This window comes from Periplaneta americana, chromosome 15 (assembly GCF_040183065.1).
Source record: "Periplaneta americana isolate PAMFEO1 chromosome 15, P.americana_PAMFEO1_priV1, whole genome shotgun sequence".
In the NCBI taxonomy this organism is placed as follows: Eukaryota; Metazoa; Arthropoda; class Insecta; order Blattodea; family Blattidae; genus Periplaneta; species Periplaneta americana.
In genome coordinates this window covers 46,850,309-47,346,450 of record NC_091131.1, presented here as the reverse complement: position 1 = coordinate 47,346,450, position 496,142 = coordinate 46,850,309, and the positions used below count along the sequence as shown (strand labels likewise).

The window sequence follows — 496,142 nt, the reverse complement described above, 5'->3', positions numbered from 1 at the left end:
ATGCAATAATAATAGTAATGAATTACGTAAAATGGTACCGCATTGAAGCAAGGAAAAACAAGAGTTGATATTGCAAAAGAAACTGTAATATAATGCAATAATATTATCAACAAGCATAATAAAATAAAATATGTCCGCATTTTTACATACATAATCAGTGGGATGCGTACCCCTTGAAACAACCCCGCGTAACCCTGGGGGTACGCGTACAATAGATTTAATACCACTGCTTTATGCTATTGTGAAACTTCTAGTATGATTATGCGATTTATCTTTAAAAATGTATAATAGTTTTTATCTTTTGTGCTGAAGTTCTAATTATAAATACCGTATTAGAAGAGAAGAAACTTGAACTCGAGTTGAATAAGTAGGACATATTACTCAAGCCTGTTCGCTCTTTGGGCCCTAATGTAAATATTCACTACGTGCCAATGACCACAAAACATTAATGTTTAATTTTTAACGAAAGAAAATTCTACTCACAGAGAAGTGTAACCATAATAATGTGTTAAGCAGTAGGTACGGGTACCGTTTATCATTACTGGTACTTATTTTTGGTCTGGTTGTGTATACTGTAGGTCCGGTTTTTGGCGGACAGATACAATTTGCTTTCTTTACATTGGGTCCCATTCTGAGTGAATGGAGCGTTGGAATGGAGGAACCTACGTATAGAGAGCGTAACTTTCGTAATACCGGTACTGTCTGTGTATGATAGGTTATGTGGAACAAAGTAAAACTTTACATTCTTTGGTGAATAATATTTTATGATAGTTAATCAGTAAAAATTACAAAGTAACGAAATACGTAGGACAAAGAAACTCGTGTGAAGTGTGTAAAGTTATTGTTAAGTGTCCTGCTCTTCTGTTATGATTACTTTACCGATATACCTACCAGTAGTATAAGGTAAGCTATAACTTAAAGTAATAGTTTTGATTTTTAAACTTATTTAAGGTCTTTACTACTACTACTACTACTACTACTACTACTACTACTACTACTACTACTACTACTACTACTACTACTACTATACAGGCAATATCATTATTACTTGCTTTTTGGTCCTCACAAAAGCATGCTTCAATTTTTTTTTATAGAAATCTAGTAGCTTTCTTTCCTTTCGTATGGAGGGCCTGAAGGCTTGCACCTCCTGAGGCTTATTGTACCGACCTCCTTATTCTGGGATGTTTGTTATTGAAGTTACGTATTACGACCGCATTCTTGTAAGTACGTCAATGCTTCGTACCATCTTATCAATTCAGCTACAGCATCCAGGCCTGACGGAGTCTCCTTCTTGTCCACAGCCTTCTAAAAAATGATGGCATCTGTTCGCAAATCAGTTACAACGTTCTGTTGCATCCTATATTGACCAGAAGATCGCAGCACCATAGATACCGTGATCTACCTTGGCGCCATCTGTCTGAGAGAGCTACACAGAACAACCAAATCCTTGATCTGTCGTAATCCATTGTGGAAGTCCTTTCCACTCCCAGGGATCATATGCAGCTCCCCTAGACTGATGACGCCTGTAGGCGAATCACGGTGTACCATGTCTGCTGGATCTCCTGGTCGACCTGAAACTATTGTCGATGATACATGAAATTGAATTTAATGAAGGCGAAATGAGTTCCAGGTTAAATGCCGAAAGTTACACAGAAATTCTGCTTCAAGCAGTTGAAGGATAAAAACCTCTGAAAAAACCCAACCAGATGACTTGTTCCAACCAGGATTTGATCCCGGGCCTGCTTATTTCATGGTCAGGCATGTTAACCGTTGTTCCACAGCAGTGGACAATGTCGTAGTTTGATCCTTGAGCCATTTTACTCTTAATGGGCGCTTCTGTTCTTTTATTTCTATTACGAGCATATGCTCAAAGAATAATTTATTCATAAGGCTTTACCTCTAGGAAAACATGAGGCGATATTCATCATTATTCTTTGACGTACCATTTTTACAAGTTATAAAGTCACCAATATATTGCATAGAGTCATGAAATAATGAATTACCTATTATTGTAAGTATTATGTTGAGCAATTTGAAAATACAGTCCCGCGCTGTGGTGTCATGGTCTAAGGTATCCTATCTAGGACTCGCATTACAAAATGCTCACTGGATCGAGTCCTCATGGGGGAAGAAATTTTCTCATGAAATTTCGGCCAGTGTAGGGAACCAGTGCCCACTCTGCATCGTGATGTACTTGGGGAGCTACGATAGGTAGCAAAATCCAGTTGCAAATGCCAGCTATAACGGCTGGGGGGATCATCATGCTAACCTCACGATACCTCCATTCTGGTTGGATGGTCGTCCATCTCTGCTTCGGCATGTGAGTGTGAGGCCAGCAGCTGGCTGGTCGATCTAAGCCCTTCACGGGCCGTAGCGCCAAGGATTATTTGTAAATACTGCTTATTGAACATTAAATTAATTATTAAGCTCATTGAACTACAGCATTGAACCTAATACTCTTAATATATCAATAGTCCATGTACTCAGCAGTGGTTATTCATGGAGTTTAGTGATGTACCAATGGGGGAGAAATCAAACATTACATAAGAACATTGCAATTTTTTCAGATTAGTAATCAAAGTTTTGATCTTTTATTGATTTTGGTTTAAAGGTAATAACAATTAAATAAATTTTTAGGCTTTCACGGTTACAGTGATTGGAATTAGACTTTTAATCCACCATGTCCTGGAACTTAACATTTCCAGTATTTCGGAACTAGGCTACATACAGGTTCCTTCATCAGTACAGAGAGGTCGACTACTCTGTTGGGCTTGTTATGCCACGCTAATCTGGACGACTGAGCTATAGTCACTGTGAAAGCCTAAAAATTCATATAACCAGCTCCTATGGGGAAGAAACTCACTGTAATATTAGAAAGCTCAGTCGTCCGGATTAGCCTGGCATTATGAGTCCACCAGAGTAGGCGATCTCTGGTCTCATCCTGATGATGGAACCTGTATGAAGTTCCGAAACATTGGAAATATCAAGTTCCAGGACACAGATTACCCAAAAGCCTATTTCCAAGTCAGTAATAAAAATTTATTGTAATATAAGAACTACCTCTTTTGATCTCATTATGTATCAGTATGTAATTACTTAATTCCGATCAAGTTTTATGTTCAACTGTGTAAGCAAGTTTTAATCCTGGTTGAGTGTAAGAGAAGGCCTTACGGCCTTAACTCTGCCAGGTTAAATAAAGCCATTATTAATGTAATCTTCATCTTACGATGTTTGGTGACGTATACACGTCCGTTGATGTGACATATTAATGAATTTAAATACTATTTGTAAAAGTTTCTTTCAACCCATAAGCAGTGCTGACTAGATCAGACGCTATGGACAGTACTTTATAACAGAGTCGCCAGTATGAAAGGATAATTCCAAACCTTTGGCGTGAGACGAACTCGATAGCTCAGTGGTAGAGCGCCTGACCGGAGAACAGGAAGTTGCAAGTTCGATTCCTGCTCGAGGTTGTGAAATTTTTCTTTCATACCATGGCATGATTGTGACTATAATAGTATTTAAATTCATTAAAGCCATTATTATTATTATTATTATTATTATTATTATTATTATTATTATTATTAAATGCAAAGACATTGGTCTTAACAAGCGAAGAGAATTAAGTTATGGAAATTCAATACAAGAGTTTGGTATGTTCTGAAAATTAGATGGTTTGGTCTCTTCTTCATTTCTTTTGTTGCATCTGGCAATTTTTAGCTTACCCCTTTGACATTTCACGTAGCAGTTGTCAAATTCTCCAAAAGCATTGTCCTTGTTCATTTTCTGGGGTCGTCATTAGTTATATCAGTCCCTTTATTCTTCATTCATAGGTATTAACCTTTTGAGTAATGAAGATTCCCCTGAGTACAGAGCATCTTGCTGGGTGAGTTCAATGGAGGATCTGCCTCTTCTAAGCCTATGAATTTGCTTCCTTGCGCACTAATTCCCACAGGAAGGGTTGCCTCTTGCGCCTTTACCAGTATATTAGCATTGCCGTTTAGGTGTTTACCCATGTTTCCCCAGGCATGGGTATCTTGTAATCCAAGAACAATCCGCCTTCTGCACCATACCCATTTCCTAAATGTGCAAAAGTAGGTAACTTACTTGTTTGATGTGTTTTTAATTTTTTTTTTTTTACTGGTAGTGAATTTCTTTTTTGTTTTGAAGGTAATGTTTTCATTCTGTATCTTCGAACAATTTTATTTAGCCTACTAGTTTGTGTGTTGATTTATGTAATTCATGTCCACACATGTGGAGTAACGGTCAGCGCGTCTTTCCGCGAAACCAGGTGGCCCGGGTTCGAATCCCGGTCAGGACAAGTTACCTGGTTGAGGTTTTTTCCGGGGTTTTCCCTCAACCCAATACGAGAAAATGCTGGGTAACTTTCGGTGTTGGACCCCGGACTCATTTCACCGGCATTATCACCTTCATTTCATTCAGACGCTAAATAACCTGAGATGTTGATACAGCGTCGTAAAATAACCCAATAAAAATAAATGTAATTCATTTCTGTTCCTGGAATAAAACTTTTCATCATCCTTAGTCAGTTTGATTCAATTTATTGTTAATAATTTACATTCTTAAATAAATCTTATTGATTGTAATTAACTTAATTGTAATCATAGCTCTCAGACATGCTACAAAATTGCAATTCATATCTAAGTATGGGCTTTAAGATTGTAGCAGATTGGAAGTACAGTTTTGAACCCTGAGTGCCAGACTATGAACAACATTGGGATTTATCTAGGTATGTTGGAGGTACTTAAGAAAGCTAGATAACATTGGTTCAGATAGGCTATCTGAAGTGTTATGTTTCTGGAGTGATAAACTTTCAAATTCCCTAAATGTTACTACTACTACTACTACTACTACTACTACTACTACTACTACTACTACTACTACTACTACTACTACTACTACACTACTACAGTACAATAACTACTACTGCTACTACTACTACTACTATTACTACTACTACTACTACTACTCATTCATAATGTTCTGCTCAAAAGCAGGTCTTTCACTGCAAACCCAGCTTTCTCTAAGTTTCCCTATTTTCTGCCTTCCTCTTTGTCTCCACATATGATCCATATATCTGTATGTCGTCTGTCTTCTGTACTACTCCGCACTTCAAGAATTATTAAAGAAATATACACCTACATATTAAAGAAGGCAAGAGAAATTGATAGGAATTAGTTAAGAAATAGGGCACAACTGTCTTATTTTGGAATTTTGAATCCAGCTTACCATTAAGAAAATAAACATAATTATGAAGAAAGATCATCTGCGCCCTGCCGACATAAGAAAGTTTAATCAGAGATGGCAGATTTATGATAGGGTACCGAAGGACAAATGATGCAAATGGAAAATATCAACACTCACACTGATTGTTAAAGTTCTTTATTCAAAAAGTACCATGTACTTGATTACAAAACATACCAAAATAACAGTATTAAGAAATGCTATTGCATTTTCAATATTATTAATAATTATTACTCTATAATGTTTGCGTTCGTTTCAAGTTGTAATCTATTTCATATCCTATATTAGTACAGGCCTTATCAGAACTTCAGCTCCGTTTAAACATTAATAGAATCTAACTCTACTTTAAAAACGTAGCGTAGATTAATAGGAGGGTAACACATTAGCGTTCTGACGAAAAATGATAATTATGTGTTATACGATTCTCACTCACATGAAATATTGTGGGGTGTTAATGACATGTTTAGAGACGTCTCAATCTTCTTATGGCATTGTAACATTAATCACAAGAAACAGAAGAAGCTGTGCTTGTCAGGAACTAAAATTAAAAGGTGTAAAATAAAAGAAAGTTTTACTATATCTGAAGGATTGTTGAATAGAAATTTATGTATAGAGTACAATGTTTTCTTAAAATATGCAGATGCATAAAATGTAGGAAGCGAATAAATCATGGATACGAATTGACAGATATAGGAGAATGGTATTCTGAGACTAATTTCCACTATTAATGCGGTAAACTTCATAGCTGGATTGTATCTCAGTGCCATTATAAAAACAATTTACTGTACAATAATAGTGTATGGTATGTCTTTCCGTTACATTATTGAAGATCTATGTGCAAGTAAAATATGGCTTAAATAAGCCTATGGAAAGAGTTAATTAAGTCAGACTTGACATAACAGAAATAATTTCACATAAATTCAGATGGTAGCTGATCAACAAGAACATTAGTGTAAATGCTATGTATTTAGTGTTTTATTAATTTATTTATCATGATCAGACAACTGGATGTTCTTTTCCTACCCATAGCAGAATACCAGAAAAAAAACCCGTTCTTTCTCCAATTCTATTTATAGAAAGTGAGCAAAATTTCGCTATATCGCCACACAGCACTGTTATTGTTGGTTGGCACTCTCTTAAAACAGGATTTGTTTCAATCAAGACTACTTATGTCCTCAAAACTAGTGTATATCAGCCTGCTTTTCAATAGAAATATTGCTGCACAGCGTAATAACGAAGTTTCTGTTTTTACTTTATAAAATCAGCAAATGTTGTACACTACTTTTCGGACCATAATACACACCCTAAATTATATTTTTTTTCCCCCAGTTTCAGCATTCAGGAATATATTTTTTTCAGTTGGTATTTTGTTGGTGTCCTGTTAATGCATTGCATTGTATATTTCACAACTTTTAAAACACTCCATTGCATGAAAACATTTTCTTTACAGGCGACGTTTTGTATAGAATTACTTTACCTTAATAACAGCAAATCATAAAAAGATGAAGCGATTAGAAAATAAAAATCACCAATGAATTACAGGAGCTGTCAAATCTACTCCAATACCTGCAATACAATTAATAGTTCATCAGTCTCCTATTGAATATGAACTAAAAAGGATGATATTATTCAATACGAAAAATTGACCATTCTTCCATTTAGCAATTGGGAGCTAAGAAACTTCATGGTTAACTTCAAATCTCAGGAAATATTTCTTTCTAAAGTACATGAAATGAAATTAAGAAAAAGATAAATCTCCCAAAAGTAAAGAAAATCTAATTCATATAACTAACTCTACACATGCAATAGAAATAGAGTATATTATCTGGATCTCGTTGAAGATACTAAGAAAAGTGACTCTCTAAAAGAGATCCTAAAATTGCTATCTTTGGAAGCTATTCATAGTAGATTCCCTAACAAAGAATGACTTCATATTTTAACTGATAGAGCTCTAGTGTCCAAGCAAAATGGAGCAGGTGCTGATGCTACATGTCCACTTTTCTCGTTTTATAAATCCTTGGGTTATGGAGCTACAAATTTTGATGGAGAAGCTGAAGCCATCTAGGTATTAGACACTTCAAAATCTGTTGTACTGGATCTTTTATTTTCAACAAGCTGGTGTATAAGTTATTCAGTGATTCTGAAGCAGCTATTACTGCTATAACAACAACTCTGTCACCTAAAAGTAAAAGAAAAAACTGACTGTTGGAAAATTACACACCATCTGATGATGCTTAATAGAAAGGTAGTTTTTCAGTGGGTACCGGCGCACTGTGGATTATTGGGTGATGAAGCTGCTGACTGTCTTGGAAAGTAATATCTTACAAAACTCCACGTCAACTAAATCATTTCCAACAGTTAAAAGAATTAATCAACTCAGAATATCAAGATTTAATAAATCATACCATTGACATGAAATTTCAAGTAATAAAAGACGGGAGTGTCTCAGTGTACAACAAAATATGATTCCTGAATGTCCAAGAAGAAGTGCAGTTGCTCACAGGGAATGACTGTTTGTCAAAACACTTGAATAAAATTGGAATTATTTCTTCACTAGTTTGTCCATAGTGCAGTCTTCAGGAAGAAATGGATCAGAATCATCTTCAGCGATGTTCATCCCTTTGCTCTTGATCCGTTATGAGTGGGAAACATTAGCAAGCAAGAGGATTAATGGTTTTATCGCCAAGAACTAGCATTTGTTACCGACAACAACTACTTTAGCCTATTTACTATTTGTACCTAGTCACAATAACAATCTGCTACTGAACAACAGAAGTGTGCAAAGAGGGATGGAAGTTCCACAGCTTTCTTTTTCTTTCACCCCCTTAAAGAACATTACCCTCATAGCTAGCCTGTATAGGAGCAAGATAATCATGGTTGCAATCTTTTCGGCTGTATGGTGGACTTCAGGGATATAAAATATAGTCGAATTTTAAGGTGACTTTTCTAAAGAAAGAGTGCGTCTTATGGTCCAAAAAATACGGTGTACACAATGACAATAACAATTTCGATTAGGAATGCGGCTATGCGAAACTTAACCCCTTACCTCATGGGACAGTCTTGCACGCACCTGTTTAATATTCAATTAACTTAAGTAGTTCTTTCCTTCTCAACTGATGTCACAAATGGTCAAATACAATTCTTGACCGTATGCCATATCTGTCCCAGTATGCAGTTTGAAATATTATATGCTTATATTATAAATTATATGAATATAAAACCAGTATGTGCCATATCTGTCCCAGAATGCGGTAAGGGGTTAACATGAACAACTTAGAGAAATAACAACTAAAGAGAAATTTCAATTTCTAATACTTCATGAAAGAATAAAATTGGCTGTTTATGTGAAAAACTTTTCAGTAGGGCTACAGTGATTCCCAACCTATATCTCTGTGAGTCATGAGAGAAACACTAAAAGCGACTGCTCTTCTAGTGTAGAATCCTTTCTCTGAACATAACATGTTCTCAGAAATACTACCAGTTTTGTGTAATGAATCATTGCCAATTATAAGTACCAGTGCTCCGTGAGTACCTATTTAAGTTGTTATTAGTTTTACCAAGACTTCAGAAAAGTCAATAAATGTATATTCTAAAAGCACCAAGTGATTAATACACAGTCTGTTCCACAGGAGCTGTGTTCTTATATGTGCACTCTAAAACATGACTTCTATTAAAGCTATCTTTTGTGAAGCAGTTGGACATAATGTATTATTGTATCTTACAGTTCTAATTTAATACATTTAATAAAATACTCGAATATATGCATGCAGAATACTTAAAAAGTAAACAGATATGGCTGACTTAAAGTCAATTGGCAATTAAAATTACCAATATTAGTGGCAATTGCATGTTTTGATCTTGGTCATTTTATTCTTATTATATTTACGACAACATTCCATTTCTTATTTCTTCACTCCTATAAACAGTACCTACAGCATTTCTCTAAGTATTGTATATGGGATATTTTAGTACACTCATGTTTTATGAGTGTGATGTGGTCTTCTGATTTTGATTGATTGAATTCAAATGAACTTACTACTTGTAAATTATTATGATAGTTAAGATTTTAACCTCTTAAAACTGTAGTTTTATAGGTGATAGGTATTACTGAAACAAAAATTAATATTAATGTACCGGTATGTAAGATATGATCATATTGGTGTTAATTTTAAAGCTTAATTTTCACGAACCATATCAACATATTTTAAATCTGGGATTTGTCTTTGTATTTTTTTGTGACAGGAATAATTATAATACAGTGAATTACTCAATAACTGCAAGACATGAAGTGTACAATGTTAATGTGACATTTAATTAACCAACTCAGTATCCTGTAATACTTAATCATTCTTAGCATTCATACTCACAGAAATTGAGTAATGTAATATACTGCATGTAATAACTATGTATAATAGTATTTTCTTTTAGTATTCATATATTAGTAATCATTTCATGATTTGATTAATTAATTCATCATTTTAAAATCAGTTTCCATATAAGTTACACTTATTACCAAACCATTATCAAAAATACAATTTTTGATGAAGTTTTAATCATATCCTTAACTTACTGTATAAACAAACTTTCAAACATTCTCTTCTGTTAAAATAAAACGATAACACAAATATTTAATCACTCTCATGTATACAATTGTTATATCCTGATATGTATAGGCAGTTTCTTTGCACATACATTGTTTCTGGATTTGTATTTATTATTATGGAATATATAAAATATTCTTTATTTATTCTGAAAAAAAAGAAGAAGAAAGTTTTGATATAATTTGATGTAAACTTTATATGGTGCACTTAGTTTCAAGGTTGTCCGGTTAGAAGTAAAAGCTCTTGAAACAAGAGGCAAATGTTTGTAAAGTTTGGTGAATTGAGTCATGTACACAGAAGAAGTGTAGTCACAGGTTAAACAAATTGAATGGAAGTGAAGAGGAGTACTTCATTAGAGAGTACATAGACATCCCAAATGCATTATTATGTACTATGACATATCAAGAAATGAATTGAAGTTTTCTTACGTGATTCTTTACAACTTACTTTTCAAATATGTTTTGTGGACACGTAACATATTTTTTCAACCATTTTTTAGTCATTAATAATGGTCTCATGCTTAAAGGCCCGCTCCCACTTAGTGGAATCGAACCGAATCGAAATGAAACTGCTGCGGCTCACAACTAGTGAAATTGAATCGAACCTAACTTAATCAAAGCATGTTTCAATGTTAATGGATCACATAAAGCTTTACCGTAGTTATGTGGTGAGACAGAAAGATAAGAAATACATATCCAAAACAAGAAAAGGAAATACTGGATTCATTGTATTTTTAACTAGGGATATACTACATGGAGAATTTTCTACTTTATTTCACTATATTCTGAGAGATGAAACAAAATGTCGTTCTGTAGCGCTTCTTTGGATTTTTAATTTTACCTGATGTTTCCAGTAATTAACTTATTTCGCTTCAAGCATTATCACTTGGTATAATTATTACAGTAATACTTTTGTGTTTTGTCATACAGTAGCAGATAATTCTGAACAAGATTTATTAATTTTCCTTATTAAATTATAATTTTCTGTATAACCTATGTACTATTTCAGCAATAAGTTTCAGTAAACAAATTACGGATACCGGTATTGCTCATTTGTTATTCTACGAAGACTTCACGAGAACATAGATCATACCCGAAACAAGAAATTCTGTTCTGTCCGTGGAATAAATATTCTAGCTCATGAATTCTATTCAGTTTGATTTGATGTGCCTGTTTCTGCTATCTTCCATTTACATACAATGCGAAGAGAAATTCTGTTCAATTCCATTCCGCTAAGTGGGAGTGGGCCTTAAGAGTTGTATAGTCTTTGTGGAAGATGCATTTGGGCAAGTAATAATTGGTACGAGATACTGTACAAGTTATTCATAACTGGGATGCCCGTTTTCGCACAAAATTGTTTTTCGTAAATTAAAATTATTTTAAAATTCATGGCATGGAAAATGTCCTTACTTCATTACGAAGAAACTCTTAAATATAATTACGGTACCAAAACCTCACTGTGCATTTTATTACCCAGAGAAATTCTCGAATGACAATAAAAAAATAAAATTTGTAACTCAGAAAACACCAGAAAGAAGTTGTGCTTCCTATTGTATAATTTTGGATAAAGGAAATTTAAAATTTATCAAATTACACATTTTATTCTGTTTCATATTATTTTCTGTCAGGCAAATAAATCAACATTTCCAGAAAAACATATGTAATTGATTTCTTTTATACAAGTGCAGGCAAAGGCAGACACTTCAATAAATCAATATTTCTAGAAAGATAAAATAATTAATTTATTTTATATAAGTTCTGCATGATCATAATAACACATGAAACATAGCCTGTTTTCTAAATGCTGTAACTGAATGTAATATATTGAAAATTAAAAACAGTCAGGTGAAAAATCTGTTTTTTGTTTTTTTTTTTTTTTTTTTTTTTTTTTAGCATTGGGAAATTAAAAAATTTACAGCCCTCGATCTCAGCAAAATCTATTCCATAATCTGTGTTTTAGCTTGTCTGTGGTGGATTGTTTTTTTTGGACATAACAGCCTGAAGAACAACGCAATGGAATTGTAATACCATATAGACTTACAACAGAAATTTACAAAAATGAAAATTTACTCTGAGATGTTATTTTTTTACGTAATTCTCGTTTAATTAAACGTAAGTTCAATTAAAACAGTGCTTATGCATTCTGAAGATTTAGTAATCATATTCATGAGATACATGGTGTTGCAATTCTTGCCTTTTGGCTACGTATGATACCATAAAAACAATAGCTATAGGTTATTGCAGTATTGGGTTCAGTTCTGTAATATATAAGATGCTAATTGATTTGTCGATTATAATTTCTTGTGTCAGACACTGACGATTTATCTGGCTTTTGCTGACTAGCTACCACTGAAATAATGAAGTTATTCGTCTGAATATTTCATAACAATGCATAATTATATACTTTCACTCCGCATTATATTAACATTTGAAATGTTGACCTTAATGCAAACATTCTAAGAATATTAGAAGGTTAGAGTCTCTGTCTCTTATTCCCCTTCCTAATTAAATTCCACTTTTTTCTACGCATGCCATAATCAGGATCACTCGTTGAGTTTCTTCTTCACAAAGCAGCATTCAATATGTTTGGCACAAACTTGTCATTGAAGCTCAAGACCTTCTTCCTCCAGAAACTTATGAACTACTCTCCTTCGTATTAAAATATTATGAAGCGACATAGTCTGAATGTTATTTTCATGCATTGTGAATTACTATGATAATCAGGAGTTGTTTGTATTCCATTCACTAAGTCTTTCGGGACCCTAAACGGAAGGTAAAATTAATAATAGCCCACTTACAAGGGTGGGGTTAAGCATACATATAAATGACCACTTTGTTAGGAATTAATGTTTCCTGTTAACGATTACGGACATATGACCTTTTCTACCATGATCATTGTTTGGCTGACTCATGATATGTGTGTACTCTACATAACAAAAATGTCATGCAGAATGTTTGCTGTAATACATAGACGAAAGTTGTTAACTTTCATTATATTTTCAGAAAACGTTTAATGAAATTTACGTGAGTTCAGACTTGTAATACGCTATTGATAAACAGTAGTAAATATCAACAATCACAAAATAAATGGACTGAGGTTTACATAACAGCATGTGACAACAGGAATGAAGCCTGTTATAATTGTTAAATTCAGTTCAGTTGAACTGATGTTGAGGTTTTATCTACGTCTTGTAACATCTATATTAATTGCTAATTTGTAATCATGTTGCTTATATGTACCACCTGAAATTGGTTGGTTGGATGATTTTCGGTGTTCGACAGTTTGACAGTTAGGTCAGTGGCTTTCTTCTATTAATCTCTGTTTAAGTTGGTAGCAATTTTCAACCTATATCTATCTTATACAAGTATTTTTACACGTAGAATACTTTATGAATCAGTGAGGTTCTCGATTTAAGTTTCCCCACTCATTTCTACCAGAGTTGTACACTATCGTGATGTTTTTACCAAAAATTTTTCACAAACACTTGACACAAGAGAAATGGTGGTCCTGGACGTAATTCTTTATATTCATAAATGAATGAATTTTGAAGGAAGTGTAGCTACTACACAGGCATAACTACATAATCCATCGGGAGCCATTATTTTGGATTTTTTTGTCCAATAACTACCATTTGCGTTCGTAATACTTTGATCACTATACCACTCTGGATGACCATATTAAGTTAAAAAGTTGGCTTCTATAATACCTATTATGATTAACGCTTATCTAGCGCAGTATTGAATTGAAGATTTTAAAATCAGAATAATTAAATTGTGTTAAGAAGAGAAAAGAAATATTCTCATAATCCAATTTTTCAGTTGATACATTTTTTAGTCTGATGTGGATCCTAACATTTTCCAATTTTATCATTTTTAACGTGTAAGCAATGATTTTATTTATATAGATTGTGTAACTTTGTAGCCTATAACTTATATAAGGAAATGAAACTTTGATAAGTAACATCAAATTATTAGTAAACTCCATCTCTTTGAATGTTGTTTGGCATCAATGATGAGTTATTTGTTTGGAATAATTTTCTTAATTTTAGAAACATTTGAAACTTCTTCCTCCGTTCAATATGGTGACAATATATGTACGACATAAAATGTAATGATTAATTAAATAACATCATATCAGGCAAATTCCTTTTAAATTTGAGACATTTACAAGGGAAATACTTTTCTTAAATATGACAGAGAGAATACTCCATTGGCTATCAATTGCGAGGAATGAAAATTCACAAAGAATTAATAAAGATATAGTACATACTGTACTGTGAAAGCTGTAACATTTTGAGAAAGAAATAAATACATTTGTGGTAACACTGTTATGTAACCTCATGCCCTGTAAGTTTCTTGTGAATTCATTGTAAGTTACTGATTTGCTGATTTTTCGATGATTCGAAAAAGAAGCACGATATCCTAAATGCCAACTATTACGAATTCTATGAATACATGCTGTAATAATTCTTAAAGAAATCTCCCTTCTCTTTGACCTGGAATCGCCCTTGAAAAATATAGCTTTCAAGATACAATGGCTCATGCTCGTCAACTCTTGTTAACCCACACATATGGCTGTGAAACATATTTCAAATTAATCGTGTTGTAAAATGGGAGTCTGGGTGTGTTCTTCAAGCTATTGTACTGGATCACTAGTTCACTGTTAGACTTTTATGACTTTGATGTATGTATTGTATATACAGATGCTGTTAACAACTAACAATATGTCTGCCGCCATTATATGTTTGTTTCAGCCAAACTTGATATTTGGTTAGAAGTTTATCGATCATGAAATACAAAACGAGAACTTACAGAAGGTACAGTGGAAATTCATTATCAGTGAAAAAATTTATTCAGTTTTTTCTGCTGAGCGTGTTTATTGAAATCTAATACATAATCAACTTATTTGAGTGCTTAAACGGACAATCCATGATAAGGACAGATGTTTCTGAAAGCGTTTAAAGAATCTAAAGGCTACAGTAATATAATTTGGTCATGTAAGAGAGCGATTTTGTCTTTATCTTTAATGGCACTATGACACAGAATATGGACGGAGATAATTTATTACAGAATTTGTTTTAAGGTACAGAACACTATTACGGTATTGCCTAAGAAGGCAGAATTTATAGTCTAAAGTCGTAGGCATAGCAGGAGAACACTCCAATTCTTATGGGAAAACTAATGAAGACAGTGTTGCCAGACATCTTGGATTTTAGGAAACAATCGTGCATTTAAGAGACGTAGACAAAGTACCTGGTAATTAGTTCATAGATCGCTGTCTATTTCAGACACTGAAACTCAATGTTGAATTATTTAAATTATAAAATTGATAGTACTGGTAGTAAATTGATATTGATAACAATTTTTAAAAAATATTGACAAAGTCTTAATTTTTGCTAAATCAGTTTGTGTTTAAGTATACCAACGTCAAGTGCATTTGCTCAAGACAATTTCTCAAATGAGTTTGAAATAAAAATCATATTGTAGACAAAATTCTTAATTCCATTAACTTTTCTACTATTTATTACAACGATTTTTCAATTGTGTGAAATTAAATAAGAGCTTGGAGAAGATACCTCGAAGTGACAGGTGCAAAAATTCAATTTGATTCTTGAATTGATTGCATGAAGTGAAGATTAATTTATTAGAAAACTTTATACATAAAATGTTATTTTATTTTTCTTCTGAAAATTCAGGTTACTTACACATCAGAAGGTGTTAACATGTTTCTGTTACTGATTTTGATCTGAGATTTCTGGCTGTTATTAGCTTATCAGTTACAAATAGATACTAAAAAAAAAAAAAAAAAAAAAAAAAGACAAAATGTATACAGCTGAAGATCGTATGTAAGAGATTTAAAAAAAACATAGCTAATGACTCAATTCTGTTCTAAGGTTAGAGATAATATTACTCACACTAGTCATAAGCGCCTTTTATAATAAATTGTACTTCATCTATTCGCATAGAAAAGCAGACTGAAGGTCATTGTCTGGGGTTCAAGGACCTGGAGAAGACGGCTTTTAATATATTTTTCGACATGGTCAGAGACAAATTGTAACTTTTAGTCAAAACATTACCAGAAAATAATTATGGACTTTAAAAAAAAGTACGCACCAACAAAGTCCAGGCGGAATTTAATGCTAGCCTATGGTTTCTCAATAGAGAGTACTGCGATGTGGCCCTGGGAAAATCCTTTGAGTTTTTTATGGGTTTCTCCGTGTACGTCCATTTTCCGTACCGTTTAAATACCATTTCGCATTAGATTCGATTATTGTGACATTAATTCATTGCCTCGGAATATCTTATATGGTTGGAAAAACACCGTTAAATAAAGAAATACCAGCTGTCGATATAATATGACCTTATTTAGTTACGTATGTTACAATGATGGGTTCGAAGGTTCTTGTATGACAATGACATCTATTTATAGAGGTAATTCCACTCTTCTGCAATGGCCAATAATTTAAAAATATTCTCACGTTTATTACTGTAACAAGAGGTCTGTTAATTTTATGTATTACATCAAAGACACCCTAGAAAAATCCATACGAAACGTAATAGGTTTGCACTGAAGATCTTTGGCGTAACTCAGCCACTTTAGAAGTGATAAATAGTTATTAAGATATAAAAACTAAATGGAATGTTCTTAAATTTATGAAAGATAATCCTATTTAAACGTGAACTATTGAGTTTTATGGACTTAACTATAAAATTTAAATGCTTTTATAGTATTAACTACAATATGACGCTAACAAAATTTATTAGTTTTTAGTTACCTTGAAATAGTATATTTAGTATGACGTTAAAATTGAAATGTGTATAATGTAATAAACTTTTCATGCTTAGTCATTTCTAAGCCCACATAACTACATTAATTCACACCTAAATATCTTAACCACATCCAAGTTTGGCAGAAACAATTAGTTATAAACCTATCAACGTCTACTGACGACATTTATACACGCAATGCTGTTTACTGTAATGAAGTCCGTCATTTTCTCCCCGACCTGACCTCGATTACCACTCCTCCTGCGCCTCCGTTTCGCATAGAGTAGGGGTTCGAATCCCCACCGCGAAGTCGACTCTTGGTGACCGTCGTGGTCTCGCTGGACTCGATGGTTTCCGTGGAGTGACCCCCCTTGGTGGGGACAGTCTTCTTGGTGTAGCTCTGCACTGTGTTGGTGACGCTAGGTCTGAGTGGGTCGTCGGACTTTGACGTGATGCGCACCGTCTCCGAATAATCGTCTTTGTTGACGCCGCCCCTCTTTACAATGGAGGTGGTGGTGCCGTTTGCATCCCCTCTGAACGAAGGCGTGTGGGTCAGCGTGCTCGTGTAACTGGGCTTGCCGACAGGGGACGTGACTCGGTCTCCTCCGTTCACCATCATCGACGGTCTGTAAGGGGAAGATAGAGGACGGCTTCCCCTTATGGAATCGTTTTCAGGCGTTGCGTTTGTACTGGACGATCTGAAGGAGCTGCTGTAATCCAGAACCCTGTTGGAGGACATGTTGTTGGACAGACCGTTCTTGTAGGGCGTGCTGCTGTACAGACGGCTGCCAGGACTGGGTGACAGCGGCTTCGGTTCTGGACTTTCGTTCCCGTGAAGGGTCTTATAGAGCTCAGGCGCCCTATCCATCAGCCCCTTCATGAAGAGCCTCTTCTTGGCATCTTGCGTGTAGCCATTGCTCAGTAAATTGCTAGTACTCTTGGAAAACCTGCTCTCTTGCTTGCGTCCCAAGTCCAGTTCCTCTTTCTCCAGATTTGCGGACTCGGAGAGGTCTCTCTGGCTCCTGCTGATGCTGGCCAGGATCCCGGGACTCTTTAGCGGAGGCGGAGACTCGTCAAGCCGATGTAGGTGCGGGTTGGACTTATAGGTGTCGCGACTTCTAGATCCGAGCAGTAGGGACGAGGGGTCTGTGGGTTCAGGCCCCTCCGCATGCACGTTGAAGCTCTTGCTGCGCGCCAGGTTGGAGCGGTAGGTCCGGGCCGGCTTGGCGGGCCCCGTGAGGCCCACCCCGTTGGTCAGGGGCTTGTTGATGCCTATCGATGACGGGGGCGGCGTCACGTTGTTGATGATGGACACGTTGATCATGCTGCTGGAGTGATTCTGCTGCGATTTCCCGCCGCCGCGGTTCAGTCGCCCCGACTCCCAGTGAGGGGGGTCGCTCGAGCCGTTGGTCCTCTGGACGTACAGCTGGTTTTTGACGCGCTCGTTGTATAGTTTCCTAGGCAAGGTTTGTGCCCCGCGACTGGGGTCCCCGTTCGGACTGTAGGACTCTGCGCCTGCAAGCCTGCTAGTGGATTTACTCAGGCGCCCCAGAGTGCTGCTGCTGATGTTGCTCCTGTAAGCACAAACATATTGCGAAATTAAATATTATAGACTAATGGAAGTTCATATAATTTTAGTATATAGTAAATCAGTCATGACAATTTTTGAACCATTCTTTCGGTATGCAAGGTCTGAATGCATTCCATCGCGATTGATTGATTGATTTAACGAGAACTGGATCCGGGATAGATTCTTGAATTTAGACCAGCGATTCTCAACCTATGGTAGGAATACCACTGCTGGATGATATTCTTAAAATTTGAAATAAAAATACAAATTATCATAAAATATAAAATATACAGTCAACTCCGGATATAGTGAACCTCTGCGGACTTACATATTTTGTTCACTATATCCGAGGTTCACTAAATCCGAAGTATCTCTCCCCTAACTTTGTGAACAAGAAAATAAAATACTATACAGTAATTAAAATATTTCTTTTTTATGGAATGGATATACTGTTACTCACAGTTGTTTTACTTAAACTATGCTGTCGACCCACGTCCGCTTGCGAAAGACCACATTCAGTGTCACTTATAATATTCGCCTTATTTTCCAAAGAAAACCCTTTACTCTTCGACATTTTTATACATTACATTCACTGTTCGAACACTAAAAACAGACTAATCAGGTAGAAATGACAAGCGCTGTTAGGGTGTGACTGCGTACTCAACCTTGGAATTTCCCGGGTCACTTAATGGAAACTGGGAGGGGGTTTGAAAGCCATCGGAATCTTATCTTCATTTATGTTCTGGACATAATGTCCGTCCCCTTTTAATAAAAGAAGGCAATTTCATTTTCCGTTGTTTCGAAGTTATCCGTCATAATGGAAATATTTCTGAAAACAAAAGGCAACCCTTTGACAGTGGAGGTTCAGAAATAATAGTAGAGTAGTGTGTCTGAGAACAGAATGGCAACCCTTCGACGGTGGAGTGAGGCAAGGCCGTCACGCGTTGCCTGGATTTAGTGTACAGCTCATTGTCTAGAAATCACTAATCCTACCTTTGTCCTTTGACTAAAGGAGTAAGAAACTTAGAATGTTGTTCTCAACACATTCTTTCAATTTTATACAAGAAGTTCTGACTCAAATAAGAATTTGTCAGGATACAACTCTTGTAACTTCAATTTTTAAGGTTCAGTATAACTGGAGTGAGGGGTTACTATAAACGGAAATATTAATGTACTTTTTAATGTATTCGGGTCAGGACCAACGATTTAGATTCACTATAGCCGAATGTTCACTATAACCAGAGTTGACTGTATATTGTATAGAACATTCCATTGAATAAATTCGAAGAGTAACTGTTTCTTAATTAAACACGCCTAAATAAGCAATCAGTTATTGGTATTGGAGCACAAGAACGTTTATTACGATTCTAGAAGCGACACATAACGTTTTCCTTAATACATCTGGTTAGTGGTACAGCAAATTTCCTAAGCTAAAAATAATAGTACGCTATTAAAAAAGGTTGAGAACCACTGATTTAGGCCGTTTAGACCCACGAATGAATGAATTGAAATGGGTTGGGCCCTTTCGGTCCCGTGCACGTAGGCCTCTTAAGTGGGCCCATTGTACCCCAGATAACTGGAAAGTTAACCCATGTCTCGAAGTCTCCTTAAAGGCCAGGGTTACTCTCGTGTCTGCTTTCTTTATATCCTCTGGTCCCAGCCTGTTTCATCAGATTTTTCACCAAGACTTGGAATTGTTCATGAATGTAGAACGTCGGCTACTGTTACAATGATTCGAATATCCGAACACAAAAGGATATATATCTTATTGTGAACAAAGGCTCACAATCACACAATATTTTGGGGAGAAGAATCCATTTCTCTTCCACACTTCCTGCATGTGGAGTCTGTAGTCAATCCATCACATGCAGATGTTTCCTTAGTGTGTTGCGTCCTGTTAATAGGCCCACTATATCTCTAAACTGTGCATGGTTAAAGGATAAGAGTATCCCATCAATCTTTCTGCTACAGTCGCGTCTCTGTTATTTCCGGCGTGGCTCCTCCTCTTTGTTTACATCTTGAGCTGGTCGCGTTGTTGCACATTCTATATACCTGCTTGCCACCGAGCAGGACAGTAGGCTATATTAATTAACAGCTGTGTACTAAATGTGGCAGCAGTGGAAATGCATAACGTCATCAGCGGCCAATGACAAGACGCGTACGTTTGAATGTAGCCGAAATGGAACGTGATTGACTCGACTATAGGACTGTCTACCGGTGTTCGAGCTTGCCTAACGTTAGTGAGATTTCTTCATTGTTTGCCATGCTGGTGAATCGCATATTTCGTGATTTCCTAGCTGCCCTCCGTGGAGTGGTACAGACCCATTGTACGCCTCGTATACGATGATTGTCTAAGTCCGACGGATGGCCAGAATGGAATTCGTGATTCCGACGCTGACTGGCGGACCATCCTTCCTGGTAAGCTCCTATCCGATAATGATGTCCCGAAGCCAGAGACCGGAACTCCAAACCTTAGAAATTTGATCAGACATCACCCGAGCCTAGTTTTATTATTACAGATAATAGATGAAATGAGAGGAAATTGAAGAGTGTTAATGGAATGAAAGAGGGAAACGGGAGTATCCCGATAAAATCCACTGAAGCAACTGTTTTGTCAACCACAAATTCCATCCAAACATGACGGGGGATTCAATAGGGATAATCTGCTTCTGGAAATGAATCTTAGGTCTCTCGAGTATTAGGCCTAAACCAGCGCAATACACCGGATATAGTCTAGTGGAATTTGGAGCAGAAAGTATCGAAGTAAAAGGACAAACAAAGTTACTCAGTGTTGTTGAAACACCACCACGTTATGCGCGTAATTAAAGAAAACACACAGGAAACGTGTAAAATTAATGGCAGTGACTAGTTTCACGCTCCGGCAGTTTTACGCTCATGGTAAGACTCCCCGAGGTGCTATTCACACAGAGTTTCATTCATGTAATCCATTCTCGAATTTTACTACTGTGCTCACTTCTCCCTGTACGAGTTTTACAAGTGGAAAGAAAGCTCAGAAACGACAAATACAGCAAATAAAATTAAAATCACTGGCTCTCTTGTAATAGGCTATCATTGCCATTAATAGAAGACGAATTAGGTCTATGAGTATTTAGTTCTGCACTACAATCGCAAAATGTTCCTTTCCCGTCCATTTTCTTTCGGATATTCCACAGACTTCTTGTTACTTAGGTCTATAATAAAGAGCAATTCTGGTAGTGTTATCATAGTTCATTCTGTCAATGTGTTGCAGCAATTGTACCGTTGTTCCTGCATATCGCACAGCCATTAAAATACGTCGTAAGTCGAAAATCGCATATTACTTTCGTAAATTATTTCCAACACTGTTTTACTAGTTGAAGGTATGGAATTCTAATAATAAAATGATAAATTATCCCAGGTTTTGGTACCTATTTATTAAACTATTTTTACAGCCCAAACAGTCAGTCACGGCATAGTCAGTCAGTGTCGAGTCAATCATAGCAGTCAGTCATAGTTCAGTCAGTAGTAGTCATGTCAGTCAGTAATAGGTCAGTCATAGTCCAGTCAGTAGTAAAGTCAGTCAGTCATAGTTCAGTCAGTAGTAATCAAGTCAGTCAGTCATAATCGAGTCAGTCATAGTCCAATCAGTAGTAGTAGTCAGGTAAGTCAGTCAGTAATAGTTCAGTCAGTAGTAGTCAAGTCAGTCAGTAATAGGCAAGTCAGACATAGTCCAATCAGTCAGTCGTAGTTCAGTCAGTAATAGTCAAGTCAGTCAGTCATAGTCCAATCAGTCAGTCATAGTTCAGTCAGTAGTAGTCAAGTCAGTCAGTAACAGTCAAGTTAGTCAGTAGTAAAGTCAGTCAGTCATAGTCAAGTTAGTCAGTGATAGTTCAGTCAGTAGTAGTCAAGTCAGTCATTGATAGTCCAGTCAATCAGTCATAGTCCAGTCAGTAGTAATCAAGTCAGCCAATAATAGTCAGGTAAGCCAGTCATAGTCCAGTCAGTAATAGTCAAATCAGTCAGTAATAGTTAAGTCAGTCAATCATAGTTCAGTCAGTAGTAGTCAAGTCAGTCAGTCATAGTTCAGTCAGTAATAGTCAAGTCAGTCATAGTCCAGTCAGTAATAGTAAAGTAAGTCAATCATAGTTCAGTCAGTAGTAAAGTCATTCAGTCATAGTTCAGTCAGTAATAGGTCAGTCATAGTCCGTCAGTAATAGTCAAGTCAGTCAATCATAGTTCAGTCAGTAGTAGTCAAGTCAGTCAGTAATAGTCAAGTCAGTCAAACATAGTCCAATCAGTCAGTCATAGTCCAGTCAGTAATAGTCAAGTCAGTCAGTCATAGTCAGGTCAGTCAGTCATAGTCAGGTCAGTCAGTCATAGTCCAGTCAGTAATAGTCAAGTCAGTCAATCATAGTTCAGTCAGTAGTAGTCAGGTCAGTCGGTCAGTCAGTCAGTCAGTCAGCCAAGTCAGTCAGTCATAGTCCAGTCAGTAATAATCAAGTCAGTCAATCATAGTTCAGTCAGTAGTCAAATCAGTCCGTAATAGTCAGGTCAGTCAGTCATAGTCCGCCAGTAATAGTCAAGTCAGTCATAGTTCAGTCAGTAGTAGTCAAGTCAGTCATAGTCCAATCAGTCAGTCATAGTTCAGTCAGTAATAGTCAAGTCAGTCAATCATAGTTCGATCAGTAGTAACCAAGTCAGTCATAGTCCAATCAGTCAGTCATAGTCCAGTCAGTAATAGTCAAGTCAGTCAATCATAGTTCAGTCAGTAGTAGTCAAATCAGTCCGTAATAGTCAGGTTAGTCAGTCATAGTCCGTCAGTAATAGTCAAGTCAGTCATAGTTCAGTCAGTAGTAGTCAAGTCAGTCATAGTCCAATCAGTCAGTCATAGTTCAGTCAGTAATAGTCAAGTCAGTCAGTCATAGTCCAATCAGTCAGTCATAGTCGAGTCAGTCAGTCAAAGTCAAGTCAGTCAGTCACTGATAGCTCAGTCAGTCAGTCAGTCAATCATAGTGCTGTCAGTAACAGCCCATTCATTCATAGTCCAGCCGTCAGATCATGTCAAACTTTCAATCAGGTGTAATGAGTTATCAGCCACTAGATTGCCGGTACATCAATATTCGTATTTGGTAGTCTTTATTTTACAACTTTATAGGTATTATTTAGAGATGATAAGAAAATCATGAAGGAAAACTTTTCCCACAGCGGACAGCCACATTATTGCCTGCTAATCTCACAGAATCTGCCCCGAATCACTCAATCCCATTTTCATTCTACCGTCGCGTCGCTTCACTATCTCCTCACCGTTGTCACGTCGTCCATGAATAAAGCCTGTACTATAAAGCAAACATTAAGTATAGAGTTGCATGGTCTTCGTTTGGAGAAATACTTATGCGATCGTCACTGTGAAGTGAAATTTGCATCCGATATTTAAACCCAATGTCGTCACCAGATACTCTGTCATTGGCTCAGCGCCAGTAAATGAATACATATTTATACAAGCAAATTTATTTAAACTTTAAAATTTGAGGGTCAAGGCACCGACTGACTACTTTTCAGCTTTAAGCGTATGTGGGCAGCTTCCATTATGAACAGTTTGCATATTATGTATTTGCATAAATTTAGAAATAAAACTTAATTGTGATAGGGAGAAATATCTTCGTCGAATTTTCTTTAGACTAGAGGCAGACAGAATTAATAATTAAAGTCTTGAGCGTTTCTTGTATCTAGCCGCTAGCTGGAAGCTCACGAAAGGGACCTGGGTTCGGTCGTTTTAGTCCAACGGTAGGTGATCCAGCTAACGGCTTCTTGCCAGCGACTGCCAGGGTTCGATTTCGAGCAGGTTATTTAATATTTATGATGAATGTGGGCAAATTTGGGAACGCGGGTTAAGCCGTTGCGCTGCAAACCGGAAAGTCGCGGATTCGATTCCCGATGGGGTCATAGATTTCCTCCATCTATCTAATTCTTCTGGCCGCACCATGGCCCTTGGATCTACTAATCTCTAACAGAAGTGAGTACCAGGGATAGCCGTTTATCTCGTGAGATAACCCAACACCCTAAGGGCCTTTCGAGGTCGTTAGTAGGATAACTTTGCTTTGTGAGGGGATTTACTCAAATACTCTTTGTTATGTCTGACATTCTAATCCACCAATAACTGCTCTGATATTACATCATCTTCATCTCGTCACAGAATGACTTCTGTAGTTGAAAATAAATTAATATTCTTCTTCTTCTTCTTCTTCTTCTTCTTCTCCAAACTTTAAGCCTTTTAAGGCTTGTTGCGCTTCCAAATTAGTTGCACTCATTGATTGATCTTAGGTCTACAGATGTTTCTCTTCCCTTTAGGTATATAATGCATAATCTGCTTAGGATATCTATCTTCGCCCATTCTCTCTACGTGTTCCAGCCATTTTTGTCTATAATTTACTGTCTGTTCATTTATATTATAAACTAGCTGTACCCGTGCGCTCCGCTGCACTTGTTAGAAATAAATATAAAGTAATTACATAATTAAAATAGGACATCTGGTCCAGGGAACATTCGTGTTTGATAGCAGGATAAATCGTTTAATATGTGACTTAATTTAAATTGTATTTAAATAATTAAAATGCGATCATTTTGCTCCAGAGACCACTCATTTAGTGCAATGATAATTTCTTTAACATGTTTCTTAATTGTTATTACATGCAAATAATTAAAATATGATCATTTGGTTGAGAGAACATCCGTTTTTGGTGCAGTTTGGTCCCATCAAAATTTTGCTTGGAATGAAACGTATCGGAAATCATTTTTAAAGAAACTTTTGTTATGTAACATTTTTCACAAACATCATTAATTAGCGAGATATTTTGGTTTATTTAATTCAGGCCCCCTTATAACCTCCCCTTTAAAAGAAGTATTTTGAATGCCATATAGCCTAAAATCTGACTTACAACGAACTTAATTTATATTCGAATTTTCATCGAAATCCGTTCAGCCATTATCGCGTCAAAAAGGTAACAAATATCCAGACAGACAGACAGAGAGACATACAATAAAAAATTTCAAAAAAGCGATTTTCGGTCTCAGGATGAATAATTATACATGTTAACACCAATCGTTAATTTGCTGAGATGAAAATATATGTGTTCATAAACATTATTTTAAGAAATACAGGAAATGAATATACAGAATAGCCTATCAAGTTTTCTATGCATAAGAAGCTAGTTTAATCTTACCTGTCCTGGATTCACTCAGAAGTTACTGTAATAACATTATAGCATTATGTCCATCTAGAGAAACTACACTTTCCAATGGTAAATAATAATTAATTATATAAATCGGTTAATTTAGCTTCCGATATTACTTCATACAAACACAAAAACATTCTCTGTAGGCTATGTTTAATAGCTTTCGATTGTTGTTGTCCAAGGCCCCTATAGACGAAGTCATTTTTTTTTATTTCATTACAGCGACTTAGATGGCGTTATCTTAATTTTAAAGCTCATTTATCTCATTAAATATCAGTCTTATTAAAATTTTGTATAGGATAAAACTTATCGGAAATCATTTTTAAAGAAACTTTTGTTATATAACATTTTTCATGAAAATTAATAATAAGGGAGATATTTCGATTTATTTAATTCAAGCTCCCTTATAACCCCCCTTTTAAATAAAGTATTTTGAATGTCATATAGCCTAAAATCTAAGTTACAACGAACTTAATTTATATTCCAATTTTCATATAAATCGGTTCACCCATTATCGCGTGAAAAGATAACAAACATCCGGACAGACAGACAGACAGACAGACAGATAGCCATGCAAACAAAAATTTCAAAAAAGCGATTTTCGGTTTCAGGACGGTTAATTATATATACATGTTAGGACCAATTATTTTTGGAAAATCGAAAATAACCAGAAAAATTTCGACTACAGATTTATTATTAGTATAGATTTGTAATTGGTTTCTTATATTTTAATTTCTAAGTCTGTCTCTCCTTGTTACTCCCAGTACCGACCTCAGAAACCTCATCTCTGTTGCCTGTAATCTACTTTTATCTCTAGATGACACTGTCCATGTCTCACTGCCATACAGCACTCCCGGCGTTGCCATAGTTTTATAGAACTTTATCATTATGTCTTTTCTGACTTTGTTCCTCAGTGTCCTCTTAATTGTATGCATGTTAACTAACATCAACAGCTTATTGTACAGAGAACACACGAGGTTCATGTAACACACCCATCATTGGCGGCAGAGGTCGAGAGTATTCAACTTAGGAAGAGAAGTGGGTCGCAGGGCTCGTCAGTTTTATGAGGTATCGAGTTACATGGCCATCCCCGCGAAATGAAAGATCTCAGCAACATCAATATGGCTGCCTTTTGGAGCGTATCCAACAGTCTATCTTATAACGAAAGTTGCTGGCATACTTTAATGTAAAACAATGATATGTGACTCTCCCAGCCTGAACTGACCCGTCTGCGAGATTTAGAGGTAGTGGTCACCTCTCGCTGTATTGGTTAGTTAACATCGCGTAGTAACCCACTTCAAAAGCTTTTATTTCATGCGAGCATATGTAAGGAACTTGAGCGGAATCATGACTATGCTTTCATTTGTACTTGTAACAAGAAGTAAGAGTAAAGTTTTATTGTAACTTTATTAGCTATTCCTTTCTATCATAGAGATAGCGACCCACCCGTAGCCCTAGTTTAATCAGTTGACGACTCACTATAGTTCAATCAGCTAATTTTCTATGTACAGGTGCTCAACTTAATATTCGCTTAGGCTTTAAATTGAATATTTCAAAACTTTAATACACTATTTGAAGCGAAATAAAAACATTATTGCGTATAAAACAAAAATATTTGTACACAATATACTACATTTTTCCAAATTGAATCTGACATTACAAAAATCAACATAATCAAAAATCAACATAAACAAAAATATCACAGTCAACTTAATATTCGGTCAAAAGTTAGGAAATCAAAAATATACTTCTTCATAACAACAGCAATAGGAAATGAATTATTTGTTAGGTACCCGTTCTGCTGGATAACATGCTGCAACCGTCTGGGCATACTGGTTACGATCCTGCTTGTATATGCTCCATCAATACGACTCCATTCCTCTTCCAGTCGTCTCTTTAACTCTTCTTTTGAAGAAACTGGCACTTTTCTCAGTCTTCTGTTCAGTTCATTCCATAGATTTTCTATGGGGTTGCAGTCGGGAGATTGGGGAGGCATATCGATAACTTTCGGACAGTTATACAGTACCCAGTTGTGCACAATATGCGACTTATGTTTGAGGTCGTTGTCTTGGTAAAATTTGAATGCATTATGTATTCCCAACTTTTCAGCACTCTTGTGTAAATTTTCTTTGGGGATTTGGAGATACTGTTCCTTGTTCATGTTACCGTCAATGAAGACGAGCTCCTCTACTCCAGCAGCGGACATGCAGCCCCAAACCATAACCTTTCCACCACCATGCTTCACAATTGGTTGCAAGTTGTCGATTTTCATGACTTCTTTCATCTTACGCCACACAATCACCTGACCAGCCTGACCAAAAACGCTAAATGGACTTTCGTCTACGAAAATGACGTCATTCTACCATGCTTCAGCTTTGTCAATATTGTTGTTTGCAACTCAAGTCTTTTCTTTGTGTTAACTTCAGATACCAGAGGTTTTTTCCTAGCCATTCTTCCACGGTAACCACTCTTCCTTAACATTTTTCTAATTGTTTCACGGTGCACAGTCTTTGAAGATTCTTTTGCTAGTTGGGGAGCACTTATTCAAGGGTTCTTATTAACTTTCCTGATGATCGAACGTAAATCTCTGTCTGGAAAATAACAAGCTGTCGTTTTTAAGAACTAGTATCCTTGCCTTTGCGCCCCATTATAACAATGATCTTGCAAAATCGGACTACAGGTCTGCAAGTGTTAACAGCAAGAAGACAACTGAGACATACCACTCCCACCCTTCACTGTGCAGTGCTTGCAGACGACATAGTAAACACAATGAAAAGGGTACCATATCACACTGACCGAATATTAAAGTGTATACAATTTTTTGCTTTTTATATTCAAAAGTACAAATTACCCGTATATGATATATATTAATTCTGAATTAATAAGTGTTTGCTCAATATTCTTCTATCGTGTGCTTGAATTTATTAAATATACTTTTTAAAGTTCTTTGCTCTTACTGACTCAAGTTCGAAAGTAATGAAATTTAAAGCCTTGCCGAATATTAAGGTGAGTACCTGTAGCATTAACGCAGACAGCTAACTATCCATCCGTATCGTCGACCTGGTTTGGCGAGTTGGTATAGCCTTCTATGCCCAAGATTGCGGGTTCGATCCCGGGCCAGGTCGATGGCATTTAAGTGTGCTTAAATGCGACAGGCTCATGTCAGTAGATTTACTGGCATGTAAAAGAACTCCTGCGGGACAAAATTCCGGCACATCCGGCGACGCTGATATAACCTCTGCAGTTGCGAGCGTCGTTAAATAAACCATAACCATCCATCCGTATCACAGGCAGGTAAACTTGTAGCTCTATTTGAATCAACTAACAACACGTCCGTAGCTCACTTAGTTAACAATCTAGCTTAAACTGAGTTAGCTATCTAGCCGTAATAGAGTCAGCTAGCGTTAACTGAATCAGGTAACGGTTCAGCCGTAGCTCATTCATCTAACAATCTAACCTTAACTCATCAAATAACAATACAACAGTAGCTCAGTCAGTTAACCACAAAACCGTAACTCAGTCAACTAATAACCAGGCAGCGCATTTTCGTTCCCAAACGTACAGCGGATCAAGTAGCTTCTTCTGGTAGCTACATCAATTACGTCATGTGGATTCATAAGCAAGGTAGAAATTCAAGCAGATAGGCTTGGGGTCATTAAATAATAATGATATAATGTATTATAAATATGCTCCTGTAGCGTCATATGACGTAGAAAGAATATTCTCTTACGTTAGTTTAAAGAAATTTTATGTGATGTTCGCAAAAGATTTTCATTTCATAACCTCAGAATATATGTTTCGTTCACTGCAACGGGATAGGTTTTGATAAAAGAATTATTTGTATATACTGTGTAAAATGTAAATATTGATAATTTGTATAATGACTTTTGTTATTATTATTTTGTACCTGTAACGTCATGTGACGTGGGAAGAACATTTTCTTAGTTTAAACTAATTTTTACTGGCAGTTATAGTAAAAGATATGAATTTCATAATCTCAGAATATAGGCTATGTTTTTATTCATCGTAACGGAGTTGATTTCGTTAGATGAATTAATTGTATATTATGTTATATATATAGGCTAGAGTATTTACAGTTAATGTGTATCGTGTTTACTATTATGTTCTATAATATATATTGTATATACTAGTTCAGTATTGTTATCGACTAATTATATTTTCTGTAATATGTAGCACTAATATTTTTTACAGCGCTAGTTTCGCAGTGTGAGTACGTTTATATGATTAAAAAGTAGCTGGACAGATCATTTCAACTTAGTAGCAATCCCACTTACAGTTGTCATGCTCCATTATTATTATTATTATTATTATTATTATTATTATTATTATTATTATTATTATTATTATTATTATTATTATTATTATTTACCGAAGCTAGGTTATACCTTACGTAGCGTACTGACGTAAACATTTATGATCAGAGCTTGAACTCTAAAACTCCAGGATATACTAACCGATAACTTTCCTAACTTGTGCGCTGCCTGCTATATAACCTACCAGTAGCTCAGCCGCTAACCAACCAGCCGTAATTCAGCTATCCAACGAACCAGCATGACTGTCAGCTCTGATCACGTATTGGCCATTCCCATGTTATAAAATGGCAACATATAAAAGAGATCAACCACTAGGATCTTCACTGTCTAAAATGAATTTTTTGGTAACTACCGCTAGATGGAAGTGCAGCTACAAGCTATTACCACAGTCTAGTATATACGGTCACGAAGCTTGAGTTGTGAGGGTGCTAGGAACAATAGACTGTGCAGGTACTATTTCGCATTGTCTATAATGAGGCGATATTAGCGATCCTAGTGGTTAGCAACTCTCTATGGATGCATATTTACTACGTATTGAGTTTCGTAACTATATACTAGACTGTGCTATTACTCCATGCAATTCTATCAGGGTTATAACATGACTTCTTTTGCACTCGCTAGATGGCAGCATACTGAAATTGTTAAAAATTGTCTTGAAAGTGCATTAGGCTGATCATTCAACTAATGATGAAACCCTAGCTTAGTTAACTAACGATCCGTCAATAGATCAGTCAAATAACGACCCATTCGTAGCTAATTAGCCGTAGCTCCATTATCAGACAAACAAACAGTCATTTTGCAGTTGTCAGCTAATGATGAAACCGTAGCTCAGTCAACTAATGACCTACCCAGAGCTCACCCAGCTAATGAAATTTAGTTATCCGGCAATCCCACCACAACTCACTCAGCTAAAATCAAACTGTAGTTTAGTCAATTAGACGAGGTTTCAGTGCACTGACCTTGAGATTTATGCTATCGTAATGTACGCTGTAAACGAAGTTCCGTACAGTATTATCACGCCCTTGGTAATGTTTACAACATCACCATGGCAGCATAAAGGCTTACATTTAAAAATTTGACAGGGAGTTTGAGGAAATCCTAATGGTTGCGTAATTAAAGTAATAAAATTTAATATGTATTTTCTTTAACGCTGTACTGAGTGTATTTTATTTGATATTCATGTGTAAACATACCCAATATATCCATGACTATTGTGTGAATAAATGAACGAATGAAGGAGGGGGAAAGGGAGAAAAATAATTATTAAAAGGTACGTGATCATGATTTAGAAGGGTTCGAAATATAGCATTTTTGTTGTTATCAGCTGAAAAACCGTGTTTCCGGAGTACGTGGTTTGCGAAAGCTAGGCATCTCTGTTCTAATACTGCGCGACCCGATCAACCTTGAGAGAATAATATTATAGGGACGAGAGGATATTCTAACCAAGAGGGGAAAGGGGAATGTGTGTTCCTCCTGGCTTAGAGAGTAGTTGGGGGTTGAGCATGTTTGCCATCCTTATTCTGAATTTACTTGATTCAGTTGCTGATGCAACATCCGTCATCCTGGAGACTAGGCCAGGCCAGGCTAGGCTGGTTACACTATTTTGTATCAAAGTAAAAGTATCATTACAGATACACTAGTTGTGTTGTGACTGCATACTTTTCTAAGATTCAGCACAACATTTTTACTTTTACTTAGCTTTTCATTATCCACTGCTTGATCCTTGGCATTACTTTTATTTAAATAGTCTTATGTTCGGATAAGTGAATTACTTAGTTTATTTTTAGAAGTCTTCAAATTATTCGAATAAAGAAATCAAACTAACTATGCAATACGAATATTTAAACACTCGGGTGGATAGGGTATTTTTGTTTTTGCTGTTGGTGCGACCGTTTCTTTTTTTCTTTCGTTAGAAATTTCGTAGCCTAGAGATCAGCTTGTTGCGTCAGTGAGTAGATACTTACATAATAATACCACTGCCAAAACCACGATCGGTGCGTTGAATATATCAGGAAATAACAAGAAAGCTGTTAGAATCTAGGACAAAATATCTAACGAGATGTTCTGGAAACGTCTGAACGTGCTGGACGACAATTAACATTCCTTGTGCAGTAGTTCGAACAGCATGAGAACTATGAAACTGGATCTGGCGTCAGTTATCCAAGGTATTTCATTCTCAAATGTATGAGTAGATGCTTCAGTCTCAATATCGTATCAGTTGTAACGCTAGTTAAACTTAAAATTTAAGCAGCATAAGTAGTAGGTTAGGTGGCCTCAAGACCAGTTACTGTTTATGTTCGTGGTTGCTCACGGCGATACGTGAGATCTAATAGAACATGTAGATTTTTGTAGTTATTCCTCTTGTAAAAGAAATGCAACATCGCAAGCAAAGAATCAACATGTTGTAGTTGATTTAAATTTAGACTTCGGTAAAGACACACTGCGCAAGCAATTAGCTGTCAGACGAGTTGAGCGTAGAATGATGGCGAATTAAGTTATGTATGCCTTCTTTCAGATCACCACTATTTACTAACAACGTGTATCTCAAGGCTTTGTCTTGTTAGAACTTAATGTGTTATTATCATAACCAACATCATTACCACCAAACTTTAAGGGTTGATATTTTAGTACAAAAGTCTATCATCATCATCATCATCATCATCATCATCATCATCATCATCATCATCATCATCATCATCATCATCATCAACTTGAGGGCTAAACTAGCACTAAGTTACTTCCTCGTACTTCGCTTATGCATCTTCAATTGTTTACAACTCTCTTCTCAGTCATACCAACATAACTTTGATGACATTACGCTATGTACACTCATGCTATGTCTTACATATGAGGGGTTCACAACCAGAGTGGACCAAGTCCATCTGGAATAGTTCTGAGATATTGAGTCTTAATGTTCCTGGCTCATGCTTAGCAACCTTCACCTTTCATAGGAAATGCTGCCCTCTGTGGAGTAACAAATGAGTTATGGACTTTGTTTGTTATGGCATTGAATAAATCTAAGTTTTCTTCATCCGAGATTGTATTAATCCACAAACTGATCACTGGTGGACTTGGTCCACTCTTGTTGTGAGCCCCTCATATACGAATCTGAGTCAGGTTAGGTTGGGTTAGTTTAGCCTTTTGTTACGGTATGGCTTGCATATACCCTAGATCATATATACCCAGATAGCTCGGCCTTACAGGCTTTGACGGTAACAACTTTTGTCAGGTTTGCTATGCTGACATCTAGTTGTTACACAAGGAGTCACATCATAATTCTCATTTAAATTGCATTAGCGACTATACTGCCATCTCGTGTTCATTTACGCGGACGGGTGGCGATCCTGGCGGTTGTTCTCTTCAAAGTGCTGCCGATTTTAACGTAAGGATAAGCTGTTACATATATGATCTGGGCATATACGCTGGGAAAAGGCTGGTGATTTTTTTGTTTTGTGATGGGCGGATTTTCACTTCCGAAATCACCAGAAGTAACTCAGCACTAGTTTGATCTTGTCATACCGGTCCGTGTATCATCATCATGCGTGGGCGATTGATCATGGAGGGTGGTTATCCTAAGATGAACCTAGTTTATGCGCTATCGAAGAGAATAAGGTAGCCCGTTTTGCTGACATGTTTTAAACATAATACTGAGTTTAACATATTGCCACGTAACTAATTATCTATTTCTATTGTTAGTAAGGAACATTGTACAGGGACATCATTTTATTTTTACTTCAATTTTTATTGTACCTGAGTTTTTGAATGTACTTCACTCCCACCCCTTCTACTAATGAAGTTCAATCGTCCTCCACACAGAATCAAGGCCGCATATAGTAAACAGCATTGAGTTAGTGAGTATAGTACGTTCAAGAAATATGTTCACGTTTTCCAGTGACGAAAAAGTTTTCAATATTGAATCATATTTTCGCATCTAGGTACTGTCCGTTTGCCTACGTCGCATCCCGATTTCCTCGTGTAAAAGCTGGGCTGTCTTAGCTCTTTTCTGAAAACATTAATTTCTGTTAGGAATTGGACATTTGTCCACACCTGTGGAGTAACGGTCAGAGCATTTGGCCGCGAAACCAGGTGGCCCGGGTTCGAATCCCGGTCGGGGCAAGTTATCTGGTTGAGGTTTTTTCCGGGGTTTTCCCTCAACCCAATACGAGCAAATGCTGGGTAACTTTCGGTGCTGGACCCCGGACTCATTTCACCGGCATTATCACCTTCATTTCATTCAGACGCTAAATAACCTAGATGTTGATACAGCGTCGTAAAATAACCCAATAAAAGAAAAAAAGAATTGGACATTTACGTAATATTATACAACTGTTTAAAATAATTTAAATAAAAGGACCTCGTTAAGTAATTAACTATCCCGTGACTTCCCCCCTTTCTACGATCCTGCGACATAACCACTTGGACGGACAGTAGATAGCATGTCTGAGCAATTTTATCTATGCGGGTCGGGCAGAAGTGAAGACTGAATTTACAGTACGTAAGGTACTCTTTTATAGAGTAGGTACAGAATTATTTCAACATGAGTTACTAGCACGAAGGACGAAACTGGCAATTGGAATTAGATGCAATAGTCTATAGTGCGATAATATGCACAAAAGAACTGAAGCCTGTATCGAAATGAACGGCCACCATTTTCAAAAATGTGTTTAAATATCCATATTATGATTATTTTTCAATTTAACTCCATTCTCTATATTGTACGCTAAAGTGCTGTAGACAGTATAATATACGCTGCATAATGAATACGTTCGCATGGATAACTCAGTTCGTGAGTAAAAACACTTATTCTGAATACAGTACTGTATTTTAATTGAATAAAAGCCTAATGAAAATGATCAAACTCAAAATCGCGATATTTTCTAGTTCACGTAAATGGATGAACTACTTTTCTTCCCTCCTATACCTAGTAGAGTGATTTGTTTGTGTTTTACGCCAATATTATCGAACTACAGTCGTGGAAGGAGGTAGCAAACTGTGTTTCCGGTTCTCTAAAGGTATAGCCAGGTTAATATTAAAAATGTTAATAAAAATAAAATGATGTCCCTGTACAGACGTGTGTAAACGTTCCAAACATCACTTTAACATCAGTCACTCATCATTCGTAATCCATAGCTGTTATTTTTCTCGCGGTATATGGCATTCAAATCATTCCGACTTTTCAATTGGCAGGAATCACACAAGACATCTTAAACAGAGATACGGCCCGGTGACTAGTGGCCAGCGAGTAACGTCGACTACCGACATTGCTCTACCGTGCGTATTATCCAGTTGTTCCGAGACGTTTTTGGAATCGAAGTTCATAAATGGCAAGTTGACAAAGAAGCCCACATTCAAAGAATGAGACAACTATGAGCAAAAAGAAAGGCAAAGAAACGCCTCTAAGTACTTTGAGTAGTCCTAAATGGGTTATTCGCAGCTAAAAAAATAACAGTAGTGATGCTTCTGCAACTTGTGTTCCTCTGATTATCTGCTGGAGTTAATTACTGGCTTTTAAGGAACCCGGAGGTTCATTGCCGCCCTCACATAAGCCCGCCATTGGTCCCTATCCTGAGCAAGATTAATCCAGTCTCTATCATCATTCCCACCTCCCTCAAATCTATTTTAATATTATCTTCCCATCTACGTCTCGACCTCCCCAAAGGTCTTTTTCCCTCCGGCCTCCCAACTAACACTCTATATTAGAGATGGTAAAAAAAGCTGGAACAGTTTATTTGAAACTGTTTCACAATTGAAACTGTTTCGATCGAAACCTGTTCCAACTGTTCCAAAGAGTGTTACACTGCTCCAGTGATAACTTCGACGTTCCATATGGTTCGAACAGATAAACAGTTCAGTTTCTAAACGGTTTTCCTCTTCTTTGTTGTCTGCAAAGGCCATATGTAGCGCTATCATTGACCTCCAATCGAAAGTAGATATAATATCCATGTTCTACACGGCCTTCGTGGAACAGTAGCCTATGTAGGATCGCGCAATTTAATTGTACGAATCAAATTCCCTAATAAATCTCCTAATTATTAGCTGTCCATTGATGGAGAATACGTTCATGGTGCCCTGACAGTGTTAATTATTAATATACCACGAAAAATATCATCAGCTAATGTCATTGTTATTAAACTCTCCTAGGGTTATACGCGTTATTTCTTATTTTTACTAAAATCGATTTATTATGATTGTAGTTATTTACTGTACCCTCAAAAGTAACCTACGAAAACTATCTTTCGTTGTCATAATACACTGAACAGCTGATTTAAAGACGATTCAAGGGCTTTGAAACATGTTCCCGAAGCAGATGAGAGGTTGAAACAGTTGGAACACTTGGAACAGTTGGAACAGTTGGCACTGATGTTGTAAACATATTCTTATGAAACTGTTTCTTTGAAACTGTTATTTTGGAACAGTTTCGTTCATGAAACAGTTACAGTCGAAACTGTTTCTTAAAAAGAACAGTTTATCCCATCTCTACTCTATATGAATTTCTGGATTCGCCCATACGTGCTACATGCCCTGCCCATCTCAAACGTCTGGATTTAATGTTCCTAATTATGTCAGGTGAAGAATACAATGCGTGCAGTTCTGTGTTGTGTAACTTTCTCCATTCTCCTGTAACTTCATCCCTCTTAGCTCCAAATATTTTCCTAAGCACCTTATTCTCAAACACCCTTAATATCTGCTGGACTAGCTTCTCACATTTTATTGAACAGTTAAGTATAATAGAAACACAGAACACATAAATGTGGGCATATACTGAAACAGAAATAACGAATCGAGCAGAAGGCTGGTCTAAACCCAGGGTCGAATTCCTGCCCACTTTCAGATGCTGCCAAAGAACAAATGCAATACTTCTAAGTCATAACCTACGCTTGCGCATAGTTTAACGTTCGACACTGTCAGGTGGGGTTTGTTACGTCAGAAAAAAAGTCGTCAGCCTTGTATGTCACCGAGAAACGAAGATTAAAGGGCACGCAGCAACTCTGACGTGACTCACTGGATCGCATCAAACATTCACGGAATTTAGAATCACGCCGATATTTTTACGAATTCGAGGCATTGCCGAGTCGAAGGTGGATAATCGCATCGTAATCTTGGCCTACATAGGACGAGAAATAAACATTTGCAGAACTGCCATGTTCGCTACTTTGCCACCATGCTCACCTTATTAGGATATGAAGGTCACTTACACACACACACAAGCCTCGGCCATTTTGCAACCTGTGGCCGCCTACGTTATCACTTCTCTTTAACATCTCTGTGTATTGCGTTGTTGGCTGTTTTACCCGAAGCTAGGAATTCACATCGCTGTGGCTACATGGCCGTTCTGAATCATTTTTTTTTTTATTTTTTGGTGCTTTTTGAGTGTGATGTCAATAGCATAGCTGTATGTACTAACTAAAACCAAAAAATACATTTATTTGCGTCAGTTTAAGTGTTTGTACTTGCATTTATCTGCAACAAATGTTTTTGAAGTGTAGGTCTCTTAATAATAAGTTACACCTAAGATTAGTGTAAGTTCGACTTATCCAACAGATAGGTTACCTTGTCTCTTTATCTTCCTTGATTAAGGAGTCTATTCGTGGTTCCGAAACGTTGGGATTTTCTGAATCTATGACATAGTATAACAGCGAAAAATATAGTTCTGTAGTTTTTACAGTTTATTTTTATCTTAGAGCTAGTTACTTTCAATTTCTTTGTTTGTGTCCTACCTATCATGGGTTATCAGTTTCATTATAGGCCCAAAAGTGAGGTAAAAAGTTTGGAGCACTTCTTGTAGTTTTCCTGTTTTTAATTTTATAAAGGAACTTTATATAGGCCTATAAAAGTTATAAGTATGGGAAGAAAAAAGGAATATTTTGAACATATTTTCAAACAACTATAATTTTTCATTTATAGAGGAGTTTTTTTAATGGCATCATGTACTTATTTTTCTACTTTTGGATCCTTCAGTCTCAAAAAGTAAAAATTAATATTTTTTAAACTAATTGTTAGCTATTATTTTGTAAAAAATAAAAATAAAATTGCTTCAAATTTATGGTAGGCCCTCCAAATAGGTATATATGTATACATAAGAAAGGGAAATACCTCATATAAATTTATCACTATGTTGAATAAGGAGGAAGAAATTAAACAATCATAAATTAGACAAAATTCAATAAAAACAACTTAATAACAATGATTCTTTCACGTGATCATGAAGAATCTTACAGAAAGAGAACGAATTGATCGACTATGGTGATAGAAAGAGGATCAAAAAGAGAGAGATTAGTGTCTTATTTAAACTGAATTAAAGTCTTATATCCTTAAAATATTACACCACATGAAAAAAAAAACTATACAAATGACTGCCCCTCCTAGTAGAACCTCGCCAATTCGAATCCCTATAGCCCGAAAAAGAAAACTTAGCGGAAATTTTAGCCAACTTCACCAGATTACGATTATCATTTGAAACGTTAAAAAAAGTGCTACAGGATGTTAAATTACAGTAAAAGAAACAATAAGTGATATATTGATGGAAATACAATAATAAAGGAATACATCATAGTTTTGTTTTCGTTATTTGAAAATATAACATATCCTAGCGTTATACATGATATAAAGATATATACTGCCACAAATACTAGTGGTAGAGCATAAAACTGAAGAAAAAGTCAGATAATGTTTTCCGTAACTTCAAGGATTTCACAGAAAAGAAAATGTTTTTTTGTGACTAACATTTTTGAAAATGAGAATAGATAGTCATTATTTAGTTTTCCTGATACGTAAGCTGAAGCATTAATTTGTTACTTTGTTGTGTATTGGTATGTATTGAGCGCAAGGTCATTGGCAATTGCATTCATGTTCAGTCGAAATGTAAACAAATATTAGACTATCAACCTTAAAAACATGGTATTTTACAAATAAAAAATAAAACTATAAGAAAAAATTAAATTGCTCTAGACATTTTGTTCAGTAGACCGATAGCCCAAGTACAGAACCCGAAACAAAATTTGGGCCACCTGAATTTTCCATGTTCCAGTTCTAACATACTGCGCTCAGTGCTTACTGAGCATGCACAGTACAGAATTAAAATATAAACTTCTGGGTGACCAAAAAATCAGAATAAGTGTTGATATAAAATTGGATCTCTGGAACTTGAAAAATACAGGTGGCCCAAATTTTGTTTGTGAGTCTGTACTGTCTATATAATTTTGGCAGTTTATATCGTTTACACCCTATATAACATTGACACTGGCCGAACAATACTCACTCATAAGTATAATAATAATAATAATAATAATAATAATAATAATAATAATAATAATAATAATAATAATAATAGTTTTATTTTCCCTGGCAGAGTTAAGGCCATCAGGCCTTCTCTTCCACTCAACCAGGATCAAATCACATACAGAAAAATACATACCGGTATACAAATATTAAATTAAAAATAATAATAAACATAATTAAGTAAAAAAGAGAGATTGAATACATATACACAATCAGTATTAAATTTAAAATAACAATAATAAAAAAATATATATAATAAAAAAAAAGAGACTCAATACATAATCACAAACAGGAAAATACATTCTAGTATACAGTATTAACTTAAAAAAAAAGAATTAATACATATAAATATAATCTCACAACTAAAGGAATAGTAGAATTAGTATGATCAGCACAGCAAGTGTTACATTGAGATAATGACAATTACCTAAATATAAATGTTAATGGAAAAATAAAGTAATTACTATGTAAAGTAATAATAATAATAATAATAATAATAATAATAATAATAATAATAATAAAAATAATAGTAATAATAGTAATAATAATAGATAATAATAATAATGATAATAGTAATAATAGTAATAATAATAGATAATAATAATAATAATAATAATAATAATAATAATAATAATAATAAATAAAAATTATGCCTAAAAAATGCTGCAAAGATTTTTTATTATGAAATCGAAATATTTGACAGAGTATCATCTTAATGAAACAAGAAAAGTCCGAAGTTAAATATTATCTTATATTGTAAATCGGCTTTGAAGTTTGAAGTTCTAATGTAAATATTTTTGTGTAATAAGTATATTTACAACAATATGAATGTGACGAAATATTTATTTGAAATGTACTCTTGTTTCTTCTTGACGCCAAGGTAACATTTTTGACGGACGAAATAAAATCTGAATACAGCTGAGTCATTAAAATCGATCAAACACGGCACAATTCTGACAAAAAAAAATTGTTTTCCTCTTACGGTGTTTGAACGAAGTTGTTGAAGTTACCGCGGCCTTGCATCATTGCGTAATTGCTATTTTCAATCAACTTGTCGCTAGAAGTCTTCTCACTTGGAAAGACGCAGATAACTAAGTTGAGACGCAGGTAACTAAGCTGGAATTTAATTCCAACAAGTTTCAACACTGCTCTGTTTCGTGTAAGTTTTAAAATATCCTATTAAAGGACGTTTGCAAGGATAAATTACGGAGATACCAAGGAAGTCCGTTTCAAAGTATGGTTTTCCTTGATCTTTCTGCATGAATGTTGTGGTATTAATTTTAAGTGATCACGGTCGATTTGTCCAAATGTTTTCCTATTTGTAAATTCATAAATAAATCAGATTAACAGGAAGTAATGTTCCTAGTCGAACACGACAGTGAATTAGTCATCACAATATCAGAGTCATGAACCATATACGTAATTGACAGCATCGCTAATGAAAAGACTCTCTTGTCGATAACGACAGTTCTTCGTCGGTCAGGCGTAGTAGACAAATGTTAAATTCAATATAGAGAACGGTAGTCTACTATCTACTTTGAGTCTGCCTACTGTGGAAGTTAAAGACAGATGCTGAAGATTTAGAATAAATTGATTAAAATTAAGAAAACCAGCAAAAAAGAATGTATTCTCAAATAGAATGTCTTTATAGGCCTACTTATTACTAAAAGGCGAATGTTGATGTAGCACTTGTAAATTGGCAGTGGCCATTTTATTTGTTTTTAAACACTTTCTTGTTCGATCTCTCATAACCATTGAAGCTAACTGAATTGAGCCATTGAAAGAGTCGTTTAAGGGGTTAGATACAGCTTACAGCAATAACATTTTGAAAATATTCAACATTTTCCCCTCCATTACGGTATCTTGTACAATAATGAAAATTAATATGTGTAAAACACTGTCCTTCTGCTATATGAAAAAAAAAAAAAAAACATTTTTACGATTAAAAAAACATGAATCAAAAACTATCCAACATTCTGTGATTAAATTTTTTGTGTGTTTTTATGCATATCTACAATATGATGCAAAATCACTTCTCCGCCTTTGATAGATTGCCTGATAAAAATAAATTAATTTAAAAAATGGTCAAATATCAGTATTTTCTTCTAACGCAAAATAAAAAAAAATATTATTTATTAAGGAATGTAGTTGAAAGAGCATGATATTGTAAACATGAATTTCAACAATAAAATAAAAGAGAGAACATTAAAGAAGTAAAAAAGTTTGAATTATGAGGGAAACGCTTCATCACTGCACAGTGAACTGCCACCATTTTGAATTTTGAAAAAAATATATAAATAATTTTTTTAAATCGTAAAAATATTTTTTTCATATAGCAGAAGGACAATGTTTTACACATACCAATTTTTATTATTGTACAAGATACAGTAATGGAGGAAAAAAATGTTGAACATTTCCAAAAATTTGACTGCTGTAAGCTGTACCTAACTCCTTAATAAAACAAAATTAGCACTCTTGTTCGAAAAGGTGATATAAAATTAGAGACACAATATCAGTATCTTTCGATACATAGGTTCGTGACCCTGCCTGGAAGGAATGCAACCTACTTTTTACTCTCTGCTTCCCCAGACCCGTTCAGCTGAAGTTGAGTATGCCACTACTGATGGTACCATAACATCTACTATTGATCTTTAATTATCAGCAATCTGCACAGTAGCCGTTTGCAAGTAACATGACTATTCCTTACACTTTCGTGTAAAATAATCGTATATGAAATGCTTTGTTAACAAATTAGAAACTGTTATTTCTGAATCATTTTTAATAATTATATTTTACAGTACTTAGGATATTCTCAAGTAAGCGAATATTTTTCTCAAAGACACAACACCACATCTAATCACTTTCCGTAAAAAAGCTGTTAACATTTTTATCTCCTTGGCACTATCATATTTCAATCCTTACCTTCTCTAGCTTCGAGGATCCAAGAAAAATAAGTTCTGAACATTCATTCTGATGTTTGTTTACGTGCTTTGCAAACGACAACTTGAAACCAGTACACTTGCATAGCATAAATCATTTGATAAAGAATTAGATTTTCAAATGTCGCTTATTTTACTCCTAATATCTAGAAACGAATTGTGTTGTAGAATATGTGAGAACAATATTATTTGATTTACAGTCTTTTTTATTTAATATTGCATATTCATGAAATGAACTAACCTAAGCTATAGAACTATAATAGAATGACAGAAAACTACTGCCAAATAGTCTCGTTGGGGTAGGTGTAGTAAAATTAATTTAAACTCAATTTCGACGAAGGCTCATGGATACTCCACAATCATTCACCTAGAATAAATCAGTGAAGTCCAAGAGTATCAAACAATTAAATTTTCAAATGATGTTCATGTTACTCCAAGTTTCTAGAAACGAATACTATTACAGTGTGATATATATAAACAGAGAACATTTTAAATTATATTTGTTAATTCTAGTTTCTAGAAATGAATTCTCTTACAGTATATGTAAACAGAGCAATTGATTTCTAAAATCCTTTCTATCTGATAATAAATAATCCTAAAGTTAACTAAATTATGCTATTGTTATTTCATTGAATGAATGAAAAGTAAAGCCAATCTTCTCAATCGGAAAAGTATAGCAAAATGAACTTGGATAATCACATACTTTACAGGCGTTTATTATGGCTGCTGCGAAATGGATGGTTACTATGTGAGTGAAATTATATCCGGAATTAATATTGTTACAGTAGCCAATATAATTATAACTACCATTAATAAAACATATAATCATAATATTAATTCTGGATATAATTTTATTAACGTAGTAACCTCCTGAGCTGATTTCGCAGCAGCCATTTTTCCCCGTGCAGGATGATCTTACCTGAACTTGAATTTCAATGTCATGGATCCACCACGTGCTTTTATGTTTTAAAAAAGCAGTCCCCAAAGTTCAATGACATGAAACCCACCAAAATCTTCGACATTTTTTCGAGACCCACTTCATATTTTTTTCCCATAAAGTTTTGCTCTGTTACTGCTATTAGAATGTAATATTCTTTTGTATTATTTATTCTTCTATACATTAGGGATAATAAATTACTTATTAACAGCCTTAGCATACTATTAATATTTTAATAATAAACGTAAGACATAGAATTTAAAATATATTATGAATATTGTACAAAAAATGTTGAAACATCGTTAATTATTCAAGTATAACATGGTTGAAAAATACGCTCATACAAATATTTTGTTGAAAAACTCAATCAAATAGCTATCTGCAAACAATTAGGATATTCACTTCTCATTTTAATCCTAAATTAGCCTAAACTAGTCCTCACGATGCACTGGTTTTAACGAGGAGTCACATGAGAGCTCTATCAGGGAATCTTCCTTTCTTGATGTTAGATTCACTCTCTTTGAATTATTTTCTACAAAGGGATCTTTTATCCATTGTTTCCCCTCGTTCATCAAAAGAAAGTAGTGTCTGAAACTAGAGGCTAAGACTTCAAGATTCTCTTTAGTAGCTTTTGAGACATGTTCATCAACTGTCATTCCACGAGTCCGGAAATGTATCAATGTCAAATATCGCTTCGTTGCCTCGGTTGATATTTTTCACTTCACGAGTCATTGCAGTTGAAAGCGTATTTTCTACATAAAATCTAGAATTTAGTCGCATTTTGTTTCTATAGACTGTGGTGATAGATGTTACCAATGCCACTAAGAACATTACACCCACGAATTACTTTTCACTATCCTGACACGTGCTACAGTCGCCACCTACCAACGGTATGTATTTGTAAGCTTTGCTATTACCCGTGGCTTCGCGTATCCGCGGTATGTTCGAAACTTATCCTCCGCAGCTACGGTGGGGTTACTGTGCTTCACTCAAATAAATATCCCAGTATGCAGGTTAGGTCTATTACTCATGCCGAAAACGTTAGTCACAATAAGCGTATGGAAATTAAAGGATACTAATTATTTTAATAAAATAACTATTAATAATTGCTTAATCTAGTACAAATTATAATTCTGCAGTGCTTGGGAAAAGTGACACGTCAGTTTCCACAAACCTTTTTTGATAATTAATTGGCAACTTACACTGGTTTATGTCGATTTGATTTTTTTCTGTATGAATTATTGTAATGGGAGAAATAGACTATGTATTTTTTTCCAAGCGAGCAGATGTTCCGTAAGTTGTCAATAAATTATTAAAAAAGGTTTGTGGAAACTGACTTGTGTCACTTTTCCCGAGCACTGCAGAATTGATAGCTTAACTTCTCTCTTCCTAAGCATAAGAGCAATGACTATCTTTTAATGAATAGTATTGCTGTTGCTTTACATAATGTAAGCATTCATATCACTGACATGCATCCCCCTGCCTCTTCACTCCGCGATCTTCTTCTCGGAGTTACAAACAATACTTAACACCGCAAGATTAATATTATTTGGTTTGTGACTGGCGTTGTCCCGCGACCCATATTTTGGGAACTGCTGCTTAACGCATCCTCGCAAGGCTAAGAAGAGTAGCAGGTGCTGTCATACCTGGAAGTGTCTTCCTCCTCGCCGGGATGGCTGCCCCTGCGGTGTCCATTCTGACGGTGGTGGCGCCTGCTGGACTTGACGGGCGTGACGCCGTCGTACTCGCGCTCGCGCCCGTAGATGGACCCGCCGAAGGGGTCCTCGCCCAGGTAGAAGCGCTGCACGACGGGCGAAGCGCCCCGCCGGCCGAGGTGGCCGCGCTGCTCCATGCCTGCCGTCTGCGTGCTGCGCTCGCGCCTCGAGTGGCGTGCAGACCGCGGCGGGGCGACCGGCTGCGACTCGCCGCTTTCCCCGCCCTCGGCGGCCTCGCCCCCGCGCCCTCCCACTCGCCGCCCCACCACGGAAGGAATGTTGCTGTCGATGACGTGGTACTGCTGGTAGGTGGAGCTGTGGCGCGGCGAGGGCGACCGCGAGGACCTCTTGCCGCGACGCTTGTTCTTCCTCTCGGAGCTGGAGGACCGGAACTTGCCGACCAGCTTCCTGAAGGACTCGCCGATGATGGATGTGGCGCTCTGTCCGGGGGACTTGGCCCTCACCTGGGGTTGCCGCGTCGGAGGGGGAGGAATGTCGGCCGCGAACCGCGTCCTCTGGTACAGCTTCTTGTTCGTGGGCGCCGATTCTGGAGGAGGGGTGCCACGCGAGCCGGAGGGTTGCTCGAGAGGGGGCGACGGAGACGGGGAAGGGGACGGCGTGGTTCGGGTCTGGTGCTGCAGCGGAGGCGGCGAGTAGTCTGGAGGCGGCTCCGCGCCTTGCCCCTGCTCGTGCCGCCGGTACGAGCTCTCCTTCTCGTACCGGTAGTTGTGTTCCTCCTGCAACAGTTCGTTATTTGTTCAAATCACTCTAAGGAAAGGAATGGGGATATGTAGAGTGATTCAGTAAAAGCGTTAAAAATTAAACAAGAAATTACGGCGATGCTCTAGTGAACATTTTGAGATAGAGAACTTGGGGCCTACGAGGAGATTGGGGCTTAAACATATCTATCGCTATCGCTTGCAGGAAACATGCCAAATATGCACCCCTTACTTTGAAATAGAGATATATCCGGTTTACGATTTTTTAAATAGTAAGTTAAAAATGCCTAAATCCCTTCAATATCCTTTTCTGCACATGATAAGAGTATAAAAACCAATACACATTCAGAATCACTATAAATATAACACTTTATTTGAAAATATTCGCAGATCCATATTAGGAAGGCAAGTGTCCTAATATGGACCCCTACAAAAGCTATTACAAACTGAGGAATATAATTATTATTATAAAGACTGATTAGCCATTCAGGCATTTGTCACAAATGAAATTGACTTCTCTTGACTTATCTGTACAGTCAGAATGACACCACATTTTGCACTGAGTACGCTGAACCCACTGTTCGCCACTTTTGTCTTCGGAAAAGAGTCCACCACATTAGGAACACTCAGCATCATCACCACTGTCAGAGTCTGGGTCCTTGTCATAGTCTGTGTCGATGAATATGGAGTCGTCAACGTTAGATTCTGAGTCAGTTGAGTCAAGGCTTACTTCTTCCTGCGTGCACTTCTTTTTGCTGTCACCTTCTCAATCATAGTTTTCTTTTCGCAGGCTGTTTTCCTGTATGTTGAAAGGTATTAATTTCCTTCGACTGGTACCTGTACGGAAAACCGCTAACGAGCGCTGATGTGCCTTGTCTTGATGGTCTCCAGTTTGTTTCCTGTTTCTTCTGGAACGTATGAAGTGGACTAATGTCCGTAGAGGAAGGATCGATGTTTTCGGCTGCAGCTAGTGGCCCATAAAAGATAGGTAGAAAGTTCGAAGTATTGCAGTTTTTATGCGTCTGAATTTGTTGCGAAATATGTAGGTTTTGTTGTGTAAACACTGTACTTTCAGAAATACTAAGTTAGGCCTATATATAAATATATCTTACTTCCAGATATTTATGTGAGGTGAAGTCAAACACTGGAAAATGTTCAAAACTTACTAAATTTACTGTAGAAGCAATAACTCTTAGTTTCACGCGCTCTCAAGTAGAATACCTCTAGGCTAGTCTGCAAATCCAGTGGTTCTAGGCTCGATTCTTGTTCGTTTCTTGTCGTTTTTAAAGGTTCACTTGAGCCATGTTTGCTTGCAAGTGAGCGAATAAATGATCACTTGAATGATAAAATGAAAGTTCATTCATTACGAGTGATTATTAAATGCTTTCATTCGCGTAGATTACATCTTTCGAATCATAGTTAAGGAACATAAAATTTGGAGTTATAGATAGTTTTTAACTCGTCGAAAGGGCGTAAATAGCCATTTGGTGCTGACGAGCCCAATAAATAGCATCGGTACCCGGATACCAATACCAAAGTATTAGTCCATATTATTACTGCCTTGGCAGGCTTGGAGAACTGGGCGACAATTGTGGCGTTGCGTCATTCATCGGATATGTCACTCACCCCTTCCTTCTATCCCCGCGTCATTGACTTTGTAGGGGAGGGGATTTGTATTCAGTGTTTGTCTTGTGTGATTGCTTACGGGCGCTGTCATGCACCATGGCTCACCGAATCAATTCGTGATCACATGAGTAGAAGAGATGAGGTCTTTCGTAAATTTAAACACAATAAAACTGATGAAAACTGGCAAATATACAAGCAATTTAGAAATCAAACCACAAAAATGATACGTAACTCCAAACTCCGACACACCCATAGCCTAATCGAGCCGTCCACAAATGCACTATGGAACAACTTACGACAAATGGGGATAGGACAGAATAAGACGCCAACGGATCCAATCAACATTCCTCTAGATGTACTTAATGACCATTTTACATCCGCTTCCACTTCACATCCCAATATTGATCTGAAACAACAAGCCATAGATTAACTTTCAACCGCTCCTATCCCAGACCGCGACAAATTTTATTTCACTAATGTCACTGATCTAGACGTAAAAATAGCACTACAAAGGATTAAAACTAAAGCTCAAGGCACAGATCGCATTAATATTTTGATGTTAAATTTGATTTTAGATATAATTCTCTCTACCTTGTCTCACATTTTCAATGCTTCCCTCATCACCTCTACCTACCCACAATAATGGAAATACGCCCTCGTTCATCCACTCCCTAAAACCACCAAACCAATGACTGCAAATGACTACAGACCAATCAGCATTCTTCCCACACTGTCGAAGGCCCTAGAACGCATTGTTTACAAACAGCTGACTGCTTACCTTGGTACACACAATCTATTGGACGCCTGTCAATCAGGTCTTAGAAATAGCCATAGTACGACTACTGCTCTACTCAAGATCTCTGAAGACATTTGTGAAGCTATAGACAGACGTGAAATTACTGTATTGATACTAATTGACTTCAGCCGAGCTTTTGATACTGTCGACATTGACATATTGATTTCAAAGCTAAGACAAATGCATCTTTTTGAGAGTGCAGTCACATGGATGGACTCCTACCTTCGCGACGGCCAGCAATGTGTATATCATGATAATCGTTCTTCTTCTTGGCGACACGTGAGAGCAGGTGTCCCTCAGGGGTCTGTACTAGGTCCTTTGCTTTTCACTCTATATATTAATGACATTTCTTCAGTTCTGGAGCACTGCCGATATCATTTGTATGCGGACGACCTTCAAGTATATATACACTCTCGGCCTGATACTCTTAATGAACGTTTGTCGAGCCTCAATGACGATCTTTTATCATTTAATAATTGGGCAAGAAAATTTGGGCTAAATATCAATCCAGATAAAACCCAAGCCATTCTCTTGGGGCAGCAAAGGCTTTTATCCTCTATTACTATGAACACCCTTCAGCCTGTCTCTCTCAACAAAATAATTCCTTTCAGTGCTACTCTAAAAAACCTATTTCGACTCTAATATGAACTGGAATACGCAAATCAGATATATCTGTAGAAAAGTTTTCTCTATCATGCATTCTTTGAACCGCCTGAAAAATTTCCGTCCTACTAAACTAAAACAAATTCTAGTACAGACCCTTGTAATGCCTCACTTTGACTATTGTGATGTTTTATATAGTGACCTAAGTGCTGAACTTTCTCAAAAACTTCAACGTGTACATAATGTCTGCGTCCGATTTATTTTCAATATCCGCCGACATGATCATATATCGGAATATTTTCTACGACTCTTCTGGCTCCGCTTGCAAGATCGACGATTAGTACATTCTCTTTGCCTGCTATATCCTTATACATGATTCCACACCCAACTACCTTGCCTCTCGGTTTACTCTCCTAGCTTCACATCATAATCGTAATACACGTTCACAGCACAATCTATTGCTATCAATACCACGTCATCAGACATCTCTGTACTCAAGTTCTTTCTCAATAGCCATAGCCCGCTCATGGAATTCGCTGCCGCTGGAAATCAGGGGTAGTCTTAGTCCTCAGTTGTTTAAAATTAGGTTGTTTAGAAATATTTTAAATGCACAGAACTAGTTTTTAGGTATAATTTTTATTTATTATTATTATTACTATTATTATTATTATTATTATTATTATTATTTTACACAGTCATTACTTTATTTTTCCATTAACACTAATATCTACGTAATTGTCATTGTCTCAGTGTAACACGTGCTGTGCTGATCATACTAATTGTACTATTCCTTTAGTTGTGAGATTATATTCATATGTATTAATTCTTTTTTTTTTTTCTTTTAAGTTAATACTTGTATACTAGAATGTATTTTTCTGTTTGTGATTATGTATTCAGTCTCTTTTTTTATTACATATATATGTTTTTATTATTATTATTTCAAAGTTAATACTGATTGTGTATATGTATTCAATCTCTCTTTTTTACTTAATTATGTTTATTATTTTTTTTAAGTTCATATTTGTATACCGGTATGTATTTTTTCTGTATGTGATTTGATCCTGGTTGAGTGGAAGAGAAGGCCTGATGGCCTTAACTCTGCCAGGGTAAATAAAACTATTATTATTATTATTATTATTATTATTATTATTATTATTATGGGCCACAGATACGTCATTCAACGCCGGTGGACTGTGGACGGGGAACCAACGCTTTCCCATGTTTTCCATCCCTCTCTCGCGAGTTCTGTAACCCTGCCGTAAGATGTTCATAGATTAATGATTAGGTCATTAGAACATTCTCTTAATGGGCGTTTTTTCCCTTGTTGTTCTTGATATGGTATGGCTTGAAATGACTTTTCGAGGACCGGACCCGACATGGGTTCATGCTCTTAGGTTTGCATTGGCCCATTCTTTGCCTTTTATATGCGATGATTATTCAAATACCACAGGTGGACTGAGTGACATTCGTGAATCCGATACTGGCATGCGGCCCATCCTGCGTCAGTCCTGACAAAGCTAGATCCTCCAGCCTATTTCTAATTATTGCAGATGATAGATTAAATGAGGAGGGAGTGGAAAGTGTTGATGGAATGAAAGATGGAAAGGAAGCACCCCGAGAAAACCCTCTGCAAGTCTACTTTGTCCACCACAAATTCCATCACGAACTGACTGGGAATCAAACCAGTGCCGTGGCTCCGATCCACAGACGCAGCATGTTCTTGGTATGACTTGCTCCTTTTTGGAGTTGTTGACATTTTAGTGCGCAGACAGTATGCAGGTGTCATACTCTTTGCACTTATCTCTGGGAATTCACCGTGGTGATAATTGCTACAGAAGTTAGCTGTTTGAGATGTAGAAAAGGAATGTCCTGAAAGCAAATAAAAAGGAATTTACACTTAATAATATTCTAATACATTACGCCCATGTTGAGCAACTTCCTACGCCTCTCATCTTTTTAACTAGCAATGAGATGTTTATAAGTTGGTAGTAAGGTCATGTCTACCGGTCTGGGCTTTGGGCGGGGTGCCGCCTTTGTAAAAGGGTGGTATGATTTCGGGATAATATTTACGTTAGGCACTAATAAATTGTGTCGCTGGCATAGCTCAGGTGGTAGGCGCGTTTGCCTGTTGACCCGGAGTTGCGCTCGGATGTGGGTTCGATACCAGCTTTGGTTGGTTACGTGACTAGGTTTTTCCGGGGTTCCCCAATTATAAGGCGAATGTAGGGTAATCACAAAGCGAACCCCAAGTCTCATCTCGCCAAATACCATCTCTTCTTCCTCTTCTTCCTCTTCTTCTTCTTCTTCTTCTTCTTCTTCATCTATCCCTTATGCCTTGCAGCGTCGGGTCCTCCACCCATTTCTTATCTCTCTCCCGGTCCAATGCCAATCTTATTTCCCGGATTTCCTTCCCTCTTCTCCTCACCACATCATTAACGTATTGTTCCCATTCTATTCTTGGTCTACCCCTCCTCCTTTTACCTTCTACTCTTGATTCGAATACTTCTTTCACTTTCCTCTCATCTCCCATTCTAACCAGATGTCCAAACCAATTCAGTTGTTTCCTTTCAATTTGTTCTACCACTGGTGCCTGCTGTAGTTCATTTCTAATATTTATATTTCTAACTCTATCTCTCTTAGTTTTCCCAACTACTTTCTCAAATTTTTCATTTCTGATGGCGTTACTCTACTTTTATGCTCATCCATCATTGCCCAAGTCTCAGCAGCATATAGTACAGGTAAATATAGGCTACTGTTTTATAAATCTGCATTTTTGTTTTCTTGTTTACTTCTCTCTTTCCAATAATTGTATTATTTAGATTATAATAAACTTGATTTGCTTTTCTAATTCGATTGTTTATTTCTTCGTCTAGTTTGCCATCGTCATTTATTATTGTTCCTAAATACTTATAACTATTTACTTGTTCTAATGTTTGATCTTTCCATTTTATTTCGAAATTTACCTTTTCCCCTCCAATCTTCATTATTTTGCTTTTACTAATATTCACAGCCATACCTCGTTCTTCTAAGGTACTTGCCCATTCTATAACTGCATTCTGAAGGTCTTCAACATTATTATTAATCAAAACAATATCGTCTGCATATATCAGTGATTGCAGGTATATAGGTCTAAGTTTCCAATTTCCAACTTCCAACTTTATATCCGCTATTACCAATTCCATTAGCGCTAAAAATCGTAAAAGTTGATACAACGTCGTTAGATAACCGACAGAAAACCGAGTCACGTTCAACATGGAATGAAATTGCCACGGACTTATCGTCGGTTTAAAAGCGAAACACATTCAGTAAAAAAAAAAAAAAATATGTGTTACTTCTGAGAAAACGGCATCTGAAACTGAATCCTCAAAATTTTATTTTTATTAAGTTGTTTCTCCTTATGTGTATTTCATTTTCCAACTCTAAGTTCATACACACATTAAGTGTATTACGTACGCCTATTTCTCAGAAGTAATATTTTTGCCTTAATGTGTTTTGCTTGTAAACTGACATTATGTCATCTGTTTATGTCATACCTGAAGACTCGGGTACGGGAACCAGTCATTTTCATGATTATACCGTGGAACTTTCGTAGCAAAATAACAGACTATGGCAATGAAGGCGGTTAATTGTGGAGACATAGTGATACGATGGCAGTGAAAAGTCTGAGAAAATTACCCCAATACTGTATTGGTTCTTCACATATGCTGTTTGCACTTGTCACTTTCGTTACAGATGTACATCGTATAGCAAAGTAACAGGCTATGGCAATGAAGGCGGTTGTTAATTGTGTTGGCATGGTGATATGATAGCAGTGAAAAGTCTGAGAAAATTACCCTAATACTGTATTGGTTCTTCACATATGCTGTTTGCACTTGTCACTTTCGTTACAGATGTACATCGTATAGCAAAGTAACAGGCTATGGCAATGAAGGCGGTTGTTAATTGTGTTGGCATGGTGATATGATAGCAGTGAAAAGTCTGAGAAAATTACCCGAATACTGTATTGGTTCTTCACATATGCTGTTTGCACTTGTCACTTTCGTTACAGATGTACATCGTATAGCAAAGTAACAGGCTATGGCAATGAAGGCGGTTGTTAATTGTGTTGGCATGGTGATATGATAGCAGTGAAAAGTCTGAGAAAATTACCCGAATACTGTATTGGTTCTTCACATATGCTGTTTGCACTTGTCACTTTCGTTACAGATGTACACCGTATAGCAAAGTAACAGGCTATGGCAATGAAGGCGGTTGTTAATTGTGTTGGCATGGTGATATGATAGCAGTGAAAATTCTGAGAAAATTACCCCAATACTGTATTGGTTCTTCACATATGCTGTTTGCACTCGTCTTGTCTTTGAACTAAGATCTCACGTATGGAATACCAACGCTCCAACTGTTCGGCTATCTATTATTTCCGCCGGAAATTATACATAACGAAATATTCAAAACAGGAATTATTTCAATCGTTCTTTCATATGACACTAGTTAGCGTCGTTCATTACAGGCGCTACGTTCGGTTCAAGTTTGTCGAGTATAGCGAAGTTCAGTATTCGCCGAAGTTCTCTCTGCAGAAAGAGGCCTGTTGTGTTTGTTCCAGCTTGTTTTAGAAATATTCGCTGTCCTCCACTCCTACTCCACGTTTTAACCTCTTAAGGATTTTAGCATATACTTGCTACTACATTAAAACCTGCATAAACCGGAAGTGCTTGGTACCAGAAATAATTTCCTTTTTAGGGAGGTTTCCGTTTTATACAAGGTTGGCTACTGGTATTTTTTTATATTCGTCCTATTTCAGTACACATTGAAAACTTAAATTTTAAGGACTTTTAATGACACATAAACAGATACTTATAGTATAAAATATAGGTTAAAGGTTGGTATTATTGTGATAGTTCTTTTTGAGAATTTATTACAATTTTACTGAGCGAGAGGAAGGTCGGTTTTTTGCGTCAACGTATTAAGGGAATATTTGTGGACAAGTTTCTGCACAAAACCGGTCCTTCTCTCGCTCAGTAACATTGTAATATATTCTCAAAAGAATTATCACAATATTATCACAGTCTAGTATATACAGTCACGAAGCTCACTACGTAGTAAATATGCATCCACAGATAGTTGCTAACCACTAGGATCCTATTATCTCCTCATTACAGACAATGCGAAATAGTACCGACACAGTCTATTGTTCCTAGCACCCTCACAACTCAAGCTTTGTGACTGTATATACTAGACTGTGATATTACTCATATCACAGTAATACCAACCTTTACAGTATGAAAATAGCTATTTATTGAAAGGTGAAAAACACTCAGTGCTATAAAACTGTACCTATGCAGCATTTATTTGTTCCAAAAATCATCCAGTGTATTTTGCTTCATAGCTTTTCCGCATATTAAAACTTTCTCAATTACACATTTTGTTGTTGAAAGACACAGTAGTAGTTCTGATTATTTGCGGTTAATGAAAATTCCTCCAATTGCAGAATAGATTGCTTTTGAATTTCACTTGCTTCTATGAGCTTAAATTTTTCATCTAGGGTAAGAGTTATGTTTCTCCCTTTCTGTTGTCACAAGCACACTAACGGACTGAAGTTGTAACGAGATATGTCTGTGACTGAAGGTTATCAGTACGAAATAGCTCCACTGAATAAGCATTGCATCATACTCAGCAGTCTGTTCAGAAATCTAGTGATTGGTACAATTTATCTCTGTCATTTCTGCAGTATTACATTACACTGTTAGAAATTCAGTTTTATCCATAGATTTTTTTTTCGTGGGATTGGCAATATTTTTCCTTTTCCGCATTAGATAGGTTTTTCGTTTTAAACTATATAAATACCTTACGACTTCAGGGGACCAAAGAAAAATTACGTTTAAAACAGGTTTCCGGTTTATTCAGTTTCCGCTTTAGGCAGGTTTTACTGTAATTTTTCACGTGAAAGAAGACGAAATTTGTAATATCTCGGTTGCCTCTCTAATGTTCGAACATTACAGGACACTAAACATTTCATATTATATACTATTATGTAATTATACCCGTTTGTAATCACGGCGAATTTCTGTGGACATAGGCCTAATTTATTTTCTTAGAGTATGTATAATGAAAGTAGTCTTAAAATGAATTTTTAGATTAAAAATTGCATATTATGAAACTTCTGCCTTGCGGCGCATATAATCCTCAAGCACAGAGATTAAACTTTTTGTCATGATGTGTCATTAATTTTAAGATTGTTTTTAAAGACAGTAGGTGTAACAGACGAAATGAAACTACGCTAAATTTGGGCCGAGCTTGGCGAACTAGTAACGATAAAGGAATACGTGACATTCCTGCTTTAACAAAGGGCACCTTAACGTCTGCTATGTTTGTTTCAAGAAAACACATTAACTTTTAATGACTCTAAGTCATGGATGAAATATACTTCGCACCTTATATAACTACTGCATTGCGAGGAAAAAAACAGATAGAGATTCTAGTGAAGGCTGCAAGTCTATACAGGGAAGTACCTCTCTGCTTATGTTGTGGAGTTTAGTCTAAAATCCAAATTTAAAAAAAATGCACAGAAGTACTAGCCTTAAAAATATACATTTTTATTCTTTTTATATATTATAAAATATACATTTTAGTTTATTTTTAAAGGATGTACGTACCTTCACAACCAATTTTTAGTGACGGGGAATTTCAGCCCAAAATTGAAACAATTATTGCATATTAAAAATATAATTTGTAATTTTTTTATTATATAAAAAAATAAAACTTATCTTAAAGAATGTCCTTTCTTCTGTGAGCGCCTAATGTAATCTAAAACCCGAAGTTAAAAAATGTCGTAGAATTATTCTCTCTTAAAATTACAATTAACAGTTGTTTTTCAATATTAGGTAGTAAAGTTTATAGTTTATTTTATTGAGGGATGTATCTTTTCTGCTGACAGTTTAATGTTGTGGAGTTTAGTCTAAAATTCGAAGTAGAAAAAACAATTGCATTGAAATGTCAGCTATTTGTAGTTTTTCATCTGTTTCAGAAACTAAATTTTATATCTCGTTTTGTGAATGTACCTTCTGAACTAAACCATTATGTTTTGGAGTTTTGCCTTAAAATCAAATATTAGAATTTTTGCACAGCACTTTTAGCTCGTAAAGGATAATCTATAGCTGTTTCTTCATATTAAGAATGAGTATTGTAACTTATTCTGTAAAATTATTCATAAATTTGAATCCCTGCAAGAAAAGACTGTTTAAAATACGACAATTAATTAAATATGTTGCCAATAAAGAAAATGGAGTATTTATAGCTGTTTCTTCATATTAAAATGAGTATTGTAACTTATTCTGTGATTATTCATAAATTTGAATCCCTGCAAGCAAAGACTGTTTAAAATATGACAATTATTGAAATATGTTGCCAATAAAGAAAATGGTGTATTTAAAACTGCTAGATGTGAGGGTGATTCACTGAGCTTATTTCCGAAGACATTCTGAGCAAAAACTGTCATGTAAACATGGTTCCTATTCTCAATATTTTCAGAGTTACACGAATTTTAAGTTGTTAAAAATAGCCCTACCATTTTTCTCTAGTTTTAAGGGTAAAATAATGTTAGAAATAGAGAATAAACTATTCGGAAGTATAATTTTTGTAATTGGCTGGTATTCTGAAGCTAAAATTGTGTTATTAATTCCTTAGTTGTTTTGTACAGATTTTTAAAAATTTTTAACTAAAAATGGCATTATTCTTACACACTTATCACAATTTTTACAGATCACATGACTTCTAACAACTTGATACTTTACCGTTCAATGCATCCTAATGTACAGTCTTAAAGAGTTTACAAGAATAACGTGATTTGTAACAATTTTTGTGTTAAGTGCGTAAGAGAAATATAATTTTGTAGTTAAAATTGAAAGAAATCTCGGAAAAACCTGAACCAGTTAACTTGCCCCAACCAGACTTTGAACCCGGGCACACTCGTTTCACGGTCAGACTTGCTAACCGTTACTCGACAGCGATGTACATGACTAGTATCTACACTCGTATTTATTTCACCGTGCTTAGCAACCTAGACAATGGTTTTATTTACAGTAGTGAATTAAAAGTTTTTATTTTTAACTCATGGCAGTGAATTAGTATTTTTTTAAATCACTCTCTCCATGACAAGCAACACATTCAATTAGTAACAATAAAATCCATTCATTCATTTATTTATAACTTTTTCATAAACACATTACAAGGAAAAAAAGCTTACAATTTAAAATTAAATTTATATACCAGTAATGGATGAAAATTGAAGCTTATAGCACTTGAGAGTAAACATACTTTATGCGCTCGTAGAAATTATGTACTGTACTTTCCACTCATGAATAAAATCTAATTTTACTCTCTTGTACTATAAATCAGTGCTGTCATGGTAGTTCTTTTCTTGGCCACATGCCCCATCCCTTGTTTTCTCCCTTGAAATATATTTTACTCTCCTCTCTCTATCTCTCCGACTGTCATTTTTTTTAATATTAAAGAAGAAGTAAAGAAATTGTTTTGTTTTACATTTTAATTATATAACAAGTTTGATTTAAAAAGTACACCATATAGCATCACCGTAGATGCACACTTGTCTCGATGAATCTTGGAGTCTGTATTTGCATCACTTCTTGCTTTTCAACCATTGTTTTATATAATTCTGGATTCCAGTGCTGCAGAGGTGGGAAATTTTTATTTATGAACATCAAACAAAATACATTAGGAACAGCAAGAGATGATCTAAGATCTGTACAAAACTTAGGCACCCACATGCCGTATGGCTTCATACAGGCAAAATTTTCTTTTCCCCATACGATTAATTAAAAACATTGTAGGTTCCCATACGATATATGACCCCGTATGGCCTCCATGATAGCACTACTATAAATTACTATTATATACATTTGAAAAGTAGACTATAGTGTCATAGTAGCCACGAAAACTGTCAAAGTAACCCGGAAAGTCAAAGTAGTCCTGGACCATATATAGGTACGGCCTGTAGTAGGTTTAACTTTACATTTAATAATAATAATAATAATAATAATAATAATAATAATAATAATAATAGTTACAGGTTACATCAGCTGCTTGTCTATGCGGATGACGTGAATATGTTAGGAGAAATTCCACAAACGATTAGGGAAAATACGGGAATTTTACTTGAAGCAAGTAAAGGATAGGTTTTGAAGTAAATCCCTAAAAGACAAAGTATATGATTATGTCTCGTGACGAGAATATTGTACGGAATGGAAATATAAGAATTGAAAATTTATCCTTTGAAGAGGTGGAAAAATTCAAATACCTGGGACCAACAGTAACAGATAGAAATGATAATCGGGAGGAAATTAAACACAAAATAAATATGGAAAATGCCTGTTATTCGGTTGAGAAGCCTTTATCATCCAGTCTACTGTCAAAAAATCTTAAAGTCAGAATTTATAAAACAGTTATATTACCGGTTGTTCTGTATGGTTGTGAAACTTGGACTCTTACGTTGAGAGAGGAACATGGTTAAGGGTGTTTGAGAATAAGGTTCTTAGGAAAATATTTGTGGCTAAGAGGGATGAAGTTACAGGAGAATGGAGAAAGTTACACAACACAGAACTGTACGCATTGTATTCTTCACCTGACATAATTAGGAATATTAAATTCAGAAGTTTGAGATGGGCAGGGCATGTAACACGTATGAACGAATCCAGAAATGCATATAGAGTGTTTGTTGGGAGGCCGGAAGGAAAAAGACCTTTGGGGAGGCCGAGACGTAGATGGGAAGATAATATTAAAATGGATTTGAGGGAGGTGGGATATGATGGTAGAGACTGGATTAATCTTGCTCAGGATAGAGACCAATGACAGGCTTATGTGAGGGCGGCAATGAACCTCCGGGTTCCTTAAAAGCCTGTAAGTAAGTAATTCCTGTCTAATGTATTTGTTTTGCTTATGATCTAACAGTGTTTATCCTGCCAACGGTCTCAACAATTTCATTTCTGCTGCCTCCATTCTTCTTTCTTGCTGTTTAGTTTGGTTCCAAATCTCTGAGCCATATACCAATGTTGGTATGACCATTTTTTTGTAAAACTTCAGAACTGTACTTCTTATCGAAGGTTCTTTTAACTGTTTCTATTAGTTTTTGAAATTTTAATATTTTTTTGTCAAAATCATTTATATTGTCATATGATAATATGCAGCCTAAATATTCAAAATGGTTCATTTGTTCTACTAGTTCATCATTGAGGATTATTTTTAATCTTATTGGTGTTCTTTCTTTGAATACCATAACTTTTGTCTTTTTTAAAGAAATATTTAAGTTAAATTCTTTAGCTATTATGTTCAGGTTATATAAGGCCCTCTGCAGGTTATCTTCTGAGTTTGCAAATATTACCTGATCATCTGCAAAAAGTAAGGCGTTCAAATATTCCTTATTTACGAGTATATTAAAATTTGATTTTAAAATTATCTGCCACTGCCTTGTGACTTCATCTATATAAAAGTTAAATAAAGTGGGCGACAAAGGGCACCCTTGTCTTACGCCTCTTGTTATTTCTCTAATTTCATTAGTGATACCTTTGTTTGATTTTATTTTAATTATAGTATTTTTATATACACATTATATTATTAATAGATGTTTTGGGGTTCCTCTCGCTATTAATATTTCTCATAATTTGTCTCGTCTGACTGTATCGAAGGCCTTTTCATAATCGATGAAAGGTATACAAGTTGTTTTTTTCAGTCATTTGGCTTAAGGAAAATACACTATCTATGCATGATCTGTTATTTCTAAAGCCATTTTGTTCTTCTATAAGCATTGTATCTGCTATTATATTTAGTCGCTTTGTAATAATTTTTTAGTACACTTTATATCCAGTATTCAGCAGGTTTACGCCTCTATAGTTGGAGCAATCCTTTCTGTCTCCTTTCTTAAATATTGGCACAATAATTGCAATTTGCCATTCTTGAGGAATGTGTCCACATTTCCAGCATATGTTCAAGAAATTAAAAAATTTATGTAAAAACTTTTCTGGATCATATTTTATCAGTTCCATATTTATCTCATCAGAGCAAGGTGCTTTTCGATTTCTACACGTTTGAAGAACTGATTTTAATACATCTATAATGATTGGATCTGTATGATTGTCAGTATTTTTATTATCGGAGATATGTTATTTTCTTCTTCTTCTGTCCATAATTTTGTGTAATAATAAAGCCACACTTTTCCTGTGATTGGGTTAATCTGTATATCATCCTTTTCATCCCAATTTAATTTCTTCCAGACTTTATATTCATTGGTCTGTCTTCCTTGTACGTCATATTCAATATCAGATATGAATTTCTCCCAACTCTCTCTTTTAAGTTTCCTAATCTCTTTTTTAACTGTAACACTCTGTTTCTTATAATTAATGTAATGTGTATCTGAACGAGTGTTTAAATATGTCAAATATAATTGATTTTTGTTCTGCACCAATGATTTTATATCTTCTTTCCAAAAGTGTAGGCATCGTTCATTTTTCCTCTTATTACTCTTCCCTATTATAGGGATATCCTGAACTAGCACCAACAGATAGCGCACGTGTACTTTGAGGGATGCGCTTTGCGTGTGCATTTGTTTTTCGGTATATAAACATTGAGGATATACGTAGTGTATTATTATATTAAATACTCTTAAAAACAACTAAAAATGGCAAATTTTTGTTATGTTTCTGTATGTAAAAACCAGGGAAAGCTTTTTGTCTTCAATCAGGTCCCGAAATATTCTGAATATATGCTTTAAACCTTAAAAATATAAGTAATTAAATTGCGCCTCGAAAGTGCTAGCTATTAAATAAAAGTAACACTTCAAGTAGGTAAGGAATTGTTGACTACCGTTTCATTTTGGAAGAGGAAAAAGAAAAATTAATAAAAACATAGGCAACCTCGACAGCGAGCTATGTTAGCTTAGATTAGGCTATATGCAGTAGTTGTAGGAGTCTCCGAAGTTTACGCCTGCAGTATACTCTCGATAAATTGGGATGTTTATTATCCTTAGTGAAATCCATTTCGTGAATATTGTTTTTAATGTACTGTACCCTAATTATTAAAACCATGTTTTAACTTCAAATTTTCAAAATCATCCTACATAATATTCAAAACTGCATGTCCTTAACCTACAAAACGCACGACTAATCGTGATACTACTGCGATCATGTTATATCATCCTATTAAAAATTGCATTTGATCTTTCTGCAACTACAGAAAAAATACAAGGAATTCAATCTCGATAGCCCCTTCCCTATAAAAAAAACCACATTGGTGGCTCCATATCCTGTTTTTAGCGTACGGTTCTTAAATACTAATGATTAAACAGGGCAATATTCACCTTCGACATAGTTCCAATTTTTTATTTGTGCATCTCGTTTTCGAAGTTCTCGTTTAAGATCATGGACATTCAATTTACTCGTATCTATATTCTGCATACTGCAGATTTTCCCACCCATCTCGGGGAATCGCTCAATATTATACAGGTTTACGTTATTATTTATTGTAAATTAAATTAAATTATGAGGTAAGAAAATATTGAATTATGTTAAATTTTACTAGGTTATACAAAATAATTGTAAATATAATTTTGACACGCACAAAAAAACAACAAGCGGGAAAACGTAATCAACTGTAGCATATGACATAACATAGCCCTACAACATGTTGCGCCGTATGGAACGCTCCTGCCATCTAGCGGTAAAACTTCGCATAAGATATCCCTATTGGCGATGTGTATTTCGACTTTGTATATTCGACTTATAAGTTTACTATTTACAGAAACTTGCTTATAGTTGCAGCCAAACTTTACAGAAACTATTACACGGTCTGCCTCTAAGATCAACTAGGATCAACTTCGACTGGCCCCTCCCTAGAAAGTAAAACTTAGCAAGTCTGTGCCGCTTGTACTTACGTCATCGTTGGTGTTGTGCCGCCTCCTGTAAGGGGGCTGTGGCGACTGTCTTCTTTCCAAGTAATCGTCTTCGTGCGGAGGAGACAGCGCGGAGCCGTTGTACATGTAGTCGGGACGCGGAGGTCTCTCGGCACCCTGGAAAGGGGATGATCTGCTCGGGTATCCATTGGGAGGCGAGTCCCTCTGGAAGGGTGACGACCTCTCCGACGTCTTGGGCTGGTAGGGCGATCGTCTGCCGTTGGTCTGCTTGTAGCTGCGTTCCATGGTCAGGAAGTTGCCGCTCTCGTACGCCGCCGGTCTGAACGGGGACGCCCTGTCAGGGGCGGCGTCGAGGTGGTTGTTGCTGCCGTGCGGAGACATGGACTTGAAAGTGTGGGTGGGACCGGAAGGCAGCACCTGGATGCGTTCGGGGCGCTGGGGCGGGGCGGGCGAGAAGGTCCTCGTCTCTTTGACTTCGTTGCGGCGTTCCGACCACTCGCTGACACCCTGGAAGAAGCCGCTAGCGGGCGCCGCTTCCGGTTCGGGCTCCGGCGACGATACGAACACTCTGGACGAAGTGTTCACAGTCGCTGTGTAGGACTTGGGCGTGGGCGGTGTGCTGTTTATGCGCGTCGTCACTCTGCTACTGTTGATGGGACGTGATGTCATCGTGACGTTGATGTAGCTGGTATTTCCGCCAGAAGGCTGCGTTGGGGGTAGATCATCGTCGTCAATGGAGCCCTTCGAAGATCTGGAACAAGTTTCGAAAATCCTGATTAAGTAAAATCAACCTTATTATTGCGACATAGCGAGTAACTTATAAAAGGATTCTTTTACGCACAAATGACCTATTGTGCACCCCATAAACTGGAAATCAACCCAAAGATCTCAGTACGTGACCAACTTTGCGGTGCTGCTGAGTTTTATTTTCTGAAATGCCTCGGGAGAAGCATGTGTTTCCCGAGACTCGAAGTGAAGTGAAGTCAGTGAAATGGCCGCAGCAGCAAGGTGTATCACAATTAAGGATTTGGAATCTTGCTTGTCAGTGAAGTAGCCACAGCAGCAAAGTATATCACAATTAAGTATTTGGAATCTTGCTTGTCAGTTTAGTGCCACAGCAGCAAGGTGTATCACAATTAAGTATTTGGAATCTTGCTTGTCACTGAAGTGCCACAGCAGCAAGGTGTATCACAATTAAGTATTTGGAATCTTGTTTGTCAGTGAAGTGGACGCAGCAGCAAGGTGTATCACAATTAAGTATTAGGAATCTTGCTTGTCAGTGAAATGGCCGCAGCAGCAAGGTGTATCACAATTAAGTGTTTGGAATCTTGCTTGTCAGTGAAATGGCCGCAGCAGCAAGGTGTATCACAATTAAGTATTTGGAATCTTGCTTGTCAGTGAAATGGCCGCAGCAGCAAGGTGTATCACAATTAAGTATTAGGAATCTTGCTCCCTGACCTGACTATAAGCGCTGTTCGAGGACTCACCTGGAATCACTGCCGAAGTGGTGCTCAAGCCACTTGGAGGTCTCCACCTTGCGCGTCTCCTCCTCCTGGTCGAAGTCCAGCGGCTTCTTGGTGAGGGCGTCCTTGCGGTCCATGGGCGGCGGCCCGGCGCCCAGCGTCTGCTGCTGTTGCTGCTGCTGCTGCTGCTGCTGCTTGCTCTGGCGCCGCATTCTCCGGATGCGCGTGGACAGGCTGTCCCACTCCTGCTGGTCCGGCTCCCCGTGGCGCTCGCCCTCGACGTTCTCGGCCAGGTAGCGCATCTCCTCGCCGATCTTGACGCCGTCCGCGAGGTACTCGACTAGCTCCTGGTCCTTGGTCTTGGCGTAGCGGTGCGAGCTCTCTTTGTGGGTCTCGTGCTCCTCGCTGCGGCCGTCCTTGTCGTCATCGGGCTCTTCCTCGTCGCGCACTTCCTCGTGCTCGGTGGTCCTCCGCGTCTCCGTCACCAGACGCCCGTCCTCCTGCAGCTGGCTCACTTCGTGGCTGTCCTCCGTGTCCACTACCTTGTGGCTCTTGCTGGACTGGTGCACCACCTTGGGCCCCCCCGAGCTCACCAGCTCTTTGGACTCGTCATGTTGTGGGCTCGCGGACAGAAGCGCCTCCCTCACGTCCTGCTGGCCCTGGATCGCTTTCTGGAACGCCTGGAACGAATATTCCTCATAAGTACTTCCAGTCCGCCGCGAATTCCAGGACGTAGAAAAGCTATTTACTTATGCTGGTCGTGCGCACAAGCACGACAAAGAGGAAAAGTCACGTGGGGGATGGAGGGAAATCCCGCGATATAATTTTAGAACTTCCTATCATGTGGAGAGAATGCATTACAGCTGAGTAAAATGGAAGAGGAAGAAGATAAGTTGAAGGAAAACAAGGAAAGAAGAAAATGGAGAAAGTAGAAGAAAGGGAGAAAGATAATAAACATGGCAAGAAGAATATAATGGATAATAATGAAGAGAAATTGAGAAAAGAAAATGAAAGAAAAGAAGAAGAAAAGAAGGGAGTATAGACCTACAAATGTTAAAAGAGAAGATTATAAAAGTGGAAGGATAAAAAGAAGGAATGAGGAAATAAGGACTAGAGGAAAAAGAAAAGGAAGGAGAGAGAGAGAGAGTAAGGAGAAGAGGGAAAAGAGAAATATGTAGAAAAGATATTGGGAATAAGAGGAAATAAAAAATAAATAAAATGAGACGGTAGGGAAATGGAGATCAAAACGAGACAGAAAAAATAGAATAGAAAGAGGAAGATAATGAAAGATGGATAACAAGGAAGATGAAGAGGAGGTAGAGGAAGGAGATATTTTAAGGAAGACGAGAAGGCAGGTGGTGGGGATGGGAATTAAATTGGAGACTGCTTCTGGCAAAGGAGTCATTGACATTTTAATGCAATAAGTTATAAGTAATCAGAAATTAAATAATTAATTATTTAGCCTATAGCTTATCTCCTAAATCTCATCTATAAGTATATTCAAACATTTAAAATAATTATGGAAGTGTGAAAGACGAACTTTATCGCTGCCGGGATTCGAACTCGGATTATCAATGTGGAAAGCCGACGCTCGATTAACGGTGCGCCTGCGTGAAGTAATACGAAAATATAGTTAAACATACAAAATTAAGTTTTTCTATTTTAAGCAACTATGCTTGCTCAACAATCTTCATGGTAGTAAGTAAACGTGATGTTTTGAAGTACACATTATGCTGTAGCGCAGGGGTCGTCAGCACAGAGCACGCTGGGGCTAGCCTCTCTTACCCGCAGAAAACGCAGTGCACTATAGTGCTCTCGTAGCTGCTAGCGGGTATGCTCTCTATCTCTCCCTGTTGCACGACGGTGCGCACCGGACGGCACCGCGTACCCATTGCACATTTCAGCGAGTGCTGACGGCCACTGCTGTAGCGGTATTATTCAGTGATTGATATCTCTTGCAAGAGGAAGGCTTACAGAAATGTTCTTGGCTTGATAATTTGTGAAATGTTAATATTTTCTAGACAACAATGACTGTTATAAATTTGTGCGTTGAACGAATGCTCGCTCACAAGTAATATTCAATGAAGAACTGAACTGAACTGAACACCCTAAACAAATAATAGAGACAGATAAATAGCTAGAGTCTAATTTTATTATTCCAGAATTACAATATTCTTTCGGACGTGTAAGGTCGAACTGAATAGAAAGTGTATTATTATCTTAGAAAAAGAAGAAATTGCACCTGGAAACTTGGATAAGGTTACAAATTATATTGATATAATTATTCCAATAATCATAATTTGTATATGTACGTTTGAACTACCGGTTTTGCAATGTGCACTCTATTGAACTGTATCTCAGGAAATTATAGAGCAACAGGTATCATTCTGGTGAATGCAGAAGTCGGTCAGCTACCTTGTGAGGCCATGAAGGTACTAATACATGAAAACTTTTTCATAACAAAAGTAGAATACTGTTTATTTATCTGAACCAACCATACACATAGGATAAATAAGTCATCGAAGACAATGCAGAATGTTGCAACGACAATGGATAACCTTTGTATACAAGATTGTGCAATCAAAACAAAAATAAAACAAATATTTCATACAACCAACATACGTGCTCAAGATGCGACTCTAACACACGACCACATGTTCCGTGCAGTATTAAATCTCCATCTTGATTTTTTGTATATATTCGGCTGATATGCGAATGAAATAATAATAATAATAATAATAATAATAATAATAATAATAATAATTTTACTGGAAGCAAGTAAAGAGGTAGGTTTGGAAGTAAATCCCGAAAAGACAAAGTATATGATTATGTCTCGAGACGAGAATATTGTACGGAATGGAAATATAAAAATTGGAAATTTATCTTTTGAAGAGGTGGAGAAGTTCAAATATCTTGGAGCAACAGTAACAAATATAAATGATACTCGGGAGGAAATTAAACAGAATAAATATGGGAAATGCCTGTTATTATTCGGTTGAGAAGCTTCTATCATCCAGTCTGTTGTCGAAAAATCTGAAAGTTAGAATTTATAAAACAGTTATATTACCGGTTGTTCTTTATGGTTGTGAAACTTGGACTCTCACTTTGAGAGAGGAACATAGGTTAAGGATGTTTGAGAATAAGGTGCTTAGGAAAATATTTGGGGCTAAGAGGGATGAAGTTACAGGAGAATGGAGAAAGTTACACAACACAGAACTGCACGCATTGTATTCTTCACCTGACATAATTAGGAACATTAAATCAAGAAGTTTGAGATGGGCAGGGCATGTAGGACGTATGGGCGAATCCAGAAATGCATATAGAGTGTTAGTTGGGAGGCCGGAGGGAAAAAAGACCTTTAGGGAGGCCGAGACGTAGATGGGAGGATAATATTAAAATGGATTTGGGGGAGGTGGGATATGATGATGGAGACTGGATTGATCTTGCTCAGGATAGGGACCGATGGCGGGCTTATGTGAGGGCAGCAATGAACCTCCGGGTTTCTTAAAAGCCAGTAAGTAAGTAATTAAGTAATAATAATAATAATAATAACAATAATAATACTAATAATAATAATAATAATAGTAATAATAATAATATTAATAATAATAATAATAATAATAATAATAATAATAATAATAATAATAACTGTTAGGATGTCTGACTGTGAAACGAGCGGTTCCGATTGGACAAGTTAGGCCAACTAGGTTGAGACTTTTTCCGAGGTTTTCCTTGAGCCAACTGAAGCAGAATTGCTAGGTAACTTTCGACGTTGGACTAAGGACTCATTCGCCATTATAATTACACTTCCCCTCTATCATCATCATCATCATCATCATCATCATTATCATCATCTCTGTTTCCAATATTTAGGGCTTGCGTTCAATGTAGAGTCGACTACGGAAAGAACTTAGACTCCGTGGTGTGTGGTCATTAGTTCCTGGTGGTAGTGCTGTGCGGGCTCTCCCCTGGCCTAGTGATAGCTCGTGAGACTGGGATTGCAGGACCATGATGAAGCCTAAGTGGAAAAATGAAAGGGATTCTGCAGGCAGTAGGGGAATTCGGGGACTGTCCATAGGGGATTATGTAATGCAATGAATCTCTTCTCAACAGGAGTAGTAGATTAGGGAGGTCATCACGGCCTGCACGGAGCGAACTTATAGATTTTTTGTGCTAACCCCCCAGCTAGGTGTATTCACAAGCCACACAAGTTACCAGGTGACTACGCTAAGGTTTGTTATGGTTTCGAAGCTGGCAATTTCTCTCGTCGTTAGATCAGTTCTTTTCACATGTCACTAGTCGGATATTGGGAAATGCTATGGAATGATTATCATATTACCACTATACAGGGTGATTCCGGGCTAGTGTTACAAACTTTCAGGGATGATGGGGAAGGGCACATGTATCAATTTGAGATAAGGAACCCTGGTCCGGAAATGACTGAGTCGAAAGTTACAAGCAAAAATAATTGTGTGCAAATGAAATAATTTTATTCTTCTGTACACCTTATTTATGTGTATTTATCTTGTACATCTTACACATACTGTATTCATCTGACGTTGTTTACGTTGTCTACTTACAGTATTCCATTCAGTGCACTGTCTGGGTGGGGGTGGAGACAGGAAACTACACTAAAGCAATGCAAATGGCGTAATGTGTAACGGACATGGTTGGTCCTGATATGCACGTCTGTAGACAGCAGTGTATGTGTACAAGTTGCAGTACACAATCGATCAGTCCTAGTAAAATGGAGTACACGAGAGCAGAATATGCAGACATGATTTTCGAATACGGATGAGCCAATGGGAATAGTAGACAAGCTCCCAGATTGTATCGGGGCAAGTACCCACGTAGGAGACATCCGGTCCATACCATCTTTCCAAAACTGTTCCAAAGGTTAAGGGAAGGAGGGCACGTGGTGTCAAATTACAATTCCATTTTCACACAACTATTTTTGCTTGTAACTTACGACTCAGTCATTTCCGGACCAGGGTTCCTTATCTCAAATTGATACATTTGCCTTTCCCCATCATCCCTGAAAGTTTGTAACACTAGTCCGGAAACACCCTGTAGAATAAAATAATTACAGAAAAATAAATGTTGGACGACCTCCTTCCTCTCCACATGACGCATGGCAGATACATTTAAAAATGATTAAAATTGTATTAACCTTAATGAAAACTAATAGGGTAAGGGCCTAAACCATGCAGTATATGATGCTGTGATTTTAAGATATGTTTTTGCACGATCTTTTTTTTTTTTTTGCTGTATTTATAGCCATTGTTGTTAGGCCTTGATAAAATTGTATTAACCTTAATGAAAACTAATAGGGTAAGGGCCTAAACCATGCAGTATATGATGCTGTGATTTTAAGATATGTTTTTGCACGATCTTTTTTTTTTTTTTGCTGTATTTATAGCCATTGTTGTTAGGCCTTGATAAAATTGTATTAACCTTAATGAAAACTAATAGGGTAAGGGCCTAAACCATGCAGTATATGATGCTGTGATTTTAAGATATGTTTTTGCACGATCTTTTTTTTTTTTTGCTGTATTTATAGCCATTGTTGTTAGGCCTTGATAAAATTGTATTAACCTTAATGAAAACTAATAGGGTAAGGGCCTAAACCATGCAGTATATGATGCTGTGATTTTAAGATATGTTTTTGCACGATCTTTTTTTTTTTTTTGCTGTATTTATAGCCATTGTTGTTAGGCCTTGATAAAATTGTATTAACCTTAATGAAAACTAATAGGGTAAGGGCCTAAACCATGCAGTATATGATGCTGTGATTTTAAGATATGTTTTTGCACGATCTTTTTTTTTTTTTTTTTTTGCTGTATTTATAGCCATTGTTGTTAGGCCTTGATAAAATTGTATTAACCTTAATGAAAACTAATAGGGTAAGGGCCTAAACCATGCAGTATATGATGCTGTGATTTTAAGATATGTTTTTGCACGATCTTTTTTTTTTTTTTTTGCTGTATTTATAGCCATTGTTGTTAGGCCTTGATAAAATTGTATTAACCTTAATGAAAACTAATAGGGTAAGGGCCTAAACCATGCAGTATATGATGCTGTGATTTTAAGATATGTTTTTGCACGATCTTTTTTTTTTTTTTTTGCTGTATTTATAGCCATTGTTGTTAGGCCTTGATAAAATTGTATTAACCTTAATGAAAACTAATAGGGTAAGGGCCTAAACCATGCAGTATATGATGCTGTGATTTTAAGATATGTTTTTGCACGATCTTTTTTTTTTTTTTTGCTGTATTTATAGCCATTGTTGTTAGGCCTTGATAAAATTGTATTAACCTTAATGAAAACTAATAGGGTAAGGGCCTAAACCATGCAGTATATGATGCTGTGATTTTAAGATATGTTTTTGCACGATCTTTTTTTTTTTTTTTTTTGCTGTATTTATAGCCATTGTTGTTAGGCCTTGATAAAATTGTATTAACCTTAATGAAAACTAATAGGGTAAGGGCCTAAACCATGCAGTATATGATGCTGTGATTTTAAGATATGTTTTTGCACGATCTTTTTTTTTTTTTTTTGCTATATTTATAGCCATTGTTGTTAGGCCTTGATAAAATTGTATTAACCTTAATGAAAACTAATAGGGTAAGGGCCTAAACCATGCAGTATATGATGCTGTGATTTTAAGATATGTTTTTGCACGATCTTTTTTTTTTTTTGCTGTATTTATAGCCATTGTTGTTAGGCCTTGATAAAATTGTATTAACCTTAATGAAAACTAATAGGGTAAGGGCCTAAACCATGCAGTATATGATGCTGTGATTTTAAGATATGTTTTTGCACGATCTTTTTTTTTTTTTTTTTTTTGCTGTATTTATAGCCATTGTTGTTAGGCCTTGATAAAATTGTATTAACCTTAATGAAAACTAATAGGGTAAGGGCCTGAACCATGCAGTATATGATGCTGTGATTTTAAGATATGTTTTTGCACGATCTTTTTTTTTTTTTTTTTTTGCTGTATTTATAGCCATTGTTGTTAGGCCTTGATAAAATTGTATTAACCTTAATGAAAACTAATAGGGTAAGGGCCTAAACCATGCAGTATATGATGCTGTGATTTTAAGATATGTTTTTGCACGATCTTTTTTTTTTTTTTTTTTTTTTTTTGCTGTATTTATAGCCATTGTTGTTAGGCCTTGAAAGTTAGAAATCCCACATAGAAACTTGTTGTTAGGGAAACCATTCTTCATAACATAAAACTGTACTGAAATAAACCCATTACAATGCACTTATTGTTACTTAGTTACCATTACAGTGCAGTTTTGCGAAGACTTTGGAATAATATTGCTCTAAATTTTCAATGCAAAATATATTGTATTTGAAATTTAAAAAATATGATCGTCCAAAAAATGATGTACAATACACGTTTGTGAAATGCTCTGCTCGTTTTTCAAACTTTTCCTCGATTTTGTAAAAGGCTCTTCCCAGCCTTGTATTTGTAATATACTATTACCGATTGCATAATATTGTTTTACAGACAGAAATAATTAACTGTAATGAAGTTATTTTAAATGAAATTTTACCGTAATGTTTCTGGTCACCATTCGTCTAGATTGAGTTCCCACGTCCGTGTCGTATATTATGTAACGAGGATGAGCTAGATGGGCTCTACTTTTGTCGAATTCTTCTATTAAATTAGCTACAACATCCAAGTTTCAAAGGAATTCCCAACAATTTTATTCAGTCACGATTTTTATACTCCAGTTGGGTAACCGTGATGAGATCTGTATTCTTGTATCAACCACAGATGCAGCGAGAAAAACAGTCCCATTTCGCAGAAAACGTGAGATTCCCTTCGATTTCTTTGATTGCCGAACGATGAAGCACGAGTATCATAAGAATGCAGGCCTACCAACAGTGATATAGTGGCTCACTAGTCATTGCACCATTCTTCTCTCCAGCGAGACTTGGCGGAGGAATCTTTCTCAGCCAGTTCGTAACAAATCAGATGTTCAGTGACACGACTACCTTGTTGCTTCCAAATTCTTAAGTCTTTATCGGATCATCATCATAATATTTATTATTGCTAGATTCATATGAATTATTGCAGTCAGGAGAGCACCGTTAGTAGGAGTTTTACCTAGAGTCAGAAGTTAACGTACCAGTCAGAGAATGGGTATTGATGAACGCGTTTGGGACGAAACTTTCGTTAAACATCGTGAAATTCTCCACTCAGAAAATTTATTTCACGATATAGAGATTGTAAACGATATAAAGTGCCAAAAAAATACTGGCGATAGAGCATAAACTAAGTCCACACCTGTGGAGTAACGGCTAGCGCGTCTGGCCGCGAAACCAGATGACCCGGGTTCGAGTCCCGCTTGGGGCAAGTTACCTGGTTGAGGTTTTTTTCGGGATTTTCCCTCAACCCAATATGAGCAAATGCTGGGTAACTTTCGGTCCTGGACCCCAAACTCATTTCACCGGCATTATCACCTTCACCTCATTCAGATGATAAATAACCAAGTTGTTGATAAAGCGTCGTGAAATAACCTACTAAAAAGCATAAACTAATGAACAAAAAGTCTAATAACATTTTTCTGTAACTTTTGTGGTTTCCCTAGAAAAAAATGTTATCTGAGAGTCTAACGTTTTACGAAGGGATAGTAGACAGTCATTATTTACTTCGGACCGCCACTGACATTGTAACTGTGGTGATATCCTTGTTTACAAATCAGGATATTCCCACAGTCTAGTATATACAGTCACGAAGCTCAATACGTAGTAAATATGCAAACATTAGATAGTTGCTCACCACTAGGATCGCTAATATCGCCTCATTACAGACAATGCAAAATAGTACCGGCACAGTCTATTGTTTCTAGCACCCTCAAAACTCAAGCTTCGTGACTGTATATAGTAGACTGTGGTATTCCGTTGTCTCTCTATTGTGGTGGTATTGGCGTGTGTTGGATGGAAGGTCATTGACATTCATTCATTCATTTATTCATAGTGTTCTGCCCAAGGGCAGGTCTTTCATTGCAAACCCAGTTTTCTCCAGTCTTTTCTATTTTCTGCCTCCCTCTTTGTCTCCTCATATGATCCATATACCGGGTCATCATTTTGTTTCTACTAACATTTCTAATATTAACCTGGTTGTACCTTTGGATTAACGGTTGAGAACCGCAAACACTATGTTACCCCCTTCCACGACCGGAGTTTTATGATGCTAGTGTAAAATACAAACATATCGCTATACTAGGTATAGGAGGGAAGAAAAGTAGTGCAACCGTTTACGTAAACTAGAAACTATTATGATTTTCAGTTTGATAATTTTCGTTAGGTTTTTATTCACTAAAAATACAGTACAGTATTAACAATAAGTGTTTTTACTCACCAACTGAATTATCCAGGCGGATGTATTCATTATGCAATGTGTAGTACACTGTCTATACCATATTAGCATACAATATGAACAGTGCATTTAAATCGAAAAATAATCAAAATCTGGATATTTAAACAAATTGCTGAAAATGATGGCCGATCATTTCTATACGGGCTTCAGTTCTTTTGTGTGCATATTATCGAAAACATTTTTAAGCATATCATCTGAAATTGAATGTATCGTTTCTGGAATCTAATTCTTTAATTCTTCTATTGTTGTAGGATGTTTAACAAATGTAACTGTTTTACAGTAACCCCAAAATAAATACTAATACAAATAGTCAGTCGACATAGGGCTCATAATCCTATGCCTTTTGAAATAATTCTGTACCTACTCTGTAACAGAATACCTTACGTATTGTAAATTCAATCTTCACTTCTGCCCGATTCGCACCGATAAATTTACTCAGATTGCTATCTACTGTCCGTCCAGTAGTTACGTCGCAGGGTCGTAGTAAGGGTGGAAATCACGTGACAGTTACTTAACGAGGCTCTTTTATTTAAATTATTTTAAACAGTTGTATAATATTACGTAGACGTCCTATTCCTGACAGCAAATGTTTTCAGAAAAGAGGTGACAGCCCAGCCACTAGCCTTTACAGAGGGACCAACAGAAACGGGTGGGGGAAAGCGGGAAGTGGCGTAACCAGACGGACTCAGTACTTGTGCGAAAATATGATATAATAATGAATGCACTTTATTCACTGGAAAATACGACCATATTTCTGGAACATACTCACTCAGTAATGTATACTGTGACGGTAAGACGACTTTGACTGCATATGCGACTTTGGTGGAAGTTTATTAGTAGAAGGGTGGGAGTGAAGTACGTTCTAAAACTCAGGTACAGTAAAAATTGAAGTAAAAGTAAAATGTCTCTGTATCTTAATGTCGTTTATCATCTGTTATCTTCTTCTGCCCCGAACTCTTCTCTCGTTTACCATTCCTTCCAGTGCATCCTTCAGTAGGTGGTTTCTTCTCAGTCAGTAACCCAACCAATTCATTTTCCTCTTTTTTATCAGTTTCAGCATCATTCTTTTTTCACCCACTCTTTCCAACACAACTTCGTTTCTTATTCTGTCTGTCCACTTCACACGCTCCATCCTCCTCCATATCCACATTTCAAATGCTTCTAGTCGCTTCTCTTCACTAAAGGAAGGTACAAGAAAGAACTGAACACGCATGCATACTGTATACACACGTAAGCAGGACGGGTTCAGTGTCGTCACCTTCTTGACTAATGACGCGTACAGTCATCGTGCAGGAAGGTCGTTTTCGTTTCCATAATCTGGTAGTTTCACCGACCACTGACCTCGGTGCACAATCTCCGTATTGGAAATGAAGCTGGTGCGATGGATCTCGGCACATCGACCTTGCTAGTAGAAGGACTCATTCCAGTCCTAGCTATTAGATATGCCCTCCATTAAAAAGCACATTTATGGTCACTCATCCCACCACTCATTGCTCCGAGACAGATTTTTATGAGTAGTAGGCCTAATTCTAGTACAGTGGTATTCAATCATTTTTGCTAGCGTACCCCCAAAATACATTTTTGTTTACCTTCGTACTCCCAAACTGCACTGCAGACTAGAACTGATGTATGCAAAATATATTATTATTATTATTATTATTATTATTATTATTATTATTATTATTATTATTATGCAAACAGTAGTTATTGATGCAATAATAATAGTAATGAATTATGTAAAATGCTATTGAAGCAAGAAAAAACAACCGTTGACATACTTACAACTTACTTACAAATGGCTTTTAAGGAACCTGCAGGTTCATTGCCACCCTGACATAAGCCCGCCATCGGTTCCTATCCTGTGCAAGATTAATCCACTCTCTATCATATCCCACCTCCCTGAAATCCATTTTAATATTATCCTCCCATCTACGTCTCGGCCTCCCCAAAGGTCTTTTTTCCTCCTCCAACTAACACTATGTGCATTTCTGGATTCACCCATACGTGCTACATGCCCTGCCCATCTCAAACGTCTGGATTTAATGTTCCTAATTATGCCAGGTGAAGAATACAATGCGTGAAGTTCTGCGTTGTGTAACTTTCTCTATTCTCCTGTAACTTCATCCCTCTTAGCCACAAATATTTTCTTAAGAACCTTATTCTCAAACACCCTTAATCTCTGTTCATCTCTCAAAGTGGGAGTCCAAATTTCACAACCATACAGAACAACCGGTAATATAACTGTTTTATAAATTCTAACTTTCAGATTTTTTGACAGAAGACTAGATGACAAAAGCTTCTCAACCGAATAATAACAGACATTTCCCACATTTATTCTGCGTTTAATTTCCTTCCGAGTGTCAATTATATTTGTTACTGTTACTCCAAGATATTTGAATTTTTCCACCTCTTCGAAGGATAAATCTCCAATTTTTATATTTATATGTCGTACAATATTCTGGTAACGAGACATAATCATATACCTTGTCTTTTCGGGATTTACTTCCAAACCTATCGCTTTACTTGCTTCAAATAAAATTCCCGTGTTTTTCCTAATCGTTTGTGGATTTTCTCCTTGCATATTCACATCATCCGCATAGACAAGAAGCTGATGTAACCCATTCAATTCCAAATCCTGTCTGTTATCCTGAACTTTCCTAATGGAATATTCGAGAGCTAAGTTAAAAAGTAAAGGTGATATTGTAAAAGAAAATATGTAAAGTGCAATAATTATCAACAAATATAATAAAATAAAAGTGTGGGGATTTTTACTTACGTAGTCAGTGGGATGCGTAACCTTTAAAACAACCCAACGTACCCCTGGGGTACTCGTACCATAGATTGAACACCACTGTTCTAGTAGTATTAACATTATACTCTCAGGTCTTCGAAAAATAAATTTTTGAATGACTGACACATTATTAGAAGAATTTTTTATCCCGACTGGGATAATAAGTTTGGGTATTGTGTATGAATTTGACAGAAGTCGAAGTGCATCATTTATATTTGTATATAATTCTGATTGTTAGAATTGATGATGATGATGATAATAATAATAATAGTAATAATAGTAATAATAATAATAATTTCTGCATTTATCTTCATCACATACTGTTCACAGTTATCATTTATGCTACTGGTGCTAAATGGTATCAGTGAGCAGTATGGAATGAAGATAAATGCAAACAAGACGAAGACCATGGTTATCGGAAGAAAATTGAAGAGGGTAAACCTGCGAATTGGAACTAAGGCAGTGGAACAAGTAAACAGCTTCAATGCTTGGGGTGTACTATAAGTAGTAACATGCCTAAAAGTCAAAACGAGTATAGCAATGGCAAAGAAAGATTTTAAAGTGAAAAGGATCATCTTCTGCGGACTTCTGAAAAAAGAACTAAGGAAGAGACTTATGAACTGCACTGGAGGGAATGGTGAACAGAAGAAACGTTCGGGATAGAAGAAGATATTAGATCATTATAGACAACATTAAGATACAGAAACCATAAGCGGAGACTAAGAGGAAGGCGAAAAAATAAGAGATTGGAGAATGCTGGGTTTGCAGTGAAAGATCTGCCCTGGGACAGAACATTGTGAATGAATTAATGATTTACTTTCGAAGAATAATAAACCTTTATGGTATTGCTATGTAACTTCAAAGAATTCCAAGTTGGATACGAATTCTTATAACAATGAAAATTAATATATATATATATATATATATATATATATATATATATATTTAACGGCACTGTATCAACTATTGATTATTTAGCGTCGATGGGATTGGTGATAGCGAAATGGGGTCGAGAATTCGCCTTACGGCTGAGGAAAATCTCGAAAAAAAAAAACGCAACCGGGTAATTAGCCCAAGCGGGAATCGAACCGCGCCTGAGCGAAACTTTGAATCGGCGGGCAAGCTCCTCAGCCTACTGAGCCACGGCGGTGGCTATGATGCTATGATGATAATAAAATTATGTGATGACGTATTTTGAGGTCGTATATAACAGTTTTCATATGTTACATATTCTTTTCGTTTCCAAATTTTCTCTCTTCTTGGAAGTGTACAACAGTTTCTCTAAGCGGAAATGCTTTCCACACTTGATGGAAAATTTTAAGAGACTGCATAAGAAGAGAAATGTAATTTTCTCTCTTGCTCTTTATGCTATAAAGTGGGTCTTGATAGTTTCAAAATCCAGTGTAAACCATCTGAGGCTGCTTGCAATCACAGATTGATCTAGGGAAATGTTAGTGTTCAACTGACATGCATGCCCGATTATAATAGAAGTGTGCAAAGTGATAGAACCTCTAGCAAGACATCCCTGTTCAACTTCTTCCTAGGGTCGTAGCCTGTTGTGAGAATCACTCGAGGAATGACCTGGCCGGTCATTAAGATCTGACTTTGAACACCTGGACTTCTATAAATCTGCGAAAGGCATGAAACATGCTAAGGCTTTTATTGTATGGGCCAAATAAATCAGTGAGTGAGGGATAACCTACTGGAACCAGGAAGAAATAAACACAGATAGGTTGTTAATCTTCTAGCAGAGTATTGTATACTGCAAGGATGTCTTCATAAGATAGGTATCGTGAAGGACAAATCTTATGGATGATGTAATACATGTGATGAAACCGCATAGCGCATTTTATGTGACTGGCGATTATTGGCTAATGGTAGACAGCGGCACTTGGTGTTTGCTTTCATAAAACCAAATGAATATCAAGAACTATTACAGGGTATGTTTTCTTGTACTATCAATTAAAACACATAGACTAGAGTACACTCAAATAACATAAACATTCGTTTCTGGATTGCAGAGATAGAACATTCTATATATTACAAGAAGTAATATATTTAACTCTGTTATAAATATAGTCCTGAGTTTGGTCACTTAAAGCCTCCAAGCTACCTCAACAGTGTAGGTACGTACGGAGTATAGCGCGGCGTACACACTTTAGGTCTGTTGTTCAGCGAACATGTCAAAACAAAACAAATCTAGACGGTTAGAAATGAGTGCTCCAATAGAATAATTTGGTAGCGAGTACTTCATTAGGAAAGAAGAAAACGTATTTTATCAGAAAGGAGACATTTTTCTTTTGAAATATTAAAAATGTTTACAGTCACTCGTAATGTACAGAACTCGTAAAGTATGTAGTCAGTGTAAGCAATTTAGTTTTTACTTGATTTATTGTATTATTGCAATTGTCACCATTTATTTATTTATTTATTTATTTATTTATTTTTCATATACTTCGGCTGTATCCAATTACACACTTTAGGTCTGTTGTTCAGCGAACATGTCAAAACAAAACAAATCTAGACGGTTAGAAATGAGTGCTCCAATAGAATAATTTGGTAGCGAGTACTTCATTAGGAAAGAAGAAAACGTATTTTATCAGAAAGGAGACATTTTTCTTTTGAAATATTAAAAATGTTTACAGTCACTCGTAATGTACAGAACTCGTAAAGTATGTAGTCAGTGTAAGCAATTTAGTTTTTACTTGATTTATTGTATTATTGCAATTGTCACCATTTATTTATTTATTTATTTATTTATTTATTTATTTATTTATTTATTTTTCATATACTTCGGCTGTATCCAATTACAGCTTTCACTGTCAAACAAGTAAGTCTATTTATAATACAATTCCTGTAATCTGGCATTATAAACGGTAATACGTGGAGAGGAAAAACAAATTACAAATATTTCTAACTGAACAAAAGATGAAACATTAGGGCCAAAATATATTTTATATATTTCAATATTAACTTATTTTTAATTGTAAATATTCAAATTTCAATCTTTTTACTAAATTATCATATTATTTACTTCTAAACTCATTTTCAAATTGATAAAATGTATATATATATATATATATATATATATATATATATATATATATATATATTTCAGAAAGTGCAGTTGAAGGGTTCAGAGCCATAGCGGGCCAAGCGCCATTTTTTAAAAACGGCTAAAGCAAGGGTTAAATTTAAGTAAATACCATAATTTAATGAAGATTCACATATCATTTAATTTTAATGTGCATATTTTATCTTACTTGCTGTATGTTTCGTTAAATTATGGTAATCGCTTAATTTTAACTCTTGTTTTCTCCGTTTTCAATAAATGGCGCTTGGTCTACTATGGCTCTGAACCCTTCAATTTAAATATTCAAAACTCTGTAAACATGAGAAAAATAATGAATATTGGTTTTTACTTTTTTGGGTAAAAAATATATTGTGAAACAAAAAAGTAGGCGTATCTGGAATCTAGATTCTATTCACTTTTTTTGAGAATAATCTTCTCTTTCCCATAATATGGCTTTAAATAAATATTTTGTTTGTTATTAAATCTACGTGACAGTATATTTGATACGTTCAGTGCCTATACTGTCCTATACGAATAAGCAGATGTGAAATACACCAAACAGAGCGGGGATTCATGCATCTAACTTGTACTCAAAGTAATCAAACACAGGACTCTAGTTATAAATTTTACGATTTAAATAGAATATATGAGCAACATTCCTCTGATTAAGATTCTGGGTGATAAATCCATTATCAGGCAGTACATCACGCTTGACGATTTGTCAGAGGAAGAACAGTTCTTGCTGCATACATCTCAAGTCTGATTAGTGAACTACGCTACTAGTCAGTGGAGGGGGAAGGGATTGGCCAGCCTGCCCCATTATCTCCTGGCTAAGTTACCTCATGAGTGATGCCTATTTGTGTTACTTATGAGGCCTACCCTGTCTTCGGACTGACTAAACAATATGAGCAGTATTTTTATTCAGACTTACTGACTGTGAGACATTTAATTGTTTCAGTGTAAATTCACACAAACAAAACAATACCTATGGGTTTATAATTAAACAGTTAATTTTTCAACAAAGAGAGTTCCTTTATCTGTGCAGTCATCTTACCGAAGGAAATAAAGGCTTAGACCAAAACCAAATAGAAAAAGTGGTAGAGGATTTGAGTAAATCCCTGACATTGCGTGTAACGTCCATGCAAGAATTAGGATAAATTAATAGTAATTTATGTAACTAGTGTATAATCTTGGTAATTATGGCACGAGCGAATGTTTAGCGCGTGAACGTAAGTGAGCTCGCTATTTTCACGGTTGTTGATAATGAAGATTACACACGTGTTACATACAAAGTTTTATGCTATTCTTGCATTAAAATATGTAAAAAAAAAAACTATTATAAATTTACAAACTGTAATGTTGTGACGTAGTAGAGACATGAATACTGGATATGACGTAATGCATGGTTGCTAAGTAACCGTTTCTAAGACAATGTTATTTTGTTGTTGTTGTTTTGAAGCTTTTTCTTGCAGGTACGTTGTATAAAATTGTGTTGTGAAGGCATGATTACGTCATGGAATACTAGTTGCTAAGTAACCTTTTGTGGCACCAGTGCCAGAATTAGGCCAATTTATTGTGCACGGTTTATAGCATCGTAAGAAGCGTGTTTTAATGCTAGAATAATGCATAAATATATTTTTCAGCAAAGATTTAAGTGTACCAAATTAACAGAATAAAATAAGTATTGGGAATAAATTTGAATAAGGAACAAAAAAAAAGTTTTCTTCCCAGGCAGGATTCGAACCACGAAAGTCTTAGTTACCAGTCTATCGTGCTCTGGAGTGAACAAGGCTCTGAAATCAGCTACAAGGATCGGTCCGGGTTTTTTTGCCACTGCTGTACAATAAGACTACAAACATTTTATCACTTTTCAACATAGTCCCAACTACGTTCAATGCAAGGTGTTCCTGTTATACTATGTTGAAAAGTGATGAAGGTTTGTAGTTTTATTGTACATATGTAATTAATAAGACAATTATTGTTACTTTTTGACTCTCTCTCGTATATTGAAATCGATTTTGTGCGGTGACATAATGAATTCTCATGGCATAATGTGACAATAAAATCCTATCCTATCCTATCCTATCCTATCCTATCCTATCCTATCCTATCCTACTCTACTGTACCCTACCTGTCCTAATCTAATCTAGTCGAGCATTTACGTACAAATATGTTCACGGTCGTTAATTTTTTTTTTTTTTTTAGAATTGACAACAAAGGCAATTTCTTTATTAACGTGTTATTTTAAGATCATAGATTATTCATAGACTTTTACCCGATTATATTTCAACTTTGAAGTAATAGTAAAATGAAAATGGTAAATAAAACAATTATGTGAAAATTGTTTAACTGCTGCTTTGTTTACCATAAATTTCAACGATTCTTCCGGGAATCATCCTTCTTACCATTGCCGTTAAAGGCTGGTTCACAATAAAATGGGAATGGAAACGACAACGAGAACGGAAATAATGTTAAAATAAATGTATTTAAATGTGAGCGTTCACAATAGTTAATTGTAAATGCTCACACTTAAATGCATTTATTTTAACAATATTTCCGTTCTCGTTCTCGTTGTCGTTTCCATTCCCGGTTTATTGTGAACCAGCCTTAAGCCGTTAGCCATTTAGGCTACGACTGCACCCCATTCCGTGTTCTTACACCTCTGAGAGTCTATATTAACAGAACAGAATCTTTATTTGAAAACAAGGAAGAAGGCGTGACCTTGATCTGATTTGTGAGTGTTAAAGAGACAATGCTGAAAGCTTGTGCTCCACGCCCCCTATTCGCCACGTTACAACTTTTACCTTTTGAGTACAAGGTATGTGCACTATGGTGGAAAGTGTTGTGTTGCAGGCTCTGGGAGCGACTGTAGCAGTGATTAGTGCCCGGCATTGCATGCGTGACTTGCACCTTCCACTGACACCGCTGCCTGGACCGATCTCTGCCGATGGAACACATCATTGAAGCAACAAGGTAAAGTTCTGCCTGCACGTTTTGTACCGATACGGCTAAATTATTATTGTAAACAGTTCATTTTTGTTGTGGTTCCACTAAACTGATATAAAACCCCTATCACATTATTTTTAAGCAATATTTGTTGACGTTTTGTCATATTAATTGGTGCACTTTGTTATTTCAAACACTGGAATAGGTAAAGTTTTGCTTGCAAGTTTTGTACCGATATGGCTAAATTATTGTAAACATTTAATTTTTGTTGTGGTTCCACTGAACTGATATAAAACCCCTACCACATTATTTTTAAGCCATATTTGTTGCACTGTCCCGCGCCGTGGCGTCGTGGTCTAAGGCATCCTGCCTGGGACTCGCGTTACAAAATGCGCGCTGGTTCGAATCCTCATGGGGGAAGAAATTTTCTCATGAAATTTCGGCCAGTGTATTGGACCGGTGCCCACCCAGCATTCGTGATGCACTTGGGGATCTACGATAGGTAGCGAAATCCGGTTACGCAAACCAGCTATAACGGCTGGGGGGCTCATCGTGCTAACCACACGATACCTCCATTCTGGTTGGATGATCGTTCACCTCTGCTTCGGCATGTGGCCGTGAGGCCAGCAGCCGGCAGGTCGGTCTTGGCCTTCGTGGGCTGTAGCGCCACGGATTATTATTATTATTATTATTATTATTATTATTATTATTATTATTATTATTATTATTATTATTTGCACTAATGTTTTGTCATATTAATTGGTGCACTTTGTTTTTAAAACACTGGAATAGGTAAAATTCTGCTTGCACGTTTTGTACCGATATGGCTAAATTATTATTGTAAACATTTAATTTTTGTTGTGGTTCCACTGAACTGATATAAAATCCCTACCACATTATTTTTAAGCAATATTTGTTGCACTGATTTTTTTTAATTGGTGCACTTCGTTATTTCAAACACTGGAATAGGTAAAGTTTTGCATGCACGTTTTGTACCGATATGGCTAAATTATTATTGTAAACATTTCATTTTTGTTGTGGTTCCACTAAACTGATATAAAACCCCTATCATATTATTTTTCAGCAATATTTGTTGCACTGATGTTTTGTTATATTATTTTGGTGCATTTTATTATTTCAAACATTGGAATAAATTAACTGCCGGAAAAGATATCTGTCTGTATATATTTGTTATACTTATGACTTTTTAAGATTATTCGTACGTGCTTTTTGTGATTATAGATTTTAGTTTCCTTAACCTGACTGGAGAAACCAGGGGCAATTTTTTAATTGGTTATTTTATTAAACTTTTTCAACTGCTATGGTTATAATATAGCACCTGAATGAGATGAAGGTGACAATACAGCGAAATGAGTCCAGGATCCAACACCGAAACTTACCCAGCATTTTCTCTTATTTGGTTGAGGGAAAACCCCGAAAAAACCTCAACCAGATAACTTGTCCTAACCAGGATTTGAACCTAGGCCCGCTCGTTTCATGGTCAGGCATGCATGACCGCTATTTCTGAATGAAAAAATAAAGACTAACATCATTGTATATTTATCAAGCCCTAAATTTTGTCAAAGATAATTCACAAATGTTAACACATAGGAATGATGTTCACGTATATAACACCAGAAACGGTGACCTTTTTGATGTACCTAAGTGTAGGCTAATCATAACAATGAGTAATTATTTTATTATGTCTTTAAAAATCGCAAATAAATTTCCGACACATGTTTTCAATCTGGAAAGGAAGTCTTTTTAACAGACTTGTCTCTGGTTGGTTGATCAACAAACTCTTTTATGATATTAATGAGTTTTTTAATGTTAATATTGTTGAGTGTTTCTGATACAATTTTATTGTTTTTTATGTCTCTGTTGTTTATTTTATATGTATTATTTGACTTTGTCAATTGCACAAATTTGTGTTCACTGACTATACGATACTCAATATACTCACTATATACAGCGGTGGACTGGACACACATTATTTTTCATCGTTTCAATTCTCTAACTCGCAGCGTTTGTATTTTAGTTTAAGTAACGATTGGGAACACCTAAAGTGATAAATAGACTTACGTTCGGAGGACTATTTGATAGCTACATTAATTCGTACGAGGCGTCTGAGCGAAGAAACAAACGTTTATAATACGCGGATATCTCGAAGATAATGAATGTTTCGACTACCTGAGAGGGTTCGATACTCGGTCCTTCCTTTCGTACTTTTAAATTTCGAACTTCGATTCCAGGTGATTCTATAATATACTAATTAATACTACTTTAAAATGGAAATACACAATCTGTCGCAACATCATATGAACCACAATGTTCCAAAACAGTAGTTATAAGACCTCGAATTCAGCCGTCAATAACCATTCAGGATTCGAATTTCTGAAGCTCGTAATAGCAGAAGTGAAAGATACCAAGAGAAGAATTAAATATAAGATATTTCAGCAAGCAAACTAAGTCGACATCATCCAGCTCCATGAAGGTTGTTATTGATCTCGATTTCGTATGTCTTAGACCATGTGGTGTGACACAGTTTGAATCCAACTTTTTTATTTGCCTACTTAGGTTTTGACGTCCTCATGGTAGTGTCACTAGGTATGGCATATTCAAAATATATTGAAATAAATCAATAACTTGTTTACAACTCTGTGCTGTCTGTTATTTAAAGAAATGTTACTTATTCCGAATGGAAGAAAACAAATTAATTTGGAGGATTCAATATAACGTGTGTATTAAGAAAACGATGTTATAGGAACTATAATAATAGCAAATAACTCGATAAAACATTATCCAAGACTGGAATAAACGTTGGAAAGAAGAAAGAAAATAAATAATTAATACAGAGTGAGTGAGGAGGAAAGTTATATCGTATGAGGGGTGATAATATTGGTGATTCTAAATAAAAAAGTTTATATGAACATATGCCCTGTTCTTAACAGAATCTGACATACAGCTGTTTGAAAATCACGGGCGTCAGTCCTATGTCCTTCATCAGCACTCATATGCAGAGACAATCAAAACGACATTAGATTGTAGTAGGATCAATAAAACACATCCTGGGCATTGGATCGGTCGCGGTGGAGTCATTTTTTGGCCACCGAGATCACCCGACATTACTATAACATTGAGTACATTGGATTACTGTGCGTGGAGTTGGCTTAAGAGCGAAGTCTACAAGCGCAAAGTGGAAAATTTTCGCTCGCTTTTCACATGCTTTTGCATGTAGGAATGTCCGAATCAGCTCAGATCAGCAACACAGCAGTTGTCTACAAGAGCTGAAAAGTGTATTGAAGTTGACGGTGAACATTTTGAACATATTCTGTAGAGAAAAGTGCACAATTAAGCAGAACATAAGGTAACAATGTTTTAATTAACTATCACCTGCACTTTTCATATTCCTCATTGTTTCCATTAGTTTTCTCCGGAACCGTTAAGAACAGGGCATAAGTTCATGCAACTTTTTTGATTAGAATCACCAATATTCAGAGACCGGAACTTTGGCAGAATGCCTATTTAAATGTATTAAATCTATCGTTATTTTGAAAGTAAATCTGTACGAATTATTATACCTTTGTGATTGAAACGTCACAGTTTTATGTTGCCCTTTTCTGCCTTTTTTAATATAAATGCCTAATTTACAAAATAAATGCTTTTTTGCCTTTATTTAATTATTTATCTATTATTTATTAATTTATTATTAAAAATTGCCTACAGGTATATTTTAATTTATTTCTATAACCGCTACAGTGAAAGTGACTTATTGTCTTTCAGTCAGTTCATATTCTCTTTGCAACAATGAGTGCTGCCGTGCAGAAATGTATAACAGTAAGCGTTTTAATTAGGGATGATGAAATAAACAAGAAACGGTTTAATTAACGATGATGAAATAAAAAAATGAACATGAGTAATTTTAAAAGAAACAATTATTGAAAGTACAATTTTCAAATTTGAATGTTTTAGTGATTGGTGGTTCAGTTGATGTTATATTGGACGTGTGCATAAAAGAAGTGAACTCGTTAATGTACATGGTGTATCCCTCAACTTATTCAGGATTTCCGAATGGTGCTCTTCATATATGACCAGTGATCTTTATTAATTCTTGTTCTTGAATGCCAATGCGAGTCATATTTGAAACTGTTGTGCATCGACTGGAGTGGTTTGTAATTTTCTGTTTTTTGACGTCCAGACCAGTGTAGTTTGAAATATTGGCAAACAAAGAAACAAATGCTAGGGTAGTGATAAAATGAACAAATGCCAGGGACGCGATAAAATTGTGCGATAAGCAGCCATGATTGGTTGAAAGACGTCCTTTCGTACCGTTTTATTGGTCAAAAGTAGTGTGACGTAGTAAAAGTGTAATAGTCATAGGAAGACTACAATTTGTAACATTCACGTGATGATATCTGTGAACGTTATACCCACACCTGATTCCGCCTAGGAAACCGTTAAATACCTCCCACATGTCTCGTCTGTTGTTTGGGTTGCCTAAGCAAAAATGAACGGCTTAAATCAGACACTCCGTAAAATCGAGTAGTGTATATTTTGCACGAAATGTGCACTTAGTTCTCGTCTCATCGGTTATTGTTTTTCCGTCTATCGTTAATAAAACACGTCTCGGAGGACATGGCTTCGGAGCGCGGAGATGGAGTGAGCGAGCGGTCCAGGCAGCGATGGCAGCGGTGGCAGATGGGATGCCGCCATAAGAGCCAGGCCCCGCGCCTCGGGATCACGAATTCTCTCTCCGCGGGCCAAGTCACGACCGCAGCAACACAGCATGCATGGGAAGGAAGATCCGCGCCGCCGCCACAGCCATGTAAGATTCCTCGCTCGCTTTCTCACTAAAATCAAATCTCCACCTCACCTCGTTTCAACTGTCTCTCGACTTCGTGTAACAGGTCTCACTTAGGATAGTATCCTTCTCAATCTGAGATGGAAACTATGTCTCTGTTATACCACAGTCTAATATATACAGCCACGAAGCTTGAGTTGTGAGGGTGCTGGGAACAATAAACTGTGCAGGTACTATTTCGCATTGTCTGTAATGAGGCGATATTAGCGATCCTAGTGGTGAGCAACTATCTGTGGATGCATATTTACTACGTATTGAGCTTCGTGACTGTATATACTAGACTGTGGTTATACTTTTACCCTTCAAATTGGCTGGAAACATGAGTGGTTTCGTAATTGCGGTATCAGATCAGGAAGAAGGGTACAATTAAAACGTAAATTTGAAGAGTCATCACTAGGCTCCGTATTCCAGCTACCAATAAACTGGAATGAAGTTGACTGTTTCGAAGTATTTGTGACGTCACAGCGCAGGTACAAGTTCGTTCATATACGAAATAGTTACGCATCGTCTGCCCTCTTCCTCTAGAAAGTCAAAACCGGAACGCAGTCATAGTGAGTAGTCTTATCGATCACTGCTCTTACTGTCGTACTATTTAAATAACTACATCTTTATGCAATACAAAGATTTATTTTCAGTCAATGACTTTATATATGTGTAAGGTAAAAGTTCTTATATTATGTAATTTAATACTGTATTAACGTTTTCTCGGTCATGCCGACATCATCAGATACAACTTTTAATGCTGCAATATCATCCCTAAATAAATACATGTGCCTCTATGATCAAAAATACAATATACATTGATAAACATAAAACATATTAAAATCAACATGGTTTGGGAACATCAGTTTTTCTTTTCTCATGTAAATGTACCCTTATTATCAATTAGTTAAAAACACAAACGTGTAATTACAATACATATATATAAAATTGCAGGTCTTCACTGTAGGGATGATATTGCAGCATAAAAAGTTGTATCTGATGATGTCGGTATGACCGACGAAAACGTTAATACAGTATTAAATTGTGTAATATAAGGACTTGTACCTTACACATATATAAAGTAAAGTCTTTGATGAAAATAAATCTTTGTATTGTATATCGTAGACTTTTCTGAAAAATTATTCAAAATGAATTGCAAAATATATCTTTATGGCTGATTGAAAGTTCATTGCGGAGGTAAAATGTCTTAGGTAAGACGCTCAAGCGTGTAATATTGCAGAGCATAGTTGTGGATATTTGAACTAATATTTTCACTGTCAATATAGACAACATTATATATAAATTGTGTAAAATAAACGTAAAAGCGACAAAAGCAGTGCACTGAAAGACAATGCAATATCAAAAGGCACACAAAATGTGTTTAACGTAATCCAAAGAAACATTACGGTCCCATCAAAATCTGAAAATTATGAAGATACTAACTCGAGCGACGTTTATCATGGATTTGTGTGCCTACCATGATGTTCAGTGCCAACATCCCAATTAATAAATTGAATAATTTACATTTTAGGGAATTTCTAGAAAATTACACAGAAAATTAGTGGGTTTTCAGTGATGAGCGACATGCAATATCCTAATGAAACACGAAAAAAATTAGACAATAAGAAATCATGCACCAATAACGTCATGTGCTATTGAAATAATTTATTGCAATATAAAATCATTTCAAGTAACATCCGCATATATTCAAGTCCCGCAACTTAAGAATGCACGTTATTATTCACTGCAAAGATCACGACGAAAATCAACATCATGGCACAAGTATGTGTTTACTAGTATAGCTTCAGAATGTCGGGAGTTGACTACTCCACGAACACGCAGCGACGACCTGTTTGTTTATATCCTTATCCCTTGCATTACCTGTGTTCGGCGTACTATATACCCAATGTGTCTTTAACTTCAGTCTTTAGGTAGCTGGAATACGAAACCTAGTTACCGGTATCTCGAAAATTTAACTGAACTATTTAGAAACCACGAAAAAATAAAATACATTCCGTGGCGGGAAAGCCCACAGAGAGCTAAGTCCGATCAACCGCCTACAGGCTTCTCGTTCACTTGCCTCAGCAGAGGTGAACGATCATCAACCAGTACGGAGGTAAAGTGTGGCCAGTATAATGACCTTCCCCCCAGCAGTTAAAGTTGGTTTTCAAACCGGATTTCCCTACCTCTGTTTGATCAACGATTGAAGTTTATACGTTATGCAGACGCAGCTACGGAGTGCGTCCAGAAAGTAAGTTCCCCTGGGACCATTTACAGCAGTGACCGGCATGTTCCGTGCTCTGTGACGTCATACCACGGAGCCGCCACGCTCTTTGCTCGGCAATCCCTGCATACTGAGCACAGCGAGGAGAGAAGGTTCATCTGAACAGTGGTGGTACGGCGCCTATGCACTGACAGAGCGCGATCCATTCGTCTGAGGTAGTATGGGAACAGCACAATTACAATACATTTGTACGAAAACAAAACTGTACATCTGTGATAAATCAATGTAACAAAATATTTTGGTTTGTAATCAAATTTAATATACTTATAATAATATGAAATTCATAATACAGCCAGCTGCAGAAGCGTTCGCATTATGTAAATGAGGCTCCGAAACTGCTATAAATATACAAATATAGAAATAAATAATTTAAGCAGTACTACAACACTTTGTCTACTCGGAAACTTGAAAACAGTTCAAGTGTTTTTAACAGACATTTTCCTACACAATATACAGATTGAACTATATAGCCCCTAACTTGGTGAGTAGTATGCAAAGTATATTTCAACTTTTGAAACACACCATCACTTTGTGTTACTACCGTGCCCAAGTTAAATGCTTTGTCGAGATCAAACTGTGTTGTGGAGTATGGAGGAATGGAGAAGTGTTTGATTTGTGGCAAGTTGTTTCAGCATGCAAAGAAATTCAATATACAATGTCATTATTCTCTGTGCCACACAAATGATTATCGACAAGTACTAGTGCAGCAATTGAAAGATAAATTGTTAAGTGAAGCTAGGGAACACACTGTCAGTGAATCAATGGTAAGCTTAAGGCTTAAGATACAGGATTTCACTAGCCATTGCAAAGAACATGCTTTCTTTTAATGACGGGGAATTTGCGAGGAATGTTGCCATCATGACCGCAGAGTAGTTATTCCCTAGCAAAATACAGGAATGTGATTCCATCAATTTATCTCCAAGAACTGTCGTATCATTGCTGCACTGACGCCACTGCGCTGGTGCGTGATAACAGTAATACGACTCAACTGCTCGCTCTTCCAAGCTCTTGAGGCCTGACTGGCTCTTACGTCACAACTGCAGCATCTGCCGGCCACTGAGTTACAGGAAGAAAACACAAAATCATGAAAAGATTTATTGGAACAGATACAGCCATTGTTGAGCTCTTTTTCAACATATTCTCCACCGGAATTGAGAAATTTGTCATACCATGGGATCAACAGAGAGATGCAGACGGCTGTCATACACTGGTTTCTATCCCAGACGGCAGACTTCTACGATACGGAGATAGAAAAGTTGATTCCACGGTATGACAAAGTCTCAATTCCAAAGGGGAATATGTTGAAAATACTTCAATAATTATTGCTGTATCTGTTCCAATAAATCTGCCATGAAATTGTGTTTTCTTTCTGTAAATGGCCCCAGGGAAACTTACTTTCTGGGTGGCCCTCATATTCCTGTGGTAGTTTTATAGAAGGTACTAATAAATGTCCCGCGCCGTAGCGTCGTGGTCTAAGGCATCATGCCTAGGAATCGCGTTACGGAATGCGCGCTGGTTAGAGTCCTCGTGGGGAAGGAATTTTCTCATTTCGGCCAGTGTATAGGACTGGTGCCCACCCAGCATAGTGATAAATTTGGGGTTCTACGATAGGTAGCAAAATCCGGTTCAGCGATCCAGATATAACGGCTGGGGGTATCATTGTGCTAACCACACGATACCTCTGTTCTGGTTGGATGATCGTTCACCTCTGCCGCAGCACATGGGCTTGAGGCCAACAGCCTGCTGATCGGCCAGGAGCCTTTATGGCTGTCGTGTCTCGGATTTATTTATTTACTTTTTTATTTATCTATGTAAACTATAATAAATAAATAGCATCATATCGTCTAAGAGAGCACACCCCTACACAAAAGCATGCAAGTTCAGAGGCATTGAGGTGGCAACCCCACCACTGAACTTACCCTGCGACAGGCTGGTAACCCTCCCAGGGGACATTTGCCTTCTACTCGAAATAAACTCACAAGCAAACGTTCTGATGGGGGCAGATAAAAAAAAGTTATTTTTTTTTTTCTTCCAGCATGTTAGTAATGTCAAAAGAAATGATTATACAAATTTTGACCACTCGCCCGCAATTACGAGGCCGTCCAGAAAGTAATTTTCCCTGCTGCTGTTTATTTATTGAAACAGATACAGCAATTGTTGCACTACTTCTCAACATATCCCCGCTGGAATTGAGTCATTTGTCATACCATGGGATCAATTTTTGTGTCGTAGAAGTCAGCCACCTCAGATAGGAACCAGCGTTTGTCTGCACCTCTCTCTGTCGATCCCATGATATGAGAAATGTCTCAGTTCCGATGGAAAATATGTTTAAAAATAGCTAAACAATTGCTGTGTCTGTTTCAATAAATTTGTCCAATGAAATTGTGTTTTTTTTCTGTTAACGGCCCCTGGCGAACTTATTTTTTTATGGCCCCCATAATTGCGGGCGAGTGGCCAAAATTTGTATAAGAACTTCTTTTGGAAGAAAAAATTTAATATGGTGGAAGAAAAAATTTTAAATTTTTTTTATCTGCCCCCATTAGAACGTTTGCATGTCAGAAGAAAATGTAGCTGAAGGAAAGACCAGGAACATTTTCAAGAGTTTTTACGAACAGGTCTTGGAGGATCTGAGGCGGATTGGATCATGATGATGATGAAATCCATTTTGTAATAAATCAATTCTGTTATAGTTTACTCTAACTAGGGAGGACTTGTAATAATATTTCAACATAAATTGCATATTCAGCACGGTAGATTAATTGAAGGTAGTTAAGAGTTGTGCGGAGAAATTTGTACTTTGAACTAGATTTTGAACCCGTCCCCAATGGCTCAAATCGTTTCATTAATTCTACGCCTGTGTACCCTTATATCATCCCAATTGTCACTGGATCCATCTACACGCGCATGCACATTTGTAACGAGTAAGTGGTAATTATTTGCAGCACTAATTTAACACAGTTTTTTTAGACACTTTCACTTTGCATAATTTGTGCAAATAGAAGACCTGATGCAATGTGGAACTGCCAAAATGGGAGACTCATGGTCGTCTTGTATTGCGAGCCGTTATGCCCCTATTTATCTTAGACGCAGCTGCTTGAATGCAAATGTTTTCCTCTGGCTTCGGTTTTCCGCGTTAGTTCTGGATTGTGGACTGGAAGACCTCGGATTTGATACCAAGTGGAGGCAAGGTTCGACAGTATTAATATTTCGGGATTATTTTCAATGTAAAGAAAATGTCATAGGTCATTCGAAAATTAGTGACAACAATTTAATTGAGATCAAGTTTCTAATTGATAGTTCTAGTTTAGGCTATGATTTGGTCAAATACTATTATAGATACTGTATTTATTATTATTATTATTATTATTATTATTATTATTATTATTATCAGGGAAAGGATTTATATGTAAATACATATTTACTTATAAAGCTAATATAATTTATATTTTGCATTATCTTTATGTTTCACAATGTGTAGGGTTGAAAAATCCTACTTTTATTTTCCATATTTTTCCATATTTTAGAGTTTAGTACATATTTTCGTTAATTTCCATATATTTTCCATATTTCATATAAAACAGTCCATATTATATTAGGTTTAACAATAAAACAAAACAAAATTCCATTAACTTTTAAAAATACATTTCAACAATAGAGATTTAAACACATGTTCAGTAATCCCTTTAACATCAGAGTTATTTGAAAATTAGCAGTCCTATCAACAATGGGAAAGTAAGTTACAAAACTGTATTAATTTAATTTAAAATTTTTAAGACTTCAGTTGTGCAGCTCAACAGTTAAATGCCAGTCAGAGTACACATAGGTTCAGTTTTGTAAATCATACTATAAAGACGGCAAATATGCCAAAAGTACGTCATTCAGTCAATTTAAAATCAAAACTAACAAGTTACATTCCAGAATTTAAAGAAGATGGTTTATCAACTGACAATAAAATATTATTTTGTAATTTGTGTCAGTGTGCAGTATCATCTACACAAAAGTTCCTGGTGCAACAACACATTACAACTAGTAAACATCAGGCCAACAAACAACTAAATTCCAAGCAGAGACAATTGTTTTTAACACAACCAACAACATCGAATGTAAGATCTGAGTTTAACATCGACCTGTGCCGTTCTCTCATCTCTGCTGATATTCCTCTCTACAAACTAAAGAATAAGGTCTTCAGGGAATTCCTTGAAAAATATACTCAACATACAATCCCGGATGAGTCAACACTTAGGAAGACGTATGCTCCATCCATCTACGATGAGACAATACAGAAGATAAGAGATGAAATTAAAGATAGTTCAATTTGGGTTTCCATTGATGAGACTCCCGACAAAGAAGGTAGACTTGTTGGTAATGTAGTTATCGGTTTGTTAAGTGAACAATATTCTGAACGAATTCTTTTACATTGTGATGTTCTAGAAAAGTGCAATAACAAAACTATAGTTAAACTGTTCAACGAAGCTATGGGTATCCTGTGGCCAAAGGGTATTATGTACGATAATGTGTTGTTCTTTATTAGCGATGTTGCCCCTTATATGGTCAAAGCTGGACAAGCATTATCTGTTGTATATCCTAAATTGACTCATTTTACTTGTGTGGCGCATGCATTTCATCGTGTGGCAGAAGTGGTCAGAGACAATTTCCCTAAAGTAGATTTGTTGATTTCATCAGTGAAAAAAGTATTTCTCAAAGCTCCCAGTAGAGTTAACGTGTTGAAAGAAATGTACCCTGAAATTCCATTGCCACCAAAGCCAATTTTAACTAGATGGGGTACATGGCTAGAAGCAGTTGAATATTATGCCGAACATATAGACTCTATTAACAATGTTCTCCTTGCATTGGACTCTGAAGATGCAGTCTCAATTGATACTGCGAAAACAGTTACCTGTGACATAAGTGTGAAGAATGACTTAGCTCACATTCAGCATACATTTTCATGCATCATAAAAACGCTCAAAAGTCTCCAAAATAGGCACCTTTCACTATCTGAAAGTTTTGAAATTATAAATAGTACTGTGGAACAACTGAATCGTGGTAGAGGTAAAGTTGCAGATGCAGTAAGAGCTAAGGTGGACACTGTACTTTCAAAAAACCCTGGATATGAAGAACTACAAAAGGTTGTTGCTGTGATGAGTGGTGAATCAACAGTGAAGATTAACTTGGACTTATCCCCAGCAGACATTGTGAAATTGAATGATGTACCAGTTACTTCTTGTGACGTCGAACGCTCTTTTAGTCAGTATAAATCTATCCTCAGAGACAATAGAAGAAGATTCACTTTTCAGCACTTGAAAGAAATGTTTGTAACCTATTGTTATGGTAACAGACAATAAAAATTGTGTTTTGTTGAAACTACATTGGAAGATAAGGTACGTCCATTATATTTTTTGTTTAGTTTGATTAAAATGTACCAATATTTAACGTACATAGTCATTTTTTTTATAATTTTAAGTCCATATTTAATTCCATATTTTGGTAAAAATCCATATTTAATTCCATATTTTGGTAAAAATAACTACATATATATTTACATATTTCATATATTTTTAGTCCATATAAATCCGTTCCCTGATTATTATTATTATTATTATTATTATTATTATTATATTCTTACAAATTATTACGGCAATTTTATGCAGAATAAACTATTTTAAACTTATAGTGAACATTAATTCTATCTGATGTTTTTCCAATTCACTGCGGGATAAAGTAAGGAGATGCACTATCATAACTTCTACTTTTTAACTTTGCTCTAGAATATGACATTAGGAAAGTCCAGGATAACAGCTAGGGTTTGGAATTGAACGGCTTACATCAGCTGCGGATGACGTGAATATGTTAGGAGAAAATTCACAATCTATTGGGAAAACATGGAAATTTTACTGGAAGCAAGTAAAGAGTTTGGAAGTAAATCTCGAGAAGACAAAGTATATGATTATGTCTCGTGACCAGAACATAGTACGAAATGGACATATAAAAATTGGAAATTTATTCTTTGAAATGGTGGAAAAGTTCAAATATCTTGGAGCAACTGTTACAAATATAAATGATACTAGGGAGTAAATTAAACGCAGAATAAATATGGGAAATGCTTCTTATTATTCGGCTGAGAAGCTTTTGTCATCCAGTTTGCTCCCAAAAAACGTGAAAGAATTTATAAAACAGTTGTATTACAGGTTGTTCTGTATGGTTGTGAAACTTGGACTCTCACTTAGAGAAAGGAACAGAGGCTAAGGGCTTTCGAGAATAAGGTTCTTAGGAAAATATTTGGGGCTAAGAGGGATGAAGTTACAGGAGAATAGAAGAAGTTACACAACGCAGAACTGCACGCATTGTATTCTTCACCTGACATAATTAGAAATATTAAATTCAGACATTTGAGGTATAGCACGTATGGGCGGATCTAGAAGTGCATATAGAGTGTTAGTTGAGATACCGGAGGAAAAAAGACCTTTGGGGAGGCCGAGACGTAGATGGGAGGATAATATAAAAATGGATTTGAGAGAGGTGGAACATGATGGTAGAGACTGGATTAATTTTGCTTATGATAGGGACCGATGGCGGGCTTATTTGAGGGCGGCAATGAACCTCCGAGTTCCCTAAAAGCTGTTTGTAAGTAAGTGAAAAAAATAATTAATAGTCGATGATAAACTACTTGTCATGTGGCGAGCATGAGTGAAGTCCACCTTATAAGAGATAGGCCTACAGAGCAAACACGGGACGAACAGACATTAATTTTCTTTGGAAAGCAGATAAATCTTTACTTTCTTCCCTGGAATCGACCCCGACCCTATCGTTTTATAGTGGCAAGCGTTACCACTTGAGCCACATCAAGGAAACCATAATTTTCGTTTACTATTTGATGGGAAACGTGAACAGTAACGTCTTTCAGTGAAGCAGAAAGAAACTAAACATGTTTCACACACGATGTGCATATACCGGAGACGGATTAAAACCGATGATAAATCCCCTGTCGTTTGTACAATCTCGACTGTCGTAAACATTGCTATTAACCTATTAACTTTAAAAGATAATATGATAGAGACAATCGAATCGGTTATCGGTGATGATAATAATGGCGACATAAAACCTGTAATCCACGTAACTTTCACCAGAACATGTATAGTAAAGCCAAAACAGGAAATATGTATTGTCACGCTGTTTAAAGCATAATCTGTGTACTTAGAAACCCAAGCAAATATAATAAGACAAACAAGAGAGAAGAGAAGCATTTGGGGCGTGTTCTTCCTAAAAAATCTTCTTGCAGTACAAATAATTCCGCCACTTCGATGGGATTCCAAGTCAATAATCTCTTCCATTTTATTTTCTTATATTTATTTTTGTGCTGCGACGAAGGGCAGGACAAGAGAAGTTAAACGAAGATGCCCTCCTTCTCGTGCATTGTTTATTATTTATATAGACAAAGTCATCAAGTGGAATACGAATTTAAAAGGAACATACGTTATACGAGGATGCATCTTTAAATAACTTATTGTTTGCATACGATCAGATTTTATTTTCCGACATTAAGGATCTTATTCAGAGAGTCTACTCTGAACAACACAGCAAACATATTATTTTAAATTATCTACGGGAATAAGAAAATATTGTTTCAAGAGAAAAAATTATCGGGTAATAAAATCACCATTAATAACAAAAATTCTGCGCTGACACGTAGAATACGTTATCTGGTTTCGGGAATGAAGCTATAGTTCTGTTGGTTTGAATATTTTATTTTTGTTTCGATTTACAAATAGAGATTATGGGTCTGTGATGAGATAAGTAGTTAATGAAGGGCATGCAATGTATTTTCTTCTCATATGAAACAATATTACAAAATTAATCTCAGCTCACAACAAATTTGTTACTATGGTTCACTCTATTAGTATTTTAATATTGAATAACTCGCGATTAGAAATCGAACGAATGGTGTCACAGGTCTGTAGCTGCTTTCGATGCCGAGATATTACTGAGAGAGTTCTCGCGGTACTGCTAATTTTATGCTTAACTTCGGTGCTCTCATGTCCATAGCGAGGGGAGGTGGCATCATTGGGTATACTCACACAAGTTGCACTTGTTCATGGTATAACTATTAGTAACATTAGCTTTCGGCTGTGTTGGTACAGTACAAGGATTTGAAATTCTGCTGTGATTGACATCCCAGGAATTTTATTTAAACATGTTACTTGTTTTATTGACTGGTCTTCTAAAACTGCTTTGATCTTATATTATTATGATGAACCGAAGTAGATATGATATTTCTCTGTTCCACTCATCTTTCATCATTTGATGACGCAGAATATCTGCACGAAAATATCATATGTACTTCGGTACATCATAATAATATATATCCAGCTTCACAGCGAGAAGGGTGACCTTCCGGATCCTAGTTGCCATCTTCATCTGTCCTCCCAATCGCCGTCTTATAACTCTCTCTGTGACATAGCGTTTTTTAACTCCTTTAATCCATGTATCTCGCGGTCGCCCTCTTCTTCTTCTCCCATTTGGAACTCATTTCAAGATAGTTTTCGGCAGTCTTTCGTTTTCCATCCGCTGAACATGTCCGTACCAAATTACCAAGTCGTAATTGTCTTCCTTGTATTTCTTCGATGACTGTTTTTTCTTTATGCACAAGCCTTCTAATATCTTCGTTCTTGACGCTATCTAGTCTTGACTTTATGGTTGATCTTCTCCGGAAATCCATTTCAGTAGAATATTATGATATGCGAAAAATAATCACTTAGTGATTTAAGACGACGCTTACTCCTTCGGACCCCGGCCAGTTAGTCACTCATAACGAGTGCACCTCTGCACATATATGGACATTGTGCCACTGTCATACATCTATGACGCAGTGCATGAGGGTAGGCCACTAGCGGGAACCCAAGAGCTGAAACTTAAACTGAGAGGATTCAATCCGACATCGGGATGGGAATCCGGTGTGGCTTAGTGGATAGAGCGTCAGCACGTAGAGCTGAAAACCCGGGTTCAAATCCCGGTGCCGGAGAGAATTTTTCTCTGTTCCACTCTTATTTCATCATATGTTTTAATCTTACGAACTGTTTATCACAAAATGTTTGTTTTTCTTATGATACTTCAAAATGATAATTTTTGCACTATCATTCAGTTCACATAAATCTCTTGAAGTTCGAGATAATCACCTCGTTATCTGGGAACATTAAAGTTACTAAAAATTGTCCTTTTGTAAAATTATGGATCTTCATTAACTTCACATTGCTTCCTTCGCAATCGAAGTAGTAAAGCTGCGTAGTCCGCTTTTAAGATTTAAGTAGTATATAAAAAAGCTTGTCTCTGAATGAGAGGGCTCCAGGAAGAATTTACGGGACAATCATCTCTACGGCATAATTTGACTCAGAAGATGGTACAGTGGTAGTAATTCATCCATCCGTCCGTCTATCCATCCATGGTAATAGAGTGATAATTTTACAGCGATTTGAATCTATTTGTTGGTTCCATCTGCAAGTGCACAGTAACATAAATATGCCGTAATACCATGTACAGTAGGTTGCAATCGTCGCTGATCATCTGTTTGCTCCATTATTCTAAAATAACTGTGGCAACGGATGATAAGGATAGGGTAATGTTTACAAATTGCAGTACGCCTTGCTATAGCGGCCACTTCACTTAAACACTTCTTCTACTGGTTGCCACATCAGTAAGGCGCTATATGTTAGCAGTACTACTTGTAATTTATTTTATTTTCCCTGCTGAGGCGGCAACTTCTTTCACTCGTTTATTGCATAAGCTGTAGACATTCCACGCGTTGAAATGCATCTTATTCCGAACGCCTTACGTTTTTTTTCTTTATTGACTTTTTAATTTGTCTTAAAATTCACTATATTGGTATTTTCTGATAAATCTTTTTTTTTACAATAGAAATAGAAATAAAATAATAATAATAATAATAATAATAATAATAATAATAATAATAATAATTCTTTATTTATACTGGCAGACTTAAGGCCAAAGGGCCTTCTCTTACACTCTACCAGGTCATAAAGTATAAAAGCAGTTAAAATTTTAAAAAAAAGTTAAAGAACAGAATACTGTACTAACATATTACAAAAAAAAAATAATAATAATAGCATAATAAAATCGACACTAAATAACATGAAAATAATACAGTAATTGAAAAAAGAAAGTAAAATACATTGGAATATAGTAAAAGCAACTCATTTAGTACAAATGTTTAATATGGAAACCGTAAGGTAGAATATAACAAAACGGAATGTAATAAAATAATAATAAAAAAGAAAAGGAAATATGAATATTAAATAAAATTAATAATGAAAAAGCTATGATGATAAATTCATCGGCTGATAAAGAGAACAAAAAGGAGAAAGGAAGGAAAGAAATATATAGCCAATATTTTTACAAAATTATCGCAGAGAAATGGGCTTATAACTGAAAGGAATCTGAATTGAAAAAGTGCAATTTTAATTTATTTTTGAAACTAGACAATGTCTGACAGTCTCTGACATGTTGTGGTAGAGGGTTCCGGAGATGAGCTGCAGAGACCGTGAAAGATGAAGAGTAGAAGGATGTTCTGTGTTTAGGAATGGAGAGTGTGATTATGGTGTTGTGAGCGAGTATCTGTACAATCAATATAAAAAAGAAGATACAGTAATATTAACAAAATTAAAGTTTTGCAAAACAAATATTACAACTTATAATAATTTGTTATTGTGTATTCTATATCATTTATGCTAAAGTTTTCGCCAATGTTCTATCTAAATTATTGTTTGATTTGATTGTTAATTATTCACATGTGTTTGCTAAACATTACTGTAACCAAATATTCAATATATACAAACATTTAGATATTGTAAATTTTACCTGAAGATGTCAGTTGGCGAACACATTCGCATATGATACAGAATAATTACTTACTTACTTACAGACGACTTTTAAGGAACCCGGAGGTTCATTGCCGCCCTCACATAAGCCCGCCATCGGTCCCTATCCTGAGCAAGATTAAACCAGTCCCTACCATCATATCCCACCTCCCTCAAATCCATTTTAATATTATCCTCCCATCTACGTCTCGGCCTCCCCAAAGGTCTTTTTCCCTCCGGTCTCCCAACTAACACTCTACATGCATTTATGGATTCGCCCATACGTGCTACATACCCTGCCCATCTCAAACGTCTGGATTTAATGTTCCTAATTATGTCAAATGAAGAATACAATGCGTGCAGTTCTACCTTGTGTAACTTTCTCCATTCTCCTGTAACTTCATCCTTCTTAGGCCCAAATATTTTCCTAAGAACGTTATTCTCAAACACCCTTAATCTCTGTTCCTCTCTCAAAGTGAGAGTCCAAGTTTTACAACCATACAGAACAACCGGTAATATAACTGTTTTATAAATTCTATGATATAGAATACAATAACAAATTAATATGTTGTAATATTTATTTTGTAAAACTTAGATAAGTCATTAGACGGAAATACATATTTAATTGTTCAAGTATTTTTAATTTATGCCAAGTTGCTGAAAATGTTTAAAATAAACAGACATTTAACCTCTAAAATAATTTTAAATATCCATTTACATCACCGGGAAGTTACGAGTGGGCTATATTACAATAATAATAATAATAATAATAATAATAATAATAATAATAATAATAATAAACTTTGCTATATATGCTCTGTTCATATCACAGAAGCATGATTTTTTTTATATTCTTGAAAGATCACTGTTTTCTCTTTCTCCCAGGCTTAAAATGTAGCATAAAATTAGAAACCGTTGTGTACAAAGCAAAATGTTATCTCCGTCATATTCAAGAAAGTACACAGGTTTATAGGACTTGTTATGTACACGTTGGGTTATGAACACATACAAGTGTGATCTCAAACACAGGTGCAGTACAGAGAGCTACATTAATATTAATGGAGATAAAATTCCTACGAAATTTCCTGTTTGTGTACACTTTCAATTCTCTGCAATAAATATGTCAACCTTCAAATCAAGGATATTCGTGTTGCTGACATTATAACATATCGTAATTGACGAAAACAAGTTTCGGATAAACATTGTAAAAATCGTGCAATTAAGTTGAAGCTTCTAACAGTGAACCACTAGGATGAGAGATGAAGAGGAGGAGGAAAAGCGGGAAAAAATGATAATCATTTTGAAAATAATGATCAGACTCAAGAAGATAATTGTACGATCATCATCGCCATCATGAACTTTAAGGATTTGTCGTATTAGATCTTTTGTGTTCAATGGAATTAATGATTTGATATTTTCAACATAAAGTTGATGTTCGCTTGTTTTCAGTCATTCAGAACAAGGGCATTAGAAAAAAAATATTATTAAATTACGAAAAATTATTAAATTAGCCGTCATTATTATTATTATTATTATTATTATTATTATTATTATTATTAGGCTATTATTGTTATTAAGAAAGTATTAAATTCAAATTCATATCGCTATATACGCTTAAAATCAATAAAAAATGGTTCGATTTAAATTCAGTTGTAATTAATAAAGATCAAACAATAGCTATCCCATTTTCTTTAAAATAATAAAGATAATAAACCAATTTCATCTACACTAAAAATTAAAATCCATAATTTTGACTGTTCCGATATAAATTGCAATTGTTCAGTTATTAATGAAGTTAATGAGGTTAAATACTTAGGTATAATTATTGATAATCATTTAAAATAGAATAATCATATTCATTATATTTGTAATAAATTACGTAAAAATTATATTACTTTGTTGTTCTAAGAAATATTTGGCAATTAACTGTTTACGTTTAATTTATTTAGGCTAGCATTATTTCGATCTATATTTATGTATGGTATTACAGGTTGGGGTGGAACTTATAAATCAAACCTTTATCCGTTAATTTTACTACAGAAAAAGTATTAAACATTTGTTTAAAAAAAGCAGAAAGATTACTCAACTGAATTGTTGTTTAAATATTTTGAAGTTTTCAACATTAAACAAATTTATTATTTTATTTTATTAAAATATTTTCACAAAAATCTGAATAACTTTGAAAGGTATATACGAGTACATAAGTATAGAATTAAAAATATGAATTCTCTGCGTTTGTATGAACCAAAATATAAAACCAATGCAGCTTTTTATCATATCATGAGTCAAGGACCCAGATTATTAAACAAATTTTATTCTAATATAATTTTAACCACGAATCCTTTCTAAATTAATAAAACAATATAAAAATTTTTATTGGATTTATAGTTTGCTTTTAAACATATTAAACAATTTTTAATCTGTATTCACTCTCAGTGTTAATTTTATTTTTGTCTGTATTGGAATCCCCTCCTGAGCACGAGTCTTACTCATTCAGGAGTGGGCTAGTTTATCTTACATTGTATTAACTTGTATTCATTTCAAACTTACTAGCAATAAAATAAATAAAATTTCTCCCCGATGACGCAAAGAACTGGAGATAAATGTATCATTTCTTCGAGTGTCACAGCTTATATTCCCGAAGTCAAGATCTTGACGTCCCGTTTCAATGGAAGTTCTTTAAACGTAAAATAATCACAACAAAAATTATAAATCTCTTTCCTCGGTGTTCAGTTGCATTATAGTTACGAATAATGGCAAGATGAAAAAAATTATAATTAATTTACTCATAAATTTGTGGTTTGCTGTAGGAAATCACATACAATAAAATGTTATATATCAACCAATCATAACCCTCTACATCAGCCGCGGCGAAAATGCGACTCACGAGCACATTGTGGCTCGCAGTGCTTTTCTCTCGCTTCCTACCTATAACCCCCACCCTCTCACTAACTGGAGTCAAACTCCGTTCTATTTGTATTTGTCTCTGACCTGCGAGTGGCGTATCGTCGCAATATCTCTCTCGAAACCATGCACCTCTATAAAAACGAAAGTTTCAAGTAGGATGGGAGGATGCATTCTTTTGCTTACAATATGATGAAAATATTAAATGTATGACTTGTTCACAAATATTACTAGGAAAACGGTTGTATAACATAAAACGGCATTATAAGTTACTACATGTTACTGATGAAACATTAAATGGTTAAGTGTTATTATTATTATTATTATTATTATTATTATTATTATTATTATTATTATTATTATTATTATTAACATTATCATCTCTGTACGTCAGATGTACGAATAATGCGGTTAGATTTTCAATTTAAACTCACAGATTTACAATGTGACATTAAATGAAAGCTAGATGTAAGGACTTGACAGATATTGAACTTTTCAAATCTTTGGAAAAAAATAAATATTTGAAGCTTCGTTCTTTCGCTTGCTCTGTTGAAGCCATGTTCGCTGTAACTTACGTTTGTGAAAAATTATTTTCAACAATGAAAATAGTAAAAATCAAATTTAGATCACGACTGACAGACAAATACCTTCGTGATCAACTACGATTGGCAGTAAGTGACATAATTCCTGATTTTGAAACTTTGTCGCAGAGACATTCTGAAGACAGTTAATTTTAGGTTGTGATAATGTGTCCTATGTTTTCTTGTTCATTTCTTTCTTCGTTACACGTCCTAAACATTAACTTCCCCTTCGGTTGTCCGCCTCCCTCCATAGGTGCTATGCACGTTGCAGCTTACACAGTGACTCGGCGCACCATGGCCTTTTCGCCACGGCTGCTCTACATCGATAATTGTGTGTTGTACTACATTGACGCTCAGGAAATATTTCATGTTCCCTATCGATTAGGTATAACAAAGATGTATGAAGTGGAAATAATCGTTAGATTCAAACGACAATATGTATGTATGTATGTATGTATGTATGTATGTATGTATGTATGTATGTATGTATGTATGTATGTATGTATGTATGTATGTATGTATGTATTCACACTGCAAATGGGTATATACCCGGTGGTAGTGGTAACTATTACAGTGGTAATATTATGGTCTCAGAATACGAGGTTAAGATGTCATTTATTGTATTTGAATTATCTTATTTTGTGAATTTTATTAGTTCTGTTAGTTCCATTTATTCATTAAAATATATTCCTAACAAATATAACTGATAATTTTGAACTTCTGTGGACTAATTGATAATTTCAAAATCTCTCGTGGCATTTATTTACTCCTAGGTCTATGATAATTCTTACAGGTATGATCGTTATTATTATTTCATTATTATTATTATTATTATTATTATTATTATTATTATTATTATTAGTATTATTACTACTGCTACTATTATTACTACTATTGCTACTATTTGAATTGTAAGTTCCGTTAATAGACTGGCACATAGAAAGGCTCTGAGGACTGTGTGAACTTGGAATTACCACTGTTTATTTATAACTTGAATGTTGTTTACCAGTCCGTATCTGGATACGATCTAGAAATATCATTCCTCACAAATAATAAAACAAGATTTCTTTTCTATCACACTCTCAAGCTCCCGGAAAATACCATAAGAGGCGATTTTTCAACTCGATGACCTTATGCCTCGTATGGGTAGACAGAAATGCATTTACAAGCAAAGATATTGACGTACAAAACTCCGGTGCTTCAAGGTTACTTTTTATTTCTATTCCCTTCTTTTGTTTGTTTTTTTTTCTTTTTTTGCAACATCGTCTGTAATAAAAAAGTGTGGTACATTTTTAGCTCGGAGGAAAGGAAAGGAACAAAACACAAACGAATGAACGACGGCTGTCTCGGTCTCTTGCTTAATAAGGAATGCGGCCTTGCCGACATCTGGTTCAGTCCAGGCGGGGTGCCCACACAGGTAGGTCGGCTGTACCGCCACGCGGGGCGCTCTGATAAGACACTCAGGCACATATCGCAGCACCACCAACCAAATGATAGGCTTAGGAATGAGAGCCTAGTAAGTTTTGTTCTTTAGTCTGTCACGCAGGTAGTCCGGTTTCGAATCCCGGTTAGACCTGGATTGAGTAATCCACAGTTTCTGCATTTAGTTAGATTTTAGATTTATTATTCTTTCGTCTGTTAGAGTTAAGGCCTTCAGGCTTTTTCTTCCATTCAATAAGAATATTAAATATAGTGTAATGAACTAAAATAGATACAACCATTGCATTTCCACAACGAGGTTGAAACTCTTGCACACGTCCTGGAATCCTGTCCGCACGCCGAAACGCTAGACACCACCAAGTACGATCAATTATACTGCGCTTAAAGATGCCGATTACAACACCTTTGAAGTATATGATCTCTCCATCACTGGCAGTAAACGGCAATAAGTTTTCCATACTTACTAATATCGGTATTATCATTTACCATTAAACAAGATCTTAACATAGAATATTCGATTATCAAATGTTTTTCACACAAGACCGTCATAAACTTATCTGATTTGATATAATAGTACAATATTTTATTTCATGATAAACATTTTCGGAATTTAAAAAAAAAAAAAAAAAACATCATCAGATCATCATTAACCCTTAAAATGAACAGTTATTACATTATAAACAATGAAAGACAATGGGTTACATAAAGGTAAATCATGTTAAAAGTGTGAGATCATACAAAAGAATGAATATCATAAAACTTTAAATATATGTACAAATTTTAATGTTTTATATGACATTCATTCCTTTGCATGATCTCACACTTTCAACATGATTTACCTTTATGTAACCCATTGTATTTCATTGCTTATAATGTAATAACTGTTCATTTTAAGGGTTAATGTTGATCTGATTATGGTTTTTTAAACAACCGAAAACGTTTATCATGAAATAAGATATTGTACTATTATATCAAATCAGGTAAGTTTATGACGGTCTTGTGTGAAAAACATTTGATAATTCAATGCAGCTTATCGGATCCAAATGGGTATTAAAATACTGTAGAATGTTGTGCCCATGTCGTAGAAGATTCGTATTATATATATTGTATTCCTTTGCTCTTTCCGTGAAATACACAATCAGGACATTTTCTGAATGCATTCGTACCTTCTTCAATAAACGCCAGTCTTCAAAACGAATGTATGCATCTTCATTTAATCTTCTGGATTTTTTCGGCAGTAAACCAGAAACTGCCTCACTAGCAGCATACGTTATTTCTTTTGGTTCTTCAAAACTATCCATTTTACATTGCACATACAAATTCTAATAATACAATTAATATGAACAGAAAAACGTTGCTATGATATTTCCTTGGCATCGCATGTGCCCTCAATAAAAGTAGCTCCAACAGACTTCAATAAAGAAAAATAAAGTAAAATGCGACAATTTAATCGCGGCCTTGGAAAAAATAGTATATACACCACGGGATCAAAACACATTTTCCCCTCAGTACATTTGTAGCCCTTGGGATAAATCACTCTGGCTCCAATTATGTACCTCGCGAAAAATCATGCCCGATTTGAAATTTCAAATGGCACCCTAATATTATAATACTTAAATTTAAGAGTATTCTATTGTTTATACGTTTGATTCACTTGTTTTCACATAATATTTTGTTTCCTATTGTCGCCTGACAACCTGGATTATTGTTATTGTTGATTAGAGCTGAAGAGAATAAAACTACAAAGACTATTGTTGATTACAGATTATTATAAACTAACATTAAGAAATATTGTGGCTGTGTACTATAAACCTATTCATAGACTTAGAGGTTAATAAAATCGGAAGTTTTGATTTATATTATTTATGCTCGACGATGCCGAAATGTAGTAATTATACACCTGGTAGCAGACCTTTAATGCATGTCATTAACGTACACCTACTCATTAAAGGTCAGGTCTCTCAGCCAATGACGACTCAGGTTACAACTGTTCAGCCAATGACAGGTCAGCTTTCTACCGTTATAAAACCGCAAGTATTGATTATTCTCGGATATGCAATCGAAAGAGAATTAGCGAAAAGTCACGGAGGCTGGAAATCCAATACTGTCGCGGAAGGTTATGTTCTGTTACTATAATAATTAGCGTTAATTGTAAATAATATTCAAATAAATACAATTTGTCATCTCGTTTTTCAATGTCTAATTTAATTTCAATGTTATCTCTGTAGGTTCTTATGGCCTAGCAAGGTCAATGTGGACATCTGTTCCTCGGAAAAAATCAATACTTTCGCGTCTGCGCACATCTAACAACATACGGGACATTGCTCCAGGTCAGATACAATAAAATTAATAATGTCAAGTTAGAAATATGGTCGAACATAAAAAGTCGTATGAAACTCGCCTATAATGGTAATTAAGAAGCTCGTATGAAATTATGAATCTCGCTTGCGCTCGTTTCATAAATATCCATACTCACTTCTTAATTACCTTCATTATAGGCTCGTTGCATAATGTACTATTATGTATAGTTTTAATACTATGGCAATAGTATGTAGAGAAGTTTCGAAATAGGCTGTATTACTGCCTAGCCAGAAATGGAGCATTTTGAACATTTAATTAAGTGAATACAATTAATTAAATTTAGGAAATCACCCAAAATATACTATGTTTTAATCCTACAACTGAAAATAACAACAATCTAGGTTGCCAGGCGACGATAGAGAACAAAAGATGTCAGAACAAATGAATAAGATGTACAAACAATTGAATAGTCTTTTGAAATCTAAATATCATGATATAGGGGTGCCATTTGAAATTTCAGAGGCGGTAGAGTACGGGTGAGGGAGTCAAAGCTAAAATGCAATTAACACTGATTTTAAATTTCCCCCTCAATATCTAAATTAATGCATTTTTTTGTTTAAATTACACGTAATTGAAATAAATAGTTATTTAGATGGTAAGTTTTGAAATAAAAGCCCAATTTGAAATTTTATTCTATTTCACATTTAACAATTTTATTGTAATGACATACTATATTTGAAAGATGGATAGTAGTCTCTGAGCAGAGCACCAATTCCGTCTTAATCTTGTGTGTTGGTAGGAACGGGACGGACGAAAATTCTTCTGCTTGTAGATAAATAATTTATGTTCACTATTTCCCGTAAGAATGGACCGTAAGTCTGTTGAATTTCAAGCAATCAGAACCAGCCATCACTGCAGTTTTGTCAAGTTCATATTGGTACTTGTCTTACAGCTGGTAACTCGCAATTGTTTACACAAATCAATTAGGAATGCCGTAATAGGGAAATAGGCATAATAATAATAATAATAATAATAATAATAATAATAATAATAATGATGATGATGATGATAATAATAGGAAATAGTAGTGATGAAGATGAAGATTTCCTTAACCTTTCCGAAAAGAAAGTGTTTATAACCCATTCAATTGTGATATGAGATCACACGTTACGGCAAAAGTAACTGTGAAAGTCTTATTATCTTACACATCACCAAACCCCACGGATTTGGATGCTGTGAGTTAAATGTCAAACATATCCCCAACGTGACTAGGATGCAAGGTTGCAGCGTACTTCCCCTCCCCCCCCCCCTCTCTCTCTGGTGGTGGTTCCGCCTCCGAATTGCGACGTACCGAAATGCCCGGTCCTTTTTGTAGGACGTCTTGGTGATTCCGTTACACTCAGCGTGATCACCTTGATGACAAACACTTTGATACGAGCAAAGTTGTAAAGTCCGACCTGCTTGTCATGTGGACTTTCTCACATATGTCATTGTTGTGCACTTCTTTGGTAGCTTTGTCATTTCTGTATGTTTCAGTTCACACAGTTATGTCAGCTTGTATGTTAAACATTTTAAAGAAACAGTTACGAACCTGTTCATTTCTTGTTCATTTTTGTTAACTGAATGACTACGGTTTGTATAAGCTTAATTATTGTTAACTTTTTGTTCTTAATCTTGATCTTGTTCTTGTAGTGATACTTCTGTTCTTGTTCCTGCCTCTATTCTTCTTGTTGTACTTAGTATGCCAATTCTTCTGGGTAGTCTTGCTGTAGCTCTTAGGCCTATTGTTACTCTGGTGTTTCTGCTTGCTACAGTTCTTGTTTTCGTTCTTTCTATTCTTGCTTTCATCGTTGTTTACCTTCCCCTCTTTGTCTAAGTTCTTATTCTTCTTTGACTTCTGCCTTTGTTCTCACTCTCAATATCTTTTCCAATTCTTACTTTTCTTATCTTTACACATATTCCAGTTCTTCTAGTTTATGTTCTTAGCCAATCTATTATATTTCCAGAGTCTGGAAATTTCTCGTTTTCCTCTCCCATTTTCATATGTGATTATAATCACAATCAATTATTATAGAATGTTTCTTTCTAAATTGTGTTATGCTTTTTATTCTTATTTTCCTTGTGCTTTTTACCCTGGTTCTAGTAATTGCTCTAGACGTTTGTGCCCTAATTCTTGCTCTTGTACTTTTGTTCTAGTTTTATTCAAATTTTATTTATCCAGGTGCTTCTTGTTCTTTGGATTCTAGATTGCACTGTTCACGTTCCTGTTATTGTCCTTGTGCTTTTGGTTCTAGTTCTTGTTCTTGAATTCTTTAATGTAGCCATAGTTCTAGAACTTCTTCATTCTAATTCTTGTGTTTGTGCTTTATATTCAGTTTCAGTTCTACTCATTATTGAAGTTCTAGAATATATTTTTGTTCTTGTGCTTTGTATTCTAATTTCAATTCTCCAAGAAAGCTTGTGTTTGTGATTCTGTTTTCAGTTCTAGAATATATTTTTGTTCTTGTGCTTTGTATTCTAGTTTCAGTTCTCCAAGAAAGCTATTTTCAGTTCTAGAATATATTTTTGTTCTTGTGCTTTGTATTCTAGTTTCAGTTCTCCAAGAAAGCTATTTTCAGTTCTAGAATATATTTTTGTTCTTGTGCTTTGTATTCTAGTTTCAGTTCTCCAAGAAAGCTTGTGTTTGTGATTCTATTTTCAGTTCTAGAATATATTTTTGTCCCTGTGCTTTGTATTCTATTTTAGTCTTTGTACATTCCAATTCTAGTTGTACTATAACTGGTCATTCTAGTATTTTTTAGTATGAAGGCCCCTACTCATTATTTTGATTGTAGCTGTTGTGTAAGAAATTTTTATTCTAACTCTGTTCTTGTGCTTTGTATTCTATTATTTTTGTATTCACTATTCTGGTACTAGTAGGTTTTTTTTTTCAGAATTGTCCATTATAATTTTTGTCCTTGTGCTTTATATTGTATTTTTGTTTCTGAATTCGTTATTCTGGAACTAGAAGTTTTTCAGAACTTTCCATTCTAATTTTTGTCCTTTATTCTAGTTTTTGTACTTGTGCACATTATTCTTGTTGTCATTCTTCTAGAACTGTCAATTTGAATTCTTGTTCTTATGCTTTTAATTGTGGGTTTTTTCTTTATTCTTATTGTAAGTGTTCTAGAAATTTTCTTTCTAATTTTGTTCTTGTGTTTTTATTCTAGTTCTTGTTCTTGCACTCATTCTGATTCTAGTTTTTGTTTCAGAAATATCAATTCTACTTCTTATTAAGCATTTTGTTCTATTTTTTTCTCCGTGTACCTGGTATAGTTGTAATACTTGCAAAAGTTTTTATTATTGTTTTTATGTACTTCTTATTCTAGAATTTATTATAAGCTTTTTCATTTCTTCTTCTAGAACTGTTCATTTTAATTCTTGGTCTTGTGTTTTTATTCTAGCTCATGTTCTTTTTAATGGCCTTGTTATTGTGTAAGGTTTAGGTTTTATTTATGCCTGCGTTCGGATTGATTTCCAAAGCTGCGGGAATGAAGTCTTGTTGATTCACTTTGTTTCTCCTACCCATATTTAACATCAGGTTCAAGTCAATTCCTCTGCTTCCTCATTCGAACATTTTTCATGTCAGTTTAGCACTTACGCAGAGCTTCGAAGCGACCAAAGACCAGCGATAGGAAAGAAGAGAAAGAGTAGTATATCGAACAACAAATAAGAAAATACTGTGGCGGAGCAATTAGACGTTTTGAACGTTTAAAGTCCGTAAACCGGAAGTTTCTCCCCAACATTAAGTAAAGATTTTAATAATTGTTATATTTTAAATTTTATTGACAACTTCAACATATTTTTAACCACGTGCATATTGGAAGATTTCTCAAACTTTAGATCAAGATTTTATTGACGAATTTCACACATTTTAAACCATACCTATTTACATACAAGATACTGCGTAAAGTAGTTGTTAAACTTGTAAGTAGATACTCCTCAGTCTGTATAAACTAGGAAAGAAAATGTGGGAATAAACTCTGATACAGCCTATCTTGGATCCATTCAATGAGTCGAATATCATCCATCCAGGACCTCTTCGATACCTGGAAATCAATACGGACGTTTGGGGAATCTAACTTACTGCAGCGTTATTTATGATCTTCTCATTATCCTTGTACTTGTTCTTGATATTTTTATACTTTAATTATTGTTTATCTCTTTGTCCTTGACCTCGTAGTTCTTGTTTTCCTTCTTCTTGCTCTTGATATACATATATTAACAGAAGTTTTTAATCTCTTGTAAGCCAGCCGGAGTTACAGAACAAAGCTATGTAATTAAGCTAACAAATTATACTTGTTAAGGCAGTACTGCAAAACGAACAAAACGGCTGGTTAACAGGTTTTGTTGAAATACTTCTCCGGCTCTAGTCTTATTCCAGAATTGAAGCAATTAGTTGAAAAAATCGCCTTGTTCATGTTAAATGATTTTTCACAATTATTCGCAAAATAGCTCCTGAAACCTAAACTATTGATCACTGAAACAGGAAAAATATGATGATAGATTACATTGCATGATAGTATTAAACCCTTATTTTGTGGAATACCAGAATCCAAAAATATTTTATTTATTTATTTTTTATTTATTTAATCTGGCGGAGTTAAGGCCATCAGGCCTTCTCTACCTCACCACGAGAATACAAAGAGACATCAACTGCAGAGAGAAGAAGGAAATAAGAAATAGAAGTAAAATTACAGATACAAATGCAAAAATAATTTGAGAAATGAATATATGTATATAAGCGCCATAAATAAACAATAATTTAAATTTAAATACTAGTAGGAAAATAAGACCACATTGGACACAATACAGTATATTGTTTACCTAATATGGACATAAACTGAATTTTATTTTTGGATACGACCAGTTATGCTGCCTAATGATATGGATAAGGCGAGTTTTAAAGAAAGTAAACTAATTATATGATAGTATATATTATTATTATTATTATTATTATTATTATTATTATTATTATTATTATTATTATTATTTGACAATAATTGAAGCTACAGGATGAAACATTGTCCTACAAATTCATTACAGAGAATATTTCAAATTTTTATTGGAGTGAAACAGTTGAGAAATGCAAAAGTTTGAAAAAGAATCTTTCGATTGAGTGCAGTAGTGGCAAAAAAAACCGGACCGACCCTTGTATCTGATTTCAGAGCCTTGTTCATTCCAGAGCACGATAGACTGGTAATGAAGACTTTGGTGGTTCGAATCCTGCCTGGGAAGGAAACTTTTTTTGTTTCTTATTCAAATTTATTCCCAATACTTTTCGATTGCTGGTAAAATTCATGTTCTGGGAATAATAAGTAGTAAAATATCGCTGCAATCGAAACGTATTGGGAATAAATTTGAATAAGGAACAAAAAAAAAGTTTCCTTCCCATGCAGGATTCGAACCACGAAAGTCTTAGTTACCAGTCTATCGTGCTCTGGAGTGAACAAGGCTCGGAAATCAGCTACAAGGGTCGGTCCGGTATGCCGCTACTGTACAAGCCAAGTTTTGCTTGAGACTTTCCATTAAAAATATATAAATCCAGGGATAGGAACGGATTTGTTCAGAACTTTATGAAAGGTTCATGCAAGTTTTGTATCAAATTATATAATGGATTAGACGAATTATGCATTTAATAACGATTTTCGAGACCGCATAAAACTGTAAATAGGGAAGTTTTGGTGAAACAAATTGCATGCGGTAGTGAACAACATGAAGAATCTGATACAGTGCCTAACTGATTTTTTTTTTTTAATTTTGGATAATAAGAAGTTTGAATCTAACAGCCTCCTTTGCTGCATTATCGCTATATCATAGTCTCATTGTTCCTGAATGGCCTCTGAAGTTAAGAAGAGGCGTTGTATAAAGAATGGCTAATTCCAGAAACTTGGCACCAGTACACATTCTTGTGTTAATGTCGACGGGCTGTAATACTAATTATGGGCAGAATAACCGGGATCATTTCTCGACTCGGGCGGTTTTTCTTCTCGCAGAACGGGTCTCAGCCGCGCACCTGGTGCTCGTGCACCCGGTCAATGAGCCTGAGTGGTCCGCAGACGCGACAGATGCTGACACAGAGGTGTGAACTCGCTGAAGGATTTATAAACGACGTCCTCAAACATATCTGCGTCTTGCATCTACTGCCAATTAAAGAGAAACAGCTGGCTGCCTGTTGTCTACTAATCGACATTTTATCATCTCCAACTGTTGTTCGCTGTCATAAAAATTATTAAATCTCTATTGTTTTAAATAAAAAAATGTAATTTAAAAAACAGGAACTTGATTCTTGGTAGCTTGACTATTTGCTTTAGTTACTCCGCATCAGATGCATGTTAAGATTTTCTCCTTGTTATACGAGAAATAAAGCGGGACTATGATTCAAAACATTGGATGGAGTATTTTCGCGATATCGAAAAGTTGTTTTTGGCATTTCGCCCCTGTAACTCTCTTTCCTTATCTATTCGGTATTTTCTTCTGAAGTACTGAAAGTATTTTGTTCATATTCACTGTCTACGAGCCAATTCATTATTCGTTTCACAATATTGCACATGAAATGTAATCATTTTATTGTAAAATTAATGAATCTCTAATTTAAAAAAGAAATAGCTATTTACTCAATATAGGCCTTGAGTGTTTTTTATTAATTCGATTTGAAGCTGTTTTTACTGAATGATTACTGTCCTTATATTTATTTCTGAAAAAACGAACACGGTAATTGACGAATTTGCCACTACTACATTTGTCAGTTGCACATGAGTTCAATGCATCCAGAGCAAGCTTAAACATCTGAAAATTTAGTGGCAAATGGATATATCTTTCAATCACAACGCACACTAAAATTGAAATAAAAAATCACGAAATTTACGAAAGCTTAAGTACTTTCAACCACATTGTTTAAAAAATAACTTAAGTACACTTATAGCCCTTTGCTTGTGACCCCCTCAATTCATATTCAATAAACAGGAATATAAATCGTAATGATTATAAACACAAGTTAATGATTTCTTTTACTTTCTGTAGTTACACAGTAACTTTCTTTATATCTAATACCAGATATTAAGACAATGGTATTGACAAACTATAGGAACTGTTCAAAATTGCGACCGCCATTGTTGACACACAAAGTGTCATAACGCCGTATGATTGAACAACGAATCCTTCGAAATATCTGTGGTTCATTACGAAAATCGTCAAAAGCAAGAATAATTCTAGCAGCTAATTCTTCTGCTGTAGCGATAAACATAAACAATTCATTTAATATGACCCCAAACACAAAAATCAACCGGAGTTATATCTGGGCAACCTGCCGGCCAAGCAACTGGACGTGCTGTCCCTATCCAACGATTCGGAAAAATGTACATTTAAATAATTTCGACAATTTAAGCGGTGCACCGTCGTGTTGAAAGATCATGTTTCTCCGAATATTAATCGGGACATCTCCAAGTAGCTCCGGAATATGGCGCGGAGGGTGTTGCTCCTCAGAGATTCGCTTTGCCAAATTATCGTTGTCGTAAGCTGCTCCAAATGCCTCATACATGTCTGCAAGTTCAATATTTGTATACCAATGCATTTTAATACCATGAAATTAAATAAACACGGATTTACAATGCAACATTCCTGTCCATCTGGTGTCAAAATTGAAATACGCTCCTGTTACTTCAGTGGATGTGAAGCATACAAATTTGTGTTGAGTGACAGACAGCATTGTTTTTAATTGATAATTTAGAAAAAGTATTGGTAATTTATTGTGAAAGTAATTATGGACATTAATGGACAAGGCTTGGTAAAAATGTATTGTATTTGACGTGTTTATATACTGAATTTATGTTTAAAACATATTTTTCACATTTCATTGTTTAGTTTATGTATAACAGATATTTATTGTTCTTGTAGTTCTATTAGTAGTGGTGGTAACGGTATAACATTTAAGATTATTAAATTCTAAAAGTGAATTCCTGATGATTTGAAACATGTTTTTAAAAAAAACATTTTTTGTTAGAGTCTATTTCTAATTCTTTAGAGACTATTTTCTACACTTTTAAGCCTATTTTAGGCACCTAAAATTACATTTTAACGATCTAAAAATCCGTACTCTAGTGATGACTGATGAGCTCTGTCTTTTATACGAAGCATTTCCGGACACTACTTTATTAAGAAAAAATGTTTATTTGCATGTCCTCTATCACATCAGCAAATTAGGAATAGTTACACCCTGTATAATATCGTATTGGTATCGCATCATAATACTCGTACAATAGCTTCATATAAAATGACATTCAAAGTGTCAGTCGTGTCATGTGGCTTGTACCGGGTCATTTATCAGAAATAAATATAAAAGGCATTACACAAGTCATGTCTGTACATGGTCAGCCTTATAATCGCTCTACCATCTCAACGACAGGGTGAAAGTGATCTCGCTTGAGAAACTGATATCCCGCGCCCAGTCCACATCCTGGAAGTGAAGTGGACGATCACGCTTTATCATCGTCGATCCGAGAGCATCTGAATTGGAAGACGATGCTGCAGCGTCCTTGCCTCGTGAAAGGCAGATTCTGGTCACTCTCATTGTTGGAGCGGAACAAGGTCAGGTTCATTAAAGAAAGTCACCGCGTGGGGCTGGCGGGGTCACGAATGACCCGTGCTGCTGCGGGCGGTCAGCACCCGCACCTTGACCCACTCTTCGCCACCGCCGTGACCAATCGCGAATTTTAAGTACGAGACAAGTAGATCAAACTCTGCCCCTCTCTGATCGTGATGCCTGTTGTTATAGTGTTCAGGCCAACTACAAGATGCTGCGTAGAGATCACAGTGAAGCAGTAGATAGGTATGAAACATGTTCTTTGATAAACGGTATCATCATAATGACATTTTTCTTATATTCACTGTTCGATACAGTCTTTTAATATTAGGACTAGGTTTCGGACAATGAAGGATACCACTTCGAAACTAGTCAACCAGGTAAATTGCAAAAGTTAACACAATAAAGATATCATAAAATTATTCAATGACATTGCTCTTATTACGCATATCAAATATTGTAAAAAATTAAGATGTGATGCGAAGAAACAGTTTGTTTTCTAATATAGTAATATCTGTTTTCAAGTGTAGTAATAAGACTTTCCGAAGAAAAGTTTGGCATTCTCATATGATGATGGATGAGTGGAACGGAGAAAAATTCTCTCCGACATCGGGGTTTGAACCCGGGTTTTCAGCTCTACGTGCTGACGCTCTATCCACTAAGCCACACCGGTTTCCCATCTCGATGTCGAATTGAATCCTCTCAGTTTAAGTTCCACCTCTTGGGTTCCCTCTAGTGGCCTACCCTCATGCACTGCGTCATAGATGTATGACAGTGGCACAATGTCCACACATGTGCAGAGGTACACTCGCGATGAGTGACTAAGTGGCCGGGATCCGACGGAGTTACAGCGGCTTTAAATCACTGTTATTATTTTTCGCATATCATATATTGTTACGATGTACCGAAGTACATATGATATTTCCGTGCAGAAATTCTGTGTCATCTTATGATGAAGGATAAGTGGAACAGAGAAAAATTCTCTCCGACATCGGGGTTTGAACCCGGGTTTTCAGCTCTACGTGCTGACGCTCTATCCACTAAGCCACACCGGTTTCCCATCTCGATGTCGAATTGAATCCTCTCAGTTTAAGTTCCACCTCTTGGGTTCCCTCTAGTGGCCTACCCTCATGCACTGCGTCATAGATGTATGACAGTGGCACAATGTCCATACATGTGCAGAGGTGCACTCGCGATGAGTGACTAAGTGGCCGGGATCCGACGGAGTAAGAGCTGCCTTAAATCACTAAGTGATTATTTTTCGCATATATTATTATGATGTACCGAAGTACATACGATATGCGAAATAACATTCGAGTAATGCCATATTTTCATACCCAATTTTAAATACAGTATATGCGTACCCGTTGCGGCTGAAGAGGTGGATTCAAAAGTGTACTAAGCAATTTTTTTTATTTTTTTTTTATTTTTTTTTTAAGATTTTAACTTGTTTTATTCACGTTTTAATTTATTCTTTTCAAGCCCATATACGAGTATAACTCTGTAAGTTTATTTTACAGACTCTTCTAGGCACTAGGAGCGTCAAATTTGTTTTATCAGTGTTTGTAATTTTCCTGATAACTTGTCATTTTGACTTACAAGCAAACATTCCGATGGGGGCAGATAAAAAGGTAAATTTTTTTCTTCCACTATGTTAATAATTTTGAAAGAGGTGCCTATACAAATTTTGGCAACTTGATCGCAATTGCAAAGCCGTCCAGAAAGTGATTATCCCTGGGGACGTTGCTAGAAAAAAAGCACGGTTGCATTGAAAGATTTATTCAAACAGATACGGTACAGCAATTGTTGCACTATTTGTCAACATATCCCCCACTGTAATTGAGACATATGTCATACCATGGGATCAATTTTTGTTTCCCTGTGTCAGCCGTTTGGGATCGGAACCAGCGTTTGACAGCCGTCTGCATTTCTCTGTCGATTCCATTATATGACAAATGTCTCAATTCCGGTGGGGAGTATGTTGAGTATATTTCCAATGAAATTGTGTTTTCTTTCTGTTAACGGACCCTGGCGAACTTATTTTTTTACGGCTCTTGTAATTGCGGTCGAGTGGCAAAACTTTGTATAAGCACTAATTTTGAAATTATTAACATGGCGAAAGAAAAAAAAATAACTTTTTTATCTGCCCCCATCAGAATGTTAAACCGTTTGGAATCCATCTCTTCAATCGGGGCAAGTGGGGAAAATGGAGAAAAATCTGAGAGAAATCCCGTGGACAATCAGCGGTCTGGCTGGGTTAGCGTGGAACTGACAATTACATTAATAGAAAAATCCTGCCGTGAAGATTAAATTGGTAAATAAATGAGCTTGTAATAAAGCTGATTTCTGTTTCTTCAAGAACAGAAAGATTATAACAAAGGCAAGGAAAGTATTTAGTCCTCTCGAGTATCTTGTTGCTGTTGATTCTAAAGCAGTGAGACTAGTCGGTGTACAATATGCTTGATTTATCAAACGATATATCTTTGATGGGTGATCATAAGAGTACAAGTCAAAAAACCTTATTTTACAGGAGACCAAAAAATAAAAAAACTGTTTAACATCGTACATGATTTTGAAGATACTGTTATGTGCATCAGAGAATGCGGCGTTCTACAGCAGGTTTTGACTTGTACTCTTTTTACCAGACATAGATATCGAGCTGATGATGACAAAACTGTACATATCTCAATTTCGCCAAAAATTGACTTGTACTCTTATGACCGCCCATCAAAGATATTGTGAATTTTATTAGTAACAACAATGTAATTTATTCGTCACAACAATAATTCCTTTCTACAATTCACGTTAAACGCTCTCGTCAACAATTGGATCTTCACTCACACAGTATTCGTTATAGCACTCCACCGACGACAATGACAATTGACTTGGACTATTACGCACAACAATGAACTGTTAATCTTAACTAATATTTACAAAGCACTATTTACAAATCAGAACTACCAGTTCTCAGTTCACAGTTCTTCTATCTCAGTCACTCGAGTTCACGGTATCTCGAACCACAGACCTTCAGAGACAGTTCACTGTACTCGAACTCGGGTCCCTCCAACTGCGGTCCACTGCACTCGAACTCAGGTCCCTCCAACTGCGGTCCACTGCACTCGAACTCAGGCCTTCGGATGCTGACGCAGATGCGGACGCACACTCGAGTCGAACTCCGGCTGGCTTGCTTGCTCTGGCTTTCTCACTGACTGAATAACTGAAAACTCTGACTCTCGTTCGCTGGCGCCTGCTCTTTTATAGCAAAATCATAGTTGCGAGAACCTTCTACAGGTGTGTAGAGAATTATCTCGATATCTCTACAACGACAGACTTCTGGAATATTCGGGAAGGTCGTTCCACATTCACTGCGTTAAAATAGCAGCTGCGCGCGCAGACTCGTCGCGTTGTCGTAATACACCCTCTCTCTTCTCTTCACCGCGCGACGTCACTCAATGTTCCGTGGAGCCTGTGCGATCTGTTTTCTTGCGGGACGGTGGTCGTGAGTTCGATTCTCACGTCTCTGTCACAATATAGTATTTTCACAATTAGAGGGACTCATTGTTCATGAGCTTAGCTGGTTAACCCGCCAGCACACGCACATTATTTTATAGCGGTAGCACACGCGTTGGGTATTTTTTACCCCAAAATAAATAAAGTGTTACTAAAAACAAAATATAATTAATATTGAAATGCTATAATTTTATAATTGTTAGGAATATTTTAAAGTAATTTGAACACTTTTTTTTAATTTAACAATTAATCATACGAATACTAACTTTGAGTGAAAGTCTTCCACAGAAAAACACCACAATATTATATATTTTTTTTATCTCAATGCTAATACAAATGTAAAAATGAAAGAAATATTATTTATGGACGTCACTCGTCCACTCACTCACTATCGCCACTTCCGGTATCAGCACACTCCTCACAAAAAGGCACCGAATGTTCTTTACAAATCATCTTGTTGCACCTATGGCATGAAGTAATAGTTTTACGATCCTTCTTCCTAGGACATACCTCACATCGACTTCAGGACATCTTCATTCGTTTCTGTATTGGTTGGGTTAGTTCCTCCACAACATTCATTCTCCGAATAGTGGATCTGATTTCCAAAGGCAAATTCTTCAATGTCAACCGATGAGCCAAATGATTTTTCACCAACCCAAGAGCCAGTTCCTTCAGAAATGATCGGCGGATGATTAGTCCGTGTGAAGTAGCATTGTTAGTTTTATAAATAACTGAAGAATTAATTGCTGTGATGTTGAGAGGACCAAAAAACACGGTAAGTGGCCAATGTCGGGATTTCCTGAACACGCTGTATGTACCGCATAGTTCATCCACTACATCAATTCCTCTTTTAGTAGCACTGTAAATCGTTATTATTTCCGTTTTCTTTTCCTCTCTGGTGTCTGGATCAATTGCATCATCATAATGCATAGTGGAAGCTACTAGAACAACTTTTCCTGGTTTTGGAACATAGGAAGTGAGAGTCAGTCATCCTGGAATCCAAAAATACTGGAAAATTGTTTACGCCTTTTCTGCACAAATTCAGGAGGAATTTCACGTTTATTTAGTCTTACAGTTCCAACACGTGTTAAGTTGTGATCACTGAGAAGTTCTTTGGCAAGTGGCACATTCATAAACCAGTTATCAAACGGAACATTTCTTCCAGTTCCACTAATAGGAGTAATCAGCCGTTTGACCACATCAGATGGAGAATTTGATTGACGGTATTGGCCTTCTGGTTGCATACCACAGTATATTTCCAAGTTCAACACATAGAAAGTGTGGGAATCAGCTAGTCCAAATATTTTATGCCATATTTGGCTGGCTTGCTTTTGATATACTGTCTGAATAAGGACTGTCCTCGAAAGGGCTGCAATTTTTCATCGATAGTGCAATATTCAGCAACTGTGTAACTTTTCTGGAAGTTCTTTATGATAGAGTCAAAAACACTTCTTATTGGAGCGAGTCTATCAGTCGCTTTTCTAATATCTCTTGTAGTAACGTCGTCGAAACGAAGACACCACAAAAGAAAGAAGAATCTGTTTATTCCCATTGTTGCTGGAAACAAAGGAATTCCTGTTCCATCAATTGTCCACAAATCTTTAGCGTTGAGTTTAGCTGACCTCACTGCACCAGCAAAATATAACAGACCAAAAAGTGCTTTTATCTCAGTCTGATCAGTTATCGAAGCATTACGTTCGCGAACGAAGTTGTTCTGGATTGATATGATGTAAATATTTGTGTACTTGACAATATCATCTATGATGTTATCATCTACTAGACACGACCAGGTTTCTAGTGGTAACTTTGCTTGGCGAGCTTGTCCCTTACAGCCCGGAAGATGAGTAACTATATTGCACGCTCTGGTCTTAACATTTCGAGGTGGTACACTCTTCCTCCAAGAAGTCCCGTCTTTACCTTTGTAAGTAGTAAACTGAGATAGTGGAGCGTTGTCGTCACAGTCGTCATCACTACTCTCTGCATCCTGTTCCTGTTCTGTACCGGTATTATGTTCACTTTCCGAAATATTATCATCTTCATCTTCTGATTCACCTTGAATAATTTCTTGTTCGTCTTCTTCATCCAGCCAGCATACTATTTGACGACTTTGTCTAGACTCTAAGTCCATTTTGAAATGTAAAATACAAATGGAACACTATCAAAATTATTCGCCACTACTGCTTCTTAAGCACACGCGCGGGGTATTTCTTACCTGGTCTTTATATAAACATGTGTAAACTTGTGCAGCCACAAGAAAACTAACTCAATCGTACGTACAACAATGCAAAAAGATCTGAAAGGAAGATACTGAAAACGCGGGATGAATTTAAAATTGATGGACAGTGTTTCCAACAAATAAAACAACGCCTGGGTATTTTTTACCCCAACGCGTGTGCTTACGGGTTAAGAGAACAGAAGAAATCTAAGACTTAGGCTATACTTCCAGTACGTATCTATAATAATAATAATAATAATAATAATAATAATAATAATAATAATAATAATAATAATAATAATAATAATAGGCCTAATAATAAAATGTAAAGGTATCCCCGTAACATGTTATGAAGGCAATTGGGGGGCATGGAGGTAGAACCCCATGCTTTCCATGACCTCGGCACTAGAATGTGGTGGTGTGGTCGGCCACCACGCTCTGACCACCTTTTACCCCCGGGAAAGACCCGGTACTCAATTTTATAGGAGGCTGAGTGAACCTCGGGGCCGTTCTGGAAGTTTTGGCAACGAGAAAAATCCCGTCACCACTTGGGATCGAACCCCGGACCTTCCAGTCCGTAGCCAGCTGCTCTACCAAATGAGCTATCCGGTCGCCCATAATAATAATAATAATAATAATAATAATAATAATAATAATAATAATAGCAGCAGCACCATTTTTTATTTGTTGATTGGGATGTCGTAGAGTGAGAGTGATTGTGGAGTATTGGTGGACTGATGATATAACGAGGCGAAACGGGAGAGCCCTGAGAAAACCCCTCGTGTCCGCTTTGTTCATAACTAATTCCTTCGTAATTTCGGCTGGGATGGAACCCGGTTCACCACGGTGAAAGAGAGGCTAACCACTCGGTCACGAGGAAGTACCAAACTATCTATAAAAAAAAAAGATACTTATCTAATTTCGCAACGAATATCGAACCCCTGGTTCCCTATATTTCTAATCTGAAATTCTACTAGCGTAGCCAGTGTTGCCAACTCAGAATTCCATTTACCGCTGCACAAGCTTAAAAAAACCGCTAAACTGTACTTGAAAAACTCCAGATTTTTCTTAACACATCACTTCCAAATTTGAAATACAAACTATACAGTTTTAGGAACTGGAGAATTTGGTAAAAATGTAGACTAAATTATGGGAAGTGTGTATCACTTCGTAGGTTCTATGTTCTATGCAAAATCGTATGGGCAATATTAAATCTGAATATTTTGCATTCAATATCACCTTACATCATTTACATCGAGCTTTCGAACTATCACCGGCAACTTCTTCCACCCAATCGTTCAACACATTGTGCTTTTTTTCGCACATCTCTAAACTTTTGTACGTATGGAGTTTTACGCGGCATGTTTCTTGAAAATTGAATGAAGTAGATCAATAATATACTGGACACTTCGGAAACAATCACATTCGAAATCTGATTTCACACTGAGCTGGAGACGTGCCTGCCAACAATGAGTCTGGCTTTTAAGTTTTAAGTATGTCTGTGTTACATAAACTACAATGCGGAGTGATAACTGAAATAGTATATAATATAAGACGACATTAAGATATATGGATCATATTATGAGACAAAGAGGAAGGCAGAAACTAGGAAAGGCTGGAGCTGGGTTTGCAGTGAAAGACCCGCACATGAGCAGAACACTATGATTGAATGAATCATAATATAAGTTACCATAAAAGAAAATAATAATTCAGTTCATTATATACTCTTTATGATTAAACATATCAGTCCATTTACAAAGACTGTCTACACGATTAGACTAAGAGTTTAACGATGTGGCATACTATTTGTACAATAATGGATGAGGCAGGAAATGGACATGGTTGCACGAAATCGAGTTAACATAAAACATTGATATTTTGTATTCGCACAATGAAAAATTGTGATAATACCATATTAATCTCTGGTTTATGATTAACTAATATTGTTGTACGCAAGTACATATAAAAACAATATAACATATTTACAGAAATAAACTTAAAAATATCGTCTCCCTTTGTCGGAATCATCAAAAAACGCCAAATAAATAGCTAGCCGCTGACGGTAAAATTCTGTAGCTGATCATAGTCCTGAAAACACCAGATTTAGCTACAAAACCGCTGACTTGACAACACTAGCAACTATAAATTTACTTCAAAGATGTATTCTGTGGACCCTCCGCGAGAGACGCATGTGGGAGAAATGTAACTGCACGGTCAACATGGTTGAATAGCAAAACAAAGAAGCAGCGGCAGCAACAACGGTCCATCACCCTGCAGAGAGAACAGTTAGGGAGCGCGGGAGTTTCCTGTGCACAATGGTTAATGACTTCGTAATTGCCGGTGTAACTGGAGTAGGCTGCAACCGCTCAGAAGACAATGAAAAGCGCTACTCTGTTCCCACTAATGTGCTTAATGGAGGTGCATGCTTCAGCTCGGAAGTGCTAAGTGTTCTGGTGTCTGCGCCTATAATTTAAGCTAATTCCACATGCTCATATGACTTCTCGAGACGTGTTTTAATGATAGGTAAAATTCCGACGTTTCTAATTCGTCTTCGTCTCTTTGTTAATGGTAGAGTGAAGACATTTTTTTTGTGTGGTCAGCACCAGTAGTCACTACCTGTGTTGCCAAACCGGTACCATCGAATTGCATACGGAAAAGAAAAATGTCCGAGATGAGTGCCACGATTTTCTAGGAGGCATCCGAATTGCATGCCATCACATATATTTTAGAGGTATAAACAAATGTGCAGGTTGTTTCCGATCTCTGATAACGGATTTGAATGACATGTGCGTCAGGAGTCACACGACACTGAACTGTTGCACGAGGTGACAGACCAGTAGTGAGTGATCTCATAGTCAGAGTGCACGGCAACTCACAGCAGAAATTCCCAACAAAATCGAGCCTTTTCGGGAGGAGTACATTACGACCCTTTCCAATGCCAAGTACAGTTAAGTGAAAATAAAAGAAGCCTGCAATAAACGAGGTTTCGTTGTTTCAAAGATCTTCAGTGTACTTAATAAGGTTGGTAAAGCTCGAATGGAATTAATTTGTATCATCTCGTGGGGTGCGGCGACTTGTGACGGGGGGTGGATTTGCTTGCTTTTTCCACTCTGGAATTAATCCCATCCGATCTTTGCCTGTCTTATTAGGTACACACAATAACGAAACCACGTTTTTTTTGCAGGCTCCTATGATTTTCACGTAACTGTGGCATCGGAAAGAGTTATGTACTCCTCTGAAAAAGGCTCGATTTTCTTGGGCACTGCTACTGTGATACACCGTGCACTCTGATTATGAAATCACTTACTACTGGTCTGTCACCTCTCACCGCAATTCAGCTGTCGGTGTGATTCCTGACGCACATGACGTCATTAAAATTCGTTATCAGAGATCGGAAACAACCCTGTAAAAATTTTCCTTTCACTTGTTTATACCTAAGACTGATAGCTACAGCTTCACGAAGAAGCTAAGATTGGTAGGCCCATGGTTAAAAAAAAGCTACATATATTTTGCGTCGTTGAACAGATCTTGACGAGCTTAATTGAAATAATAATAAATAAAAAGTGTCATTTAAAAAAATAATGTTAGTACTCGTATCTCATTACTAAATAAATCTACAAGGTTGCCTCTACGTGAGTATTATTTCCTCCTTTTAGTTGTATAACTTTTGTATGAACAATTTTTCATTTGGTGCTTGTGTACAAAGTTATTTTGGATGGTCAAGATAAATGAGACATTCTGTATATGTTTATATACACATACACCGTGTCCCGCTTAGAGGGATCGAGAAATAAGTGATAATTTCAAATGTAAGTAATGGTTTATTAACATAACTTGATGTAAAAACTCTCCGACTTTCGGAGAATGCTGAATGTAACTCGATGTGTGCGCCTTGAGTTGCCCTGCAGAAATCTAAACGACGGTACTCAACCTCCCGCCAAGTGTTCTGTGGCATTTGTGGAGTCACTAGCGCAGCTGCATTTGTGATGCGTTGTCTCAGTTCCTCCAAAGTGTTAGCTCTGCCTCTTTGGTACACAGCATCCTTCACAAAGCCTCAGAAAAAAAGTCCAAGGGAGTCAGATCGAGTGACCTGATTGGCCAGGCAATGGGTCCTCGTCTTCCGCTCCACCTATATCCATGTACATCGAACACGGCGTTGTACTCACGTAACAGATTTTTCTTCTGCTAGTCATAGCACACACTGAACTTTCTGTTGTGGTGTCCACATGTTGACCATGGCGTGTTCTCCTACAAAATGGCGCCTGGCTTATTTTAGCAACAAACAAACGAAAGTTACGCATGCAGCTGTTTTCAGACTTGGTTGCGTAAACTTGGAAAGTTTCTCTATCTTGTCAGATGTTATCTCTATCTATTTTAAGTGGTGAGTATTTATTTCTCTATCCTTCTAAGCGGGACACGGTATAGAAGCTCTATTATCCGTGGTAATGAAGAGTGTGAGCTGAACGGTTAATCGAAAAAATCGGATAATCCGTACCATAAAGGATTTTAATAATATTTACACTTTCGTAATTTCCTCCGTAGTCTTGTATTCAACACGCTAGATAGTGGACCAGAAATGCACTGATTTAAGTCTGGTCATTAACAACGGGTTTTTAAGGGTCAAGAAAACTCCTCGTAATTTTCTGCCTGTGGAAATATGTGAATAGTGGAGATCTCGTGTTGTAGATGTACATACTTTATACATTCCAATCTCGTATTCTGATGAGAGATGAGCCACAGTTTCTCTTTCCCAAAACCACTCAATTGTTTTCACTTTTTTTCTACAGTATATTTAGCACAAGAAGATTCCTTTTGACACCCATAGGAAACATTTAATTTAATAAAATAAAGCAACTGTAAGAATATTATAGCCTAGAAGGAACCTACCTAAGTTACATAGTACGACAATTCGAACAGTAGACCACACTATATAAGGAAAAAGGCTTGTAATAGCACTCTCGAGAAAAAAAAAACGTGCTAATACAATATAATACAGTATTTCATATATTTCTGTAAGGAAAAAAGGCGCGAGAAAGGCAGACGGATAATCCACCAATCGGTTAATAGAGTGACGGATAATCGGGGTTCTACTGATATATAAAATATTGCAAATTGCATGAAACGTAGGTCACCTTCTTGACACCATTTTTCGTTTTTGATATTCGATTAATTTTATTATGTACAAATATTAGGAATTTTACAGTATCTTTACCACACTCCATGACAACACACTATGTCCGAGGCACAAATTACATTCTCTGTATAGTGTACAAAAAAGTCATCACAAGTTGAGTAGAATAATTACGCAAAATGCATATGTTGTGGTCTGAAATTGACGCGACTTGCATTCATCGTACCTCCCTGCACTCGTGATCGCTCTCATGTCGCAGCTATCAAAGTCGTAATCCTGTCATAAAATTTCTCTGCGGTCACGAAATATACAATTTAATTCAACATCCATTGAAATGAGTTTGCAACAATGCGTGGAAGAAAGTGTATTCAGTCTTCAGAAAGTCACTGGCTTATTACATTCGGATGAATCGATCTTCATCTGTCCGTGGGCTGCAGACCGCGTTCATCTGTTTTCCTAATTTCGTACTTTCGCCGCGAAGAACGACAGTGTTGCCACAGTGATTTACAGAGTCATCTGTATCCGAGCACATTTTTGACGTGAGACGTTACAGCGGAACTAAATACGGATAAAATTATCCCATTTTCTTGAAATACGATAACTACACACGCGTTACCATGTAAACAGAAGTGTAATTGATTTTCCAAGAGGTCCGTCTCGCTCTATTATCTATTTAATGTGCCTGCCTCGACATTTTACTTAGGTCCTAAGTCCCGTAAGTAGGACAATGTGAACGAAGTGGTCTTTAGACTAGGCGCTCTTATAAGCCCCAGGAGCCCTTGCAAGGACGCGATAAACGTGTACCTTTTAGCTTACACTTCCTCCTTTCTTCCTCATTGATTCGTCCTTTCCATACAATAATCTTGGGAATATTGAGTGTGTGGGTTATGTTGACCATGGGCGTGTAGATTACATAAAACTAGTACAAATTTTTCTGTCATGGGGATGAAATTATATAATAAGCTTCCCAGTCAATAAGTTACCAACCAATGGTTTCAAAACTAGCTTTTATAATTGGCTTTTAATTAATCCTCTCTACTCTGTAGATGAGTTTCTTAACATAAATTCATATGAAATTGTTTTTAATAAATAAAATTGTTTACATTTGGTTACAAATCGTCGGCTTAGAGTGTAAACCTGCTAACCGCCAAACAGAAAATTTCACAAGGGAAGCAAAAAACTGAGTTTAAATTAACTCTGAAACTTTAGGACCAAATCTAAAGGACAGATGACATTTGTACCTGTACTTTGGAGTTAGTCCTTAATTTAGACTTATTTTTTTGCTTCCCTTGTAAAATTTTCTGTTTGGCTGTTAGCAGGTTTACACTCTAAGCCGACGAAATATTACATTAAGAGTGAAGTGTTTTCATTAATTTTTAGAGTTTCAAAATGTTTTGTGTTTTCATTCTAATTAAACTTTACTGTTTTCAATTATATGTGCATTTTCAAATGTATTTTTTTCCCTTCTGTATTGTGACGAAGCCTATCACTGTATGTTTAAGGGGACACGCTACTGAGTTTTCGTCAATTTTGGTCAATGTTAAAAGTTAATTTTTTTTTTACTGATGAACTGTATTGACTAGGAACAAACCCATGCACCATTTCATTGTAGGAAGTCTTAGCATCATTTTAAAAGTTTAAGAAACAAATTATAAGAGACCCAGATATTTGTTTACTAAAATTATAAACACTTATTGTATATTTTATTTCTTTTCAAGTACATTTTTCAACATAAAATTTTGAAAATAATTGTGCACATGTAACTCATCAACATCTATTCGATTTTAAAATTGCAAAAACTTATAATCAAAATTGTGGAGATTAGAAATCTCAGTAGCGTGTCCCCTTAATGGCTTAATAAATTGAATTTAATTGATGAGTGCCACCCGATTGATAGCTCAATAAGGGAGGGACGAGTTGGGGATGCAGCGAGAAGTAAGCAACCTCTCCTATCTGTGCAGTAGAAATAGCATTAGTGGAATTAAGCGTGCCTTCTGTTGTGCAGACAAATTTATCGACAGAGTCGTTGCCCAGAGTGGTCTACGTAACACCAGCGATGGGATGCCACAGGGGAACCGGAGCTCCCGGAGGATAACTCTGTTACCTGGACCACGGGCTTGTCCAACGCAAGTTGTAAATCGTGGGTACGCCGATGATCGAACCCGGGTCCACAGGATTATAAGTCCAGCCTTCTAGTCAGTAGGCCACCGTAGCGGCTACGTTAAAAATCGTTTCACGTGAATCTTTCGATACCAAAATCACAGATTTACAGCAACTGTTTTTAACACGGCTCCCTTTGTAAACTCTTAAAATATAGAAAGAACTGAGAATGGATGCCCTAGCATAATAGGTATAAGTTGCGCTTTCCATTTAATCATTGTTGTAATTTCAGGAAATGCTTTCTCTTAAGGGGTTACGTACAGCTAACAGCAGTAAAATTTTGGAAAAAATGTGTAAAACACTGTCCTTCTGCTATATGAAAAAAGTATTTTTACGATTACATTTTTTTTTTTTTTTCAAAATTCAGAATGGTGGGGGTTCACTGTGCAGTGATGAAGCGTTTCCCTCATAACTAAAAAATTATCCAACATTCTGTGATGAAATTTGTTGTGTGTATTTATGCATGTCACATCTACAATATGATGCAAAACTACTTCTCTACCTTTGATAGATTGTCTGATAAAAAATAAATTAATAAAAAAATACTAAATATTTTTTTATAATCGTAAAAATATTTTTTATATACCAAAAGTGGGAGTATTTTGAGTATTTCGACAGATTGAATCTCGAGAAGTGACATCTTCCCTCTGGAGAATTTATACTACCAACTTTGTACTTCACGTCGATTTTATTCATTTTAAATATTTTATTTTTTAACTTAAATTTTAACATATCAAGCTAGTGTATTATTTAACATCCACTCCAATTTAATAATGTGTACATCAGGATATAACCAACATTAATGATCACTCTCAAACAACTAATAATGTAACCATGATTGTCACTTTATAATACTGCATCCATGTCATGTTGTTCTATTAAGCATGTTTAACTGAAGCAAGATGCAATAATGTAGGAAAAAATGTTGAATATTTCCAAAATGTTACTGTTGTAAGCTGTACCTAACCCCCTTAAAATACTGTATAAAAACAAATGAGGATAGATCCCTTAACATGATACGTATACAAGGTGCAATCAATACATTTCCGGACTGTACTTTTATTTATTATATACATTAAACATGTAAATGTGAATGTTATATTTTATTTAACGACGCTCGCAACTGCAGAGGTTATATCAGCGTCGTCGGATGTGCCGGAATTTGGCCCGCAGGAGTTTTACATGCCAGTAAATCTACTGACATGAGCCTGTCGCATTTAAGCACACTTAAATGCCATCGACCTGGCCTGGGATCGAACCCGCAACCTTGGACATAGAAGGCCAGCGCTATACCAACTCGCCAACCAGGTCGACTACATTAAACATAAATGCGCGTGTTACTGAAGATCATTGCTTTCATGCCTGTTGAGTCAGTCTATCAAACACCTTCAAATTGTCTTAAGAACTAAGCTTCTACACGTGATTTTGTGCAAACATGTCGAGGACCTATTGCGATTTTCCTGGAATCTCTCTCTACGCCTTATGGCTAGTCTTCTTCTCTGCCTTTCAAGTGATGCATTTAGTATCGATTCCAGGCGTTTCCGTAGTTATAGATAATTTCTCTGTTTCCTATGTCCTGTGTGTTGCATACATTCAGGACAGTCCGGAAACTTATTATTTGCCCCTTGTAGGGTGCGCACTTCATTTGATAAGTGTTGTTGTAAAGCATAATCTGTGCCACGGACGAACAAATGAAGTTATATAACTAACGAATGCATTTCGGGTGGCATCGACGTAATTCGAGTAAGGGGCAATGTTGTATTCGTAATTATTGTTACAATATACTCGTATAAAGCGGTACGCAGAAAAACGCTCCACGTTAAAACTGTTACTGTCCCAATAATATTGTATGGCAGCGGAATATGGATGACTGCAAAAACACAGGAGAGAAGAATTCAGGTGCAAGAAGTGAAGTTCCTCAGAAAGGTGAAAAGATAATGCTAAAATGATACAATAAGAAACGAAACAATAATACAAAAGTTGGAAGTATTTAACTTAAATGACAAAATTAGAAAGAACAGAATAAGATGGAACGAATGATTCAAGACAGGTTGCCCCTTAAGAAATAATAAAAACCAAGAAAAAATAAATGTCAAGGAAGAAAAAGCATAAGCATGTCACACAAAACATAGGTTCGGTAGCCAGACACACTAAATTTATAAAGCTTAAGTGAAAATTAATAATAATAATAATAAAAATAAAAATAGTAGTAGTAGGCTAATATTAAAACAAGAACAAAGAAAAATAGAAATAATCAACAAATGAAGAAAGAAGAGGGAAATTGAGGTAAAGGAAGTAGGACAGGAAGAAGACAAATAAAAGGAATAAAAAGTATAAAGGGCATAATAGAACTAAAAAGGGAAGCTTGGAGAATGCTGGGTTTGTAGTGAAAGACTTACTCTTGGGCAGAAAACTATGAATGAATGAATAGAATAAAGCAAGAGAACGGAAAGAAAGCAGAAAGAAGGAAATAAGCTAAATAAGAACTAAAGAAAAAGAAGTCAAGAAGTCTAAGAAGAAGCAAGAAAGAACAGAAATAAAATTTAAGAATGAGATAAGCAAGAAGGATTCGGAGAAAAATATAGGCTAGTATAAGGAAGCTAGTAAATAAAAAATAAAAGTGGTAAAAGAATAAAGAAATAACGGATGAATGAACAAGTGAATGAATGAATGAATGAATGAGTACCGATAAATGAATGAGAATTGGAAGGTAGAAAATGAAATAAAATACGGAAGGAAGGCTGATAAAAGATATATCCTGTTATTTAAATTCTTTAGAATTGTAAGTGGAAGTAAAACAAATCGCCGAACAGATCACAATCTCATGCGCTGCCTTGGACGAGGATGTTTATTGGGCACTTCATTCTAACTTATAAAGATGTGATACGTTATCTGCGAAGGGATCTGTTGGTGGGATGTGCTCATACAGTGGAAAGCAGATTCAGTACCGCACAGCTATTGGAAAGGCATTTCTTTCTCCCGGCACAAACCGGCTGAGTTATGTCGACCAGCACGAGATCCGCATACACCCAGCTCTGTAATTTGGCAGGTAACCTTAATCCAAGCCGCGTCGGTGCACAGACTCAAGGTTCAGAGCTGCCAGCATCAAATGCCTACGTTTAACACACTTCTTGCTCAGCCCTACTTCTCCGAGTTTTGAATTATGTAAGGACATTTCTTCCCAGGCAACCCAGATTCTCTCCCCCATTTTATCTCATTGATTAATTTTGTTTGTTCGCCATCTTCCTTCCTTATTTTTACTGTTCTTTCTTATATTTGGTTTATTTAATTTTTTCTTTCTTTCATTCCCATGAATCACAGATTTTTTCCTTCTCTTTCCTTTGTTTCCCCCCCCCCTTCCTTTTTTCTTACTGTATTCACGTGTTAATCTTCTCTACTACCGGTATTAATCCTTTCTTTGATAGATTTTTGATGTGAAACTTCATGTTCGAGGCACAATAGACAAAAATACTAACGTTTCGACATGAAAAGTTTAATCTGACAAACAAATAGATAGGGGTGAAGCCAGAGTTAATTTTAATGGCAGACAGAGTATAGAGATGAACAAAACTAACTGCCGCTCTCGCTCGCTGTATTCGTTGCATTTGTCTTTAGATTCTCGTCTCGTCATTCTCGTGCGCTTCGAAATAGCATTTGGTCGGCGTGGAAAGATTTCGTAACTTTGAATAACATACATATTTGAAATAAATAACAATTTAAATGTTTAAATGAGACAAAAAGACAAAACAACAGTATCTTAGTTATCAAAATGTTCTGGTTCTATTATACGATATTACCTATGGTTATATAAATAGAAAAAAAAAACAATTCTCAAATAAATTTGCATTTCTAAGAAACATAAAATATAACGTTAGTATCTTTTTACTTGAGATTGCACACTTGATCTCAAATATATGAAAAGAAAATTCCTAACCTTGTAATAAGAGCCTAGTAATTAAATAAAGACTGGGGAACGGATTATTATACACTGAAAGGTAGAGGTGATGTTTCAAATAGGTTACTTGATTGTTTATACATATATAACAGTTGCCAAAGTAGATAAAAGTTCAGTCGGGTATAGGCCTAAACAGCTGTGCCGATTCAAGGCTGCTTGACGTTCGGGACTTCGGGAGTGATCAACCTCGACGTCTCGAAACACTCATAAGCAATTTTTACGTCAACGACGCGACGTATACAACATCGTCGTGCGGATTTTCGGCTTTGCGGGCGCTGTTAGTCGCTTTCTCGATCGTTGTTCATCTCTAGTAATTATCTCATGTCTCCATGTTAATAATAGAATCAGTGCACTCATTAGAACCTGGTACCCAGCTGCTGAAACCGTTAGCCCTGTGACCTACCAGTTTATTTTTTCCCCTGTTTATATTTACGGTTTTTCATATAGAAAGACAAGATTAATTTTTAAGGGGTTAGGTACAGCTTACAGCAGTAAAATTTTGGAAATATTCAACATATTTTTCCTCCATTACTGTATCTTGTACAATAATTAAAATTAATATGTGTAAAACACTGTTCTTCTGCTATATGAAAAAAATACTTTTACAATTAAAAAAAAATATTTTTTTTTTTTTTTTTCAAAATTCACTTCACTGTGCAGTGATGAAGCGTTTCCCACATAACTCAAAAACTATTTAACATTCTGTGATGAAATTTTTTGTGTGTATTTATGCATGTCATATCTACAATATGATGCAAGATCACTTCTCTACCTTTGATAGATTGTTTGATAAAAAAATAAATTCGTTTAAAAAAATGGTCAAATATCAGTATTTTCTTTTAACACAAAATAAAAAAAAATATTATTTATTAAGGAATATAGTCGAAAGAGTATGATATTGTAAACATGAGTTTCAGCAATAAAATAAAAGAGAACATGAAAAAGTTAACAAGTTTATGAGTTATGAGGGAAAAGCTTCATCACTGCACAGTGAACTGCTAACATTTTGAATTTTGAAATAAAATATATAATTTTTTTTTTAAATCGTATACCAGAAGGACAGTATTTTATACCTACCAATTTGCATTATTGTACAAGATACAGTAATGGAGGAAAAAAATGTTGAATATTTCCAAAAAATTTTACTGCTGTAAACTGTACCTAACCCCTTAAGTTGGCTATTAGAGATCTATTATGTTAAACATGTGCAGAGCAGTCTACATTCTGAATGTACAGTAGTGTTCATAGAAAAATTTGGACTACATTTTCTGTCTTTTCTTCTTTTATTTATAACAATCATCATCATCATCATCATCATCACCACCACCACCACCATTATAATCATCAATGATTAACACTTCAGGATTTTTCCAGTCTCATGTGTATTTTGAAACTATTCCAGCCATCTTTTCCTTGGCCTGTGTGGATTTCTGTTTTCAATTGTTTCCTTTATCTTTCTTTTATTCTCACTGTTTTGAATTCTAAGTTTTTACTTAGCGTCTGGAAGTAACGACCTACTCCCCACTATTTTCAACAGTTCCAGTTGACACGGATACCGAATAATAAGAGTTCATAGTAGAAAGATGTAAAAACAGGCCGAAGTCAAAGGAAAGTCGGTCCGAGGTCAGAAACCGGGACCCTCTGTGGTAGCTGTAGTATCTAATTTCATAAAATTAACTCCGCGTGAATACAGAACATGCAGCTTACGACGAGGTCGGAGATAAAGCGATGCTCATAACTTCGTGCGGCGGCTATTAGCGAGAGCATCCATTCACACTGCTTTTCCATTACACAAGACCGCTACGTCTTGCCTTCGTGTCTTGTCATCCTCCTTGCAAATTTAATTTGACCAATTTGTCAGCCATTGTTCCTCCAGTCAGTCGCCTCGTATCCATCCCCTGTCATCCGTTCATTCACACCGAACGGGCTTCCTCTTATGCCACAACTTTTACTGACTTGAGCGCCAAGAACAATCGTAATTGCTTTCAATTCCGATGCTCAACCTTGGCCAAAATTGAATAAAAATAACACGCCTCGCAGAAAAAGAAAACTACGAGAGTTTGCAACTACTAACATTTAGGTTAATTGTGCTGGTTGTCATAGTAATGAGAAGTAAAGATAACGTCACGCAATTATTTTACGCTAAATGTCTCCCTCTGTAGTTGAACGGCAACAATACCAGTCACTACATTTGAGACTTGTGAGCCCAAAGTTGTGCGAAAGAACTGGGAGAGGAGATAATGACTATTCACGTAACATGATGCGAAATTGTTTTATGCAGATTGTCCACCAGGTGAAGCCGAGTGCGTATTAAATAAACATCAAATTATTTTTTTGTACAGCCGTCATATACGATCCTTCAACTGTCATACTGGTTGCAAGGATATTGCTTACAAAAGAATTATCATTTCAGCCCACTAGTATAAAAACGTTTTTTTTTCTCGCTGTTATTTATACTCTCTTTAACATCTTTGGTCATACTTACTTACTTACTTACTTACAAATGGCTTTTAAGGAACCGGTCATATCGCGAGTTAATCTTTTAGTTGAAATCCGAAGGCCTGTGCACTATTGTTAAGACTGGTTCTATTGTTGTGAACTAGATGGCGACTGTATATTATGTATTACTGATTTGTTATGAATATCATTTCGGTGATGAATGAGGCCTGTGATATTCAGGGATGTTGTGGCCCGAATTTCCTTGCATTTGCCTTACGGTTGAGGAAAAACCCTGAAAAACCTCAACCAGGAAATTCAACCCGACCGGGAATCGACCCCTACACCACAGAGGTGGTCCATAAAAACGTTGTTTATTGAAAGTGAAGTTTCTAAAAAAAACACAGAAGATTCTCTTGGATAATTGGTGATTAAAAAAATTCTGATATTGAAAATGCTGTAGATACTGCCCTGTCTACACTGATCCACATAAGTCCGATAAAAACTAATATGGTTTTTACATATTTATAGAAGATTAATTGCATAAGAAAGCCTTTTATTTTGTGGAGTATCTATATTTCGTTCCATAATATCTGACAGGAGATGTAAACATTGCCGGCAAAGGAGGAGAGAGGTATAATTGCTATTCAACCAGTGGCATGGGTATCACTCCACACTTGATTTGAAATTGGGCGGTCTGAAGCGTTCTACCCTCACCCAACTTGTATGTGTATGTATTTATTCACACTGCAATGGGTATATACCCGGTGGCAGTGGTAACTAATTACACTCAATAATGACAATAACAAACTTGTTAATTAAAAATACAGTTAATAATAATAACAAAAATTAATACAAATAATTAATACTAACAATAATTTATAATAATAATAATAATAATAATAATAATAATAATAATAATAATAATAATAATAATGGGAATATCCTAAATGATAGGGAATATCCTAAAGGCAAGCGTGTAATGAGATTTCTGCCATTGGTTGAATAGCAATTATACTTCTCTCCTCCTCTGTCGACAATGTTTACTTCTCCTGTCAGACATAATGGAACGAAGTATAGTCGATGCTTCGAACCACAAATTAATCTAAATAAAATGTGGATGTTAGTAAATATACCAATGTCATTGCTTTCTTGAAAAGAGAATTGGATAGTTGTTTACATCAGGAACAAGGATGGCTAGAACATAGAGTATATAATAATAATAATAATAATGATAATAATAATAGTAATAATAAAAATAATAATAATATTAGTAATAATAGTAATAATAATAAATTTATGTCAAGGATTATATTTGTACGTAGGTCTGAGTCTACGTATTTGTAGCATGTCTGTACTGTTACACATGTATTACAATTCAAAATGGAAATGAAATAAAAAATATCAAATCTTTCAGACCTCCCAAAAAATAGTAGTGGATATGACATATAAACTTTCTTTGTTATATTGAGTCCTGTTTTAGATGAATAAGGGTTATATTCTAAGATGGAAGAAAACAGTTGGAAGAAGAGCAGTTGGTTTCAGGAAGGGAAAAGGTACGAGAGATGCAATTGGACTGCTACGAACAATCGACAAAAAATACCTAGAGAAGAATAAAGAAGTGTATATAATATTTGTGGACCTAGAAAACGCATTTTCTAGAGTCTATTGGAATAAACTGATGGGGATCCTAAAGAAAATTGGTGTGAATTGGAAAAAGAGAAGGTTGTTCAGTAATCTTTATATGAGACGAATCAATGTCAGGATAGAAAAAGAAATGTCAGAAGGAAGTGAAATAGGGATGCCCTTTATCACCAACCCCGTTCAACATCTACTTGAAGGATTTAGTGAAGAGCTGTTTTCAGAACATGAGAGGAGTGATAGTAGGAAGAAGAAGAATAAAGTGTGTAAGATTAACTGATGATATGGCGTTGTTAGCAGAAAAAGGAGATGGTACTAAGGGATATGCTAGTGGAGCTAAATGACAGCTGTGAGCAGTATGGGATGAAGATAAATGCAAATAAGACGAAGACCATAGTCATAGGAAGAAAACTGAAGGAGCTAAATTTGCGATTTCTAAATCAGGCAGTAAAACAAGTGGACAGCTTCAAATACTTGGGCTGTACTATAAGCTTTTAATAGAAAAAGCAGCGTCTTCTGCGAACCTCTGGAAAAAGAACTAAGGAAGAGATTACTGAAGTGCTTTGTGTGGAGTGTAGCATTGTATGGGGCAGAAACATGGACATTACGACGAAGCGAAGAGAAGCGACTAGAAGCATAAGAAATGAAGCTGTGCTGGGTGAAGAAAGAATGATGCTAAAACTGAAGAGAAAATGGAATTGGTTGGGTCACTGGCTGAGAAGAAACTGCTTACTGGAGGATACACTGAACGGGAGAAGAGTTCGGAGCAGACGAAGAAGATATCAGATGATAGACGACATTAAGATATATGGATCATATGCGGAGACAATGAGGAAGTCAGAAAATAGGAAAGATTGGAGAAAGCTGGGTTTGCAGTGAAAGACCTTTCCTTGAACAGAAAACTATGGAAGAATGAAGTATTATTTGTAATATTTGAACATATGGCTATGTAAAAGTCTCGCATAGTTTTCAGTAATGGTAGGTATAATTTATATTTTTCTGGTATGATATAACAAATCACTGCAATCATTTCGTCTTCAGGTCATCTTTTCGCAGGATGTGGAAAATTTTGGCGAGGAATTGACAATCAGTAATTTTAATAATTAATATTTGAGGAGAAAAATTCGCTCCGGCGCCGGGGATCGAACCCGGGTCCTTGGTTCTACGTACCAAGCGCTCTGACCACTGAGCTACGCCGAATTCAACCCACAGCACCGGACCGAATCCCTCTCCTTCGTTGTTTCGCTTTGTGGCCCGACTCCAAGTTAGGCATACATGTTGACGCATATGTCCAATGTCAACTGCCATCGATAATATAATCAGTAATTTTCCTGAAGCCTACTCTATTCGATGACATGTTTCTTCAAGTGCCGCAAGTTTCTAATACGGTCTTTCCAGCTTCTATACCTTTCGAAGAGAGTCTTGTGAAGGATATTCAATATTCATCGTCATCTAGCACGTATGAACTTACGAATTTGGAATCCAATGGAAGTCATAGTAATCTCTTGCACGGTATTAAATAGAGTGACAGAAAATGTAATATTATATAGACAGGGAGACAGACGACATACCTACAGCCACCTTTTCGCGGTTAGGCCGATCTGAGAAATTTCTTTCAAATTTCTAGCTACTTCCTTGTACTGACAAAAATATCCCTTCTTATGAAACAGTGGCGGATTCAATCACGCCGAACCTGTTGTGCAAGACTGAGCCACCGTGCGTGCCTGCTTTCAGTGAAGCTTTGTGGGTGCTCCGGCGTTCGAGGGTGGTCATGACCGAACGAATTTGTGGTATTTAATGAATATGTATCGTTACACATCGGAGCGCAGTGAAAGTGTCAAAGCACTTCGATTCGACGTGTCAACAAGGACTGCGAACACTGATCCCTGGAAACCTTGTAACTGTTGTTTTGCTTATAGATCTTGTTCATCCATTTATTGTTCAGCCAGCTGATGGTTTCTCACCAGAGATCCTGGGTTCAATAACTGGCAGGTCATTTGATCTTTTTGTTTTGTTCTCATTCTTACAGAATGGTGTTAAAAATTATGCAGAATATTTAATACAATATAGTATTTTCTCACTATTATTATTATTATTATTATTATTATTATTATTATTATTATTATTATTAGTATTATTATTAAATAAAAGATACCGGCACACTCCATTAATAGCCACACTAAACTAGACGCAGTCCTATTTTCAGATGATCAGGTCTTATTAGCCATTACAGAGGATGATATCCAAATATCAATACATTTTTTTAAAATAATATTTCAAAATGTTTTAATATGGAAATTTCTGTGGAAAAATGTTAAGTGTTATGTTTTATTTAACGATGCTCGCAACTGCCGAGGTTATATTCTTATTTATTTATTTATTTATTTATTTATTTATTTATTTATTTATTTATTTATTTATTTATTTAACCTGGTAGAGATAAGGCCATCAGGCCTTCTCTTCCCCTCAACCAGGGGATTACAACTACAATATTAAGAATACAATTACAATTATAATTACAATTAATATATCAGCGTCGCAGTAAATCTACTGACATGAGCCTGTCACATTTAAGCACACTTAAATGCCATTGACTTGGCCCGGGATCGAACCCGCAACCTCGGGAATAGAAGGCCAGCGCTATACCAATTGCGCCAACCAAGCCGATCTGTGGAAAAATCCAAAGTAATAGCATTTCATGGCAAATATCCTGTGCGAAGCAAAATTTGAATAAATGCCACAATTTTAGAACACGTTAATACATTTAAATACTTAAGTTGTAATATCTCTTGTGAACAAGGAAAAGACATATACCGAACATTCGGGAGGTCTCGGGTTCAAGTCTCGTGGCCGGTCAATCTGACTGGGGTTTTTCATGGTTTCCCTCAGTCACAATGGCAAATGCCGAATTGGAAACTGACATATCATGATTCATCACCGCCTCAATTATCAATATCATAAACATTAATCAAAATCTAAAATGAGTTACATAAACATAAGCCATCTACAACACACAATAGAAAACAGAAACTCAATAATAGTAACAACAGCTTACTGGTGTGTTTGCCTATACCGTACTTTTTAGATACCTCCATAAAAAGAAATCACATACACTTAAATCGGGGGATCTTGTAGGCCAAGGAATGTCTACATTTCTCGGTATGGCATGATTCCCAAACAAATTTCGCATTTCCGACATAGAGATGGCTGCAGTATATGCTGTTGCATCGTTTTGCTGAAACCAAGTTGATCTTGTTCTCAATTGACTACTTAAAAAATGAATCATTACATAACGAGCTGCATTCATAGTTTGCACAAAACCATTGGCAGTTTTTTCTTTACCTGGAGATTTTTTTATTTAGTTCTGAGCCTCTTTCTTCTAAATTGTGAACCCAGATTTTAATCGCATGTGAAGAGGGCACAGAATCATGACGACGGAATTGAAAGTGACGGCGAAACTCCTAACGAGCGGCTTCTGCGCATTGACCATTTAGATAATAAGCAGAGTCTAGTATATACAGTCACGAAGCTCAATATGTAGTAAATATGCATCCATAGATAGTTGCTAACCACTAGGATCGCTGCTATCGCCTCATTACAGACAATGCGAAATAGTACCTGCACAGTCTATTGTTCCTAGTACCCTCATAAACTCAAGCTTCGTGACTTATATACTAGACTGTGTAATAAGATTTTACAGCAAATCCTCGTTGCTCACCAGTCCAATGCTCCATGTTCAATAAATTACAACAATCAATGAATCTAAGTCTATTAAAATAAATCCACGTACTACCAAAAACAAAATTAAAATCTCCCATTTCTTTCGCCCACCTTGTACTTAACTGTGGTGTTAATTTCTACATCCAATTTTCTGTAATGGCATAATTATTACAATTTCAAACAACTCATTGACGTCATATTGATGTGTGAATCGTTTCGACTATCACTTGCATTGTCGCCTCAAGACTAGGCCTCATGGAATGAGGAAGTAATTATGAAATAATTTACGAGATGACCGTATCGGATATTATGAAGTAGTTAACGAGAAGTATCCGTCTTGTTAAATTTAAATGCGGTGAGTTTTAAAACGGAAATGAAAAGAAATTTAAAAATTGTATTTCAATTTGCAAACATCCTTATAATCTGAATCATGCTCGCAATAACAATTACGAACAGCATAAACGTTTCTCGCAATTAATTATATGGATTCAATGAATTCCCTGTCAAATATTTTACAGTACTATCTCTCTATGGATTTAATATGGAGCAGGATTTCGACGCTATAATTAAGTGGTTATTTTATTTAATGCATTGCATTCGCGACAGAACGATTAAAATGTTTCTTTACAGCACAACATCTAAGAATACATAACTCGCTATATAACTGCATAATATATAACGCTATTATTCAATAGCAATGTTTAATGCTCACATAAGACACACATAATAACTTACACTGATGTGAAGGGCTTCGACATTTACATAAGTATTTGCAATAGGAATTTAGAATATTGATTCCCAGAACTGTCTTCAGAACAGCACGTGATTTATAGCCTAGACGGAAAAAGGTACAACTAATTAAACGTATTGGTACTCAAGTATATTCTATTAGTGTTTTGGAGTCATTGACCTGTGACATATTTCTGAAGTTAATACCTTCGGTTTTAAAGGGATCTGTAGGGGAGAGTGGGATAATTGCACGCACCTAACTTCCTATTGTTATAAATTCCACGATAATTTTAATGTAACACTGAAACTTTCGGAGATAATAAAACAATTGGGTTCCAGTAATATTTAACTTTATAACTTCTTTATTGTGTTAACATAAGAAAATTACCTGGCCAACTGGTTTCGAAGTGGTATTCTTCATTCTCTGAAGCCTAGTGAAGGTCTCGCATTATCTTATGGTTACCTGTTGTGGTGGGGTGTGTTCATGATCGTGTCGAAAACGAGTGTGTGTTTTGAAATTCAGTTGAGTGTTCAGGATGTGCTGTGCTTGTAAATTTCATATTGTTCTAGAATGTCAAGTAACTGCCAATACAAGAAAAAAATTGATAAATAATAAATTTTTGAATATGAATAGATATGTAGCATATAAGAAAATATGTAATATAAGTAATATAAGAGAGTTAAATAAATTGGGCAAATTTTTAATGAATTTTTTTTTAGATGAAATGGGAAGAGAAAGTTAAAAGTAATGGTGTATTAAATTGATCTTATAGTGTGTGTATGTGTGTGTGTTTTTTTCTTTTTTGTTTTTGTTTATTGTTTTTAGTTGTGAGACTTGGAATAGGTGATTAAATAATTGTAAAGTAAGGCAGATCTGGTGTAATATAGAATTGTAACAGGCCTATCTTACAGATATATGATAGATGAATATATATCATATCATATCGCATCGCATCGCATCACATCACATCATATCATATCGTATCATATATCATATCATATCATATCATATCATATCATATCATATCATATCATATCGTATCGTATCGTATCGTATCGTATCGTATCGTATCGTATCGTATCGTATCGTATCGTATTGTATCGTATCGTATCGTATCGTATCGTATCGTATCGTATCGTATCGTATCGTATCGTATCGTATCATATCATGTCATGTCCACACCTGTGGAGTAACGGTTAGCGCGTCTGGCCGCTAAACCAGGTGGCCCAGGTTCGATTCCCGGTCGGGGCAAGTTACCTGGTTGAGGTTTTTTTCTGGGGTTTTCCCTCAACCCAATATGAGGAAATGCTGGGTAACTTTCCGTGCTGGACCCCGGACTCATTTCACCGGCATTATCGCCTTCATCTCATTCAGACGCTAAATAACCTAAGCTGTTGATAAAGCGTCGTAAAATAACCTACTAAAATTAAAAAAATATATATCATATTATATCATATCGTTCTAAAGTGGCAAATTTCTGTGTGTGTGTGTGTGTGTGTGTTTTTTTTTTTACTGTGTAATATTTTCATGTCAGTGTCTATGTTGCTGTAGTTGTGATTGGAGTTTGTGATGTATTCTGCGTAGGTTGAATTGTTGTGTGGTTGGTTCGGTTATGGCTGTGATATATTCCTTATAATGCTTTTGAAATTACCTTCCAGTAAGTTCAATGTAGAAGTCGGTGCAACTATTGAATGGTAGTTTGTATACATCTGTTAAGTTGTATTTTATTTGTGTGTTAAGATGTTTTTGTAGCATGTTCTGTGTTTTGTATGCAATGTTGTATTTTAGTTTCTTGAAAGATAATGTAATCTTGTATGTGTTCTTGTTTTCATATATTGGTGTAATGTATTTGTTTTGTTCTTGTGTTTGTGTTGCTTTTTATTATTTGTATTTAGTCTATTATGTTGGGGTTGTATCCGTTTTCCTGTGCTATGTATCTGTTAGTATGTGTTTCTTCCTTATAGTCTTGTTAGCTCATAGAAATGTATTTCTAAACATTCTTTTCTATTGATGATATACAGTATGGAGCAATTGTAATGCATGCTATTTTCCTACCAAGTGGAAAATGGAAGCAGGCAGTTGGAGTAGTAGTTCGCAGATACAAATACAATAGGTATATGTATTAATAGGTAAAGAATCAACATTTAGCAACAATATGCAAAAATTAGAGAAACCTAACACTAAATTTTCTTTCATGTAGATTAGTAAAAGTCTCAAATACAATTTTGAAGAGTTTCAGCAATACTGAAATCTGAGTGAACCGATCCTGAACACAGGACACAACGATACCAGAATTCATTGTCTTTACCGAATTCACCACAGAACAGGCACTTACTGTTATAATCATTTTTTCTGATTGAATGTGGGAACGCAATACGGATATTGGGAAGCACAACCGCCTGCGAATACCTCAACTGTCGCCATTAGAATAGTTTAGCTTTGAATGGTCATGAAAGCAATGTAAACGAAGGTCATTATACTCAAGTTCGCAGGCAATTGGTTGTACGTCTAGGACACGTTACATAAAATCCAGATCTCTCAGATGAATATTTCTTACTTTCAAACACAAAGAAGTCACAAAATTATAAGAAAACTGCAAACAAATCGACTGGCGTACTGGAAGTGCTCGAATCAAAAGTACAGCGTTACACTCGATTAGATTGACGTTACCGATGTTGCCGCTAGACCAACTCACGAACACGTCCATAGCGTGCTGCCATATCCTAAACCTTAGGTAAGTACCATTACCCGCTCGTACGAAAACCCCACTCTCCCCTACATTGATTTTACAATTATTTTTTTCGTCGGATGAGAGCATTAAAATATATCCATTTACATAACTAATTTAAAGCTTCGGTTTATTTACGTCTGTGATAAATACATAACTTATTGCCGTTCATTATAGTCTATAGATTGATTTTTTTGTATGTCTTGTCTTTCGCACTGTTACCGAAATCAACTTCAAGAGAGAGAGAGAGAGACTAAGATTTTTTGCATTATTTTCATTCATAATTGTCAAAAAATCTTTTTAATTGGAAGAAAAATTAATTACATTATCAGAGATAGTATATTTTATTGTTAAAATCTTTATGCCGTTAGATTCTATAATCAAACCAAGCGAGATTCGAACCCATGCCCGAGCATAGCCTCATGTGTCCAGCTCGTCATTCTCGAGTCTGTGACGTAGGATAATATTCATTTATTTAATTGATTGGCGCGTGACATTAATCGCATTCAAATAAATTTCTTCAGAAAATGTCATCAGCGGTGCGCGCCAAATCAAGTTATCTGCGGAAGCGTCCCGTAGATTAACACAAACACGTAGTATCCAGAAGGACCTTCGGCCTGTCACTCCGGCGGTCCGGGTTCAAGTCCCAGTCAGATCTAGGAATTTTCATTGAAACATTCTTAGTGACGATTGTAACACACAAAGTTGCAGTTAGAAATTTTTCTCGGGGTTCTCTCGTTTCCTCATCATCTACATCAGTCCGTCAACATTTATCCATTTCGTCATCATTCCATAGCATTCCCCGAACGCCGGCTTGCGACGCACGGAGAGGACTGGCCTAGGAACAAGTGGGGTTGTTTGCTTGAAACTTGACTACACAGCGAACCCTAGTATAGTCAACTGATGTGGGTTTGGGAATGCACATAGTGTGAAGGATAGCGCAATATATCTTGAAAGAAATCATTGTGTTGGTTGCTCGTTCGTTGCAAATGGACAGATATTTAAATATAAACTGAGCGAATATACCAGTGTTTTTTACTGCATAATTATATGCTTTTTACAGAGCTTTATTGTTTTTAATTAGACAACCTCGGAGCAGATATCTAATCTGCTCCGACTCTTTAAGTACCATTCAGTCTCTGCAGTCTTTCCATTCAGATGATCACCTTGTGTTAAGAACACAGCAGCTATTCCACACACTCCTAAGCTCTGACTCCGAGGTTGGAGTAGTGTGGATTCCTGGCCATGTTGGAATTCCAGGGAATGAGGCTGAAGATGCTGCAGCCAAAGATGGCGCTATGAATGGCACTCTGGTATATTGGCGCGAAAGGAGGCAAGACTTACAAAATCACTTGAAATATAGAATATGATGGCAGTGGGAAGGAGAATGGTCTGCGCTGGAGGGAAATAAATTACGAAGGATAAAGAATACTGTTCGAGTTTGGGATTCGTCCACAAGAGTGTCACGACACGAAGAAGTTTTACTCACCCGGTTGAGGATTGGCCACTGTCATCTGACACATGGCCATCTCCTACGTGGCAAGCCTCAACCGGAGTGTGATATATGCCGTGTTCCTCTTACGGTGGATAATTTTTTATTGCATTGTAGAAAATATGGCCGTGTCCGTTGGCAATATGGAATTCAGCCGACGACTCTACGCGACGCTCTTGGAAATGATTTTAATTGTACAAATGCAGTTCTGAGATTTTTATAGAGTACTGGACTTGACAGGGTGATTTAGTTTTTTATTGACCCGTTTCATTTATCTTCCGGATCCTTTACATCCGGAGGTTACATTTGATATTTAGTATATATTTTTTTTTAGCGAACTTGACATTCGGACCTTTTACATCCGAGTATTTTAGAAATGCGCCAGATGAGTTATTTCTGGTGGCATTTGTTTATTATTTTATTGTTTTTAAATACTAGGTAGGGTCTGAGAACTGCTCAATTTTATGATTTTTATGCATCACCTTGTTGAAACTGCATTTGTGAACCTCGTTTTAACCGTGACAACGCTTTTTACTTCTTTTAAGCATTCTGATTATTGTATTGTGTCTCTGTTTTGTGAAGGATTTTATATAAGGGCGCAAATAGCCATAGTAGCCGACGTGCCTTTTTTAAACCTCACTAACTATCTTGAGAGGAGTTTTAGTGCTGGATCATAGTGCCCCTTTCCAATAAATTCAATTCAATTCACTTCAAACCATGAAGACTATCGCTAGCGATATTTCTTAGCCATCAACATCGTAAACAAATCTAAGGTCTAGTGTACTAGTTTTAATACGTGATGTAGTCGATAATATAGTGAACTAACTATGAACATAAATGACAGTTTTGGCACATTTGTGCATCCATCCACCTTCAAAGCAATCCCTTCCTGCTGCAATGCATTTCTGCCAACGTTGGAACAATTGCAAGAAACATTCTCGGGTAATAGTTCTCGGAATTAACCGAAGGGCTTGCGCTTGTATCTGTGACATCTGCATCGTTATCTACGAGCAGATTATGACTGCCTTCCCGGAAACATTTATGCCGCATAAAGACTAAATTATGGTCCACGGCTTCTTCACCAACAACTTGAAGAAACATTATTGGAGTTTCGGCTCTTGTTTTTCCTGTCTTTTGATAAAATTTAACATCCTTACGCCGTTCAACTGCTCACATGGTATAGCTTAAAGCTAGGAGACAAAAGGTACATTCCAACATACGATCCTGCATCAAAGAGTAGGATATATAAGGTGTCTCAAAAGTGATGGTCAAGAATTTACAGATGAAAAGTACAAACTAATACAAGCAAAAAAAACTCCAATACAATATTAGTTCGCAAATTCACCATTATCGAGATAATGCACATTTTCTGCCAAGATTCCTCGCTAAAAGAAAACGTACAGATATCCATAACTGAACTCTACCTGAGCAGGTGTTCAAAATGCTGCCCATGCATCTGAACGCAACGTTATGCTCTTCTCTGTAGTGAGCCACGAATCCTCTCCAGCATTTCTGAATCATTCCTTATTAGCTGAAATGCACATTCAATCCGAAGCCTCTATTCCTGAAGTGTGTTGACATCAGAAGTGTAAACAAGAATTTTTACCTTACCTCGTATTTAAATCCGGTGATCTAGGAGGCCACGGTACAGGCCCTCCTCTGCCTAAGGGAATATCGCATGAACGGTTAATTTTCGGACCAATGTTTACTGAAACTTTTTTGCTTGTTTCAATCTGTACTTTTCATGTTTATATTATTAACCATCACTTTTGAGATAACCTGTATAAAGTATTTATTTTATTTATTTATTCGAATGACAAGGTATATAGATAACTTATCTTTGACCTAAACACAACCTCAAGATTAAAACAATATGACTTGATAGAACTTAAAATTAAATCTAATAAAGGAACTAAACAAAATCCTTAAAGAACTAAACAGAGGCATGAGGCTTCTCGCTTCACAGTATTTGGCACATTCTGTCAGTGATTTTAGAGCTGGGCAGCGTTGGAGATGATCCCTATTCATCGCTTCTTGAAGGTCACAAAGGGTACAGGTCGGATTTTGATAAAGACCGAAACGATGGAGATGCTGCAGTCATGACCAGTTGCAAGGCGGAAATGCGCGACTGCCAAGTTTCTTGATCTGTTAGGTATTGATAGAAGGTCCCTTCTACAGTGTTTGCCATATGTTTTTGTCTGCAATCTCATAGGAGTGGATGTTGTGGGCAACATTTTTTTATGTACAATTTTATTTATAAAGTATTTCTATAATGATTATATTATTTGTGTCATAAAAATATAGCTTTCAAAATATAATAATTTAAAATGGATATTTGAGAGCTTTAAAATATGCTGAATTTCGTTATTTCTCCTCTGAAGATAGAATAGACGATCAGAAGAGCAGAATAGACGATCCCGGAGTGTCTAGAGTAAAAAATTAAGTTATATCTGTTAAAACTGTCATTAGAAATATTCTATTTGCAATATCTTCTTCATAATATGAAGGAAGAGAACATGTAATAGGCCTAAATTTTAGAACATAATGAAGATAAAGCCACCGGCGTGGCTCAGTCGGTTAAGGCGCTTACCTGCCGGTCTGAAGTTGCGCTCGGGCGCGGGTTCGATCCCCGCTTGGGCTGATTACCTGGTTGGGTTTTTTCCGAGGTTTTCCCCAACCGTAAGGTGAATGCCAGGTAATCTATGGGGAATCTTCGGTCTCATCTCGCCAAATACCATCTCGCTATCACCAATCTCATCGACGCTAAATAACCTAGTAGTTGATACAGCGTCGTTAAATAACCAACGAAAAAAATGAAGATAAAAATGAATACGTACTTACGTGTGTGTGTATGTATGTATCTATCCTATATAGTGTACAGTATTATGTGTCTTTGTATGTTTGCGTATACTGCATATGCATGTATGTATATCCTAGAGTGATAGCAGAAATGCCACGTCACATTTCTTCATTAATGGCTCTACAAAACAAGAAGTTACTTGAAAACTCTCTTGTAAATACAAGTTTCAACTGAAGTCAACATGTTATTTGTCATCAGTGCAATAAATGTTTTATAAAATATTGTAAACATCGCATGAAAAATTCAGATTCTTATGCATTAAGGGGTGTAGAAATTTCGTTGAAAAATCTGTTATAATGTAAGAAAGATCTGTAGCGAATTTGGCCGTGTACTCCTCCTCCTTCTGTGTTAAATACCAGACGGAAAAAAATTCGCTACTTGCTGACATTTTCGAATTTAGATCTGTCATCTCCCATAGCTTTACTCTACTAGATCACTAGCACTGTAACATAGTTCACGTAAGCTAACGATGTTCATACAACCACGAGTGAAGACTAATTGCTTATGGTCGTTGAAATAGATGTAGGTTGTACTGCCGTCTTCAGATACACCGGGATAGTTCTGACAACGTTGGTACAGTTGCTGGAAAAGACTCTGACAAACAGCTCTCGGAATCGACCGAAGGACTTGTGTTTGTTACTGTGACATCTTCTGCATCATACAGGTTACGACTATCTTCCGCGAAACATTCGTATCACATAAGACTACACTCTGGTCCAAGAAAGGACAACTGAAAATAGCGTGGAATCGAAGGGTTCATAGTGGGCCAAGCGCCATTTATTAAAAACGGAGAAAGCAAGGGTTGAAGTTAAGTGAATACCATAGTTTAATGAAGACTGACATATCGTTTAGTTTTAATGTTTATACTTTATATTACTTGCTATATGTTTCCATTGAATTACGGTAAGAACTTAATTTCAACCCTTGTTTTCTACGGTTTAAGTAAATGGCGCTTGGCCCGCTATGGTTCTGAACCCTTCAATTATCAGCTATTTTTAGATTTATATTCTGTATTTAAAAGTACGTCTTTTGTTTAATCTGGGCTAGAGTAGAAATAAACTATGTTTAAGGTACCAGGAACAACTTAACTAAGCGTTATTTTTACACTCTAGATATATTGTTGCTTATGTAGTCTGTCAGATCCGTGTGCACGACATATTGAACCACAAATTAACAATTTTCAGAAGTTTACGGGTTTTCTCCTATATGAGTATGTTCATGATCGCGTAACTGATAGGATCTAATAAACGATTTGTTATATTTCTCACATTTAAACCGTCTATCTTTCAAGTGACTGAGTACAGTTTCTACCAAAAGTTTAGGGACATCCCTTCAAAAGAGAAGTTTCACTCCTCTGCTTATACTAATGTGAAACCCTCTGATGTTTATACAGGAACCAAATGCCTGTGAAAAAAGAACTTTTTTTTTATTGCAAACCCAATCACTCTAGCTTTCAAACTGTGGATTATATAACAATTTTTCTGTTATGAAAACTTACTGAAAAATCATATTTTGTGTACGAAAAAATTAATTGCTCCAGAATGAATGTACAGTAGTGGCAAAAAAAAACCGGACCGACCCTTGCAGCTGATTTCAGAGCCTTGTTCACTCCAGATCACGATAGACTGGTAACTAAGACTTTCGTGGTTCGAATCCTGCCTGGGAATGAAACTTTTTTTTGTTCCTTATTCAAATTTATTCCCAATACTTTTCGATTGCAGCGATATTTTATTACTTAATTAACTTAAGAACATGAATTTTACCAGCAATCGAAAAGTATTGGGAATAAATTTGAATAAGGAACAAAAAAAAAAAAGTCTCCTTCCCACGCAGGATTCGAACCATGAAAGTCTTAGTTACCAGTCTATCGTGCTCTGGAGTCAACAAAGCTGTGAAATCAGCTACAAGGATCGGTCCGGTTTTTTTTGCCACTTCTATACTTAGATTAATGAATTTTGGAATAGAGTTAGATATTGTCTCTAGTCATTCTTCCACATCCTAATAATCTGCCACTTCATGTCCAAGCTCACTGAATTTCGACCCATTTTCAATTTTTCAAGGAAGAAATCTAACCTTCTCACATTTTTAGTAAACGGCATCTGTACAATTAATAGATCAAAACGTATTGGGCCGTATTCATAGACATTCTTGACGCGGGCTTCCGGTGGATGATCAGCGAACTAACGTTTTTTCGTATTCATAAACCAGTGTTAGCGAAATGATATGATATGAATCCTGTACAAGTAACCAGTCGATAGCCGGTGCTAGTTTAGCACGCTCGTAGCGAAATGTCTGAATAGCACCCATTATGATCAACATATTTTCTTTCAATTTGAAGGACACAATTGAAAAGTAATTTAATTGTTTCAAGTTCTTTAAAAGTACACCTCAAGCATAATCACTTCAGATTTTTCATTTAGTAAAAAATTATCCAGATTAAGAGTAATCAGCTTTTCGTTCTTCCTGTAAAATTTTCTTTTTTGGACATAATATGATTTGAAACGATGACCCTCGTTTTGTATAGTGCTTTTTTGTTATTTGTATATGAGAATTTCTAGTACCGGTACGTTTAAAGAACTAAGAAAGAACAAAACATCTCTAAGGTTAACCGAAATCCCCTGAGGGACTTCAGCAAGGAATTTCCAAATAACATTGTTGAGCAATGCCCAGTGCACCATGACGCGTGGAGTTCTCTTTGTTACGAGGGATTCCTGATTCAATTCCGAAGATTATAATGCAGCGAGCGCGCATGCACTTGTATCCCAGCAAGACGATTTCTTCACACTGCCCCCGGCCTCCGGAGCGTATGCAGTGAAGGAACTCTGCTTGCAGAAGTTGTTAATGATGCTCGTCGCTCGCATCGTCCCATGTAATTGAGGTCCAGATCTCTGTCTACGCCGCCGCTTTGCTTTCACTTTCTCTCAACCCCGATTTTACATCGGTTGCATCTCTCAGGATGGCAGAGACTCGGAAGCTGTTTCAATATGGAATCACGTCTTTTAACAACTATCGTGAGTTGTTAAAAGTTCCCATGCTTGAATCACATTTTTATCACTCCTAGTACGGAAATGGGCGTTTTACGTGACTCTTTTCTGTGCCATCTTCTGCATTTTGTTCACATTGTTATTATTATTATCACTTGCAAAAGGTCGGGTTTTAAGTCTCGCCTAGGGCATGGATATTATTATGACGGCACTTGTAGTATAAAACAAATTTTAAATGTGCTGTTATTGTGTGTTATGATCTGAAGAGTAGAATTCTGAAGTTTCAAAACCCCTTACTCCTGTCATATTTTATCTTTTGTGACAGAGAAATGAACGTTTTACGTAAATATATAAACAAAACTATGTCCTAACATTGCTGATTTTCCAAGGCTTTGTGTACATTTCCTTGTACCTAAAATAATTTACCCATAGCACATATTTATATATTCCACCTGAAATAATACGTATGAAAACACACTGGATCTCTGTAACTCTCGACAAGCACATCACTCTCATCTACCGCAATATCTGGCAACCACGGAAGAGGAATCCGAACCCTCGACCATGACTTAGATAACTATATCAATGTTATGTATGTATGTATGTATGTATGTATGTATGTATGTATGTATGTATGTATGTATGTATGTACGTACGGAAGCGTGAGTGTGTATGTATGGAAGCGTGAGTGTGTATGTATGTATGTAAGGTATGTATGTGTGTATGTATGTATGTATGTATGTATGTATGTATGTATGTATGTATGTATGTATGTATGTATGTATGTATGTTACCCAACCGAGTGGTTATGTCGTAGAGTCGTGAAAACGGGGAAAATCACTTGACAGCTATTTACTAAACAGAGCCCTTTTCTTTAAATTCTTTTAAACGGTCGTATAATAAGGGTGTTTGAGAATAAGGTGTTTAGGAAAATATTTGGGGCTAAGAGGGATGAAGTTACAGGAGAATGGAGAAAGTTACACAACACAGAACTGCACGCATTGTATTCTTCATCTAATATAATTAGGAACATTAAATCCAGACGTTTGAGATGGGCAGGACATGTAGCACGTATAGGCGAATCCAGAAATGCATATAGAGTGTTAGTTTGGAGGCCGAAGGGAAAAAGACCTTTGGGGAAGCCGAGACATAGATGGGAAGATAATATTAAAATGGATTTGAGGGAGGTGGGATATGATGGTAGAGACTGGATTAATCTTGCTCAGAATAGGGACGAATGGCGGGCTTATGTGAGGGGGGGAATGAACCTCCGGGTTCCTTAAAAGCCATAAGCAAGTAGGTAAGTATAATATTACGTAGACTTCCAATTACGTACAGCAAATATTTTCAGGAGAGAGCTTAACAGCTCAGCGACTAGCCTTTACAGGGGGCTAGCAGAAACGAGTGGGGAAACCAGGATGCGACATAACCACTCGGACGGACAGTATGTATGTATATGGATATACCCAAGTGAACCGTAAGTAATGTAATTATTTTCAGGGGGTTGGGCTTTGAGATATTTCAAACAAAAAAAGTTTAATACAGTTTAGCTCGTATTTGCTTCCTTCTCGAGATAAAAATTGCTTTATATAAAATATTTCATTGCGTGTTTTGGGATAACAATTGGTTTAATTCCCAATATGGTCAGTCAATTTAAGAGAGCAATGAATTATGATAATAAATGACTCAAAGAATTTTAGTTATGTCCTTTATATATGCAGAAATTTCATCCGAACAAATCTAACTTTTCGTTCCGCAAAGGAAATATGAAGCCTTCGTAGGCCAGTTTTTGTCTGATGCTTTTTCAATTCGCTGTGGGCTAAAGCAAGGATATACACTATCACCTTTACTTTTTAATTTTTCTCTAGAATATGCCGTTAGGAAAGTTCAGGATAACAGAGAGGATTTGGAATTGAACGTACATCAGCTGTTTGTTCATGCGGATGACGTGAATATGTTAGGATAAAATCCACAAACTATTAGGGAAAAGGCGAAAATTTTACTTGAAGCAAGTAAAGAGATAGGTTTGAAAGTAAATCCCGGAGAAATAAAGTATATGATTATGTATAGTGACCAGAAAATAGTACGAAATGGAAATTCAAAAGTTGGAAATTTATCCTTTGAAGAGGTGGAAAAATTCAAATATCTCGAAGCAGCCGTAACAAATATAAATAATAATAATAATAAATAATAATAATTTATTTAACCTGGCAGAGTTAAGGCCATACGGCCTTCTCTAACACTCAACCAGGAGTCTAACACTCAACCAGGAGACACTCGGGAGGAAATTAAGCGCAAAATAAATATGGGAAATGCATGTTATTATTAGGTTGAGAAGCTTTTTAAATCCTGTCTGCTTTCAAAAAATTTAAAAGTTATAATTTATAAAACAGTTATATTACCGGTTGTTCTGTATGGTTGTGTAACTTGGACTCTCACTTTGAGAGAGGAACAGAGATTAAGGGTGTTTGAGAATAAGGTTCTTAGGAAAATATTTTGGGCTAAGAGGAATGAAGTTACAGGAGAATGGAGAAAGTTACACAACGCAGAACTGCACGCATTTTATTCTTCATCTAACTTAATTGAAGAGTCCACTGCAAGAATGATGGATGTCACTTTCTTGTCGAAAATGAACCAAGACTGTCAGTTCATAGCTTAAGACATATAGAATGTACATAGAGAGTTATATGGCATTAACAGTGATAATCATTGTCCAGTAATGATCGGAAAATCACAGTTAAGCTTTGAGCGCTAAGCATTTTAAACTTTCATTTGCTTCTCCTGTAAAATGTATTCCAAATGACATCCATCATTCTTGCAGTGGACTCTTCAATTAGGAACATTAAATCCAGACGTTAGAGATGGGCAGAGCATGTAGCACGTATAGGCGAATCCAGAAATGCATATAGAGTGTTAGTTGGGAGGCCGGAGGGAAGAAGACCTTTGAGGAGGCCGAGACGTAGATGGGAGGATAATATTAAAATGGATTTGAGGGAGGTGGGATATGATTGTAGGGACTGGATTAATGTTGCTCAGGATAGAGACCGATGGCAGGCTTATGTGAGGGCGGCAATGAACCTCTGGGTTCCTTGAAAGTCTTAAGTAAGTAAGTAAAGGAAATTTAAAATGTTACATTTGTTCGGATCAAATTTCTGCACCTTTAAAGGATAAAATTAAAATTCTTTCAATCGTATATTATCATAATACATTGCTCTCTTAAATTGACTAAGCATATTTGAAATTAAACCAATGGATTTCCCAAAACACGTTATGAAATGTTTCTTATAAAACAGTTTTTTTTAACGAAGCAAAAACGAGCAAATTTGTATTATATTTGTTGTTTGAAATCTTTAAAAAGTAACCCGTTGAAATTAATAATATTACTTACAGTTCATCATACATATGTTATGTAATTCTCGCCTCATGTCCACATCCCTTAGCAGAGGCGGGCTATGATCTAAACAGTACAGACCGATTACTTAGTCCTGACAGCTCAGCGACGCGAAAGAGGGGAAGTAATAGGAGAAGTGAGGAGAGTTCCGGAGTAGAGATAGGGCGAGCGGTCGGTAAAGGCAAGCGAGTGAATAACCCAAACACCCCTTGGCGTAACTAAATGGACTCACCTGTCCTACGCTCACATCTCCGGTGACTATCAGGACTAAATAATCGTACTGTACCGGGGGTATTGTGTGGTTAATACGAAGATCTCCCAAATCGTTATTAGGCCCTACTGGTTTGCAGAACCAGACCGCGCTATTCGCTGTAGATCCCCAAATTCATAACGATGCTCAGTGGAAACCTGTCCCATACATTGGCCGAAACTTTATGGAAAAATTTCTTTCTCCGTGAGGAATAAATCTGACAGTCGTTCCGTAACGTAACGCCTTGGAGTCCTCAAACCACGACGGTACGGCGCGGTGCAGTAGTGAGCGGTAGGTGGTCCTTTCCAATTGGAACTTTGATGTATGAAAGTAATCAGTTGATACGGCGACGACGTCGTGATTTGTTTACGCTCCGGGTTAGTGTCCTGTTGCCGCTATGACATCATCTCGTTCTGCCCGACTCGCTCGCTACCTCTCGCCGGTTTTCAATTTTCTCTCGCTCGCCATGCAAAGGTGAACGGCTTGTTGACTACCATTATCCTGTACATGAATCTTGTAAGCAATATTGATATAAGCGGGGCCCCTCCCCGCGGCACAGGCAGCTTGTCCTCCGGCCAGGTGCCTTCCCTGCACAATACGCGGCCCGCGGGCCACTTTCCTGCGAGATCACGAACTCCACTTACAAATCGATATCGTACACTTACAGCCTGAGGAGGATCACGGATAATGATGATCAGAGACCGGAACTTTGGCAGAATGCCTTTTTAAATGTGTTAAATCTATCTTCATTTTGAAAGTACATCTGTACGAATTGTGATTGAAACGTCAGAGTTTTATGTTGCCCTTTTCTGCCTTTTTTAATATACTGTAAATGCCTAATTTACAAAATAAATGCTTTTTTTGGCCTTTATTTGATTATTCATCTATTATTTATTAATTTATTATTAAAAATTGCCTACAGTTATATTTTAATATATTTCTACAGGGACATCATTTTATTTTTACTTCAATTTTTATTGTACCTGAGTTTTTTAATGTACTTCACTCCCACCCCTTCTACTAATGAAGCTCAACCGTCCTGCACACAGATCTAAGCCCGCATATACAGTCATAGTAGCCTTACGGTCATAGTAAACAGTACGTTCCAAAAATATGTTCGCGTTTTCCAGTGACGAAAGAGCTTTCAATATTGAATCATTTCCGCGCAGGTACTGTCGTCCATTTGCCTACGTCATATCCCGGTTTCCCCCACCAGCTTTTATTCGCCAGCTAGTGGCTGGGCTGTCTTAGCTCTTTTCTGAGAACATTAATATCTGTTAGGAATTAGACGTCTACGTAATATTATACAACTGTTTAAAATAGCTTAAATAAAAGGGGCTCGTTAAGTAATTAACTGTCACGTGAATTCCTCCCTTTCTACGACCCTACGACATACCCACTTGGACGGACAGCAGATAGTATATCTGAGTAATTTTATCTTTTCGGATCGGGCAGAAGTGAAGATTGAATTTACAGTACGTAAGGTACTCTTTTATAGAGTAGGTACAGAATTATTTCAACATGAGTTACTAGTACGAAGAACGAAACTGATAATTGGGATTAGATACAATAGTCTATAGTGCAATAATATGCACAAAAGAACTGAAGCCTGTATCGAAATGAACGGCCACCATTTTAAAAATGTGTTTAAATATCCATATTATGATTCTTTTTAATTTTAACTTCATTTTCTATATTGTACGCTAATGTGCTGTAACAGTATAATATACACTGCATAATGAATACGTCCACATGGACAGCTCAGTTCGTGAGTAAAAACACTCATTCATTGTTAATACTGTACTGTATTTTGATTAAACAAAAATCTAATGAAAATTATCAAACTCAAAATCGCGACATTTCCTAGTTTACGTAAGTGGATGAACTACGTTTCTTCCCTCCTATACCTAGTAAAGTGATTTGTTTGTATTCTACACCAGTATCATCGAACTCCAGTCGTGGAAGGGGGTAGCAAACGGCGTTGATCCAGAGGTATAGCCAAGTTAATATTAAAAATGTTAGTAAAAATAAAATGATGTCCCTGTATAACCACTACAATGAAAGTGACTTCACCGACTGTATATTATTGTCTTTCAGTCAGTTCATATTCTCTTTGCAACAATGAGTGCTGCCGTGCAAAAATGTATAACTTAAGCGTTTTAATTATCGCTCGTGTTTATTTGACAAGGCAACAATGAGTGCGGGTCTAACGTTATTTTTAACGGTTATTTTTCTTTCAGTTTTCGTTGCGATGTTTTTGTAGCTAGCTAAATATTTCATATCGCAACATATCAGTACAACCAAACACAAAATTGCACTTTTCAAGGCTACCGGGAAGAAGATTTCTTTGCTTCCAACAGTAATTGCAACATCGAGTCGAAAATCTCAATTTGGATTCGACTTACGTAAAGCTTTTCTTGCTGCCGAAATCCCTTTGTGGAAGGTGCAAGGTTGTGGGTCTAGTGCAAGGTTTTTGTAATTGCCTTTTATTGCGTATTTTAGCTATTTATAATGCATTTTGCCTGCCTTTTTTTTTAGCTATTTATGATGCCTTTTTGCCTGCCTATTTTAATGATTCATAATGCCTAAACTTCCGATCTTGATGATGATCATTATTAACGATGATGGAAATGTGATGGCTGCAATTGCAACAGTTTCTCATTATTCGAGGTATAAGAAAAGTTTTTTTGATGCTGCAGAAAGCCGTTTTTGAGATTTTTCGAAAATACAAGTTTAGCATTCCTTATATGTCAAAAGTTGTTTTGTGCATAACATCTATCTGTATGTATATCCACTGCAGTTCTCTTAAAATACACGAGCCAGTTTGTCTGAGAACGATATGGGCTCAAACGTAGCTCAGGCAGTCAGTCGTGGGACATGGCCCATTCCTTGGAATCTTTTAGAAAAATAAAATAAAAACGGGACCAAGATTTTTTTTGTTCTTTTAAGTGCTCATAATATGGGATATTGAATATTTTGTTTTTAGAAAATTACACATATTTTCTAAAAATGTTAATTAATGTCCAAACTTATTCTTTAATTCGAAAGAATTTATAAAATCTGTAAGTTTCAAAAACACAGGCGTATGGCCGTGTGCACCATTCTCGATCATCTAGCCCGTTTATCAGCAATCACGGAAACATGGTTAATTCTTGACAGTAATCAAGTTACAGATGCGGTGCACCGACATTTTCCCTCAATCAACTCAGTACCGTCAGCTGACGGTACGCTCGCTTGAGAAGAATCATCTGAGCGCTAGGTTACCGCGTATAAAACAGCGAACGAACGCACTCTGTCAATTATCGCTTCGTTTTTGTTTGTCGGACTGTTTCAAACATCCTCGCAGTTTTCAAATAACAAATTTCAATAATCATGGAAGAAAAAAAGAAAAGAGCACCGAACTTCTCACAGTTCGAAGTGGGAATTCTTTTAGAACTCGTCAGCAATTCTGCATCCATATTAGAGAATAAAAGTACTGACGGAAGTTCTCTAAGAGAAAAGCAGGGTACCTGGTTGGATTTAACCTCACAATTCAACATGAGTTATACGTGTTTACATAATTCCACATAATTTGTAACATAATTTATACAGTGGTTATTTAATTTTATTTATAATAATTGGGAAAATTTCAGTATACGGATACCTCACTGACAATTATCTTGAAATAGGCTACTAAAAAGAGCAGATTTGTATGTGTTTGTCGAATGCTCATCACCTTGCTTACGAAAAGACACATTTCAGTTCCAATAATTTATTTGGGAAAATTTCAGTATACGGATACCTCGCTAACAATTATTTTAAAATAAAAAAAAAAGCAATTCGTCTGTGTATGTCGAATACGCATCATCATGCATACGAAAAGGAAGTTTTTAGTGCCAATTTATTTTGTGTGCACAAGGTTGTAATTTTGGAATAAGAGGGAAAGGAAAGTATCCTTGTTCTGAAATTTATCCAATTATTTTGTGTTCACAAGGTTGGAATTTTGGAGTAAGAGGAAAAGGAAGGTATCCGTGTAATTTATCTTAATTCAAGCGTAAATAGCCTAATTGTCCAAAACGTCATGTAGGTCCTAATAGGCCTAGTTTCAAACGGCAAATCTAGCTAATAAGTGATAATCTCGCATTCTACAAAATGGTCATTTAGTTTTACTATATTATTACCGGCATAGAATAACTACTTTATTATTATGTTAACAAAATTGGACAGTTAGGCCTAAATAATATTTTGTCCTCAAGTAAAGTCCCGATCTTCCAAAGCAGAAACATATATAAAACATTAGTCTATTTTGAGAAAAAAAAAACATTTTTATTATTCATCTACAAACTAACTCTTTCTACAAAAACACCAATTCTGCTATTTCCGCAGTGATTTTCGTGTTCAAGATACATAATTTCATCTTCAATTCCATCAAGTACGACAAATCGTGCCGCCATTTTGGTTTTCTCGACATGACCATGTTCAATTCAAGATAATCGGTCCCACACCCGTGATCAAATTTGATCCTCAACTCGCTTGTTTAACTTTGATCGAGATTGATACTCCGCAAATTGGCGTTGAAGATGGTCAAGTGCCGACTTAACCATGGTCAAATTTTAATCCAGAATGGTGCACACGGGCATTAGAGTCATACTTCAAATATTATTTCTTACAGGATGGTAGTCTATGCAAAAACACAACAAATGTCACATAAAAGGTCAAATTCTGTAAATTTTGGACTCGATATGTTTGTCAATTCAGTTCTTCAATTACAGAAATAGCGTATTGTTGAGCATATAAAATTTCAAGGTTACAGATTCATTCATTGCTGAGAAAGAAAATAATAAATTTCACCAATTTTTAGTGCTCAAAGCTGTATCTTTCCCCTTAACACTAGAATAGTTTCCGTTACCTTTCCTTTTTTTCTCTTGTACGGAGAAGGGACGCGAACGCTTCCACTGCAGACTGCAGCTTATTGTGCTTACTCCTATTCCGTGAAAGGTTGGGTAGCCGAACGATCGCCCTCTTGTACAAGTACAGCACACCGCACCGTGAACTTAATCTGGGCTATGGTATGGATGATATGTGAATTAATGATGGCGAAATGAATCCGAGGTTAATCGGCGAAAGTTACCCAGCAGTTCTGCTTCAATTGGTTGAGGGAAAATTCCGAAAAAAACCCCAACCAGGTAACTTGTCCCAACCAGGATTTGAACCCGAGCCCGCTCGTTCACGGTCAGACGCGCTAACCGTTGCTCCACAGCGGTGGATACCTTTCCTTTTGGACCGTCCTGTTGAATATTCTTTGACCAATGGTGATTCAAAACTTCACAGTATGGTAGTGCACAAAAGAGCAGTTTTATTGTCGGGAGCTTTTCTTAAGAACTGGTGATGTTTTTTTCTAAGAAATAGGTTTAACTTGCCTTGTGTTCTCTTAAAGTCGCTCTGTCCATCACAAATGTGACATGATCTGCCCGAGATTAAACTGCGGTCATCTTTTAACAGCTTTGTAGCAGGAATTCCGCACGTGATTGCTATATCCGTTCCGTATTCGACAAATTACTCTGGCACATGAAGACAGAGATGTAACAAGCTCCTTGAGGTGGAATGTTCGCCACTGTTGTGGCTTTAAATCGTTGCTAATGATCAGGTCAGTCCTTTCTAATAATAGCTTCGAATAGCTAAATACTTGAGACAAGAAGTGTTTCCTGTTCCACACAGCGTCCATTAAGTGCGTTCCTGCTGCTGATACACACAAGGATATATGGATCACTTACTTTAAATATAGAGCGAAATAAATTGGTAGTTGTGTGTATACATAATAACCATCCTTCGTCTTCACGTGCTATTAAGATTATATAAGGCAGGAGTATAAAAACACAAGATTTCTTTGAAGTAAAATAATCAACAGTAACTTCATGTCGTCAGTCTCCCAACCAACGCGTTGTTCTTCAATGACATTTCTCGGGGCTATGTCGTGCAGAAGGCATTGTAAATATAGGTTATCTTCATAAATGGCGTACTCCTTTACTTTTATTTTATAAAGTAAACAGAAAATTTTCTTTTATGATTCTATTTATAATCTGATCGTTTCTAATATGAAAGGCTTTGTGTGGAGTGTGGTATTGTATGGGGGAGAAACATGGACATTACGAAAAAGTGAAGAGAAGCGACTGAACTTGAAATGTGGATATGGAGAAGAATGGACCGTGTGAAAAGAACAGACAGAATAAGAAGTGGAGCTGTGTTAGAAAAAGTAGGTGAAGAAAGAATGATGCTGAAACTGATCAGGAAGAGAAAAAGGAATTGGCTGGTTCACTGGCTAAGAAGAAACTGCCTTCTGAAGGATACACTGGAATGGTGAACGGGAGAAGAGTTCAGGGTAGGAGAAGATATCAGATGATAGACAACATTAACATTATATGGATCATATGCGGGGACTAAGGTGAAAAAGAGGGAAGATTGAAGAATGCTGTTTTTGCAGTAAAGATCTTGGCCTTGGGCAGAAAACTATGCCTGATAATGAATTATTATTCCAATAACATGATATTAGAAACCTCCAAAACAATGATTTTGGGATGCTGTATCACTACAAAGAACTTCTTTCCTTGGCTGTACCAAAAGAATGTGAAAGACATTGATTCCGAGCACATCACAAGTCTTCCATCTCGCCCGTCTGTGATCCAACTACAGAATTAGTCAATCGGTTAGTTAGTCGATAGGTTAGTAATTTCTATCGTTGCCCTTGATTTTTCTTTCGAATTCTTTCCACATTCAAAGAATTCTCTTCAAATTCCAGACATCTAAATGACTTTTAGTGCCCTGCATCGAGATGCGTCTTTAGTTACTGGAAGGCTGTAAACTGTGCGGTTGGGCTAAATAAATTCAGGTGCTACGTGGTTGCTCTCAGCCCAGCTATAAACACTACATATATGGAAACTTCAAGGTTGAGTAGGTTCTTGTTTAGGTTACACCGGCCGGTTAATTCATGCATGCATAGACTTCGTTTCTGAAGAAAACTGTGGGAAGTATTTTGGTGAGAAAATGATACCCTGCATAGTATTATGCAAGGGAAATTAAAAAGTAAATATACTACATATGTAAGTTACGTGTGATATTGAATAGGACACTGTCGTCGTCATCATCTCATCACTCTCATTTAGTGCCCGGTTAGGCCCGTAAAACACTTGAAGAGTTTTCGTTAGCGAGAAATGTGTTGCGAGAAAGAGACGAAGAGCCTCCTCCACACACTTGGCGAGTTCTCGCTATCACAGATCACACCTCGATATGATCATCTATGCATTGCCTTCAGGCAGAAAGCATTTATCTGATTATCGTTGGGGGAAATATTATAGGTTATGTATTTACCTATATTGTCGTACTTAAATATATAACCTGTGAGTATATTGTACTTTATAAATTACGTACGAACGCTATGTTGAATCTGAGTATTCAGGTGATGAGGAAATGGAGTTACATGAACATATTTTGTTAATGAAAAGAAAAAGTAGGCCTAAAATTAAAGCCAGAAATATCTGAAAATCACATTGTATCTTACGAAAATAAGGGCGAGTTTTGGACACTGGTTTCGATTTGAATGATGATACGTTTAGGCGTTATTTCAGGTTGAATGGACCACAGGTTTTTTTTTTTTTTTTTTTTGCCATTCATGATATGATAGAGGATTCTTTGCTATGTTCTGATTAAAATTATGTAAACTGTTAAGACATATAGATACATTATTTCAAATGTTTAATTAATACTATTAAATCTCATCAAAATAAAATATAGCCCTATTTATTTTCAGATAATCTGATATTTGTCTCCAGATTTCTTCTTTAAGTTTCGTGTTTTTATAGTTTTCATCCCGTGTATCATATAAATAGGCCTACGGGTGACATCGTACAAGTTCGATAAGTTTCTGACTGCAATTATCTGCCATCTTTCCTCATCTTCAAATAAAAACAATACAATTCCTCGCCACCTGTGATACCTTTTTCTACGTTCAATCGTCATAAAGAGTATAAATGTCAAACATCTTTGATAAATGTGTCAAGAAATTTCGCTGAGCTACCGATTCCAGCGAGAAACTCGCGCGAGGTTTTTGCCTTGAGCGAGAATCTCTTCCAGTGTGTGGACGTCCATTTGAATCCATGTTATCAATTTTTTAATTTTCTCGCAACACCTTTCTCGCTGGCGAAAACTCTGAAAGTGTGTTACGGGCCTTAGGCTGAGGTCTATTCGAGTTCCAATAGATTGGTAAAATTCTTAAATTAATAACAGACAAAATAGTCTAGATTATTCAGCAAATGTTAGGATAGTCTTAATTTATTCTCATCGTCACAGAGGCGGTCGTGGGGTTAGGTCCGATCAAAACACGAAGTATAAATTCCACTTTCACACGACGGATGTTATTTGGGCCAAGGTCTGACCAAACGAGATACAAGTTGCTCACACAGAACATGAATTCGTTCTCGAGTTGTAATTATGTTGTGGGCAGCCACTCATAGCGGATCGCTCGACATTCGCGCCGTGAATTCTATTATCTCTGGTGCAGCGCTACGGAACTGGTAATTATATCGAAAGCAGCCCTCGTGATAAAAGGGTTAAAGGTGCTGATTGAATGGTGCTGTGGGATAAGGTTAAAGTAACATGGGTTGAACCGAGTTGAAGTCAGGATAAGAATGATCGACAGGGCGATGTTACAAGTTTTAAGTAGGGCGCGTAGATTTGAGTACTTATAGATATAGCGATAAACAGGCCTGTACTCTTGTATTGTGGCAGGTGACGCTACGAAATTCAGAAGAACAGGATTCGATTTCCGATACGGAAGCGGAGTTATACAGTATCTCTCGCTTCCACAGTGACTGCGAGTGCTTTTCTTCTCTCTTAATTTTCTTATTTTTTGTAAGTTTATTTGTGATTGCTTTAACTGGGAGGTCATACCGCGACTGTCTGTTGAGATTGGTGCATTGGTTATGTTTTCTGCAATTCTACACTCCATACAAAGCACTTCACTAGTCTCTGCTCCATTTTCTATTAAAAGCTTCCTTTGCCATTGCTATTCTCCGTTTGACTTCCTGACAGCAGCTCATGTTACTGTAAATTGATTGTTTTGGAACATTTTTTAAATAATTACATAATTGTGTACAATACTTTTAATTAATTGTACTTAGTTTGTTATCCCCAATGTTATCTCATTTTATATTATAGACTTGGTTATTTTTAAACTCTGATGTTACATATAATTTAATAAATAGAGACAGGATTTCCATGCAAATGCATGTTTTTATATAAGCTTGCTACAGTTCTCAAACTTTGTAAATATCCGTTTCATGGCTTAGTGATTCGAAAATTGTATACTTTTCCCGTGCATATTTGCATGTATTGATCTTTTTAGTGGCAAATTCATGCATAATGCATTTTTTTTAGATTTTAAGTTTAACAATGCATATTTTGAGGTTTATGTTGCATATTACGTCCATTTTTATACTTTCATTGCATATTTTATATTAAATCGCATAATACTGCATTTTATAAATGTTGCCTCGTAGAGTTTGGTATTTCTGAGCTTACAATATTTGAGTATATGTACTGAAAAATATAAGTGAAATGCTGACGGTTTGCAGGGTTTATACCTGAGGACTTTGAACCTTACCAGCTAATCCTCTCATTGTATTGTCACACTGGAATTCCACACATCTGTTCTATACAAGTCTTACCCTGAGGCTAAAATTATTATTAGAAGAATGCCTCTTCTGCTCCCTCACATACTTTGTAGTTTGGCGACAATAGCAGTAACATGCTACCCCTAACATGCCTTTGGTAGACTCTGACATTTTACTGACATATGATTTACAAATATAAATACAGAATATAATAAGAAAAAGAAATAAATTATGTATACTACAGTCTAATTAAAATATATCTTAACATTGTAAATGATTATTTAAAATTTGGCATGATTTTTTTTCAAAACTATTGTGACAGTATCATCTAATTATTAAAGATTTAGGTAAACCAAATTGTTTCCTAAACGTGTTAAGGAATTTTGGAATAACACCACGGGCCTCGATAAAAATGCCAATCACGTCTATGTGTTTAAGATGGTATATTTCTTTAAACACTTTCTTAACACTGAACAACAAATTTTTACTTTTTGTCTTATTCCGAAATATAATTAGGTGAATATTACTAATATGTGTGCCCTAAATCTGAATTTAAAATCCAAATTGCACTATCACGTACCATTTTCCGGGGAAAATTGATTGAATTTTTTTATGACAAAACTTATTTATTTTTAATTTTTCGCTGCTACTGATAAAATTACAATACACTAGGGATTCAAAATTCCTCATAATACTTGCAAAATGTGTAATGGATACAAAAATGATGTAACATAGTTTTAAAAACAACAACAATAAAATATTTCATGCATATAATGAGAAAAATCTCGGAATTTTAACTTACATTTAAAATAATTTTCTGGATGACCTCTGTTTATAACTAGATCCCGGACTGTATTTTATAAGGAACCAACAATAGTCTGTAAGCATGCTGGATGATGATCTTCCTTTATATCGCCTTTCCATTTCAGATATTTCTTGATGAAATCTTTGCCCATGCTCGTCGTTTACCACTCCAAAGTTAGGAAGAAAGAAATCCAAATGAGAATGTGAAAAGTGTATTATGAGAGACATATTACGCTCCATTTTGTCATATGCACTTAACATTATTTCCATAACAAGTTCTATGTAGTTCTCTGCTCTAGAATTTCCAAAGGAAATTTGAGCAAACGCCTTTGAAAGTGCGCCATGTAATGGAAAATTTTTCCTCAAACAAAGGTTCAGCCATAACTTTGTGAATTTGTGGCCCGATGAAAATGCCCTCTTTTAATTTTCCTTCACTCAAATTGGTAAAATTTTTCTTCAAATACTGAAAACCGCACCCTTGGTTGTTCATTGCGTAGACCTCATTTTGAACTGTTATGAAATTTACTTAATAGAAGGGACCAGTATCTTTTTATTTATTATAAGTACAAAATAACATGCCAACAACCATAATATACCGTAAATAAGTCATTAACTCACAAAATACATTAGCTTTTGTTTTGGTTTATACTCTCAACCCGCGCCAGATGTTTCCTGGGGCACGATGAAAAAGACGCATTTTCGGATTCAGCGCACATCAAACCATAAGGAACACATTATTTTAAGTCGGAGCAAAATTCTTGTTGTTCAGTGTAATAAAGTACATAAACCCCTTTAGAAATCTAATTTCTGACTTGAGATAAATATTGTGACAGCGACGTGAGATTCGAACTCACGACCAGCGTCCCGCAAGAGAGCAGATCGCGCGAGCACTGAGGGACGGCGCGCGGCGGAGAGAAGAGAGGGGAGTGTAAAATGTTATGTTTTATTTAACGACGCTCGCAACTGCAGAGGTTATATCAGCGTCACCGGATGTGCCGGAATTTTGTCCCGCAGGAGTTCTTTTACATGCCAGTAAATCTACTGACATGAGCCTGTCGCATTTAAGCACACTTAAATGCCATCGACCTGGCCCGGGATCGAACCCGCAACCTTGGGCATAGAAGGCCAGCAGGGGAGTGTATTACGTCAACGCGACGAGGGGAGAGTGCGCGCGCAGCTGCTATTTGCGGAGTGAAGGAGGGACGGACCCTCCCGAATCTTCTAGAGAAGTCCGTCCGAAGAGCAGCAGCGTGCGAGATAATTCGAGAAATCGTACTTTCCAGAAACTGTGGTGTGAGTATAAATTACGCGCGCAAGTGAACGCGAAGCAGTTTTCAGTTATTCAGTCAGTGAGTAAGCCAGTGAACAGAGCAAGCCAGTCTTGTGTACCGGAGTTCGACTCGAGTGTGCGTCCGCAACTGTGTCAGCATCCGAAGGCCTGAGTTCGAGTGCAGTGGACCGCAGTTGGAGGGACCTGAGTTCGAGTGCAGTAGACCGCAGTTGGAGGGACCTGAGTTCGAGTACAGTGGACTGTCTCTGAAGGTCTGTGGTTCGAGATACTGTCAACTCGAGTGACTGAGCTAGAAGAACTGTGAACTGAGAACTGATAATTCTGATTTGTAAATAGTACTTTGTAAATATTAGTTAAGATTAACAGTTCATTGTTGTTCGTAATATTCCAAGTAAATTGTCATTGCCGTCAGTGGAGCGCAATAACGAATAATGTGTTGAGTGAAAATCCTATTGTTGACGAGAGCGTTTAAGGTGAATTGTAGAAAGGAATTATTGTTGTGGCGAATATATTACATTGTTGTTACTAATATAACGTTACAATATTAATAAATTTGAAAGTGCATTTAATTTCTTCTTATTGCTGTAATGCTATTTTTAACAAGTATAATTTCAAATTAGTAACATTTGTTCCTTATTTCAGTGTTACTTACTTTTCATTTTGGTATGTGTATCCATCTTATGATTAAATCTAAATGAAATAAATACTGGATTTTAGAGAAACATGGTGTCCCACTTTTTTCCCTAAAGAAAGCGATTAAAGTCCCACTTTCACTCAAAGAAGTTATGGTCACCCTAAACAAGGAGGAGTCATATCCTTGAAGACTTGCGATGATACAGTTTTATTAATTTCTGTAAATGGCTGTAGACGTTGTGTAAATCTCTGTTATGTAATATTCTCTGAGATCAGTTCTTTCTGATCGAGACTCGTTTGTTGTAATACTCGGTTCAATTTTCACACCCACACAAACACGACTAGAGGAATCGGAATTGGACATGTTTTAATAAGCAAGGTAATTGCAGGATGGCTTGCATTGTGCGAGCAGTAACCACGTAAGTACCCTGTCAGGCCGGCATGCCCAGCCGGATCAGAACCCGTATTTCTGGTCATGACTCACAGCTGAGGCACGCGCTGCTCTCTACCGTCGCCGTCGTCGTCTGTATTTTTAGTTGCCGTGGCCAGTATGTAAATGCCGCTTTGAAAAGCGCTACAGAGTGCGAACTCTTTTAATTGTTGGTATACAGAAAAGCAGATGCAAGTCCTGTTAATGCTCTCAGCAGCGTTATAAAAATTGCTACATGCGTCCGTCTTTGAAAACAATTGTATTCGTGTTACAGCTGCTGTTACATCACCAATTTTGCTCTTACAAAATTGAAGAAATATGCTGTACTCGTCCCAATTCTATAACTCTGGAAGGAATGCAGTCCACGTGGTACTGTAACAGCAAAAATGGAGCGAGAAGCTAGTATTCTATTTGAAAACATGCGCTCATTTGCAGTAATTCAGAAATCGAATCGCCGAAGTACAGAAGTACAGTCTGTGTTTTGAATATATGTGCATGACATGAATGAATATACTTGAATTTATTAAGACCAAAGGGGGAATAGGTTAAGATTCTTCTGGGTTATGAGCAGGTCTCGATCTTGGGTCACCGAGTTACCAGACTGAACTATAAATGACGTCATAACCTGTGGGGTGGAATGGCACTGCGAGAGTACAGTTGGTTTCGTAACGAAGTGCATTGTCATTTCTTATTTCTGCTTGCGTGTCCGGACGAATGCGTATTTGAGATACTCACAGTAAATAAGTAGTCCGTATTTTATTTGATTTAATGTAGCATATTCATCTATTTAATTATTTATGTATATACAGTATATTTTTGTTACCATTAATTTCGGTGTTTTATAATTCACAGTACTGAGGAACATGTCGAAAATTAAGAGCACCAAGCGTTTCCTTCAGAACGAATTTATAGAGAAGTTCGGAAAGGAATAGTATCTTAATAAAGGTAAAAAAACACTGCATTTTACAAATTGTGCAAAATATATAATAAATTGAACTCGAATATTTGAAACACTGTGATATTTTGTGAATATTGGTTCATAATTATTATAATTATTCAAAATATTCAGTCCTTGAAGGAAGATAGTGATAAAATACGACATAGCACACTTAGAACAATAGCAATTATAGAGGAGACTTCAATGATCGTATAGACGAGTAACCTTCAGTCGATGCAGTCAAGCAATCATGTTTTCATGTTAATGCTCGCAGCGGCGTTATAAAAATTGCTACATGCGTCCGTCTTTGAAAACAATTGTATTCGTGTTACAGCTGGTGTTACATCACCAACTTTGCTCTACAAAATTGGAGAAATATGCTGTACTCGTCCCAGTTCTATAACTCTGGAAGGAATGCAGTCCACGTGGTACTGTAACAGCAAAAATGGAGCGAGAAACTATTATTCTATTTGAAAACATGCGCTCATTTACAGTGGAAGTGTCGGTAATTCAGAAATCGAATCGCCGAAGTACAGAAGTACAGTCTGTGTTTTGAATATGTGTATGTGCATGACATGAATGAATACTTGAATTTATTAAGACCAAAGAGGGAATAGTAGGTTCTTCTGGGTCATAAGCAGGCCTCGATCTTGGGTCACCGAGTTACCAGACTGAAGTATAAATGACGTCATTACTTGTGGGATGGGATGGCACTGCGAGAGTACAGTTGGTTTCGTAACGAAGTGCATTATCGTTTTTTTATTGCTGCTTGGCGTGTCCATGCGTATACGTACTAGAGATTCTCACAGTATATTTTATCTGATTTAATTTAGCATATTCATTGATTTAATTATTTACGTATATATATTTTTGTTACCATTAATTTCGATGCTTCTATCATCCAGTCTGCTGTCAAAAAATCTGAGAGTTAGAATTTATAGAACAGTTATATTACCGGTTGTTCTTTATGGTTGTGAAACTTGGATTCTCACTTTGAGAGAGGAACATAGGTTAAGGGTGTATGAGAATAAGGTGCTAAGGAAAATATTTGAGGCTAAGAGGGTTGAAGTTACAGGACAATGGAGAAAGTTACACAACACAGAACTGCACGCAATGTATTCTTCGCCTGACATAATTAGGAACATTAAATCCAGACGTTTGAGATGGGCAGGGCATATAGCACGTATGGAAGAATCCAGAAATGCATACAAAGTGTTAGTTGGGAGGCCGGAGGGAAAAAGACCCTTGGGGAGGCCGAGACGTAGATGGGAAGATAATATTAAAATGGATTTGAGGGAGGTGGAATATGATGATAGAGACTGGATTAATCTTGCTCAGGATAGGGACCAATGGCGGGCTTACGTGAGGGCAGCAATGAACCTCCGGGTTCCTTGAAAGCCAGTAAGTAAGTAAGTAAGTAAGTAAGTAAGTAAGTAAGTAAGTAAGTAAGTAAGTAAGTAAGTATTAATTTCTATGTTTTATAATTCATAATACTGAGGAACATGTCGAAAATTAAGAGCACTAAACGTTCCCTTCAGAACGAATTTATAGAGAAGTTCGGAAAGGAATAGTATCTTAGTCATCATCGTCATCATCCTTCACGAATTAGGCCTCTGTAGACCTGTTTCGGCCCCATCTAGCAGTCTTCTAAAAGGTCTTCCTGAATAGTATCTTAATAAAGGTAACAAACATTGCATTTTACAAATTGTGCAAAATAATATGACAAATTGAACTCGATTATTTGAAACACTGTGATAGTTTGTGAATATTGGTTCATAACTATTCAAAATAGTCAGTCCTTGAAGGAAGATAATGATAAAATACGAAATAGCACGCTTAGAACAATAATTATATAGGAGACTTCAATGATCGTATAGACGAGTAACCTTCAATTGATGCAGTAAAGCAATCATGTTTTCCATTCTTTAATGAAGAATATTTTGTTGATTGCGGTCAAGATGACAATTACAGCATAGCCTCGATTATCCGGCTAAGCGGGACAGAAGGTGAACTGCGTAACGGGAACTCACGGATAATCGAGAACCATTTTATAAAATAACACGAAATTGTCGTTTATCACTAGTAATGATTAGGCACTGGAATAAAATAATTTATATCTGTGAAGTTGTAGATATTTCGCGAAATAGAATAGTGTGATTAATTTTTTATTAAACAACATCTAAACCACTCCGACACAAAAATATATGTAAGTTATTAAATCAATAAAATAAAGCAATAGGCCAACTCTTTGTACAGTTACTTTTCCCTAGTCAATATAATTTCATTTCATTAATTCAGACCATCTTCAAAATACATACACATCAAAGTTTTATTGCTTTGTTACCAAAGATTAGTATGGCTGTGAGTAATATACACGTATTTTATGAAGTAGATAAACCCGTCTCACTGTGTTCATTTGTTACTGGAAGCCAGATTCCTTCAAGGCATCTAACTGCAGTCGCTATTACCTTTCAGTAACTCCCTAAGTAATTTATCTGAGACTATTATGACAACTAGTAAACTGTAAATATTCTCGCATGAATTTTTAATCTTTCGAAATATTATATATAATTGAGATTATCTTTGTGCTTTCCAGCGTGCCTATTTTCAAAACTATGAAGCTCGAACAATATGAAAGATAGTTTTGTTTAAACTCCTTTCTACATAAACCTTCTTCAAGCGTTTTCTTAAGTTTTATTGCTGTTTTAGGCAAACTTCTCGACTATTTTATCTTCTTTGTGTTTTTTCGTCATTGAGGTTGTGCGTTGTGTAAATAAATATATGATATACCATTTAAAAATGTGTCTCTTTATTATTGAAGTGTAATTTCGTTATATATTTTTCTGCATTTATTAGAAAATGTCCTTTTAATAGGATTTAATTGCGTGAGTTAATGTTTCGTTTTCATAATGCTAAGAAATGACCTATGTGGAGGACTAAAGCCATACACTAAGAAGTTTCACCAAAGAATTTAGGGGATATCGTCAGTGCGAAAGAAATAGGATCCTTAGTGATGAAAGAAGAACTAGCAAAGAACTTAATAATTATTTATTATTTGTGTTTAGTGAGCAGTTAAAAACAATTCGACAAATATTAAAAGAAAAATCAAATCAGAAACGAAATTCAAAACGTAGCCTGAACTGCAACAACAAATTAAATCTAAGTATTATATTGCTCTCGTTTTTCTTCCCAAACTCATTTGATGAGTCAATCAGTTAGTCTGTTTGTCTCTCATTCCGTATTGGGTCGGACTGCCGAATGATATAGATTTTGATTTAAATAAGTTGCAGTTTCGACATGATTAATATATATATAAAAAAATTAATTCGAAGCACTGATCAATAAAATAGAAATTATTAATATTGTTCTAGATTCTATATTGCACAAATATCCCCAGCATATAATTTATACGAGACTATTCCTTGGAGACTTCAACTCTAGTGAAGACGAGGAACATTGGCCTCTACAGTCGTATCAAATATTAAATTTCTTGAACTGTAATATATCGCGAAAAAAACATAAAGCCGATATTAATAAGAATAGAATCAACATATCTTGTGAATATTGAGCGATACTAGGTGTCATTTAATGCAAAAATCTTTCTGTATAAAGGTATTCAACACACTAGAATGCTGGTTACCAATTAAGGTTCGACACTACAACAGACTGAAAGAAAATCAGTGAGATTTTTCATTAAAGAAAAATATGGCACACACTTCTGGATCAGAAGTGAGAAAATTTCATAAGAATTGAACTTATAAACCAGTCACTGATAAATCGAAATACATAAATTAACTGGATTCGACGTTTTGAGAATAAACAAGAAATCGGCAGTTGGATAGCTCTAAGAAATGAGAAAAATAATCAGCAGAATTGAACTTCTATACCAATCAGTGATAAATCGAAATATATAACATAACTAGATTCGACGTTTTAAGAATATACAAGAAATCGATAGGCGCATAGCTTTACTAGGCTGCATATCTTTATTTAGACTACGTGTGGGTGGTGCGAGAAATTAAATAAGGAAAACAAGAGGAATATTAGGAGATCTAAGGGAGTACAATGAAAACTAGGAAAATACAATGAGAACGAGGAAAAGACAAGGAAAACAAGAGGAAAGCAAGGGGAAGATAATAACAAGGGGACCAAGGAGAAGACAAGGAAAACAAGGGGAATAGAAGGAGAATAAGGCGAAAATGAGGAAAACAAGGGGAATAAATGGAGAAGAATGGGAATACAAGAACAAGGAGAAGACAAAAAAGGTAAGACAAGGACAAGAGGAAAACAAGTAGACCAACGGAATGCAAGGAGAACTGGAAGACGAGAATAAGGTGAAGAAGACAAGAAGCACAAGGAGAAGACAAGCAAAACGAGTGGAATATAAGGAGACTAAAAGACAAGGAGAACGAGGGAAATAGAAGGAGAATAAGAGGAATAAGGAGAACGAGGGGAATACAGGAGAACGAGGGGAATATAAGGAGAGCGAGAAGAATACAGGAGAACGAGGGGAATATAAGGAGAGCGAGGGGAATACAGGAGAACGAGGGGAATATGAGAAGAACTAGGGGAATATAAGGAGAGCGAGGAATATAAGGAGAACGAAGGGAATATAAGGAGAGCGAGAGGAATACAGGAGAACGAGGGGAATATGAGGAGAGCGAGAGGAATACAGGAGAACGAGGGGGATATAAAGAGAACGAGGGGAATACAAGGAGAGCGAGGGGAATATAAGGAGAACGAGGGGAATATAAGGAGAGCGAGGGGAGTATAAGGAGAACGAGAGGAATTTAAGGAGAACGAGAGGAATATAAGGAGAGCGAGTGGAGTAGCCTATAAGGAGAACGAGGGGAATATAAGGAGAGCGAGAGGAATACAGGAGAACGAGAGGAATATAAAGAGAACGAGGGGAATACAAGGAGAGCGAGGGGAATATAAGGAGAACGAGAGGAGTATAAGGAGAGCGAGGGGAGTACAAGGAGAACGAGGTGAATACAGGTATAACGAGGAAAACGCGCGAACTAGGGAAATATAAAGAGAACAAGGGGAATACAATGAGAATTGGAAGACAAAGACAATAAAGCGAAAACAGGGGACACAAGAGGGATTCAAGGAGAATATAAGGCATACAAATAAAAAAGGGGATTCAAGGTCAAGGGAAAAGAAGGAAAGAGGGAGTTGTTTGCAATTTCAAAGTTGTACGTCAAAATGGTTAAATGAAAGTGCAAACTATACGCTTATAAAGAAAAACTTTGGAAAGTCTACTGGATGAGGATGAGTCTAATCGTGATGATAATTATGGTGGTGATATTTTAGGGGATATTGACTAACCATGTAGCAGCACCGCTCAATCAGACCTGTGGATATGAAGAACACCTGCTGTATCGCTGGTATGCTTTTATCGCCGGATTTGGGCTCGTTGGCTGCTGCCACTCTGTTTCACAGGAGCAAGCATAATAAATAATGCGGTACATAACTGTACACGGAGGCCGGTCAACTCGAAAATATAACTGATACCCAAACAATGTAATTATCCTCCCAGCGTAGAACAACTCTCAAAACTTTAATGTCAGAGAATAAGAGATAAAGTTTTACACGGAGCCAACGCCTCGTTACGTCATCGGGGTGAAACCTGAGAAGAGTCTGCTGAGAGTTGCAATATTGTCCGAGATGGTTTGGGCGATACAACAAGCTACAACCATGATTCACGCCGTTGCGTGACAAGGATTTTGAAAATGGATTGTCGTAGCTGCCGAGTATAATTCCCCCAAGGTAGTTGTAGATGACCAAAAATAGACTAACTTACAGAAACAGGTTACTAGTCATACTTCGAGTTCACATTGTTCTCTTTCCACGGGACGAAAAACTGCTGTCTAGACAGTATCGTCAGACATGTCGCTAAGCAGGATTTGTCTTGTTCTGCGACGTGTACAACGCCAGCACGGTCCTTGGTGCTGATAAAGGTTTAATTACAAAGTGAACGATGGCTTGTAAGTTGTAATTTCTGTTCAAAAAAATCGGTGTCAATGTCTCACATATATATTTCATTATACAGTTTGATCCGTTTGGGAAGACATAAAATAAAATGACTATACAATTTATAATGGGGGTACTGTAGAATTCATTTCAGTTCCAATGTAATACTGAAGAACCGGAGTTTTGTATCATAATTGAAGGGGTCAGTAGAAAAAGGGACCTATCCCTCATTTTTTCTGAAATAGACTTACTTGCATAAGGTCAAAGTTCAACTATTATTCTATTAATTCAGTATGTTATTTAAGTGTAGGACAGGCCTATTCTGGAGTGTAAAGTCGTTCAATATGTATAAACTTCAGCTTCAACAACAGGCTCAATTGAAAAAGGTAGCTATTCCTCAAAACAATGGAAGCTTAAATCTTATTGGTTAGCTCCTTTGCCAACTGGCCAATAGAAAAGAATGTTTTATATCATTATGGAAAATCAAGATGGCTGACTCTGTTGAGCATATTGAGGTTATCTTCTTCTTCTTCTTCTTCTTCTTCTTCTTCCCTTCAAGTATTAGGCGAAATGGCCTGTTACGATCTCACAGTTGAATATTCAATCCAGCGCTTCTTTGGACGACCGAGAGATCTCTTCCCGTTTGGACGATAGTGGAGCATTACTTTTGGGATTCCATCTCTATGCATGCGATGCAGATGATTTATCCAGTTGTTCTGATAATGTTTTACGTGATTAATTACAGGTTCTAGTTGTAATTCTTCCATTACATCTTCATTGCGTTTGTGATCCCATTTTGTATATCCCGCAGTATATCTCATAAATTTAATTTCATTGGCAGTTATTCTGCTTTCGTCTTTCTTCCTCAATGTCCATGCCTCACTGCCGTAACAAAGTACAGGTATCGCCAAGGTCTTGTGTAGGCGAATTCTAGTATGCATTTGTACTAGGGAAGGTTTCATAATGTTGTTAATTATTCCCATTGTTTTGGTGTATTTAGAAATTTTCTGTGAAATGTCTACTTCATCGAAAAAAGATAATGTGTATCCGAGATATGTAAAATAATTTACTCTTTCTAATATTTTTGAATCTAAACTTATTTTGCTAGGCACAGGGTATTTTCTGCAGAAGGCCATAATTTTTGTTTTTTCTTTATTGATTTTCATATCATATTTAATTCCAATTTTGTTAAAATTAAAAATGAACGTTGTAATTCATCTTCTGAGGATGCCACCAGAGCTAAATCGTCTGCAAAAAGTAATGAAACTAGTAGAGTCTGTGATAAAAACACCGAAGAAAAGGAAAAAATGTCCAGACACATGAAAAGAGAACATTAGAAAGAAGGCAGAGAGTAGTGGAAAAGAATATATATCTAAAAATGGAAAGTGTGTACCAGCCAAATTAAGATTAGATGTGAACTGTTGCAAAACCGAATGGTGTAAAAATGAAGAGTCGGTACATTAAGCACCACACCAGTGGGCAGAACTTAAGGCTAGAAAACAAAACCCATTCAGTGTTGTAGAAATACAGTCTAAAGACTTCGTAAATTTATCTCATCTTACGAGTAAGCTGTGTGAGAAAAACAGATCACAATCTGGTGTTTGTATTGATTTCAGAAAAGCACTAGGTTTCAGATTTTAAGGGGGAACATAAAGTTTATGTAAAGTGTAGGCCTACATAATGTGATGCGGGTGTATACGGAACTTAGTTTTCAGAAAGGAAAATAGAAACCTGCAAAATTACAAACGATTCTGACAGCGAAGTACCCTCAAGGCAAACCTATTAAGACCGGAAAATATAATCATGTTATGACATTAATGATGTTTATACTTGTTGTGTATCAATAATTTTATCTTAATTTGAAATCAGAAAGCTCACCAGATGATTATGTTGAGGACATTGTTGGGCATATGTGATTCTACTCAGATGTGAACACATTTTCTTATTGTTATGAAAGAATAATTAATTAAGTTTTCAATGAAAAATTTTTCTTTATTTGCAGAAAGCTACCTCAATTTGTGATAAAAACTGTCATATTTTTTTTTTAGGTTCCATGTTTTGTAGGTCACTTATTAAAAATATAAGAATGCTCTCAACATCTCAAAACTTCTTAAAAGAGGGATAGGTCCCTTTTTCTACTGACCCCTTCAATTCTTACTGCATAAGAAACAAAAGAAGTTGCTCAGCAACGACCGAATAAACGAAGTGCCGTTTACTGCACAATAACGAGTGAAATGTGTCTTGTGGTTTGCTAAATTTGAAAGTATAACATCTGTTCAACGGCGGTTTCAACGAGATTATGGTGTTCGGAGGGCTCCGAGTTACAAGTCGATAATGTTATGGTTTCACACGTTTGAAGGAACTGGGTCTGTTAATATACCGTATACTGGACATGTTGAAAAACTTTTTCGAACCACAACTGCAACAGGAAAACAACATGGGTATCATGTTCCAACAGGATGGTGCACCATCTCATTGTGCAACAGACGTCCGTGATTATCTGGATGACACGTTTGATAACAACTGATGTGGTCGAGGGGGGCCAATTATATGACCTCCAAATTCCCCAGACCTGACATTACCGGATTTCTTTCTCTGGGGTTTCGTTTATGGACAGCGGCCCAGGAATATTCATGAACTCAGAACAAAGATTTTCTCAGTTTTTGAGAAAGTTACCCCTGAGATGTTAGACCACACGTGGGAGAAATTAGCCTCAAGACATGAACTGTGTCGTGTTCGCAATGGTGGGCACGTTCAGGTCTAATTTGGACAAAACTTCCATTTTTCTAGAATGCATGTACAATTATTTAACAATCAGTAGCAACAGTTCACGTTTTTATTTTATGCCTTCCCAAACAAATCACTCTGTATATTTTATAGAATTTTCGCAATAATTTATCATGCAATCTAGCGAAAACTCAGCGTATGGGATCTGAGTTCTGTGACGGCCTTCAGTCTACTCTACATCGGAACAAGCCCGAAATATGGAAAAAAACGGAGATGATTATGTACTCGTAAGAAGGGAAGTGTATTTATGATAGCAAAATGAGTCCCCGAGGTCAACGCTGAAGATTACTCAGCAATTCTGCTTCAATTGGTTGAGGGAAGACCTCGGAAAAATTCTCAACCGGGTAACTTGCCCCCACCAGGATTTGAACCCGAGCCTGCTCGTTTCATGGCCAGACGTGTTAACCATTGCTCCACAGCGGTAGATTCTTGCCTGCTGATTTATATATAAAAAGCAATAATTTCAGAGGTCCCGCGCCGTGGCGTCGCGGTCTATAGCATCCCGCCTAGAACTCGCGTTACGGAATGCGCGCTGGTTCGAGTCCTCATGGGGGAAGAAATTTTCTCATGAAATTTCGGCCAGTGTATGGGACCGGTGCCCACTCAGCATTGTGATGAACTTGGGGAGCTACGATAGGTAGCGAAATCCGGTTGCGAATACCAGCTATAACGGCTGGGGGGATCATCGTGCTAACCACACTGGCTAGTCGGTCTAGGCCCTTCACGGGCTGTAGCGCCACGGATTATTATTATTATTATTATTATTATTATTATTATTATTATTATTATTATTATTATTATTATTATTTCAGAGTGCGAATTATTTTAAATTCTATTGGATTTTTAGTGAGATAAACTTTCGCAAAATAGTTTTGCTTTCCTTGACATTCCCATTCTACCACTGTGCGATTATCGCCTGGAAAAATATGTTACAATCATAAAACGTTAACTAAATTATTGGCATTGCCATTCTTTGCACTTCTCATAGAAACGAAAACTTACAGTTAAATGTCAGGTGCTCCTCTCAGCACAGTAGAGACATACAATGTATACTTGTTAGACGAAGCGGAAGTTAACGTTGTTTGATGAATTACCTGACATTCCGGGTTTCCTACGAAAGAAGTTAACGTTGTACAGATGTTACCACTGCTTGTACTCTGTCTCATTCAGGAGATTTACCTCCAGATGGTGACATAAATTTTACAAAACAAGGACCGTCTTCTGTCCACTGATACGAGTATAAGTACACGAATCTCTCCACTCTAAGATGTGAATTGATTGCTCTTGTGTGTTTTTTTTCTTTTAAGAACACAGGTAATACGATTCGTTGACAAGTGCCGAACTTTGATTTATTTTAAGTATAAATTAGAAGAATATCTTATGATGAGTTGCCAGACCTAATGCGTTGCAAATATTTAATGCAATATATTCCACCGTGTTTATTTATTTATTTTTTTTTTCTTATTTTTATTGTGTACACTTAATTCAATCATATATTTGAAATGTTATTATGTAAATAGTACTTTCTTCTAATTTAATGCTCATATGTTTACCGCAGCGTTCATTTTTGTGTATTCTTTATTCAAATCTCTGTTTATGACTTTATTATGTAAATCGAGTTCATTTAACACCTAATACCAATATATATTCCACTATATATATATATATATATATATATATATATATATATATATATACTCATATATTATTATTTTTATTGGGTTATTTTACGACGCTGTTTCAACATCTAGGTTATTTAGCGTCTGAATGAAATGAAGGTGATAATGCCGGTGAAATGAGTCCGGGGTCCAGAACCGAAAGTTACCCAGCATTTGCTCGTATTGGGTTGAGGGAAAACCCCGGAAAAAACCTCAACCAGGTAACTTGCCCCGACCGGGATTCGAACCCGGGCCACCTGGTTTCGCGGCCAGACGCGCTGACCGTTACTCCACAGGTGTGGACCATATATTATTATTATTATTATTATTATTATTATTATTATTATTATTATTATTATTATTGTGTACATTTTATTCATTTGTCAGTTTCTAGTTTAATTATGTGAATTATACGTGCTTGTAATTTAATACCAACATGTATTCCAATGTGTTTATTATTGTTTTATGGAGTACATTTTATTGAATTATCGGCTTCTGATTTCATGTATTTGATTCTAACAACATTAATATGTATTCCACCGTATTTATTTTTATTTTATTAGTTAAATTTTTATTTAACTGCCTCTTTTGATATCATTATGTAAATTGTATCTGTATGTACAGTAGTGGCAAAAAAACCGGACCGACTCTTGTAGCTGATTTCAGAGCCTTGTTCACTCCAGAGCACGATAGACTGGTAACTAAGACTTTCGTGGTTCGAATCCTGCCTGGGAAGGAAACTTTTTCTGTTCCTTATTCAAATTTATTACCATTCGATTCCTGATAAAATTCATGTTCTGGGAATAATAAGTTAATTAAGTAGTAAAATATCGTTGCAATCGAAAAGTATTGGGTGAATTCAGAAATGCATATAAGGTGTTAGTTGGAAAACGTGAGGGAAAAAAACCTTTGGGGATAACGAGACGTAGATGGGAGGATAATATAAAATGGATTTGAGGGAAGTGGGATATGATGGTAAAGTCTGGATTAATCTTGCTCAGAATAGAGACCGATGGCGAGCTTATGCGGGAACGACAATAATTAACCTCCGAGTTCTCTAAAAGACAAAAGGCATCCAAGAAACAAGCTGTTAAAGTCTACATAGTTATATTACGTTACCCTGTGTATCATAAATTGTTCAAGAAATGTATAGAAACTGGAATAATTAATATTTTTATTTACAGATTCCAACGTTTCGCGAAAGAATTTTGTCTTCTTCACAGCAGAATGTGAGTAATGAACTTTGTTTCTTTTATTGAATTAAATATATTGTTATGATTGATTGTAATTATTTGTATGTTATAATATGTTACAATAGTCGAATAAATTCAGCAAATAGGCCTATATATTATTCATCTGACGCGTACTATAATCTGACAGATCATGTGTACAGTTTTATCTATTTCCTGCAAAAATTATATTTGAAAATGTAAATTTCGGTGCAAATATTGATTTTTTTAAGCGAGAAATATATGGATATGATCCTTATTTATGAGGAGTGCAGTTAAAATTCACGAGATAGTTGCAGACCCAGAAAAAAAATGGGTCGCCTAATTTTCCAGATACAATGCATTGCGCATGTGCAGCAAACAAGAGCGCCTAAATGTATACTTCTTGTGGACAGCCTTGCGAAGATGGTTGTCTACATTCAGGAGGACTGCTTCCAAGACTCTGCCCATATTTTATTTCCGTATCTGTATCTTGAACGTTGTCCAGAGCGAAGACAGTATTCTAAAAATAAGATTTTGTGGAAAAGAAGTCTAGAAGTATATTACTGGAGTTGACTTTGAATGGATCACAGTTCGTAGAATTGTGCAAAAGTGGCTTCGAATAACCTACTTTTTTCAATATAAGTTAATTATAATATTTCATACACCATGTTCCACTTATAAGTATAATAAAATAAATAGTTATAACGTCAAAAGTACGCGTTCAAATGGGAAAAGGTTGGTACTATTTTAAAGAGGAGGTCTTACTTACTTACTTACTTATTTACTTACTTACTTACTTGCTTACTTACTTGCTTACTTACTTCCTTATTAACTTACTGGCTTTTAAGGAACCCGGAGGGTCATTGCCGCCCTTACATAAGCCCGCCATTGGTCCCTATCCTGTGCAAGATTAATCCATTCTCTATCATCATATCCCACCTCCCTCAAATCCATTTTAATATTATCTTCCCATCTACGTCTCGGCCTCCCTAAAGGTCTTTTTCCCTCCGACCTCCCAACTAACACTTTATGTGCATTTCTGGATTCGCCCATACGTGCTACATGCCCTGTCCATCTCAAACGTCTGGATTTAATGTTCCTAATTACGTATGTGTCAGGTGAAGAATACAATGCGTGCAGTTCTGTGTTGTGTAACTTTCTCAATTCTCCTGTAACTTCATCCCTCTTAGCCCCAAATATTTTCCTAAGCACCTTATTCTCAAACAGCCTTAGCCTATGTTCCCCTCTCAAAGTGAGAGTCCAAGTTTCACAACCATACAGAACAACCGGTAATATAACTGTTTTATAAATTCTAACTTTCAGATTTTTGGACAGCAGACTGGATGATAAAAGCTTCTCAACCGAATAATAACAGGAATTTCCCATATTTATTCTGTGTTTAATTTCCTCCCGAGTATCATTTATATTTGTTACTGTTGCTCTAAGATATTTGAACTTCTTAACCTCTTCAAAAGATAAATTTCTTATTTTTATATTTCCATTTCGTACAATATTCTCGTCACGAGACATAATCATATACTTAGTCTTTTCGGGATTTACTTCCAAACCTATCTCTTTACTTGCTTCCAGTAAAATTCCCGCATTTTCCCTAGTCGTTTGTGGATTTTTTCCTAACATATTCACGTCATCCGCATAGACAAGCAGCTGATGTAACTCGTTCAATTCCAAACCCTCTCTGTTATCCTGGACTTTCCTAATGGCATACTCTAGAGCAAAGTTAAAAAGTAAAGGTGATAGTGCATCTCCTTGCTTTAGCCCATAGTGAATTGGAAACGCATCTGATACAAAGTGACCTATACTAACTCTGCTGTACGTTTCACTGAGACACATTTTAATTAATCGAACTAGTTTCTTGGGAATACGAAATTCAATAAGAATATCATATAAAACTTCTCTCTTAACCGAGTCATATGCCTTTTTGAAATCTATGAATAACTGATGCACTGTACCCTTATACTCCCATTTTTTCTCCATTACCTGTCGAATACAAAATATCTGGTCAATAGTTGATCTGTTACGCCTGAAACCACACTGATGATCCCGGTCTGAAAGTTTTAATTCATTGTTGTTGTTAGATGAGTCGTGCATCACGCGCATGCGTAAATCATTTCATTTGATAAATCTTATCGTATCTTGCGTCTTGGGGAAGAGTTAGTCACCATGTGGAGACACCATGGACTGAACGCGTTTTGGATCACACTCTTCAATTAACACATAGGTATTGAGTATATACAATCTATTATAAAAAAATGTTCACAAATGAATTAAACAATGAACAGGTATCATGCTTTTTCTTCACTCACGTCAGGATTGATGATACTGAAAAAATTAATGCTTCTCCAAGTGTTAGAAACAGATTATACGTATATGTGTGACGGGAAACTAACTTAGAGCATACAAGTTCTAATACAATTGCGAGGAAACGGCAACATCGCCTTCAGGTATATCCCAGAACCTGAAAACAATGTTCATTCAGTTCTTAACACAGAAATGAAAACAGGATTTTCCGTTCATTAACAAGTCTCTTCAACATTTAGCAATAGGAATTACTTATAAATGTACGAGATTCCTCAAACCCTCGTTTGACTGCAAGACCTCATTACCACCTCTCTCCAAGGCAACGCGTAACCAGTAGCCAGTTACGTCATCCAGGCCACTTCGCGGAGATTGCACCATTGTATAAAACTAATTTCCTTCTTAACTACTTCCCGCCCTTTTCCTGCCAACAACAACACCTGATTTTATTAGTAAAATATAGTCACAACACTGCTTCTCATCTCTGTTTCTCTTGACGAAAGTTTAGATAAACGTGATAGCAATAAGAATTACGGTGTAGTTCAAGTATGAAGATGGTGATAAAACTGATGTTGAAAGATAGAGATCAAGGTGAAACGTACGGAAGGCAAGCAAGATGAAAAAGATGGTGAAGATGAAGATGACAAATATGAAGATGGAGTTCAAAGAAATGACAACGGTAAAGGTAAAGATCGGGAAGATAAACGTGAAGATGAGGATGGTTAATAGTAGAATATGATAAGTTAATGATAAAGATGATGGGAATGATAATGTAAAGATAAAAATGTGGTAAAGATGACGATAAAGAAACATAAAAAATATGATTGACAGGATAATAAAAAACCAAAGATTGGGAAGATGAGTATGAAGAATATGATTATTATAATGAGCAGGAGAATCAAAACATGAAAGTATGGTAAACATAAAAATAGAGAAGATGACAGTTAAAAAGATAATAATAATAATAATAATAATAATAATAATAATAATAATAACAACAATAATAATATTGTTAATATTAATAATGATTATTATTATTATTATTATTATTATTATTATTATTATTATTATTATTATTATTATAAGAATAATAATATTGTTAACAATATTAATAATGATGATGATGATGATGATTATTATTATTATTATTATTATTATTCATTCATTCAATCGATGTTCTGCCCAAGGGCAGGTCTTTCACTGTAAACCCAGCTTTCTCCAATCTTCCGTATTTTCTGCCTTCCTCTTTGTTTCCTCATATGATCCATATATGCAGGGTTCAGAATGACAAGGTTCTGTCTAGTGTTTAGTAAATTTTACAAGAGAGCATTTTAAAAGTTTGGTTGTTAATAAAACCAATGCAGATAAGAACCTTGTGAAACTGACTTATCACGAAAAATAATTGAGATATCAACATATAATTTATATGGTAGATAGCTGTGAAGTAGCAGAATTCAATGCAACAAAAATCTCAATTTTGCTAAAAATGTCAGATAGTACCTTGTCATTTTGAACCCGCGATATATTAATGTTGTCTATCATATGATATATTCTGTTCAACCGAACGCTTCTTCCGTTCACCATTCCTTCCAGTACATCCTTAAATAGGCAGTTTCTTCTCAGCCAGTGACCCAACCAATTTCTTTTCCTCTTCCTGATCAGTTTTAGCATAATTCTTTCTTCACCCACTCTTTCCAACACAGCTTCATTTCTTATTCTGTCTATTTACTTCACACGCTCCATTCTTCTCCATATTCACATTTCAAATGCTTCTATTCGTTTTTCTTCACTTCGTCGTAATGTCCATGTACGTGCCCCATACAATGCCACACTCCATACAAAGCACTTCACTAGTCTCTTCCTTCTTTTTCCAGAAGTCCGCAGAATATGCTCCTTTTCCTTTGTCATTGCTGTTCTCCTTCTGACTCCTTGGCGGCAGCTCATCTTACTGCTTATAGTACACCCCAAGTATTTGATGTTGTCCACTTGCTCTACTGCCTCATTTAGAATTCGGAAGTTTGCCGTCTTTATTTTTTCCTATGATCATGTTCTTCGTCGTATTTGCATTAATCTTCATCCCATACTGCTCATATTTTTATTATTATTATTATTATTATTATTATTATTATTATTATTAATTATATGGATCGGAAACATGGAGCTTAACTAAAAAGGAAATACACAAAGTAATGGTTTTTGAAAACGAAGTGTTGAGGAAAATTTTTGGTCCAATTTTTGACCGCCTTGAAAACAAGTGGAAAATTCGACATAATAATGATACTCACAAACTTCATAATGAACCGTCGATTTTAGATGTTATACGGACCAGAAGATTAAATTGGGCAGGACATGTTATACGTATGAATGACTGAAGCAGCGTAAAACATATATATATATATATATATATATATATATATATATATATATATATATATATATGAACACCTTTAACAACAGAAGGCCACTGGGAAGACCTCGAAGTAGATGGAAAGATGAAATTCAGAAGGAATGCATGGAAATGGGAATTACCAACCGGGAGGAACTAGCAAAAGACAGAACAGAGTGGAAGCATTTTGTGAAATCGACATGGAATCGACATGCTCCATAATGTCCTTTGATTGATTGATTGATTGATTGATTGATTGATTGATTGATTGATTGATTTATTATTATTATTATTATTATTATTATTATTATTATTATTATTATTATTATTATTATTATTATTATTTGCATCCATTTGATAAAAGTATGCTTTAGCGTGAGCAGCGAGTCCCATTTTAAGTGTTGTTCTGTTTAACCAATATCGCACTAGATTCCCGATAGGTTTGAGCCAAATTTGGATTCAAGGGAGTGACTTTCCCATAGCGTGTGAGTAGGTGCCTATCTGTTTCATATGGGCAGACTGGTGTGGAACTCCGTAGGTGCATCGTATGAGACAGGCTCCACACACATTTATGGTGCTCGAAAAGTAGTCCTCTGCAACCATTTATATGAAACGTTTATTTTCTCCACGGCTGAACGAATAACAACGTATCACTTATTTCATGCCGAAACCTCAATTTGTCAATGATCCCGTTATGAGAGATTATGAAAACATATCAATACCTGCCATTTTGTGCGCAACTTGTTCTTAATTGGGAGCGTCGTTTCTTTTTTGCTGAATCTCTGTGTTATTACAAGTGCCTACAGCAATGGAACGTGAATAATGATTCAAACCGTCTCTTGTGCCATTAATTACCAGTTGACCAACTTTAGCTAACCTAGCATTTAGTTTACATGGATATCACGGAATGTTTCGTAAGTCTTTGCTTTACATAAGTCTTGAAGTACGCTTCACTCTCTTCACTAATATGTGTGATTTGCTTTCGCAGATTTCAGCCAATGGAAGCAAGTTGCTATTATAGACATTCTGCTTGAAAGTTAAGATGTAATATGTACCTGATATACTGTTTTTCAGAAGTAATACATAATTTAAATTAAAAATTATTCAGGGGAATTTAAACCAAAACAACAGAGACGTCGAACCTTAAAATATAAAATGCAGTAAAAAGGGCATAAGTAAAAAATTGCAAGTGTACAGTAGAGCAAAAACAAAGTTGGAATGAGGACCAATATCATTATGATGGACTAGAAATCTGAGCTCTAAATCGTTATGGAAGAAGATAGACATATTCTCTCTGTACCATCCGAAGAAGCACAAATTTTCTATTCACATGGAAGTCTTAACTCAAAACCACCAATTTATGATTTACACACTTTTTATCGTGCACCATAGATTTAGAAACCAACATTTTTTTTTTTTTTGTAGAAACAAAGTATTTTTGCGACTATTTTTGTGCGCCTTATGTCCTCAATAAAATTTTATAATTGAACATCTGTCCAGAACCTCAGACGCAATGGTAAGGAAGATGGTAAAGATGATGAAGATGAACTAAGCTGAAGGTAAGATCATAATCTTGAAGATAAATTAGAGAACATGATGATTACGTTGTGGATTGTGAAGAATAAAATGACAATTTTAATCCTAATGTTGATGACAGTGACGATGATGATGGTAGTGGTAGTGCTGCTGTTGATATCTGCGTACATTTGTAAAACGTACAATGCTTCATCATACTTTAAGTGTAGTTCTATTCTAGTAGTAGCATATTGCATTAAATTACTATCAGACTTGAGTAAAATTATGATACAATTTTAATATAACATTACTTATGATATAAATATTTAAATAAAACATTACTGATGAATTTATACCTCGGATTTTTGGGTTCGTTTAGCGTAACCTGAAACATGCGTTCTTTAATTCACCTAGTTTTAGGCAGTATCATCGCTCGAGAGTTTCTCGTGTTGCATACATTTAGGGATTTTTACATAAAATTATTGCAACCTATCCTATTCGAGCCTAAAAATCCGAGATCTACTTATGATGTAAATATTAAAATGAAACATTACGATAATAATATAAAAATGCTTAAAGTTTAATCATTTGACCACACGACGGCCATGATTATTTTATATAACAGTCTCACATGGTGTTGACAGTTCGATTACTTTAAACACCGCTTTAAAACAGTGCAGAATTCGCTAAATGTAGCCTATACCTAATATTATCAACGTAAAATTATATAATTTTGCTGCTGTGAGGATTTAAAAAAACACCGATAAACCTCTATATCAACAATACAAAATGTGATCATTTTTACCCGGTAAACTAACAAAGAAATACATCAGATGTAGTTGGTAAACCGCTGAATTGGCAATTATGATTATTTCATATTATGCAAACGACGTTGGGTGTGCTGTATCTACTGCTTACAATGTGTGAAAAGCACATAAATAAAATTAAAGACATAAATAAATACAATCAAATAGCCTATATATTTCTGACAGTTAAGATCAGCATGATAATGATGAGTGCACTTCTGAGAAAAGTCATTATGTTGTAGGCCTAGTAGACATCTCCATGTAAGCTGAGCTGGAGTGGAAGACGACTTTTAAAAGAGTGTTCACTAATTCTCCCCACCCTTAAAGTCAAGTACACAACGCAAACATTTGCTGAAGACATGTTTTACAGTCAAAATCTCGAGGTCGAACTTCTTTTTCTTTCTGTAACGCGGTGCTTTCTCTGCACCATGAGAAAGTAAACTTTAAAATATGGGTCTGTTTAACCCGGCAGTGATTGCTCGGGACGTCCTCGCCACCAGAAGCATCCCATGCAGACTCCTTTCTATATGACGAAATCTTCAATGCCTTTCGCTTCAGCATACTGCTCGTAACAAGGTGACATTCGGCAGCGAGAAGATCTTCATTTGTGTAATCGTTATGTGACTAAATTGCTGTTTATTTTTCTGGTCGACAGGCCCGGACATAGAGACCCAAAGCCCCTAGGCAGTTAACAGAGCCGCACCCCCTTTTTGGTGATTAAGCAAAAAACAAACTTTACTTTTACTTCTTATTTATTTTCCGTGTCATATGTCCTCAATATGTACCATATAGTCCATTATACACTCATGTATTTGTGCCGTATATACAGAGTGAGTTGGGAAGAAAGGTATAGGGTTTGAATGATGATAATATTGGTGATTCTGAACAAAAAAGTTTATATGAACATATGTCCCGTTCTTAACGGTTTCGGAAAAAATTAATCGAAACAATGAGGAACGGGAAAAGTGCAGGTGATAGTAAATTAAAACATTGTTATCTTATGTTTTGTTTAATTGTTCACTTTTCTTTACAGAACATGTTCAAAAAGTCCATCAACTTCAATGCAATTTGCAGTTATTGTAGACATTTGCTGTGTTGTTCATCTGAGCTGATTCGGACATTCCTTTGCTAGAGCATAAGCATGTAAAACGCAAGAGAGAAGTTCCTCCCTTGTTTCCACTTTGCGCTTGTAGACTTCCCTTTTAGGCCAACCCCACACACAGTAATCCAATAGAGCAAGGTCGGGTGACCTCGGTGGCCAAGAACTTAATCCACCGCGACCGATCCATCGCCCATTGCGCATTGAAATGACCAATAAAGACAATACCAGAACCTAATGTCGTTTTGGTTGCGTCCGCATATGAATCCAGATGAAGGACATGAGACTGACGCCCGTGTTTTTCAAACAGCTGTATGTCAGATAATGTTAAGAACAGGGTATATGTTGACATAAATTTTTTTGCCCAGAATCACCAATATTATCACTCCTCACACCATGCACCTTTCCTCCTGACTCACTCTGTATATGAAAGATTTAGTGTGCCATAAAATATAATTACTATTATTATTATTGTTATTATTATTGTTATTGTTATTATTGTTATTATTATTGTTATTGTTATTATTGTTATTATTATTGATATTGTTATTATTATTGTTATTGTTATTATTATTATTATTATTATTATTATCATTATTATTATTATTCTTGCAGTGTAGGCTTTCACGGCCGGAGTCTATAGATCTAGATTCATTTTCCGGATATAAAACCAACCAATAGACCACGGCCTCTCAGCCCGGAAAATGAATCTAGATCTATTATTATTATTGTTATTATTATTGTTATTATTGTTATTATTATTATGATTATTATTATTATTTTCCTTGGCAGGGGCCCCATTTGAGGTTGGGGTCCTAGGTAGAAGTTCTCCGCTGCTAGTCGCTACCTAGCTAGGAAACCTTCCAAAATCATGAGGTGGAAAGTCTCCTTGAAGACAGGAACAATAAAATTTGTGCTCGAGCGTGCATTCGATTTCCGCTTGGGCTGATTAGTTGATAAGGTTTTCCCGAGGTTTTCTCCAACTATAAGGTAAATGTCAGGTAATCTGTGGCGATTCCTTGGCCTCATCTCGCTATCACCAATTCCATTGACGGGCAGGCCAAATTCATCGCTCAGATAAGTCTATGTAAGGCCTATGAAATATTTTACTTCAAATATTATTACGTCTATAATAACTTTCGATAGAGTAATTTGAGCTCTTCGATAACAAAGAAACGGTGAAATACCATATGTCGATTTATGACATCACAGGGAGAGGAACAAACACAAAGCAGTTCACCAATGATCAAGTTGGATTGGAAAAACAATGTATGTAAAGAAAGATCGTGGGTGTATTATTCATTCATTCATTCATTCATTCATTCATTTAGTGTTCTGCCCAAGGGCAGGTCTTTCATTGCAAACCCAGCTTTCTCCAGTCTTTCCTATTTTCTGCCTTCCTCTTTGTTTGCTTATATGATGTCATATATCATATATCATCTGATTTCTTCTTCTACCCTGAACTTTTCTCTCGTTCACCATTCCTTCTAGTGCATCCTTCAGTAGGCAGTTTCTTCTCAGCCAGTTACCCAACCAATTCCTTTCCCTCTTCCTGATCAGTTTCAGCATCATTCTTTCTTCACCCACTCTTTCTAACATAGCTTCATTTTTTATTGTTTGTCCACTTCACATGTTCCATTATTCTCCATATTCACACTTCAAATGCTTCTATTCGCTTCTCTTCACTTCGTCGTAATGTCTATGTTTCTGTCCCTATACAATGCCACATTCCATACAAAGCACTTCACTAGTCTCTTCGTTCTTTTTTCCAGAGGTCCACAGAAGATGGTCCTTTTTCTGTTAAAAGCTTCTTTTGTCATTGCTGTCCTCCTTCTGACTTCCTGGCAGCAGCTCATGTTACTGCTTATATGTAGTTAATTAATTTTTAAGCGACTTACGTGTTATTTATACACCTAGATTATTGAAAAATTCTAAACAGATGTCTCTCATCCTGTCTATTCACTTTGGACAAATTCAAGAGAAGCTGCTCTGTTCGTGAATTTAACACCTAATTGACAGCAGTTTTATTTTAACTGCCTTCTTCCTGACCTGGAGATCCGGGTTCGATTCCCGGGCTCGGCTCCCTGGGAGTGAGCTATTCCTTAAAAAATAAACATTCCCCGGTTGTCTAGAGTCTGGAAATTTATGTGAATATTATGAACTCAACCACAAAGCACTGAAAGATGCCACAAAGTTAATAATTAATTTTAAAAAAATATTGTAGTACCTATAATGAGCAAAAATGATTGTTGTATCCGGAATTCATACGTACGACCGTGACTTTCACGAGGGTTGAAGGTGAGTCTTTGCAGGAGAATCTATAATTTTGGCTGTAGTGTTTAACCGCATTCTTTCACACTGTAGCCAGCCTCTCTATCGACTCCTTTCTAACAAGAAACTCGATGGACCGTGTGTACGTGGACAGCGCAAGGCTATCAGCGTCTTAATTCTCTGTAGCTAATTATAGGAAGGAATTTTCGTGTCATTTGAATAGGCCGCAGGAGCCAAACCGACGAACGGTACGTGTTTCAGAACACGCTACCCCATAACTTTCTACATGACCCTAGATGCTGCACAGACTTCCAACTATTTAGATTATTACATAATGAAAAGTAGCCGTAGACATGCGCACGGCAGCTCGTTGACACACTTCGGGACAAGCAACCTGCTTGTCGGGAGGCATTTCCGGCTCCACTAGTTCCACTTCCCAGAGATGCTCAGTGTTTATGTGTGTACTCGTATGTAGGAATCGAGATAATTCTAGGGTACACTTCTCACGTCATTTCGGTGACGTACCTGTACCCATGTCGACCTGTTCGAGTCTGTAACTTGTTCAATTTTCTGGCGATGTATCCTGTGCTCTTCGTGATGGACAAATGAGTTAGGATATCATCTAGTACTCTGGTTTGTAATTGAGTATCTGGTACTTCTGGAGATTAAAGGCGCTCCATACCATTTCCTTCTAGTGTCAAGATCAAGAAAGAATAGTGAATACCTTCCTGCCTCCCGAGGGCTTTATATAAGTGTAGGACGACAACTATATTTAATCTTTAATTTAAATATTATAAATACTGGAGAACTTTAACACCATCTTAAAAGTTGTACCATAAAAACATTAAATTGTGAATGTACACAATGTTCTATATAGGCTTAGGCTAATATCACAGTCTAGTATATACAATCACGAAGCTCAACACGTAGCAAATATGCATCCATAGATAGTTGCTAACCACTAGGATCGCTAATATCGCCCCATTACAAGCAATGCGAAATAGTACCGATACAGTCTATTGTTTCTAGCAACCTCACAACTCAAGCTTCGTGACTGTATATACTAGACTGTGTTAATATTACACGCTAATATATTATGAGGTTGGAGGTTAAAATGTCCATTTCAATACGTCCGCAAACAGAAATGTCCACTAGCAAAATGTCCACTTACATAAATGTCTATAAAAATTAAATGTCCACAAATACAATGTCCACTTATATAAATGTCCACTTGGTTTATCTACATGTACGAGTATGTTATCCATATCAGCATTGGTCACACATCGCGCATCACAGGTACATCTTTCCACACACCTCCAATATAAATTATACAAATTTTTGCTCCTTGAATGAAAGTGATACGAGAAGCCATTGTGTACTAGAATGTTTTTCCTTTTTTTGTGAACGTATAATTTCAGCCATTCTGTCACTCTTGATTTAAAATTTGGTACGTCGCTTAGCAATCTCAATAAAGCATTTTACATTTTAGTCTATCTTCTGGTTACTGTTTTTGTAAAAAAAATTAAGAATTTTTTTTCCAATAATGGACTTTTTATGGACATTTTTGAATACGGACTTTTTTATACTGGACATTTTCTTGTGGACATTTTTGTATGTGAACATTAATGGACATTTTTGTATGTGGACATTTTTATTGTAATTTTTCCCTTGGACATTTTGCCCAGGATATTTTTGTTTGTGGTCATTTTTCCTCTGGTCATTTTGAAGTGGACAATTTAACCTGGAAGCTGTTATGACGAAAGTAAACATCTGCATCCATTAGATTTAAAAGAGTACTTAAAATACAGATCATAAGGTACATTTCATCTTTCCACATTTTCAACATGGTGTTTGAAAAGGTGACCGTTTTTAGCACTTTCACAATTTCAGATTATAAAAACTGTCGGTTCTACGGCAGTGGCTGGTATGAGCCGGTACACATACGAAATCTGGGAAACAAGCCGGTGTGACATACCGTTAATAAGACGATAAAATGTAAATATACCTTCATGTAAGTTTATCATTCATTCCGATCAGTTTAATTTATTTAGTTAATATTTAATCACATATTATAAATACGATTAAAGTTCCTTTACATCGATAATATTAATGAAATTGTTACAAATCTTTCGTATAAAGGGTCAGAAACTTCTAATAATTTGGAATGGACATAATTCATATCGTCCACACCTGTGGAGTAACGGTCAGCGAGTTTGGCCGCGAAACCAGATAGCCCGGGTTCGAATCCCGGTCGGGGCAAGTTACCTGGTTGAGGTTTTTTCCCGGGCTTTCCCTCAACCCAATACGAGCAAATACTGGGTAACTTTCGGTGCTGGACCCCGGACTCATTTCACCGGCATTATCACCTTCATTTCATTCAGACGCCAAATATCCTAGATGTTGATAAAGCGTCGTAAAATAACCCAATAAATAATTCATATCTTGTTGACACGTGAGATCAGTATCGTTTCAAATTGTGTATTAGACTACACAGTGTGTCCAACATAAATGAAAAGAAGTGTAGGAAGCTTGCCTTCTGTTGTAGTTTCGGACACAACGTTAACTATGTTTCACCTTTTTAATAAATGTAAGATACAAATATCTTCCTGGCGAATCCTCGGCCTCATCTCGCCAAATACCATCTCGCTATCACCAACCATATTGACGTTAAATAACCTCGTAGTTGATACAGCGTCGTTAAATAACCAACTAAAATGGGAAAAAAAACTTTCTATTAGTGTCATTTTTAAGTTATGTTGCATGCTAAGATTATTTATAAGTGTTTATAATTGAAGTTTTTAAATAGTTCCTAACTTAATGCTGTACGGTATATCTCGCGTGATCTTTGAACAAGAAATTTAGAGGGAAGAGGAAGGCGACATTTCAAGGATATGAGCCGCCGCTGCTTGATGTTTTTGTGGAGACCCCGCGTCACGTGTCAAGAGCACTGACACTTTGTTCTTGGCGGCTCGGATTTTTAGCGGGAGCAGTTTATGTTCACATGTCTTTCTCACGGGAGGATCATCCTACTGTGACGTCAACCTGTTACACAAGAATGCATGCCACTTTTGTTCTCACAAAACATCTCACTTATCTCCCTGCGCTACGTTTGTTGTCAGGCTATACAAAGAATTCTCGGTTTATACAAAACAAAGTGATCCATTTTTGTTACAAGAGCAAGTTCCCATACCCTCTTTTCCAACAGGTTGCTATAAAACAGTACCGAAATTGTAAATTTTAATATTTCATTTCCTGTTATTCTCTTGTCCCTTTCCTGTTTCTTATTCTTTTCAAACTTTTGCGTCATTTTCTTCGCCATCCTTTCTTTTTCTCTGATGTTTATACTTTTTTAGATTATATTTTTACTATTTATTAGTGGTCAGTGTGATTCTTGCAGTGTTTGAATATGTATAAATATAATTTATGCTCGACCATGCCGAAATGTAGTAATTATACACCTGGTAGTAGCCCTTTAATGCACCTCATTAAAGTACACCTATTCATTATAATTCAGTTGTCAGCCAATGAGAAATCACCATTGTACCATTATAAAACCGCAAGTATCGATTATTCTCGGATATGCAATCGAAAGACAATTAGCGAAAAGTCACGGAGGCTGGAAATCCAATATTGTCGCAGAAGGTTATGTTCTGTTACTATAATAATTAGCGGTTATTGTAAATAATATTCAAATAAATTCAATTTGTCATCTCGTTTTTCAATTCTAAATCAATTTCCAGGTTATATCAAGACTAATCTTCATGTTATTCTCTAGATTATATCAAGGTCAGTGACATTCGTGCCTCGGAAAAAATCAATACTTTCGCGTCTGCGCACATCTCACAATTCAGGTCAGTTCCTCTCCTCACTTACATAACCATAACATGAATACTTATGAATAATTTCAAGTTAGAAATATGGTCGAGCATAAAAAATCGTATGAAACTTGCCTATAACGGTAATTAAGACGCTCGTATGAAAATTATGAAACTCGCTTGCGCTCGTTTCATAAACAAACATACTCGCGTCTTAATTACTACCATTATAGGCTCGTTGTATAATGTACTATTATTTATCTTAAAAATCTTACTAACATTCATTAATTCATAGTGTCTTGCCGAAGGCAGGTCTTTTCACTGCAAACCAGTTTTCCTCAATATTTCCTATTTTCTGCCTTCCTCTTTGTCTCTGTATATGATCCATATATCTTGATGTCGTCTGTCATCTGGTATCTTCTTCTGCCCCGAACTCTTCTCCAGTTCACCATTCCTTTCAGTGCATCCTTCAGTAGCAGTTTCTTCTGAGTCAGTGACCCGATCAATTCCTTTTCCCCTTCCTGTCCACTTTACACATTCCATTCTTCTCCATATCCACATTCCAAATGCTTCTGTTCGCTTCTTTTCACTTCTTCGTAATGTCCATGTTTCCTCCAATCAGAGTCACTGTTCTATGGCGCCAACATAGTGTGGCATGGGCCTTTATTCCACAAAGATTCTCTCTTCAAGTGAAGAAGAGGCATTTATAAATATGTCCGGTAGACACATGCCACAAGACTGGAAGTTCGTAAAACAGGTGCTAGATGGTAAGATGCGTCGGATTATCGAAGAAACTAAAAATCTATAGGAATGTGACATTGGCCCCTTTTCTACTGGGCCCCTCAAATTTTTCAAGACTGCTCGATCTCCTTTTGAGCCAGAAAAATTATGTTTCATTTTCGGTGGCTAAAGTGACGTTACGACCATTTGTGTGCACTTTTGTCTGTTCTCATAACATTTATCGGCAGGAAATGCTTTAAAGTGGTAATAAAATCGCTTCTTTTCTTTTGTCAGAATTCCTTTCGCTGGGTATTCAAAATTACATATTCACCAACCTACTCCTGGAATTCCTTGTCACAGGAAATCAGGAGCAGTGGGAGTCTAAAATCTTTTAAGCGCACTCTACTTAGAAATGTTTTTAATGAACAGAACTAGACTCTTGCGGAAGTTTCTAAATAGTCTTAAATGACCAAGTTGTTATTTTTTTCTCCTCTCTCTTCTTCTCTTTTTATTATCTTCATATATTACTCAATCATTTGTGTTTGTATGCAATTTAGTAGGACTTTGCTAATCAACATTTTATGTCTTGTCACCCATATGTATTCTCCAATTAGTATATTAACTGAATAATATATCTGAAGTAAATTAATCGTCCAATTTGTCTCGGGCATTTTAGGTCTTATAAATTGTGTGTGTGTGTGTGTATTCCCCTTATGTTGTGTAACTGATTTTGATTATGTGTAATTTTCTACTTTATTTTATATATTATGTAACTGATCTTGACTATTTGTAATTTTATATTATGTAATTGATCTTGTCTATTGTAATTTCCTACTATATTTTATGTAATTTCTAAGGTATTTTCTTTTGTGTTGTTTTGTAATCAAATTTTGTATCTCATTTATATTATTGAAACCTGGTTGAGTGGAAGAGAAGGCCTCATGGCCTTAACTCTGCCAGGCAAAATGAACCTACTACTACTACTACTACTACTACTACTACTACTACTACTGCTACTACTACTACTACTACTACTACTACTACTACTACTACTACTACTACTACTACTACTACTACTACTACTCTGCTGTTACTGTAGTCAGAAAAGAGCGCAACTTCAACAGCTATCGTTGTTCAACATTGTGCGATCTTTCGCTTCGTTTTGTATAATAAACAATACCAGGTAAGGGGAACAAGCTAGAAGACAGGTTGCAAGCATTGAGAACGCAGACACACTTAAGTGTTAAGTCATCAAGCTTATGAGTTGTAGGCAAATAGGAGAGAACATTAGAAATGACGATGTAACCTCTTTTGTTTTTTACTTCCTTGTTATAGGATGTGCTGAGTAGGAAATGTCGTGATACTGTGCATGTTTGAACTCCGAATCTTCAAATATGTAATTTTCTTAGTTTCACTGCGCTGAATCAGCAGAAATTGTCAGGTCCTGTGTCCAGTCGAAATTAAATTTATTACCAAATGGTTACAGTAAAAGATGTTTCCGGTATAGGCTTAACAACGGTTTTACGACAGAAGAAGGAAGTGTTTTACGCAAAGCATGTGGTGAAATATCGTAGGACCTGCCAGATACCTAATTATGGTAATTAAAATAATTATATAAAAGAAAAATGTTTAGAAGGTAAGAGTAACTAAGGGATAACTCTGAAAAAGTGACAGGGGAATTGTGGAATTCTCTGTGATTGCGTGTAATGTCTATATATGAATTAAGCGGAATTAGAATTAGTAAATGCAATTTGCTGTAAGTTTGTCTAATGAACAGAATTAAATAAGCAATAAATATTGCTCAATCCTCCAATTATAATTAAACTAATAATAATAATAATAATAATAATAATAATAATAATAATAATAATAGCCATCGTCATCGTCGTCATCATCATCATCATCATCATCATCACCACTACCACCACCACCATCATCATCATCATCATCATCCAATTCAAGCATTAGACCTAATGGTCTCTCGCGGTCTCAATGGTCTCATGCCATCTTTTTAATGGTCTTCTAACAGATCGTTGTCCAGAAGGGCGCTGCCTTTGGCCATCTTTCTGTTGGCATTCTCTCGACATGCTGTTTCCAATTAACTCTATAGATTTGAAGAAAATTTAATATAGGTTGGACGTTCAATCCTTCCAAAATTTCTGTATTTCGTTTTCTATCCCAAAGTGTGTATCGCGCCGTTTTTCTCATGAATTTCATTTCGTTGATAGTTACACGTTGATCATCTTTTTTTTTTTTTTTTTTTTTTTTTTTTTTTTTTTGCCAAAGTCTAGGCTTCTGATCAAGAGACTGAAGTAGGTCGTGCTAAAATGTTGTAGGCTACATCTTTAAAGTTGTACGTTTCTATACTAAATTAGGTTTGAAAACTGAATTGATAATTCTGATAACTTTTACAAAATTAGTTATTTTAGAATTGATATTCTTTTCTTTTTCACATGAAAGACGGTGCCCTAAATAGTTGAATGTGTTCACTTGTTTTACAATTCTGTTTTCAATACAGATTTTACTTCTTATTGGATATTTACCTTTAAACGCCATAACTTTTGACTTTTATACAGAAATGGTCATATTATAGTATTTTGCAACTGTGTTTAATGAATATATTGACTTACAATATATGAATACAAAATTTAAACACAAGGATATCCACAAATTTACATGGTCAGCTCTGTAATAGTAGTAGTAGCAGTAGCAGTAACATCTGCATCTTCTTCTGCATGGTAGCCCGAAGGCCTGTTCCGGCTTAGAGAGAATCTCTCCATCTGGTTCTAACGACCAACATTTCTGTGACCTCCTGGTTTATAATGTAGAATCTTTTTACTTCTTCTATTGGGATCCATTCGCATTTTGTGATCATATCAGCTGTTTTTATTTATTAATTTTTTCATTTAGGTTAACTATATTTAGTCTATTTCTAATTTCGTTATTGTTCACTTGATCAAGCAAAGTAAGATCAGCAACTGTTTTAAAAACTTCATTTCACTTGTTTCAGTTTTCCTTGTGCATCTGTCTGGTTACCCGTTCGCGTAAAAGACTACTACTCATAAAGCTCAGAGAAATAATAATAATAATAATAATAATAATAATAATAATAATAATAATAATATTAATAATAATAATAATAATAATAATAATAATAATACCGGTAATAATAGTCTACATTAAAACAGACTGTACTATAAGTACTATAATTAACTGTTTTTGTGTCACAGAAATTAACAATTAATTGGTTTACTGCATATAAGCACATGATAATACTCGTATACCGTAAATATTGTTATTTTTATTTATCCATTTATATGTGAGCAATGTTCAGATTGTACAGGGACATCATTTTATTTTTACTTCAACTTTTATTGTACCTGGGTTTTTGAATGTGCTTCACTCCCACCCCTTTACTAACGAAGTTCCAACTGTCCTCCACGCATTTCGATACAGGCCGCAGTACTGAGTTAGTGATTATAGTACGTTTCAGAAATATGTTCGCGTTTTCCAGTGACGAAAACTTCCAATATTGAATCATATTTTCGCACAGGTGTTGTCGTCCGTTTGCCTACGTCGCATCCCGATTTCCCCTACCTGCTTCTGCTCGCTCCACTGTAAAGACTAGTGGCTGGGCTTTCTTAGCTCTTTTCTGAAAACATTAATTTCTGTTAGGAATTAATTGGACGTCTACGTAATATTATGCAACTGTTTAAAATAACTTAAATAAAAGGGCCTCGTTAAGCAATTAACTATCACGTGATTCCCCCCCCCCTTCTACGATCCTGCAACATAACCACTTGGACGGACAGTAGGTAGCATGTCTGAGTAATTTTATCTTTTCCGATCGGGCAGAAGTGAAGACTGAATTTACAGTACGTAAGGTACTCTTTTATACAGTAGGTACAGAATTATTTCAACATGAGTTACTAAGTATTAAGGACGAAACTGGTAATTGGAATTAGATTCAATAGTCTATAGTGCGATAATAGGCACAAAAGAACTGAAGCCTGTATCGAAATGAACGGCCACCATTTTCAAAAATGCGTTTAAATATCCATATTATGATTATTTTTCATTTTAACTTCATTCTCTATATCGTACGCTAATGTGCTGTAGGCAGTATAATATACACTGCATAATGAATACGTTCGCATAGATAACTCAGTTCGTGAGTAAAAACACTTATTGTTAATACTGTACTGTATTTTGATTAAACAAAAATCTAATGAAAATTATCACACTCAAAATCGCGATATTTCCTACTTTACGTAAATGGATGAACTACTTTTCTTCCCTCCTGTACCTAGTAAAGTGATTTGTTTGTATTTTACGCCAGTATCATCGAACTCCAGTCGTGGAAGGAGGTAGCAAACGGTGTTTCCGGGTCTCAATCATTAATCCAAAGGTATAGCCAGGTTAATATTAGAAATGTTAGTAAAAATAAAATGATGTCCCTGTATTAACATTCCAGAGTTACGCATGTATTGTGCATGCGTCTGTTTCGCGTCCATGACAATGCACAACTGAAAAATATTGCTTTTGAAAATATATTGCAACCTCCTCATGGATAGTAATTAACTTTTCCAAGTAGGATATGTAGGTCCATTATATGCGGGTTCCTCTCGTGTACAGAAATGGACTCGTTCTCATTGTTGAGTTTATCGGAAATGACGTAATCTTTTTCATGGCAACGTCAGTGTAATTTCCGTTCCATAAAACTCTAGGCCGAATATAAATGTTACATGTCAAACATTAAGCAACTTCACTATAGTAGAGGAAATAAAAATAAAGCAGCTTACATCGTACAACTCTGGATGACGAACTGGAATTCGAGGCAAGATGTTTTATACAATTATTCTTATCATTATTTGTTTTGTGATTAAGATCTGGCTTTATAATAAGTAATGATGAAACCTCTCCTTCCTTGGATACGAGATTGCCTACGCTTCAACCATACAGTGACGGTATTTCTGAACTCTGCACAGCGGTCAGATGTAAACAAGAACAGGTTTCAGACATACAAAGTATACTTCGGTGGAAGATAAACGTTGTGCACTACCTGTTCGGAACATTTGGAGTGAAATATAAGTCCTCTATGGAGCCTACATATATTAGAATGACTTAATACATAAATTAATATCAATAACACTGCACTACAGGTTAAAAATCGACTCTCTCACTTACCACCGCACTGGACACGTAGCATCACAGTTAAGCACTGTTGCTGTGACCAGGCGGTACAGAAACGAATTATACCACCGTCCCTCTGACGTCATGTACAATATACTCGAGTCACATATACGCTGGTATCGTGTTTACGAAGGAATTGTTTCATCTCTAATTATGAGTAGACTATATAATGCTTATGAATGTATTTAAATATGAAATTGTTCATTATGCTATTGTAATTAATTTTCTTATTTAATTTCTTACAATTTACTTTGTTCTAAAGAAGCCCCGATACAAAAATAAACAATGAAAATAATTTGAAACAGCTAATAATAGTTTGACCAGCCTCATGGTCTAGTGGTCAGAGCTTCTGGCTAGAGTTCATGAGGTCAGGGTTCGATTCCCGGTTAGAACACAGGAATTTTTCCTTAAAGAGGATTATTCCCGTGTTCGTTCATGGTCTGGAATTTAGGTTAAGTTTAGATTTAAGACCTCTCCTGGCACCACATTATCATAATCATCCTATCATATCATCGGGGTAATGTAACTCCGCCTTTCAGGCGCCCCAACCTCAGAAGTGGGTTACAACTAAGTCACTGCCAGGAGAGAAGACCAGAAATGTCGAAAAGACAACCTGGTGGCATTGGATAAAAAATACAAGAAAATAATAATTTCAGTTTCGATTTAACAGCGTCACAAAGCAAGTACAGTATGATTGTTATAGAACTGAACCCAGTGTCTGGCCTACATTCACAACAAATCAAGCTAAAATGGTAAAATTCGCAGGAGAATGACTTTATTTAATGTGAAATACCTTCACATCACATCAATATTTTGAAACAAACCCGTGTTATAGTTTTCATTTTGTAACTAATTTATCGAGTTCGATTCTATAATAAGCACTGTGTAATTTGACGAACGTGGTTTGAGGGAGAAGGAAAATTAAAAATCTATATAAAAATCCAGTTTATTTAGCTAACACATTCTTGTATCCTTCCATACTTGCTCGATTGGATTCATTTTGTGTCGGTTCATTATACATATATAAGATTAATGTGGATGTGTATTTTGGAGAAAATATGTACCATAGACGCTTTATTCGTGAAAACTCTCAGAGGATCTCCCACTCCTCGAACTCAAATCTCTGTTTCTATTTTTAGAATTCGTCAGCTGACTAAGCTACGGCAGAGTCTTACTCCTTATGAAGTATCGTATGAAACATGTCTGTCCTTGAGCAGTCGTAGCTGTGCACGCCGACCGGTAAAACATGTCATTAAAACTGTTACGGTTTTAAATATGCACTGGATGCATTATCCATGAACTACTTACGACGTAAAAGTTTCTTGCACACAAGCAATAATGATATTGGCACATATTTAATTTTACTGCTTTCATTTAAGGTTACAGTTAAATCTAATCAACGTTCTCGCGATATTGATACTTTCTTCTTTCGATACACCTGTCTATAAAATTAAGGTGAAAACTCGTTAATCCTACGTTGCAAAGAATTGAAATACGGCAAGTAAAAGTTATTTATAACTCTGGAAATAGGCCAATAAATACATTTCAACATGTTACACTTGTATCACGGCTTAGAAATTGTAATGAAATAATGACATTGCACAATATACGTATGTGATTGTATTATCAAATAGAAGACTGATATTATTATTATTATTATTATTATTATTATTATTATTATTCAATAGTGTGGGACAACAGATTTATTTTACATTCGTAGATTTAGAAAAGGCTTACGACACTGTGCCGTTAAACAAATTATGGGAGACATTAGTTGATATGGAAATTGACACAAGAATGTTTTAATGCAATAAACATTTGCATAAAAATGCTGTATCTAAAGTGAAAATAGGAAAATCTAAGTCAGAAGAAATTAAAGTAACAAAGGGCCTTCGTCAAGGTTTGTAGCATGTCACCTACATTATTTAAGATATTTCTACAGAGACCGTTGTCAAACTGGACCAAGAAATGTTCAAGCATGAAAACCTGTTGGAAATGAATCAATAAATATGTTGTATACATTATTGTTTGCAGACGATCAGGTGGTAATTGTATAAGAATATGAAGACATGGAAATTATGTTTAATAAATTTTAGAAGAATACGATAAATGAAGTTTGAAAGTAAATCTAGAAAAAACTTATATGGGATGTGGAATAAAAACTGAGGATTTAATATTGGAAGATGAGAAAGGTTGTATTAATGGCTGTGACGAATATGAATATTTAGAGGTTCGAATAAATAAAGAAGGTAGACAAGAAGCTGATATTAGGAACAATTACTAAAGGCAGAACAGTAACAGCAATGTTGAATGGTATTCTATGGGACAGATATGTAACAAAATAAAATAAGTTGCAAATATATAATTCAATAGTCAAAAGTACCGTTACATATGGTGCTGAAACATGGAAATATAATAAAAAGTTAGCAACAAAATTGACAATGGAAATGGATTTTTTTTAAGATTAGCGAGATATTCTAAATTATAAAAAAAATAAAAAGTAAAAATACAGTTATACGAGATGAAATGAACATTCAACATTCTGTTTTGGATTATGGGAGATATAAGCAGTTTAACTGGTATGGGGATATGAGAAGAATGTCAGAAGAAAGGTTACCTAAAATGGTGCTGGAATGGTGTCCGTCAGGGAGAAGAAGGAAAGGGAGACCTTGAAATTCATGATTACAAGAGATCAGAGCATAGAGGAAATACTGCAGATTGAACGACATGGATTGGATGGATAGAGAAGAGTGGAGGACAAGAATAAAACTTTAAGGCTTTAGGCACAGAAAGTTGTGTAAACATTAGAAATCTGTATAGAAGAGTATGACATAGATAAGAATTATTCTCTGTTGCATTTCATTGCCTCATTATTATTATTATTATTATTATTATTATTATTATTATTATTATTATTATTATTACAATATAGTAACTCAGTTGTATTGTTTTGCATTATGTCAAAATCAAAGAAGGAATAAAATTTTCCCTAAGTTTTTGAGATTAAAGAATTAGTTAATAACAATTTACCAAGTTCACTAAACTTACTAACAACTTCATCTAGTACATCTTTTGGCCATCGTACAGACCCAGAAACAAAATTTCGACCAAATTTGTACAAGTTCGGTAAGGGGACACTATGGTGAAATAATGGTGAAAAATAAAGAAAATCGATTAAAAAATTTATTGTGGCTCTCTATTTAGACCGAGCTCAAAAAGCTAATTAATTTATGTTCCCATGACTATTTTCAAGCTTTTGAGCTAATATGAATTAAAAATTGTGAACACTGTGACGCAAGGAGCCTTTTTAGTAACATCAATATAAAATACATTTAAAAAATATTATTTCAAAACTATTAGCCCCAATGGCACCAAATTTTGTACAGATGATAGTATTGTAGGCATGTTTATGTAGTTTAAAATTCATTAATTTTGTATGAAAATTGTAAAAGATTTAAAACGTACAGAAGTGTCCCCTTAAAGAGTAATTTATTTACACTTCACCACACTTTTAATTATTCTGCATACAATTGCTTTTGAAAACTCATGCTTGTGAGTAATGTGATATTGTGCTTCAATGCCTAACCAATGTAAAGCAATAATTTGTAATTTCTGTTTTGGCGTTAGAGTCCTATTGCTTGAAATATTACGCTTTAAAAATTGTTCAAGAGCAATCAACTGTTGAAGGGGTGAGAATGAAATAGTCCAAAGCCACATTTTTAACAAAAATGTTTTTTGTGCGAGTTCATTTCTTACAAATATGAGGAAGCTGCTAGTAAAATATTATAAAATTACTCAACAAATGACATAAGTATACGCAGAAGAAAATAATATGTTACCGCACCTAATATTATTGGACTCTAATGCGCTCTTCTGTAAGAAAATACCGGGTGGTCACGAAGCTCTAGCACTGGAGTCCTATTTATTAGTGTTTGAACTTGAGGGCATCTTTCTTCAGAGGGAACAGACGAGCAAAGGAAAGCAGTGCAAGGCGAGACATTGGATGAAATACCAGGAAAAGACAGTAAAATGTGAACAAGATTTTAGTTATGTTACTACTGTATTATAAATCTTTCGTTATATGAAACGTCGGCTAATTAAAAATTGTGTGAAGGCTAGGGAAGAAGGATGACCCTGAATTACTTATCCGCAGAAAAAATTTTCTTGCTTGAGTGAAGCAAAAGTAAGGAACGGAAGTTTTGTAAGAAATAAAAACTGAAATGGACACATTATTGTATTTTATTTTAACTGCAGTGAAACTAGCATCTTGAATAGCATTTAGATATATGTGTAACAATTTCTTGAGAAATTATATATAAGACAAACGTCAGTAAATTATTGAAGGTTATATGAAACAATAGAGGGGGGTAATACGTAACTTAAGATTTATTTTTACACTAACATTTTCGATTAATTTCTATAAACTGTTAGTGCTGTCAGCGATGAATATGGGACATGCTTTTACGAATCGTTTGTAAAATAGATCATTACTGAAGGAAGTGGGGTGCTAATATGTTACCAGGCTATCGCTAGTGTACTCTGACGTCCGTTAGAAATGCCAGTAAATGTTTATATCCCAGTAATTTTTTGTCGTTTCAAAGGAAATTCGTTAAATAAACAAATGAACGTATTGTAAACTCTGACAACATGTATATTCGAAATAAGCTAATGTTTTTTCTACTCAAATTTATTATTTTGTTTATTTTACGACGCTTTATCAATTGTTATGGTTATCTAGTATCTGAGTGAGATGGACGTGACAATGCCAGCGAAATGAGTCTAGGGTCCAACGCCGAAAGTTACCCAGCATTTGTTCTTAATTGAATGAGGGAAACCCCCGGAAAAACCTCAACCAGGTAAGTTGTCCAAACCAGGATTTGAACCCGGGTCCGTTCGTTTAACAGTCAAAAATATTAACCGTTACTCCACAGCAGTGAACGCCCACTCAAATAGCTAGTTAATTTACATTATTATTATTATTATTATTATTATTATTATTATTATTAGTATTAGTATTATTAGTATTTAAATTTAAAATACATATTTTTATATTTTAGTGAATCGTATTTATTTCAGCCCAAAGATGTTTCACCACGTGGAGTCTTAAGTAATACTTTAGTTGGACATCCATGGCATAGAACAGGCCTGCACAAACAGCGCTCAACGAGCGCGCGCGCTCCTTTGGAGCGGGAGAGCGGTGTTTACCGCTCGCCGAATCGGAGAGGAAGAGACGTCAGAATGACATAAACTTGCTATAGGTAGAGGAGAGGGAAACGACCACTCAGTTATCTAGTGGAGTGCAGTGTGTAGGCCTATTCTCAGTAACTGTTTCACATTGCTTACTTACTGCTACAGTACAGTATGAAGGAATCTAAAAGACGGAACAAAACATTTGACATTTAACGATTTACAGCTCGAACTTATTAATCTTCAATGTGACCTAAGGGCTAAAGCTCGTTTGAATAATACTACTAGCCTGGTTGAGTTTTACAAGACTAAACATTAGCAATAATATCCACGATTACACAGGCTGGCTGTGAAAATGATTTGACTCAACATTTATATTTGTGAGCAACTGTTTTCTATAATCAACTTTAATAAAGGCAGACATCGAACATCTGTAACTGATGTTTCATTACGATCAGTAGGCTACTGTTCCTTTCAGCTGCCAACAGCATAAAATCTCGTCTTGATGTACTGATAAATAAAAATGTAACAAAATGATATTGTACATTTAAGTAGTTCGATCCCAGGTGGTGACAGGATTTTTTCTCGTTGCCAGACTTTCAGAACGGCCCCGAGGTTCACTCAGCCTCCTATAAAATTGAGTACCGGGTCTTTCCCGGGGATAAAAGGCGGTCAGAGCGTGGTGCCGACCACACCACCTCATTCTAGTGCCGAGGTCATGGAAAGCATGGGGCTCTACCTCCATGCCCCCCCAAATGCCTTCATGGCATGTTACGGGGATACCTTTACCTTTTTACATTTAAGTAGCTATAGAATTTCTATTACTTCTGTAAAATAAATATTTCTTTATTAATTAGCCTAATAATAGTTCAAGATAGTTTTGCAAACACTGAACGGGAATTCATTTCATAAGCACTCTTACTAGTACATCCTTTTGCGTCTATTTTGTGCGAGATCACCCCTTCTTCCAGTCCACCCTTATACAGAGCGCAGCTAATATCTGCATTCCGCTCATGAGCTGTGAGTCGGCTCGGAGAGCGCAAACCTTGTGCAGGCCTGGCATAGAAGATGGGAGGGAGATATAATTCAGTTTTACGACAGCTAAATCTGAGCAGAGAGCAATCCGCACGCATCTGCAGGTGTGTGGACGCAGGTGCTGCCCACGCAGCGCGCGCACCCGGGCGGGCTCTCGTCGTTACGGTTCCCTTGTAATTGCAGCGGCAGCGGATGACCTTCATCTCCACATGATTTCCGAAGCATGGGCAATTAGGAAAGCACTTCTCATTTGCTTCGAATTAATTTCTTTGTCTTACGTCGAGGCTAACGGTTGAGGACAGTAGGAAGCAGAAACTGCATATTCTGCATCGTCGTTTGTTTCTTCTTTCCTGTGGCAACTGGACGTGAAAATATATACATGGTGATGTCAGTAATTACGTGGACTATACGAACACCGATAACACAGTTACTGTTGTCTTCGAAGTATTCTCTTACAACTACACAGGGTCGTACTGAAAGTCATGAGTAACACATTGCTATAATTTCAATTTCAACAATGTAACAAAAACGATTAAGTGACCAATATTGACATATTGTGACATCATTAACTTCTATCATGTGACCACAGACAATGTTTGCAAAATGGTCGACAAGGATGGTTCGTATTAAATTGTTAAAGAAGAAAAATCTGCTGAAATTCACCTCACACTTCAGCGTGCATACGGAGATGCGTGCATGGGCGCCAGCAGTGTTAGGAGATGGGTGAAACATTTCGAAGTTGGGAACACGAGCATCTAAGATGAACCTCGTAGCGGTCGCCCTCGAACTGCCTCCAAGGAACCAATAGGAAATAGTTGATGAGTTCTGGGATGCATTTTGGTTGAATTTCTTGAACCTGGACAGACTATATATGCTGTCCGCTATATTCAGACAATTTTGAAGCTCCGTCGTGCATTGCGCGAGAAACGCCCTGGAAAGAAGATCATCCTGCAACACGATAACGCGTGGCCTCACACTGATCGTGTCACCGTGGAGAAAATCAGAACGTTTGGGTGGGGAAACTCTTCCGTAATCTTCTACAGTCCCGACTTGGCACCCTCCGACTACCATCTTCTTAGTTCTGTAAAGGAGCAGCTGCAAGGCCAACGCTACGAAACGCTAAAGGAAAGCAGTGCGTCAGTGTCTTCGGAAAGATGAAACGGACTTCTCCTGCCAGGGAATTTTCAAACTTACAGAACGGCGGGAAAAATGTGTGCAAAGAAATGGAGAATATGTTGAAAAGTGACAGAAAAGTCTGTAGATTAAAGTGATGTACCTGGTTTGTCTAAAAAATAAAAATTAAGATTTATAACAATGGGTTGCTCATGACTTTCAGTATGATCCTCATACTATACATTTCTATCAATGTTGTTACTAGGAACAATATTTTAACTCGTCGATAAAATAATCTAGGATATCGTATTTTGTAGTAGTTCTTAAATCGGACATAAATAGAATGTACTGAAAGAGCCAAAATAAGTACTTAATATAGACACTAAAAATGCGAACTAATATTATAAAATGTATATAATGGAAATAAAAAATATGTTCACGTCTTTTCCCGACCTACATTTTTTGCAAGAACAGTTGTGTTTTTATGGTGTTTAAATTCCACTTTTTTCGCATTTTACCTGCTAATCTAATTCTCAATAAAATAATAGAAAATCATTAAACAGATTTCCTTAAAAATACATAACAGAAAAGTGTTAAATTACCTTGTTTAATATTAAACAGAATTTATAAACGATAAAAAATATTGAACTTCTGTATCAGAAGTAAAATCATGAAATTTACTGCTCTTTTTTCCAGCTTAATGTTATGTGAAAACGAGAAATAATTGAAACTTGACTTTATTTTAAAATGTCGAGGGGGGAAAAAAATCTGCGTTAATAAAATGCGTTGCCTCCACATGATTCATGCATGAGTGAACCATTGGTTTCGCTGTTTGATATTTAAAAAAATTATCAGTCACAAATATGAAAGCAAATACGTAGTGCAACCTAGTAGGTACTTTTTTTTGTCCCCCGCAATACTGACAGCAATATATTCTTCCGTCTGTCTTGTAACCTTCCGTCTCTATCAATTCACTTCTTCATAAACATACTTTTTGAATTCTTTTCTTTTAGCATCATAGAGGATGTTAGCATACCGATCCGCTAGGCAGATTGAAAGTGACAACGTGCTTCGAGTAACGGTACAAAACTGAGAGGAAAGTCGCCAACTTAACGTCATGTTTATGTCGATACATTGTTGGAGAGCACTACAAAACTTTGTCAAGCATTTTCAAATGGCCTACTATATATAGCTTTTCTATTAAGTTCCCTAACTTGTACATATGAATAAAATAGGGAAAGGGGACAATGTCCGAGCTATAATTCCTTTTCAATCTCAGTTTCAGAAAATATTCAATTGTATTCGGAAAAGTGTATAGGGCCTACAATTTCGGAGAAACTAATTTCAGTTTCGGATATAATAATATGAAGTTCGCAACATGTAAAGGTAATTTCTGAAAAAGGAAATCATTCATTATTTTGAAAAGATATAATATATTTTATGCTCGACCATGCCGAAATGTAGTAATTATACACCTGGTAGCAGACCTTTAATGCATGTCATTAAAGTACACCTACTCATTAAAGGTCAAGTCTTTCAGCCAATGACGACTCAGGTTACAACTGTTCAGCCAATGACAGGTCAGCTTTCTACCGTTATAAAACCGCAAGTATCGATTATTCTCGGATATGCAATCGAAAGAGAATTAGCGAAAAGTCACGGAGGCTGGAAATCCAATACTGTCGCAGAAGGTTATGTTCTGTTACTATAATAATTAGCGTTAATTGTAAATAATATTCAAATAAATTTAATTTACTATCTCGTTTTTCAATGTCAAATTTTATTTCAGTGTTATCTCTGTAGGTTCTTATGGCCTAGCAAGGTCAATGTGGACATCTGTTCCTCGGAAAAAAAATCAATACTTTCGCGTCTGCGCACATCTCACAACATACGGGACATTGCTCCAGGTCAGATACAATAAAATTAATAATATCAAGTTAGAAATATGGTCGAGCATAAAAAGTCGTATGAAACTCGCCTATAATGGTAATTAAGAAGCTCGTATGAAAATTATGAAACTCGCTTGCGCTCGTTTCATAAATATCCATACTCACTTCTTAATTACCTTCATTATAGGCTCGTTGCATAATGTACTATTAATTAATATAATTATCATCATCACAACAATTCTTGTTGCCATGTAAACAAATATTGTTAATAAACGTTGTCCATTGAATGGCTATGTAACTACAATATTTATGTTCTGAGAGAATATGGAGAATCAATTTCACTTTAGTATGTATATAAGAAAATTATATATATAGACACGCACACATACACACACAGTGGTGTTATTACTGTACAGGTCTGCTGCTAAAAAATAATAAAACAAGAAAACCTTTCAATCCCAAATTGACTTTTTTTCTTGGTACCTATCATTTCCGGTATTGAATTTACATTTTCCGAAATTAAGGAGAGAGGATGGTTTTTTTTTTTTTGGTGAAAAATGAGTAAATTAAAAAAAATCTTTAAAATACTCTGTGATATGTATGGAATGCATAGCATAACATTTTGTGGGTATTTGTGCCCTTATCGGATGTTGAGTCTCCATTTTTAAACTTCCTGCGTTATGGATTTTTAAATCACTCGCCCACTTTTATTGTTGTTTCCGGTAAATTACATTTAAAAAAATGTTTCTTTAAAATACCTTTTGATATGTGTGGAATGCATTGCATAACATTTTGTGGGTATTTGTGCCCTTATCGGATGTTGAGACGTCATTTTTAAACTTCTTGCGCTATGGATTTTTAAATCACACGCCTGCTTTTATCGGTTTCCAGTAACTTCATTTTTTTTGCTACATTACCAGACAAAAATGGATATAATTTTTGAACTATTAAGGATACATGCATGAAATTTAGAACACACATTCTTTAGACTATTAGGAAACTTTTCTCTGTAACAGAAGTTTGTTACTTGATTTCATTTTAAAAATACGTCCGTTTGTTTGCTAGAAAGGAAATCATAAAATTGTTATTAAATTTTAATTGTTTATTTTACAAACGTAGGGACTAATATCAAAATTCTGTTACAGACAGTTTGTAGAACATGCTTTTGCAAATACATTGCAAAAAACTGTTTGGATCTATCTTTAAAAACGGTTTAGATATATCGGTTTTAGTACAACCCTGCATTGGGTATATGTTTTTCAAATTTGGGCCCCCAAAATTTTTTTCAAAATATTTTTATTTGGTTGAGTTGCCACAGCTATGACTCTCTACATACAAAATATTAAAATTTTACACCAAATAGGAAAAAAGTTAAAAAAAAAAAACATCCTCTCCCCTTAAAATTAGCTTTTCCGAAATTGAAGTTCGAAAGGTATAATCACAAGGAAATTTATCGGAATTATTATTGTTTAGTCAACTGACCGAAGAGAGGAATTAATGGGAACCATTCTTAAAGACATGAATTATATAATAATTTTATTATCAGACTCATTAGATTCTAAGGCTCATGATTTTGATGGAGTATATTAAGTTACAAGGTTTGTGTTCAGCTACGGAGTGTTAAATTAACAGATGGCCGTGACGCGTAATAGGCCTAGTGTTTTTACACGAAAAAAATGCTGACAAATCTGACAATTTTTCTACAGTTACTTGCGAGAAAGTTTAGAATTCCAATGTCGTACTGGGTGGCGTCTCGAATCGAAGCTTAGACCTGCCGAATACAAACATATCAAGCTACTCATCATTGATTCGAGTATGTTAATGAGTCGAATATCTATAGAGTGTTACAGGAAATAAGGGAAGAGTCTGGAATGACCGTTGGCTCATCCAAGATTATGGTCTGTTGATATTGAATCAACCAGCCCGGTCAGAATATACGAAATGCATCATTATGCACTGGAGCAAATGAGGACCACCTTATAGGGATGTCGCCCATCAGCAAACTGCCATTTAGGCTGCTTCGTAATTACATGCTAGTTACGGGAATTTCCCTATATAGTTGACAGTCAATCTTGGGCGTCACAACTGCACCAAGGAGTTTACCGTACCTTCAATTCTGCATCAGAATTAATTAGTTTTTCCTCTCATCGGTACATTCGTCTGAAGCTTCCTGGTTCCAGTAATTCCAGCTTGATTATCCGGCAGATAATATATGCAAATTGTAAACGGGTAGGAAAATAACCCAACGATAATTTGAGTAACATCGGTCATGAATCTTTACGATAACGTCATACTCTGTCAGAGCATGCTATGAATCTGACAGTCTGTAACCAAAGGGGCGTCAACCCGGGTTCAAATCGGGCCGAAGACAGTGGATTTTAAAGAACGATAAAATTCTTAAGCTTCCTCCACGAGGGAAGAGAAGTTGTGGGTTTCCGTGTCGGAGATATTCAGCGAGATAAAATTAGCCTCTCTGTCTTTCACCGTGACGACACGAGTTCGATACCGTCTGGGACACGAAGGAGTCTGTGGTGGACAAAGCGATGAGTTTTGGAATAATATTCTGGGGAAATTCTACAGATAATAACAGTATATTCCTACTACAAAAAAGAGTAATTAGAATAATAGTAGGTGCCAAATCTAGGGAATCGTGTAGGACTATTTTAAAAAAACTACAAATAATACCCATGGCATGTTAGTATATTTTTTCATTAATAATCTTACTCGTATTTAATCGTGAAAACTTTGTAATTAATTCAACAGTTTATAGCATAAATAGGTACGCGTCATAAATGACTTTCATACTTCATCGCAAGTCTATCGTGCTATCAAAAAGGAGTGCGTTATATGGCAGTTAAAATTGTTAATAGCCTCCCTATCGATATAAAAATGAAACTCAAAACATAAGATTATTTAGGGCCAAATTAAAAAAGTACCTTATTTCTCACGCTTCTATTCTGTAGGTGAATTCATGACATTCAACTCGCTTCATGAAATTGATACTAAACCTTTGTGTTGTATAGTAGACTATATTGTAAACTTCTTCGGTATAAATTTCAAGTAGATTATGACTGTAAATTAAGACTTTATAGTAGTATTAAGTTTTTTTACTTGTTCCATATTCTAGCTGTGAAGCAATGTACGAATGCTATGAAATGTTAATAAGTACAATACAATTAAAAACAACTAAAAATTACATTATTCTTACGCACGTATTACAACAATTGTTACAAATCACACTTTTAGAAACTTGATTTTTGCAATTCAGTTTTTCATAATGTACAGTCTTTAAGAGTTTACAAGAGTGGCGTGATTTGTAACAATATTGTTGTGACAAGTGCGTAAGAAAAATGTAATTTTGTAGTTAAAAATAGAAAAAAAATTATGAAGCAACTACGGAATTAACAACAAATTTTTGGCTTCAGAACACTAGACAATTAAGGAAATTATAGTTCTGAATAGTTCATTCTCTGTCTGTAATATTCTTCTATCCTTACAACTAAAGTAAAAAGATATTTTACAAACAACTTCAAATTAGTGTAGCTTTGAAAATATTGACCCATGTTTATGGGACTCTTTTGCTCAAAATGTCTTCGGAAATATGCTCCGAAAGTGGCGATAACTCCTCCTGAATCACCCTGTACAATTATTATAAATGAAATTATACGAGTATATCCTTCCTGTAAAAGTACATCGAATGTCTATGAGAGAATTTTGTCGATTTTATTGTCTGCATTACTAATTACACTGAACAACAAGAATTTTGTTCCGACTTGAAAACAACGTGTCCCTTATGGTTTGGTGTGCGCAGAATCCGAAAATGCATCTCTTTTCTTCGTATCACGTAAAGTTTTTAAGATACTATGATTTCACTTTTCGATAAGCGCTCCCCAGGAAATATCTGGCGGAGGGTTGGAAGTTGTAAACCAAAACAAAAGCTAATGCATTTTATGAGTTTGTGACATATTTTCGGTTTCTTATGGTTGTTGGCATGTTCTTTTTTACTTCTAATAAATAAACAGATATTGGTCCCTCCTATTCTGTAAATTTCATAACAGTTCAAAGTGAGGCCTACGCAATGAACAAACAAGGGTGTAGTTTTCAGTATTTAATAGAAAAGTTTATCATTTTCAGTTAAGGTAAATTAAAAAGGGGCATTTTCATCGGTCTACAAGTTCACAAAGTTATGACTGACTCTTTGAGGAAAAACTTTCCGTTACAGAAAAAATGACGTGGCGCGCTTTCAAAGATGTTTGCTAAATTTTCTTGGAAATTCTAGGGCAGACAACTACATAGAACTTGTTGTGAAAACCATATCAAGTGCATATGGGAAATTGGGGTGTAATATGTCTCTCAAAATACACTTTCTACATTCTCAGTTGGATTTCTTTCCTCCTAACTTGGAGCGATAAGCGACGAGCATGGGAAAAGATTTCATCAAGAAATATCTGAAATGGAAAGGTGATATAAAGGAAGATCATCATCCAGCATGCTTGTAGACTATTGTTGGTTTTTTATAAAAGACAGTCCCGGGTATAGTTATAAACAGAAGTCATCTAGAAAATTCTTTTAAATGTAAGTTCAAATTCCGAGATTTTTCTCATTATACGCATGAAATATTTTTATTGTTGTTGTGTTTTAAATTGTGTAACATCATTTTTGTATCCAGTACACATTTTTCAAGTATTATGAGACATTTGAATCCCTAGTGTGTTGTAATTTTACCAGTAGGCCTAACAGTGAACAATTAAATTTTTTTATATAAAAAATTCAATTAATTTTCCTCGGAAAATGGTACGTGATAGGGAAATTTGGATTTTAAATTCAGATTTAGGGCACACATATTAGTAATATTCATCTATTTTTATTTCGGAGCAAGACAAAAAGTAAAAATTTATGTTTTATATTCTGATAGGATTAAGACTCTTCGGCTGTTCTGTCTTCAGAATTCTCACAGTTGGTCTCTCCGTCTTTTCATTGATCTCCCTCTGTTCATTCTGCCAAATGGTTTGTAGTTATAGAGATGTGAAAGTATCCAGTTTGAGTTTCATTCTTAAGAGATAGTAATGCAATTTCTCCAGGATCTGACTGACTTTTACAAGAAAATAATTGGCAGTCCAAATTTGAGATAACAGAAGATAGACACAAAGCAAGATGCACATCAGTCCCTACGGAAGAAAAATCCCATTTCCTACCGGGAATCGATTTGTAGCCGAAAACGATATCCTTTGAGGACAGAATAATTTACCGATAAAAGTCCCCCTCTCCGTCAGATTAGAAACGCAAGCGAAGCTTCCCTAAGAACAGAATGGAATGCCGTGTATTGTGTAAGTGGAGTGGTGGAAACTGCCCGCGGGCCGCGATCATGCAGGAAGTGACTGCATCCATAGATGCACCTGATATTCGGAGTCCGTTGACTTGAGCAATTACTTTTCAGCACCTGATCACCTACTTTAGCGACCGTTCGCAGAACTGTGATTATGAGAATTGCTGGCAGAGTCCGGCGCCCAGTGAATGAGCGATGGAGAAGTATCGCTTCCTGTTCGGCACCCGCAGGAATGCTTCCTCAACCCTTCCTTTATCGAGAAGTACACTCGTGTGAAACATCAAGGTTACACTCTGCTCCGCTATAGATATTTGTTTAGGATTTAGTGAAGAACTGTTTTCAAAACATGAGAGGGATGAATACTAGAAGGAAGAAGATAGCTAAATGACAGCTGTGAGCAGTATTGGATGAAAATATATGCGAAAAAGACGCAGACCATGGTTATCGGGAGATTAATAAAGAAGGTAAACGTGTGAATTCAAAATGCGGCAGTGGAATAAGTGGATAGCTTCAAATACTTCAGGAGTAGCTACTATAAGTAGTAACATAAGCTGCTACAAGGAAGTTAAAAGGAGGATAGCAATGACAAAGGTAGCTTTTTATAGAAAAAGGAGCATCTTCTGCAGACCCTTAGAAAAAGAACTAAGGAAGAGACTAGTGAAGTGTTTTGTGTGGTGTGTGGCATTGTATGTGAAACAAACATTGACATTACGACGAAATGAAGAGAAACAACTGGAAGCATTTTAAATGTGGATATGGAGAAGAATGGAGAGTGTGAAATGGACAGAGTAATAAATGAAGCTGTGTTGGAAAGATTGGGTGAAGAAGGAATAATGCTGAAACTGATCAGAAAGGAACTGGCTAAGAAGGAACTGCCTACTGCCTGGTGAAGAGGAGAAAAGTTAGGAGCAGAAAAATATATCAGATGATAGACAACATTGATATATGAATCCTATGCGGAGACTAAGAGGAAGGCGGTAAAAAGGGAAGATTGGAGAAAGCTGGGTTTACAATAAAGAACTTCCTGTTTGGTAGAAAGGTATGAATGAAATAAATCCAGAATCAGGCGTATGTGAATTGCCCGTGTATGCCTCTGAGGGCGAGCAGACGTAGAGAAGTAGAGCTCCCTCCCTTTCAAGAATTGGGCACTTCAAGGAGGTGTCCTGATCAGCACAACGTTCCGTCCACCTCTCACCCAAAACCTCAACTTTACATGAGACCGAAAAAACGGAGATGCCGTAGTCTACTGAATCAATTAGAGGAAATTGTTCACTTAAGTTGTTAACGACAGCCCATGAAGGACCATGACCGGCCAGCCGACTGCTGGTCTCACCACGTCCACATGCCGAAGCAGAGGTGGACGATCATCCAACCAGAATGGAGGTATCGTATGGTTAGCACGATGACCCCCCCCAGCCGTTATAGCTGGCTTTCGTAATCGTATTTCGCTACCTATCGTAGCTCCCCAAGTGCATCACGATGCTGGGTGGGCACCGGCCCCATACACTGGCCGAAATTTCATGAGAAAAATTTCTTCTCCCATGAGCACTCCAACCAGCGCACATTCCGTAACTCGAGCCCTAAGCAGGATGCCTTAGACCACTACGCCACGGCGCGGGACAAGTTGTTAGCATTGGCTTGCATAATTGTACCATTTCTTTGAAATAAATTCCTGAACATCCATTACTCAATACCTTCTTGAATATTGCCCATTTCATTAACATTTCATTTTAATTTAGATTCTCCAGAATTGACTGGTTGATACAATCTCTGAACTCAGCTTTTGAACTTCCCTCAAGTTCAATGTGATGGTCGCATTTTTGCACATTTACATTCCAAGTTTGTCGAATTTTTAAAAGTCGAGTAGCAAAATGAGACAAATGTGACTATGACTTAAAAAGTATCTGAAATCTCTCTCCTTTCTTGCTTCATTCATCATAACGGTATTCTAGCCCTTGCATTGCATTATTCTTAGGCCTCAACATTGAATTGTATTTAAAGAGAACACTATAAGCCAATGTGGACGCCCTCCAGCGAAGAAGGTTAACATATCCGGACATTAGTTTATTGTTAAAATTACTTGCCTTGACCCCAACAATTGCCCCACGAAGTTAGTCGATCAATTTTTCTACATTTTGTAGTGTGTAAGCAGGTTGTTTATTCTTGTTTCCTGTTTGTCAGACTTCCCGAACGAAACATTTCTCCTTTGAGATCCCTTGCCCCAATCACTGCATACACATCATCATTGTAAGTTTTCTTTTTTTCGCCTTCCCCTTGCCGAAATTCGACTGTGGGTTCATGTACAACACGCTTTTAGGCTGCCTTCAAGTGACCATACTATATCACCCCCTTCTAGATTCATAGTATCTATATGCCACAGTTCTTTTTCTCATTGTAAGTAGAATTTGTCTGCAGGCCGTAACTGGAATGAGTAATGCACAGACCGGCGTGTTGAAAGGGTAACAGGATTCAGTAGATCTAAGAAATCTGCTTACCGGTTCCAAGGAGATCTACAGGAGCGGCGGACAAGCCCACTTGGATCAGCTGAGAAAGTGCAACACATGTTTGGGTGGGTGACTCGATTCGTAACTTCCAGTTCTTTATCATTTCTTCAGCAAAAGAGATAAATATATAAAATGGACAAACTTCTGCATACTGTATAAATCATAAGATTTATTTCAAAACATGGAAAGAAAACTTGCACTGCGAATACTCGGACTCCTCTCGCCAAATACCATCTTTCTACCAGCAATCTCATCGACACTAGATAGCATAGTATTTGATACAGTGTTGAGTTACGATTAAGAAAATATAATTTCTTCATCTCACATAATATGAAACTGTATGAAAATAAAACTTTAATTTTCTGGATTAGCTAGCTTTTATCCTCTACTCCTCTGAATTTGTATGGTAAAATTGTATGGTAAATTCTTTATTCTTTCTTTCGTGATAAACGTTCCAGCCAGTTTCTTACAGAAGTCTGCGACATAATGACCCTAATAAAAATACCAAGCAAATAGTATGAAAAATAGTATGCATATGGCAAGAATAACTTGATGTAAATTATGGAAGATAGTATGCGTACGGAAGTTACTTGTGGAAAATAGTATGCATACGGCAACAATAACTTGATGTAAATTGTGAAAAATAGTATCCATACGGCAACAATAACTTGATGCAAATTGTGGAAAATAGTATGCATACGGCAAGAATAACTTTATGTAAATTGTATAAAATAGTATCCATACGGCAACAGTAATTTGATGCAAATTTTAGAAAATAGTATGCATGCGGCAGCAATGACGATGTAAATTTGGAAAATAGTATGCAACAATAACTATATATAAATTTTGGAATATAGTATACATACGGCAGCAATAACTTGATGTAAATTTTGGAAAATAGTTTGCATACGGCAACAATAACTTGATGCAAATTGTGGAAAATAGTATGCATACGGCAAGAATAACTTTATGTAAATTGTATAAAATAGTATGCATACGGCAACAGTAATTTGATGCAAATTTTAGAAAATAGTATGCATGCGGCAGCAATGACGATATAAATTTGGAAAATAGTATGCAACAATAACTATATATAAATTTTGGAATATAGTATACATACGGCAGCAATAACTTGATGTAAATTTTGGAAAATAGTTTGCATACGGCAACAATAACTTGATGTAAATTTTGAGAAATAGTATGCGTACGGCAACAATAACTTGATGTAAATTGTCGAAAATAGTATGCATACGGCAACAATAACATGATGTAAATTTTGGAAAATAGTATGTATATGGCAACAGGCAACAATAACTTGATGTAAATTGTGGAAAATAATACCCATATGGCAACAATAACTATTTGCAAATTGTCGAAAACAGTATGCATACGGCAACAATAAATTGATATAAATTTAGGAAAATAGTATGTATAAGATAAAAATAACTTGATGTAAATTGTGAAAAATAGTATCCATACGGCAACAATAACTTGATGCAAATTGTGGAAAATAGTATGCATACGGCAAGAATAACTTGATGTAAATTGTATAAAATAGTATGCATACGGCAACAGTAATTTGATGCAAATTTTAGAAAATAGTATGCATGCGGCAGCAATGACGATGTAAATTTGGAAAATAGTATGCAACAATAACTATATATAAATTTTGGACTATAGTATACATACGGCAGCAATAACTTGATGTAAATTTTGGAAAAAAGTTTGCATACGGCAACAATAACTTGATGTAAATTTTGAGAAATAGTATGCGTACGGCAACAATAACTTGATGTAAATTGTCGAAAATAGTATGCATACGGCAACAATAACTTGATGTAAATTTTGGAAAATAGTATGTATATGGCAACAGGCAACAATAACTTGATGTAAATTGTGGAAAATAATACCCATATGGCAACAATAACTATTTGCAAATTGTCGAAAACAGTATGCATACGGCAACAATAAATTGATATAAATTTAGGAAAATAGTATGTATAAGATAACAATAACTTGATGTAAATTGTGAAAAATAGTATCCATACGGCAACAATAACTTGATGCAAATTGTGGAAAATAGTATGCATACGCCAAGAATAACTTGATGTAAATTGTATAAAATAGTATGCATACGGCAACAGTAATTTGATGCAAATTTTAGAAAATAGTATGCATACGACAGCAATGACGGTGTAAATTTTGAAAATAGTATGCAACAATAACTAGATGTAAATTTTGGAATATAGTATACATACGGCAGCAATAACTTGATGTAAATTTTGGAAAATAATACCCATATGGCAACAATAACTTTTTGCAAATTGTCGAAAACAGTATGAATACGGCAACAATAACTTGATATAAATTTAGGAAAATAGTATGTATACGATAACAATAACTTGATGTAAATTGTGAAAAATAGTATCCATACGACAACAATAACTTGATGCAAATTTTAGAAAATAGTATGCATACGACAGCAATGACGGTGTAAATTTTGAAAATAGTATGCAACAATAACTAGATGTAAATTTTGGAATATAGTATACATACGGCAGCAATAACTTGATGTAAATTTTGGAAAATAGTATGCGTACGGTAACAATAACTAGATGTAAATTTGGAAAATAATATGCATAGGCCTACGGCAACAATAACTTGAAGTAAGTTATGGAAAATAGTATGCGTACGGCAACAATAACTTGATGTAAATTTTGGAAAATAGTATCTATATGGCAACAGGCAACAATAACTTGATGTAAATTGTGGAAAATAATACCCATATGGCAACAGTAACTTTTTGCAAATTGTCGAAAACAGCATGCATACGGCAACAATAACTTGATGTAAATTTTGGAAAATAGTATGTATACGATAACAATAACTTGATGTAAATTGTGGAAAATAATGCCCATATGGCAACAATAACTTTTTGCAAATTGCCGAAAATAGTATGCATACGGCAACAATAACTCGATGTAAATTTTGGAAAATAGTATGCATACAATAACTTGATATGAATTGTGGAAAATAGTGCGAATACGGCAACAATAACTTGATGTAAATTGTGGAAAATAGTATGCGTAGTAGTATACTCATTCCTTATCGCGACAAACGAATAATCGACTAGTGCTACATTTATTTCATTCTAGAATAACAAATTGATGACGATGCGTTGTTATATTCGTATAGTTCATGACGTCGCTGTTGTTAAAATCTGAACCATAAACAGTTTAGGCCTGTATACCAAAAATTCCAACCCCATAGGAAACATGATGGACGTCGCATGAGATACGTAAGCACAGAGAAACCCGAAGATTGGTGCCAACACCTGAGTCATAAGGTCTGGCACTTGCTTGTCTTGGCAGTGCACGTAAGGATGGAAGAAAAAGAATACTAACAATAGACATTGTAATTGTTTAAATATCCTTAATATGCATTTTCTGTTAATCGATAAGACTTGGTTGTCTTACAGTGAAGAAACGTTACAGCGAAATAACCGGGCCAAAAAAAAATGAAAGAAATAATATTAAATTTAATCTTACTGTTAAGAGTTCCAGTGCGTAAGCCAGTGGTAAGATCACTGACCATAAGCATGTTTTTGGTTACGCATTGAGTAATACATTTGAGGCACGCGAATCTACTTTTCTTACCACAAACAAAAGATATCCGAGAAAGTGGCCACAAACAGCCCGACTGGACAGATTATCGCTTACCAGCTGGTTATCCAAGTGTCCAACACGCGATGTGTAGTTACCTAACTAATCACTCACATTGACTATTTTGTTACTAGTCACTTGTCCGCCCCGGGGTTCTATCTCTACGAAAGTCATTATTATCTAATACTGTTCTCGATACGTGTCATATAGTTGGTTTCTATGTTTTTTTTTCTTATGAGGTAAGTCATTGTGTAATGTCAGACAAATCGATAACAATATAGCATTGAATTTTCTTTTTTTATGTAATTCTTTGGTTTTAATGAGTATATTTATCTTTTTATATTCGCTGTTCGTGTTAAAACATGCAGTTCAAGAAGAAAGCATGAATAGGTAAATGATAATATAAGTTTTGGCTATAATAAAATGTTTGACACTTGTTAAGGTAACACGCTATTAAGCTTTGTAATTTTTACAATTTTAATTGTATTTTTTTAAGTTGTACATCAGTGAGATATTCCTAAAATACATGTATACATTTTTGTTTAAATTTTTATGTTGAAAAATGTGCCTAGAAAAAAATTATTTATTTATTTTTTCCAAAAAATAATTTCTGCTTTTAGTAAGTATTTATGTGGGCCTCGGATTTAAAGGTTAGTATAGTAACCACTAGAACTTTTACGACGACTGGAATTAAGTGTTTGATAGGCCTATATAAGCAAATACAATGGAGTCCCTCCATTGGAATCTTCTGTTATGGAAACTTCTAATTTGGAAAGCTAGCTGACTCCGCCCACTACAGGAACACCACTCAATACGTTACTGATAAGGCGATCGCTTTGCTCATGCTCGACCTTGACATCAAAAGATACGGTAAAGAAGAAGAAAGAAATTTATTTTCACTTATACATGAAAATGCAAGCTTAAATAAGAATTATTTTAGCATCTAAATATCTACAGGAGTAGTTAAAAACCCGGACCGACCCTTGCTGCTGATTTCAGAGCCTTGTTCACTCCAGAGCACGATAGACTGGTAACTAAGACTTTCGTGGTTCGAATCCTGCCTGGGAAGGAAACTTTTTTTTGTTCCTTATTCAAATTTAGCCTATTCCCAATACTTTTCGTTTGCTGGTAAAATTCATGTTCTGGAAATAATAAGTTAATTAAGTAGTAAAATATCGCTGCAATCGAAAAGTATTGGGAATACATTTGAATAAGGAACAAAACAAAGTTTCCTTCCCAGGCAGAATTCGAACCACGAAAGTCTTAGTTGCCAGTCTATCGTGCTCTGAGTGAACAAGGCTCTGAAATCAGCTACAAGGGTCGGTCCGGGGTTTTTTTTTGCCACTACTGTACACATACAAATATTTAAGAGTAAATAATTACAGTGGTAACTCCTCTAAATAAAATAACTGTTTTAGCATTAACGACAAAGTATGTTTTAAGCTTGTGATACTCTTTCATAATATATTTACTCAGATAAGAAATTAATTTGAAACTTGTAGGGAATTTGCTGCTTGGTCATCCTCAGTAAACAGTGTTTGTACTCACCCGGTTTATTACACCCCGTCCTCTGTCTACGAGTCACTGATTTCATCGCTCGGCAAGTGGTTGCATCGCCGAGATAGGGGCGGGCAAAGAAGACCAATAACATAGTACAAGCATATTAAATGACCTTTGATTAGCTAATAATTTTTACACCAATTTATGAACAACGAAGGGACTTCACTGTATTTCATTTCTTACAAGGGAGTTTGTATATAGCTGGTAGCCTACATGTTAGCAGATCTGCAGACGGCATGATATTCATCCATGCACTGTCTACTCTCGTTTCAATCTCCGCATTACTGATATTTATTCCTCAGTATCTTTCGTGGAAATCCTCTGTTTATTTTTTCACCCTTCCGTTCGAACGATAATCGAAGAACTTCAAGGTATTCGAAACGCCTGAATACTCTCAAGTAACCGTAAATACAGTAGTTTTGTTGTTTTATCTCTTGGCTCTTTGTCCTTCTAAACAACAATCTAAGCAGCCTATCTTTTAGCATAGACGTATCTTTGAGAGTAAATTTAATGGTTAAGAAATATCAGAACTTGCACTGGCAAAATTTCGTTTAATTCATTCATTCATAATAAAGGTGACAAAAAAGTCACTGTTCGTTTACTTTGAATAAGATACTCTCACTCATTTAACTAAAATCGGGATCTTTTTTGCTGAACTCGGTAAAGTGCTTAGAAAAAATCACTGAATTGATTGATGCAGTCTGTAAAAGCAAGTACTGAAACAGCTTCACAAAGAATACCGTGGTTGTGTCATATAGATCACTTAATTCTAAATATTTCCTAATTATAACTCAAAATTTATACCAAAATGAGGAATAAATTAGGATTTATAAAAAATAAAATTTGACCCTGATATTAAGTAATAATATCGGAACATTTTCAGTAAATAAATATCGTAGTAATTGTTGCAGTTACGTAACTTACTCTTACGTGTAAACATTAAGGCCGCCGCTATCGCGTACGCTTGTCAACCAAGAGGTTTCTGGTTCGACTCCCGGTATGGGCTCAGATTTATCTCCGTTCCATGGGACTGGCTTTTTGTCCCTTGCCTTGTACTTGTTCTGTGACGTATCTATGGTGGCCCTGCACCATGTTTACCACACGGTCAGGGTGAATCGCCATATGAGGGACTCTAGTGATGGTTCAATGAAAGGCCAAAATGGTTAAAATAATGCTGTAGCGTCTCATGCAAAAGTATTAGGAATTTTGTAATAATTAAAAGAAAGTCCTCAGTTCAATGATTGTTTTATTATTATTATTATTATTATTATTATTATTATTATTATTATTATTATTATTATTATTATTATAAAGAGGAATAAGTTATAGAAACTATTGGCTGCAGCATTCCAAGAAAGTCAATTTTCATAAACTGTTCTGAAGTCACTCGTTTTGAAAACGTTGAAATCATTTCACGAAACATTCCGCGGCTTATATTGTAGATGAGTGAATATCTTAATTCTGGATATTCATGAGTGTTTGTTTCATTTTTAACTCTGGTAACTAGTCAATTCATCTGGACCAGCGATGGAGAATAGTCCCTCTCAGAGAGCTCAGCTTCTCCCGCTATCTCAGTTGCTGTTATATGCAGGTACTCATACTGACTGCTCTGTTTACAGTACGAGTTCCCCGTCTCTGATCTGGACCGTCTTTCACTAATTTTAGCAACTAGATAAGCACCTGATACAAATTTCAAATTATCCTTATTACACCCACAATCACAATTATCATAATTATCGTCATTATCTCCATGAAAAGGGTCCTGTTTGAGAATTATTAACCTACATTAGCCATTCACAAATAGCGAGACCCCTTTAATATGATCGGGAAGGCGCAAGAACACCTCTTAAGGCAATACAAAAGGGCACAAGAGAAAGGACTCACGACCAATCTCTGTGTGAGGTAGGGTAGCCACTTCCATGTTGGGAAACGAATCCGTGCCCAGCTACAAAATTTACCACTTAAGCCACAGTTGAGAGCTAATATATTTGTGGTGATTTGAAAGTATTTAGCTGTGCAACATAACTTCAATTGTTTCATTGTAATAATAAAAAACATGTAGCACTAATATTAATTAATCTCCTATTCTTTATAGCCATATGCATTACTAATGGAAGATTATTATTATTATTATTATTATTATTATTATTATTATTATTATTATTATTATTATTTGTGCTCATATGGGCATATATTTAATACTTTCGTATATAAATAAACCCAATAATCTTACAGCTTTAAAAGAGAAAAAGGCTAAGAGAAAAAGTTTAGAACAGAATTAAGAAAATGTCCCCACTTTCATAATCTGTACAAGTGATTAACTGTTTATGCTTGTAAATTGAATTGATCTAATTACTATGTGTTATATATTTTTGTGCAGTATTTGCTCGTTCTCCATCTCAAAGCTATTATGTTGATGTAAGATCCATGGAATAACATAGCCTAAATGGAAAAATTGAAATGAAATGAAAATTATTACAATACAGGGTGAAAGGTGTATAACTGCATTAATTTTAAGAACAGAACCCTTAGGTTGTAAGTAACCAAAAAGTCAAATGTCATTTTGGTATCTGAATAACGGTTTAGGCAAAAAAAAAAAAAGTATCTGAAATTTTAACTGATAAATTTTCGTTACACTGTAAATGCGTTTTTAATCAGTTAATTTTGTACGTTATTACACAAATGAAGCGTTTTTCCAAAAAATGACAAAAGAAATATTTTTTTCGGCTTGCTTTTCGCGTTGATATCTTAGACTAGAGACGAGAATTTCATCCACTATAAAATCCCAAAACATGCATGAATTCATGCGCTATCAAACTATGAAACATGCACGATTAAGCGAAAAATACATTAAAATATGCACTTTCATTTTTGTTCGAAGTGTCTTATTTCACTTCACTTTTTTTTTTTTTGCACAATTAACAACCTAATAATGTTCCTAAGTTGGTTTCTACGAGGTTCCTTCGCTTGTCAGTCATTATGTTTCTGTAGGCAGAGAATGACCTCTCTACATCGCAAGAAGTTATAGGTGCAAACTTGAATGAACATATTTGTGATAGTGTCAGGTCAAATTCTTCATTCAAGTTTTCGCCACAAATTATTTCTTTTTTTCGGCTAAACCGTTATTCAAATACCAAAATGATATTTGACTTTTTCGTTACCGGTATTTACAACCTAAAGATTCTGTTCTTAAAATTAATCCAGTTATATTCCTTTCACCCTGTATAGGCTTGTGTTTGGTACTGTACAGTCTTATAAAGTAGCTGTACGACAAAACTATTTTCTAAGTCCCAAAAATGAGGCAGTGCGCATGATCAGAGGACGAGCAACCTGGTTCACAAGAAAAGGACTAGTTGAGATAATAAAATTAGTTTTGTTTCGTTGTATGTCTGATCATGCGCACTGTCTACTTTCTGGGACTTTAAAAGTATTTGTGCGACAAAACTTTTTTCTAAGACTGTACATCTAATCACCGGGAAAAGACTTTTTGAAACTAATTGTAGAAAAGTTAATGACTTCTTTTGCTTTTATCTAAAACGCTAACTCCGTATTGTTAAGAAACGATTATTTATGTTTTATTTATTTATTCATTTGTTTATTTAGCTATTTATTTATTTAACTATATATCTATTTGTTTATCTATTTACTTATCTATTTATGTATTTGCTATTAAAAATGAAAACCACTGTTTTGGAATATTTGTAACTATAAAAGAAAAAAATCTCTTTGGAGTAAAGACTTCAACCCTCATGAATTTATTTATTGTTACGAAGTTCTTGAATGCAAATAAAATATAAATTGATGACTGATTGGCTAATATCTTCACTGGTAGAAGATTCATGAGAATAAACATAATAATGGTATAGTAAAAGAAACGAAATAGTTTAAAAAATATATAGCTACAAATGAATCTGTTTGGAGCATAGAACTTAAACCTGTTGAATATAGCACATTTTGTTAGGAAGTGCCTGAGATGTAGTGATAACTGGTTGGTCTGTGCCACCGACCATCTACGATGCTCAAAAATATAACAAATGATGATAATAATAATAATAATAATAATGATAATAATAATAATAATAATAATAATAATAATAATAATAATAATAATAATAATAGAATAAAGTTTTAAGTTTATGCCACGCAGTTTATGTGAAGGCTGAAACTAAAATTGAAATATTTTTAAAGGTCGTAAATTATTTAAACTTGATTATATAAACTCACTACTTACCCATAAGAAAATAAATCCCTCCGTTAATGAATATTGTTTCCGTGGTCTTTAAATCCGGACGGTATCAGCTCCAACTTGTCTTTTCCAATTTGGGAGGGAAAAAAGTCGAACGTCCTCCGGCTAAAGATGTGAAAAAAAAAATATATTGGCGCAGGAATATGAATTGATGCACACGAGCACTTGGAGAAGAGGAAGCTATGCAGTGACACACATTATTTACGGCGCCGCACTCGCGACCCACACACACACCTCCACATGACAGGGCTGACTGAGCGGCAATGCACCGGCCGCGCCGAGTTACCTCCGCCAGCGGCTGCGGCCGCCCCACTCCACTGCCTAATCACATACAATTCACCACGTTTCCTTGTTTCTTCTCCTTTTTTTCTCTTTCTTTTACCTCATCATCATTTTCCCATATCTCATTATCCCCTTTCTCCTTAAAGGCCCTTTCTACTCCATTTTCTCTTAATTTTCCTCCTCCTCGCCTCGTACTTTTCCTTCTCTCTTCGTAAGGTGCATCATCACCTGTTACCCTTCCTTCTCTTGCTCTTTCCTATCCGTTTCCACCTCTTGCTCTCTTTCTTTCTTCATCTCCCCGTGCTCTTCCTCCTCATTTCGCTCATCATAACATTATCCTTCACTTCTACCTCCTTCATTGTACTCTTTTTGCCCTTCCTTATCTCCCTGTCTCTTTTTGTAATCTTTTTTCCTTCACTTTCTGCTCTTTTTCTTTCTTCAGATGTTTGTGTTCTTGCTCCTCTTCTTTTCTCTCTCATGATCTTCCTATTTCTCATTCATCTCCTGCTGTTTTTCTTCCTTCAGCTCTTTGTGCTCTTCTTTCTTCTCTTTTTTCTCTTCATCATCTTCCCGTTTCTTGTCCATTTCCTGCTCTTTTTCTTCCTTCAACTCTTTGTGTTTTTCCTCTACTTCTTTTTCTCTCTTCATGATCTTCCTATTTCTCGTCCATTTCCTACTCTTTTTCTTTCTCCAGCTCTTTCTGCTCTTTCTCCCCTTCTTTTCTCTCTTCATGATCTTCCTATTTCTTGTCCGTCTCCTACTCTTTTTCTTTCTCCAGCTCTTTGTGCTCTTTCTCCCCTTCTTTCCTCTCTTCATGATCTTATTTCTCGTCCATTTCCTACTCTTTTTCTTTCTCCAGCTCTTTGTGCTCTTTCCCCCCTTCTTTTCTCTCTTCATGATCTTCCTATTTCTCGTCCGTCTTCTATTCCTTTTCTTTCTCCAGCTCTTTGTGCTCTTTCTCCCCTTCTTTTCTCTCTTCATGATCTTCCTATTTCTCGTCCATCTCCTTCTCTTTTTCTTTCTCCAGCTCTTTGTGCTCTCCATCTTCTTTTCTCTCTTCATGATGTTCCTATTTCTCGTCCATCTCCGTCTCTTTTTGTTTCTCCAGCTCTTTGTGCTCTTCCTCTTCTTTTCTCTCTTCATGATCTTCCTATTTCTCGTCCATCTCCGTCTCTTTTTCTTTCTCCAGCTCTTTGTGCTCTCCATCTTCTTTTCTCTCTTCATGATGTTCCTATTTCTCGTCCATCTCCGTCTCTTTTTCTTTCTGCAGCTCTTTGTGCTCTTCCTCCTCTTCTTTTCTCTCTTCATGATCTTCCTATTTCTCGTCCATCTCCTTCTCTTTTCTTTCTCCAGCTCTTTGTGCTCTTCCTCCCCTTTTTTCTCTTCATGATCTTTCTATTTTTCGTCGTCCATCTCCTTCTCTTTTTTTCTCGTCCTCTTTGTGATCTTCTTCCTCTTCTTTTCTCTCATAATATTATTTCTCGTCCATCTCCCGCTTTTTATACTCTTTTTCCACCTGTGTTCTCGTACTTCTTTTCCATCTCCTGCTCTTTTTCTTCCTTGAGCTCATTCTATTCTTCCTCTACTTTTCTCTTTTCATGTTCTTCTACTTCTTTTCCACCTCCAGCTTTCTTCTGCCTTCAGGTTTTTGTGCTCTTCCTTCACTTCTTTTTTCTCTTGACTTTCTTTGTATTTCTATTCCACCTCCTGATATTTTTCTGTCTTCATTACCTCGTACTCTTACAACTCTTTCCATTTTTCTTCCTTCAGTTCTTCGTTCTCCCATTTTTCTATTATATTTTCATAATCTTACTACTTCTTGTCCATGTCCTGTACTTTTTCAGCTCTTCTTTCTCTACTTCCTATTTCTATTCATGATCTTTCTTCTTCTATACCTCTTTTCGCTCTTTTTATTCATTTAGCTCCTAGTGCTCTTTCTTCCTCTTCCTTTTCCTAATTTTTCTCCCCTAGCTCCTTCTCGACGTCATCTCTCAGATCTTTTTACGTCTTCTCCCGCTTCTCTTCCATATATTTTTCTTCATAGATTTTACAATTCTCCATTCATCGCTTATTATTATTATTATTATTATTATTATTATTATTATTATTATTATTACTGTTATTTTAACGATTATTTCAGCATGACGATCATTATCGCGGACATTTTGAGATCAGGCTATTAAAGGTCTGTTCACATTCACACCAAGAGGTTTATGGTCACTCTATCTTTCCTTTGGATCCAAGTCTCACTGTTCTTGGGACCATATGAAAATGCCGACTGAAATAGATAGTTCTTACACATTCACAACAATGATCTGCTCATTTTGGCATGATGTCACATTCCCTCCCACGTTGTCTACTTGTAGCTTCTTAAATTCCTTTCATAATCTAGTCTGGTTAAGCACAATGAAGGTCTCAAAAGCTTGCTGTGAACAGCTTCTCATAGTTGAATTTCGTGCTCTTCAGAAGAAGAAGAAAGAATGTGAGGAGATCAAGCAGAAAGAGGAGGAAGGTCAGAAAGTCGAGGAGAAAGATAGTGAATAGGTCGAGCAGAAAGAGGAGGAAAATAGTGAAGAAGTCGAACAGAAAGAGGAGGAAGGTGATGAAGAAGTCGAATAGAAAGAGGAGGAAGATGATGAAGTCGAACAGAAAGAGGAGGAAGGTGAAGAGGTCGAACAGAAAGAGAAGGAAGATGATGAAGAAGTCGAACAGAAAGAGGAGGAAGGTGAAGAGGTCGAACAGAAAGAGGAAGATAGTGAAAAAGTCGAGAAGAAAGAAGGAGGTCGAGCAGAAAGAGGAGGAAGGTGGTGAAGAGGTCGAACACAAAGAGGAGGAAGGTGAAGAGGTCGAACAGAAAGAGGAGGAAGATGAAGAAGTCGAACAGAAAGAGGAGGAAGGTGAAGAGGTCGAACAGAAAGAGGAGGAAGGTTAAGAGGTCGAACAGAAAGAGGAGGAAGGTGAAGAGGTCGAACAGAAAGAGGAGGAAGGTGAATAGGTCGAACAGAAAGAGGAGGAAGGTGAAGAGGTCGAACAGAAAGAGGAGGAAGATAGTGAAAAAGTCGAGAAGAAAGAGAAGGAGGTCGAGCAGAAAGAGGAGGAAGGTGGTGAAGAGGTCGAACACAAAGAGGAGGAAGGTGAAGAGGTCGAACAGAAAGAGGAGGAAGGTGAAGAGGTCGAACAGAAAGAGGAGGAAGGTGAAGAGGTCAAACAGAAAGAGGAGAAAATAGTGAAGAAGTCGAGAAGAAAGGGAAGGAGGTCGAGCAGAAAGAGGAGGAAGGTGGTGAAGAGGTCGAACACAAAGAGGAGGAAGATAGTGAAGAGGTCGAACAGAAAGAGGAGGAAGGTGGTGAAGAAGTCGAACAGAAAGAGGAGGAAGGTGGTGAAGAAGTCGAACAGAAAGAGGAGGAAGGTGAAGAGGTCGAACAGAAAGAGGAGAAAGGTGAAGAGGTCGAACAGAAAGAGGAGAAAATAGTGAAGAAGTCGAGAAGAAAGGGAAGGAGGTCGAGCAGAAAGAGGAGGAAGGTGGTGAAGAGGTCGAACACAAAGAGGAGGAAGATAGTGAAGAGGTCGAACAGAAAGAGGAGGAAGGTGGTGAAGAAGTCGAACAGAAAGAGGAGGAAGGTGGTGAAGAAGTCGAACAGAAAGAGGAGGAAGGTGGTGAAGAAGTCGAACAGAAAGAGGAGGAAGGTGGTGAAGAAGTCGAACAGAAAGATGAGGAAGGTGGTGAAGAAGTCGAACAGAAGCGGTAGGAAAAATTTGAGGAGAACGAGCACAAAGAGGAAGAAGGTGGTGTAGAGCCGAACAGAAAGAGAAAGAAGGTGAGGAGGTCGAAAAAAAGATGATATAGAGGTCGATTAGAAATAGGATGAGTAGAAATTAGAGGAAAAAGAGAAGGAAGAAAACTAGGTCAAGGAAAAAGGGGAGGAAGATAGGAGGTCGAGCAGAAAGAGAAGGAACAAGAGAAGGTGATCAAGCACAATGATGTCGAGCAGAAAAGAAATTAGAATAGAAAATGGAAGAGGATGGGGAACTACAACAGGGAAGTGGAAGCAGTTGGAAAAGGAGAAATAAAGGAAGAATTTGTAGCTGGGTGAAGTGCTGTAAATTATATTTTTTTCTACTTTCCAACACCCATGGTTTTTCGCAACACGTTTTGTAGATCTCGAAGTTGTGTACATGCTGCTGAAGTGGTGATAATTTTGAGAACATAGCTGGCAACCTTGGCTGAGATTGTGTAGCCCCAGAGAGCGCGGTGAAGGGAGTCGGGCAGGCGGCATGGCACGGGAGCCGGTCAGGCAACCTCCCAGCATCCCCCTCCCCTCCTCCTCTGCTCTGCCGACTTTTCGATTCGGTTCGGTCGTTTAATGGCACCGCATCCATCTTATACATCGCACAGCATCTGATCTGTGTAACAATCGTGGTCCAGCCCATCACCATGACAACCTGGGGGCGCACAGGTGCTTCAGTTCCGAGTTCGATTCCCAGCTGCGAGGAATCATGACATTCCGTAAGGGTCAGCACTGCATGAGCACTCAGCTGACTGTTTCTCAAGCAAGGTGACGGAGGTTCGATCTCGTGTGAGATCTGTGTCGGCGAAGGTGGTTGCAAGACAATTTCTTCTAGCAATAGGTTTCCACTGCGCTATAGCTGATTTCTCGCATTTTCATTGCGCCATCGTGCATTTTAAAACGGATATTGGCTAAATTATAATTATTACAAATTTATGAGATTTCAAACTACAGGTCGAAATTGGGACAGGTCCTGAGGTCCACTTTTCTGTGTGACATGAAATTGATTATCGGCTCATTTTCATAGTAAATTATGATTACTTTGTACACCTTATCATTCATTCCTTTATGTACAGTAGCGGCAAAAAAAACCGGACCGACCCTTGTAGCTAATTTCAGAGCCTTGTTCACTCCAGAGCACGATAGACTGGTATTTAAGACTTTCGTGGTTCGAATCCTGCCTGGGAAGGAAACTTTTTCTTTTGTTCCTTATTCAAATTTATTTCCAATACTTTTCGATTGCAGCGATATTTTACTACTTAATTAAATTATTATTCCCAAAACATGAATTTTACCAGCTTATTTTCTAATGGCTTTCGAAATGGGCTACATCAGCAGTCGAAACTACAAAAATTTCAATAGAGTACTCACTATCTTGTGAATGCGGGCGTGGCATGCGCAGTGGCTCATTTCGGGGACTTTGATTATTCCGTCGGTCCAGTTTTTTCTTTTGCCACTACTGTACATAACACATTCAAGCACAATTTTTGTATTCTAAACGATTCTTAATATGGCTCATTTATGAGGTTGTAACCTGTTTTCAGACAGTTGATTTAACAAAAATATTATAGGCTATGCAATACATGTATGTAATGTATGTTAGACATACATAACATGCATGTATGTATGTAATGTAATATGAATGAATGTAATGTATGTATGTATGTGTGTAATGCATGTAATGTATGTAATCTATTGTATGTTAAACCAAAAATTACTTGAAAGATAAAGTCTACAAATCTTTAAATTTTATGAAGACGCCAATGACAGCTGCCTTAGCTTTTCGTTTAGTTTCATTTATCATCTCTGTTTAACGTTCGTTATCATTCTTAACACTCTCATTCCCACTCTTACACAATGTCGTGAATCTTGGCAACATTGTAGGACACCAACAGCTTAAAGATAGAAGCATCTCTACCAAAAACTAAGTGACAATTTAAATTATCGTATACAAAAGTTATTCTATACAAAAGTCATACACCCTTGTAGTACTGTTATTGTTATTGTGCTCAAGACCAAACTTTCGTAAAATATAGTGTGCCGTATAAGAATTATTAGAACCTATTTGTTCAGCAGCAGAGACTTACTTGGCTTGTTAAATCTAAATTTAATGCCGTATATTCCTTTCCCTTATCGGCGGGTAGGTCTTTCATTAATTATTTGATATTTAGGAGTAATGCGCCGATGTTGCAGATTTGTAGAGCACCAACTCGACTTCAGCGATATCTGTGGTGCAGCATGGAATGTGTATCTGCATTGTACCGAAATGATGATAATAGTGATAAAAATGATAAGCCGGAAAACTGTTCGAGTAGGAGAAGGATGTACCTCGCGACATCCTCCTCCAAACACTGATTTTGCCCGTCGCAAATTTCATGTCCAATCGCGACATTCCAATACAACTTTGGCGTTGACAGTCGAGGCCTAGTCGTAATAATAATAATAATAATAATAATAATAATAATAATAATAATATTAGTCGGTCTGGGTAGCGTAATCAGTATAGCGCTGGCCTTCTGTGCTCGAAGTTGCGGGTTCGATCTCAGCCCAGGTCGATGACATTTAGGTGTGTTTAAATGCGACAGGCTCATGTCAGTAGATTTACTGGCATGTAAAAGAACTCCTGCGGGACAAAATTCCGGAACACCGGCGACGCTGATATAACCTCTGCAGTTGCGAGCGTCGTTAAATAAACAACAATAATAATAATAATAATAATAATAATAATAATAATAATAATAATAATTTTATGCCACGTAGAAGTATCACGGATTTGTTTATTTATTTTTTTCTTTTTAACCTGACACAGACACAAGGGCAACTTTGTGACACTGGAACATCAGAACTCCTGATATCAACCTAGGACAACACTGGACGCCTATAATTCAGAATAATCAAACCTCTATGCTATATCCACGGCCGTGACTTCCAGGCTGCGTGTCTTAGTTTTTAGTTGTGTACATTGCAACCAGCAATAACAATAATAATAATAAATTATTATTAATTATATATTATGATTATGGTACAGATTATTATTATTATTATTATTATTATTATTATTATTATTATTATTATTATTATTATTATTATTATTATAGAAAAAGTGCAGTTAAACTTTTTTCTGCTCTTGTAAATGAAATTAGATGATTTCTGTGGTAGGCCTACACACACCGGAATATCTAACAAGCAAACATTCTCATGGGGGTAGATAAGAGTTTTTTTTCCTTCCATCGTGTTAATGTCAAATAAGTGTTTATACAAATTTCGACAACTCAAATGTAATTACGATGGATGTAAAAATAAGTTTCTCTAGGGCCGTTTACAGGAAGAAAACAATTTCATAAAAAGATTTGTTGGAACAGACACAACTGTTGCGCTATTTTTCAACATATTCCCCACCGGAATTGAGATATTTGTCATACCATGAGATTATGTTTGTATCCCTGTGTCGTAGAAGTCTGCCGACTGGGATCGGAACCAGTATGTGACAGCCGTCTGCACCTCTCTGTCGATCCAACGGTATGACAAATGTATCAATTCCGGTGTGGAATATGTTGAAAAATAGCTCAACAGTTGTTGTATCTGTTCCAATAAGTTTTTTCAATGAAAATGTATTTTCTTTCTGTAAACGACCCCAGGGAAACTTATTTTTTACGGCTCCCGTAATTGCGCTCGAGTGGCCAAAATTTGTACAAGCACTTGTTTTGACATTACTTACATGATGGAAGGAAAAATAGTAATATGCGTTACAAGAACGGTATGTTGAAGTTTTCATGCTCGAGGAAAAGTTTGAAAAAGCGAAACGTAGTTGAGCTTTTTTAATTTCCGAGAATTGAAAGAAAACATACCGCTCGTGTATCGTACATTATTTTGTGCGAAGATCGTTTATTACATACCTGAAAGAGGAATTAATAATTAGTTGCAATGAAATCTCCATCTTGGTTTCTGTTCAATGACGGCAAATTTGTAGAACAAAAATATCTATCTTCAACATTGTTGCTTTAAAATGTTTTCTGTGTTTACTATACTCCAGCAAGCCGTGATATGTCTGTCTTTTTTTTCCCCCAGTCCATAAATGCGAACTTAAAACAAACGGTAAGGTAATGTAATGATTTATTTTTCATTTTAATATTTTAACAATATTATTTATATAACATATTGCAGTAATAACATCGGCATCTGGAATCTTGTTGATTTTTTCACGGCTTCCTTAATGTTACTTGCATCACGAATCCAGTAACTTTAGTGGAGTTGTAGAGTTTACTTAATTTTTGCAAATATTTAAAAACAATAATTAACGGTGCAATTTAGGTGAAATTTCAGTGGTAAGTTTCCAATTTATAATTATTACTATATTGAATGTCTCTAAAAATAATATGTTAGAAGCCTAAAGCAGTAAAATCAATATGTCACTTAAGCGATAAGAAGAGGGAAATTGTTATGTGCGTTAGGTTGGGAATACTGAATGTGGAATTTTAGACTTACCGCGGGTTGGTTTTGTGCGGAAACCAAGCAAATACGCACGATCTCGCACAAAATAATTTTTATTCGCCCCTATGAGAATGTTCGCTTATGAGTATTCGTCAATTAACATACAGTGTGTAATAATAACCCTAATAACTAGAATGTAGACATAAAAATATAGACAATTCATGCGAATGTTGAACACGAAGTAATTGGGTTGCAAGAATTGTAAGGAAAGTGCTGAAAAATTGAAACCACATAAGGAAAGATTTAAATATCTTAGCACAAAAAAGAAATCAGTACTGGAAACATCATTCATAATGAGAAAAGTAGCAAGTGACATGGTGCACTAGTAACTCAAGGAATGATTATGATGGTGGTGGTCATGATGATCATGGTGCTAACGATGATGATAGAAAGTATGTCCATGTTTGAACATGATTCAAAGGCCGTATGTGAAAAGAGAAAGACCGGAAGGTCTTCTTCCAAGTTAATAGGCGTTTGTGGCAAGGGGCACGATCGAAGAGTCGTGAACATCACAAGCTGTTCTGAGAGATCTTCACTTCACGGACATGCAACGCGTAAGTCTATTTATACACCGAGATCGACAGTGTGTTCTGATTTAACTCCACGTCTCCTATACGCCCACGTGCGACTCGGCCAGAACGAGAGACTTCACTTTTACTTTCGTCATCACACGGAAAACAGGTTGTCCGACTTGTATTCGGAGCGCAGCATTCTCAACGCCTTTGCCTGCTCCGTTTCGATACGAATGCCTCAATTCGTGGGTATCTTTCGCAGGAGTTTTTAGGATTTACATGTTAAGATCCAGCCCCTTCCACTCTGTTATCACACAAACGGTAATTATGGTCAGAGGGGTTACTGTGTGACATTTCCGTGGAGTGACGTTGAAGTAGTGTAGACCAAAAAGTAAAATTTTGAATAGATAAAAGAAAAGAAGACAGAGAATAAGAAATAAGGAAGAATAGGAAGAAATGAACAGAAAAGAAAACGAGGCCAAGATTACAAAGTGAAAACTGGTTAAACAAGAAAAGACAAGAAGAGACAAAATAAAGAAAAAACAGAAATAGAGAATATAAAGAGAAAACAAAAGAAGAGAAAGACAAGAATAAAAAGTATAATAAGAAAAACGAGAAGATGTACAATAAAAGAGAAGAAAATGTGCAATGGAAAAAGAAAAGGAGCAGCAGGAATAAGGTATAAAAAGAACATGGATGATAGTACAAAATAAAACCACTAGAAATAAGAAAAGATAAATATGAAGACGATGTTAGGAGAAAATCCACAAAGGATTAGGGAAAACACGGAAAGTTTACTTGAAGCAAGTAAAGCGATCGGTTTGGAAGTAAATCCCGAAAAGACAAAGTATGTGATTATGTCTCGTGATCAGAATATTGTACGAAATGGAAATATAAAAACTGGAGATTTATCCTTCGAAGAGGTGGAAAAATTCAAATATCTTTGAGCAACAGTAACAAATATAAATGACACTCGGGAGGAAATTAAACTCAGAATAAATATGGGAAATGCGTGTTATTATTCGGTTGAGAAGCTTTTGTCATCAGGTCTGCTGTCAAAAAATCTGAAAGTTAGAATTTATAAAACAGTTATATTACCGGTTGTTCTGTATGGTTGTGAAACTTGGACGCTCACTCTGAGAGAGGAACAGAGATTAAGGGTGTTTGAGAATAAGGTTCTTAGGAAAATATTTGGGGCTAAGAGGAATGCAGTTACAGGAGAATGGAGAAAGCTACACAACGCAGAACTGCACGCATTGTATTCTTCACCTGACATAATTAGGAACATTAAATCCAGACGTTTGAGATGGACAGGGCATGTAGCACGTATGGGCGAATCCAGGAATGCATGTAGCGTGTTAGTTGGGAGACCGGAGGGAAAAATATCTTTTTGGAGGCCGAGACGTAGATGGGAGGATAATATTAAAATGGATTTGAGGGAGGTGGGATATGATGATAGAGACTGGATTAATCTTGCTCAGGATAGGGACCTATGGCGGGCTTATGTGAGGGCGGCAATGAACCTTCGGGTTCCTTAAAAGCCATTTGTAAGTAAGTAAGTTAGTAAGTAAATGTGAAGACGAAGACTAAGAGGAAGGCAGAAAATAGGAAAGATTGGAGAATGCTGTGCATAGAGTCAAATACCTGCCTTTAGGCAGAAAATTATAAATGAATGAATGAATGAATCAAATACTGTTTGAATAGAGATACAAAACAAAGAAAGTCATGAAATTAAAGAGAAGAGGAAATATAAAAGAAAGACGACATATTAAAAAGCATAAGAATAAGAACAAAAAAGGAAACGAGGAAGATTATAAACATACGACTACAAAAAAAATGCAGAAAAGAGCAAGTAAAATGCATAAGCAAAAGAAGAAAATAGTATTAATATCAAGTAGAAAGATTTAAAAAACGAGAAGAAAACAAAAGAACAAAAAGAGAGAAAGAAAGAAACAAAGTAGATAAAAGTACGAGAAGAAAAGTTGAAGCGAAAAGATAGCAAAATAAGAATAAAGTATTAAAGAAGAAAAAATCAAGAAAAAAAGGAAAAAACAATTGTTACAAAAACAATAATAAAGAGAAGGGGGAGAAAAGCAGAACACGAGAAGACAAAGAAAACAAGGAGAATACAAGAAGAACAAGAGGTAGGAGGAAAATCATGGGGAATGGAATGAGAACAATGGGATATAGGGATAATAAGGGGAATACTAGGAGAACAAGTGGAAGAGAAGAAGAACAAGGGAAGCACACGGATACAATATTATCTCTAAATTATCACTGTTCATGTATAATAATTATAATCGAATCAAACATCTTGGAGTGCTGATTGTTCAACACCATATATGGGACAAACATTCTGCATTATGATGTAATAAATTACACAACATTATATATATGCTAGACCTAGGCTACATTTGTTATATTGCGACCTATCTCTGGTGATCCCCTGCGTAAGGGGATATTCAGAACGGATTCTTTGTACTCGCAGTTTGTGCCTTACACTTACATTATATTACAATGATTGCACATACGGCATATTCAGAGTGAACCGTAAGCAATGTCATTATTTTCAGGTGGTTATTTTTTTAGATATTTCAAACAAAAAAGTTAAGTACAATTTTCCTCATTTTCGTTTCTATTTAGAGATAAAAATTGTTTTATATATAAAACATTTCATAGCGTGTTTTGGGAAAGCCATTGATTTAATTCCCAATATGCTCAGTTAATTTAAGAGAGCAGTGTATTATGATAATGAATGATAGAAGGAATTTTAGTTTTGTCCTTTAAATATACAGAAATTTGATCCGAACAAATGTAGCTTTGTAAAATTTATTTGCAGAACGAAAAGTTACATTAGTCTGGATCAAATATCTGCACATTTAAAGAACAAAACTATAATACTTCCAATCATTTTATTGTCATAATACACTGTTCTCTTAAATTGACTGAGCATTCATTCATTCATTCATTCTGTTCTGCCCAAGGGCAGGTCTTTCACTGCAAACCCAGCATTCTCCAGTCTTTCCTATTTTCTGCCTTCCTCTTTCTCTCTTCATATGACCCATATATCTTAATGTCGTCTATCACTGTGGAAAGACTCATCATACAATGTTTGCAGTTTTTCTTAGGAGAGGTAAATGCGGTAGCTTCCCGTTGCTTTCCGCACACCACTCTCTCTTTCGCATCTTAAAAGATCCCAGGGGGCCCCAGCGTGGAGGTGAGCAGAGTGGATTTGATTAATTAGGCCCTCCGGACTTCACTGAAATTTACCGCAAGGGTTAAATATCAGTTCTATCAGAGTTTTTGACCCGATCAAAGACCGGGAAATCCCAATTAGCCTTTGACCCCCGACTGAGCATATTAGGAATTAAATAAATGACTTTCTCAGAACACGATATGAAATGTTTCTTACAAAACAATTTTTATCTCGAAAAGGAAGCAAAAACGAGCAAAATTGTACTAAACGTTTTTTGTTTGAAATATCTCAAAGAATCTTTTATCATCCAGTCTGCTGTCAAAAAATCTGAAAGTTAGAATTTATAAAAGTTATATTACCGGTTGTTCTGTATGGTTGTGAAACTTGGACTCTCACTTTGAGAGGAACATAGGTTAAGGGTGTTTGAGAATAAGGTGCTTTGGAAAATATTTGGGGCTAAAAGGGATGAAGTTACAGGAGAATGGAGAAAGTTACACAGCGCAGAACTGCACGCATTGTATTCTTCACCTGACATAATTAGGAACATTAAATCCAGACGTTTGAGATGGGCAGGACATGTAGCACGTATGGGCGAATCCAGAAATGCATATAGAGTGTTAGTTGGGAGGCCGGAGAGAAAAAGACCTTTGGGGAGGCCGAGACGTAGATGGGAAGATAATATTAAAATGGATTTGAGGGAGATGGAATATGATGATAGAGACTGGATTGATCTTGCTTAGCATAGGGACCTCTGGCGGGCTTATGTGAGGGCGGCAATGAACCTTCGGGTTCCTTAAAAGCCAGTAAGTATATCTCAAAGAATAACCCCCTAAAATTAATGACATTAATTACGGTTCACTCCGTATACATAAATCAGAAATATAGAAAAATTGAGCATTGAGCCAATGGATTTGTAGACCTAACTTTATACATACGCTGTTAAGTCTCGTAGTAAAAGTGTATTATGTTTGTTTGGTGCCGAATGGGATACAAGAGCCAATCCTTGAGAATGGTAATGACGAGATGCTTGTATTATTCTGTGCTGTTATGAATGGGAGAAGAGGGCAAGTCTGTTACGGCCATGTCTAATGACGATAAATTCACACGAAGGAAAGCAGTGCAACGAACGAATGTAGGAATGGCTAGACAACGCGCCGGTGTATCTTAAGGCCATCTCTGTTACGTGGGCCCCTTGAGGAAGATGGATGCGGTTACATGAGCCGGCCGGCCGCTCCGCCTCACCGAAAAGGACAACAATAGAATGAAGGAAGAGCGGATCTGCACGAGGCCACGGCGTAAGCTTGTGCAGCAAGGACTAACATCTGTTTCATATAGGAACAGGAAGCTATAATTCTGCTTTTTTCTTCAAATATCCATGAAAATTAATTCTCTCTTTAACTAACAACTCATTTCCAAGCATCAGGTGTGTCGGCTCCATTGCCATATTCCGTGGTTCTCAAACCATGGACCGTGACAGTAGTCTCTTCGAACATCATTATAGTGCATTTTTTTTTTATCTCTTGTTAAAACTATAGGTTGATGGTTTCTCACTGAGAATCAAGACTCGATCATATTAGGGGAAAATGGCATTTTAAGGTACAAGAAGTACCTACAAACAAATCTACGGCTATTCGTCCTGGAAAAATCGTACCGCGACAAATTCGTCCCAAACTATTTGTCACAACGCGTTTTGGTACCGCTACAAGATTTGTACCGCAACAAATCGTTCCAAAGTATTTGTCCCAACATGTTTTCGTCCCACGTTTGTGCCAAATAGGCTAAGTCATAAGTGCGCGAACGCTCTACCGACTGAGCTACCCAGGAACTATACACGACACCGTCACAATTTTTCCTTTATATCCACACAACTCTAATGAGCTGACAAGATGCCAGAACTCAGCTATGAGTGCACACAAATGCTGTGTGACTTAAATTGTGGCTTTCTGTTAAAGTACCTCCAGTAACGAATGTATTATGCAAATCTGGCTTTCAGGTAGTAGCTCCCTGTAAAGCAGGTTTGAATAATTTCGTACGTTAACAGAAAGCCACAATTTAAGTCACACAGCATTTGTGTGCACTCACAGTTGAGTTCTGGCATCTTGTCAGCTCATGTGAGTTGTGTGGATATAAAGAAAAAATTGTGACGGTGTCGTGTATAGTTCCTGGGGTAGCTCAGTCGGTAGAGCGTTCGCGCGGTAAGCGAAGGATCCCGGGATCGTTACCCGCCCCCGGAACAATTTTTCCTTGAAATTATCCAAACCTGCTTTACAGGGAGATATTACCTGAAAGCCAGATTTGCATAAGTCATAAGTGTTTTCACAAGTATTTATTAATGCACTGTTCACTGAAATAAAACATTACATAATACTTTTAGAATAGATTTCCTGCTATGACGTGCCCCAGAGCTCGGATATATTGCTGAATTTTCCCATGTGTATGATCACTTTCGTTTAGAACTTGATGTGACTCTAAATGAACTCTAGCAGAACATTCTTCTCTTCTTTCACATCTCCATTCTGTTTTCTTCCTTGCTTCCCTATGCTTTTGGTGTACAAATATCCTTTCCAAATTAATTTGGTTTTGACTTTCTGAGGTATGGTGAGACGTGGACGTTCCATGATGTTTAACCAGTTTGTACAACGAATTTGGATCTTGTTTTAAATTTTCGTCTGTTATTAAGCAACTAAAATTTCTTAATTATTAAAATTTTGCAGTGGGAAAATATGTCGTGGTACGTCGTAGATTCGGGACGAAATATTTTTGGATCAATTTGTCGTGGGACGAATTATTATTCTTGGGACGAAATGTCGCGGTACAAATTATATTCTTGGAACAAATTGTCGCGGTACTTATTTCCCGATACGATTTGTCGGGCTTCCCGTACAAACAGGGGCCTATTCCACAAAGGTATGATGTTGTACATTACAAGTAAATTCTCTGGTAAGTAGTATAAATATTAGAGTTTCTGTTCCACAAAAGAGTTATCTACAGTTGTACTTTACCACTCCATACTTATGAATTACAAGTGAAGTTTCATGATTGTGTTCTAGAAAAGTACTAGTATTTGTAACTTGTGAATAGTCAAATATTCTCTACTAATGAAAGGAGATTAACACATACATGTGCTAATGCTATTTAAATATATTTATTTCATAACATTAAGAAGTATTGTGACAAATATGAGGTATAAAATATCTTTTCTTGCTTCTATTTCCTTCAAAAGAAACAATTTAATCTCCTTTGACACCATTTCAATAATTTTGCAGTGTTTACAGCTCCGTAACAATTAAGTTTGACTGGTGAAGATCGTAATTAGCGGCATCTGTTGGCTAATGTAGGAAACTATCGCGGATTATTATACGGGGACTGCGAAAGAACACGATGATAATAATAAGAAAATAAATTTTTCATTATCAAAGAAATAAACTAAAATAAATAACATTGCAGGGTTACGACATTCATATAAGTATTGCAGTATATATACTACGAATCTTTGCTGTATAATCTACCTTAAAGTACAACATTACGATTAAAGAGACAAACATAACCTAATTCGACGAATGAAATACGAAGATAAATAGCTGCTTCATGTTATGACGTTGATATGACGTCACTTGTAGCGTTTCATTGGTAATGTACAAGACACGTTAATACGTTCGTGGAACAGAAAGATACAATTCTATACTTTACAACATCTTTCACCAGTAATTTGTAATCTACAACACCATGCCTTTGTGAAATAGGCTACTTCGGTTATTTACGTCATTCCATTAGGCCTAAGTCTCAAATTAGTCACATCGTCTCATCGTTCCTGAATAGCTTCTGAAACTTAAAAAGGATCGTTTGTAACAATTCTTTATTTTCGATTCCTTCCTGATTTCTGAACGTAGAATTACATCTTTCTCCCTACTCGGTGTCGGGTACAGGGGTAAACCTTTGAGCCTCTCCTCTCCGGAAAAGAGGGCGGGAGGGAAAGAAAAACTGTATCATCTGCATAAGAATAAGATTTTTATTCTAAATAATTGATTAAATGACGAACTTGTGTTAATTTTATTATGTAAGCATGTGCGGCTTACAGCTGAGCTGTTTCGGTGCTACTTGACACCATCTTCAGAGCCTTCTGTGTCTTCTTGGCGTCATCTCAACATCGCTGCCTGTTGTGTGGGTGCGTTCGTGTGATGAAGAGTTGAGTCAAATAGTGTGTGTGTTCTGAAATTGATCTGTGTGTTGAGAATTTGATTAGGGTGTGTTTTAGTGTGTCTGTATATTTCATATTGTTCTAGTGTGTTGAGTTTTTGGTTTTTGGGTTGTATGTGTAGGATTTCCATGTCTGTGTTTATGTTATTGTATGTGTGGTTAGCATTAGTTATGTCGGCATATGAAGGTGTATTGTGTCCTCTGGTTATTGCTTTAATGTTTCTTTGTATCGAGTTTGGAATGATCTGCCTGTCTGTCCAATGTAGAAACTGTAGCAACTGTTGCATGTGAGTTTGTATACGCCTGTGTGGTTGTATTTATTTGTTTGTGTTGTTTGTGCGTTGAGATGTCTTTGTAGTGTGTTTTCTGTTCTGTATGCTATGTTGCATTTCTGTTTTCTGAATGAGGATGCGATCTTATGTGTGTTTTTGTTTTTATTCTGGTCTTGACACAGGTCCTTTCTTTGCAATAGAATATTTTGTTTATTGTAAACTATGTAAAATGACAAGAATTATTGTACTTTCTGATATTTATCCATTTTTACAACAAGAGTTCAATAACCGAAGGAGAAATTTGAGTCAATTGCTTTGTTTTCTCATAAGATCTGTTGAGAATCGAATTTCTTTCCCTCTAGTGACAAGGCAATTGGGTCTACGCATATACAAATAAGAGAAAAGTGTCACCTTATAATGATACTCGTAATCTGTGACGTAGTAATGTCCTTGTTTACACTGTGGACAGTCATATAAACAAGAGTTCGGCGCAGTTTCGCTGACACTTTCACTCCGATCGCTCAGATGGTCGCTTATTGGTCAGGGCGCCAGATATCTACCGTTGTCTCAGAGCTCGCTATATTTGGAAGTTGTTTCTCATCTGTGCCAATGCAATTTAGGTCGCATGAGTTATGAGTTTATTGGCAATACATAATCCCAGGCGTCTGATTTGCAGTCAGAAGGCACCCGGCTCGCATATGGGTCAGGAAACCTGACTCGAACTGTGCCTGGAATTCCCGCAAATATTTCTGCTAGGACTTCCTTTAGTAATAGATAAATCACAATGTTCATTCACCTCCTTGGTTGGCAAATTGCCTTTAAAATAATAACAGACGTTACGACTACACGTTCCAACAGTAGCTTGGTCAGAGATGACCAGATTTTGATTCCGAACAGATCCTGTTATACAGGGTGTTTCAAAATTGATGACCAATAACTTACAGATTAAAAGTACAAACTAACTCAAGCAAAAAAAAAAAAAAAAGCTTCAATACACATTGATCCGCAAATTAACCTTTGTTGAGATTATTCGCTGACTAAGAGCAGACGTGCAGACATCCCTAACTGAATTCTACGTAGAGCAAGTGTTCAAAATGTTGTCCATGCATCTGAACGCAACTTTGTGCTCTTCTCTGTAGTGAGCTGCGAATCCTCTCGGGCAGTCCTGGATCATTTCTTATTTACTGAAAGGCACGTTCAATCCAAAACCGCAATTCCTGAAGTGTGTTGACCTCTGAAGTTTAAACCAGGCTTTTATATGACTCCAAACACAGAAATTTAATCGGATTTAATTCCGGTGACCTAGGAGGCCACGGTACAGGCCTTTCTTTACATAAGGCAATATCGCATGAACTGTTAATTTGCGAACCAATGTTTACTGGAGCTCTCTTGCTTCTTTCAGTTTCTACTTTTCATCAGTAAATTATTGACCATCGCTTTTGAAACACCCTCTATTTTGTGTTGAACATAGTCTGTGGACGGCTTTTATTCTAGTAGGCCTATTTACGTTTTTTCATTTCCAGTCTAAAATAATTCCGTCTTCGCCATATAATCAACTAACCATTTCTGTTTACACTCTGCGAAAAGGAACATTAAATCTTTGTTTCTTCTTTCTTAGTCGGTTTAAACTTCCCCTTTTCAGTCTTACACGCCATTGCGGATAGTGGAGATAGAATCACTGAATCACACACTAGACATCTCACAAGTGCTTGCCTCACTGGTCATGGGATTAGCATGACACAGGGCCACAGCAGAGACATCGCAGGGCAATCACAAGACAATGAAACAAACACCCAGTCTCGTGGACGAAAGATATATTTATTCAATTGCCCACACAGTGAACTGAACCTCGGACCGCTTGGTCTGAAAGCGTAAGCGCTATCCATAAAGCCACAACGGTGGGGGGAACATTAAGTACGAAGTGTTTTTTTTTACCAGGTACGGTATATATGGAGATCTATTTTATCATTTTTGTTTTTAATATTGGAGCCGAGACGTGGATGGGAGGATAATATTAAAATGGATTTGTGGGAGGTGGGATTTGATGATAAAGACTGGATTAATCTTGCACAGGATAGGGACCGATGGCGGGCTTACGTGAGGGCGGCAACGAACCTGCGGATTCCTTAAAAGCTGTTTGTAAGCAAGTAAGTAAGTAAGTGAGTTTTTAATATTAGTGACAGCGGAGATTGTTGAATTTTTTTTACCAGCATCAGGTATATATGGGGATTAATTTTATCATTTGTGTTTTTAATATTGATATCAGCGGAGATTTTTGAAGTGTTTTTATACCCGGGGCAAGTATACAGTATATGGAGATTAATTTTATAATTTGTGCTTTTTAATATTGGTGTCAGCGGAGATTGTTGGAGTGTTTTCTTCTTTCTGGGTCAGGTAGGCCTATAGGCCTATATGGAGATGAATTTTATCATTTGTGTTTTTTAATATTGGTGTCAGCTGAGATTGTTGGAGTGTTTTCTTTTACCAGGGTCAGGTATATATGGAGATGAATTTTATCATTTGTGTTTTTTTAATATTGGTGTCAGCGGAGATTGTTGGAGTGTTTTCTTTTACGTGGGTCAAGTATATATGGAGATTAATTTTATCATTTGTGTTTTTTAATATTGGCGATTGTTGGATATAGTTTTATACCCATGCCGGAGATTGACGGAAATTGTGCAAAATGTAATTCTTTTGTAACTGGAATACTAATTTAATATAAATAAAAATATATTTCAGAATCTGCATTAGACACTGCAAGTGCTTGCTTGATCTCAAAAATGTTTCTGGATATAACAAATCCAAGTGAACAACAGTTTACCAGTAGCCATAATAATTAAAAAAAAAACAGAATTTTAAATTCGATATAAAACGACATAGTAGTAATAATTCGCGATTATGTTTATATTTCGCTATTAGGATATCATTACTCAGTTTTATATAGAGATCATTAAATGTTGTTTGTTGTTGTTTAGTCAATTGTCCGAAGACAGGTCTGAACCTCTCAAGTGATACCAAAAGGCACCACTTATGAGGCAAGTAGACCTGAAGATAATGGGGTAGGGTGGCTACTTTCTTCTTATAAACTCTTAATTCCTTAATATTAATACAAACAAGCCGTAGGCTTATATCTAACATTACGTGAATATCGCGATCTCCACAAATACCCAGCTCTGATATATGAACTAACACTAGTATAATAGTTTATTGATATCAGGATTCCTTGATCAGGTGCTCACCATGCCACAAGACCACTTTGGGATACAATATGGATACAAAACAAAGGACTCGTCTAGTCTTTATAGGACTGTGTTTTATTGTATATTTTTACGCAATAATGACCTATAATGTGAATCTTTTGTAACCATAAGATGAGTACTAAAACAGATGAGTACTGGTTTATATGCAGACATTTGTGGAATTCAGTGGCGGAGATCCGTGTTCATTCCTGTGAAGTCCAGGCCGTAATCAGTTTATAGACTGAGCTATCAAGACTGCAATAAAGCTCTTCATTCTATATAAATGGACGCGTTGACTGCATTAGAATAGCACGTAACAGGTTCCTTTAGTGAGAAGCGGTGTTCAATCTAGCTGTAAGCATTGAGGGTTTATTGCATTACGAGGCAATGATTGGGTGGAGTCCCACATCTTCGTCAATTATCCTTCTTCTGCTGTTTCTGCCCTCTCCATCTCTCTCACATCTTGAAGAAATGGTTGTTCTGTCTGGCCAGAATGCTCCGGAGTCTTCCTATTTGAACAGCGAGGTGTGGTGTGTTTGGACCAAGTGTTTGGTCAACGGCCTAACAAAGGAAACCAGGAAAGACAAGGCTACATCAATAATATACGAACTGTGCTAAATCATAACTCCTTTGCTTCATTTATTTGCTTTTAATAGTAATAATGACATTTTACATTCTTAGCTCAATCACTAAAGGCTTTGCACCAAAAATTTGAAGAAATTAATTGATGACGCGAAATTAAGGGTTTGTTTTGTTGCCAGCATCTACTAAATTGTTCATTCATAAACAGCCCTTCACTAAAGGTAGCCCTGAGATTCAGTATACTTACTTACTTACTTACTTACTTACTTACTTACTTACTTACTGGCTTTTAAGGAACCCGGAGGTTCATTGCCGCCCTCACATAAGCCCGCCATTGGTCCCTATCCTGAGCAAGATTAATCCAGTCTCTACCATCATATCCCACCTCCCTCAAATCCATTTTAATATTATCTTCCCATCTACGTCTCGGCCTCTCCAAAGGTCTTTTTCCCTCCGGCCTCTCAACTAACACTCTATATGCATTTCTGGATTCGCCCATACGTGCTACATGTCCTGCCCATCTCAAACGTCTGGATTTTATGTTCCTAATTATGTCAGGTGAAGAATACAATGCGTGCAGCTCTGCGTTGTGTAACTTTCTCCATTCTCCTGTAACTTCATCCCTCTTAGCCCCTAATATTTTCCTAAGAACCTTATTCTCAAACACTCTTAATCTCTGTTCCTCTCTCAAAGTGAGAGTCCAAGTTTCACAACCATACAGAACAACCGGTAATATAACTGTTTTATAAATTCTAACTTTCAGATTTTTTGACAGAAGACTAGATGACAAGAGCTTCTCAACCGAATAATAACACGCATTTCCCATATTTATTCTGCGTTTAATTTCCTCCCGAGTGTCATTTATATTTGTTACTGTTGGTCCAAGATATTTGAATTTTTCCACCTCTTCGAAAGATAAATCTCCGATTTTTATAGTTCCATTTCGTACAATATTCTGGTCACGAGACATAATCATATACTTTGTCTTTTCGGGATTTACTTCCAACCCTATCGCTTTGCTTGTTTCAACTAGAATTTCCGCGTTTTCCCTAATCGTTTGTGGATTTTCTCCTAACATATTCACGTCATCTGCATAGACAAGAAGCTGATGTAACCCATTCAACTCCAAACCCTGTCTATTATCCTGAACTTTCCTAATGGCCTCCAGATATGGAGGGTAGCTGCGAAAATATTGAATAAGTAGTCGTGGACAGCCGATAAGGGGTGGTCCTCAGCTTAGGGGTTGGGCGAAGGGCTAACAACCCATCACCGTAAAAAACAGCTTGTTACGAAACCTAACAGTAAGATTTAGTATACTCACAATAAATTATATTAGTACGGAAACACAATGGGACAAGACTAACTGTGATAACTTTCGAGAAATATCACTTTTGTTGACGTCGTACAAAATTGTGTCCGATTTTCTTTTGAGAAGATTAACTCCGTACGTAGATGAAATTATTGGGGATCATCAGTGCGGTTTTAGGCGTAATAGATCGACTATTGGTCATATTTTTTGTATTCGACAGATATTGGAGAAAAAATGAAAGTTTAAGGGTACAGTACATCAGTTATTCATAGATTTCAAAAAGGCATATGACTCGGTTAAGAGAGAAGTTTTATATAATATTCTTATTGAATTTGGTGTTCCCAAGAAACCAGTTCGGTTAATTAAAATGTGTCTCAGTGAAACTTACAGCAGAGTCCGTATAGGCCAGTTTCTATCTGATGTTTTTCCAATTCACTGCGGGCTAAAGCAAGGAGATGCACTATCACCTTTACTTTTTAACTTCGCTCTAGAATATGTCATTAGGAAAGTTCAAGATAACAGAGAGGGTTTGGAATTGAACGGGTTACATTAGCTTCTTGTCTATGCGGATGACATGAATATGTTAGGAGAAAATCCTCAAATGATTAGGGAAAACAAGGAAATTTTACTTGAAGCAAGTAAAGCGATAGATTTGGAAGTAAATCACGAAAAGACAAAGTATATGATTATGTCTCGTGACGAGAATATTGTACGAAATAGAAACATAAAAAGTGGAGATTTATACTTCGAAGAGTTGGAAAAAGTCAAATATCTTGGAGCAACAGTAACAAATATAAATGACACTTGGGTGGAAATTAAACGCAGATTAAATATGGAAAATGCCTGTTATTATTCGGTTGAGAAGCTTTTGTCATCTAGTCTGCTGTCAAAAAATCTTAAAGTTACAATTTATAAAATAATTATATTACCAGTTGTTCTGTATGCTTGTGAAACGTGGACTTTCACTTTGAGAAGGAACAGAGATTAAGGGTGTTTGAGAATAAGGTGCTTAGGAAAATATCTGGGGCTAAAAGGGATGAAGTTAGAGGAGAATGGAGGAAGTTACACAACGCAGAACTGCACGCATTGTATTCTTCACTTGACATAATTAGAAACATTAAATCCAGACTTTTGAGATGGACAGGGCATGTATCACATATGGGAGAAATCCAGAAATTCATATAGAGTGTTAGTTGGGAGACCAAAGTGAAAAAGACATTTAGGGAGGCCGAGATGCAGATGGGAGGATAATATTAAAATGGATTTGAGGGAGGTGGGATATGATGATAGAGACTGGATTAATCTTGCACAGGATAGAGACCGATGGTGGGTTTACGTGAAGGCGGCAATGAACCTCCGGGTTTCTTAAAAGCCATTTGCAAGTAAGTACGGAAACACAATAACGGTGTTAATAATACAGTAATAGAAACTCGCAATTACAGTAAACATAATTGTCATTAATTGAAACAATGGCTAATTGAAATCTAACATGATTTTTTTAGAACACTTACAACAGTATTATCCCTAAAATAAGTTGGCAGGTCGAATGCGTTTCTAAAATCTTCGAAGAATTTTGGAATAGTCCCTCGAGAACTATTAGCAAGTCATAAACTTCAATATGGTTGAGGATGTAATTAGATTTAAAATAGTCCATGATAGGTTTATGCATGTTCTGCATTTCTTCGTGGACATCCCAATTCGAACCGGATTCTTCGATCCACAATAATGCCCTGACCATCAATTTTAAAAGCAATAATGTAAACACGCCTCACTGATCCGTTTGTAGTTAGACAAGTATCTTCTTCCTTCACAATCCAGCCCTTCTTTTTTAAAACATCGGTCAATGTAGATCTACAGTATGGTGTCTGGAATTACGTAAGAGCATTCGAGGTTCACATTGTCCCAAAACGTGTGCAAGCGTTTCAAACTTTTCCTAAATACGGCTTTGTCCACCTCAAATATCATTTAATCTCGTTGGAATATGAACCCTGATTTCGGATAGAAACCAACACATTATTCGTTCGTGCATCATCGTCAAAATTTCTAAATTTATTTTTTGTACCAACACAGTATTTCCTGCGTACTTCTTACAATGAGAAAGCAAAAAAAAAACGTATTATCTTGTTAATCCACTTGTGTCTTTAAGATCTCAAGTCCGTATGCACTTTTATGACGTCAATAAAGCACACTTATCCGTAATACGACCACATCCTTCAAAAGTCATTTTGCAATTTATTGCACGGCCATTAATTCAGAAGTGAGAGTTCGGCATTAAGGGATATAAAGAGTGGTAAACCGCATCGCTATCCCTTTCTAAGACGACATTTATATGGCGCTTGTATACAAGTGCTTTGTGGTGGATGAAACGGCCATGTAATATTTCCCAAATTTTTGTAATGTCTAACAATAATGGCAGTATGTAATCAGCTCATCGAATAGGTAATTTTGATTTACGAGTTTTCTTACATAAATTTTAGATTTTAAATGTTAGGTACGTCGAGAATTACCGCAAAGTACGTATTAATTTTAAAAACGAAATTTATTAGTTTTCAGTGATATACATACAGGGACATCATTTTTATTTTACTTCAATTTTTATTGTACCTGAGTTTTTGAATGTACTTCACTCCACCCCTTCTACTAGTAAACTTCCAATCGTCTTCAACACAGAACCAAGGCCGCGTATGCAGTCAAAGTGCCTTACGATGATACTAAACAGTACTGAGTTAGTGAGTATAATACGTTCCATAAATATATTCGCGTTTTTCAGTGACGAAAGAGTTTTCGATATTGAACCAATTTTCGTACAGATACTGTCGTCCGTTTGCCTACGTCGCATCCCGATTTTCCCCACCTACTTCTGCTCGCCCCTCTGTAAAGGGTAATGACTGGGCTGCCTTAGCACTTTTCTGAAAACATTAATTTCTGTTAGAAATTGGGCGTATACGTAATATTATACAATTGTTTAAAATAACTTAAATAAAAGGACCTCCTTCCTTTCTACGACCCTGCGATGTAACTACTAAGATGGAAAGTAGATAGCAAGTCTCAGTAATTTTATCTTTTCGGATGGGGCAGAATTAAGATTAAATTCACAGTACGTCAGGTAATCTTTTATAGATAGGTACAGAATTATTTCCACATGAGTTACTAGTACGAAGGACGAAACTGGTAATTGGAATTAGGTACAATCGTCTATAGTGCGATAATATGCATAAAAGAACTGAAGCCTTTATCGAAATGAACGGCCACCATTTTAAAAAATGTGTTTAAATATCCATAGTATGATTATTTTTCAATTTAACTTCATTCTCTATGTTGTACGCTAATTTGCTGTAGACAATATAATATACACTGCATAATGAAAATGTCCGAATGGATAGCTCAGTTCGTGAGTAAAAACACTTATTGTTAATACAGTACTGTATTTTGATTAAACAAAAACCTAATGAAAATTATCAAACTCAAAATCGCGATATTTCCTAGTTCACGTAAATGGATGAACTACTTTTCTTCCCTCCTATACCTAGTAAAGTGATTTGTTTGTATTTTATGCCAGTATCATCGAACTCCAGTCGTGGAAGGGGGTAGCAAAGGTATAGTCAGGTTAATATTAGAAGTGTTAGTAAAAATAAAATGATGTCTCTTTATATCTTTAGACATCTTGTGTGGCCACTTCACTCGATATCTTTACTGCCTCCATCACTACTACTACTACTACTACTACTACTACTACTACCACCAATACTACTACTACTACTACTACCACCACTACCACTACTGATATTAGTAGTCTACTAATGCTACTACTGCTACTACTGCTACTACTACTACTACTACTGCAATTAACACTAATACTACTGTTACTGCTATACATGTTGATACGTATTAGTGCGAAAGATGAGGATTCTCGTATTCCCTTACGCAAAACTGACGCTAGAGATTGTTACTGGTTGAAGGTCAGTTTTTTCCAGTTTATCTTATTTTTGTTTCTCATGTTCTTGTCTTTCTTGTTCCTCTTGTCTTGGCTCATTTTGTTCTTGTTCTTGTCGTTTCTCTTTGTTTTTGTTTCTCTCTTTGCTTATATTCTTGTATATTTTATGTTTTTATTGTTATCCTGCCTTCCATGAAGTTATTGAGCGCATCTTCCAATATCTATTTCTTACGCGATCTTGTAATGCCTCCATTTTCAAAACGGAATACAGTAAAATCTCTATATAACGCTCCCGATTATAACGCCTTTCCGACTTTATCTCTCACGTGACCCACCCTATAAGAAGAAGGAACTGAGACCTGGAGAATCCAATAAGTACATGGTGCCATTTAAAAAAAAACAGACTCATTGGCACACCCGTTATAAATGAAAAGTATAGTATTTGAAAATATGTTCAAAATATTCCTTTTTTGACACCCTGCAACTTTGTGTAAATAGTTTCTTAATTAAATTATAAATAAAGTTACAAGCATTGTTCCATACTTTTTACCCATCCCGTATAGATATTTTACTATAGCCCACCATGTTTCCCTCAGTAATAAATAGACTTCGAATTTTAGGTAAAAACCTATTTTAATCCTTAAAAGATAAGTTCATAAAAACTTGCAAGTACACGTTTCATATAAAACTATGCCTAAAATTGGTATTTTAATTGCACCTAAAATTCCTATTTTGACGACAAAGCCTATTTTGACCTCTTAATTATGTTTTATCTCTAATAGGTCAAAACACCCATTCTTATTTGGAAAATTTGTATTTTAAATTCCAAATGCGTTTCTGTTTCTGTTGGAAATAAAGTCGGGATGAACTGGAGCAAGTTCTGCAGAGAAATGTAGAACTGAAGGACCTGCGTACTGCTTCAGATATCCTATCAGAGAGGAACACGGTTTTACAATGTAACATTCCTGTCCAACTAGTGTCAAAATTGAAATATGCTCATGTTACTTCAGTGGATGTGGAGCGTTCATTTTCAGCATACAAATTTGTGTTGAGTGACAGGTGGCATTGCTTTTTAGTTGAAAATTTAGAAAAAAATATTCGTAATTTATTGTGAAGCTAATTATGGACATTAACGGACAAGACCTGGTAAAAATTGATTATATTTGATTTGTTTGTGTACTAAATTCATGTCGAAAACTTATTTTAACATTTAATTGTTTAGTTTATGTATATCTAGTTAGATATTTGTTCTTGTACTTCTAGTAGTAGTAGTAGTGGTGGTAACGGTGTATAAGCATTTAAAATTATTAAATTGTAGAAGTGAATTCGTCATGATTTGGAACATGTTTTTAAAGAAAACATTATTTTTTGTTAGAGCCTATTTTCAATTTTTTAGAGACTGTTTTCTAAACTTTTAAGCCTATTTCAGGCACCTAAAATTACATTTTAACGACCTAAAAATCCGTACCCTAGTAATAAAACACAGTGAGTATTACATTTTGAAGGCACGTGTTTAAGAAAATCCCGTTTCCCGCTTATAATGTAGATTTCATCCGGTCCTTTCTAGAGCGTTATACCTCAATTTTACAGTTATTTCATTACATTAGACGTATTTCACGAGGAAACATGGCTAAAATTCAAGGAAGGGGTCATAGGTTCAGTGTACTCGAATCATTAAACAAAGACACGAGTTATTCGGAATAATACGTGCAATCATGTCCGTGTAAAAATGTAAATGCGGGCAAATGACATAGCACCAGGCAACAGCGCTCATGTTGCGAGCGGGGAGTTTGATCTGCAAGTCAAATGAGCATCCCATCCCCTCTCTCGTTAGGGGCGGTGGGATGGGGGAATAATGAGGCTGCGAGACAAATTATATATAATCACAAAGACCGCTTTTATGTTTGGAAGTAAATTATCGAGTCCGGATCAATCTATAAAGGACATCACTCATTATCAGCATTAATTCTGTACACAGCCCTCGCAGCGATCCCTTTTCCATGAGGCGTGGGTGTCGATACTCGCTGCTAATTATGTCCCCCTGCCTTTTCTGGAACAAATAATTTTATAAACCTTCGTAACCCGAAGCTATGACTAGTTGAGAAGAGGGTGGCAATCGGGCAATTTAATTTCATTGTATGAGAAACAAAGTTTCAAAACTACCGACACAGGAAACTGTTATTATCCATAGCGTAGCTTACATTAGTAAGACAGTTTTTTTTCTCTGACCTAATTCTCCTTCTTCAAGCAACCGTAATCCAGTGTGCGTATCAGAGCTAGGAAGTTTGTACCAAAACCGTTAAGTTGTGTGAGCTTGGACTATATGTCTGCCGAATGAAAAGTAATAGCGCATCCCTCAATGCCAGTGAACCAGAACGACAAATATTTACAACCGATTGTAACGAAACATGTGCTCCAGTTGTCCACAGCTTAGAACAAGAAAATAATAAACGAATAATATAAAAAACAATAATTCACGTTATACAGTAGTGGCAAAAAAACCGAACCGACCCTTGTAGCTGATTTCAGAGTCACAGATTCAAATTTTGCTAGTCACAAAATACATCCATTTTGAATAATTTCGAGGGAAAAATTGTTCCGGAGCCGGGTATCGAACCCGGGACCCTTGGTTGAACGTACGGTGGATCGGTGTCGGTTAGAGTTCCCGAGTAGCTCAGTGGTAGAGCTTTGGTACGTTAAACCAAGGGTCCCGGGTTCGATACCCGGCTCCGGAACAATTTTTCCCTCGAAATTATTCAAATCAACTTTACAGGGAGTTATACCTGAAAATCTTGATTTGCACATCCATTTTGTATAATTAATTGTAACAATGAAATTTATTGCATTTGTTCTATTCTTACCGTCTTCTGTTTCCTTCAGTGCCTCAAACTTATAGACGAAAAAACTTTGAGAGGTTTATTTTCATCTGGCATCAATATTACATTTCTACCTCTATTCGGCAAAGATAATTGCGTATTTTTACATTAAATAGCGGTACATACCTCTGGCTTCACTACCCATATTGAAATTACCACAGTTTGACACAATACACAGCACAGGGTTCTTTTGTATCAGCTACAAGGGTCGGTTGTTGTTGTTTTTTTTTTTTTTTTTTTGCCACTACTGTATACGAGTCAGAGATTCAAATTTTGCCAGCCACAAAACACATTGCACTTTTCTTTGGACATCCATCTTGTACAGTTAATTGCAGGAATGAAAATTATTGCATTTGTTCGATTGTTATCGCTTTTGTTTCCTCAGTACCAAACTTACAGACGAAAAACTTTGAGAGTTTTATTTTCATGTGCCACCAATGTTACATTTGTACTTCTGCTCATTCAAAAAATATAATCTATGTAAAGATTAATTTTATTAGTCCTCTAGAATGATCTGTTATGGTTACCATTGGTTATTAATGGAGAAAAATTTGCTCCGGCGCCGGGGTTCGAACCCGGGACCCCCAGTTCTACGAACTGAGCGCTCTAAACACTGATCTACGCCGAGGCTCAATCCACAACACCGGATCGAATCTTTCTCCTTTGATATTTCCTCTTAGTGGCCTTACTCCATGTTCGACATATATATTGACACATGTATTAAGTCAAGCGCTCATTTGAGTGACTTGGTGACCGGGACTCCACAGTACTGTATATACACACTGTTGAGCGAATGATCTACGTAAAGTTTATTATTATTTTTTTTGATCCTACAGAATTATCTGTTATGGTTACCATTGGTTATTAATGAGAAAAATTCGCTCCGGCACAGGGGATCGAACCCAGGACACCCAGTTCTACGCACTGGGCGCTCTAACCATTGATCTACGCCGAGGATCAATCCACCACCGGGGGTCCTGAGTTCGATCCCCGGCGCCGGAACGAATTTTTCTGTATTAATAACTAGAGAGCGGAATTTTAGGCGCCTAAAATAGGCTCTTAAACTCCTTTATTTAGGCTCTATAAAATAAAAAATTGGCTTTTTTGTTTGTTAAAGAATGTCACTAATATAAGATTCAACATTTATTTCATGCAAAATTCTTGGATTAAAAGAAATTTCCACATATTTCACATTTTACAAGGGTACACATCAATACACAAAATGAAGACATTCTGTCTTTAAGTTAGTGTTTTTCATTCATCAATCACATTTCCATAGTTTGCTTCACAGTAGATGATCAGCTCCTATTGTGGCTATTGTGTCGCTCACTGCTGTACTTACAAATGGTGAGAAAAAAGAAGGGGTTGTTATCTGTCTTGGAATGTAAGAGAATGCTTATTTGGGTACAACCCAGCGAGTTTGTGTTAAATTGTTGACAGAAAGAGGAAGATATGATAATAATAATAATAATAATAATAATAATAATAATAATAATAATAATAGTAATGGTAATAGTAATAATAATAGTAATAATAATAATACTAATAATAGTAATAATGATAATAATAATAATAGTAGTAATAATAATAGTAATGGTAGTGATAATAATAATGATGATAATAATAATAATAATAATAATAATAATAATAATAATAATAATAATAATAATTTGTCCCGCAGGAGGTTTTTTTTACATACCAGTAAATCTACTGACATAAGCACACTTAAATGCCATTGACCTGAGCCGGCATCTAACCCGCAACCTCGAGCACAGAAGGCCAGGGCTATACGGACTACGCTACCCAGGCCGACTGAAAGTTGGAATTTTAGGATTGGAAGATTGTAAGAATGAGGAGGAGGTACTTCTCTATTGTGTTTTTCACTGCTAGGAAGGAGTTGTTATCCGTCTTGGAATGTAAACGGTACAGGATGTTAAAAAAACTGTAAACAGTTACGAAAAATGAAGCAAAACTTAAAAAAAAACTTAAAAATAGGTACTAACGCCGAAATAGGCATTTTAGGCACTATAAAACCCTTTATTTATACCTATATTTCCATGAAAAATTTAGGGTGCTATTCATAGACATTTCGCTAATCCCCCTACGAGCGTGCTAAACTAACCCCGACTTTGCCAGAGGAGGGACGAATTATTCATATCGCTAACATTGGTTTATGAATATGAAAAACGTTAGTTTCGCTGATCATCCACCGGACGCCCGCGCTAAAAAGTCTATGAATACGGCCCTTAAATATTAAATCTCAAGGCTTTATGTATCAAGGAAAAAAATAGGTTTTTGCCTAAATTCCGCTCTCTATTAATCATAATATATATATATATATATATATATATATATATATATATATATAATCTTCTGAAACTCCACCATGACTTTCGGGACACACTGTATTTAAAAGTCCAGGAATATTCGTAGCACTGTTGCAACGCTTCCAGAAACGCATTATGGCCTGAAGGGGTTACTCTGAACGTGGATGTGCACAATGTGCCACATCTGTATTCTCTAGTTCTCGCAGGCTACGAAGTTACTGACTCTGCTGCGTATAACACGTTTGACGGAGAGAATGAAATGCAATTAGACAGTTCTCCTACTTGGTTGTATGTGGAACACGAGTCTCGACACGGGGTGGTCACTGTCGTCTGTTCAGTTGGTCACCTTGGCAACAGACTTGTCGATGGAGATCACGTCCAAGTCTGTCTGGAGATGGCAGTGACATAGCGCGACGTCAACCGACCGATTGTTCGTGGAATCATCGTCTCTGCCTCCGCCAGGCTTCCAATTCGGATCAACGCGTTCCTCGAACACAGCGTGGCTCAGGGCGCAGTAATAACGCATATTACAGAGTCTGCTGACCCTATTTCATGGCTCATCCGAGTACAGTTAGGCGCAGCATCGGTTTTCCATAAGGAGACCCGGATTCAAAACGAAAAAAGTTACAGAGGAATTTATCTACAGTGTTGCACTTCCTAGTATAGGATTAGGTCACCAGGATCTGTTCTAGTAGAGTTGTAGAATATTGGCCCGGTAGTTTTGGTGGAATAAGCAAGGTAGGGATTCTACGGTAGAAACCGTAATAGAATTGGTAGCACTGGTCAGAAAAGGAAGTTGAGCCGTTCAGAGCAAAATTGGTGTAAGTCAAAATTGGGTACTGAAGCTTAAAGTAAAAATTCTGTAAAATACGGCTCAAAGTAGCAATTAATATGTCCTTGTTATCGACTGACTACTAATAGTTTAAATAAACTGAATATTAATTGCTACTTTGCGCTGTATTTTACAGAATGTTTACTTTAAACCTCATTACTCATTTTTGACTTACACCAGTTTTAATATTAATTTAAGGTTAATATTTAAGGAGAAAAATTCGCTCCGGCACCGGGGATCGAACCCGGGTCTTTGGCTCTACGTACCAAGCGCTCTGACCGCTCAGCTACGCCGAGCAAATTTTTCTCCTTAAATATTAATTGTCAATATTACAGACAAATTCTGTAGGACAAATTAATACTTACATAATATTCTTAGCTAGCAGTGCATAATAACTGCGGATTCCCGGCCAACAAGTCACTCAGCTGAGTGCGCTCCCAGTATAATGGCAGTTGACGGATACATTCGTCAACATGTATATGCCTAACTTGGAGTCAGGCCACAAAGGGACAACATCGAAGGAGGAGAATTCTATCCGGTGCTGTGGATTGAATTCGGCGTAGCTAAGTTGTCAGAGTGCTTGATACGTAGAACCAAGGACCCGGGTTTGATCCCCAGCGCCGGAGCGTATTTTTCTCCTTAAATATTAATTGTCAATATTACAGACAAATTCTGTATGGACAAATTAATACTTATATAATATTCTTAGCTAGCAGTGCATAATAACTGCGGATTCCCGGCCAACAAGTCACTCAGCTGAGTGCGCTCCCAGTATAATGGCAGTTGACGGATACATTCGTCAACATGTATATGCCTAACTCGGAGTCAGGCCACAAAGGGACAACATCGAAGGAGGAGAATTCTATCCGGTGCTGTGGATTGAATTCGGCGTAGCTAAGTTGTCAGAGTGCTTGATACGTAGAACCAAGGACCCGGGTTCGACCCCCAGCGCCGGAGCGTATTTTTCTCCTTAAATATTAATTGTCAATGTTACAGACAAATTCCGTAGGACAAATTAATACTTCTATAATACACCAGTTTTGCTTTGAACGACTCATATAGGAATCGAAGTTTTCTTTAGTTAAGGGTTACAGAATCTCATGAAACAAACAAATAGGGCTCTAAGCTGGTTATGAGTGTTATAATTGATGTGAATGGTAATTTTATCTATGTGTAACATATGAAATAGGAATCCAGAGTACGGTACCCAGAAAAAAACCTGTGTTGCTTGGACAAATTTACAAATTTAAGGTGGAGTGAGCTCTGAACCCAGGTCCCCTGGCTTACAAGCCTAGCATGCTAGCTCTGAACCATCATGGCGATAAACTAGAATAAATTATAATATATTAAATAAGCAGTCAAGTTTTCTAGACTATGATTAATTGAATAATAATTTGTATTTATATTTCTGCAGTGCTCGGGAAAAGTGACATAAGTCAGTTTCCACAAAACTTTTTTGATAATTTATTGACAACTTACATTGGTTTATGTCGATTTGATTTTTTCTGTATGAATTATTGTAATGGGAGAAATACTTATGTCTCTTTTTCCAAGCGAGGAGATGTTCCGTAAGTTGTCAATAAATTATCAAAAAAGGTTTGTGGAAACTGACTTATGTCACTTTTCCCAGGCACTGCAGAATTAAGACTTTGCTGTAGGTACTATTAAGATTTTTTTTTGACATGTTCCATAGTCAAGCTTTGAAACGATTTACGAATACCATAGAATGTAAGTAAATACAATAAATTCATTTTTTGTATTTGTCATAATCATACATGATATGATGATGACTGTTGAACGGATTTTCTTCGTATTAAGTATCTGTGAGTCAATGTATCCGCAAATGATGCATATGGAATGTAATAATAATTTTAGTACGAGAGTTGAAAAGCTGTACTTCGTCTCCGAAGAACACAGTGCTGTGGATTTTTGTCGTCCTAAAAATTCCATCATACTTAGTCGGGTTTGAACTCGTGAATCTCGAACTTAATGGCACGTATGGGTAACAAGCATGGGAGTCCACACCTGTGGAGTAACGGTTAGCAAGTCTGGCCGTGAAACCAGGTGGCCCGGGTTCGATTCCCGGTCGGGGCAAGTTACCTGGTTGAGGTTTTTTCCGAGGTTTTCCCTCAACCCAATATGAGCAAATGCTGGGTAACTTTCGGTGTTGGACCCCGGACTCATTTCACCGGCACTATCACCTTCATCTCATTCAGACGCTAAATAACCTAAGCTGTTGATAAAGCGTCGTAAAATAACCTATTAAAAAAAGCAAGCATGGTAACCACTAGACCACAGAGGACAATTCTACATCGTAATAAAGATTTCAAAGTGATAATGTAGAAAAAAATGTGAATGAAATGTCGCAACTTCGTTGCACAACATTGTGTCTGTTTATGCTACACTCAAGACAGATGTGTCATAGTAGTTGCCGCTACTGCTGGAGTTTATACGGACGTTAGCTATCGTTGTACGTGAATGTCGTGTTGAATTAATAATAAGAATATTTCAGCTAGAAGATAATCTGGCAAATGAACACGTAGTTATTTCCTCTGCATCAAATGGCTTCAGAAAGAATTGGTAAGACAGCCCTGTACTACAAATCAGATGGTAATCTCAGTTACTGATATCTGCTAATATTAGCTTTACAAACGCCAAAAGTAAAATATTTAAATTAAATCATTTTTACTCCATTATTCTGAATTATCTTCTGATTGAGGTTCTGGCTAAAATATTCATCTGCATTATCAGGCAGTAGGTACATCTCATTTGACGATATGACCGCGTCAGGTCCACCGCTGTGGAGTTACGGTTAGCATGCCTGACTGTGAAACTAGCGGGCCCGGTTTCAAATCCTGGTTGAGACAAGTTACCTCGTTGTGGTTTTTTCCTGGGGTTTCCCTTAAGGGGATAGGGGATAGGTGCTGTCTCTGTTTTCTTTCTTTTCGTTGTATTAGCTCGATGAGAGCACTATAATGTACTTTTAACTCTGTTGACCCTCTATAGGGCTTTAACTTAATTTGTATCATTTTCATCAGTGTTGTATTTATTTTTTGTATTTATATGTGCTATCTGGTAGGATGGAAGAGAAGGCCTTATGGCCTTAATCCTGTCAGATTATCTAAATTATTATTATTATTATTATTATTATTATTATTATTATTATTATTATTATTATTATTATTATTATTATTATTATCACAGCTTACAGCAGTAAAATTTTGGAAATATTCAACATTTTTTTTCCTCCATCACTGTATCTTGTACAATAATGAAAGTTAGTAGGCCTATGTGTAAAACGCTGTCCTTCTGCTATATGAAAAAAATATTTTTACAATTTAAAAATAATTATTTACATTTTTTTTTTTTTCAAAATTCAGTTCACTGTGCAGTGATGAAGCGTCTCCCACATAACTCAAAAACTATCCAACATTCTGTGATAATTTTTTGTGTGTATTTATGCATGTCATATCTACAATATGATGCAAGATCACTTCTCTACCTTTGATATAGTGTCCGATAAAAAATAAATTCATTTAAAAAATGGTCAAATATCAATATTTTCTTCTAACAGAAAAAAAATATATTATTTATTAAGGAATGTAATTGAAAGAGTATTGTAAACATGAGTTTCAGCAACAAAATAAAAGAGAGAGAACATGAAATAGTTAACAAGTTTATGAGTTATGAGGGAAAAACTTCATCACTGCACAGTGAACTGCCAACATTTTGAATTTTGAAAAAAATATATAAATAATTGTTTTTATCGTAAAAATATTTTTTTTTCATATAGCAGAGGGACAGTATTTTACACATACCAATTTTCATTATTGTACAAGATACAGTAATGGAGGAAAAAATGTTGATTATTTCCAAAAATTTTGCTGCTGTAAGCTGTATCTAACCCCTTAACCCATTAAGAGCAATTGCTGTGTAACTTTCGGCGCTGGACCCTGGACTCATTTTGTTGGCATTATCACCATATTATTCAGACGTTAGATACCCATAACAGTTGATAAAGCGTCGTAAAACAACCAATTAAAAATGACTGTCAAAGGAAAAACAGATCTTGCATACATCTCAAGTTTGATTAGGGAATTATGTTACTAGCTAACGAGATATCCATTGGGGTAGGAAAGGAACTGACTACTCTATTCCATTATTTCCTGGCTTAGTTTCCTCACGAGTAATGTCTTATTGGTATAATGTCCCAACTAGTCTTCGGATTGTTGATTAAACCTACATACATACCGAATTAACAGTAGCGGAGAGAAATGTTTGTAGGCGTACGAAAATTAATTTAAAAATCAATCGGAGAAAACCCTAGGATCCAGAAAGACAATTTCTAATTAATTGTTGATAGAACTTAAAATATATCAGATTAGCAGTCTTCATTATAATATAGAAATTCGACGCCCTAGATATTTGCTCTCAGTTTACGATAAGCGTGCATACGTAAATGTAATTATATCTGGGCATGCATGCATAATATAAAGTACCAAATTAATACAGATGGCACAGCAATGTCTGTAGCATAGTCTAATAAAGATATCTCCTGTCTCGCACTGTAATTTTAATGCCATAAATATCACGTTTGTAGGATGGATAGTAGTCACTGATCAGATCAGCCATTCCGTCTTAATCTTCATCTTTGGGCAACAGTAACGAATGCCGAACGTGCAAGAACGTGACGTTGCGAAATGCGTTCTTGATAAGCTGAAATGTTGTCCTTGCGACACATCTCGCCTCTCCATAAATCAAGTGAACTTCACTGAGTTCGAGAACAGCAAATAACCAACGACGTCCATAACTATAATGAAACTTATTCTCACTCACAGATATCAGATGTTTAATGCTCTTGGTCCCGTTGCTTTAAAACCCTGCCGGATGACTTTTCTCAGGTGAGTTTCTCACCCTGTTTCATTATCCACTTTTATAATATAATACAAAAATTACAAATTTTAGTAGACTGTTACAAGCAAAACAAAACATTATTGTGCTCTTTAATATTCGGTGCTATATTATCACGAAACGTTTCGCAGTGTACATCACCTTTTGTAGTAAATATTTAAAAGTAAGTAAAGTAAATCCATGGCGCTACAGCCCATGAAGGGCCAAGACCGACAACCGGCTGCTGGCCTCACGTCCACATGCCGAAGCAAAAGTGGACGATCATCCAACCACAGTAAATATTTATGAGTAGCAAATCATGTATGTATGTATGTATGCACGCATGCATGCATGCATGTATGTATGTATGTATGCATGTATGTATTTACGTACGTATTGTATTGTTTTGTATTGTATTGTGTGTATTGTATTCTACTGTATTGTAATGTGTTTTCTATTGTATTGTATGCATGTACTTTACTGTATTTGTATTGTATGTATGTCCTGTACTGTATTTGTATTGTATGTATGTCCTGTATTGTATTCTACTGTATTGTAATGTGTGTTTTCTATTGTATTGTATGCATGTCCTGTATTGTATTCTATTGTATTGTAATGTGTGTTTTCTATTGTATTGTATGCATGTACTTTACTGTATTTGTATTGTATGTATGTCCTGTACTGTATTTGTATTGTATTGTAATGTGTGTTTTCTATTGTATTGTATGCATGTACTTTACTGTATTTGTATTGTTTGTATGTACTTTACTGTATTTGTATTGTATGTATGTCCTGTACTGTATTTGTACTGTATTGTAATGTGTTTTCTATTGTATTTTATGCATGTACTTTACTGTATTTGTATTGTACGTATGTCCTGTACTGTATTTGTATTGTATTGTAATATATGTTTTGTGTTGTATTGTATTGCATTGCATTGTATTATATGCATGTACTTTGCTGTATTTGTATTGTATGTATGTCTTGTACTGTATTTGTATTGTATTTTAATGTGTGTTTTCTATTGTATTGTATTGCATTGTATTGTATGCATGTACTTTGCTGTATTTGTATTGTATGTCCTATACTGTATTTGTATTGTATTGTAATGTGTGTTTTGTATTGTATTGTATTGCATTCATGTACTTTACTATATTTATATTGTATGTATGCTCTGTACTGTATTTGTATTGTATTGTATGTGTGTACTTTATTCAATTTTATTGTATTTTTTGTATGTATGTATATAATTATGTACGTATGTATGTACTGTGTGTATGCATGTATTGTATTTACTATATTGCATTGTATGTATATACTTTACTGTGTGTGTGTATTGTATGTGTGTACTGTATTGAATTTTATTATATTTTGTATATGTATGTTATGTATGACTGTATGTATGTATGTATGTATGTACTCAATGAATGAATGTACTCATGCTCGCATGTAATATGTATTGTATTAATGTATGTTTATATGAATTATATTGTGTGTATTTTATTGTATGTAATTTGTATGTACATATGTATGTGTGTATGTACGAGAGTGTGTGTTGTGCGTGCGTGTATGTAAGAACTTAATGGTTCTTCAAAAATGTCATTAGCGACTGACTGAATTGGTTGACACGTTTCCGTCCCAAAACCAGAAGACTGCTGAAAGTTTTTCCTCTGCTCGATGACCCAACTCCAAGTCACTTATTACCTAGCGGTTTCGTAACACAACACGACTCGTTAGTGAAGATAAAAAAAACATCCGCGCGGCGGCCGGGCCGGTGTCTGTCATAGCTCTAGTCATGCACGCAGTGAAAGTGACAGTCTCTCACCTCGTCGGTGATGTCACCCAGGTGCTGGACGTCCTCGGTCTCCAAGCGCTCTTCCCGCTCCTCCCGACTCGTCACTTTGCGCTCCTTCACCTCTTTGACCAGACCTCCGGGTCCCGGGATCGCCACCCAGTCCGGTCCTGGCGGATCATCGCCCGTCGTCCGGTGCTGTAAGAGATCAGACGAGTCCCTGTTAAGCAATGTAACTTTTCTTTGAAATAAACATTTTGTTATTTTGTTACATTTGAAAAATATACCTCCATATTTCTATAGTAATCACCTCAAAAATGTATTAAAAAATGTAATTGTTTATCTTAAAATTTTGAAATACAATATCAAAACTGTGCTACTGACATATTAAAAAGAGTAAAATGTTATTTAAATATTAAATTTATCTTTCAAAATGGTTGAGATATAACATTTAATGAATTACCGGTACTGTTTTTTTTTATTTGTGCCCTAAAATTGTTTTTTTTAACTAATCTCCAATTTAGGTTATTGCATTAATGATATTTCTACATATTTAATTTATTGGTCTGACCCAATATTTTGGGTTTGCCCTGCGACACAGAATAGCTCACAATAAAATTTAAAATGAAAAATTATATAAACAGGTTTCAGACAGAAGTGATTAATACATAAGGAAAAAAAATAGAACCAAGTATAATTTAAATTGAATGTGCGCCATAAAGATGCTGACGAAATATCGCTACAGAAAATTTTATAATGGTAGTGACGATGGCATCTTGAAGATCTCTCGTCAGCTTGTATTTTTCTCTCCACTTTACAAAGGCTTTCGGAATGGTGCCTCTCGCTCCAAAGAAGAGACCGGTAACTGTGATTTTTTCAATGTTGTATTTCGCTGATAGGTACTGAATCGTGGGCTCGTAGATTTTCTTTTCCTCTTCGTTCACTTCAGATGGTTGAGTGGCTGAGATTTCAAATCTGATCGTGGGATCAATTATTTCGGCTGTCTGTTTATTTCTATTTATAGCTATGATATCGATCCTACGATTGCGTCCACCATCAGCAATACAATGAACTTCCTCGTGAACGTCTAGATTTTTGGATCGAAGTGCATCTGCGATCATAGAACGTATGATGTTGTGACGTTTTATTGTGCATAAATTTGGAAAAAAATCAAATTTAACCATCCTCTTCCCTTAACTGAATCCATAATGAATGATTTACTTTCTTGTGTCGGTCTCGGATTATCTGACACGTTTTTAATTATTGTATTTCGTATGATTTCGTTACACATGAAAGACGTTAATCACGGATTCTTTTAATCGTCATTGCCTCGCTCCTTTACCCTAGAGTCACTCATAATTATTGTTGCAGCGTTATTATGCGATCAAGGCTTGACTACTTGGTAATGGCGGATTTGGACATACATTTCTGGGTGTAACTTTATTTATTAATTAAGTAATCTTCCACATTTATAGTCCCGTCGCTCTTATTTCCGGCAGTCAATCATGTTGCAGGTCGGCTACATTTAAACGTGTGCGTCTTGTCATTCGCTGCTAATGACGTTATGTACTTCCTAAGGCTCGATAAATACTTAATATAATCGTCCGTCATTTTTGTTATTTCGTTGGCGTTCGCAGAAAGCACACGAGGACGTTATTTGCCGCGAAATTATTTGCTCAATTACAGTGCGTTTGATTTCTTATCATAGGAGCTACGATATGATATTGTTAACGGTGCGGCAAATAGATTCCTGATCTGGTATACCTTATTTTATTTCAAGGAGTGCAGTTCGGTGGCTCCTTTGAACACCCACTTACAGATTTATGACTTCCTACACAAACACCTCTGACAATTCCATCCTGTCCCCTCGTCCCAACATTGCACAGTTGCCACAATCCTGATGACCCTCGAAATTATGCAGTGAAACTGACGGGATTCTTGGAATTCGGAAAAGATGCGACAACTCTGCCTCCACGTGGATTTGACGGGAACCTGTCAATTCTTCTGAACGAGGGTTGTGATTGGTTACTAACAGTAGAAGACAAGATTTCCGTCACAGTAAGGAAGACATTTATTTATGACAGCCATTTAGTAGTGGGCAGTAGAAGGTCTGTCGGCAAAGTCTTTTCTATGAAACTGCACTCCATGAAATAAAATAAGGTATACTACCTACCTAGACTTTATAGAGCCTTCACTTCCTAAGGCATAAGCAAAGAGGAGGAGTCACGCCGGAAATAACAGCGACGCGACTATAGTAAGCCTACTGCATGGGTCAACTATAGCCACCGAGGACTACAAAAAGGAAACTCTAAATATATTTTCCCTTGCAACGGAGAAGGCTTTGCACGATATTAAGGAGTATCAGTTTGGTTGTTTCCATTGGGATAAAATAACAGCTGTATGAAATATGAGGCGTGGTGCAGTGAGCTTTATCGCTATTGAGTACCCTAACATGATTCATATCGTTGCAGGGTACGAGATATGCGAACATAAGACACGTCATTTACAAAGTTATTCTTGCGGAAGAAGACGTTTCACTTCTTTGGGCAGGTCCGTATTGAACGCAGTATCGCTTCCGGCAAAGGCATGAATCATGTGATATATAATCTTCTAAAATATGACGTACACTTTATTCTCAATTTCCATGGAAACAGTTCAATGTTAAACATTAGATCTGATCTGTTATTCACTCTTTATTCATGTTTTGCATATTATCCTATCATTTCAGGCAGTTTTGAACGATCTTCAACGTAGATAAGACTTCAATTGGTACTTAATATCTTTATTTAACTGTATTTGCATTTTACGGAATTTATAACCACATTAAAAATTATTTCGATGTAATTGAATTATTGTTGAAATTGAAATTGCAGAGAAATGAGAAATTAATGTACAAATTTCTATATAATACTGGAACATCCTAAAAAATTATAAGGCATTTTGATGTTTCATAAAAGTGGGAGAACATTCTGGCCATTTAAGCTTCGCAATATTTAGAAGTTCGTAACTTTAAAGGATTTTTATACTCCTGTAGCAAATTACCTAGAGACATTTTATTATTTTAATGTACTGAAGTACATATGATATTACCATACAGATATTCTGCGTCATCATACGATGAAAGAGTAATGGAACGAAGAAAAATTCTCTCCGGCGCCGGGATTTGAACCCGGGTTTTCAGCTCTACGTGCTGATGCTTTATCCACTAAGCCACACCGGATACTCAACCCGGCGTCGGACAGAATAGTCTCAGTTTAAGTTCCAACTCTTGGGTTCCGTCTAGTGGCCGCCCTCTGCACTACGTCATAGATGTCTATGAAATAATATATATATGTATTGCGTAAATCACTTCGTGATTTAAGACGGCGCTTATTCCGTCGGATCCCGGCCAACTAGTCACTCATAACGAGTGCACCTCAGCACATGTGTGGACTTCAGTTCTACGTTCATAGACATCTATGATGTAATGCAGAGGGCGGCCACTAGAGGGAACCCAAGAGTTGGAACTTAAACTGAGACGATTCTGTCCGACGCCGGGGTGGGTATCCGTTGTGGCTTAGTGGATAAAGCATCAGCACGTAGAGCTTAGAGCTGAAAACCCGGGTTCAAATCCCGGCGCCGGAGGGAATTTTTCTCCGTTCCATTACTCTTTCATCGTAGAGACATTTTACCTACATCCCTCCAATACAACTACCGTCATCACCATTGATATCACCACTTTCATTATCATTCCTAACACGACGATGACTATACAGTAAGCATCACTATCAGGATTACTGCCGTAATCAATACACTTTCAGCAGCAATAGGATGAAAACCTCCATCTCCAGCAGCATCAACACCATCGCTATCTCTAAAAGGATTACCGCTTCCATCACCACAGTCTTTATTAGAAATACACTTATTTCCACTATCACTATCACAATTTCCACCATCACTACTACTACATTTTTTCGCTAATAGGGTCACAATATGCATCATTATTAGGCTATCATTGTAATCATCATCATTACCATCTCGATCATCATCATTAACAATACTACTTTGTCGAATAACATAATTAACACCACTAATTTCTCGATCATCATTACAGAACTAATTTCTCGATCACCATCATTAACAGCTTACAGCAGTAAAATTTTGGAAATATTCAACATTTTTTCCCTCCATTACTGTATCTTGTACAACAATGAAAATTAGTATGTGTAAAACACTGTCCTTCTGCTATATGAAAAAAAATATTTTACTGCTGAAAGCTATACCTAACCCCTTAACACCACTAATTTCTCGATCTCCATAATTGACAACACTAATTTCCGGACCACCATCATTAACAACACTAATTTCTCGATCAGCATCCTTGCCACTAATTTCTCTATCACCATAATTAAAACCATTTATTTCTCGATGACCATCAGAAACAATACTAATTTTTCTATCATCATCATCATTAGTAACACCACTAATTTTTCGATTTCCATCATTAACATTACTGCTTTATAGATCAACATCATTAACACCAATAATTTCTCGTTCACCATAATAAAATTAACAACACTAATTTTTTATCTTCATCATTAACAACACTAATTTCTGTATCACCATCATTAAGACCACTACTTTCTCGATCACCATCATTAACACCACTAATTCTCGATCACCATTATCAAAAACACTAATGTGTCGATCACCATCATGAACACCACGACCGTGATATTAGCACCACTATCAAGAAGATCACCATAATTACCATCACCATCACCATCGTAATTACCATAAGCACCACTTCTAATACCAACATTAACACCACTACGACAGAAATCATCTACTATCATCATCGTCAGCACCTTTATCAACACCACCGCTTTCACCATCATTACCACCACTACTACAAAGATAATCACCATCCTTAGGACCATAATCATCACCACCTCCGTCAATATCATTAGCACCACCACCAAGATCATCAGTACAAACATTGCTAGGTACCACCGCAAATACCATTATCAGCATCATAATCACATCATCAAACCAACATCGCTACTACCATAACTTGAAACAGTATCATCGCCAAGACCACTAGGCCTGCACGGCTATCGGCACCACCACTGTCAGGACCAATACCACTATTACCACCACCATCACCACCATAAACATAGCAGTCGTTTATATCGTCAAAAATCCGGTTTTGTTGCCCGTTTCGTTCTCACATTATGTTCACAAGAAGTAGAATAAATTGTTTGGTCACATAATGAGAATGGTAGAAACTCTCCACCTAAAGACATCACAAAGCGAAGACAGGATGGGCAATGAGTGTGATCGAATTCAGTTAGATTTCTAGCCACTCATGTTACCACTGAAGTGAAAGAGGACAACTTGAAATACCTGTTTATTTCCGCGACGACAAGCTCATCTGCAGCCGTTGTTATATAAGCAACAAAATATGTAGTTCAAGTAATTAGACATAATATTCTGAGTTTAGATTCCGACCTTCGAAATAATAATAATAATAATAGTAATAATAATAATAATAATAATAATAATAATAATAATAATAATAATAATAATAGTAATAATAATACTTTATTGCCAGAACAAAGATACATATTGATTTTTTATATAAGAACTCTCCAGCACCCTCAGAAAGAGTAAGTTACATACTCGTGCTCAGGGGGCATTCCACATAAGTTAAAGTTAAGACATTTTATTGAATAACAGAGTAAAAAGTAATAAAAGAAAAAAAGACGAAGAAGAAACACATATCACAATAATTTAACTTTAAATTTTCTCTGTTAACAGCAATTTTTAATAGATTTTTTTAAATAAGGAACATTAGCAAATTGTATGTCTGGGAATTTATGTATTATCATGTTATAAAGCCTTGGACCGAAGTTGCTACTGTGATTATATGCTACAGTTGTAGTACATTTAGGAACTGTCAAGCATATGCTGTCTGATCTTTTGGTTTTATATTTATGTGAATATAAATTAAATATAATGTTTTATTTAGATAGATGATTCAAAGCTGAAATGATTTTATAAATAAATACTTACCTCTGCTTACTGTTTACCTCAAGGACAGGTACTGTATTTGCAATAACAGAGGCTTCAGTGATATCAATTTTGGTTATCAAGGATATTCACAACACAACTAATGACGTTCTCTACATAAAGGGATGTAAACCACATTAATAAGCATCTAGGATAACTTCATCAATATTCATAGCTAACAAACTTTCACTTTGAATATAAATTGGAGAACTAATCATAACATCGTGGGACCCACATCACGCTGTAGGGTTTATTGCTTATAAGAGTCGGGAATATAACAAGCTCTGCTACGCTCTGAATTGATTGATAATATTTCCTAGAAATTTCTGAAAATATTCTGTTAAAACGTTTAACATCTCGAATGTTTTGTAATAAAACTGCAGACCACCGATGTAGCTCAGTCGACTAAGGCGCTTATCTGCCGATGCGGAGTTGCGCTCGGGCGCGGGTTCGATTCCCTCTTGGGCTGATTGCCTGGTTGGCTTTTTTCAGAGGCTTTCCCCAACCGTAACGCAAATGTCAGGTAATCTATGGCGAATCCTTTGCCTCATCTCATCAAATATCTCGCTATCACCAATCCCATCGACGCTAAATAACCTCGTAGTTGATACAGCGTCGTTAAATAACCAAGTAAAAAATACATAAAACAGCAGTTGTGAATATTTACATAAGCGCACACAATCTACTTCAAGTATTAAATCATTCGGACTAGCTGGTTTACAGACTGATTACCAAATTGGGTTTCCTTTGATTTTTTCATAAACTGTAAGACAAATATCGGGTAATTCATGGCAAATTCACATTTTCATTTCCCAAGATAGAATCAAGCTGTCATCTCTTCCATCGATGCTAGATAACCTCACAGGCGATACAGGGTCATTACATAACCGATAAAAATATTTCTTTGACCTGTACATATTTTCTCCTCTGTCTTTCAGCACTTTACTTCCGTTGACTTTATTTGAAACTTGAGAACTTAATTAATTGTAACTTGCTTACTTTGTATGATTCTTATTTTGCTTGACTTTCCTGACTTCATTCATAAGTATTCTTTCCCATTTATTTATTACTTTCCTTTTTTTTTTTTAATTTATATCTTGTTCCATTCCAAAGTTTGTGTTCTCTTACGTCTGTATTTCCTGTTTTTTTTTTCCTTCAGATATTTCGATTTTTTCCTCTCTTTCATACTTTGCTATCCATTTCTTTCTTCTCTTGTTTTCTTTCGTTCATTATCCTTTCTATTTTCCCTCTTTATTTAACTTATTTATTTCTTGTTCTCGTTTAAGCTTTTATTTTCTTAATTTATTACTTCGTTTATTCTATTATTGTTTTCTTTCTTAATCTGCTATTGGTATTTTATACTTAATTCCTTTATTTCTTATTTCTTAAATCTCTCGTCCTTCGTCTTCTTTAACTCTAATTGCTCTCTGTTCTTATATTTTTTACGTAAAGCGTCTTTGTTCGATGTACAGTTGGTGAGAAAATCAACATTTTTAGCCTAACACGAAGTTCAAGATGTCTCCGCTAAATGCTGCACATGCCAAAGCGCACTGTGCTGCCATCTATCGAGAGTTACCTAATCTACTTACAAGTGAATAAAAAACGAACGTTATCTAATAAAAAACTAGCGTTGTCTGCATATAACTGTATACTGAGAAGGAAGTTGTGGGACAGTGAATCCCTAATAATAAAATAAATAACAATAAAATACAAAACAATAAAACATTGACGTATCCCAACATTCATTGGGATTCTGTGAATCTTCCATCAATTTTTCAACTTAAATCTTTTCCCCTTTGCCATTTTCTTTCCTTTCCTTCACTTCTTTCATAATGTATTTTCATTTTCTTTTTCTTTTTATTCCCGACTCTTCATATTTTTCTTTCTCTTATTTATTCCTTCGCTTTCTTTGTTCACGTGCTTCTTTCTTTTTCTGTTCACTCCCTTTTTTCCTTTCTTTTATCCTTGTAATTTTTTTTATTTTTCTTCCCCTTCGTCCACACTTGTGGAGTAACGGTCAGCGCGTCTGGCTGCGAAACCAGGTCGCCCGGGTTCGAATCCCGGTCGGGGCAAGTTTCCTGGTTAAGGTTTTTTCCGGGGTTTTCCCTCAACCCAATACGAGAAAATGCTGGGTAACTTTCGGTACTGGACCCCGGACTCATTTCACCGGCATTATCACCTTCATATCATTCAGACGCTAAATAACCTAGATATTGATACAGCGTCGTAAAATAACCCAATAAAAAATAAAATAAATCTTCCCCTTTTCTTAATTTCTTTCTTTTACTCTTTCCCTTTTCTGCTTACTAATTCTTTATTCATTACTTCCTGTATTTTGTCATTATTTCATTCCTTGTTTCTGTTTATTTTCTTCATTTCTTACTCATGTAGGTACTTATTGAAATTTCATTTCTTCTATCTTGATATCCTTCTTTTATCTTCTTTCCTCTTATTTTTTTCTTTCGTGATTTTCCTCGTGTTAATATTCATGCTTTTTACCGTTACTTACTTACTAATGTCTTTCTTATCTTGCAGTACCTTACTGTGTACATCTTATTGTTTTGTTCTTAACGTTATTTATTTAAATCCGTCGCTTTTCTTAATTCTTTCCCCTGTCATTTCCTTCTTTCTCTTATTCGCTTTCTTTGAAACATTCATTATTTTATGCATCTTCTAATTTTAGTCTTCTCGTTTGCTTTCTTTGCTCGTAGTATCTACTTTTCTGGTTTCTGTATCTTGTTTTCTGCTTTATTTTCTTTATTCTTTGTGTCTGGCTCCAGACGTCTTCGCTGTGGGGTGCAGTAACCTGCTTCATTTTTCTCCACACGGTGGACAGGGTAGATAGCCGTTGAAGCGTGGAGTGCAGGTGCATTGAAGCGAAATAGTCCGCTATATTAACACTTTTGTGCATTGTCAATATTTAAATATCTGTTCGCGAGCAAGTGCAGCTTCCACCTGACAGACTAGCTGCCGCAGCTTCCCACATCGGACCACCTGGCCTCCAGAAGGCCGCCGAGTTGTTACAACAAGAGTGATGATCATATCCACCTGGGCCCCGAAACGGCCACCCAGACAGGCCCGCAGGTCGTTGCCCCATCGACAGTAATGTCCATCTGTCATCGATACCGAAACAGGTGTCTCGGGCAACCAACAAATACGCCGTGTTCACGCGTGCGTTCTTCACACACTTGAGCAGCATGCTTTGCTGAGCCATGCATTATTCTGGCCGATAGTGACCTTCTGAACTTACAGGCAAAGAGAAACACGTGGCTCTTAACTGTAATTTCTTGAACTTGATTCACGTAGCCGTATTGTTATCATTAGAGATCGACACAATATGTAATTTATTTCGGCAAAATATGAACATTTGAAATTGCCTACTAACACTATTTATCTTTAACATTTTATTATATACGTTTACTCTTATTATGTCCTATTACTACCCATTGCCGTATTGTTGTTGTACATTCTAAATATTATTGTAATTATTACTGCACTAGACTAGACGGCATTTCGGAAGGCGGTCAGCTGCTATATGCGCCGTAGCATTTCTGGTATGTGACGTCACAAGCTTGTACAGTAGAACCAATCGGAATCAGTCTATAACAAGTACTTCTAGAGTTCGTTTGTTCACGTGTAAGTGTTTCAATACATTGAATAAGTAAAACTAACATTTACTGTGAGTGTGTAAGATAAATAAATGGAAGAAGAGAATGTAAAAAGACAAGTACTGCACAGACAGGCGCGGAAAATAGTGTTTAAGGTGTATAATTATTTTAAAAACATTGACGAGCAGAACGCTGCCGGCCATCTTGATGCTGGCTGCAACGTTGCCAACGCGCAAGAAACGACTGCAGAAGCATGTGGTGTGGGATTGAGAACCGTGCAAAGAATATTGTTAGTGAAGGAAAGAGCTTTTGTTTGGTGTCATGCTTACAGTAATCAATGGCTAAGATCATTATTGTCTTTTGTTAATTTTAATTCTCTTCTGCGCTATTTGTATTGCACGTGCGCCTGAAATACGATGTGGCAATACTGTACGCTGCCTTGCTCTCTCTATCTGTCTCTCTCGACGCAAACGCTAGCAGACTACCGCTTTCTGAACTACCGTCGACTCTAGTACCTCTGATTGAGGTTCTGGCTGATATGTACTGTAGTGGCAAAAAACCCGCACCGACGGAATAATCAAAGTCCCAAAATGAGCCACTGCGCATGACACGCCCGCATTCACAAGATAGCGAGTAATCTATTGAAATTGTTGTAGTTTCGACTGCTGGCGTAGCCCATTTCGAAAGCCATTAGAAAATAAACTGGCAAAATTTATGTTCTGGTAAAATATTGCTGCAATCAAAAAGTATTGGGAATAAATTTGAATAAGGAACAAAAAAGTTTCCTTCCCAGGCAGGATTCGAACCACGAAAGTCTTAGTTACCAGTCTATCGCGCTCTGGAGTGAACAAGGCTCTGAAATCAGCTACAAGGATCGGGCCGGTTTTTTTTTTTTTTTTTTTTTTTTGCCACTACTGTAAATCTATTTGTAGGCAGTACTTCTCACTTGACGAGATCGTAGAGATTTTTTTTTCTGTGTTGGCTGCAAATTTATCAAAATTCGTATTACTTAGTAGGCAGAGCAAGGAAGGCCTCTCGCCCCAGTAATATTGAGGAGATTACCGTTGCGAGTTGTGAAACCACTCATTACGTGTGGGTTGAGTTTTAAAGCGAAGTATTAATAAGATAGAATTACCTCTAGTAAGCTTTATTATAAACTACAAATATAAGTCTATGCTAGTATTCATATCAAATGCAGAATTCCGTAATTAGAACAATAGTAGAAATGATTTCAATATATTTGTAGCTGTTTCATATAAAGTTCTGCCAATTTAATTACATTTGATGATATGGCGTTGTTAACAGAAGAGGAAATGATACTAAAGGATATGCTACTGGAGCTAAATGACAGCTGTGAGCAGTATGGGATGAAGATAAATGCAAATAAGACGAAGAGCATCGTCATAGGAAGAAAAATACAGAAGGTAAACTTGCGAATTCTAAATGAGGCAGTAGAGCAAGTGGACAACTTCAAATACTTGGGGTGTACTATAAGCAGTAACATGAGCTGCTGCCAGGAAGTCAAAAGGAGGATAGCAATGGCCAAGGAAGCTTTTAATAGAAAAACGAGCATCTTTTGCGGACCTCTGGAAAAATAACTAAGGAAGAGACTAGTGAAGTGCTTTGTATGGAGTGTGGCATTGTATGAGGCAGAAACATGGACATTACGACGAAGTGAAGAGAAGCGAATAGAAGCATTTGAAATGTGAATATGGAGAATAATGGAAAGTGTGAAGTGGACAGACAGAATAAGAAATGAAGCTGTGTTGGAAAGAGTGGATGAAGAAAGAATGATGCTGAAACTGATCAGGAAGAGGAAAATGAATTGGCTGAGTCACTGGCTGAGAAGAAACTGACTACTGAGGGATGCACTGGAAGGAATGGTGAACGGGAGAAGAGTTCGGGGTAGAAGAAGATATCAGATGATAGACAACATTAAGATATGTGGATCATATGAGGAGACAAAGAGGAAGGCAGAATATAGGAAAGACTGGAGAAAGCTGGATTTGCAGTGAAAGACCTGCCCTTGGGTAAAACACTAAGTGAATGAATGAATTATCTATTTATACCAAATACTTTTACTTCATGGATTATTTCCGTGTATTTTAAATGGAAGTTCAAGAAAATAAACTGTGAACAATAGTACGTATAGTTAGCAGTTTGATAAAGGTACTGAATTTTTACGAAGAGCGTAAAACTCATAATGAAAAAGTTTGTGTTAACTTCGTGCCATTATTATTATTATTATTATTATTATTATTATTATTATTATTATTATTATTATTATTATTATTATTATTTTTGTATTTCCTGCAATTTCCTGTCATCTTTTCTAACTTTTTATTTTATTTTCCATTTTTCTTATTCGTTTCTCGTTAGCTACCGTTCTTCTTGTGCCCTTCATTCTCAGTTGTTTCTTTTCTGTCTTCATTTCTTTATCTTCCTATCTTTATCTCTGTCTTCTTTTTCGTTTCTTTTTATTTCTGTGTTTTTTTACTGTCCATTTTTTGCTCATTTATTCCGTTCCTTCCTATATCGTGCTCTTTTTTGTTTTCCTGTGTTTTTCTATTTTCTCTCTCTTTTCTTCTTTCTTTCTCCTTCATTGTTTCTCCCTTCTTCATGTAATTTTTCTCCTTACCATTGTTCCTTTATTTTCTCTCTGTTATTACTTCTATTTTCCAGTGGCGTAGCATGAAATTTTGAGCAGGGGAAGCTAACTCAAGTTGTCTTTAATGCAATATGAGAAAACGTATTACAAAAATACAGTCTTAAAATAAATAGTAGTCAATGTCAAGCCAGCAGTCGAAGATTGGTTGGAACATCGTAAGTAACACCAATAAGGCATGACCTCAAATGATACGTAGTAAAATATGATTTCACGGTTTACACATATCTCTTAACAAATAGACACGTATACGTATAACATTAGCTCACTCCCTGTCATACTTAGAGAAATCACAATATTAGTATCATTACGTAAGTATGCGTCTGTCCTTTGGTTATGTCCTTCATTGATAGCAAGTAAGTCGGTCATTTGTTTTTTAAATCACACTTTTGTTCGTAAGTCAGTCATGATAATACAATTGTCCTAAAAGAAAAGGCAAGTAAATTAGTGTCAGAAACTGTTATTTCGCTCATTATTTATTATATCAGCCACAATGCACACTAACACTTCAACTGAACACAACTGACGAAAAGGGATAACTCGGAAACTACTTATTTTAAATGTTAAAGCTAGCTTCCTGCGAGTCTTGCGACTAGGGTAGTTTAGATAGAAAGGGATAGAAAATCTGCGGGGTGGATTACACAGAAGAAACCAGCCTGCTTGGAAGCTGGTGTGTGCAGGCTTCTTGTTTACTGCTGCATCACAAATCATCCTGAGCTGCCGCATCACAATATATAACGCGTAAATATAAATTCTATTAAAATTAATAAATAATTTTGTCCATAAACTGCAGGTTTATTATGAAATTATTATTAACTGGGAAGCTAAGCTTTTTAGCTTACATTGACGCTACGCCACTGCTATTTTCCTAATTAGTTGAATATCTACTTATTCCATTTATTTATTTGTAATGTTTTGTGCCATGTCTCTCAAAGCATGTAAGACGTTTTGTTCTGGGCTGAGATGAAGGATTACGGCCAAACGAGTTTCCCTCGAAATCACGACCCAGCAAGTGCACATAGATGTCCTCTCCCGCGCGGCATGGCGGCCGATGACCCACTCGTGCCAACAAGCCTGGGGGCACCTCTGATATGAGCATCTTATGCGTGGGACTCTGCTGCTCGCCCGGCTGCCTGCCTGCATGTTTGTTTTCATTTTGTATAAATAGGGGCAATGAACCTCACTCACATGTCCATAACTCTGGTCAGGCAAGTTACCAAAAGCCGAAAAGCTGCGCCCGACACGTAGGCTACTCCGACCTACTAAACCTGGTTTCGGTTTCATTAAAGAATTATCCAAATTCCAAACCGTACAGTGCGCATGTTCAACTGCGGTTTTATTGCTCTCTCTCTCTCTCTCTCCCGTGAAATAATTACTGTCTGGTTTTGAATTTGCCACTTCGCACAGAATCTAAATTGAGTACAGAAGCTGAGGATATAACCTCATATAGTGCAGTGAGTGCGAGTAGAATTATCGGTTCCATATTTTTCGACACAACAGTTGATTCACACGTTTATGTAACTTCAATTTTAAATAAATTCAATTTTTTCCGCAACTAACAAGAAATGAACGATTGAGTGGCTGGTTTCAGCAGGATTCAGCTACAGCGCACACCGCTGTGAATTCTAATGCATGAATTGCGAAGTGTATTTGGTGACTAATTAGTCGAGGATTGTGGCCACCTCGTTCCCCTGACCTATCTCCATGCGATTTTATGGGGAAGGTTAAAGAATAAAGTGTACGCATCAAATCCGCACACGTTACAAGAATTGAAGGACAACATCACGAGAAAAATACAGGCAATCAGTGAACATGAACTTTTGCGAGTGAACCAGAATTGTTTTCGGAGATATAGAGAATGTGTTCGAGTTGAAGGTCATCACTTTCAAAAAGAGTAGTTAGTGTTCCGTACCCATGACTTGCCGGTCGTTTGCGTGTAACTCTGGCGGCAGGCGCGCCAATCTTCACTCAGTCGAAGGCCGCCGCGAAACGATCCGGCTGAGCCTCGAACGCACTGTATATCCAAAAACTACGTTTACGACTTATTTTATAAAGAAAAATGATATAGTTATTATGAGATCTTAACTATTCTCTTTAAATTACCATCGATTCTTCAGAGACAGAGAATTTACGATTGCGAAAATAGATGCGTGGCGAAGTGGCAGTAGTGGAGGAAACAAAATTAGTGGTTTGTTATATTGTTTTCTCCGAAATAAGCTTACAACCACGAGTGTGTGGAATCAAAACACAGTCTGTTTAATGGTAATAATATTAATATTAAAAATACACATAATAATAGCAATACCTATTTTCACAGAACGGTTATAACCAGGGAAAGGATTTATATGTAAATACATATTTACTTATAAAGCTAATATAATTTATATTTTGCATTATCTTTATGTTTCACAATGTGTAGGGTTGAAAAATCCTACTTTTATTTTCCATATTTTTCCATATTTTAGAGTTTAGTACATATTTTCGTTAATTTCCATATATTTTCCATATTTCATATAAAACAGTCCATATTATATTAGGTTTAACAATAAAACAAAACAAAATTCCATTAACTTTTAAAAATACATTTCAACAATAGAGATTTAAACACATGTTCAGTAATCCCTTTAACATCAGAGTTATTTGAAAATTAGCAGTCCTATCAACAATGGGAAAGTAAGTTACAAAACTGTATTAATTTAATTTAAAATTTTTAACAGACTTCAGTTGTGCAGCTCAACAGTTAAATGCCAGTCAGAGTACACATAGGTTCAGTTTTGTAAATCATACTATAAAGACGGTAAATATGCCAAAAGTACGTCATTCAGTCAATTTAAAATCAAAACTAACAAGTTACATTTCAGAATTTAAAGAAGATGGTTTATCAACTGACAATAAAATATTACTTTGTAATTTGTGTCAGTGTGCAGTATCATCTACACAAAAGTTCCTGGTGCAACAACACATTACAACTAGTAAACATCAGGCCAACAAACAACTAAATTCCAAGCAGAGACAATTGTTTTTAACACAACCAACAACATCGAATGTAAGATCTGAGTTTAACATCGACCTGTGCCGTTCTCTCATCTCTGCTGATATTCCTCTCTACAAACTAAAGAATAAGGTCTTCAGGGAATTCCTTGAAAAATATACTCAACATACAATCCCGGATGAGTCAACACTTAGGAAGACGTATGCTCCATCCATCTACGATGAGACAATACAGAAGATAAGAGATGAAATTAAAGATAGTTCAATTTGGGTTTCCATTGATGAGACTCCCGACAAAGAAGGTAGACTTGTTGGTAATGTAGTTATCGGTTTGTTAAGTGAACAATATTCTGAACGAATTCTTTTACATTGTGATGTTCTAGAAAAGTGCAATAACAAAACTATAGTTAAACTGTTCAACGAAGCTATGGGTATCCTGTGGCCAAAGGGTATTATGTACGATAATGTGTTATTCTTTATTAGCGATGCTGCCCCTTATATGGTCAAAGCTGGACAAGCATTATCTGTTGTATATCCTAAATTGACTCATTTTACTTGTGTGGCGCATGCATTTCATCGTGTGGCAGAAGTGGTCAGAGACAATTTCCCTAAAGTAGATTTGTTGATTTCATCAGTGAAAAAAGTATTTCTCAAAGCTCCCAGTAGAGTTAACGTGTTGAAAGAAATGTACCCTGAAATTCCATTGCCACCAAAGCCAATTTTAACTAGATGGGGTACATGGCTAGAAGCAGTTGAATATTATGCCGAACATATAGACTCTATTAACAATGTTCTCCTTGCATTGGACTCTGAAGATGCAGTCTCAATTGATACTGCGAAAACAGTTACCTGTGACATAAGTGTGAAGAATGACTTAGCTCACATTCAGCATACATTTTCATGCATCATAAAAACGCTCAAAAGTCTCCAAAATAGGCACCTTTCACTATCTGAAAGTTTTGAAATTATAAATAGTACTGTGGAACAACTGAATCGTGGTAGAGGTAAAGTTGCGGATGCAGTAAGAGCTAAGGTGGACACTGTACTTTCAAAAAACCCTGGATATGAAGAACTACAAAAGGTTGTTGCTGTGATGAGTGGTGAATCAACAGTGAAGATTAACTTGGACTTATCCCCAGCAGACATTGTGAAATTGAATTATGTACCAGTTACTTCTTGTGACGTCGAACGCTCTTTTAGTCAGTATAAATCTATCCTCAGAGACAATAGAAGAAGATTCACTTTTCAGCACTTGAAAGAAATGTTTGTAACCTATTGTTATGGTAACAGACAATAAAAATTGTGTTTTGTTGAAACTACATTGGAAGATAAGGTACGTCCATTATATTTTTTGTTTAGTTTGATTAAAATGTACCAATATTTAACGTACATAGTCATTTTTTTATAATTTTAAGTCCATATTTAATTCCATATTTTGGTAAAAATCCATATTTAATTCCATATTTTGGTAAAAATAACTACATATATATTTACATATTTCATATATTTTTAGTCCATATAAATCCGTTCCCTGGTTATAACCATATCAATTACTGACTAGTACATAATGATACATTGTAGAATTTTATAGAATGTGGTACATATCAAGTAATAAATTAATATAAGTACTGAAGCATGTCTATTTCTTATACGTGACTAGAATTGAAATATGGATATGGAGAAGAATGGAGGATGTGAAATGAGCAGACAGAATAAGAAGCGAAGTTGTGCTAGAAACAGTGGGTGAAGAAAGAATAACGCTGAAACTGACTAGGAAGAGAAAAAGAAATTGGTTGGGTCACAGGCTAAGAAGAAGCTGCGTACTGAAGGATACAATGGAAGGAATTATGAACGAAAGGAAAGTTCGGGTAGAGGAAGATATATGATATGCAACATTAAAATATATTAATCGTATGCGAAGACAAAGAGGAAGGAGGAAAAGAGGGAAATTGGAGAATGCTTGTTTTGCAGTGAAGGACCTGCCCTTGGGCAGAAAACTATGAATGAAAAAAATAAATGTACACATACAGTAGGGCCTACTGTACATTGGGATCATAAATTTGAGACAGTTTTTTTTTTGTTTTTCTTTTTTTTTTTTTTTTTTACAAAATGATTTAGCCTATAGAGGGTAAAAAATACGATTATATCCGTTTTCAGACATGATGAATCCAAGAATGGAAAAATAGGTGACTAAGCTTTATAAATGAAAAATGTAGTTTTTGTAAACACGTTAAAATATTCCTTTTTTGACCACCTATTATTTCTTAAAAGTAAAAGATATAATTATATCCGTTTTGGTACCTAAGAATCCAAAAAAAAATATATATATAAAGATGGGTACACTCTTTACTTACTTACAGCTCATGCATTTTGTCAAGACACTCCCCGACTCTTCCTACAGAGCTGCGCACGAAATCGGTTGAATGTACTTACGAATTATAGGGGAATGGGTTAGCTTTTGTCTTGAACTCGGTAGACACACGCCCAACCTTCCCTTCTACTACTACCCCCTCCACATAAACGTTGTTCCCATACTGCACATCGCGATGGTTTTGAAAAAATGCAAGATCTGTACAAATGACTTTTAAGGAACCCACAGGTTCCTTGCCGCCCTCACACAAGCCCGCCATCGGTCCCTATCCTGTGCAAGATTAATCCAGTCTTTATCATCATATCCCACCTCCCTTAAATCCGTTTTAATATTATCCTCCCATCTACGTCTCGGCCTCTCCAAAGGTCTTTTTCCCTCCTGTCTCCCAACTAACACTCTATATGCATTTCTGAGTTCGCCCATACTTGCTACATGCCCTGCCCATCTCAAACGTCTTGATTTAATGTTAGGTACACTCTTTATAAATTTAAAAAAAGTGGTTTGTGTAAACATGAATAATTTCGAGGGAAAAATTTTTCCGGGGCCGGGCATCGAACCCTGGACCTTTGGTTAAACGTACCAACGCTCTCCCAACTGAGCTACCCGGGAACTGTACCAAACACCGATCCAATTTTTCCCTCTATATCCACAGACCTCAAAGTGGGCTGACAACCGTCAAGCAACCAACATTGAGTGCACACTAAACTCTATGTGACTCGAAATTATTCAAATCAACTTCACAGGAAGTTATACCTGAAAGCTTGATTTGCATAATACACATCACTGTACGTTAACAGAAAACCACAATTTAAGTCACACAGAGTTAGTGTGCACTCATTGTTGGTTGCTTGACATTTGTCAGTACACTTTGAGGTCTGTGGATATAGAGGGAAAAATTGGATCGGTGTCTGGTAGAGTTTCCGGGTAGCTCATTTGGGAGAGCGTTGGTACGTTTAACCAAAGGTCCCGGGTTCGATGCCCGGCCCCGGAACAATTTTTCTCTCGAAATTATTCAAATCAACTTCACAGGAAGTTATACCTGAAAGCTTGATTTGTGTAAACATGTTGAAAATATTCCTTTTTTCATCACCGCTAGTTTATAAATGGTGAACAAAATGACGATATCCGTTTTAAGACCTAAATAATCCAAAAATGGAAAGGTAGATACATTCTTCATGAATGAAAAATTTAGCTTTTGTGAAAATATTCTAAATATTCCCTTTTTTATCTACTATATCTTCTTTATATAGAGTTTCCCATAAAATCAATAATGGTAAAGCTATAAAGAATATTCCATGCTTCCATACAATCTACAAAATTTTCTCAACGTCTGCAAAAGAGTTTATAGTGTGAAGGAGACGTTAATAATATTACTACAACTGTAACAGACGCATTCTTGAAGAGTAAACATGTCTAAACTTCTGGGTGGAGGTTTGGCGAAGTGAAAGGGCATTCGCTGAGTACAAATGAGTCCCTGCTACGTTTTGACACTATACTGACCTCGGTCTGCTTGTGCTCCTGCTTCTCGGTGTCTTCGGTGGTGTTGGTGGTGACTATGGGCCCCGAGTCGCCCACCACTTTTCCATCCTCCAGCACCACCTGCCTCTTGACGCGCGTCTCGATTTGACGCGTCGTCGTCAACTCCGTCTTCTTCTTTGTTACCCATTCCTCTGTAAAGCAGAAGCATTGAAAAGGGATATAAATACGAAATCTAAATCGACATTTATATCCTAAGATGGAAGAAAAGTTGGAAGAAGAGCAGTTTGGCTTCAGGAAGGGAAAAGGGAAAACGTACGAGAGATGCAATTGGACTGCTACGAACAATTGTCGAAAGATACCTATGGTGCGTCCCAGGCATCTGTGGAGTAGAAAGGCGAAAGAAAACCTCTGCGCAAGTGATATGTGGGAGGGATAGGACCAATAACTGCTCTGGGGTAGGCATTGCTTGAACGAAGCGAGCAATCGCTTGCAGGAGGGGATAATTTCTATCTGAACTCTAATCCACCTCCTACCACAAGCATCTTACCCCTTCGCAGACTCGAGTTGATCCTGTCCGCAATACACTCCGGCACAGATAGACTCCGCTCCCATATGCGCGAAGTTACTCCACAGATTCCTGAGACGGACCATAGATAAGAATAAAGAAGTGTATGTAGTATTTGTGGACTTAGAAAAGACTTTTGACAGAGTGGATTTAAATAAACTGATAGGGTTCCTAAAGATAATTGGTGTGGATTGGAAAAAGAGAAGACTGTTCTTTGTTCGAAACAACGAGTCAAAGTCAGGATAGGAGAAGAAATATCAGAAGGAAGTGAAATTGGAAGAGGAGTACGTCAAGAAAGCCCTTTATCACCAACCCTGTTCAACATCTACTTGGAGGATTTAGTAAAGAACTTTTTCAGAACATGGGAGGAGTGATAGTAGGAGGAAGAAGAATAATAAAGTGCATAAGATTTGCTGATGATATGGCCTTGTTAGCAGAAGAGGAGATGATACTAAGAGATATGCTACTGGAACTGAACTAAATGATTTCTGTGAACAGTATGAGATGAAGAAAAATGCAAATAATACGAAGACTGTGGCCATAGAGAAAAGAGTAAAGAAGGTAAACGTGCGAATTCTAAATGAAAATGGAGAAAGTTACACAACGTAGAACTGCACGCATTGTATTCTTCACTTAACATAATTAGGAACATTAAGTGGAGACCTTTGAGATGGGCAGGGCATGTAGCACGTATGGGGAATCCATAATTGCATATAGAGTGTTAGTTGGGAGGCCGGAGGGAAGATGATTTTTTTTTCACTTCAATTTGTTATATATATCCAGGTAGCTACATTACATGGTATTCCAGGTGTGAACTCAAAAGACGGAGAATTCAATATTTCACTAATAATTGGAGGGCTGAAAGTTTTTTTTTTTTTTTTTTTTTCGTTTTTAATAAATGTGTGTTAAATACAGTCTCAGTCCAACAAATATTGTCTATTGACCATACTGCACATTTACCAGTATCTAACGAACTTTTAATGTTATTTATTTGGAAAGTAATATTCATACTGAGTTAATATTCCAATTCCAAAGTAATTGTATTTTCCAAAATGTCCATTAATCTCCGCCAAGAGTACAAATTAATCACCAACAAACACGCCGACACCAATATTAAAAAACATAAATGATAAAATTAATCTCCATAAATACCTGCCCCTGCCTATAGTGTACTAATTAGTTGGAAGACCTGAGAGAAAAAGACCTTTGGGGAGGCCGAGACGTAGATGGGAGGATAAAATTAAAATGGATAGAGGGAGGTGGGATATGATGCCAGGGACTGATCTTGCCCAGGATAGGGAACGATGACGGGCTTATGTGGGGGCGGTAATAAACCTTTGAGTTCTCTAAAAAGCCATTTGTAAGTAAGTAAATAATCAAGGTGATACATTCTTATTATCAGTACAGTCAAAATTCGTGACTCGCGAAATTGCGAAAAACCAAAAAACCAAATAAACATAGTTTAAAACATGGTTCACATAAAAAATCATATAATTACACGTTTCAACTTGCGAAACACTCGCGAAAAATCGCAAATATCCTATGTCTCGCGAATTTAGCATATTTTCTGTCGTAATTCGCGAAAAGACGCAATTTTTCAGCAATTAATAAATACATTATCTAAATTTGGAAATTTTAGAAGTTCTGTTTGAAAAATGCACAAGGTTTGGAATGCTGGCGCTAGATGGTGTGAGTTGAAATGGTTCGTAAATATGTGATACAACTGAAAGCAGTTTGAAACCTCTCTTTGATCAGGTGCCAACCTTAAAGAATTTATCACCTAATGTAGCAGTACATGCATACAGTGAACTGAAGGACATAGTTAAAAATAATCCTGGACTTGCAGTGCGAGAAGGTTTGTTGTCGTTACGTGAAGATCACAGTGATTTTGTGGACGGAACACTCCAAGCTATATGGGTTCCAGTTTCCAATGTTGACTGTGAATTTTTTTTCACAGTTCTCGTGTGTGCTAACAAATAGAAGAAGAAATCTTACAATTACAAACTTGGAACTGTTTTTTGCGTACAACTTTGAATGTTAAATATCTTAAAATTGTTGTCAACGTAAAACTTTGAATAGGCTATATAATTATAATAATTGTCAATTATCTTAAGCAACATAATAATTTAATAAAACAGGGTGAAAATTTCAGGTTTACTCAAGAAATTTTCGTTTTCATTCAAGAATTTTTATCCTTTTTAACCAAGAATTTTAGCCCCTTTTATTCAAGAATTTTGACTGTCTCTAATTATCAGGGATTCCATAATCAGATGGCATGCGTTATAAAGCGATTCTTTTATCGTGGAAATCTTGCATTTGATTTGACTCTAGTTGAGATTGAGAATTGTGTAACTGTATTGAAAACTCTTATAACACTAAACAAGTACAGTATATTTCACGAAAAATAAACAAGAGAGGTCTATGCTCGAAGGTTTTCTATCTCTATACTTAAGAGGCGCGAGATATCTGATAGTGGATTTTTTCTAGTTATTTATTCACTCTGTCAAGAAGCTTGCTTAAAATACAGTGACCACCTGCTTTGAAATTCCTACTGTTTCATTGATAATATTCCATCAGATTCTCACTGACGTTGCATATTATCCAGCATCTTTAAATAACAAACGAGCACATCCGAAGCGCAGGTGCAGCTCTTGATTCCTTGGTTTAATATAAGCATCACATTTTATATCTGTTGTAAATGTCCTGATGCAGAGATAGCTCGCACATGTTTACGGCCCCTGACAACGATAAATTTCTTACTACTAATGTAACTGGCAGTGACAGTTGCTCATTCATGTCATTAGAACATGAGAAATCTTGACAGCGCCGAGAAAAATATATCTGAAGCAAACGGACGTGTCTCTCTCCAGGAACAATAAATCAGACGTGAAAAATATTTGGATTATTGAATACAATATCACATTATAAACACATTAAAAGAGAAAGGAATGTTGTGAAGATAAGTTAATATGAGAATATTAGTGAAGGAAATAACAGTGCGCAGTCGTGAATTCGCTGTTTAATATTTTCGGAGCAGAATAAGAGTAGAAATAATAACAGATTGCAAAAGGAATAAAAGGAGGAGAAATGTGGAAGAAGAGGAGGTGTAGGATTAGGAAGTGTTGAAGATGTAGGAAGAGGTATGAAAGAAAGAGAAGCAAGTTTATGGGGAAGAGTAGGCGTAGTAGGAGGATACAGTTCAGAAATAAGAAGTGAAAGAAGTGCAGAAGCAGAAGAACAAAAAGATTAAGGAGAATACCAGAATTGGAAGCAGTATAACGATGTAAGGAAACAGGGGATGAAAGGTAAGAAGAAATACAAGACGCAAAAATGAGAAAGAGCAAAGAGAATAGCTTTGACAAGAAGTAAAGGAAGAAAATGAGACTTGGTAAGAAGAAATATTGAAGAGTAAAAATGAAAGGATGCAGTAGAAGAATGTAAGAAGATGGAGAGGAGAGATGTGCACAAGCAGGAATATGAAGGTGAGATAAAACAGGTTTAGGAAGAAGATAATCACAAGAGGGGAAAACAACAAAAAGAAATGTAAGTATGAGGAGAGCAGAAAAGTAAAATGTGAACAGGAACTTGATAGTAAAGTTGTAGAGAAGAAGGAGGAGAGAAATGTGAAACAGGAGTATCAGAAGAAAAATAAAGAATTAGAATAAATTAGAATGGGAAGAAAGGTGGCAAGAAGCGGGAGAAGAGATTTGAAAAATGGAAGGTTAAGAAGAAACAAAAGAAAATAAATTGAAGGGTTCAGAGCCATAGTGGGCCAAGCGCCATTTATTATAAACGGAGAAAAGAAGAGTTAAAATTGATCACCATAATTGAACGAAACATAGCTATAGCAAGTAAGATAAAGTATGCATATTAAAATTAAATCATATGGCAATCTTCATTAAATTATGGTACAGTAGAACCCCGATTATTCGTCACCCTATTAACCGATTGGCGGATTATCCGACTGTCTTTCTCTCGCTCCTTTATTTTTTGTTACAGAAACATATGAAGTAGATTCTATTGTACGTTATATTAGTATAGGTTTTTTTTCTAGAGAGTGTTATTACAAGCATTTACACTTACACAGTTTGGTCTACTGTTCGAGTTGCCGTACTCTATAACTTCTATATAAAATGTATTCCATGAGTGTCAAAAGAAACGTGTTGTGCTAAGTACCGAACAAAATGCAATAATTAAGTGGTTTGGGGAAAGAGAAACTGTGGGTCATCTCGCATCAGAATATGAGACTGTTGTTACAACTGTGAGCAATTGAATAAAAATCAAAGATAAAGTGTGTACAGTAGTAAATCTACAACATGAGACCTCTACTATTTATATCTTTCTGCTGATAGTCATTACAAGGAGTTTTCGTACCCCTTAAAAATACGTCGTTGACAACCGAACTTAAATTAATGAAATTCTGACTCACTACCAAGGGTGTTAAACACAAGACTACTGAGAAAATGACGAAAATTCAAGTGTTATTCACTTAATTTACGAAAATATTTTATGGTACAGATTATCCGATTTTTTCGATTAACCGTTCCGTCAACCCCCTTCATTACCGCGGAAAATAGAGGTTCTACTGTATTTACTTAACTTTAATCCTTGATTTCTCCTTTTTAATAAATGGCGCTTGGCCCGCTATGACTTTGAACCCTTCAATTATAAGAAGGGGAAGAAAATGGGAAAAAGCAGAAATAACGATAAACAGAAGGACCAAAAACAGAAGGAAATAAATGAGACAGAATAGATAGAGGAGACAAGCAGAAGACCAAAAAAAACAGAAGAAAATCAATGAGTTGAAATAAGAGAAGCAGAAGATTGAGTTGTAGAAAGTCCAGAAGAAACATAAGAAAAAAATGATGTGAAATAGAAGGTAAGTGGGAGGTAGAAAAACCAGAAGAAGAATTAGTTGCTAGAATTATTCTTGCTTTTGACAGATATTTCGAAGAATTCATTATTCAATTATACGGCGTTATGATACTTTGTGTGTCAACAGTGGCGGTCGCAATTTTGAACAGTTCCTACAGTTTGTTAATACCATTTTCTTAATATCTGGTATTAGATAAAAAAAAGAAGTTACTGTGTAGCGATAGAAAGGAAATAAACTAACTTTCCAAGTTGAGATAGCATTTCGGGACATTAAACATATTTTCTCAATAAAGTAATTTCTATTATCAGGCAATACATCTCACTTGACGGTATGTGTCAGAGGAAGAATAATTGTTTGTAGGCTATGCATCTGAAGTCTGGCTAATGTAATATGTAGCTAATCAACGATGTATGCAATGGAGGAGAAAAGGAACTACCACCCTACCTCATTATCTCCTGTCCTAGTTGCCTCATAAGTAGTGCCTTCTTGGTGTTGCTTGTGAGGTTCAGACCTGTCTTCCGACAGTTGAATAAACAACAACAAAGTAATTTCATGCCCTCTACCATATCAAACAATTGAAGGGTTCATAACCATAGTGGGCCAAGCGCCATTTACTAAAACCGTAGAAAACAAGAGTTAGAATGAAGTTATTACCATAATTCAATGAAAACATATAGCAAGTAATATCAAGTATACACATTAAAACTAAATGATATGTCAATCTTCATTAAACTATGTATTCACTTAACTTTAAGTCTTGCTTTCTCCGTTTTTAATAAATGGCGCTTGGCCCAATATGGCTCTGAATCCTTCAATTAGCAATAGTTATTTTGTTAAACTCTGTATAATTCACAGTTTCAAAGTTAGTGAAATTGGGTTTGCAGTAAAAATTTTCATTTTTCACACGAATTTGATCTCTGTATAAACATCAGACGTTTTGACATATAAGGACAAAAGTGAAACATCACTTTTGAAGGGGCGTCCTTAAACTTTCGATGGAAGCTGTATAACTACTGTAAGGTTTCAAGAATTCTGACAGTACGGCACAGAACAATGTCACAATGGAGTTTGAAGCCTGATTATTATTATTATTTTTTTTGCTGCTTCTATTTTATTGATGATGATGATGATGATGATGATGACGATGACGATGACGATGACGATGACGATGACGATGACGATGACGATGACGATGACGATGACGATGACGATGACGACAACGTTAATACAAGACCCTCTTATTACGGTTTCATTGTAGCTGATAGAGCATCGCTGAACGAGAACAATGTTGCAATCGGTCGGTATGTTTGAGGATGCGGGGGGCGTGTCCATCTCCGTGCCTCCCCGGGGCAGGTGCGGTGGCGCAACAGCTGCTGCTCTCAAGGGCCGCACCGCATCGTGATTTGTGGGAAGTTTCGCTGCCTTTTGCAGGAGTTGGCGCCTCTCCGATACACGAACACGATATTGTCTTGGTGACGCAAACTTCTTGTTGCCGATATCAGTACCACGTACTGACCACGAATAATGTTTGATTTATCATGGAGTTTTAATAAAATTATTGAGACATATACTTCCTTAGTATATGTGCAGTAAGTATGTAAGTCTTGTTCGTACAAGTCATATTTTTGCAAACATGGCAGCCTTAAAAGTTACACAAGTAATACGTTCTTCCTTATTGTGAAAGGAACTGTTCTATTTATTTGGTAATAGGCCTATAGGTATTTATTACCGAATGATTTTAATTTCAAGAAACTGTGTATTTTGTTACTTTAGATCTAATCTAATCTAATACTACATAATATTACTGCTCGTAAACTTAATTGACCCATTTGTTTTCTTTCTGCCTTCTTTTCCTTTCTTTCTTCCTTTTTTTCCTTAATTCTCTTCTTTCTTCCTACCTTTGTTTATTCCTTTATATATTTCCTCCTTGCTTTCTTTCTTCCACCCTTTCTTTCTTTTTTCCTTCCTTTTCCCTTGTTTTCTTTTCTTTTCTTCCTTTCTTCCATCCATTCTTCCTTTATTCCTAGCTTTCTTTCTCCTTTTCTTCCTTCATCTTTTGCTTCTTTAATTTATTTTTTCATTTTTTTCTTATTTCTATTTTTTCTTTTTCTTCTTCCCTTTCTTTACTCCTTTTTCATTTCTTTATTTTCTATTTCTTCCTTTCTTCCTCTTTTCCTTCTTTTATTTCTTTTATCAACTCTTTTTTTTTCTTTCTTTCTTTCTTTCTTGTTTGTTTTCTTTCTTTTTCCTTCCTCTCCTTTTTCTTTCTTCCTTTATTCCTCTTTTCCATCGTTTCTTTTTTTCTTTCTTCTTACCGTTTTTTCCTTCCATTCTTTGTTGCTTTTTTCATGTATTCTTTATTTTTTCTTCCTTTCGTTTTTTCTTCCTTTCTTCTTTTCGTTTTTTCTTCCTTTCTTTGTTCCTTTTTTCATCGTTTCTTTATTTTTTCTTTCTTGCTTTCTTTTCGCTTTCTCTTCCTTTCTGCCTTTTTTAATCGTTTCTATATTTTTTTCTTCCTTGCTATCTTCTTTTCGTTTTTTCTTCCTTTCTTTATTTCTTTTTTAATAGTTTCTTCATTTTTCTTCTGTTCTTTCTTTTTTCGTTTTTTCTTCCTTTCTTTGTTCCTCTTTTCTTCAGTTCTTTATTTTTTCTTTCTTCCTTGCTTTCTTCTTTCCTTCCACTTTTGTTTCTTTTATCATTTTTTCTCTTTATTTCTTACTTGTTTTCTTTCTTTCTTTTCCTTTCTTACTTTTCTTTCTTTCCTTTATTCCTTTTTTCTTAGTTTCTTTATTTTTCTTTCTTTCTTGCTTTTTCCTTCGTTTATTTTTCATCAATACTTTTTTCCTTTCTATTTTCTTGCTTCATTTTCTTTCTTCCTTTTTCCTTCGTTTCTTTTTCTTTCTTTCTTCCTTCCTTCCTGTTTTGCTTCTATTTTTTCTTTCATCATTTCTTTTTTCATTTCTATCTTGTTTGTTTTCTTCGTTTTTCCTTCCTTTTTTCTTTTTCTTCGTTTCTTTCCTTTTCTTTATTCCTTGCTTCCACTCTTGCTTCTTTTCTTTCTTTCCTTATTTATTTTTTCCGTTCTTGTTTGTTTTCTTTCTTTATTTCTTTATTCTTCGTTTCTTTTTTCTTTATTTCTTTCTTTCCTCCTCGCTTGTTATCTTTCTTCTTTACTTCCTGTCTTTATTCTTTTCTTCCTTCCTTCCTTCCTTTCTTCATATTTTCTTCTATCTTTTGTGTCTTTCTTTCTTCCTTCCTTACGTTAGAAGCACTGCAATTTGTTCGAAGTGTCGGAGCGAAAACAATCACAGAAGAGTTGAAGAAAATTATTTTTCAACTTACATTTAAAGGTAAATCTCAAGGAAAATAAGTGAAACTATTGATAAGACACATTCAACAGTACAGTATATCGTAAATACATTTAGATGTCAGGGATCTTGGAAGAAATATTGGCGAAAACCTAAGGAAAGGAAATTAATTTTAAAAGATGAAAAAGATGCATTTTAGACAAATCCGATGTGTTCCTAGATTTGTTATTGTTGAGTCAACTGTCTGAAGACAGAGTTGAACCTCACTAATGACACCAATAAGCCATCACTCGTAAGGCAACTAAGCTAGAAGATAATGAGGTAGGGTGGCCAGTTCCTTTACCCCTCCATTACATACATCGCTGACTAGTAACATATTACTCTAATCAGACTTCAGATGTAAACAATGTTCTTCTTTTGACACATATCGTCAAGTGAGATGTGCTGCCTTTTAGTAAATGTACATATCAGCCAGAACCTCAATCACAGGTACCCCTAGATTTAACTTTTCCAAAATTGTGTCCACTTGTATTTGATACTAACGGGAAAGAGTTCTCTGACCAAGCCATCCGTCATATTATATGGGGAAAAGGCTATTATTTCCGCAAAGGAAGCCTTTCATTAGTAAATGCAGTTTATTGAAAAGACCGACGTTTGGAAAAGAGCATGTTTCTAGCAGATCCCTAAGCTGTATTTGGCTTCCTTCAAACTCTACTGCTTCCATCCAAGCCAAAAAATACTTACCTTCGTCTCATATGATTATATTGAATCGTCTGTCCAAAATATTAGGTTGCTATCACGAACGTCACAGACTCTAGATAACCTCGCAGTTGATAGAATATCGTCAAATAATTAATTAAAGACGACATGACCAAGGATTGCTAGGATTAATGACTATTGATTATTAGAGAAGAAAAATTCGCTCCGGCGACGGGGATCGAACTCAGGTCCTTGGTTCTACGTACAAAGTGTTCTAACCACTGAGCTACGCCGAAGTTCAATCCACAGCACCGGATGTCGAACTTGGAGTCAGGCCACAAAGGTAAAAACACTAGAGAAGAGGAATTCGATCCAGTGCTGTGGTTAGAGCACTTTGTACGTAGAACCAAGGACCCGGGTTCGATCCCCGGCGCTGGAGCGAATTTTTCTCCCCTAATAATCATTGTTACCATGACAGACATATTCTGTAGGACCATTGTAGAACTATTGTTTGTTTGGTCATAACTATTACGGGTGTTGTCAAAAGCTGTTCTGCAAAGGGTGATCGTAATAGTGATGGTAATAGTGGTAATGATTGTGGTTGGTGTGACAGGTAGAATTATCTGAAGATCGTACTGGCCAGTGAATATAATTTAAATATGAGGTAAAGAGCTATGCTGTACATGGGATATCGTTTTTGTTTCTATTTGCGTGGAAATCGCTTAGGAGTTGTGATCTGTGTTCCCCAGATAGAGGCATGGGTGAGCCATTGAAAGTGAACGTAGTGGTGAAGGGAGAAAAAGTACCAACGCCGTACGGGAAATCTGCTCCTGCCCTCCATTGTCTGACCAGTTTCTGATTCTTTCAAACTCAACCAGGCATAAGATAAAATCTGTACGGAACTGACCTGTAATTGAGAATTATGGGTACCTGCAACCGCGCTGACCGGCAGTCACACATGAGCACCCCTCTGCTCTTGCGCTGGGATCAGGTATCTTAAATACGTAGTTATTCTTTTTATTTATCAGTTATATATTATAGCGGAATAAGCTGAGGCGGGCAATTGGCCACATTGACTTCGGTTTTCGATCAAGTGCGCATTTTCATGACTTCCGTGACAAGAAATTGCAGGGCCTAATCTCTGAAAAGGAAGAAGAAGAAGAAGCAAGTGAATCCCTACAATCTTGCGTGAAAATTTTATACTGTTCGCGATTGTTATTGTGAGCATGGTTGGGATTGTAAGGGTATTTGGGATTTCAAATAATATTTCTATTTCTTTTCATTTCTGTCTTTTTATTCCCCGCATTTAAATTAAACAAGGCAGAGTCTTTTCATTAATTGTTTAATAATAATCTCGACCTCATTCCAGGAGATCTACTGTAGTTTCGAGACTACGGGTTCTCTCAGACGAGGCCCCTTAGCAGCTCCACTGTAGTGACTTGTTTGTGGGCGCTGCGAATGAACGTGAAGCGCTACGAACGCGCGTTTAAAGCACTCCTTAATACTACAGTAGATTTTTGTAGAGAATGTTCCAGTCTTTCAATGAACATGGACAGGGAAGCTTTTGTCATCTAGTCTGCTTTCAAAAAATCTGAAAGTTAGAATTCATAAAACAGTTACATTACCGGTTGTTCTGTATGGTTGTGAAACTTGGACGCTCACTTTGACAGAGGAACAGAAATTAAGGGTGTTTGAGAATATGGTGCTTAGGAAAATATTTGGGGCTAAGAGGGATGAAGTTACAGGAGAATGGAGAAAGTTACACAACGCAGAACTGCACGCATTGCATTCTTCACCTGACCTAATTAGAAACATTAAATCCAGACGTTCGAGATGGGCAGGGCATGTAGCACGTATGGACGAATCCAGAAATGCATATAGAGTGTTAGTTGGGAGGCCGGAGGGAAAAAGACCTTTGGGGAGGCCGAGACGTAGATGGGAGGATCATATTAAAATGGATTTGAGGGAGGTGGGATATGATGATAGAGACTGGATTAATCTTGCACAGGATAGGGACCAATGGCGGGCTTATGTGAGGGCGGCAATGAACCTGCGGGTTCCTTAAAAGCCGTAAGTAAGTAAGTAAGTAAGTAAGTAAGACACTTTTCAAACGGAGAAGGAATTGACGAAGGAATAGAATAAGCATCTGAGTCCATTCATTGGTTTTGGAAAGGCTATATGGAGGACTGTTTCACATTTTATTTGATGATTTACATCAGGACTATATATGTGTATATATATGTATATATATATATATACATATATTTTTTTTTCTTCTTTATATTTTTACATGTTTAAGAAATCTTATCAAGAACTTCTACCTGGTATTACCAATGAAAAAAATTCTAAATCAAATTTAAATAATTATGCTCATCTAAATCTAAAAACAGAATTTCAACAAGGTGATTTGGTGATTTTAAAAATATTGCAAATGATTTCTTAATTTTTGCGATCCTTTGACCATAGGCATAAACAAGGTTAAGCCAGAAATGCAGCAAGTAGTAGCTGATTTACAGAGTGATACATATTTACAAACGCGGTGCAAAGACGTGTGTGGTTTAAATTTCTTTAAAATTCTGTCTACAGAAAAATATGCTTCCCTTACGTTATTTGCCGCCAATATAGCGGCTATGTTTGGTTCCACTTACAGTTGCAAACATTTTTTTTTTCAAAATTGAAACTTGCAAAATCAAAACAAATATCGCGGCTGAAAGATGAAAATGGAAACCCCTGGGAACTAGAGCAGCGGGTAGACTGAAAAGCCGTTGGGAAGATGATATTGTGAATGATTTGAGGAAGCTAAGAATCAAGGATTGGATGTTGGTCATAGAGAATAGAAATTCCTGGAAAAAAATTGTTGAGAAGTTGTAGTGCCTTGAGAAGAAGAAGAAGAAGAAGAAGAAGAAGAAGAAGAAGAAGAAGTTCCTTGTAAATACATTACTAATTAATTATCATTATTTATTAATATAAACATTCTCTTACGACAGGATGTTGATTAGCCAGGCAGTTGAATCATCGGAAATAACAATAAATGGGGCGCTTAATAATTTAATAAGTGTTTTTTATTTTGTGCGAGATCGTGCGTATTTGCTTGTTTTCCCCACAGAACCAATACGCGGTAAGTGTGAAATACCACATTCAGTATTCCCAACGTAACACACATAACAATTTCCCTCTTCTTACCGCTTAAGCGCGACATTGATTTTACTGCTTTAGGCTTTTAACATATTGTTTTAGAGACGTTTAACATAGTAATAATTATAAATTGGAAACTTACCACTGCAATTTCACCTAAATTACAATGTTAATTATTGTTTTTAAATATTTGCAAAAATTAAGTAAAGTTTACTACTCCACGAAATTTATTGCATTCCTGATACAAGTAACATTAAGGAAGCCGTGAAAAAATCAACAAGATTCCAGATGCGGATGTTATTACTGCAATATGTTATATAAATAATATTGTTAAAATATTAAAATGAAAAATAAATCATTTCATAACCTTACCGTTTGTTTTAAGTTCGCATTTACAGACTGGGGAAAAAAAAGATAGACGTATATCACGGCCTGCTGGAGTATAGTAAACACAGAAAACATTTTATAGCAACAATGTTGAAGAAAGATATTTTGGTTTTCCGAAGTTGCCGTCATTAAACAGAAACCAACATGGAGATTTCATTGCAACTAATTAGAAATTCGTCTTTGAGGTATGTAATAAACGATCTTCGCACAAAATAATGTACGATACACGAGCGGTATGTTTGTTTTCATGTTCTCGGAAATTAAAAAAGCTCAACTACGTTTCGCTTTTTCAATCTTTTCCTCGACCATGAAAACGTCAACATACCGCTCTTGTAACGTATATTACTATTATAGTTCGATAATCTGTTTCAGTGGTTAATAATGCTGGCTTTTAACCAGTAGGTCTCGGATTCTATTTCTGATTTGGCAAGGGTTGTTCTTTGGTATGTATGGCCTGGATGTTAGCAGTATCCTTAGGTTAGGTACAAGTGTTATAAAGAGACTGGCGCACACTACCAAATATCCGCTGAGAATACCACTAAGGGTCGCCCCCCCCCCCACCACAATGAACTTAGAAGATAATTGTCGTAGTCATTTGTTTAATGAGAGCGGAATTAGCCCAGTGTGGCCGTTAGTACGAGGAACTAACACATTTAATTAGGATCGAAGTGGACGGTCAGAGCTCTCTGGTGGACCGTGAAGGGTTCCGCGTGAACGGGCGCCGCCCCCACACAGACAGGCGTGGTCGAAGTCCACTGCGAATATTGGTTGTAGGCTGTGCAGCAACAGAAATACATTTTTCTGTTTTACTTTCCTCCTGCGGTATTCGATTGAGCAATCCATTTATTGGAATTCGAGAATGAAATTGTTTTATACCTCAAATGATGCAATCCGGATGTTTCAGAGGTTTGCACACCCTGGGGCGCGGCATCGGCTGCTACCGATAAGATAGGACTTCTCGGAATGTCATTTTGGGATTTCTTAAAAGTACTCATATACAAGATTTTTCAAAAGTGGGCGAATCCAGAAATGCATATAGTGTTAGTTGGGAGATCGGAGGGAAAAAGACCTTTGGGGAGGCCGAGATGTAGATGGGAAGATAATATTAAAATGGATTTGAGGGAGGTGGGATATGATGGTAGAGACTGGATTAATCTTGCTCAGGATAGGTACCAATGGCGGGCTTATGTGAAGGCGGCAATGAACCTCCGGGTTCCTTAAAAGCCAGTAACTAACTAATGCATAGTATCAATTAAAATTGAATGAGGGGATTTTTTGCGAAAGTTCAGACGTGTCAAATCTTGCATTCAGAAAACAATACTTTTATTGAAACAAAATATTTTTGCGACTATTTTTGTGTAAGTTATGACGTCATTGAGAAAAGTTTTAAACAACACTCTATAGTTTTTTAAATATCGCCTGAAATATAGAATATTTTTTATGTATTCATTTGTTTCGTACAAAAGCACTGCCGTTATTGTTACTATGGTAACCATTTTTTTTACTAATGTCGGTTACTTGACTTACGTCATTTACCCATATGAAGTCAGATATGTATACCAATTTACCGACAATGTCATTGCCCAGGGTGCGTCATGGTAGGCTGGTCTATGCTACACTTGCGATGAGATGAGTTGATGGAGATTTATTGGGATGCTACAGGGGAACCGAAGCTCTCTGAGAAAACTCCTGTGTTACCTGGACCAGGGCTTGCCCAACACAAGTTATAAATCTGGGGTAAACCGGGGATCGAACTCTGGTCCGCAGGATTGTAACTCTAGAACTCTAGCCATAAATCACCGTAGCGGCTCATAGCAACAATTTTATTGTTGGTATATTTTGTTAGTACCTGTGTTATGAAAACAGTTTTACTGATAAAATCAACATATAACAAGATATTTCCGACCGAGCGAGTTAGCTCAGTCGGTAGCTTTTGAGACTCGCATTCTGGAGATCCTGAGTTAAAACTCCGTGGCTGACCAATCTCACTGGGGTTTTTCATGGTTTCCTTCAGTCACAAAAGCTAAATGCGAGATTGGAAATGATTCATCATCACCTCAGTCACCAATATCACAGACATTGATCAAAATCTAAAATCAGTTACATGAAATCAAACCATCTACAACATACAATAGAAACAGGAACTCAACAACAGTAAAAACGGCATACTGGTATATCCACACATCCTAAACACGGGATATGACCACAGATATTAAGGCTTGTATAAATAAACCTAACAAAAAAATATATATTCCCAATAGGATCATGGATTTCCTCCATCCATCTAAATCTTCCGGTCGTACTATAGCCCTGGGGCTTACTCAGTTTCTAACAGAAATGATTATCAGGTGCAATTCCTAGGGGATAAAGTCGACGGACACTTAGGACTGACATCCCTACTGCCAGGGAAGTATGTCAGGTCTGTCGAGCATAAATGTAGGCCTTCTATTTTTTTTTGTCTGGGTGGAACCATTGAACTTTCCTGGTTTTTATATTATCGTCAAATTTTGCATTTAAAAAAAAGTCGTATTTTGTGCATATTTAAACAGTTTCATAGTGAGGTCTATTTTGCAGACTTCACAATCTCTTTTTCGAGATTCGAACCCATGTGTTTTGTCTTGGACATTCCTATGGAAATGGTGGTGATGATAATGATGAAGATTGCGACGACAAAGAAACTACTGCCGGTACTACCAAAATTCCAGGGCAAGGGTAATTTTTTTTTAAGAAATACACCACTACCTCACTGCCTATTGTCATTAATGCCGATTGTCTCTGTAGTACAGGTGAGAGTATTAACTTCTCGCCACACTCTGGAGCGATTTGGCATGTAATGGAGTTGCCTTTATCTTCACCATTACTTTTCCAGTGGCGTACTGGTTTCCGCTGATATTTACATTCCACCACTACTTCATTTTTATCGACTCTGAATTGCCTGTGCAATTTGAAAGAACAGTTAAAAGGGGTTTATCTTACGTTCCGCATGAGAAAGTAAACAATTCGGAATAAATTGAACGTAATTGTCTCGGCATCACAGATGAATACCAAGCCCATTTGGAAGATAATCGAAGAATACAGACCACACAGGCGTAATTGTAAACCAAACCAATTTCGAAGCCATGCACCCCAAATAGCTAGTGAATCGGCTTTCAACGTTGAAATTCTGAGTTCAAAGCCTCAATATAGTAGTAGAGGAGGAGGTAAAGGAGTGATTCGTATTAGAGAAAATGAAAGAGAAATGCACTGTAAGTTAGGAGAAGATGGTGAGAACCGTAGTAGAGAAGGAGAAAAAGATGGTAAGAGCCGTAGTAGAGGAGGAGGTGAAGGAAAGATGCGTGATAGAGGACAAGATGGTGAGGAACGTAGTAGAGGAGGAGGTAAAAAGTTGAGTGGTAGAGGTGGAGAAGATCATGAGGGCAGTAGTAGAGAAGGAGGTAAAAGAGATGCGTGGTAGAGGAAGAGGAGATGATGATGAAGTACGTAGTACACGGGAAGATAAAAGAGAGATGCGTGGTAGAGGAGGAGGAGATGATGATGATGATGATGATGATGATGATGATGAGGGACGTAGTAAAGGGCAAGATAGAAGAGAGATGCGTGGTAGAGGAGGAGGAGGAGGAGAAGATGATGAGGGACATAGTAGAGGGGAAGGTAAAAAAGAGACGTGGTAGAGGGCAAGGTAGAAGAGAGATGCGTGGTAGAGGAGGAGGAGGAGAAGATGATGTGGGACGTAGTAGGGGGGAAGGTAAAAATGAGATGCGTGGTAGAGGAGGGGATGATGATGACGAGGGACGTAGTAGAGGGGAAGGTAAAAAAGAGATGCGTGGTAGAGGAGGAGGAGATGATGATGAGGGACGTAGTAAAGGGGAAGGTAAAAGAGAAATGCGTGGTAGAGGAGTAGGAGATGATGATGAGGGAGGTAGTAGAGGGGAAGGTAAAAAAAGAGATGCGTGGTAGAGGAGGAGATGATGATGATGAGGGACGTAGTAGAGGGCAAGGTAGAAGAGAGATGCGTGGTAGAGGAGGAGGAGAAAATGATGAGGGACGTAGTAGAGGGGAAGGTAAAAGAGAGATGCGTGGTAGAGGAGGATGAGATGATGATGAGGGACGTAGTAGAGGGGAAGGTAAAAAAGAGATGCGTGGTAGAGGAAGAGATGATGATGAGGGACGCAGTAGAGGGCAAGGTAGAAGAGAGATGCGTGGTAGAGGAGGAGGAGATGATGATGAGGGAGGTAGTAGAGGGGAAGGTAAAAAAGAGATGCGTGGTAGAGGAGGAGATGATGATGAGGGACGCAGTAGAGGGCAAGGTAGAAGAGAGATGCGTGGTAGAGGAGGAGGAGAAGATGATGAGGGACGTAGTAGAGGGGAAGGTAAAAGAGAGATACGTGGTAAAGGAGGATGAGATGATTATGAGGGACATAGTAGAGGGCAAGGTAGAAGAGAGATGCGTGGTAGAGGAGGAGGAGAAGATGAAGAGGGACGTAGTAGAGGGGAAGGTAAAAGAGAGATTCGTGGTAGAGGAGGAGGAGGAGGAGAAGATGATGTGTGACGTAGTAGAGGGGAAGGTAAAAGAGAGATGCGTGGTAGAGGAGGAGGAAAAGATAGTGATAACCGTAGTAGAGGAGGATGAGATGTTGGTGAATGTTGCAGAAGAGGAGGAGGAGAAAATGGATAATGTCGTAGTAGAGGAAGAGAAATGAACGCAGTAGATGTGCAGAAGGAAAAAGAGACTTGCTATAGGAGGGAAAGATGATGGAGAAAGAAACGTAGTAGGGGAGGATTGGTAGGCGAAGGTTTTAAAGAGAGACGTTGAAGTGGAAAATGAAGACTTAAGAGAATAGAGAATTGAAACTTGTGGTGTAGGAGAAAAAGAAAAGCGGTGCATTAGAAGATAATGAGAAGGAGAAGATACAAGGAAGTAATTATTATACAGCTGACTGGAAAAGAGAAGGCGAAATACGAGAAAAGCTTTTGAGTTATAATACTTACGTATGAGATGACATTTTCAGACAATGTGATCTACATAAAATAGTTATTGCGTAGAGAGCGGAACAGAACCGTGCTTTGTAGTGTAATAATTGTTGCTGCTGCTGCAATAGCTGAACAATGAGCGAGGGTGGAGGCGGAGGACGATAAGCACTTGTCAGTGAAAGGGGTGTGGTCGCTCTGACGCATTTGCTTCTACTGTGCATCGCCGGGCAATGGAAAGTGGATTCTCTCGATAGTAAACACCGTAGACACGTGACCGTGTCAAAAATGTGTTAATCTTCTTCGTTTCCGTTACGTGATGTCACTTCCTGCTTGCTTCACTCTAATGCTGCCGGCCCAGTTGTATGGAGCAGGTATTAGTGACCCAAAGAGACGATGGGATTCATTATTACGTAATCATTGCCAGGTTGTACCGTCCTCGACACAGGCTAAATTCTTCATTTTGAGCTGTGATATGTTTTATAAAAATTTTTATATAAACGTTAACAACAAACATCCAGGTCAGAGGCCAGTTTCAGACGCACAACCGTGACTTCTGCACAGCGTCAATGTTAACCGTAAGAGAGACCAAGGCTGACATAATAATTCTCCGTACACCTGGATAAAGATCACTAACGAAATCTGTTTCTTTCCTTCTTTATTTTGCGCTATTTATTTATTTTCTCCTGTCTTCATTCTTGGACTCTGACCTTATTCGTACCCTTCCCGCTTTCATTTATCTTCTTTTTCTTTCTTTCCAGTTTTCCTTTTCTATCTTTCGTTCGTTATTGCCGTCTTTCTTCCCCCCTCCCCGCCCTGTCTTTTTCGTCTTCTTTTCTTCCTCAGGTTGCGGATAGAGGAGACGGCCTCCAGATATGGAGGGTAGCTGAGAATATATTAAATAACCAGTCGTGGACAATCGATAAGAGGTGCTCCTCCAGCTTGGGGTTGGGCGAAGGGTTAACAACCCGTCACCGTAAAAAAACAGCTTGTTACGAATCCATATAATAAGTCTCGGAATGGGACTGATTTTCTGGCAAGACCACAGCAAAGGAATAAGGTTATGAGAGGTGGAGAAATTCAGATATCTTGAAGCAAGAAATATAAATGACACTCGAGAGGAAATTAAACGCAGAATAAATATGGGAAATGCGTGTTATTATTCGGTTGAGAAGCTTTTGTCATCTAGTCTGCTGTCAAAAAATCTCAAAATTAGAATTTATAAAACAGTTACATTACCGGTTCTTCTGTATGGTTGTGAAATTTGGACTCTCACTTTGAGAGAGGAACAGAGATTAAGGGAGTTAGAGACTAAGGTTTTTAGGAAAATATTTGGGGCTAAGAGGGATGAAGTTACAGGAAATTGGAGAAAGTTACACAACACAGAACTGCACGCTTTCTATTCTTCACTTGACATAATTAGGGACATTAAATCCAGACGTTTGAGATGAGCAGAGCATGTAGCAGGTATGGGCGAATCCAGAAATGCTTCTAGAGTGTTAGTTGGGTGGCCGGAGAGAAAAAGACCTTTGGAGAGGCCGAGACGTAGATTGGAGGATAATATTAAAATGGATTTGAGGGAGATGATAAAGACTGGATTAATCTTGCACAAGATAGGGACCAATGGTGGGCTTATGTGAGGGCGACAATGAACTTGCGGGTTCCTTAAAAGCCATTTGTAAGTAAGTATTATTATTATTATTGTTATTATTATTATTATTATTATTATTATTATTATTATTATTATTATTATTATATTAATATATTATACAAATTATTTATTTACAACATATCATTTCCTTCATACTCCGAGTCCACACCTGTGGAGTAATGGTTAGCGCGTCTAGCCGCGAAACCAGGTGGCCCGGGTTCGATTTCCGGTCGGGGCAAGTTACCTGATTTAGGTTTTTTTCCGGGGTTTTCCCTCAACCCAATATGAGCAAATACTAGGTAACTTTCGGTGTTGGACCTCGGACTCATTTCACCGGCATTATCACCTTCATCTCATTCAGACGCTAAATAACCTAAGCTGTTGAGAAAGCGTCGTAAAATAACCTAAAATTAAAAAAAATCATACTCCGATATCAGAATTTTTGTGGTAGCAACAGTCCAGTTATATTTGCGTTCCGCCATATTTGTTTCAAGAAATAGAAATCTTTTATCAAAGGTAACAAGATTCACTTACATTTTATAAAATATCTTTTAACAAAGAAACTTTTGTAAGAGAAAACCGATTACACTGTCATAAGATCTTTGTTAAAGAACGTTGATACTGTAATAGCTATTGTTGCTATTAGATCTATGCAAAAGATAGTAAATATCAATACCTTAAAAATAATATTACTTTGCATACTTCCACTCGGTAATGAGTTTTGGAATAATATTCTGGGGAAATTCCACAGATAGTATAAATGTATTTCTATTACAAAAAAGAGTAATTAGAATAATAGTAGGGCCAAATCTAGGCAATCGTGTAGGACTATTTTCAAAAAACTACAAATAATGCCCATGGTTTGTCAGTATATCTTTTCATTACTAATCTTCCTCGTATGTAATCGTGAAAACTTTGTAACTATTCAACAGTTCATAGCATAAATACACGTAAAAAAATTACTTTCATACTCCATCGGCAAGTCTATCAAGCTATCAAAAAGGAGTGCGTGATATGGCAGTAAAAATTTTTAATAGCCTCCCTATCGATATAAAAAATGAAACTCAAAACATAAAATGATTTAGGGCCAAATTAAAGAAGTACCTAATTTCTCACGCCTTCTATTCTGTAGGTGAATTCATGACATTCAATAACACTTCATGAAGTTGATACTAAAACTTTGTGTTGTGCTAGTAGACTATATTGTAAATCTCGTCTGTATATATTTCATCTAGACTGTGACTATAAATTAAGATTTTATAATAGTATTAAGTTTTTTGACTTGTTCCATATTCTAGCTGTAAGCAATGTATGAATATCATGGAATGTTAATAAATACAATACAATACAATAGCAGCCTAAAGAATAAAGGTCATTGAATTTCCAATGAGTCGAAGCATTTTCTGCTCACTGAGAATCCGTCAGCTGACTGAGCTGCTGCAGGGTCATTGTTGAAGGAACCGTTAACAGTTATTTTCAATTGGATTGTACGTTCGTTCCCTGGAGAGCTGCCGGTCACGGCGCAGCTATCGGCCCTCGCCTCGTCCTTATTGGAGTAGGTAATGTTATGAAGAGTACCGCGAGGCTGGGCGTGGCTCTCAGCAGGTAGCACTTGTTCTTGCGACACGGCGTTGTATAACAGCACTCAGGTCCTTCATGACTCTGGTTTATTGAAAGTGCGGTCTCATTGTATAAAAAAAAAATCGATTTGTTCACTTCATCTGTAAATAGTACCGGCATTGAAAACAATTCAATACGAATCGTGTATGTGGGGTTCGAAAGGTTAGTGCCGTCTTTCACATGTCTTGAGTATTCTCTACGGCAGTGGTTCTCAACCTTTCGATTGCCACGGATCCCTTGAAGCTGATGTTTCATTTTGGCGGAATCATGTTCCACTCATTAAACATTTGCATCATTTTTATACGTCTTGATTACACATATTTTAACACTATATCGTCCACACCTGTGGAGTAACGGTTAGCACGTCTGGCCGCGAAACCAGGTGGCCCGGGTCCGATTCCCGGTCGGGGAAAGTTACCTGGTTGAGGTTTTTTCCGGAGTTTTCCCTCAATCCAATATGAGCAAATGCTGGATAACTTTCGGTGTTGAACCCCGGACTCATTTCACCGGCATTGCCACCTTCATCTCATTCAGATGCTAAATAACCTGAGCTGTTGATAAAGCGTAGTAAAATAACCTAACACTATATCACTTTGGAAAACGTATTATATATCTTTCACGTATTAAATTTTATGTTACCTTGTTAACATGTTTCGGCCTGCTATTGGCCATCATCAGAACTGGTTGTTGCTGGTCTTGGCGCCTTGTTGTTTTCTTGTGGGAGTGTGTTTGTGTAGTGTAATGTGGAGTCAAAGAGTGTGTGTGTTCTGAAATTGAGTTGTGTGTTGAAAATTTCATTTGGATGTGCTTTTGTATATTTCGTATTGTTCTAGTGCAGTGTTTCTCAAACTTTTCTGATGTAGGGACCACTTTTTTAAGTCAGAACAGTTCCGCGGATCACCTTACTCTTGTTCCCTTCGAAAGCAACACTTAAGTAGCATATTTTAATACCAGTAAACTTACATTTTAATATAGAAATAATTAAAATTAATTTAATTCGATTAATTTTATATTAGTATTAACTACTTAAGTTAATGTTAATAGAAGAAAATTTCTTATATCGTCATCTGTAAAAACAGAAATAAAAAAAAATTATTGCAGAAACATGCCCGATTTTCAACAAGTAAAGATGCAATCTTGCATGTTCTATTATTGGTGTACGACGTACAGTGCGTGTCCATTTTTTGTGCAAACTGGGTGTCGCCAAATTATTAAGAAAGTCATCAATACATGAAAAGGTTCGGTACTTTGCTCCTGTTATGAATTCGGTAGTCCCTAGCTGGGTTACAGGCACCAGATGTACAGAGAAAAGATAGCGAGAAACACCACGTTCATAATGCTTTAAATCCCTCTTTTGTTGCTGAGAGTAGAGTGGGAATTCAATAGATGGGTAGGGTAAATACATTTCATAAAATGTCACTACTGAGAGAAAAAGTGAAAGGCGATTGCCATGTGTCATTTACAAACTCTGAGATTTTCAGTTATAGTGCGATACGCAATTCGTTTGAATTTTTTTCTGTCTTTTTTCAAGGACCACAAGAGCAGACCTCGAGGACCACAGGTGGTCCGCGGACCATAGTTTGAGAAACGCTGTTCTAGTGTGTTTAGTTTCTGGCTTTTTGGTTGGATGTGTAGAATTTCCATGTCTGTGTTGATGTCTCTGTATGTGTGGTTAGCATTTGTGATGTGTTCTGCATATGTGGAAGTGTTCTGTAATTTTGTCATGTCTGTGATGTGTTCTTTGTAACGTGTTTGAAATGATCTGCCAGTCTGTCCTATATAGAAGTTGTTGCAGGTGTTACATTTGAGATTGTATATGCCTGTGCGGTTGTATTTGTTTGTTTGTGTTGTATGTGTGTTGAGATGTTTTTGTAGAGTATTATTTATTCTGTATGCGATGTTGTAATTTAAATCTTGAATGAGGTTGCGATCTTGTGTGTGTTTTTGTTTCCGTATGTTAGTGTGATGTATTTTTTGTGTTCTTGTGTTTGTGTTGTATTCTTATGTTTTTCGTGATTATGTTTTGTCTTTCGTATTATGTTGTCTATTGTGTTGGGGTTGTATCCGTTTTCTTGTGCTATGTATTTGATTGTGTTTAGCTCTTCTTTGTAATCATTTTGATTCATTGGTATGTTGAGTACTCTGTGTACCATTGTTCGGAATGCAGCTTGTTTAGTTGATTATTTTACGGCGCCTTATCAACTCTTCTGGTTATCTAGCGTCTGAGTAAGATGAAGGTGACAATGCTAGCGAGATGATTCCTCTTTTGTCCTGACCTTAGGCCTTTGTCCGGGGTCCGAGCGGATTTAAAAAAAAATCAAGAAATATCCTCCTTTTCGTAACATGTATGCCTGATATTTTGAAATTATCTGACTTGACGCCTTTTTAAACTAACTTGCCTGTAGGTGGCAGCAGCATCGACTGAATATACTCTCTGCCAACGATTATAGTAACTCTCTTTGCTCCCCCTTGTTATGATCGTTGCTTACACGTAGCTAGTAAATCGAGAGATCTAGGTGCGAATGCAACTTGAATCTAAATAGATATTTTCTGCCCTCTTTAATTTATTATAGTTCATATGTAACTAACTGTAAAATCATTATTATTATGCTCTTTCATAATTATTTTGTAATAAAGTAGATATTAACATAGATACTTTGAAGTATCATATAAGCCTAACTCTGTACTGTAAATATTTTGTAATAAAATAAATATTGACATAATTTAAAGCATAATACAGGCCTAAGCCTAAATCTAGGTATACATATTTTCTGTCCTCTTTTTTCGAACAATGTCCTCGTTGTTTAAGCTTTGTGTCCTCTTTTTTATCGATGTGAATCTTATCACCCTAGTCCAGGTTTCAGCGCCGAAAGTTACCCAGCATTTACTATTAATGGGATGGGCTGAGGGAAAATAATAATTATCTACAGACCAAGCAGTCCTATGATAAAATTGTAAAGGTCAAAATTCTCATGATTATTCGATTAACTACATTAGAATAAAATCGGTAGTAAAGTTTGGACAGATCACAATGGTAATGTTCTGTATTATTCATTAACCTCTACACATGTCGCGTAGAAAGAAATGGAATAGCTTACATTAGGTCACATGTTACAATTTTATAATACGGGAATTATGACAAGGAAGAGATTTATACAGCTTACAAGAAACTCGAAAGAGCTTTTAAATACAGTATAATACTCATAATTATCATCATGATCTTTTTTTTATAGTGGATTCTAAAGTGAGGAATATCTATACATTTTAAGGAAAGGTTATTCCCTATACAGAATACACCACGAAGGCGCTTTGGGTATATGGAAATAAAGTTCCATGCTTTCTTGACATCAGCACTAGAATGAGATGATACGGTCAGGGAAAACCCCGATACTGAATTTGACAGAAAGGTGGATGAACTTCGGGGCCGTTCCGGAAGTTTTGGTAACGCCAAAAATCCCTCACCACCGCCGGGATGGAACCCAGGACCTTTCAGTCCGTAACCAGTTGCTCTACCAACTGAGCTACATAAATGTCAAAATAACGAAAAAAAACTTTGTGTCCACACTGAGTAGCCTTTCTTCCAAGATATTAATTTATTTGCATGACATGGACATTACAGATCGTGAAGCTTTCTTAAATTACCAGAAGATGGCAGAAGGCATCCAGTTTCACCGACATAACGCCAGAGGCGGTGAGATAAAGGCCGTTGTTCGCGAGAGAAATCTGTAGTCAGAGCAGTGGAATTGTTACAGCACTAAATGAACACGTTATCATCGGCATTTCATCAGTACCTGCACAGTCTATTGCAGTTGAAGCCTGATTGCTCATTTGCAGTTAAGGAGAAATCTCTCTCAACAATGAAGGGGTCTTTTCACAGCGATCAAAATTTCGTCTCGTATACGTAGTGAACCTTGATAAAGCAACTGGTCACGGATAGGATAGCCGAAGGTCAGTTTCCGGAAGCGGTGAATGGGATATTTTAAGCGTTCTATCAACGAAGCGGATAAAAATGAGAACGCCCTGGTAATTGACTTGTATGTCGCTGTAGTAGAATATATTTTGGGATACGTGCTCTTAGAAACATAGGCTGTAAACGATATAATGATGTCAAACTTATTGAGGTTGTGTAGAACAGTTTACTAGACAATGGAATATTACATTTTGTTCTAATTATCGGTTTGCTCAGACAAAAATTGTTTTTACGAGTCATATTTTGTTTGTAAAAATTGAAAGTCCAATGTTTTAAATTCAGTGTTTCCTTATGTCTCATTTAAGCCTCATTATCGTTGCTATATTTTTGTACCGACTAGCGTCAAGTTAGTTCTGAAAATTAACTACTCTAGATATTTTATTTATTTATTTATTTATTTATTTATTTATTTATTTATTTATTTATTTATTTATTTATTTAACCTGGTAGAGATAAGGCCACAAGGGCTTCTCTTCCCCTCTACCAAGGAATTACAACTACAATATTAAGAATACAATTATAATTAATATTAATATTATCAGTAAGTCCTAACGTTTCTTCTGCAAGTTTAATTATGCAGATATAAATTATTGGAAGTTAGCCTATATTTATTTATTTATTTATTTATTTATTTATTTGTTTATTTATTTAACCTGGTAGACATAAGGCCATAAGGCCTTCTCTTCCCCTCTACCAGTGAATTACAACTACAATATTAAGAATACAATTATAATTAATATGAATATTATCCGTAAGTCCTAACGTTTCTTCTGCAAGTTTAATTATGCAGATATAAATTGTTGGAAGTTAGCCTATATTTATTTATTTATTTATTTTTTTGCTAGTAAGTCTGAGATGAATACAAATTAATAAATACAAAGAAATATAAACTAGCCCACTCCTGAATGAGCAAGACTCGTGCTCAGGAGGGGATTCCAATACAGACAAAAACAAAATTAAAATGAAAGTAGTGAATACACATTAAAAAGTGTTTAATATGTTAAAACCCAAACTATAAATCCAATACAATTTTTTTTTAATTTTTTTTATTACTTTGGAGAGGATTCGTGGTTAAAATAATATTGGAATAAAATTTGTTTAATAACCTGGGACCTTGACTCATGCTATGATAAAAAGCTGCATTGGTTTTACATTTTGGTTCACACAAACGTAGAGAATTCATATTTTTAGTTCTATATTTATGTATATACCTTTCAAAGTTATTAAAATTTCTATGAAAATATTTTAATAAAATAAAATAATAAATTTGTTTAATATTGAACACTTTGAAGTATTTAAACAACAATTTAGTTTCTGCTTTTTTAAACAAATTTTTAATACTTTTTTCTGTAGTAAAATTAACGGATAAAGGTTGGATTTATAAGTTCCGCCCCAACCTATGATATTATGCATAAATATAGATTGAAATAATGCTAAATAAATTATACGTAAACAGGTAATTGACAAAATATTTCTTAGAACAACAAAGTAACATAATGTTTTACGTAATTTATTACAAATATAATGAATATGATTATTCCATTTTAAATGATTATCAGTAATTATACCTAAGTATTTAACATCATTAACTTCTTTAATAACTGAACAATTGCAATTTATATCAGAACAATCAGAATTATGCATTTTAATTTGTAGTATAGATGAAATTGGTTTATAACCTTTATTATTTAAAGAAAATGGGATAGCTATTGTTTTATCTTTATTAATTACAAGTGAATTTAAATAGAAATTAAATTTCTTTATTTCCGTAATTACTAGAGATTCGTTAATTCTGCAAAGCATTTCGTATTGATAATTTAGAGCTCTAACAAGTAAGTTGTTTGCTTAAAGACGTTTTTGATTAGAGGTTTAATATTACTCCTAACGAAAGTGAGATTTGCTCTCTATACCATATCGTTCATTATTTTACCTTATACAAATCACTATTTCATGTCTTTAAAACTAGGACAGCAGTATGGGATGGAGATAAATGTAAACAAGACGAAGACCATGGTTATCGAAAAAAAAAAAATAAAGAAGGTAAATGTGCGAATTCTAAATGGGGCAGTAGAGTAAGTGAACAGCTTCAAGTACTTGAGGTTTACTATAAGCAGTAACATGAACTTTCTATTTATTATAGCCTATAAAACATCCCAGGAAGTTAAAATTATTCAGTATACTTACTTACTTACTTACTTACTTACTTACTTACTTACTGGCTTTTAAGGAACTCGGAGGTTCATTGCCGTCCTTAGATAAGCCCTCCATTGATCCCTATCCTGAGCAAGATTAATCCAGTCTACCATCATATCCCACCTCCCTCAAATCCATTTTAATATTATCTTCCCATCTACGTCTCGACATTCCCAAAGGTCTTTTTCCCTCCGGCCTCCCAACTAACACTCTATATGCATTTCTGGATTCGCCCATACGTGCTACATGCCCTGCCCATCTCAAACGTCTGGATTTAATGTTCATAATTAGGTCAGGTGAAGAATACAATGCGTGCAGTTCTGTGTTGTGTAACTTTCTCCATTCTTCTGTAATTCCAAGTACCAAATCTCAAAACCTTATTCCTTTGCTGTGGTCGTGCCAGTGAATCAATCCCATTCCGAGGCTTATTTGAAGGTTTCGTAACAAGCTGTTTTTTTACGGTAATGGGTTGTTAGCCCTTCGCCCAACCCCCAAGCTGGACGACCACCCCTCATCGGCTGTCCGCGACTGTTTATTCAATATATTCACAGCTACCCTCCATATCTGGAGGCCGTCTCCTCGATCCGCAACCTGAGGCCGCGCCATGCCGTGGTGATAGGGACCCACAATACATGGAAAATTATTCAGTATAATAATAATAATAATAATAATAATAATTAGGGGTGTGATTTTTGGTATTAACGATATACGCGAAATTTGTTAAAAACTTATTTTATGCTTGGAAAATGCAAATCCCTTAGTGTAAGTCCAATATTACATTAAATATATCCACAAATTTTCACAAAATTGTTAAAATTCCACGAAATTACTTCATAATTACGATATTTCCAACAAAAAAAAAAACAGGCTTTATAGAGAATTCACACGAAAAATCATTCCTAACAAAACGTGAAAATTTTCTTCGTTATAAAATATACGTGAAAAATTTCTACACATTTTATCGTTCAGAATTACATGCGTATGACATCTGGCAACGATGTAAGTATAGTTTCAGGAACTACTTCCAGGGAGCAGCACAAGCAGACAACGGTCATTTCTCTTACCCACAACAACTGTCCTCATGAGATCAAGGCAGTGCCGGCACCTCGTAACAGTCGATTGAAATTGAAGTGTGAATTTGATAATGATGGAAACAATTTTCTATTAGTTTCAAAGGGATTGTTTCAATAACAATCTAAAAAAATTGTTACTTAATTATTTTTTAAGTTTCTTTAGGGTGCGAAATATGCGCGAAATTGCTTGTTTTTTTTTTTACGAAATACGAAATATTCACCGAAATTAAACCATTTTAATAATCGAAATCAGAGTAAAATGATCACCATACAATCACTCCTAATAATAATAATAATAATAATAATAATAATAATAATAATAATAATAATAATAGGCTTAATAATAATTTACAAAGGATCAAAAGCTATATGAAGAAGTGAAAGGGACAGGTTTGCATTAGATAAAAAATAACTCCATGTATTGGGGATATTTATGGAACATAGATGAATAGTTAGTAGACTAGATAAAGTATCACTTATCATTGTTGATAAAGCTTATACTATTTATGGGACTTTCTAGTAAAAGATCAAATACTATTGACGAAATACGAGTACTGCAGCAAATATATTCTTCTGCGAATCCTGATTCAAATCTTCCGGGGGGGCTCAACTCGCAATATTTTCCTTATGCACTGTCTTTATTGGTATTGCTATGTTAACGCAAACAAAGCAAAAGGGAAGACTGTATGTTCTGAACCTCAGTATGTTTTACCTCCACATATTGACCAACTCTACCTGGTCCTACTCCATTGGTACAGGGGATGAGGCCTGCGTTTGTAGGCTTCTAAAGAAAATGAGACAAAGTGAAACGTTACCAGTCCAAGCAGCCGCCGGAAAGCGCACAGACTCCCGCTTATTTTTATTTACCGCGCGGCGAAAGGTCGCGATTAATGGCATCCTGAGGTTTAAGACATTACATCCTCGTCGGAATGAATGCATTAGCCGGCGGATGCTACGCAACGCATTGCAAAACGTGCAGCTCTGTATTGGGTATGCACTCCACTGCCCTCGATACCGTACACATAACGTCTTTGCCGTACACTATACTGTAGGTCTTCATTATCCAGTGTGGGGGTACTTTGCGTCGTTCACCCAAGCGTCCCCATCTATGAGCGACTCGCCGAAGTTGTAATTCTTTTTTTTTTCTTTTTGCAGTGATGCCAACTTAGCTATTTTATGGCTAGATGTAGTCCTTTTAAAGTGGCAGTTAGCCATTACTTTGCGAAAAAATAATCTACTACTGTAGTTGCATTCCTAGCCATTTCTAGCCATTTTCAGTTTTCACTGTATAGTATTTTGCTGCTAGAGCATGACACGCATATTCTTCAGTGAAACAGGACGTTAAAGACTACTTTAAAATACCGTTAGATTTTATTAACTTCTAGTCGTTCTCAGTGCTCTACTACAGATTACTATCCTGGCAGTTGGATCCATGTTCCGTGGGTTCATTTTAATTGGAGTGTTACGGATTTTAAAGATTTCATCTGGGAGGGAAGTCAAACTTTGGAACTAGTATCGTAGATTTGAGAACCGTAAAAAAAAAAAAAAAAAAAAAAAAAATTGTCCCTCATAAGAGGGCTGCAGGCAAACTTTGTTGGATATTTCTCGTCCACGTTGAATTTCGACAGTGAATCATTTCTGCAATTGAAAACGTCATTAAATGAATTATTCTCTCTACTCCCACTATTGGTACTGCTATTGTTATCCTGCTATGAATAATAGTCCTATTTTGCTTGGGGTGCTGCTATTCTGGACAGAGTTTTTTTGTGTGCCCTGTCTCCGATCTTTATTTCTTTTGCAAAATAAGCCATGTTAAAGAATTTGATCGATTTTGAAAATCCGTCACCATCGGTAGGATTTGAAAACGCGAACAGTAGCTCCAATGACACTGTGTTAACATTTTTGTCACAGAAGTATTTAGAAATTATTTGTTAAATGTGTGTAGCCTAAATGAATACTGTTAAATTATTTTCTTTTTAGCCTCAATTTTTCCTCCAGATAAATATTTTCACTGATGTGAAAAGCAAAAAATAAGTACTAAAAAAATTGAAACAGCAAAGCAGAACAAAAAAATCTTGAGATAGATAGTAATAATGTCGTAAGTAGACGTCTTCAACAGTGGGTTCACTACATGAAATTACGTGCCTTGAAGATTTCTGCCATCCCTAGAACTTTGTACTGTAGTGACAAAAAAAAACCGGACCGACCCTTGTAGCTGATTTCAGAGCCTTGTTCACTCCAGAGCACGATAGACTGGTAACTAACAAACAAACGTTTAGATGGGGGCAGATAAAAAAGTTAATTTTCTTTCTTCCACCGTGTTAATGTCAAAAGATGTGTTTATACAAATTTTGGCCACTCGACCGCAATTACGAGGCCGTCCAGAAAGTGATTTTTCCTGGGGCCATTTATAGAAAAAAGCACAATTGCAGAGAAATATTTATTAAAACAGATACAGCAATTGTTGTGCTATTTGTCAACATATCCCCCCCTGGAATTGACATTTGTCATACCATGGGATCAATTTTTGTGTCGTAGAAGTCAGCCGCCTCAGATCGGAACCAGCGTTTGACTGCATCTGCACACCTCGCTGTCGATCCCATGATATGAGAAATGTCTCAATTCCGATGGAAAATATGTTGAAAAATAGCTCAACAATTGCTGTGTCTGTTCCAATAAAATGTCCATGAAATTGTGTTTTTTTTCTGTTAACGACCCCTGGCGAATTTATTTTTTTACGGCCCTCGTAATTGCGGTCGAGTGACCAAAATTTGTATAAGCACTTCTTTTGACATTATTAACATGGTGGAAGAAAAAAAATAACTTTTTTTATCTGCCCCATCAGAACGTTTGCTTGTAAGACTTTCGTGATTCGAATCCTACCTGGGAAGGAAACTTTTTTTTTTTTCTTATTCAGATTTATTCCCAATACTTTTCGATTGCTGGTAAAATTCATGTTCTGGGAATAATAAGTTAATTAAGTAGTAAAATATCGCTGAAATCGAAAAGTTTTGGGAATAAATTTGAATAAGGAACAAAAAACGTTTCCTTCCCAGGTAGGATTCCAACCACGAAAGTCTTAGTTAGCAGTCTATCATGCTCTGGAGTGAACAAGGCTCTGAAATAAGCTACAAGGGTCTGCCCGGTTTTTTATGCCATTACTGTACAATTTTTTCTTGAGACACTGTATAAATAGATATTTCCTCTCTGTGAGACCTACAAGTTCTCTTCCTCTTCCCTCGTTTTACACGATTTATCTAGAGCTCGGTGCGCATGGAAGCAAATAACATTGAAGCTGCTGTACGTGTTGAAATTCGTAGTGCTGTTCCCACAGAGTTTGTCATAGGCTAGCGCACGCGCTCTTTGACCCGGCCGTGACCCAAGGCAGCCTTGTAATACAATTAAGATGACTGCGTACTTCCATTTAGTATTCCGGGAACGGAGTCATCCCAACCAAGGGAAGGTGAAAATAACGTAATGACAGTCTAAATTAACTCTGCTCTGTGAGATCCCAAGGTTCGGTCATCTCGCCTCTCAGTTCCGTATGAGGTGGGCGTGAGACTCGGTGGAGTATTCTGCCCTGTTTGTTTGTATATAAACATATTATGTCCACGCATACAATTCCGCACCGTTACAATGACCTGACATGTGATTCCACTCACATTAACTGTCTTTGCTTCCTAATGTGTTATACGTAATTTCAGTGTTTCTTTTCTTTCTTACTTACTTAGTTATATACTTACTGGCTTTTAAGGAACCCGGAGGTTCATTGCCACCCTCACATAAGCCCGCCATTGGTCCCTATCCTGAGCAAGATTAATCCATTCTCTATCATCATATCTCACCTCCCTCAAATCCATTTTAATATTATCTTCCCATCTACGTCTCGGCCTCCCTAAAGGTCTTTTTCCCTCCGGCCTCCCAACTAACACTCTATATGCATTTCTGGATTCGCCCATACGTGCTACATGTCCTGCTCATCTCAAACGTCTGGATTTAACGTTCCTAATTATGTCAGGTGAAGAATACAATGCGTGCAGTTCTGTGTTGTGTAAGTTTCTCCATTCTCCTGTAACTTCATCCCTCTTAGCCCCAAATATTTTCCTAAGCACCTTATTCTCAAACACCCTTAACCTATGTTCCTCTCTCAAAGTGAGAGTCCAAGTTTCACAACCATAAAGGACAACCGGTAATATAACTGTTTAATAAATTCTAACTTTCAGATTTTTTGACAGCAGACTAGATGATAAAAGCTTCTCAACCGAATAATAACAGGCATTTTCCATATTTATTCTGTGTTTAATTTCCTCCCGAGTATCATTTATATTTGTTACTGTTACTCCAAGATATTTGAACTCCTCCACCTCTTCAAAAGAGAAATTTCCAATTTTTATATTTCCATTTCGTACAATATTCTCGTCACGAGATATAATCATATACTTTGTCTTTTCGGGATTTACTTCCAAACCTATCTCTTTACTTGCTTACAGTAAAATTCCCGTGTTTTCCCTAATCGTTTGTGGATTTCCTCCTAACATATTCACGTCATCCGCATAGACAAGCAGCTGATGTAACCCGTTTAATTCCAAACCCTCTCTGTTATCCTGGACTTTCCTAATGGCATACTCTACAGCAAAGTTAAAAAGTAAAGGTGATAGTGCATCTCCTTGCTTTAGCCCACAGTGAATTGGAAACGCATCTGACAGAAACTGACCTATACTAACTCTGCTTTACGTTTCACTGAGACACATTTTAATTAATCGAACTAGTTTCTTGGGAATACCAAATTCAATAAGAATATCATATAAAACTTCTCTCTTAATCGAGTCATATGCCTTTTTGAAATCTATGAATAACTGATGCACTGTACCCTTATACTCCCATTTTTTCTCCATTATCTGATTGGGTAATAATAATGAAGTTGCTTGATTCGAAGTATATGTGACGTCACAGCACAGGTATAGCTATGTTCGTATACAGAATAGTTATGCACACACTGCACTGTCAATATAGACAATATTAATATACATTATGTAAAATAAACCTAAAAGTGACAAAAAAACAGTGCACTGAAAGACACTGCAATTATATCAAAAGGCACGAAAGTGTGTTGAACATAATCCAAAAGAACCAGTAGGCCCTACCATCAAAATCTGAAAATTATTAGGATATTATCTCGACGCTTAGAGTGGATTTCTGTAGCAAATATCCCAATTAATAAATTACATAGTCTACATTTCAGGAGATTTCTAGAAAAATACATAGTAAATTAGTGGGTTTTCAGTGATGAGCGACATATGCAATATCCTAATGAAACATGAAAAAATATCTGACAATAGGAATATCTTGTACTAGTCATGCACCAATAACGTCATGTGCTATTGAAAGAATTTCTTGCAATATAAAATCATTTCAAGTGACAGGCGCGTATGTTCAAGTTCTGTAACTTACGAATGCACGTTATTATTCATTGCAAAGATCACGACGAAAATGAACATCACGGCTCAAGCATATGTTCACTGGTATAGCTTCAGAATGTCGGGAGTTGACTGTACTCCACGAAAACGAAGCGAATTAGGCTGTGTGTTCCGCACCACGCTTCGACAGCATTTTTGCCCCCGATAAAAATTAGATATTCAATTCGACAGGAGTCTGTGTGAACCCGGTGACGTTCTGGAAGTTTTGCAACAACAAAAATACACAAATCAAGCTTCCCTGTCAAGTTGATTTGAATAATTTTGAGGACCTTTGGTTAAACGTAGGCTACCAAAGCTCTACCAACTGAACTACCCGGTAACAAATTGTTCTGGGGCCGGGTATCGAACCTGGGACCTTTGGTTAAACGTACCAACGCTCTACCAACTGAGCTACCCGGGAACAGGGAGTTATACCTGAAAGCTTGATTTGCATAATACACGTCACTGTTCGTTAACAGAAAACCACAATTGAAGTCACACAGAGTTAGTGTGCACTCAATGTTGGTTGCTTGACGGTTGTCAGCCCACTTTGAGGTCTGTGGATATAGAGGGAAAAGTTGGATCGGTGTCGGGTAGAGTTCCCGGGTAGCTCAGTTGGTAGAGCGTTGGTACGTTTAACCAAAGGTCCCGTGTTCGATACCCGGCCCCGGAACAGTTTTTCCCTCAAAATTATTCAAGAAAAATACAGTCACCACCTGGAATTGAACCAGAGACTTCGCAATTCATGGTCAGTTTCTGTACAAAATGAGCTACCTGGTATTATGTGTATTATGAACTTTGAAGTGAACTATATAAGTATATTTAAGCCCATGCAATTCCTGTACATATTGTCAAAGAGGAAACGTGTTCATAATGCTCTTCCATTCGTTATAACGATTTTAGGATGAATATTTCGTATTTACTGGGAGATAATTTAATTTGCTCACACGTGGAACTTTTAATAATATCAATTAGAGGTGTCTGCATTACTTCTGAATTGAAATCATTGCGTGCCAGGGACTGGAATTCCGAGCCCACACGTAAGCAAATGCAGGCTCACATGCGAAAACAAAATTTCATGGTAGCTTCCCGCTGATGTTCTGCCATAATTCCCAAATGGGACGCATTATGAAGCTTCCTCTATGGTTAGCGTGTGTGAAAGAAATCGAAATTTTAATTACTTCAGCTGTAATTAAGTTCTCTTTGGCAAACTAACTGCTAGGGGCGTCACACACGGCTAACTCCATTGAAGTGGCTACCAGCCCTCCATTTCAGTTGAGCTAATCCAGTTTCTGACTGATGATTCTGCACATATAATCGTAATTGGCCCTCAGTGTTGCGAGAGATGGAGTTATAAGGGAAGAGTGGATCATTTGTGTACTTTAATGTCATTAATTAGTGATGAGGCGTATGAATTAGACGCAAAGGATAGGGCGTGCGATTGTACCGCTGCGTGGAAGCCATGGTTGCAGGTTCAGATCTTGTCCAGGCATAGATGTTTGTCAATGTGATGTATTGTATTGTCGTTAAGTGTATACCCAGCATGGTGTTGATCTCATGTCACGAGAGTCTCGTCAGATTTCGTACAGTGTATGGTCCAAAAAATCTAAATGGAGTCTTTGGGGAAATCTCCTTCAGGGATACGAAAGTCGTTGAAGAGAGTGTGATCAGTGACGATCGTTCATTGAAATATTTTTACTTTCTTGCTATACATAATAATACGACAAAGATGAAGGATAGATAGAACAGAGGAAAATTCTCTCCGGCACCAGGTCCCAAACCCGAGTTTTTAGCTCTATGTGCTGACGCTTTATCCACTAAGCCACACCGGATTGCAGTTCCGATGTCGGATCGAATCCGCTCAGTTTAAATTCTACCTCTCAATTTTCCTTTTTGTGACTTACCCTCATGTAGACCTACTGTGTCACAGAATATCGTCGTTGTTCCTGCAATAACGTCTATGTGACATATGTATTGATTTTCACATTTTTACTCTATTAAATAACTTAAATAGTGATACGGCAAATAATAAAATCTCCTATATGTAATTATATTTCTTTGTTTCGAAAATGTAAGAATTCACAGTCTCTATGTAGGGCTGCCATAGGATGAATGAATGTGTTTTTATATTTTGCACATAGGAGTTATTGCAGGAAAAAGACGATATATGACAGTGGCACAATGTCCAACGCACTACGTACAGAGGTGCACTCAATGCGAGTGACTAAGTGGCCGGGATCCGACGTGATGAGCGCCGTCTTGAATCATTGTCAGTGGTCGTCAGCACTCGGTGAAATGTGCAAAGGGTAAGCGGAGCCGTCCCGTGTGCATCGTCGTGCAGCAGGAAGAGGCAGAGAACATGCCCGCTAGCAGCTACGAGTGCACCATGGTGCACTGTGTTCTCCGTGGGTAAGAGGAACTAGCCCCAGGGTGCTCTCTGCTGACGACCGCTGCATTAAGTGATTAATGTCATATTATCATGATGTACCGAAGGTACTGAGAGGTAGAACTTGAAATGAGGGGGATTCGATCCGACATCGAAACTGGAATCCGGTGTGGGTTAGTGGATAAAGTGTCAGCACGTAGAGCTGAAAACCCGGGTTAGGATCCCGGTGCCGGAGAGAATTTTTCTCTGTTCTATCCATCCTTCATCATATGATGACGCAGAATTCCTGCACGGAAATATCATATGTACTTCGGTACATCATAATAATATAACGACAAAGTATAGCAGTCCTACAAAAGTATATTCCAGGGCTGGACACGTTACGTGATTCTGAGAAATGAGCGCTGTTTATTTTAAAGAGCAATACTCCCGAGCGCTGTGACGCAAGCATGCTGTACGTCATTCACTGTCAGTGCAGTGGTTGACTCTGCAGTAGGATGGCGAACTTTGAAGATAAACCTGCCTGAGAAGCTGTATGTCAGACGAAAACCTAAATTATATTTTGAGATTGAACATGGCTAATTGATTTGTTCCAAACATTGAACGGCTTCTGCAAATGAAACGACCTCATAAGTCTCGGAAAACAACCACATAGTTATTTTGGTTGTTGAGTTTCAAATAATTTTGTTTCAATAGAAAATATTTATTGATTTCAGATTGACAGAAGTTACAATAGTTTATTTTTTATTGGGACGCTGTATCAACATCTAGGTTATTTAGCGTCTGAATGAGATGAAGGTGATAATGCCGGTAAAATGAGTCCGGGGTCCAGCACCGAAAGTTACCCAGCATTTGCTCGTATTGGGTTGAGGGAAAATCCCGGAAAAAACCTCAACCAGGTAACTTGCCCCTACCGGGATTCGAACCCGGGCCACCTGGTTTCGCGGCCAGACGCGCTGACCGTTACTCCACAGGTGTGGACTGTTACAATAGTAATAGTATTCATGCAAAAGAAAAGTGTTTCTGATTGTAATCCTTTATTATATATGTTTACATTATTAATGTCATTATGTAATTGTTATAGCAATGTGCATTTAGTTCGTGTAAATACTAATGATTGATGTGTGTGTGCATAGAGCCAAGTTTATTTCATTTTAAATTAATAAAAGTTTTATAAAGTCTGTACTGTACAATGGATTGATGTAATATCCTTATAAACTATTGTGTACTGACAGACTGAATGAATAGAATAACCGTGGCTCTTGTTATATTAATGCAGGGAAGGTAGCTGTAATGTGAGTCCGCCACTGCGTGAACGTTCTGCTCCGTCTTGGAATAATGAAGTGTCTTGCAGAGCGAGAGCAGCTCTGGCCGGCTAAACGGAGCCGCTTTCATCCCCGGCGCTGGTCTATTCAGAAATTTTTTAAGGAAATATATTTCCAGTGTTCTCTATAATAATCGATTTCTGAGACTGTATTTCTAACTTCTAATTTTGAGATCCTGTAACTTCATTTTTTGATAACCTAATCTTGCAAATCCTAATACCAGTCGCAAAAATTTCATTTGGGCTGCCTCTAGTATGACTTTCTTCTTTATTTTACTGGAAAAAATCACTGGAATGTAAGAAATTTATTTGGTAGAGAGGGAGAATTGCTAGATGAATTGCAAGAACGAAATAAATATGTATCAATCAAATCCTGTCACTTTTTCTGCGGTAAGCCGAAAATTTACCAACTTCTCGTGACACTACCGTGTGAGAGATTTCAGATGACAAGTTTCGTGTCAACTCGCTTGTAGTTAATTTAATCACCTTTGCTTTCTAAGCTATTTCGTTGCTTATTTTTTATGATGCCAAATATTAGGTGTTAGACTTCAGTGACGTTTAAAACCTTGTCTCTGTTACGGAACACTGTTTTCCTATCAGCTGTTGAAAGTGAAGTTTACTCTATATATTTACTGCCTGCCTTTACTAGTTTCCCGGTTATTTTTTAGTTCCTAGTTGTATAAGCAAGGGTTTCGGTTTTATTGCAAGATACACGCAACGTCTGTAATAATATAGGAAAGGAAGTGACATTCTTAAGAATGAAATTTCTCGAGAGAAACCATAAACACGATAGATGAGATCCTTTCTTACGGCTGCAATCAAGCAGCAGCACCTCAAATTGATAATTTTTTTGTTACATAGTCTGACAACCATATTCAGATTTAAGCTTTCTCTTTGTAGCTCTTTCAGATTGTTGACATATATTTTTATTTTTTATTTGTTTATATACATTAAAAAGATACTTTTAAAAACTGTTACATAAAATAGAAATATAAATTAAAGAATTTACCTCTCTATGAGCGAACGCTTGTGGTCAGGGGTTCAAATTACAGATCTAAATTCTTGTACTGTATGGAGATGGATGTTTCTGTTCCATGAGAACCTTGTATCACCTGTCTGACTCGGCCTATGGATGACGGAAAGAAGTCCCATTGGTTATGAAGAGCTGGTCCAAATACGTAGCCGAAGTTGTAGAAGGAAGCGAAAGAGAAAATAAGAAAAGAAGAGTAAGAAGATAAATAGAAAAAAGGGAAGGTAAAAGTTGAAGAAGGAAGAAGAAAGTACGACGAGAAGATAGAAGAAGATAAAGAAGAAAATGAAGAAAATAGTAAAAAGAAGAGCAAGAAGATAAGAAAAGGAAATAGGAAAATGATGGAAGGTAGAATCAGTTAAAGAAGGAAGGAGAAATTAAGAGAAGAATGTAGAAGAAGTTCAAGAAGGAAATGAAAAAGAAATTAAGGAAAGAAGAGCAAGAAGATAAGAAAAGGAAATGGGGAAAATGAGAGAAGGTAGAAGAAGTGAAATTATAGAAGGAAGGATAAAGTAAGAAGAGAAGATAGGAGAATTTCAGAAGGAAATGAAGAAGAAAGTAGCAAAAGAAGAACAAGAAGTTAAGAAAAAGAAAGCAAAAGAAATAAGAAGTTAGGGAAGAAAGAAGAAAGTAAGAGAAGGTAGGAGTTCAAGAAGAAAAATGAAGAGCAAGAAGATAAGAGAAGAAAATAGGAAGATGAGAGAAGTTAGTAATTAAAGAAGGAAGGATAAGGTAAGAGGAGAAAATAGAAGAATTTCAAGAAAAATGAAGACAGTAGGAAAAGAAGAGCAAGAATATGAGAAAAGGAAATAAGTTAAAGAAGGAAGGAGGAAGTACGAGAACGTAGAAGTTCAAGAAGAAAATTAAAAAGAAAGTAAGAAAAGAAGGGCAACAAAATAAGAAGAGGAAATAGAAAAATGAGAAAAGGTAGAAGAAGTTAAAGAAGGAAGGAGAAATTAAGAGGAGAAAATAGGAGTTCGAGGAGGAAAAAAGAAAATAAGAAAAGAAGAACAATAATAATTATAAGAAAAGGAAATAGGAAAATGAGAGAATGTAGAAGAAGTTAAAGAAGGACGGACAAAGTAATAGAAGGTGGAAGAAGATACAGAAAAAGTAAGAAAAAGAACAAGAAAATGAAAAGGAAATAGAAAAATGAGAGGAGGTAGGTGGAGTTAAAGAAGAAAGGATAAAGTAAGAGGAGAAGGTAGGAGAATTTCAAGAAGGAAATGAAGAAGAAAGTACGAAAAGAAGAGCAAGAAGATAAGAAAAGGAAATAGGAAATGAAAGAAGATAGAAGAAGTTAAAAGAGGGAGGATAAAGTAATACAAGGTGGAAGAAGCTAAAGAAGAAAGTAAGAAAAAAGAACAAGAAGAAAAAAATTAAATTGGAAAATGAGAGAAGGTAGAAGAAGTTGAAGAAGGAAAAATAAAGTAAGAGAAAGCAGAAGAAAATGAAGAAGTAAGAAAAGAAGAGCAAGAAGATAAGAAAATAGGAAAATGAGAAAAGGTAGAAGGAGTTAAAGAGGAAAGAAGAGAGTAAAAGGAGAAGGTGCAGAAAGGTAAAGTTGAAACAGAGCAGATAATAGGAAATGGAATTACAAGAAATTGAAGAGAAGGAAAGAGAAAAAATGACGGAACAAGGAGATAAAGAAGGTCAGTAAGGAGGAAATAGGAAGAAGATGTGTAATAAGATGAATAAGAGGAAAGGGAAAATGAAATGAGGTAGAAACGAAAGAGAAAATAAAGTGAGGAGGTACAAGAAGGTAAGAGAAATAGTAAACACAAGATGAAGAGAAGGGATAAAGGAGTAGAAGAGGAACAAAATGTGGAAGACAACATAGCAAAATAGAAAAGAAGAGATGAGAAAATGAGTAGAGTGATGCCATCAAGATAAAAAAGAAGAGGAGAACTTCAATCAGAGAAGAAGGAAATGAAGGTGAGTAATGAGAAAGCAGAGAGATAGAGGTGAAGAAGAAGTTGATGAAATAGGTGAGTGGATGAATCAGTAGAAGAAGGTTGAAGTGAACGGGAGAAAGGAACAGAACTGTAGCAGGAATTAGTGAAAGGAGAGAACGAGAACGATTAACGGTTACGATTCGTTATTCGTGTATGAATTAGAGAACTTAATAACACCAGCTCGTAAGTGGTCAAAGCACCGCGCAGGCTACTCGAATGTCATGGGAATCCACGGATAGCGAACTCGGAAATCCTTGACAACTATCAGATATCATAACCGGTTCCCTCACTCTGCTCGTCGGCCCCGCTTCCACTGACCATCAAGTCCTCTGGAACCGGGCCGGGTTTCATCTTCCCCTCGACCAGCCCTGCATTCCTCGCTGCTACAACAAACTGGCATGCTAATAGGTGCACTGCCGTTTATTATTATTATTATTATTATTATTATTATTATTATTATTATTATTATTATTATTATTATATTATTAAGAGAGAAGTTTTATATGATACTCTTATTGAATTTGGTATTCCCAAGAAACTAGTTTGATTAATTAAAATGAGCCTCAGTGAAACGTACAGCAGAGTCCGTATAGGTCAGTTTCTGTCAGACGCGTTTCCAATTCACTGTGAGCTAAAGCAAGGAGATGCACTATCACCTTTACTTTTTAACTTTGCTGTAGAGTATGCCATTAGGAAAGTCCAGGATAACAGAGAGGGTTTGGAATTGAACGGGTTACATCAGCTGCTTGTCTATGCGGATGACGTGAATATGTTAGGAGAAAATCCACAAACGATTAGGGAAAACACGGGAATTTTACTTGAAGCAAGTAAAGAGATAGGTTTGGAAGTAAATCCCGAAAAGACAAAGTACTACATTATTGTCTCATGACGAGAATATTGTACCAAATGGAAATATAGAAATTGGAAATTTATCCTTTGCAGAGGTGGAAAAATTCAAATACCTGGGAACAACAGCAACAAATATAAATGATACTCGGGAGGAAATTAAACACAGAATAAATATGGGAAATGCCTGTTATTATTCGGTTGAGAAGCTTTTATCATCCACTCTGCTGTCAAAAAATCTGAAAGTTAGAATTTATAAAACAGTTATATTACCGGTTGTTCTTTATGGTTGTGAAACTTGGACTCTCACTTTGAGAGAGGAACAAAGGTTAAGGGTGTTTGAGAATAAGGTGCTTAGGAAAATATTTGGGGCTAAAAGGAATGAAGTTACAGGAGAATGGAGAAAGTTACACAACGCAGAACTGCACGCATTGTATTCTTCACCTGACATAATTAGGAACATTAACTCCAGACGTTTGAGATGGGCAGGACATGTAGCACGTATGGGCGAATCCAGAAATGCATATAGAGTGTTAGTTGGGAGGCCGGAGGGAGAAAGACCTTTGGGGAGGCCGGAGGGAGAAAGACCTTTGGGGAGGCCAAGACGTTGATGGGAAGATATTAAAATGGATTTGAGGGAGGTGGGATATGATGATAGAGACTGGATTGATCTTGCTCAGGATAGGGACCTATGGCGGGCTTATGTGAGGGCGGCAATGAACCTTCGGGTTCCTTAAAAGCCAGTAAGTAGTATAGTATAGTATTATTAATAACGCTTTTCTGTAAATAATATTAGCTTACGTAATAATACTAGTGCAGTAACAATGCGTTAGCTACTATTGCTTCCCGGCATTAAGTTTGGACCATTGCTTTAAGGTATACACTGCTGCAACGCCTGCAGGAAGTGATGAAAGCACTGAAGTCATCTCAAATTACACACTTGTTTGACTGTCGGGAAGAACGAATGTACTTGTGGATACCACAGTGTTCCGGGATGTATTCTCTGCCTGTGAGGTGTAGGAAGATGGACATCATGCAATTAATTTACTTGAAAACACATGGACTCGAATATTGTTTCACTGTAAAAGCACAAACTCAAAATAATGAGTGAACAATTTATCTTCCGTCCGGAAAGCGACAATTTTGGCTATCGGCGGGCGACCTTACACACGCCGGTTACTAAGTCAGTTCAGTATTGGGGATTCAACAAACCACAAACTATTAACGTAAAATATATGGAAAATGGAAATGTTTCGGGCATGACGGATAAATATTGTCGGAGAGTAATAAATAACATTTTTCACAAAAGGAAACCCTACATGTAATGAAATTAAATGGTACTTGGATTGTGTATGTGGGTACTTGGATTGTGTATGTGGTGGTTTCCCCTATATTCAAGAAAGGACTGAACTTTTTAGTTTGGAACAGAGAGAGCATCGAAAACGATAAACTTTCAGAAAGACCTTTGGAGATGCTGACACCAGAAAACAATTCTCGTGCGGAGGGGGAAGTGCTTAAGAACGAGCGATTGAATGTGAAAGAAATATCAGCAAGGATGAGACAATAAAAAACCCATCTTGAGTCTTGCGTACACTACTTTTAACACTTCATTACAGATTATTGATATGGGCAACTTACTCTGTAATAAAAAACCACTATGCTTTAGATCACTCATGAACATCTTCAAATGAATGAAGTTAATGCTAGATGGGTTCTGTGACTTCTCTCTTCAGTGCAGAAAGAGTTGTGAGTGGTCTGTTGTGAGGCGTTCTGGAGCCGTACTGTTCTCCAACCAGGAGATAAACCGTGAAAGGAATGTGCTTACTATTGCGTCATCTATTGGAGCGAAGTAGATAGATAATATTAGAGTTATAACGTCAGTTTAAAAAACATGCGCTCTCCTGCATAGGTATATTATTTCCTGTATGGAGAGATTAAAAGACCAGGAGATTAACCGTGATCTAATTTTGTAACTAGGGTAGTATAAAAATGTGTATATCAGTGTTATCGTTTGTGCTGTGAGAGCTAGCCAATGGAGATACGAGTACCCACGTGTGTGACCTTATTACATCTTATGACAACATTCATTCACAGCATCACCCCGCTCCCTCTCATTCCCTGGAGACTTTCTCGTGGTTGGAGTACAGTACCGTGGTACCAGAGGAAAGTACAGTGAAACCTGTCTAAAGCGGCCATCTGAAGTTACCTTGTAAAATGGCCGTTTTATCAGGTGGCCGCTTGATTAAGGTCGCGGCTTTTTTATGAATTAGCATGAAAATACTTAATTTCACTGACTTTTTAGGATTGTGCGCGTACAACAATCATGCATATTAATGTCAGCCTCTTCCATTTTTGCAACTAGCCTTTTCAAAACTCGCTTGCGGTACTTCAGTTTAAATGACTGGATAATACCTTTATCAAGGGGCTGGAGGTGTGATGTCGTATTTGGAGGAAGAAACACCAATTTCACGGATCACATTGCGATTTTGTCGTTTAATCTTGGAATTGAAATCGCATAATTAATTCTCAAAAAATGATGATATCATCCAAGCTTTATTGTTGGCAGTCCACTTCACCTCCAATAAGCCCATGTCAATATTTTTCAAACATCTCGGATTCAATGATTTCCCTATCATTAAGAGTGGTTCTTTTTCTCCTGCAGCATTAAAACAAAAGAGCAGGTTTGCCAACTTTTGCCAACTGTCTTTTTGCCAACTTCCTCCCTTTACACTCTTTTTTCTTAAAACTTAAGTTTTGTTAGGGAGGGCCCTGAAAAGAAACTTGTTTCGTCAACATTGTAAATGTCTCTGAGTTCATATTCCGCAAGAATTGAGGGCAGTCTATTTTTTCCATTCTTCAATAACATTGGTTGCAATGTCACCTCCTTCACCAGACACAGAACGAATTACAATGTTATGCCGTTTTCTAAAGCACTCTAACCACCCACTACAAGCAACAAAATTTCTTACATTGAGTTCTTTGGCAATTTCAAGAGCTTTCTCTTGAATCATAAGCCCACTTATTGGCAATTTCTTCGCCCTCGCACACTTGAACCATTCGTAAACGAAATCATTCACATTACTAAACACAGATTCTCTCTTCCTCCCATTCTTTTAATATTTCATTTTTATTCTTAATTATACTGTTTATTTGTCCTTCCACATTAGAATATTTCTGCAATTTTTCTCGCAGATGTTCCCTTCTCACTTTCTTCAATCATTTTTCGTCTCACTCTAAACTTAACACCACTCTAAATTTATTGTTAGACATGATTTCTCTCTCAAACTAACTTCACAGTTCCTCTGAATCAAGTGAATGAAAAGAAGAAAAATTCGTAAAAGCTGGTCCATATAGCAAAAGATAGAAAGAGGAGAAAAAAAATTCGAATGGTTAACTACCTAAAACATACTGTGACATTTTCGATAGAAAAAGTCCGTGTTTCAATCCTTAAAAAACGAGTAAGAATTTATAGCTGTGCAGGGTTGGAGTGGAAAGTGACAAAAGAGTCGTAAAACAGTAACCAACTAACCCCAAGATATGGAGGGTGTACTGTTGTACACTTAGCTATTGCTTCCTGTCCTCTAACCATCGAAAAAATAGGTCAGACAGTATCCGTGATAAGATTTTTTGTTGGACAGTGACCGTTATAGTCAGGTTCTAATCCAAATAGACCCCGGCCGCTGGCCGGCGCATGAGGTGGCCGCTAAATAAAGAGAGAATTTATACTGATCTTATGGAAAGTCCAGTTGGTTCCAGAGAAAATTGGCCTTTTGGCCAGGTGGCCGTTTAAATGAAGTGACCGCAAAGGCAGGTTTCACTGTATTGGAGTCAATTGTGATGGAGAACGAATATAATATGGTCCTTGATTATAGTTCTCTAAAGGGGAATCGATGGAATTGTGAGGACCAGGTGAAGTCCTTGTAGGAACGCCAAAGTCACTCAGTCATGGCGAGGTTCTAACGAACTCGGTCCAAACTGTGGGCGGTAAGAAAGAAAATATAAGTGAATTCGTCTCCGCGCATAAGTTGTTTACGTTTCAGGCGAGTCACACTGTTTATGAACTTGTCACTAGAAATAGGTGAGGAATTTTGTTCCAGGATGTGAAATGACAATCGAATTGAAGGTTTCTGTTACTACGTATTACAATGTTGAATGAATGAATGAATGAATGAATTTAGCCATTATGTCTAGTGAAGGGCGAAGGCCTCCTATAAAAGGGATGGCTCGTTATTACTCTCTTGGTCAGCCATTCCAGGCGAGATTTCACTTTGTCGGTCTGTATGCCTTAAAACTAATGTACACTATCTAGCCCTGGTCGTCATTGTAACCTATTAACACTATACACTGTAACACTCTTAACTATTTCTAGTCCGCATTACTGCTAGTTCTTTCCACTGAGATCTGTCCCTTGCTTTTGTTGACCACTAAATGTTACAAAGATGTTACAATGTTACATAGATGAAAACAAACACTTTCCTCCTGAATAGTGGGTAGAGTTCTCAGAGAACTTCGTACTGAAATAACTGCGAGGCGTTTCATGCTAAGTTGAATGGACTGTCCTACAACTCCCACCCACATATTTTTCAACTAATTGAAGTTTTAAAGAATATTCCATGTGTCACGTACACTGTAATCAGATTAAAAAAACAGAGCAATAAAGCCAACGAAAAAGAGACGTTCATTTTGTATAAAATTGTGGAATACACGTTTCAATAACAGGATATGACTTTGTTAAAAGCGTAGCATTGAAATTGTAAACTAAATGAAGATGAAGTACTGGTAATATTTTAGACATTCCTTTAAAACAAATCCGATTTTACATTTTCCCATATTTTGAGGAAGTGATTGATTATACAGGAAGTCTTCTTCGTTTTCACGGTAACAAAACACTAAAGGTTGGTTCACAATAAACCAGGAACGGAAACGAGAACGAGAACGGAAATAATGTTAAAATAAATTTGTTTCCGTTCTCGTTCTCGTTGTCGTTTCCGTTCCTGGTTTATTATGAACCAACCTTTAGTATGTCTTCGTATCAAACTGGTTTAACCACACCAGCAATAACAGTGCTGACAGTCCTAAGTCTGTTTAAAATCGAAGGAAAATGTTTATACCTGGATGGGTCGGGGGCGAGTTCGTATAGTATTATGGGACGAAATCATATTAAGGAAAGTACTGTACATCGCAAGGGCCAGTTCATATTATCATTGAGGACGGGTTCATACCGGGTGAACCGTAAGTAATGCTATTAATTTCAGGGGGTTATTCTTTGAGATACTTCAAACAAAAAAGTTTAATACTATTTTGCTCGTTTTTGCTTCCTTTCCGAGATAAAAACTGTTTTATATGGAGCATTTCATGGCGTGTTTTGAGAAAACCATTGATTTAATTCCCAATATGCTCAGTTAATTTAAGAGAGAAGTTTATTATGATAGTAAATGATTGAAAGAATTTTAGTTTTGTCCTTTAAATATGTAGAAATTGATTCGAACAAATAAATGTAACTTTTCTTTCCACAAAGGAATTTTACAACAGTAAGGCGAGTTATTCTTGATGATTATGTCCTGGTGTATTCTAGAAAAAATAAGGAAACTATGAAAACTTTTGTATTTTTTGACTCTAAAGCCTGGTATGAAGCTTGACTTAACTTATATCTGGACACATAGTAAGACTTTTCTCTCATTTAGTAGGCACGATACAAGACTTCCCTCTAATACAACATACGCATAGGCGGAGAGAGAACTATTTCCTTGGGGGGGGGGGCAAAGCAAAACCATAGAATTCCCATATAACGGGGTTATGGCGAACATAATTTACATCCTCCCCCGTTATAGCTTGGCAGTGGTACAGTATATCAGAATATGATTATTTAATAGAGGTATTTTCGAGGGCTTGTTTCTTACAGTGTTACATCCATATCCGCGATGTTTCGGACCGAGTTGTATAAGGCTTGAACTGTAGGTCTGCTACAAATTATAACAGGGCATAACTCAAAACAATCTCCCTCTTTTTCTCTCTCGTACAGAAACACATGCATACATCAATAAAACTACGTAACAGTGCTAACAGAAACTTCTTTATTTGAAGTTTACCTTCCTGAAGATATCATATGAAATGTAAACTCTAATTATTTTATTTAATCTCGGCTTTAAGTTTACACATAATACCGGGAACACTTTTCTTTTTTCTGCATTGTTGTGCAGTATGTTATTCATATTTCTCCAAGTGGCGGCCTGAACACCTGCAGATTTCTAACACATTAGTACAGACTGTTACTAAAGAAACATTAGAGTGCTTCAATTCCTCAAATGAGGTATAGAAATTCTTATACATTTAGAAATTAAAAATAAATATTATAGTCCAGACACATGACCTGAAGACATTAATTCATCAATTTAAGCACAGAAACTTAATCATAAACGAAAATAAAGAAGATCTTTTGAATTCAATATTTTCTAACGTTAATAGAAAAAAAGAGTTCAGACAAGTTTGCGGGGGCAGTGCTCCTCCGTGCCCCCCATAACTCCGCATTTGAACATGCGATTTCGCATTGATATCGAACGTGTTTATTCTAAGCGCATTTCAAAAACACAATTGCGGCTATCTTGCAGAGTTCAGGATGTTTTTGCACCATGGCTTGAACATTTAGAAACCTAGTCTTCGGAGCAGGGAATTCAACATGCTACCTGTATTGTTAATAGACTGTGCAAGTAAATGACTTTCTTCTTGTTGTATTATTATTGACTGCCTTTAAAGGTAACGTGGTGTCGACAGTGTTACGGTACTTGGCTAATTAATGTTGGGTTTATAATAACAATTGAAGGCTGCGACTATAAATCAAAATGCTGGACTCGGAGAGTCTGCAATGCGTCCAGATGAGCATGTTTCACAGGTCGTGGACGACACCTCAACATTTACTGTGCTGTGAAGAGTCGTTATGTTGTTTTTTTTTTTTTTTTTTTTTTTTTTTTTTTTTTTTTTTTTTTTTTTTTTTTTTAGTGACAAAATAATTCATTTTCAGCAATGACTTAATAGGTCTAGAACAGTGGTTCCCAAACTTTCTTAAGGCGCGGCCAACTTTTGGGTAGGATTTCTTTTTACAACCCCCCCCCCCCTCCACTTCCGTACAGGTTCTTGTTCTTGATCCCATTCGAAAAATACAAATCTCTGTAAAATTGCAAACAATTATAATTTTACTCAGGATATTACGACGAAGTGAAGAGAAGCGAATAGAAGCATTTCAAGTGTGGATATGGAGAAGAATGGAACATGTGAAGTGGACAGACAGAATAAGAAATGAAGCTGTGTTGAAAAGAATGGGTGAAAAAAGAATGATGCTGAAACTGAACAGGAAGAGGAAAAAGGAATTGGATGGGTCACTGGCTGAGAAGAAACTGCCTGCTGAAAGATGCATTGGAAGCAAAGGTGAACGGGAGAAGAGTTCGGGGCAGAAGAAGATATCAAATGATGACAGAAAGGATAGTGGATAATTGTACTTCTTTTTCTATCTACTTTGTAGACAGAAAAATGAATTAATCTTTTTTTTTTACTCGCTTTAACATCTTTGCTCATATCGCGAGTTAATCTTTGGTTGAAATCCGAAGGCCTGTGTACTATTGTTGAGACTGGTTCTATTGTTGTGAACTAGATGGCGACTGTATAATTATGTATTACTGATTTGTTATGAATATGATTTCCTGGCATTTGCCTTACGGTTGAAGAAAAACTTTGAAAAACCTCAACCAGGAAATTCAACCCGACCCGGGCCCTCTGCGTAAGAGACCAGTATGTTGACCTCTACACCACAGAGGTGGTCTAATTAATCTTAATTTCCTATAAAATATATGTTTATCACCTACCCTCCTATTCATCCACTTACCCATCCATACATGTTCGAAAGAAAAGTGGAGGAATTTTCTTTCTTCCATCAATCAGTTTCAGAGGTAGAAGTGGAGAATTATTCTTAATTTCTCAGGAATTATCTGCCCATCCATCTGTCTACTCATCCGTTCGTGTATCCGCCGTCTCTCCATCCATTCATCCATTGTAAGAAGGAAAATGGAGGATTATCCTTTCTTCCCAGGAATTACTTCTCTGATATGAACCAAGTAGATCCATATCAGGAAGAATAATGGAGAATTGTACATTTATTTTATTTACTTTTCTTAGACAGAAAAGTGGAGAATTAATCTTAAATCCTCAGTAATTATCTTCCTGCTACCTATCTATCCATCCGTCCGTCCATCTACCCATCCATTCATTTTAGGGAGGAAAGTGGAGAATTGTTATTTCTTTCTCGAGAATTATTTCTCTGACGTCAGTTCACCAATCCATTTCAGAGAGAAAAGTGGAGAATTACTCTTTCTTCTTCAAGAATTATTTTTCTAGTACCCTCTTCCACCAATCCATAAGTCAGTCAATTTCAGAAAGAAAAACACAGCAACTATTATCTGTTGTCAACCACCCATCCATCCATACATCCTTCAGAAAGGACTCTAGAGAATTTTGTCCCTAAGAATTATCTCTCTCACATGATTAGGGACCGTATTTATTGGCAACAGCGATACGCTCGAAATTTTCCATAAGCTACTTTCTTTGTTACGTTTATCTCTCTAGATATCTAAAATGTCATATTTAAGCAAAACAAGCTCGCGAAATAACTTACATCTTAGTACGAAACATGTCAGTAACCACGAAATGTACCCACTCTGTCGCAAAAACTACGAAATACGTACCAATATTTTATTCAATATTCTTAAAAAAACATGTTTGCAGCTTTTGTTTTAGTCAATTTGTCAATCGCTTGCTAACGCCAATATAATCTGTATTTTACCTTTGTAAATTGTGTACGCTCACTTTTAATATCTCTAGGTATGACTGTTGAAAAAAAGATTAATTTCTGTAGTCGACTGCAGCGAAGATTGAAGAATGTTATATGCAGTATGTTAGACTATTTTTTGATGCGAAGAGGTTATGTATGGATTAGTAGAGGTTCACATTGAATTTAGTGTGAATTGTTCGCAGGAAGTGTAGTTTCCTACTCCGGAGTGCATAGTGAGAGGGGGTTTTCTGCGTAGGAATCGTAAAGAAAAATCACTGACTGTCGCACATATCTTCGTATGGACAACGTAGAAACCATGCTTAGTTTATATTTTGGCGATGTTGATAGATAATGTGTAAAAAAAAAGTTTCATGTTAAACATAATATAATATATTTATTTGACAATTTATTTCACGAAATGCCCACCAAAATATTGTCAATTTTAATACGGAAATTACGCATTTTATTTCACCAAAAATACGGCCCCTACACATCATCCATCGACCGAACCACCCACCCGTCAACTCACCCAACCATCCATCCTGTAATTTGAGAGAGGAGAGTAAAGGGTTATTTTTTAATATCACAGATTTTCACTCTTTCATCAATACATTCACTTCATACAGGAAATTGAGATGTATTCTTTGATCCCTAAAAGATGACACAAGGAAGGAAGACTGTTATTGCAAACTGAACAGTCAGCTTGAGTATCTACGTACAACAGCTCTCTGAGAATGGCTCTTTCCCGTCCTGATCTAGCCTAATTACCTTAAGTTGTGTCCTTGTACCTTACAGACTAGTGTCTATGTCTATCTGGGGTCATGTCTGTCTTGGTAACTGATCTATCAGGTAGATCTCCTCTCCTTGCCTTCCCTCATACGGATTCGATACGTAGGTCCGAAGTCTTAAAAATTCTATGTATGTAACACGGTGCAAAAATCCGAAAGTTTAGCACCATAAAGCTTTAGAATTTTACTTCGTAAATAAGATAAATATGTTCTACCTTAATTTATGTCTAATTTATTGATTTATCGTTGTAGAAAATATCTAAACGATAGCTGTAATATTTCCTGAGAAATATTTACCGAAGTTTTGGGTACGATACAGTTCTCAGAAAAAAAGTTAAAAAAAAAACATCAACTTACAATACTTGACACGAGCTAATCATGTCATTAAAAATGGCGAAATATACAGTAAGTTACATAATCGCTATTACCACGCGTTAAAAAAATTGATTGTTTAATATTGTTGCATAAAATTCTGGAAAAGATTGTAATATATCTTAAAGTCAGGCATCACTTAAGGCGTACTTATGTTCAGTTCATGGAAAAGATAACTTTTTTTTTATTTATGGACTAGGTACCAAAAGTCATTAAAAAGAGAGAAGGTGGTCTTGCGGAGAAACTCCGAGATCTGTAGTCTGTAGGACGCCGGGTCAATACAAACACCACATTGGCTTGGCAATGGACATTTAAACTCTAGGCATTATTCGAATGCACGACCATGAAATGTAAAAATTGCTCCTCAATTAATGCATACGCAACAGCCGGTAATCAAAATAATAAAATCGATAATTGAAGGACTTCCTTATCGGATACATTATCGACATTGCCTTGGTCCCGTTATGATGAGATTCCGCTGCTATTCACGGCTTTCCTTACCCTCTAATTTAATCAAGTGGTCTGTGACGTCATCACAATGTTACTGCCTGACCTAGGCTGGTTTGCGCTCTACATACCCTGCTAATTGTGAGTGTATGATGACGCACGTCTTGTTTAGAAATGAAACAATGCCACAATCCGCTACAAGATTCCTTTCTGACCCAGCGTTCAAGTCACTGGCTGTGTTCGTGTGCGTACTTTCTTCGACTCATGTTTTGGAACAGAATTTTAAACGGTGTACTCTCTCACTTGCGCGGAAAAGGCTTTAAATAGGTCGGAGATGTCTAAACAATGCATTGTTCGGCGGCTATGCTATAAATTTCATAGAGAACTATACGTGCGCATTATGTAGGCCTATATATGTAATGCATGTATGTATGTATGTATTAGTGATGGGAAGATTCCAATAATTTTAAGAATCAGTTAATGTATTCTCGAATAATATTAAGCATGGTAACACTTATTCGAATACTTTTATCATTGGAATAACGATTTGATTATTCATCTCGGTTGTTCTCGAGTAGTTCTCGGCAGGTTCTCGGTTCTCATACCTAACATCGAGCATGAGAGTGATAACGATAGCAGTGACAGCAATGTATTATGCAAGCACATGAGTTCATATTTTTTTTTATTTCATTCCGATAAAGCTGTTGCATTTCTGCGTTCCATAATTAGACAAGAGAAAGAAAGAGGAAATAGATGAGAGAGAGCGAGCGAGAGAGAGAGAGAGTCTTTATTGCACGCAACTACCTCATGTTTGTGGGCAAGGTTAGCCGAGTGTGTTCGATTGCCGAACAGTCGGTGTTCTCGAGACCTTTCTTCTCTGTACTATTTCTTTTCGTTCTCGTTCTCCACTTCTCGCAGTATCTACCATTTGAGCAAAGTATTCGAATACTTGTTCACGATTCGAGATATATCTCGAGAACTTACAAGAGTCGAATAATCCGTATTTTTTTTATTCGAATACTTACATCACTAGTATGTATGTATGTATGTATGTATGTATGTATGTATGTATGTATGTATGTATGTATGTATGTATGTATGTAGGTAGGTATGTATGTACACTTAGCGGCAAAAAGAATGGGCTGGCCGACAATTTCTAAGTTCCAGAGACGTACATTGCGCATGCTCGTCTCGTCAACGCCGTAGTTCACTAGGTAACACATAATTAAACCATTTAAATTTGCTGTATTTTGTTTAAGAGGCTAAAATATGTAATAAAATCGAATGGCGGGTTGATTCTAGATACATCAGGGCCCTTCAAAAGTGAAATTATAATAAAATTGATAAATACAAAATCGACTGGAGCGAATATGTACAGGAAAACCATGTATTATGCCGACCTAATACAAACAGTTGCAGTAGCGTAAGTTGTTACGGCATTGGTATATTGAAGAAGTTAGTAGGAGCTCAAGGTTCGAATCTCTCTCACGCTTCTTTTTTTTATTACAAATTTGCCATCATATGTGTCTCGCAAAGCTATAATTATGTGGCGATATATCTTAGAATATGCCCAAACTCTAATAAATAATAAACCTCCCTCTCTCTTTCAAGCAATACTGCTGTCTGTTAATATAACGTTCTGTCTCGTCATTACGCTTGAAGATGGCATAGAAACAATAACTCATTGCCCTGTTTCGCATAGGTTATTTTGCTTATGCTACTCTCCGACAGGACTTCGATTGGAGAAATGTCATTTTCTCCGACGAGGTAATTGTCTCCAATAGCAATGATAGTACTGCCCTAGTTTATTGTACTGTATGAATGACCACCGATACCCTTCGCGTGAGGATCGCGTGTTGGAGGTTGATGTCATACGATGGGGTAGGACTTCTGGAACGCATCCACGGTCTGTTTACGGCAGAAGTCTACGAACACATTTTGGCAAATGTAATGATCCCTTCCGCACGAAAACGATATCCAGAAGGAACACTTTTCTTCCAACAGGATAATCATCCGATATACACTGCCAACCGGATTCAAAGATGGTTTACGAGGAGGCGTGATGTCGACCCAGTCGACTGGCCTCCAAATTCACCAGATATGAATGCGTTTCAAAATTTGTGGGCTGCAGTCAAAAGGATCCTACGCTCTAATTGGGCAGAACAACTACCCGTTCGGACATCTGGGGAATTGTGAGACAGAGTTCTAGATGCGTGGGAGAATATGGCCAAGAATTTAGACCTGTTCCATAATCTTGTGGACTCCATGCCGCGCAGAATGAGGGCAGTTGTTGATGCAGGTGGTTTGTGGACGAGATGCTAGTCCCCACCACAGCCTTGTTTTGTTAATATATTAACAAATTGTTTGTATTTGTTAATTTAATTATTTATTTGTGTTTAATATGCATCCGATTTTTTTAGGATGTAAAACAAGTATTTTTGTTTATACAGACCAGGTCTCACCTATTAATAGCCCACAGGTGATGGGCAATAATATTTTTACAAGGCAGGGATAACGAAGTTTGTTAACAAATACCATTTCACATTTAAACTAATAAATTAAGTAAAAGTTAAAAAAAAAAAAGAAATAATAATAATTGTACCGTACCAGGAGGCGAACTCACACTTCTGGCACGGATGTCAGACTTCTTACCACTGGGCCACACACTGCTCGTAAGGTTTATTACATTATAGACGGACGACTTTCAATGAAGAGTCACCACAGCAATGCCTTGCACTGGGTTACGTTTACACGACTGAACCGAGCGATAGAACTTAGCATTTCTATCGACCAAGAGTCGGCCCATTCTTTTTGCCGCTAAGTGTATGTATGTATGTATGTATGTATGTATGTATGTATGTATGTATGTATGTATGTATGTATGTATGTATGTATGTATGTATTTCTCTCCATTTCAGCGCAGGTTGTGAAGTGTTACGTATCTGATCCAGAACGTGTGCATATACAGTTTCAAAGGCGGGACCAGAACGAATGCAGCTGATGCCTGCGAATCCAGCCCACTGCAATACAAGTTGGCGTGAAACGTTATCGGTACTCGAGAATGTCTGGTTTGAGTTTCAGTTACCCGAAAGCCTACTTCATCGGCTCACTTTATCGCAAATTCAGATTAAAATGCTGTGTGACGAAGTCAACAAAAGACGTTGATAGAGGTTCTTTACGGGGTACTTCCGCTTCCCTTGTTATCTTTCTGAGAGATCAACATTCACTATAACTAGCATAAATTACGGACAAATGTGCACTACGTACACTGGCGTTCATTAGAAGTTCCAGTATACTTTTATACTGTTTTTTGAGGACTCCATGAAACATGGTGAGATGAAAATTAATTGTGAAAAATTATATGAAATGTCATTGGATTAAATTTCAACGCGAGTCTTCAGGGAAGAATAATTTTCTCATGAAATTTCGGACAGTGTATAGGACCGGTGCCCACCCAGTATCGTGAAGAATTTGAGGAGCTACGATAGGTATCGAAAGCCAGTTAAGAAAGCCAGCTTTAACGGCTGGGGGGATCATCGTGTTAACCACACGATATATCCCTTCTGGTTGGATGATCATTCACCTCTAGTGAGAACCACCGGCGTACCTCAGTCGGCTAAAGCGCTTGTCTGCCGATCCGGAGTTGCGTTCGGGCGCGGGTTCGATTCTCCCTTGGGCTGATTACCTGGTTGGGTTTTTCCCGAGATTTTCCCCAACCATAAGGCAAATGTCAGGTAATCTATGGCGAATCCTCGGCCTCATCTCGCCAAATATCATCTCACTATCACCAATCCCATCGGCGCTAAATAATCTCGGAGTGATACAGCGTCGTTAAATAACCAAGTAAAAAAAAAAACCTATACTGAGGCATGTGGACGTAAGGCAAGCAGCCGACTGATTGGCCCTGGCTTCTAATGGGCTTTAGTGCCAAGGATTTATATTCAGCCTATTTTATTTTGTAGGTCCAGTATTTCAAAATTAAAATTAAAATTTAACTTCGATGTACTCTTACAGCGTATTCCGAATCTCACCGGTCCTGTGGCATCAATGACGTCACGTTGCAGCGAAATAAGGAACAAAACTGCTGGAAGGATCGATGGCTGTCATGGCGATTGTACAAGTTGTTATCTGTGCTACGCTAGCAAAATTTTGCGAAATTTTCGTACTCCCATCTCGTTCAAAGAAAAGATAACATAGGCTAAACAATTTATTTCTTGAACCGGTAGCAATAACTGGTCCGTTGACATGTTCCCTCATAAGCCATTAACATATTGTTTTTACGTTGTGCTCATTACAAACAATACAGCAGAACACACCGCCATGACACAACAGTGCACGATGTTATTCGTCTGCTAATTCCCGCCCTATACAAGAACCAATCAGATTCACTGATGGCGGCTAATGGAGACTGCCACCACCTCTGCAAGTTGATGGCACCGGTGCGACACCGGTGGAGCATCAATGACGTCATCGGTGGAATTCGGAACACCGCGATGCCATCGGATTGCTCACCGGTGAGATTCGGAATACGCTCTTAAGGCCTGCTTCAGTTCAGAATACTGTGAATAACCTCAACCTCATGATCGGGCCTTTCTTAATGTCGTTAACATAGTGGATGACATGTAACTCACCCGCTTGGTATTCATAAGACGCCAAGGATACAGTCTCCTGGATTAAGAGAACATAGCTGCACATTCGTGAGTCAATTACAGTAAAGCCCGTGCCTTTCCTTCCGTGTCCCCGCGAGGCGGTCTCTTTGACAGCCTTTTACTTGTACCTCCGTGACCTCACAACCTGTCGTAGAGGGGACCTCGCTCAAAACGGAAAGGGGATAATACAATGCAACCTGTCATACAGTTCCTGCGAACGGCTTCATTCATAACCTCGATCGTTAGTAGATAACAAACACTTTCATAATACCTTGGCAGACTGTGGGAAAAATAGTCTAGCCTAACGAATTCAAGATGGCACTGTGTATTTAAAAGCTGTATGACGTGCAGTAAATCAGTTTTATTGACGGGTAAATGGGTAATTCTTTATTTGTTTTCTGACTCCCCGTTTTGAGAATGTATAGAGCAGGGATGTATTGTACAGCTTTCACACTTGTCCGTCCCACTGCCGCTCGCGAACGTAAGTCGTGCCAAGAAGAACGTGAATGAGGAGCAATGAGCGTTTAGTAGGCCTATGCCATGCCAAAAGATCATTTTTAAGTTACGCAAGATGATCCCTGGTACTCATATTTATTAGAGTTTTAATGAACTTCAGGACACAAGGATTAGATCTACAGAGAAAAGCAATGACCTCACTGGAAAACACAAATTTATACGCGTATGACTTGAGGCTTTCCCGGCGTTTGATGTAGAATAACTCTTCTCGGGTTCTCAGCCAGGTGAGTTGGAGATTTGCTTCCAAGCTTTCATTCCCTGAAGAAGATGGCAGAGCTAGCCGTCGAAAGCTTGGAAGCAAATCTCCAACTCACCTGGCTGAGAACCCGAGAAGAGTTATTCTACAAATTTATACGTTTGTCGTATGTCAATTCGCAGTATAGATACTTAAAAGACTATTTCGTTTATATGACGTCATTCCATTTTCGGCCAATGAAGTGTAATGAAATTTTGAACTCCAACCAATCACAGTCATACATCGCGATAATTTCTGCAGCTCGATTTATCATTATTAATTTATCGCATGGTCGTTCTTTTGTTTAGTCAGTGTCGCCAACTGCTTCCACGTAAATCGATGAGCATGAATCCATTGTATTAAATAAAGTGCGAAATCCTACTTCGACATCTATATCTTCATCTTCGAATTCCATATCCATTGTATCTAAATAAAATGACACTCCTTCATAACAATTGTTCATTTAATTAATGTATTAATTAGGTTATTTATAATTATACTATAAAATGTTTAAATTAAATTATGATTTCAGCAGATAATGAAAATTTACTTCTTTTATAATAACAAGAGAAAAGCGCAGTAAATGTAATTAACATTTTTAAACCTGTATTTCGCTTTTCTTGTGATATTACTATAGATAATACCTGTTCTCCAGTCCGATTATTTAGAACAGTTTTGCTCGAATTGGTTAGACTCTGCAAATTATTATTTTAGTCTTCTCTGAGGACATCATTAACGTATAATCATGTCTTATAAATTTATTGATCTCCTATAATTAATATTAAATGGAACAACTCCTTTATAATTAATGTTTTCCTATGTAAAATATACAATCAGAATTAATGAATTTATTACTTGGTTCACGTAGCTAATTCGAAATATGAACCACCTGTAACCTTCCAGGCCTTCACCTGATGTGAAGCGGTTGAATTTTATTTCTGCAAGGAACAATCACCGATGATGTAGAAGTGTAATAGAGGGTAAACTGCATCTGTAAGTCTCTAGTTTAATGATGGCGTTATTTTATTTGCCCTAAATCTATCACGCGGAACCTTCGGCTTTAACTAGGGTTATCATATTTAAAAAGTGAAAACCAGGGTCACTTTATTTCCAACTTTAAAATGTAAGAAAATAAAAAGGAACAATAATACATTAATTTACTTCCTTCCATTGATTGGTGTGATAACTATGAAATAAATTTTTAAAAGACCCGAAGTTCGTTTATTCACTAATACTCGTATATTAATTTATCTGTAGCACATAACACAAAATGTAACATTTTTTACCAAATAATTTTCTATTTTATCACTATTTTTCCACATTTTTCATTGTTGCGTTTCCGGTATAATTGGTAAGTTAATAACAACGCCTGCCAGTAAAAAACATAATTTTTCTGGACATTGGTTCTGAAATTGCCAATGAATTTAGTGGAAAATAACTAACTTCAAATATTAAACTCTGAAGCAAACGGCAGATTAAAACAGAGTAATACTGACGCCAATAACCATGCTCAGATTTGAACAAAACGCTTTGGCCCTGACATGAATTAAGTAGATGTTTAATTCAATATGAACCTAGATAGGGTGCCCAGACGTCCTCTTTTGTCCGGACATGTCCTCCTTTTTAGGCCTTTGTCTGGGGTCCGGGCGGATTTTTTAAAAATCAAGAAATGTCCTCCTTTTCGTAACTTGTATGACTGATATTTTGAAATTATCTGATTTGACGCATTTTTCAAGTAATTTGCCTGTAGATGGCAGCAGCATCGACGGAATATACTCTTTGCCAACGATCATAACTCTATTTGCTTACAAAGTAATATCACAGTCTACTATATACAGTCGCGAAGCTCAATATGTAGTAAAAATGCAAACATGGGTAGTTGCCCACCACTAGGATCGCTACTATCGCCTCATCATCGCAGATCTCTCTCCTAGCAGCCGACAAAATATGTTACACTTTCGTTGTCGCGTTCTTTTGGAAAAATTAACACCTTCCTTCCATTATTGAAATATTAAATGCATGAAGTTAATTTATTATTTTAATGAAGTATATTAAATTCCACCATAAACTCGAAGATACCTGCAAGAAATAAGTTAATATAATTTTTGTTTGTGCAAAACGAACTGAAATTTACTATAATAGCTTCTCATTCAAGATTATAGCGATAATTAACTATGAAACCAATAAATATTAATTTGCATTTCCCTTTACAACAATAATAATGGAAATATGAATTAATGGAGTAACTTACGTGTACCGGTACTTGTAGTGTAAGCTTACGTAGTTAACAAAGTGGGATGAGGTTAAGCAATAATAATCACACCAGAATTGGAAATAAAACGTGATCAATACATTTTATTGTAACGGACTTTTTCTACGTCTCTAGTAAAGCAACAGATAAAAATAACAACAAAATTAACAGCTATAATTAAAAACATGTCCTTTGAAAAAAAAGTAGGCCCAGCAATAATAATCCCACCAGAATTGAAAATAAAACGTGATCAATAAATGTCATTAAAACAAACTTAATTTTTCTACGTCTTTAGTAAAATAACACATAAAAATAATAACAAAATTAATAGCTACAATTAAAAATATATCATATGAAAAAAAAAGTAGACCTAACCTTTATTTCTCTGGAAATTTAGCAGCCTAAGTGACAGAACTTTAACCGGTATCTAATGTCCTTTCGGTTAGACTGAAACATTTCATTGTGAAATTTAAGGATATAATGTATTCTAACAGTCACAAAGAACTTCAAAATTAAGAGTTTTGTTTCTGCACAGCATTCTTGTGGAAACCTAGGAACCTTTCTGAATCTTTCGGAAATCGGAAAAAGGATAACTCTGGCCTCTTTTTCTTACTGTTGCTACAATTTATAGCACTACAAACGTCTCCTCCTTGTCCCATATTATTATTCCAATTATTATATTTTAGCCATTAACATTTTCATTACAACCAATAACGAACATTTCACAAGCATCAATGTGAAATACGCAACGAGCTAGCACTCGATAGAAATACGACACAGTCCAAAGTCGACCATGGACAGTCTATTGTTTCTAGTTGCTAACCACTTGGAGCGCTTTATCACGAGATTTGCAAAAAAACACCCCAAGCTTCGCGACTGTACATAGTAGACTGTGGTAATATTAAATTCACAGTTTGTGCGGTCTTTTTATATATTTTTATAATAATTATAGTTCCCTTGGCTTTCATGTAGTTAATGGTAAAATCATTTTTACCGTATTATTAAATTTTATCATAAGTATAATGTAATAATATAGATATTGACATAATTTTAAGTATAATATAGGCCTAAGCCTAAACCTAAACAAATGTTTTCTGTCCTCTTTAATCACGTGAAAACTGCATTTGGTGAATCCCCATCCCCCGACATTAGCTGTGTCAGTCTGTAGTCTGTCTTTGACAAGCGGTAATAAACGTACGCAGTGACTCAGCTAAGATTAAGTGCATTATATTACCTTGTGTTGTGTTTTGCAATGTCGGAATTTTGAACAATTGATGTACGGAAATGTAAACAGAAAGCAGTCTATCATAATAATTCTAGTAAAGAAATGTACTGTAGTGTACTAACAATAAGACCAAGTATTTCCGGACCCATGTTCATATAACTATTTTTTCCTCCGTTTCATTGAAAAGAAATGCTGAATTGACAAGCGTTTGTGATTCTGACGAAATTTACCTCTTATTCAACACCAAGAGTATTCAGCATCATGGAGACGTCCCATCGACCTTGATACCTCGCATAGTTCCCTTGACTTTCATATGTAGCTAACTGTAAAATCATTATTATCAAGTTTTATCATAATTATTTTGTAATATTAACATACTTTTAAGTATGATATATAAGCCTAAAGTCCACACCTGTGGAGTAACGGCTAGCACGTCTGGTCGCGAAACCAGGTGGCTCGGGTTCGATTCCCGGTCGGGGCAAGTTACCTGATTGAGGTTTTTCCGGGGTTTTCCCTCAACCCAATATGAGCAAATGCTCGGTACTGGACCCCGGACTCATTTCACCGTCATTATCACCTTCATCTCATTCAGACGCTAAATAACCTAAGCTGTTGATAAAGGGTCGTAAAATAACCTAGTAAAAAAATATAAACCTAAATCTGTACTGTAAATAGTTTCTAAGAAAATAGATATTGACGTAATATATAGTATAATATAGGCCTAGTCCTAAATCTAAGTACATAATTTCTGTCTTCTTTTTTCGAATAATGTCCTCCTTTTTACAGCTTTATGTCCTCTTTTCTATCGATGTGAATCTTGTCACCGCAAACCTAGATGAATCGTGAATTTAAATCCAATGTCGTATGAATTCAAGTTTTTTTTTTATTTTAATCGTTTTAAGATACCGTACCCATGAACTAAAGAGAATAAAATGTGTGTGAAATGAAAGGAAGCGCTATTTTTTTTTTTTCTATTTTGTTCGCTGAAAAACGAGTCATTTATGCATCATGATAATTATTTTCTGGTCATTGCGAATCAGATTTGGACTCCTGTAAGGTCCCGGAAAATATGAGACGTATAGCAACCCTAACTTACCTCCCTTTCGATAGAAACATTGCTAAGGTTTTCAAATGTGCAGCCATGTAACCATTAGACCATCTGTGATGGTATAAGTAATATAAAAGTCATTATATGAGGGACGTTTCATACAAAACAAAATAAGATACGTTTTTAACGACTAATAATACAGGCGTGCATATTATACGTTTATATCTATGCATTAATCAGATACCATGACGTTCGCAAACAAAACTCATTGTGAATATCAGCAATGAATGGAGTGTCATTAAAATTAGCCATAATTCCTTACATATAGTTACGTAGAAGAAAAATAAACCCATTAAATATTTTTTATGTACTTACGTAAAGGCCAGATAATACTTTTTATTGTTTGCTGCTTCAACAATACACTATAAAATTATATGTTAGTTTGTAAACATCTGTTTGTCTTACCTTCTTTTGTGGTAGCGTAGGTGTTGTCGGGGTCGACCTGCGAAGAAGAAGAAGAAGAAATGAGGGAGATTGTAGTGCTGCCGCCATTCACAATAGGCGTGACATCATTGTTTATTATGCTCGTACTATTCGGCGAGAGAATTAATATCACAACCATTCAGAAGCGATAAGATTTCTGTCACTGAAGTTGAGACACTTTTCTACACTCATTCAAAACGCACTGACAATATTCTTTTTTAATAACACTTCACATCAAGTCTCTAGTCTTTGCGGCAGTAATTAACACATTGCCAATTTTCGTCCACAAAAGAAATGCAAATTTGCCCTCAGGTTAACTCACGCACTGCAAACATCACTTATGTAATCAGACTTAAAACTTTCACATTTTCATTGTATGTTTCTGAAGTAAAATTTATTTTGCAAATATTGTTAATGGAATGTGTGTATACTGTATTGCTAAAGTAATGTACGAAAAGTAGTGACTTCTCATCCAAGTAAAATGTTATTGTAACTTTACCTTTCTTTCAAAATGTAATACCAATTTGTTGGTTTTTAAATTACGAAGTCTATAGATTACCATATATGTTACTAATATTGATTAAGAAATCATTGCTGTATTTTATACAAGCACTGCATGCATCACTTGAAATATTTCAACATTTTCACAAACAGTAATTCGTTCAAAAAATATAGACTTTGTTTGTTATGATTCGGAAAAAGGGGTTTCTGTTTTGTAATTTAACGTTTCAGAAAGTCAGAGATTTTGTATTTAAAATTAAGTATAAAAATAATAGTTTAAACTATATTTGTCTTCACTTTTCACACACTAAGATATTTTTATAATAGAATATTTAAAGCAGAATGCAAAATATGAAATATTGCTACACACAAACTCAACAAGTAATTTTGAAAATAATTATACGCCAAATATAACACGTAGTTGATTTTTAAGTTTATGAATACCCTGTGTTATAGTGCATAATATAATCCAGTAAACAAAAATAGATGGAACATCCTTCAAAAGTCAATGCGCAGTAATGTAAACAAAACAAAACACAGTCACAACCAGCACATGTAAGCCACACGTTAGTCGATGGTTCTGTTCAAACACGTGTCCGCTAGCAACAGCACAGATTTCACGCGACTTTTTGGGTAACAAAAATAACACACACTGCAGCTGGCCCCCGACATGAAGTGAAATGAAATACAATTGTCTTACGGCTTCCCTCCCCTCAGTGATGCTGCGTGAGATTAGTAAAGAATGGAGCGACCGTAGCGAAATCTGCTGGAGAGCGGCAAGAGTTTCGCCATCTCTAATTAATGCATTTTCTCTCCTCCTCTCCCGACTTCTCTCGCAACATGCATGCCCGGCGTTTTGCTGCCGCGATCGTGAAACTGAATGGAGGGGCCGCGGAAGGTTGCGGAATTACACAGCACTATTAAAGGGCTCCTGTTCGATCCCATAGATGTGATTTCTATCTTCGTCAATCTTATTTATAACTAGCCGTACCCGTGAGCTCCGCTGCACCCGTTAGAAATAAATATAAAGTAATTACATAATTAAAATAGGACATTTGATCCAGGGAACATTCGTGTTTGATATAAGGATAAATCGTTTATTATGTTACTTAATTTAAATTGTATTTGCATAATTAAAATGCGATCATTTTGATCCAGAGACCACTCATTTGGTCATAAAAATTATTTAGGAAATACAGGAAACGAATGTACAGAATAGCCTATCAAGTATTCTGTGTATAAGAAGCTATTTTAATATTACTTGTCCTCGATTCGCTCAGAAGTTAATGTAATAACCAGGGAACGGATTTATATGGACTAAAAATATATGAAATATGTAAATATATATGTAGTTATTTTTACCAAAATATGGAATTAAATATGGATTTTTACCAAAATATGGATTTTTACCAAAATATGGAATTAAATATGGACTTAAAATTATAAAAAAAATGACTATGTACGTTAAATATTGGTACATTTTAATCAAACTAAACAAAAAATATAATGGACGTACCTTATCTTCCAATGTAGTTTCAACAAAACACAATTTTTATTGTCTGTTACCATAACAATAGGTTACAAACATTTCTTTCAAGTGCTGAAAAGTGAATCTTCTTCTATTGTCTCTGAGGATAGATTTATACTGACTAAAAGAGCGTTCGACGTCACAAGAAGTAACTGGTACATAATTCAATTTCACAATGTCTGCTGGGGATAAGTCCAAGTTAATCTTCACTGTTGATTCACCACTCATCACAGCAACAACCTTTTGTAGTTCTTCATATCCAGGGTTTTTTGAAAGTACAGTGTCCACCTTAGCTCTTACTGCATCTGCAACTTTACCTCTACCACGATTCAGTTGTTCCACAGTACTATTTATAATTTCAAAACTTTCAGATAGTGAAAGGTGCCTATTTTGGAGACTTTTGAGCGTTTTTATGATGCATGAAAATGTATGCTGAATGTGAGCTAAGTCATTCTTCACACTTATGTCACAGGTAACTGTTTTCGCAGTATCAATTGAGACTGCATCTTCAGAGTCCAATGCAAGGAGAACATTGTTAATAGAGTCTATATGTTCGGCATAATATTCAACTGCTTCTAGCCATGTACCCCATCTAGTTAAAATTGGCTTTGGTGGCAATGGAATTTCAGGGTACATTTCTTTCAACACGTTAACTCTACTGGGAGCTTTGAGAAATACTTTTTTCACTGATGAAATCAACAAATCTACTTTAGGGAAATTGTCTCTGACCACTTCTGCCACACGATGAAATGCATGCGCCACACAAGTAAAATGAGTCAATTTAGGATATACAACAGATAATGCTTGTCCAGCTTTGACCATATAAGGGGCAGCATCGCTAATAAAGAATAACACATTATCGTACATAATACCCTTTGGCCACAGGATACCCATAGCTTCGTTGAACAGTTTAACTATAGTTTTGTTATTGCACTTTTCTAGAACATCACAATGTAAAAGAATTCGTTCAGAATATTGTTCACTTAACAAACCGATAACTACATTACCAACAAGTCTACCTTCTTTGTCGGGAGTCTCATCAATGGAAACCCAAATTGAACTATCTTTAATTTCATCTCTTATCTTCTGTATTGTCTCATCGTAGATGGATGGAGCATACGTCTTCCTAAGTGTTGACTCATCCGGGATTGTATGTTGAGTATATTTTTCAAGGAATTCCCTGAAGACCTTATTCTTTAGTTTGTAGAGAGGAATATCAGCAGAGATGAGAGAACGGCACAGGTCGATGTTAAACTCAGATCTTACATTCGATGTTGTTGGTTGTGTTAAAAACAATTGTCTCTGCTTGGAATTTAGTTGTTTGTTGGCCTGATGTTTACTAGTTGTAATGTGTTGTTGCACCAGGAACTTTTGTGTAGATGATACTGCACACTGACACAAATTACAAAATAATATTTTATTGTCAGTTGATAAACCATCTTCTTTAAATTCTGAAATGTAACTTGTTAGTTTTGATTTTAAATTGACTGAATGACGTACTTTTGGCATATTTACCGTCTTTATAGTATGATTTACAAAACTGAACCTATGTGTACTCTGACTGGCATTTAACTGTTGAGCTGCACAACTGAAGTCTGTTAAAAATTTTAAATTAAATTAATACAGTTTTGTAACTTACTTTCCCATTGTTGATAGGACTGCTAATTTTCAAATAACTCTGATGTTAAAGGGATTACTGAACATGTGTTTAAATCTCTATTGTTGAAATGTATTTTTAAAAGTTAATGGAATTTTGTTTTGTTTTATTGTTAAACCTAATATAATATGGACTGTTTTATATGAAATATGGAAAATATATGGAAATTAACGAAAATATGTACTAAACTCTAAAATATGGAAAAATATGGAAAATAAAAGTAGGATTTTTCAACCCTACACATTGTGAAACATAAAGATAATGCAAAATATAAATTATATTAGCTTTATAAGTAAATATGTATTTACATATAAATCCTTTCCCTGGTAATAACATTATAGCATTATGTCCATCTAGAGAAACTACACTTTCCAATGGTGAATTAATAATTAATTATACAAATCGGTTAATTTAGCTTCCGATATCACTTCATACAAACACAGAAACATTATCTGTAGGCTATCTTTCATAGCTTTCGATTGTTGCTGTCCAAGGCCCCTTATAGACGAAGTCATTTGTTTTTTAATTCATTACACGGCCTTAGATGGCAGTTATTTTAATTTAAAAAATCGTTTATCTCATTAAATATCAGTCCTATCAAAATTTTTCAAGGAATAAAACTTATCGTAAATTATTTTTAAAGAAACTTTTGTTATGTAACATTTTTCACAAAAATCAGTAATAAGCGAGATATTTCGATTTATTTAATTCAGGCCCCCTTATAACCCCCCTTTTAAATAATGTATTTTGAATGCCACATAGCCTAAAATCTAAGTTACAACGAACTTAATTTATATTCCAATTTTCATCGAAATCCGTTCAGCCATTATCGCGTGAAAAGGTAACAAACATACAGACAAAAATTTCAAAAAAGCGATTATCGCGTGAAAAGGTAACAAACATACAGACAAAAATTTCAAAAAAGCGATTTTCGGTTTCAGAGTGGTTAATTATATATGTTAGGACCAATTATTTTTGGAAAATCGAAAATTACCAGAAACATTTCGGCTACAGATTTATTATTACATATCAAGAATACAGGGGAAAAACAATCAAAGTCACAATTCTATTAAAGATGATGTCATCATCTAATTCAGTAGTCCACACCTGTGGAGTAACGGTTAGCGTATCTGGCCGCGAAACCAGGTGGCCCGGGTTCGATTCCCGGTCGGGGCAAGTTACCTGGTTGAGGTTTTTTTCCGGGGTTTTCCCTCAACCCAGTATGAGCAAATGCTGGGTAACTTTCGGTGTTGGACCCCGGATTCATTTCACCGGCATTATCACCTTCATCTCATTCAGACGCTAAATAACCAGAGATGTTGATAAAGCGTCGTAAAATAACCTACTAAAATAAAAATCTAATTCTGTATATTACTGCAAAATTTATTGATGTTGCTAATGTAAAAGCAGGAAAGGATGATCCTTAGTGATAATGCTTCTTTACCAGTTTTGATAAGAAAGACACTGAAGTTTGCTAAATACTATATACTAAATTAGATGATATCAACCTTATGAGAATTGTGACTTCCAATGTTTTTCTCGTGTACTCTTCATATTAATGTAAAAGGTTACCAGGGCAGAATGATACTGCGATTATTTTCCCTGGTATAAGTTGCAAATGGCGGGGTTCGATAGCAGGTGATGATAGGTTTTTTTCTCGTTGCCAAACTTTCAGAACGGCCCCGAGGTTCACTCAGCCTTCTATAAAATTGAGTACCGGGTCTTTCCCGGGAGTAAAAGGCGGTCAGAGCGTGGTGCCGACCATACCACCTCATTCTAGTGCCGAGGTCATGGAAAGCATGGGGCTCTACCTCCAATCCCCCAAAGTGCCTTCATGGCATGTTACGGGCATACCTTTACCTTTTTTATAAGTTGCAAATGCAGGATGAACAGTAAGTAATGTCATTAATTTCAGGGAATTATTCTTCGAGATATTTCAGACAAAAAAGTTCAATACAATTTTACTTGTTTCTCCTTTATTTTCGAGATAAACATTGTTTTATATGAATATTTTATACCGTGTTTTGCGAAAGCCATTGATTTAATTCCAATATGCTCGGTCAGTTTAGGACAGCAGTGTATTGCCTGTTATTATTTGGTTGAGAAGCTTTTGTCATCCATTCTGCTCTCAAAGAAGCTAAAAGTTAGAATTTATAAAACAGTTATATTACCGGTTCTGTACGGTTGTGAAACTTGGACTTTCACTTTGAGAGAGGAACAGAGGCTAAGGATGTTCGAGAATAAGGTGCTTAGGAAAATATTTGGGGCTAAGAGGAATGAAATTACAGGAAAACGGAGAAAGTTACACAACGCATAACTGCACGCATTGTATTCTTCACCTAACATAATTAGGAACATTAAATCCAGAAATGCATATAGAGTGTTAGTTGGGAGGCTGGAGGGGAAAAAGACCATTACGGAGGCCGAGACGTAGATGGGAGGATAATATTAAAATGGATTTGAGGGAGGTGGGATATGATGGTAGAGACTGGATTAATCTTGATCAGGATAGGAACCGATGGTGGGCTTATGTGAGGGCGGAAATGAACCTGCGGATTCTCTAAAAGCCATTTCATAAATGTGTTATGATAATAAATGATTGAAAGAATTTTAGTTTTGTCCTTTAAATGTGCAGAAATTTCATTTCTGCTGATTTATTTCAAGAATGTCCTTTATTGCCTACATTGTTCAACATCTAGTTGGAGGATTTAATGAAAAACTGTTTTCAGAACATGGGAGGAGTGATAGTAGGAGGAAGAAGAATAAAGTGCTTAAGACTTGCTGATAATATGACGTTGTTAGCAGAAGAGGAGATGATACTACGAGATATGCTACTGGAGCTAAATTTTATTATACTGTGAGCATTTTAAGATGAAGATAAATACAAACAAGTCGAAGACCATGGTTATTGGTAGAAAAGTATGACGGTAAACTTGTGAATTCGAAATGAGGCAGTGAAACAAGTGGACAGCTTCAAAGTCTTGGATGTACTGTAAGTAATAGCATGAGCTGCTGCCAGGAAGTCAAAAGAAGGATAGCAATTGCAAAGGGAGCTTTTAATGACAAAAGCAGCATTTTCTGCGATCTATGGAGAAAGAACTAAGAATGAGACTAGTGAAGTGCTTCGGTTGGAGGTTGAGTCAATAGCTAAGAGGAAACTGCCTATTGAATGATGCGCTGTAAGGAATGTTAAACGAGAAAAAAGTTCGGGGCAGAAGAATATATCAAATGACAGACATTGAGGTATATGGATCATTTGCGAAAACTAGGAGGAAGGCGGAAAATAGTGAAAATTGGAGAATGCTGGGTTTGCAATGAAAGACCTGCCCTTGGGCAGAAAGCAATGAATGAATTATTATTATTATTATTATTATTATTATTATTATTATTGTCTCATAGTATTCTTAGTTATCCATTCATCGTCATTATTGTAATTAATTGTAATTGTATTTATGTGCAATAATTATTTTTGTATTATGTTTTTGTTATATTTGTGCTCAACTGTAATTGGCCACTGGCTGTTGTACAGCACATTAAATATAAATAAATAAAAATAAATAAATAAAATAAAATAAATTATGTTATTTGGATGGAGATACGTAACAATAGAGCAACAGACATTTTGAAAACATTGAGATATTTGCACAAATCTGTTGCTGGCTGGATTATTTAAGTCAGAAAAAATCAAGAATGCGATATTTGCACTCCACTACCATTTATAAGCAAAATTCGTGTATTGAATAATAGTACATTATGCAACGAGCCTATAATGGTAGTAATTAAGATGCGAGTATGTTTGTTTATGAAAGGAGCGCAAGCGAGTTTCATAATTTTCATACGAGCGTCTTAATTAGCATTATAGGCAAGTTTCGTACAACTTTTTATGCTCGACCATATTTCTAACTTGAAATTATTCATAAGTATTCATCTTATGGTTATCTAAGTGAAGAGCGGAACTGATCTTCTAAATTGTGAGATGTGCGCAGACGCGAAAGTATTGATTTTTTTCCGTGGGACGAATGTCATTGACCTTGATATAATCTAGAGAATAACATGAACATTAATATTGATGTAACTTGGAAATTGATTTAGAATTGAAAAACGAGATGACAAATTCAATTTATTTGAATATTATTTACATATAACGCTAATTATTATAGTAACAGAACATAACCTTCTGCGACAGTATTGGATTTCCAGCCTCCGTGACGTTTCGCTAATTGTCTTTCGATTGCATATCCGAGAATAATCGATACTTGCGGTTTATAATGGTACAATGGTGATTTCCCATTGGCTGAACAACTGAACTATAATGAATAGGTGTACTTTAATGAGGTGCATTAAAGGGCACTACCAGGTTTATAATTACTACATTTCGGGATGGTCGAGCATAAAACTAATTTATATATTTTGCTTTGCAATATTAACTGCTTTTCTGTTATTAAAAGTCGGTTAGTCTTTTTTACTATCATTAGTGCTACTTTTTGTAACAGTGTGAATGTTACAATATTTCTTGCTTAAAACATTTAATAAATATCCAAATTTACTTCAGTGGTGAATATCTTGAAAACATGTTTTTGTCGGTTAGTCTCTTATTGCGTAACCGTCCAATTATAATTCTAAGTTTACGAATAAAACCAAACTAGTGTTTCTGCGTAGAATTACCAAACGAAAATGTGTCATGCAGTTTCTATACACATGAGTGCGGACATTTTTTTTATTCAATGTCAAGGTATGAAAGAAGAAACCAGGAACAGTTCACATGAGGTGACATCAACCGTTCTGAGATAGCAATGACGTCATGCGAACACGTGAGATGTGCGACTGGCCGAGATGTACCGCAATGATTTAATATAATATATAGCGTTACCAGCCCAGGCAGTGACTCGCATTTGGTACGTGTCCTGGGTTCAATTTTACTTTTTTAACATATGAGGCTCATTGTTAGCCGAGCGTCCAATGTGTTCATTTCCAGCGAGTATGTGTGATATTCATAATGGTCAATAACAGTTTCAGGCTGAGTTTTCTCGGGGTACCCTCGTTTTTCTAACAGTAACTCTGCCAGTTCGCTCTCACGACTTACGTGTCATCGAGCTATGAGGAAGCGTCCAGCCGTACAAGGCGACACAATAACATATCATTCGACTTAAAAAAATAATCGTCACTTTTTACCAATCACTTGAACATAAATATATTTGAGAAGAGATACATGAAAAATTTCCACGAAGGTCTCGCGTTTTTCTTCATTTTCTTTAATTATTTTTGTCTATAATAATCTCAGACCTCGAGTGACATTTATTAGGACTATTTCATGAATAAAATAAAAATTTAAATAATATATCCCTAGAATTCCCTCACAAAATGTTAATAATTGTATATTTATAAATACTTAACCTGTTCAGATATTGTGAAGTCGAAATAGATGAATAACGATTACTGCAATAAAGGAATTGAATGTTATTCAGTAATGCCAATTGAGAAAAGCGAAATACATGTTTACAAAAGTTAATTACATGTAAGGTGGGTGCTCCTGTTATGGCCATGTTCCTGATATGGCCACCCCCCCCCCCTATTGTGAGTTAGTTAACCAAAAAATCCGCTAAATTGCAGCAGGATCCAGTGAAAGGACATCCTCGTATGTTACTTGACCGTTTTCCATCCAGTAAGGTTGAGCAATATGGCGTCAGTTGCCTGCTTTGCGGTTTTCATGTGACCTCTTCTAATTTTTATCTGGTAAGTCTCCTTCGTTTTATGCATGTTTTTCAAAGACTTGTTTCATGAAAACCATAGTACTCCATTCAGTTTTTAATGTTCTGTTGATTGGTGTTGTGGTTGATGGCGTATCGTTTACGAGTTGTTCATAATCAAACGATTTTCGTGAAAGCTTACCTGCTCCTGATATGGCTATATCAAATGCACTATGGCCATATTAAATGCACCATGGCCATATCAAGTTCATTTCACTTTTATTTTTTTCACCTGACAAATTTACATACCTTATAGCTGGGATTACGCAAAAATTTTGTATTTTAAGAAAAACAACTTAATTTTTTTTATGGAAAAACCTGTTTTGACTACACTTTTGAATTATAAAAAAGATTGAGTGTCATGTTTATTCATTTTATACCAAAATTATTTAATTTTAGCACAACTGCGCTATCAAACTGAAAACAATCACGATTTGTAGAACATGGAACAAGGGTGGCCATATCATGTGCACATGTTCCTGATATGGCCACTAGGTAGACTTTTGGAATTTGGGACTTTTTGGACAATTAAAGCTATTTTTATGGGGAAAGGAAATTGTTTCAAGAAAGTCCATTAGACTGAGAACGAGTAAGAAAAAAGTGGTTTACATTTTTTTTTAAATGGCGGCTAGAAAAATTCTCAAACCTTAGCATGGCCATATCAGGGACACCTACCTTACTGCGCTTTTCTGTTGTTATTATAACAGAAATACGTTTTCATTATCTGCTGAAATCATAATGTAGTTTGAACATTTTATAGTATAATTACAAATAACTTGATTAATACATTAATTAAATGAACATTGTTATGAAGGAGTGTCATTTTCTTTGGATACAATGGACATGGAATTAGAAGATGAAGATGTAGATGTAGATGTGGAAGTAGGATTTCGCACTATATTTAGTACAGTGGATTCATGCTTAGTTGGCTACACTGACTAAACAAAAGAACGACCATGCGATAAATTGATAGTGATAAATAGAGCTGGAGAAATTATCACGATGTATGACTGTGATTGGTTGAAATTCAAAATTTCATTACACTTCATTGGCCGAAAATGGAATGACGTCATATAAACGAAATAGCCATTGAAACCAAATGCTTTACTTTTGGGATTATAAAAATGACTTTTATGTGTAATTCAGTAGAATAAAGCTTAGTTGAGTGTGCAGTAAATTATATATATACTAGTGGCTTGTGCAACAAATGCTGCAAAGTCCATAAGAAGTTCAAATAAAAATTGTTCAGATTTATTTTCAATGAAGAATACGAGACATTTTGAAAGTTATTTGCTTCCATTATAATGAAACATACTCCCTCTGAATGTTTTTTTATGCCAAATACTTTTTCTTGAACTTTTCTACCTTCAGTTTTTGAGTTTCAACGCGCAAACGCAAGTAACAATGTCAGGACGATCAGTAGGTTTTTCATGTGGGGGTAAAGCAATAGCTATTTCAGGTCATTGTGGATTGTAGGCGAAAGTTAAAAAAGTCAGGTTTTTTATGCTTTCGAACAATAGACATAGCATCTTGGTATAGCTGCTGCATGTAGAGCTTGAAATGTAGAGAGTAAAATCATTTTATCCTGCTAAGATATCTTGCTGTAAATGACCGGGAGACTACAAAATTTTGTAGGCCTCTTATTTTATCAGTAAGTACAGTAATACCTTTTGTTCTTTCCTTAGGAACTAATTTTTGCGCTCTCTCGAGCCAATACAGAAGAGAATGACGCATATAAATATATATATACCACACCACCATTAGGGATATGGAAAAGACACAACCCCACTTGATTAATAACTATAAAAATATTTAATTTTTAATTGCAATATTATTATCTTACGTAAGTTTTGTAGTTATATAATAGCCGCCACTCAGTAAATTATAGAAATAAAGATCTAATTTAAGATATTCTCTACATCTACTTACGTTTCACATCATCAATATAGCATTAATATGTATAATTAATGAAAAATAGTCACTACAATAATATTTCATTTATAATGGTAATAATGTCATCAAATCACCTCAAGGGTTTTAGATTTTAATATCCAATACACAGCTGTACTCAGAAAATTACACACCGCAGAATCAGACCTGTAAATTAGCAAGTCTTGAAGTTTTTAATAATCAATTGAATTTGAGCTCTAAATATGTCAGCAATCCTACAGGTCATGGCTTTCGTGTAATAGCCTATTGTTTATTGTAGTGTGTGTTTTGTTTTATTCTGAAATGCAATTAGTTCTCAAAACTGACGAAAGATGGATTTTGGAAAATAGGAAAATTATGTAGGAAAACTAACACTTCACTGAAAGTTACTATTTTTCTGAAAATCCTTGGATGCCAAGCTTCAAAATGACGGGTCATTCATTAAAATCCGTTCAGCCGTTTTCCCGTAATTTCGATTACCAGTTCAAATTATATATACAGTAGAACCTCTATTATCCGTGGTAATGAAAGGAGTGGACTGGACGGTTAATCGAAAAAATCGGATAATCCGTGCCATAAAATATCGTAAATTAAGTGAATAAGGTCTGAAGTTTCGTCATTTTCTCCGTGATCTTATGTTTAACATGCCAGGTAGTGGATCAGAAGTTCACTATTTAAGTTCGGTTGTCAACGACGTACTTTTAAGGGGCAAGGAAACTTCTTGTAATGGCTGTCAGCAGAAAGATAGGAATAATAGGCCTAGAGGTCTCATGTTGTAGATTTTCATACTCTATACACTTTATCCTTGATTTTTATTAAATCGCGCACAATTGTAACACCAGTCTCGTATTCTGATGCGAGATGAGCCACAGTTTCTCTTTCCCCAAATCACTCAATTATTTGCATTGTTTCGATACTTATCAAAAACCGTTACCTTTTCACACTCATGGAATACATTTTATATAGAAGTTGTACGGCAACTCAACAGTAGACCAAACTGGATAGTAAGTGTTAAGACTTGTAATAAAACTCTCTAGAAAAAATACGTAGTAATATAACTTACAGTAGTACTTCATATGTTTCTGTCGCAAAAAAAAAAAAAAAAAAAAGTGGGAGAAAGATAGTCGGATAATCTGTCAATCGGTTAATAGGGTGTCGGATAATCGGGGTTCTACTGTATATATGTATATATATACATATTTAAATAATAGCTAGTTAATATCACTCGCCTCATAGAGGACTCAATTCTTACGAAACGTGTGGATCGTATGAGAATATGTCTCACATTCGTGACTGTAATATTTTATTGGATTTCAAAGGAGCTTTTAATATAGGCTATTGTCAAGTGTGTCTCCTGTGCCTTTTTATAACCTTTTCTGCACGTTTTTCATATGTTACTTCTCTTTAAATGTTTCTCGCACGAAGCTTATCGTTGTTTGCATCCAGATCTTACATAATAAAATTTGCATATGATAATGTTATATTCACTTGAATGTATTTCATGACTGCGATATTCCGTCGCACAATACGTACTTACTTTATATGGCTGTCCCTGTTCCTCTGCCTTTCAATGCCGCATTATAATGCCTTTCTTTTGTTTCTTAAAGCAGATACCCACAGTGTAATGACTGGGTCAAATTTCTACTATCTGAATCAAGAAAAAAAACTTGAGGACAGATTGAATACTTACTTACTTACTGGCTTTTAAGGAACCCGGAGGTTCATTGCCGCCCTCACATAAGCTCGCCATTGGTCCCTATTTTGAGCAAGATTAATCCAGTCTCTATCATCATATCCCACCTCCCTCAAATCCATTTTAATATTATCCTCCCATCTACGTCTTGGCCTCCCCAAAGGTATTTTTCCCTCCGACCTCCCAACTAACAGTCTAGGGTAAACATTGGTAATTTCGTGGCAGTTGTTATTTCGTGATACTTTTTCTTTGCTCTTTTGTGAACTAACCAATGGTGTTACGAGATCCAAATTTCCGCCAAGGGATTGCATATGTTGTCCAGTTTCCAGAAACATACAGCTAAGCTTTGTGTGACTATTGTAGTTGCTTCAGTGAACTTTTATGTTTGGAGAGAGCAAGTTTGCGTCGATTTCTCAGGCATACAAATTTTGTGGATGTTTGTAATTACATTACAGGCTTATTACTAAAGGTAAGCATATGATATTTGGTACAAAGATTTAATGTATCTTCATGAAATTTTACGAAATGCTTTTGGAATTTTAGATACAGCTGTAGTCGTCATATAGGCTTAGCTTTACTGATAGAAATCTAAGCTGTTTGAGGCGAAATTTTGTTGAGCATTAAGTGTTACAATTTTTAAAATAGTGTAAAATGTATTACAATAGGAATTTTAGAAATCTGAAGACAAGATGTGATAACAAAAAAGAAAACGGAGACGCAGTGGGTTCAGTGTAGGTTCTGTTTGATTTGTTATCATGCTAAGTGTCAATGATAAGTGCTAGACGACTTACTTCCAAGAATTGTGACAGAAGATGGAACATGGCTCCACCATTTTGGACCGGAGACAGAGGCAGACAATGGAGTGGCATCATGCAAATTCACCAAAGAAATAGAAATTCAAAAGTATACCTTCGGCAGGAAACGTTATGGCTACTGTGTTTTTCGATTCAGAAGGACTCTTGCTTGTGGACATCATGCCACACGGAACCACCATTAATTCTGACGGGTATGTTGCAACTCTCAAGAAACTTCAAGTGCGACTGAGTCGTGTTCGACGACATCGGAAGAAGCAGGATGTTCTGCTATTGCACGACAACGCACAGCCAAATATGTCAGTCACAAGACCACAGACCAGATCAGAAAATTGGGATAGACAACACTGAAACAATCGCCTTACAGTCCTGAACTGGCACCGTGCGATTACCATCTCTTTGGTAAACTGAAGGATCCCTTCGCGGAACGAGGTTAGAAGATGACTCCCTTGTGCACGCTGCTAAAGAGTGGCTCAGATGTGTTGGTCCAGACTTTTACCGTGCTGGTCTACAGGCCCTCGTTCCTAGGTTACGTAAGGCAGTTGAAAGGGACAGGGATTAAGTGGAAAAGTGGCATTTTGTTCCTTAAGGATGCATCTACATTCTGTGAAAATAGCAAAGTTGTAGGATAAAAATATAATTTTTAAACAAACGTTATGCATTACTTTTGGAGTTACCCTAGTAATATAGGCTATAGTAAAGTCCGTAATAAAAGTGTTCACCCTTTCAGGGCAAAGAAGATCCCTTTTCAATTTCAATTTTTACTTTGATTTCATTCTTATTATGTGTTGATTTGTATTTCTATGTTTTCTTGCTATGAATATTGGACGGAATTACTGTGTTTGAAGTCTTGTAACAATAAATGAGAATTTCATTTGCGTTTAATGAATTTTTCCACAATTCTTCTACCTCTCACGAAATTATCAATGCAATATCACGAAATTACCAAGGTTATCACGAAATAACCAACCTTTCAGCTTAAGTTGTACATGTGGTTTTTGGCACATATTCAAGAACGTATCCAATCTTTTATGTCTCCAGATTTGTACAGCAAGTTACCGTCTTTAAGATGAAAAAATCGGAATAAGGATATATTTACACATTTGCATTTTAAATTAGTTTTCATGAAATTATCACGAAATTATCAATGTTTACCCTATATGCATTTCTGGATTCGCCCATACGTGCTACATGCCCTGCCCATCCCAAACTTCTGGATTTAATGTTCCTAATTATGTCAGGTGAAGAATACAATGCATGCAGTTCTGTGTTGTGCAACTTTCTCCATTCTCCTGTAACTTCATCCCTCTTAACCCCAAATATTTTCCTAAGCACCTTATTCTCAAACACCCTTAACCTATGTTCCTCTCTCAAAGTGAGAGTCCAAGTTTTACAACCATAAAGAACAACCGGTAATATAACTGTTTTATAAATTCTAACTTTAAGATTTTTTGACAGCAGACTGGATGATAAAAGCTTCTCAACCGAATAATAACAGGCATTTCCTATATTTATTCTGTGTTTAATTTCCTCGCGTGTATCATTTATATTTGTTACTGTTGCTCCTAGGTATTTGATTTTTTCCACCTCTTCAAAGAATACAGAGGCAATGCCGACGAAAATTATATTTAGTGTTTATAATATTTTCTTATTTAAAAATATATTGTCGTTGATTTTATGAAACCTCCTATGTGACAATACAGAGCATAATTTTTTCAGGAGGAAGAAAACAATAATTAAATATCAGTAGTCCTACATAAGAATATTAGATAGCCTAATTCGGTGGAAAACGTTGGCGAATATGATGCACATCAATGATATCAGTGTAGGCCTATTGATATTTAGTTAGTTTTTTTCTCTTTCCTGAACAAAAATTATCCTCTATACTGTCACACAGGTTTCATAAAATCAACGGCGATATACAGGGTGTTTCCGGGCTAGTATTGCAAACTTTCAGGGATGATGGGGAAGGGCACATGTATCAATTTGAGATAAGGAACCCTGGTCCGGAAATGACTGATAAGTGAGTCGAAAGTTACAAGCAAAAATAGTTGTGTGGAAATGAAATAATTTTATTCCTCTGTACACCTTATTTATGTGTATTTACCTGTACATCTTGCATATACTGTATTCATCTGACTTTGTTTACGTTGTCAATTTACAGTATTCCATTCAGTGCGCTGTCTGAGGGGTGGGGACAGGAAACTACGCTAAAGCAATGCAGATGGCGTAATGTGTAACAGATATGGTCGGTCCTGATATGCACGTCTGTAGACAGCAGTGTATGTGTACAAGTTGCAGTGTCCAGTCGATCAGCCCTAGTGAAATGGAAGAGTACACGAGAGCGGAATATGCAGACATGATATTCGAATACGGATGAGCCAATGGGAACAGTAGACAAGCTCACAGATTGTATCAGGACAAGTACCCACGTAGAAGACATCCGGCCCATACCATCTTTCCACGACTGTTCCAAAAGTTAAGGGAAGGAGGGCACGTGATGCGAAATTACAATTCCATTTCCACACAACTATTTTTGCTTATAACTCTCGACTCAGTCATTTCCGGACCAGGGTTCCTGATCTCAAATTGATACATGTGCCCTTCCCCATCATCCCTAAAAGTTTGTAACACTAGCCCGGAAACACTCTGTATAAACACAAAATACATATCTGCGCGTCTAGCGCATAAAATGTCATTTTGCGGAAAGCTGAAATTCACGTTAAAGTATGACCATAGACAACTTGTATTTACTTAACATGAAACCTGCAGATGCTATTCGCGTTCGTAAACAATTTCTCGAGTTCATCGTTAGTATATGTACCATAACAAGAAAACATCTCTTTGGTCACTCTCATTGTCTAGACACGAGGTTCTCAAACTGAGATACGAATATCCCAATGATACATAGAGGTTTGGTAGATGGTATGCCTGTAAGTTTATAAAAGTAACCAATTACTCTGTGTAAAAAGCGCCACAAATAGTTGTCAATCATTGTACAATATGGCTATCTATCAGTTTCTCAGTTCCAGCCTCTTTTGTTTGTTCCTACTTCTTCGTTTTTAGAAACAGCTGCGTAAATCCACGCCTTTTCGATTGAATTTTATTGATAACATTTTTCCTTCTGTCTAAGCATCATGATTAAAGTTTAGGAATACAAAGTATTTGCGTATATCGTTCCTCTGTAATATGCACTGTAATTGTCTCCTTCACGTTTCAACGTTTCTTCTCATGTGAATATCTTGTGCTGCCTGAGCCCAGTGTTGCCATGTATAGGGATTTGTCCCTCAACTTTGGGGATTTTTCAAACGAAAAGGGGTGTAGGGATTTTAAAAAATAATCGCAAAAATGTAGGGATTTTCATTGTGTGTGTATGTGTGCGTGTGTGTGTGTGTTTTTTTTTTGCCTACTTTATTGCCTCATGAGGGAAGACATTTTCTCAAGAAATTTCGGGCACTGTATGGGACCGGTGCCCACCCAGCATCGTGATGCATAGAAGTTTGTACAAACCCAGAAAAAAAATTGGACCGCCTAATTTTACTAAGTTCCAGATACAACGCATTGCGCATATGCAGTAAACAAGAGCGCCTAAATGTATGTTACTTGTGGACAGTCTTGCGAAGTTTGTTGCCTACATTCAGGAGGACTGCCACCAAGACTCTGCCCACATTTTATTTCCGTATCTATTCAATAGTGACGGAAATACTTCGTATACACACAACTCATTTTGCACAGCCTTGACAACCGATCGCTTTCAAAATGGAGTCTTAATTTATACACACTGTGGTAATTGTTGTATCTGTTTGTACACCTGATGTTTAATTCATTTACGTTGTATCTACCGCTGTTTTGTTCAATTATTCTCCCTCGCTTCCATTATTACAGTGTTTCTGTATCACCGCTGTGGATGAAAACCGCATTCAATATTTAGGATCTCCCTCCCTCTCTCTCTCCCTCCCTCCCTCCCTCCCTCCCTCCCTCTCCCTCTCTTTCTCTAAGTTTGTGTGGTTTGTTATTCAGTAGAATTAAACCTGTGGCCGAGAGTCATTAACATCTCTGTGAAATCACAGGAGTCCTCGATTACATAACTTTCCGCAGTGAATTTAGTTATCTGTGGGTATTGCGTAATGAAATTATTCTCTTTCTCCTCTGCGGTACATATTGCCAGTAAGAGAATTCACGATCCCTAGGTCCCGATCTGGATATATACAGTGTGTTCGGGTAAGTTTGTTACAAACTATGCGAAGTAATAGATGTCAGACGGGAACAAGTTTTACGAAGCAGGGGAGTTTTGTAAAGGACGAACTTGAAATGACACTTCAGGAGATATTTAGAGGGTATTGGGGTGCCACCGAGTATGGATTTATTAACAAAAATTTGTCTTTTTGACAGCTACTAGTACTTCCCAAAGTTCGCAACAAATTCACCCGAACACTCTTCAATCTCCAGAAGTAACAATGACAAGGATGATAATACCCTTCATGTTGGGAGTGTTGTGACATATATTTATGGCGACTATCTCTCTTTAAATGCACGTTTATTCGTATTTAGAACATAGAATATATTTAATATTGGATACAGAAACCGGCTAAAATTTACTATTCCTGCCAGCTCATCATTCAGTAGGCAGTTTCTTGTTAGTCAATGATACGACCAATTTATTTTTGTCTTCCTGATCAGTTTCAGAATAATTCTTTTTTCACCCACTCTCTCTAGCACAGCTTCATTTCTTATTTTGTCTATTTCACACGCTCAATTCTTCCCCATATCCACATTTCAAATGGTTCCGGTGAATTCTATGGAACGGACGCGATGATCAACCGCAACTGGACAGGGCCGAACAACAAGTTACGAAGCGCCATAACAAGGCTAGCAGTTCACGGTTTTCACCACAAACTGTGCAGAAGATCAGAGTACCACGAACCTTCCCCCGAATGCGTGTGCAAACTGTGCAACGAAGTGTGTCCAAAATATAATTTTAATAAATGTGTGAATAGAACGAAGTCACTGGTGGAATATAGTAAAGAGAAGTAACTCATACCAAACTAAATTGCACGTTTGTGCGCACTTCTTTCTTATTAAATGGTTCCGGTCGTTTCTTTTCACTTCGTCGTAATGTCCATGTTTCTGCCCCATGCAATGCCTTACTCATACATAATACTTCACTAATTACTTCCTTTGTTCTTTTTCCAAAAACTCGCACCAAATGCTCCGTTTCCTATCAAAAGCTTTAATCATAGAACATAGATTGAGTCTTTGAAGGAAATATGTCATGAATTTGGGTCAAAAATCGATTCTTTGGAAATATGGTTTTCGTAATGTACATAGTGTAATTTACATTGTGTATAAATTTTATATTTGTAGAAGGCCTGGAAGTATATTAAAAACGTTTAAATGTTAAACTCTACACCTGCCACCCCTTTTTTATATTTCAATACATTTAGAATAACTCTTCTCGGGTTCTCAGCCAGGTGAGTTGGAGATTAGATTCCAAGCTTTCGACGGCTAGCTCTGCCATCTTCTTCAGGGAAGAGTTATTCTATATCAAACGCCGGGAAAGCCTCAAGTCATACTTCAATATATTTCTCTCCAATATACATTTTTTTTTTGCAGGATCTAAAGCCTTTTCTCAAGAACTATAAATTCCAATGCTACTTTTTTAGTTGTTCTTTACATGTAGCTGAACATTTGAAACTACAATGATAACAATTCATTACTTACATTTTTATTTATAGGGCATTATATGAAGAAAAATAGGTTATTTTGCAATACTAAGTTCAAATTTTTACAAATAAAAAACATGCATATATTATTTATTAGTTCAGTAATCTTCTCGCACTGTTAGCTTCATACAGTAAAAATGCCGAATGAATTGCATAATTAGGATTCATGTTATGGCTTTCATACAAAAAGGGCTTAACTGTCAAATGTTTTATAATATATTTATGCAAATATCTTAATCTTAGGTATTTCATTACAGTTTTTCCATTGATTACAGTTCTTTGTCTTTATGCACACAAAATGTCATGCTTTTCATTAAAAACTATGGTTGTATTGATTTTTCTAAAGAAAAAGTTGTATTTCCAATGACATCTAACCTTAAAACTTTCTGTAAGCACATTTGAAACTTCCTGTAGGAATATCATTGCCTCATTGGACTTATACGAACAACTAACTGGTTTCACGAATGTCACATTTCTTCAGTCATATTTATGTATTCATAGATTTTATTTAACAATAAAAATTGTAGAGAGAAAGTCAATAAGCAAAGAATTACTACTACTACTACTACTACTACTACTACTACTACTACTACTACTACCACCACCACCACTACTACTACTACTACTACCACCACCACCACCACTACTACTACTACTACTACTACTACTACTACTACTACTACTACTACTACTACTACTACTACTACTACTACTAGCGATAGTACTCTTCAGTGTTGACTTCATACAGTAAAACTGTCAAATGAATTGCATAATTAGGATTTATGTTATGGCTTTCATACAAAAAAGACACAACTGTTAAATGTTTTATAATATATTTAATGCACTTATACTACTCTTAGTTATTTCATTATATTTTTTTCCATTGAATTAAGTTCTTTGTCTTTATGCACACAAAATTTCATGCTTTTAATTTAAAACTATGTTTGCATTGATTCTTTCAAGAAAAAGTTGTATTTCCAATGTCATCCCACCTTAAAACTTTCTGCAAGCACATTTGAAACTTCCTGTAGGAATATCATTGCTTCATTGGACTGGTACGAACAACTAACTGGTTTCACGAAGATCACATTTCTGCAGCCATATCTATATATTTATAGATTTTATTGAACAATTGTAGAGAGAAAGTCAGTAAGCAAAGAACTACTACTACTACTACTACTACTACTACTACTACTACTACTACTACTACTACTACTACGTCAAATATTACTGGTAGTACTCTTCCCAAACCGATGAAGCTCTTCGCAGATTTTAATTTGCATCCATTTTTTGGTCATTAACTATCACAGATATCAAAAGGTCTCCCGAGAATGTAACACCGGTCTGTTTGGCGAGGATCAGATAGCTGTTCGAAGTCCGTCTTGGTTCAGCAGTGCAGTGGTCCGTGATCTGCACGCCCGTCCACCTTGGTGGCGCCCGACGTGTCCTTGAGTCATAAAAGACACCGGCGGCGGCGGCGGGCGCACAGTGACAGACAACTGACATGCCACTTCCACCTACAACAATAACCTCCCCCGCCCCACTCTCCTAACCTCACTGGTTATATAAATACTCAACGCCGTGTGGAATTTGGATGCGAAATTTCAGTTACGAATTTGTTCTTCATCATCATCATCATCATCATCATCATCATCATCATCATCATCATCACCATCTTACTATATTTCTGCATTACAGATATGTTTACCAATGACGAAACTAAGGTGTAAATACTATATAGGCTGAAAAAATTTGCTTACCTTATAAGTCTTATAACTTTTTATACAGCAGTTGTTTCTCAACTTTGCTATCAAAAAATTTTGTGACATCGACCCCACAAGATGTTGGCCGTTCATTTTCACCCCCAAACAGAATACAGGTAAAAGAATATAATTTATTTGTCTGTTCGCCAAGGCCTATTTCATAAACCATGACAATTGAAAATGTATATTTTGTCTACCTCCATCCGCTATTTTAATATGTAAATGTCGTGTCGATCCCCTACGCACAGTGTCCCAGGGTATATATTAGAATTGACAATTATAACTAGTTTATAAAGTAATCATGTAATGTAATTTATCATCTAGTGTAAGTAAGTATTTAAGTTCGATAATCCTCTGGCTTATGCATATTTTTCTGTTTCGACTTTGTTTTGAGTGTACCTATAACTTTACTTTGTATTAACAGTATACAGTATTATCATATATTTCCTTTTTGTCCCCTGGTTGAGTGGAAGAGAAGGCCCCACGGCCTCAACATTGCCAGAAAAAATAAAGGATTATTATTATTATTATTATTATTATTATTATTATTATTATTTATTTGTCTAATGGCTAGTACACGATATTTACTATCATTGACTGAGGGAAAAACAAGGAAGTGGTGAACAAAACTACGGATTAAGTAATCAAAAACATTCGGGCTCTGGCTTCCCAGTAGCGGTCGACTTCCTTGGAGGATTTCAGAGCAGGGCATTTTGCAAGATGTCTATCCATGTCTTCCTGTTGATGGCACAAAATGCAGGATGCTGATTGCAGGATGCCAAGACGATTGAGATGTTTACCCAGGGCGTCATGTTCAGTGTTAAGGCGAAAGCTTGCAACTGCCAGTCTTCTGGGTTCAGGATTATTATTATTATTATTATTATTATCATTATTATTATTATTATTATTATATTTATCTATGTAAGGACATTTTGTTTCATACGTCCAACTTGAAAACTGTTAATCTTTTAATTCTACAAAATAAATAATGACCTAATTGTTCTCTCAGTATGAGCCATTTTACACAAAACTAATATGTAACTCTTACACGCATGCGCTTTTGATTAAACTAAACTCAACAACGCAGCGCTTTCATGGAACACCAATATAGCGCGACGTAATATTGTGACGGAAGGTCCAGCCTCGTCCCGTACGGAGATGTAGTGTAGTTATGGAGTTATTTTTAGGTGCAGGAGTACCTAATATAATAATTCATGTGCCAAAGTATTTTTCTCTGAGATGGCTTTTGCCACATACATAAGAAGCAGTACTGCCAATGTACTACAGATTAAAATTGTATGGAGCTACCGGCGTAGCTCAGTCGGCTAAGCCGCTTGTCTGCCGATCTGGAGTTGCTCTCAGGCGAGGATTCGATTCACGCTTGGGCTGATTTTTTGGATTATGGTTCTTTTTTAAGAAAAAAACCTTCAATTGAAATGTTACGACTATGATGAAGAATGTTGACAACGAATTCGACAAACGTTTGACATGATTGTATATGTAAGACTATGGCGAGACGTTGTAGAGCTTTCATTGTAGCGAAAGTTCCTTGTTAGATAGGATATCTTGTAGAAATGAAGCATGTTACTGAAACATTAAAAACTGTTATAATGCAACTGAAGTGAAATGCTTTCGGACAAAGGTTTTGAATTCGTTCCAGAATTGGACCACATTTTATAAAACATCCTATATATGCAGTGATTTCATTCTTAGTTTATGTTATATAGAACGTATTTTCAGAAGAAATATCGCACATATGATAATAACTAGTACTACAAAAAATGTGTCAAGTTTTCTGAACCTGTTTAATATCTCCTTTTCTCAGAAAGGTCGAGTTCATTTAACTTCCCTGCAAATTGATGGTAGTGCTCATCTTTGTTTCCGAAAATCGTATATGGTTCTACTATAGTAATAATCTTCAAAAGGCGATTCACAATTATTTAAATGAGATTATTAATGGAAATTCCTTGTAGAGGGGCAATAAATAACAGAGTGGGCCACGCTTAATTTTCGAGGAAGATATTTATAAGATACAATGCCAGAATCCCGAGGTAATTAGTTAACGGAGTGAGGTATATTTATTACAAGATGTGAAGTCACATAGCCGAGTCAAGAAAGTTGTTTACTGCTTCATAATAACGCTACATCAACTATTAAGGATCTAAGAAATGTCTTGTGATATTTCATACTACGAGTATTATTTGTAGAAGGTAACAAAGATAGGTCCAATAAATACATTCAAATAATCATAATACTATTTATTATTATTATTATTATTATTATTATTATTATTATTATTATTATTATACTTAATTTTAAATTGACTTTCGTACTCTGCCTTCAAAGGTGTAATCACCTATTGCAACTTATTACGTCAACATAACGTTAACCGGTTAGCGGACGACTACAGTACGAAAACTCTCTACATACGCCGACATAGAATTGAGTTGAACTGAAAGAGAAGGAAATGGGAGGAGAAACTTTAAAAGGTACGTGTGAACGCGTCCTTACATGGGAGTTCTCAGGCCTGAGGAAACTGAGTATGTGAGCTCCAAGCCTTTTGGCCACTTGTCTCACTCCGGGTTTCACTGCTTTCTAAAAAATTTTGAACGGTAAAAACCCGAAAATGGAAGTAACCTATTAGGTATAACATACGAGAGAGACGTACAACGAGTTGACAGCAAAAACGGGTCAAGAAACGACGGAAGGTGTAAGTTTGCACATTGAGAAGTACTTTGTCGTTTCGCAGTGCAGGTAGAGTCGAATAAACTCGCTCGTATAAAGCATTCGACATCTTGGTGCATGTCTTTTTTTACGGAAGTTCTGGTGAATTTTGTGTGTTATTTATTTATTTATTTACTTAGTTACTTACTTATTTATTTATTTTGGTAGAGTTAAGGCCATGAGGGCTTCTCTTCCACACTACCAGAAGTAAAATACATAATGAAACAATGAAAAAAATAGGAAAGCCATACTTATATATAAAAATAATTTTCATGCACGTTAGCAAGCTTACATGGGCTATAATGAAATATTAACTAAACATGATACATAATTAAGTTAATTACAATTCATATCCTAATTCTACTACTATTATTGAGAATGCTAGTTGTAAAATTTTGACTTCTTAAAAAGATAGTTGTCCACCGCTGTGGAGTAACGGTTAGCATACCTAACTGAAACGTTGGGCCCAGGTTCAAAGCCTGGTTGGGATAAGTTACCTGGTTGAGAATTTTTCCGGATTTTCCCCTCAACCCATTAAGCGCAAATGCTGGGTAACTTTCGGCGCTGGACCCTGGAGTCATTTAGCCGGCATTATCAACTTTATTTCCCTCAGACGCTAGATAACGAATAGCAGTTGATAAAGCGTCGTAAAGTAACCAATTAACAATTACAAAGGAGATAGTTTTCTTTTTCTTACGTCTTATGCCAAGAAATTGTATCTGTCTACATTATTTCCTAATTTCCATCTGGAATTTCTGACGCAGAGATGGAAATACCTATAAGAAGTCCCTTCTTTTCCTTCCTGTTGATCAATGTGGTCCCTGATTTCCGGCCGAGGGCGATGGATTTTAAAGAGCAGTTGAAGATCTGAATTGACAAACATTCCAAGTCTATTGAAGTAAATTTTTCAGGAGAGCAAAAAAATATAGAAGCTTTTAATTATAAGAATATTAAAATAAATATTTGTATGAATAAAAAGCGTAGGCTTAGAGTCGGACTTAGGATATTCTTTTTTACAGGCAGTAGTCTATAAAAAATGCAAAGTATGTCAGGTAAAAAATTAAAATGTTATATTTTATTTAACGACGCTCACAACTGCCGAAGTTATGTCAGCGTCGCCGGTGTGCCGGAATTTTGTTCCGCAGTTCTTTTATTTGCCAGTAAATCTACTGACATAAGCCTGTCGCATTTAAGCACACTTAGATGCCATCGACCTGGGCCAGGATCGAACCCGCAATCTGGGGCACAGAAGGCCAGCGCTATACCAACTGCGCCACCCAGGCCGACTGGTAAAAAGTCAATTTTGGTTAATTTTTTACTTGCGATATTTGTCAATTCGGATGTTCAGTTGAATTCTTACCATAGTTTCCTCAGGGAGAGAAGTAAAATTATAAGTTCCTTGTCGCAGACTTATGGGACGCAAAAAAAAAAAAAAACCTGTCCCTAATACAGAATACAGGCAAAATTTTCTGGCCATATCTCACTCCGAATTTTGACGCTGAATAACTTCTGAAATTAAAAGTGTTATTAAATATATTGCTACTACGACTACCACCACCAGCACTACTAGTAGTACTATTACTACTGCTGCTACTACTACTACTACTACTACTACTACTACTACTACTACTACTACTACTACTACTACTACTACTACTACTACTACTACTACTATTACTACTTGTTCTATCAATTCCATTCCATCAAACATCTCTCTACTCTGCTTCCTTCACAATACACACAGCTCGTTCCTGGAATTCCTTGTCACAGGAAATCAGGAACAGTCGGAGTCTAAAATCTTTTAAGCACACTCTACTTAGAAATGTTTTTAATGAACAGAACTAGACTCATGCGGAAGTTTCTAAATAGTCTTAAATGACCAATTTGTTATTTTTTTCTCCTCTCTCTCTTCTTCTTTTTTTCATCTTGATATATTACTTAATCATTTGTATTTGCATGCCATTTAGTACGACTTTGCTAATCAACATTTTATGTCTTGTAACCCACATGTATTCTCCTATTAGTATATTAACAGTATAGTATATCTGAAGTGAATTAATTGTCGAATTTATCTCGAGCATTTTAGGTCTTTTAAATTTTGTGTGTGTGCGTGCGTGCGTGTGTGTGTGTTTTTTCCCCCTTATGTTATGTAACTGATTTTGATTATGTGTAATTTTCTACTTTATTTTATATATTATGTAACCGATCTTGACTATTTGTAATTTTATATTATGTAACTGATCTTGTCTATTGTAATTTTCTACTATATTTTATGTAATTTCTAAGGTATTTTCTTTTGTGTTGTTTTGTAATCTAATTTTGTATTTCATGTATATTTTTATAACCTGGTTGAGTGGAAGAGAAGGCCTCATGGCCTTAACTCTACCAGGCAAAATAAACCTACTACTACTACTACTACTACTACTACTGCTGCTGCTGCTGCTGCTGCTTGTAACAAGACATTTCATAGATAAAATCTACAGTTAGGCGAAATAAGAGAGAAACTATGTTTCGCGGGACCATAACAAATAACTAAATACATTCAATGATTGGGTCACGTAAGTTTAGCCATTTCCAGTCTACAACTAGAAGACGGTAGATGACATTGGCAATAAATAATCGTAAATCACTATTTAAAATCTTTTTAAATGATAGTCATTGACGATCGGATACGCCAGCGAGGAGCAATAATGGAGAAATGAAAATAACTGAAGAATCGAATTACAGTACCTGTCCGGGATCGAACACTGATCAGACTGGAGAGAAGCCGTCATGCAACAGAGCTGGGTTATGCGTGAGGGACCGAGTTGTCTGAATGGACCCCTGAACAGTGCGATATCTGGCAGCGTCAGCGAGCAGCAACATCCCATTCAAGTGTGCACCAACAGGTTTCAACGTTTTGCTTTCTTTCCGATTCTCAAGGTTTTCGCTGTTATTTTTACCTCTCGAGTGCAAAACCAACGAAGCAAGTTTAGCGCACAGAACCAACATAACTCCCCGCTCGCAAAGCGATGAACAAGAGTTGTCTTTGTTAAAACCTTATTTAACAATTCGAACACAATGTTAGGCATTTCATTTCTTAACATATCGTCAGCCGAAATGCAGCCTATCTATGTCTGCCTGTCTGTCTTCTGTGTGTCTGTCTCCTTGCTTGTCTGTCTATGTGTCTTCCTGCTTGTATGTCTGTTTCTCCACCTATATCTATCAGTCTGTCTGCTTGCCTGTTTGTCTGTCTGTCTGTCTGTCTGTCTGCTTGTCTGCCTGTCTCTCTGATTATCTGTCTGTCTGCCTTCCTGCCTGTATGTCTGTTTCTCTACCTATATCTATCTGTCTGTCTGCTTGCCTGTTTGTCTGTCTGTCTGTCTGTCTGTCTATGTGCTTGTCTGTCTGTCTGCTTGTCTCTCTGATTATCTGTCTGTCTGCCTTCCTGCCCGTATGTCTGTTTCTCTACCTATATCTGTCTGTCTTCTTGCCTGTTTGTTTGTCTGTCTGTCTCTCTGCTTGTCTGCCTGTCTATGTGCATGTCTGTCTGTCTGCTTGTCTGCCTGTCTGTGTGCTTGTCTGTCTGACTGCCTTCCTGCCTGTATGTCTGTTTCTCTACCTATATCTATCTGTCTGTCTGCTTGCCTCTTTGTCTGTCTGTCTATCTGTCTACCTGTCTGTCTGTCTGCTTGTCTGCCTGTCTCTCTGATTATCTGTCTGTCTGCCTTCCTGCCTGTATGTCTGTTTCTCTACCTATATCTATCTGTCTGTCTGCTTGCCTGTTTGTCTGTCTGTCTATCTGTCTACCTGTCTGTCTGTCTGCATGTCTGTGTGCTTGTCTGTCTGTCTGCCTTCCTGCCTGTATGTCTGTTTCTCTACCTATATCTATCTGTCTGTCTGCTTGCCTGTTTGTCTGTCTGTCTATCTGTCTACCTGTCTGTCTGTCTGCTTGTCTGCCTGTCTGTGTGCTTGTCTGTCTGTCTGTCTGTCTGTCTGTCTTCCTGCCTGTATGTCTGTTTCTCTACCTATATCTATCTGTCTGTCTGCTTGCCTGTTTCTCTGTCTGTCTATCTGTCTACCTGTCTGTCTGTCTGCTTGTCTGCCTGTCCGTCTGCTTGTCTGCCTGTCTGTGTGCTTGTCTGTCTGTCTGCTTTCCTGCCTGTATGTCTGTTTTTCTACCTATATCTATCTGCCTGTCTGCCTGTCTGTATCATGCTGTCTGTCTGTCTATCTGTCTGTGTATCGAAATTTGTTTTTCTGTCTGTCTATCTATCTGCCTGCCTACCTATCTATCTGTCTGTCAGTATGTGAGTATATATGTCCGTCTCTGTTTTCTTTATGTCCATGTCTGTCTTTATTCTCTATATACTTTCTTCTAATCGTGTAATAGTCAATTACAGTAAATCCCACCCGAGTTTTGATTTTCTCTAGATAAATCAAAACCTCTAGTGAGATTATTGTTGATAATGTTCATAAGATTTCGCGTGCCATTTTAAGAAATTAGTTTTTTGTTGTTGAATAAGTATCGAATTTTTCTGATAATGTCGCAGTAAAATAATGTGTCATTCATTACAATATTTGCTTAGACGGGAAAATCAATTTAAACCACACTAAATATATTATATAGTTCTAAATTATTATTATTATTATTATTATTATTATTATTATTATTGTTATTATTATTATTATGTTTTTGAAAGTTTACCTTTAACAATATTTTTGTAGTAGCCATGATGAATTCCATTCTGTCGTTTATAACAATCTTTCGATTTCGAAGAAATTGCGTTTGGTGCTTTGTATCTTCTGAGCATTCTTCCATACGTTTTTCGTAAGATCTACTGTTTACACGTTTTTCACATGAATTGCGACATTTGCACTCAATTCTGATATTACAAAATTTGCATACAACAATATAATCATCAGTTAAATAAAACCCTTTACCACACGAGAAGACGCATTTATTTCGGTTTGTAGTTCTATCTTCATACCATAACTTCACTTTGTACCTACCAAATAGAATAAAATTAATTTGCAAAAAAAAAAAAATAATTTCCTGGAGTACGATATTTTTAAATTCTCAAGTTTTGTTGAAAAATGCGAAGTTGTTTGACAAACACTTATTGTCTAATGTACCATGTTCATACAGGACGAAAGCAATGTTCCCAAGGTGTGGTCAAGCTATTAACTAGCAGGCAAAAGTACATTTAGTCAGCAAATCTCAGCGAATCTAAATAAGGGGAAGTCAGAATGTTTAAGTATACCCCAAATATTTCCACGAAAATTAAGTGTAATTTACTTCTAAAATAAATTAAAAAAAAAAACTATTTTTCGTGTTTATCGTGCAAATCAACACTTTCGCAAGAAAACGTGTAAAATTCGTGAAAATTCGCGGGAAATGTTGTCATAGATGAACTACCAACATTTAACACTAAACATGTACATATCTCTAACTATAATTGGAAATAATTTGTCGAATTTGTTGCTTGTACCAAATAAGAAAAGGTTCTGTCTATGGCTAAAAAACAGTTCTTTACTTGTTCTCTTAATTATTACATTATATTTTAATGCATTATTAATGTTATTGGATGATTGATTGTTACTCATATTTTATTTCATTTCTTTCATTAGACACACCAAAATCTTATAGGAAATTGTATTTATACATCCTAATTCCATTACACTAATTCCTGTACAGACGATACAAGCAATCATAAACATTTCCTGAAATCCCCTATCACTTTTTTTATAATATTTCATTCATGATTTTATTTAGAGACCTTACATTTAGTAGCCTAAAAGCAGCGACGTTTTTATATCTATCTGCTGTGAATAATTATGTGCCCAATTTTAGATGAGGTTTTGACATGATCTCATGACAGTTTCTTTTAAATAAAATTATAATTTCGTCGGTTTACAAGCAAAAACATTAAGTAAAAAATATTCTTGTGAAAAAAAAACTGAATATTGTTATTTTTATTAAGTTGTTTCTCTTTAAGTGTATTTCATTTTCCAATTCTAACTTTGTACACATACATTATGTCAGCTACATTAGACTATAGCCTATAGGCCTATGCTTTTCTTTTTTCAGAAGTAATATTTTTGACTTAGTGTGTTTTTCTTGTAAACCGACGATTTGTATGTACAGATTATGCTAATATACAATTTCTTTAAGTAGATAGATCCTTATTTGAAGCCAATTTTTTATACCTGTGATTTACATAAATGATTCGTTAATGTTTTAATTATTACCTTTAAGTTTCATTTGTTATAAATAGCTTTCATTTAAAGTGAAATACAGTAGTTTAATGTACTGTATATGAAATATCCTCGGGAATATAATTTTCTCTTTATGCAGATTACCCCTGAATTCTCCACTGCTTGCACAGTTAGGTACAGATCTCATCTGCAGGTAACGTTCTCGTCTCGGAATCTGCTGAACTCGTTACCGTACACTTTCTCTTAGCCGCCACATGATGGAGCCAGTGATCACTTGCTCTCTGCGAGATAATTCAGCATTATAACACCAGATGGTTTTACGTCTGTGTTCACATATTTGCAAGTCCTGATTGCGAATTATTTGAAAGCTAGACCCGCGCTTTATCGATTACGAAGCGAAGCCTCCGGAGTTTATTTGATAACTGGACGTCAGTTCACATCGCTAATGAGCTGTGGGTGTCAGAACAAAAGGATGAGATCAGTTCCGCCTGCATGTGGTGAGGGGAGTGGTCGGATAGTCACACAGATGAATTACAAATAAAGGTTATTCCCAGCTTTAGTTTTCTAGGAAGGTCCTTCGGCTGGACTGTCACACCTGAAATCGTTGTTCTCTTCATTAATTTCACCTATAGCGCCGAAACAATCACCATCTAATACGCTGTACAACGTTGCTGTGCAACGCAAGATTTCGTACATATTTGAGGCGTTCAGAGCTAAAGTGGATGAAGTTCATGAGACATAGTTTTGAGATAATAAGACTCAGTGGCGGCTGATTGACTGAGGCAAGTGAGGCCGGGCCTCAGTCACTTGGCTTAATTGAAATCAAAGTTTGTGTTTTTATATAATGTATTAGTTATTTGAATGAAGCATATAACATTGTAGAAGCATTTGGAAACTTTGTGATGTAAATAGACCTGTTTTACAGTAAAATTTTCTCCTGAGGCCAAGATCGCTCGTCCCGGGTCTGGCTTGTGATGTATATAGACCTGTTTTGCAGTAAAATTTGTTCCTGAGGCCAGAATCGCTCGTTCCGGGTCTGGCTTCTGAATTTTCTGTATTTTCGCGGGCTTTGAGCTTGCGCTTAAAACGTTGTAGCTGAGGCACAATTCGTCTGGCCTCGTGGCCTGGTCAGGTTTCACTCCTCCCATCTATGGGCCGGCCTCATGGTTAGAGTGGGGTGGGAATAGCAATGGTGACTTGTCTTCCTAAATAGGCATAAATAACACAAATTCCAGCTCTTTGGCAGGCAAAGACCCATACTATTCCCTCCCCTTCTATCTTAGTTTATGACTTAAGCTAGGGTGTTTTACTATTGTACTTCGTAGTACAGAAATGAATCTGGGCCAATGTTGTTATGTATTTCGGGAAAATATAAACAGAAACAAATGCGAAAAATAATGCTGGTGTAGTTAATTCAGCGTCCTTTTTCGAAAAGAAATAATATTGAAAGAAAGGAAGTTTTAAATAAAGAGAGAGTCTACCGAGATACCTACGACATCGCTGACAATTTTTCTGACAGATAATCTTAAAACGCGAGTTTCTATTGCATCCTGGTATGGTCAACGTAAATGGTTAAGTGGTAATGTGGTGCAAAATAAACTTCTCTGTTGGCCTTGTTCGTTTCTGTCAAGGAAAAAAAAATTAAAAGAAAAGAAAGAAAGGGGATTTTCAACATATAATGTGGGTTGCTTCATCATACTGAAACAATCACTGAAACTCACAGCATAGGCCTAACAGCTTATTTAGTGAGTGAAATTATTATTTTTCATTAATGGTAGGCTAATAATAATAGACTAATAATAATAATAATAATAATAATAATAATAATAATAATAATAACACAGTAATAATGATTTAATAATATAACAATAATAATTAATATCATAAATAAACATTTCCTGTCGGAGGCAATTAAACTAGTTGCATCTGGCCTCACCGAGGATTTCGATCACCGGCCGCTACTGATAGGACTTAAAGTTAACTTGCTCTAGTGGATTATCTAATTTGACTGGCAATAATTTTATTGCTCCATTTTCAAATTCTAGATTTATAAAATATAAACAATAATTGTGATGTTGATTGATGCAACGCGGCGAGTTGGTATAGCGCTGGCCTTTTATGCCCAAGGTTGCAAATTCGATACCGGGCCAGGTCGATAGTATTTAAGTGTACTTAAATGCGACAGGCTCATGTCAGTAGATTTACTGGCATGTAAAAGAACTCCTGCGGGACAAAACTCCGGCACATCCGGCGACGCTGATATAACCTCCACAGTTGCGAGCGTCGTTAAATAAAACATAACATTTTTGATGCAACGCTTTGGTTACTTGATCCACTATGGCTAAGAACATCGCGAACATTAATAATCTGAGCCAAAAGTGACTGGTGTCACCTACTGGCGAATGCCTGGAATTAAGACTTCATCCATTAATGCTCGGAAAAGATCCAGCTTCAGATAATTAATCAGAAAATGAATTAAACTCAATTTATGAAATTTGTTACTTGATCCACTTTAGTTCTGAACGTCTCATTTCATTGTACGATTGTGTTTTTTCCGCTATAGAAAGAATACACAACGAGATATTAATACAGTTTTTGTAGGAGTTAAACAAAAGCGTACTAACAGTTGTATCTTATTTTGATAATTTTTTTTCCAAATCTCGCCTCAAAGAATACTCGCGCCCTGAATTTTAAAAAATCTATGCCCTAGGTTAATGTTGAAGTTTTATTCTGAAACACTGGTAATGAAACTTAATCTTTTACGTACTTCATGAAGGAGAGACATTTTCTGTTTTAATTTGTATTCAACTCAAGCAACTGACCAGATGATATTTCTATCTCATGCTAGAAAATATTTTATTATGCTGGTCAGCAGGTAGGCATATAATCGCTTCCATATAGGATAATGATTAATGCGTCAGTGAAGAGAAGATGAACTGCTATTGTTCGCCAGACAACAGATTAGATGATTAGAACGGCGATACACTTGCAACACGACACGCTGGTGTAAAGAATCGCCCACGTATGGACAGGTATAATAGAAATCTTAACTGGAGACTCTTCTGAAAGTTCATGGAAGGAACTGGGCTTATAGCCTAATACGCTACTGCGATGAGTCGACTCGAAAACGCAATTCCGTTTTCGGAACAAATCGATTGCAATCATAATAATTCTAGCAGTGACGTAATGAAGGACACTGCCCCGCCTATTTAGTAGAATGCTTTTGGGCCTACACAAAGTAGAAAAACAATAAAGCGTGCTCTGTTGTGAAGCGAAACCTAGTCCCCGCATACCGATAAGGCATCATGTCACAAACACGTTCACGTCTGAATATTTGTGACAAAGTAAATATTTTTCATTGCCTTGAAAATGGTACAAGGTAATATTTATTTATTTATTTTATAGGCATGTTACAGAAAATAAAATGAATTTCTATCAACATTGTATCAGATTCACTTTTTATAATGAATTAACAACTCTTAAATACCCATTCCCGTATGATCGATTTTTTACTGTCCATACTATTCCTCGACTTTCATGCTCTACCTAAACATGATGCTTGCCGATTGCAGGGGACTTGCTCCTCGTGTTATATCTAAGTAGGTAAACATTGACTTTCTCATATATCGATGGAGCACTGTACCTGTATCTTGTTTGAGGGTACAGGGAAACTGGAGTGGCTTTTCTCAAAGTCACATTATTTCAATCAATAAGAATTAATGAAAACTATAAAAAAGGAGGAAGAAAGGAGGAATTATCAATGAAAGATGATAATTGTGTTCTTGCATATGTTCTTGGGACTCAACTTGTCACTCAATAGTCTAAATGAACATTTCGTCACTGCTCCACCTGAACCATTACATAAACAAGAGACTCTTGAATTTCTCAGATCTTACCCCCAACCTGTATGGGATAAATTCTTCTTTAAATACATTAACCCGACTGACGTAATAAAGACGCTGCGACGTATGAAATCTAAAGCCCAAGGTGTAGACAATATAAATATCACTCTCCTGTATAAAATAATAGATGTGATCCTGCCGACCGTCACCCATATATTCAATGCATCTATTATGACTGGGTCCTACCCCTCACTCTGGAAAATGGCATTAGTGAAACCTTTACCTAAATCTAACACACCTTCTACAGTAAACCAATACAGACCGATATCAATTTTTTCCACTCTTTCAAAAGCATTAGAACATATTGTACACGGACAACTTACGAACTATCTCGACGAACACAAACTCCTCGATGACTATCAATCGGGTTTTAGGCATGGACACAGCACTACTACAGCCCTACTTAAAGTGACTGAGGACATCCGTGAAGCTATGGATAGGGGTGAAGTAACGGCACTAACTCTTCTCGATTTCAGCAATGCCTTTGGTTCTGTTGATATCGACTTGCTTCTTGCAAAGATGAAGGCTTTGCACCTGTCAGACAATACCTTGAGCTGGATGGACTCCTACCTACGGGACCGCCAACAGTGTGTTTCACTTGATAATCAATTCTCCCAATGGCGATACACAAAGGCGGGAGTGCCGCAGGGCTCCGTATTAGGACCACTACTTTTCTCTATCTACATTAATGACGTATCAAAGAACTTACAGTATTGCCGATATCACCTCTATGCCGACGACCTACAACTTTACATACATTCCAGACCCAATACGATCAATGAATCGATTGACAAGTTAAATTGTGACCTAGCCACTGTCTCCACTTGGGCGGCTAATTTCGGACTCGCACTTAATCCAAGTAAGACTCAAGCCATAATTATTGGACATAAGCGTTTAGTTAACTCCCTTAATAACAGTAATCTTTCAGTTGTTACCCTTAACAACACGCTAATTCCTTATTCATCTGTCGTAAAAAATCTTGGCTTCTTTTTTGATAATAATCTAAGTTGGAATTTTCAAGTTAAAGAAACGATAAAAAAATCTGTTCCTCCTTTCACTCTTTGAGTCGCTTGAGAAACTTCTTGCCCCAGCAACTAAAACTTACCCTAGTACAAACCCTAGTAATGCCGCACTTCGATTATTGTGACGTTTTGTTAAGTGATCTAAGTTCTGAACTGTCAGTCAAGTTACAGCGAGCTCAGAATATGTGCGTCAGATACGTGTGCAACATCCGACGATATGATCACATATCACCGTCCTTCGCAAGTCTCTCGTGGCTCCGACTTAAAGAACGCAGAACTTTACACTCTTTGTCTTTACTCTTTCGAATTCTGCACACCTCAACACCAAATTACCTTTCGTCTCGTTTCTCTTATCTATATTCTAACCACGACGTAAATACCAGATCACTTATCTGTGGCACGCTAAATATACCTCTTCATAGAACATCTTGTTATTCCTCATCTTTTACAATATCCACCTCGCGTCATTGGAATTCCTTGTCACAAAGTATTAGGGGCTGCAAGACAACAAACACCTTTAAGAACAGCTTAAAAGATAACCTTATTAGCATTTCACTCCAATCATACTGATTTAAAATATTACTGTCTACACTGTTGCTTTTTTCTTTAGACATCATCCTGATTGTGCTGCATTTTCAAAATTGTCTCATAATAATCTCTTTCTATTATCTAATATCATTTGAAATATATTAACATTCTATGTATTTTAGTTTAATTCTGCTACACAGTTTATTTCAGTGTTTAATTAATAGTTCATAGTATTTTGTTGTTTAATTCGTAAATAACTCTTGTATACATGTAACTTTCATCTAAATCAAATTGTTGAATTCTTTGTAAGTTCATACATATGTATATACACTTTCTGCTGGTTGAGTGGAAGAGAAGGCCTTACGGCTTTAACTCTGCCAGCTAAAATAAATCATTATTATTATTATTATTATTATTATCTTAACCTTTAAGCAGGGTGCGAATTAACGGGGGGGGGGATTGGGGAGGATTTCTCCCAGTTGGAAAGTTATCTCCCTCTCATAAATTCATATTAACATCTCTGCCAGGGATAACTTCTATCCCATCTCACAAAATACAGGGACATCATTTTATTTTTACTAATATTTCTAATATTAACTTGGCTATACCTTTGGATTAACGGTTGAGAATCGTAAACACGATTGCTACGCCCTTCCACGACTGGAGTTCTATCATACTGGCGTAATATACAAACAAATCACTTTACTAGGTATAGGAAGGAAGAAAAATAGTTCATCCATTTACGTAAACTAGGAAATATCGCGATTTTGAGTTTGATATTTTCATTAGGTTTTTGTTTAATCAAAATACAGTACTGTATTAACAATAAGTAATTTTACTCACGAATTGAGCTTTCCATTCGAACGTATTCATTATGCAGTGTATATTATACTGACTATAGCACATTAGCGTACAATATAGAGAATGAAGTTAAATTGAAAAATAATCAAATATGGATATTTAAATACTTTTTTGAAAATTGTGGCCGTTCATTTCGATACAGGCTTCACTTCTAATGTGCATATTATCGCACTATAGACTATTGCACCTATTCCAATTACCAGTTTCGTCCTTCGTACGTACTCTGTAAAAGAGATTTTACGTACTATAAATTCAATCTTCACTTCTGCCCGACCCGCACAGATAAAATTACTCAGATATGTTATCTACTGTCCGTCCAAGTGGTTATGTCGTAGGGTCGTAGAAAGGGAGGAAATCACGTGACAGTTAATTACTTAACGAGGCCCTTTTATTTAAGTTATTTTAAACAGTTGTATAATATTACTTAAACATCCAATTCCTAACAGAAATTAATGTTTTCAGAGAGGAGCTACGACAGCCCAGCCACTAGACTTTACAGAGAGGCGAATAGAAGAGGGTGGGGGAAACCGGGATGCGACGCAGGGAAATGGACGACAATATCTGTGCCAAAATGATTCATTATTGAAATCTCCTTCGTCACTGGAAAACGCGAACATATTTTTGGAACATACTGTTTAATGTGACCGTAAGGCTACTATGACTGTATATGCAGTCTTGGATCTATGTGGAGGACGGTTGAACTTCATTAGTAGAAGGGGTGGAAGTGAAGTACATTCAAAAACTCAGGTACAATAAAAATTGAAGTAAAAATAAAATGATGTCCCTGTATAATTTTTTGAATACAAGTATATATACCTTATAAAGTATAAAGTTAGCAAAGGAAATAATATTTATGTATTATCATGCCGACAAACTGACAACAATCAATAATTTAGGAATTACACCAGTTATCTTAGGCCTGTTCATGAATATAATTAGGCCTATTATTATGAACAAGTTGCAAGACAAGCAACTCAGTGCGACCAAGCGTTAAGCCGTATCGAATGAGGATGATAATAAAAATTTTATGTATGATATTCTCTATGTAGGATCCTATCTCCTCCCTCATCAGAAATCTTAATTCGCACCCTGTCTTTAAGTAAGCTCCTAAGCCTAAAGGCCACATATCTCACTTTGTTCAAATTATCCCACGTAAGGGACTTGAGTAAATTTTGAAGGGGGAAAAACCGGAAGGACCGTCAACTAGTAGAACGTTTAGTGGCTGGGCAATTACGCTAGTCGGACACGACTAGGCCTACACGCAACAGCATAGGAACCTCATTTGTAGTACGCTTCCGGAATATTGAATTGTAGATGCTTTTAATTAAAATTTAAAATAATTCAAACACATATAGGTAATTATTCTGCTATATTTAATAATAAGTCATTTCATGAATATAAAAGTGTCAATACAAAACGTCGTGAGCGGTATTGTGACACACCACTGCTTGCAGTCTGATTCTCTCTCTCTCTCTCTCTCTCTCTATCAAACCTTTTTCAAGCTCCTCACTCTTCATGTGCCCTGCCTACTTCCCCTACCATGCCCATGTCTGGTCTACTCGACTGTAAGAGATAGGTCTAGATATTAGAGTTGAATAACGATCGAGAAAGCAAACCTAACAGCGCCCGCAAAGCCGAAAACCCGCACGACAATATTGCCCACGTCGCGTCGTTGACGTAAATACTGCGTGTGAGAGTTTCGAGACTTCGGGAATGGTCAACTCTCGAATGTCAAACAGCCTTCAATCGTCACAGTTCTTTATACTCACAAACCAGACTGAATTTTTAGCTGGTTTGGCAACTGTTATATTTGTATTTAAACAGTTAGTTAGCCTATTTGAAACATCATCTCTACCTTTCAGCGTATAATAATCCGTTCCCCAGTTCTTCATTTAATTACTAGGTCCTTATTAAAAGGCTATGTTTGAGATAAAGTGTACAATCTCAAGTAAAAAAATGTTAACGCTTTATTTAACGTTATGTTTTATGTTTTTTAGAAATGCAAGTTTATTAGGAAATTGCTTTTTTTTTCTATTTATGTCGCCTTAGGTAATATCATATAACAGAACCAGAACATTTTGATAACTAAGAAACTGTTTTGTTTTGTCTTTTTGTCTCGATTAAACATTTCTGAAGTTATTTATTTCAATGATGTATGTTATTCAAAGTTACGAAATCTTTCAACGCCGACCAAATGATATTTCGAGAATGGTGAGCGAGACTCGAAGCGCACGAGAGTTACGAGACGAGACTCGAAAGACAAATGCAACGAACACAGCGAGCGAGAGCGGCAGTTAGTTTTGTTCACAGTCTACTATATACAGTCGCGAAGCTCAATATGTAGTAAAAATGCAAACATGGGTAGTTGCCCACCACTAGGATCGCTACTATCGCCTCATCATCGCAGATCTCTCTCCTAGCAGACGACAAAATATGTTACACTTTCGTTGTCGTGTTCTTTTGGAAAAATTAACACCTTCCTTCCATTATTGAAATATTAAATGCATAAAGTTAATTTATTATTTTAATGAAGTATATTAAATTCCACCATAAACTCGAAGATACCTGCAAGAAATAAGTTAATATAATTTTTGTTTGTGCAAAACGAACTGAAATTTACTATAATAGCTTCACTCATTCAAGATTATAGCGAAAATTAACTATGAAACTAATAAATATTAATTTGCACTTCCTTTTACAACAATAATAATGGAAATATGAATTAATGGAGTAACTTACGTGTACCAGTACTTGTAGTGTAGGCTTACGTAGTTAACAAAGTGGGATGAGGTTAAGCAATAATAATCACACCAGAATTGGAAATAAAACGTGATCAATAAATTTTATTGTAACAGACTTTTTCTACGTCTCTAGTAAAGCAACAAATAAAAATAACAACAAAATTAACAGCTATAATTAAAAACATATCCTTTGACAAAAAAAGTAGGCCTAAGCAATAATAATTCCACCAGAATTGAAAATAAAACGTGATCAATAAATTTCATTAAAACAAACTTAATTTTTCTACGTCTTCAGTAAAATAACACATAAAAATAATAACAAAATTAATAGCTACAATTAAAAATATATCATATGAAAAAAAAAAGTAGACCTAACCTTAATTACTCTGGAAATTTAGCAGCCTAAGTGACAGAACTTTAACCGGTATTTAATGTCCTTTCGGTTAGACTGAAACATTTCATTGTGAACTTTAAGGATATAATGTATTCTAACAGTCACAAAGAACTTCAAAGTTAACAGTTTTGTTTCTGCACAGCAATCTTGTGGAAACCCAGGAACCTTTCTGAATCTTTTGGAAATCGGAAAAAGGATAACTCTGGCCTCTTTTTCTTACTGTTGCTACAATTTATAGCATTACAAACGTCTCCTCCTTGTCCCATATTATTATTCCAATTATTATATTTTAGCCATTAACATTTTCATTACAACCAATAACGAACATTTCACAAGCATCAATGTGAAATACGCAACGAGCTAGCACGCGATAGAAATACGACACAGTCCAAAGTCGACCACGGACAGTCTATTGTTTCTAGTTGCTAACCGCTTGGAGCGCTTTATCACGAGATTTGCAAAAAAACACCTCAAGCTTCGCGACTGTATATAGTAGACTGTGGTTTTGTTCATCTCCAGTAGATATAATACTTACGACGTCGAGCGTGGCGTTGGCCGGCGCTTCCGCCTCGAAGCGTCGCACGGACAGCACGGTATGGCCCGCCAGAGGGCTCCCCGCTACCTCCGTCGTCATTCTGCACTCATGCCCCACACTTCCTCACACCTGGAACATAATGATGTCATTAAAATAACGTTGTGCATATTATTTGTTACAAACTTGTTTCAGAATTCAACCGAAGAAATTTAAGGGGTTGTAGAGGGGTCTTGGGTAAGTATTTTAAGTTAGGGAACTAAAGCTGCGGTTTGTTTACGGCGATCATCGCCGGGCGCCTCTGCCTACATTTTGACTATTGTGATAAAGAATCCTGTTCTGAGGTTGTTGGCACCCATTAGGTCGGATTCCATTAGCCTCATATAATAGGATGGCATATGAGTATGAAAGTAGGCAGAATGGATGAAGATAGCGACAATGCCGGCGAAATGCACCCAGAATATGATGCAGTACGGCAGTGATGTCAAAGCAAGCGCATTTTTCTGACCTTGACGTCTTGCGCGGACATCAAGCGCCAAGTATGGAAAGGGGCAGGGTTGTGTATATGAATAAGCAGCCTGTTGGATTAAGAAAACAGTGGTGCACAAACTTCAGACTGAACGTGAAATTTTATGTCGTTATTTTTATATGGCTTCTTTCTGTTTGATATTATCTATATTGTCTATAAAACAAAAGTACTAATACCAATTTCTTAATACTGCAGTTGTGTTTTAAACGTTAATAACATAATAAAGAGTTAAGAAGGAATATTCACATAAGTTCCATAATAGTACAACTATACTGTACTAAGTGGATGAAACACATCATTCATAAAGAAAGTGATATCCCCCCCCAAAAAAGAGATTGAGTATGACATGATAAGTTGGAATTGATATTGATGGTACCTTCAGCCTTATAAAAGTAATCAATAAACCAATCAAAACAATATTACAGTACAAAGCAAAGTTACCTAGGTGCTATGTATGTTTTAAGTGTAACTAATATTCCATAAAAACCCCTTATCGGATTATGCTTTTAAGATGATATTGGTGACCAACTTCCTGTCATCAGAATATTAAATTATAATTAAAGCTATAGAGCTGACATTTTTACAACACATGGGCACGTATTTTTTGCTTATTATGTAACAGCAGTTGCTTTGTTAATTCATTTCCTTACAAACACTTTCCATGCGAATATTTTCAAAATTTTCAATACACTATCTTCAGTAATACTGTACGTATTTACGGTATATTAGAATTACAAAAACATTCTGTAAGGCTACTAAATAAATAGGCCTATATCTGAAAATTTCACTTTTCTATAAAAAGAAAAGGAGGGATCATCGTGCTAACCACACGATACCTCCATTCTGGTTGGATGATCGTCCACCTCTGCTTCTCTGCTTCGGCATGTGGGCGTGAGGCCAGCAGCCGGCTGGTCGGTCTAGGCCTTTCACGGGCTGTAGCGCCACGGATTATTATTATTATTATTATTATTATTATTATTATTATTATTATTATTATTATTATTATTACTAGCCGTACCCGTGCGCTCCGCTGCACCCGTTACAAATAAATATAAAGTAATTACATAATTAAACTAGGACATTTGATCCAGGGAAGATTCGTGTTTGATAGAAGGATAAATCGTTTAATATGTTACTTAATTTAAATTGTATTTAAATAATTAAAATGCGATCATTTTGGTCCAGAGACCACTCATTTGGTGCAATGACAATTCCTTTAACATGTTTCTTAATTTTTATTACATGCATCCATACTTTAATGAAGACTGACATATCATGTAGATTTAATGTGTATACTTTATTTTACTTGTTATATGTTTCCATTGAATTATGATAATAACTTAATTTTAAACCTTGTTTTCTACGTATTCAGTAAATGGCGCTTGGACCACTATGGTTCTGAACACTTCAAATAACTTAAATTATATTATATTATATTATACTATATTATATAATATAATATTATATTATATTATATTATATTATATTATATTATATTATATTATATTATATTATATTATATAAAAAATGTGTTGATAATGGATGTACACCGATAAGTAAGTTTTTAATTTGTTATGGGGGCTCTTGAATCTCAGGAGGAACAATTTTTATTTTACAACAGCGCAACATAATCTGCTTGGCTCATTACCCAATTTTTTTGCATTGCATTTAATGCATATGTATTTTATGTATTTTAGCACGATTCAATTGAGCATAGTTAAAATTTGGATTATAAAATAATGGAATGCTAAGCTAACATATTATTATTGCATACTAAATCAATACACTTTTGTGGTTCGTTAATTCTCTGACATAAACATTATTTTAAGAAATACAGGAAACGAATACACAGAATAGCCTATCAAGTTGTTTGTGCATAAGAAGCTATTTTAATCTTACCTGTTCTCAATTCACTCCGAAGTTACTGTAATAATATTATAGCATTATGTCGATATAGAGAAACTACACTTTCCAATGGTGAAATAATAATTAATTACACAAATCGGTTAATTTAGCTTCCGATATTACTTCATACAAACACAGAAACATTCTCTGTAGGCTATGATTCATAGCTTTCGATTGTTGTTGACCAAGGCCCCTTATAGACGAATTCATTTGTTTATTTCATTACACCGCATTAGATGGCGTTATTTTAATTTTAAAACTCATTTATCTCATTAAATATCTGTCCTATCAAAATTTTTCAAAGAATAAAACTTATCGGAAATGATTTTTAAGAAATTTTTGTTATGTAACATTTTTCACAAAAATCAATAATTAGTGAGATATTTCGATTTATTTAATTCAGAACCCCGAATAACTCCCCTTTTAAATAATGTATTTTGAATGCCATATAGCCTAAAATCTAAGTTACAACGAACTTAATTTATATTCCAATTTTCATCGAAATCGGTTCAGCCATTATCGCGTGAAAAGGTAACGAACATACAGACAGACAGACAGACATACAAACAAAAATTTCAAAAATGCGATTTTCAGTTTCAGGGTGGTTAATTATATATGTTAAGACCAATTATTTTTGGAAAATCGAAAATGACCAGAAAAATATTTCGGCTACAGATTTATTATTAGTTTAGATTATTATTATTATTATTATTATTATTATTATTATTATTATTATTATTGTTATTATTATTATTATTATTATTATAAAAAAGTTGAGAAAATATTTTTTTTAATAAAACAAATCAAACTTGTGAAAAATGAACATTAAAATTAAAACTTACATTCTTATAATGCAGGTATACTTCTCAGACAAATCTAAAAATTAACATGGATACAGTTTTAATAAATTCTCTTCCCTTTATCCATTGAATCAGTGCTGGCCATCCCTGAATATAGCTCGACCAAGCGGCATATAATACCTCTTTCGTCTGTCTCTTTCCTTTCCGCTGTGAAGCGCTCAGGCTCTCCTGGGCTCTAAAGCGCGCACTTGCTCCTATGGGCATCAATTGACATGACTGCAGTACGGCTTCAATTAAACTTGATATGTGCCTTTTATCAATATTGAAACTTGAATTATTAGCGTTACACCATTGTTTAAATTTTGAACATATTAGATTAATTTCGTCTATTTAGAAATAAACTTATTTTAGATCGTAAGTGCTATATTAGAGCTTCAAACGATTTCATTCAGGGATATTGGTTTTTTATGTGTTATAAATGCATGGCATATAACTTATCTTTATACTTCTTCCGAAAGAAATCATGCTGTGAATTTTATTTTAATTTAAATTCTATGGCCGGTTTTGAATTTATGAACCTAGGATTTCATAACGGGCGTGGTAACGTTTAACGATCAAGAAAAGCAGAATGTAATGTCCCTTTCCATGACGAAGTCAATTTCGGTAACTATATGTTTGAGAACAGACTGTATTTACTGTGGAACTTGCAGCGAAGTGTTAATGTTTCCTAAGAAATGCGAAAGACGAAGAATTATCACAAGACAGCTACTTTAAGGAATGCTCCTCAGCGACTGTGCATTATGAAAACTTTCTTTTTTAGGTGATGGAACTTTTCAGCGGCGTTGCGAACAAAAAAAATTAATTTACATAATTCCAAATTGAAATTACACAGCAATATATTATTCTGTCAAGGTTACAAAGGCGAAATAGCTGAGAAAGTAACAATTCAAAAACTACACGCCGGAATAATTGCTTATGTCCATCGTCACAGTTTCACACCGAGTGACACTCAGGTTTGAAAAACATAGACCTCTGGGCAAGTGCAAATTTATTTTCTTTGTACGAAGAAATAATTTATATTTTAGGGAGACATTGCTATATCTGGGATTTCTAACTTACAGTTTCGTATTACCGAACGAGTTGGCACAGCCGACAGCGTTTGTGACTCGTATTAGGGAGGTCCCGTGTTCAAACCCTTGGCCGGCCAATCTGACTGGGGTAGTTCATGGTTCCCCTCAGTCACAAAGACAAACGCCGGATTGGAAATTTACATACTATGTTTTATCACCGCCTTAATCACTAATATAAACATCAATTAAAATCTATAATCAGTTACATGAGCACAAGCCATTTACAACACACAACAGAAACAGGAACTCAACAATAGTAACAACGGCATACTGGTATACCCACAAATCTTAACACGCGATATGGTCAGAGATGACACACTAACGGTCTTACTAATAAAAACCCTATACAGGGTGTTTCAAAAATACGGGGCATAATTTCAGGTATGTATTTCCCACATGTAGACAATCAAAATAGTTCATTACAACATGTGTCCGGAAATGCTTTATTTCCGAGTTATGGCCTTCACAACATTGAAATTCACCGGAACGTTTTTCTTTCCGCAGGTCGTTGCCGTCAAAGGAGACATTAAGAGGGCACTCTGACACTTCATTCCGAGGCGAAGGTTATATTCAGTGTTGTGTAGGCGTTAGACTGTGCGACATGTATTCAAATCAAGAGCTGGCAGAGATACACTTCATGTACGGTAAGGCGGACGGCAATGCTGCTCTGGCTCGTCGTTTGTACCAGGAGAGGTACCCACAGCGACAATGTCCAGATCGGAAGACATTTGTACGTCTCCATTACCGTCTGTGCGAGTATGGAAAATTTAACTCTCCTGGTTTGGGAAGGGGACGACCAAGCTCTACAACTCCAGAAGTACAGGAGGAGATTCTGGAGGCTGTGAACATGACTCCTTCTATCAGCACACGAAGGGTAGCGTTGCAAGTCAATGTTCCTCATACGACTGTCTGGAGACTGTTGAAAGAGTATCAATATTGTATTCTTATCATTTGCAACGTGTACAGGCCCTGTCACCAGCAGATTACCCTGCACGAGTTAGGTTCTGTCAGTGGTTCTTGCAGCAGTGTGTTGTAAATCCGAACTTTCCTGCCTTAGTTGTATTATTTACAGATGAAGCACAGTTCACACGAGATAGCATAACAAATTTCCACAATCAGCATGTATGGGTGTATGAAAACCCACGTGCAACTGTTCCATCTCATCACCAGGTGCGGTTCTTCCTCAACATGTGGACCGGTATCATTGGTGATCGATTAGTTGGACCCCATGTACTTGTAAACAGACTTACGGGGCAGGCGTACACAAACTTCCTGGAAAACACCATACCTCATGTTTTAGAAGACACTCCACTGATCAATCGTCAACACATTCACTTCTTGCATGATGGCGCTCCTGCACACTTCAGTCGTACGGCTCGCCGGTACTTGGATCGAAGGTTTCCTGATCGATGGATAGGTAGAGGTGGCTCAATTGCTTGGCCTCCACGCTCACCTGATCTGAAGCCTCTCGATTTCTACTTGTGGGGCCATTTAAAATCATTGTTTATTCGTCTCCGGTGCCTGATTTGGAATCCCTTCGGAATCGAATTGTGGCATGTTCTGAGGACATACGCAATACTCCTGGAGTTTGGGATAGTGTTCGCAGGTCAATGAGACATCGATGTGAGGTCTGTATTCAAGCAGGAGGTGGACATTTTGAACATCTTCTGTAATGACAACGACCTGCGGAAAGAAAAACGTTCCGGTGAATTTCAATGTTGTGAAGGCCATAACTCGGAAATGAAGCATTTCCGGACACATGTTGTAATGAACTATTTTGATTGTCTACATGTGGGAAATACATACCTGAAATTATGCCCCGTATTTTTGAATCACCCTGTATACAGACGTTTAACTGTCTTATACTTATACAGTGAGTAGCTCGTTTATAAGTCGTGTGTAAATTCCTTACTAATAATCACTACATACAGTACGTCGTGTATAACAGTACATCCGTTACACAGCTACGTCATAGTTTCGTCATTACTTCATTACGAAAGATAATAGAATATGGGATTCTCTATTGCATCCGGTAGAGTGCTCTAGTGTGCCGTGTTATGTATCGATAGTACAACTGGCTCTGATCGATTACCACACTATCTTTTGGTCAAAGAATACAAGCTACAGCCATATTATTCTAATTATTCTATGCTCTTTGGTTTGTTCTTCTATGGATACAAAGCAACCATCATCATAAAATCACAGTCGATACGAACAGCTGTTAGAGGAGCGGCCATTTTTTCTCTATATACAACGCTTAAACAAGGGGTTTCGTGTATATAACTACTGCAAAGCAATTCCCATTGTATAGTTACAGACTGTTTATACATCCATTGCTTATGCATGGTTTATTAGTAACGTTTTCTGTCTCAACTCTGCATAAGTCTCGTATAAAAAATATACACGGTTTATTAGTAAGACCGTAAGTAGATATATACATGACACTACGACACAGAACACTTGACGTGGCATGGTTACAAGCCGCCACTGATACTTTGGTTTTTCCGCCGTCACTGTCAATATTCCTTAGCCACGTGACTGCTGACCACGTGGTGAAGTCTGAACCGTGACGTCACTTATTGGCTTCAGGCAAGCATACAATTTAGCAACATCCTCCACAAAGTATGCGCAGTTGGGTAATGAAGACGATCCCTTAACAATGAGCAGGAGCGGTCGTGAATGTCAAGTAAAGACGACGCTCTGTGCGTGCTATCCTCGCTGCTATTCTAAACACCCTTCAGCAAATGAAATACCGGTTAATCCCCGCTTAACGACATTTCGCTTTAACGAGTCCATAATCGTTAAACTAACCACGCAACGCTAATTTGAAATGCATTAACGATAGCCTTCAACGGGCTTCATTTTGCACATCACACATATCCTCGTCGTTTTTCGCGCTGAAGTGTTCTATCCAGGAATTTTATTTTTACTTTCTTTTTAGCTATATATAAGTACAAAATAATATCGTGACTCTGCAAAAAAAAAAAAAAAAAAAAAAAGGAAGTTTCTATATTTTCATACATATTAAAGAAATTGCTATTTGGCATGCTGTCTGTCTGTTGTCTGTATGTCTTTTATAGTTAAATATGTTGAACAGAGCAGAGTTACTAATTTTATTTGTCACATGAAAGGTAAAATTGTATTTATTTATTTAATTCTTTACTTACTTACGTGTTTATTTATTTATTTACATATTTATTTATTTATTTATTTAAGTGTGCTTAAATGCGACAGGCTCATGTCAGTAGATTTACTGGCATGTAAAAGAACTCCTGCGGAACAAAATTCCGGCACATCCAGCGACGCTGATATAACCTCTGCAGTTGCGAGCGTCATTAAATAAAACATAACATTTTTACTTATTTATTTGTGTACTTATTTATTTACTTATTTATTTAATTATTTATTTATTGAATTATTTGTTTATTTATTTTATTTATTTAATTATATATTTAATTATCTAATTGTTTAATTAGTTATTTATTTAATTATTTATGTATTTATTTATTTTATTTATTTACTTATGTATTTATTAATTTATTCACTCATTTATTTATTTATTTATTTATGATAACTTTCTTAAAAATCATAAGTAAGTAAGAGAATAAGATACGTAAATATATTCTCTTCCTGGAATTGTCATCTCTTTACATTTATTTATATTAAGTAACAGATTATTATTGTTACCAGTATCAACCAAACATTTCGATATACCCTCTTTTACACGTCTTAATTTTGGGAATTTAGAGAATACTTTTTCTGTGCGATGAATAAAACGAAAGTTCATCTTTTGTTTGGGTATATAACTGAGGAATATCATTTTAAAATGTTTTTTGAATAATAGTGTAATAATTTCACTGCAAACGATAATATCATTAGGTATTAGAGAGGAATGAATTGTTCCAGAACGAGTAAAATCTACAGTGAGTAGCTAATATTAATAACTTTATATATAAGTAAACACCATTTTACTATAATTGACATATATTTATATGTTATTTAAACATCGTTTGACCTATTTTTGTCTGTCCTGACTTCAGAATAACTCTCATATAGGGAAAATATAGAGAACTTGGCATGAAATCTAGATTTGCAGACTTACTCTTCTGAAAATATGATGTTGCATTGCTTGTTTGCTATTTGCAATATATTTGTCTGCTTGTAGCAGACATAAATGTCTTTGAAGGAAAGTAGCTTTGGCTTGTTTTTCTCTAAGTTGCATGTGTTGCTTCGGTTTCTTGTGAGTTATTACGCAACTACAGTGCAAATAATAATGATGACGACAGCCGTATTCACTTAGCTTCAGATTATCAGAGCCTATGATCGTTTGCCAGCCTTGATTGGAGGTACCGGACTCAAAAAATCGATAGCCCCAGGATGAATACCCATTACATCCACGCAATACAGAAATGGATCACATGTGGCGCACAACCAACGTCCATGATTACGTTTCAATAAAAGTCATCGTCGGTGGTCTAGTGGCCATCGAATGCTAGTATGAAATCTGAACACATAAAAAATAAAAACAGAGAGTGGCGCGATAATCGGTGGAGCGTCAAAACCGACCAGCTGACTTCTGACCTCAAGCCCTGTTGACTCAGCAAAGGTGAACGATCTCAAATTTATAACGATAATCGGTAGGTGCGTACCCAGGTTTCGATCAGGCAACTCCTCTCGTCCCTAGGCCAGCCCCCTCCGTGCGTCGCCAGCCTGTGTTCGGAGAATGCTATAGAATGATGACGAAATGGAGAAATGGTGACGGAATGATGTAGATGCCTAATATGGGGAAACAGGAGAATCCCGAGAAAAAAATCCGCTACCTTGTCCGCCACAAGTGTCACAGTGGTGAAAAATCCCAGGCCTGAGTGGGATTCGAACCCGGATCGCTTTCGTGACGTCTGACCACTCAGCCACTCCAAGAGACTATTTCGTACTAAGTTTTTAATTATTGACATATGGGCTCACTTATTTATTAATGTACTTATTCATTTAAAGGATTTGCTTATCTACTAAGTTATTTGTTTTGTTTTAATGAGTTATTTTACGGCGCTGTATCAACATCTGAGGTTATTTAGCGTCTCAGTGAAATGGTGATTATGCCAGTGAAATGAGTCCGGAGTCCAGCACCAATAGTTACCCAGCATTTGGGTTGAAGGGAAAACCCCGGAGAAAAACTCAAACAGGTAACTTGTCCCGACCGGGATTCGAACACGGACCACCTGGTTTCGCGGTCTGACACGCTAACCATTACTCCACAAGTGTGTACAATCAATTAATCAATCAATCAAACTCCTGTATCTTCTCATGAGGAGCATAGGGCATTCACAAAGTGCCTCCATCGGACCCTATTTGTAGCCAACTTCTTCACTTAGCTCCATGTTTTCCCCTCCCTAGCAATTTCCTCCAAAACTGTTCTCTTCCATGTATTTTTTGGCCTTCCTCTTGTTCTACTATCCTGGGGGTTCCAATCTAAAGCCATTCTTTCTACTTCCCCATCTTCTTTCCTGATTGTGTGCCCTATCCAATTCCACTTTCGTTTTTTGATTTCTATTGCGATTTCTTTCTGATTTGTTATCTTCCATAGTTCTGAGTTTGTGATTATATCTGGCCATCTAATGTTTAAAATTCTTCGTAAACATCTGAAGAGTCCACTGCAAGAATGATGGATGTCATTTGGAATACATTTTGCAGGAGAGGCAATTGAAAGTTTGAAATGCTTAGCGCTCAAAGCTTAACTGTGATTTTCCGATCATTACTGGACAATGACTATCAGTGTTAATGCCATGTAACTCTCTATGTACATTCCATATGTCTTAAGCTATGCATTGACAGTCTTGGTTCATTTTTGACAAGAAAGTGACATCCATCATTCTTGCAGTGGACTCTTCATCTATTAACAAATGTTTGCAGTTTATTTCGTATAGTTTTACTTGTTTTCCATGTCTCACATCCATATAATAAGATTGATTTCACATTACTGTTAAAGATTTTAATTTTTGTAGATCTAGATATAATATAAGATTTCCATATTGGGTACAACTGGACAAATTCACTATTTGCATTTTTTATTCGGTTCTTTATATCCTCGAAGGCTCCACCATCCTTGTCAATTATACTACCCAAATATTTAAATTCTTGAACAGTACCAATGTTATTATTATTTATTATAACTTTATCTGCCTTTTTACTATTCAATCTCTTTTCTTTAATTTTCTTTACGATTATTTTCATATGAGCCTCTTTACAAGTGTAGACACCTCATTTGTTATTCATCGGTATGTTTATTTATTTCATTTGTTTATTTATCGACACATTAATTTCCTTTCTTATCATTCCGTGTATTTATTTATTTTTTATTCGTATCTGTTTATTTAACTACTGATTGGTGCTTTTCACATGCATGAATATTTATATTCATTCGGGCATTCATTGCTGACTGGGTATATTTATTGCACCGATTAACTAGAATCGTAGAATTTGTTGGGCACGCATTACGTTCGCTGGTAATGGACTATGGCATTGCTCCGACCAGCATATAAATCCGTCAAGTGTTATCTAAGCCCTCACTCGTAATCGAACACCGTATATCGGCGCAGGAATATTGACCACGGCTGCTGTCACAGCCAGTGCTCTCATATCGCTCCATCTCCTATAAATTGCTGCCAAATGTCCGTGACGTCACATACATTGTCATTATGGTCATTGGATGTGATCCAGTTGTTGGGATCGTAGTATTTATTTGTTACATCATGCCCAGAGGTGGGCATTGCGCAGCATTCCTAAAACGGCGAAGGATAGTCTATCTGTAGCACACAGACGTGGGCCCAGTCGGCGTGGGAACAGGCCTGCAGTGCAAATGTAAAAGTCATGGTGTTTAAAATCCGTGTTTTGTGTTCCACAGACTACATCATCACGACATACAAAAGCGACCTCTAGGTCTCTCGCTCTGCGGGAGAACCAAGATTAACCATATTAGCATGCGGTTTCTTTTTTGTAAGACGGAACTTTATGCTGAAATTATGAAATGCTAGCAGATGTTTCACACTGCTTTCTATTTCTGCTGAATAACAGGCATTTTAATTTTCCACCACCACCACCATCACCATCACCACCACTACAATAATCACCACTTACACCGTCGCTGTAACCATAACTACCATCATTGGTATGGTGCAAAATCGTTGGCTTATTATCTTTCGAATTCTGACACCAACTCCGGAGATACTTGTGGTCGACTATTCCTTTAATAATTAAATTTTTTAGAGAACCATTCCTAAAAGTACATTTCTAACGATAGACAAGAGTAATAAAATTTGACTATTATACTGTAGCTTGCGAAATAGTACATTATGCAACGAGCCTATAATGGTAATAATTAAGACGCGAGTTTCATAATTTTCATACGAGCGTCTTAATTACCATTATAGGAAAGTTTCATACGACTTTTTATGCTCGACCATATTTCTAACTTGAAATTTGCATAAGTATTCATGTTATTCTTATCTAACTGGGGAGTGGAACTGACCTTGTGCAATATCTCGTAAATTGTGAGATGTGCGCAGACGCGAAAGTATTGATTTTTTCCGAGAAACAAATGTCGACATTGACCTTGATATAATCTAGAGAGTAAAATAAACATTAATCTTGATATAACCTTGAAATTGATTTAGACATTGAAAAACGAGATGACAAAATTAATTTATTTGAATATTATTTACAATTAACGCTAATCATTATAGTATAGAACATAAGACAGTATTGGATTTCCAGCCTCCGTGACGTTTAGCTAGTTGTCTTTCGATTGCATATCCGAGAATAATCGATACTTGCGCTTTCATATTACTACAATGGTGTTTTCTGATTGGTGGAACACCTGAACTTTAATGAATAGGTGTACTTTAATGAGGTCCATTAAAGGACTGCTACCAGGTGTATAATTACTACAGTTCGGCATGGTCGAGCATAAAGTACTTTTAACACTAAATCTTTCCCAGTTATATTTAAGAAAAAAATTATTAATTTTAGAAATTGTCACTTTTATTTCAGATTAGTAATTTTCACTCGAGGAAATATGAATTCTATTTCGAATTAATATATTGTATTTAAAAAACATCATGCCTACTCATTGAAAGTTTGAAATGCTACTCAGATGAATGATTTTTAGTTAAAAGATAGTTATTTTAATTCAGATTAATAAGTTTTATTTCAGAAAATATCAATTGTATTCGTTCACCGTTGTGGAGTAATGGTTAGCACGCCTGACCATGAAACGCGCGGGCCTGGTTGGGACAAGGTACTTGGTTGAGGTTTTTCCGGAGTTTTTCCTGAACCCAGTAAGAGGAAATGCTGGGTAACTGTCGGCGGTGGACCCTGGACTCACTTCGCTGACATTATCACCTTTATCTCATTTAGACGCAATATAACCATAGCAGTTGAAAAATGTCGTCGTAAAATAACCAATAAATAAATCAACTGTATTTCAGGTTAACAAGTTATATTTCAGAGAATATCAATTTTATTTCAGAGAATATCAATTTTATTTCAGAGAATATCAATTGTACTTCAGAGAATATCAATTTTATTTCAGAGAATATCAATTGTACTTCAGAGAATATCAATTTTATTTCAGAGAATATCAATTGTACTTCAGAGAATATCAATTTTATTTCAGAGAATATCAATTGTACTTCAGAGAATATCAATTTTATTTCAGAGAATATCAATTGTACTTCAGAGAATATCAATTTTATTTCAGAGAATATCAATTTTATTTCAGAGAATGTCAATTGTACTTCAGAGAATATCAATTTTATTTCAGAGAATATCAATTGTATTTGAAATTAATAACTTTTATTTCAGAAGTAAATATCAATTGTATTCAGAGTCAATGACTTAACTGTAAGATTCTTGGCATTGTAAAGCAGCCACTTTTCCTTGTCTGTACCTTGATCATTATGCAAACAGTCATAGATTCAGTAAGAAATAAATCATTGACACTGATAAGCCTAGAGCTAGTATATGCGTTTTAAGTGTACGTATTTCTGCGGCTCAAATAAACCTTGGTCGGTCTGATGGCCTGAGTAAATTCATTACAAGGATGGGTGCAGTATAGCAGTCACCTTGGGTTTTACATATATGGGTAAGTTCTCTTTACTGCGCTTAATAAAGGCAGTATGGAGTCAGCCTGCATTTTTCTGCCGTGACTACACAGTCAAATATGTTGACGTTTCTGTAAATAATGACACCAGAACCACTATAATTACGTGATCGATCTCGAAGATTGAGCACTCAATTCCCAGTAGTTGGAACCTGTTGATGGATGATTACCGACACAACATGAATTCGATAACAACTCCAGACGTGCCCGAATTATTACATTGAAACGCGTATTTTACATTTCGTGAAACTTAGTTGTTTATTTTGCAAATCATTATTCTTATTTATTTATTTTTTATTTATTTATTTATTTACTTATTTATTTATTTACTTATTTATTTATTTACTTACTTATTTATTTACTTATTTACTTACTTATTTACTTATTTATTTACTTACTTATTTACTTATTTATTTACTTATTTCCTTACTTATTTACTTATTTATTTATTCATTCATTTATTTATTGTGAGGTCCACATTACATGGATGTAAATTTTGACATGAAATATATCGTATCGTATCGTATCATATATCATATCATATTTATTTACTTATTATGATGATGACTATGAGGAGGAGGAGGACGACGACGAGGAAGTGAAGGATAAAGATATTGACAGTGAACATAATGTAAATCAAGTAACGAAATTTTATTTATTTTGCAGATTCCGTGGAAGGATTCCCAATGGGCTGTAGTCACTAAGAAGTATCTATCATGCATGCAGTGCGTGGTGAGTGCAAAGTCATATTTACATTAATTTTATCATAGAGAAATCTTTATTTAATTTTCCTCTATAAGCCCATATTTCATCTGTAGGCATATCTTTCGACAATTATTACTGTAGCTCTTGAGTTTCCATTGGCGGTGGGAATGGTAGAGTGCTCACGTCAATCTAAAACAAAGGGAACATAACTTTCATTCCTATGCATATAATGCATCTAGAACAAGCTATGCTTGTATAGTTCTTAGATAAACGGCTTTTGAGTTCAAGCACTTATTTACAAATTCTTATTTTTAAATTATTTTCCACAAGTAATAGAAATTGTATTTTTAAATTTGCTATTCTCTTAGCATGTGCGCAGTTCCCAGAGGAAATGTGTTTTGCAATTTTATGTTGCATTGTTTCACGAAAACTCCTTCAGTTAAAGTTGTGGAGAAGATGTTAGATATCCAGCTGAGCAAATAAGTAGAAAATAAACTCTTAGGTATAATTTGCGTTGTATTGGAGTTATGCGAATCTTATACAAAGCTCAATGTATACAAGGTATCAAACATGTATAAAAAATCAATATCTGCTGTAATAGCAAATATGAGTCCGTGCTGCTGGCGACAGAATCTATTTCATGTTGCTGGCAACCGGCTGAAAGCATGGCGTAGAGGTCAGGGGGTGATTCTGTAACTTTCAGTCCTTAGGAATGAAATATATATATAATTTATATATTACTTTCACGTGTTAATTTGAACTAAATTTAAAAATACCTTACTTGACTCGTTTCGACTTGGGAGTCATCTTCAGAACTGCGTGGTCCTTGCGTCTTCCGGTGCGTTTGAGTTGTGTAGTGTGGAGTCAAATAATGTGTGTGTTCTGAAATTCAATTGTATGTTCAGAATTTGTCGTGGGTGCTTTTGTGTATCTGTATATTTCGTATTGTTCTAGTGTGTTTAGTTTCTGGTCTTTCGGTTGGATATGTAGAATTTCCATGTTTGTGTCTATGTTACTGTAAGTGTGGTTGGTGTTTGTGATGTGTTCCGCGTATGTGAAAATCTTGTGTGATTTGGTTATGGCTGTGATGTGTTCTTTGTAACGTGTTTGAAATGATCTGCCTGTCTGTCCTATGTAGAAGTTGTTGCAGCTATTGCATGTGAGTTTGTATACACTTGTGAGATTGCATTTGTTTGTTTGTGTTGTTTGTGTGTTGAGATACTTTTGTAGAGTGTTTTGTGTTCTGTATGTGATGTTATTCTGTTTTAAATGCTATTTATTTAACTGAATAGGCTACTTTATTTACAATCCCAAAGACCACTTTTAACAAACTGTATAATAATAATAAAGGGTACACAGAAAAACGAACAATGTCACATTTCCATTAAAGGTGAGATAATGTTCTATTTCAGTATATTTCTGCAAAATTTATTGGTGTTTCTACTTGAAATGAAGAAAATGATGAGTGTATCCGTGGTTTTAATTCTCCTTTATCACTTTTGTTAAAAATTACACTAAAGTTTGTAGTAATACAGTGAATTAGATAACGACATGACCCTTAAAGGAATTGTGACATTGTTCGTTTTTCCCGTGTACCTTATTACGAATGTTCTCTTGCAGTCTTTATTTTCACTGTCAGTTATTAAAAAAAGCTAGGCCCATCAGGTAGAAACAATAATTCACTCGGAAAATTTATATCTGAATTAATAGCAGGATTTTCAATAGTACTTAACAAGTTTCTCCTTCAAAACATAAGAAATGTTTTATATTCTATCATATTTTGGCAATTCTGACACAAAATTAGATCTTTTTGCTTGCAGCTAATTCAATTTTTCTAAGGAAGAAAACGTCCTCCGTGCTCCTTTCTCCACTCATATATTTTCTTTCTCATCTTAAATTCAACCACGTTTTTAATACAGTTATGTGCAGTTCTATTAATAATAACATGTAGTCAGGTGTCGATCTTAAGCTAGCAAGGCAATGATTTTTTTTTTAATTTACACAACCCTTGTTGTAACATTCAGTATATATGATGGCTGTAGCCATCAACGATAAAACCAGGCTTACTTAGCGCTGTAGTGATAACTTCAACGGTCTCTGGTTATGCTGTTCTTGTTGTACCTGATATCTTACCCAGTCTGCTAATACGAATACTAGCGCATAACACCAGAGATATAATGTGTTAATAAAGAAAACAGTTTAAATACGGGATTAGGTTGCCGATAACCAACCAGTTCATAAACAAAGATAACTGCGATCGCTACCAGTACTGGCAATGTACAGTAGAGGAGGCAAGACCTGTCCTGTGATCGTATCATGTGTCGTGGCTATATCACCATTGGGTATGGAGGGGAAGATAAGTTTTAGTCTGAAATGAACTTCGGTGTCAGTAGAATCGTATAATATTAACCATCATAAAACAAACTCTCTTTCTGATGGCTCATTCTCCCTCGCTCTCACATGCCAGGTCTCGCCTTCTCACAAGGGCCGCAAAGAGCATGATCGCTAATAGCACAACCCGGCAAATAAAGTTTCTATTGAAACGAGCTCTACAAAGTACATGTCTAGTAAATAAATATTAATTTATCAATTGATTCTTAAGTTAAAACGTATCCACCACGTTCATATAATTATATATTACTGTGGTGGAAGTGAAATAGCCTTGCAGATTGAAAGGGACGATAGGGTATACTGAAATGAATAGAAAACTTATATTACGCTTTATGATTAAATGCACGATTAATTAGAAAATTAAGTTTGAAGTTTCAGCAGTCCGACAACATCACCGTTAACACACACTGCTCGTGATACAGATGTAACTCTCATGGGACTTCTCCAGCTCCCTTAGATCGATGGCGTCTATATGCACGTCACGAAATTACATCCTGCTGCATCCTATATTAACCTGAACACCACGTTTCTATAGGTATCATGGTTCACTATTTGGTGTCATCTGTCGATTCAGCTACAGATCGCCCAGTTCTGACGCTACAAGAGCTCCTACTCCTGCAGCTTCCCCAAATAGATGCCATCTACAGGGTGATTCACGAGAATTTACTGTCACGAAGCTTTTTTCCGAAAACATTCTGAGCAAAAAATGTCGTATAAACATGTCCTAAACTTAATATTTTCAGAGCTACACTAATCTGAAATTGTTTATAAAATAACCATTATTCTTGAGTTTTAAGGGTAAAAGAATATTACAGATAAAGAATGAACTATTCAGAAATATCATTTCTTTAATTAGCTAGTATTCTGAAGTTAAAAATGTGTTGTGAATTCCATAGTTGCTTCGTACAGAATTTTTTTCCGATTTTTAACTACTAAATTACAATTTCATACGCATTTATCAAATAATTGTTACATATCACGCCGCTCTTGTAAATTCTTCAAGACTGTACATTAGGATGCATAATTAAACTGTAAAGACTCAAGTTCCTAAAGTCGTATGATTTGTAACAATTTTTGTGATAAGTGCGTAAGAATTATGTAATTTTTAGGAAATAATTGAAAAACGAAACCTGTACAAATCAATTAACAACATATTTTTAGCTTCAGAACTCTAGCCAATTAAAGAAATGATGCTTCTGAATAGCTTATTCTCTATTTGTAATATTTTTTACTCTTAAAATTAAAGAAAAAAGGTATTTTACTAACAAATTGAAATTAGTGTAACTCTAAAAATATTGAGATTAGAACACATGTTTATATGACATTTCTTGTCCAGAATCTCTTCAGAAATAAGCTCCGTAAATTACGGTAAATCCTCGTGAATCATCCTGTATGTGCAAGTCACGATACTACATCCTGCTGCATCATCGCTCGACTTGAAACTATTGAAAGATGATATATGAAGTTGAAATTAATGTAGGCGAAATGAATGCAAGGTCCAACGTCAAAAGTTACTCAGCAATTCAACTTCATTTGGTTGAGGGGGAAACCTCGGGAAAATCCCCAACCAGTTAACTTGTCTCAACAGGGATTTGAACCAGAACCCGCTCGTTTTACAGTCAGACATGCTAACCGTTACTTCACAGCGGTGTACTATTACCAACATTATAGAAAAATATAATTTAGGTATCTCATAGTCAATCGCCATATTGTTTGTCACCGAGTGTAACTTCAACTAGAAGCAGAAAAACTGTTCTGTATGCGAGTAGGGCCTACTGCAAGTCTCAACACAACTCAGTATGGGATGCGGTGCTGGTCGAAGCTTGTATTTACTGTACATACTTGTGGCCTTGTAATACAAATAAGAAATTCTATGGGCCTTCTTTTTTTTTTTTTTTTTTTTTTTTTTTTTTTTTTTTTTCGAAGAGGGCACACTCTTCTTTGTCGGCCTATTGGCACAATCTCCTAATAACCTTGATAGGTCAAACGATCGAGTGATGGTGCCCGTACAAGAGACCTTGACACACCCGACTCCGAGTTTCCTGTGATATCCTGCTCATTTCATTTCACATCACGATTAGCAGACATAAAATGTTCATTATTGTAAAAGTTTCTTAATTAGGTACGAATTCACTTCCTCAATATCTCTCAGTTAAGGACGACGTGGTAATGGTGAACATGCCTTGTGACTCGAACTTAAGTCGGAAGGTTTTACCGACTTTAGTTGCTTCTATTTGTACATTTCTAACAAGAACCTCAGTTTGTTTACGCATTAATTATTTTCTTTTTTTAGAATTTTATTACGCATTTTAATTTTTATAATAATTCATGAAACGATGGCTAACGTTACATTGGATTTTAATCGTTGCTAAGTTACGACAAAAATAACGGGACACTGGGGTTAAAAATAGATTTTTATGCTTTTTTATTTTTACATTTGATGCCTTGATATGAATCCTATAGATTCAAAATCCCCTATATCCACTTTCATAAATTGAAGAATTTTGATAGTAACTGGTGGCAAATAAAGGAAATTTTCAACCTAACGGTGACTTTTAACAAACCATTTTCTTTCAATTTAATGACTTTTTGAATTCAAATTATATAAATCATTAGAATTAATTTTTAGCAAGCAATATGTGGGCATAAATCAATTGTGAACAAAATGGTCTTTTTCAATCTTTCAGCTTCATAAATAAAAAGAAATCTGTTCCTCAGAATTTAAACAGCAAATTAATATTCTGAAGAACGAAAAACTTTTAAACATTTTACAGGTATTCATGAGGCTTTTAATTGTTGATAAGGAAAAAGCTAAAATGAAATATTTTTCTATAATAGTTGTTGATATTCATAATAATTGTTACCAATATATTTTCAACATATTTCCTTCTCTTCTCTTCTCTTCTCTTCTCTTCTCTTCTCTTCTCTTCTCTTCTCTTCTCTTCTCTTCTCTTCTCTTCTCTTCTCTTCTCTTCTCTTCTCTTCTCTTCTCTTCTCTTCTCTTCTCTTCTCCTCTCCTCTCCTCTCCTCTCCTCTCCTCTCCTCTCCTCTCCTCTCCTCTCCTCTCCTCTCCTCTCCTCTCCTCTCCTCTCCTCTCCTCTCCTCTCCTCTCCTCTCCTCTCCTCTCCTCTCCTCTCCTCTCCTCTCCTCTCCTCTCCTCTCCTCTCCTCTCCTCTCCTCTCCTCTCCTCTCCTCTCCTCTTCTCTTCTCTTCTCTTCTCTTCTCTTCTCTTCTCTTCTCTTCTCTTCTCTTCTCTTCTCTTCTCTTCTCTTCTCTTCTCTTCTCTTCTCAACTAGTCACAAGTTACGAAATATTACTATTTTGTTGAGTCAGATGCACTTTGCAGGAATATGAAATGTATATTGTCTTATTACGTTATGAATTCTGTAGCGCAATAAATCGTAAAACTGTGTTATTTAATCAAGAAATATCTGCCGTGTTGGACGATGAAATAAAGATTTTTTGAAGTGACTAAATAGCCAACGAACTTAGGTTTCAAACTAGTACTGTTTCATCTTAACCAGCGCAGACTGGCTTCCGTGAATGCAAGTCACTCTACCTTATACTACGACCAAACAGGCAGGCTTTCTTGGCTCCCGCCTGGACTGAACCTATAAAACCCGGGCTCAATGGGTTCAGGCTAAAAGTTAACTTGCTTTGTAGCGTCACCGGAACCCAAGCCTGACGGCAAGCAGGTACGGGCGTGAGTCTTGTTTGATTTGCCGGTCTCTAGTCTTTAGACGGTTTTGAATCTAGAGGATTCATATGTCCTCTGTCGATGTACGAAGGGACTCGAATCCGTTTTCTAATATATTAAAAATGAGGTTTTTCATATGCCTGATAACCGTGATGACATATACATCAGATTGGTCAATCTCATGTTATGAAATGGCAACAGAAAATGAGAGCAACCTTCATTGTCGAAAAGGCATTTTTTGGTAATGACCGCTAGATGGAAGTACTGAATACAGTAGATTAAATTAAATAAAATTACCAAAATATAAACGTGACAAAATTACTGCGTCACATTAATTTCCGAAGATATCTTTTACCGCAACTTATTCATTGTGACATTAGTTATTAGGTTTTTCAATTTGGCATCAACGCCGAATCAAATTGGCACTTGAGAGACAAGCACCAGTATTCATAGCGAAAAGATCAAGAAGATAAATGTATGCCCCATCAACTTAGGAAGGCTGCAAGGTCTGGTGTCGTATATCATACTCTTATCTGTGCTGTGCATTTTATGCGAGGACAGCTTTTCAAACATCGATTATAAACTTCACAAGTATAAGGTTATTTATGACACTGCTTCTTCATTGTCTTTTTAATAATTCAATGTCTGTATTCGGCCTTTGGTTCACAACACTTTCCCCAGCCCTGGTCTAATGCATTAATAATGACTTGAGCTGGAATTCTTTATTGTCGACTTCATTTCCGCTGTCAAGCAACATTATAAGACACATGTTTTTCCATCTACTTGGAAAGTTGAGGTTACAACATGCAGACGTGCTTAATGAGAATATTGCAGTTGTTTTTTATTTAAAAACTTAAAACTGACCTTATTATTTAAAAAAATATGCGTTTCTCATTGTGAAAATAATATTTACCCATCAAATTTTCTAAAAACAAATGATTGTACAGGTGTCTACCTTCGCATTTTGGGACATATGTTTTAAAATGCTTTTCTTTTAAACTGCAAGTATAGTAATGGATTTATAATGAGAAATTTTAATCACGATTTGTTCAACACAAAACTAAAACTTGAGAATATTTCATACAAAGCAACATTTAAATGTGGAAGTAAAATTTTGATTCTAAATGCAAATGTAAGTCAACAATTTGAATCAAATAAAATGAGAGTAGGTCTATTAAGTGAAATAAGTTTGGTTTCACAGTTTGAGATTCTGAAAGGAATACTGACTTAAGAGCAAAACTGAAAACTGGGTATATTTTTCAGCATAAAAATTTGATAAAAATTGTGAGCATGTATTTTAGCAATAATAATAATAATAATAATAATAATAATAATAATAATTTAGCTAGCAGAGTTAAGGCCATAAGGTCTTCCCTTCCACTCAACCAGCAAGAAGTATACATACATATGAATGAACTCACAAGTTACAAAGATGACAACAAATTGAATTCGGTAAAAGTTACGTGTATATAAGAGTTATTTACTTATGAATTAAACAGTAAAATACTATGAACTGTTAATTAAACAGTGAAATACAAACTGCGTAGTAAAATTAAAATAATATACATAGAAAATTAGTAATGCTAGATAATTGGAAGAAATTATAATGAGGTCAATATTGTGAAAATACAGAGTTACCGGGATTAATGTCTAAAGGTCGAAATTACTATGTAGTCTGTGACCGTTATAATTACAATATATTTCTAAGGAGGCTATTTTTGAAAGTATTTATTGTCTTGCAGTCCCTAATACTCTGTGACAAGGAATTCCATTGATGTGAGGTGGAGACTGTAAAAGATAAGAAGTAACATCATGTTCTGTGAAGAGATATACTTAGCGTTCTCCAGATAAATGATAACTTACTTACTTACTTACCGGCTTTTAAGGAACCCGGAGGTTCATTGCCGCCCTCACATAAGCCCGCCATTGGTCCCTATCCTGAGCAAGATTAATCCAGTCTCTACCATCATATCCTACATCCCTCAAATCCATTTTAATATTATCTTCCCATCTACGTCTCGGCCTCCCCAAAGGTCTTTTGCCCTCCGGCCTCCCAACTAACACTCTACATGCATTTCTGGATTCGCCCATACGTGCTACATGTCCTGCCCATCTCAAACGTCTGGATTTTATGGTCCTAATGTGATAACTTACTGATGTAAAATTTTCAAAAATATAGGATTAACCCTAGCAATACCAAGGCATTTTAAATAATATGTAGTACCAACGGTGGGGTATTTTGTAACCACTAAAAAATGTATAACTTTGAACGATTTTTTTAAACTTTTGTAATCAGAAAACAGTATGTACTATAATAATAAAAGAGAAAAATTAAAATCTTATTGTATATACTCGAACAGTTACTGCAACATAACAGCGTGGAAAATACTACGCATCACTTTCTTTACGTTCATCCTCACAAATTGAACAGGCCACAGTTTTACTGCAAAAATGCTTAATTTTGGGCAATTTTTTAGCATTTGTAATCAGGAAATAGTTATGTACTAAAATAAAAGAGAACATTTTAAATGTCATTTGTATATTTTCGAACAATTACTTCAACAGGGGAGGATATTTTTTGTCCATCTTGACATATTTACATATATATTAGTAAAACTATCGGTGAAAACGATTAAACAATAAAACAATAAGATAGAAGGGTTCATAACTCACAATAAATAATATTTTCATATTTTTATTATATCAATTACATTTTTAAAATACAAATTTGGAGAAGGTGGGCACAAAGTAACCCCCCCCCCTCCCTGGTTGGTATTGCTAGGGTTAAAATTGTATAAATTAAAAACCTCAGTAACGCGTCGTCTAAGAAGGGAATATCGCTGTGTCTGCGTTTGTGTTCGGGGAGCAATCTGTGTTTTGTTGTCACTGGTGGTGGCTCTAATTTCTTCGGAGCTGGAAAGCCTTGCATAGGTTCATTCAATCATTTCACCTCAGCGTCCCGGGTTGTACATCCAATGGACCCAATTGCAAGACCCACACATGGATGGAAATTCTTCCGTTCTCTCTGCATACATACACACATACACTGCTTCCTATCTTCACCAGTACTTGCAGACGAACAGACTGTACTAGTGTAATTAGTCATAACAGTTCAGTCAAGGGTTTCGTAACAGCTTAATAACAATAGGTTCGTCAAAGAAAGAATGAGTTGTGTACATGTAAACAGGAATTTCCATAGCAACCGGTCCTCTTCTGTAACATGTACGTTCACACTTAGCAGAAGTACTGCATCTTTTGTTTCGTTCCATTACCCGATCAACTTTCACCGGGAGTGTGCGCCTGTGTTGCGTGTGACGTGATAAATGCGTGTGAACTTGCCACGCTACAATGCGCGTTATGAAAATTTCCGCTTCTGTTTGTCTGCATCACAGGCAGTGTTGTCTCGTTTAGATCTTTAGCTAAGCGTTATTCACTTCCTATGCAGGATTTCTTGGTTGCGGTCTTTGAATGACTTCTTTTAAGCGCCAGTTATTTTTTTTTACACTAAGTAAATTATTGACAGTTCCTCAATCTTAAAACAGAAGTGTAGGGTTGATAAAAGAAAGATTACATTTTGAAATTGGCACGACGTTTTGTACTAGAAAACATATCTTTATTCGCAAAGCTGTGACGTTTGTTAATAGTTAAACTAATTCAGTTTTCGTTACCATGTTAACAGGTTTGTTGTCAGTCAAAAGCTCCTTAAGTTTGTGCGCAACCTTTTGAATCGCCCTGTATATATGCGGTGGTTGTCCAAGTCCGATAGGTGACTTGGGTGGCATTCGTGAATCCAACGCTGACAGGTGGACCATCCTGCCTCAGGCCTTGATAGAGAGATCTCATCCGCATACGAGTAGCTTGATAAGGCGCTTAAGTCCGGAGTCCCAAGCCTTTCCTATCATATTCGGCTGACAGGTGGGCCATCCTGCCTCAACCTCTGATAGAGCCAGGTCCGCATACGAGTAAAGGTATTTTTACAAACAAAACTCAGCTCGGACTCCCGGCGGCGCGTATGCTATACCCCTCTTACGGGAGCATACGTCATCTGCGCGACACAGTCACGCCCGCTGGTTTCTGCACACCGAGTTTTCCTTGTTGGATGCCTATAGCCTGAGTCCCAATCCTATATCAGCATCAGAAACCCGTACTACCACCAAAGCTTCATCCCAGCCTAGTTTTTACTATTGCAGATGATAGATGAAATGAGAGGAAGGTGGAGAGTGTTAGTTTCCTTTTTTTTTTTTTTTGCTTGGTCATTTAACGACGCTATTGCAACTACTAGGTTATTTGACGAGGCCGAGGATTCGCCATAGATTATCTGACATTCGCCTAACTGTTGGGGAAAACCTCGGAAAAATCCCAACCAGGTAATCAGCCCAAGCGGGAATCGAACCCACACCCGAGTGCAACTCCAGAACGAGTGTGTGTTGGTAGAATGATAGAGAAAAACGGGAGTACCCCGAGAAAACCCATCTGGAACATCTGCTTTGTCCAACACTAATTCCAACACGACTTGGCCGGGGATCGAAACCTGAATAGAAAACCAGCGCTCTAGTAGGCCTACTTGAGCTATAGACGCGGCAAACACACATACATATACAGAAGTATATTTTCTTGTTTCATTGTATGGTAGATTTCAATAGGTTTTCCATTAATATTATTCCCTGTCATCATAGAATCATAGCAGAGAATATGACGGAAAAGAATTTATTGTGATCAAACACATAAACAGGTCACGTAAGCTAATTAACTCCACAACTTTGATGTAAGAAATATATGACATTTTTTGGGCTCCGATGAAGTGGTTTTTTTTTTCCTTTTTTATTTTATTCTATTATATTGCATTATAGGTCTATCCTTCACCATTCATTTTTTTTTTCGATCTGGAATATTCTGCAGTTGAAATCGTCGCTAAACTACTACTACCACTACTGCTACTGCTACTACTACTACTACTCCACTACTATCACTACTATTACTACTACCACTACTACTACTACTACTGCTGCCAGCATCACAAGTTTGTGGCCTAGGTATATTTTATAGCACGTATGGGCGAATCCAGAAATACATATAGAGTGTTAGTTGGAAGGCCGGTGTGAAAAAGACCTTCGGGGAGACACGTAGATGAGAATATAATAAAATGGATTTGAGGAAGGTGGGATATGATTGTAGGGACTGGATTAATCTTGCTCAGGATAGAGACCAATGGCAGGCTTATGTGAGAGTGGCAATGAACCTCCGGGTTCCTTAAAAGTCGTAAGTAAGGTATATTTTATTTAAAACACGTTACAAAGAACACAACACAGCCATAACAAAATTACAAAACACTCCCACATATGCAGAACACATCACAAATGCTAACCATACCTAAAGAAATATCAACACAGACATGGAAATTCGACACATCCAACCAAAAAGCCATAAACTTAACACGCTAAAACAATATGAAATATACAGACACATAAAAACACATCCAAATTAAATTTTCAACACACAACTCAATTTTAAAACACACACACTCTCTGACTCCACATTATAGTACACAAACACACCCCCACAGGAAACAAAACAAAAAGCGACAAGATCAGCGACAACCAGTTCTGAAGATGGCCAATAGCAGGCCGAAACATGTTAACAAGGTAAATAAAATTTAACACGTGAAAGACACATAATACGTTTTCCGAAGTGATATAGTGTTAAAAGTTGTGTAATAAAGATGAATATTTTATTCTATTATTTTCATAAATGTTTAGATTACCGAAATATTAAAGTTTCCAACAGGTTAAAGAACTGTAAGGAATCTTTCGTAATCGTCTCATGTTGCAACCATGAAGAAAATATATTTTATAAACCAAATCTAGCGATATCCTATTACAGGTGGTATTATATGTTCACAATTTACAAAGAGTGTGAATACAAATCACCATTCTAAAACAGGTGATAATGAGCAAAATGTCCACTTGTAAAATCCCGCCCACAGAAGCCACTCGAACCGGCCAAACAAGTTTAATTTTAAGATCTGAAATCTGTAGGAGCATTAAGGTCTGTGTATTCAGTGACATAACTGCCACACTCAGCGCCTGCTTTCAAATTTGTTTTAAATATGATGAGGTGACGTCATGTTGGAATATTTGAAGCAGCTTTCAAAGCAACATATTTTTTGTGATGAAATCTTAGAGTTAACCATAAGCGTAAACTTCCAATCAATTTATTCTTTCGTCGTAATGGTTACAGAAGATGAATTGAAGAGGTGGATTCCAAACTGGCCTATGTCAAAATGACAAGTTATGAGAAAAATGACAAAAACTAATAAAACAAATTTGACACTCCTAGTGCCTGCATATGGCTTTTCAAACAGATCTAAGTCAAAACTTAGGAGACTCTATCAAATAAACTTACACAGTTATATATAGGCTTGAGAAAGATAAATTAAAACGTAAATAAAACAAGTTAAAAAACTTAGGACACTTTGGAATCCACCTCTTCAATTGTGATGCTGTAAAAGGCATTTCGAGATTTTATAATGAATGCATGGTTTTAATTTTTGTGACAATGCAAATATTTTTTTTTTTATTTCTCAATATAAGAATTAAGTAGGAAGTTCTATGATCTGATGCGAGGTTTTTGGGTGTACCACGTCATAGATTTAGAAATATCAAAGTTTCAATATGAACATATTGTACACAAAGTTCTGGATTCTACGTGTAGTGTCATAAATTTAACATTTATCGTAACAACGCTGTAACGTACCTATGTAAATATCGAAAGGTTGCAGTTCGTAGTAGATTATTTTTATAGGCAACAGCTGTTACGATTACCACGCGAGCCTCAACTCTCTGCAGTGACAGCTGACCTTGACAAGACTGCGCTATGTGAACCTCTCCCTCTATGACTGCAGTGTCACAATCTATTTCGCATCGTTCAGTGGCTTTAAATTAGTGGTTTTTAAATTAAATTTACACGAAAATCGTCCACACTATCCAAATCCGGCAGAGGAATAAATAATTCTCTATACATCTTGATTACACAACTTTTAACATTATATCACTTCGGAATATGTATTATATGTCTTTCTCGTGTTAAATTCTATCGTACCTGGTTAACATGTTTCGGCCTGTTACGGGCCTTCTTCAGAACTGGTTGTTGCTGATCTTGGCGCCTTTTGTTTTGTTTTCTGTGGTGGTATATTTGTGTAGTGTAATGTGGAGTCAAAGAGTGTGTGTGTTCTGAAATTGAGTTGTGTGTTGAGAATTTCATTTGGTTGTGTTTGTGTGTGTCTGTATATTTCGTATTGTTCTAGTGTGTTTAGTTTCTGGCTTTTTGGTTGGATGTGTAGAATTTCCATGTCTGTGTTGATGTCTTTGTAGGTGTGGTTAGCATTTGTACTTGTTCTGCATATATGGATGTGTTTTGTAATTTTGTTATGGCTGTGATGTGTTCTTTGTAACGTGTTTGAAATGATCTGCCTGTCTGTCCTATGTAGAAGTTGTTGCAGGTGTTAGAACAAATAATACGCTACAAAAACATCTCAACACATAAACAACACAAACAAATACGACCACACAGGCGTATACAAGTTCAAATGTACTGTAACACCTGCAACAACTTCTACATAGGACAGACAGGCAGATCATTTCAAACACCTTACAAAGACCACATTACTGCCATAACAAAATTACAAAACACATCCACATATGCAGAACACGTCACACCTACAGAGACATCAACACAGACATGGAAATTCTACACATCCAACCAAAAAGCCAGAAACTAGAGACACTAGAACAATACGAAATATAGGCACAGACACACAAAAACACATCCAAATGAAATTCTCAACACACAACTCAATTTCAGAACACACACTCTTTGACTCCACATTACATTACACAAACACACCCCCACAGGAAACAAAACAAAAGGCGCCAAGACCAGCAACAACCAGTTCTGAAGAAGGCCCATAACAGGCCGAAACATGTTAATCAGGTACGATAAATTTTAACACGAGAAAGACATATAATATATATTCCGAAATAATTCTTTATTAGATTTTCTATCGATTTGGACAAAAATTGCGATCCTACACGCAATATCGTCAAGTGAGATGTACTGGCTGATAATAGATGTAGGCTACATATCAACAGAACCTCAGTCTGGGCATGAATCCTGTACATTATATTCCTAGACTCAACAGGAGGAAGTACAATTCTGCAGCCCAGCAGGGAATCGAGCCTAGGCCCGTTGGATTTGTAGTCTGAAGCACAGTAGAGGGCTTTGTGAGAATTCTGTGTTCCGTTCTCACTAATACATAATTTTGATTGTCACTCTTCTTTCCATAAGCGCCTGCAAGAATTGTAGTCATGAAAAATATGTATGCCGAGTTTCAACTGAATGTTGAGAAACAGATTAAATTACTTGTCCAGTCCACTGGAATTCCTCCGGCATAATAAATTATTGTATAAATAATAGTGGGAGAAACATGAACACTACGCATTATATTGTTACACAATATTCTGATCCCCCCACGCAATAGCGCCAAATGGATATTATGTGTCTGTATTTAAATTTATCTTTGCGCAATTTCCCAGCGGGTCATTTGGCATTCTTCCACGAGAAAGATTAAACAGCTAACATCTCAAGTTTATCTAATCCGGAAGAACTGACACCTATGACAGGCACACTTCATGTTATCGTTCAGTCAATTTAACCTTTCGCTCTAATAGAACCTCTTAGTTGTTTTTAGCTAGCTTAGGTCTAATAAGAAAATACGAAAAAAAAAAAATCTCTACAGAAAAACTAAGATAAAATGGTATGTTGATGTGTTTGGAGATATTCGTAGATGTAAGAAAGTTGGGAATGAAATAACAGGCAAATTAGAATGTAGAATTATCATAGAAGGCAAAGTGATAGCTCTAAACGCCAAAAATGAAAGGCTATATTGGTGTTTATAGTTGCAAAAATGAAAGATGATAGTGGTGTTGCTAGTTGCAAAAATGAAAGGTGATAGTGGTATTGCTAGTTACAAAAATGAAAGATGATAGTGGTATTGGTAGTTACAAAAATGAAAGATGATAGTGGTATTGGTAGTTGCAAAAATGAAAGGTGATAGTGGTGTTGCTAGTTGCAAAAATGAAAGGTGATAATGGTGTTGGTAGTTGCAAAAATGAAAGATGATAGTGGTATTGGTAGTTGCAAAAATGAAAGATGATAGTGGTATTGGTAGTTGCAAAAATGAAAGATGGTAGTGGTATTGGTAGTTGCAAAAATGAAAGGTGATAGTGCTATTGCTAGTTGAAAAATTAAAGGTGATAGTGGTGTTGCTAGTTGCAAAAATGAAAGGTGATAATGGTGTTGCTAGTTGCAAAAATGAAAGATGATAGTGGTGTTGGTAGTTGTACTATTAAGAGGGTGGTAGGAGTAGGTGCAGACGTAGACGTAGGTGCAGGAACAGCAGCAACAGTAGCAGTAGCAGCGGAGGTTTCTGACTTCCGTTTCATTCGCCTGTTGTGCCCAGGGCTGGTGTAGTGGAAGCATAAAATGATAGTCATTCTAAATGTGGTGGATGCACAGACAATCATGTATAACATAAGCCTATGCAGTCGAAGCGTTAAATGACAGTCATTCTAAATATATTATTATAGACGAACGGGTACGTATGACAGATTCCATATATTCGAAGCTTTAAATGACAATCATTCTAAATATGATGTACTAAAATTATAGACAGACGGGTACGTATGACATCCTCTGCATTCACTAAATAGTATTTATACAGAAATGGGTACGTATGACAGAACCTATGTAATCGTATGACAGATCCTATGTAGCCGAAGCGTTAAATGACAATCATTCTAAATATGATGTACTAAAATTATAGACAGACGGGTACGTATGACATCCTATGTATTCACTAAATAGTATTTATACGGAAATAGGTACGTATGGCAGAACCTATGTAGTTGTATGACAGATCCTATATAGTCGAAGCGTTAAATGACAATCATTCTAAATATGATGTACTAAAATTATAGACAGACGGGTACGTATGACATCCTATGTATTCACTAAATAGTATTTATACAGAAATGGGTACGTATGACAGAACCTATGTAGTTGTATGACAGATCCTATGTAGTCGAAGCGTTAAATGACAATCATTCTAAATATGATGTACTAAAATTATAGACAGACGGGTACGTATGACATCCTATGTATTCACTAAATAGTATTTATACAGAAATGGGTACGTATGACAGAACCTATGTAGTTGTATGACAGATCCTATGTAGTCGAAGCGTTAAATGACAATCATTCTAAATATGATGTACTAAAATTATAGACAGACGGGTACGTATGACATCCTATGTATTCACTAAATAGTATTTATACGGAAATAGGTACGTATGGCAGAACCTATGTAGTTGTATGACAGATCCTATATAGTCGAAGCGTTAAATGACAATCATTCTAAATATGATGTACTAAAATTATAGACAGACGGGTACGTATGACATCCTATGTATTCACTAAATAGTATTTATACAGAAATGGGTACGTATGACAGAACCTATGTAGTTGTATGACAGATCCTATGTAGTCGAAGCGTTAAATGACAATCATTCTAAATATGATGTACTAAAATTATAGACAGACGGGTACGTATGACATCCTATGTATTCACTAAATAGTATTTATACAGAAATGGGTACGTATGACAGAACCTATGTAGTTGTATGACAGATCCTATGTAGTCGAAGCGTTAAATGACAATCATTCTAAATATGATGTACTAAAATTATAGACAGACGGGTACGTATGACATCCTATGTATTCGCTAAATATTATTTATACAGAAATGGGTACGTATCACAGAACCTGTGTAGTCGTATGACAGATCCTATGTAGTCGAAGCGTTAAATGACAATCATTCTAAACACTATGTATACACAAACTGGGTCCACACCTGTGGAGTAACGGTCAGCGCGTCTGGCCGCGAAACCAGGTGGCCCGGGTTCGAATCCCGGTCGGGGCAAGTTACCTGGTTGGGGCAAGTTACCTGGTTGAGGTTTTTTCCGGGGTTTTCCCTCAACCCAATACGAGCAAATGCTGCGTAACTTTCGGTGCTGGACCCCGGACTCATTTCACCGGCATTATCACCTTCATATCATTCAGACGCTAAATAACCTAGATGTTGATACAGCGTGGTAAAATAACCCAATAAAATAAAAAAAAATACACAAACTGGGGCGTATGACAGATCCTGTGTGATCGAAGCGTTAAATGACAATTATTCAAAATATTATATGTATATGCATAAACGGGTACGTATGACAGATCCTTTGTCATCGAATCGTTAAATAACATCATTCTGAATATGATTTATGCACAAACGGGTAAGTGTGAAAGATCCTATGTAGTCGAAGAATTAAATGACAGTCATTCTAAATGTTATACATGTATGCATAAACGGGTACGTATGACAGATCCTATGTAATCGAAGCGTTAAATAAAATCATTCTAAATATGATTTATGTACAAACGGGTACGTGTGAGAGATCATATGTAGTCGAAGAATTAAATGACAGTCATTCTAAATATTATGCATGTATGCATAAACGGGTACGTATGACAGATCCTTTATCATCGAAGCGTTAAATAACAATCATACTGAATATGATTTATGCACAAACGGGCACGTGTGAAAGATCCTATGTAGTCGAAGAATTAAATGACAGTCGTTCTAAATATTATACATATATGCATAAACGGGTACGTATGACAGATCCTTTATCATCGAAGCGTTAAATAACAATCGTTCTGAATATAATTTATGCACAAACGGGTACGTGTGAAAGATCCTATGCAGTCGAAGAATTAAATGACAGTCATTCTAAATATTGTACATATATGCATAAACGAGTACGTATGACAGATCCTTTATCATCGAAGCGTTAAATAATAATCATTCTGAATATGATTTATGCACAAACGGGTACGTGTGAAAGATCCTATGTAGTCGAATAATTACATGACAGTCATTCTAAATATTATACATTTATGCTTAAACGGGTACGTAGGACAGATCCTATGTAATCGAAGCGTTAAATAACAATCATTCTAAATATGATTTATGCACAAACGGGTACGTGTGAAAGATCCTATGAAGTCAAAGCGTTACATGACAGTCATTCTAAATGTGACGGACGCTCAGACAAACGTGTATGACTTATCCTATGTAGTCGTGAAGTCAAAGCGTTAAGTCGCAACCGTTCTAAATGTATACAGACCTTGTAGTCAGAAACGAACTGAATTTCACGTCATTACAAGCCTGTGGCTGCAAATGTTATACCTCGACAGTTTAGACAAATATATTTACGACTCCATGCTTGGGTATTGTATTCCGCTACGTCACGGTTTGTTTGATGGGCGTGGCTTGACATTACACACGTGTGCGGATAACGCCTCTCCATGAATGTTCCTACACCTTGCCATTCATCCACCTCGCCAAATTCCTTGCTTCTACCTTGCCCAACAAGGAGTGCGAAACACAGACCTGAGGTTACGGGTCTCCTGCATAGACGATCGCATTGTTCTCCTTCACCACTGGAATGCGTCGATGTTATATCGTTTCCTTGAACTATGAAATCGCCTACGTGCATCTCTGCGATCATGCAACAAGGTTGGGAACACGTATCTCACAGCTACCAGATGTTTATTGTGTTTTGAGATCGTAAAATTCTAAACAGGAAATAAACTTCATGTGATTGCTCGTAGAGGCGTGTAGAGGGCATGGAGGTAAGACGAACACGATATAGGATTTGATGTCGATTGTTATTCCTTCGCATTCATAAAATCATTTCTTTAAGTGGAAAGGTTGATTTTGGTGAAACTGTATCAAAATGATAGCATTCTGTGATCGGACTTCTTTTGTTCTTACGTTACATTAATGATATTCCGTTAAATCTATCTAATGCACATGTAACAATATTTGCCACCACTGCACCTTCATCCTTCGCGAAAAATCTATACAAGAACTCTATTCTATTGTTCCTCGAACTATGACAGATTTTCACAACTGATGTGTTAGAAATCAGCTCATGATTAATACTTCCAAAACTAAATTCATATTTTTCAAGTCCAGTGTCATCCAAAGTTTACCGACGAACAGCACAATATTTTTTTAGTAATACGTCACTAGAGGAAGTCTCAACTTGTAATTCCTCGGCAATGACAATTAACTCATATTTGAATTATAAAGATCACGTGCGCCATCTCTCAAATCCACTGTCCTATCTCGGCTCTACATTGTATCAGTACTGCAGCAGAAAAACTCTCATGTCTTGCTATTATAGCTACATCTACTGGAGAATAAAATACATTACAATATCTTGGGGTGCAGCAGATCAATACTTAAGAGATAGAATTCTTGCCATACAAAAACTACTAATTAGTATCATTTTCAGAATTAAATGTTGCGATTCTTGAAGCGTCTATTCAAAGAACAAAAGATTCTAACAGTTCCGTCCATAATTATCTTCGAATGTGCCATTATGTTTTCAAACATAAACATTTATTCAAGAGAAATTGTGATTATCATTCTTATGTTACTCGGACCAAGAGCACCATAACCCTCTCTAAATACACTACTAAACTTTTTGAATCTTCTTCCATTTACTTATGTTCCAAAATCTTTAATTCGCTTCCGGCCATTGTTTGCAGTCAGAAAACAGAAAAATCCTTTCGAAATCCTTTAAAGAATTTCCTCGGAAACCATTGTTTTATAAGTTGGATGAGTACTTCTTCAGAAACGATGTACAAACGGACAACTAATGTAGGTACTCTAAACTCAGCATACGTTGTTTTCACATAGGTTTCTATCATACTCTTTATCTCTGTATCTTCTACTCTGCCATATCCCTCAATTTATGTTTACTCTAACATTTAATTACTGTAGGACTCTGCTCTGATAATAATTCTGTGGATTGTTACTACAAAATATGTCTTAATTGTTGTTAAATTTAGATAGTTTGTAATTTGCCATTTACGAATATTTAAATATTAACTTGCACTGTAGATGCTAAATTTAGTTAGCTTGTAATTTTCTATTTATTTTAAAACTTCATTTGCACTGCTGTTAAGTTAGTTAGCATGTGATTTGTAATTTTCTATTTATTATAAAAATTCATATGTATTCCTGTTTGTATTACCGGTAGCTTTTGATTTGCTAATTACTTTAAACATATATCTGTACTGCTATCGTTAATTTTAGTTAACTTACGATTTGCTTTTTACTTTGAAAACGTATCTGTACTGTTATCGTTAATTTTAGTTAATCGCCGATTTGCTATTTACTTTAAAAATGTATCTGTTCTGTTATCGTTTCAGTTAGTTTGCGATTTGCTATTTACTTTAAAAATATATCTGTACTGTTATCGTTAATTTTAGTTGCGATTTGCTATTTACTTTGAAAACGTATCTGTACTGTTACCGTTAAATTTGGTTAGTTTGCGATTTGCTATTTATTTACTTTAAAAATATATCTGTACTGTTATCGTTAATTTTAGCTAACTTGCGATTTGCTATTTACTTTGAAAACATATATGTACTGTTATCTTTAATTTTAATTAACCTCCGATTTCCTATTTACTTTAAAAACGTATCTGTACTGTTATCGTTAATTTTAGTTAGCCTGCGATTTGCTATTTACTTTAAAAATATATGTGTACTGTTATCGTTAATTTTAGTTAGCCTGCGATTTGCTATTTACTTTAAAATGTATCTGTACTGGTTTTATTAATTTTAGTTAGCCTGCGATTTGCTATTTACTTTAAAATCTATCTGTACTGTTATCGTTAATTTTAGTTACCCTGCGATTTGCTATTTACTTTGAAAACGTATCTATACTGTTATCGTTAATTTTAGTTAACCGCCGATTTGCTGTTTACTTTAAAAATGTATCTGTTCTGTTATCGTTTTAGTTAGTTAGTTTTAGTTAGTTTGCGATTTGCTATTTACTTTAAAAATATATCTGTACTGTTATCGTTAATTTTAGTTAACCTCCGATTTGCTATTTACTTTGAAAACGTGTCTGTACTGTTATCGTTAATTATAGTTAGTTTGCGATTTGCTATTTACTTTAAAAATATATCTGTACTGTTATCGTTAATTTTAGTTAACTTGCGATTTGCTATTTACTTTGAAAACATATCTGTACTGTTACTGTTAATTTAAGTAAACTTGCGATTTGCTATTTACTTTGAAAACGTATCTGTATTGTTATTATTAATTTTAGTTAGCCTGCGATTTGCTATTTACTTTAAAATGTATCTGTACTGTTTTCGTTAATTTTAGTTAGCCTGCGAGTTGCTATTTACTTTAAAATGTATCTGTACTGTTATCGTTCATTTTAGTTAGCCAGATATTTGCCATTTACTTTAAAAATATATCTGTACTGTTATCGTTAATTTTAGTTAACTTGCGATTTGCTATTTACTTTCAAAACGTATCTGTACTGTTATCGTTAATTTTAGTTAGTTTGCGATTTGCTACTTACTTTAAAAATATATCTGTACTATTATCCTTAATTTTAGCTAACTTGTGATTTGCTATTTACTTTGAAAACATATATGTACTGTTATCGTTAATTTTAGTTAACCTCCGATTTGCTATTTACTTTAAAATGTATCTGTACTGTTATTATTAATTTTAGTTAGCCTTCGATTTGCTATTTACTTTAAAAATATATCTGTATTGTTATCGTTAATTTTAGCTAGCTTGCGATTTGCTATTAACTTTAAAAATTTATCTGTATTGTTATCGTTAATTTTAGTTAGCTTGCGATTTGCTATGTACTTTTGAAATGTATCTGTACTGTTATCATTAATTTTAGTTAGCCTGCGATTTGCTATTTACTTTTAAAATTTATCCTATCTGTACTGATATCCTTAATTTTAGTTAGCTTGCGATTTGCTGTTTACTTTAAAAATGTATCTGTACTGTTATTAATTTTAGTTAGCCTGCGATTTGCTATTTACTTTAAAATGTATCTGTACTGTTATTATTAATTTTAGTTAGCTTGCGATTTGCTATTTACTTTAAAAATTTATCTGTATTGTTATCGTTAATTTTAGTTAGCTTGCGATTTGCTATTTACTTTAAAAATTTATCGGTATTGTTATCGTTAATTTTAGTTAGCTTGCGATTTGCTATGTACTTTTGAAATGTATCTGTACTGTTATCATTAATTTTAGTTAGCCCGAGATTTGCTATTTACTTTTAAAATTTAGCCTATCTGTACTGATATCCTTAATTTTAGTTAGCTTGCGATTTGCTATTTACTTTAAAAATGTATCTGTACTGTTATCGTTAATTTTAGTTAGCCTGCGATTTGTTATCCATTTTAAACATTCTTGTATGGACCTACTGTTGTTAATTTTACTTAGTTTGCAATTTTATATTTATTGAACATTCGTTAATGCCCATTTTATTTTGTTTGTAGCTACGATGTATTAATTAATATATTATTGTATCTTATTTATATTTCATGTGATAGCATTGTATCTGTGTAATGGAAATTAGACTACTACTACTGCCGCCGCTACCGCTACTATTACTACCAGCACCACCATCACTGCTACCAGTATTACTTGTGAATCTACGAAGAGGAACTATTATGCAGTAGTTGCGCGTTGTTGATTTGACACAAAGTGACGGCAGTGTCATTTCTTTCTGTGCAAAATGTATAATGAGAAATTGCGATACATTTACCTGACAGCGATTTAGATTTTGTTTTGTAACATTAAAATCATAGGCAGTGCAAATCCGCTCGTTCCCATGTCCCTTACAAAACAGAAGCAATGCAACATTGAATATATTCCGACATTGTTCCACGCTGTCAAGATAGCGCTGGACGCCGCTGCGGTCTGAAATGCTAGATGAGATATGAGTCTTCCCGGAAAGTGAAGCATTGTGTCGCCACTGGAGCGAGTTCCCGCGGCCCTGCAGGGGGTTCCGTTCCCTTGGACTTCCGTAAACACGAGGCGACTCTACTTACGCAATGTTTTGCCACGGCTCGTGTGAATATCGAAGTTCAATCACTTCGATTTCTTCACAGCCACACACAAAGTCCAGCCCCAGCATCCTGGCAGCCACTTGACGTTGATAGAGCTAAAGCGACCAAGTCAAGTGACAGGTTCTCACAAAAGTGACCTCATTTCAGATTAATTTAAATTGTTTACTTTGATTTCGCCATTACCACATTGTTTTCCTACCTTATACAGAATATTTGAAAAACATTCAGTAGTATTTTGATATGTGGTATTAAGGACGTTCCAGATATTATAATAATAATAATAATAATAATAATAATAATAATAATAATAATAATAATAATAATAATAATAATAATAATAATAATAATAATAATAATGATTTATTTCAGCTGGCAGAGTTAAGGCTGTAAGGCCTTCTGTTCCACTCAACCAGCAAAAAGTATACATATATATGTATCAACTTACAAAGAATTAAACAATTTGATTTAGATAAGAGCTATATGTATACAAGAGTTATTTACAAATTAAACAACAAAATACTATGAACTATTAATTAAACACTGAAATACAAACTATGTAGCAGAATTAAGCTAAAATACATAGAATGTTAATATATTTCAAATAATGTTAGATAATAGAAGAAGATTATTATCAGACAATTTTGAAAATACAGCACTATCAGGATGCATGTCTAAAGGAAGGAGTAACATTGTAGACAGTGATAGTTTAAGTCAGTATGATTGGAGTGAAATGCTGAGAAGGTGATCTTTTAAGCTGTTCTTAAAAGTGTTTATTGTCTTGCAGCCCCTAATACTTTGTGACAGGGAATTCCATTGTCGCGAGGTGGATACTGTAAAAGATGATGAATAACGAGATATGGAGAGTAGCTGTGAATATTTTGCATAAGCAGTCGCGGACAGCCGATAAGGGGTGGTCCTCCAGCTTGGGGGTTGGGCGAAGGGCTAGCATCCCATCACCGTAAAAAAACAGGTTGTTACGAAACCTCAAAATAAGCGTCGGAATGGCACTGATTCTCTGGCACGACCTATCAGCTGCTTGTCTATGCGGATGACGTGAATATGTTAGGAGAAAATCCACAAACGATTAGGGAAAATACGGGAATTCTACTTGAAGCAAGTAAAGAGATAGGTTTGAAAGTAAATCCCGAAGAGACAAAGTATATGATTATGTCTCGTGACCAGAATATTGTACAAAATGGAAATATAAAAATTGGAAATTTATCCTTTGAAGAGGTGGAAAAATTCAAATACCTGGGAACAACGGTAACAAATATAAATGATACTCGGGACGAAATTAAACACAGAAAAAATATGCGAAATGCGTTTTATTATTCGGTTGAGAAGCTTTTATCATCTACTCTGCTGTCAAAAAATCTGAAAGTTAGAATTTATAAAACAGTAAAATCATCGTAAGAAACAGCTTGTTACGAAACCTTAAAATAAGCGTCGGAATGGCACTGATTCTCTGGCACGACCAATCAGCTGCTTGTCTATGCGGATGACATGAATATGTTAGGAAAAAATCCACAAACGATTAGGGAAAATACGGGAATTCTACTTGAAGCAATAAAGAGATAGGTTTGAAAGTAAATCCTGAAAACACAAAGTATATGATTATGTCTCGTGACCAGAATATTGTACGAAATGGAAATATAAAAATTGGAAATTTATCGTTTGAAGAGGCGGAGAAGTTCAAATATCTGGGAGCAACAGTAACAAATATAAATGATACTCGGGAGGAAATTAAACACAGAATAAATATGGGAAATGCCTGTTATTATTCGGTTAAGAACCTTTTATCATCCAGTCTGTCTGTCATAAAATGTGAAAGTTAGAATTTATAAAACAGTTATATTACCGGTTGTTCTGTATGGTTGTGAAACTTTGACTCTCACTTTGAGAGAGGAACATAGGTTAAGGGTGTTTGAGAATAAGGTGCTTAGGAAAATATTTGGGGCTAAGAGGGATGAAGTTACAGGAGAACTGCACGCATTGTATTCTTCACCTGACATAATTAGGAACATTAAATCCAGACGTTTGAGATGGGCACGGCATGTAGCACGTATGGGCGAATCCAGAAATGCATATAGAGTGTTAGTTGGGAGGCCGGAGGGAAAAAGACCTTTAGGGAGGCCGAGACGTGGATGGGAAGATAATATTATTATAATGGATTTGAGCGAGGTGGGATATGATGATAGAGACTGGATTAATCTTGCTCAGGATAGGGATCAATGGCGGGCTTATGTGAGGGCGGCAATGAATCTCCGGGTTCCTTAAAAGCCAGTAAGTAAGTAAGGTATTAAGGACCTACGCAAGGGGGCGGGGTTACCGGGTTTGAACCCTTCCCTTTCTCGAACTTTTTGAAAAAATGACATAGCCTATTTAGATTTGAGTATTTTTTTTATCCATAATCGCTTTCCCTTCTGTAAATGTTCACTGTCAGAGTAACAAAACCTACATCAACTTAATAATAATACAATTTATATATACTTCGTTTATAGTCTGCGTATGATGAGAAAAAGTAGTCAGCCTGCAAGTAGTAAAATACACGAGATGCAAAATATCGATTTATAATCTTATAAACTCAATAAAATATTCTGATGTGATTGATCCAAGTATGAATTATAAAATTGGCATAAGAAATGTTGAAAATATTCTGCCAGATGCGCGCTGTTGTTTGAACTGACATTAAAATCAACTCGAGTTTGGCACTGTCGGAGCTAACAAGTTTGGCGTAGGTTGGGTTGCCTATAACGAGCGGGGTCACATAAGTAGGCTTCCTTCTGAAGGTCGGTGTGGTTGATGCTGACCTTCTTTGTCCTCCTCTAGAGGTCGCCTCGATCTTCTCTCCGTCTATTGTTTCTCCGTGCTCGGCTCTGTTATAATATAAACTGCCGAATCCAATCACACAATTAGCTGTAGCAGCACGGATACAAATGTCCATTAAAATTTGTTTATTGTGACGTTAGACGCCGCCTCCAAGGCATCTTCCACACGAGTTACATCGTCTTCTGCCGTTTCAGAGTCAAGTTTTCCTTATTTGGATAAAGGCCGAGGTGTAGGGGGCTATGTATGTCACATCTGCTATTTATTGCCTTTACCTCGACGCTGTTACAATATTTACATTGCTCGGAAATTACATGCTTGTCTTGGAGAGAACCTGCGTTAACTGTAATCATAATCTTCAGCGCAGTCTTTCATGTTCTGTAAGATACTTTGTGCGAGATCGAGCGTATTTGCTTGCTTTCCGCACACAACCAATACGCGGTAAGTGTGAAATACCACATTCAGTATTCCCAACGTGTAACACACATAGACTAACAATTTCCCTCTTCTTACCGCTTAAGCGTCATATTCATTTTACTGCTTTAGGCTTTTAACATATTATTTTTAGAGACGCTTAACATAGTAATAATTATAAATTGGAAACTTACCACTGCAATTTCACCTAAATTGCAATGTTAATTACTGTATTGTTTTTAAATATTTGCAAAAATTAAGTAAAGTCTACTACTCCACGAAACTTATTGCATTCCTGATACAAGTAACATTAAGGAAGCCGTGAAAAAATCAACGAGATTCCAGATGCCGATGTTATTACTGCAATATGTTATATAAATAATATTGTTAAAATATTAAAATGAAAAATAAATCATTACATAACCTTACCGTTTGTTTTAAGTTCGCATTTATAGACTGGGGGAAAAAAAAGACAGACGTATATCACGGCCTACTGGAGTATAGTAAACACAGAAAACATTTTACAGTAACAATGTTGAAGAAAGATATTTTAGTGTTCCGAAGTTGGCGTCATTAAACAGAAACCAACATGGAGATTTCATTGCAACTAATTAGAAATTCGTCTTTCAGGTATGTAATAAACTATCTTCGCACAAAATAATGTACGATACACGAGCGGTATGTTTGTTTTCATGTTCTCGGAAATTAAAAAAGCTCAACTACGTTTCGCTTTTTCAATCTTTTCCTCGACCATGAAAACGTCAACATACCGCTCTTGTAACGTATATTACTATTACAGCCCTCAACTTTTTTGACTGACAACACACTTTACTGAACTTCCACGATATCACGACACACTTATTTGATTTATTAATAATAATAATAATAATAATAATAATAATAATAATAATAATAACCACTACCTTTCTTCTGGAGAAAAAACATAATAATAATAATAATAATAATAATAATAATAATAACTACTACTTTTCTTCTGGAGAGTCCACACCTTGGAGTAACGGTCAGCGCGTCTGGCTGCGAAACCAGGTGGCCCGGGTTCGAATCCCGGTCGGGGCAAGTTACCTGGTTGAGGTTTTTTTCCGGGGTTTTCCCTCAACCCAATGCGAGCAAATGCTGGGTAACTTTCGGTACTGGACCCCGGACTCATTTCACCGGCATTATCACCTTCATTTCATTCAGACGCTAAATAACCTAGATGTTGATACAGCGTCGTAAAATAACCCAATAAAATAAAAAATAAATCTTCTGGAGAAAAAGGTGGTCGAACTCATTGTAGAGATGGGATGTCAAAATTTTCAAAATTAGTCCTGAACTGTGTGAAAAATATTAAACTTCTGCTCTAATTTTAGGATCAAAAGAGATTATTGTTCACTACACGGAAATTTTTGTTGTTTTTAACGTCCTTTTCGTCCAACTGAGATTTCCAGATCTAAGCGGAATTCAAAGAAGAATATATATTAAAAACGTAGTTATTTACATCTATATCGGTTCCATGATGAAAAATGCAACAAAAAGGTGCCGTTCCAGCGCGTTCCGGCAGAAAAAGAGCACTGATAACAACTTCTATGTAGTGTCCGACATCCAGTGTTATAGATAGGTTCATGTTAACACGCAATCGAAAATTCTAAAAGAACAAGCAGCAACTTGAGCGGCATTAGAAAAAAAACAAAGGTATGTGTCAAAAATCCCAACCTACTATGCTGGATGTCCGATAAAAAATTTGTATTACCAATTTTGAAAACTCGCCTTTTTAAATTAATGTGAAGTATGCGCTTGGTGGGTTGCATAGAGTTTCTCTTTACGTGGCCTTAAGGTTGAAACACTGAACTGAGCATTGTTGCAAGTGTTCACATTTCATTGGTAAAGTCTGTCTCAAAATAAAATGTACCATATCAAAGACTTCGTTGCAAATAAAAAATTCGTTGTAAAAGACTTTCTGGATGCAATAAAATTTATTTTTTAATTCCAAAATTTCGTGGCAAACCGGTTGGGAACCCCTGGCGTAGACAATAGTAAAGTATAGATTTAGTGGTGGCACAGACCTACTTAGTCTTCCAGCAATACACTTCTGTAAAGGAAAATGGTATTTTGACTTTGGTAACCAGAAGAACCGCATGTTCAAAACTATTAATCTTAGAGGGCTCAGAATTGATTTTCTGTATATGTTTACGGAGGAAGTATTGACCATTGTAGTAATTTCTTTCAGCATACAGCCTCCAAAGGTGACAACCCTATGGGTGACTTTTTAGCCCTGAAGCTGCTATAGAGATAAATCAAGACAGATCTCGGACAGTCACCAGATTTTAAAAAGTAATACATAAAAAATGAACAGGTACATAGCTTTACGTAGAACTACGTGTTGTTGCAGTCATCTTTCGATAGCTGAATAGCTTTACTATACTGCGTATCTTTATGTAGAAGGGATTGACATAATTTTATGAGCCGTTAAGAGCAGAAATGGTGTAAGTCAAAAATGGGTAATGAGGGTTAAAGTGAACATTCTGTAAAATACAGCATAAAGTAGCAATTAATATTCAGTTTTATTTAAACTATCAGTAGTCAGTGGATAGCACGAAGGACATATAAATTGCTGCTTTGCGCTGTATTTTACGGAACTTTTACTTTAAATCTCATTACCAAATTTTCACTTACACCACTTTTGCTCTCAACGGCTCAATGTTGACATAATATATAGGCCTATTAAGTCAATGCCATTCCTTGGAGTCGGGCCACAAAGGTAAAAACGCTAGAGGAGACGGATTCGATCCGGTGCTGTGGATTGAACTTTGGCGTAGCTCAGTGGTTAGAGCACTTGGTACGTAGAACCAAGGACCCGGGTTCGATCCCCGGTGCCGGAACGAATTTTTCTCCTCTAATAATCACTTTTACCATAAGATATATTCTGTAAAACCAAAAATTAATCTTTACGTAGATCGTAGGTAAACGTTATTCGACTTTAAAATGATTCAGAAGTTCTGCTCTTACATATCCAATAAGAGATGTTTCTCTTGCTTCTTAATCATTGCAATCCCCACGGCTAGAAAGGCTAATGATATATCAAGTCGCCTTTTAGAGAAAATAGCGAACATGTAAGAGTGGGAAAGGACTACAACAACAAACAAGGCGATCTCGATATTGTTTCGTGAGGTCTCCAGTTCGGCGACCTCAACAACGGATCCGACTAGGGCGGGCCATTCTTTTTAAGCCAGGACGCGCCCTGATACCTTGCCTTGCTCTTTACATGTGATTATGATTTGAACATGTGACCTTCGGAGCTTTAAGATTTATTAAGGTTACTGTTCGCACTTACAGAAACTCTGTACTTTACAGCCCGCATTTTCACACTTGTTTGGTATCGTTTTTCTTAATCCTTGAAAGGTTAAACTTCTAAAAGTCTTTATTATGATATCCTTGACTCTATATCAGTCATGTCAATTGATGCCCACAGGAGCAAGCGCGCGCTTTAGAGCCCAGGAGAGCTTGAGCGCTTTACAGCGGAAAGGATAGAGACAGACGAAAGAGGTGGTATATGCCGCTTGGTCGAGGTATATTCCGGGACGGCCAGCACTGATTCAATAGATAAAGGGAAGAGAACTTATTAAACCTGTATCCATGTTAATTTTTAGATTTGCCTGAGAAGTATAAGTGCATTATAAGAATGTAAGTTTTAATTTTAATGCTCATTTTTCACAAGTTTGATTTTTTTATTCAAAAGAAATATTTTCTCAACTTTTCGTATAGAAAAATGAAATTTTCAGGTATAGGCCTATTTATTTAGTAGCCTTACAGAATGTTTTCGTAAATCTAATAAACTGTAAATCCGTATTACTGAAGACAGTGTATTGAAAATTTTGAAAATATCGCATGGAAATTGTTTGTAAGGAAATGAATTAACAAAGCAACTACTGTTACATCATAAGCAAAAGATACGTGCCTATGTGTTGTAAAAATGTCAGCTCTATAACTTCGAGAAATAATTTAATATTCTGATGATAGGAAGTTGCTCACCAATATCACCTTAAAAGCATAATGCGATAAGAGTTTTGTTATGTAATATTAGTTACACTTAAAACAGATGCAGTACCTAGGTGACTTTGCTTTGTACTGTAATATTGTTTTGTTTAGTTTATTGATTACTTTTATAAGGCTAAAGGTACCATCAATATCAATCCCAACTTATCATGCCATACTCAGTCTCTTTTTTGGGGATATCACTTTCTTTATGAATGATGTGTTTCATCCATTTAGTACAGTATAGTTGTACTACTATGGAATTTATGTGAATATTCCTTCTTAACTCTTTATTATGTTATTAACATTTAAAACACAACTGCATTATTAAGAAATTGATATTAGTACTTTTGTTTTACAGACAATATAGATAATATCAAACAGAAAGAAGCCATATAAAAATAATGACATAAAATTTCACGTTCCGTTTGAAGTTTGTGCACCACTGTTTTCTTAATGCAACAGGCTGCTTATTCATATACACAACCCTTCCTCTTTCCATACTTAGCGCTTGATGCCCGCTCACGACGTCAAGGTCAGAAAAATGCGCTTGCTTTGACATCACTGCTCTAGATAGTCACCAGTTGATGGGCTATATGCTGATTAATTATTGTAAAATAAATTGCAGTGGCTCATGTTCTTCTGAACTGATATTTTTCTCGTTATTTTTTCATGGTTGGTTTCAGTTTTTGTTGAAGGAGTTGACTCCTTTGTCTGTTCTGAAATAAAACAACTTGAATGCTTCTGATCAGTTATTTCCTTTAGAGCCGTTCCAGGATGAAGACATGAGGTAAAACTCATAACAGATTAATTATTGTTCAACGACAGTCAGTGAAAGACAGGGCCCGCGATCCATAATTTGCCCACCCTGTCACAAACAGGGCGTGAACACGGCTTACATTAATTACTGAGGTTAAAAACGACGCGTTAGCATCTTGCAGCCCTTGTTTATGACAGCCCGGCGGTGCCGGCGCCTTGCAGACGCCGCGTAAAGCACCTGTCGGCGGCAGGCGTTCACACTTGTTGAGCTCTCACACCTCCGTAACCATAACAACTGCGGAGGGAAGCTTTAATACCTGCTTCAGATTGCTGTAGGGAATTCTGCTTACTTAACGTAAAATAGAGTCTTTCAAACTGGGATTTTATAAGGGATGGATGGGTTGTTATTTATTTATTTATTTTATTTTATTTATTTATTTATTTATTTATTTATTTATTTATTTATTTATTTATTTATTTATTTATTTATTTTATTTATTTATTTGTTTATTTAATTTAGTTATTTATTATTTTATTTAATTCATTAACTAATTTATTTATTTAATTTATTTAATCTAAAGGTAAGGTAAAGGTCTCCCCGTAACATGCCATGAAGGCACTTGGGGGGGCATGTAGCTAGAGCCCCATGCTTTCCATGACCTCGGCACTAGAATGAGGTGGTGTGGTCGGCACCACGCTCTGACCGCCTTTTACCCCCGGGAAAGACCCGGTACTCAATTTCATAGGAGGCTGAGTGAACCTCGGGGCCGTTCTGAAAGTTTGGCAAGGAGAAAAAAATTCTGTCACCACCTGGGATCGAAACCCGGACCTTCCAGTCCGTAGCCAGCTGCTTTACCAACTGAGCTACCTAATTTATTTATTTTATTTATTTATTTAATTTATTTATTTAATTTTATTTATTTTATTTATTTATTTACTTTATTTATTTAATTTATTCAGCCTATTTAATTAATTTATTTATTTAATTTATTTTATTTATTTATTTATTTTATTTATTTATCTAATTTATTTATTTATTTAAATTATTTATTTATTTGTTTATTTAATATATTTAATTTATTTATTTAATTTATTTATGTACAGTAATTTATTTAATTAATTAATTAATTAATTAATTTAATTTATTTATTTGTTTGTTTGTTCATTTATTTATTTATGTATTTATTTATTTATTTAATTTATTTAATTAATTAATTAATTTAACTTATTTATTTGTTTGTTTGTTCATTTATGTATTTATTTATTTATTTATTTATTTATTTATTTATTTATTTATTAAATGCTCTCCCTGGACAGGGATTACCTAGAAGGAAAACTTTTATAAATAATACTTAAAAATTATGTAAATCACATTAAAATCTTCAGTGTTACGCTCTATAATATAAGCTATTTAAGTTTAAATAAAAATTAAATAATTAATATATTTATGAGATATACGAAAAGGGATCACAAACGCAATGAAAATGTAATGGAAGAATTACAACTAGAACCTGTAATTGATCACGTAAAATATTATCGGAACAACTGGATAAGTCATCTGCATCACATGCGTAGAGATAGAATCCAAAAAGTCATGCTCCACTATCGTCCAAACGGGAAGAGACCTCTCGGTCGTCCAAAGAAACGCTGGATTGAAAATTCAACTGTGAGATCGTAACAGGCCATATGGCCTAATACTTGAAGCGTAGAAGAAGAAGAAGAAGAAGAAGAAGAAGAAGAAGAAGAAGAAGAAGAAGAAGAAGAAGAAGAAAGAAGAAGTTTAAATAATTACTATAAATATTATTTCAAAAATCAGTTCACATAAAATATAAGAAAAAATTTTTAATTATTACATTGTCATCACTGATTAATTTTCCCTATATCAAAGAATAGGTCTTCTATTTACAAAAGAAAATTTGACTAGTAGGCCTACATACTGAAATAATCATGTTACGAATAATAAAGCGAAAGAAAGAGAAACTATTTATTTACGGTATGGGTAACGCAACGTTTCATATTACAATACGATATTGGAAAGTTAGTATTGTAATATTAAATTACGATAAGTATATTGTACAATATTTTATCCACTGTAATAAAAATTAATTTTTAATAAAACTAATTGTATTAGTTTTATTAGTTTTGAACATGTCTTTTGTGGAGAGGCGATTGTGTTATTATTAGTTTCTTCCTGTGAGACGCGATTCATTTATGTTTATTTTATTAGTTTTAAATGTGATAGGTTTTTGTTTATAACAGAAGAACAGCAGTACTAGGAGAAATGAACAAACATTGTTAAAAAAGAGTTCGAACGATGATTCAGATATTGAAAATGCTGCAAATTCTACAATTGAATGTTCAGTACCATCGAAATCCCGCGTAAGATATGAATGTTTATAATACATAAAATCAATTCCGTCGGCCTGGGTAGAGTAGTCGGTATAGGGCTGGCCTTCTGAGCTCGAGGTTGCGGGGTTCGATCACGACCCAGGTCGATGGCATTTAAGTGTGCTGTTGCGAGCGTCGTTAAATGAAACTAAAAAAAATTAATTCCATTGAATGTAATTTGATGTGTGGTTCACATCACGCAATCAGTTGGACGATATTTCTGATCGAGTGTCGTATGATTAAAGTGTTCGAAAATTTTCAACATTTGACGTCAGTTGCTTAGCAATAGCAATGATTTAAGTGACACTATTCTGACATCAGTTGCTTAGCAACGGCAATTAGTTACGTCACACTATTCTGACGTAGTTCCTTATCAATAGCAATGAGTTGTCAAAATATTCTGACGTCAGTTGCTTAGCAACGGCCATGAGTTACGTTGAACTATTCTGACGCCAGTTGCTTAGCAACGGAAATGAGTTACGTCACACTATTCTGATGAAAGTTTCTTAGCAACGGCAATGAGTTACGTCACACTATTCTGTTGTCACTAACTTACCAATGCGTTTTTCTGATGAAACACAGTAATTTCATTGTAAATATTTGTACATATACATATATGATATATATTCAATAAATAAATAATGGAAAAATAAAGCATATATATATATATATATATATATATATATATATATATACTTCATAGCCTATTCCGAAGAAAAATAATCATTAGGGCTCCTACTTAACGATGAATAAAAATCTTCTATTTCGGTATAAAATTTTGCTTAATTTTGGTCTACATTATATTTGAACATAATGTCACTCGAAATAGGACTTGAATATTAGATTAAAAATTTTGTATATTCGAATATTGAATTCAAAATTTTGGACGTAAATATATTAATCTTTGGGCATTTTCAAATAAAATTTCGAAAAAAAAAAACTTTCTCCTGAAAAATACTAATTTCGAAAAAAAAAATCGTGTAAAGAAAACAAACATTTCGAGTACCTGTACCGAAAATTTCAAGTTAGTTCGTGAGTTTAAACTTACGATATTTAAACCCAAAAGGGCTTCAGATATAAAACATTTGCTTCTATCAGCTGAAAACTCATATTTTGTGAATCCAAAACTAGGAATCTCCAATACTAATTAATATTACAATACATAAATTATATTAAATTTATTTCACTCTCAATCGTATTCACTATCTTGATTAATAAAACCAATTGGTTAAAAATCTAAATATCAAAATAACACCCAATAACACGGGGTTTTAGACAGAATCATATCTATTTTTCCCTCTTACAGTGATTCGGTTCAGATCCCTTTTGTACAGGAGGCTTTAGTTCGATGGGGTGAGGTTTCCAATAACTGTGATCCTCCGTCTTTTCCAGCGGTTCAAAAGAATTGGGATGAAATACTAATCTCTCTTGTTAAGGAGTTCCTTCAGTCATTTTTTTTTTTTTTTCAGATACAGATCGTGCTCGTTTATTGGCTCTCCAACAAAATATTTCAGGATCTTGGCTTCATGCAATTCCTTGCCCTAACATCGGTACCCTTATGGATCCCAGATCCTTTAAAGTTTCCGTGGCTTTACGCCTCGAATCTGTCACATTCATAAATCTATAATGATAATAATAATAATATTTATTAATACTATACACTTGAGCTACATTAGGCATTGCAGCCCGAAAGAGCAGAAGCTCGTGCTCGGGCGCAGTTCAGATCAGTTATACAAAATATATCACAAAATTACGAGAGTTCATTGAGCACAATCACATTAATAAATGGTAAAATACATACAGCATGTAATAACAGGGTCTATATACAAATAGAAAATACAGAAGTACATGAAATACAGAAGTACATGATACAGAAGTACAGAAGTACATCTGTGGCAATATTGTAGATTCTTATGGCCACCATGCCTTAAGTTGTGTCATGAGTAAGGGGCGTCTCTCTCGTCATTCATCGCTCAATGACATCATTAAAAGAGCATTAACATCTTCAGGGGTTCCATCCCTCTTAGAACCTTCCGGGATCAGCCGTTCAGACGGCAATAGACCCGATGGTCTGACTCTAGTCCCGTGGCGTGTAGGCAAATCCTTAATTTGGGATTCCACACTGGCCCCTTCTCATCTGTCTTCAACCTCTAAGACACCAGGATCTGCAGCAGAAAGTGCCGCTGTCAGTAAACACTATAAATATAAACATCTCGCAGATAATTATATTTTTGTCCCTTTTGCGATTGAAACGTTTGGATCATGGTGTAGTGAAGCCTAAGCTCTCATCTCCACCATAGGCAGAAGTTTAGTGCAGCTTTCTGGGGACCCTCGAAGCAGTCAATATCTACGTCACCGCATTGGTATCGCCATTCAGCGAGGTAATGTTACAAGCATTCTTGCATCCTTCCCAGAGTCCTCTTATTTAGATGAAATTTTCTTCCTTTAATTATTCAATTTATTTGTATTTTATTATAGTATACATGTCAATGTGAATACAGTTTCCTTGGAAACAAAACAATTTGTACGACATACAGTACATGTAATACATCAAAGGCATACAGCAAAAATAGGGAATCCCAAAAATATTGTAAATTACACGCAATCGAGAACATAAATTTTCACACAATTATAGGGATCCTATGAATCCTCTGTCACTTTCTTTTTCTGGCAGTGGACGAACACGTTTCACTCATCGTAATATATGAATTAATGAATCGCATAATAAGCGAAATTGCAATTAAAGTGTTGCGGTGTCATCCGCATGAAGGCATTGTGGAACTTCCTGCACCGGCCGGCCGGCGATTGTGAAGCTGGCGCCCGCCGGCCGCCTCGCCTGGCCGCCACCTCATTGTCCTTATAAGGGGCCGGGAACGTTACCGCGAGCTGCCGGCCAATGACCACGAATTTCACGCAAAGCACTTGCCAATCTGTATCAGACACAAACATGGTCATTCCTTGCCGATGACCTTTTCTTATGAAACGTGCCTTTCGACTGATAAATGAACAAATCATTGATAATGACTATTTTGTTTATATGACGTCATTCCATTTTCGACCAATGAAGTGTAATGAAATTTTGAATTCCAACCAATCACAGTCAGACTTTGCGATAATTTTTGCAGCTAGATTTATCGCTATCAATTTATCGCATGGTCGTTCTTTTGTTTAGTCGTTGTCGCCAACTGTTTCCCCGTGAATTGATGATCATGAATACATTAAGTTGCAACTACACGGTTAAACTTTTCATTCAACTTTAAAGCAATGAATGCAAGATTGATATTTAATATTAGTTAATATATTTACGCAGTGAAGACGACGTTCAAAACGGCGCACCATATAGACACAAAATCTTCATGTATCTTAATTGAACATACCTTTTAAACTTGATTCTTTCAATATTCTTCCCAGATTGCACGCATACGCGATTGGAATATTAACTGTGTAGATGCAGCTTTAGTTTCGTCACACACTACAGCGAGAATGCGTTTGTCGATCTATAAAAAAATACTTTCGTGTAGCACTGATTGTAACGGTGGAAATAAGACACAGCTGACATTGGTCCTGCTCCCACAGGTAACATAACCTATAAGCAGCCTATAAAATTTTTATTTTGTGAATGAAATGAAACAATAATTAATAGAAAGTCAGATATTCAAATTTATGTCACATCATCGCATATCAAACCCAATGACCTTGCATAGTAATAATAAGGTCTTTTCATCAAACTGCCTCCCGTATAGCGTAATAAAATTCGTGTTTTAATTAGGCCTAGCTATACAGAGATGGCTTCACTGTGTAGCAACATGTCTCTCTGTGAATACACAAGCATTGGTATATAGTTGTCCCCACTGTTACTGTTAAATTAAATTAAGATTTCAGCAGATAATGAAAATGTATTTATGTTGTAATAATAAGAGAAAAGTGCAGTACATTAATTAACAATTTTAAACCTGTATTTCGCAATTGGCATTACTGAATAATAACATCGAATTTCTTTATTGCAATAATCGATATTCATCTACGAATATTTCAACTTCACAATGTCTGAATAGGTTAAGTATTCGTTAATATACAATTCTTAACATTTTTTGATCGAATTTTAGGGATATATTATTTACATTTTTATTTTATTCACGAGTCCTAATAAATGCCAGTCGAGGTCTGAGATTTCCCAGATAAATCTCAGACCTCTCGTGACATTACTACAGATAATTAAAAATGGAATCAGAGAAATTTGGGAAATCGGAGATGTTGAATATCTATAATAAAGCCCTTTTTCAGCAGACATCTAATAGCATAAAGAAGGTCTTTAGCAAGCTCTTGAAAAGGAATGAGACTTAATTGATTCCACAATTACTTCTAAATTAGTAGTATTGATGCCACAAAGACTGGAGGCAATAATCGCGGCAAAGGGCAATCCTACAAAGTACTGAAATCCGGTATAGGTTTATAAAGAATTTCTGATAGCAAGTGTACTATAAATTCTTGCATGTATGAAAATAGGAGTCATTTAATTTTGTTATAGTACATTATGCAACGAGCCTATAATGGTAGTAATTAAGACGCGAGTTTGTTTGTTTATGAAAAGTGTGCGAGCTAGTTTCATAATTTTCATACGAGCGTCTTAATTACTATTATAGGCAAGTTTTATACGACTTTTCATGCTCGACCATATTTCTAACTTGAATTCATTAGCTATTCATAAGTATTCATGTTATGGTTATTTAAGTGAAGAGCGGAACTGACCTTCTAAATTGTGAGATGTGCGCAGACGCGAAAGTACTGTATTGATTTTTTCCGAGGGACAAATGTCATTGACCTTGATATAATCTAGAGAATAACATGAACATTAATATTGATATAACCTGGAAATTGATTTAGAATTGAAAACGAGATGACAAATTGAATTTATTTGAATATTATTTACAATTAACGCTAATTATTATAGTAACAGAACATAACCTTCTGCGACAGTATTGGATTTCCAGCCTCCGTGACGTTTCGCTAATTGTCTTTCGATTGCATATCCGAGAATAATCGATACTTGCGGTTTTATAATGGTACAATGGTGATTTCTCATTGGCTGAACAACTGAACTATAATGAATAGGTGTATTTTAATGAGGTGCATTAAAGGGCTACTACCAGGTGTATAATTACTACATTTCGGCATGGTTGAGCATAAAATATATTACAGGACCGAGCGGGCTAGCGGCGTGGTAGAGGGCTAGCCTTGCATTCGGGAGGACCAGGGTTCGATCCCAGGGGCCGGCAATCCTAACTGAGATTTTTCATGGTTTCCTCAGTTATTTCCAGGCAAATGCCGGGATTGTACCTCTTGAAAGTCCGGCCATGGACGGCGATCCTTCCCTTAATCCTTTCATATGTGTGAGTGAATGCTGTGTAATGTCTTAAATGTTTGTGTTGTATCGGAGGTGGTCCTGGCATTGAGCTGATCCATCATCCGGGGAGGCCCTCCATGTCCTTGTGTGGTCAAAAAAGAAAGAATGTGATCCATAGATTAATTCCTCTCCCGACAGGTCGCGGTCCTGTAAGGCCCGGGTGGCGTGGGTCGTGTAATTAGAACCTAAAAGGGAGAGGTTAAACTAAGGGAAAGAAGAAGAAGAAGAAGAAGAAGAAGAAGAAATATATTACAGAGATTATTAAATATTTCCACTTTTTTGTTACACTCATAAAATATATAGAGTTTTCAGTCACAATATTGTTATTTGTAAACTTTTCAGACATCTCATTTGTCTTCAGAAACTATTTTTACTCACGTTTTGTAGATGTAGTGGGACATAACGTCTATTATGCAACATTACTCCTGCTCTTCAGTCAAATTAAACGACACAATAATCCCTTTTGCTTCGTGTGTTAAAAACTTTGGAGTTTACTTCGATACGCATTTAAGCTGCAATAACCAAGTAACTCATATTATCAGAAAAGGGCTTTCCAAACTACATTCCTTAAACAGCATTCGAAAATTTCTCCCGCTATCACTCAAAAAAATACTAGTGGAAACTCTAGTAATGCCCTACTTTGATTATTGTGATTTTCTACTGACTGACCTCAATGTCAACCAGTCTCAAAGATTACAACGTGTTCATAATTCTTGAGTTCGCTTTGTCTGCGATGTTGGTCGCGCTGACCACATTACCCCATCCTTCCAAACTCTAAACTGGCTACGGCTTAACGAACCTATAAATTTTCATTCCCTTGTTCTCCTTTTCCAAGTCCTTCACACCTCTACACTTACCTACCTTGCCTCCCGTTTCAGTTACCTGTCATCGCATTACAATATCTTCACACGCACGCAAAATAGCCGGATACTAGCCATACCAACACATAAGACATCATCGTATTCATCATCATACACAATCTCGCTGTCGAGTTTGTGGAATACCCTATCTAGTGACATCAGAGACTGTCGGAATTTAACAGTGTTCAAAAACAAAATCATTAACCATTTTCTTACTGCTTAGAGTAGGTTTAATTTTTACTTAAGGAAAAAATCTTTCTTTCTTCTTAACTTCTACAATAAATTGTCTAGCCTTTATTAATCGCCAGATACGTTTCCAATTCACTGTGGACTAAAGCAAGGAGATGCACTATCACCTTTACCTTTTAACTTTGCTCTAGCGTATGCCATTAGGAAAGGCCAGGATAACAGAGAGGGTTTGGAATTGAACGGGTTACATCAGCTGCTTGTCTATGCGGATGACGTGAATATGTTAGGAGAAAATCCACAAACGATTAGAGAAAACACGGGAATTTTACTTGAAGCAAGTAAAAAAATAGGTTTGGAATTAAATCCCGAAAAGACAAAGTATATGATTATGTCTCGTGACGAGAATATTGTACGAAATGGAAATATAAAAATTGGAAATTTATCTTTTGAAGAGGTGGAGCAGTTCAAATATCTTGGAGCAACAGTAACAAATATAAATGATACTCGGGAGGAAATTAAACACAGAATAAATATGGAAAATGCCTGTTGTTATTCGGTTGGGAGATGGGCAGGGCATGTAGCACGTATGGACGAATCCAGAAATGCATATAGAGTGTTAGTTGGGAGGCCGGAGGGAAAAAGACCTTTAGGGAGGCCGAGACGTAGATGGGAAGATAATATTAAAATGGATTTGAGGGAGATGGGATATGATGATAGAGAATGGATTAATCTTGCTCAGGATAGGGACGAATGGCGGGCTTATGTGAGTGCGGCAATGAACCTCTTAAAAGCCAGTAAAGTAAGTAAGTAAGCCTTTATTAATCAGTTAATCTTTAATTACTTTGATTTTTATTGTATTTGTAAATTTAATATTAATTGTAATTATAATTGTAATTGTGTTCTTAACATTGCAGTTTTAATCCCCTGGTAGTGGGGAAGAGAAGGCCTGATGGCCTTATCTGTACCAGGTTAAATAAATAAATAAATCAATAAATGTACGAACACTTTTTGTACTCACTGTAACTATATCTAAACTAAATTAAACTCAACAATTTATCACAAATTTATGGTAATATTAGAGGAGAATGATTAGAATAACAAGCTATATTTCATTGTTAAGTAGAATAATAGAAGGCAATACAAATTCGGTTTGGCAGAAATGGTTTTCATTAGCTCTGATCATTGATGACTCTTCTTTTCATGAAATGTAATAATAATAATGGTTTATTTCAACTGGCAGAGTTAAGGCCATTCGGCCTTCTCTTCCACTCAACGAATATGATAGAAAATTATATTACGTTATTATTATGTAATACCTTATGTAATTAAAAACGGATGTTTAGTGAAGAACTGTCAGTAGGGTTTATTAAATTTTGTGTAGCGAAAGCTTGAAAGGTTTCTGAATACAGGAGAGGTTCAAAGATGTGAGTGATGCAGTTACAGTGTACTTTAGAAACCGATGAACCAATAGCGAAGCAGCTCTGACTGTTTATTGTGTTATTATTATTATTATTATTATTATTATTATTATTATTATTATTATTATTATTATTATGTATATGCTCACGTACCATCCAAGAAGTCTTCGCGTACCCCTGTTGCTGTTCAAGCAATGGTCTGAACCACTCAGTCATCGCAGGGACACATCTTAAATCACACTTAAATATCATTTCAGGCAACCTGGATTCGCTGCACGATAAATACGCGCTCTAGCTCGGGAAGTACCAGAATTGCTATGAGAAGTGCTTCTTCATATTATACTGCTAAATATTGATGCGTGTAATGCTAAGATTCGTCATTACCCCGTCATTTCATCCATGTTAATAGTCTGTGCAGTTGGAAGTAGATCTCCCTCCGCCGTATTCGTAATTCCCTGTTTAACGGAACATGCAGTGAGTGCTGTCGAGCTCAGACCCGCAAGCAATTTCCTTCGCTGCGACCTCGTACCTTGCAGCGTGTTTGATCTGTTGATTTCCTCCGCCTTCCTCCACAATAAAACTCTAATGGGGAGAGATCGGCTGTCAAGTCTAATGATGAAACATGTTGAATGCCTGCCATGCGTTACAGTCAGAGCTGCTTCGCTATTGGTTCATCGGTTTCTAAAGTACACTCTAACTGCATCACTCACATCTTTGAACCTCTCCTGTATTCAGAAACCTTTCAAGCTTTCGCTGCACAAAATTTAATAAATCCCAGTGACAGTTCTTCACTAAACATCCCTTTTTAATTACATAAGGTATTACAAGACGATGAGATATTGATATGTTAATGTTGTGGAAGCACTTGTGCTTTTTATGTGCTATTAAATGAGTCTGTATTAACTACGCAGTTACCATGAAAACCTTGCTATCGGAAAAGAATCCTTCTTTTGCCTCTGCCCCGAAATTCTTTTTCTCTGGATCTGAACCCAATCGAAAATTTGTGGTAACTGGTGGAAACAGGATATTACAACCAATGTGTAATATAAGAGTATTAATATATAATGTATATGCAGTTGGACTACTACGAACAATCGACGAAAGATACCTAGAGAAGCATAAAGAAATGTATATAGTATTTGTGGACCTAGAAAAGGCGTTCGACAGAGTGGATTGGAACAAATTGATGGACATCCTGAAGAAAAATAAGTGTGGATTGGAAAGATAGGAGGCTGTTCAGTAACCTATATATATATGAAACAACGGGTCAAAGTCAGGATAGGAGAAAGTCTACCCAGCGGTCCCGGGTTCGATTCCCGATCACGAGTTGCCTGGGTGAGGTTTTTTTCGGGATTTTTCCCTTACTCCTATGGATGAATATCCGGTAACATTATCAGGCGATTGGAACCCCACTCATCTCCACTTCCTTTCCTCCCCCATCATCCTTTCCTCATCATCCCGTTTCTGGTTTTCAGATCACTCTACTGGCGGCCTCCCGAAGCTGCTGACTCTCTCGAACGGCCTCCGTGGAATGTAGTTCAGCGATGTTGGATGGCTTCTGCAATGGCACCCGAAGCAGACCTACTCAGGGGAGGAGTTTCGCATCGGACCGTCAGGGGGACCTTGGAGGAAGTTGCCGAAGCAGGAATGGTATATGGATTTCTGTTGGCTGTAGGGACCAGTCGTTAAGGGAGTCATGTGGTTATGTCGGTGCGCATAGGGGATCTGTGGCACGCAACTCATTTCATATCGAGGGTTGGCGCAATAGATCTCAGTAGGTCGCAGTGCTGAGCCATCCGTGTCCCCCTCAGTTAAATTCCATTCCATTCCAGGATAGGAGAAGAAATGCCTGAAGGAAATGAAATAGGGAGAGAAGTACGACAAGGATGCTCTTTGTTATCTACCCTGTTCAACATCTACTTGCAGGATTTGGTGAAGAACTGTTTTCAGAACATGGGAGGAGTAGAAGTAGGAGGAAGAAGAATGAAGTGCATAAGATTTCCCCTGATATGGCGTTATTAGAAGAGGAGACGATACTAAGGGATATGCTACTGGAGCTAAATGTCAATTGTGAGCAGTATGGTATGAAGATAAAGGCAAACAAGACGAAGACCATGGTTGTCGCAAGAAAAATAACGAAGATAAGCTTGCGAATTCTAAATGAGACAGTAGAGCAAGTGAGCAGCTTCAAATACCTGGGATGTACTATAAGCAGTAACATGACATGCAGTCAGGAAGTCAAAAGAAGAATAGCAATGGCAAAGAAAGCTTTTAATAGAAAAAGGAACATCTTCTGCGGACCTCTGGAGAAAGAACAAAGGAAGAGACTAGTGAAGTGCTTTGTGTGGAGTGTGTCATTGTATGGCGGGAGAAACATAGACATTGCGACGAAATGAAGAGAAACGAATAGAAATATTTCAAATGTGGATATGAAGAAGAATGGAGCGTGTGAAGTGGACAAACAGAATAAGAAATGAAGTTGTTTTGGAAAGAGTGGATGAAGAAAGAATAATGCTGAAACTGATCAGAAAGAGGAAAAGGAATTGGTTGGGTCACTGGTTGAGAAGAAACTGCCTACTGAAGGATGCACCGGAAGGAATGGTGAACGGGAGAAGGGTTCGGTGCAGAAGAAGATATCAGATGATAGACGACATTAAGATATGTGGATCATATGCGGAGACTAAGAGGAAGATAGAAAATAGGAAAGACTGGAGAATACTGGGTTTGCAGCAGTGAATGACATGTCCATGGGCAGAACATTTATGTATGTATGTATGTATGTATGTATGTATGTATGTATGTATTAAGAGTATGCCACGCAGAGCTGAGTATGTTATTAAGGCAAAAGGGGATCAATGAAATTTAAGGACTTCACATGGGCTAAATAAACATTATTCTGTCATTTTGTAATACGAAAATGTAAACATTGTTCAAAATATGTTCTGGAAGTTGTATTTTCAAATATAAAATTGCAGTAAATTTAGAATTAAAAGAAAGTACTTGAAAAGTTGTAGATGAGTCTATTAATATGGTGAGGCACTATAACTAGGCTGCATACATCTGATTTTAATTTCGATCCGGCAATCCTGCTGTGTTATAGAATTCTATGACAGTTTTGCTAATACAAAAAAATCGTAAAAAATCTTCCCCATAAACTCTTCTAGCCGCAAAACAATAGAATGCATCGAGGCTCAAACTATGGTCCTTCTAGCAAGCTGGTGTCAACTGACTGGTCTGCAATAGGACCTGAAAAAATATTAGTTGTGCTGTAAATTATTGTTGCGTCTGTAAACTACTTACCTTCACTTCACACCAGTATCATTACCTACACAAAAAAACTCTAAATTACGATCTAAAAGTCTGTTGGGATTCCATATAAGTACAACACTCCAGCATCTTTGTTTAAAGCGTGTTACGTGGTAAACATCCTGCCACAAACGGGTTGCTATCGAAGCAGAAACAGGAGTGCCAAACTTTATAACCTTACGTGTTAATAACAAGGCCCGTGTAATGATACATTACGAAACACCAATAGGAAAATACCTCAATAAAACACAGCTCTCTCATCCGTGACCTTCCGAGGGCCTCTGAGCAACAAAAACTTCTCCATTTTCTCGATTTCAGGTTTACGTATCAAATCGCATTCGTCTGAAGTATGGTTGTTAAAATTACTAATCCTTCAATTAAATGCTTCGTTTCAGCGATGAATTTAGTGGGAAATCCGCCATCGTAGAGGATGTATTTCAACACTCGTAGATTTTACTCGTAGATAGATTTTAATTATTATGTTTAATTCTGAGATGCATACAATAAATATAACATACAAATAATTAATTCCAAACTTGACGAATCTTCTGTCTTCAGTGGCGTATAAATCATCTTAGTTATGCTGACATTTTTTTCCTTAGTTCTTAAATTTTAATCTAAGTGCGGGGCAGTGTTGCTAACCTGTGGGAATTTTCCCATTTTGTTGGAAATTTTTAAAATGAATTTTAAAAATGGAAAATGGGAGAAAATAGAAACAAATGGGAATTTGGTCAATGTAGAGCATCCACCGACCACTGAACGAATATTGCACACTTTTGTCACTGCCAATGTAGCGCTTTAAACCAATTTTCAATACTTTTATCACAACCACAACACATTAAAAATCTTATTGTACCATGGCGCTTTAAACCAATTTTCAATACTTTTATCACAACCACAACACATTTAAAATCTTATTGTACCATATATAGAGAATTATTACTACATTAACACATTTAGTATTTCACGAAACATGTAAAATGTAATTATTATGGAAGTCGCCATTGCTTCTTCTTCGAATTAGTAGTATTAGTACGATCCACTTCCACTAGATGGAAACCGACACGATTGGCAGAGCCGGCAATACATGTAAACGAAATGATACTAAGTGTGAGGAATGTTACTACAGGTGTGTAGTATTATGAGAAGGTTAGGTGAGGTTTGATTAGGTGTGTATATTATTACTATGTTGGCAACACTGAAACTCATTGTTACATTAAAGAAATATGGCGGTATCCTTCGTTCACGCACGACGACTTTCGTAGGCCTATATAAGTAAGGTACGTATTTAGGGCGGGTTGGGTGGACTTACAGCTCTTCCAGTGATCACATCAATTATCTACTACTCAATACTTTCAATGCAATGCGTTTTGAAGGTATTTTATCAAGTTCCTGTAGTGGTCAGGACATAAGTAACATTTACCGGGAATTTTTTCAAGAAAATTTAATAGGAATGAAAGTAGAACATTTGTAGCCGTTAGAAAATAAAGCGTTAGTTTATTACGGTTCTTAAAGGTAAATATTTAAGTTGTGGATAAAATAAAAACTGTGTGTATACCAGGATATTTAAAAACATATTGTATATATTGTTGCAGATTACCGGTTAGAAAACAGTTAACCGACACCGACAGAACCTCAACAATGCTTTAATTTTAAAATAGCAAATGAAAACGCGCTTTGATTCCGCTTGTGTAAGTGCTAGGAGGACTGCAGTTTTTGTCAATTTGTTTTGCTGTGGAGAAAAGTGAAATATTTTCATGAAAACCCAGTGTTTGAAAATCCTTGTAAATTAGCTATACTTGGATTAGTAATGCCTCATTCCAATGCAGTGCTAAAGAGAATTTTTTCAATTTGCGCTGATGTCAAGGTCCAAAAAAGAAACAGGCTTGGAGATGAATCTCTCAATGCAAAATGTGGTATGAGGAACACATGGCACACAACTTAGAGTAACTGCATTGACTATCAGGTAAAAGATTCTCATTTGAAATTATTCAGTAAGACGGTGTATTCTATTGCAAAATAGTTAAAATCACTTATATGCAAATGTTTAATGTTCTGGCAATTACTGACGTAATAATTCTAAGCATATTGATCATAATGTTAGTAGCCTACATGGAAATTATTGAAGCCAACAGTTGTGTTTTTGTATTATTATTATTATTATTATTATTATTATTATTATTATTATTATTATTATTATTATCATTATTACATCTTGTAGTAGTATCTTTTTTTCTCTTGCTTGGACTTAGAGACTGACAGTTCTGTTAAATGAGGGGGTGAAAATGTGAGTGCTTGTATATTTTGAAAGTGAAATATTATGTTATGTTGTGGGAGAAAATGTGGGAATTCAATATTTTTCATGGGGAAGAATGGGAAAATTTATACGTCTTTGTGGGAATTGTCATTGAAAAAGGTTGGCAACACTGGTGCGGAGGATTCGATAAGACTTTTACCCACCATAGGCGGAAATGGATTTCAAAAGCAGTAGTATTTTGAGTCGTTTATGTTATTTTCTATTGTCAGTACAAATGTTCAAGATGATATTTATATTATTGTGCTAGATGGGCTCGTAAAGCATTAGACACTAGTCAGACGCGAAAAAGATTATGTAAATTATTGCCTTTATATCGTCCAGTATTATCAGAGAAATGAAACAAAGTTTTTGGAGGGGTATTGGTATGTTAGTATGGACGAAACATTGTTTCGCGAAACTGGGTGACGTCTACGTGCCGGTGTATCCTTGACGTATCTCAGAATTTTTTACTAAATTTGTTTTTCATGTGCACCACTTTCACTTAGCCTAAATTGACTCTAGACACTGAATAAGAACAAAATGTCTAATAGTTTAGGAGGGATCACTGCATACAGACAGATGTACGGTATGCTAAAAACACATTTTACATATCCCGGATTTTGAAAACGTGTATTTCCGCGAAAATCTTGAAGTAGGCTAAATGTTTTGCAGAATCACAATACTTTGTCTTATATTTTGTGTAATGAGAAATTCAAAATGGCGATATCACAGTCATTTCAGACATGTTACGCTGTAGAAAAAGGTTTTGTTCAGGCTATGAGTCATCACAAACAGTGTTTCCGAATTAATTAACCCAGTAGTTCAGTTGTGTAATACACCAATATACAGTTTTATTGTTACGGCACGAGAACCTGGGAAACTGCAGCTAATTGCAGTTTTCTTTTAATTTCTTGCTAGAGCTAGCGACACTGATTCAGCTGTGAATATTGCATAACGTAGTGATGGAATGTCTATGATTAGCATCGTAGGCAACGGTACAGCGACTGGCATCCCTCCTTCTACCTAGGAGATCCCCGGCTCGATTCCAAAAGAACTTAACCGTTTGTCCTTCGTTCCTTTACGGATCTGCAAGTTTACTTGGATTTTTATTGGTATCACTCTGACTTGTTTACCACGAAACTTGTTACATAGCGATCTTGACTGCTATGCATGCGTTCCTATTTTTAAAATCTCTCTATCTACATTTTTCTATTCTTCATTTTACGAAGTAGCCTAATCATTTATTCATTCATATTGGCATTATTTTAATATCGGAAGAAATGGTCCTGTCTCACGGTAACATCTATCAGGTATGCCAATATGATAAACACATTCATCGTACTGGAAATTGATAGATTTCCTACACAGATGCCATATTGGTTCCAGCATGACGGGACTACGTTGCATTCAGAGAGAATTTCTATGCAAGGAATGCGCCAAAATTTTCCACAACCCGTCATTTTCAGGAATGGTGATATTGATCGGCCCTCCAGGTCTCCTGACTTAACTACGTGTGATTATTTCCTGTGGAGGCACTTGAAAAGCAAAGTACCTATATACAAGTCGACCACACACCATTAAAGAGCTCAAAGAATAACATCCATGTTGAAATCGAATCCATACCTATTGCGATGTTGAAACATGTCATGAGTGATCTCCACAGCAGGCTCTCTGAATCTGAATATCGTCAAAGTTGTCACCTGTCGGATATAATTTACAAAACTTACTTGAATGTGATTGATATTGTTACACAAGTGGCAATATGTAATGTTACAATTCTTCTATTTTTATATTCTGTCTCATTATGCAACGTATACCTATTTATTTTGTTGTATTTAGATAATCCCGTTTATTTGAGACATCTTATATTAATATATGACGAGTTCAGAACCATAGTGGGCCAAGCATCATTTACTAAACCCGCAGAAAACAAGGGTTAAAATGAAGTTATTACCATAATTCAATGGAAACATATAGCAAGTAATATAAAGTATACACATTATAACTAAATGATAATATGTCAATCTTCATTAAACCCTTGCTTTCTCCATTTTTACTAAATGGTGCTTGGCCCACTATGGCTGTGAACCCTTTATATGTTACACATAAGACGAAGACCAGTCTCGTCGCAAGAAATATAAAGAAAGTAAACGTGCGAATTCTAAATGAGGCAGTAGAGCAAGTGAACAGCTTCAAATACTTGGGATGTACTATAAGAAGTAACATGAGCTGCTGCCAGGAAGTAAAAAGGAGGATAGCAATGACAAAGGAAGCTTTTAATAGAAAAAGGAGCATCTTTTGCGGACCTCTGGAAAAAGAACTAAGGAAGAGACTATTGAAGTGCTTTGTGTGGAGTGTGACATTGTATGGGGCAGAAACATGGACATTACGACGAAGTGAAGAAAAACTACTAGAAGCGTTTGAAATGTGGATATGGAGAAGAATGGAGAGTGTGAAATGGACATACAGAATAAGAAATGAAACTGTGTTGGAAAGAGTAGGTGAAGAAAGAATGATGCTGAAACTGATCAGAAAGAGAAAAAGGAATTGGCTGGGTCACTGGCTGAGAAGAAACTGCCTACTGAAGGAAGCACTGGAAGGAATAGTGAACGAGAGAAGAGTTCGGAGCAGGAGAAGATATCAGATGATAGTCATTAAGATAGTCTATATGGATCATATGCGGAGATTAAGAGGAAGGCAGAAAATAGGAAAGATTGGAGAATGCTGGGTTTGCAGTGAAAGACCTTTTCATAGGCTGAACACTTATGTATGTATGATATATGTGTGTGTATTTATTTATTTATTTTTATTTTATTGGTTTATTTTACGACGCTGTATTAACAACTCAGGTTATTTAGGGTCTGAATGAAATGAAGGTGATAATGCCTGTGAAATGAGTCCGGGGTCCAGCACCGAAAGTTACCCAGCATTTGCTCGTATTGGGTCGAGGAAAACTCCCGGAAAAAACCTCAACCAGGTAACTTGCCCCGACCGGGATTCGAACCCGGGCCACCTGGTTTCGCTGCCAGACACACTGACCGTTACTCCACAGGTGTGGACTACAATATGTATGTATATATGTATGTATGTATGCATGCATGCCTATGCCTATGCCTATGTATGTCACATGGATAGGATTCAGTCTCACAGTCTTACATTGTAACTTTGAGTTGCAAGCACTCTATTCAAAAATTACCCCTTTGCTCCTCGATATGCGAAAGGAAACCATGTATATGAAATTACCAACAGTGTTTTTCGTACGCCTTGTGGAAAGTACTTCAACATATAATTTAAACATGCGTTTCTAAAACTATCCACTCCTTGTGAAATCATTCTCACTACCAAAATCGAGATGACCCACTTTCGCGATGCTGGAGTCCGTGCGGCAGGAACGCAAGGTGCTGTATTGGAGGTATTTCTACGGCTCCAGTGAACTGCCGATACGGCATTCCTAAAGCACGCAGGTCGTACAATTACGGAGTAGATTTCACTTTCATTTCTATGAACGGTTGTTTCCCGGACTACTGTGATACGTGCCAGTGTGTGACCTCGGACTCCATGGATCACGCTTCCATTTATTCATAATCTCGCCCGCAGCGCTCATGCACAAAGAGTAACATGAATTGCCTTTCTTGTTCTGTTCTGTCAGATATTAACTTTATGTCTTTATATGGACTCAGAATTCACTCAGTCCATGACTTGTCGCTAAAGAAACCTATGGAATCTGTAAGATTTCCTATCGACAAAACGATAATTATGTGGACTATTTCGTTTATATGACTCATTCCATTTTCAACCAATGAAGTGTAATGAAATTTTGAATTCCAACCAATCACAGTCACACTTTGCGATAATTTTTGCAGCTAGATTTAACGCTTTCAATTTATCGCATGTTCGTTCTTTTGTTTAGTCGTTGTCGCCAACTGTTTCCTCGTAAATTGATGATCATGAATACATTAAGATGCAACTACACGGTTAAACTTTTCATTCAACTTTAAAACAATGAAAGCATGATTGATATTTAATATTATTTAATATATTTACGCAGTGAAGACGACCATGTAGACAAAAAAATCTTCATGCATCTTAATTGAACGTACCTTTTAAACTTGATTCGTTCAATATTCTTCCCAGATTGCACGCATACGAGATTGGAATATTGAACTGTGTAGATACAGCTTTAGTTCCGTTACACAATACAGCGAGAATGCGTTTGTCGAACTACAAAAAATGCTTTCGTGTAGCACTGATTGTAACGGTCGAAATAAGGTACAGCTGACATTGGTCTTGCTCCCACAGGTAACTTAACCTATAATTGTAGCCTATAAATTTTGTATTTTGTGAATGAAATAAAACAATTAATAGAAAGTCAGATGTTCAAATTTGTGTAACATCATCGCATATCAATCCCAAAGACCTTGCATAGTAATAATAAGCTCTTTGATCAAACTGCCTTCCGTATGGCGTAATAAAATTCGTGTTTTAATTAGGCCTATCTATACAGAGATGGTTTCACTGTGTAGCAACATGTCTAGCTATGAATATATATATATATATATATATATATATATAAGTACTGGTATATAGGTGTCCCCACTGTTACTGTTAAATTAAATTATGATTTCAGCAGATAATGAAAATGTATTTGTTATAATAATAATAATAACAATAATAATAATAAGAAGAAGAAGAAGAAGAAGAAGAAGAAGAAGAAGAAGAGAAAAGTGCAGTACATGTAATTAACATTGTTAAACCTGTATTTCGCTTTTCGCAATTGGCATTACTGAATAATAACATCGAATTTCTTTATTGCAGAAATCGATATTCATCTACGAGTATTTCAACTTCACAATGTCTGAATAAGATAAGTATTCGTTAATATACAATTATTAACATTTTGTGATCGAATTTTAGGGATATATTATTTATATTTTTATTTTATTCACGAAATAATCCTAATAAATGTCATTACTACAGAAAGTTTTTATTGTAGTAGAGTAATTAATTTTGAGGAACGGCTGCCGTTTGGCTCTCATGTGTATTGCAGGGCAGAATCAATGTAGGAGAGGTATTTCACTGAGTGACATCTGAAGATAAATTTTAATATAGGTGTAATTGTTTGTCTTATTTGAACTGTTGTATCAGTGAAGCATGGTGAGTCAGTGAAGTTACGGTTTTACAGTGCAGTGAATAGTTCCGATCAGTGATAATTTCTAGTGTCAATGAAATGTGTTCTGTAGTGTCAGTGAAATGTGTTATATAGTGTCAGTGAAATGTGTCATAGTGCCAGTACAGTGAATGAGATGAGAGTAAGGTGAAATTATCAGTACCAATGTGAAACTTATGTAGGGCCTATACATATGTAGCCTAGGTTGTAATGTAAAATTTGGTTCACTTATTAATTAGGTTATTTTATGTATTATTATTAAATGTAATTATTGTGTATAATTGTATTGTGTATTCTTTTTGTATTGTGCATATAACTGTATTGTGTATTTTATAATTAATTGTACATTTAAACTAAGCATTTCGGGCCGTATTCATAGACATTCTTAGCGCTGGCTTCCGGTGGATGATCAGCGAACTAACGTTTTTCGTATTCATAAACCAGTGTTAGCGATATGATATGATATGAATCCTGTACAAGTAACCAGTCAATAGCCGGGGCTAGTTTAGCACGCTCGTAGCGCGGGCTAGCGAAATGTTTATGAATTCTAGTCTGAGACCTTCTTACAATCTATTTTTAAATAATTTATAATTAAAACCAAGGGAGTAGGCTAACTCGTCAGGATAAATAAATACATGTCGCCTTAAAAAACAAATGTCACCTTAATTTTAATTTACACTTTATACACAACTTTTAAAGTTATTCTTGAATCTCCTTAAGGAAGGACAGCCCTCAAAGACCGCTGCAGGTAGGTCATTCCAATCATTTACAGTTCTATTTAAAATGAGAATTTACCTACATCCGTTTTCTGTTTCCTACATTTAATTTTAAAATCATGATCGTCCCTACCACAGTACGTTGGCTTCTCTAACCGAGCCGTTATGTCTACCCATGCTTTTTGACTCTAGCATGTGTTTGTTTTTATCACTAGCCTAGCATTTGCTTCTTTGTTTGCCAGAATTTCTTATGATACTGTAAAACATGCTTTGCGATCGTCATTTGTTTACAGCATAGACAGTCAACTGAAAATGGCGACTCCGTTCAAACGTTTTGGTGACGCTAACATTAGTGAAATAGAATTTCAGTAGGCCTAAGTCAATTAATATTTTATTGTATTATAGTACTTTATTTCTTATAATCTCTGTATACTTTTATGCTCGACCATGCCGAAATGTAGTAATTATACACCTGGTAGCAGCCCTTTAATGGACCTCATTAAAGTACACCTATTCATTAAAGTTCAGGTGTTCCACCAATCAGAAAATACCATTGTAGCAATATGAAAGCGCAAGTATCGATTATTCTCGGATATGCAATCGAAAGACAACTAGTTCTGTTACCATAATAATTAGCGTTAATTGTAAATAATATTCAAATAAATTAAATTTGTCATCTCGTTTTTCATTGTCTAATTCAATTTCAAGGTTATATCAAGATTAATGTTTATTTTACTCTCTAGATTATATCAAGGTCAATGTCGACATTTGTTCCTCGGAAAAAATCAATACTTTCGCGTCTGCGCACATCTCACAATTTACGAGGTATTGAACAAGGTCAGTTCCGCTCCCCAGTCGGATAAGAATAACATGAATACTTATGAATAATTTCAAGTTAGAAATATGGTCCAGCATAAAAAGTCGTATGAAACTTGACTATAATGGTAATTAAGACGCTCGTATGAAAATTATGAAACTCGCTTGCGCTCGTTTCATAAACATACTCACGTCTTAATTACTACCATTATAGGCTCGTTGCATAATGTACTATTTTCTAATCGTGTAATAGTCAATTAAATCCCACTCGAGTTTTCATTTTCTCTAGATAAATCAAAACCTCTAGTGAGGTTATTGTTAATAAAACAGAATAATGCTAAAATTCGAAGTTGCAAAACCCTCATATGTAAGTAACCAATGTTTCTTGATTTTCTGAAAATTACTTAAGTGGAAAAGGAGCATTTTGAAACTATGCCCCTCATTTAATTATGGCTGAATAGAGGATAGATGGCGTCCATCTCCTAACCTAAAGCAAGCAGCGTGGATGCCTGGTCAGGGCGGGCGTGTTACCTGGCAGGCACGCCCTGCGTGGGCGCGGACGACTGCTGCTTGCAATTACAGGTAGGCGAGAGCTGGTGGACTGGCTGTTCAGCGACACGGCCAGCCTTCCAACCCTCACACTTCACACTCATCAATTGAAATAACATACTGGATGACGGTACATAGACGAATCAAGTGTGGGACACGTTTGTCTTCGCGTATAAACCTGACACCACGAAAAATCTCTCGAACAGTAGTTCTCAACCTTTTGATTGTCACGGACCGCTTGAAGCTCTTATTTCACTTTGGCGGACCCCCAAAATATTTTGTAGCCTATACTTTAGGCTGCTAATTGTGTTCTACTCATTACATATTTACATGATATAGTGAATTATAATAGTACATTATGCAACGAGCCTATAATGGTAGTAATTAAGACGCGAGTATGTTTGTTTATGAAACGAGCGCAAGCGAGTTTCATAATTTTCATACGAGCGTCTTAATTATCATTATAGGCAAGTTTCATACGACTTTTTATGCTCGACCATATTTCTAACTTGAAATTATTCATAAGTATTCATGTTATGGTTATCTAAGTGAAGAGCGGAATTGACCTTCTAAATTGTGAGATGTGCGCAGACATGAAAGTATTGATTTTTTCTGAGGGACGAATGTCATTGACCTTGATATAATCTAGAGAATAACATGAACATTAATATTGATATAACCTGGAAATTGGTTTAGAATTGAAAAACGAGATGACAAATTGAATTTATTTGAATATTATTTACAATTAACGCTAATTATTATAGTAACAGAACATAACCTTGTGCGACAGTATTGGATTTCCAGCCTCCGTGACGTTTCGCTAATTGTCTTTCGATTGCATATCCGAGAATAATCGATACTTGCGATTTTATAATGATACAATGGTGATTTCTCATTGGCTGAACAACTGAACTATAATGAGTAGGTGTACTTTAATGAGGTGCATTAAAGGGCTAGTACCAGGTGTATAATTACTACACTTCGGCATTGTCGAGCATAAAATTAATAAATTAACAGTGATGTTAAATTTCATTATACATCTTGATTACACAGTTTTTAACACTATTTATTTATTTATTTATTTATTTATTTATTTATTTATTTATTTATTTATTCTGCTGTAGTTAAGGCCATCAGGCCTTCTCTTCCACACCACCAGAAATACAAATACAATAATAGAAATAAAAAGGAAAAAAAACACTATAAACAAAGTAAAGCCACACAAAAATATACACAGGTTGCAGTCACACAAACTTTAAATAAGTGATTAAGTATCATAATTAATTGTATTCTAACTAATTAACTAACATAAACAAGAAACTTGCAATTTTAATCTAGAGTAGAAAAAAACGACAAAAACACAAATCAAAACTTCAGGCAATACCTAAAAAGCATTAAATAAGACAAAATTTTCCAATTTAATTTTGAATTGTGATAAAGTCCGGCAGCCCCTGACGTCATTAGGTAACGAATTCCAGATGCGAGGTATTTCTACAGTGTAGGAGGATGAGTATATCACTTCGGAAAACGTATTGTTTGCTTTCTGGTGTTAAATTTTATATTACCTCGTTTACATGTTTGAGCCTGCTATCGGCCATCTTCAGAACTGGTTGTTGCTGGTCTTGGCGCCTTTTGTTTGTGTTTCCTGTGGGGGTGTGTTTGTGTAGTGTAATGTGGAGTCGAAGAGTGTGTGTGTTCTGAAATTGAGTTGTGTGTTGAGAAATATACAGACACATAAAAACACACCCAAATGAAATTCACAACATACAAATATATTTTTTTTAATCGTAAAAATATTTTTTTTTTCATATAGCAGAAGGATAGTGTTTTACACATACTATTTTTCATTATTGTACAAGATACAGTAATAGAGGAAAAATGTTGAATATGTCCAAAATTTTACTGCTGTAAGCTGTACATAACCCTTTAAACTAGAATCGTTCATGAGGTGTAATTTCTCGAAATTTATATTGCGTATTATAGTGCATATTTTAAGATTTTATAGACGTATTTGCTTGTATATTTCAAGCTTTATAAATCCATATAAATCTGGGCTCTAGTCACAACCAAGGTCTCTAGATATCGCTGTCGAACAGCTCTTAGACTTATCGACGGACCTTGGTCACAACTGTAGTTTAGAAACAATCGAGTAAATTAGTTCTATTTCAAAATCACTTCTTATAATAAAAAAAAGTCATGAAAACGAAGATATTCTCTGAAATGTCTCACTGCACACTGCGATTGACTAGTAATAATAATATTTGCTTATATCTAGGATATACGAGCATACGCTTCCCGGCTGTGCATCTTCCTCTACCGACCAACGCAACTGCACTTGTAAGAATTTTCAAGATCTTATGACCTACAAGCTTCCTATTATAAATCTTATTTTGTCCTTTATTACATTCAGAGTATTATTGGTTCTCAAGTTCCGCATTTGACTTCGAGAACCCATAGTGCCTCTCCAGCGCCAATTCTGATTCTGTGATTTTCGCGGTAAGCAAACTTCCCGCACATGCCAATAACCTAATCAAATATATCCACCTCACTACCCGCTATTTGGCATTCTGCAACAAAGTGCAATAGTTCTGCTTTTCCAAGAAATCTGACGTCGGTCTGAGTTCCGCAGAAGCAGAACAATCTATAGATTGCACAATCCTAGAAACGTACATCAGACTAGTGACGTCATCCTTGTCCAGTACGCAGTCTCTTCTATGTACGGCAATGAATTACCTGCCGAGTGGCCTTGGATCCGTACAGACTGCCAAGATTCACAAGAACCCTTGTGTGTGCATATTTACTTTGCTCGCATTCAATGTGCGGACGTACAGCCTCCAGACTGTTCTCAGCTATTTCGCTTTACTTACTTTTTATACTCATATTCATGCGACAAATTCTCAGCAATTGTTTCTTCCTCGAAAATAATGTATTATTATTATTATTATTATTATTATTATTATTATTATTATTATTATTATTATTATTATTACTGTTATTATCATTACTAACATACAATTACAAGAAGTGTAGGCCTAAATGGAAAGTAACATGATGCTGCAAACTATTTACTTCTATATTTTCATGAAAATGCATGTTTTCAGCATCCCTGATACCTAGGAAATGTTCTATCTTTCCAATCTCAATTTCGGAAAATGTTAAATTATATTCGGAAAAGGTAATATACAAATTAGGCCTCGATGCTAAGTCAGAATAGGGGTTCGTTTGCATGTCTTGACCTCATGGAGAATAGAGAATGGAAACAAAAGATTGGATTGTTCCTCTTGAAGGCGAGACAGATTAGAACTTCAGCTGTTGAAGTTTGTGATTCGAACTGAGGAAGGGATAATGGTAACTATTCAATTATACACTTTTATGCCTGTTTGTATGTTAGGTTAGGATATATTATATAATGTGTTTTGTTTGTGTCATTTTTATATTAATTTGTGTGTTCTTTTGGAGACTGGTTGTATATAATCATAGGTGAGGGGGGGGGAACATACAAAGTAGGACTTATGTTTATACAACACGTACGGTCAAAAGACCCGTGCATTGGATTGAAGAGAAAATTATGATAGTGTAATGCATCTGTATGTATAATATTGCTGAATAAATCCATCTATCTATCTACCTACAAATTAGGAGAAAGTACTTTCAATATTTTTCTATATAGGCCTACACTTTTAACACTTACACATCACCGATTAAATTTCCAACTTCTTTACTGTGTTAAACTTTAGGATTTACCTTGCTTGACTAGTTTCGAAGTTTTGTGCTTCATTGTCCAAAACCCAATCAAACAATGAAGCACAAGACTTCGAAACTAGTCAAGCAAGGTAAACCTTAAAGATTAACACAGTAAAGAAGTTGGAAATTTAATCAGTAATTTCAATTTCAGATAAACCTATAGTAATATGAAGTTTGGAAACTGTAAACTTTATTTCAGAATAGAAAATTCAATTTCGGAAAATTTTAATATTATTTAAATTACTTTTATTTTATTTTAAATAATATTATACTAAAATAGATGTAGTTGCAGTGAATATAAATTATGATGTTGCCATGTAAACGAATATTGTTCAATAAACATTGTCCATTAAATGGCTATGTAGCTACATTTCTGTTCTTTTGAGAGAATATAGGGAATCAGTTTTATTATGACATGTATGTAATAAAATATTTATACCATATACCTAAAAAATGAGAAAACCCTGAAGTCCTAAATTATTGACTTCATTCTTTTCTGAGTTTGGTATCATTTTTGATATTGAATTTACATTTTCCGAAATTGAGGTTAGTTTTTCCGAAATTATGTTTATTTTTTCTAAATATGAATTAACTATTTCCGAAATTGAGGCTAACTTTTGAAATTAGCAAGTTTTGTCAATTATAAAGCATATAATTAAAAAAAGAATATATAATTCCACTTTAGGAAATTTTATAATCACATATTTTATGCACATAAAACTGCATATTTTTTTATATTCAAGCATGTAATTATCCGAGTCCTGTTGATGATGTTTGTGCCGTATAATTTATAAATAAAATAATATGCCTTACTTTTGGGATTATAGAGAAAGCCTTTATGTGTAGTCCAGAAAACTTATGCTTATCTCATTTACGTGCTTAATACTTACACGTGTCCTTAAAATAATATTAAAATAACAATAAATAATTCTGATAATATTTTCAGTATGAGAAAGTAAAGAAACATTGAGAATCTCGTAAAACGCGTGCCATCTTTCTAGCAGCGTTTTTGTAAAGCGTTAATCGAACACCAATCTGATTGTGTTCATCTTCTAAATAGAGCCATATTCCTTTCACGTATAGTCCGGATCAGCTTACTTAATACGGTAAGAGTGAAACCTAACCATTTTTCCCCCATTACTACATATACAAGAGTGAATTATGGTGATTTTATAGTTTGAAGGTTGAATTTTCTTTTGCCACTTCGTCGAATTTCGATACTGAGAAATACTACAACTAGTAGTGATTTTCTAACTGTTATGTTGGCAGCAGGAGCAGCTGTTGTCGGTAGTGCAAATTCTGAAGATTCAAATTATTCTAGATTTCTGAGCCGATTACTGGAAGCTAGTGAAATTCGAACATACTAATAATTAATTAATATCAGTATTATATTAATACGTAATAGTTATTTTATGTGTTGCGTTGCGGTTAAAATTCAAGATTATAGTCAGATAAGTGCAAATAAATATAACATAATTATGGTGTGATACATGCACTTGGATGATCGATAGAAAATGCACACGGAGATAGCAATTGTAACTAGAATAGCAAAACTGTTAGGCGTAAGTAAGTGTTCTTAGGGATACAATTCAAAGTGGCATTCGGTTTTCGGAGTTTGTACTAATCATTTCACGTGATCAAACAAAATATATATTTTAGGTTAGGTTTCGTGAATCGTAAACTGTTTAGTCAAAACAATGAATTTCATGTTGTCAGACAAAATACATTTTAATATTAGATCATATTAATCTACTAATTTCCAACATAATGTGCAAGAGGTCTAGGAGGAAAATATAGGCGTACTCTTTCACAAATTATCGAATCATTTAGAAAACACCTCTCAACATAAGGATGAGATGTAATAAATAAGCAAGACATCGTTATTGTTAATAGTATATTATTATTATTATTATTATTATTATTATTGTTATGATTTTACCTTCTCTGGTGATATCTGGTATTAGTTGGTAACACTGATTAGAGACGGCCAAATTAGCCTTTTAGGAACTGATCTTACGTGATCCTCACTATACAAAATATGCCTCGATTTTCGAATCGTACCTGCGCATCACATGGCGACCCACTCACGCGGAACAGCACATTAAGTCGCTGCCAGACAGATGAACATCGTTTTGCGATTGTTATGGACGTCACGTGGCGCGATCTTTGGAAACAATGCGGCACTTAAGTTTTGAGTCCTATTGTCTTGTCTTGACGGAAAATATCGCAAGAGGCGTGCGGCGATATTTATCACTTGGTGTGAGAGATGTGCACGTAGGTGTGGGTTCGAATCCCGCCCACGGCATGCATGTTTACGCGCCGATAATCATCCTACTCAGAATTGTGTAGGTCACGTCCATTCTTGGTTAACGGGGTTAAAGCTCCCACTACTCTGGCAAAAATGTGCCTACATGCGCATAACATAGGTCAGCTGCTAATTTTCGCGATAAAATATACTGAAGAGATTCAATTATTTATTTATTTATTTTCTTACTTATTTATTTATTTACATATTTACTTATTTATTTATTTATTTATTTATTTATTTATTTATTTATTTATTTATTTATTTATTTATTTATTGTGTGTTATTCTGTGTCTATAGGCAAGCCTTGGAAGGTCAGATAGTAAAACTAAAATAAAAAATTATTTATTTATTTATTTTTGCTACTTTATTTATTTATATGGAGGCTAGCAAGATAATGGAAGGTTAAAGCAGCTCCCATCTTTTCTAGACAATCGGCATTAGTAGCAGTAAGGATTTTAGTGCTACATGCCGCTATCTTTAACCTGGTTAACCGGAAGGAAAAATACCTTTGGGGAGGCCGAGACGTAGATGGGAGAATAATATTAAAATGGATTTGAGGGACTTGGGATATGATGCCGAGTCCACACCTGTGGAGTAACGGCTAGCGCGTCTGCTCGTGAAACCAGGTGGCCCGGGTTCGATTCCCGGTCGGGGCAAGCTACCTGGTTGAGGTTTTTTCAGGGGTTTTCCCTCAACCCAATATGAGCAAATGCTGGGTAACTTTCGGTGTTGGACCCCGGACTCATTTCACCTGCATTATCACCTTCATCTCATTCAGACGCTAAATAACCTAAGCTGTTGATAAATCGTCGTAAAATAACCCAGTAAAATATAAATATGATGCTAGGGATTGGATTATTTTTGCTCAGGAGAGGGACCGATGGCGGGCTTATGTTAGGTCGGCAGTGAACCTCAGGGTTGTCTAAAAGCCATAAGTAAATAATATACTTCATGAATTCATTCCTCCTAGGCTATATGGACTGTCAAAAATCCATAAAGAAGGGACATTACTTAGACCCATTTTAATAATGTGATAGTTTCTTCTTATGGAAAGCAAAATGGAATAAATTCAGATGAATGATATCATTAATGAAAATTATTGCATCAGAGAAAAAATCGCATAGTTGGCAATACTGCTTAAGAATGACGAACGGAGTTACACTGTAATCGCCGAACAACACGACTGGCTGTCCATCTACGCTTGCCAGAAACAATGTGTCCCGCCAGTAAAAGAATTAGGTTTATTCGTAACGCTTGATTTATATTCGTCAATGTGATCTTTGTTTTCTTAAACCCTGTAATTAACATTCCGATGCGAGAGTAGCGGGCGGTTTCACGACGCAGCAAAGAGATAGTGCCACTGCGTGGCGTTGGCAGAAAGCACTGTTAGAGCTGCTCCCGAAACACTCCGTGAATGTCATGACACCGTTTCCAACAACGAGCGGCTCCGTATTTGGTTTGGGACGGAATTCTCTTAAGGTCGCGCGTACTTTTAGGTCAGGACTTTGTCTCCGTCCCTGGATTCTGCGCCGCCTGCACTCTGCAGTTAAGCCTTGGTTTTTCTGAACCGACGCATGAGATTTGCGAGGTGCGAGGCTCACAAATCCGGACTACATGAAAGATAGTGAGTGGTTTCTGTAACTGCGTACCTCGCAGCCATAGAAACCACTCACCATCTTTCGTGTAGTCCGGATTTGTGCGAGGCGGGTCTCGCAAATCGCATGCGTCGGTTCAGAAAAACAAAGGCTTTAGTTTTGCAGTGCGAAGAGAACGGTCCAGTTCCAGTATGTTACAAAAAAATATGGTTTAAAACCACGGACTTGTTCACAAACTTTAAACAACAATAACTTTTCAACAGATGGTAATTGAAATTAGATAGATAGATAGATAGACAGACAGACTGACTGACACCGACCGACCGACCGACCGACCGACTTGACATTCGTTCCATAATATTCTTGCATTTGCTTTTTAGCATAGAATAAAGAACATGTCCAATTCTTACGTCTATAAAATGCAAATATGAAATATGTACAGAATTAATACCTTAATGACAATAATATTTTATACAATGCAATATGTTTACCATTTAATAGTATTAAAATATTTAGACAGTACTGTGAAAAGTTAAGAATTCATCTACAGAATAGAAAGTGTAATTAAGATATGAAGTAATTTTTTAGTTTTACCTTAAATAATGCAGGGTTTTGGCTATAATTCTTAATGTCTTCAGGAAGACTATTGAACATTTTTATCGCCATGGTAACGTACTCTCCTTTGATAGCATTATAAATTTAATGATGGCGTATGAAAATCATTTATTCTGCGGAAATTTATACTATGTATGGCTGAATTAGTTGCAGATTTTCTTTATTACGTAAGAGGAAATTTATTAAAGAGTATATGTACTGATATGTTAAGGTCAGAATCTCTAATTTAAAAAAAAAATATCTACATGATTCTCTAGCTTTTGCTCCAACTATTATTCTAATGGCCCTTTTTTGTAATAAGAATATATTTTTACTATCTGCAGAATTTCCCCAAAGTATTATTCTGTAGGACATAATGGAATGAAAATAGGCGAAATATTGTCTTTAAGATACTGCTGTTTAGAAATTGTTGTAACAACCTAATTGCGAAGCATGCTGAGCTAAGTTTAGGGGTTATTTATTTAATATGATTTTTCCAATTTAATGTATTATTAATATGCAAACCAAGAAATTCTGTTGTAATTATTTTATCTAAAAACGACTTGAAAGCTGAATAGGTTTTGTGATTGCAGTCGAACTTCTATAAATCAAACATTTATATCGATGTCTAAGAAATGATAGCGCGTATCTGCGAAAATGACTCGTGAAACACTGCTTCGTAGGTGTCTTCTCTACAAATCTTACAGCATCTGTTCGGAATCAAACTCCTGTCTCTAAGGGAGAAGCCGTTGGCAGTATAAGTGAATGTGTCAGGGCTTGTTTTTCTTTAGTACATCACTGTTCTAAAGTTAGCTTCTTGTTTCCCTTAAATGGAAGATTTTATGTTTCCAGGCTTGAGTACTTTGAACAGGTGTTCCCTGCAATGTGTATCGCTCCGGGCCGTGTCATATAGGTTATGTCCTTGCCGGCGGCGAAGAACCGGAGGACAAGACTATCCAAGCTTCTATCATAAATTAGAAGCTGTAATTGTTATACGCAGCTGTTGCATGAGTCTCGTCCATTCTCGGCCGCCATACTTGTTACCAACCATCCAATTAGTCGCGAATAATTAATTTATCGGTCCAGATCATAAATTAATTAGTACTAACTACTCGATACTTGTAGGCTTAATAACGTGTCTCCGCACGAAGGTATTACAGTGAATGTCATACCGTCAAATGTAAAGTAGACGTCTTACCCAGTTTTTAATGGACCGTGGGAGATCTAGTCGTAGTTTAGTCAGATAACTGATACTCAACAATATCACATCTCACATCTTTCAAACTATTTTTGGTTTAGTTATATCATCCTTTGTGATCGAGCGGTTACAAGATTTGTTTACATGATTGGTTTACTCGCAGTACATAGCAGTGCCCTTCAGGAACCGTATGATACGGAGAGAACAGGAACATCATATTACCGATTCCCACTTCTGTTTAACAAGAAATATATGATCATAATTCAAAATCGAAACATAATACCTCATCCTCTCTTTAGCCAAAAAATCTATGAACAATGGTAGTTCAATAGTACGAGTTCCTAAGCCACCTAAAGAATGGACACAGTTGAAACAGAACAAAACAGCAACGGCTCTCCAGAAGACGAACTTGTACCTTCATTTTCTAACAACGATTCAGATTTTCCAGAACAAAATGCACTTCATATATTTCAACCATACTATAAAATCTAGTGAGAGGCCTCAATTCTTCGAAACTTGAAGCGAAACTTTTGGGTTCTCGCCTCCAAGGATGGAATTTGTTGAAACAAGATGTTAAGATGGTTGTTGATTTCTGGGCTTCTGCTGCGTCGTCTCGGTTGCTGGAGCTAACTTTTCGGCTATCTTGCTCTGGTCGTCAGCTCTAAGGACAATATGTTTGTGCGAGATCGTGCGTATTTGCTTGTTTTCCGCACAGAACCAATACGCGGTAAGTGTGAAATACCACATTCAGTATTCCCAACGTAACACACATAACAATTTCCCTCTTCTTACCGCTTAAGCGCGACATTCATTTTACTGCTTTAGGCTTTTAACATATTATTTTTAGAGACGTTTAACATAGTAATAATTATATATTGGAAACTTACCACTGCAATTTCACCTAAATTGCACTGTTAATTATTGTTTTTAAATATTTGCAATAATTAAGTAAAGTCTACTACCCCACGAAAGTTATTGCATTCCTGATACAAGTAACATTAAGGAAGCCGTGAAAAAATCAACAAGATTCCAGATGCCGATGTTATTACTGCAATATGTTGTATAAATAATATTGTTAAAATATTAAAATGAAAAATAAATACATAATCTTACCGTTTGTTTTAAGTTCGCATTTATAGACTGGGGGGGGGGGGGGAAAGACAGACGTATATCACGGCCTGCTGGAGTATAGTAAACACAGAAAACATTTTATAGCAACAATGTTGAAGAAAGATATTTTGGTTTTCCGAAGTTGCCGTCATTAAACAGAAACCAACATGGAGATTTCATTGCAACTAATTAGAAATTCGTCTTTCAGGTATGTAATAAACGATCTTCGCACAAAATAATGTACGATACACGAGCGGTATGTTTGTTTTTATGTTCTCGGAAATTAAAAAAGCTCAACTACGTTTCGCTTTTTCAATCTTTTCCTCGACCATGAAAACGTCAACATACCGCTCTTGTAACGTATATTACTATTACAGCTCATGAACATGTAACTTGACTTCATGCTGAAAAAGTAGTTTTTCTTTATTTCTTTACTGAGAAATGATTTTTCACCATTCGTATCTTTTTTAAACGATTTTCAGTATGTTACCCCATGTAACACCACCAAAATTTAACAAATTTCAAAGATATTGTTTCAGTACATATAAAACTTCCAAATAAAGAATTACCGTACTTAAAATTTCAGGTTTCTAGGTTACATAGATGCTGAGAAAAGGTTCTTTTTGTATTGAAAAACTAAACTTACGAAAAATAAGCTTTAAAATAAGACTTACATGCATATACTACACCTCTTCCCAGAAAAACGAAAAGTTAACATACGGTCGTATGTGATAAGCCATTTTAAAAAAAGAAAAAACAAAGATCAAATTTCAAAAATAAAAGATATAAAGTGATGAAAAATGAGCATTAAAATTATTCCCCTTCTCAAAAACTCGAAAAATTAAATTGGATACAGTTCGATTAGTCACATGCGATATCCCTACCGTTTCAAAAAGGGCAAAAAAAACTTTATCCATAACTGGTATCTAAACTGGTCTTTATAATGTAATCGTCCTTAGCAACCTAAACAATGACTTTATTCACAGCAGGGAATTAAAACTTTTTATTTTTAATTCACAGCAGAGAATTAATTTTTTAATCATTCTCTCCATCACAACCAATTTTAATTAGTAACAATAAAATCCACACATTCATACATTTATAGCTTCTTCATAAACTATAAATTACTATTTATTTATTTATTTATTTATTTATTTATTTATTTGTTCGTTCTTTATTTATTTATGTATTTATTATTTTTATTTATTTATTTCCTGTATATATATATATACATATATATATATATATATATATATATATATATATATATATTTTTGCATACCAATACATGAACTGTCTTCATAGAGCATACCTGTAACTTTCTTTTAATGTTTTATAATATTGTTTTAATACCGTACGTAATATTTGGAACCACTATTATAAAACAGAAACACACACAGTTAAAAATTCCTTTGTAATACAACAAAAAAGTTGAAACATTTAAAACAAAACAAAATTACAGACGTAAGACCTAGAAAACATTAGGTGTTGATGGTACATTTTTTTCCTCCCACATTTGGGTTCAGTGAAGTCGAATAAAAAAATCCGCCTATTTTGATTCAGAGGGAGGAAAAAAAGTCGAAATTTGTTGATTACTGTAATTAAATATCTCCGACAAAATGGGAGTGAAATCAGATTCATCCAATAACTCGGAAGAAATCGCTGTACAGACAGAGAGGCGTCATGCCAAAAGATACTGTTTTTGTATCAAGGATACTGACAATATGTAGGCTATTTCCGTAAAAATCTTGAAATCCTTTTATAACGTTACTGCACTTTCGTTTTATACTTTGTATTATGACGATGGTTTACTAAAAGCCCGAGACCATCTTAGGAAGTCGTAAGTTTTGTTCAACCCCAGAAAACCCTTAAGAATGCCACCGTCTGTACTTAGCTTGAGCCTTGTCATTGAAGAAACCAGGCTGGCATGAAGCAGTATTATCATTGATTATTTAATCTGCTCGCCTAAATGGTTCACAATGACGTGTGTATTCACACTCAGCTGATCAATGCAAGGTTAGGAGGAAGTGAAGAAGGCCCTGCTCCCTAGTACGGCTGCATTGATACATGAACTTGAATACAAATGCCTGCCATTCACAGTGAGTAGTCATCTGTTAGAGGAAGCATGCAAGCCTAATCCAAATAGACAAAGTGAATCGGAATCCTTAAGCAGACATGTCCGTCGAGGTGATCGCGGCATCCGCCCATCACTTTGCATTTGTTGTGCAATAATAATGTATGATTGTTCTTATGCTCATTGTCCAAAGTTATACAGTACTATAACAAGGAGAACGTTATGACGTTGAGGCTACCACATCTAGTGAAGGTAAAGGTATCCCCTTGCTCTCTATGGAGGAATATGGTGGCATGAGGGAGAGCTTCGTGCTTCCAAGATCTCGTGATGTGGATGTCATCACATCCGACCATAGGGATTTAACCCTTATGATCATAAGATATGCGAGAAGCGTCAAATGCAATGGCAGGACCACTTTTATGGCGCTTTTCTTTATGACTGCGAATGATGTATACAGAGTGATTCAAAACCCCTGCGGCCAACTCTGAGGAGTGATAGATCTGACAATAAGGAACCCTTTTTGTTACGCGTCGTTTCGAAGTTACCGTTGAAAATGTTTTTGCGCGAGCGTATGTCAATGTATGCGAATGTGTGCACCCCTGTTTGTTTGTTGAGATATTTGTAAGAGACGAGAAGGGTTGTTGTTGTTTGTTTACGTTTAATGTTCAATACCTTTTCCTTTCAGTTCACTCAAATCATCAATAATTGAGAATGGATGTCTACACTTTTCCCGAGTTAGCCAACATGGTAATGTGTTATGGGGAGGCTCGCGGAAACGGAAGAAGAGCTCTCCACATGTACCAACAATAGTTTCAAAACTGAAATCACCATCACCACACATGTTTGCTCGACTTTATCAGCGCCTTCGAGACGATGGGTCTCTTCGTCCCCGGTACATTGGTGGAAGACCGCATAGACATACATTCTCAATTGATGATTACACTGAACTGAAAGGAAAAGGTATTGAACATGAAACATAAACAAACATCTCAACAAACAAACAAGTAAACAGGGGTGAACACATTCGCATACATTGACGTACACCTGCGCAAAAACATTTTCAACGGTAACTCGAAACGACGCAACATAGACATAGGTTGTTTAACAAAAAGGGTTTCTTATTGTTAGATGTATCACCCCTCAGAGTTCATCGCAGAGGTTTCGAATCACTCTGTATATTGAGAAGGGAATTGAAAGCATTAGATCTATTATACAACGTGATTTAACACCGTAGTTATCGAACACAAAATACCCTTGCATTTGCTGTTATTGATATAAAATACCATGCATAGCTTACAAAATATTCCTCAAACGTGTTTCTCGCTAAAGTTGTCGTGGCGCTTTACATAAACATTTCCGACCATTGCGTTGATCCCAAAGAGTTTGTAATATATAACTAGAGACATCAACGGCGCTAGTTTCGCGTACAAAATTGAACCGCTGTTCGGCAGCCATTAAAGGGAGTTGAAGTTTCTTCGGGAGTGCGAGCAGTTCATGCTTATTGAGGAGCACGAATAAATATAAGTACACTTGAAGGGAAATAATATGAAATTGGTGAAATATTGCGCCGCAAATAATTGTTCGAACGTAGCTACTATTGTAGGATGCTGAGGAAAGCATGCATATCTTAATATTTGGAAGAATGTTCCAAATACAGTTCCTCCTTTGAATGTGTTTACAGAATGTCGGAATATTTCTTGGATAAAGTTTTTCTAGAAACACATTAATCAGGTTTATAAGGTTGGTTTCAACAATGTATGTAAGGGTTAGGTGCCATCATATTACAGTGGATTATAATAGCAGCGTGCATAAGAAAATCCTCAGACTATATCTGTCTAAAACTGTTTTGTTTCACAATAAATTAATTGATCATGTAATTTCCGTGTTGTACAGTACCGGTATGTACTTCTAGTTTTTTTTTGTATTAAATGCAAAGAAATTAGTGAAAATATAGCTGATGGCCTAGTTAGGCCTATTATTACCACTACTACTAGGTCTACTATGACCACTACTACTAGGCCTACTATTACCACTAATACTAGACCTACTATTATCACTACTACTAGGTCTACTATTACCACTACTACTAGATCTATTATTACCACTACTACTAGGCCTACTATTACCACTACTACTAGTCCTATTATTACCACTACTACTAGGCCTACTATTACCACTACTACTAGTCCTATTATTACCACTACTACTAGGCCTACTATTACCACTACTACTAGACCTATTAATAAGTTACTACCGAAACTAGGCCTCCTATTATCATTAGTACTAGGTCTATTACCACTAGTACTAGGTCTATTATTACCACTACTACTAGGTTTACTATTACCACTACTACTAGGCCTACTATTACCACTACTACTAGGCCTACTATTACCGTTACTAATTGTATTAAAAAGTCTGTACTGACCTCTAACTTGGTGGTCATCAACTACACAATGAATAGATTGTTTTATGATAAAATTTATTCTCATTATATTTTAAATCTGTTTCCAGAATTTGTATGATCTCATATTTCACCACTAAATATTATCTAAGCCCCATATACCTTCCTCTTCCTTTGCATGACAGGACTGAAATATAAATCATTTTAAATATTACAGTAAATAGCCATTAGTATGTCCTTAAAACAATACTAGTAATACTGAAAATTAATGTTGACATTGCCATTACTCAATATTTCACATACTTATTCCGAGTGTATATGGGTGATTTAATTTATTTTTTAGAATATCGCCAAATATAATGAATCTTTATAATACTTTAATAAATATAGCGCTCCTCTGCCATTCATGTTTATTTCATCACGACTCATCCTTTGTAAAAGATGTTTAAAACAGTGTCTATCACCAGGCTACATCAATGTACTATGGTACTGTTTTCGAATTTCGCGCCGCAAACACTCCCTTTAATGGCGGATGCTAGCCGATTCAATTTGTGACATTTTCCTTGCCTGCCACTCACGGGTCTGTGTCTCTAGTAAGTATTACAAACTCTTTGGTTGATCCCGATCTCAAAATATTCTCTAGAGTCCTCTTCCGCCTGAATTATTTTGACCCAAGATGTTTCAGGCACAAGAACTAAATATAAATTGTCAAACTTTGGAATCAATTATTTGTTGATTGGTGTTAATGAAACGGCTCTTGTTTTAAGCAGATGTTAAGTTGACGCTTGTCAAGCAATATCTGACGAACATTGCTGAAACCGGCAATGAGACAGAGAAGTCAGCACAAGAATATTAATCTGATAATGAGAAGGCGAAAAAGTACGGGGTAACTACACCGTATTGCCCTATTTTTATCTTGCTCCCAATACCAAAGAAATAAAGATAAGGGAATTTTATTCACAAACATACGTCGTATAGGTCCGCGAGATGCAGATGGGCGTAATGCCTTAGGCCGACCATCTCTGTCTGCTTGCTGCCCTAAATAGGAGTAACAGACCACAGGCCTGAAACAAAGAAGATGTCTTACTAGCTGTTTGAAAATGTTCTTTTCGTGCAGACATATAGAAAACTTAAATTATAGAGAGACAAAACAAGCAGGTAGATCACAAGTGGTCCTCAGTGTATTTCTGAGAACACATCTAATAATATACAAGACAGGTTTTAAACGCCATACCAGCAGAAGCATTACGAGAATTCCAACGCGGCCATCTCGCCTCATTTTGACACACGAGCAGTGGGCAGAAGGACGTCCCCACATACTGTACATGTGTACGACAAGTACACGAGCCTGCATATAAACAAGCCAGCGCCTCCTATTAAAATTCCTCGTTCTATTGTCCGCCGTGCTGTCGTCCTGCATCTCAAACGAAAATTAAAGCCGATGCAGAAGGCTATTTCACTGGAAGCCTTTTGTAATATCACGGCCTGATATTTCGTAATACATTTCAGGTAGGATACATTTCTACCTATCTTTAACATTGGAAACATTTTACAAGGAACTGACAGGAAGTGCGTTCATACGAGAAGCGTCCTAGTTAGGTATGCCTGTACAGAAAGCTATCGTGCATGCGATGTATTATGAGTTCAACAAAGGAAAGTAGTTCGATTCTCGGAAGTTCCCGCAACATTTGTGCTGAACTTCTGGTATACGCAGTGAAAATTTTTACTTTAGCTTAGTTTAGTTTATTGCTGGTAAAAGAACTTGTACATTATAAACTCGTGCTTGGGAAGCTATCCAAACACATTTAACGCAACAATGATAAACATAATTATAAAAATGAAGTGGACTTAAGACTAAAGATGAAATATTACCTAGAAAATTTCAATTTAATTTTTTTATTATTTACTTTATACAAAACAAATATCGGTACACATTCTTTAAAAATTAATTTCTTAACGCTATTTTTTAATTTTCTGAAAATAAAGTTTAGTAAAATTTGATATTCAGGTTACATCAACTGTTTATCTAAGCCAGTAGTGTCAGAGTTGTAAGCTCCAATACCGGTTGTGGAGCTAGATCGGAGCTTGAACTTGCTTATGTCTGTGGAAACACCGGAGCACGCAACCAGTCTAGTGGAGCGCTCCGCTCCGTTTAGTCCCTGTCTGACATTGCTGGTCTAAGCGGATGACGTGAATATGTCAGGAGAAAATCCACCAACGATTAGGGAAAAAACGGGAATTTTACTTGAATCAAATAAGGAGATAGGTTTGGAAGTAAATTACGAAAAGACAAAGTATATGATTATATCTCGTGACCTGAACATAGTACAAAATGGAAATATAAAAATTGAAAATTTGTCCTTTGAAGAGGTAGAAAAATTCAAACACCTTAGCGCAACAGTAACAAATATAAATTACAGTCGAGAGGAAATTAAATGCGAATAAACGTGGGAAATATCTGTTATTAAGTTGAGAAGATGCTGTAATCTAGTCTGGTTTCTAAAAGGCTGAAAGTTAGAATTTATAAAGCAGTTATATTACCGGTTGCTATGTATGATTTTGAAACTTGGATACTCACTTCGAGAGAGGAACAGAGGTTAAGGGTGTTCGAGAATAAGGTGCTTAGGAAAATATTTGAGGCTAAGAGAGATGAAGTTACAGGAAAATGGAGAAAGTTGCACAACGCAGGACTGCATGCATTGTATCCGTCACCTAATATATTGTAATTAGGAATATTAAGTCAAGACGTTTGAGGTGAACACGACATGTAGCATGTATGGATGAATCTGAAGCGTTCTACCCCGCCCAAGTTCAAGTCAAGCGTGGAATGAGACCTCTGCCATTGGTTGAACAGCAATTATACTTCTCTGCTTCTCTGTCGGCAGTGTTTACTTCTGCTTCAGACATTATGGAACGAAGTATAGAGCATCAGTCTGTCAAACGGGCGGCTTGGGGTCACAGACGGATAATGTCGCAGTTAGAGTTTTTCTCGGGGTCTGCATTACTCGTATTTTCAGGCAAGCTGTAACTTCGTAAGACCTTACTTTAGAAAATGTTTCCCGATTTGTTGAGAGGAATCAGAATATCGAAAAAAAAAAAAAACATAACTTCATCTATACTAATAATAAATCTGTAGCCGAAATTTTTCTGGTAATTTTCAATTTTCCAAAAATAATTGGTCCTAACATATATAATTAATCTCCCTGAAACCGAAAATCGCTTTTTTGAAATTTTTGTCTGTATGTCTGTCTGTCTGTATGTTTGTTACCTTTTCACGCGATAATGGCTGAACCGATTTCGATGAAAATTGGAATATAAATTAAGTTCGTTGTAACTTAGATTTTAGGCTATATGGCATTCAAAATACATTATTTAAAAGGGGGGTTATAAGGGGCCTGAATTAAATATATCGAAATATCTCGCTTATTATTGATTTTTGTGAAAAATGTTACATAAAAAAAGTTTCTTTAAAAATAATTTGCGATAAGTTTTATTCCTTGAAAAATTTAATGAGATAAATGAGTTTTAAAATTAAAATAACTGCCATCTAAGGCCGTGTAATGAATTAAAAAACAAATGACTTCGTCTAAAGGGGCCTTGGACAGCAACAATCGAAAGCTGTGAAAGATAGCCTACAGATAATGTTTCTGTGTTTGTATGAAGTAATATCTTAAGCTAAATTAACCGATTTGTATAATTAATTATTAATTCACCATTGGAAAGTGTAGTTTCTCTAGATGGACATAATGCTATAATGTTATTACAGTAACTTCTGAGTGAATCGAGAACAGGTAAGATTAAAATAGCTTCTTAAGCACAGAAAACTTGATAGGCTATTCTGTACATTCGTTTCCTGTATTTCCTAAAATAATTTTTATGACCAAATGAGTGGTCTCTGGATCAAAATGATCGCATTTTAATTATGCAAATACAATTTAAATTAAGTAACATAATAAACGATTTATCCTTAACTTATATCAAACACGAATGTTCCCTGGATCAAATGTCCTATTTTAATTATGTAATTACTTTATATTTATTTCTAACGGGTGCAGCGGAGCGCACGGGTACGGCTAGTTCAAAATATTAGAGCTGCCTCCCTCCTGTGCCTTATAAGTGGGCCGCGAAGGAATGTCGTCCATAACGCAATAAAAAAAATACCCCCTTCTTCTAATGAGATTTAGTTTTATTGATCCATATAAGATACGCTAAATTCTAACACTTCAAAAGGGCCATCTTGTAGGGTCTATATTAGGGTTGAACAACGATCGATAAAACAAGAATAACAGCTCCCGCAAAGCCGAAAACCCACACGTCGTTGACTGCTTAAACGAACTTTCAAGACATCGGGAGTGGTAAACTCTCGAACGTCAAGCAGCCTTGAATCACCATAGTTCTTTATACCAGACTGAACTCTTCTCTGTTTTGGGAATTGTCATATATGTATAAACAATCAAGTAGCCTATTTGAAACATTATCTCTACCTTTCCGTTCCCCAGTCTTTAATTATTAGGTCCTTATCAAAAGGATAGGAATTTTTTCGTACGTTTGAGGTCAAGTGTACAATCTCAACTAAAAAAATATTAAGCTTTGCTTAACTTTTTTTTTAAGTTTCTTAGAAATGCAAATTTATTCGAGAATTATTTTCTATTTATGAGACCATAGGTAATATCTGATAATAGAACCAAAACATTTTGATAACTATGATGTCTTTTTGTATCAATTGAACATCTCTAATATAATTTATTTCAATTATGTAAGTTATTGAAAGTTACGAAATCTTTTCACGCCGACCAAATTGTGTTTCGAGAATAATGAGGCAGACTCGAAGCGCACGAGAGTTACGAGACGAGACTCGAAAGACAAGTGCAACGAACACAGCAAGCGAGAGCGGCAGTTAGTTTTGTTCATCTTTAGTCTATATGTACACAGTAGGCCTATGTGGTTGCGAAACGAGCGAGTATGTAGTTAAGTTAGAAGAATACGAAATAATATGTTCAATTATTCTAACTCAGATTTGTTTCCATTCAAATAGCGCTGATGTTAAAATGTAGACATAGATTTTGAGGGCCTACATACTGAAACTTCCCTGCAAACCAAATATTTTTCGTTTTAACTCTTTTCGATCTGTTAAGACAATAAATAAAACCACATGTATATGTAGGATGGGCACCAGAAGAACAAAAGGACACATTTTGCCGTTCAGTTAACCTGTTCGATGCAGATGCTGGTTATGTTTCTGCTAAAGAATTAATAGTTTGCCCAAAGAAAACACTTTATTCGCCGCTTCTTTCAGTACAGTCGACATGGCAATGATAATATTTGATGTTGACTTTTACCTGTGGTCTCCCACTTGTACTGTTAGTTCATATCTGTATTTGAACGATCCTATTCATTACGTGCACAATATACTGACCTATAAGAGGCGATTTCTCAAGTTCGGTGCTACAAATGTCGTGTTATTTTTCAGTGCTTTGTATTGGCTATTACGCAAGATGTTGAACGACAATTTATCAAGCGACATTACTTTTCTCCATAGTATTTTCTTCTCTCATAATGACTGCATTGTGTAGAATTCTTATTTTTTTCCATCTCCTGGAGGAACTTCTCTTAGCAAATTGTCCGCTTAAGAACTTTATGTTCCTATGAAACTAGAAGGTGAGTCAGTGTAATCAAACGTGACGTCGTATATTTTTTGGGAGTACTATTGTTTGTATCTTGCTTAACCGTAGCTCAGTCAATTCAATCGTATCATCAAAATAGACCAATTATTGATCTCACACACGATGTTGAGGAATTTGTGATTGACAAGAAGAAATTGTGGTGATCCTTAAAGAAATTATATCATTGTTATATTGTTTCATTTAGACTTCTTTCCACTCCAATTGAAATATAGGAAACACGTTGATACACGGCGTGAAATACTTAAATGAAAGTAAAGTATAGCTAACCATCCTGTTCGGCAGCGTTGCCAATTGGAGGTGCGGGAGGGGGGACTAACGTATTGTGCATTTCTTTCTCTTACGTTCATTATTATTATTATTATTATTATTATTATTATTATTATTATTATTATTATTATTATTTTAACTAATCTTTTAAGCTACATATATGATACAATTAGATAAATACTTCTTATAATGATTTAAGTACATCAGTCAGTTCCCTTTATTACAAACAATGTAGACTGATTGTGTGTATGTATGTTTGTATTTATTATTTATTTATTTAATCTTATTTGAACGTAAACAGACATGTCCCTGAAAGCACCTTCTTCACATAAATAATAATAATAATAATAATAATAATAATAATAATAATAATAATAATACATTTTATTGTTTCTTTCACACAAAAATTTAAATGGCATAATTTATAATTAACGCACTTCCTAAAAAGCCAAAGCTTGTGCTCAGGAGTATTCTTGTCGTTCTTGGAAACATAAAAGTATAGCCTACATTAAGCACATTAAGGAGGGAGGTACATCATTGGCCTGCAAAAATTTAGTGAAATTACTATTTTTATCTCTCAGCTACTATAAAATCTAAATGAACAAAACTTCTCATACGATGAAAGAGTAATGGAACGGAGAATATCTGCATGGAAATAACATATGTACTTCGGTACATTAAAATAATATATAAAACTTCTCATGCTTAAAATACATACATTACACTTTATAAAACACTATTCAGAATATTAAAGTAGCTGATAATTTATCTATTAAAATAATATCAAATTTTCATATTTTTTACAACCGTAAAGCGTTTACACAATAAAATAAAGAATTAATTAAATATCTGCATGATTATTTTACTGGAACGTTGTAAAGACTTACATCAATAACATATTTTAGGATCTTTTACCTATTCCTTCAAGATTTTTTTTTTCTTAATCGTTGCCTTCAATATTAAATTTTCTAAAATGTTTGATTGAGAAAAAAATATTTCCTTAAGGAATAGGTGAAAGATCCTGGACTATATTGCTGATGTAGGTCTTTAGAATATTTCTGTAAAAGAATTTTGCAGATATTTAATTAATTGTAGATTTTATAATGTAAATGCTTCACGGTTGTAAAAATAATTATGAAAATTTGATATTTTTACAGATAATTATTATCTATTTTAATATTCTGAATAGTGTTTTATAAAGTGTAATGTATGTATATTAAACATGAAACGTTTTGTTTATTTAGCTTTTATAGTAACTCACTTGATGATATGTGTCAGAGGAAAAACAATTGTTTGTATGCATTTGAAGTCTGACTAGTGTATTATGTAGCTAGTCGGTGATGAATGAAATGGAGGGGGAAAGGAACTGGCCACTCTACCCCCATTATCTCCTGGCCTACTTGCCTCATAAGTGGTTCTGATGATTAAAAGTGGTACCGTCATTTCCCATAACTATGGTCCTGGAACACAACTATGGTCCATGATACAACCATTCAAAGAACATTGTAGAAGTAACATAGACCGTTTCCTAGATAGCTGCAGTGCCTTGACTTCAAACTGCAGTACAGCAAAAATACAGATAAAAGAGGTACTACGTTATGGAGTAAAATTTTTTCATGGTTGTATCGTGGACCATAGTTGTGTTCCAGGACCATAGTTATGGGAAATGATGGTACTCTTTTTTCCTTCCTACAGGCTTCAAAACGTTTTCTTGATTTTTTTTTTATATAACCTTGGTAGTCCTCGTTCTTCAACACACTCGCATAATATTCTGTTGGCCTCACCAAGCCCCTCACGAGCAGTATGGTTTTTGATTAAGGAAAAATAATACTTCTTCTCTTCCTGCAATTATAAATGCTTTCCACGCCCATGAAAGACTCGACTCTGCGGAAAGCGTTGTTCATGAAATTGAAGAAACATCTTGCCTGGAGTGATGCCAACTTGGGCAACATTATCGTTATATCTAGCAACTTTTAGCTGATTTTGATGACAAGAATTTAGTTTTTCAGTCTAGCTACAAATATAGTGACTTTCGGGGCACAAATCTTAAACTTTTTAAAATATTGTTATTAGAATATTTCTTTGCCGATTTTTTTCCTTTACTAAGATTCCTTCCTTTCCGTGATAATTTATCGTTCTGCGCAGTTCTTCCAATGAAAGATCGCAAGATCCATGAATCCAACATAGCTTTACTGCAGGTGGCAGGACAGCGATTATCGAGCGGAGGACAAAGTAGTGTTAATTTATATTCTTCATTCTTATAGTTATATTCATCGGATGACAAATTTTTCTTCATTAATTTTGGGAAACACTTAAAAGAATTTAAAATGCATTCCAAGACAGTTGGAAATTGTACTTTGTCGTCATAATGACTTTTATTGTTTTTACTTGTAATTTACATTTTTCGAATGTCCAAATTTTGTATATTTTGGAATATAAGGTCTACCGTTTTTACTGATGTATTTTTACCTGGAAGGGAAATGAATTAATTGATCGACATTGTGGCCCTGAAATAAACAATTAATAATTCTCTCCTACGTCTGTCTACAGAATCTTCTGACCTATTCCATAAATCTGTTTTTTCTGAAATTACACCCTTCGTCAGACATGAAAACTGGCCAAACAAATTCTATATCACTATCAATATTTTAAATAGTCCTTGCTTTGCTATCAACTCAGCGTTCTTTTCCATCTCAAAACATAGAGGACCATGCTTCAGTGAAGCCTACTAGAAAATATCTTAGTCCTTGAAGTGTTTGTTGCATTGCATGTCTAAATATTTTACACAGTTTTCATAAAACGTTATTACTGTTCCTTCCACATTTTCTTTCTTAACTAAGCCTTCTTCATTATCTGGAGAAGCAGGATATTTGAAGTCCACATTCTACAAAGGAGGATATTTAGTCGTCCTGCCAGACTCACGGAAGACGGAAGGACAAACATTCACAAAGCAGGATTGTCCTGCCGAAAAGAGGATGTATGGTCAATTTATGGTATGGCTGGCGCTAGCATTTTTTGCGTGTGTTCTAGATATATAGTGTCCAGTTTGTGAGCATTGTCCAGTTTGTGAGCATGTTGCTAGTGCAGCTGAGAATGGTACCACTTCCTATACACGTCACATCAGCCATTTGCCAAACTCGGTTGTCAGACTGACTGCGGCAAATGTAAAACACAAATGTAACGTTCCCATTACTTATTTCACACGCCAAAAACGGTGACGCGGACTATACCAAGGTGTATTTTAGCGCGATTCGCCGAGTATTACCTGACATTCGCTTTTCAGTTGGGGAAAACCTGGAAAACTTCGAACAGAGCGGTCAGGTCAAGCTGGATTCGAACCACGCAAGACCGCATTCTCGGAGCTTGTTCCTTACTTCTGAGCTACGCCACTGGTTGGTATTTTTCGTAAGAAACGAACTCAGTGAACAATTTCAGTACAGAGAATAAGTTCGTCATCCTTGGTCTCTTGGTTTTTTCGCGGATTTCATTTTAAAATACATCTTAATGTATTTGTCAGTATAATCTCTTAAGAAATTCTGCGTAAGGCAAATAAAAACACGTCACGTCAACAGACAGGACATCACGTTGGCTTCTGCTAACAGGAGTATGAAAATCAGTTCCTGGTACCGAAATGCCATAAGACTGAATGCATTGTACACACAGTCATCCACTCAGGACGGAGGTACTCTTCTTGCGGTGTCTCATTATCATCATTATATGGCATTTAACGCCTTGGTAACACTGGCGGCTTGTCAGAATACTAAGAAGGAATAGTCGAGCCAATACACTCCTTCCGAATGAGTGCCATATTAAAACTTTTAGGTAACCGTAAAAAGAATTGTAGTTTTTCACTTAAATAGGATGCTAAATAAAATATACATTACTTACAACGAAATTAATTAATTTTATTTTATTAAATTCTATATTATAATATAGAAATTCTTTCAAGTAAGTAAAGAATTTCAGTGTTTAGAGTGCCCACAAAATAACGTATTTTAATGTGATGTAAATTCAGCAGTAATTGATTCTAAACATGTATACGTGTAATAATTTACTTACATAAGTATATCTAGAGTGTCATACGATGAATTAAAAGTAATAAATAGGGGGCGGATGTTGATAAAAAGTCATCGTCTTATTTTTCACAATAGGACGATGCTCATTAGTATAGAAATCCTTTCTATGTTAACACCAACATAAAAAAGTAATTTCTTACATTGCATTTTTTGCATTTTTTGACGTTTTTGAACAAATAGGTCATTTTATATTTTTTTCGGCATTTTTGGTCATTTTTAATACTTTGAAGAATTTTAGATCATTTGGAATGCATTTTACTTTCCTCTTTACCGATAAGTCTGTTAAATCAATCTCTAAGCAAATAGGTCAGTAGTAATTACCTACTGAATAAGTTAATAACAGTGAAATTTGAGTTTTATAGTTTGGAACAGACTCTAAAGTCTAGCCCTCATTTCACTGAAGGCTTCACTTCACACAACGGAAGTAATATAAAATGCTTGACAGCAGCTTATTTTCAGTGAGGACTTTGACTGCTACTGTTCTTTTGTCGGTACGAGAGTGTCTTTAGAATTTGTTTGGAAGGGCGGAAACTTTCACCATGTCCTGGACTGGAGGTTGTATCCTCAACATGGTTCGGAAGGGATGTCTACTGTGGTAGACAGTATTTTTAACACAAAGGTTGCAAGAATGCACCCTGGGTCCACAATTTTTGTCATTTACACTCCTTCATCTGGAAGATCTGGTAACAAAGTAAAGCACGGAAGGAGAAGGAGACGGAAAATATAGGCACTGATATGGACCACCCCTGATTGAAACACATTGTAAACCCTCATTAAAATCTATAGTTTTCCCTTAAAAACTTCATTTTGTTGCATGTTCTTTTTCTTTATCTTAGCCAAATTCCAGGAAGTTGCCTCCTCTCTCCGAGATTTGCAGGGCAGTCATCGAAACAAAGAGACTATTTTTTAAGAAGTTGTGGTGCGAGTACGGTGAATAATTTTTAAATGTCACTTTCTTTTAATTTTAAGTCATTTTTCCATTAGTTTAAGGGCATTTTAATGATCATTTTAAGTAGCTTTTAGGTCATTAACATCCGTCTCGTAGTAGTAAAACTCCAAGAAACAAATTACGTAACTTTTTGTTTCTGCATACTTTATTAATTTTATCTTACTGCGCAATTATTTATAATATTGCACAAGCATTTCACAATTTGCACAAATAAAATTTTTCATTTGTGCATTTTTGCGACAATTATTTATTTTTAGCTTAAACTCTGGTTATATATCTTTTCTTGATCATAAGCTGGCAGTAGATTTTGTATTGTAGGCCTATGTGGCACAGTTGAATAGAGCTTCAGGAAAGTTCTCTGTACATCGGCCGTTATTGCGTTCTTGTTATTTATATTCATTTTCCTTAATATTGTTTATTTAATTATTATTGTTATATTATTATATATTATATTTATACTTCTTTGTATTTTCTATTTAATTATATTTTATTATATGCAGCCTTGGTTTATTTATACTCGCTTCCACTGCGCCAGGTTAATCACCTTCAGCATCTGACTCGGTTGACGTACCCAATATGCTTGTGTAAGAAGAGGACGTCTCAGTATTCACGTCAAAATTTTAGGTGTTGAAAGTTACATTACCCGCACTATATTGCCAGACACTTGTCACTGATTAATCATGCAGCGTTGGAATTGTAAACAACTTTGTAAGGTTTTAACATAGACAGCCGTTGTAAACACGAGGCCTCTAAACGGGTGAATTTAAGTTTATGCTGCGTAACCCAGTTCGGTAGTACCATGCCATCAGAACATGTGTTCGTCGTGCAAAATAAACATTCATAATTCGTCGAAGATGTAGGCCTAAGTTGTAGTAATATCGACCTTAACTGGTAGAAGTAAAAGATTTATCGGCATACACTTGAGATAGAAAGCAGGTTCCTGCATGAGCTAGCATTCACAAATCATGTGCATATCACCTTGAGGTTTCTTCTCCGTTAGGGCGTTGAAGTCTCCGGGTCGCAGATCACGTTCCGCCGTGCACTCCACTTATCAATTACCGCAGCGCCCCAACAGCTGTGCTCGGTATTCTTCTATCACACTTTACGCTTGTTGCCATTTGAAGAATTGAAACTCTGCGGTTACTGAGTCGTGTATCGAATATTATCCAATCAACATCTAATGACGTTGCTAGGTCACGCAAACCTTTTTCACCCATTATCAACCTGACACTTTTAATATCACGTACTAAGAATTCAATTGTTTCAAACACCATATATAAATTATCTTTGACTAGGACAGTGGTTCTTAAACTGTGGTTGCGATACGCGGAAGATGTGGCAATGGAGTTTCAAAAGTTTATTCGAAAGATAACCTATTTTAATTGTTTCAGATACCGTAAAATTTGTAACACAGTCAGCCTCCCACGCTCAAAACAAGAGTTCTGTATACTTTGAGATTTGATTACATTATTATTATTATTATTATTATTATTATTATTATTATTATTACATAACTCTAGTTTATTTCTTGAGTGACTACAAAAGTTGCAGTCTTTACATGCACTTCTCTCTGCGTTCCGGTGTCGGTTAGTTCCCATTTGGAATTATTATTATCAAGCTGAGGTTTTCCCTGAGGTTTTTCCCAGTTACAGTAATCTCTTGGAGAATCCAGCCACCGGCGTAGCTCAGGCAGTTGCGTGTTTGCCTGATTCGATTCACGCTTGGACTGATTACATGGTTGGATTTCTCCGATGTCTCTCTCACCCGTAAGGCGGAATTTAGGTAATTGATGACGAATCATGGCGTTATCTTGTCGAATTCCATGTCGCTATCAACAATTCCACCGATGCTAAATAACCTAGTAATTGATACAACTTCGTTAAATAGCCGATTAAACGTTTCCTCCGACTCGTCATGCTGTCACCAATTTCTGCGACGCAAGATAATTTCAGAACTGATATAGCGTCCTTACATAGACAATTGTAAATTTACTGAAGTTAAAATTATACAGAGAGGATAGTGTGGAGACACCTATAACTACGAGGTGAATATCGCGTATTAAAGTTTCCATGCATCTGGATATCTCTGTGGCATAATCCACCAGCATGAAGAACGATTCTTTCCTCTTTTCACAACTCACTTACTTATTTACTTACTTACGGGTTGGGTTTTAAGGAACCCGGAAGGTCATTGCCTCCCTCACATAAGCCCGCCATCGGTCTCTATCATGAGCAAGATTAATCCAGTCTCTACAATCATATCCCACCTCCCTCAAATTCATTTTAATATTATCCTCCCATCTACGTCTCAGCCTCTCCAAAGGTCTTTTACCCTCCGGCCTCCCAACTAACACTCTACATGCATTTCTGGATTCGCCTATACGTGCTACGTGCCCTGCCCATTTCAAACGTCTGGATTTAATGTTCCTAATTATGTCAGGTGAAGAATGCAATGCGTGCAGTTCTGTGTTGTGTAACTTCCTCCATTCTCCTGTAACTTCATTCCTCTTAGCCCCAAATATTTTCCTAAGCACCTTATTCTCAAACACCCTTAGCCTATGTTCCTCTTTCAAAGTGAGAGTCCAAGCTTCAGAACACTAGCCAATTAAAGAAATGATACTTCTGAATAGTTCATTCTCTATTTGTAATATTCTTTTACCCTTACAACTAAACGAAAAAGGTATTTTACCAACAACTTCAAATTAGTGTAGCTCTGAAAATATTGAGTTAGGACACATGTTTATATGATATTTTTTGCCCAGAATGTCTTTGGAAATAAGGTCCATAAGTGACGGTAAATCCTCGTGAATCACCCTGTATAAGAGCTAAACCCTTAACAGGTTATTGCCCTCCAGGAATATAAATAAACTTATCTTTATCTTTATCTTTATTCTCTGATGAACCTCTTTTGTAAGGAGTAAATTTTCAATTCATTTTGTTCAATTTATTCTTTAAATGTTTTATTTTCAATAATAATACTTAATTTAATTTAATTGTAATATTTAATCTGTTCAAAGACAACATGGATACGCAGGATGTAAAATATACACTTCATAAAATTAATCGTATTTTTACTTTTCAAATACAGTCAAGTGTATAAATGTAAAAAAAAAAAAATAATACTGTAGTCAGTGTTATTAAATTCAGTTTCTATACGTTGATCTGGGAAGGCTACGAACAGTATTTTTGAGAATCTTCCTATTGAACAATCATAATCACTGTATCATCTGGGCAATAAGTTAAAATTGTTAGATAAGCTAGTTACTCCTAATGCTGTAGCTGATAGATTATTTTGCATAATGCTCATACAATTTCTCTTTCGCATTTCCACAGTGTCTCAAGGACCGCACACTGTCTGTTATAAAATTAATTTTTAAACCCTTTCATTAGAAATGAAAGGACGGAACAGTACATGTAAATTCAATTAAATTGAGAACGCAAAATTTTACCACAGACAGTCGTGCACGATTTCTTGCTGCCGCTCTGAGTCGCCAAACAGAACTAATCTTTTGTAATATCGTATTGTGGCGCTTGGTGCATTAATACATTTTTTTTCAAGTCTTCATGCCGAGAGGTATAGGAATGCCCTTCACATTAATAGAATTTTGCAGTGTTCGATATTTGGTAAGAAGTTTTCTTATTTCCTCTTTCTTATAAGCGAAAACACTGGTTAACAGCCATTTTGCATCTGTAAATCAATTCATGTTAATTTTTGGTTGTAGAATCTGAAACGGTCTTCGAAATTGCTGTATCACGTAAGGGTTTTGAGATATTATAGATTTTATAGGGATTTTTAAATATCTTTACATTGTTAATATTGTCATTTTTTCAAGCATAGTGTATAAACAATCAGAATTATGATGTCTTATCTTTGTATTTGGATGCAATATATAGTGGAAGAAGTTTTCAGAAGAGTCACTATATGGCAGAGATATTTAGTTGTGAGAAATGCACTGACTTTGCCTGGTAGAGACAACTAGCTAGCGAAGTCAGCCCTGTAGTCTAGTGCGTGCTGAAACGTGATTTTGTTGGCTTATAAGAGTTTTTTATGTTGTCTATAGTAATATCACAAGAAGTCTGAGATTTACCAATAAATCCATAAGCGAAACGAGGGGTTTATTTGGGAAATCTCACACCTCTAGTGACATTTATTAGGACTATTTCGTGAATAAAATACAATTCTAAATAATATATCCCTACAATTCGTTCACAAAACGTTAATAATTGTAAATTTATGAATACTTAACCTATTCAGACATTGTGAAGTCAAAATAGATGAATAACGATTACTGCAATAAAAAAATTGAATGTTATTCAGCAATGTCAATTGAGAAAAGCGAAATACAGGTTTAAAAATGTTAATTACATGTACTGCACTTTTCTCTGGTTAATTATTATAACAGAAATATGTTTTCATTATCTACTGAAATCATAATTAAATTTAAACATTTTATAGTATAATTACGAATAACCTGATTAATACATTAATTAAATGAACGATTGTTATGAAGAGTGTCATTTTCTTTAGATAAATAGACATGAAATTAGAAGATGAAGTTGTAGATGTGGAAGTAGGATTTCGCACTTATTTAGTACAATGGATTCATGCTCTTCGATTTTCGTGGAAACAGTTGGCGACACTGACTAAACAAAAGAACGACCATGCGATAAATTGATAGTGATAAATTGACTGTGATTGGTTGGAATTCAAAATGTCATTATACTTCATTGACCGAAAATGGAATGACGTCATATAAACAAAATAGTCAAGAAAACTTCAGTGGGGTTCTAAGTGTTACAGTATGTTATTCTTGAATTTAAAACGCTCCCTCTTTACCAATATCGTGTTACTGTCTTTGTGTTAGTGTTGTGTATCTATGAAATGTGACGTGATAGAAATTGATTTTTCTACTGAATTCAACACCCCAAAATCAGGTAAATCCACCCATTTACACACCAGATACACGAAAAAAGTTTCAATTTATCGACTTGTGAAATATTTATTCCAGACGGAGAATGTAGGCGGATATGATTATTCCTCTTCGCACTACACCAATCCACATTCTACCCGTCGCTTATCTGTGAAGGGTTATATCTGTACCACCTCTCACCCCTTACATTAATTGGTCATGTAGTTCGCACCTAAAAATAGCTAAAAGGATCACTATAACAGAGCGGAACATCCGTAAACAATTGATATTGAGACGCAGTATGTTATTTTATTTATCTTATGGTTTTATGGCAATAATAATAATAATAATAATCATCATCATCATCATCATACGTGATGTGACAGTCCATGAAAAGCCAAGGTCGAACAGCCGACTGCTAGCTTCACATCCACAAGCCTCAGCAAAGGTGAACGATCATCCAACCAGTATGGGGCAACGTGTGGTCAGTATGACGATCCTCCCCACTCTTTATAGTCGTAGCTAGTTTTCGAAACCGTAGCTTTTTAGATTCATCAAAATACTGGGTGGGCACTGGTCTCATACACTTTCGATATTCTATGATAAAATTTCCGCCATGTGGACTCGAACCAGCGCTCATTCAATAATGTCAGTCCAGGCGTGATTCCTTAGACTACGACGCTACGACGCAGGACTAAATATTTCCATAATAAAGAATAATCCGTGGCGCTACAGCCCGTGAAGGGCCTAGACCGACCAGCCGGCTGCTGGCCTCACGCCCACATGCCGAAGCAGAGGTGGACGATCATCCAACCAGAATGGAGGTATCGTGTGGTTAGCACGATGATCCCCCCCCCAGCCGTTATAGCTGGTATTCGCAACCGGATTTCGCTACCTATCGTAGCTCCCAAAGTGCATCACGATGCTGGGTGGGCACCGGTCCCAACAACTGGCCGAAATTTCATGAGAAAATTTCTTCCTCCATGAGGACTCGAACCAGCGCGCATTCCGTAACGCGAGTCCTAGGCAGGATGCCTTAGACCACGACGCCACGGCGCGGGACAAATATTTCCATAGTGGATGTAAATGTAGCTGACCAGTAATTTACTTAACAAGCGAAGTTTAGGGTACATAGTAGTGGCAAATTTGAACTGTAGTAAACTATGAAGAATAAAACAAATAATCTTGTATAAGGAATGCATCATAGTTTTTGGCTCACGCTGGTGGCCTAAAATCCATTACAGTGCTTTACTGTGTGTTCGTTTCTAAAGCGGTGAAGCGGGAAGGACAAGGGCGGGAATATCTCCTTTTCTTTTTCCTTCCCCTTTATGTCCAGGACTGGTCTAAGTTATACTAGGAGATTTTTAACGTGCCAGAAAGCTCCGACACGGGACACACGGCTTAAAGTTTCTCCCGGAGAAATTGCGCTTCGAATTTTTGTTTTTAAAATTCCATCGGACTCAAGCGGATTTGAACCCGAAACCCTTGGATCTAGAGGAGAGCGCTTTACCCCTAGACCACTGGGGGGACGACAATCCATGTTAGGAGAATACTGTCTTAATGTCTTAATTGCACGACCTTCTTCAAATACTTCACTGCTCCCAAATCCGATCAAGGGTTTGTCTAAAATTCATAGACAATATTCGTCACTCTACGAATATTAGATAGGGGAAGGTGTTGTACCTTGGGTCAGTTGTACCTTGGGTCATTCATCATTTCTCTGCCATTTGTGTTTTGAAAAATGAAGTATTACAATCAAGTTACATATTTGTACACAAGAGTCCTCTCACAAAGCTTTGGTGATCTTCAGATACAGTGGTTTGCTTTCTTTGTGAAGAAATTTGTTTTTGATCTCAGAAAGTATTTTGTTTGTAGTGTGTTCTTTATTTTTTTTTACGGGGCTGTGTTATAATTCAAGACATTTCCAATAGTAAGGTAAGATCGTTGTTTCTTTCTTGTTCGAATGGTATATTAGGTTATTGTTAGAATATAACCTAACTTTTGAAACATGATGTTCAGTTCACAATGAGCAGTAGTTGTAACTCGGTCCACTTGAAGCGTTGTACCTTGGGTCGACCCAAGGTACAACATTGGACTGATGATGAGCAGAAGTGTACAAATCATTATAAATTATTAGTTAATTTAATATAGTTTATTGCTCAATATGTTGGAAATATTATATCGTCATACTTTTATTTTTATAGAACCATGCCAAGAAGCAAGAATGGAAAAAAGGGGGAAAAAGTAGATATAGAAGCACTTCGCATGGCTATAAAGGATGTGTTAACAAATGGAACTAAAGTGCGAACTGCTGCCAAAAATTATGATATTTCGAAAACTACGTTGCCTAGGTACTTAAAAAATATGCAGGATTCTAATGAAAATGAGTTTGTGTACAGAGCTAACAATGATGTGAAGAAAGTGTTTACTTTGCCACAAGAGATTGAATTAGTAGAGTATTTGAAACAGGCAGCAAAGCTACATTACGGTCTAAATAGAAATGAAGTTCTGAAACTTGCATATCAGTATAGATATGAAAATAATCTGGCTATTCCAGAGAACTGGAAAATCGAGAAAAAAGCTGGCGACATGTGGCTTAGTCATGAGGCTACCACCTCCCTACCAACAAGGTTAATCTAAGAGACAAACTTCCCAACTACAATTCGCAGTTGATTTCAGTAGTTATGATGTTAAGTAGATCGATTTTGTGTTTGATATCTGCTTAAAATGCATTATTGCATGAACATTTTGCAAAGGAATTGTATCTTTAATTTGTTTCCTGTTATATTCCAGAAGTTTCGTGATTTTTAGATAATACGTACACTTTGCATTCATATTTATGTTTATCCATAATTTGTATCTTGTTTCTTTTCTTGTAGGCTAAATTTATAATGTGACCCAAGGTACAACATGGGGTGACCCAAGGTACAACCTCATGTTGTACCTTGGTCCATTATACTTGTATACATTTAATTGAATATAAAAATTATCAAAGTAATTAAATTCGTAAATAAAAATTACCAATGATATCTCAAAGAGTAGCTTCATCTTATTTTATAACTTGGACAACCTAATAATCATAATATGGTAAAAATATAAATTAAATGTAAAAATGACCCAAGGTACAATACCTTCCCCTATTTGTGTAGAATGACTAAGTAGTAAGATAGGCCTACCTTACTTGGAGGCGGTTCTATTATAAGTTGTTACATAATCAGCTACACTATATCTTTTTGCTTCATTTCAATTAAGCCGTTCAAGAAGATAATTTGTTGCCAATATCATATCGCAATTTGCATACATTAAATATTGTAATCATTAGCTTACCTAAGAAAACAGCTCGGCACCACACCTAAACACACACACACAAATAATATATCCCGCTCTCATAAAACGGTAACGTTTATAGAACGGTATCACAATCACATAAAATAACACTATTACTAGCAAATCCACGTAAATTATTTCACTGTTGCACTTGACATTCACTTTTTTCCTCTCCGTTACACCTGATTAACACACACGTGTTCCGTCCGTCTTCTGTTCCAGACAGCTGACTGTCGTGCAGCGCGAGCGACGGCTGGCTGGCCAGCGACTGAGCCCGCTCGCGTAACGTATATTATGGTCACATGGACTCACTCTCACTCGTAGGCGAGGACTGGACTGCAGCTCACAGGTAGGAAGGAACCTTGCTGACACTGCCCACTGTGTGCTTGTGTTGTAATGTTTTCATTGAACATCTCTTCATGACATCAAGAGCCTTGATAACACCATTGTTGAAGCTGTTTCTATGAACTAGAAATCTGACCGCGATAGTGAAATGTTTCGAGTACGATCTGTCTCATTGCTACGACAGTCACGAAAATAAGTCGATGACAAAACTTCGACCGCAGAAGAGGTAATCATCTCAGTGAAAAGGCTATAAAACTGCGAATAGAAATATAAATAGGCGCTTTTCTTATACTAATGAGTCCGCTTTTGTATCTGAAGGTCGAGACAAGTTGAGAATAGAATACGAGTATGTCCATCTCACTAAAGGTTGCTATAGTGCATTCTAAAGACATTTGGTTTTAGTCCAAGAGAAGTTTAAGATTTACCAAAAGTGATGTTTATCTTGACATCCTACGCATTTCAGTGAGTGAATTCTTTACGTAAAGATTAATTGTTCGGTCCTACAGAATATATCTGTTATTAACAGTGGTCATTAGAGGATAAAAATTCGCCCCTCTAATAACCATTATTACCATAACAGATAGCCTGTATTCTGTAGGACCAAACAATTAATCTTTACGTATGTTCTTCGCCCAACAGTGCATAATACTGTGGAATCCCAGCCACAGAGTCACTCAATTGAGTGCGCTCCTTATATGACAGTTCACTTATGTCAACTGTATGTCGAACTTCGAGTCAGGCCAAAAAGGGAAAAACACTAGAGGAAAGGGATTCGATCCGGTGCTGTGGATTGAACTTCGGCGTAGCTCTGTGCTTAGAGCACTTGGTACGTAGAATCAAGGACTCGAGTTCGATCCCCGGCGCCGGAACGAATTTTTTTCCTCTAATAACCAGAGTGAATTATTGACAAAATAAAAACAAACTGTCATACCATTTCTCCGGGAATTAGACAGAGGATATAGACCTATTCATCTTAGTGATGAGCGATAGTCACTTGCAATAGTATCGATTATGTACTATCACTGTACTTCCTAATATCGATATTACTATCGACAATTATAAGCAGAACTATCGATAGTTGTTACAATTTTTTTAATTGTTTATTAATTGAATATACTTCTGAATTTATATCTAAACACGTACTCAACTATTAATTTAATAATATATACTAAATTAAATCTGAATATATTACATTCCAATAACACGCAATATTATAATAGTCTGTCCTTGAAGTCCCAACATCAGCCATCATTATAATTATATTTTATAAATTTGTGATCGTTGCTCCAACAATGAGTTTCCCATTAAGATAAGCATTTCCACTTCGTTGGGACGCAGACGTTCTCGCCTTTCATTTATTAAGTTTCCAGTTTCGGAGAAGAGTCTTTCTGAGGGAAGTGAAGAGCTCGGTGAATACAGATACTTCCTTACCGAATTACTAGTCGTGATTGGTGTTTGATATAAGAAACGGATAAGTGGAAATAAAACGCTGATTTGTTTAGTTAAGTATGAAAAAGAATGAGTACGTGCCTGAAATTTGCGTAGTTAAATAGGGATGTAATGCAAAAAATGCACTTGAGCTTATATTCGAAACGACCCTTGCCCATTCCCATAATTTTTGGAAAATCAAGAAGAATGTTTTAGATTAAAAATTTCTTACCAGGTAGACAAGAGACATTATGAACCAAAAAGTTTGGGTGCATTTAGAATCAAATTACTATATGAGACTCTTTGATTCCAAAGTTGGAACTAATATTTTGTCGCAATTTTCTGTGGACAAGAGTCAGTTTAATTTCAATAGTCGCTTTTAACACAAGATTTTAGTGGTTTAGAGGGCGTTATGAAACCAAATCATGATAGTTGTATGTAGATTTATATTTGAAGAATGCATGGACGTTATCAGATTGACAAGAAACTTTTGAAAATGAATTCCTTACTTGATAATAAAGTTCAGTTTATACTCGTAATTTGCAGTTAAGGATCACTATCTTGAATAATTTTGTAGATTAATAGAGGTCATGAAAACTGGTTCCAGCCCATCAGAAAGAGACCATCCAATGTCTCAACTTTCATTATAAAGTAACTCTATCCTTCCAGAGTCTACTCTATCATCTATGCGAGAGATGTAGAACTTTTTATTCTACCCTAGGTTCCAAAAGAAAGATATCTGTGAATAGTTCGTTTACGATTCAAAAGAATATGTACTTGGAATCACAAACGAATGAGTTATGAACGAATCGTTACAAACGATTCGTAATGTCTTATTGAGTCGTTGGATTCGACTCCTAAAAAAATAATCATGTTGCCCAGATCCAGTTTTAAAACCTTATAATATTATTATGATCTTCCCTTTTTTTCGATACTATCAATAATCGCCTGAACAATCGATAGTATTGGAAACAACTTGACTATCGATAGTTTCGATACTTGAAGTCATAACTATTGATAGTATCGATAGTACTGTCGACTATCGCTAATCCCTAATTCACCTTACTGCATCTCGAAAACATTATTTTTTTCAATAAAACATAAATTTAAGACAGGCGACATTTTTTTTTTTTTTTTTCCATATACAGTATATGTAGGGAATGGAATATTTCATGATTTCACGATTTTTTACAAAAATATTTCTCACCATCTGATTACAGCAAATACATCCTTCAGTCTTTTTGTGCCTGATTTGAACCCGCGAATTTTCGCGATTTCCATATCATACCACGAATTTCCCATGTTTTTTTTTAGAAAAAAACACACTGTTTTTAAGCAATAAATCAGTAAATAGTGTGCGCGAATTTTTTTTTTTTTTTTTTTTGTACGATCGATAGTTCTTTCGTTCAAATATCTAGTATGAACACATCCCGACGTCATATCCTGGTTTGTGCGTATGTAGTTGAGAGTCGTATAGTAAGCACTGCTAGCCCGCTGAGTGCAGCCTTTCTTTTTATGTTTCACATAAAAATGCAGACTATAAACGCTTCTTCTCAACATACAGTAATGTTTTGTCTGAAAAACATTGTCTTGATAGCGAGGTGGCATTTAGCGAGACGAGTCCGAGGATTCGCTATAGATTACCTGACATTCGCTTTACGGTTGGGGAAAACGTCGGAAAAAAACTCAACCAGGTAATCAGTCCAACGGGAATCGAAACCGCGTCCGAGAGCAGTACGGGATAAGAAGGCAAAGATTCTACCGCCTCAGTTACACGGGTGGCCACCATGGCCACCGTGGTTTATGATGTTCACGGTGGTGATGGAGGTGAAGGATAAGAATTGGTATGATGTTAGTAAAAATAAGAAGTACTAAGTCTTTCTAAAATTATCTGAAAAACCATAACCTGAGCCATGAATGAACAAATCAATCAATCTAACTCCTGTATCTCCTTATGAGGAACATAGGGCATTCACAAAGTGCCTCCATCGGACCCTATTTGTAGCCAACTTCTTCACTTCGCTCCATGTTTTCCCCTCCCTAGCAATTTCCTCCAAAACTGTTCTCTTCCATGTATTTTTTGGCCTTCCTCTTGTTCTTTCTACTGCTCCATCTTCTTAATGAACAAATGAAGTTAACCAAAGAATACATTGCGGGTAGTATCGACGCAACTCCCGAAAGGGGCGATGTTGTAATTTTTGTTTTTTGTTCTCCGTCTTTGCCTTCAATGCATTTCAGGGGCAGGTCATATATAAGATAAAATATAACCAGATATGACAATTTTTTTCTCTATAAAAATTGCTCCATCTATGTAAATATCATTAAAGAAAACCGCATTATATGATGTTAGGCAGCTGATCTGTTGTTACGTTTTAAGTGGTCATACGCGCTCTGCGGACATCTAACTGCAGAAACTTCTTTTTTCATTTCTGCAAAATAAAATTTTCTATATTTTTAATCTTGAAAATGCAATAAATCTAGCCCCATTAAAGATAGTCATTTCAAAATATCTTCATTTTTGTATGAAATACAATTTTTTTTTTTTTTTTTTTTTTTACTTTTTTAAAGTTAGATATTAAAGTGAAATTTTATAATTTAAGAAAATTCTCAATGAAGTGTTTTCAAAATTTCCTCACTTAGATTTCCTACGCGGTTTACAAGCTCTCATTTGAGCCCTATAACATGAATTTGTGTCAAAGGACGTTGATATTAACTCGTTTTATGTCGCTAACTTTTTTTTTTTCGTTTATGACCCTTGGTTTGTCCAAAAATTCAAACTAATATTTTAATCTTATTTTCCAAGACCTCCCATCATTTCTGGCCATTTAAATCATTTAAAAAAAAACAGTAAGTGTTTTCATAGGAACTGCCTCTTCAGTTGGTGACACCGGAATTTGAACACTGATTTCTGATGCAGAATAACTCTGCGCCAAAGGTTGGGCTTAGTTTTTACTTTCCTTTTCAGTCTTCTTTTCGCCATAGATTACGCAATCATGAACATCGTCACGTCTCATCAAAGCCATTAAATGAATATCCAAACCTACTACTGTACGAAGTAATTCTTGGCACAGCTGGTGTCTGCTTTCACCTGCAGACGTACGACACATTCATATTGAAAACATCAAAGGCTTCTGTTGTTGTACATAATTAGGATCGTAACTGAATCACATTCTCATAACTCTACATTGTCAGCTAACCATGAATGTCTTGTTGTATCCGAAGCATGTTCGAATCTTGGCAGTGCTTAACGTTTTGCAGAAATGAAGACAAGGACGATGTACTAGGCTACGTCATTTCTATGATTCATAGCACACACAGTAACGAATAACCCCATATGATCACATATGTTTCAATTTACTTCGCAACTTGCGTTAGTATTTAAGTTCAGTGTATTTTATAATCACCAGAAATAATGACGAATACGCATGGATTTTATTTTCCTTCCAAAGTCCTTTCTTTCAGTGGAAAAAATATTATTCCATAAGATGCATTGCAAAATTCTAGGAACTTCTATGCTGGTACATCTTAATAAAGATGCCAAGTAAAATTCGATAAAAATATGCTACTACGTTGAAAAGTTGTTATTATCTACCTAAGTTTAAAATTGGAAATCACAACTTTGCACCACTACTTTACCAAACTCTTTTATAAATTCAATAAAAGCTACATTTTATATAATTTCAGTGAAACAAATATTATTTACTCATCTCCAACTTCCTCAGCTAATAGGGCTGTAGTTAAAGACGATTGGTAGCCTGCTAAGGACAGATTCCATCAATTATATTTTACTTTAATAAGACTTTAAATGCACTTCGAATACTTCATTAAAGAGTCCAAAAATTTCACTGACACCATTTGTTCTTTAACCACACTTCAAAATATATTTATCTTAATTGGTCAATATGTAGTCATTTAGGGCCGTATTCATAGACATTCTTGATGCGGGCTTTCGGTGGATGATCAGCGAACTAAGGTTTTTCGTATTCATAAATCAGTGTCAGCTTTATGATATCATATGAATCCTGTTTAGCACGCTCGTAGCCCGGGCTAGCGAAATGTCTATGAATAGCACCCCTAAATTCTGTAAGTTGCTTTAAGATGAGAAATCCATTATGGCAGAAAGATTGTTGGACATTATTTTTAAGAGGATGATGATTTAATTTCAAGACGTAGGAGAATAGTTCCAGAAAAAAAAAAAACAGATTTCTTCGACATAACGGGTGACAAGGATTTCCAAATGAGGTTTAAATTACAAAGAAATTAAACTTAACATAAAGTATTATTACAAAGAATTGAAGATGATTTTTACTTTCCATCTGGCAGGTAAATGTGATAATAATGATATATTATCTTTCTGTCAATTTCACAAACTCAAATTTCATTATGTCAAGCAAAACAATAATGACACGTAATAGTATATTATGAAACAAGTTCATAATGATATAATATGTTATGACACGCGTCAATATTTAGAGAATGAGCGAAGCGAGTTTCCTAATTTTTATGAATTCAGTAACTGTGTAACATTATAAACGTGTTTCACACGTTATTTTTTGTACGACAACATTATAAAACAATTAATAAAGAAATAACATATTAAATTTGTAATGATGAATAGTTTGATATCATTGTCTACGAAGAAAGAGGTTGCTATGACAACAATGATGTATTAAATAGCCTATTTCGCATGGCAAATCGTTCCATAATATTAACTTTATGGTACAAGGTACATCATATCATATATCAGATCATATTATATCACACCATATATATCGTATCATATCATATATCATATCATATATCATATCATATCATATCATATCATATATCATATCATATCATATCATATCATATCATATCATATCATATCATATCATATCATATCATATCATATCATATCATATCATATCAGATCATATCATATCATATCATTTTCAGCTGTCATACAATGTATAAATGGACACATCAATCAATAAAATTCTTGAAGAGAATAAAAACATTGTAAAAACAAATAATCCTTTAGCACCATCTTAAACTTCTTCATATTACAAATTTGCATTATGTCAGGTGGTAATTTATTTACAATGTAACTGACAGAAACAACGGGAGACTTTGAATAGTAACATGTTATGCCGTCATAATAGAAGTCATGACGTTTTAGTTGGCATGGTAATACCACAGTCTAGTATATGCAGTCACGAAGCTCAATACGTAGTAAATATGCATCCATAGATAGTTGCTAACCACTAGGACCGCTAATATCGCCTCATTACAGACAATGCGAAATAGTACCTGCACAGTCTATTATTCCTAGCACCCTACTCTCTAGATTATATCAAGGTCAATGTTGACATTTGTTTCTCGGAAAAAATCAACATTTTCGCGTCTGCGC

The 496,142-nt window shown here is 36.1% G+C and overlaps 2 protein-coding genes across 2 annotated transcripts; both read right to left on the bottom strand.

Annotated features, from left to right (window-relative positions):
- Positions 1–16,348: 16,348 nt before the first annotated feature.
- Positions 16,349–489,274, bottom strand: chas (chascon). The gene is made up of 9 exons (XM_069847044.1): positions 488,978–489,274; positions 386,217–386,345; positions 345,941–345,977; positions 283,706–283,875; positions 264,553–264,717; positions 62,763–63,418; positions 61,297–62,026; positions 44,550–45,355; positions 16,349–18,207 (listed from the first exon to the last, which is right to left on the bottom strand). The coding sequence occupies exons 2-9, from the start codon at positions 386,313–386,315 to the stop codon at positions 16,857–16,859; spliced, it is 4,014 nt and encodes a 1,337-aa protein (XP_069703145.1). The 5' UTR covers positions 386,316–386,345; positions 488,978–489,274; the 3' UTR covers positions 16,349–16,856.
- Positions 226,630–227,720, bottom strand: LOC138714850 (uncharacterized). Its single transcript, XM_069847046.1, has one exon. The coding sequence runs from the start codon at positions 227,588–227,590 to the stop codon at positions 226,769–226,771; it is 822 nt and encodes a 273-aa protein (XP_069703147.1). The 5' UTR covers positions 227,591–227,720; the 3' UTR covers positions 226,630–226,768.
- Positions 489,275–496,142: the final 6,868 nt, after the last annotated feature.

Bases quoted from the DNA above. Each gene is read 5' to 3' on its own strand.
- LOC138714850 (XM_069847046.1), bottom strand. From the start codon at position 227,590: ATGAAGAGAGAAAAGAAGAGGAGGAAGAGCACAAAGAGCTGCAGAAAG.
- chas (XM_069847044.1), bottom strand. From the start codon at position 386,315: ATGACGACGGAGGTAGCGGGGAGCCCTCTGGCGGGCCATACCGTGCTG. The intron at 345,978-386,216 runs GTAAGTATTATA...TCTTCTTCGCAG, and splicing joins CCAACGCCACGCTCGACGTC to GTCGACCCCGACAACACCTA. The intron at 62,027-62,762 runs GTGAGTCCTCGA...AACTTGTTCCAG, and splicing joins CACTTCGGCAGTGATTCCAG to ATCTTCGAAGGGCTCCATTG.